The 522,947-nt window shown below is 32.7% G+C and overlaps 1 protein-coding gene across 2 annotated transcripts; it reads left to right on the forward strand.

Moving 5' to 3' along the window:
- Positions 1-29,635: 29,635 nt before the first annotated feature.
- LOC126885167 (uncharacterized) lies at positions 29,636-487,387 on the forward strand. 2 transcript variants are annotated; one of them, XM_050651588.1, is made up of 5 exons: positions 29,636-29,729; positions 107,658-107,727; positions 406,880-407,016; positions 427,579-427,683; positions 487,112-487,387. In XM_050651588.1, the coding sequence occupies exons 3-5, from the start codon at positions 406,903-406,905 to the stop codon at positions 487,286-487,288; spliced, it is 396 nt and encodes a 131-aa protein (XP_050507545.1). In that variant the 5' UTR covers positions 29,636-29,729; positions 107,658-107,727; positions 406,880-406,902; the 3' UTR covers positions 487,289-487,387. The 2 variants fall into 2 exon arrangements, with proteins under 2 accessions (XP_050507545.1, XP_050507546.1); XM_050651589.1 differs by lacking the exon at positions 29,636-29,729 and adding an exon at positions 105,887-106,051.
- Positions 487,388-522,947: the final 35,560 nt, after the last annotated feature.

Genomic DNA, 522,947 nt, shown 5'->3' on the forward strand with positions numbered 1-522,947 from the left:
CGACACTACAGCCCGAAAGAGTTCAGTTGAGCTGCATCCAAACCATTCTCTGAGATTTCTCAGCCAGCTACCATAGCCTTCCTTCTAATTTCTTTCTGGATAATTCTTTCTCCTTTTGACATATCATCATTAATATAGATTCTGTATAATATTAGAAATAATGCCAGAGACAGTTATTATAGTTATTTATTAATTGTTGAACAACCATGATGCCACACCACACAAGAATGAGTAGACAAGCGAGTGACATAAGGTAGTGACTAATCATCCGCCGGACGGTATACAGTATCGGATATGTTCCGAATACCAACATTATAATACATCTCCCCTTTTAAATTACAAAGGTCTTTAACATTAGGAGTAAAATAAAACTGGTTTTAATTCACAAATTAAACCTACTAGGTTTCTTAACCTGTCTACCAGACCTAGTTATGACCACAGCTGAAGGCTGAGGCGCTTGATATAGTGCTACTTCCTTGTTTACATTATCTTTTAAAGGTTGAGCAAACGGTGTGGGAGACAGGATGTTTTGCTCTGGGGATCTATTTATTATAGGTAACGTCTTGGGTGGATTGTTATCAGAAGAAATATCATCTCTTTCAAATTCTTCATTCAAAATGGGGTTCTCCACCCTGAATGTATTGGGTGATGGTCGAAAATCCACACGATTTCTTCTAACAACATTCCCCTCTTTATTTTCTACCAAGAATGACCTAGGTGAATCATGCTTTGCTACAACCCTGCCTGGTTCCCAACATTTCTTTACATGGTTATAAACCGTAATATTATTATCAATATCTAACTCTTTTAAGTCTCTCACATGTTGATTATAATAATCTAAATTCTTTCTTTGCTTAGCGATCAATTTCTCTTTAATATTTTCACATAAACTTGGACGTAGCAACACATTGGAAACCGGCAATTTTGTTTTGCAAACACGGCTCATAAGGAGCTGCGATGGAGAGTAGTCCATATACTTAAGTGGTGTGTTTCTATACTGAAGTAACGCAATATGTATGTCAGTGCCATCATTAAGGCACTTTTTTATCATATTCTTTGCAATGGATACCGCTTTTTCCGCTAATCCATTGGCACGTGGATAATTTGGACTTCTTGTCACAATGATAAAATTCCATTCCTGACCAAAGCTTCGAAAACAAGAGCTATTAAATGGGATGTTATCAGCGACAAGAGTATCAGGAACTCCAAATTTGGAAAACAATGATTTTAGTTTTGATATTATGGTTGGACCAGACTTATCCTTAATATGAATGATCTCTAACCAGTTTGAATATGCGTCCATTACTACTAGATACGATTTATCTGAATAAGAAAAAATATCAACTCCTAGCCTTTGCCACGGACGTTCTGGAATATCAAAAGGATGTAAACTTTCTTTACAATTTTTTCTACTAATGTTTTCACATGTTTTGCATTTTTTTATAAACAATTCTACATCATTACTTAAATTTGGCCAGTAAAAAATTTTCCTTGCACGAGCTTTACATTTTTCGATTCCCAAGTGCCCCTCGTGAATTAATTTAAGCATCTCTAAATGTAAAGAACTAGGTACTATTAATTTATAATCCAAAAACAATAAGCCTGACGACATGTTAATTTGTTCTTTAAGTTTAAAATAATGACGCAGGTTTTCAGGGATATCAGTTTTAATCAAGGGCCACCCATTTTTAACATAATATAAAAGCTTGTTTAATTGTGAATCATTTTCTGTCTCAATTTTAAACTTATCCTTTTTTTGATCAGACATTGGTAATTCTGTTACTAAAGAATGAATAGCAAAATCAAATTCCTGATCTGATTTTAGCCCGCTGCAATTTAAAAAGGCCCTAGATAAAGTATCTGCAATGTATAAATATTTACCAGCTTTAAATGTCACATTCAAATCATAGTTAAGTAACCTGATTAGCATTCTTTGCAAGCGTGGTGTAACAGAATGTAGATTTTTACGAAAAACTGACTCTAAGGGCTTATGATCACTAGAAACTTTAATATTTTTCATGCCATAGAGCCAAAAATGAAATTTTTGTATGGCAAACACGATAGCCAGAGTTTCCTTTTCTATCTGCGCATAATTTTGCTCAGTTTTATTTAGACTTCTGGACACGAAGGACACTGGGTGTCCATTTTGTAACAGGCAAGCGCCCAACCCATCCCTACTAGCATCAGTCTCTATCTCAACAGGTAGATTGGGATTAAAAAAAAATAACACCGGAGCGCTTGTTAGTAGGTGTTTAAGTCTATTTAAAGAATGCTCGTGTTCTGTTGACCAATGCCACGGGACCTTTAAACTTGTTAATTCTCTCAACGGCGCAGTGATTTTGGACATGTTGGGTACAAACTTACTCAAATATTTAGCCATACCTAGTATTCTGAGAAGATCAGCCTTTGATTGTGGCACAGGCATATCTAGAATTGCTTTTACATTATTATCATTAGGCTCAATTCCCTTACCTGAAAAAATTTGACCCATATACCTAACACTCTGCTGCTTAAATTGCACTTTTGAAATGTTAAATTTAACATTAAACTTATTAGCTCTTTCAAGTACTATCTTAAGGTTTTGGTCATGCTCAGCCTCAGATGAACCTGCAATAATGAGGTCATCAAAATATACTCCCACTCCATCCAAATCACCAAATAGTTCATAGTTGTACTTCTGAAAAACTTCCGGGGCGCTACATATTCCAAAAGGCAACCTATCAAATTTAAACCTACCAAAAGGTGTTCCGAAAGTGCAATATTCTGAACTTTGTTCATCCAATTGCACATGAAAATACCCATCTTTCATATCAACAACTGTAAAAATATTTTTACCACCTAGCTTATGTGCAATTTCATCGACTGTGGGGATCAAAAAATGCTCACGCTCTATAGCTTTATTCAAATAAGTCGGGTCCAAGCATAACCTCAAATCTCTATTTACATTATTCTTTTCAACTATGACAAGAGGGTTTAACCATTTAGTGGGCTTATCAACTTTCGAAATGACACCTTGATCTTCTAATTCTATTAATTTTGATCTAACTCTAGCATATAAAACTCTAGGAACCCTCCTTACACGTTGAACCACTGGTACAACATTTTCTTTTAAAGTTATATGATGTTGATCTGGAAACTTGCCCAACTTTCCATCAAAAACAGTTGGATAAGCCTTAATAACATCATTAAACGTTTTAAAATTAGCACCCTTATTTTCATAAACCTGTTGTTCGAAACTCTCACAAAATATTCATAAAATTCAAAGAAGTACGTTCCTTATTTATGTTATCGTTCATATGCGGCATCTCCCATCTCTGGTAACGTAAAAGTGACAATTACAGAACAAAAATATATCTCCCGTAAAAGAAGGTCAAAAATTATCTCGTTGAAGAAAAAATTAGAACAGTAGCTCCAGAAGAGACAAGTATGTGTCTCACTCCTCGTATAATATAGTGATAGTGGATACATAGTTATATCAGAAGACTCAAATACTCTCTCTCTCGTTAAGTATCACTACGAAAAACGACGTTAAAATTTTAGTCAACTTGGTTCCTCGTACAATTGGAGTGAAAGATTGCTGCATATCGAGGCAGAGGCAAGAGATATCCAGCTGGTGAGGTAAGGACATATTTATGAGCTCATAAAATAAAGGCCTAACGGACTATTTTCGTGCGCGGAACCATTTAAGAAACAATATCGTAGTTTTCTTTCATTCGTTCATTTTCATTAGTTTTAGTTTTTAATATATATGTATTACCGTTTTTTACTGTTCATAATTATTTATATTTAGGTACACATTATTTTATTTGCGTATATATCTTCTTCTTCTTCTTCATCTTTTTTATATAGAGGGAGAATTAGTTATATATGTATATATTTTTCACTTTACTTTAATATTAATTGTTTAATTTAGAATAAATGTGTTAAATTCTCGTCTCGTCAAATTCATTTCTCTAAATTTATCACTTTAAGAAGCAGTCTCGCTGGTACTTTTAGTGGTATCAGCTAATTACCTTTCTCAGCGAACCAGCACCTATAGAACCTGAGATTGGAACAATTTCATTAAAGTGGGGTCTATTTACCAGCCTCATAACATGGTCCTTCGAGCCGGATCTGAGTAGATATTGGTGATTTGCTTATTTTGCTATTAATTTAACTCATTAAAGATCATATTAATTTTTCTCTCTCATTTTATTAAGTTTCTTTGTTTCTCTTATTATAAATTAACACATTTATTCTAAAGAAGGTACTTCTCTGAACTTTAAGAATGGATATTAAAACGGCTAAGGAAAATTGCAAATCCGCGAAAGCGTCTATGACCAGAATTCAGAAATGGGTTAATAGTAAATTAAACTCGGAAACTAATTTATTCATTGTAGAAAATAAAATGTCACTGTTAAAAGATGCCTTTGATAAATTTTCGGTAAATCAAGATATAATAGATTTAGCTACACCTGACACACAAGAACCTGTGGACAGGTCCCTTCAGGAGGATTTGTTTTCTGAGTTATCAGCTCGTCTAGCTGAGAAGATGAATCCTCAGAAGCACAGAGCCGTAATAGATTCAACTCAAGTACTAGTCAATAATAAGACAAGTACGGCACCTAGTGTAAAGTTACCCAATATTTCTATTCAATATTTCTCTGGTGACCCTAGTCAATGGTCAAATTTTTTCGATTTATTTTCTGCCCTTATTATAAATAATAATGAAATTACCGATGTACAACGTTTTATTTATTTAAAGTCATATCTTAAAGGTGAAGCTCTCAAAATGATTAATAATATAACAGTTTCGAATGATAACTTTCATATAGCTTTAAAAACTTTGAAAGATAGATATTCAAATAAATATAATATTATAAAAGCATTATTAAACGAATTACTCGATATTAAGTCTCTTAATAGTAATGCAAGCCATATTCAAGTACGCGAATTTTATATTCAGATAAAAAATACGTTGCAAGCTATAAATAATTTAACTCTCTCTGACTCTGAATTATTGCAATTGATTTTGATTAATTTTATTGATAGACATTTAGACTTTGGTACACGTAGGTTTATAGAATTTGAAAGAAAAGGCGAAAAAATAGACTCTCTTGATGAATACCTTAACTTTATAGATGAAAGATGTTCTCACCTAGAGAATCTAAACGTTAAAGAAAGGAATAAATCTCATTATAGAAAGGAGGAAACACAGGCCTCGTTTCATACAACGGTGGTAAATCGTAAAGCTAGTCCATCTTCGGGATATGTCAATAAATGCTCATTTTGCAATAATACGGGTCACAAAATTTACGCTTGTCACGCATATCAAGCACTCTCAATTCAAGATAGGTTGTCTTTTGTGAAACGATCGAAGCTTTGTATAAATTGTCTAGGACATTCTCATCTAATTGCTAATTGTACTTCGTCTCAGTTATGTGCTTTATGTCATAAAAAACATCATTCGTCCCTGCACCATTCGTCCAACAGTGAAGGCAACAGGAATATGGGAAGTAGAAGAGGCTTCGCTGATGCATCCAGAGGACAATCTCCTACAATTTCAGCTGACAGTCAGGTACAACGGAGTGCTACTATTTTAAATGACAATAGAGAAAATGATATTTCTCGAGCAGCGCTAGCTGTTAGCAGACCTCTAGTACAAAAGGGCTCTATTCTATTGGCCACATGTAAAGTAAAAATAGCAGATGCATTTGGCAATTATATCTCGTGTAAAATGCTGACCGATACGGCTAGTCAGCTATCCTTGATAAAGAGTAGCTTAGTAGAAAGACTAGGTTTTCAAACGTACGCAAACACAACTAGTGTTCTAGGAGTAGGGTCTCGGGTAGCTAAATCAACAGAAATGGTTGATCTCGTAGTTTATTCAAGTAATACAAAGAATAGTTTAAATATTAATTGTGCAGTATTAGAAAATATCACTTGTGAGTTACCTCAGGTAGAGATTGATATATCCAAGCTCAATATTCCTCTCGAGTATAGATTAGCTGATGATGAGTTTCACGTTAGGTCAGAAATTTCTATTCTCCTCGGCGCAGATTTCTGTTATAAACTTTTCTCGGATGGCATATTTCACCTAGGTAAAGGACTCCCGACTCTTCAAAATACCTTGTTCGGTTGGATTGTTGGTGGTTCTGTTGATAGAAAATATCATCGCCACAAGGATTCTACTAATCCTTCTCGAAATTTGGGTCTAGTGAGTTATGCATCTTGTGAAGAACAGGACCGACATGTATCGTTGCTGGTGTCGGAGGAAAATGATGAAAGCCTTAACACTCTCGTGGAAAGATTTTGGAAGGTTGAAGAGATACCGATAATCCATACACCCGGGTCTGAAGCTGAAATGGCTGAGCGTATATTTAAAGAAACAACCAAGATATTGCCGGATGGCAGGTATCAAATCTCTATACCCTTTAGTTCTCAAAATGCGACGTCTAAACTAGGCGACTCTTATAGAATTGCGCAGAAAAGGTTTTTAAATGTTGAAAAAAGGCTGATTGCTAATCCCGAAGTATTTGCCCAATACCATTCTATTATAAATGATCATTTGAAGGTAGGAATTTCACAGATAGTCAAAGATCCTCATCCCGTGGTAGGTAAAGATCAACACTTCATTCCTCATTTTAATGTTTCGAAACAGAAAGCGGACGGTAGTATAGGTATTCGTGTGGTTTACGATGGTTCTTGTCCTACTTCTAACGGCATTGCTTTAAATGAAGTAATGTTAAATGGTGGCAATTTGCAGCCGTCATTGTTTTCAATTATATGTCGTTTCAGGATGTTTAAGTACGTTCTTACTGCCGATTTAAGTAACATGTATATGAACATTGCCATTGATCCCACACAACATGCATTATTGCGCATAATATGGCGCAATGATACCTCGGACCCATTGCAGATAATTGAGTATAAAAGGTTGTTATATGGGTTAAAATGCAGTTCATACATTAGTCAAAGAGTTTTAAAAGATATAGCGGACAATGCCCATGAAATGCCCTTGGCCACCAATGCGATTCAAAATCAGACATACATAGACGATATTTTAGCCGGTACCCAAACGTTAAATGACATGCAAGTGTTGTATGAACAATTGTCTACTGTTCTGAATGCAGCTTGTTTTTCTCTTCATAAGTTTAACTCAAATTCATCACAGTTCTTGATGTCTAACAATCTGGTAGCTCGCGATAATGTAGAAATTCACACTAACGAATCTCAAAATAGTAAAGTGTTAGGACTGCATTGGAATCCGCAAGATGATAGTTTTTATTTTTCTAGTCCTCGTCATCTAATTGAAGGTAAGCTTACTAAACGTCGCATATTGTCAATAGTAAGTCAGTGTTTTGATCCAATAGGCATCATTAACCCATTTGTTTTAAAGGGAAAGCTGTTAATGCAAAAATTGTGGAAACTGAAAATTGGATGGGATGACGTCATCACGGACGATTCCATCATTAAGGAGTGGTTAAGGTTGGTCAATGGCTTTGAATCATTGAATATGTGTAAAATTGCGAGATGGTATTTTCATAACAAGTTAATACGAGAACAGGAGCTTCATATTTTCTCAGACGCCAGCAAGGATGCTTACAGTACATGTGCTTATATAAGGTCCCTTTATCTAGATGGATCAGTCTCGTCAAGTTTGGTCGCAGCAAAATCTCGGGTAGCTCCTTTAAAGGAAATTACAATTCCTCGATTGGAATTAGCAGGACTAGTGTTAGCTGCTAGGTTATTTGCAACTCTAAAACAGGTTTTTGAGAATGGTTTATCCTTTAGCTCATATCACATATATTCAGACAGCATGATAGTATTAAGTTGGTTAGCCAGTGATTCGTCTAAATGGAAACAGTATGTTGCGAATAGGGTAGCATTAATTAAGGAATTGACTCCAGAGGTACATTTTCATCATGTACCAGGCTCAGGCAATCCTGCGGATATAAATTCTCGAGGTTCCTTTCCTCAGGAACTCTCAAATAATTCTCTGTGGTTTTATGGTCCTTCTTTCTTACAAGAAAGAATTATTGACTATTCAAATTTAAAGTTAATCCTACTAGACTCGTTACCGGAAGAAAAAACGGAACATTCTCGTTCACATCACGTCGCAATAGACGATGTGCTAGACTGGGTTGAATTTTTCTCGCGATTTTCTGAATATGAAAGACTAGTTAAGGCCGTTAGCTATGTATTTCGGTTCGTTCATAATGCTCGTTTCAAGGGAAGTAATAGTCGCTTGCAGTCAGGCAAGGTAGTAACCGCGGATGAACGACTAAATGCAGAAAATTTTATCGTTAAAAGTCTCCAAAGAAAATATTTCAAAGCTGAATACAAGGTTCTTTTAGACAATAGCACAAGAAGCTCGTCACGTATTTGGTCTCTATCTCCCTTCATCGATAATTCACGTGGACTTATATTGGTAGGTGGTCGGTTAAGCTCGTCTGAGCTGTCCTTTAACCATAAACATCCAGTTTTGTTGCCAAAGGACGACCACACAGTCTCGCTTTTAATAAAGTCTGTGCATATATCACTCGGACACGCTGGAGTTCAAGCTACTCTAGCTAATATTCGGCAACGGTTTTGGGTAATAAACGGTTTAAATGAGGTCAAGAAGGTTATTCACCGATGTATTCTTTGTCATAGATTTCGAGCAAAATTTGCTACTCAAATGATGGCCGGTATGCACAAGGACCGAGTTCAAATTTGTAGACCATTTTCTAAAGTTAGTGTCGACTATGCCGGTTACTTTTTGTTAAAAACCTCTAAGTTACGAAAGGCCGCTACTGAAAAGTGCTATATCGCCGTATTTGTTTGTATGGTGACAAAGGCTACACATCTCGAGGTTGTTACCAGCTTGTCAACCGATGCCTATCTAATGGCATTGAAAAGGTTTATAGCACGTAGGGGCAATCCTGCCCTTATATGGAGTGATAATGGTACAAATTTTTCTGGTGCAAGTAACAGATTCGTTGAATTGCACCACTTTTTTGCAAATAATGCAAACTCTAATTGCATCTTGGATTTCTGTGCAACAAATAGAATAGAATTTAAATTTATAGTACCTAAGGCACCACATTGGGCAGGTCTTCAAGAAGCCGCCGTAAAAAGCACGAAACGGCATTTATACCGAATAATGAAAAATCTCACAGTTACATATGAAGTTTTCTCTACAATCGTGACCCAAATAGAAGGAATTTTAAATTCGCGTCCTCTCTCCCCACTTTCTGAGGACCCAAATGATTATGGCTGCCTTACCCCTGGGCATTTTCTTATCGGAACTGCATTAACTGCTCATCCGGAAAAAGATCTCTCGCAACATAATTCGAATAGGTTGAATATATATCAGAAAATTTGTCAAGCTCGACAACTCTTTTGGAAAAGGTGGAAGTTAGAGTATCTTCATCAACTGCAACATCGACCTAAATGGTGTAAACCTGTTAAAAATATACAGATTAATGATCTAGTTATCTTACGCGACGACGATTCGCCTCCTCTTTGTTGGCCACTTGGACGTGTGATTGAGACATATCCCGGTAAGGATGGATTAGTCCGATCTATTAAAGTTAAAACTTCATCCGGGGAGTATGTTAGGCCCATTACACGTGTTTCACTTCTCCCGATTGATGATTCCAAACTCATGGAAGTTGGAATGTCATAGCCCAGGACATGATAGTCCAGTCATATTTGTAGTAGAGGTATTATGATTCAATTTTAGTTTTTAGCATTGTTACACAGTAGTATAAGATTTAGTTTACGGTTACATTCTGATCCATCTGGGATCTGGTCCTTCGAGATTTTTTTTTAGTTTATTAATTTATTTAGACATTTTGACAAGACATCGCCTTGTCAAGGCCGGCCAATATGTTCGAAACTCTCACAAAATATTCATAAAATTCAAAGAAGTACGTTCCTTATTTATGTTATCGTTCATATGCGGCATCTCCCATCTCTGGTAACGTAAAAGTGACAATTACAGAACAAAAATATATCTCCCGTAAAAGAAGGTCAAAAATTATCTCGTTGAAGAAAAAATTAGAACAGTAGCTCCAGAAGAGACAAGTATGTGTCTCACTCCTCGTATAATATAGTGATAGTGGATACATAGTTATATCAGAAGACTCAAATACTCTCTCTCTCGTTAAGTATCACTACGAAAAACGACGTTAAAATTTTAGTCAACTTGGTTCCTCGTACAATTGGAGTGAAAGATTGCTGCATATCGAGGCAGAGGCAAGAGATATCCAGCTGGTGAGGTAAGGACATATTTATGAGCTCATAAAATAAAGGCCTAACGGACTATTTTCGTGCGCGGAACCATTTAAGAAACAATATCGTAGTTTTCTTTCATTCGTTCATTTTCATTAGTTTTAGTTTTTAATATATATGTATTACCGTTTTTTACTGTTCATAATTATTTATATTTAGGTACACATTATTTTATTTGCGTATATATCTTCTTCTTCTTCTTCATCTTTTTTATATAGAGGGAGAATTAGTTATATATGTATATATTTTTCACTTTACTTTAATATTAATTGTTTAATTTAGAATAAATGTGTTAAATTCTCGTCTCGTCAAATTCATTTCTCTAAATTTATCACTTTAAGAAGCAGTCTCGCTGGTACTTTTAGTGGTATCAGCTAATTACCTTTCTCAGCGAACCAGCACCTATAGAACCTGAGATTGGAACAATTTCATTAAAGTGGGGTCTATTTACCAGCCTCATAACACCTGTGTACTATTAATTCTTTTAATTAAATTCAAGGTTACACAAGCTTCCAGGCCTAACAGAGGTATCTGATCGTTGGCTTTTACAACTTCAAATGTCAAAACATGACCTACATTATTTTTATTATAACAGTTTAATGCAACTTTACCAAGAGATCTAGTTTTAAAATCAATACTACCATATGAAACTAGAGTCACTTTTGACTTAAGCAAACAAGCATCTGGGCACACCCGATTCAGTACATTTAATGGCATTACGCTTACCTCAGCACCAGTGTCTAGTTTGAAATTGATTTTCCGCTCATTTACCTGGAGCTCCTCTGTCCACATGCGGTTGCTGCCCTCATGAACCGCCCCAACATGCCTGCCTAATGAGCTTACATAAAACTCTTCACCTTCGCTGTCAGTCTGTTCATGTTCTTCGACATGATGTACCCTTCGTTTGGACCCACTTGCCTCATCCGATCCAAGTTTTCCCTTACTTTTGCAAACATTAGCAAAATTATGTCTCCCTTGGCACTTGGCACACGTTTTGTTATACGCCGGACACTTTCTTGGAGGGTGAGAGTACCCGCAAAACCTGCATGATTCTCTGTTACCTGAGCTGTTACTGCTACCACTACCACTATCTGCTTGCTTAGATGGTTTGCGGTCAATTTTCTTAACCACATTCAACTGTACTACCTCCTGCATCTCTTTTGATAAATTTTTGCTGGTTTCTGAAGCACGACAAATGTTTATTGCTTTTTGTAGAGTTAGAGACGTTTCTCTAAGCAATCGTTCTTGGGTGCCCTTTTCAAAAATGCCCATGACTATCCTGTCTCTTAACATGTTATCTTGATCCAGGTACTCTGTGGTTTTTTCTCTTTCTCTTTGTTGACCCTCTTTCTGCACAACACTATTGAACAAGAATCTTTCAAATATTACATTTTTCTTGGGTGCACAATATGCATCAAACTTGTCCTTTAATTTTTCAAGAGTCAAATCACCTTCAATGGTAAATGTATTGTACAACTCCAATCCATCATCTCCTACAAGACTTAAATAACAAGCAACTTTCTTTTTCTCAGTTTTCTCGGCTAATCCAGAGGCCTCCAAATAAATTTCAAATTTCTGCCAGAATTTTTTCCAGTTGGCCGAAACATTGCCATCCCAGCTTAGAGGCTCAGGTGGTCTAAAAACAAGATTTTCCATTTTCTTCTTAATTGGTCACTTTACCTTTAATCACATGAACACCTGACACCATGTATAATATTAGAAATAATGCCAGAGACAGTTATTATAGTTCTTTATTAATTGTTGAACAACCATGATGCCACACCACACAAGAATGAGTAGACAAGCGAGTGACATAAGGCAGTGACTAATCATCCGCCGGACGGTATACAGTATCGGATATGTTCCGAATACCAACATTATAATACAGATTCTTTCGTCCTTTTTGGTTTTAATTTACCTTTATTTTTCATTACTTCTATTTTGTTTTTCCCGCTGTTAAGTTCCACTATGACAGTATTTTCTCCTATTTTCCTTGCTCCATTTACATCTACTGAAACTTGTAGCTCTTTTTCTATAAAATTCTCCATAGCCCCTCGTAAAACTTTCTGATCATTTGTATCAATTTTCTTTTTCTAATTGACCTATTTGTTTAATAGCTTTTTCGTTTGTTTCTCGCAGCTTTTTTATTTTATCTTTGTAGCCGCTTTGTTGATCTTTCAGTTCTTTAATTTTATTCTTTAGTTGTGTGATTTCTTCTCCAGATCTATATTGTTCTTTTTTTATGTCTTTTATATCCATTGCTAATTCCCTCATCATTTTCATCATTTGTTCCATTCCGCTTATGTTTTCTTCATCTGTTTGTTAAGATGTTATAGCTGCTTTTTTGATTTTTTGCTGGGATGTTCCTCCTCTTCCCTTCTCCTTTTCATTTCATCAGCTAACTCGCTATCTGAACTCATTGTTCTTAATGCCTAGTTATTTTTTGTGCTAGAGTTATTAGTCAATGCGTCACGGGTGAAGTTTCGTGGAGAACTCTACTCACAGTTCAAATTTCCACCCGCACCCGCGCTGGCCGTTACTAATTTTCCAGCACTTTTATTCCTAGGTAAAAATAAAAATCCGTCCCTGGTTATCTGTTTATAATAAAATTAATTATATTATAATAAAGTTTTCTACTTACAGCTGATTCTGTTTATTAACATGCTTTATTTTCCTGTAGAAATACACCATTCACAATAATATTGCTTTGTTTCTACCTACTGTAAAACCTGCTTTGTTTATATTCGATATGACACAAGTTTTTATCACTTTACACAATAATTTAATTCCTTATCGTTGGAATTACTTTTATTTCTTAGTAAACATCTATTCTTATGTAAAATCGTTCAATAAACACGATGGTTTAATTATTTTTCCGCTAGCTCCAGTAGTTTTTGAGAAAATTGCGAAAAATCTCCTATTTTACAATTTTTCCGGATTTCCTTGCATTTTCTCGCAAAAAAGCACATCTATTTTTATATAAACATCCAATAAACACCATGGTTTGATTATTTTTCCGCTAGCCACTGTAGTTTTCGAGAAAATTGCGGAAAATCTCTATTTTACGATTTTTCCGGATTTCCCGGCATTTTCTCGCAAAAAATCACATCTATTTTTATGTAAAATCGTCCAATAAACACGATGGTTTACTATTTTTCCACTAGCTACTGTAGTTGTCGAGAAAATTGCGAAAAATCTCTATTTTACGATTTTCCGCATTGCCCGGCATTTTCTCGCAAAAAGTCATATCTATTTTTATGTAAAATCGTCCAATAAACACGATGGTTTGATTATTTTTCCGCTAGCCACTGTAGTTTTCGAGAAAATTGCGAAAAATCTCTATTTTACGATTTTTCCGGATTTCCCGGCATTTTTTCGCAAAAAAGCACATGTATTTTTATGTAAAATCGTCCAGTAAACACGAGGGTTTAATTATTTTTCCGCTAGCTACTGTAGTTGTCGAGAAAATTGCGAAAAATCTCTCTTTTACGATTTTTTCTGATTTTCCGGCATTTTCTCGCAAAAAAGCACATCTATTTTTATGTAAAATCGTCCAATAAACACGATGGTTTGATTATTTTTCCGATAGCCACTGTAGTTTTCGAGAAAATTGAGGAAAATCTCTATTTTACGGTTTTTCCGGATTTCCCGGCATTTTCTCGCAAAAAAGCACATGTATTTTTATGTAAAATCGTCCAATAAACACGATGGTTTAATTATTTTTCCGCTAGCTACTGTAGTTGTCGAGAAAATTGCGAAAAATCTCTCTTTTACGATTTTTCCGGGTTTCCCGGCATTTTTTCGCAAAAAAGCACATGTATTTTTATGTAAAATCGTCCAGTAAACACGATGGTTTAATTATTTTTCCGCTAGCTACTGTAGTTGTCGAGAAAATTGCAAAAAATCTCTCTGTTACGATTTTTCCGGATTTCCCGGCATTTTCTCGCAAAAAAGCACATCTATTTTTATGTAAAATCGTCCAATAAACACGATGGTTTGATTATTTTTCCGATAGCTACTGTAGTTTTCGAGAAAATTGCGAAAGATATCTATTTTACGATTTTTCCGGGTTTTCCGGCATTTTCTAGCAAAAAAACATATCTATTTTTATGTAAAGTCGTCAAATAAACACGATGGTTTGATTATTTTTCCGCTAGCTATTGTAGTTTTCAAGAAAACTGCAGAAAAGCTCTATTTTACGATTTTTCCGGATTTCCCGGCATTTTCTCGCAAAACTAATTTCAGATTCGGATTCCTGAGGGTCGAAAACATATTTGCAAAAGGTTTTCGTCTTCTTTGCCAATTTTGAGCAGTTGAGAATATTTCAGTGGACTAAATAAATTTGTAGATGAAGATTTTTTCAAGAAAAATAACCTAACAGCATATACTTATATTCCAAATTATTTAACGAAAAAAGTTCTCGTTCTTGGAGTAAATACTACTTTAATTGAAAATACACTGCTCAACACTATTAAATCTAATATACCTATCAAAAAAGTTCATAGAATGCTAGATGTTAAAAGTTAGATGCCCTGTTGAAATATAAATATGTTAGTCCGGTTATGTAATCTTTCAATTGTCTTCGATATTGAGTTCGATGATTCAACAACCCAATGCAAGTCACTGTATAACATGCCTCAATGAAGGAAAAATTGTGAAAATAATAAACATCAATAAAAGTCAGTTTTTAATTATTGATTCCTTTGTGTATAGGTACTCACCGGAGGGACCGCAGACGTTCGGATACAACTAGCGTCTCTTTGAAAAGAAAATGACGTCGACTTTGCAAAGTAAGAAGATACTTACTTAACACACACACCACACATTACACTAAGTACCTAATTGGAAAAATCCACTGTACCATGCCAACGGCTACTAGTTGTCAAGGCATTGGCTAAATAAAAAAAATTATTAAAAAAATAAAATATAAATTTCCTTTTTAATTCAGCTGCGGAGAACAAGCCTACGTTCTCTCCGATGAGACTCCAATTAGAGTCTAAAATCGCGATTCAGAGGACTGGACTGCGCTCCGTATTCTAATTGAAAAGTAAGATTATTTTGCCTTCGCATTGCAACTAAATTAAAAATGAAATTTTTATTTTATTTTTATATTAGTCTTTACTCCTTTGAGCAACTAGGTCCATTTTCTGTTGGAATTTACCAGCTGAACAGATGGGGTCGTGAATTGTAAGTTTTTGAATACCCTCTTGTCTTCTTCGCTTCAGCATCCACATGGCTTGCAAATTTTAGAAGCCTTGGAGGTGTTACCAAGGAAATGGACCAATAAGTTTTCAATTTAAAAATCTTTTAGTAATATTTTTAATATTTTTAAATATTATTAATAATGCTATTAGGATTGAAAACTTCATCTTTAAAAAAATTATTGATTACCATAAAGCGCTCGGTAAATTCGGCGATCATACAGTAAAACACGACAAGGACAAGCTGATGGGAATTTTAACAAGTATTGGAATAGAATAAACATCTGTGATCTAAGACTTATTACCAATCTTTACTGGAATTAAACATCGTCTGTCCGAACAGAAGCAGGAGAATCTGACGATATCAAAATCAAACGTGGGGTTCGACGGGGATGTATACTATCACCACCGCTTGTCAACATCTACTCTGAGGAAATCATTCAAGAATCGGTAGATGATGATAAAGCCGGAATTTAAATTAACAAAGAATGTATCAACAACATAAGATACGCAGACGATACGGTGGTATTTGCTTACAGTTCTGATGCCCTCCAGGATTTGATGAATAGGATCACAGAACTAAGTTGAAGATACGGACGTTTACTAAACATTAAGAAAATAAAATTTATGATACTATCTAAGAAGAAGCAACAATTTGGATGAATCATTGTGAATGGTCAACAAATGGATATAATTAAAAGTACCCCAACTTAGTACGAACGTTAATGAAAATTGGGACCATTCCCTAGAAATCAAATGTAGGATAGAGAAAGCAAGATCTACATTTCAAAAAGTGACTAAGCTATTCAAATGTCATAATTTATCAATAAATACCCATAAAAATCAGGTTAATAAGATGTTACAGCTTCCTTATACTATCCTACTGAGTTGAGTCGTGAACTCTCGCAGACGCCACCTGCAAGGAAATTGAGGCCTTTGAAAATGTGACTTTATCGTCAAATCCTGTAGATATATTAAATAGACTACGTTACTAATTAGGACGTTTTATTAACGATACAGTAAGAAAAAGAGTTGTTAATCATAATAAAAACAGCCAGAATCGAATATGTCCCAAGTAGCACCGAACGGGTTTATTAAGTATTTTAAGGATGCTTTAAAACTGTGGAATAAAACTAAAATTAAAACCATTTGGTTTTTAAGTAAACCTTAAGGTTGCAATAAGACCGCTTTCAGGATAAAAGGGCCCACTCTAAAAGAGGTCAATAAAACCAAAAATAAAAACCTTCTTAAAACTTTGTTTTCTTAAGCAACTGGTTTTAAAGCTGCAGTGAAAGTGCTTTTAAAACCATGTTAAAAGACACTATAAGTGCAAGCAGTTTTATAGCAAACTTAAAAAGGTTTCTTAAATGGAGACTTTTAAAGACACTTATACCATATTAAATGATTCTTTAAACCCATATACTCCATATAGACCAACAAATTTTTACATGTGTTATGATAGGTAGATAATAGTAGAAAATAATAAAAATACTTGGTTATTTCGGACTGTCAAGGTAGAAAAACACTTACGCACGCAACTTTATTGATAATGTTAACAAAAACAGGTCTAAATAACTCACGCGCCCTAAAATTTCTGACTTTTGGTGATTAAAAAATAAAAATAATAAAAAAATTTAAATCCGAAATATATTAATTTAAAAGAAAAATTATTTTATCTACAATTTTAATGTTTAGTGTTAAAATAAATCGAATTTATGTCTTTAAGTCGCTTAATTTTAATTTTTATGTAAGCTTTATATTGTAATCTATCATGGCTTTCAGCATCTCCAGAAAGCAGTATGGCCGAAATCCAAATAAAACTATTTGGCTATCGACAGAGAATTGTTAAGATCAAATGGTTTTATTTTTTACCTTTCCAAGAGCATATTTTATCCTACATAAAAGCAAGGTTGTTTTGGAATTAAAACCGTTTAGTTTTAATGCTGCTGTCAATAAGGCCATTCGGTTTTAATGTGAATCTAACCTAAAATCGAGGTATTTTTCTTTTAAATGTATTTTTCTTTTAAAATGACCAGTTCGTTTATATTTTAAGTACCTGAGGCTTATTTCTTCCAGACTAACTGTACTTCCACTTTTTACAAGACACTACACCATTGTTTCGCTCTAAAACAAATGGCCGACCATTGTGGACATGAAAAAAGAGGGGATGAGTTTAGTTTTATTGTTTTTAACAAGAAGCATAGTTTAGTCTTTACGATAACCATATTGATTCAGTTAACAGCGTTTGGTTTTATTATACCCTACTAATTGCTTTTAAGAAAGTAACTTTAAAGAAAACTAAAAAAATAGTTTTAAAGCATATTATATTTTACTGACATAATAGTCTTGAGATGAAGTAGTTCTAATAATAGGTTTTATTAGTCATATTAGGAGAATCTTTAAAACTGCAATAAAACTAAAAGGTAACAAACTAGAATCTAATAAAACCAAACAGTCCGGAAGTTCTTCATAAAACTGTTTAGTTTTAAAATGACCTGAGAATAAACCATTTTAAAACTTCAATAAGACAAATTATCTATTAAGATTAATTAGTCTTATTTGATATTCTTATTAAATACTTTAAAACTAATTTTAAAACCATTATCTTCTTATTTACCACAATAAAACCTTTATAAACCTTAAATAAAACTAAAATGTTTTTATTGTGCTACTTGGGGTGTGACACAGAATTCCCTCCATTAAAAAACTCTTCCCCTAAACATTAGAAATTCGCCTTAGCACTTCAGAGTTTAGTTTATCAGCCAAGTTTGAACCAAAAATTGGTTCAAATAAAATATTCAGGATTATCTATTTATTTATTTATTTATTTATTTATTTATTTATTTATTTATTTATTTATTTATTTATTTATTTATTTATTTATTTATTTATTTATTTATTTATTTATTTATTTATTTATTTATTTATTTATTTATTTATTTATTTAACGTAACGTGCATGTGACACCTATGGTCATTAGCACGAGTTACAGTTTACATGGTAATACACAGAGAGGGGCTAAATTATGGAATAAATTCATTTTCTCTAAAATGGACGACTTTGGAGAAAAATTGTATTTTTAAATTACAATTGTTTGACGTCATTCATCTGAACGTGATGAGGTAATAATTTTTTTTTAATGGGAGTCGGGGTCGTATGGCACCTCATTTGAAAGGGCGTTCAATTCTCTATTCAGTAATACAAACAATAATATGATTATTTATACAGGGCGGCCAAAAAATAATTTTTGAACTAATTTATTTGACGCAAAAAGAAGAATGTATGTAATTTATTTATATCAAAATACATTGTACTGCTTTCAGTAAATAGAACAAAAATGTTTATTTAAGAAATAAACATTTTTTTCGCATGAATTAAATGACAAACAACCTCCAACCTACACCTCTTGGCAGTTTGAACATTTAATTTAAGCGAAAAACAATGTTTATTTGCCAAATAAACATTTTTTTATATTTTCTGACAGCGATAGAATGTATTTTGAGTTAAATAAATTGCACACATTCTTCTTTTTCTCAATTAATTTAAATCAAAAATTATTTTTTTGGCCACCCTGTATAAATAATAACGATATTAATGTTTATATTACATTACTGAATAGAGAACTGAGCACCCTTTCAAATGAGGTGCCACACGACCCCTATTCCTATTTAAAAAAATCATCGATTACGTCATCACGCTCAGATAGATGACGTCACTAGTAGAAATATATACCAAAAAATTATAATTTAAAAATAAAAATCTATTTGTTTCGGGATTTTTCTCAAAAGTCGTCCATTTTAGAGAAAATGAATTTATTCCATAATTTAGCCCCTCTCTGTATATTATAAATTACAAAAAATAGTATAGTTAACATTTAACATAAGTAACAAAAACAGTTAACAATTATATTTTGTTTAACAGTTGATTCTTCTCGAGGAACTTGATAACCTTGTTGATCTGGTTTGTGCTGTTGAGGACCTCTTTGAAGTTAGGACTGATACCAAGCTGTTGGCTTACTTTGGCATAAGAAGGACAGTCAATAAGTATGTCTGATTCGGAGAGTAGTATTATTGCAGTGTTGACGTTTTGGTAGTGGTGATGATGTCATCAAATAGCCATGTGTTAGACGGGTATATCCTATACGCAGTCTCCGTATGATTGCCATATTTTTCCGAGATAAACTAGGACAGGTAAATAGGTTCACTGTGGGTTTAATTTCATGCAGCGCTGGAGTAATTTTATTCCAGTGAATTTGCCAGGTGGATAGATTGAGCTTCTTCAGTCTGACTTTTAGATCATTGCAGATTTGTATATTAAGCATGATACCCATCGATGATGCAGCTTTTTTGGCAAAACTATCGGCTTTTTCGTTACCACTAATCCCAACATGGGATGGTACCCATAATAGAGTGACTTTTGTATTGTAATTTATAAGAAGCTGGTTGGTTGGTGACTATAGTATTAATGGAGTATATAGAGGAAAGTGAATCAGTACATAAGGCAATGTGTGTGTTTGGATATTTTTTAGCATGTTTAAAAGCACACAAGATACCTAGTAGTTCGCCAGTGTGAATACCACTCCAAGGAGAAATTTTACAGAGCTGTAAAATAGGCTGTTGAAAAGTGGTTAGAGAATATCCAAATCCACTTTCAGATTTCGACGCGTCAGTGTAAAGAACTATGTTATATTTATTTTTGTTTATGAGTTCTAGGAATATATTTCTTTCTTAATGTATTAACACTGACATCTTTCTTGTTAAATTTGGTGAGGGAAATATCATGATGAGGGAGTAGGTTGGTCCAATAGGGATTATTGGAGAATGATTTCTACTGGAGAACTCTGGTTTCTGAAAAATTTATATCTTTTAATAACGGCTGTAGAAGATGAGGAAAAGGATGTATAATTAAGTTACAAGGAGCATTGTTATGAGGTTGATGTGCTGATGTAATTAAAGGATACACTGGTTTCGAGGGATTAGAAGAAATAGCAGTAGCGTATTTGAAAAGAAGGTATTCTTGTCTAAGCCACAGAGGAGGTTCATTAGCTTCACAGTAAATACTTTCTGCGGGACTAGAACGGAATGCTCCAAGGCATAGGCGGATAGCCGTGTTGTGTAGTGTATGTAGTGAATTTAGGTGCAGACATGTAGATGAAACATGCATAGTCAAGCTTGGAACGAATTCTTCTTCTTAAGGTGCCTATCCGTTCCGGATGTTGGCGATCAGCATGGCTATCCTAACTTTGCTTGGTGCTATTCTGAATAGTCCGGTTGTCGATGTATTAAACCACTTTCTCAGGTTTTGAAGCCAAGATATTCTTCTTCTCCCAGGCCCTCTCTTTCCAAATACCTTGCCTTGAAGAATGAGTTGCAACAAGCGATATCTCTGTTCATGCCTCACAACGTGGCCAATATATTATAGTTTGCGCTTTTTGATTGTGTTAATAATCTCGCATTCCTTGCCTATTCTACGTAGAACCTCAACACTAGTCACACGATCCACCCACGAAATTCTCAAAATGCGCCTGTAACACCACATCTCGAATGTCTCGAGTTTTCTCAAATATGCCTCGGAAAGTGTCCATGCCTCTACTCCGTATAATAACGTAGAAAATACATAGCATCTGATGATAGAGATTTTGGTAGCAAGAGGTAAATCGTGGCTTCTGAAAAGAGACTTCATCATTATGAACGCTGATCTCGCTTTTCCTATGCGTTATTTTATTTCACTTAAGTGGTCCCACTGGCTGTTTATGTTGGTAACAAGGTATGTGTAGCTGTCGACCCTGTCAATTAGTTGTTGGTTAACCAAAAGTTGTGTATTTAATATTTCGCGCTTACTGACTACCATGTGCTTTGTTTTTTTCGTATTGAGATCAAGTCTGTATTCTCTACTTATATCTGATATGCGCGACATTATTCTTTGCAAACCATCTAGACTGTCTGCAAAAACTACAGCGTCGTCGGTATATCTAATGTTGTTCAGACGCATTCAGACTGGAAAGAATCAGTGATCTGTAAACTTTCAGTAACGTAGTTTCTTCCGCGCCCCAATGGTAATATGAGAGTGTTTTTAATTATATTTAGCCTTTTAAGGCATGCTCCTTTAATTTCCTGAATGTGTTGTTTCCAGGTTAATCTCGAATCAAATATCAGCCCTAATATTTTGCAATTATCAACAACCGGTAATTTAAAGTTATTGACGGTGATTTCAGCGTTAAAAAAATTGATTCTACTAAATTTAATAACTTTGGACTTAGAATGGGACAGAGTAAGTACTAGGGAAGCAACTTTGATTTGAAGATCATTTACTGCCAATTGCAGAATTTTACTAGTAGTAGCGTTGGATTTACCTTGGCAGTACATTGTACATTATTAGGTTATAGGCATATAATAAGCATTTAATAGGTGGAGGAGTATTGTGACATAACTGGCTAATCCCAAGAATGAATAGAGATGTGCTTAAAACTGAACCTTGAGGAACTCTGTCCTATTGGATGTGTGGAGAAGGAAGGAAGTTATTGACAGAAACCATAAATGTTCTAGATGTTAGGAAGTTTTTTATAAATTCGTATATATTTCAAGTGAGGTTATAGTGAAACAGTTTGTCAACAATTGCGTTTCTTGAGATGGTGTCAAATGCGCCTTTTATGTCGAAGATTGTTGCTGTAAGATCTTGTTTGCTATTAATTGCGTTAGATATATGGGTTTGAAATACTACAAAGTTATCTCTTGTGGAGCGCTGTCTATGGTAGCCAGATTGCTCCTGTGGAATAATCTTGTATTTTTCAAAATACCATATAAGACGTTTGTTGATAATTTTTTTCCATTAATCTGCACATAGTGCATGTGACATGTGAGGGAGATGAGTCTGTAAGGTTGTGGAAAACTAGTTGGCTGATTTGGCTTGAGTATAGGTATAACAATGGATTTGCTCCATTGAAATGGAAATTTATGTGAGCTCCAGATTAGACCTATTATATCAGGAATCTACTATATTCAGACGATATCAGGTTATTTCTGTGTGGATTTATTTCATGATGAGACATATTAGTATAAGCAGACCATATCATCATCATCATCATTTGGCTCTACAACTCTATGTGAGTCTTGGCCGCGTTTACTATTTCCCTCCATTGTTGTCGGTCCTGAGCAGCTATTTCCCATTGCTGTACTCCCATTTTGCGTAGATCGCTGGCTACTGCGTCCTTCCATCTTTTTCTTGGGCGACCAACTGACCTTTTTCCATCGGGCCTTTCCCAGAATGTGGCGTTTAGAAGTCTTTCGTCACTTGATCTTAGTACGTGACCCGCCCATCGTATTCTGTTTGATTTAATGTAGCGTACTATGTTTTCATCTCCGTATATTGTCTGGAGTTCATCATTGTGTCTTCTTCTCCATTCTCCTGTTGTCTCTTCTCTGCAAGGCCCATAGATAGTCCGCAGTATCTTTCTTTCAAGTACTAGTAATTTTGTTGTTTTCCGCTGATTCAGAGTCCAGGTTTCGCTTCCATACGTTATTGTGGGACGAATTATTGTCTTATATACTCTTATTTTTGCTGGTCTTGAGAGTATTTTTGATTTAAGTAGGGTCTTTAACGAGTAATTTGCCCTGTTTTCTGCAATAACCCTGGCTGCCACGTCCTTTTCATAGTTATTTTCAGATGTTATGATCGCTACCAAGTACTTAAATTCTTTGACGACTTCAAAATTGTATTCATTAATTGTTACGTTTTGTCTAACCCTTGGTCTTGGGTTCTTCGTAACCACCATGTACTTGGTCTTGTCCTCGTTGACCTTAAGACCAACTTCCTTGGCTCCGTTCTCGAATAGGGTGAAAACTTCTTTTGCATCTCTGGTGGATTGTGCAATTGTGTCCACGTCATCCGCAAAGGCTAATAGTATTTTTGATCCTTGGGCGGCAAATCCGTTTGTCAGTTGTGGCTGAGCTTTCCTTACTGCATGTTCCAGTGCGAAGGTAAACAGCAGGGGGGCGAGAGGATCTCCTTGTCTAAGTCCGGTGTCAATGAGGAATTCCTCGAACGTGTTGCTGCCAACTCTGATTCGTGCGGAAGCGTTCTCCGTGCTCACCTTTGCTAATCGTACCAGTTTTCCAGGTACTCCCATTTCTACAATAGTCTCCCACAATGCTTCTCTGCTAACAGAATCGTAAGCTTGTTTGAAGTCCACGAAGATTTGGTGTACATCGCGGTTGAATTCCCAGTTTTTTTCCAACACCTGGCGTAGGACGAAGATCTGGTCCATAGTCGACCTTCTGGTCTGCTTATAGTGACCTATAAGCAGACCATATGAGACATATTAATACTAAGGTCTATAGCAGAAAATGATCCAGAGGAAACGTTAAAGTGAGTATTAGATCCCGTGTTAAGAAGACATGAGTTTGTACAGTTAGCATTGTTAGTTAGGTTAGCAAGATAGCATTGTTGAGTAGATTTCGCTGGAAGTAAAAATTGATGCACTTCCACTAGCTCTGATGCAGTTCGTCCTAATGAAGTGGTATCCTTTAAAGAATTTAGGGCGAGGAATATTATTTGTAGTAAAATTAGTCTCTTGTAGACAAATAAAATCTGGATTGTAAATTGATGTAAAATATTGCATGTGTTCAAAGCGCGGATAATATCCGTCGCAATTCCATTTTAAAATAGTGAAAAGATTAGTTATTTCTAGAAAAGGTCGGTGTCATTGGTATTGAAGTCACATGAAATATTGGACGTAAGGCTGGCAACTTCGTCAGCGTCTACGGGATTTAATGTGACTTTTAGCTTTTTAGATAATTTTGTAATGCTATTTTTAAGCGATCTATCAGATACAGTTTGATATATTTGCGTAAGGTCTTCTAAGAGAGACTTAATGTGGGTGCTTATGGGCTTCTTTAAGAGGATTACTGCCATCAAAGAAATTTTCCAGGAAGGCAATAAGTTGTAATGCTGTCAACGAAAATTTTTGTAGATTAGTACTAATTAATAATTAATTATTTTTTAATAATTGATTGAGCAGAGAGAGTAATTTTACCAAGTTCTTTGTCATCAGTTTCTAATTTCTTTTTAGGAGCTGATTTAGGAGTTGAGAAGGCTGTGGTAGATTGAGCTTTTATAAGGTTTAAGTCTGGGGGGTTAGCAGTAACCGATAAAGTGGGCGATTCGCGACTTGTGTCCGTAGAATGAGTTCTTTTGATTCATTTGGAATTTTTAAGTCAGTATTAGTTGGATTGGTTTCTTCTTTTGAGGAGGAGGAAGGAGGAGATATAGTAGAGGGAAGTTCAAATGGTATTTGGCTAGAAGTTGTATTTTGAGAAGGATTGCTAGAAACAGTGTGTCCAGATTGTTTACATAAAAAACATTCAAGTTTACCCGAAGTGATAAAAATTATATAATTTTTATTTTCATGCGATATTACAATTGAGGTATTTAACTCAAAGTTTTCTTTATCCGGTATAATATAGATAGAGCGTCGAAAACTGAAAATGTGAGCGTATTCGTCCTCCGGTGAACCGCATCGGATAAAAGAGATAGGAAAAACAAGTTGTAACCGAAGTTCGTTTTTAATTGCTTGCTCTATGAGTGAATTCTGGATCGAAGGGCACACGTAGCCTTTTTGCAGGTGTAAGAAGTCTGCGAATAGATATTATTTGATTTCTAACAGTAATGGTCGGATAATATTCCCGAAGATTATCAACTACGGATAAGGAAGAAAGACAGATGCATATACGCTGGTTAGAAATTCGTGAAGCAAAAGTTATTTCATTAGGAGTAACAATTTCGCCAATTGCCTTGATGTAATCAAATAGCACTACGTCTGGAAGAGCGTTCATAACGATGGACAAAGTTCTACTGGGGCATGATGTTGCTGTTGTAGATTTTTTGGTGTGATTTTGGTTACTCCAGCGAAGCTAGGTTGAACTGTTTGTGATGATGATGATGATGATGCCATAATTTGATTTTAATATTCTGGATACTAAAATATTAATATGTATGGCCAGTAAGAACTGGCCTAAGTTTTGGGTTGTCGATATTGGTGGTAAATTGAAATCGACTTACCAGTGTTTTTAGTTGATAAACTCAACACATTAACAAACTAGTTTTTATAAAATACTATTAGTAGAAGCTTCTTTGATGTTTACTCACTGGCTTCTAAAATAGAAAGGATGATTATTTAATTTCTTCTTAAACTGTAGAATTTAATCTTAAAATTTACGAAACTAAATTAGAAAATAATATTACAGCTAATATTGGTAACATTTTTAAATAACTGCAAAAATTATTAAAATTACTTAGTAAACCTTGGACCCACAATTAAAAAAAAAGTTATTATCTTCCTCACAAGATTTGTTATATTCAGTTATTCATATCGAGTTGGACAACTTTCCTGTCACGGAAAATTTTCGGGGGGGGGGGCTTCGTAAATATAGAGGTTTCTAAACTTTGGTGCGTCCAACAACTGGTGTATGTACTCTTAATTGTTGGAAAATATTACCAGTAAATTTTAAGTATCTTTATCAAACAATCCTGTAAAAAATCATTATTTATGACTCCATAGTGCGCCCTTTATATGGGGGAGGGGGCGCACGAATCATAAAGAGTCATACAATTTATACCCTCACACCTGATTTTTGCAGGATTGTTTGATAAAAATACTTACAATTTACTGGTGATATTGTCCGCCAAAGTTTTAACGATACTCCATTTGTCGGGCGCACCAAAAGTTTAAAATCGTCTATATTTACCAAATGCACCCTCCCGAAGATTGTCTGAAACAGAATAGTCCGAGTTGACATGAATAACTTAATAAAAAAAGTCTCATGGGGAGGTGATAATTTTTATTAAGTGTGGGCCCAAGGACCACAATGGAATATCCGCTAACTACGCACACATGTTCTTTACATCATTACTTTTTGAAGCACGAATTGACATAGATCTTTGATTCTTTGATTCAATAATTTCTATATATTTAATAAAAGTAAAAGTAAGGGATATGGAAGAGTTACAAAATTTTTACGAATTACGTTTGAGCTATGAACCCATTTTATTTGTAAATAATTTCAATCCTAATCTAGAAGTTTGGGATATAAACATTAAAATTGGTCAAAAACGTATACGGTTCTTAGTGTGTATCGTCCAGAAAAACCTTTTTCTCAAATTAACGATGACTATACTATTACGGAAGATTTTAATGCGTATCATGGATAATGGGACACAAAACATGTTCCTGCGGAGGCCCTGCACAAGCAGAAATTTTATGTTTCTTTAAATGTAAAGAAAATGAACTAAAAAGTATGGTATATAGGGTCTAGAAGTAAATAAAGAGAAAACCGAATACTTGGTATTGGAGGAGAACAAAAGGGTCTTATATTAGGCGAAAACACCACGATAAAGCACTGCTGTGATTACAAGTATCTAGGTATTAGCATTTCGCACGATGGAACATTAGAAAAAGCCATTAGAAAGAGAAATACGTCATGTAGAAAAGCCATCACAAAGTTGACTCTATACAGCTGTGAGGTATGACCCCTGAAAAAAGAACACTTGCAACGCTGAGAGCAACGGAAATGTATTTTTGGAGAAGAGCAGCAGGAAGATCTAGAAGAGAAATGATTACCAACGAGTGAATTAGAGAAATAATGGGAAAGCAACTTATCTGGTTTGGACACATACAAAGAATGGATGAATAACAAATATCAAAGAAAAAATATCTAGAAGAGAAAGGATTACCAACGAGTACATTAGAGAAATCATAGTAAAACAACTTATCTGGTTCGGACACATACAATGAATGGATGAATAACGAATATCAAAGAAAACACTAAAATGACAACCAAAAATAAAGAAAATACGCAATAAACGGAGGAAAAGTTAAGCGAAGGAATAAACAAAGAGCTGAGAGGAAGAGACATTGAAGAGGACCTACGGAACAACCGGACAAAGTGGCGATTGAAAGTCAGAAAACGGCGGAGAAGGTTATAAATCGACATGAAGTAGTAGTAGTTTAAATAATTAAGTGTATTTTTAGCGAGAATGTACAAAAGTTTGAATTACATTTAGTACATTATTTGACGGTTTTTGCTCTAAATTTTAAAGAACCGTTTGGATTGACATAAAATTTGGCATACGTATAGCCAACATGTCAATGAAAAAAGAATGCTATTGTGCCTATGTGTGCTTTTACCCTGGGGGTGAGTTTCACCCCTTCTCGGGGGTGAAAAACATACGTTCAAAATAAGTCTCAAATTCGATAAACTGACTAACTCTAAGCAACTTTTATTCTATAAAGTTTTTTCACTAAGTCAATAGTTTTCGAGTTATTGGCGAGTGAATATGATCATTTTTCAACAAAACAAACACGCTTTTAGACAATTTTTCGCAAATAATTCAAAAAGTAAGTATTTTATAGAGAAAACTGTTCTTAGTAAAAATATAGCTTGTAAAAAAGTGAAAAAAATGGTGTATACGTGAAGTCCCTAGACTTAGTAGAAGCAGAGTTATAGCTAAAGAAAAATAGGTTCATATTCGCCAAACTTTAAATAAATATATTTCAACGTGAAATAACCAACAAATGAGGCACTTTTTGGAAAAAACTTATTTCAACTTTTTTAAAGAGTTTAGAAAGCTTTATTTCGATTTTTATAAAAAAATATTCTAGTATCAAATATAAGCAAGTTACGCTCAAAATACAGTTGGTCCCTTTTGATTTGGCATAAAAAAATCGGGAAAATCACCCCTAATTAACAACTTAAACAGAATTAATCGTTACCGCTTTACAGGTTGCTTTATTTATCTTGTTTTTATACGATCTGTAAGATTCATCGATACAACGTGCTTATTTTTGAAAAAAAAAATGGTTTTAAAATAAAATTTTTAATTTTGAAAAAAATGTTTTTTTCAAAATAACTTAAAAAATATTCGTAATATCAAAAATCTTAAATCGTAATAAAATGTACATTTTGCTTTTCTGAATATTTCTTATTTTTTGTTTTCCTCTTAGACAAAAATTGGTTATGCTAGGGCTGTTCAAAGTTTGCATACACTCGGGATTAGTGACTCGTTTAAGCCATTTTAACTACAGCCTTTTTAAAATTAAGCACTTTGAGGTGCTGAGACTTACAGATCATATAAAGAATAAATAAGCAAAGTAACTTGTGAAGCGGTAACGATTAATTTTATTTGATATGCTAATTAGGGGGTGCTTTTCACGATTCTTTTTACCAGAAAATAAAACATACCAACAATCTTTTGATCATAACTCACTTACTTTTAATGTTATAAGTTTTTTTAAAAAACAAAAATAAACCTTTTTTTAAATACTTTAAAAAATTTGTAATGAGTGTTCCCCGAAAAGTGTTCCGTTTTTTGGTTATTTCTCGATGAAATATTCGATTTGGAATTTGATCAATAAGAACCTACTTTTCATTAACTACAAGTTTGCTTCTACTGGGTCTACAGACTTAATATATGCACCATTTTTTTTTCACTTTTTTATAAACTATGTTTTTAGTAAGAATATTTTTTCGACAAAATACTTAGTTTTTGAGTTATTTGCGAAAAACTGTCTAAAAACGTGGTTATTTTGTTGAAAAATGAACAATCTCACTAGCAAATAACTCGAAAAGTATTGATTTGTTGAAAAAACTCTATAGAATAAAAGTTGCTTAGAATTAGTCAGTTTATCGAATTCCGAACTTATTTTGGACATATATTTTTTCACCCCCGAGAACGGGTGAAATTCACCCCCAGGGCAAAAGTACAGATCGCCACAATATCACTTTTTTTCTTTGACTTATTAGCTATGTGTATGCCAAATTCATGTCAATCTAAGCGGTTCTTTAAAATTTAGAGGTTTTGCAATATTTTACCGTTAAAGAACGTACTAATTGATTAAAACTTTCAAAACACAATATATTTAAAGTCAATACCGGAATGATAAATAACTTAAAAATTGTCAAATTTTTTGCAGTGTAATATCAAAAGCGATTGTATCTTATTACTTAATCTCTACCAAAATTTTTTTCTCGCACCTTTCTATCAGATACAACAAGTGATACCACTCAATGGGTCAACCTCAAACTAATTTTTGCCATCACCCACATAATTTTCTTTGATAAATGCCATCTTTTTCCTATTGGTCTGTGTGTACGCCGCGTCACATTTATCTACGTTTCGATTGGTCGCCTCCCTCTACATATACAGACTAACGCGTGCAGATTCTCCTCACAGTACATCCTGAGTGCTTTCCTGCAGGAGTAGGCTGAAAACGATAAGGTAAGAATTTTGCTGTTAGGGCTTACGCGTATTTATGAAGCTTTCCCAAAGATTTATGAATTAACAAATCACTCAATTCCTTTTTTATATCATCAGGCATTGAGAGAGTTACTGTTTTAATCATTTAGTTAAAAACTAGAAATTTTACATAATATTGTGGTCAATGTGAAGTTTATAAAAAATTAAAACGTACTTTTCTAATTGTTTGAGAACAAAATTTTTACAGTTATGAAACAATGTACGTGATACTCATAAATATTTATTGAAATAATTTCATTAAGAGCGTAGGCGCAAAATTTCGGGCCAATGATTTTTAAGTGGGAAAACTAATTTTTCGAATTCTGGGAAAACTGATAAGCATTTTTGAAAAATTTAAACGCAGAATGAAAGATTACATTATTACCAAGGGTCTAAAGTCTCTGGAAACTTCTATAATGTTTATTTGAATAAATTACAGGGGTGAAAAGAAGAGAAAATTGTGTGTGTTTAAGGGAGGAAAAAGAAGAGTAAATTGAGTGTGTGTATTTTGTTTATTGTAAGGGACTTTCGGCACTCGGTAATAAGGCTATCTTTCATTTTGCGTTTCAATTAAAAAATATATTTATTAGTTTTATGAGAATTCGAAAAAAAATAATGCATTTAAAACGCATTGGTCCGAAATTTTACGCCTACGCTCTTAGGGTTTAATAAACTTAATAATTATGTGTAAAATTTTTTAAGTGTAAATATAATTATTTTAAGATATACAAACTTATAGTAAAGCTATTCATTTCAATTCAAATTAGGTCGCAGGAAAACATAAATATACAAAATACATTTAGACAATTTCTTGTTAAGTTCAAAACATTTTTTTGAATAAGTACCGAAGATTAAATTAAGTTTTAAAACTTAGTTTAACTAAGTTTAAAAATTTCTTGATTTTAAAGTGATTTTTTTATTTCGTGTAATATGTTCAGATTAATTGTTGTTTTGCTCCTGGATTTGATATTGTTATACTACCTTTTTATTTAATCGTTTATAAACCCATAAATAAGAAGAATTATTAGTTTAAATTTAAAGATAATTCTTTGTTCTATCTCTGTTTAATATTTTAGTTGGGAGGAGTAAGCCAATTTTGTGGCTTAATCCCAATTAAAATAATAAATTAACATGACAAAGTATAATTTGGTAGAATTAAAATGGTATTTCTTTTGATTTAAGCGGTTCATTTAATTTGTAAAGATATGTGTGCAAATTCTTTTGAGAATAAATTAAAAAGATTATGATATTGTTTAGCCACACAGGTAGGTATAAAGTGCCAGAAAAAAATCTTTACAACGTGAATAAGGCGCACAAATCATAAGAATTACTGTGTTACCAAAAAATGATTTTATTATACAGTTAATTTCTTGGTCGGTTATTTTGGCAGCATTTTGCGAACTGGTATTTTATCATATGAATTTACTATTTTAATTGGGAATAGCCACAAAGTTGGCTTATTTTGTACACTACAATAGATAGGGACAGGTAGACCGCATACTAGGGTAGCACCCTTTTATCAAAATTACCCGATACTTAGTCTAAATTTCGTTTGAATTTATTTCGAATTCTTTTTTTTTCTGTAATTTATTCGTCTTGGTGACACATTTTCTTTAAAAATCTTCTTTCAAATTAATTTTTCGTCCAGAAATTATTCTTCTTTTTAAAGTTTATTTTTATTTTCTATATTTTGAGTCCCATTTTGAAATTTAATATTAGTATATTTCGATCGATATACAAAAATGTTTTTCTATGGATGCTATACAATGTGCAACTTCTCTCACTACTTACATACATTCAAAACGAACAATTTCACAGGCAGTGAGAAAAGTCGGCCATTGCAGTGAGAAATATTTTTTCTCACGGGTTAACCGCCGGTTTATATACATAGGATCGCCATTTCCATGGTAACATGCACAATAAAACACAATTATTCTTGTCAAATAAAATGTGTTCAAACTTGTCAAAACTTATCAAAAATTACCTTTTAAGACTATTCAACTGTGAATTATAATTTTAAATAAATAAAGTATATAAATATTGAGAATATTAAATACCTATGTGTATAGATGTATTTTATTTCAATTTAGGCATATAATATACCTAAAAGCACCTAAATTATTTAATTTTGAAATTTGAACTCTTGACAAAAACGCATCCATAGAAAAAGTACAGTGTACAACACGAGAGAAAATGACATATTTCTCTCTCGCTTGATTTGCGCAACAAACTTCTGCGCTCGTGAGAAATATGTCTTTTTTCTCTCTTGTTGTACAATATACTATTCGTTTTTGCAGTTGGAAAAGTCACCTTGCATTTATTTTATTGTTAGGTATTATTAGATACAGTTATAATATTAAAACTTCATTTCGTTATAAACTAAACTTACGTGCATAGAAATCGGCCCACTTAAAAATTTGGTCATTTTTGATGTCTCATATTTCCTAACCTGTTAGCCGATTTAAGTGATTTTTCGAACATGTTATAGCGTGATTATTTAACAATACCACTGTAATAATATTGTTGCTAAACAGGCAAATTTTCATTATATACCGGGTGTACCAATCAAACTGTGTGTTTTTTTTTTTCAAAGTTTGCATCACCCTTTGGAATATTCTAGAATTTATAAAATACCGGAATTAAAACCCAACTATAGCCTTAGGTTTTCTTAACATTCTGTTTTTTGATTCAGTCGTTTATGTTGGATAATAAAAAGTTAGATGCTTTAACAACTAGACATGTTCTTCATCAATACACGGTGTTTTTAAATAAGTGCGACAAACTTTAAGGGGAAATTCTGCATGAAAAATAATGACAGTTGGCTTTATAAACGTATGTCCGCAAATGTTTCGTTTCCGAGATACGGGATGTTGAATTTTTTCTTACAAACTAAGGATTTATTTTATTGCTTTAAAACCCGTAAAGATATGCCAATCAAATTTGGTGGGTTTTAAGACGTAGTTATTGCACATTTTTTGACATACAATTAAGAATTTAATATTCAGCAATAGCGCGCATACGTGTAATATGACCGATCATATTACCCGTATGCACGCTAATGGTCAATATAAAATTCTTAATTCTATGTCAAAAAATCCGTAATAACTGTGTCTTCAAACCTACTAAATTTCATTTGCAGACCTCAACTGGTTTTAAAGCAATAAACAAATCGTCAGTTTGTAAGAAAAAATTCAACATCCCCTATCTCGTAAACGAAACATTTGCGGACACACTTTTATAAAGTCAACTGTCACTATTTTTGCATGCAGAATTACCCCTTAAAGTTTGTCGCACTTATTAAAAACACCGTGTATTGATGAAGAACATGTCTAATTGTTAAAGTACCAAACTTTTTTATTGCTAAACATAAACGAATGAATCAAAATACAGAATGTTACGAAAGCCTGAGGCTATAGTTGGGTTTTAATTTTAGTATTTTATAAATGCTAGAATATTCCACAGGGTGATGCGAACTTTGAGAAAAAAAACACAGTTTGAATGGTACACCCGGTATACAATGAAAATTTACCTGTTTAGCAACAATATTATTACAGTGGTGTTGTTAAAGAATCGGGCTATAATATGTCTAAAATATCACTTAAATCAGCCAACAGGTTTAGGAAATATGAGACATCAAATATATAACCAAATTTTTAAATGGGCCGATTTCTATGCACGTAAGTTTATGTATTTGTCGCATTTTTAATATTTCAATTTCTTTTAAAATACGTGTTCTGTTCTGTCTATTTATTTATTTTACATTAATACTGAGATATTAAGAGACTGAGAAAAAAGTGACAATAACGCGACAATTTTTAGAAAACTTGTTACCTGACAATAGACCCGAAAGCCCAGAAGGCTCGTGTGACTATTGCCGAATGGAAACTAGTTTGAGAATAAAATTGGAGCATTATTTTCTTACTTACTCTTACTGTCGTATGATATTCGACAGACTATTTTTTTATTACTTACATATAAAATTCAATCCTTTGTGTAAAAACATTCAGTTGCATTTATTCCATGTAATGTGGCACATATTTTTCAACTTGTCAAAGTCAACAGCACAGTTTAGCAAATATTCAGACAAATATTTCAATAAAATATTAGTTAAAATTATTGATAAATACAATTTTATTCATAAGATAATCTAACTGAAGTACACTGGAGCGTTTAAATTTGCCGATTTTTATTGGCCTAGTGATAATTTAACATTAGATGCAGAACTAAAAGTTTATTATGGGTTATTTTCTTAAATGTGACAGTTTTCAAAACTAGGAAACTCGTTGTAACTAAACAGAAACAATCTACCTAAGAATTCGAAGTATGAAAATTTAGGCAGAAAATTCACGGTATAATAATAATCTGAGTGGACAGATAGTGTAGGAAACAGAGGTTGAACCTTGCAAAATGGACACAAGTCCGGATTTATTTTTTTTTTCTGTTATATCAAGGGTGCTTATTATAAGACTAACTTTTTCTGAAAAAATTTGGCCCGGAACCCCCCTTTTCACCACTTTAAAAGGGGTAATTTGTGGTTTTTGCGGAACGTAGCCCTTCCTGCACCTTTTACAAAAAATTTTTTTATAGAAATATGAAGCGGACTATATTTTCTACGATTTATTTCCCGACAGCATATGTCTATCATCCACCGTTTAGCGGGAGTGGCGCCCCAAAGTTGACAAGTTTTTAAAAAAGATGTTTTTAAAAAATATGTATTTTTCCCTAACTGTAACGGAAATTAAGAAAAAATTCTACGGCAATTATTCACAAATAAGTGACTGATTTTTTGATATAGGCTTCACTTAAGGGTAATTGCCCTATTTTTAATTACAGGGTGTTACATTTTAAAAAACCCCTTTTTATACCATCTGAACCGTTTATGCTAGAGTAAAAAGACTTTCAGCGATTACCCATGTACTGGTGCTATTTACAAATTTGTATAATGCACCCCCATTTTTCCCCGGAACCACCCCAAAAAAGAAGAATTAATAAATAAAGTAATTTTCTTGGAATCCTTCACATATAATGCCCTTTACTAATATGCTTCATATATCATTTTGTGCACGTTATTATTACCCATGCATGGACATCAAAAGCGATTTCCTAGTGCAACCCCTGTAGCCAAAAAAGAATAAATAAAATGGGGGGTTAAAATTTTTTTTCTGTTTTTTGCTTTTTGATCCATATGGGCATATCCTTCATCAACAGTGCTTTTCAAAAATATATATGGTTATTGCAACATCCCTGCAGAATCTACCCCTATCCCTTGGCGAGGATGTTTTTACGATTTTCTCAGTACCTATGCATTCTTTTTAAATATAACTTATAAAAGGTTAAATACCACTATTTACTCTAAAAATTGGGTCCTATTCATTTTTTTCGTATAAGCAACCGTTACGGCACAGTGGCGCCGTAAACCTCATATATGCTTTGGCGGGCTCCAGTTTTTGTTTTTTTTTTCATCTGTTCTTTTTATTGATAAAGTGCTTATGTAAAATAAAACAACACAGTGCAACCTACAAATTATGACCTATGCATATTTTACAATCTTTGTGCTCCAAAGCCACAGTGGTGGCCCAAAATCAATTTTTGCATATTTTCGCCACCTACACGCATTTTATTGCATTAATCCTACCTTATATTTACCCTTAAGTGGTCGCTAAGCAGTGGCGGATCCAGGGAAGGGTGATGGGGGTGATCACCTCCCCCCCCTCTCAAACCAAGTGATTTATTATATTCAAAGATTATAAAAATATTTATTTATTTTTATAGAAATATTGATATTATATTATTATTTTTATAAGGCTGGTGTACTTTTTATGCTTTACCGACAGTGGAGGATCCAGCATCGTTAAGAGGGGGGTGCCAATTGGCTAAATTTCTATAAAAATAAAAGAATATTTTTATAATCTTTGAATATAATATCACTTGGTTTGAGAGGGGGGGAGGTCATCACCCTCATCAACCCCCCTGGATCCGCCACTGCTTAGCGACCACTTAAGGGTAAATATTGCGCTATTAAAGTAGCACTAATGCAATAAAATGCGTGTAGGTGGCGAAAATATGCAAAAATTGATTTTGGGCCACCACTGTGGCTTTGGGCTGCAAAGATTGTAAAATGTGCATAAGTCATAATTTGTAGGTTACACTGTGTTGTTTTATTTTACATAAGAACTTTATCAATAAAATGAACAGATGACGAAAAAAAACAAAAACTGGAGCCCGCCAACGTATATATGAAGTTTACGGCGCCACTGTGCCGTAACGGTTGCTTATACGAAAAAAATGAATAAGACCTAATTTTTAGAGTAAATAGTGATCTTTAACCTTGTATAAGTTTTGTTTAAAAAGAATGCATAAGTAATGAGAAAATCGTAAAAACATGCTCGCCAAGGGATAGGGGTAGTTTCTGCAGTATATTTTCAAGGATAGGGGTGGTTTCCGAAGGGATGTTGTAATAACCATATATATTTTTGAAAAGCACTATTGATGAAGCATATGTACATATGGATCAAAAGTCAAGAAACAAAAAAAAATTCAACCCCCCATTTTATTTATTTTTTTTTTTTTGGCTACAGGGGTTGCATTAGGAAATCGCTTTTGGTGTCCATGCATGGGTAATAATATCGTGCATAAAATGATATATGGATCATATTAATAAAGGGCATTGTGTGTGAACGATTCCAAGAAAATTACTTTATTTATTAATTCTTCTTTTTTTGGGTGGTTCCGGGGAAAAGATGGGGGTGCATTATACAAATTTTTAATTAGCACCAGTAGATGGTAATCGCTGAAAGTCTTTTTACTCTAGCATAAACGGTTCAGATGGTATAAAAAGGGGTTTTTAAAATGTAACACCCTGTAATTAAAAAAAGGGCAATTACACTTTAGTGAAACCTATACTAAAAAATCAATCAATTATTTGTGAATAATCGCCGTATGATTTCTTCTTAATTTCCGTTACAGTTAGCGAAAAATATATATTTTTTAAAAACATCTTTTTTAAAAACTTATCAACTTTGGGGCTCCACCCCCACTAAACGGTTGATAATAGACATATGCTGTCGGGAAATAAATCGTAGAAAATATAGTCCTCCTCACATTTCTATAAAAGATATTTTTTGTAAAAGGTACAGGAAGGGCTACGTTCCGCAAAAACCACAAATTACCCCCTTTAAAGGGGTGAAAAGGGGGGTTCCGGGGCGAAATTTTTTCAGAAAAAGTTAGTCTTATAATAAGCACCCCTTGATATAAAGAAAAAAAATTAAACCGGACTTGTGTCCATTTTGAAAAGTTCAACCTTTGTTTCCTACACTAAGAATTAAACACGTGATGAAATCTTACTACACGATTGGAAATTAAAATCAATAAAATATAATCATTATAATATCTTGTAGTGCCTTTAAAAAAATTAAAGGTACTTATATTAAAAGCGAGAAACTTTCTTTAAACTGCAAAATATTTGTACATAATAGTTATTCATGATAAAAGTGTTAAAAGTACACGTTTAAGGCACGCATTTGAAAGTTTTCAGAATGAGCGGTGAGTTTTGCAATTCACATGAGTGCCTTAAAAATGTACTATTTAACACGCATATCATCCAATATTTTTTCTACAAACGTAATTACAGGACAATATCTACAAAAACTTTTACTTGAACTTGACCGACATTCCATTTTTATATTTTTTTGACATTACATCAAAATTTCCTATCCGCTGTGAGCCATAGAGGTATATATTAACATAGAGGGAACCTACCTTCCGCGCTTCCTGACGACAAGATCTCATGGACTGGTTTGCTGCATCTCTTTCTAACGCATTGTATCGAAAATCTATGATGACATTCAGTGTGAATATAGGCACGGAAGAGAAGGACAACTGTAGCAGCTTTACTATGCGTAAGAGCGAAACAGCACTAATCCAAATAAAAAAGATGGTGTCGTCACTTCGCTCTGAATGATACTCTCTCTATGCTAATATATAACTCTATGCTGTGAGCTCGTACGTAGAGGGGATATTTACAAATTCTCGAGCGCCAGTAGTGGCAAGTCTGTAAACGTTTACCGGAAATTTGACATAAATGTCAAAGTGATTAATGTAAAATTAAAATAAAAAACATTAATTATAAAAAATATTAGTTGGTCAAAGCTGTGGTATATATTTTTACCTTAAATATACTTACGTTTTAAATACTGAATTTAAGTTTTTTTAATGTTCCGTAATATGTAATTATAATTTAATCTAAAAATCTTAGCGCCATCTACACGATAATTGTGAAAGTATCCGAAGTAAGAAATTCATATTTTATCAATAGAACGTCAAAATGATTAGCAAAATCTTAAAAAAATCGATTACAATTTAATTAATTTTTGCGTTGTAAATGTTAAGCGATAACAATTAAATAATAAATTTAAAAATTACCGGTGAAAGATAATTCCAGTAATCCGCTAGGAGCGCCACCAGCGAAGCTCAGAGCGTATACGGTCAATACGAACTGCAGTACCATAAAAATTTTAAAACACTAGTGCCTTAAAGTAGCATTTTTAACGCTCGTATGGAGTGATAAAAATTGCATTTTTAACACGGTTGTAGAAAAATAATTTTTAAAATAATTAATGTAATTAGTGTAAGAGCTTCTGTATAAGAATTTTCAAATTGCAATTAGACAAGGCGGAAACGGCGGGTTCGTTGGGAAAAATATTATAATGAGATATTTTTGCATAATCACATTCGTGAGACATCCCAGAATAAGGTTCAAGAAGTCGCCCACGTGAAAAGTGGACCAATTTTTTTAACAATTTTTTTTAATCAAATTGCAAAAATCGATATTTTTGGCCCGAACTATTTTTTTTTTGGTTTTTTGGACCATTCTGGACAAAAAAGCTCTCTTATAATTTTTCTCTAAAGTTGATCTTTTTCGAGTCATAAGCAATTTAAAATTTGAAAAACGCGAAAATGGCCATTTTTAAGACTTAATAACTCGGTTAAAAATTCTTATTATAAAAGTCAGAAAGTGACTAAATCAAAGTTTAAAGTCGCAGCTACATGATCCTAAAGAAATCTGTGTCATTAATTTAGTACTAAGCTGTTATTTTTAATTAATAACAATGAGCGGTTAGATCGTATTGACGCCGCTGTAAATGTGAGTGCGAGTAAGATGCACAATTGGACTGCTGGAATGGCTTCTCTCTCGCACTCAGAATTTACAGCGGCCGCACACGTGCATGGCGCTTATTATTATTACTTAAAAATAACAGCTTAGTAATAAAATAATGACAAAGATTTCTTCAGGATCTTGTAGGGGAGGCTTTGAATTTTGATTTAGTCATATATTGACTTTCATAATAATAACTTTTAACCGAGTTATTAAGCCTTGAAAATCGCCATTTTTCGTTTTTTTCAATTTTAAATTACTTATAAGTCGAAAACGATCAACTTTAGAGAAAAATTATAAGAGACCTTTTTTGTGCAGAATGGTCCAAAAAATTACAGAAAAAATTGTTCGGGCCAAAAATATTGACTCTTGCAATTTGATTAAAAAAAATTGTTAAAAAAAATTGGCCCACTTTTCACGTGGGCGACTTCTTGAACCTTATTCTGGGATATCTCACGAATGTGATTATGCAAAAAAATCTCATGGGAATATTTTTCCCTTCGAACCCGCCGTTTTCGCCTTGTCTAAATGCCATATTCGAATTCAGCATAATTAAAAACAAAATACAAACATATCCGATCAAAGCAAAATGGTGAATTTAACGATATTTTTAAAATTATTTATACAAAACAATTGTTATTGTTTAAACAATTAATAAACAACTAGCGGCGAAATCTGCGAGTAGAACTTTTTACTTTAACATGTATATAAACTAACAAAAAAAGTTTTAGAATAATATTAGCTTGTTTGAATTTTTCCGAAACAATGCATGTTCTTGTTCTAATTGCACTCCCCTAAACAAACTATTCAGTCACGCTGTACTGATTTCGATCCTTACTTTGCTACAGATTTTTCTAATTATTGCCTACAGATTTTTCTAATTATTGCCTACCGCTGCATTTCATTCCGGAGTTACAAAAGACTAACTGAAGTTTAGCAGGTATTATGGTCGAAATATTTTTATTGCGTAACTAATCATCTGCATCCACTCCTTTCATTTTTGTTTATTGCATTCTTTCTCCATTTTGCGATTTACAGAGTCTTAAAATCTTCCTATGTCTGAGTTCCCCTCTTATTCTTTCGGTTATATTTTCTTTTCCTTCTATCTACAAATTTTTTGATAACTGTTTATTTTGCATTCTTTATATACGTCTCAACAGTCTTTAAGATTTTAGTATGCCTATTATGATATGTTTCTGATCTAGTCTTTTCATATCGTTATTTTTTGTCCTTCTAATTCAGTCACAGTACATGCTATATTTTGTGCCCAAATATTATCCTAAATTTATTATGCAGTTCTAACTTGTATCTTATTAAATATAAGTATATAATTATCATTGCATTATTTCCAGGAGTTACTCTTTCTGGAATTTCTTTACTACTGACGGGTTTTCGTATTATTATAGTTGAAAATTTTTAAATATCCATTTGTTTCTCTATATTATATTCCATCTGTTACATCTTTCTATCTGTGTATATGTATTTCGCCTACAACACGTTGATGTGTAATCCTTTTTTCCTGCTGTCTTCTTGTGCATTACTACTATTTCTTTATGATCATCAAACATAAGGCGTTGGTTCCTGTTATAAGAAAGAAGTCTTATTCTGTTTGTCTTTGCTTCTGCTTTAATAATTTTACGCATTTAAAAAAAATTCTGGTTAATTTTACCAATAAACTATTTCGTCATCATCAGAGACCTGACAAAGGCTTTCGATCGCATCCAACTCGAATACGTTCCTACACCTACTGTATAGAAGAAATATACCAACCAATATTATACAAACAATCTAATTTCGTTGAAATCATAATAATAGAAATATAACTTCTTACGTGCGTACAAAGTACACACACATTCTTTTTCAAATTTATCTCCAGTTCGTATTGATGACAGCATGAGTGCCGCCAGCAATATTTCCAAGAAGGTTCATCTGCATGTGCACAATTACACCTTTTGTCGGTTTGTGTTTGTATTGTATGGTTGTAGGGTTGCTACGGAAGACGAGCGTAAAATCAAACTTTACGCTCTAGAGCTGGAGCGATAAAGTGACGGTACTCAGTAAACGTCAACTTTTCGTTGCCATTGACAAGCGAAAAAGTCTTCTTTATCAAGTGATTGTAGAAAAATAGCTATTGTGCTCTACTCAATTTTTCCTACCATTTTTTTGCCTTTCTCTGACATTTTGGTTTCGGTTCGCATCTTACCTTCAATGTACATACAGCATAAGCAACTTTTTGTTGGCTTACAGTCTCGCTTACTATTACCTTTTAGTCTTTGAATTTACATAATTTGTATTCTTGTTTTGACCCCTCCGTGGCTCAGTGGTAAGAGCGCCTGCCGTTGGATCGAAAAAATCCGAAAGGTTGTGGGTTCGAATCTCACCAGGGTCAGAAATTTTTCATTTATTATAAATTAATGAATGAATATAGTTTCTGTCCTTGTGGGATCGGTACTCACCGGAGGGACCGCAGACGTTCGGATACAATTAGCGTCTCTTTGCAAAGACAATGACATCGACTTTGCAAAGTAACAAGACACTTACTCAACATACACACTACACATGACACTAATACTCATGTTGTGACTGGCCGAATGACATAAAGTCCATGCCAATATAAACAAAAAAAAAAGTATTCCTGTTTTGTCATATAAATTTTAATATGTGAAAATTTTTAATACGAGATGTATTATGCAATACTTACATTTTAGTCAAATTTTCCTATGTTCTAGAAACATAATAAACGTTTAGTTAATAATAGATAAAACAGATAACCTGTATACTGTATATATTTTTTAATACATAAAAACCATTGAACATTTTACATTATTTTCCCTATACCTAAATGCCATAACTTCGGAGCTATGGCTAAAATATTGTATCCGCCTAAGTTCAAATAATAAATTGTAGCAAGTAACTTACATACGTGTTTATTGAAAGTCACAATGGAAAGTTTATCCAAAAAAGGACGAATTGAGCTTTTTATGCGGTGGCGCCCAAAATGCCGACGGCCAAAACACCGACACGCCAGAATCTCGACACGCCAGAATCCCGACAGGCCAAAATCCCGACCTGCAACAATCCTGGCATAAGTAAAAATTCCGACCACTACATTTTGAATATTTATTGTTTCCTTTTCAAATGCAATACCAAATTATATTATAGAGTATTGAAATTGAAAAATTATTTAAATAAGTACTTCATTTTATAATATAAAAGCTATACTTACTGAAATGGAAGGTTGTAAGTGACATGATAATATCTATTATATGAAAGTAAACTTTAATTCAGGATTTGATTATACATATATTATTGGACTATATTATATTGGCAAAAAAAAATTAATTAATTCATATACCCATGTTAGAAATTTCATTTAGAAAATTAGTTCATATTAAATGGTAAATACTTTTGTTTAGTAACACAAAATAAAAACAGATGTCCATAAACAAAAAACAAGAAATAAATGTAATTATATGTTAAAAAGAAACTTATCAAAGCTGTCGGGATTCTGACCTGTCGGGATTTTGGCCTGTCGGGATTCTGGCGTGTCGGGATTTTGGCCGTCGGGATTGTGGCTGTCTGGATTTTGGCTGTCGGGATTTTGGGGTAGACCCCTTTTTATGATATTAGGATATGCTGATACGCGTAGAAGTCAATGAAATGAGAAACACGAAATATCCTTAATAGTTTATCTGAAATCTGAAATCCTATTACAAGATAGAAGGTGAGTTAGTTCGTAAATAGTTTAACGAAATCCGATTTATGCTTTAACTAGGTAAATATCCAAGGAACTTGATATCTCAAACAAATCCTTATTTATTTTACGTGATAATAAATTACTTGCATACAAAGTAAGGTTGGTTCAAGAGTTATCAGATGATCATTTTTATTGGCACGGCGAGTTTGCAAACACAATTAGGGAAATATTTTAAACCTATATCAGCGATACTCAACCTTTTTCATCCCTGGGCCACATAGAAGTTATTGCCACAGCTTGGTGGCCGCAATCAAGGTGAAGTAGTATACAGGGTGTTTCATTGGAAAACAGAAATGGAGGAAATGATAAATAGAGGTAAATGAGGTGATTCTACGCATACTAAATTTATGGCCCCACCGACTTTTATAACTGAGTTGTATTAATTTTGTCCATTTTTTCTGTACCCATAACTTTAGAGCAACTTTGTATATTTTTTTGATATATCGTACACATACGTCACATTTGGAACCCAAACCATCCAACTACTAATCACAAGAAAAATCCAGGTCCGGATAAAATAAAATTATAAATTTATTTTGACCTTGAAACCACATCCTGTATATTGAAATTTTCAAAACCCGTTTGCACATTTGAAAAGAGCACAAAAAACTAATTTTATTGGTTCGTTTCCATTTCTTATGCCGACAATTTAATGACTTTAATTTTGAAATTATATTATTAATTTTTTTTGTAGTAAATAAGTATTGATTATTTTTAAAATTAGTATTCCTTCATTAACTTTAATAATTTATTATTATAAGTTAATAATATGTACCTGCTTTTTAATCAGAGTTCTTAAAAATTTCAATATAATTTCAAAATTAAAATCATTAATTTGTCTGCCTCACGCACAAACACGCCTCAAACACATCGGCACACTATCGAATAATTTGAAAAACACGTGAAATTTGACAAATAATTTTATCGTTTACAGGGCCCTTTAGTTAGCCTTCGGGTCGCATAAAAAACACTAGAGGGCCGCAGGTTGTGTATCACTGACCTAGATTATGAAATTTTTTTTAATATTTATGTATTTTGCGACAAGGCTACTTGTTTTTCGTGGAAACTATTAATTAATATATTTCTCTACGGCCATGCTAAAGCAGCCACTTTCCCGCACGCATTCCTTTCCGAAAGTTGCACTTTCCCGCACTAGTGCGGGACATTGGAATACCTTGTAATATGGCTTTATAATATTTAAAGTATATAACAATACATGCAATAAACTAATATTTAGATATTATTTACTAATTTATTTCAAATCTATCTTATTTTTTTTTTTCAGGTTTTAATGAAATTAACGCGATTATTTCATTCATAGGAGATTCTGACCAATAGAAAGCTACAGAAATAAAAATTAAAGTGATAATTTTTGATAATATCCCGTCGTCAAGTTTATTACGTCAGGTGCCCTTCGTTGCTACGAAAAAATACATTCAGTAACATTAATGATAATTACTGTTTTAAAAGTTATAAAAGTAATGCCTTTCAACCGTCAAATATTTATAACAACCGTGTTTTTAACTGTAGTAATTTGTACTTACATCAGTAAATTACAATAAAATATTGGTTTTGAACAGTTCTATTCATGAAATAATCGCAGCAAATTACACTCGATCTCTAAAATTATTATCGAATTGTTTCCCTCGTGCCACTTTGACATAATTTCACTCCCCTTCGGGTCGTGAAATTAAAACTGTCAAAGTGTCATTTGGGAAAAATTCGACAATTCTGAGCTCTTGTGCAATTACTACTGATAATTCGTTGAAATAGAAATATTTTGACATACCTAATATTCCAAAGTCAAATCGGTAGACAATAACAATGGTTTTAAATCGTTGTCATGGAAACCAATTTTGTTTTATTGAAAATTTGGTTTTGACAACCTGGTCAGCCAACGTATTCATCAAAGATACATTTGCAAAATGTCACGAATTGCTCGTTTACATTTAATATTACCAAACAATAAGTACCTAAAAACATTCTTGTTTTTCCAAACGATAAAATTTGCATACATTTTTGTATTACGTGTTCTTGTATGTTATATTTATTCAAGTATATTCAAATGGGAAATAAGCCACAATTTTACCTAAAAATGATTTTATTAACGTTTCGACGCCCAAGTCGAGTGTCGTTGTCAAAATACAAAAAAATTATTCGTAAATAAAAATTTATATAACTCTATTTTTTGTAGCCTTTTTAACATACGGCCGTGGAAAAAATATTGTTTCTAACTTATGCGGAAAGTGTCTTTCCGCACTAGTTAGAAAAATAACTATTCCTAGAAGATATACTAACAGGCATGGTTTTATCGAGAGGCCCATAAGATCCCCCAGTACGAATTCTTTAGATTTTTTCCTATCAGGTCACTTAAAAACTTGGTTTGTAAAACAAAATCTTTAAATAATTATAAATTAAAAGATAACATTACAGTATTAGTCCATTCTTTCACGGTTTTTGCTCTAAATTTTAAAGAACCGCTTGGTTTGACATGAAATTTGGCATACGTATAGCTTACATGTCAAAGAAAAAAAAGTGATATTGTGCCCATGCGTGCTTTTGCCCTGGGGGTGACTTTCACCCCCTCTTGGGGGTGAAAAAATATATAATTTTAAATAACTTTTGTTCTATAGAGCTTTTTCACCAAGTCAACACTTTTCGTGCGAGTGAATATGTTCATTTTTCAACAATATAACCACATTTTTGGACGGTTTTTGGCAAATAACTCAAAAAGTAAGTATTTTGTCGAAAAAAACGTTCTTAGCAAAAATATAGCACATAAAAAAGTAAAAAAATGGTGTACGCGTTAGGTCTCTGGATCTCGTAGAACCAGAGTTATAGCCAATGAAAAATAGATTCATATTCACCAAATTTCAAATAGAATATTTCGACGTGAAATATCCAAAAAATTAAGCACTTTTTGGGGAAAACCTATTTTAAATTTTTTAAAGTGTTTAAAAAAAGCTTTATTTTTGTTTTTACAAAAAGTCTCTAGCATTAAATTTAAGCAAGTTACGCTCAAAATAAAGTTGGTCCCTTTTGTTTTTGCAAAAAAAAATCGGGAAGACCACCCCCTAATTAGCAACTTAAATGAAATTAATCGTTACCGCTCCACAAATTATTTTACTTATGTTGTGTTTATACGATCTGTAAGTTTGATCGAGTCAAAGTGCTTATTTTTGAAACAATTTGGTTTCAAATTAAAATTTTTAAAAATTTAAATTTTGAAAAAATGATTTTTTTCAAAATAACTTAAGAATTGTTAGAGATACCAAAAATCTCGAAAAACAAAAAAAGTCAGATTTGCTTTTCTGAATATCATGTATTTTTTTGTTTTTCTGTTAGACAAAAATTGATTAAGATTTGGTGTTTCTAAATTTGCATACATTCGTGATCAGTGACTCGTTCAACCCGTTTTAACTACAGCCCTTTCAATAATAAGGACTTTGAACCGATGAAACTTACAGATCATATAAACAATATACACACGAGTCAAGAAACTTGTAAAGTCGTAACGATTAAGTTCAGTTAAGATGCTAATTAGGGGGTGATTTTCTCGATTCTCGATTTTTTTACCAAAACCAAAAGGGACTAACTTTATTTTGAGCGTAACTTGTTTAATTTTGATGTTAGAAATTTTTTTTATAAAACAAAAATGAAGCTTTTTTTAAACACTTTAAATAAGTTGTAATGAATTTTCCCCGAAATGTGCTTAATTTTTGGTTATTTCACGTTAAATTATTCCATTTGGAATTTGACGAATATGAACCTATTTTTCATTAGCTATAACTCTGCTTTTACTAATGTCTGTCCCACCTTGACTTTACAGTACACGAACATACGGCAATACAATCCTTATGGGAGTTTTTAGCGCGGCGATGCCGATTTTCTTCAAAAGAATTTTCGATCGGACATTACCAAGGTCCTAAAAATGTAGGTCTCTAAATATGTTAAATTAAAACTAACCCGTTACAGTCAAGTAAAACAATATTTTTCATTGTTTTTTTGTGAGTGATAGCCATTTTCGAAAAGTAATCAGCAATTTTATAATCGATATGCCTAATAACTTTTTTTGGTTAAGTTAGAATATTCAACATTAAAAGTGGATGTTGTTCTATAATTTATGTATTGGCAGTATAGACAGTTCTGCAATAATGTCAAAAAAATATAAAATACATTTTATATTGTCCTACCAGGTCCTACAGTTGAGAATAAATAAAGTATAATAATTGTTGATGGTCAGTTCACCTAAATTAAATTATAACAAAGAATATTAAATAAGCTTAAAATTATTACTGATAACATTGTATTGAGTAACTCATTGCTTATTTAAAAAATTTGGATCCTAATTGCAGTTTATTGTCATTCAAGGGCCGGTTGTTCGAACGCTAATCAACAATGATCATTATCAAATATTTAATTACTGTCACCAAAACTGTCAATGTCAACTTTGTTTGGGTTGCTGAAAACATAATTAATTACAATTAGGAGATTTATTATTAATTATGGTAATAATTATTGTTATATTAATTGATTATAGACTCCACAGACTTTTTAACAACCCAAACAAAGTTGACATTGACAGTAATTAATTATTTGATAATGATCATTGTTGATTAGCGTTCGAACAACCGGCCCTTAATGACTGATTTCCAAGATGAAATTAATGTCATTTTAATGTGTTTACACCACAGTGGCAGTGAAAGTGAGGAAGACGGGATTATAGAAAGAAGCTAAAATATATAGTTTAAATATATTTTAATTATTTCTGTAGATACCTACGTATTTATTAAGGTTTAACATATTTATGCGCTTAAATACATTAATATATAAATGTTTTATACAAAATTATTTTTATTTTGTTCACATAAAGGTATTTTTCGAAGAAAAAAAAAATGTTTTAGAACCCCTGACAGCCACAAAATGTCAATAATATTAATTAAGTTATTAATAGTTATCCTATAGAAAAAAGTATGTTTGCTTAAAAGCTGTTTCTGATAAAATTTGGCATCACTGTTGGTCATAAGAACCTGTACTGTAAAGTCAAGGTGGGACGCACAATAGGTGTAGAGACGTGATATATACACCATTTTTTTAAATTTTTTACAGGCTATATTTTTGCTAAAAAGGTTTTTTCGACACAATACTTACTATTTGAGTTATTTACGAAAAACCGTCTAAAAGCGTGGTTATTTTGTTCAAAAAATGAACATATTCACTGTCAAATAACTCGAAAAGTATTGACTTAGTGAAAAAACTCTATAGAATAAAAGTTACTTAAAATTATTTTCATCCCCAAGAGGGGGTGAAAACCACCCCCAGGGCAAAAGCACATATCGGCACAATATCACTTTTTTTCTTTGACTTGTTAGCTATGTGTATGCCAAATTTCATGTCAATCCAAGCGGTTCTTTAAAATTTAGAGGTTTTGCAATATTTTACCGTTAAAGAACGGACTATATAGGTATTAATAACAATATTTAGGACTCAGGAACGTTGCAAAATGTGTTGCAAGTTTAAAAGATCTGATGGCCTTTTGTATTAAAGTAAACTTATAATTTATAAGCTATAAATATTACTTCTAGCATCTGTTGTAAAGGCCTTCATTTTATATTTTATAAAGTTTTTATAAAAACTTTTACTTTTTTATATTGTAAAAGGTTTTCTCTTTTTTATTTTGTCTTTTTTTAGTCTATGAAAAATTGAATTGAAACAAATAAACTAGCAAATTATATCTTTCAATTTAATTGTTTAATTATTTAGTCTAAGGCGCCTCAATACACTGATATGACAACTTGGATATTGAAACGCACTCATTTAAAGTATAAATTTTGAAAATTCGTCACTTCGAAAAGAAACTCATAAATCGTCTAAAAAATTTTAATACGACGTTCGCTGAATATGTCCATCCTTATTGGTTACTTAGAAAATTGCAAAATAAATCATAAATTTCGAGTTTTTATAAATACTCATAACTTAGGTAAAAATTAACTTAGAACCTTCTTATTACACGAAATGCTGAGACTTTTGGTGCTTAAATTATATTTTAAATTTCAAAGCAATTGGACAAATAGTTTAAAAGTTATTTAATTTTTTTCCCAAATTCATTTAATTTCAACACTATAAGTCAGAAAATTATGAGGTTACAGTAAGACTTCTGACAATTTATGGAAGAAGAACATTTATACTATTGACTTAATTAAAAAAAATGACAAAAATAAATTTTAAACAGTGTAAAATTATTTTGAAAAACACGTCGATTTTTTGCTTACTTATAAACAATTAGAATTACGTTTTAACCGTTGCCCGTAGAAGAATTATTTATTCATATTTGGAAAGACTGAATTTTTATACACATTTAGAAAGAAAAATAATTGTCCTAGGACAATTAGGGACGAAGTTAGCCCCTCCTTTTCTTAATTCACATGGTTTCGCAAAAAAATTTTGCAGTATTTAGAATTATTTTTTGTCATTTTTTTTAAATTTAATTAATAGTATAAATCTTTTTCTTTCATAAACTATCCAAAGTAATAGTGTAACTTCATCATGTTCTTATAGCGTTGCAAAAAAAATAATTTGGGATAAACAAATTAAATACCTTTTAAACTATTTGACCAATTGATTTGAAATTTAGGCTATGATTTAAGCACCAGAAGTCTCAGCATTCCGTATAATAAGAAGGTTCTAAGTTAATTTTTACATAAGTTATTAATATTTATAAAAACTCAAAATTTATGATTTATTTTGCAATTTTCGAAGCAACCAATAAGGATAGACATATACAGCGAACGCCATATTGAAGTTTTTTATACGATTTATGAGTTTTTCACTCTCAAATTTGTTTAAAATGCTTAACTTCTTGGTTATAGACGAAAATGCTTAATGCTTAACTTTTTGTTTATAGACGAAAAAAGGGAAAATTTACCGTTTTTTGATCTTTATTTGTTTATAACTATGTATATCATCAAAATCGGCTGCACGAAACATATAGGTTATTATTACAGATGTCCATACTACTCAAAAAATTTGGTTACGGCCTGGAGGGGGTTGTGTCACCAACAGTATATTTTTTTCCTTATTTTTCTGAACTAAATATTCCTTTATCTGATAGAAAGTACGGTATGCGGCAAAATAAACAGTACTGAAATGCGTATGCCTCAAATTTATATGTGTCATACGCTGAAACTGACTAACTAGTTTCCGAACGCTGTTATAACGTATGTGAATATCGTGTTAATTTTAGTAGCTTCATGATAGTCCTAGTTTTGCAGAACAAATTTTATTGTTGAGTACTATTTTCGGTCATAATGAAAAGGTCGCGAAAACGCTCCAAGCTTAAAATCAATAATGGTTTTAGCAGGAAGGGGCAACCTGTTATACGGCCAGGGAGTCTCTTAGAATACTGCGTGATTATTTTGGGAGATCGCCATTCACCAGGCGTAACGCTACCTGATGCGTACATATGGGTAATGCTGAAGGAGATAGACCGATCCACCGTCTGACATTCCGGAATTGCGGACTAGAATTAAAGATTTTTCGTGCCAGAGGTCATCTTTAACATCTGGTTTATCAAGAACGTCATCGTGAATAATATAAGTAAATCATAAAGAAAAAACATAAAATCTTTTATAAAAGGTACATATTTAAAATCCCTAAAAAGGGCTACATCACAGAAATAGTTTTCGATTGGTTGACCAATCATCATCAGTGCTTACGTGAAATTACATGCTAACCACCAAGATATAGTAATACAAAAATATGTAAAATATGTAAAACCCTTTACAAGTAATCCGTCAAGGAAACATTGATTAATATGCGAATACGTTAAAATGCGAACTTATGCATGGACGTTTAAAATATTCAATTAATCCGCCCCAGTTAACATCTGAGCTATGGTTTGACTTGTTCACATGATGACAGTATGGCAGCAAGTGACGCAAGACACAAAAGTGAGCGATACCGTCACTTTATCGCTCTAGCCTAGCGCGTAAAGTTTGATTTTAGGCTCGTTGTCCGTAGCAACCGTACCACCATACAATACAAACATATTGAACATTCAAACTGAAAGGTATAAAAGTTAATGTTATGACATTATAATAACAGATATAAAATAGTTACAATAAAGTTAATAATTTAAAAATAGTTTCATTTTATTAAGTGATTGTAGAAAAAATGTTGTATGTACTACAAGCAAAAAGTGACATTATTGCTTTCGAGTAATTACCGCTCTCCGCTACGCGTCGAGCGGTAACTCTTACTCTCAAGCAATAATGTATCACTTTTCGCTCTTAATACATAAATAACTCTTTTACTTACGTCATTTTTACGTCATTGTTTTTTTTACTAATTGATGTAAATAAAAGCTAAGATAGTTTTTAGCTTTTCTTAGATAGTTTTTTAATAGATTAGCTCCGATAATGACGTTTATGTCGAAAGCGCTCAGCTAAAGAAATAAATTATTTACACACTTTGACTAGTCCTGTCGCCAGGGGGGGTACAACGGCCTCCTTTATTCAGATGGACTTACCCATGTTTTTTTATGTATTTTTACCCGTAGAGCACGAATTTTTTGGGTAACAGGTGCTCCGGATGTCGATAAGATTGTTATAAACAAAGAACTTGAGGAATTATATAACAGCGATTTCTCGCAAAACAAATTTTTTTTTTGCATTTTTTGGGTAATTCTAAGCAAAAAATGTTCCTACAAGTTTTTTCGTAGGATGCATAGTTTTCGAGATAACCGCGGTTGAACTTTCAAAAAATCGAAAAATTGCAATTTTTGAACCCGAATAACTTTTGATTAAAAAATAAAATAGCAATTCTGCTTACCGCATTTGAAATTTTAAGTCAAATTATATAGGTTTTGATTATTTGCATTGCTAAAAATTTATTTTTTTATTGTTAAACAAAGCTATAAGCACATAGTGTTTCCCGTACCTAATACCTGCGTTTTAATGCATGCTACGTAGTTATTGCCTCGCATGCACTTGTAGCTACTCTACCTACTCGTTCGATTTTAAATGAGAAATCATTGAAAACATCACTCACGCACTAGGTGTTTATAGCTTTGTTTAACAATAAAAAAAATAAATTTTTAGCAATGCAAATAATCAAAACCGATATAATTTGACTTGAACTTTAAAATGCGGTAAGCAGAATTGCTATTTTATTTTTTAATCAAAAGTTATTTGGGTTCAAAAATTGCAATTTTTCGATTTTTTGAAAGTTCAACCGCGTTTATCTCGAAAACTATGCATCCTACGAAAAAACTTGTCAGAATATTTTTTGCTTAGAATGACCAAAAAAATACCAAAAAAATGTTCTGTTTTCCAAGAAATCGCTGTCATGTAGTTCCTCAAGTTCTTTGTCTATAACAATCTTATCAACAACCGGATCAACTGTTACCCGAAAAATTCGTATTCTACGGGTCAAAATACATAAAAAAAACTTATGTAACTCCATCTGAATAAAGGAGGCCGTTGTACCCCCCATGGCGACAGGACTAGACATATTATATTTTCATTTCCTTCATATATTTTATAGTTTTGTACGACTTTGAAATTCTTTAATACGATCAATTTATTACACTGCGGAATTATTTTACCGGCTGTACTAAAAAACAGACACAAACACAGCGCCGCCACCAAATTACATACAAATGACCAGCACGCACAAGCAAAATCTGAATAATTTTATTATCATTGTGCTTTTCGGCAATAAACGTTCAAAAAACTGCGAAGAACAAAATTACCTGTTTTACGATTGTAGTTGCGTAGTAAAGAAAATATTCACGTTATTAAAATATGAAATTTAGAAAAGATAGGTAAACATAATTGCAATGTTATTAACGCTGTTATAAACTAATTATTATTTACACACTAATAATAGAATAAAAAGTCCAAATTAAATTAAGTAAAAATATTAAACAAATTTAAAACTTTACATACAGTTTTATTTGACATAATTTCACCACAATTAAAACTGTCAAATTCTCACTCGGGATACAAATCGGTAATTTTAGAGCTCTTGTGTAATTACAAGTAATTATTTCATTAGAGAGATATTGCAGAGTCACTTTTGTACTTGCGGTATTACAGCACGAGCTATTTTGACAGTAGAGTATACGCATATTAGTACGTTCTTTAAAGGTAAAATATTGCAAAACCTATAAATTTTAAAGAACCGCTTGGATTGACATGAAATTTGGCATACACATAGCTAACAAGTCAAAGAAAAAAGTGATATTGTGCCAATGTGTGCTCTAGGGGTGAGTTTCACCCCCTTTTGGGGGTGAAAAATATATGTACCAAATAAGTCCGGAAATGGATAAAACGACTAATTCTAAGCAACTTTTGTTCTATAAATTTTTTTAACCAAGTTAATCAGTGGTGTCATGGCAAAATTAGCAGTGCGGGAACGCAGTGCCGGAACGCACTGCTAATTTTTGTTTACAAAACCTAAATTCTCTATTATTTTTTTTTCTTTTCTTAACCAGTGCGGGAACGGCGTTCCCACGCGTTCCCACACCATGACACCACTGAAGTTAATACTTTTCGAGTTATTTGAGAGTGAATATGTTAATTTTTCTACAAAATAACCACGTTTCCAGACGGTCTTTCGCAAATAACTCAAAAAGTAAGTATTTGGTCGAAAAAAAGTTCTTATCAAAAATATAGCACGTAAAAAATTGAAAAACCTGGTGTATATATTAGGTCAATAGACCTAGTAGAAGCAGAGTTATAGCTAATGAAAAATAGGTTCATATTCGTCAAATTCCAAATCGAATATTTTAACGTGCCATAACAAAAGAACGATGCACTTATTTGGGGAAAACTCATTTTAACTATTTTAAAGTGTTTAAAAAAATGCTTATTTTTGTTTTTAAAAAAAATTTTTAGCATCAAAGTAAACAAGTTATGCTCAAAATAAAGTTGCTCCCTTTTTTTGGCAAGAAATCGGGAAAATCACCCCCTAATTAGCATTTCAAATGAACTTAATTGTTACCATGTCACAAGTTTTTTACTCACGTATCTATTGATCATATGATCTGTAAATTTCATCCGTTCAAAGTGCTTATTTTTGAAAGAGCTGTAGTTAAAAGGGCTTGAACGAGTCACTTATCACGAGTGTATGCAAATTTAGAAACACCTAATCCTAACCAATTTTTGTCTCAGAGAAAAACAAAAAATACAAAATATTCAGAAAAGTAAAGCCGACTTTTTTTATTGCTTAAGATTTTTATCTCTAACAATTTTTAAGTTACAGTAAAACCTGCCATATGCGGATCAATGTGGCGACAGACCGATCCGGATATGAAAAAATCCGGATATCAAGACCACTACTTCTTTTACAGTTTCTGAAAGGGTTTCTCCTTCACACATTCCAGTAATCAACGCCGTCAATAACTTTCGCCGATAGACACGTTTTATGGATTCTATAATACATTATTTCGTCATCTTTTAGTTCTACTTTTAGTGCGTTGTCCAACAGCAGGACTACCTTTTTCGTTAGATTTCGGTAGATCCGGACGGCGCAGAACCGTCCGGATATGGGGAGGTCCGGATATGACAGGTCCGGATATGGCAGGTTGTACTGTATTTAAAAAAAGCATTTTTTTCAAAATTACAATTTTTAAAAATTTTACTGTAAAACCAAATTTTTTCAAAAATAAACACTTTGAATGGATGAAACTTACAGATCATATAAACACAACATAAGTAAAGTAATTTGTGAAGCGGTAACGATTAGTTTTATTTAAGTTGCTAATTGGGGGGTGATCTTCCTGATTTTTTTTTGACAAAACAAAAGGGACCAACTTTATTTTGAGCTAACTTGCTTACATTTGATGCTTAAAATTTTTTTTATAAAAACAGAAATAAAGCTTTTTTTAAACACTTTAAAAAAGTTGAAATGTTTTTCCCGAAGAATGCTTGATTATTTTGATATTTCACATTGAATTATTCTATTTGGAATTTTTCGAATATGAACCTATTTTTCATTAGCTATAACTCTGTTTTTGCTAGGTATAGAGACCTAATATATACACCCATTTTTTTCACTTTTTATAGGCTATAGTTTTGCTGAGAATATTTTTTCGACAAAACGCTTACGTTTTGAGTTACTTGCGAAAAACCGTCTAAAAACGTGGTTATTTCGTTCAAGAATGAACATATTCACTTGCAAATAACTCAAAAAGTATTGATTTCGTGAAAATACTCTATAGAACAAAAGTTGCTTAAAATTAGTCAGTTTATCCATTTCAGGACTTATCTTGGACTTATATTTTTTCACCCCCGAGATGGGGTGAAAGCCACCCCCAGGGAAAAAGCACACATCGGAACCGTATCACTTTTTTTTTGACATGTTAGCTATGCGTTCGCCAAATTTAATGTCAATCCAAGCGCTTCTTTAAAATTTACAGCAAAAACCGTGAATGAATGTACTATATGGGATATGTGGATTAGGCTGCGTTATTGGAAATAGGGCCTGTCGTTATTAGTGGAGCCGTTTATAGACATAATAAAGGGTAAACCAGGCAAGGTATGGAAGACCAGGCAAGGCCGCTCTGTACATCGAGTTGTAATTCCAATATTAAGGATTGAATGGTCTAGCCATCTTTCAAGAAGAAAATACCTTGTTAACCGTTAATATGTCTATGGAGCAATATCTGTATTTAGTAATATTTATAAAACGTCTGAGAAATGTCAAGCCTGTCAAAATAGTGGGGTGTAAATAGCGCAACGTAGGCTGTGTTAAATTTGCAATATCTTTCTATTCATAGCGATATTAATACCACAATTTCAGCGATTATTTTTTAATGATTTTAACTTCCACTCGTGTAGCAAGATTTTTCATCACGTGTTTAATTCGGTACAATCAGATTATTATTACATCGGCAATTTTCTGCTATACATTATTACAGTGGGAATAATTTTAAGTAGATTCTGTTTAATTACAACCAGTTTCCTAGTTGTGACAACTGTCACATTAAAGAAAATATCCATAATAAACTTTTAGTTTTACGCTAGAGTTTACTTCGGTAAGATTATTTCATGAATAAAACTGTAGTTATAAATAATTGTAACTAATATTTTACCAATATCTTCGTCTAAATATTTGCTAAACTGTGCTGTTCACTTTGACAAGTTGAAAAATATGTGTCACAATAATAATTATTATATGTCCCAATTATTAGGAACAATGTCACTGAATGTTTTTATACAAAAACTTGAATTTTATATGTAATTATTGATAAATAATCTGTCGAATATCACACGATAGTAAGAATTAATAAGAAAGTAATGCTCCAATTTTCTTTCTTAAATATTTTTCCAATCGGCAATAGGCACTCAAGCCCTCCGGGTTCTCGTGCCTTTTGCCAGGAAACTAGTTTTCGATAAATTGTCGCATTATTTTGTCAGTTTATTCTTACTCTCTTGTGATATTGATGTTGATAATAATTAAAAAAATATATTTTTGAAGTGAAAACTTCTTTAGGGACGTTGTGCACTTTTTGGATGGGGAAGAAGCATTGAATTCGCGACCGTCATCGCGAACGTCATTGCGACCATCATTGCGACCGTCATCGTTTCGGCGAAATAAATTTTATACGTATATGTATACATGGGTGAGGCAGATAACTGGCCTATTAGAAATATCTCGAGAACTAAAGGCAACAGAATGATGAAAATTGGAATACAGGGGTTTTGAAGGACGATCTATTAAATGAAAATATTTTTATCTCTTTGCAACTTCCGGTTATACCGTCGGTTATAACTTCGTTTTTTTAAATGGGACACCCTGTATATTTTTACATTTTTGGATTCTCTTCGATGTCTTCTTTCTTAAAATATGAGGATTTGTAATGTTATACAGAGTATTTTAAAAGATAATTACGTTTTTTTATTAATTTCGTCGCAACATTCACACCCTGTAGCATTGTAGTAGTTTGACAACTGAAACTCTACTTACGTTCAAATGATTTTTAATATAGTCTACTATTGTTAAGAATCATTAGTATAGCTAAATTTTTAATTTTAGTATACAGAGTTGATCGAAACTCGGAATGAGTATTTTCTGAGTTTTCTTAAATGGAACACCCTGTATTTAAGTATTGTAATGAAATGATATTTTATGGTACTTTTTTATTTCTTAAGCATTCCCTATACCTAACTGCTTTAATTTGTGCTTAATTCTTAATCGCACCAACAATTTTAACTACGTAGATATTTTGATAGCTAAACCATTATTGGTAATTTTAAGGATTAGTCTGGATTAATATGTATTTATTTCTGAAAAATTATTTGTGATTGAATATTTTCATGGCCAACCTAATAAAATTTTACGTATTTTTGTTGCAATTAATGTTTAGCTTGAACCACCAATAACTCACAAATTAAAGCAGTTTTGTATAGGGAATACTTATAAAATAAAAAAGTACTATGAAATATCATTTTATTACAATACTAAAATACAGGATGTTCTATTTAAGAAAACTCAGAAAATATTCATTCCGAGTTTCGACCAACCCTGTATACTAAAATTTCAAAATTAGCTATACTAATGATTCTTAACAATAATAGACCATATTAAAAATCACTTGAACCTAAGCAGAGTTTTTAATGTCAAACTATTACGATTCTACAGGGTGTGAATGTTGCTACGAAATTATTAAAAAAACGTAAATATCTTTTAAAATACCACGTATAATATTACAAAATCTCATATTTTAATAAAAAAGATATTTAGGAGAATCCAAAAATGTAAAAATATACAGGGTGTCCCATTTAAAAAAACCAAGTTATAAGCAACTTCCGGTATAACCGGAAGTGTCAAAGAGATGAAAATATTTTCATTTAATAGATCATCCCTCAAAACCCCTTTATTCCAATTTTCATGATTCTGTTGCCTTTAGTTCTCGAGATATTTCTAATAGGCCAGTTATCTGCCTCACCCTATATAGCATGTGTATGTATATAAATTGTGTAGAAGTATTTAAATTTAAACTAAATGTAAAATAAATTTTTTGATGGGGAAAAAGGATTGATTTGGCGACCGACATCGCGACCGGCATCTCTTCGGCGAAATAAATTTTTTACTTATGTATATACATTATGTGTATGTATATGAATTGTGTAAAAGTATTTAAATCTAAAATAAATGTAAAACCCATTTTATGGATGGGAAAAAGGATTGATTTCGCGACCGTTATCGCTTTGGCGAAAAGAATTTTGTACGTATATATATTATATTATGTGTAGGTATATATATATATAAATTGTGTAGAAGAAGTTAATTTTAAAATAAATATCAAACCTATTATTGGATGGGGAAAAGGATTAATTTCGCGACCGTCATCGCCACCGTCATCGCTTCGGCGAAATAAATTTTGTACGTATACTTCATCTAATTTACTAACCGTTGCACGTCATCCGCGTCATAGCCTGTGATGTCGCATGATACCAACACGAAATATTTAGACCGTAGGTGTGTTCTTTTTTAGAATCACGTTGCCGAATACACTGGAGTTACAGCCACTAGACATATTTTATTATATACGCGTGGAAATAATATTTGAATATTTCTATTAATGTTAACCTAAAGAAATACGCAATAATATGTTTCATTTAATTTGTGTAAATGGATTATAAAGCGTTTTTATGAAGCATATTTACTCGAATCACACTGTAACTGTAATCGAATGAAGGTGACATTTTAGAATAAATTGGTAACATTTATTTGACAGTTGCGGTGATGACACTTCATATTTGCTTATATTCTTTACTATAAGTATCTGTTTTATTATATTTACTGCTTTTATTATTTACTTTACTATAAAATCATCCTCTACTATAAAAATATAAATTTCACCTAATTTTATCACGACTTGGAATAATCGAGGTATCTGACAACTTTTTTAATTGTTATTGTAGACATATACAAAGAAACCTACCGGCTTCATGCCAAGAGTTCGGAGCCGTTTTTTAATTATTAACAATGTAGTGCAAAAACGCTTGCACTGCAAATCTTAAAAGATAATAACTTAATTCTTGTTCTCTATTTCTTAAGTTTTTACTTTTTTTTTCTCTGATTCTGGCCTTGGTTTAGAACTAGAACCTTTAGCCACGTAATTGGATAACTTATCACTAAATCAGGTGTAATGTGTAGTGTGTGTGTTGAGTAAGTGTCTTGTTACTTTGCAAAGTCGACGTCATTGTTTTTGCAAAGAGACGCTAATTGTATCCGAACGTCTGCGGTCCCTCTGGTGAGTAAGCTTTTACTTATTTACATTGAATATTAATTTGTTTTGTTATATAATCCACGTTTACAATAATTATGTGATCTATTTGATTTCAAATGGATTCAGGATTTTTTTATACTTTGGCAACTATGTCAACTTAGATCTCTGGCGTAGATAATGACGTGCAACGGTAAGTAAATTAGACGGACTGTATATGCATTATGTGTATGTATATGTTACAGTTCAAGTTGATTATCCAGTTGGAGTTGACTCCAACTAGTTGGAGTCGACTCTAACGGCTGGTTTCAGTAAAAGTTGATTATAAATATAAAATGAAGATTTATATTCAACATTTACTAGTAAAAGTAGACTCCAACTAGGAAAAGTATACTCTTCCCAATGCCATTTAGTAAAAGTTGATTCTGATTCACACAAACAGCCGATTCTAGAAATTAAATTAATGTTACTGAGTATGTTCAAATTAGTCTAGGCTGTATCGTCGTCCCCGTTAGTGAAATTACTCCGATTCGAATTTTTTGCACAAACTTACTCAAAAAGAGGTCCTTATAACAAATCTACTGGGTGCCAGGCAGTACCTTGATCGATAAATTGTTTAAACAATTTTTTTTAGACAAATTCACAAAAATAATTTTTTCACTTCGAACAATTTTTTTAGATCATTTGAGTTATTCTGAGCAAAAAAAGGTATTTTGTGATTTTTCTCTAAAATTGATTGTTGTCGAGTTATACGCGATTTAAAATTTGAAAAATTCAAAAATAGCCATTTTCAAGGCTTAATAACTCGGTTAAAATCCATTATTATGAAAGTCAGAAAGTGACCAAATCAAAGTTTATAGCCCCCTGTACAAGATCCAGCAGAAATTTTTGTCACTATTTTATTACTAAGTTTTATCTTTAATTATTAACAATGAGCGCTAAGTGCGTATTAGGCGGCCGTCAATGGTGAGTGCTAAAGAGATGCACCATTTGGGCCGTCCAATGGTGAATCTCACTCGCACTCACATTGACGGCCGCCTCAATATGCGCTTAGCGCTCATTGTTGATAATTAGAAATAATATCTTTAAGTTATAGCCCCCTGTACAAGATCCAGCAGAAATTTTTGTCACTATTTTATTACTAAGCTTTATCTTTAATTATTAACAATGAGCGCTAAGTGCGTATTAGGCGGCCGTCAATGGTGAGTGCTAAAGAGATGCACCATTTGGGCCGTCCAATGGTGAATCTCACTCGCACTCACATTGACGGCCGCCTCAATATGCGCTTAGCGCTCGTTGTTGATAATTAGAAATAATATCTTATTAATGAAATAATGACAAAAATTTCTTCAGGACCTTATAGAGGTAGTTTTAATCTTTGATTTTTTTTTAGTTTCTGACTTTCATAATATACAGTGAGCACGTAAAGGTTGGAATAAATTCATTTTCTCGAGAATGGACGATTTTAGAAAGAAATCCCGAAACAGGTCAATTTTTATTTTTAAATTACGACTTTTTGGCATATATACCATAGTAGTGACGTCACCCATCTGGGCGTGATGACGTCATCGATGATTTTTTTAAATGGGAATAGGGGTCTTGTGATAGCTCATTTGAAAGGTAATTCAATTCTCTATTCAATAATATAACTAATAACATAATTTTTTTTATACAGGGTGCCCAAATTTTTTTATTTTTTTGATTAAATTTACTGACATAAAAAGAAGAATGCAAGTATGTAATTTATTTAATTCAAAATACATTTTACTGCTCTCATAAAACAGAATAAAATGTTTATTTGAAAAATAGTCATTGCTTTTCGCTTAAATTAAATGTTCAAACTGTCAAGAAGAAGGTGGGTGGCTGCTTTAATAATGAATTTAAGCAAAAAACAATATTTTTATTTGTCAAATACACATTATTTCCGGTTTTCTGATAGGAGTAAAATGTATTATGAGTTAAATAAATTACACACATTCTTCTTTTTGTCAAAAAATTTAATTCAAAAAAAAATATTTTTTGGACACCCTGTATAAATAATAATGTTAATGTTTATATTACTGAATAGAAAATTGAATTACCTTTCAAATAAGCTATCACATGACCCCTACTCTCATTTAAAAAAACGTAGATGACGTCATCATTCTAGAAATGAAATGTTACTGGAAATAATTATGTTCAAATTCTGATATTTATATTCTAGACTGTATCGTCGCCTCCGATAGGTAAATTATTCCAGTTCGATTTTTTTGCACAAACTTACCCAAAAAGAGGTCCTTATAACGAATCCACAGGGTGTCAGATGGTACTGTGGTCGAAAAATTGTTTAAACAACTTTTTTAAACAAACTCACAAAAAAATTCATTTAGGACAATTTTCTTTACATCATTTGGGTCATTCGGAGCAAGGTCAAAAGAGCTCTTTTGTGATTTTTCTGTAAAATTTATTGTTCATACTTGTTTATTGTTATATTTATTTCAAAATACGAAAATTACCATTTTCAAGGCTTAATAACTCAGTTCAAAATTATATTAGTCACCGAAAGTGACGAGAAAGTCACCGAAAGTCACGAGAAAGTCCGAAAGTCACCAAATAAAATTTTAACGACCCCCCTACAAGATACTGAAGAAATTTTTGTTATTATTTTATTACTAAGCGGTTATTTTTAATTATTAACAATGAGCGCTAGGAGCGTATTGACGCAGCTATCAATGTGAGTGCGAGTGAGATGCACCATTGCACCATTTTGACATTTAAAAATTCAAACTTCTGTCAAACCACAAAAACACTTTTTTTGTAATTTATTGCTCACATGTCATCACCATGACAAGGCGAAAGTTCTTCTTGTGGTGCTTTCTCCTTTAGTGGAGGTTAGCGACTACACTGGCAAATCTGTCTCTGTCCAATGCGGCTCTAAACAAAGATGTTGAATCAAGGCCGGTCCAGTCTCTGATATTTCTAAGCCATGAAATCTGGCGCCTACCGGGACCCCGTTTTCCTTCAATCTTACCCTGGATGATCAGTTGCGTGAGGCGGTACTTTTCGTTTCTCATTATGTGTCCCAGGTAGCTAACTTTTCTGACTTTAATGATTTTTAGCAGTTCCCTACCTGTACCTATTCTCCTCAGAACATATTCGTTGGTGGTGTGGGTTGTCCAAGGTATTTTCAAGTCACTTCTATAAAGCCAGAGTTCAAAGGCGCCCAACTTGTTCATCAGTATTGTGTTGTGTCCAGGCCTCCGTTACATACAAAAGTATTGACCACACATAGTAATGCAGAAAACGACATCTAAGGCTGATATTAATGCTACTGTTACAAAATAAGCTTTTCATTTTGATAAACCCCTGTCGGGCTACCTGTATTTTCGCTCTTGACTTCTTGTTTATAATCAAGTTGATTTTTGAACCAGCAACCAAGATATTTGTACTGGTTTACGTATTCAAGCTGTTGGTGTTTCACATATTTAATTGAAGAGGTAAATTTTTGTTCCTTGATATTTTTATAACTTTGGTTTTCGCAGTATTGATCTTCATCCCCATTTTTTCACATTTCTCAGTATCCCTATCCAACAGTATCTGCAGACTATGGTCCGAATCAGTCATTAATACTGTGTCATCTGCATAGCGGATGTTATTTACTCTCTGACCGTTTATCCTGATTCCTTCTGAAGAGTGCGATAAAGAGTTCGCAAATATTACCTAAGAGTAGACGTTAAAAGTATGGGTGATAGCACACAACCCTGTCTAACACCTCGTTGTATTTCAATTGGCCTTGACGTATTACCATTGGTCTTTACGATTGCTGCCTGATTCCAATAAATAGCCTCTATAATTTTAGAATCTCTTTTGTCGACTCCGATGTTGTTCAATCTTTTTATCAAGGTCTTGTGCGTCACCCTATCGAACGCTTTTTCACAATCTATGAAACAGATAAAAAGGTCTGCTTGCTTATCTTTGTGCCAGAGTTTGAAGACAGAATATTGCTTCTCGTGTCCCCATACCTTTCCTGAAGCCAAATTGTTCTTGACCGGTGACCTCATCCCATTTTTTATAATACAGTAGAATCTCGGTTATCCGCCATAAACAGGTCGACGGAAGGGCGAATAAGCAAAAATGGCGGATAATAGGGAGCGTTAAATGAAACACAAGTTGAGCCCTTGATGATTTCCAGTCTCCGATAGGAGTGGCACAAGAAGAAGAGAATCAGTTTAATTTTGACTGACATTGGACATTGTAGATAGAATGATTTAGGATGAACGAAAAAAACTAGCGATTTTCATCTGCCTTGCTGATGTATCTCGTTTTGTTGCTGCCAATACTCGCCATCTTGTAGCATCATAATATCGACAGCTCTTTCTTCTTGTTGCTCGGAATGCTCGGCTTATTTTATCTCATCTTAAAAAATTTTTACTCATTCTTTAATATTTTCAAAGTTATATAAATTTGAAAAAAAAATTATTACTTAAATGAAGCGGCGGATAAAACGGAACGGCGGATAAATGAAGGGCGGATAACCGAGACTCTACTGTATATTCTGTTCTGTATGATACGCAAGAAAAGCTTTAGAATGTTATTTAATAGACTTATAAGGCGGAAGTCCTGGCATAATTTGGCATTCTTCTTTTTTAGGTAGTGGTATGAAGACTGATTCAAGCCATATTTTAGGGATAGTCCCTGTAATGTAAACATTATTAAATAGTCCAAGAAGAAGGTCTAAGTTTTCTCGTTGATTAACTTCAACAGCTCAGCTGGTTTTTCATCTTTTCCTACAGATTTGTTGTTTTTTAGTTGACGTAGAGCATATTCCAGTTCGGACTTCAGTATTGGAAGACCTTCGTCGTTAGTCTTCCCACATGTTTATTTGTTCTTCAGGGCTTGAAATCAGTTTGCCTTCTGCGTTGATTAGAGTATTTAGTCCTTGTGAATATGTCGTGCTTGTGAATTCCTGAGTTTCTTATACAGATGGAAGTCATCATGTTTTTTTATATAAGTTTTCGATTTCTTCACATTGTTGTGTTATCCATTTTTCTTTTGCAATTTTTATTTTTTGTTTAATGGTTCTATTTATTGCTTTGTACCTTGCTTTGTGCTGTTTGCATTTTCTTCTTTCATCCATTAAATTCAATATTTGCTCTGTCATCCATCTTTGCTTCCGTGGTCGCTGTTTTGTGAGCATTTCAGTTGCCGTTGCAAGGGCGAGTCTGATTTCCTCCCGAAGGCGAAAGTTAAGGATGTTTAATTATATGAAAGTGTGCTAAAAAACAGTGCGAAAAATTAAATGCCATTTAAAATACATTGTTACTTCAGACAAACTTTAATCCCTTCATGTACTGCTATCTATATTTACAATTTTCACACAATAAAACCTTTACTTACATAATATGAGATAAAGTAGATAAAAATTATTTTTGTGAATTTAACAAAAATTGGTTAAACAATTTTTCGACCGCGGTACCGCGTGACACCCTGTGTATTTGTTATAAGGATGTATTTCTTTGAGTAAGTTTGTGCAAAAATTCGAATCAGAATAATTAACCTAACAGGGACGACGTTACAGACTCTAGTAATAAATAAGTAGTTAAAACGGTCAAGACAAAGAAACGCACACTCATCAAAAATGCACTTGAGATTCTCGTATAATCAACATTTACTGAATCGATCCAGAAAGAGTCAACTCCAACTAGTACAAGTTGATTTAAATTTTTAAAATCAACTTTTACTGCTCGTTTCAGTTGGAGTTGACTCCAACTAGTTGGAGTCGACTCTAACTGAGAATCAACTTGAACTGTAACATATATATAAATTGTGTAGAAGTAGTTAAATTTAAAATAAGTTAAACCTATTTTTGAAAGGGGAAAGAGGATTGATTTCGCGACCGACATCGTGACCGTCATTGCTTCAGCGAAATAAAATATGTACGCATATATATTATGTGTATTTATACAGGGTGTCCCGAAAAGATTGGTCATAAATTATACCAGAGATTCTGGGGTCAAAAATAAGTTGATGGAACCTCACTTACCTATATACAATAGTGCACACAAAAAAAGTTACAGCCCTTTGAAGTTACAAACTGAAAATCGATTTTTTTTCATATATCGAAAACTCCTAGAGATTTTTTATTGAAAATGGACATGTGGCATTCTTATAGTAGCAACATCTTAAAAAAAAATTAAAGTGAAATTTGTGCACCCCATAAAAATTTTATGGGGCTTTTGTTCCCTTAAACCCCCCCCAAACTTTTGTGTGCGTTCCAATTAAATTATTATTGTTGCACTGTTAGATAAACACAATATTTTTAAAACTTTTCTGCCTCTTAATACTTTTTCGATAAACTAGTGTTTATCGAGATATTTTGAATATTTGTCGAATCCACCACATATTTTTATATGGTTAAGTACGATTGTAGAGAGCTGTTAATAATCTGAAAATTTATTTAAAATGTACATTTTTGGGTATATTTTGAAAAAGAAGCCACATCTCGATAAAAGGTTACTTATCAAAAATAGACTAAGAGGCAAAAAAGTTTTAAAAACACTGTGTTTAACTAATGGTACCACAATAATAGTTTAATTGGAACGTACACAAACATTTGGGGGGTTTAAAGGAACAAAACCCCCATAAAATTTGTATGTAAATATATTAAAAAAGAAGCCGTATCTCGATAAAAACTCGCTTATAGAAAAAATACTAAGAGGCAAAAAAGTTTTAAAAACGTTGTGTTTAACTAATGGTACCACAATAATGAATTATTTGGAACGTACACAAAAGTTTGGGGGGGCTTAAGGGAACAAAACCCCCATAAAATTTTTATGGGGTGGACAAATTTCACTATAATTTTTTTTTAAGATGTTCATGCCATAAGAATGCCCCATGTCCATTTTCAATATAAAATCTCTAATAGTTTTCGATATATTGAAAAAAAAATCGATTTTCATTTTGTAACTTCAAAGGGCTGTAACTTTTTTTATGAGTACATTTGTACTAAGGTAAGTTAGGTTCAATCGAACTATTTTTGACCCCAGAATGTGTGGTATAATTTATGACCAATCTTTTCGGGACACCCTGTATATAAATAATATAGAAGGCACTCAAGTCGTATACAGGGTGTTTCATTAATAATTGTCCATATAGTAACTGGAGAAACCTTAGCACAAAATACGAAGATTTAACCTAAAACACTTAAATAAAATGTGGTTCCTTACTGAGTTACAGGGTGTTTTATCTAAAAATTTAAAAACTATTTTTGCTCAGAATTTTAAAACTATTCGACGTATCCTTTTCATACTTGGCAGAAAGTGCGACTACTAGACACCCTACTAAATTATAATAAACAAACGTTTCTAGCTACTACCAGAGGCGTACGACAGGGGATGGTGAATGGTTGACCCTTCTCAAATTGTACGCCACTGGAGGAATTACTATTTTAGTGCCATTTCTAGATTCTCCAATATTTTCTACGTAAATAATATACTCTTCATTGGTAACGATAAAGTCATTAGTTTTCGAGATGTTTGAAGTTAAATATGAAACGGCACAGTTATTTTGATTAATTTATGATATGATTCATATGATTAAAATTTAAAAACTGTTTGTACCCAGTACTTTAAAACTATTTGGCGTATTCTTATCATACTTGGTAGAAAGTGTAGGTACTGTACACCCTACTAAATTAAGATAAATAAACGTTTCTAGCTACTACCAGAGGCGTACAACAGGGGATAGTAGCGGGTTGACCCTTTCCAAATTCTACGCCACTGACGAAATTGCCATTTTAGTGTAATTTTTTGATTTTGCAATACTTTTTATGTAAATAATATACTCCTCATTCGTAACGATAAAATGATTAGTTTTCGAGATATTTGAAATTAAAAATAAAGCGACACAATACATTAATCAAAATAACCGTGTCGTTTCATTTTTAACTTCGAAGATCTCGAAAACTAACGACTTTATCGTTACAAATGAAGAGTATGTTATTTTCATAAAAAGTTTTGGAGAATCTAAAAATTGGACTAAAATAGCAATTTCGCCAGTGGCGTAGAATTTGGAAAGGGTCAACCATTCACTTTCCCCCGTCGTACGCCTCTGGTAATAGCCAGAAAAGTTTGTTTAACATAATTTATTAGTTTGTATAGTACCTACACTTCCTGCCAAGTATGAAAAGGATACATTGAATATTTTTAAAATGCTGAGCAAAAATAGGTTTTTAATTTTTAGATAAAACACCCTGTAACTCAGTAAGGAACCACATTTTATTTAAGTGTTTTAGGTTAGATCTTCGAAAGATCCACTTAAAGAAAAATCCGAAAATATGCTCAGAACAACTGAAATGGACTTCTGGAGAAGATCTGCTGGTATATCAAGAATAAAAAAATCAGAAATACAAGAATATTGGAGATAATGGATGTAAAGCATACAATAATGGACGATATAAAAACAAAGCAACTAAGATGGTTTGGCCACGTACAACGTATGGAAGAAGACAGATTACCCAAGCAAGTGCTACGATGGGCACCAAAAGGACGGCGGAAAAGAGGAAGACCTAGGAAAAGCTGGATAGAAGGAATCCATAGGGAAATCAGAGAAAGAGGCTTGAACAAAGACATGTGCTACGATCGAGAGCAATGGCGATTGGGAATCGGAAGACGTCGTAGAACGTTATGAACCGATTATATGTATATATAGGTTAGATCTTCGTATTTTTTGCTAAGGTTTCTCCAGTTACTATATGGACAACTATTAATGAAACACCCGATATAATATAGATCTTTTTCTTCTTCTTTATCTAACGAACCTCTTCAAGTCTTCATCTCCATTGTTTTTTATTGTACGCTACTTGTAGTCACTTTTTCCCGGCAGTCCGTTTCAGATCATCTGTCCATCACATAGGAAATCTACCTCTGGGTGTTTTGTGTTGGTATGGTCTCCGGGTTAGAATTGTTTTGTGTCATTTGTTTGGATCGCTTCTAGCTACATGTCCAGCGTATTCCCATTTCAATTTTAATGATTTTTGTACAACATCGGTGACTTTGATTTTCTGTCTTATCCATGTGTTTGTTTTCCTGCCCTTAAGTGATATGCCTAGCATTGCTCTTTCCATCGCGTGCTGAGTGACTCTGAGTATATTCATATTATTTTTTGTGATTGTCCATGTTTGTGTCCCATATGTTAATATCGGGATAATGCATGCATCAAAAACTTTAAAGATGTAGTTGAATTTGTCGATTTCTAAGTCGAAGTATATAGTTCAGTTTGCCGAATGCTGCCCATGCTAACTTTCTTCTTTTTTTTTACTTCTTTTGTTTGAATTTTCATATTTAGTATTATGTTTTGCCCTAAGTATATATATTTTTCAACTTTCTCTATAACATTGTCGTTTATTATTGTCACGGTTGCTTTGGAATGCATGACTTTTGTTTTGTTTAAATTTATTTTCAGTTATATTTTAGGAGATTCGGTATGTAGTTCTAAAAGCATGGTTTGCAGTTCTTGTGGGTTAGTAGCTATCAGGATTATGTCATCCGCCAATCGTAGATTACTGAGGTAGCGGTCATTGCCTCTACCTCAATGGCCGCTACCAAAATATAGGTATAGCACCTATTTTTAGATGAGGAAAAAGGATTGATTTCGCGACCACCATCTTTTAGTCGAAATAAATTTTGTATATTTGTATATTGTATTTTGTTACATTAGCGTACCTAACGTGGAGCCAACCTTTTATGGTTCTAAGACAGTAGTTCTTTTAGTTCATTTTTTACTTTTATGTGAATTTTCTGTATTATTACTTTTTGATATCTTTGTATACATGTTATTTCTGATTTATTTTTGTCTTTAATTTTTATTTATACTAAACAGGTAGACTTATACTGCTTATTTGTTTTTTGATTAGTTCATTTTCGATACCTCATTTTTAGTTTTAGTTATATAGCTCACATTGTAGTTTGAATTTTGTATGTTTATTGGAAACTTATTTATGTATGTATATATAAATAGTATAGGATGCACGCAACGCGTACTTAATATAGGTATAGCACTTCTTTTTGGATTGGGAAAAAGCATCTAATTCGCGACCGTCATCGCTTCGCCGAAATAAAATCTGAACGTATATATACATTATATGTACGTATATATAAATAGGATAAAATACACGCTATGGTATCCAACGTCGCTATAGAAGCTTTCCTTGCTGTCGGAAATCCCCTGAGTGCCAGTTGTTTTTTTTTTGATAATTTCCCTTCGTCAGGTAGCGCGACGAAGCATATTCTTCGTTGCTAAGCAAAAATAAACATTCAGTGACTTTAATGACAATAAATGCTTTACAACTTGTCAAAGGGAACACTATGAGTAGGTTTAGCAAATATTCAGATGTGAAGGTATCAATGAGAATTTTACCATAATTATTAATTTAATTCGGGCTACAAATCGGCAGTTTTAGAGCTCTTGTATAATTACAAGTGAAAATAAACTTCTATTTCATGATCATCAATGTTAAATGCATCATTATAATGTGATAATTATCAAGCAAAATATTTTCAAATTGCACAGTTTAACATTTTTTTTTATTTTTAAACTAATTAGAGACCCTTCCACGGTAAAGGAAAAGTCAAACAATAATGAATGCACGTAATTTTCTACTTGTTGTTATATTCCAAATTTGAAAAATATATAGGGAATAATCAGATTTTTTGACATGCCATTACTAATAGGGCTTTTCATCGATTGTCATTTGTTTCGAGCTTCTGTCATGTGTCACATAATATTAATATATCTACGTCATACGACTTTGGTTTGTATCAATGGTATTACCAATAACGTAGGACGTAGATATATTAATATTATATGACACATGACAGAAGCTCGAAACAAATGACTGTGAATGAAAAGCCCTATACAGCGAGCATTTCATTGGCTAGAATTAGTGATGAGTTTATATGGCGTCAATATTAGGTTTATTCTAGCAAACAGTCAAACTAGTCAGAAACCGTCAGCAAGCAGTTGGTCAGTGAGAGAACATAATAGAGTTACCAGTGCTATCCCCTTTACTCGCGCTGGTCGACTATTCGCTGATGGTTTCAAACCGTTTAAAACTGATGCTAGAACAAACCTATTATATTTAGCGAGATTATAAATGGTAACTGACGTCTGTTATAATATTGGAACGTAAATATAGTGTAAAATTATTGTTTTCAAATTATATTTTATTTATTTAGTTTATATTTTTACGACAGATTATTTTTTAACCAACTTCACTTTTCCTTCCCTATTCTTGACTGGTAAATTAGGTTCGTAATAGTTTTGTTGTATGGTAGGTTTAGTTAAGCGTTAATTTTAAGAACTGTTGCTGGCTAAAAGCCTACAGCTCCCAAGGGCATAAACGAAAAAAAAAACAAACCAAAGTCTTACATAACCTTCTTTAGGACATGACTTTGACATTTATATTACAGATAGTTATCTTTGTTTCACACTGTTGAAGAAAAAGAGAAACAGTGTTGCCGGTTGTTGCTGTGATAAATACATATATGTTGTTTATTTGGCAACAACGCTTTCCTGATAAACTTGAAGGTAGCGAAGAAACTAATAAGTAAAAATTTGTTAAATTTGGTCAGTATTCCACTATTCTAGATCTTTGATTATAAAAAGAGGTTGGTTTATTTTGTTATCTATATCTCGGATATTTTTAAACACTTTTCAGTTAATTTACAAATATAATCAAACAATAAATTGTACTGTTCCTAAAAGTCTGCGGGATTGTTTTAGTTACAGCTGTATTTTATAAATGAGATTTCGGATGTCAAGAGAAAATCGGTTTTATCATTGTTTCCTTTCAATTATGTTAAAAATTTGACATCGTTTAACATTTAAATTGAAAATAATACGTTTTTTAGGAATTCTGTGAATAAATGCTTTCTTTTTCCCGGCCAAAACAAATGAATTTAAAACATACTTTCTTTGTGATGATAAAAAGCTACTTCTCAAATATTCAGTCTATCGTAATAAATAAAAAAAAAACAGCATTTTTAAAACTGTGATACCAACTAGTGTTTGGCTTAATTCAATTTGTATTTTATATACCAAAGAAAATCTACTAAAATGTATACCTAACAAAAACGATAAATATTTTGTTATTTCGAATAATAACAATTTTTGAAAATTTTTATCGCTTTTCAGAGTTTCAAAAATTTTCAGAATACTACGACGCAGTATGTCAAATTAGCACAGCGTTAGTTAAGGTGCTAAGAATTTGAGTGCACAACTTGCAGTGATACACCTGGGTGACTTTGAGCATATTCAACCTATTATATTATAACATTAAAAAGTGGATTAATAAATAATTATAATAAAATCATCTTACTATTGACAAAAATAATCCAGGTCAACATTAACAAGACAAATAAAGTAAGTGTGACCTTGAAACAACTCCCTGTAAATCAGGATCCCTGTGCATATTTTTTGAAAAGAGTACAAAAAAATAAAACAAAGGTTGATTTCCATTTTTTTACGCACATCATATAATTTCTGAAATTTTGAAATTAGATTGTTATTTAGAGAACTCTAATATTAAAAAACAGGTCAAGAGCACAGGCGCAAATTACGTGTAGCAAAATTCTCACTGTTATGGATATGTACACAAAAGATTATTTGGGTCTAGGACGTTTAATCACCGCCAGTTCATCGCCTCCACTTCATCGCCAGCCGATTCATCGCCGACCGATTAATCGCCAGTTAATTAATCGCTAACTGATTTATTTCCAAATTTCCGACAAATTTTCTACAGTTACATTTATTATTTATTTTTAATATTAATTAGGAATTTTAGGAAATGACCTAACCTAACCTAACCAGACACAACACAAATTTGAATATATATTTCTACAAGCCCATTTAACACTTCTTCTTCTTTATGTACCATATCCTTTTAGAACGTTGGTTACCATCATAGCTATCCTAATTTTATTCACTGCCACCCTAAATAGCATGCTTTTATCAACACCATACCAATCTCGCAAGTTCTTCAACCATGAGGTTCTTCTTCGTCCTGGACCGTTTAACACTACAAATTTAATACTATTTAGTATCAAATTTAGGGGAAGTAGAAATAGAAAAGTAAATTAATATAATAATATTTCTTATCGTTTTAATTGTCATAAGTTTTGAACTGAATTTAACGTCGTGTCGTGTCATCTCCCATAATACAAAATCAACTGACTAACTGGCGATGAAACGGACGGCGATGAAACGGACGGCGATGAAATGGACTGGCGATGAACTGGCGGCGATGAACCGGCGGCGATGAACCGGCGGCGATGAAACGCCCCATTGCGGATTATTTGACAGTGACATGTCACTATTAACTTAGAGATGACTTTCGTATGTTCTTAGATAACCGTTACTTGTATAATTATTGCATAAATTAATAATTCAGTTAATTGGTATGATATTTTTTTCACTAACTATGTATTCAGGGATTAAAATAATTTATAGTTATACTATGCAGTAAAAACTAAAACTTAATCGAGAAAAGAGAAAAAGTGATAAAGTGATTTATATATTGTTACTATGAAACCCTTAGATAAAATCTGAACCTATTTAACAACAAAAAACCTACTTGGATCACAGAATATATCCTAGTGTATTCTCTGCTTGGAATCTTCCATAAATAATAAACAATAGATAACTTTTTATTAATTTCACGTCTTACATCAATTATTTATCAAATACAATATCTATATTATGGTAGGGGCGCAAAGTATGCTAAATGTGCAGTCACTCGAGCGCTTTGGGGACCTATTGGATTGTGAAGAGTAGACCCTAAAATAAAAAAAGTTAAGTAAAATTTTCCATTTTAGTGGAGATTTTCCATTTTTTTATTTAATTTTCCATTTTCAACAATCGTTTTTTTAGATTATAGCGCGATCTATCCTTAATTCAAAAAAATATCTCGAATAAAAGTTACTTATTTTTTCGTAAGGAATCCATATCTGCAATAAAAAATGGGAGCTACCATTTATGATTTTAAAGTAACCCCCACCCCACCTCCGTGGGGGTCTTATTTGGTGCCATTCGATAGATTTTTCAAAAATATTGAATCAGTGTATTTTTCAGTTTTTCAGTCTGATGTACATTTCGCGAAATATCGCGGTATTCGTATTTTACGATATTAAATTTACCCCCCACCCCTCAACGTGGGAAGTCGTGCTTAGTATCATTCCATAGATTTTTGAAAAATATTGAGTGCATATTTTTTAGTTTTTCGATATGTCATTCATTCCGAGAAATATTCGCTTTTTTTGTGAAACTTTGGGACTCACCCATTTCCTTACGCCCCGCTCAAATCGTCAGATTTTTTAAATATACACTGTTTTGCATGTACTTAACTTAACTTATCTTAATCTGACGATTTCGAGTTTTTCTAAGGATAGATTTTTTTTCGGTCCCCCCTTAACGAGCCCCCCTGCATTAAAAGCCAATATATGGTAGAGGTACATTTTCAGGGTACAGGGTTTCCCCCCATGTAATAATCTGACGCGCTCGAGTAACTGCAAAAATCCCGGCTTGGGCTCCCCTACCATATTCCCGAAGCCGTGTCAAATATCTAAAATTGTCACTGTGTGACTGACAATATGATGACAATATTCTATTCGACTGAGTGCGTTGTATGACATAGATAGATTTGGAAAATATTACCACGGACATTGTATTCATTTTTTTCAAATCCTGAAAAAACCAATAAATGTTTTTGAAAAAGGACCCCGCAACACTCCTTATGGAAAAGTGGTCCCGGTCAAACATAACGAAAGTTTGGTCAATGATACATTTCGATGGGTAGATTAGAAAAGTCCATGGGACCTGGGTCTGAATAAGTACTATTCTCGAGCTACAGCCATCTGAAGTTATTGGCTTCGAGTGCTAGGTTTGCAAGTGTACTAATTCACGGTGAAGTGAACGAAAATATTTATAATGGAAGAAGAAAGGCTCATTTTCTTCATGCATACTTGCATGTTGTGTATGAATTCGTGGTCAAAAATAGATGCATCGTATTTTAGTCTTCAGAAAACCTCCGAAAAGTCCTCAGAAAACTAAAGAAGTGCGATATGAAATGTGCTACTAGAGCGATATAAGAATTATCATATTTCCATAAATGCTTTCATAAACGCTAAAAGGCGGAATGGGGTAATTTCACCCGTAACATGCTCCAAAATTAAAAAAAAATGTTCTTCATTTAACGAGAATGAACGAGATGGAGCCGTCAAAACACATTCTTAACCAAAGGCCGGATGGTGTGAGAAAGACTTAGGCCCAGAGTACGATTTAAGGACCAGAGTAAAAGGACAGCAACAATTCTGGCCATTTGGTGGAGGCCCCCTATTTTATTTCTTATGGGAAAATGAATAAAATCGCTAAGGTCCATTCTGGTCATTTTTGAGCGTTTTGTGGTGGAGCGCAACTGCTCGTCGGATCGTGACGTATTCGTTACCCCCTCCCCTTTCCAACGATCCCCTCTTACGTTACGATACGACGAGCAGTTGCGCCTCCAAAACAAAACGCTCGAAAAATGGCTAGAATGGACCTTAGCGATTTTGTTCGTTTTCCCATAAGAAATAACATGGGGCGCCTCCACCAAAGGCCAGACCGATTGCTGCCCTTTACTGACCAGGTGGAACACAAGTTATGGGTTTTAAGAGTACCAAATTGAAACATGAAGGCGAAGGATAGGAAGGAATGGAAGCTGATTCTTGAACAGGCCAAGGTCCACCAGGGGTTCTGGAGCCAGTGATAATGAACTTTTTAATACAAAATATTGTACAATGGAAGGTTCTACGGCTGAAGGTGCTCAACAATTATTGCAGATGTTATTAGTTCCCAATATTGTAAAAGTTAGAGTTGAGACTGATAATGTGATTAGAAGACATGGTCAATGGAGAAGACTTCATAATCATGATTTTGCCAATTTTCCTGTTTTCGACTTAGAATACCTAAAATACCTAAAATACCTTAGGATTGAGATATATCAAATTAAACTGGCACCGTCTTACATATAAGATAAAATAATTGGAGACAATGACGAAGAATTTCAAATTGATGAGAATATGGATGAACCGGGATTCATAAGAGTTCGAATATTTTCTAGGTTTCAGCAAGCTACAAAACAATAAATACTCATTTCCCACAAGGTTGATGAAGATGAGCCTGCAGAAGAACCGATTAGTGTGTACTACTGTACCTGTAAATCTGGTGCGAGAACTGTGGGTATTTGTGCTCATATAACCAGTGTGTTATGGTTTTTAGGCTTTGCAACACATCATCCCAATACTAAGTATCCTGAAAGGTCGTTAGTTAACACGACATATGATGTGATAACCGAAATCAGCAAAATCTTAACGTACAGATAGTCGAAGATTACTTAAACCCGATTTTTCCATAGACAATTGTAATTAATATTTAGAGTTTAATGACTGCCACGTACTTTGTTTCTTTTGTTTTCGTATTGAGATCAAGTCCATGTTCTCTACTTGTCTCATATCCGATATGCGGGACAAGTTTCACGTCTGCTAATGTATTTTTTATGTTTCGACAACTTTTTCTTTAGTTCTGGACCGTGTTACTTCTGGAGAAGTGTTATGGGAAGAATTCCCCCTTTCCCTCTAGATCCGCCACTGTTCAGTAGTATTCTAAAGATAAGGCGGAACTGTTGCTTTGCTGGTATTGCATAACTGTGAAGTATTCACGAAAACATGATAATTCTTATATCGCTCTAGTAGCTCATTTTATATCGTACTTCTTTAGTTTTATAAGGACTTTTCGGAGGTTTCCTGAAGACTAAAATACGGTGCATCCATTTTTGACCACGAATTCATATAGATGACGCAAGTATGCATAATGAAAATGAGTCTCCCTTCTTCCAATAATATATATTTTCGTTCACTTGACCGTGAATTAGTGCACTTAACGTAAATCAAGCACTCAAATAACTTCAGAAGGCTATAGCTCGAGAATAGTAGTTATTCAGACCCAGGTCCCATGGACTTTTTTAATCTACACATCGAGAAGTATCACTGACCAAACTTTCGTTAAATTTGACCAGGACCACTTCTCCACAAGGAGTGTTGCAGGGTCCTTTAAACTCAGAATGAAAGACAGAGGGTCGAAAATTCCTTAGAATAAATAAAAAGTTTATTTAGAAAGAGGTATTTGAAATTAAAAATCACACTAAATTTTCTCGTAGTTTTTCACCCCTGTAACTTATTAAAATAAATATTGAAGTTCTCAGGGACTTTCGGCCCTCAGTAATAACGTAGTCTTTGATTCTGCGTTTAAATTTTTCTAAAATATTTATTAGTTTTCTCAGGATTTGAAAAAAAATGAATCCCATTTGAATAGCATTGGAGCAGAAACTATGTACCGATCCCCTTGATAATAAAAATGATGGAATTTGTTGAATCAAAGCTCGGTTTGAAAAATATTATTTGACTACATTGGTTTTCCGCTTTGTAGTTGTAGATAGACCTGGATCCCGCGTACCAGAAAAAAGTTGATTAACAGCAAGCTGAAGATTTGTTAATAGCTTAACTGTGTCTAGTCGGACAAACTTTAACGTATTGGAACACTGGAACAGGGGAAGTTTTAATTGTGGAACAGGCTTACAATTTGGAACGTCAGATTACGAAAACGTTCCATGTATTTTGTTGAACAGAACTTCCAATTGATTTGTTACCATTTCAATAAATTCTCATGCAAAAATCATACTGGTGTTTATCACCAACTGGGCATTTTAATGAGTGGAACACGAAGAACTTGTCAAATGACAGGAATCATGTTGGTTAGTAATAGCAGTCTGATTTTTGCATGACAGTTTAAAGAAAGGGTAAAAAGTCAATTGGATGTTCTGTCCGACAAAATAGATGGGACGTTTTCGTAATCTGTTTTCTTAAAAGTTTGTCCGACTAGACACCGTTAAGCTATTAACAAATTTTCAGCTTGCTATTAATCAATTTTTTTGGTACGAGGGATCCAAATCTAAGACTAATTCAGTGGGTATATTATAAATTCTGGTTCATAATTTTTTATTAGTTGTTTAAACTCATAAAATTTTATAGTTTGCTTTTTATGTCAGATAATTTAGATTGTCCATGAAGTTCTTTACATTTTTGTTTGTATTGATTTATACAGAGTATCCCAAAAGTAGCGGGACGGTTGAATATTACGCGAAATGAACATCCTGTCGAAAAAATGAAAAATACGTGTTCAATGTTATTCGAAAATCTATTGAATGATACCAAACACGGTCAACGGTGATTCCTTGCGTAAAACAGGCAACTTTTATTGGAGACATTTATTCGAATTGTGGATAGGTGGCGCAATAATCGGAAAAAACGATTTATCCTAATACACTAAGTAAATTATAGAAACGGTCCAATATCTCGAGAAACACACATCCAAAGGAAAAACCACACAACACGTTTTTAATATATTTTTCAAAACCTTATCGAATAACACTAAACACAACCCCTCACTCCATCCCATGGAGGTCAGGTGGGGGTAACTTTAAAATCTTAAATAAAACCCCCAATTTTTTATTGCAGATTTAAATGCCTCATAAAAAAAGTAATTAACATTTATACGGGACATATTTTTTAGATTTGTTGATGAATGGCGCTGTAACTGGAAAAATACGATTTATTGACGCCATCTATCAACAAATCTAAAAAATGTTTCTTATAAATGATACTTATTTTTTATGAGATATTCAAATTTGCAATAAAAATGGGGTTCCTATTTGAGATTTTAAAGTTACCCCTACATAAGATGGAGTGGGGGAGTCGTATATATTATATCAATAGGATTTTGAAAAATATTAAATAAGTGTTTTTTGGTTGTTCATTTGGATGTGTATTTCTCAAAATATTAGACCGTTTCTATAATTTATTTATGATATCAGAATAAATAGTTTTTTCCGATTAGAGCGTCATTTATCCACAATTCGAAAAAATGTCTCGAATAAAACTTACTTATTTTTACGTAGGCAATAAGAATCTGCAATAAAAATGTGGGTTCCTATTTAAGATTTTAAAGTTACTCCCACCTCACCTCCAGGGTGTAGAGTGGGGTTATCGTGTGTAAGGTCATTCGATAGATTTTTGAAAAATATTTAAAACGTATTTTTCAGTTATCTGGTCCTATATACATTTCACGAGATATTCGACTGTCCCGTTACATTTATTGGAACATGGAGCTTATTATGGCAGGACCATCTTAAAAAACATTACAGTGAAATTTGTACACCCCATAAAAATTTGATCGGGTTTTGTTCCCAAACCTCCTGTTTGCCTCTGATTATTTTTTCGGGAAGCCAATTTTTATTGAGATGCGGCACCTTTTTTAAGATGTTTACATAAAAATTGATTGGGGGTTTGTTCTTTTAAACACCCAAATGTTTGTATACGTTCCAATTAAACTTTTATTGCGGTACCATTAGTTAAACACAGTGTTATTAAAATTTTTTGCCTCTTAGTATTTTTTCGATAAGGCACCTTTTATCGAGATGTGGCTTATTTTTTAATATGGTTCAAAATATACCTAAAAATGTAAATTATAAATAAATTTTCATATTATTACCAGGTCTCTTTTCATATTATTATCTATAATCGTACTTAACCATATTAAAATATGTGGTGTATTTGAAAAGTGTTCAAAATATCTCGATAAAAACTGGTTTTGCAGAAAAAGTAATAAGAGGCAAAAAAGTCAAAACAGTTTTTAGAACTCTACGTTTATCTAGTTTGTATTATTTGTATTATAACACATTTTCTATTGGCGGCATAATATTAATAACTAAATATACGACTTTAAAAATATAAATATTTCCAAAATATCTTTAGGAGTGTACATATTTAAATTATTTTTTTTATAATATAAAACTTTTTCCTTTAATTATATTAACAATTTTAACAAACAATATTTTATTACTTCTAAATTAGAAAAATATGCAAGTTAAAATATCAATTTTAAACGGTAAAATAAACAATGAATCTGTCCTTTGGTTTTTAGAGCGTTTTCATGTGGGCAGAATAAAAAGTAATTAGCCAAAAAGAAAACATTTTACTCAACATAAAACATCAAGTTCTGTAAAGTTATTTTAATTGTAATTGCTACTCGGGTCAGCTGGTTAAGCGCAGAAAAAATTGTTTTCATTCATGTATATACAGTGAGTACGTAAAGGCTAGAATACATTTATCTTTTCATAAATGGACAATTTTAGAAATAAATGCCGGACGAGGTCTTTTTTTATTTTAAATTATGTTTTTTTGGCATATATCACACTAGTGACGTCATCCATATGGAATTCTTCTTCATGTACCACGTTCTTTCAGAACGTGGGTTAGCATCATAGGTATCTTAATTGTATTCACTGCCACCCTAAATAGCATGCTTGTATCAACCAATACCAATCTCGCAAGTTCTTCAACTATGAGGTTCTTCTTCGTCCTGGACTGCGTTTTCCTGCTATTTTTGCATACATAATATTTTGCAGCAACCTATATTTGTCACCTCTTATTACACGTCCCAAATACTCCAGCTTTCTCTGCTTGATGATTTTTATAATCTCAGTAGTCTTGCTGATAGTATTGTGGAATTTCGAAGCTTCTCCAACCAAGAAACTTTTAGAATTCTTCTATAGCACACATTTCGAATTCCTCAAATCGATTTATATAGATTTTCTTCACAGTCCAGGACTCGACACCATAAATGTATGATATGATAATGATATCATAAAATAAGACCGAGAACACGTAGCAGCCAAGTAGCTGGATCCTCAATGCCAATTTTAGGTATGTGTTACATAACACGATAACACCTTGGACATCCTTCTAAAAAAGGATCTGGCCTGCTCTATCCTAGATCTAATTTCGCCGTGACTTTCTGCGTTACAATTTAATTGCTGTAGAAGGCAAAGAATTTTATCAACTTGCTTACATTTGGTATTACGTACAGTGCAACAAGCGAGTGGTGGCGGCTAAACTTCTCGTATTCTGCATTTGTCGCTGTGTATTTTCGCTCAAGGTCACGCGCCAGCACTGGTTTGTCGGCTTGTACATATTTATATAGACGTTGTATACAGTGTGTTAGGTTAGGTGGGTGGATCGTGTGACTAATGTTGAGGTTCTACGTAGAATAGGCAAGAAATGCGAGATTATTAACAAAATCAAAGAGCGCACTAAGCGCAACCTAGAATATCTTGGCCATGTTATGAGAAATGAACAGAGATATGGCTTGTTGCAACTCATTCTTCAAGGCAAGGTATTTGGAAAGAGAGGACCAGGGAGAAGAAGAATATCTTGGCTTCAAAACCTAAGAAAGTGGTTTAATACATCGACAACCGGACTATTACTAGAGAACGGCAGTTCTCGCCAGTGGCGCACACCAACACCCCCCTACACGCGACACTATATACACGAAATTTTCGATTTTCTAAATCTGACTGATTTGAAAGATGGGCCAAGTCCCATCTTAAAGTTCAGGAAAAGGCTCACCCATTCATATGTGAACCATCCATTTTGGTCCAAGGGTGTGGATTTTACGGCCTTTTCTATTTAGGGTCTGTTTTTCGTTCTCGTCCCCAAAACTCCCAAAAACTTCAAAAATTTAAGTCCGACCTTTGCGGCTTCTGATAGTATTGATCATTACCTTTCCAACGCATGTCTAATTTTAAAAATCGGTTATACCGTTCAAAAGTTACCGAGCTCAGAAGTATGACTCAATTTTTATTTAAAAAAGGGAAAATGTTTGTGGATATGTATGTAATATATGTCTGTATGTATGCATATATGTGTGTTTGAAAGTTAAACCGATTAAAATTTTTTTTTCTGTGTTTGAAGAGGGGGTCAGGGTCGATTTAGAACCGGTGTAGTTTGTGACTTTTGACCACCCATAAGCCAGCTAGAGGACTTGGTAGGTACAAAAGGGCATATTTTTTGGGGGTATATATCTTCGAATCAAGAAGAGACAGGAGAACTGCAAATACACCAAATCAATAGTGTTGAGTTAAGCACTCAAATGGTGTCTAAGTCGTCAGGATCAGACATACACACGGCTCAGTATAGCTGAAAAACTGAAAAACTATACTTTGAAAATTTTGGTTTTTCGACAATTACTCAAAATTTCAACCTACGAATTGCGCCAATAACTGAGCGTTTGTAGAAGGATACTAGACAAATCTAACGGTGTTTACGTCATTTCCGGGAAAATTGGAATTTTTAAGTTGTAGGCTTCATAAGTATGATCAAATCTATTTCCTACGGGAAAAACGGTTTCTCAAGCTCAATAATTCCTGTAATAACTTCAGTTACCATACTTACCTTAGATCCATCAGATACTACTGGTAAATACGTTTCAAACTCATGTTTACTGATCAAAATCGGTTAAGCCTTTTAGAAGTTATTAAGCTACAAAAGAATAATCCAATTAACGATTATTCCCGAAATGGTTTATGTAGTTATAGTGATTACGACGCTAAATTTGATCTGGTAACGGGCAATCCGACTTCATTTACCGGTCATCTCAATATTTTTTTTTCAATCTATTTCGAATAGAAAAGAATCTAGTGTACATTCGATGGACACTAGATCATTTGGGAGATAATGCAACAAAAGTGACCATTTATAAAGCTTAACGAGTAATAGAGGAACATTGCATTCAACTTCGTACATTTAATTTATAAATAACTTTGAAAAACTCCTGATACAAGATTAAAAAACCGCTAAACGCCTTAAAAATGAGTGGCGCATACAATATTCCAGCTACAAAAGATCTGATATGAATATTACGTGGCGCGAAAATGTATTTTCATTTTGATGTAAAACTAAAACTAAAAATTCTAGTTTTATTTTAAAAGATTTTTCCATAATATTTGCTAAATTTGAAGTAAACGCGCCACAAAAGAGTTTTAAAATTCAAACTGTATCAAAGGTACTCTTTTGGGGCACGTTTACTTCAAATTTAGCAAATATTATGGAAAAATATTTTAAAATAAAACTAGAACTTTGTTTTACATCAAAATGAAAATACATTTTTGCGCCACGTAATATTCATATCAGATCTTTTGTAGCTGGAATATTGTATGCGCCACTCATTTTTAAGGCGTTTAGCGGTTTTTTAATCTTGTTCAGAATAGCATTAAGCAAAGTTAGGATAGCCATGCTGATCGCCAACATCCGAAACGGATAGGCACCTTAAGAAGAAGAAGAATACACTGTGTTCCAACGAAAATTTGACCCCCTCCCCAGAAACTCAGAAACCAAGAGTTTCTTCACAATAAAAAAACACACGTCAATTTGTACTGGACGGGGGACGAATTTTCATGCAAAATTTATGCCCTCAAATGTAACCCCCCATCAACGCCCCACTTTTTTAATGCAAGTGTAGTCGAGTGGCACATAATTTGAAAGGTATATTTTTTCTCTATACTGCCCTCTATTTTTTTTTAATTTGCGGAATAACTATAAAGATTATTTTGGATTTATCTAATTTATAGTAAATTTGTTAATTCCAAAATTATCTTCAAATTTCTTACGTAAATTAAAAAAAAATAGAGTGTCATGCAGAGAAAAAAACACCTTTGTAGGGGGTTACATTTGAGGGCATGAATTTTACATGAAAATTCGTCCCCCTCCCATTATAAATTGACGTGTTTTTTTAAGTGTTTTTTTCAGTGTTTTTTTTAAGAAGCTCTTGGTTTCTGAGTTGGGGGTCAAATTTTCGTTGGAACAGACTGTATGGACGTACATGTTAAACAGGGTATAACAAAAATACAGGTCATAAATTAAATCACATATTTTAGGACCAAAAATACTTCGAATGAAGCTAACTTACCTTAGTACAAATATGCACTTAAAAAAAGTTACAGTCCTTGAAGTTACAAAATAAAAATCGATTTTTTCGAATATATCTAAAACTATTGGAGATTTTTTATTGAAAATGGACATGTGGCACTCTTATGGCAGGAACATCTTAAAGAAAAATTATAGTGAAATTTGTGCACCCCATAAAAAGTTTATGGGGGTTTTGTTTCCTTAAACCCCCCAAACTTTTGTGTACGTCCCAACTAAATTATTTTTGTGGTACCATTAGTTAAATTCAATATTCTTAAAACTTTTTTGCCTCTTAGTATTTTTTCGATAAGACAGTTTTTATCGAGTTTAGGCCTATTTTTTAATATGTTTACATAAAAATTTTATGGAGGTTTTTAAAAACACAGTGTTTTTAAAATTTTTTGCCTCTTTGTATTTTTTCGAGAAGGCACCTTTTATCGATATGTGGCTTCTTTTTTAATATGGTTTAACATATACCTGACAAAGTAAATCATAAATAAATTTTCATATTATTACCAAGCCTAATAATCGTACTTAACCATATACAAATATGTGGTGGATTTGACAAATATTCAAAATTTCTCGATAAAAACTGACTTTTCGAAAAAGTACTGAAAGGCAAAAAAGTCTTAAAAGTATTGTGTTTAACTAATGGTAATACAATAATAATTTAATTGGAAAGTACACAAAAGTTTGGGGGGGTTTAAAGGAACAAACCCCCATAAAATTTTTATGGGATGTCCAAATTTCACTATAATTTTTTCTTAAGATGCTACTGCCATAAGGATGCCACATGTCCATATTCAATAAAAAATCTCTAATAGTGTTCGATATATTAAAAAAAATCGATTTTCATTTTGTAACTTCAAAGGGCTGTAACTTTTTTTATGTGCACATTTGTACTAATTTAAGATAGGTTCAATCAAACTATTTTTGGTCCCAGAACATGTTATTAAATTTATGACCTGTATTTTTGTTATACCCTGTATATTCTGTTATTTACTTATTACGACGATTTTGGTTCTCCGTATGTTCAGATCCAGATCTGCCTCCATACAACTCTCATCGACACTATCAAGTAGTGTTTGCAGATCTTCTTGACTAGAAGTTGGGAGTACTGTATCGTCAGTATATCGCAAATTATTGATGACTTCACCGTTCACAATTATTTCTTCTTGGTTTTCCGAAAGTACATTTCTGAAAATTCTTTGGGAGTAAACGTTGAAAAGCAGGGTTGACAACAAGCATCCCTGCCGTACTGCTATTTCAATAATAAGAGCCAGTGATTCCACATCATCTACTAAAACTAATGTCGTTTGATTCCAATATAAATTTGCAATTATTCGAACATCTCTGCCGTCCAAGCCAAGGTTTTCTAGAACTTCGATTAATATAGAGTGCTTAACACGATAAAATGCCATTTGTAAGTCAATAAAGCAACTGTATATGTCTACAGATATGTCTCGACATTTTGAGCAAGTACATTTATCCCAAACAATATCGTTCCAACCAAACCCGTTACGGAAACCAAACTGTGTGTCACTGTGACACTACCATGTATTACCTTTAGAAAAATTTTCAATAAATGGTTTAACAAACTGATGGTTCTATTATCAGCGCAGGTTTTTACTATTCTCTTCTTAGGTAGAGCTCTGAACAATGAATTTAACAACCAAACATTAGTTAGTTGTCCGCTGGTATAAATGGTATTGAGAAACAAAGTTATAGCCTTTATATTTTGATGATTGTGTAGTTTTTATTACCTCAGAGCGTGATATTAGGGATCCGTAGCAGTTAGTAATATCCGGAGGTGGACTACTCCTATAGTCTTCGAATAGGCTCGTAACGTAATTTTCCCATTCTTTAAGTTTGTCCTCTACTTCAAATATTACTTTACTATGTTCATCAGATAGCAATGTAGATTGTCTCTTATTGAAGATACCAGCAGCTCCTTTCACTTTTTTATTCATGTTGGACGTGTCGTATAATATGTTCTCAAGTTCTTCAATGTCATGATACTGTTTAACTAGATGTTGAGTTTTTGCTTCTCGTATTTTACGTCGAATTCTTGTTGTATGCTGTTTTAAAGCGGTTCGTTGTTTTTCGCTAGTCGCCGTCGTTTCATCAAATTCAGTATGTTTTCTGTCGTCCAAGCCTGTTTTTTAGCATTGAGCTGCTTTGTAAATTCCTCACACAGATTTCTTCTATCTGGAGGTGATGACGTAATCAACGATTTTTTTAACCCGGCACCTGCCACGTGGGGTGTTACCAGCACTCCATAACACATTTTTATCAAATATTTGGTATTTAAAGTTTGGTAGTGGAGCTATGCGTCATAGTAGCTTTCTATAATATTATATAGCATAGACGTGTTAGTGTTTGTAGTGGCTATTTAGTGTCACTCTGAACTTATAGCTCTAAAATCGAATTATGGTATCATCATCTGGCACTTTAAGTTTTAAATTTTTTTTGTAATTTTGATAAACAAGTCAAATTTACATTTTTTATTGAAATAACTGATTTAAATTATTAATATAGACTCTATACTCACTTAATCTTATTTTTTTAAGATATTTTACTTAACTTCATTTATTATGGCTTGGTACTTGCTAATTTGCTTATAACACCTTTTTCATTTTATTTTTTAACTTCTATAACATATTAGTGGCTAATAAGTTAATAAAACATGTTTTTTTATATTCTTGTGTTACTCAACACATTATTTTGTTTTTTAAACAAGTAGATCACAGAAAATTTTTAAAGGGTGCTGTGAGCACCCCACGTGGCAGTTGGCACCTTGCAAAGCCACGTGGGAGGTGCCGGGTTAAGTGAAAATCGGGGTCGTGTGCTAGCTCATTTGAAAGGCTACCAAATTCTCTATTTAGTTATGTAAACATTCACGTAATTATTTATAAAGTTTGTCCAAAAGTTTTTTATTAAATTGAGATAAAAAGAAGAATGTAATGTATGTAATTTATTGAATTCAAAATACATATTACTGCTGTCGAAAAATAGTAAAAAGTTGATTTGACAAATGAATCTTGTTTTTTAAGTAAACTCACTGTTAAACCTGCTAACCACCTGCCTCTTAGCAGTTTGAACATTTATTTTAAGCGAAAATCAATGTTTATCCTTCAATTAAATTATTTTTTTCCTGTTTTCTAACAGCAGTAAAATCTATTTTAAATTAAATAAATTACATACATTCTTCTATTTTTGTGTCAATTAATTTAATTAAAAAAATCTTTTGGACACCCCGTATCAATAATTATGTTATTGTTTATATTACTACATGGAGAATTAAATAATCCTTCAAATGAGCTAGCACATGTCTCCTATATTTAAAAAAATCGTCGATTAGGGCATCATGCCCAGATGGATGACGTCACTAGTGTGATGCATATGTCAGAAAATCGTAATTTAAAAATAAAAGTAGACCTGCTTTGGGATTCGTTCATGAAGAAATGAATTTATTCCAACGTTTACGTGCTTAGTGTATATAATAGAGATCGTTTGGCTTTTATATGCACGTAATTTTCTCCACAACCATTAATAAATGTAATTGATTTTTGAAATCATTTTAGTAATTAAAAGTATAAAGAAATCTCCAACCTTGAGGTAGAACCTAATCTATATCCTAGAGCCCCTGTCGCAATAATTGGAAAATGCGGTATTAAGCAGGTGGTCTCCAATACACGCTGTACGCAGCCTATGGCGTCTATTGGATACCACAGGCTAAGTCGGTGGTCACTACAATTCACCCTGTAATTTGAATTTGTTTTAGAATTACCCTTTTTTTAAATATTTTTGGTTGTAAGATAGTTCTTTGTCCTTCAAAGATTATTAAAAGTAACGAAAATAAACAAATTTCCTACGGCGTGACGTTGTACTCAACCTACAGGGTCTATTGGAGACCACAGCCTTACCGATTAGCAAAAAGAAAAGAAACCTGAGTTCTAGTACGAAAATGATTTTGTTACATTTTTCTTCGTTTATTCGCGACACCATGCGAACGCGCACTCATTTATTCATAATAGGTACGTAAAGGTAAGTACCCATACAAGGGTGATCCGCGCTCTGTGTAGCTGCTCAAATGGATACGACAAAATGATTTCATTTTCCTGATAAACTTATAACTTTTTGATAGTAAATTTTTAGTTTGGTAGTTTAATATATTTGATAAGAATGTTAATAATAAAATTTTATAGGCATTGGGCCCAAACTTAAAAAAATGGTTACCTCGCTTATGATACTTCGTTTAGTCAGTTTTTCATGTCGAGTAGTACAACTTTTCTAATACGGAAAATTTTCGAGAGTGGCCGTTTAGTAAATATAGGTTTAAAGTTTACTCTTAGAGTACCCTTAAAATTTGTCGGACAATTTTACCAGTAAATTGTAAGTATTATTTTCAAACAATCCTGCAAAAAAATCACCATTTATGACTCATAGTGCCACCCCATATGGAAGGGCGCACGCAATATACAAAGTCATGAAATTTATACCTTCACAGCGGATTTTTGCAGAATTATTTGATAAAAATAATTACAATTAACTAGTAATATTGTCCGAGAAATTTTTCAGGGTACGTATTTTTTAATTTTTTTAAGAGTTGTCGGACGCGTAATAGTTTGGAAACCTGTGTATTTACGAAACGCACCCCTCCCGAAAATTTTCCGTATCAGAAAAATTGTCCGACCAGACATGAATGACTGAATAAAAGATAAAACTTCATGAGGGAGGTAATCAAATTTTTTTAAGTCTGGGTCCAAAACCTGTAACATTTTATTAATAACATTTGTATCAAATATAGGGTGAATGGTGAGGAACGCACCAAACTTTAAGACTGTATAATGGTAGGGGAGCCCAAGCGGGGATTTTTGCAGTTACTCGAGCGCGTCAGATTATCATATGGGGAGAAACGTGGTACCCTGCAGATGTACCTCTGGCATATATTGGCTCTTAACACAGGGGAGTTCGTTTAGGGGGGCCCGAAAAAAAAATCTATCCTTAAAAATACTCGAAATTGTCAGATTAAGATAAGGTAAGTTAAGTACATGCAAAACAGTGTATATTTCATAAATCTGACGATTTGAGCGGGGCGTAAGGAAATTGGTGAGTCACAAAGTTTTACAAGAAAAAGCGAATATTTCGCGAAATGAACGTCAGATCGAAAAACTAAAAACTACATGTTCAATATTTTTCAAAAATCTATCGAAAGATACAAAACATGACCCTTCACAGAGAGGGGTGGGGGGTAAATTTAAAGTTTAAAATACAAATCCCGCGATATTTCGCAAAATAAACATCAGATCGAAAAACTGCAAAATACACTTATTTAATATTTCTGAAAAATATATCGAATGGTACCAAACGCGACCCCCCACGAAGGTGGGGTGGGGGGTTACTTTAAAATCTTAAATAGGAGCCCCCATTTTTTATTGCAGATTTGGATTCTTTGCATAAAAATAAGCAACTTTTATTCGAAACATTTTTTCGAATTATGGATAGATGGCGCTATAATCAGAAAAAACCATTAATGGAAATGGAAAATTAAATTAAAAAATGGCAAGCGCCCGCTAAAATGGAAAATTTTACTTAAGTTTTTTTGGTCTTCGGACCTAATAATCACAACCCAATAGGTCGCCAAAGCGCTCGAGTGACTGCACATTTAGCATACTTTGCTCCCCTACCATAATATACATAATAATAATTAAAAATAACTTATATATTACTATTCGATTTTCATTTATTGCCGAGATACGGGGTGATAAAATTTCTCTTACAAACTGACGATTTATTCATTGCTCTAAAACCGGTTGAGGTGTGCAAATGAAATTTGGTGGGCTTTAAGACTTTATATTTACCATTTCCGCGCGTACGGGTGGCATCTAAACATTCCGTATATGTATTTGGCACCTAGGCGTTTTCTATTGGTTCCTTGCGGCACGCGCCCATATTTCAACCAATAGGCGGTGAGGTGCCATTCACGTATACGGAATATTATTCGGTGCGAAATTCATATACGAAATGTTAAATATTTGTAGACGGAAAAAGAAAACTTTTTGTTAGAGTTGGTTAAAAGGTGATTCATTTTATGTACTTGTTAATTTATTATTAAATAAAAATAAAACAATTATAGCATATGGAATGTTATTTGATGCGAAATTCATATACGGAATGTTAAATGTTTGTAGAAAAAAAAGACGAATATTTTCGTCTAGTAGCACACAGCCCTAAACTTCAACAGAATCGAATAGCTGAAACATATCTAAACATACTAAACAACACGTGCAAGTCATTAAAAATTCTGCGAAAGCGAAACCTTAGTCAAATAAAGAAATAATGTCTCTCAAATGTATACCATTCGCATTAATTCGCACCAAATAACATTTCATAAAGGTAATAATTGTTTTGTTTTCTTTAATAATACATTTTAACAAAATATTTTAAAATCAGTCTTCTCTAACTGACTTAATAAAAAGTCGTCTTTTTTAGTCTACGAATATTTAACATTACGCATATGAATTTCGCACCAAATAACATTCCAAATACTATAATTATTTTATTTTTATTTAATAATACTTTAACAAGTACCTACATAAAATCAATCTCCTTTTAACCAACTTTAACAAAAAGTTATCTTTTTTCCCTCTACGAATATTTAACATTCCGTATACGAATTTCACACCGAATAATATTCCGTATACGTGAATTGCACCTCGCCGCCTATTGTTAGAAATATGGCCGCATGCTGCAAAGAACCAATAGAAAAGTCCTAGGTACCAAATACATATACGGAATGTTTAGATGCGTAAGGGTGATGGTCTGAACTTTTTTAAACAAAAAAAAATAGTACGCCACTGAGATATTTCATATTAAAAATTATTTTTAAATTCTCCTTTCAATTTCTGACAAACAATCTATCTACCCGTTTGTTCATACGACGTTTCGTTTTCACGCAAATATAGTTATTTTCCTACCTAGTGCGGAAAGTGATACTTTCACGCACGACACTGCCGTTGACCCGAACGACGCGATAGCGGAGTTCGGACAAGCAGTCGAGTGCGGGGAAGACACTTTCCGCATGAGCTAGGAACAATATTTTTTCTAGGGCCGTACGTTTAAAAAAAAGGCACAACAAATAGAGTTATATCAATTTTTATTTAGGAGTAAAAATACACAATTTAATTCTTTGACAAGGTTGTGAAAACCAAACCTTCAATATCATAATTGTTTACCATGAGGACGATATTATTTTAAATGACGACGATTCAAAACCATTGATATTTTCTACTGATTTGACTTTTAAATATTATGTCAAAATAATTTTATTTCAAAGAATTATCAGGAGTAATTGCACAAGAGCTCTGAAATTATTGAATTTTTCCCGAGTGAAAGTTTGACAGTTTTAATTCGAGTGAAATTATGTCAAAGTGTCACGAGAGCAAAAATTCTATATTAATTTCAGAGGTCGAGTGCAATTTGTTGCGATTATTTCATGAATAAAACTGTTCAAAACCAAAATTTTATTGTAATTTATTTATGTAAGTACCATTAAACACACAGTTTTTATAAATATTTGACGATTGAAAGTCATCACTTTTATAATTTTTAAAACATTCATTGTCATTAAGGTCACTGAATGTATTTTTTCGTAGCAACGAAGGGCATCTGACGTAATATACTTAACGACGGGAGATTATAAAAAATTATCGATTTAATTCAGATTTCTGTAGCTTTCTATTGGTCAGAATCTCCTATGAATGAAATAATCGCGTTAATTTCATTAAAACCTGAAAAGAATAAGATAGATTTGAAATAAATTAGTAAATAATATCTAAATATTAGTTTATTGCATGTATAATAATATATTATAATGCCATTTTACAAGTTATTTTACTTTCCCGCAAGCCGTACGGGAAAATTTACTTTCTCGCACGCCGTGCGGAAAAGTGCAACTTTCGGAAACGAAATGCGTGCGTGAAAGTGACTGTTTTGGAACTGCCGTAGAAAAATAAAATATCTTAACGCTTACAAAGTAATTAATGTAGAAACTTCGTAGAATAGTTTGTAAGCGTTAAGATGTTTTATTTTTTGCAAGAAAACGAAGCGTCGCATGAAAAAAAAGGAGGATAGATCTTTTGTCACAAATTAAACAAGAAATTCAAAAGACATTTTTAATTTGAAATATCTCAGTGGCGTATTGTACCATTTTTATCTTTAAAAAATTTCAGCCTATTACCCGTACGCGCGCCAATGGTAAATATAAAATCCTTAATTGTATGTCAAAAAATACGCAAGAACTACGTTATAAAATACAACAAATTTCATTTGCACACTTAAGTGGTCTACAACTGGTTTTAGAGCAATAAATAAATCGTTATTGTGGAAGAAAAATTCACACCCCGTATCTCGGAAATAAATGAAAATCGAATAACATATGAGTTATTTTTAATTATTATTACGTATATTATACAGTCTTAAAGTTTGGTGCGTTCCTTCCCACTCACCCTGTATATAAACTACAAAACTAACAATCTGCTATCAGAGGTAAAAGAAGTTTCTCACGATAGTGAAATCTTCTTGTGCGTATTACACGTATTATGAATAAATGAGGTCGCGTTCGCGCGTCGGATAAAATTTGCTATAAGTTTTTGATCATTCAATTTGGAAATATGAAACTACCCAGAACACTTCTTTAAATATTTATTGTAGAATTGTTATAAAAAAGTAGATTCAAAAATTTGTAACACCAATTTAGAAAAAAACATCCGACAAGCAGCATACTTTTTTTTAATATCAGAATTTTCTTTATACTTTCATTTTTTATTTTATAGTTCGAAAATATCTCATTTCTTGTTTTTTTTATGAAAATGTATTATGTAATGCAATGTAATATATTTGGAATATTGTAGCAAACAGTAATTTATTATCTATCGTGGCTGAATGGATCAAGTAATCCAAAGCCAATAAGGAAGAAAAAAAAAATTTATGAAAATGTCCATATTAGAAAATGTCTATTAAAAGAATTTGGTAATTAAAATTTAAGTTTGACATTTTAAGTAAGAAATTTAATTAAGACAGACAAAAGTTTCAGTTATTTGAAAATTTGAATGAAATAATCAGTTGAAATTGGTTAACTCTCATGTTAAAACGTATAATATAGTTTATGATAAAAGTGTTTAGAATACTGAGATCAGTTACCTACCTATATTTTACGACATATAGGATATACAGCGTGTCTACTTAAGTTGGAAACATAATATGTAAGACTTTTTTGTTATTAATTTTACGAAAAAAAGTTATTCTTTATAAAAAGTTCTGCATGCTCTAAAACCTAAGATTCAAGCATCAGATATCAAATTTTTTCAATATTATACGAGGTATGTCAAAAAATATGAACTGCGTTCAAGAGTAAAGTACCTTTATTTCGCTCAATATCGAAAATTCTTATTATGAGAAGTTGTTTGGAAATAAAAACTAAGATCAAATATGCAACTACATGCTTCTAATTAGAAAAAAAAAATATTTTCCAAATTTATTGATACTTAACTTCGTTTCTATTTATTACACATACGATAACTCTTTTATTATTACTTTTACGAAAGAAAGGTATTTATAAAAAGCTCTGTATGTCCCAAGACCGAAGATGCAACTACCACATATCACATTTTATTAATTTTATACGAGGTATGTCAAAAAATATGAATTTCACTAAACACTAAAGTACCTTTATTTTTCACAATATTGAAAATGTCTGCCAGTCTATCAAATCGATGTAAGACGAAGCGTTTAAATCTATCTTAGGCACTTCAAAGACTCGAAGCTGAAGGGATGCAGATGGTTTCCTTGCCTTTATAATGCGTCTAGCGGCAAGTTCTCTCACATGTTTTTGTTCGTCAGATAACATAGATAAGAGCAAGTTCTCTGGGTGCGCAAAGTAAGCATTTCGCTTTATTACAGGATCAACGACACTCTTCAATTCTTGCGGAAGATATCGAGAATAAAATACCAACTTCCAAAAGTGCCTTGCTCCATCTTTACATGTCGGATTTAATTTGATTTCGAACCAAATAGGAGCATATACTTTAACTACAAAAGTAGCGAGTTGTTTGAGTTCGTTTGTAGGTATCTCAGTGGAAACATATAAGCGCAAAATCCTGTTGGCCTTTGTTAGCCACCTGGCATGCGACATTTTTCCCGGAGAGCGATTAGACAAATCAGAAGGGCACTTACGACTTATGACGGCAGATGTGATATGATAAAGGTAACATACCTTCTATATTTTCAAACACGACAACAGAGCGCTTCTTGCAATCATCTAATAACTTTCCGATAGCACCTGAATAAGTATTAGGTCCTGTTGTGGTGCCATCAAGTTTTGCAAATAAATGTCTTAAGGGCAGTTCATTTAAGTGTAAAAGGTATATGATCCATTGAAGTGGTCGGTGTAAACACTTTTCCAAGAGCCGTATGGCTCTGCCGTATTTGCCCGTATTAGTTACCGTCCCATCACAACCTATGGCAAGAGTATCCTCTAGAGACATATTCAGTTGACCTGTTACTGTTTGAAAGATAGCAGACTCCAATCCTTTTGCAGTTCCATGGCTTGGAACGGCATATCCGACAAAAACTGATCCTGGTTCTTTAATTATTGAAATATGTTCTTCCACAGATGTTGAGCGGTATTTTTCCCCCTTTCATAACAATTTTCAGGGTCTTATCTTTTCGTCCATCAAAAAATAAGGCAGGAATAGTATCTAGTTGGCTTTGAGATAAGGTTTCTTTTTGTAATTTTTGTCTCGCTCGTCGCAATTTCGACTTATCGATTACTTCGTTGTTGATTTTCACATCTTGCAAAACAGCAGAAGCGACAGCAGCAGCTGCTCTATCGGATATCCCGTATTGGTCACAGATAGTTGATAAATTCTTGAGAGATGTTATTTCACAATTTTTTGATGCTGGTTTTGATGAACTTGGGGGCAAAGTTTGTTCTTCATCGCTACTTCCAGACGTTATTGAGGTATTAGGATTTTCGTGAGAAGGGCCTGGTTCACAAACGCTAGAATCGTAATAGGATTTAAGCTTAATTTTTCTATCACTCAGTTTTCTTTTCCTCTTACTTGTCAATAAATCAACAGTTCCCATAATCATTTTTCTCTCTGTTCTCTGATCTATTAAAAAAAGCTCGTTCTTCCTTAGGAATCTTTTGGTCTTTGGAACATTTGTATAACTCTAAATCTTTACACTTACATGAACTCAAATCAAACAGTTTTTCCGAATTTCTATGAAAATCTTGAATTTTTTGTTCTGATAAACGCTTCAAAGATTTTATTAAATTTTTACACTTCGCGTGGTAACTTTTTATCAATTGCATCACACGATTATGAGACACAGTAGGAATAGACGCTTTTCTCCATAAATATTCAACTTTAGATGACACTATTTCAGATACTTCATTAATGGATGGCTCTTTTTTGAATTGTTCTCAAGTTTAAGCTGATGTCTTACTAAATTGTAATATTTTATAACTTGTTTTTAAGTGGGTAGTTGATTTTCGTTAATTTCTTCCGGAGCACTAAATATGGGACAATTTGTGGATTTTCGGGTATTATTTGAAATCTCCATGATGCACAAAGTCACAAAGCTAACAAAAACTACTTAAAATCGCGAAAACATTAGATAAACGCGCGCAACCTTTCGCCCGGAACTCATTAGGTGCACTGAGGCAAAGACGCGTGATCGACAGTTTACGCATTCTTTCCCCACTCCTTCCTCCGCAGTATGCGCACGATTATTCTCATATTTTGGATTGATTATTATTTGTATTACGTGTATCTCTGAATATAAGAATGTAATATCATTTTATGCCATGTAATTTATACAATAAACTCTGATAAAATAAATGTAATTTTAACAATTTTTCCGAATTTTCAAACGTCATGCGCGGGTAATTAATGTTAATATAAATAAAAAATAAATATGCACGTTTTTAAGTCTCTACCCAGGTCATGCTTTTCGCACTATTACAAATCGAAATTCGCAAAACAATATTTTCGACCCACCCTAGTTCTTAACCCTTGACCGAAATTCATATTTTTTGACATACCTCGTATAATATTGAGAAAATTTTATATCTGATGATTGAATTTTAGGTTTTAGACTATGCAGAGCATTTTATAAAGAATAACTTTTTTTCGTAAAATTAATAATAAAAAAGTTTCCCATGTGTTTCCAACTTAAGTAGACACGCTGTATATTAATACAATAATACCAAAACAACCTGTACATTAGAATCATCGTCAGCCAGTTAATTGCAGTATAAAACGTTGTTAAATGTTCCTACGTTTTATTTAATTTACGTTCTTACTAATTACCAGGCTCCCGACGATTCCTTCTTTTTGCTCATGTTGCGCAACTTTATTGTACAAAACAATTGGTCTAATTGTCCATAAATACCGGTTATAATTCAACTTTATGACCTGGACCTGTTATTTCTCTGAAATACTGTGCTACAAAAAATATTCCAGAAAAGCTATTTTTTTTTACTTACAAGAAAATTTTTGAAGTATTTTTATTATTAGAAGTTGTTACTCAAACAATAATTCTGTAAAAACTTATTATAATAATACTGTATATTTACTTAAGGGCGTAGCCCCAAAAATTTCGCGGCAATGTGTTTTAAATGTATTATTTTTTTTTCGAATCCTGAGAAAAGTAATAAGCATTTTTGCAAAATTTAAACGCAGATTGAAAGACTGGATTATTACCGAGGACCTAAAGTCTCTGAAAATTTCTATAATATTTATTGAAGTTAAAGGGGTGAAAAAATTTAGTGTGGTTTTTAATTTCAAATATGTCATTCAAAAGAAACTTTTTGGTTATTCTAAGGGTACGAACAGAACAAGTGGGTCGCGGTGGAGGTGGAGGTCGCGATATATGTTACTAGTTAAGTCGCGGTCGATGTCGACAGCACATAGCAAGGAGGTTACCTGCGCTGCTCAGTTTAGCTAGGACCACTATCAAGTGAAGTCGTATGATGAAATTTTGATTACAAAAGTGGAAACTGATAGTTAATATACTCAATAGTGCATCCGGGTTTTTTCCCATAATACGGAAGTGAGCTGCACAATTGCTATCAGATCCTCTTTCATATTTAGCACTTAAAATTCAAAAATTAACTGAATGCGCAAAGGAGATTATAGGTAGAAACTCTAGTACCGTAGCGCACGAAATGGCAAAGGGCAGGGGAATGACAACTTAGGCTTGAACGCATCAATCACAGGGAAGCATCGCAGTAGACATCCATGTAAAAACAAACTCATTTAATTTTCAAAAGCATCGATGTAAACCTCCTGGATGGCATCGCGCTAAACTTCCACCGCGACTTACCTGCTCTGTTTTCTTCCATTCACTACAATGTATTTGTTTTACATGCATGTCGACATCGACCGCGACCGCCACCTCCACCTCCATCGCGATCCACTTCTTCTGTTTTTACCCTAAGGGACTTTAGGCCCTCGATGCGTCTTCTTCCACGACTCTTTCTACCCTGTATTCTTTTTTGTGTTATTAATTGCAACAAGTTATTATGCTCGCCTCTCATGACATATCCCAGATATTTCCCAGTTTTCTGACTTTAATTGTATTTAAAGCCTCTCTTTCTTATCCCAATCTTCTCAACAACTAGACATTCGTGACTCTATCTATTCAACTTATTCTTAAGATCTTTCTTTATGACAAGTTTGACGAAGAGACTAACACCTAAACTTGATTTCTATCACCTCAAAGAATAGGAAGGATTTAGGGCAAGATGTGGCACCGATGACCATTTGCATACCATAATAGTTATTTATGTATGTATTTATGAGTCAGTAAAGTGACTCTTTATCGAACGAGTCTGATATTACGAGAAGAGCGAGCGAGGCGAGTAAGAGACGAGTTCGATAAGGAGTCTTTACTGACGTGGAGCATACAAAATTTTATCGTCAACATATTTTTTAAATTTAATGTCGTCCGAACCACTGGGGTTATAAACGACAACAATGGAAAATACATATTAAAAATAAAAATAGATTATAATATTAAGTAAAAAGTATACCTGAAAAATTTGTGAAGCATTTAAATGTCTTTTATTGCTAAGAAGCTCAGATATAATAATATGTCCCTGGGAAGGTTGAGTTTACTTCTCGTTTGCTGGTATATTTGACAATCGGTTAAGATAAGTTTTATTGATATAAAATAATATTTGGCAACATAATTTAATATTGGTTTTAACACTTAGTTGCAATTTACAATTTAAGAACTTTTTAAATTTTAGACGTCATAATAATTTCATGGCAGTGATGACAGATAACTTGCAAGATGGCAGCTTTCGATTTTTAATCGATAGTTATCAATATTGAATAATTACTAAATCGGTAAAGTTTTAGTTTATTTTATACGAATATAATTACAAAATACTACAGAATTTCACTTTTTGACATAAATTTAATTGATAATATCGCTAATTGCGTACAATATTTTTATTAATAAAAGTAAATAAATTTTAAGTCCACTCAAATACTCGCCATTCGATTACTGTCATCGACCACTTACATTCAATCTCGGTTAATTTGATTAATCGCGGCAGATAAAGTAAAATTCTTCTTTCAGTACAATAAAGTGTTACCTTACTGCCGCAAATGAGGGCAAATGAGTACAATAATGAATAACTTAGTGACGGTTGGCGATAAAGATATTAATTGAAAAATGTATCGAGTACCACATACCACTGGGTCTTGCATTTGTAACTTACTAGAAGGATTTTGATTCTGAAGAATTTTAAACAGTACTGGAAGCCCTGAAGCAGAGCTGAGTAGACTACAGGTACACGTCACTAATCAAAAACATCTATGACAACGCTAGATCAATATACGCCACACACTAATATACACGAAGACAGAAAAATTCAGCTTAAGTCGAGGAGTAAGAGAACACTCAATGGTAAGATAAGGGCATCAACATAGATGAAGAGAGATTAAATCATCTGAGTTTTGCGGTTGATGTTGTATTAATCGCAGATAACTTACAGTATACAGTTTCCAGAATACATTTGCATACAACTCTGTCTGAGAGAGCAAGATTGAAAATAAACATTGAGATAACTAAACTTATTACAAATCTCGTAATAGTGGAAATATAACTATTGACAATAATGCCATTAGGGGAGTGCATATAGATTTTCACTTCGGAAAAAATCAAACAAGATAGAACTTTTTGTAATTTCATTAAGAAATTTTTAATAAACAACATATCAAAAAGTTCTACACGAGAAGTGGGTGCTTCATTTTTTATTAAACAAATGAACTACGAAGTTTGATGTTTTTTTAAATAACTCCGAAAATATAAATTAAAGAACAAAACTGACTTGACCAATGAAAAATTCAGAAAATTTTACAAAAAAAACCTTATATAAAGTATTTTCTAAAATTAAATCTGCATCTTCTATAATTTTGTATTTATAACGCTAAAATCACCCTTCTCACAAATATTGACGCACTGTAAACTAACGTACGGCGAAGTGCACGGTTGAGTTATTTTAATGTAATTCTTTAACTAATGGATCAAATGAAATTTTACAAGTTGAACCCAAAAGAAGAATAATTAAGCTATCTTATGGTTATAATAAAAAGAAATAAAATTTATGGGTATAAGTACGGTGGGGGCGGAACGTGAGCCTTACATGAATTTTGTTTAAAAATTTTTTAAAAATGTGTAACTAATACAATTTTTCCGAAAAACCCTCAATTTTGCACAACTTACCTTTCAAGCATCGTACTAAATGACATTTCATTAAAAAAAAATCTCAAAAATTTAATTCAAATGATATGACGTCTTAAAAAATTGTAATTTTTGAAATCTTCGTAGTTTAATATGATTACCACCAATTTTAAACGGTATTACTCAAGTTTCAACAGATCTATTACAGTTTTATACGTGCTTTTTTAAAGCTTAGGATGTAATCTTGCACTAAATTATTTTACTTTAGAAATGAAATAGACTATTTTTTTTTGAGAAAATTAAGAAAGATAACAAAAATGTAATACAAAAACCGAAAATTACCAGCTAAAAAAATGTTTATATAAAGTGATCAAAACTTTTTTCTGTAAAACTTACCTAAAACACATTTAATAATAAACTTCAACAATAATAAATGTTCAGCAAAAATTTTTTTTTAGCTCTTATACAGTATGTCTGCGTAACTTGGAACCTATTGATAACTTTTTTATTACCTGTTTTACGAAAAAAAGTTATTCCTTATAAAATACTCTGCATCGTATATAATCTAAGATGCAATCATCAAATATCAAATTTAACCTTTAACTACACGCGCTGGCGTATTTTGTACGCCAGATATAAGAATTCTACTGCAAATATATTTAAAAATTTAATTTTTGACCTTGTTTGTCTCTCTAACCTATTACTGGAATGTGCTTTACAATTTGGTTTTAGTTTCGTTATAATCGGCGTTCTGGGAAGATCGTAATTTACAGTTTATTATTTGTTGTTTCCGGTGGTGAACAATATACGCCACGATTATATTAATATAAGTAGTAATATAAGTACATATTTCAATTGTTTTTTAGTCACTATGGCACAAAATATATTTTCCTTTATAAACAATACTTCTTTCCTGTAAAAAATCACATTTAAAAAATTTTATTATTAGTAATTTTATTTATCATAGAATCCAGTTATTCCGTGATTCCAGTTATAAATCCCAATTGGCTTACTGAGAAGGAACTCCAAGTATTCACTGATGCCGAATAAGGTTTATAACAAACAACTAAGTGTATTTTTTCAAAAAAAAAATAAACAAATCCGCTGTTTTTAAGTGTACTTCCTTGTGGCGTATAAAGTACGCCACGCGTGTAGTTATGTTATAACTTGATGCGCGGGTAGTTAAAGGTTAATGAATTTTATACGAGGTATGTCAAAAAATATGAATTTCCCTTAAGAGGAAAGTATCGTTAAAATTCACACTATCGAAAATTTGTTATTAAGAAATGTTGTTTGGAATTAAAAAAATTGTTTTAGTGTTCAATTACATCCTTCTAATTAAAATATTGTGAATAAAAAAGGCACTTAACTCTTAAGAAAAATTTATATTTTTTACATACCTCGTATAAAATTTAAAAAGTTTAATATCTGATGGTTGTATCTTAGATTTTAGACCAGGGAGACTATTTTATGAAGAATAACTTTTTTTCGTAAAAGTGATAATAAAATAGTTATAATTTTAATAAAATGATGAGTAGGTACCTACCCGTAATTTGAAAAAAAAATGGAAAAAATTTTTCGATTAAAATAATGTAATTGTATTGTAACAAAAGAGAAATCTTGGCCGACCGCCGTATAACAGTAAACACCTCGAGAATGACGTCATCGAATGATCTAGGCCTCGGCGGAAAGGAGAAGGAACTTCTCGAACGTACGACCCGTAGGCGGAACACGCTGATAGCTAGAGATGGGCGTCGATTGTTCCAGAATAACAACTGGGTATAAATACGGGCATATTTGTAAATAGTTTTTAGTCTTAAGCTAAAGTTTGTAAAGTAAACTTGTATAAATAAATAATAAAGTCGTAAATAAATACCCGAACGCTCGTTTTTGTTACAGTTGGTGTCGGTGTTCGGTAAAGTTAGTGCGATATAAATAAGTGAATTACAGAGAGACTTTAAAAGACTTTTGAACTTTATTCGTCGGGAATAACCGGAGTGCGTTAATTGTTCGGTATTCGGAAAGACTTTAAAAGACTTTTGGACTTTATTCGTCGGGAATAGTTAAAGTGCGTTGATTGTTCGGTATTCAGAAAGACTTTTAAAAGACATTTTGGAAAGTACGTGTGTGCCGACCAAAGATGTTGCTACAAGAACTTACAGTAAAACAGCTCCGTGAACAGCTAGAGGAACGGGATCTAGACAGCAGTGGGCTCAAGATAGTCCTACAAGCACGACTCGAGGATGTCCTCACGAAGAACGGAGAAGACCCAAAGACGTTCCACTTCCAGTCAGCAGAACAAGCAATCTTATCGAAATTAAAAACTGTTTCTGAAACGATCGATGATACTTCTAAGATAAATAATGAGAAATTCGAAACCATTTCTCAAAAGATCGACGAGACTTCTCAAGTAATTAAAGAAGTTTGTAGACAGAGCAACGAGAAATTTGAAAGTGTTTCTCAAGTAATTAAAGACGTTTGTAGACAGAACGACGAGAAATTTGAAGAGGTTTCTAGAACATTCGATAAGATACAGAAAAGCGTAGACGACAGTAAAGAAATGTTAGAAGAGAAGATCAAACAACTAGAGACTATGGTAACCAATACGAAAGTCCTACCTTCAGTTAATGCAGTAGTTTTGGCCGTAGAAGAGAAGATCAAAGAATTAGAGAGCATGATAACCGATACAAAAGTGCAACCGTCAGTTCATGCAGTATGTTTAGATCCTGTAGTGAAAGATGAACTACCGAGAGATGAAATGTCGCATAATATGAGATTCAAATTACCACCATTTGATGGAAAGTCCTCTTGGTCCATATACCTTAGACAATTCGAAGCTATTGCGACCGCCAATCATTGGACCGAACAAGAAAAGGCTGTTTCATTGACTGCTGCTTTACGAGGTGATGCTGCAGATATCTTAAGGTCAATTCCGAAGGGTCAATAAAAATGTTACCAGACCTTGTTCACTCGTCTAGAAAAACGCTATGGAGATGCTCATCTACAACAAGTATACAAAGCACAACTGCGAAGTAAAAGTCAACGAGCAAGTGAGAATCTGCAAGAATTTGAAGCAGATGTTGCTCGTGTGGTGCGGTTGGCTTATCCGGAGGCGCCAGACAGTATTTTAGAAGAAATTGCCGTAGATATCTTCATCAATGGGTTGAAAGAGAGTGAACTACAGAAAGCCTTACGACTAGCAAGACCGAAAGTTTTAGGTGAAGCACTTGCTATTGCCTTGGAACACGAAGCAGCTAGCCAAGCTTCACGAAACAATCGAGTAATAGCCGTGGAAAAAGGCGATAAGAGAAAAGATGAACGTTTGGTGGAAATGGTACGGAGGGTGATTCGTGACACGATGCCGAAGAGACGCGTGAAGAGGGCTGGAAGAGTTCGTTCAAATACAGATGCTTCCTCGATACGGCCATGCGGTGAAAGTTGTAATCACCGGCTTAAAGTAGAGGAACAGCGTTGCCCTGTGAGACGAACTACCGTATTTAATGAACAATGGCAGCCCCAACAGTTACAACACGCCCAAGAAGATGATCCATGTATAAAAAGAGTATTGGATTGGATGCGGCAAGGTGAGAGACCTAGTTGGCAGAACATTAGTGCATGTAGTCCAGAAGTCAAGGCCTACTGGAGCCAATGGAATTGCCTGGTACTAAAAGATGATCTTCTGTACAGAACCTTTGAGAAAGATGATGGTACAGAATCTAAGCTTCAGTTGATTGTACCTAAAAGTAAAGTGTCAGAAGTATTGCGTCAGTTGCATGACGGTACATCAGGTGGACACTTTGGTATTACGAAGACTCTGCAAAAGGTTCGAGAACGGTTCTATTGGGTGAACTGTAAAGATGATGTAAGAAGATGGTGCCAGAAATGTGAACTGTGTGCATCCGGTAATGGTCCAGTTGGTAAAAAGAGAGCACCCATGAGACAGTATAATGTTGGCAGTCCTATGGAAAGAGTAGCAATCGACATTGCAGGTCCATTTCCAGAAACTGATGCTGGAAATAAATACATCCTGGTAGCCATGGATTATTTTACGAAATGGACCGAGGCCTATGCATTACCAAATCAAGAAGCTGCTACCGTTGCAGAGGTACTTGTTAAAGAATTCTTCAGCCGATTTGTGTTCCCTTGGAGATCCACTCCGACCAAGGGCGAAACTTTGAGTCAGCTCTTTTCCAAAACGTTTGTAAATTGATTGGTGTCAATAAGACCAGAACAACACCCCTGCATCCTCAATCAGATGGGATGGTCGAAAGGATGAACCGAACGATGGGTAAACACTTGTCCAAAGTTGTATCTGAAAATCAGCGAGATTGGGACCAACACATTCATTTATTCCTGATGGCCTACCGCTCGGCCGTAAATGAAACTACAGGTCAAACACCAACCTGCCTGATGTTGGGTCGTGAAGTTCGTTTGCCCTGCGACCTAGAGTTTGGCTGCAGACCTTCCGAGGAACATGTTGCAGGCGAAGAATACGTCGACCGCCTGAAGTTACGAATGAACAACATTCATGAATTTGCCCGACAACACATCCAGATAGCCAGTGACAGAATGAAAGATCAATATGATTCTCGATGCAAGAATGAAAGCTTCGAAGTAGGTGATCTTGTCTGGCTTTATAATCCACAACGTCGTCGCGGCTTGTATCCTAAACTGCAAAGACAATGGGAAGGTCCGTATGAAGTTAAGAAGAAAATAAATGACGTAATATACAGAATTAAGAAGTTGCCAAACGGTAAACCAAAAGTTATTCACATAAATCGTCTTGCACCATATGCTGGCTCAAATGAAACAGAAGAAGCCCGAGTACTCCAACAGGAGATGAAAGACGCCGCACAGCCAAGTTTTAATCAATTTATGTCAAATTACGCAGCGAGAAAGAGTGCTAGATTCGGCGTGACCGCAGAAGTTCAGCAAGATCTGTTTGGTGTTCCAGAAAACGTCTCTCTAGCCCACTATGTTGCCCAAGACCTCGAGATGACTAAAGGAATCTCGTTCGTATTCAATAGAAAGTTCGGCCGCCTGGACGAGTTAAGACATCAGCACCCTAAAATTGGAAGAGTACTGCGATTGGAAGATGGTCCTCGATCTTTGCTGTATATGGTGACCAGGAAGTCTTACACGGACACGCCAAGCTACGAGAACATATGGCGTGCTCTAACTAATTTGAAGAAAACCGTGTGTAATTATGACATCAAAGATTTGGCTATACCAAAAATAGGCCATGCAGTAGAAAATCTGGATTGGAAGATTGTGAGAAGCATGCTTGAAGTGATCTTCAGAGAAACTGGCGTACGAATTACTGTGTGTTGCATGAACCCGAAGATGTCATACCCTTCAAAGACAGTAGACTGCTATTTCTTCTTGAAGGGTATATGCAGAGCTGGAGAGTCGTGTAGATTCCGCCATCTTGGGCCTTCATCTAGAGTTGCTGATCGGGACGCTCAGATCTTAAGAGGGGAGCAGTGTAACAAAAGAGAAATCTTGGCCGACCGCCGTATAACAGTAAACACCTCGAGAATGACGTCATCGAATGATCTAGGCCTCGGCGGAAAGGAGGAGGAACTTCTCGAACGTACGACCCGTAGGCGGAACACGCTGATAGCTAGAGATGGGCGTCGATTGTTCCAGAATAACAACTGGGTATAAATACGGGCATATTTGTAAATAGTTTTTAGTCTTAAGCTAAAGTTTGTAAAGTAAACTTGTATAAATAAATAATAAAGTCGTAAATAAATACCCGAACGCTCGTTTTTGTTACAGTATATTTAAACATAGTTTTTAATTTTAACCACCTTTTTTAATAGCATTTTTTGATATTCTGAAATATAAAGGTACTTTACTCTTTAACGAAATTCATATTTTTGACCTAACTCGTATAAAATTAATAAAATTTGATATCTGATGGTTGAGTTTTAGATTTTTGACTATCAAGAGCATTTTATGAAGAATAGCTTCTTTTCGTAAAATTGATAATAATTTAAAATAGCATACATATATTAAAGTCAGAATTTGGTATTAGTTTTGAGAGTAAACTAAATGTAAGCCCAAATACTTACGATGTCGGGATAGTATCACGAGGTTTTTTCCTGGTTTTCCCTCGTGATTTACTATGGAATCTCTAGCGCGAGAATTTTACTGCCATCGTTGCATTTGTTGTCTTTTTAAAGACAGATCACATGCTATGATTTTTTGTGGCGGATATTCTTGAGTTGGGGTTGATTTCATGTAATCGAATGAACTATCTTTTAGTAAAGTCTTCTACTTTAAAATGTATAATACATGCCTGAATTGCCGATATAAATGAGTCAAATTAAATAAATTATTAGAAGAATTTTTTACTAAGCAACAACATTTTTGTTTATTTAGTATTATTTTGTATTTTGACAACGACACCCGACTTGGGCGTCGAAACGTTAATAAATTCATTTTTTTGGTAAAATTGTGGCTTATGTCCCATTTAAAATAGTTCATTATAAAGCTTTTTTTAAACACTTTAAAAAATCTCTAATGAGTTTTCTCCAAAAATGGCTTCATTTTTTGGATATTTTAAGTTTAAATATCCTATCTGAAATTTGGCAAATATGAACCAACTTTTCACTAGCTATAACTCTGCTACTACCAAATCTAAAGACCTCGCGAATACACCATTTTTTCAATTTTTTACATGCTATATTTTTACAAAGAATATTTTTTTCGATAAAATACTTACGTTTTGAGTTATTTGCGAAAAACCTTCTAAAAACGTTGTTATTTTGTTGAAAAATGAATATATTCACTCGCAAATAACTCAAAAAGTATTGATTTAATGAAAAAACTTTATAGAACAAAAGTTGCTTAAAATTAGTTATTTTATCCATTTTGGGACTTATTTTGGACGTATATTTTTTCACCCCCGAGAAGAGCTGAAACTTACCTTCAGGGTAAAAGCACACATCAGCACAATATCACTTTTTTTCTTTGACGCGTATGCCAAATTTTATGTCAGTCCAAGTGGTTCTTTAAAATTTACAACAAAAACCGTGAAAGAATGTACATACTATTAGCGAACCGATTATACCTAAGTAGCTTCTCACTGTACAAGAAATAATATGGTCATTATGAAAAGTAATATTCTAATGTTTTTGCAATGCTCTGACGTCAGAAATCTTGACTCACGTAAGAGTGTTTTTGTAGAGAAAGTAGTATGTATATACATAAATTAATTTTGGGACGCCTACAAGCATATTATTATTATTTGTTCGCCGATAACAAAACGTATTTAATTAATGTTTGTTTTATTTTCTTTTATTTCTGCTCTTTTATTGCCATTGATAATATAAATATATTATTTAAAAATCCACGAGGAAAATAAAATTCCTGTAGCTGGTTGTATACCATAAATCACAAAAAATACAAAGTCCTTTGTAAAAAGTATATTTAAAAGACCCCGATAAAGGTTACATCACAAAGCAAAACGTTTTCGGATTAATAGGCAATCCATCATCAGTGTTAAGCCCTAAAATAGTAAGTATAACCTAATTAATGTTATTTAATGTTATAAAAGTTGACTAAGGTTAAGAATTGACAGAGGCCTTACTTACAATATCATGCATGCGTGAGCCACCAAAAAGTTATGGGTAAGAACCCTTTAAAATTTACAAGATCTTAAATGATACTACATATTTTTAATAAAACAGAATGTTTAAACATGTTGCAAATATCCCTGGATATAACCCAGGGCAACACAGGACTATAACCCGCGTGGATGTGATATGCAAGGAATGAACCTGACATATTGAAAATTTAACTGAACTGAAAGGTGAAAGAACTTTAGAAGTATGCCAGTAATAGATTGTCAATGCGACGTTATGAACTATTTTGTCACTTCAGCCAATGAGTTTAAAGTTTATGTTGATGTTGAAAATAAAACATTATCAAATATCCATATATTGGTGTTAGAAATATTCGAACATAAATGTAAAATTGTGAAATGTATGATAATATTTGAACATGACAACTGATAAATAAGTAGTAGGAGTTATACAGTCAGCAACACATTAGGATCTTACATAAGTGGTGATAGAATTATTAAAAATGCCTTTTACAAAATGCGTCTAGAATATCAGAATTTGTTTAATATGTTTTCGGCTCTTTGAAAAGGAATAGATTCCGAAACATCCGTATCAGAGGATGACAAGAGACTCGAATTGATTTAAAACGAAACGATTTTTTTTATTTTTAAAAATTGCTATTTATTTATGTGAAAATTAGGTTATAAACATTTGACGGTTCAACGGTATTTGAAAATTCCATTCTTGTATTAGTCGATGTATTTAAATTTGTCTAACTTCCGCCCTACTTGACGATAGGTAATTACCAAAATTATTATCAATATTAATATCACAAGAGAGTGAGAAAACTGAAAATAATGCGACGATTTTTCGACAACTAAAGTCCGCAGATAGTGTGCTACTTTTTTTATAAACAAAATGGCGCCCGAAAATCGTGTTTTTTTCAATTTTTGCTCTATGACTCCAAAGATTTTAACTTTACATATCAAAAACACTCAAATAAAAATTAACCGTAATTACATTCTGCATAGAGACGTGCTTTTCCAGATATATTTTTCCAGACGAAAATTTTCCCCGCAACAAAATCTTTAATTTTCAACTAAAATTTTGGATAAGTAATTGTTTATCAATAATTAAATAACTTGGTAATATAAACTATATTTTCGTTTAGATTATAATTCCAGAAGCCGATGGAAATTGAATGATCAGTTTAGCAACAATTGAATTGTTAATTAAAAATTTGCGGTCGCTCTAATAACCACAATCATTAAGATACATAAGAATAACTACTATTTTTGCATAAAAAGACACTGTACCTATCTAGTGCACTTTACAAAATTGAAATTGGTCTATCTAAGCGGCTTCAGGAATATTTTAAAATTATAAACAATTTTTTGGCTTATAAACAAATAGAATATCTCGGGAAATATTAAATTAAATCGTGAAAACGACATCATTTTAGAGCTCTTGTGTAATTATAAGTGATAATCTGTAAATTTAGAAGATAATAATTTATTGTTTTATTGGCCCAATAATAATTATACTTTATTTTTGTACAGATCTTGTTTTATCATCACTTGCCAAAGTTCTTCAGGTATTGCATTCGCAAAAAACTTTATTTCGACCAAGGTGAGTACTCTATGTTTATTGTTTATACTTTATTCTTAAAGCTTCTTTACCTACTGTAACAGATATCTGTTCATTATAGGATATTATGTACCAACAGAAACACTTATAATTCAAGAAATGTACAGGTTTACGTAGTACAAAAGTATTGCTACAATGTATTGATCACTGATTCAGGTATACTACATTAAAACAATATAAGAAATATAAGAAAAATAACGGCGGAAATTTATTTCCGCTCTAGAACAAGAACAAAGTTTAAATGAACTAAAAATTGAACAGTGTGGTCCTTCTCAGAGGCATTTTTCAGTATGTCACAAGTGACCGCAAAAAAGGTAAGTCTGTGATAATACACATTTATAACATTTATTATAATCTGACATTTAAGTTAAATGTGACAGTTGTCAGAATCGTAATCAGCCAAATATGAAAAGGGTATTGCAGTTTAACCCTTTAATTTGCAATTTGGTATAAAAACAAATCAATTGTGTTTATTGCATTTATAAAATGGTATTTTCTTTGATTTGTATTGTCTTATAAATTGTACAGATTATAATCGTATATATAATTCGTAAATCATTTTTTGTTCGATTATAGCGCCATCTATCAACAATTAGAATAAATGTTATAGCAAACTGTGATCATGGACGTACCTTTTTTCTGTCACTTCCAACTTAATGCGTTAGAAAGAAATCGAAAAACTGTGATGCACTGAAAGATGCCTCTGAGAACGAGTATCCATAAGTGGCAAACAACCTCAAAATGGTCATAGAAGATATATGATAGTGTTGATAGGTTATTGCATTTAGTAAACAATCATTATGAACCACAAATTAATATCTGTGATTATATACGTGGAATATCACATAATTTGTCCTATTACATATACCTCTCTTATATACCAACAGATTTTGCATTATTGTGAATAAATATTTGGACATATAATTTTCTTTTTTATTCGAGCAATTTGTATTTCGATGAATTTTTATATCGAGCAATTCATTTTCGAGCAGTTGATTTTGAGTTATCTCTAGCAACTGCGTTCGACCAATTGATCTAGAATTAAAATTATGCCACATTATCTAATTATGACACATTATCTAAGGTGCAACGAAGTTCACCGGGTCAGCTAGTATGAAATATACAGTGTGGAAGGCACTTATGGAATAAAATTATTTCTGTCCTTGTTTCAAAAAATTATAAAAAACGCTGAGACCCGTCGATTTTTAAATAAAAATGTGCACTTTTTAAACATAAATTTAAATATACACGGTGATCCTTGCAAGTCTAGCAGAGCCCATATGCTTTATTTTAATGGAACACCCCATATATTCTTATACTTTTAAAAGCTGCTTAACAACCTGATTTCAATGAACTATATGATGTAAGGTGTATTATGAACAATACTGGGTGAAATTTTGAAATTAACAAGTATGGAAACCACTTATGGAATAAAATTGTTTGTGTCCTTATTTTAAAAAATTATAAAAAATACTGGCATACGTCAACTTTTAAATTCAAATGGTCGCTTTACAAACATAAATTTAAATATACACGGTGATTCACGCAAGTACAGTATAGTCCATGATCTTTAGTTTTAATGGATCACCCTGTATATTTTTATATTTTTAGAATATGCTAAACAACCTCATCTCAAAAAAATGTATTATGTAGGGTATATTATGAATAATACAAGGTGAAATTTTGAAATTATTTATAAATTTTGTCAGGACATTAAATACAAAACCCAATAGATTTAATACTTAGTTTAGAAAACGTATGCCTTTATTTAGCTAATTTAAAAAAAATAATACTGTTATTTTAAGCATGATAAATTATTAATTTCAAAATTTTATGTAGGTATTTAATATCTTGACGAAAATTATACATAATTTTAAAATTTTACCTTGTATTATTCATAATAGACCCTACATAATCCACTTTTTTGAAATGAGGTTGTTTAGGAGATTCTAAAAATATAAAAATATACAGTGTGATCTATTAAAACTAAAGATCATGGACTTGCGTGAATCACCCTGTATATTTAAATTTATGTTTGTAAAGCGCCCATTTGAATTTAAAAGTTGACGTATGCCAGTAATTTTTATAATTGTTTAAAATAAGGACACAAACAATTTTATTCCATAAGTGGTTTCCATACTTGTTAATTTCAAAATTTCACCCTGTATTGTTCTTAATACACCCTACATGATATAGTTCATTGAAATCAGTTTGTCAAGCAGCTTTTAAAAGTATAAAAATATAATAATATTTGGTGTTCCATTAAAAATAAAGCATATGGGCTCTGCTAGACTTGCAAGGATCAGCCTGTATATTTAAATTTATGTTTTGAAAGTGCAAATTTTTATTTAAAAATCGACGGGTCTCAGCATTTTTTATAATTTTTTAAAACAAAGACAGAAATAATTTTATTCCATAAGTGCCTTCCACCCTGTATATAAATTATAATTTGTATCTAGGAGTTGCGCGCGAACCTTTTCGCTGTGAGTCGCAAAGCGCGCTATTAATAATATCTTATCTTGGCTAAAAATAAAGCTATAAAAATTTTCCTAAGCTCAAAATCTTCCTTTTGAGTTTTTCTATCATTAATGTTAACTGAACTGTAAATAGGAAGTGGTTGAATGCTAGAATATATGAAATTTACAAAAATGATATCGAGCACTGAGTTTTATTAAATCTTACCCAAGTATACTTTCGCTTCTAGAGCATCTTCAGAGGCATTTTGTCAAAAAAAAAAGAATGTATCCTCGAATGTCGTTAACATTTGTCTGAGTTATGGTGGCAAATTAACTTACGTATAACATATATACTAACGTACACTATGTAGACGAAGGACAAACAGATACAATTGATTGCCGGTACTTGGGTACTTCAACATATTGAATATGGAGGATAAGGAATATGGATGGATTGAAAAAACTCTTTTTCATTCTATCTCCATCTTCAAATTGTAAAAGTACACAAGTACCCGCAATTTTATCTGTTTGTCCTGTGTCTAGCGTATGTTAAGTACAGTGGAACCTCGATAACTCGGAATAATCGGGACCGCGGCCGATCCGGGTTATCGAAAATCCGGGTTAGCCGGAGAAAATGGTAAAAATTAATAAAATACGGTATACTTACAGATAAACTTCGTTATAATTTAAATAACATGAAATATATATGCGCAGTACACATCTAACTTACATATAGTTGTATAGAGTATTGTTCATTTCTTGGTAATAAAAAAATCAGTCAGTTTCGATTGCCTCAATTTCGTCTGCCGCTTTCGTGCTGTGCGATCCCGCAGTCTCTTTAACATCAGCAGTTCAGCCGGCGATGTTTCCGCTTGCCGCTCGAAATAAACCATTAGTGCGTCTAATTGGGTCATTGCGTCTCCATGACTCATCACTGGCTGTTCAATGTCACCGTCTGCGTTCTCAGCTTCTGATTCACTAGTGTCAGGTAAACACAACGCGATCACTGCCTCGTCAGTAAGTGGCGCATAACCTCCGTTATTATCTGCCTCTAACCACATATTAATGTCACTTTCATCGACTTCAGAGCAACCGTCAATATTTTGGAACATATTCAAAAGTTCTTGGGGCTGGACTTCGTCTGGCTACTCATTTTCCAGGTAACAGTTATCCACTGGTTGAATTAAATTTTCTGGCAAGTCGCATACACCCTTCCACAATTTTTTCCAAGATTTTATCAAGCTGATTGTAGTCACTTGTTCCCAAGATTCTGCAATCATATAAATTACAGTTTTGACATTGAACGTTTTGAGAACTTCAACTACACCGTGTTGTCCTTCATCTTCTATGATTGTGCTTAACGTCTGTCTTCTGTAAACCTTCTTTATCAGCATTAACAAGTTCTCGCTATTCTTTGTACTATAAACATTTCTCACACAATAGGCAACCGCAAAGCTATTTACAAATAAAAACTCCCATATATATTACAAGACTTTATTCACAAATCAGACTTTGCTCTAAACTTTACATAAAATTTTATTATAAAGGGATTTCGTATCACATCGACCAAACTGAAAATTGTTCAATATATAATTTACACAAATTAGAGACTCTTTCCCACATTTTGTTGGAATGTCCATTATACTCGTGTTTTAGATCACCCCTTATTCGATCATTTGTAGAGAATACCGAGAGCTTTTTTCTGTTTTTAAATACAACCCATTCTCCCACTGAGATTAAGGAACTGTGTACATTTTTTATTAATGCACTCAGATTGCGTTCATTTATATTAAATGAATAATTGTAACTAAATCTCCATTAAGCGTCGACTATTTATGTGTAATAATTTGTACTCAATCTCTTGTTATATGATTTTTCATTAGAAACAATAAACATATCTATCTATCTATCTATCTATCTATCTATCTATCTATCTATCTATCTATCTATCTATCTATCTATCTATCTCTGTAAACCTTCTTAATTTTCTCTAGAACCCCCTGGTCCATGGGCTGTAATAGCGCCGTTACATTAAGCGGCAAAAACTTGACGGTAATGTCCCCACTGACCAGCACATCTGCTGAAGGATGTGAAGGCGCATTATCAATTATTAGGACAGCTTTATTTGGCAACCCACAGTATTTTAAATATTTTGTTTCACCTGGCACAAAACAATCAAAAAACCAGTTTTTAAAAGTGGTGCTGTCCATCCATGCATTCTTTTGAGACTGGTAAACAACTGGTAAAGAATCCCGATTTACATTTTTCAGTGCTCGCGGATTTTTTTATTTTCCTATTAAGACTAGAGGAAATTTATGCTTCCCCGAAGCATTGCTGCAGGGTGTTACACACAATACAGTTCTCAATCGCAACGATTTTATGTTATTTAATAACAGTGGAGAACTAAGACCATTGTTTCAAAAAGAATTTTTTAATAGTCTTTTCAAACAATGCTAAGACAGTTTAAAATTAATAAAGGGTACAATACTACAGGTGCCTGTTGATTCCGATAACCCAAACAATGAACGTTGTGTGCCATGAGTCATTTTTACTATCGTAAAATATGTAGTTCAAATTACACTAATACCCATTATCTCTCAAATATTATATTACATACATACATTTTTATTGTTGAAATGTTTGTCTGATAAAAATTGGTCCGGGTTAGCCGGACTTCCGGGTTATCGGGGCCGACTTATCGGGATTCTACTGTATATGTTATAATGTTAAGTTAAATTGCCACCATAATTCAGAAAAAATTTAATGACATTCGAGGATACCTTCCTTTTTTGATGAAATAACCCTGAAAATGGCCTAGGAGCGAAAATATACTTTTATTTCCGTAAATTGCTATAAATGTTTATATCCTATAAATGTTTATTGCTGAAATTTTCCTAAAATCGTTATAAACAAATTAATGTACAAATTTTTTAAAAAATAATAACTTACTATAATATAATAATATAATATATATATATATATATATATATATATATATATATATATATATATATATATAATTATATAATAATTTACTTAACTTTGTTTGAAAGTCTATGAATTTATAAAGCTCATCTGAATGCGCAGAAGCCAAGTAGTGCAGTCACTGAAGGTTTTCACCTCCGATTTCGTTAAACCTTTATCGATTTTTATAAAAATTGGTGAGTATTTAGAAGATACCTCAAAAAACACAGGTGGCATGGTGCCAACTTGCGCTTTTTCCTGGCGGTGGATGCCACCCCTTCTCGGGGTGGAAATTATTTTCTTAAATATATCGACCGAAATCGATATAGGGATCAGTTCTAAGTAAAATTTGGTAGGTATATAAAGTTATTCAAATAAATCAATATTTTTTGATCTCCTATAGATCAGACATATTAATTTTTCGCGAAAAAATGCATGTTTCAAGCTGTTTTTCATAAATCACTCAACTCAAAAATAGTTAGTTTTTTCAAAAAAGTTGACTAGCAAAAATTAAGCTAATACAAAAACTAATGCATTTATTATTTGAAAAGCATTTTAACATTAATTCCAAGTGAGTTATAGGTCACTGAATGTATATTGTTTTTCGGCGAGTACTCAAACATAAGTATTAAAGCTTAAATAACAGGAAACGATGTATTTTATGAAATATAAACATGTTTTAAAGTACTTAGAAATACCTATCAAAAAATCTATAGAAAAAGTCGATTTCATCAAAATGAAGCAAGTTATGATGAAAATAATAGGACCCTTTCGAATTTTTAGAAAAAAGTGAAAAATAAAACATTCGACATTTCCACAAAAATTAAAATTTATAGTAATCCCTATAAAAATCTCTTAACTTTAATAAAAATAATGACCTCAAAAATGTTCACCGGTTTAGACTCCACATTTTTGAAAAAAAAAAAATATAATTTAAAAATCAGAAGTTTTAGAATTTTCGTAAATTTCATTTTCTTTTGATAATAACTCCAAAAAATAGCATTTTGTAGCATAGCATAAATTTTGTCGCATAGATTTTGTATGTATACAGAGTGCGGGATAAGTCCAATTACACGTTTTTCGTAAGAAAATATTTCCTAATATACAGGGACACCCATTAAAAGGGTGAAACACTTGAGTGTATTGACCGGGTGAAACCTTTTTTTTTTATTGGACACCTTGTATATTTTTACATTTTTGGAGACTTCTCGATGTTTTTCTTCTTAAAATATAAGGTTTTTCAATGTTATACAAAGTAGTATAACATATAATTACGTTTTTTTAATTAATTTCACAGCAATATTCACACCCTGTATAATTATAGCGATTTTACATAAAAAATATATTTTTGTTCAAAATGATTTTTAATATTGTCTACTATTGTTAAAAATAATTAATATTGCTAAATGTTAAATTTTAGTATACAGGATTGGTCGAATTTGAATGAATATTTCTTGAGTTTCCTTAAATGGAGCTCCCTGTATTTTAGCATTGTACTGAAATGCCATTTATTGTACTTTATGATTTCCAAAGCATTCCACATACCTAACTGTTTTTATTTGTGAGTTATTGGTTATTCTTTCCCAACATTAATTGCAACAACAATTACCTACGTGAAATTTTATTGGGTTAGTTGCGAAAATATTTAATTAAAAATATTTTTTATGATTTTTGATTTAAGCGGAGGTTGCTAAAAGGGTAGAAAATTTAATTAAAGTCATAAAATATGCACAGTAATGTTAAAAAAAACATTTATTTTATTTGAAAAAGATTAGTTACGTCAAACTATTTAAATCTGCATTTTTACTAATTAAAAAGGGTGGATTTCACCCCTAAAATGCAAAAAGCGCAAGTTCGTACCATATCACGTTTGTTACCTGAAATATTCTCTAACTATTCACCAATTTTCATGAGAATCAATGAAGGTTCAACGAAATCGGAAGTGAAAACCTACGGTGACTGCACTTTCAGAAATATACAAAATTATTTTAAAGCAGGGGCGTATTTCACTTCTTCAAAGCAAAAATCGCAAGTTGGCTCATATTATTTCTGTTTCTTGAGGTATTCTCTAACTACTCACTAATTTTCATGAGAATCAATGGAGGTTCAGCGAAATCGGAGGTGAAAATCTTCAATGACTGCACTTTCAGAACTACCTATAAAAACTAATTTTAAAACAAGGTTTTATTTCACCTCTAAAATGCAAAAAGCTCAAATTAACACTAGGTCACCTTTATTTCTTAAGGTATCCTCTAACCACTCACCACTTTTCATAAAAATCGATGGAGATTCAACGAAATCTACCATGTGCTGCTTCCAGTGTTTAGAAAGTTAAGGTTGAAATTGATTATGATGTTTTCGATCATTTTACCTCCACCGAAAGTATTACTGGAGCCCATGGAGCACATAGTGCTATGTGCATTAAAATCTACAACTAAGATAAAAGGCTCCGGAAGTTGGTTAATTAGGCTTGTAATTTCCAGAGCAGTTAAGGTGTGATGTGGAGGAATATATACGTTACAAATTACAATTTTATTTGGACACCAGGCAGTTACGGCGACGTCTTCTAGAGTTGTTGTTAAGTGGAATTTTTGGTGGAATATGTCTGTAGAAATAAATCTAGAGCAACCACCAATAGCTCGTGCATGTGGTGTTCGTATAAAGTGGTAGGAAGCAAAATTTTTAAGGTATGGATTATGGTTACTAGTAAAATTGGTGTCTTGCAAACAAATGATATCGGGTGAAGTATCAGAAACAAGCAGTTGGAGATATTCTAGATGAGGGTAAATCCCATCACAATTTGATTGAATTAAATTTAATGGGATGTATTAAAAGAGGAGATTTGTGAGTGCTGCGAGCTTTGAGATCGATCGGAAAGGCACTCATCGTCAGATTGTTCGCATGATGAGCTTAAGTCTGCTAAACTTGCGTTTTCAGAGGTTTCTAGTTCTAGTTGTTTTTTGATCTTCTTACTTAAACGGGTAAATTGGTTTTTTACGGTTCTATCTGAAAGGATTGGGTATATAGCATGTCCGTTTAAAAGTAGACTTTTTACATCATCCGTGAGCTTTTTCGCTTCCGAATAAGGATCAGGATGTCCGAAAGTATTTTCAAGGAAGAAAACGAAATTGTCTATGGGTATCCTAAAGGTTTGTGGATTTTGTTTGTATGCTTCTTGGATTGTTCTCTAGGTGGTTTCGGTTAATACTGATTCTGTTTGAATATCAGCTTTGTGCTTTTTTTTGCTTTGAAAACTTTTTCGGGGGAAACTGATACAGGGGGAGGCATCTCTAATGATGGTTGAGCTTCTTTCTCAGAAATTTCAGAGCTTGATAGTTCACTATGAGTTTCTATTTCAGAGTGGCCTCGTTTTTGAAAAACTTGTGTTATGGTGATTTGGTCTGATTATGTAGTGTCGGTGTTGGAGTCTTTATTTTCGGTTTGTGGATCTTTGGCATTATGTGTAAAGGGACATGAAATTTTTAAAGATGAATTAGGGCTTGCTGGAATATATTTGGTTGGAATTGTATTGTCAGTTGGAGGATTTGGACAGTTGGAGGCTATATGTCCTGTTTGTTTACAGATAAAACAATGTAATTTATCTGTAGAAAGAAAGCCGTGTTCATACTCTTCGAAGGAAATAATTACTGATGTTTGTAATTCAAAATTTTCGGAGGTTAGGTAAACATAAACTTGGCGTAGGAAATTTAATACATGTGAATGTTCGTCCCCAGGAATGCCTGCTCTTAAATAGGATAAAGGAGATGCGATGCGAAGTCCAAGATTTTTAATGCTATTTTCAACTAAGTCATGTGGTATAAACGGTGGAACGTTAGATATAATTATTCTATTAGCAGGGGAAATAAGTCTTCGGATATTTAAAGAAACATTTCCTATTCTGGTTCTAAGTTTAGAACTAGAAAGATAGATACAAATGCGATTGTTTGATATCCTAGATGCAAAGGAGACTTGCTTAGGGCCTATAATATTACCTATAACTTTATAGGTCTGGATCCCGCATATGAAAAAAAAGTTAATTAATAGCAAGCTGAAAATTTGTTAGTAGATTAAGGGTGTCTAGTCGGATAAACTTTGATATATGGGAACACTGGAACAGGGGAAGTTTTAATTGTGGAACGGGTTAAAAATTTGGAACGGTCAGACCACGAAAACGGCACATGTATTTTGTCCGACAGAATAGACTAAAACTCTACGAACAGAGATTAAACTCTCATGCAAAAATCAGACTGCTATTTGTCACCTGTCATAATTCCTGTCATTTGACATATTCTACATGTTCCACTCATTAAAACGCCCATTTGGTGATAAATAGCGGTCTGATTTTTGCATGAGAGTGTAATCTCTGTTCGGAGAGTTTAAGTCTGTTCTGTCGGAAAAAATACATTTGCCGTTTTCGTGGTCTGACCGTTCCAAATTTTTAACTTGTTCCACAATTAAAACTTCCCCTGTTCCAGTGTTCTCATATATCAAAGTTTGACAGACTAGATACCCTTAAGCTATTAACAAATTTTCAGCTTGCTCTTAATCAACTTTTTTTTCATACACGGGATCCAGACCTATTAACGTAATCATGCAATTTCAGGTTGTCTTCGGCATGCATCACAATGGCATCATGTTTGCTAAGTGTTGGCCGCGGAATAGTTTTCTTCTGATACATAGGATTGGTTTGATGTTTGAGACTGCGGCATATTGATTGTTGGTGTATTTGCTACTCTACTGCTCATGTAGTCAAACGAAATTGCGGTTTTAGCTTGAAATTTTAATTTAGCTTATATATGTGTTACGGTAAAAGTTCAGTTTTTTATCAATTTTAAAATAAAAATAGATTGCCGGTTGTACGGCAATCTTGTTTAAATTTTTCTTTTGTGTTTTTAACAGTAAAAACAAAAAACAAACCTCAACTAATAGTGAGTGAATTATACATACATCAATTTGTAGTTGAAGGTTCACTAATCACACTGTTTTTGTACAACTTTTTAAAACCACGACAAAAATACAGAATGATGTGACTCGTAGAACACCTCGTTGTGGAATCAAATATGTCCTTATACTCAGCATTTAAATGTATCTGGTAAAGTTTCTACTTAAAATTCCGTTTACTGAAAACGATCCTTTCACATTCTAATCACTTGTCTGAATCTTAATCTTACCGATTCTATCAAACATAGAGATTACAGTTTTGTCGTGGATAAGCCGACGTAGAATTATTAAAATATCATATAGGACGGGGACGCTTTGCTCACTGGATTAGTGCTATATTTCATTTTCTAACTTTAATGGAAAGCTACAGGTTGATAAGCTTCGCTAAAAGTTTTATTAAGTATCTTTTGAGTTTTTTCGCAGTAATAAGTTTTCTTTTGTGATAATTATTTAAAATAGCAGTAAGGTTGAACGATGAAATTGTTTTTAAACAAGGTTAGGCCCTAAGTCTGTTTTAATTCCGTAGTTTTATTTTGTGCGAAAGTTTAAGCAATCAATATTCAATTACAAGTTTTTGTGCCTTAGACTACTGGTAGTAAGTTTTATCTAAGATTATGCAATAATATTTTGTATAATTTAGATTTAGGTATAAAAATATAAGAAGTTTAACAAAAAATATTTAAAATAACATTAATAGCTTTGTAAAATTACATAAAACATGATATTTTTTCCGAATATTTCGTTTATAATATTTCGGTATCGATAAATCATGACATTTAAACAACTTTGACATTTTTTGAAATGCAGATCTTGCTTTCTCTATCCTACATTTGATTTCTATAGAATGGTCCCAATTTTCATTGTCGTTCGTACCAAGGTAGGTATATGTTTTTACTCTTTCTATTTGTTGACCATTCACACTGATTCGTCCAAATTGCTGTTTGTTCTAAGAGATAATCATACATTTTGTTTTCTTAGTGTTTAGTGAAAGTCCGTATCTGTGACTGACTTCCGCGATTCTGTTTATTAACTCCTGCAGGGCTTCAGAACTGTCAGCGAATACCACAGTGTCGTCTGCGTATCTTATATTATTGATACATTCTCCGTTAATTCGAATTCCGGCCTCAACATCATCCACTGCTTCTTAAAAGATTTCCTCAGAGTAGATGTTAAACAGCACTGGGGATAGTATACATCCCTGGCGGACCCCACGTTTGATTTTAATACCGTCGGATTCTCCTGCCTCTGTCCGGATAGGGGATGTTTGATTCCAGTACAGATTGCTGATAATCCTTAAATCACAGGTGTTAATTCCAATATTGGTTAATATCTCCATCAGCTTGTCGTGCTTTACTGTATCAAACACTTTATGGTAATCAATGAAACATGCATAAATATCGCAATTTACTTCTCTACATCGTTAAAATAGCACTTGTATACTAAATAGAGCCTCTCTTGTACCCACTGCATTTCGAAAACCAAACTGTGTTCGGCTGATTTTTTCTTCGCACAGTCTATATATTCTTCGATGTATAATTTTTAGAAATAGTTTTAAAATACGGCTCATTAAGCTGATGGTTCGGAAATCACTGCAGCATACGGACTTTGTTTTCTTTGGTAAAGCAACAAACGTCGACTTGAAGCATGTTTTTGGTATTACTCCGCTTAAATATATGTCGTTAAATATTTTGGTTAGGCGTTGAGTATCGTTGTTGTTAATTAGTTTTATGAGTTCAGCATATGCATTGTCAGGTCCAGGAGCTTTGCCATCTTTTAGTTGTGATATTGTTCTTTCCACTTCATCTGATGTGATTGGTAAGTGGTCATCACATATGTAGGATATAGGTTGTTCGGATCTAGTATCATCAAAGAGTTCCTGTATGTATTTTGTCCATATGCAGATTTCTTGATTTCTGTCTGTGATGATATTCCTCTGTTGGTCTCGCAATTTGCTAGTTGTATTGGATTTCTGAAGACCAGCTGCTTGTTTCACCTTTTTATGCATGTTAAACGTATCATGTTTTTGCTCTAACGACTCTATCTCTTCACACTGTGATTTTAACCAATTTTCTTTGGCCTTTCTTATTTTAGTTCTTATTTGTCTCTGAATCGTGTTGTACATTATTTTGTTGTTTTTTTTTATTTTCTTCTTTCTTCCATAAGTTGTAGTATATTGTCGTTCATCCAACTCTTTCTTGACTCTTTATTTTCTATAAGATGTTCTTCTCTGGTGCTGTTAAAGGTTTTACATAAATTTTGGAGTGATTCTTCGGCATTATATGTTTGCTCCATATTAATTAGCTTCTCTGAAACAATCTGTGCGACTGTCTCTTTTGTTTTCTTATCTTTTAGTATTCTCATGTCGCACTTTTTGTTGATGTTCTTTTTTGCAACCTTCTTGAATCTAAACCTAAATTTACCAACAACAGTAACATGATCTGATGATACGTCAGATGATACGTCTGGGTTGTTTTCACTAATTTCATTAAAAGTGTATTAGGTTATTAAATTCTATCATGGCTTTATATAATGTGTTTCTGTCTACACTGTTATAGGCACATCTAAAATCCACAAGCAAATGGCGAGTATCAATTCCGTACTCATATGTTTTTCCAAAGCTTGTCTTAGAAGGAATATTTGATGGATAGTAGACTTTTCTTTGCGAAACCCACAGTGATATTTACCTATTATGCTTTCACAATATGCCGACAGTCGATCGTAAAGAATGTAGGTCAGTATTTTGTAGGTCACGTTTAGAAGGATAATACATCTCTAGTTATCACAAACTGTTTGGTCTCCTTTTTTGTGAATAGGTACAATTATATCTACGTTCCAATCTTCTAGCAGTTTCACCTTCTTCCAAATCAGTTCTACTAGCCTACTTATACTACTAAGCAACTCTCAGCTAAACTTACAACTAAGGATCAAGTTCCTAAAATGTTATATGTATCCTGTATTACTATATGGATTTGAAACCTGGATCATGAATATTAACATGATGAACAAATAAGAAGCCTTTGAGATGTGGTGGTATCGTAGAATGCTCAGAATATCTTGGGTTCAACGCATTTCAAACAGAGAAGCCTTAAACAGAGTAGATTGAGGCGAAGGTGATTTAACCAAGATGATAAAAAAGAGAAAACTCAAATATCTGGGGCATATAATGAGAGGTAGCAGATACAGGATGTTGCAGTTAATACTCAATGGAAAGATCGACGGAAAAAGACGAATTGGTCGTGAAGAAATATTCATGGCTCCGAAACTTTCGTCAATGGACTGGCTTATCAGCAGATCAATTGTTACATGCCGCACAAGATCGAGAACGATATCGGCAAATTTTTATGGAAGCTATCCACGCCTAAAAATTTGGGCACGGTACTTAAAAAAGAAAAACTTATACTAGAGGTCAGATTTTTTGGGCCATGTTTTAAAAGTTCAGAATGTATGCCATCTGATCCAGGAGATTTGATGACCTTTTTGCTTTGGTGACCTTTTCTTCTGTTGGGATATTATATTTCTCTCTTTCATCGGCCATGCCTTCGAGCTGTGTTTCTGCTTCTTGCAACCTCATCTCAATTTTTACTTTTAGTCTACCCTCAAAATTTCCTGCCCACCTTTCTAGTATCTCGTCCTGATCACTAATTATTTTTTCTGTCTGTTTCTATTTGTTGATAGTCTTGGTTTGAATTCCTTTCTGGTCTGGTTAATCTTCCTGTAGAATTTTCGCGTTCGCATTTGTGTGTTATACTTCTCTAGTTTTTTCAGTTGGTTTTCCCTATGCTCATTCTTCTTTCTATTCAGTATTCGTTTGTCGTCTCGTCTTAACTGCCTACACTTTTATTCTATTTGTCTCGTTCTTCGTGCTTGGAGCTTTGCATATGCTTGATTTTTTCTTTGTGTTGCTTGTGCACATTCCTCATTGTATCAGATCGACCCAAATTTTTCACGCTTTTCGCTTCCAATCACCTCAGTTGCTACCTCTTCCAATATTGTTCTACACCGCCCCCAATAATTATCAAGATCTTCAACTATATAACCTGTACAGTCCTGTAGCTTACGTTCCAGACTTTCCTCGAATCTTTTGGCTATCGTAGGGCTTTTTAACTAACTGTTCAGTTAAAATTTTTACAAATTTGTTGTGTGAAGAATGTTCCATGATCGGTATTTACTTTTATAACGTTTGTACTGACGCTGAGTTAATTTTACTCTAAAGTTACGTCTCTCAATAAATACAAATGCAACGACTTGCCTTTCTTGACACTACTCAGAGAATTAAAATTTATGAAGGTACTGTAAGCGACAACGCCTGACAAAATTTGTGGAGAAAATAATATAATGCGCCAGTACTTAGGGTTAAATGAAAATGATCTAATAATATGCAAAAATTTTATTTGTCATCCCTTTCGATATTATGATTGGCATTAATATTTATATCCAATTATATAATATAGAGAAATACCAAGTCAATTATAGATTATGTTATCACCAAACAAGAAACACACATACAAGTTGAAGACGTAAGAGTATTAAGAGGACCGGAGTGTGGAACTGACCACTATATGGTAAGATCAAAATGTTTTCTACAGTATCGACCGCGACTACTACATCAAAATCACTCGAGACGGATCTACGTAAATACAATATTGATGCACTGCAAAACGACTCAACATCATTTTTATATAAGCTGCGGCTTAGCCAAAAATTGTCGAACCTGACTTACTCCTCAGCCCAGAATACCTATAACGAGATATTAAATAAAATCAATGAAGCAGCTTATGAAGCGCTCGGCACAGTGGAAAGGAACAAACAGAATACTCCATTGTGGTGGACAGATGACATTGCTAATGCAGTACATAACAAGAAACAAGCGTATCAAAAATGGCTGCAAACAAATGACCCAGATGATAGACGAACGTATGCAAGATCAAACAGAGAAGTAAAAAATCTAGTAACGAAAGCAATAAATAATTCCTGGGAAAGTAAATGCGAAGAGCTCAACAAATATATAGGGTCAACAAGATCAAGAGAAGCATGGAAAACGATAAAAAATCTGAGAACAAACAGAAAAGAGACTAGTAGAATAGATTTAATAGAAGAAAGATCTTGGATCGAACATTACTCGCAACTTTTGACTGAAACAAGACCGCAATTCACGAACATCAGTACAACAACATATGAAGTAGAATACGATGAAGACGATGAAATAACAGTACAGGAAGTCGAGAATGCAATACGAACTCTAAAAAATCGAAAGTCATGCGGACCACAAGGAATACCGAACGAATTACTAAAACACAGCCCACAAGTATTACGAGAATTACTTCCGTATGTTTTCACCTTATTCTATAAAGGTCATGATTTACCATATGAGTGGACAAAAGCACATATTAACAATATATACAAAAAAGGAGATAGAAAAAATTGTTCAAACTACAGGGGGCTTAGTGTCATAAACTCACTCTCAAGACTCTATGGAAAAATAATAAAAAATAAAATTGAAAAAGAGATGACAAATGTAGAAGAACAAAATGGCTTTCGTGCAGGCAGATCCTGTATGGACAGCATATTTTCTATAAAGCAAGTTATTGAGAAAAGATTAGCCCACAACCTTTCCACCCATGTGGTTTTTATTGATCTGACAAAAGCATACGATAGTGTACCACTTTCAATGCTCTGGATATCAATGGAAAAACAAGGAATAAGCAAAAAAAATATACAATCAGTACAACAGCTTTACAAAAATATGACGGTAAACATTAAAACTGGAAACAAATTAACGAGAGAAATTCCTATTAGTAAGGGCCTAAAGCAAGGCTGCTGCATAGCACCTACACTCTTTAAAATATATTTAAATGAGGCACTCTCACTGTGGAGAAGAAAGTGCTGCAATATGGGCATCCCAATCGATGACGATAGATTGTACACAATACACTTCGCTGACGACCAAGCCATTCTAGCTGAAGACGAGAGTGATATAGACTATATGCTCAGAAAACTGGAAGAGGAGTACACTAAGTGGGGCCTTACAATTAATATACAAAAAACCGAGTACTTAGTTGTAGGAGAAACACCAGAACGTCTACAAATTGAAATGGGAACTATAAATCCAACAGAAGTCTTCAAATACTTAGAAGTCCAAATATCTTCAAAAGCAGGGAGTAACGACGAAATTTATTCCACGATTGGCCAAGCAAGATCAGCCACCAGACAGCTACACGGACTATTGTGGAGTAATAAAATAACAAAATAAAATAAAAGAAGAATGTATAAAACAATAATAGAAAGTATTGGGTTGTACGGCGCTGAACTCTGGGAAATCAACCAAAGAAACAAGTCAAAAATCAAGGCGATGGAAATGAACTATTGGAGACGATGTTGCCGACTCACTAGACTTGATAGGGTGAGAAACGAAGATATTAGGAAACAAATGGAAATCGATCTAGATATAATAGACACAATCGAAGCCAAAAGACTTAACTGGTATGGACACCTTCAGAGAATGCCTGAAAATAGATGGCCGAAAAAAATAGAAAAATGGACTCTCCACCCACAAGAAGAAAACGAGGTAGACCAAGACGATCCTGGAGAGAAGATGTTGAAGATGCAATGACCGCCAGAGACTTAAAAACTGAAGATTGCTTCGACAGAAATCGCTGGAAATTAGGATGCGAGAAGCGGCGACAGCTGTAGAAGACTCGCTTATTATATATATATATATATATATATATATATATATATATATATATATATATATTATATAATATAAGTGTTGATATCAAGTACTTAAAGCTTTTAACAGAACAGTTATTGAAGTATTGACAAGTAGTACACCAACAAGTTATTTGTGTCATTACTTCTTGAAATTGCTTTATATATACACATCAAACTTTAATTAAAGGCATTCATCTTTGATTAACATGCAGCTTTACTAATCCCTTTGTAAAATACAGCATATAGAATGTGTTTCCTAATCGATTAATTTTCCACATCTAGTAATCGTCTAATAACACAACTTTGGCGCAACCTATACGGAACAAAGATGCTAATTCATATATGTATAATAATTATTTATAGGTATATACAAGATGTTCACTTGAACGGAATATTTTTTATTCGTTTTTTTTTCGGTTTTCTACTTTCGTTGCTTATAACTTTAAAACGTATTTTGGAACAAAGTCGTAGCGAAATAAAATAAAAATAACTGAATTTTTCTATGAGATAAATCTAGCTAAAATTGTCTTAATTTATTACGCTTGCTGCAAAATAGCAATTATTCCAAAAAGGGAGAAACAACTCAGTTGCCAACGACCCTTCAAACTGTGAGGTAGCTGAACCTCTGACCGTAGGACTAAATCGTGCCCGGGGCCTAATCATGTAATGTTTACAACATCCATGTAACTTATAAAAATTCTAGTCAATGTTTCCATAACTGTATAATTTTAAAGGGCTTTTACCCAAATATTTTCAATTTTGGCGGCTTAGCATGTGAGCATTCTGTTCAGCACTGATGATGATCTGTAATCATATCGAAAACGTTCTGCATATGGGATGTAGCCCTTTTTAGAGAATTTTAATAAATTATATTCCTTTTATAAAGGATTTTACTTAATTTTTTTGTGATATATGGTATACAGCCAGCTACAGGAAAACCTTTTCCTTGTGGATTTAAAAAAAAATTAATTTGTTTATTAATGTTCTGGGCATATTTGAGATGGAGCATAAGTCAATTATTATTACTGAAGTTATCACCTAAATTTTTCTGTAAAAATCCGAATACCACCTCTCACATCCAAAAATAAACGATTTTTCACAGATCGGCCCTGGTCTAGAAACTGTAATTTAGATAGCAGGGAATAGCTATTTGTATAACAAGGGCGGAAAGTGCTACTCTTCCTCCCGAGAATGAAGTTTACTGCCCGACGCGTAGCGGAGGGCAGTAATCATTCAAGGGAGGAAAAGGCACTTTACTCCCATGTTATACATATGGTTTTCCACGTTCCTCAAATTAATAACAAGTCATTTTTCATTTTTACTTAATTTATTTATGTAACTAACCAACAAAATTTATTAAAACTAAAACTAACAAGTAGGTACAATATAACTGTCAACTGTCAAATATAAGTCAAATTAATAATGTAAACATTGTTAAATCAAAATAACAATTTACTGTTTTTTACCATTCTGCAAAATACAGGGTGTTTTATAAATAAACGTTATAATGTATAGATACTTACGTAATAGAAAATAGATATTGTACAGGGCGTCAATAAGTTATATTTTATGAATGAAGTACCATGACGTCACTTTTACTTTTCCTCCCTAGGGAGGAAAAGCACAACTTTGCTCCCTACAATCACGTCCGGAAAAGTATACTTTCGGTAGAGGTAGGTGGAAAACGATATTTCGATATCTCAGAAGCCAATCGGTGTAAGTCAATAAGTGTTTAAAATGAGATACTAAGATGTTTCTGAAAGTAGTTGCAGAAATATAAATACTTATTAAAAACAAATAAGCCGTCTTTATTTATCCTAATATAGGTAACATATATTCATAAATACAAACAAGGAAATAATAATATTATTATATATAATAATAAGTGTTATATTATATCATAAGTCATTCTTAGGGAGAATGTGACTTACACTGTTTGACTTCTGAGGCATCCATTTATCAGTCCATATGCTAGCATGTACTGGACATTATAAGCAGAGTCAGAGTGATAGCCACTTAAATCCTAATCCAGCTAGTAGCAGCAGCAGAAACAATGGATATAAATATAAAGCAAAATATAAAATATTAACCCTTTTTATGCCGACTAACACAAACACCAGAGTTGGAAATGTTGACAATATTGTCAATAACCAAAAGTTCGAAGCGTCAAAGAGTTCAAACATCTATTGGTTAACCTCAATAATAACACATTAGGGAAAATAAAAAGAAACATCATCACTCGGGAACAATTTGAAACTCAATTTCTGTTGAGTTACATTTTTTGTGGCGGTTAAATTTAGCGGTTTTTTTATAGAATTGGGCATGCTGGTTTCAAAACTGTTTTTAGTTTTTTTTTTCTATCATGTCACGTTCGTTTTCTATGTGGGTGGGGGGAATGACGCGCTGATAACTGCAACGGGTCTAGACTTGCCTATTTCAGTTACGTTTGTTATACTGTGGTGATGGTGAAACGATATGTCGGTTAGCAGTATTTAGTATTTCGTTACTGAAGTGTATACAACTACTTGGTGTGTTTGAGCTGAAACGTTTCCTTATGGCTACCCTCCTCCTACACGTCGTATGTGCGAACACAGCCCCGATTCGTTTGGTTATATATGTGGCAGTTTTACCATTCCCAGTCAAAGGACAAACATCAATACATTTATCAGAGAAGCATATTTTGCCTATTTTAAAGTGAAACTTGGTGATCAAGATAAAGTACATGGGCAATCAATCAGGGGGCACCTCAGTTTAAAAAGTTGACGTAATAGACAAAATCTGAGGTTTTTCTCAGCTTCAGACTCCAAAAATTAGTGTAAAATAAGTGTCAGATCTAACTCAATAAAAATGTGTTCCCAGTGTGATAGATGCAAATTGACGTTATCATGGTATAGATACCTATTATAGCGTCGGTCTCAAAAAACAGTATAACACTGATAGTCTCCATTCTAACATAATGATCAGAGGCATGGACCCTAATCAAAACAGATGAATTCGCTCTATCGATTGTTGAAAAGAAGGTAATACACAAAATATTTGGAGCTATCTGTACAAACAGAATATGAAGGCGTGGATCCAACTTTGAACTGCAGAATGTCTACAAGCATAAGTATGGTGGAGAAAATATTACCGCTGCAGATAAAGTATCTGCAGTAGGAAGAATCTTTAACCCGGGCCCTGTAATCGAACGAGATAAAAAAGAGTTTAACAACGCAGCAGATGAGAGTAATAAGACAGGGTAACCCAAAGTTAAGGTTGATAGACCGCAGTTTGGTGAGGGAGTCGGTGTTGAAAACTGGAAAATCCAAGTAAGGGATATAATAGAATGACATACAAAGCTGGAGAAGGTTAGTTCTCCTGGGTTAGTTTAGTTAAAGTTCGTGGCAAACTCATCTTTCAGTGCGTCAACGATAAAATGTCGAAATATACTAACCTAGAATGGCAATAGATCACATGCTATAAGTCAGTTAAAAAAATATCCGTAAGGGGCGCTTACGTCGAGTTTTGGTATTAAATCATAACCTCATATTATTCAGATATACATTTCAATACATTTTTGCGGATTTTCAGTCATAGTTTCGTATTGTTTAAAATTTGTGAAATTAGTGAGCTATTTAATCTCTAGTTTGAAAATTTTTGAATAATGGATATTTCAACATTGAAGAAAAAGTTATCATCACTTAAAATACACTATTTTGCCTTTTTTGTATTTAATTTATGGTTGTGGCAAGAAAAAATCTTGGGTACTTCTCTATTAAGGCCCAGTCTTTTCACCTCCGGATAATTAGTTATCGGGAAGTTTATCTGACAGATTTACATGTAATCTGCCAGATAAACTTCGCTTGTCTGTCCTTGACCGTCACTCTAAAATTTTCTTTGTCCATCTGTTGCGTCTCTGTCTTGCGACGTGTCCTGACCACTTCAACTTCGTAATGCGTTTTGATGTCTTCCACTCCAGTTCTTCGCCGTATCTCATCATTACGTATTTTGCCTCTCAAAGTTAGCACAAGCATGGATCTTTCCATTTTTCGTTGGGCTACTTGTCATTTTCTTATTAATGCTTTAGTCAATGTCAGTGTTTCAGCTCCATAAGTGAGCATCGGAAATACGCACTGGTTAAATGCTTTTCTTTTTAGCTTTATTGGGATATTTTCCTTGAGCACGTCTCTTAGTTTGCCATACGCTGCCCATCCTAAAGCTACTCTTCTAGATAATTCGAATGTTTGGTTGTCTTTACTTATTCTTATTTCGTAGCCCAGATAGATGTATTTGTCAACAGTTTCGATATGCGAGTTTTCTAGTTACAATGGCCCGCTAAGTACTAAATTGGTCATCGTTTTGGTTTTCCCCCGAAGTTTATTTCCAACACTACTTTTTGGGAAACTCGTTGTAGTTTCTCAGAATTTAGTGGGTTTGAATGCATGCTGCATTACGTCATTGAATAGTTTTTGTGACATGTCTCCTTGTCTAACTCCCCTTTTTAGTATTATTTTTTGAGTTTGGGTGTGGAGGTTTATTGCTGTTGTGGCATTTGCATATATGTATATGTTCAATCATGTTGGTATATCGGTAGTCGATTCTATAATCTCTCAAAGTTCTTAAGATGGCTACCATCCTGATAGTGTCAAAGGCTTTTTTAGAGTAAACAAATACTAGTACCAGCGGCCACTTGTACTCTATAGTTTTTTCGATCAAGGCCTTTAGACAAGTTAGATGGTCAGTTGTACCATACCCAGGGCGGAAACCTACCCGTTCTCTTGCTCGGCATGTTTCTAGTTTGTTCTCAATTCTGGCAGTGATTATTTGAGCAAATAACTTTATATAGTTTTATATAGTTTTCGACGTCTGTTTGATCTCCTTTCTTATGTATGATGAGCGTTATAGAATTATTCCCTTCAGCTAGTATGGCTTGGTTTTCTAAGCGTATATTGAAGAGCTGTTTGACTGCACCTGATCAAAGGACTAAAAATCGTTAATATAGCCAGAATAGACGCCTTCTTTCAACAGCAAATGGCTAAAAAGGGCAAAGAAAAAGGTAGATATTGGCAGGGAAACTATTTATTAAGTACTCCCAAATTGCTGAGGACAACAGAATGTACTTCATTCATTCATTCATACACAGCAAGTGCCGCGCAGAGCAACAAAAAATCAGCAGATTACAACTTACGAGATGGTTGTTAGAAAAAACAGATCTGAGTTTGAGATTTGCCAATCATCTTGCAGCTGCCCTGCTAGCACTGGGTATTCTGGGTATTTTTCTATAACAGGTAAACTTTCAAACTGTTTTTTTAAATCTGTTTTTGTGTGCTTGTTGATACTTTTTTCAGACCTGATAGCGATCAACCATCGTTTTTGTAAAGTTTTATTCAAGGGGAATTTATAAAACTTAACATTGTCAGTTTTATTGGAAATTGAATTGCATTGTGGCGCACAATAATTAAGGCATACGTAAAGTTTTAGTAAAAGTGTCCAAACAATTAAAATGTCCTAAATAACTTATTAAAACTTAAATCATTCACAAAATAGCAAAACAACTACGAAACGAGTACCAAACAATATAAATAAATGGCAGAATAAAATATGGTTAAGTTTTAATACCCAACCCTGACGCCAGCGCCACTTACATGCATGTGATACAAGAATCTACAGGTCGAGCAAGTCTCGTAAATTTCACGATTGCGAGCCACGCTTCACGCAACCGTGTTTGCGTACTTGTGTTTCGAGTTGCGTGGTCGTGCGGAGTTATATTTACCAAATTTCATAGAAGAGTGGGTGGGGCCAAATTTAAATTTATAATCGTTTCTACTGATTCATAATAATAATATGTAGGTATACTATTCTCAATATGGTTACTGGGTGTAAAAGATAAATCTTATTCTATCTGTTCTTCATGAGTTTTAGATAATTTTAGTTGTATTTCTTTGTAATTTTGTGTTGTACAAAGATTAATTTAACATTTTCTCTGGAAGTATTAATTTAGAAAGATAATATGCTTCATTGGTATTGTGTTTTGAAGTGTGAAATGCAAAGTAATTGTGATAAAGTCAAGATAAAGTTCACTTTTAAACTGAACTAAATAAGGTATCTGAGAGACAACAATGGTTAAATGCAATACAATGTACAGGTTTTACTAGCGAAATGAAAATTTTCCTGTCCTGTCTGCTGTAATCATTTTATATCTGGTAAGTTACAATTACAACAGTAACGATTTTTGAAGATGTTAACATTTTAATCTTATAGGAAAATAGGAAAACCAGCCGACTTAATCGATAATAACAATCTCCAGATTGGGTTCCTTCAATAAATATGGGCTATAAACACAATGAAATAAGTTCCCCAAAATCTAAAATGGAGTGGTATCAAAGGAGAATTAAAGGAAAAAATATTCATATTGAAATTATTTATAAAGCACTGGACTGTCTTAAATTCTACAATAATACTAGGTGGGTAAATGATTTTAGACATTTTTCATTAAGAGTAGATTAAGATTAAGTAGATTTTCATTCAGTAGATTTAAGACTTGTTTACACGGGTAGAGTAATGATGCAAGTACTTGATAGAGTAGAGTAACTCTACCTGTAAAAATGCTCAGCACAGTAGAATAGCTGGTAGAGTGTATAGTTGGAGTTAAAGTAGAGTGACTAGCAACCTATGGCAAAGTAACTACTCTATGACCACCACTACTGCCAAAATGTCTACTCAGCTGCACACTCTACCCATGGAACACGCTCAATTACGGCAGAATAGAGTAGGTAGGAGAGTACATGGGGGCGCTGTCATTCTGGCTGGAATTGTGTTTTGTGTAAATAGTGAAAATGAAGTTCACCGAAGATGAAACTTTAAAACTTGTAGAGCTATAATACGGCGAATACCAGTGTTTATGGAATTTAGGTAGTGTATACTACAGAAATAAAAGTTTGCAGCAAGCTGCGCAGGATGAAATCGTCGAAAGAATGGCAAAGGGGGCTTTGGAGTAAACGAGCTTAAGCAAAAAATTAAGAATTTAAGGTGCACTTATAATCAAGAGTGTTTAAAAATACAAAAATCGGTTTCACTATACTAGCATCAGTACTATACTTGTACTCTCCTCATGTGAATGGTATCAAGCCGTTTTTGGTAGAGTACTACCTCTACTCTCCTCAAAACTCTACCCATGTAAACAAGTCTTTAGAAACAGTGGAAAATGAGGTAGCTAGTAGAGTAGTAGTAGAGTAAAATATACTGGTTTAGCAAATTACAATGTTTTAAGTTAATACAGTAGCGATCAACAGGTAGCCAAAACGTGTTCCTGTAATTTTGAATATTTTTCGAAGTATTTGGCACACGTATTCGTAAAATAATAAAGAATGGCGGTACAGAGCCCAATTTGAAAAATATATTAATATGTGGAAATTACTCTGTAATTATACAATATTTAAAAAACAAGCCTGTACCGCCATTAAGACGAACAAAAAAATACACTTTCTTCAAATAAACTTTTTTATCCGATGCCTAGATTTTGTGTAATTTTGGAACTACTAATGAAATAAAAAATTTTAGTAGTTCCAAAATAACACAAAATCGGATAAAAAAGTTGTATTTGAAGAAAGTGTATTTTTTGTTCTTCTTAATGGCGGTACAAGCTCGTTTTTTTTATATTGTATTTAATTACAGAGTAATTTCCACATATTAATATATTTTTCAAATTGGGCTCTGTACCGCCATTCTTTATTATATTAAGAATATGTGTGCCAAATATCTCGAAAAAATATTCAAAATTACAGCCGCAATCTTGGAACACATTTTCGCTACCTGTTGATCGATACTGTTTCCTCTTAAGATAGTTTTAATAGTTATTTATGATATAAGTATTAAAAGTACAATTTTAAGACGCGCATGTGAAAGTTAACTTGAAAAAATAATTTTATTAATGTTTTGACTTCCACATCAGATGTCATTGTCAAAATACAAAATATTCATTATTATTAGGTTTATTCTAGCAAACAGTCAAACTAGTCAAAAACCGTCAGCAAACAGTTGGTCAGTAAAAGAACATAATACAGTCACCAGTGCGATCCCCTCTACTCGCGCTGGTCCACTATTCGCTGATGGTTTCAAACTGTTTGAAACTGATGCTAGAACAAACCTATTATTATTATGCATATCATTATCTGTAAATAATATTTCTTCTGATTGTTAATTGTAAAGGATAGAAAAATTACCATTTATTTTATTTTTTTTTTTTAGAATCAGCTGAGAGAAGTGGTCTACAAAAAACCAGGAAGGAAACGGAATATGTGGCTACGAAAGGCAAAAGAAAGGTTTACAAAGCAAATGTGACACATTTTTTTGAAATATTTAGGAATATCAGTAAATTGCATTAAAAAATGTATGAAAAGATTTTGTTTAATAAAAATGTTTATATTTATCAAGGATGTATTATTTGGTATGGCCACATATCGTCAGTGATGTAATAATACATCCTATCTGTTTTTTTTTTCATGAGTTTTGTAAGAGAAACTAAAAACTTGTCTTAGGGTCACCTCCTGTTTTCATATGATATTTTTTGACTTGTTTTGTAGTAAATTAAACTATCTATGAACTACAAAACAAGTCAAAACTTACATATGAACACAGGAGGTGACCTTAAAACATGTTTTTCCATCTCTCATACAAAACTCATGAAAAAACAGATAGGAGGTATTGTCACATCAGCAAGGATGTACAGTGATGAGTGCCCTAATAACCGGCAAAATATGGGCAACATATTAAGTTGTGAGATAAAAAGAAATGAAACTAGTCGAGCTGGGAAATTTAGCGAAATTAACCTTTAAATTTACGTTATATTGATCCCACCTTTACACATATCGGAGGAGTATGTCAACTAAAATTGTCACTGTGACAGTGGTAGTTTCCAAACTCGTCTGATACGTCTGAAGGTGGTACACAATCAATACAATCTAAATGTATACAATGTCTTTTTATCTCACTACTTAATACATCTTTTGTGCTATTTTGCCGGTTATTAGAGCGCTCATCACTGTATTTCTGGTATATCCAGGGAATGTCTACAAAATATATTTTGAATGTCCAGAGAACATTCGTGGACATTCATGGAATGTTCCAATAAGACATTCAGGTAATGTTTAAAATGCTGACACAGGATTTTCCTGGGACTATATGGAATATTTTGGTGTTATTACCGCCGCACTCCACTTGCGATTTGTAATCAGGAAGATTGAACACATTGTTTCAAATACAAGTCAATCCATTTGTGACTAAATAATCATGGATTGACTTCTATTTGAAAGAATGTGTTCAATCTTCACAACTACAAATCGCAAGTGGAGTCCGGCGCTTAGGGCTACTTCCTCTTTGGTATTATGTATTATACTACATAAATCAGGAACTTTCCTTCTAAATATATGTATGCATCTTGGCCATCAAACATATTCTTCGAAACATTTTTTTAAGGGGTTACATAGGTCTTGTGGGTAAAAAAAGTGACTTTTTAAAAAACGATATCTCGAAAACTAAAATTTATTTTTATTTATAATTGAAACATGTAAAAGTATAGTACTTAAGGTAGTCTCAAAAAAAGTTTCAGCCAAAAATATTCATTTTTGTAGAGTTTAAGTTTTTTTTGTGTTGGCAGCATAACTAAGTCCAGTCTCATCTGAAATCAAAAAGTTTCTTGTAGTTTATACCTCTGGCTAGAATATGAACGAAGGAATTAAAAAAATGAAATTTGAAGATTTTACATAAGTTTAAACACATTTTTGACCCCAATTTTTCTCATTTTTAAAGTAGTTTTTTTTTTATAAAACAAAAATGACCTCAACTAATAAAAAATCCTTTGTTCATTCACTAGCCAGAGGTATAAACTACAAGAAACTTTGATTTCAGATGAGACTGGACTTGTTATGCTGCTCACCACAAAAAAGGGCTGTTGTCGAAAAATTGCAGTCAACTCTACAAAAATGAATATTTTTGGCTGAAATTTTTTTGAGAGTACTATACTTTTACATGTTTCAATTATAAATAAAAATAATTTTTAGTTTCCAAGATATAATTTTTTTAAAAAGTCACATTTTTTACCTGCAAGACAACAACTTGTTGATTTCAAATTGTAACAGTTGTTTTGCAAAGTATGCTGCCCTCTTGTATTTTCTGTGTTATCTTCATCATACAATTACTTCATCTAAAAATTTTCTGCGAAAAAAAATAAACCAAAAGTTTAACCACCTTCACACCGCAGAATCAAGTTACACAAATTTTCAAACACCTCACCTGACACAGCGTCTCAAGTACGATTGCGCGAATTGGTAAATATAACTCCGCACGACCACGCAACTCGAAACACAAGTACGCAAACACGGTTGCGTGAAACGTGGCTCGCAATCGTGAAATTTACGAGACTTGCTCGACCTGTAGATTCTTGTGCATGTGATCTATTGTAATTTTTATCCCCCGACATTGTGAAACTATGCAACTACCCGTTCACGAATATTGGGACCGTGCAAGTTTGGCAAAGCGACACCTAGTTTCTACGCTCAGCAACATTTTTCACACTGTTAATTATTGTTGTTCTGAAGCTATTTTAGTAGTATTTTGTATTTTGACAACGAAACCCGATTTGGGCTTCGAAACGTTAATAAAATCATTTTTTTTGGTAAAATTGTGGCTTATTTCCCATTAAAAATAGTTGACTTTTAATTATATTGGCCAATTATATTAGTCCTGATTACTAGATAATTATTGTCAAGGCCATAGTCCAAAAAAATAATAAGAAGAAAAAATTAGATTCAGGGTATGTTTTTAAAACGTAAGCAATTGTATGTAGTAAATAGAATTAGTTATTAAAATGCAGTACTGCGAGCTAAATACAATTAGTTAAATTTACCTTTATATAATAATTGCATATCATATCAATATTGTGGAGCAATATACAGTAAGAGTCACCGTACAAGACACATGGGTCTGTATCTCATTTGTTATGCTTATGGGCTAATCCGGTCCGTTCTCAGATGCGACCTTCATCCCTGTCATGTTACTGTCAAAATAATTGTTTTTTGATACAAAAAATACATTAGTTAATAGTATTATTACTCTGTTTTAAAATAATTTTATTCAAACACCAAGATAGTACAATACTTTAAAGTGTTTACAACTTTAACAAAATGACAACTATAAACTTCAAAATTAAATCAGCTATATTTAATACAGCTGATCTATTATTTGTCAACTTTCTATGTTAATACAGTCTGAAAAATGAAAGAATACCCATGAACGAACATATAAAACACGCTGTATTTTCCTGTCACCGTGTCACAAAGAAAATTGCCCAGCGCAAGTACATGTATAGTGCAGTCACTGAAGGTTTTCACCTCCGATTTCGTTGAAAATCCATCGATTTTCATGAAAATTGGTGAGTAATTAGAGGATACCTCATGGAATAAAGGTGACATGATGCCAACTTGTGCTTTTACCCTGGGGGTGGATGCCACCCCTTCTCGGGGGTGAAAATTATTTTATTAAAAATAATACCATAAGTTGATAGAGGGACAAATTATAAGCAAAATTTGATATATAAAGTTATTAAAATAAAGCAACACTTTTTGAGTTATTAAAGACCAAAGATTTTATTTTTTCGTAAAAAATACATGTTTTAAATCGGTTTTTCACGTATAAATCAAAAACTATAAGCTTTTACAAAAAAGTTGTTATTACTGAAATTGAAGATAATAAAAAATTTAATACACTCCTTACATAAAAAACTAAGCTAATGTTACTTCAAAGTGAGTTATTGGCAATTGAATGTGTATTTTTTTCGACGAGTACTTAAATCTAAGTATTCAAGCTTAAATAACGGGAAAACGATGCAATGTATAAAATATTCCTGCTAAACATTTGCCAAAGTACTTCGGAATACCTATCAAATGAGCTTCACAACAAGGTAATAGCGTCAAAATTAAGCAAGTTATAATGATAATTAAAGAACCGTTTCGAATTTTTTAGGAAAAAGTGAAAAATAAAACATTTTCCAAAAAAATTAAAATATTTATAGTAATCCTCACAAGACCTTCTTAACATTAGCATAAGTAATGTTTGCGATAATTTTGACCGGTTTAGAATGCATGTTTTTAAAATAAAGATATAATTTAAAAAAATCATAATTTTTAAAATTATTGTAATTCTCATATTCTTTTGATAAGAACTCCAAAAATACTCAATATACGTAAAAAATTATATATAACCAAATTTTAGTTTTTTCTGTGCCAAATATTTTACCTGTTCTACTATTTCTATAGGGTAAAAAATAACCGAGATAGAAACGTTTAAATCTTAAATTTTGCAGTGGTAACCGTGCAACCGGGGTCATTTAACCTTTTATTTTTAAAAAAGTAAGTGATTTAAAAGATTAGGTTCAACGTGGTTAAATAGCACTTGGAATTAACTTTCAAACAGCTTTTAGATGAATCTGATGTCTTAAATACGAACGGAGTTATTAAAAAATAATTACATTTTTTGGAAAAAATTTTAAAAGATAAATTTTGAAAAAATTTTGGAGCATAAATTTTAACGCTATCAACATATTTGGGGGCTCATTTAATAGATATTTTTAAGTACTTTGTGTTTTACTTTAATGATGGTGGATATACAAATAAGTACATACTTTTAATAACTTTATTTTATTTTATAAGATCTACACAAGGCTCTAACAAGCGGCCATCATTCTGTCTGTCAGCTGTCAGCTTAAGCCCGCTACACACTAAAGCTCATGGTCTTAAGCTGCATACAGACTAACACAAATAAACATATAACTTTATTTATTTAGCGTATGGCTTAAGTATATCACAGAATATATTTAGATTTATGCATTATACAATGCATCACAAACAGGTGTCCAATTTTTTTATATATTCGATTGACCCTTCGGTTGCCATTACAAAGTCTATAGGGTCGCCTGTGTATGCTCTGCGTGGGCAGTCCTGAACAATGTGACTGATCGTCTGTCTTGCAGCGCCGCAGTCACAAGAAGGCGATGGGAGTTTACCCCATCTGTGGAGGGAGTCGGCGCATCTTCCACAGTTTGTTCGAATTCGATTAAGGGCTGCCCAAATCTTACGGGGACGTTCAAATTCGCCAGGTTTCCCTATGATGTCCGGTAGACTATGGTAATGCGGATCTGTCCTACTTTCCCAATCTTCTCTCCATCGGGTATTTAAGTCAAAGTTGGATTGCTGCAGCGCTTGAGCAGATTGTAGAGGGGGTAACCTGGATCGGAGACGGTTTCCAAGAATATCGGAGATGTCGTTGTGGACTAGAAGCTGGCTACTGTCCATTATTTTGTTATATTCTTTAACCAATGCATGTTCGCGGCGTAGGTTGGGTGGTGCTATATTACTAAGGGTAGGTAGCCACATTGTAGGGGTGGGCTTAATTGTGCCTGTTATCATACGCATAGTACGGTTTAGTTGGGTGTCGACCAGGTGGGTATGCCTGCTATTTAGCCACACTGGAGCACAGTATTCTGCCACCGGATATATCAGGCCAAGAGCAGAGGATCTTAATGTTGATGCTGTGGACCCCCATGTAGTGCCGCAGAGTTTCTGTATTATATTGTTGCGTGTTTTCAATTTTGCTGCTGTTTTCGTCAGGTGTTCTCTGAATGTGAGCGTTCTGTCTAGAGTAACCCCAAGGTATTTCGGGTATTTATTGTGTTTTAACAGCTTGTTATTAAAATACACTCGCAATTCTCTGTTTGCCAACTTGTTGTTAAGATGAAAAGCTGATACTTCAGTTTTTGTAGTACTTGGCTGTAGTCTCCATTTCTTAAGGTATTCGCTGAGGATGGATAAGTCATTCGTGAGAGTGATTTCTGTAGTTTCTAAAGATTGGTGGTTTGTTGCAAGGGTCCAGTCGTCAGCATATCCAAACTTCCGAGATTCGGTTTCAGGCATGTCAGCAATATAGAGGCTGAAAAAAGGGGCAAGGACAGAACCCTGTGGAAGACCATTGTTAAGTTTCATCTGTCTACTCGTCTCCTTTCCCATTATAACCTGGAAGGCTCTGTTGGTCAGCATGTTGTCAATGAGGTTAATTGTCTTTCTGCAGGGGATAATGCGGGCCAGTTTATATATTAATCCCTGTCTCCAAACAGTATCATATGCTGCTGTTAGATCTATAAATACTGTTGCTGTCTTTTGTTTCTTTTGAAAACTAGCTTCTATAAAAGTTGTTAATGACAGCACTTGGTCCGTACAGCTTCGATGAGGGCGGAAGCCAGCTTGTTCAATGGGGACATTTTCTAGTATCCTGTGACTAATTCTGTTGAGGAGAAGCTTTTCTAATAGTTTATATACCATGCTGAGTAGAGCTATGGGGCGGTAGTTTTCTGGCTTATCGTTTGATTTGCCCGGTTTCGGAATTGCAATTATCTTTGTTCGCTTAAGTGAGAAAGGAATGTTACCTGACTGAAGTATATCATTAAAGAACATTGCAAGCCACTGTTTCGTGTATGCACCACTGTGTATCAAGAACTCTGGATGGATACCATCAAAGCCAGGTGCTTTACCTGATTTCATTTTTTTCAGCGCATGTGTGATTTCAGAAATAAGTATTCTTGCTGAATATCCGGAGTTCGTTCTGTTCATTTGTTTTAATGCCCTTAAGTCTCTTTTCACGTTGGTAGTATGTGTTCGATCTCGTGGAGCTCTGGATAGAGATACTATATGGGGGGCAACCTTGTTAGGAGACATTTTAGACTCTCTGGATTCCAGCTGGTTAGCTCCTCCAATTTTCCGCAACAAGGACCATGCCTGCCGGCTTGATTTTTTGAAGTCAAGGTTTTCGACAGTCTTTATCCATTTTTGGCGTCTAGCTGTATCGATGTTGTGTAAAAGCTCATCGGCTATTTCTCGGTCACCACTTTCGAGAAACTTCGTGTATAAGTCTTCACATGTTTCAGTCCATCCAGGCACATATTCTTTGCGATACCCCCTAGGGATGGTTTTCTTGGCAGTGCTTATTACTGCGCCCACAAACCTCTCATAATGTTTGCTGGTTGGAGGGACCCAGCTCAAGGTCCGGTCTAGTTGTTCAGAGAACTTCTTCCAGTTTGCTTTTCTAAGATTCCACCTGGGTCGAGGATATGATCTAATTATTGGAATTGATATTCCGATGGTGATAAGCACCGGACGATGTTGAGTATGTGGGAAGTCTGCAAGGACACTTCTCGCAGTTGTTAGTGGTCTGTCATTGGTATCTTTTGAGACAAAACATAGGTCTGGGTTATATTCTTTTCTCCATGCAGCTGATTTAAATGTTCCTCTGTCTTTGGCATCAAAAACTAGATATGTGTTTTGCTCTTCGGACCATTCTACTAGTGCCTCCCATTTTCATCATTCGTGGTGTACTTCCACATTTCGTGGTGGCTGTTGAAGTCGCCGATGTATATAGTAGGATGTGGATGAGTCTTTAGCACTTTTGGGTTCCATGTAGTGGCTGGAGGTTTGTATATGTTAACTACGGTAATATCTCCAATCTTGGTGGCTACTTCGTGTATATTATTTTCATTGGAAGCAGAAAGTAGGAAACCATTTTCTATATTGCAGCGAATGTAGGTTGCGACGCCGTAATGTTTATCATAGGTGGCTCCCAGTAAATCGTAGCCAGGTATCTTTCCCCTTAAATCAAGCTGGACTTTGTCTTCAGTATGGGTCTCTTGTATGGCAACCAGGTCAATGTCGTTATCGTGTAGGATTTTTTGCAACACTTGGCATTTTGCCTGGCTTATGCCCTCGATGTTAAGGTGACAGACTCGGATACACGGTCCGAGATCTCTAGTCAGTTGGTTCTGAGAAGAACCTTTATTTGTTCCCATCGTATATTTACGTATAGATAAGATTTCTGTTTGTGATCTGTGATGTTGGCTGGATATTGTTTTTGTTTTTCGTTCGTCTGCCGCCAAATTTTTGCTAGTTCGTTTAGCGTTACCCAGGGTGCACCACATGGAGGCGAACTAGCATTACACCCCATACATAAAATAAACATAAAATTTAATTCTAAATTACACAACACGCTTTTTTTTATTTTTTTTTTTAACAAAAACATTAATATAAGAAATAGTCCTTAAGATAATTTGGTTTTTTACATTCACGTGGTTTCTTTTTTATAAGAGGGGAATTTTTATCACTATCAGAAGGGTATTCACTTATTTCACTATTTCTCTCAGTTTCTGAGTCACTTTCAAATATGAACTCTACGTTATTTTCAGTTACTTGATGTCTGTTACCTGAGATGGAACTAGGACTATCATCATATAGTAAATTTGAAAAATAAAACTCAGAAACTGTAACTGGCAGGTTGGTTTTATTTAATAACTTTCGATTTCTTCTGAATTGTTGGCCTTTTGTATCAACTAGCAAATATGACCTTTCATTATACCTATCCACTACTTTACCTTTTTGCCATGAATTATTCTTCCGAAATAGTACATTATCGCCTTTCTGAAGAATAGGTAAGTTTTTAGCTGTTTTATCATAGTAATCTTTCATTTTTTGTGAATTTGCTTTTAATTTTTGTGAAACTACTTGTGGATCAACAATATTAGATTTTAAATTTTCAGCAGAAATCGGCAGTTTTGTTTTGACAATACGGTTCAACAATAATTGAGAGGGAGCAAAACCTATACCTGTAAGAGGAGTATTTCTGTATTCCATCAAACAGTTTTGCAGCTCATTTAAGTTACTAATTTTTTTTAGCATATTTTTACATATGTGAACATATTTTTCTGCAAAACCGTTTGATTGGTGGTGATCAGGACTTGAGAACTCTAATTCAAAATTCCATTCCCGAGCAAATTGTTTCATACAAAAACTATTAAATGGAACATTATCTGCAAAAAATATATCTGGGATACCAAATTTTGAAAAAGTTTCCTTGCAACACCGTATAACTGTATTTGCAGTTTTATCATTCACAGGAAATAACTCTATCCAGTGAGAGTACAGATCAACAATTAAAAGGTAACTTTTTGACTTACATTCTAAAAAATCTGAGAACAAAAATTGCCATGGCCTTTCAGGTTGCTTGTGATTAATCAAAGTTTCTTTTTGGTTTAAAGGTTTGTTTAACTGACATGGTTCACAGTTTTCAATATAAAATTCAATGTCTTTTGACATTTTTGGCCAGTACATTATTTCCCTAGATCTTAGTTTTGATTTTTGTATACCAAAATGTGCAGCATGTACTAGATGAAGCATTTCTTTTCTCAGTTGAGTAGGAATAATAATTTTTTTATCAAAGAAAAGCAAATTATCTGACAAATGAATGTGTTCTTTAAGGTTATAGTAATATTTTAGATCAGGTTCAAGCCTATGAGGATTTTTGGGCCAGTTTGATAAACAGAACTCTTTCACTTGAGTCAAAACTGGATCGTTTTCTATGGCCTTTTGAAAACTATTCTTTTTTTCTTTTGTCATTGGTACTGACAGAGAAAGAGCATGAACAGTATATTCTAATTCTTTCTCAATTGGAGTTTCGGTTTTAATAAAAGATCTGCTTAAAGTATCTGCAACATACATTTTTGACCCTGGCAAATATTCAACTTTAATGTTATATTTTAACAATTTTAACAACATTCTTTGCAAACGAGCAGACACATCATCAAGATTCTTTTTAAAAATCGGAATTAATGGCTTATGGTGTGTCTGAACAAGTATTTCACGCCCATATATCCAAAAATGAAATTTCTCACAAGCAAATACTATGCCCAAAAGCTCTTTCTCAATTTGAGCGTATCGAATTTCAGCACTATTCATTGAACGAGAAGCAAAACTTACAGGATGCATATCTTGCAATAACACACTACCAATACCTTTACTAGATGAATCTGTTTGAATTAATATAGGTTTATTGTCATCAAAATGTTTTAAGATTGGTTTATTAGTTATAAGTGCCTTAAGTGTATCCAACTCATTTTGGTGAGAGTCATTCCACTGAAATTTTACATCATTTCGTGTCAAATTTCTCATTCCCGCAGTTAATTGAGATAAATTTGGCAAAAATTTTGAAAAAAATTTGAACAGTCCCAGTATTCTAAGCAAATCTTTTTTGTTTAATGGCCTTTCAATAGCCATGACCGCTTCAATATTTTTTTGAGAAGGTTTTATGCCATTTCTTGATATGTTTGTTCCCAAAAAATTTACCTCACTTAATTTGTATTGCAATTTTTCTAAATTAAATTTAATATTGTATTTTAAGGCCCTTTCTAAAATTCTTTTAAAGGCTTCATCATGCTCCTTTTCATCAATACCACAACAAATCAAGTCATCAAAATATATGTAAACATTAGGAATATCCCCAAAAACCTCCACATTCTTTTTTTGAAAAATTTCAGGAATACTGCTAAGTCCAAACGGAACCCTATTAAACTTGTACCTGCCAAATGGTGTATTGAAGGTGCATAAATCGGAACTTTTTTCACTTAGTTGTAGCTGCCAAAATCCATCTTTCATATCAATTACTGAGAAGACTGTTTTACCATCTAGCTGGCTAAGAAGCTGATCACATTTTGGAATACTATAGATTTCCCTACAAATGTAAAGATTTAAAGGTTTAGGATCCAAGCACAGTCGTAGTTTACCATTAGGTTTTTCTACTATTATCAAAGAATTAACCCAATCAGTAGGATATTCTACTTTTGATATAATATTTTTTTGTTCCAGATCATCTAGTGCAACTTTTAATTGATTATGTAATGCTAATGGTACCCTCCTTTGGGCCTGAATAACTGGCTTTGCATCAGGTTTTAATTTAATGTCAACCATGCCTGGAATACAACCTAACCCCTAAAAAACTTCTGGAAATGTTTTATGTAATTCATTAATATTTTTTGGCAAAGTAACATTTGGATTAAACAACTTATTTTGCACTGTATTTATACGTGAAATCATGTTAAATTCAATACAATCTGATAATCCTAGAAGCGGTTCTGTATTTAGATCTACAATAAGAAACTGAACATTTTTAACTTGATTTTTATAATAACATTTTAAAGTAGCACAACCTAAAGGCTTGGATTTAAAATTTCCATATGAGACAATGGTTATTGATGATGGGGTTATATCTTTTTGATCTAGCCCCACCAATTTAAAATATTTTAATAGCAAAATGCTTGACTCAGCCCCCGAGTCAAGCTTAAATACAATATCCTTATCAATAATTCTAAGGCTTTCATACCAACCCAAATAAAAACATGATCCTCAAAGAAAGGTGATCTTCAGTACTTACAGTTTCCACTTTACTCGTTTGTGCAGCTGCTGCTGTTTCATTTACAACCTCAACTTTTTTGGCTTGATTTTGTGACATGTTTTTATCTTTCCAAAAACACATCTTTGCAAAATGTCCTCTTCTTTGGCACATTGAACAAGATTTATTAAAGGCTGGACATTGTCGGAGAGGATGTTCCATATCACACCTTCGGCATTTGATTTTTCTTACGACATTAACATCTGTAGAATCATCATCTGCTAATAATTTTTTATGTTGTTTTGTCACCTCTATCGACTTACAATAATCCTGTATTTGTTGTAATGTCATATTAGGCTCTCGTAACAACTTTTGTTGAACTTGTTTATCATGTACACCTAGAACCACTCGATCTTTTATCATGCGTTCACTATAAGATGTTTTGCATTAATCACTCTGGCAAACAAAATTACAATTATCAGCTTGATTTTTAAGCTCTGTAACAAATGCATCCACAGTTTGGTCTTCCTTTTGTGTAATATTATTAAATTTGAATGTTTCCATTGTCACATTTCTTTTTGGGAGAAAATACTCGTCAAAACTATTGAGTACATCCTCCAGATTGTCTTTCTTGTCTTTGGGAAAAGTATTATATACATCTAAACATGTTTCCCCCAAAATGTTTAACAGTAATGCAATTTTAATTTTTTCTAGTGCTGAATCCTTTCCGGCTGCTAGGAGATATATTTCAAATCTTTGTTTCCATCGTGGCCATTTGGTTGGATCGCTTACATCAAATGCTTCTGGTGCCCTGCACTCCATTTTATCAAATTTCCTGGAGGTTTTCCAAAAACTAGAGTGGATAAACGCCCCTTGGTATTTCTCGTATTTACACACTTTCTGCTACGAATCTCCACTTACAAGTAGGTTAAAACACACCTGATACCATGTTTTACTTTAATGATGGTGGATATACAAATAAGTACATACTTTTAATAACTTTATTTTATTTTATAAGATCTACACAAGGCTCTAACAAGCGGCCATCATTCTGTCTGTCAGCTGTCAGCTTAAGCCCGCTACACACTAAAGCTCATGGTCTTAAGCTGCATACAGACTAACACAAATAAACATAAAACTTAATTCTAAATTACACAACACTTTGACAAATGTTTAATAAGTTTATGTTATAAAATGCATCAATTTCCCGTTATTTCAGCTTGAATACTTAGAGTTTTTTACTCGCCGAAAAAAATATACATTCAATTACATATAACTCACTTTTAGTTAACATTAAATGGTTTTTGTAGTAAGGGGTTTATTTCATTTTTTATTAGCTTACATTTTGATAATAATAACTTTTTTGTAAAAACTTTTTGAGTTATTGATGAAAAATTGGTTCAAAACATGCATTTTTCTCAAGAAAAATTAAAATCTTTGATCTTTAATAAATCAAAAATTTTGATTTATTTTAATAACTTTATATAACAAATTTTGCTTGAAATTTGTCCCTCTATCGAATTATGGGGTTATTTGTAATAAAATAATTTTCACCCTCGAGAAGGGGTGGCATCCACCCCCAGGATAAAAGCGCAAGTTGGCACCATGTCACCTTTGTTCCTTGAGATATCCTCTAACCATTCACCAATTTTCATGCAAATCGATGGAGGTTCAACGAAATCGGAGGTAATAGCTCCTATCCACCTTCAGTGACTCCACTAGTAACAATAATTATTACATGTACTTGCGCTGGCCAATTTTTTGTATGACAAGGTGACAGGAAAATACAGCGTGTTTTATATGTTCATTCATGGGTATTATTTCATTTTTCTTTCTGTATGTATTTAGTTTCTATACATTTTCTGGCGTTCTAAACGTCACTTGACATAAAAATAAACGTTGCAACAAGTGAAGGGTCCAGGACTGTAATAGCTCAATGTTCCTATGTGTCTAGTACAGTGGCTCTTACTGTATAATTTTTTCTCTTCAATGACGGTACTTATGCAATATACGTCAATTTGACAATTTCAATTGACAATATGAATTATTTAAGAAAGTTGCAAGATTTCTCCGCTATTCGCGCAGCACGATCGTTTCTCGTATCCCCTCCAAGTACTTGCACACTGCCGACAAACTATGACTCACTGAAAGAAAGGTTTGGTATGAATTTTATAGACAAGTAATTTTGTTAAACTACACTTTTTTGCGTTTCATTTATTAATATAGGGTCAATACTTAAATTTTGCAGCATGCCTTATTTGTAGAAAATTTAATTATACTTCTATTTAATTTAATTATATACAAAATAATGTCAAAATGATTTATTTCGAATGTCACTTATAAATATTTAAATTGTAAAAATTATAGTAAAAATGGATAAAACACCTTCAAAAAGTCATGATAATTATCATAGAAAACGAAGTACGCCCGAAGAATCCCATCAGAAATTTTTCGGAATCCTTTCTTGAATTTTATGAGAGTTTCGAAGGTCCCATAAACAAAATTTAACAGTAAATGAATTAGTGAGAAGAGGAGCCCAAATTTGAAGACAGATGAGCGAAAATATTTGATTCCTTTTTGTAAACTTTAAGCTAAATTAATGTAGTTTAATATAATCAAAATTTAACCCTCACGCACAAGTTGTAGTTCTTGTGACAAACAACTTCAGTAAGAAACTGGGTTTATTTATAATGTTATTATTTGCTACAAATAAACTCTATTATTATTATTATTATATTATATTATTATATTCTTTTTTTTTGTTAATTAGTTGTTTTAATCAAGATTTTTCTTAAAACGAAAGCCTCTGCACCCGAAATGTTTAAAAGCGTCTCAACAACTTAACATAAACATAAAAAATCCGAATTTGATATTAATCCGAGGGTACATCACTCTCAGAATTTTAACTCAAGAACGCGGTTAAAAATATCGAGGCAAGTAATTCAACTGTCAAATGTTTATAGAACTTTTTTAGAAACTTATTACTGTCTAATTCTTTTGTTTTATTTGTGATAAAAGTTGAAGAAATGGCCAATTCGAATTAAAAAACAGAACGTCAAGTGGCTGCATAATAAGTTTAATAAAACAATTTTTTATTCACTTAACGATCGTCCTTTCCTCGTGCCCGTAGGCGACACTTAATGAATAAATAATTGTTATCCTTATTTTCTACTACGGTTTACACTTTTTACACTTTTACACTTTGCGGTTCTCGATTAAAATAATTTTATGTAATATTCTCGATCTATACTCGACCTACGTACACTGTAGTATTTTAATTTTATTGTTGCTTTTACATATTATTATATTATATTATATGTTACATATTATTATATTTAATTGTAAATATTGCTCCAAATAAACTAAACTTTATTTTTTCAAGAAAATCATGAAGGCCTGCAAAAGATTAAAAAAACGGTGGAGGTTTATAAATTGAATTACTTACAAAAAAAAGTATGTGTGTGTACTTTGTACGCACGTGAGAAGTTATACTTCTATTATAGATTCCAACGAAATTAATATGTACTTTAAACAGTTTATTTATATTTTATTTAAATCTTCTTCTTCTTCACGTGCCATATCAGAATTATCCGACGTTGGCGATCACCATTGCGAAGGCTGCTCGATCTTCTGCAATATGGAATAATTGTCCTGCATTTGATATCTGAGTCCATTCACGAATGTTTTTTAACCAAGAAACTTGTTTTCTTCCTACACCTCTACGGCCCTCTATTTTGCCTTTAAGGATCAGTTGTAATATTTTATATCGACTTCCCCTCACTATATGTCCCAGATAAGACATTTTTTGATGTTTAACAGTCTTTACCAGTTCTCTATATTTGTTGACCTTCCCTAGTAATTCTTCATTAGCTTTTCTTGCTGTCCAGGGTATCTTCAGCATCCGTCTATGAATTCACATTTCCAATGCTTCAATTCTGTTCATGGTCGATACTTTTAGTGTCCCCACTTCTCCACTATACTAAAGTACGGACCAAACATAGCACTTCACTATTCTTTGTCTTAGTTCTAAACTGAGATGATTATTGCAAAGAAATGACTTCATTTTCATAAAAGTAAGTTTTAGTCATTGCTATTCTACTTTTTATTTATATGTCTGGATCTAGTTGGTCTGTTATCACAGTTCCCAAATATGTCATTTTGTGAACTTTCTCAACTTGGACTCCGTTTAATTGAAGCTTTGCATCGGGATGTGGGTCACGAATAAACACTACAAATTTGGTTTTGTTTGAGTTTATTTTAATGCCCTTTTGAGTTTTTATTTCGAGTAATATTATTCTATCCGAGACTGGTACTAAATTGGTCACATATTTACTCAGTTCTGATGTTACTAATATACCTACACCATTTTTGTGATGCGGGTCTTCTGTGTTGTTACCGGAATAATATAATACACTTCCGTCCTTTTTACAAGTTCCTGACTCTGGCCATCTCATTTCGCTGATTCCCAGTAGGTCTATTTTCATTCTTTTCATTTCTTGAATTGCGTTGTCAAGTTTCCCAGCCGCAAATAGACTTCTAACATTCCATGTGCACATTCTAAAATTAGATTTCTTTATTTTTAAGATTTCTTCACGAGGTTTTCGCATGTTTACGACCTGAGAGGCCTCGTGGTATAAATATGTTTCTCCTCTCCTGCCGAATCTTGGCCTCCGCTTTCCATGATTAGTAACGGTTTACAATTGAAGTGTCAATTCTATGGTGATTTTCCTGGGGTTGCTCTATGAGCCGTTAATGCAGTGGTTCCCCTTTGCCTTCTGCATTCTTATGTCGTTGACCATTATTTGTTGATTCATCCGCCTTTATTTAAATATTAAACTAATTTTAATACTTACTGCTTTCCAAAAATTTTTATTAAAACAATAGCAAAAATTAAAAAAATAAAAGAATAAAACACATACAAACACATTGAAAATGCCACAACCAAATGATTTCTGAAAAATAATTGTTGGCAAAAATTTTAAATAAATACGCATTTTTCAGAAAAAAAAATTATATAACAAATATACCTTACAACCATAAAATGTATAACAAAAAAAATTAAAAAAATAAAAAAATAAAAACTTGCATTGGGATTCGAACCCGCGTATATTTTGGTGCTTAGGATTTGAAGTCGAAGCCTCTACCCATTTTGTCACCTATACGTACCTGTCATGTGCGAAGATAGGCAAACTGAACGTTTTACTGTTTGACAGTTCTGAATTTAATCGAATTAGTTTAATTTTTGTGGAATTAAAACATAAAAAATACAACAAAACATAGAGTAAATAAACAATATATTAGATGAAGATTGGTAGAAATTATGTTGGTACAATTTATGTAAATCAAAGCATTACCTACTAGATAGGTACATTCATTTTCCAAATAGGTAAGTAGCTATGTAATTTTTTATTAAAATATACTGAAACATTTACAATAATTACGTACCTGTTGTTTTAAAAACTATTTAAAAGTCACTATAATTATAAACTTGCTTTTTTCTCTGTCCTCACAGCAATAAAAACTAATATACACAACATTTGTTTACCCATAACCGACATATTGAACAATTGTTGACAGATCATTGTAATTACACAATCAGAGCCCGTACAAATTTTTTTTGACCTGCGCTCAGGACCAAGATTTTTGATGAATTCGCGCACATATAAATTTACTCCCAACGCGCCTAAAGAAGTATAGCTTCAAAAAACGGGTATTGGTAACTAAAACAGTAAACTAACTAGCTATAATATATAATATACTATTATTAATCGTTGGATAAATTCAAGATTTTTTTTTTATTTAAATTTATGTGTCTCGGCAGCAATGGCCATTGACACAAACAATATTGGTTATACAATAATTAATTACAATAAGGACTTAAAACTAATTATTATAACAGTTAATTTGTAAATCTTAAATAACATTAGGTAAAAATTATGAAGAAAAAAAAATTGAATCTACAATCATTGGATACTATAGAGACGTACAACTAATTATAAAATTGCTTCGGTCTTCTTGGGATACTTCGGACTTTGTTTCGTCATAGTAGCAGTTGCATATGAACTAGTAAGATTACTGGAAAAATTGGGTCCAGACATGGTGATGCTAACAGTGGGGGAACATTATTTAAATTGTTACTCATGTAGTCAAAAGTAACTTGAATTTGTTTATGTTACGCTTTATATGTCTGGAAATAAGTGATAACCTTGGATGCATCACTGCAATACTGGTTGCCTAACCGTTGGCGTCCGTTGGGACGGGATAGCAACAGTGAAAAACTATTGACAGTTTGACACTGAATGGGTTTAAGTTGGAAGATTATTAAGTAAAACATCTCTTACTGACTGACGTTACAGCTTGTTCTTGATGATTAACACATAACACAATTGTTATTAGTCACTATTTGAGCGAAAACTAATTTTAATAGCTAGTATTTACAGTAATAATTACAAATTTCGGCACCAATTTACAGATCGATACATACACGTTATGACGTTAGTTTGACCTTAAATTCAAGATTTAATTTATTTGCTAAGAGGAAATGTTAACTGACCTAAGGTAGCTATTCGACGGCAAAACAAATATTGAGCCAGGAACAAGCCTTAGTCTATCCATACGAAAGTTACTGGTTTTGATAAAGAGTACAGAATTTCTTGAAAAGTTCTAATCAAAGAACAGAGTTTTGTACAAAAGTGATACGATCATTTGGTACAGGCAAGTTCTTGTCTGCTTTAAGAAGAAAAATAAATCACTGTTACTTTTTATAAATCTTATACTGTAAAATATATTCTTAAAATAATTTAATACTTTTAATCTAATACTGTAGAAGTAAAAAAGACTTCTTTTTTTAGCTGGTATGTAGAAATTTCATTCAAACATTTTCTTATCTGCCAAGACCGCAAACGTTCGCTAATCTGTGATTTAAAGTTTTTGTCCAACTTGGACCTTTTAAGAAAATTTTTTAATAAAATTTATATATACCACCTACAAAAGTCTTTTTTACTTCTATAGTATACAGCCAATTAGAGGGATTTCCCTTTTTATGTTGATTTTTAATCTACTTTTTATCAATACCGTAATATTTAATTTTTAATAGAGGGAATATTCATTTAAGAAATATTATTTTTATTCTTATGAGGAACGGAGCCAAATACAAAATTTTGACGCATTTCAAAATTTTCAATGTGTTGTAAATGTATTAATTTTTTTCGAATCCTGAGAAAACTAATAAGTATTTTTTTTAAATTTTAATGTAAGACGAAAGACTACTTTATTACTCCGAAAGTCCCTTAGAATATACAAAATAGTAATTTACATAATACGTATAACAAGTTCCGAAAGTGATATTTTACGAGACGAGTAGGAAGTTTCCAATCCTGCTAGTCTCGTAAAATCACTTTTGGATCGTGTTACGTACAATATTTTTTCTGCAGCAGTTTTGTATGTTAAAAAGAATATATGGATAAACTTTACTTATGAACTTTTATTAAACACTTTAAAGTTACTCTCGTGAATTCAACATTAGAAAAATCTACTTGTGAATATTAATAACACAATTATAACAAATATTATTTACATTGATATTGTTAGGAATATTAACAGAAGTGGCAGTATTGAAATAATTGTTAGACGTATCAGTACTTTTACTATTTTTTGAGATATTAATTTAAAGCAATAACTTTTGGATAGCGGCTTATATCTATATTATTTTTAATGTTAAGTGTGGACTTAAGCATCGAGTAATTTCTCCAAAGCTTGATGGCTTCTAGATGTTAAATTTTTCCATTAGATATGCGAGAATGACTTTTTCATTTATAGTATGTATATTTTTATCATTGCTCCATTTTTGAAATAAATCGTAGACCAATTCATACCTCTTTCTTGACTTTACCGGCAATAATTCATAAATAGCGGCTTTAGCAGTTTCCCTAATCTGATCTGGAATCATTTCGGCTTCACTTTCACTGCTGATTTCCATTTCTTGGAATATGAAAAACGAAAAACTGAGCGAAAATTGCGAAAACACACACAAATCTTAAATGACAAGCGTTATCATAATAAAATACAAAGTTGATGTTATTGTCAAAGCCGTTACTTAGCTACCCAAAATCGTCACGAAAGTAAAAAAAAGCGTCCCGAAAGTAGCTACTTTCGGTACGACTTGTGTAAAATGGTACGTTTGATTTAATAAATCATACCGAAAGTTTTATTTTCGGGACGGCTGCAGAAAAAGTTTCTTTTGAATGAAATATTTGCAATTAAAAATCACATTAAATTTTCTCTTTTATTTTCACCCCTCTAACTTATTAAAATAAACATTATAGAAGTTTTCAGGAACTTTTGGCCCTCGGTAATAATGTTATTTTTAATTCTGCGTTTCAATTTTTCAAAAATATTTATGTTTTCTCATGATTTGAAAACCATGAATACATTTAAAACACATTGAAAGTTTAGATATCCGTAAAAATTTTGCATTCTGCTCCGTTTCCCTTAAAAATTTAATTTATTCAGTCGTTTCTTTAAAATGGAATCTACATGATTAACCCTACAAAAATAAATTTTATCATGGTTTTTGAAAACATCCTCAAACCTCCAATGATCTGGAAATGAAAATACAGAGAAAATGGAGAATGCGAAATATCCAGACAGTACTATTATTATTCTTTCGACAACTAATATTATCCCAAAATAGCTCCTAAAAATATGAAACAGGTCTGATTGGAAATCTTTATAAGCCCGTACAAGAAGCTATTATATTCTCGTCGTCCAGATGAGGTCACATATCAGGTCAACTAGAGCTAGATAATAGAGAAAAATAAAATTTATTCAAAATCTAATCAACATTGAAGACTTTTAAATTATCAATTAGTAAATGTCTCCCTTGTCAGAGTTTAGAGAGGCCTTTAAATTAGTATTATCAAAATAATTTTTTTTGTTATAATCATTAATTTGAAGAAAATTATTAGATCCAACATTTCAATAACGATCCAACAAATCCGCCTTCTCTATCAATTAAGGTAATTATTACTATATCATCATCATTAGAAGCTCGACAACCCTTTTTGGGTACTGATTTGTTCTAGGATTTTCCGCCATTCTGTTCTGTTCCTGGCTTTGTTCTTCCAATTGGTAATCTCAAGTGTTTTCAGATCTTCGATCAAGGATTTCTCAATTATTACTATATAACGAAAGTTCTTCAATACCCTTCTAATCATAGCTGGAGTACTGCTCTGAACTCATTTTTTAACGACTCTTTCGAAATTGTAACATCTCTAAATTGCTTTCAAAGACATCTTCTCCTGTCGGTAATCCTACAAGAAAAAATTGAGTGGCGTTAAATCTGGAGACCCAATGGCCAAAAAATTTTAGAAACACGGTTTATAACTCTTCTATTAAAACGATTTTCAAGGTATTGCCTTACATCTAACCTACTGTTAAATAATTAATACCTAAATGTATCGCTAAAATGTTACAAGGCAAAAATTAACTAATTGAAAGGTTATTAACTCTTCAATGTTCCTTAGATTTTGAATGAATTTTGTTTTCTGAAATAGTTATGAAATAGATATGAAATTAATATGCGAAAATATGCATTTTTGTCGGAACGAGACGGTTATCATATATTTGTAATAAATAAAAATTATATTCGGTACGTTGATAAAATTTGGTAAAAAAATTGCAATTTTTTCAGATAGAACAATTTAATTGCATATTAAAACATCGTTTTTAATTCTCCGAACATTTCATAATAACAATTTTTGATATTGTAAAATATACAAGTACTTTACTCTTGAGCGAAATTCACGTTTTTTACATTATCTCGTATAAGAGTAATAATATTTTTAGTGTCTGATACTTGAATCTAGATAAAGTAGAACTTTTTATGAAGAAAAAATTTTTCCTAAAATTAATATAACTTTATTTTTTCTTAACATTTTTATTAGAGAGAATATTTATTTTAGAAATATTATTTTTATTCATAATGGTATTATTCAGTCGTCTCTCTAAAATGGAATTTGCATAATTCACCCTACATAAACATCGTTATCATGATTTTCCCAACTTCATTTAGTGACATAACTACTTTTGATATTTCAACATTTAATTTCCCTTATTTGCATTTTAAGTTTTTATACACTATTAAAGTTTAAATAAGCGTATTAACCAATCCAGATAATAATATGAAAATAATAATGCCAAATAAGGAACAAAAACTGCGGTAAAATATTTATTATTTCTTTATTAACCTTCATTCGTTTAATCTCAATAAGATGTTTTGATTTCTGATCAAGTTTATTTATTTTAGACACATATTTGTACCTTTACTAGGGTGGGTCACTTTTGTATGGAAAAAAATAAAATTGTCCAATAAGTTTTGTAATAGTAAAAAAAACGTGACCCACATCCATTCATGAAAAACAATGAAAAAAGAATTTTTTTAGTTTAACCCCTTCTACCCGCGCATTGAGTTTGAAAAACTGAAATTTTTGTTTTTGTGTGAATTGTTTGAAAATCGATTTATCGTGGCTCATAGGAATAACAACAACGTAAACTAATAAAATAAAGTGCTTTTGGACCAAATTTTATTATAAAGAAAGAAAAATAAACAAATAATATGACAAAATAAAAATAAAATATCTTCAAATCACGTTAAAATCTTTCTTACTTTCGAACTTAGGCATAAGCTTTCATGAAATAATTTTATTCTTAATTAAAGCTTCTCTTGCTGTTTTGTGGCAAAGCTGCATATATGCCTCTGTTACTGTTTTTACAGCCCGCTCCACAGCTTGAATATGACATGGTAGCCTCAGAAAAAGGACTTCATCATCACCACCTGACTCAACTAGGGAATGAAGAGTCTCATCCAGAACATTGATCAATATAGGTGGTTGCGAGTAAGATTGCTGCCAGTCTATCAAATCGATGTAAGACGAAGCGTTTAAATCTATCTTAGGCACTTCAAAGACTCGAAGCTGAAGGGATTCAGATGGTTTCCTTGCCTTTATAATGCGTCTAGCGGCAAGTTCTCTCACATGTTTTTGTTCGTCAGATAACATAGATAAGAGCAAGTTCTCTGGGTGCGCAAAATAAGCATTTCGCTTTATTACAGGATCAACGACACTCTTCAATTGTTGCGGAAGATATCGAGAATAAAATACCAACTTCCAAAAGTGCCTTGTTCCATCTTTACATGTCGGATTTAATTTGATTTCGAACCAAATAGGAGCATATACTTTAACTACAAAAGTAGCGAGTTGTTTGAGTTCGTTTGTAGGTATCTCAGTGGAAACATATAAGCGCAAAATCCTGTTGGCCTTTGTTAGCCACCTGGCATGCGACATTTTTCCCGGAGAGCGATTAGACAAATCAGAAGGGCACTTACCACTTATGACGGCAGATGTGATATGATAAAGGTAACGTTGATCAGAACTGAGGTCTTTTATATTTGAAATGTTTGGTAACATACCTTCTATATTTTCAAACACGACAACATAGCGCTTCTCGCAATCATCTAATAACTTTCCGATAGCACCTGAATAAGTATTAGGTCCTGTTGTGGTGCCATCAAGTTTTGCAAATAAATGTCTTAAGGGCAGTTCATTTAAGTGTAAAAGGCATATGATCCATTGAAGTGGTCGGTGTAAACGCTTTTCTAAGAGCCGTATGACTCCGCCGTATTTGCCCGTATTAGTTACCGTCCCATCACAACCTATGGCAAGAGTATCCTCTAGAGACATATTCAGTTGACCTGTTACTGTTTGAAAGATAGCAGACTCCAATCCTTTTGCAGTTCCATGGCTTGGAACGGCATATCCGACAAAAACTGATCCTGGTTCTTTAATTATTGAAATATGTTCTTCCACAGATGTTGAGCGGTATTTTTCCCCCTTTCATAACAATTTTCAGGGTCTTATCTTTTCGTCCATCAAAAAATAAGGCAGGAATAGTATCTAGTTGGCTTTGAGATAAGGTTTCTTTTCGTAATTTTTGTCTCGCTCGTCGCAATTTCGACTTACCGATTACTTCGTTGTTGATTTTCACATCTTGCAAAACAGCAGAAGCGACAGCAGCAGCTGCTCTATCGGATATCCCGTATCGGTCACAGATAGTTGATAAATTCTTGAGAGATATTATTTCACGTTTTTTTGATGCTGGTTTTGATGAACTTGAGGGCAAAGTTTGTTCTTCATCGCTACTTTCAGACGTTATTGTAGTATTAGGATTTTCGTGAGAACTTGGGGGCAAAGTTTGTTCTTCATCGCTACTTCCAGACGTTATTGAGGTATTAGGATTTTCGTGAGAAGGGCCTGGTTCACAAACGCTAGAATCGTAATAGGATTTAAGCTTAATTTTTCTATCACTCAGTTTTCTTTTCCTCTTACTTGTCAATAAATCAACAGTTCCCATAATCATTTTTCTCTCTGTTCTCTGATCTATTAAAAAAGCTCGTTCTTCCTTAGGAATCTTTTGGTCTTTGGAACATTTGCATAACTCTAAATCTTTACACTTACATGAACTCAAATCAAACAGTTTTTCCGAATTTCTATGAAAATCTTGAATTTTTTCTTCTGATAAACGCTTCAAAGATTTTATTAAATTTTTACACTTCGCGTGGTAACTTTTTATCAATTGCATCACACGATTATGAGACACAGTAGGAATAGACGCTTTTCTCCATAAATATTCAACTTTAGACGACACTATTTCAGATACTTCATTAATGGATGGCTCTTTTTTTGAATTGTTCTCAAGTGTAAGCTGATGTCTTACTAAATTGTAATATTTTATAACTTGTTTGTAAGTGGGTAGTTGATTTTCGTTAATTTCTTCCGGAGCACCAAATATGGGACAACTTGTGGATTTTCGGGTATTATTTGAAATCTCCATGATGCACAAAGTCACAAAGCCAACAAAAACTACTTAAAATCGCGAAAACATTAGATAAATGCGCGCTACCTTTCGCCCGGAACTCATTAGGTGCACTGAGGCAAAGTCGCGTGATCGACAGTTTACGCCCTCTTTCCCCACTCCTTCCTCCGCAGTATGCGCACGATTATTCTCATATTTTGGATTGATTATTATTTGTATTACGTGTATCTCTGAATATAAGAATGTAATATCATTTTATGCCATGTAATTTATACAATAAACTCTGATAAAATAAATGTAATTTTAACAATTTTTCCGAATTTTCAAACGTCATGCGCGGGTAATTAATGTTAATATAAATAAAAAATAAATATGCACGTTTTTAAGTCTCTACCCAGGTCATGTTTTCCGCACTATTACAAATCGAAATTCGCAAAACAATATTTTCGACCCACCCTAACCTTTACTCTGTTGGATCTATTTCCTGTTTTTATCATATCAAGTTAAGAAATGGAAAAGTGGGTGGCTTTAGATTAGAAAGGACCTTTTTGTTTATTATGGAATATTTCATTTTATCTATATTATTACCTTATAAAATACTTACATGGATTTAAATCTTCGTCCAATGCTATTTAAATGCATTTACTTTAAATATTTTTTAAAAACTTAAACGCAGAATGAAAGATTGTCTTATTACGGAGGGCTGAAAGTCCCATAGAATAAACAAAAAGTTTATTTTGAATGAAATATTTAAAATTAAAAATCACATTTGTTCCTCTTTCTTCACAGTGTAACTTATTAAAATAAACATTATAGAAGGTTTCGGGGACTTTCGGCCCTCGGTAATAATATAATCTTTCATTATGCGTTTAAATTTTTCAAAAACATTTATTACTTTTCTCAGGATTAAAAAAAAATTAATTCATTTATATGGCATAGGAACAAGATTTTGCGCCTACCCCCTTAAACAAAAAATTCCAAATATTATGTCAGGGGAACCCGAGTGGGGATTTTGCGCCTTACTCGAGCTCGTCAGAAAATTATATGGTGAGAAACCCTGTAAATGTACCCCTACCATATTTGGACTCTTAATACAGGGGCGTGCGTTGGGGGCATTCCCTAAAAAATGTATCCTTATCCTTAAAAATTAGAAAACGTCTGATTAAGACAAGGTAAATTAAGTACATGAAGAACAGCGTATATCTCAAACATCTGACGATTTGATCGGTTCGTAAGGAAATGGGCGAGTCACAAAGTTTAAAAAAAATAATATTTCGCAAAATGAACATCAGATCGAACAACTGAAAAATACGAATTCAATATTTTTCAAAAATCTGTCGAATGACGATCCGGGGGGGGGGTGTTACTTTCAAATCTTAAATAGGAACCCCCTTTTTTATTGCAGATTTTTATTCTGGGTTTATAGCCCAATAAATGACCGTTTTGGAGTGTAATTTTCAGGCGTAACTCCGAATTGCACGAAAATTTGGATTTAGGTTTCACTTACCCTACACTTCAAAGTTGAATTTGTGCAGTTGGTTGCTTTTACTTAGGGGGTGACAGTGTGACAGTCACCCCTTCTCGGGGTGAAAAAAGCGTGCTTGAAATAAGCCCGGAAATTGATAAATTGACAGATTATAAGCAACTTTCTTTCTATAGAGTTTTTTATAAGTCAATACTTTTCGAGATATTTGCGATTGAAAATCTTGATTTTTCGACCAAAAAAAAATACGTTTTTTGACGGTTTTTCGCAAATAACCCAAGCAGTAAATATTTTATCGAAAAAGATATTCTTTGAAAAAGTGCAGCCTATAAAAAACCCAAAAAATGGTGTATCAGTAAAGTCTATCAATCAAATAAAATAAAGTCTATAAATTGAGTAAAAGCCAAGTTGTAGCTAATCAAAAATACGTTCTTATTCGTCTAATTCCAAATCGAATAATTCAACGTAAAATCACCAACCAACTAAGCACTTCTCGAAAAAATCTTATTAACATTTTTAAAGTATTTAAAAAAATCTTTTTTCTGTTTTTTGCAAAAGTTTCTAGCGTTAAAAATAAACAAGTTACACTGAAAAATATGTTGGACCCTTTTTTGGTAAAAAAAAATCGTGAAAATCTCCCTCTCTTTAGCACCCTACATGAAATTAATCGTTACCGCTTTACCATTTACTTTAACTGTATGTGTATTGTTTATATGATCTGTAAGTTTGATTGGGTTGAAGTGCTTATTTTAGAAAAAAATTGGTTTATATTAAAAAAAAATTTCTAAAAATTTTGGAAAAATTTCCATTTTTCAAAATAACTTAAAAAGTATTAGTGATACGAAAAACAAAACTTAAGGAGTAAACAAATGTAGGTTTTGCTATTATAAATAAGCTAGTTTCATTTTGTTTGTCCGTAAGATAACAATTGGTTAAGATATGGCCGTTTAAAATTTGCATACACTGTTGACTAGTGACTCATTCAAACTTTTTCAACTATAACCCTTTCAAAAATAAGCACTTTGAACCGGTGAAACTGACATATTATATAAAAAGTAGATAAGTAAGCAAACTGTTTGTAAAGCGGTAACGATTAATTTCATTTGGAGACCTAAATACGGGGAGATTTTTATGATTTTTTTACCAAAAAAGGGGTCCAACTTTATTTTGAGCGTAACTCGCTTATTTTTAATGCTAGAAACTTTTATAAGCAATTAAAATAATTTTTAAAAGATAATTCTTTAAAAAAGTTGAAATGGGGTTTTCACGAAATATTCTTAAGTTTTGGTTGATTTTACGTTGAAATATTCGATTTGGAATTAGACGAATAAGAACGTATTTTTCATAAGCTACAACTTTGCTTTTACTTGATTTATAGACTTAGGGATACACCATTTGTTTCGTTTTTTTTTTTTATAAGCTATACTTTTGCTAAGAATATTTTTTCGATAAAATATTTAGTTTTTGAGTTATTTGCGAAAAACCATCTGAAAACGTAGTTTTTTTGTCGAACCATAAATATTTTCAATTGCAAATAACTCGAAAAGTATTGACTTGCATAAAAAACTCTATAGAATGAAAGTTGTTTATAATCAGTCAATTTATCCATTTCCGGGCTTATCTTGCACGTATGTTTTTTCACCCTCGAGAAGGGGCGAATGTCACCCCCCAAGTAAAAGCAACCAACAGCACAAGTTCAACTTTGAAGTGGAGGGTAAGTAGAACCTAAATAAAATTTTCATGCAATTCGGAGTTGCCCCTGAAAATTACACGGTATCGCCGTATTTCCCATTAATTTACTGGGCTATTATAACGTGTCATCCAAAATTATTGTCACCATAGTTGGCTTTGAACGACAGAGATAGCTATACAGTACATGTTTATTCTTAATTCAGATATACCTTCCAGTTTACGTCAACTTTGCAGTGTACGTCAACTTAACAAGAAAATTTGGGTTATGTAGTTTGTTTAATTTTATTCATTATTGTTACTTATAATTTTGTTAATTCTTTTTATTTCTGATTAAAGTTCTGTGTTAGGTTTTGACTGATTTTTTATGTTTTATAATGTTAATCAAAATTAATTGATAAACCAATGATATAAATTCAGATTAAAACAAGACATACGTAATTTTTTGCACGGCTAGCTTTGATTCCAATAATTGTGGATCGCTCGTTAGTTAGTGAGTAGTCTTGTTAGTATTTTACTAAATCAGTTCTGGTATTGGACTAGATTATTATTTAGGCTAGATTTATTACCTAATCTAAATAGTTCTGATGATGTCAGGAAAAAAGTTTACTATAGAAAAATGGGTGGGTATAAATATTTGCATTTTAAATTATATAAAATGCATCCAAAAATTGCATAAACATGTCAAAATAAGCCTTGTTCAAAACCAACTTTTTTCAATTTATCGAAAACTATTAGAGATTGTTTATTGAAAATGGACCGTGGCAATCTTATGGCAGGAACATCTTAAAAAAAATTAATATTGAAATTTGTGCACCCCATAAAAAATTTATTGGCGTTTCGTAACACTAAACCTCCCATATGTTCTTGTTCGTTCTAATTAAATTATTAATGTGGTACCACTTGTTAAAAACAATGTTTTTAAAACTTGTTTGCCCCTTAGTACTTTTTCGACAAACCAGTTTTTATCGAGATGTGGCTTCATTATTATTACTACGTCTCTATAATCTTCATATCGATTTACATATAGGTGGTGGATTTTAAAATTTATCTTGATAAAAACTGGTTTATCGAAAAAGTACAAGATGCAAAACAGATTTAAAAATATTGTGTTTATCGAATGGTACCACAATAATAATTTAATTGGAACGTAGACAAAAGTTGGGGGGGTTTAAGAGGACAAACCCCATAAAAAGTTTGTGGGGCGCACAAATTTCACTGTACATAATCTTTTTTAAGACGTTCCTGCTATAAGATTGCTACATGTCCATTTTCAATAAAAAATCTCTGATAGTCTTCTGTATATTGGAAAAAATCGATATTAATTTTGTAATGCCAGAGGACTGTAACTTTTGTTATGTGCATATTTGTACTAAGGTAAATTTGGTTCAATCGAACTATTTTAGGTCCCAAAACATGTGATTTAATGTATAACTTGCCTTTTTCTTACACCTTGTATTCTTTTTGTTTGGCGCACAGCCTATCTGCTATATTTTATTCATTTTAAAGGAGACAACAATAAATTTCAATTTTAAAGGAACACGGCTGATACTCTTTCGATTAAACTCAGATGTGGTAGACACATACTTCGTATTTATTCATTGGCTGTTAACCTGCAGAAAATTACTTGGATTTTCGCTTGGTGTGATTCGGTTTCGTTCTTTTAATTTGTAGCATAAATTGTTTTGTTTTTTGGGAACTGTTACTATACATTTTTTATTTCAGACGATATATTAAGCTTTAAGTATTTATCTGTGTATACAATTTAAAAAAATTATACATAATTAATTTCAATTGTTTTGAGTATAAAATTTGAATGACAGCAGTTGACAAGAAACAAGCAAATTCCTTTTTTCTCTACTTTGTTTCTCCTGCAACAACTTTATCTCTTATATTTTCTCTTACTAGTAGACTAGTAGACTAGACTAGGTAGATTTAGTAATAAAATATATTAGATAGAGATAGTATAACAATTAATGTAACTAGCTTTTAACATAATTTAAAAAATCTCAGAATAATCAAAAATATTTAAAAACTAAATAATTATCCACCAGAAACGTGTAATGTGTAACTAGAAAAAATAGCTTTGTCACAAAAAATATAGTTATTCACCAGTAATGGTTTTATGAATCGAATTTAAATATACTCTCCAAATATAACACCCATATTGGATCTAATTACCAACAACCTACAATGAATATTAAAAAAACCTAGTATCAATAAAAAGAGTCAATTAGTTGTGATTAATAAGGTAAATTGTAAAGAATGTAATAAATTTAGTCATTGAAAGAAGTATTACTCAAAATTTGCCTGATAACAAATAAACCAAATGCCCTTACGATAACTCAGGAATAACATAATTAACGCAGAAGTACAGAAAAAGAAAACTTTATGGTGTAAAGATAAAGTGATGGCAAAATTTGAAGAGAAATACAAAACTCATCAAACACAAGATACATACAACCACTATACACGAAAGCGAAATTACTCAAATTCTTTAGTCTGATAAACTAAAAGGGAGCACTGGAAAAAAACAAATGGAACACGACTTCTATGGACCACAAAGCAAAACATGGAGAATGATTAGAGGACAAAAAAAGGAGATGAAGCAGACTTTTTTCGATCCCAATTTCAATAACACTAGAAGTGTCGAGAAACGAAGAAACATTAAGAGGGAAGTAAAAGAAATGACAGAATACCGAACGGAGTATTCTTCTGAAGTACGGGGGACCAAATCTGAAAAAACAACCAATCAAACTAACCTAAAAATAATTGGTCTGCGACCACAATGGGCTTTAAATAAAAACCATATTTTGTAGTTCAATTTGATGTATAAAACACCGTATATATGATGTATAACCGCCGTTTACCTGGATCTCGTAATTGTTTTACTGCGAACCGAATTTAAAGGGGCGTTTAAACACAGCGGATAAGTCACAGCAACTAGTTGTGATGACAAGTTGCGGTGATTTGTTGATGATTGAAACGCTGTTTAGACGCTGCGATAAGTTGACCACAAGTTGAAGAGGGGACCATTGTGTACATTAGACCCTTTTAGACCCTTCAATGAATTATAACTAGTTTTCATCCTAAACAAAGAGATTCTGTTACTTTCAAAATATAAAGGTTGGGTATGTTATACAGGGTATTTACAACGTTATAACCAATTTTATATGAAAATCGTAACAAGTTCAACTCACTGTATAAATAAAAATAAGCACAACGGCAATGGTTTATTGATGCCGTATTTTTTTATTTATTGTCAAAATTTAAAAAAATGATTGATATTGCTAATTTACTTTATATCTAATAAAGAGTGAGTTAAAACTCAAGTACATTATTTTTTCAGTAAAATTTAAATGGGATACCCTGTATTTTATATCACTATTAAAAAGTACCATTACCGTACTTTAATTTGTATACAACAAAGAAAAAGTAATAAAAACGCGTGATCAAGGGACCAGGCACGTGCTTCTTGAAAAATAACAGTCGAAGAGTCCGATTAGGTACTTACTTCGCAGAAGTTGTATCGGATTATTACCAATAACTGTTTGCCACGAATTCTGACTGTTTGACTGAAGTTTTACTGCTTGTAGGCAAAGACCTAAATATTTCATGACTTCACATGGTATTCACGTGATTACTCCGTCTTTTGGGTATTAGACAAGGATAGTTTTCGAGATATTTTCATTTTTCAATGGACCAGTAGCGTGACTACCCAGATCACCAGAATTTAAGGTACTGCTACACTTTAGAAGACCAAAAATAAGCATTTTTTGAAGATTTTTTTTTCAGAACCTTTATTAAAAGTGGACATAAAACCTTTTACATATTAATACCTAACTCTTAGAGAATACAAAAAATATATCTTTTTTCATTTATGCACGTACACCGTACACTAATATTATAGAGGGCGCCAAATTCGAGGCCTCGAAAAAAAGTAGTTCCGATGGCGGACAGTTAATCTCAGGATTGGGATCTCTGAAACAAAAAACTCGTACGGCGTTTGAAAAAGGAAGGTTTCTTACGTGACAATTTACCACCGATAGGGTAAGAAACAGAACAATAGAATGGAATGACCACATAAGCCGAATGACAACAGAGTAGTCAGGACAGCGAGAGACGGTTTCACAATAGGCAGACGATCAGTGGTAAGATCACGAAAACTATGGAACGACAACTTACTAGAGGCACATTGAAAAAACAGACAGTCATGTCTATACAAAAAGAAGAAGAAAAAGAATAATTTATGAAAATTTTGATAATAAATAAAAAAAATGGCATCAATAATTCATTGCTTTTGTGCTTATTTTTATTTATACAATGAGTTAACTTGTTACAATTTTCATATAAAATTGGTTATAACTTTGTAAAATACCCTGTATAACATAACAATCCTTTATACATTTGTAATGGCGAAGTTAAGAAGATTTTGAATATAAAATAAAATACAGGGTGTTCCAATAAAAAAAATTAAGTTTGGTCTGCCACTATGTTATCGAACACCCTATGTAACATTCTAATTAATTTTATAAATATGAATCTCAAAGTTGGCTACAATTTTTGTTATTAACTTTTATTGCTATCTATTACCATAACGGATCTACGTAGCTTTACCCCACTAATCAATCACCCTGTACATTTAATTGGATATGTAAATAAATTCTAATTCGGTAAGATTCCCTAAATTGATGCAACCCAACTCCAATGATAAATCGCTGTACCGTTTAGACACGACGATTCAATCCAAGTTGATTCAATCCGATACCAACTTCAACCCAACTCCAACTTTGATAAGTCGTGCGATGCACCGTTTACACACAATGATAAGTTGCAACAACTCGATTGACCTTGATAAGTTGTTTGATTTATCGCTGTGTTTAAACGACACTTTGTAACCGATATTTTTAAAACTACCTGAATTCAAAAACAACCTATATTCAAGGTCAGTAGACTAATTACGAGCAATAAAGGGCATTTATTTTACCTATGAATCATAAAACCACCCCAACTAAGCAGGTACTAATATCCGTAAAATCTTATCACAGTGTTGAAATATTAGTTTTGGTTGTACTGTGCTAGCTGTTAGAATTGTGTAAAGTTATTCGAATTGTGTTTTTAAAGCGTATGTTGTAGTGATTTAGTGTTAGACTATGGCAAGCTCATCTAAGAGATCTTGTTTAAACAACCCGGACAATTTTTGTTACATTTGCGGTAGTTATGTTTTGCGAGATCAACGTGAAGAAATCACTAAGTTTGTGCGTCAGGCGTACTTTGCTTACTTCGGGATAAAACTCGGAGATCAAGACAAAACGTGGGCTCCTCATATTGTTTGTCACACGTGCGTGTCTCGTTTAAGGAAGTGGACTCATAAAAAATTAAAATCTTTTTCTTTTGGTATACCTATGGTTTGGCGAGAACAGCGAAATCATGTAGATGGCTGTTATTTTAGTCCAGTCGGGTTAGACGAATAACAGGCCTAACCTTGCATTAGGAGCTGCCTCAAATTTTATTTTTATGTTCTTTAGAGGGGGTCAATAGTAGTGTAAATTTAAAAGCTCGACTGAATTCCGCCGTTGCGTTAGCCGCCATCTTGATTTTAAATGAGAAACGCTTTTGCTCAATATCTCAGCCATTTTCAACTTTTTAACAAAAAGTATACCAACCAAAATTATTGAAAATGTTATTTTCTTTAATTTCTATTATTACAATTTTTTCGTGCGGTCGATAATTTCCGAGTTATGGCGGAAAATAGTGACAGTTGGAGCATAATTATTAAATTATCTCGTTTATTATTAGTTTTACGACAAAAATGTACCTATACAAAAATAGAGAGAATTAAATTCTACACAATTTTGATTTCTTTAATTTTTTTGCTTCAATCAATATTTAAGGTAGTACTTACGCGGTAATTGCGCGAGCGTAAGACCTGATTGATTTTATAGCATTTTTGTTCAATATATGCGTCATTTTTAACTAAAATTGTTCCAAATATGATTTCCTACAATTTCTTGTTAACAATTTTTTTCATGGGGTTGATATTTCCGAGATAAGTGGGAAAATATTAAAAAGTGGTGGGGGAGCATAGTTATTGAATTGAATCTTGTTTCCGAGCTTCCCCAAGTTTTATAATTATATCCTTTAGGGGAGATAAATAGTAGCGTAAATTTAAAATCGCGACTGAATTCCGCTGTTACATTAGCCGCCATATTGATTTTTAAGGAGAACCGTTATTGCTTAATATCTCCGCCATTTTCAACTTTTCGACAAAAACGGTAAAAATAAAATTGTTGGACATGCAATTTCCTCCAATTTCTATTGCACAATTTTTTATTTTCAGATCAATATTTTACAAGTTAAGGAGGAAAATATTGGAAGCGGAGGGGAAGCATAATTATTGAATTGTCTCATTTATTATTAAGTTCTCGGCATAATTGTACATAAACAAAAATAAAGAGAATATTTTATACAATTTTTGAAACTTCCAATGAAACACCAACCAAACTAAGTACATAAATAATAATTTATATATTTTCATCTCTTTGCAACTTCCGGTTATACCGGAAGTTCCTTATAACTTGGTTTTTTTAAATGGGACACCCTGTATATTTTTACATTTTTGGATTCTCCTTAATATCTTCTTTCTTAAAATATGAGATTTTGTAATATTATACAGGGTATTTTAAAAGATATTTACGTTTTTTAATTAATTTCGTAGCAACATTCACACCCTGTAGAATTGTAATAGTTTGACATTAAAAACTCTGCTTACGTTCAAGTGATTTTTCATATAGTATATTATTGTTAAGAATCATTAGTATAGCTAATTTTGAAATATTAGTATACAGGGTTGGTCGAAACTCGGAATGAATATTTTCTGAGTTTTCTTAAATAGAACACCCTGTATTTTAGTATTGTAATGAAATGATATTTCATAGTACTTTTTTATTTTATAAGTATTCCCTATACCTAACTGCTTTAATTTGTGAGTTTTTGGTGATTCAAGCTAAACATTAATTGCAACAAAAAATACGTAAAATTTTATTAAGTTGGTCGTGAAAATATTCAATCACAAACAATTCTTCAGAAATACGTACATATTAATCCAGACCGATCCTTAAAATTACCAATAATGGTTTAACTATCAAAATAGCTACGTAGTTAAGATTGTTGGTGCGACTAACAATTAAGCACAAATTAAAGCAGTTAGGTATAGGGAATGCTTAAGAAATAAAAAAGTACCATAAAATATCATTTCATTACAATACTAAAATACAGGGTGTTCCATTTAAGAAAACTCAGAAAATACTCATTCCGAGTTTCGACCAACCCTGTAAACTAAAATTAAAAATTTAGCTATACTAATGATTCTTGACAATAGTAGACTATATTAAAAATCATTTGAACATAAGTAGAGTTTTAGTTGTCAAACTACTACAATTCTACAGGGTGTGAATATTGCTACGAAATTAATAAACAAACGTAATTATCCTTTAAAATACCCTGTATAACATTACAAATCCTCATATTTTAAGAAAGAAGACATCGAAGACAATCCAAAAATGTAAAAATATACAGGATGTCCTATTTAAAAAACGAAGTTATAAGCAACTTATGGTATAACCGGAAGTTTCAAAGAGATGAAATTATTTTCATTTAATAGATCATCCTTCAAAACCCCCGTATTCCAATTTTCATGATTCTGTTGCTTTTAGTTCTCGAGATATTTCTAATAGACCAGTTATCTGCCTCACCCTGTATATGCATTAAGTTCACTTCATTTTATTAACTAGCGGGTTTTATTGATTGAATTTGTCTGTCGACATTTTAAGTTTCATGTCAGCTAATATATTTTTATATTCCAATAATTTTTTTAAATTTTGGACCCTGTTGGGAATTTCCCTATTCCCCCTTCGTAGACCCGCCACTGGTTTTCTCGAAAAATTGTAGTAAATCGTAATTGCAACTATTTCAGTCCTTGCACTTTTTGTCGAAAAGTTGAAAATGGCGGAGATATTGAACAAAAACAATTGATATAACATCAATCAGGTCTTACCCTCGCACCTTTACCGCATACGTACTACCTTAAATATTGATTTTATCAAAAAAATTAAAGAGATCAAAATTGTACAAAATTTAATTCTCTTCATTTTCGTGTAGATACGTGTTTGTTGTAAAACTAATAATAAACGAGATTATTCAATAATTCATTAATTATGCTCTAACTGTCACTATTTCCCCCCCATAACTCGGAAAATATCAATCACACGAAAAAAATTATAATAAACGAAATTATAGAAAATCGTATTTTCAACAATTTTAGTGTCTACACTTTTTATCGAAAAGTCGAAAATGGCGGATATATTGAGCTAAAACGGTTCTCGTTTAAAATCAAGATGGCGGCTAACGCAACGGTGAAATTCAGTCGAGATTTTAAATTTACACTACTATTGACCCCTTCTAAAGAGTAGAAAAATAAAATTTGGGGCAGCTCCTAATGCAAGGTCAAATGCTATCCCGACTGGGCTATTTTTGTTTATGTCAAACTTCCGGTTTTAATAAGAAAAAACAAAAGATCGATTCAGTATCCTGATATTCCTTCCGCTCGAAGACCAGTGCCGCATGGAGAAGAAATTCCAATTCCTATTCACAGAAGTCCTCAGAGTTTTTCCAGTTCTTCTTCTGAATCCCAAGGAAACGAAAATATTTCAGATTCGGAAATCAACATTATTTCTGAAATAGATTCTGATCAACCAAAACTATTTAGTCAGGTTGAGCTAAATGATTTAGTTAGAGACTTAGGGCTTTCTAAAGAAAGATCTGAGTTACTGGGATCAAGATTGAGAGAGAAGAATCTTCTGGATCCTAACACTACTTTTTATTGGTACCGAAACAGAGAAAAGGAATTTTCACCAAACTTTACCAAACAAGGTCCTCTGGTTTATTGCAATAACATTCAAGGACTATTTAAACAGTTAGGTTTAGAAGTTTATGATTCAAATGACTGGCGTTTATTTATTGATTCGTCCAAAAGAAGCTTGAAAGAAGTTTTACTGCATAATGGCAACAAATTTAGTTCTGTTCCTGTCGCACATTCGGTACATATGAAAGAGACCTACGAAAACATAGATACACTTTTAAAAAAGGTTAAATATAATGAACATCAATGGCTTATTTGTGGTGACTTAAAAATTAGTGGAATTATTCTAGGACAGCAGTCAGGGTACACGAAATACCCATGTTTTCTTTGTGAGTGGGATAGTAGAGCGCGTGAAAAGCACTGGACAATGATGGAATGGCCACGGAGAGATCAACTTACTCCAGAGGGGAAAAATATAACTAGAGAAAGTTTAGTTCCCGCAAATAAAATTTTACTTCCCCCGCTTCACATCAAATTAGGCATTGTGAAGCAATTTGTAAAGGCCTTAAACAAAGACGGACCCTGTTTCCGGTATCTCTGCACAAAATTCTCTTCCCTTTCGGATGCTAAATTGAAGGAGGGAATCTTTGTTGGTCCACAAATAAGAGAGCTGATGAAAGATGAAGCATTTCTTCAAGTTTTTAGGAAATGTGAAATCCGACGACTATAAAATTATTGTGTCCAACATGCTCAAAAATTGAAAACGGTTAGGTTGCAACATGAGCTTAAAACTGCATTTTCTACATAGTTATCTAGACTATTTCCCAGAAAACTTGGGAGATGTTAGCGAAGAACAAGGTGAACGCTTCCATCAAGACATTAGTGAAATGGAGAATAGATACCAAGAACGGTGGGATGTCAGTATGATGGCAGATTACTGTTGGTCCTTAAAACGAGAGTCTACAATGGAAAAAACTCATAAAAGGAAGTCAGGAAGACAAGCATTTTTATTAAAGAAAAAATCCAAGCCCTAACTAGGTAAGAGAAACATTTTTAGTACTTAATCTATGAGATTTAAAGGAGCTTTTCTGTTTTAGAAAAATATTTCTTTGAATAAAGCAGTTTCACCACCACCACAGAAATAAACATAAATATGTAATAATAGTAATTATAAATTAGTTCACTACATTAATAAGTGTAATAACACAATTGTTTGCAGTAAGCATTAGTTAGAAATATATGCTTTACAGAGAAAAATTAGATGTTTTAATTTAATATTCTGAAAAAACTAGACGTGATAGAACAAAACGGAAATGATTTTTTAGTTCAGAGCTACTTTTTCTTATATAATCACCACAAATTATCACAAGCCCCGCAAAAAAGTTTTCTTTCGCAGGCCAGTGAGTCCAAAACATCCTAACATTTCTCTTAAAAAAGGAAAACAAATCAGATCAGGAAAACTAGAGAGGAATTAAACTATTAAATACAACAACTAAATATGCCAAAATTAATAACCAAAAATATAGCAAAATCTAAATTCTCGGAAATAATTCTCAAAATATAAAAACATTAATAAAGTTAATAAATTTTGATTTTAATGTTGTTCTGAAGCTATTTCCTTGTGGCATTTTTATGATTAATTATTTATATGGGAAATAAGCCACAATTAAAATGAAAAAAATAATTTTATTAACGTTTCGACGCCCAAATCGGGTGCCGTTGTCAAAATACAAAATATTACTAAAATAAACTAAAGTGTTGTTGCTAAGCAAAAAAATTCTTCTAATAATTTATTTAATCTCACTCATTTATATTGGCAATTCAGACATATATTATACATTTTAAAGTAGAAGACTTTAAAATGATATTGCCAATATTTATGAGTTGCGTTCCTGGGACGACTTACTGAAAGATAGTTCATTCGATTACATGAAATTAACCCCAACTCAAGAATATCCGTCATAAAAAATTATAGCATGCGATATGTCTTTAAAAAGACAACCAAATGCAACGACAGTAAAATTCTCGCGTTAGAGACTTCATAGTAAGTCACAAGGGAAAACCAGGAAAAAACTTTGTGATACTATCCCGACATCGTAAGTATTTGGTCTTACATTAATTTACTCTCAAAAAATAATACCAAATTCTGACTTGTAACATGTTTAAATTATAAATAATATTAATAATACTAGATATATCAGTAATACTAAAATATAAAATATGTACTAGCTCGATATTATTGACTTACTAATCTTGGTATTTTCTTTCTATTGACTTCCTCTTTCAGTATGGGTAACCACATCCTACTGCATTCTACCGAAGAATTTGCGACACAATTGGTTTCATTTAGCATAATTAGAGCCGCTTCTTTGATTTTTCTCTTTTTACTATCTGATTCTTTCAGGACTATACTTGAATCTCTCCACTGAACTCTATGTTCATTATCCCATGCGAACAATTTTATTTAGGTGAGACATCAAGACCATTAGACGTTAGAATAAGTGAACATCAATCTTATATTAAAAATAGAGAATTTGAGAGATCTCAAATATGTCAACACGCATGGGATAATGAACATAGAGTTCAGTGGAGAGATTCAAGTATAGTCCTGAAAGAATCAGATAGTAAAAAGAGAAAAATCAAAGAAGCGGCTCTATGCTAAATGAAACCAATTGTGTCGCAAATTCTTCGGTAGAATGCAGTAGGATGTGGTTACCCATACTGAAAGAGGAAGTCAATAGAAAGAAAATACCAAGATTAGTAAGTCAATAATATCGAGCTAGTACATATTTTATATTTTAGTATTACTGATATATCTAGTATTATTAATATTATTTATAATTTAAACATGTTACAAGTCAGAATTTGGTATTATTTTTTGAGAGTAAATTAATGTAAGACCAAATACTTACGATGTCGGGATAGTATCACAAGGTTTTTTCTGGTTTTCCCTTGTGACTTACTATGAAGTCTCTAACGCGAGAATTTTACTGTCGTTGCATTTGGTTGTCTTTTTAAAGACATATCGCATGCTATAATTTTTTATGACGGATATTCTTGAGTTGGGGTTAATTTCATGTAATCGAATGAACTATCTTTCAGTAAGTCGTCCCAGGAACGCAACTCATAAATATTGGCAATATCATTTTAAAGTCTTCTACTTTAAAATGTATAATATATGTCTGAATTGCCAATATAAATGAGTGAGATTAAATAAATTATTAGAAGAATTTTTTTGCTTAGCAACAACACTTTAGTTTATTTTAGTAATATTTTGTATTTTGACAACGGCACCCGATTTGGGCGTCGAAACGTTAATAAAATTATTTTTTTCATTTTAATTGTGGCTTATTTCCCATATAAATAATTAATCATAATTTTGATTTTGTTACATCCGGTAAGTAAATGTTCCGGTACATCATTCATATCCGTCAACTGGAAGATAGAACCATATTGCAGATCAATAAATTTGGTTGTACAGTTTCTCAATTTCGAACCAAGAACTTTAGTTTCTTGTTGCAGAACAAAGACAAAAAAGACACCTGCAATCTGCAATTAATTTCTTTATGCCTTTAAAATAAAAATAAAGAGTATTAAAAACAATGAAAAATAGGATATTGTTAAAAGACAGGACTTTAATTTGGAACAAGGTAAATTACGAAGAAAACCCCTAAATTTAGCTTAACTTACCTTATTACCTTAATAGGCCTTATTTTTTAAGACGATGCGACGTACCGACGACGAGGATACAGAGGTAAACATAAAAAGAGGAACAGGAAAAGGAACGTTCAACTGGGTCACAGTTTGTCACGTATTTAGAACCATTGCAGCTTAAAGGAAAGTCAATTTCCGAAGAAAAACTTAAAGATATACAAAGTTATTTTCATTTAATTCAGGACACCACGATTTTTATACAAATTTTATAGCAGATTACTATAATGGAGGACATACAGTACGTCCCAAAAGTCACGCATAAATTCATTCTTAGCCAAATAAACAACATAATTAGAAATTCCTGAAACATGTTTATTTTTAAATTACGATTTTTTGGCATACCTATAAAACATACAAGTGACGTCATCCATCTGGGCATGATGACGAAACCGATGATTTTCTTAAATGAGAATAGAGATCATGTAATAGCTCATTTGAAAGTTTATTCAATTCTCTATTCAGTAATATAAACATTAACATAATTATTTATACAAGGTGTTCAAAAAACTTACATTAAATTAATTGAGACAAATGTAAGTATGTAATTAATTTAATGCAAAATTTATTTAACTGTTGTCAGAAAAAAATTATTTGACAAATAACTATTGCTAGGGGAGCCCAAGCGGGGATTTTTGCAGTTACTCGAGCGCGTCAGATTAGCATATGGGGGAAACCTGGTACCCTGCAGATGTACCTCTACCATATATTGGCTCTTAACACAGGGGAGTTCGTTAAGGGGGACCCGAAAAAAAAATCTATCCTTAAAAAACTCGAAATTGTCAGATTAAGATAAGGTAAGTTAAGTACATGCAAAAGAGTGTATATTTCAAAAATCTGACGATTTGAGCCGGGCGTAAGGAAATGTGTGAGTCCCAAAGTTTCACAAGAAAAAAGCGAATATTGCGCGAAATGAATGACAGATCGAAAAACTAAAAAATATGTGCCCAATATTTTTTAAAAATCTATCGAATGATACCAAACACGACTTCCCACGGAGAGGGGTGGGGGTAAATTTAATATTTTAAATACGAATCCCGCGATATTTCTCGAAATGAACATCAGATCGAAAAACTGTAAAATACACTTATTCAATATTTTTGAAAAATCTATCGAATGGTACTAAACACGACCCCCCATGGATGTGGGGTGGGGGGTTACTTTAAAATCTTAAATAGGAGCCCTCATTTTTTATTGCAGATTTGGATTCCTTACGTAAAAATAAGTAACTTTTATTCGAAACATTTTTTCGAATTATGGATAGATGGCGTTATAATCGGAAAAAACGGTTGTTGGAAATGGAAAATTAAATTGAAAAATGGCAAGCGCCCACTAAAATGGAAAACTTTACTTAACTTTTTTTGGTTTTAGGACCTACTCTTCACAACCCAATAGGTCCCCAAAGCGCTCGAGTGACTGCACATTTAGCATACTTTGCTCCCCTACCATATTGTTTCTCGCGTAAATTCAATGTTAAAGCTGCCACCCACCTGTTTCTTGGCAGTTTGAACATTTCATTTAAGCGGAAATCAATGTTTATTTTTCAAGTAAATTTTTTCTGTTTTCTGACAGCAGTAAAATGTATTTAGAATTAACTAAATTACATACATTCTTCTTTTTGTGTCAATTAATTTCGTTTAAAAAACATTTTTGGACACCCTGCATAAATAGCCTAGATATACATATTACATAATATTTATATTGCTGAATAGATAATTACATACCCCTTCAAATGAACTATCACATGACCCCTATTCTCATTTAAAAAATCATCGATTTGGTCATCACGCCCAGATCGATGACATGACTAGTGTGATATAATATATGCCAAAAAATTGTAATTTAAAAATAAAAATCAACCTGTTTCGGAAGTTTCTTATAATGTTGTTTATTTAGCCAATAATAAATTTATGCGTTACTTTATGGCTCACTGTAGATGGATTAAACAGAGATTTAAATTTAGAACCAGACGTGGATTGTTAATGTTACATTTAATGGTAGGGGAGCAAAGTATGCTAAATGTGCAGTCACTCGAGCGCTTTGGGGACCTATTGGGTTGTGAAGAGTAGGTCCTAAAACCAAAAAAAGTTAAGTAAAGTTTTCCATTTTAGTAGGAATTTGTCAATTTTTAATTTAATTTTCCATTTCCAACTTAAGGAATTACCAACATTTTCCATTTCCAAGTTACTTATTTTTAAGTAAGGAATCCAAATCTGCAATAAAAAATAGGGGCTCCCATTTAAGATTTTAAAGTAACCCCCCACCTCACCTCCACTGGGAGTTGTGTTTGGTGCCATTCGATAGATATTTCAAAAATATTGAATAAGTGTATTTTTCAGTTTTTCGAGCTGATGTTCATTTCGCGAAATATCGCGGGATTCGTATTTAAAATTTTAAATTTACCCCCACCCTTCTCCGTAGGAAGTCGTTTTTGGTATTATTCGATAGATTTTTGAAAAATATTAAGCAAGTATTTTTTAGTTTTTCGATCTGTCATTCGTTTGTCGAAATATTCGCTTTTTTCTTGTGAAACTTTGGAACTCACCCATTTCCTTACGCCCCGCTCAAATCGTCAGATTTTTGAAATACACACTGTTTTGCATGTACTTAACTTACTTGATCTTAATCTGACGATTTCGAGTTTTTCTAAGGATAGATTTTTTTTTCGGCCTCCCCTTAACGAACTCCCCTTTATTAAGAGTAAGAGCCAATATATGGTAGAGGTACATTTTCAGGGTACAACGTTTCTCCCCATGTAATAATCTGACCCGCTTGAGTAACTGCAAAAATCCCCGCTTGGGCTCCCCTACCATAACAACAGAGAACCAAGTGTTTTTTTTTACTATAAGAGTTAATTTTTCAGTTGTTTATTTTATTATTGCATTAAAACACATAAGTTATGATAAAAGTGTTTAGTTTTGTGTCGTTTATTATTATTATTATTTCCAAATAATTTATTCAAACAAATAAAACGTTTTTCTTGAATATCTTTAAACTAACTTAATGTCAATTGGTTCCTTGTTGCATAACGGGGTCCATATGTACTTCTATGTTACAAATGAGGTATGCTATTTAATCTTGATCAATATAATTCCAAATCTCGAGAGCTACTGTTTCTACCTCTTGTAAGGTTCTAGGAAGTGGAAAACGCTGGCGTAGTCTTCTGCCAATTATGTCCTATAAATGTTCAATCCGGTTAAGATCTGGACTATGCGATGGTCAATTCAAAGTCCAAAGATTTACCTGTTGTAAATATTCGGTTACAGTTTGGGAACATGAGGTCTGGCATTATCGTGCATTAGGAAAAAATTGTTACCAATATAAGGAGACGATAGCATGGTAGCTAAATATTTTGCTATGTAAGATCACTGCTTAAACACACTCATCGCGGGTCAAATTCCTTGTAGCGCGTTCCATTTCCACCAAACAACAACAAAAAATACGGACTTAATTAAACTTTTAAATAATAAATCTACAAATTTTCACAACAAAACAGACATTTTTTTACTGTTATTAATTTGACATTTATGAGATTGGTAATTTCTCATAGCATACTTTAGACTTGTTTATAAACTAAGCAGATAATGAGGATTTATTCATGAAAAACATCGCTAGTTGTTAACGTACCTAACTTTTTTATTTTTCAACATAACAAATGAATCAAAAACGAAAATGTTAATAAAGCCTAAGGCTACAATCGAGTTTCATTTTCAATATGTTGTACATATACCGGGTGGTGAATTGGAAAACGGGCCATAGGAAACTCAATGTAAAATTCTAAATTGTTGAATTCCTGCTTCAATAATTATTTTACATCAAAAGTCATGAGAAACTATTTGTAGAGGATTAAAATCTGTAATAAAAACAAAAGTTAAAATTGTTCTACGATTTAAACAGAGTCCAAAATTTTGAAAAATAGAATACATTTGCCATACCTAAGTAAGTGCGTAAAAGTAAGGCCACACGTTACTATTTCTGACAGTACGCAAACTATTGACTGAATAAAACATCTTTATTATTACTACTTTCTCCTCAACTGAGGACATCTTCTCGACTATTGTTTTTTAAACAATAAAAACGATAAAATAAAAATACTGACAGTTCAAAATATTGTTAATATAATAATTTCATTGTGACCGAAGGCAACCTTATACACATTTTTGCACTGTGTGTGGCCTAAATTTGGCAAATACTTTGATAAAATTTATTAGATTTTACAAAATTTTTGAATGTGTCTAATTCGTTGAACAATTTTAATAATTGTTTTCAATAAAGATTTTAATCCTCTACAAATAGTTTCTCATGTCTTTTGATGTAGAATAATTAGGGAAGCAGGAATTCAACAGTTTAAAATTTTACATTGAGTTTCCTATGGCCCGTTTTCCAATTCACCACCCTGTATGCTAAAGTACTCCACAGAGGGTCCCGAACTTTAAGAAAAAAAAAACAAAGTGTGATTGTTATACCCAGTATATAATGACATTTACTTATCTGTCAACATTATTAGTCTAAGAGCTGAGAGCGGATTTTGTGCGTGATAAGTAATATGAAAAAACTATACGGGGATATGTTGAATTAGTTGTGTACATGACTTTCACCAACGGCCGGAAACCAGAGTTGGGGCCGAGGGTAGTTATAAGGGGTCAAAGTCGCGGAATTTATTATTTTTTTTATGACGCTCATGATCGAGATAGTGCACCAAAATTTGGGATTAAGTAGGTCATGACGTACCTAAGTAAAATCTCTAGTGGCTCAACGCTGCGTGGCCGACAAAGGGGTGGGGGTAGGGGTGAATATAAAAAATATAAGGGGATTTTTGCGACGTTCGTGATTGAGATAGTGCACAAAATTTGGGTATAAGTAGACCATGACATAAATAATTAAAATCCCCAGTGCCGGAAACCAGAATGGGGAAGGAAGGTAGTTAGTTATAAGGGGTCAAAATTCCGTTTTTTATTATTTTTTTTGTGACGCTCATGATCGAGATAGTACGCCAAAATTTGGGAATATGTAGGTCATGACGTAACTAAGTAAAATCTCCAGGAGTGGAACGCTGCGTGGCTGACAAAGGGGTGGGGCAGGGGTGAATATAAAAAAATGTAAGGGGTTTTTTGCGACCTTCGTGATTGAGATAGTGCACCAAAATTTGGGAGTAAGTAGGTTATGATGTAACTAAGTAAAATCTTCAGGGGCGGAACGCTGCTTGGGGTACAAAGGGGTGGTAGGCAGGGGTGAGTATAAAAATATATGGGGGTTTTTTTTGCCGTTCGTGATCGAGGTAGTGCACCAAAATTTGGGAATAAGTATATCATGACATTACTAAGTAAAATCTCCAGGGGCGGAACGCTTCGTGAGGGACAAATGTTGTGCCGGGTCACAAACAAAAATAATACACACTGCGACTTTGACCCTTTAAAACTACCCTTATCCCCAACTCTGGTTTCCGGCTCTGAAGATTTTACTTAGCTAAGTCATAATCTACTTACTCCCAAATTTTGGTGCATTATCTCAATCTAGCACGTCGCAAAAAACCCCTTATATTTTTTATATTCACACCTACCCCCACCCCTTTGCCGGCCACGCAGCGTTCCACCCCTGGAGATTGTACTTAGTTACCTCATGACCTACTTATTCCGTTATGAGCGTAAAACCGCGACTTTTACCCCTTATAACTACCCTCGTTCGCCACTCTGGTTTACGCCTCTGGGGATATTACTTAGTTATGTCATGGTCTACTTATTCCCAAATTTTGGTGCACTATCTCGATCATGAGAGTCACAAAAAAAAATAATAAAAACGGCGATTTTGACCCCTTATAACTACCCTCATGCCCAACTCTGATTTCCAGCTCTGAGGATTTTACTTAGTTATGTCATGGTCTACTTATTCCCAAATTTTGGTGTACTCTCTCAATCACGAACGTCGCAAAAAAAACCCTTATATTTTTTGTATTCACCCCTGCCCCACCCCTTTGTCGGCCACGCAGCGTGCTACCCTTGGAGATTTTACTTAGTTACGTCATGACCTACTTATTCCCAAATTTTGGTGCACTCTCTCGATCATGAGCGTCACAAAAAAAAATAATAAAAACGGCGATTTTGACCCTTTATAACTACCCTCATCCCCAACTCTGGTTTCCGGCTCTGGGGATTTTACTTAGTAATGTCATGATCTACTTATTCCCAAAGTTTGTTCCACTATCTCAATCACGAACGTCGCAAAAAACCCTTTATAATTTTTATATTCACCCCTACCCCCACCCCTTTGTCGGCGACGCAGCGTTCCGCCCCTAGAGATTTTACTTAGTTACGTCATGACTTACTTATTCCCAAATTTTGGTGCACTATCTCGATCATGAGTGTCATAAAAAAAATAATAAAATCCGCGACTTTGACCCCTTATAACTACCCTCGGCCTCAACTCTGGTTTCCGGCCGTTGGTGAAAGTCATGTAAACAACTAATTCAACATATCCCCGTATAGTTTTTCCATATTACTTATCACGCACAAAATCCGCTTCTATCTCTCCGACTATATTATTAAAACGTATATTTTCTCAAACAATAGGGCTATAACATACTAAAAAATCACTTAAATTGGACAATAAGTTTAGTAAATTCGAGACATCTAACTTGTACAATTCAGCGAGTGAGTCGATTATTTGGCTTTAAAGTGAAGCATCAAAAATAGCAGGAAAGAAATGAGAGGCAAAATATAAATTAACGCAGTCATCAGAGCAATAAGAACATACACGCCAGAAATACTACCCAATACAGAGATAATAAAAAAGATTTATGTACCAGCAGCAATGATGTAAAAGCAAATGAAAACTCTTAAAAAAATGATGCTAATACTCTATGAGAGAGAGCTAGAATGAAGGACTGGGAAAGAACGGAAAAAGTAGAATGAAACGATCATGTAAGCCGAATACCAACAAACAGTGTAGTATAGTAAAGAGTGCTAGAAAGGGTTCCCCAATAGGAAAACGAACATTAGGAAGACCACAAAAACGTTGGAAGTATAACTAATTGAAGTCACATTCAAAAGCATGCAGAAGAATGTCTACATAAAAAAGAAGAAGTCATCAAACAGTTTTAATATAGAAAGAGATCATTTTAAGAAGCTTAATTGCTGGGATAAGAAAGTTAAAAATTTAAAACCAAATTGGATAGTTATTATCAAGGACCGGAAAAAAATGCACCAAAAAAATGTAAAAAAAATGCGCGTTTTAATGCAATTGATTTGTGAAAAATATGCAAGAGCCTTTATGAAAAATGCAATATTAAAATGTTTAATATTTGTCACTTTCGGCATTTTGGCGAAAAAATTATTCGTTACTCAATTTAAACTATATGTCAAAAATAATACGCAACAACACACTGGGAATCAAAACACGAAATGAACTTCAGCTTTTATAAACAAATATTAAAATCTAAATTTCTGTACCTGCTAATCCCCCTACAAAGAGCAAACAGGTTTTTACAACATATGTCAACTAATTGTTGTCCTATTGACCAAGTTATATTAGGGATTAGTCGGCTTAGTCCCAAAAATAGATATAGAATAAGAATATTACCTGATATAAACATTTTTCTTAAGAAATGGATTATATACAGTTATTGAATTTACAGTTACAGTTAGTTATTGAAGTGAAAGTGACCTTTGAGATTTAAAATATCGAATTAATGCAACTTTTCTGAATTTATCAAGAAAAAATGCAAAATGTTTAAAATGTTTGAAAAAATGCAACATTTTCTAATTTATCAAAAAAATGCAAAATTATGCAAAAATGCAGATTGCATTTAATCCGGTCCTTGGTTATTATAGGTCAAAGACGTTTATGCTCATATTTGATTAATATTAAATTATTATTTTTTAATTCTCAGCAAATTAAAAAAAAACAAATTTGGATTTTGATCTAAATTTATTCACTCTGTCGCACTAACTAATATCTTTCAACATTTCTGTTCTTACATCAAAATCAATGATATTTATAGCAACCGCTCTATGTGGCAGATGGTTGCCGGTCGAATATAGAAAGACCGTAATATCCAAATATATGAGCAGGCATACTATATACAGTAGAAAATCTGTGTGATCTTTTTGCAATTTAGACTTTTACTTTATCCATAAACTAGTAACATAAAAACCAAGTTTTTAATTGCTAATAGTCCAGGAACCGAAGGTTTTCAACTCGCAATTTTTACAGAATGGATCGATTTTCATGAAAATTTAAGAATAAGTACTGGATAGACCAAGGATCAAAATCTATATGATACCGAAAGGCGCTTTTACCATGGGGGTGGTTGCCACCCCATCTCGGAAGTAGAAATTTGTTATTTTGATCTCAAAAATTGGTAAAAAAAGAGTAATTCTAAGCAAAAAATGTTTTTTTCTACGAGCGTGCAAAAATGTCTACTTTCGCGCACGCATTTTAGTTAGAAAGTTTCACTTTTCCGCACGCGTGTTACTTTTCCGCACGCGTTTTACTTTTCCGCACGCGTTTAACTTTTCCGCACGCGTGTTAATTTAGATATGTTAATATGGCCTTAAAGTAATTATAATACATGCAATCAACTAATATTTAGATATTATTTACTAATTTATTTCACATATATCATATTGTGTTCATGTTTTAATGAAATTAACGCGATTATTTCATTCATAGGAGATTCTGACCAATAGGAAGCTACAGGAATGCAAATTTCGTTGCTACGAAAAAATACATTCAGTGACATTAATGACAATTAATGTTTTAAAAATTATAAAAGTGATGACTTTCAATCGTCAAATATTTATAAAAACTGTGTGTTTAATGGTACTTACATAAATAAATTACAATAAAATTTTGGTTTTGAACAGTTTTATTCATGAAATAATCGCGACAAATTGCACTCGACCTCTGAAATTAATATAGAATTTTTGTTCTCGTGACACTTTGACAGAATTTCACTCGCATTCGGCTCGTGAAATTAAAACTGTCAAAGTGTCACTCGGGAAAAATTCAATAATTTCAGAGCTCTTGTGCAATTACTACTGAGAATTCGATGAAATAAAATAATTTTGACATAATTTTCGAAAGTCAAATCAGTAGACAATAACAGTGGTTTTGAATCGTCGTCATGGAAACCAGGATCGTCGTCATGCTAACGAATTATGCTGAAACTTTAGTTTTGACAACCTTGTGACAAAGAATTAGTTTGTGTATGTATTTTCATATTAATTATATTAATTGAATAAAATTTGGTCATTTTTTAAAGACTCGTAGAAAAAATATTGTTCCTAAAGCTTGCAGAAAGTCTCTTTTCCGCACTCGACTGCTTGCCGAACTCCCGCTTCGCGTCGTTCGGCAAACTGCACTCGCGTGCGGAAAAGTATGACTTTCTGCACTTGTTAGGAAAATCACTATTTACATCCTTTTGATAAAATAAATAGTTTTCATTTTATTCGTTATTGAAAGTGTTAGTTTTATATCGAAAAAATCAATGTTTTAATCAGTTGTCTGCTAATAACTCAATGGTAGGGGAGCAAAGTATGCTATTCACTCGAGCGTTAAGGGGACCTATTGGGTTGTGAAGAGTAGGTCATAAAACCAAAAAAAGTTAAGTAAAATTTTCCATTTTAGTGAGGACTTTCAATCGTTTTTTTAGATTATAGCGCAATCTATCCATAATTAGAAATAATGTCTCGAATAAAAGTTACTTATTGTTACGTAAAAAATCCAAATCTGAAATAAATCATAGGGGCTCCTATTTAAGATTTTAAAGTAACCCACCACCCCCCTCGGTGTAGGGACGTTTTGGTGTTATTCGATAGATACTTCAAAAATATTGAACAAGTGTATTTTTTAGTTTTTCGATCTGATGTTCATTTCGCGAAATATCGCGGGATTCGTATATGAAATTTTAAATTTACCCCCCACCCCTCTCCGTGGGAAGTTGTGTTTGGTATAGTTTGTTCGCTAAATTCAGACACAACTGGCTAGTGATTTTAGTTGGTAATTGATTTGTTTTTTTTTGGCAATTTTGAAAAAATTGGAAAAATTACTAACTATTTAGTAGTTATTAACTATTTTGGTAATTATTTTTTTGCCAATTTTACCAAATTGGCAAAATTACTTACTAAAGTCATTAGCCGATTGTGTCTGAGTTTAGCGAACCGACTATATCATTCGATAGATTTTTGAAAAATATTGAGCACGTATTTTTTAGTTTTTAGATCTGTTATTCATTTCTCGAAATATTCGCTTTTTTCTTGTGAAATTTTGGGACTCACCCATTTCCTTACGCCCCGCTCAAATCGTCAGATTTTTGAAATATACATTGTTTTGCATGTACTTAACTTACCTTATTTTAATCTGGCGATTTCGAGTTTTTCTAAGGATAGATTTTTTTTGGCTCCCCCTTAACGAAGTCCCCTGCATTAAGAGCCAATATATGGTAGAGGTACATTTTCAGGGTACAAGTTTTCTCCTCATATGATAATCTGACGCGCTCGAGTAACTGCGACTTTTTAAAAATTTTATTTTTATATTTTTAAAATTTTATTTTAAATCCAAATGTATTCAAAATAAACACATTGAATCGATGAAACTTACAGATCATTATATAAACAACATAAGTAAAGCAACTTGTAAAGCGGAACAGAAGATATTAACTTTACTTTGAGCGTAACTTGCTTCTTGTTAATGATAGAAACTATTTTTATAAAAACCAAAATAAAGCTTTTTAAAACACTTTATAAAAAGTTGTAATGAGTTTTCCCCAAAAAGTGCTTAATTTTTGGATATTTCAGGTTAAAATATTCCACGTTAAAATATTCCACTTGAAATTTGGCGAATATGAACCTATTTTTCATTACCTATAACCCTGCTTCTACTAGGTATAGACACCTCATGCATACACATTTTTTTTTTACTTTTTACAGGCCGCATTTTTGCTAACAATGTTTTTTTTTTGCAAAAATACATACTTTTTGAATTATTTCGTCTGAAAACGTGTTTTTTTTTGTTGGAAAGTGAACATATTCACTCGCAAATAACGCGAAAATATTGACTTAGCGAAAAAACGCTGCAGAAAAAAGTTGCTTACAATTAGTCAGTGTATCCATTTCCGGTCTTATTTTGAACGTATAATTGTTCACCAGTGAGAAGGGGTGAAACTCATCTCCTTACCAAAAGCACATATCGGCACAATATCACTTTTTTTCTTTGACATGTTAGTTATGCGTCTGCCAAATTTGATGTCAATACAAGCGGTTCTTTAAAATTCACAGCAAAAACCGTGAAAAAACGTACTATTAAACGGACGATATTTCTTTATTATACAGAGTGAGTTTTATGTATGGAAACCCTCAATTATCTCGGAAACGGCTTGGACGATTTATCTAGACTTTGGTGGTTAAGGATATTCTAATGCGGCCAATAATATAGTCGTAATTACGTCGTTGTCAGATCTTCCGTTTTTCTGGAAATCTAATGAACTTCTTATTTCAAATTGAACACCTTGTATATTTTTTGGGTTTTGAAGTCCTCAAGATATACTGATTATTTTTCATGTAATATTTCCTATACCTAAATGCCGAAATTTCGGAGTTATTGCTACATTTATTTTTAAAAAGTTTATAAACAAATTATAAAAATCATTTTTTTTAGGTTCTTTGGATAATTCAGAATAAAAAAGGTCTTACGTCATTTTTCCCTAAAGTTAATCGTTTCCGAGTTATAAACAATTGAAAACTGAAAAAATCGAAAAATGTTGATTTTCAAGGCGCAAGAACACAAGTAAAAAATATTATTTTTGAAAGTACAAAGTATCTGAGTTCAAGTATAAACCTTATTTTATCAGATTCTGATAAGTAATTTGCAATTATTTCATTTTAAAGCATTATTTTTTAGTTGTTAATGCAGCCCCATCTCCCGTCCTCTCATAAGCACTTCATTCATTAACAAATTAAAAAACAATGTTTTAGAATAAAACATGCCAAAAATTCTTTTAGGTGGCTGATAGAAGAAGGAATGGACTTGAAGAAATGTAGATATTGCGTAATTTCAAAAATTATATTTTTTTACTTGTGTTGTGTTTTTGTACCTTGAATACGAGTATATAGACCTGGATCCCGCGTACCAAATAAAGTTGATTAATAGCAAGTTGAAAATTTGTTGATAGCTTAACAGTGTCTAGTCTGACAAACTTTGATGTATGGGAATACTGGAAAAGGATAAGTTTTAGTTGTAGAACAGGTTAAAAATTTGGAACGCCAGACAATGAAAACGTTCCATGTATTTTGTCAGACAGAACTTCCAATTGATTTGTTACCATTTCATTAATCTCTCATGCAAATATCAGACTATTGTTTACCACCAACTGGGCATTTTAATGAGCGAAACACGAAGAACATGCCAAATGACAGGAATCATGTTAGTTAGTAATAGCAGTCTGATTTTTGCATGAGACTTTAATGAAAGGATAACAAATCAATTGTAGGTTCTGTCCGATAAAATACATGGAACGTTTTCGTAATCTGCCGTTCCCAATTTTTAAACTGTTCCATAATTAAAACTTCCTCTGTTCCAGTGTTCCCGTACATCAAAGTTTGTCCGACTAAACACCGTTAGGCTATTAACAAATTTTCAGCTTGCTATTAATGAATTTTTTTTGGTACGCTTTATCCAGGTCTAATAGCCATTTTTCGCTTTTTTTCAATTTTAAATTGTTTATAACTCGAGAAGCTTTCGAGAAAAATTACAAAAGACCTTTTTAGTTCTCATTGATCCAAAAAATCTAAAATAATGTCTGCCCTGGTCGAAAAAAAATAATTTTTATAATTTGTTTAAAGTTTAAAAAAAATGTAGCAATATCTCCGAAAATACGGTATTTAGGTATAGGGAATATTATATAAAAAATAATCCGCATTTCTTAAGAACTTTAAAACGCAAAAAATATAGAGGAAGTCCTATTTGAAAGAAGAAAGTTCATTAGATTTCCATAAAAACGGAAGATCTGACCACAATGTAATTACGTCTATAATATTGGCCGCATCGGAAGACCCTAGGGTCGATTCTCACTATACCTTCCGTTTACTTTCCATATCCGTGGCATTCCGTTTCCATAAAATTTTATTAAATACAAATCATATAGTATATGCCCACTTTCCTTTACGTTTACCTACCATTCCTGAAGCTTTGCGTCAATATCGGCCACGTATTTTTCGGCGACGCGACGTCTCGAATACCCTATGGATAGTGTGAATATTGCTGTTACCTTGCGGTTCAGTCACGTATTTTTTTCTACGACAAGGTGTGACTTGTCGGGTAGAGTATGGATTGGGGGAATACATAGCGGTTATGGATAGGGAAAATACATGTTGAGAAAAATTTGGACAATAAAAAATTTAAAGAACTTGTCTGGCATGACTTTTTAATTTTGAAAATAAAAAATACAGTGATAATACATTTAAAGACGGCAATATTTTGGCCGGCTGTTGCCAAGGAATTAACATATTTTTTTCATCCAATATCTTCTTATTCCTCTTTATAAGCAATTCCGCTGATTCATCGGCGGATTGATAACCTCTACGGAATATTGTCACTCCATGTTTTCCTTGGTCGGCCGATACTTCTATCGATTGGTGATTTATTTCTTGCTATTTTGACCACACGTGTCTCTCTATTCTGCTATGTGGTTGTTCCATTCTTTTTTCTTCTATTTAGTGTCCATTCGTTTATACATCCTGAAATATATAGTCCTGAACATTTCAGGGACTACTTTCTTCGCTTTCCGGTGACACAATTATAATATGTCTGCCTGTTTCAACTGCGTCGCTTCACTAGAAACAAAGTTAGAGAACTATAGGTCCTTCCAAGTTGTGCATTACTTTTTTTGCTTTCTGGTGACACAATTATAATATATCTGCTTGTTCCAATTCTGTTGCTTCACCAGAAGCGAAGTTAGAAAACTATAAGCTCTGTAAAGTTGTGCGTTACCTTTTTTGCTTTCAGGTGACAATTATAATATATCTGCTTGTTCAAACTCCGTTGCTTCACCACAGGTGAAGTTAGAAAACTATAGGCTCTTCCAAGTTGTGCGTTATCTTTTTCTCTTTCCGGTTACCCAATTATAATATATCTGCTTGTTCCAACTCCGTTGCTTCACCACAAGCGAAGTTAGAAAACTATAGGCTCCTTCAAGTTGTGCGTTACCTTTTTCTCTTTACGGTGACACAATTATAATATATCTGCTTGTTCAAACTCCGTTGCTTCACCACAAGCGAAGTTAGAAAACTATAGGCTCCTCCAAGTTGTGCGTTACCTTTTTCGCTTTCTGGTGACCCAATTATAATATAATATCTGCTTGTTACAACTGCGTTGCTTCACCAGAAACGAAGGTAGAAATCTATAGATTCTTCCAAGTTGTGCGTTACCTTTTGCGCTTTCTGGTGACCCAATTATAATATATCTGCTTGTTCCAACTCCGTTGCTTCACCACAAGTGAAGTTAGAAAACTATAGGCTCTTCCAAGTTGTGCGTTACCTTTTTCTCTTTCCGGTGACACAATTATAATATATCTGCTTGTTCAAACTCCGTTGCTTTACCACAAGCGAAGTTAGAAAACTATTTATAGGCTCCTCCAAGTTGTGCGTTACCTTTTTCGCTTTCTGGTGACCCAATTATAATAATATCTGCTTGTTACAACTGCGTTGCTTCACCAGAAACGAAGGTAGAAATCTATAGGTTCTTCCAAGTTGTGCGTTACCTTTTTCGCTTTCCGGTGACACAATAATTATAATATTATTATCTGCTCGTTCCAACTGCATTGTTTCACCAGAACAAAGTTAAATTTTTAATTTATGAATGTTTTTTATATTGATAACGATTTCCGAAGTGAAAGTAGAAACGTCAAGTAAACTTGACTTCAAACTCGAATTGTGGCTTATGCCCAAATAAAATAGTAAATCTTATTTTGTATTTCTCACGCCGCGGCGCGCCGGTAAGAAGACAAAAAATGTGAAATAACCTTTTTTACATTGGTCCGCATGTATATTTTACATTTCTATTATTAAATTTTCTTCAGACCACATATTTCATCAAGCCGGAAAAAACACGTGTATTCGAGTCAAAAATTTAGGGTAAGATGTTACCAAACCGGTACAAAAAGTGTGGAATATTAAATGGGGAAAGTAAACGCGACGTCTGGTGAGAATGGTGGTTAAATTAATGGGAGGTGTATGGAACGGGTATGGGAAGTAAACGAAACGTATACTGAGAATAGAATTTTAATGGGAAGTGTATGGAATGGGTATGGAAAGTAAACGGGAGGTATAGTGAGAATCGACCCTTACCACCAAAACCTATAAAAATTGTCCAAGCCGTTTCCGAATTAATTGAGGGTTTCCATACATAAAACTCACTCATGTACAAATTTTAAAAGCTAACTTGTCAATTTATTTGAAGAATTAATATTTATTTGATCGATAATGAAGGAATAATTTGTTTTGAGTTTATTCATAGAATAAGTCTTATTTAACGTTGGTGAAAGGGAGATGTGTCAGTTTTATTGGTTGAATAATTTTATTCATCGAATAGACTACTATTTGTGGTTGGTGAAACCGGGCATTAGAATTCTACTTTACTCATAAACTGGTAACATAAAAGTAACTCTTAAATTGCTAAGGCTATTGCGCGTTTTCCTTTCCTTTTTTGATATACAAAATAAATGATATTTACCTTACTTTATGTAGGTACCTAATTTTAAATATTTACATAATTAAAACTAATGTGTGAAAAGCATTTTGCACGCTGCAAAAATTACTTAATTTCTAGATAATTACATAGGGTTGGATTAACACTGAATGCAAGATTGCTTTGCTCTCCCGGATATATTGCACACAATTTACATCTGAAAATGTGAAAATGTAGACAAAAAGGGAAGCTATGAAAGTTTACGTGTGACCTCATTAAAAATTTTGTCTCGCCAGATTATTTCTAAATTAAACATTTATACAATCATTGTAATAGCTATGAATATGAGTAAACACTAAAACATAGATGAAACACAGATAGGCATATTACTTAGATTTTTTACACAGTATGGAAATCACTCATGGAGTACCTACATTATTTATGAGGCCAACAAGGTCTAACATTATGGTCAGTATGAAAAATACGGGTGACATTTTGAAATAGTTAAAAATAATAATATTAGATAGGCTTAAATTATTCTAAGCTATTTTAATTACTTAGTCCAACACAAATTTATGTAGAGTAAATAATGATCTATCTTTGAACAGCTTTTAATACTTTCTAATCAAGAAAGAACAACATTGTTTTCGAAACAACGACGTTGTTTCTTTTGTGCTAAACTTATATTTATATGAAATGGATTGGAGATTAAAGCCGGCCGCTCATGGTACTGCGGTGTCGTTCCACAAAATCGTCGATGATATCAATTCTGCAGTACTGCAGAAGACAGACCAGTCTCTCTGTCACTGCAGCAGAGAGGCCAGTCAAACTGTAACGATTTTGTTAGATGCACGGTCATACACGATCAACATTTTTGTCGATTAGTCGAATTCGACAAATTTTTGAACGATGCTCCATGTCGTAAGTGGCCGGCTTATTATATTTATTAAGCGCAACAGGCCTTGTAGGCCTAGGGCTAAAATGTTTACATTTTTGATTACATAAATAATATAATAAATAACTTAATATAACTTACATAACTTATAAAACTTATAAATTTTATTTAATTACACTTCAGTCTTTTTATACACTCCTTCACCACCTCCCTCCATTTCCTTCTGTCCAATGCTAGTTCTTTCCATCTCTCAATGTTACTTTTCTTCAAGTCTTCATACACACTGTCCTTCCATCTTTTCCTTGGCCTGTCTTTCCTCCTATTTTGTATTGGTCTTCGTGAGAGTACCATTTTTGGCATTCGTTTACTTCCCATTCTCTCGATGTGCCCCAAGTATCGTATTCTCTGTGCTTTGATCGTCGTCGTGATCGTTGACTCTTGATATAGTTCTTCCAATTCTTTATTGGTTCTTCTCCACTGACCTTCTATTTTCACACCTCCATATATTGCTCTTTGCATTTTTCTCTCCCATCTTTCTAAAAGGTCTGTTTCTGACTTTTTGAGCACCCATGTTTCGCATGCGTATGTTACTGTAGGTCTGATAACAGTCTTATAAATTCTTATTTTTGTTTTTCTTGATACGTATTTGGATTTCAATAATGTACGTAATGCTCCATATTTTTTATTTCCTTTAGCTATTCTTGCCTTTATCTCCCCTTCTTCATGAACATTTTCATCTATTTTGGCTACCAGGTAAATAATTTCTTTGGCTCTTTTGAACGAGTATGTTTTTTCTCCGTCTATTTGTACTATGATGTTATTCTCTTTTTCTTTTGGATCTCTCCCATTATCATATACTTTGTCTTTTCTTCATTTATTTTAAGTCCGAATTTTTTGGCTTCTGTTATTATGTTTTTCATTAACTATTGTAGTTCTTTTTTGCTTGTTGCTAATGGCGTCAGAGTGGCCGGCATAAGGAATGAAAATTATTGGTTTGAACAGGCTGGCCGGGGCAATACCTCATTGTTCTTGGAATTGTAAGATATTATGTAAATGAAACATTTTCCAATAGACTGTTTGAACAAATAGGTACTATAGAGAAGCGAAATTACTACATATTTTTTTTATTAAACACAAGCTGTGTTTATACTATTGCAATCTGGTCATCAGTTGACCAATTATTAGTTCTTCTTTAACTTAAATTACTAAAGCATACATAATCTAAGATTTTAACCCTATGCTGTCCTCTTACTCTTTTTAAAAAGTATGCACTTTATAATCCAAGTAAAGAAGCTTAAAATAAGACAAAACCTCGCAATTTTTACAGAATGAATCGATTTGCTTGAAAATTTGGAAATAAGTAGTGGATAGTTCAAGGATCAAAATCTATATGATGCCGAACATGGGGGTGGCTGCCACCCCATTTCGGGGGTGGAAATTTTTTATTATATTTTGACCACAAAAGTTGGCAAAAACATTCATTCTGAGCAAAAAACGTTCTATACATTTTTTTGATAAAATTAATAGTTTTGATTTATTCGCTATCGAAAGTGTTAGTTTTATATCGAAAAAGTCAATGTTTTTAATAAGTTTTCTGCTAATAACTCCAAAATTTTCGTTTTATCAAAAGAACTTTACTAAACAAAAATGTACCTTTTTAAAAAGTAAACAAAAGTGTCGTTTTAATTTTCTATAAGACCAATAGCAATCGAGCTATACTTTGTTATATGTTAGCTCTTTTTCGTCAAATGCTAAATATTGTAGTTTCAAAGTAAAAAGACAGGAAAACTACGCATTTTCCAAGGATAACTTGTTCAAACTAATTTAAAGTAGGTATTTAAAAATATCTATCTCCAGAAATAAAAAAAGTCTCTAGCTCAAAAATTAAGTGACTTATAATGAAAAGAATGTCAATCCCTATTTTTTTTAGCGAAAAAGTTATCGGAAGCAACCCCCTTATCACTACCCAAATTAAAATTAGTCATTTACATTATTTGGTCTGCATTATTTATGTATTATTAATAGGTTCTAGAAGTTAGAGCGGCTTAGAGTGAGTAGTTTTAGAAAAATGGAGTTAAAAGCGAATAACGAATTTTTGTAGTTTGGAACAAAATGGCCTTTTCTTCAGAATAGAAAGATTGGCATCAGAGATACAAAAAAATATTCTAATATGAAATTGTAGCCCACTTAATTCCCTAGAATCCGGTTTGCAAAAATTTTTTCTTCGCCAAAAATTGAGTGAGCTATTGACAATTAAAACTTGTGATAACATGCAAAACCCACCTTTATCATCCCTTTCAAAGTCACCTCTTTTCGCGACTGAGGATTTTAAAAAGATTTAATATTAACAGGTTTATAGATCTTGTAAAAACCTACAACATTTTTTTTACTAAACTTTTTAAGACAGAAAATAAAAAAGTTACGGTTAGAAAATCAATATATTTTTTTTAAAGAAAATGATAAATCCAATTGAAAGCATAATAAAGTTAGCGGTGTTTATAGTCATTAGCCTTATTTATTCTTCTTTATTTAGGTAATATTAATAGATTCTAGAAGTTTGATTGGCTTAGAATGATTAGTTTTAAAAAAACTGGAGTTAAAAGCTAATATCAATTTTTTGTAGTTTGGTAAAAATGCCATTTTCTTCAGAATAGAAAGATTAGCATCAGAGATACGAAAAAATGTTTAAATATGAAATTGTAGGTTATTTTATTCCCAAGAATCTGGTCTGAAAACATTTTTTTCTACGGTAAAAATTGAGTGATTCGTTAATGAGAATATCGAAAAACATTGATATTTTCGATATAAAACATAAAACTAACACTTTCGATTGCGAATAAATCGAAAACTACTAATTTTATCAAAAAAATGTTTAAAACATTTTTTGCTGAGAATGAATGTTTATGTCAACTTTTGCGGTCAGAATATAATAAAAAATTTCCACCCCCGAGATGGGGTGGCAACCACCCCCATGGTAAAAGCGCCCTTCGGCACCATATAGATTTTGATCCTTGGACTATCCACTACTTATTCTCAAATTTTCAAGCAAATCGACCCACTCTGTAAAAATTGCGAGGTGAAAAGCTTCGGTCCCTGGACTATTAAAACTAACACACAATACAACACTATGCTCTGATTTTACACTAACACTTTACTCAAATTCAAATGGTTTTCTTCGTTTGAATCTTCTTTCTTACCCAGTATTATTGAGGAGCTGGATAGCCTTGATGTTTGCAAGACTACGCAGCCGTTGTTCGTGACTACCTGCCATCTTCTTGATAACTTTGTTTGTTTTCTGTTTGGAATGATTCAAAAAACCTAAAAAAAATTGTTCGATGCAAAAAGAATAATTTTAGGAAAAACCCCTAATCTTTCCGCTCGCCTGGCAAGGTCTTATGCTCTTCAGAATCGCCTGTCATTGTACACATTTCTTCTAAATGACTTACTCAAACACATACTTAAATTTAAACCTTACAGGAGAAAGTTTATTTTACCCCCTAAATTTGCACTTTTCGATTCACCTGGTAGATACACGTGCACCACTGAGGCCTGCCAGGTCATGGTTTTTAGCCTTGGTGTGCTATGAGTTATCACTAGAAAAATTTCTAGCCTTACAGGACGACCGTTAGTCGGAGGGTTCACTAGCTCTTAGACTATAATGCTCGATATTATTGCAAGAACTGTTTTCAGTAGTAATTGCACAAGAGCTCTAAAATTCTATATTATTTGAGAGATCGAGTGCAATTTTTTGCGATTATTTCATGAATAAAACTGTTAAAAAACCAAAATTTTATTGTAATTTATTTATGTAAGTACAAATTAGTACAATTAAACACAGAGTTTTTATAAATATTTTACGGTTGAAAGTCATCACTTTTATAATTTTTAAAACATTAATTGTCATTAATGTCACTGAATGTATTTTTTCATAGCAACGAAGGGCATCTGACGTAATATACTTGACGACGGGAAATTATCAAAAATTATCAGTCTAATTTAGATTTCTGTAGCTTTCTATTGGTCAGAATCTCCTATGAATGAAATAATCATGATTGTTTCATTCATAGGAGATTCTGACCAATTAGTCCAGGGCCCATCTGTTTTGAGATGGACGTTGAGAGGTGACTCAAATTTTTTTGCAGAAATTGCTTGAAAATAACTCAAATAATAATATTTGAGTAATCCTCCCTCTCAAAAAGGTCCGGAACATTGTTTAAATAATTAAAATGTCAAAAAATTAAGGAAAAATTAGATTTTTTTCTTCGTTTTTTTATTATAACTTTAAAAGTATTCATTTCCCAGAAAAGATGTACCAACATAAAAGTTGCGTAATTAAATTTCCTACAATATAAAATTAGGTAAAAGTTGAAAAAATAGTCACCCTTGTTGCAAAATAGCAATATTTGCGAAAAAAACCATACAAAAACAAGTATTCGCATTTTACGTTTTTCAACCATTCATGCTACACTTATGACCTTCATATTTTACCCAGAAAAACTTTATGATACAGTAAAACAATACTGTAAATTTCATTAAGATCGGTTTAATAGATTTTGCAAAATAAATTTTGCAATCCAGCTTTCCCAAAAACAATTCATTTTTTAAAAATGTTACAGGACTGAAATAAAGCAGATAGCAAGTTGAAAATTTTTTTGCGTATAGAAGTGTACTGTACCTTTCATTTGCAATTTGCAAAATTAAAATCGATTAACTACCACGGCGTCAGGAATTTTTTTCAATAAACATTAATTATTGGTGCTACGCGCAGGACAGCGGTGTTCGATTCACATGAAGTTGATTTCCACCAAAATTTCTTCCAATCTTCATCTAATATATTATTTTCTTACTCTATATTTTGTTGTATTTTAATATTTTAATTCCACAAAAATCAAACTAATTTTATTATTGTTTGTGAAATATTGTTTAAAAAATTGTATATGTTTAAAAATAATAAACATTTATTCTCAAGTTAAAATATATGAACAAAGAAAGTTTTTGCTAAAAAAAGTGTTATTTCAAAGGATAGAGTATGTGTTTTTATTTTGCAATAAACAAATTTATTTATTTATATCGAAATGTAATAAAAATTAAAATGTATCAATAATTATCAAAGGTCATTGGAATGCCCAATCAGAGCAAACTATCCGGTGTCCTGCGCGCAACACCAATAATTAATGTTTATTTAAAAAAATTCCTGACGCCGTGGTGGTTAATCGATTTTAGTTTTGCAAATTCCAAATGAAAGGTACAGTACACTTTTATAAGCAAAAAAAATTTCAACTTGCTATCTGCTTTATTTTCAGTCCTGTACCAGTTTGAAAAAATGAATTTTTTTTGCGAAAGCTGTATTGCAAAATTTATTTTGCAAAATCTATTGAACCGATCTTAATGAAATTTACAGTATTGTTTAGCTGTATCATATAGTTTTTCTTGGTGAAATTTGAAGGTCCTAAGTTTTGCATAAATGGTTGAAAAACGTAAAATGCGAATACTTCTTTTTGTATAGTTTTTTCCCAATTATTGCTATTTTGCAACAAGGGTGACCATTTTTTAAATTTTCAACCAACTCTATATTGTAGAAAATTTAATTACACAACTTTTATGTTAATACAACTTTTCTCGGAAATGAATACTCTTAAAGTTATAATCAAAAAACGAAGAAAAAAATCGAATTTTTCCTTCATTTTTTGACATTTTGATTATTTAAACAATGTTCCGGACCTTTTTGAGAGGGAGGATAACTCAAATATTATTAATTGAGTTATTTTCAAGCAATTTATGCAAAAAAATTTGAGTCACCTGTCAACGTCCAAATGTACTAATATTTTTACAGATGCGCCCTGGTCTAAATAGAAAGCTACAGAAATCTAAATTAAATCGATAATTTTTGATAATTTCCCGTCGTCAAGTATATTACGTCAGATACCCTTCGTTGCTACGAAAAAATACATTCAGTGACATTAATGACAATTAATGTTTTAAAAATTATAAAAGTGATGACTTTCAACCGTCAAATTAATATTTATAACAACTGTTTGTTTAATTTTACTAATTTGCACTTACATAAATAAATTACAATAAAATTTTGGTTTTGAACAGTTTAATTCATGAAATAATCGCAACAAATTGCACTCGATCTCTAAAATTAATATATAATTTTAGAGCTCTTGTGCAATTACTACTGACAATTTAATTTACTATAATTTTTATACCATTTTAAATTAAACTAAACCAAATTTTTAATAAACAAACTAAACTTATATAATACCCCCCTCTGTGGCTTATTGGTTAGAGAGCCTACCTTTGGGTTCAGGTAGGGTGAGTTCGAATCTCAATTGGATAGGAAATTTTTCATTTATTAAAAATTAATAAATAAAAATAGTTTCTATTTTTGTGGGATCGATACTCACCGGAAGAACCGCAGACGTTGGAATACTATTACCGTTTCTTTGTAAATACAATTACGTCGGCTTTTCAAAGTAACGAGACATTTGCTGATTGCATTTCTGATTGCAAAATTAACTGTACCATGTCAATGGCCATTACTTGTTGATGTATTAAGCTAAATATAAAAAAATAATAAACTTTTATACTAAACTTTATTAAATATGAAATATATTTTAATAATTGTAATAAATTTGCATTTTATAATTTTGATAATTGTGAAAGTTAGTTAAAATATATTTATTACATAAGAATAGGCTTTAAACGTTTTAAAATGCACCAACTTCAAAATTCCATCAAACAAAATTATTTTTATTATTTTTAATTTGTTTTCGGACTACACGGAACGAATATTTTAATCCCAAAATATTGAAAGTTGCAAAGGTAAAGCTATGAAATATTTAATTATACAAACATTCCAGACATATTATATTTTCATTGAGTTACCTTTGAAACAAATTTAAATTTGGTCCTAAAAATACAATACGTGCCCACGGATCAGATTTGAAAATTCTGATTTAACATTCCAAAAATACGACAAACAGTTTATATTGTGGGTGATACTCTATAGAGCCGGGTTATAATTCTATATGCAAAATACTACAGTAGGATTTTGCACCATAATTTTTTTATTTCTTTAGTTATACGTTTATCGTTTTTTGCGCCCTACAGAGTACGGAAGTATGAATATGTATATCTTTTGAATAGGGTTTTTGATGTATGTAACTTGCGAAAGATATCTTTGTGGTTCCAACGTAACTATGGCTGTGTAGGGTACAATATAATAAAATGTTACAACTAATTAATGGAAACAAATGATATTCTGAAGCTATTTCCTTGCGGCATTTTGTAAATAACTATTCAAAGTGGGAAATAAGCCACAATTTAACTAAAAAATGATTTTACGTCCGATTTGTGGCTTATTTCCCATTTTGAATAGTTATGGGAACAAATGAGTATCTAATAGAACTCTTTGACACTAATAACATTTCGAAACTTATGCATCAAAAATAAAGCGCTTTTAAACAAAAGGTAACAATATTTAAAGCATCATTTGTTTAAGAAAAGTTATAAGGAAAGTAAACTGAGGTGCAAAATCAACCGGACACTCAAATGTTTTTGGTGCTTAGATCAAAACTTGTTTAATTTGTTTGAAATGTATTTTATGTCTTATTAACGATAACCTTTTTTTTCTTGTTTGAATCTGTTTACTTGTTTTGTGCGAACAACAACACTTCTACATAAACATTTTTTTATGAACGTGAAATAGTTGATTAAATGAAACAGCATTAATTTTGGTATTGTACGTGGTTACAAGTTCTGCTGTATAGGTTTTTGTGTTGTTTGATGAAGTAGCACAAGCTGCTGCTGTACAGAATGATGGGCGTTACGGACGGAGCATTCGTTACATCACAAATACTTTAGGAATTTCTCGAAGTGCAGTATTTAATGCAAAACAAAGATTTTGGGACACAGGACAGGGCATCAAGAGGCCAGGTTAAGGTAGACGAAGAACCACAAGTCTATCGCAAGAACACAAAATCGCTTTATTAGGTTGCAAGCGTTACGACTTCGGACATTATCACCACCAGTACTTGTTAAATGATTATAACGTGTGATCCAAAATTATTGTCACTATAGGTGGCTTTGAACGACAGAGATAGCTATACAGTGCATGTCTATTCTTAATTCAGATATACTTTCCAGTTTACGTCAACTTTGCAGTGTACGTCAAGTAAACAAGAAAAGTTAGGTTATGTAGTTTGTTTGATTTTATTTATTATTGTTACTTATAATTTTGTTAATTCTTTTTATTTCTGATTAAGGTTCTGTGTTAGGCTTTGACTGATTTTTTTTATGTTTTATAATCTTAATCAAAATTAATTGATAAACCAATGATATAAATTCAGATTAAAACATGACATACGTAATTTTTTGCAAGGCTAGCTTTGATCCCAATAATTGTGGATCGCTCGTTATGATGCCCACAGAAACACAAGTTCCATTTATACCGTTCGAAGACGCTTAAATTAATAAGGATTAAGGTCCAGAATATTTGTCACAGGACCTCTATTAAACAGCAGATCATCGGAGGTAAACGTTTACACCTACTGATGCTCACGAGCATCTTAACTGAAGTGTTGAAGACTGAAGTGCTGTGCTTTTCACGGATGAATCTAAATTTAACAGATACTCATCAGATGAGCGGCCTAGGATTTGGAGAAGAGCTGGTGAGCATTTTAAGCAATGTTGTTTTACTCCGAAAGTTCAATTTGGTGGAGGTAATATAATGCCGCGGGTAGGCATTTCCCTAGAGGCTTATACAAAACTTGTTACAATTCAAGGGTGCAATTTAAACGCTCAACGTTATATTGAGCAATTTTTTGAAGATCATCTATTGCCATTTTCACCATTTGTTGCAGACTACTTTCGTCTGATGCAAGATAATGCTCGTCCGCATATCGCAAGAATAACACGTAATTACTTGGACGAAGTTGGGATTCGTTTATTATCATAGCTCCCAAGGATTCCAGACTTAAATCCAATGGGATTATTATGGGACAACGTATTAGATGTAACCATGGTTAGTTTAAAACCATGAATGATTTGGAGTAAGCATTTTGTGACGAATGGGAAAAAATCCCTCAAGCAGACTTTGCTGTCTTTATCCGAAGTATGTCTGATAAAATCAGAGTTGTAATTAGGGCTCGAGGAGGTAATAGACCCTAATACCCTAGGCCCATTCATCATAAAAAATGTTTAAATTAAAAAAATGATTTTTTGATTCCTTGTAGATTCAAATTTTCTGAATTTTTTTTATCCTTTTTTCTGTGTAACATTCTGGAGTTGTAATAAATTTAACGTTTAAATTTTGTTAATCATTAAATACTCAGTTTTGAATATCTTAAACTTTTTTAAATGCCAGTTTTTAAGAAAAACCTTAATGTACGATTAATTTTGCACCCCAGTGTATAGAAACAGGACAAATCTGCTAATAGAGGGCATTGAAGTTTATTAAATCAAGCCTTGCCATTAAATCTGAAACGTTTATAAAGTTTAAGAATGAGAAATAAGGTTGTAGATATAGATCATTATGTACTACTTTTTTGTTACTACTATACTTCCAGTTTTACCGGAAGTACCATCAATTTATTTAATTTAAATGGCCACCCTGTATATTTTTATTTCTAATTCATACATACCATACCTAGTTTGGTAGAAAAATTCGTTAAAACGGGAGATAAATAATTTTTTTCGACCGTTTAATAATAATATGCTCATTATTCACTATTTTTTAATAGATAATAGCACCCATTACTTTACTTGTGAGTAATAGTTCATTACTCACGGGTCATTACTCATGGGCTGAAGTTAGGTTCAAGTGGTGCATGCCACTTTGTTAATCGTATTTAAACTGCAAATAAAATGACTTGCTTATTTAATACAATAATATTATTGTAATTTATATCAATACTTAACTTCCAAAAACACTTTGACATTAATAAACGTCAAATACGGTTGCATCTAAAATAGCTCCAGAAAAAATTAATTTTTTAGTAGTTTAACTTAAATTAATTTTATAGTGGTTTTAATTATCATTGATAAGAAGTTTCAGTCCTATGGGTTAAACAGCCTAGGCTTCTTTTCACGGTGTTTAACTTTTGTGTGAACAGTTTAAAATTTGGCCATGGTTAAACGTACCTAAATATTGACATTCAGCTCGCAGTTTTTGTGACAATTAAAACATTTAAATTTCATCGTGGGTAAAAACATTTACATATTGTAGAATAGTGATACAAAAGTGAAAATATTCTCCCCAGATGGGGGAGAATATAAAAAAGACGCCAGTGTGCGAACTAAATACTGCTGAAGTTATTAGTGATAGTAATCAAGACATGGATACAGGAACTATCACCACAAATTCTTCTGCTACAAGGGAGGTAAAACTTTTTAATATTAATTGTAATAGTTACGACTTTCAAAATTGTTGTGTTTATGTTGAGAAGACCAATGATCAGAATATTTCCCGTTTGCATCCAATGGTTGTTGCAGATATTTTACATCAAAAATTAAAGATTAATAATATTAAGCAAATTAAAAGTATAGGAAGAAACCGTGTTAAAGTAATCCTCAAATCTATTTTGGATGCAAACAATTTAGTCAATAATAGTCACTTAAAGGACGATAATTTAAAAGCGTACATTCCAAATCACCTCTTGGAAATCAAAGGACTGATACGCGATGTTGATACCAAATATAATATTGACTATTTGAAAAAATATATGAGCTCTAGTTCACCAATTATTGATATTAAAAGAATGCACAGGAAAGTAGAAAAGGATGGAAATACAGAATACGTCCCTAGACGTAATGTTATAATTACTTTTGAAGGCAATTGTTTGCCAAACTATGTTGTGATAAATTATGTATTTTTCCAAGTGGAAAAATTGTTGGGTAAAGTAACGCAATGTTATAAATGCCTCAAATATGGACATATTTCTAGACAGTGTAAAGGTACACAGGAATACTGTATACAATGTGGACAAATTAAAAATGACATACATACATGTGATGAAACAAAAAAGTATTGCATACACTGTAAAACTGATAAGCATATATCGATCTCTAAAAACTGTCCTTTTTTCGAACATCAAAAAAAAATAAAAAATATCATGATTGAACATAAAATCTCATATTTGGAGGCAAAAAATTTGAGTGACTCATCATTTTCTGGTCTTATTTCTAATAACAGATTTGAAATATTGTCAAATTCAGACAAAGAATTTCCAAAATTAACTAACTCCTCTGAAGTTAGTACATCTCCTTATTTCAAGCCATTGAGGCCTCACCTACAGAAACCCAAAAGTTTTAGCCAACCAAGCTGTAGTACATCAAGCACTGAGTATAGTGCAAATAAAAAAAGAAAAGTATCATCTCCAACTTCCGAAGATCCTACACCATATCTCATCCCTTTCAGATTTGGACCGTCTCAACCTTTACCTCCCTTAAATAAGGAAAGTTTTCCTAATACAGACAATGATAAAAATAAGTTAGTAGATTCCTTAGTACTTCTTTTCTCAAGTTTTATTCAAAATATTAATTGTTTAGAAGAGGCAAAATCACTTGACATGAATTTGTTAGCCAAAGGTATTAATAATGTTCTAGATAATATTTTAAAAAATAACTCATCTAATGACGAACAAATCTAAACTCAAAATAATACAATGGAATGCTCGATCAGCTGTTGCTAACAAAAACAGCCTTATTAACTTTTTAATAACCGAAGATATTGACATAGCTTTAATAAGTGAAACTTGGTTTAAACGGGATGTTGTATATATTTATAGAGGTTATAATGTGATACGCGAAGATCGCGATGACGGCTATTCTGGAGTTGCTATTTTAATTAAAACTGGTATTCCTTTTGAGCGCATAACAATTAAAAAAAATTATATTCAAGACTTGCTTGCTTGTGGTATTAAAATCAACTATAAACAAAGTTATTTAAGTTTACTCTCTGTATATAGGTGCCCAAAAACTAAAACCAAAACCGAAGATTGGGATAAGTTATTTTCTCAACTAAAACACCCTTGTATCATTGGAGGAGATATGAATGCACATAATTCTTTGTGGGGCTCATATAAAAATGATAATATAGGCCATCAAATTGTGGAGACAATTCAGAATTTAGATTATGTAGTAATGAATAATGGACAACCAACTTGCCAAACGAGTCCAGGAAACTCAGATTCCATGATTGATGTCACGTTTTGCTCACCATCCCTTTTTGATAAAACTTCGTGGTCTGTAGATCTTGATACCTTGGGATCAAATCATTTCGTTATAAAGGTTGTGATCGATGTCTTGGGAACTAATGCTAATACCATTTATCCCAGTAGTAAGTGGAACATTAAAAAAGCAAATTGGTCATTATACTCTCAGCTTGTTGATACCTTATTAAACGAAAAACCTCACACATCCTTAAATACCCAAGAAAAATATAATTTCCTTATTGACTGTATTAATGAAGCTTCTAAACAATCTATTTCTGAATATAAACCATTTAAATGCAAACGGACTCCCCCTCCGTGGTGGGATTCGGAATGTGATCAATCCGTTGCAGAAAGAAAGAAGGCATTAATAAACTATAAAAACAATTCTTCTCCTGAAAATTTTTGTAAATGCAAAGAAGTAAATGCTCGTGTCAAAAAATTCCTGAAATTAAAGGCCAAACAAAGTTGGGTTGCATGGTGTTCAAAATTAAATAAACAAACTCCATCTAGTCTTATTTGGAATCAAGCAAGGAAAATGAATAGGAAAAAAGTTAATTTTTCATTACCTCTAAGTAATTCATGGGTAGACGATTTTTTCGATAAAATAGCTCCACCTTACGTAAATAACCAGTTAGATGTTATTAATTCTAAAACGCTTCCATCTGATCAGAATCATTTTCTCCTTACACCTTTTTCGAGAACTGAATTAGAATTTGCCCTTGATAATCGCGTTAGTACCTCACCAGGATACGATGCAATCAAATATCCTATGATACAACATTTACCAGATAACGCAAAACAATTACTTTTAAATATATTTGACCAGATAATTATTGAAGGCAACAGCATAATAGATTTTAAGCGTATTATAGTCGTTCCTATTCCCAAACCGGGGAAAGACCCTAAATTAGCTGAAGCTTACCGACCGATATCATTATTATCATGTATATTGAAGACTCTCGAACGGATGGTTAAGATTAGGTTGGATTGGTGGCTAAGGGATCAAAATCCTTTACCCGCTAACCAACATGGTTTTAAAAAAGGTTATGGAACTTTAGATTCCTTAACAACTCTTGTTGTAGACATTCAGAACAGTTTTTCCAGGAACAGTTATGTGCCCGCTTTATTTTTAGACATCGAAGGTGCTTATGACTCTGTCTCTCTTTCAATTCTCCAAGAAAAAATGATTACATTTTTTAATATTCCATCACAGTTTGCTTCTAACATTGTAAACCTGTATAAAAATAGAATAATTTATTTAAAAAATAATCATACTCTTATAGGCCCTAGACTTAATAATAAAGGATTACCTCAGGGCTCCGTTTTGAGCCCTATTTTATTTAACATTTACACAGCAGATCTACACAACATCACTATTAACAATATTGCATTTAATGTTGTACAATATGCTGACGATTTCTGTTTGTACACAGAACACAAGAAATATCAGCAATCCATTGAAAACTTGAATAGTGTCTATGGTCTCCATAAAAAATGGTTCATTGAAAATGGCTTTGAATTATCATGCAGTAAATCACAAGTTTGTTTATTTACCAGACATAACTTTCCTAATATTAGCACAATCACCTTAGGTGGGCATAAATTTTCTTTTAAAAATAAAATTAAATATCTTGGAATGATACTCGACCAAAAATTGACCTGGAAGTTACATATTGACGACATGTTGAACAGGTGTAATAAGGGAATAAACTTTCTTAAATCAATTAATAGAACTTGGTGGGGATCGGATGTTGAAGTAAGTTTATTATTTTATAAAGCTTACATACGATCTATTTTCGATTACGGCAGTGTTTTGTATGGATCAGCAAGTAATGCACTACTAAACAAAATCAACGTTTTACAGAATTCAGCCTTACGAATATGTCTAGGAGCTATGAGATCCACTCCAGTACAAGCTTTATATTTGGAAGCCTTGGAACCTCCTTTAAATCTAAGACGAAGTTTTTTGTCCAAAAAATATTTAATGAAAGTATACTTAATTAACCCTCTTCTATACCAAAAAATAGTGACTTTAAGTTGCCATGATCTAACCAATAAATATTGGCAAAAAAAGAAATCTCCCTTACTGTGTGAAGCTTATAATCAAAATATAGTACTCTTAAAAAATATAGATAAAACGAACGACTTATTCAAAAACTACGCGTACTCTTCTTTCTTTTCTCCTACAGATATTATTGTACCAAATTATAGTGAAAACATATATTTAAATAAAAATATTCTTTTATCCATAACGAATAGTTACAATGAGTCAATAGCTCTATATACAGATGCGTCTAAATCTGCAGATGGAACTGGATGCGCCTTTTTTATACCATCGGGACATATAGAAAAGAAATTCAAACTGAAACCGGAGACTTCGATTTATACAGCAGAGGCTATTACAATATATGAAGCTTTACTATATGTAGCTGAATTTGATTTCGCCCATATTATAATTTTGTCTGACTCCTTAGCAGTATTGAAATCTCTTGGTAAATATGGACCCCCAAACATCCAAGACTGCCCATACATTTATAAAATTAAACGTATTAAACAAAATCTTTTAACCAAAGGAATCAATGTACATTTTATCTGGATTAAAGCACACGCAGGATTTGAACATAATGAGTATGTCGACTTATTAGCCAAAGAAAGCGTTTCATCCGATACCAGTATTCTACATAAAATAACACTGACTGATAGTATAATCTCTTTCAAGTCAACACTGCATCGGGAGTGGAGCTACCAGTGGAAGGAATACTCTTTTGTGAATCAAAATAGATACTCGTTAATTCAGCCCGATATTCCCAAATTTCCTTGGTACAAGTCTTGTAGAGCTTCTAGAAAGTACATAACTTCTATTATTAGAGTACGATTCGGGCACGCATGTTATCCAAAGCATTTATTTAAAATACAGGTTTTGGATAATGATAAATGTGAGCATTGTGAAGAGGAAAGTGATTTAGATCATATATTTTTTGGTTGTTCTAAAAATACAATTTACTCATCTAAATTAATAAATGATTTATTAAAATGTAAAGTAGCAACTCCTTGGAATATACTATATTTATTATCACTTGGTTCTGTAGATGTATACAACTCTTTAATTAACTTTTTAAAAGACAGCAAATTATCATTATAATTCCCTTAAACATTTTTAATTAATACCTTTGGTAGTTAGTAGTTTTAGCTGTTAAGCTTAGTGTTACTTAATACCTTTTAGTTGTTATCTTTGTTTTAAACCTGTTTTGTATAACTTGATAACTTGTATTCCTTATGTGTCTGGCAGTATGACGGTAAGTCTAAGCCAAAATAAAAAAAAAAAAAAAAAAAAAACTTCCAAAAATTTTTAAAGGAATTTTATCAACGGGTCAGTATATTTTTTACGTCTATATATTATCTTGTTTATTAAAAATTTTGACGTTTAGCATTTTTAGTGAAACTGACATTAGCGCATTTTGTTTGTGTTAATTGGAATTTATAACTAATATTGTGTTTATTTTATAAAGGTATATTGTGTTACATAATAATATGTTATATCATATGAGGCCTCTAGAACACAAGGGGTGTAAGTGACAATTTTTAAGAAATTGGGTTAAATATAAAAATGAAAACCCAAACACATAGAAAACATGGTGGCTTCAAACTTTCTACATAAACTAACAAAAACATGATCAAAAATGGCATGTCATTGAAAAAATGCTAAGTAGTAGCTAGCTAGATTTTTAAAATTTGTCTAGAAATTTGAACAAAGTTTTCTCAAAACTTAGCACTTACATCCCTTGTGTCCTAGGGGCCTCATATTATATATAGTTTTATTATTACATTGTATTTAGTTAAATATAAATGTACATTAAACTTTATGAATTACGGCCACCGATAATAGCCATTTACGATTTATTGGATACCTACATTGACAGTAGGTACAAAGTGCTATAATTTTTCGGAAACGAATAGAACTTGAATTGACTATTTCTTGTTGTGGTTTTACAATACATAAGACAGAATTTGGTAATAGTAGGCAACCATTTATTCAGCCACGTACTATTGGTAAACAGAATTTATGTATTTTTGTAAAGTATTCTAATTTAATCTCGAGTAGTTGCTGATTATATTTTTTTCTAATTAAACTAAAAAAGGTAGTAGAAAAAGTATAGTATTCTACTCTCATCATTACATGCTCGTTGAATAATATACTATTACAGTTAAAGAATGGGTAATTTACTAAGACCGATGAGAATAATAATTTTTAAAAAGCACTTCAACTGTTCAAAATGCTGGTCGTTCACCTCCTGATAATAGGCAAACCGATAATTAAATTCGTGAATAACTCTTTTTAAGACTTCAATAAATATTATTTATTTGTTTCAAATCCTACAAATATATTAAGCGCCCAATGTAAACACGTGATTTTAGATAAGAAAAAAAAATAACTGTTTAAGATCCGGAGAATGAGCAGGCCACTCTAGCAATCTTCGAAGTCCAATCAATCGATATGGAAAATTCGCATTTACAAAATTTCTAAACCTTTTATAATAATGGATAAGCTCTCCATCTTTTTGAAACCAAAACTTTTGTGAAAAGTGACCATTCTGTTGAAGTGGCAGAATAATTTAGTCATTTAGTAAATCTTAAGTCACCAGTAACTAAATCGTCACCACTCAAGTTTTTATATCTATAAAAATTCGTCTGTAAGCCAATTTTGGACAATTATTTCCATTCAAACATTATTTTTTTGTGTTTGCGGTTCTACACGATCATTATTAGTATTTTAGTATGATGTTATTACTGTTACAAGAAATATAGAATGTTTATGTCTTTATAATTTCTTCGTTCAACAATAATTAACACAGAAACTGCAGCAGAAGATATTATGAATAGGCTCTACTTATCAATAGGCTCAATTCTTGTTTTACTTGGGTTTCTAGCCTCAATTGACATTGTCTGAACATATTTTCCTCGGTCGTCCCAATGATCTTATTCCTTTTGGCGATTTGTCTCTTGCTATTCGTACTATTCTATTTTCTGTCATTCTTTCTATGCGCTGATTCCATTCTATTTTTCTTCTTTTGGTCCACGTGTTTATTTCTTCCATACCACATCTCGCTTGTATTTCCTCACTTTTTACTCTGTCTCTTAGAGTTTTGTTTGTTATTTTTCGTAAGACTTTCATTTCTGCTATTTCCAGCAGTCTTTGTGTTTTTGCCGTATCTGCTCTTATTTCCGCTGTGTACGTCATTATCGGTCTTATTGTTGATTTATATATCCTATATATTGTTGATAAGTTGATCTTCTAGTCAAAATCAAGTCTACAGAGGAGCTGGAGAACGTTATGCTGCCTGCACTCGGTCACACCGGGTTGCTTTTGGTGGTAGCCCCGTAGTATTTTGTTAAAGGAATTTTTGTTTGCAATCAGTGTTTACACACGGATATCCTCAGGGCCCCCGTTACCATATGTGCAAAGTGTGCAATGCACACGGGCGCCATCCTTTAGGGGCGCCAAAACCCAGGATAAAAAATTGCAAAAAAAAAAACAAACAAAAAAAAACAAAAATGAATTTTAAAATAAAAGTTGATAAATTAAATAGGATTAGGTATAAATAGGAGAAAAACAGAATACTTCGGCCATATAATTAGAGGGCCTAAATACCATCTACTTCGTCTTATAATACAAGCAAAAGTGGAAGGAATGAATTCGCCGAAATGAACTTTCATGGTTGCGAAATATTAGACAATGGTGTGGAACCATAGTAGAAAAATTATTTCGCGCAGCAGCCGATAGAGAAATGGTTCTGGAACTCGAATGTTCACGAACCAAAAACCCTGTTTTTATACGGTTTTTCGCAAGTAACTCAAAAAGTAAGTTGATATAATTATGATGTCTGTAAACCCAGTAGAAGTAGAGTTGTAGCTAATGAAAAGAAAGTTTTTATTCGTCAAATTTCAAATTGAATATTTTAACGTGAAATAATCAAAAAATGAAGCACTTTCCGGGAAAAACTCATTACAACTTCTTTAAAGTGTTTAAAAAAAGCTTTATTTTTGTTTTTTCAAAAAGTTTTTAGCAGCAAAAGTAAGTTACGCTCAAAATAAAGTTGGTCCCTTTTTTTTGGAAAAATAAATCAAAAAATCACCCCCTAATTAGCATCCCAAATTAAATGAATCGTTACCACTTTACCATTTAGTTTATATATGTATTGTTTACCCTCGACACCGTAAAGTACAAGAGGACGGCTTAAGTAAAAAAGATGTATTGTTTACCTATATAATCTGTAAGTTTCATCGGTTCAAAGTGCTCATTTTTGAAAAGATTTGGTTTTAAAATATTTTTTTTATCTTGAAAAAAATTCCTTTTTTTTTCAAAATACATAGCTTAAAAATTATTAGTGATACCAAAAATCTCAAGCAGTATAAAAATATAGGTTTTTCTTTTCGGAATATTTTGGATTTTTTGTTTTCCTTTGAGACAAGAATTAGTTAAGATTATGGTTGTTCAAAATTTGTATACACTCGTGATTATTGACTCGTTTAAGCCCTTTTAACTACAGTCTTTTCAAAAATAAGCACTTTGAACCGATAAAACTTCAGATCGTAGAAATATAAACAATACAAAAGTAAAATAACTTGTGGTGAAGCGGTAACGATTTATTTCATTTGGGATGTCAACTGGGGGGTGATTTTCACGATTTTTTTACTTAAACAAAGGGACCATCATTATTGTGAGCGTAACTTACTTATTTTTGATGTTAAAACCTTAAAAAATAAAAAAATAAAGCTTCTTTTAAACACTTTCACTTTTTCATATAAGCTATATTTTTGCTAAGAATACTTTTTTTGATAAAATACTTAATTTTAGAGTTATTTTCGAGAAACCGTCTAAAAACATGTTTTACTTTATTGAAGAATGAACATATTTGCTCGCAAATAACTCAAAAAGTATTGACTTACTGAAAAAACTCTATAGAACTAATGTTGCCTGTAATTAGTCATTTTATCCAATTCCTTTTTTGAACGTATGTTTTTTTTGCCCCTGAGAAGGGGTGAAACTCACATCCAGGGCAGAAGCACACATCGGCACAATATCACTTTTTTCGGAAGTTTTGCAATATTTTACCGTGAGTGATTGGACTATAAATATGAGTTAAAAGTTTAGTTTTTTGCTTTATTCCAAGATCTTCAAAAAATAAATAGAATAACGATCCAAAAAGCCTTAAGGGGCACCAAAATCCTTTTTTACACACAGGCGCCAGTAACCCTTACTGGGGCCCTGGATATCCCCTTGATTGAACACATGTTAACAGTACACACATGCATAACGAAGATCATGTGATGCGATTATGCTGGGTTTATTGGCAATGGTGTTTTGATAATTAATGCAAGATAATGGGAGACAATAGCAAGGATGGTAATACAGTAAGATGGTAAGATATTGCTACTCAAAAATGGACTGGCCTTCTGAAATTCCAGATAATATTAAGCATATATGGAGCCTTCTCAAGAGGTATATAAGACATCGTAGACCTGCTACAACGTGTACAGTGTACAGGGCTTTGAATGGCTCTCATTAAGAAAGGGGCCACTTTTCCCCAAAGAGACATCCAAAACGTGATCAGTTATATGCCAAATCAAAAAAAGATTATCATCCAGAACTGTGGTAGTAACGTACATTATTGAAACGAGTGATAATTACCTTTTCTTGACAGAATGATTCAAATATAATTATTGTTATAAATGTTACTATAGTGGTACATCGAAGTTTTCAATATATTTATTATTTTCTCAAAATTTTCCTTGTTTCCATTTGTTTTTTCTGGCGATATCGTAGAGTTCCGTGCTACAAGAGTAATAAATCAAAACAGAATTGAGTTAATTTGACCTAAAAAACCATTAAAATAAAAAAAATCTAAAATTTTATGGGTGGCTCGTTTTTTCCGACTCGCTGTGTATATTAAAAGTAATAATGGAGAAAATATTGCTAAAATTGCCACCTCGTTGAATGTAAGACATAAAAATGATTTTCCTTTTTCCGCTGAAAAATAAAATGGAGAAATCCTTTTTTTTTCGTTCAAAATATCAATACAATACAACAATCCTTTAATCTTATAATCGTTTGGGAAATTTCGTCATTTTCTAAATTTGTTTGATTAAAACCAGGTTAAAATGTTAATATACATTTTTTATTGCATCCAATTCTTTATCCTTTGAAATAATAATTATAAAATTCTAATGAAGACTAAAATATATTTTGCTGTTTTATAATAAATACTAATGTGTCCACATTTAACATGTTACATATTGAAATATCGTATCAAAATCAGCAAGAATTAAAGGTTAAAACCAATTTGTTTTGTAGATCGTAAATTTTATTTTTATTTCCGCTGATATTTTCTAATGAAGACAAAATCGAATGGAACATGTTGTAGTAAGGTTCTTTACACTTAATCATTGAACAGCAAATCATAATATGAAATAGTATATTGTGCAACAAGTGCAGAAAGGTACTAATTTCTCAGGAGTTTGAAACGTTGCGGTACGAGCGCAAGCGAGTTTAAATTCATTATTATTAAATTCATTATATCTAAACAAATTACACAGAAATCAGTTAAAATATTAATGCACTGCCTTAATTTGTTTGAATTTAAGCTATTTTAAATAATTATTACAAAAAATGTCACACTTGACGGTGTATTTATGCAGTCACGGAGTTTCACCTACTCCATTCGACGTATCTTGTTGAGGTTGCTAAATCCTTAATGGTTAATTGATAATTATAAAATGTTTATTTAGAATAAAATTGTAAAATAAAACAGTTATAGCGTCCATAATATAATTTCTATTCTATAGTTAAATATAATAATTGCCTTATAGGTTATATATTTGTCTAAACTTTAAACATGGATGTAAACAGAATATATGACGTTACTCAGAATAAGGTAGTCAACTGTGCAGAAAAGAACTTTTCGGCACAGTAACGTCACTTTTCTGCACACTAATGTCAAATATCTCGTAAGTACTGTGAGAAAATATCAAGTTTGCTAACTAAAACTGTGCAGAAAAGTGCATTTTGAATAGTGGTTGTAGAAAATAGTCATTTTCAGTTAACACGTGCAGAAAGTCATACTTTTCCGCACGCTACTGCAGTTTGCCGAACTACGCGAAGCAGGAGTTCGGCAAGCAGTCGAATGCGGAAAAAAGACTTTCTGCAAGAGTTAGGAAAAAATTTTTTTAAGAGTCTTTAAAAAATGACCATATCTTAATCAACTGATTTAATTAATATTAAAATACATACACAAATTAATTCTTTGACAAGGTTGTCAAAACCAAACTTTCAGCATAATTGGTTAGCATGACGACGATCTTGGTTTCCATGCCGACAATTCAAAACCACTGTTATTGTCTACTGATTTGACTATCGAATATTATATCAAAATAATTTTATTTCATCGAATTGTCGCGTTAATTTCATTAAAACATGACCACAGTAAGATACATTTGAAATAAATTAGTAAATAATATCTGAATATTAGTTTATTGCAGGTATTATAATTATTTTAAGGCCATATTAAAATATCTAAATTCAGTGCGGAAAAATAATGCGGAAAAGTAGCGGGGAAAAGTAATGCGGAAAAGTAAAACTTTATAAACTAAAACGCGTGCGCGAAAGTAGACATTTTTGCACGCTCCTAGAAAAAGTATAAAACAATATTACTTAGTTTATATTTTATAACAAATGTTTAATGTTTGATTGAACTTGAACTCAGATTGTGATGTCATTTAAACATGTAAAAATACCGCCGATAATAACAAAAGGGAATTAAGCATTGTTATGATGTCCAGCGTATATAGCGAAACAATATGCCAGGAAACACTCCTAGAGCAAAACATTGGTATGAACATTAACGGAGAATTAAATAACAATATACGATACGCTGATAACACGCTAATAGTAACAGATAACCTAGCAAATTTACAGTATTTGATGGAAAACATAAACACTCATACCAATAAATATGGTCTAAAACTGAACATAAAAAAAAAGACTAAATTCATGATTGTAACAAAGAAGCTATACACCATGTGAATTTAACCATAAGTAATCAGCCAGTTGAAAGAGTTACGTCCTACCGGAGCACACTAGTTCGCTCCCAAGGTCAAAAAACCCTCGTAATTACATACTAGTTCGCTCCGAAAACCATAACCTAGTTCGCTCCCATGGTTAAGCGGATTAAGTATTTTTCTTTTAAGTTCTAGGAAAATTAATATCGGAAAAATTGGTACTGTGACCTATGTATTTTATATAGAAACAATATTTATAAAATATTGGTTGTTACATATTTATATAAATACATAATATGAGACAGTGCAATTAGATTATTTAGATTTAGCTCAATAAATGACCGTTTTGAAGTGTAATTTTACTCGTTAATACTGATTTGCTTGAAAATCTGGATTCAGGTTCTACTTACCCTCCACTTCAAAGTTGGACTTGTGCCGTTGGTTGCTTTTACTTGAGGGGTGAAAGTCTCATGGGTCAGAAAACATGCATTTGAAATAAGTTCAGAACTGGACAAATTGACTTATTCTAAGGAATTTTTATTCTAAGTAATAGTTTATAGAGAGTTTTTTTAACTGAGTTAATAATTTTCGAGTTAATTGTGAGTAAAAATTTTTATTTTTCGACAAAAAACACGTTTTCGGGCGTTTTTTCTCAAATAACTGAAAAAATAAGTATTTTGTTGAAAAAAGAATATGCTTAGCAAAAATACAGCTTGTTTAGTTTCGCTGTGTATCAACTTCAATGGTTTTTCACACAAATCGTCCATTGCCTTCCGCTTAACACCATTACTGAATTTTTGCCGGTTTAACGCTGTTTTTGATAAACTTTCATGGGTGTGGTTATCACTATATTCAACTATATATAAAGTTTTATCAACAAATAATATATAAAGTTTCACCAAATGCTTTGCAACTTCTTTCTACACACTGCCAACGTTATTAGCAAGCATTTTATGGAAGTTATACTTGCAATTGTCAATAAATAACATATACTTGCCCTTTTCGCTTAACATTTCACTTATTTCAGATTTCTCTATCATGAACTAAAGACATTTAAACCGTAGGTAATTAAAGTAATAATGTTGAGATTTGCACCACCCTTGTATCTTATCATAAAATTTCAAGTGACTACGAATTACCAATCTTTTCAAAGGAATATATCCCTTGCAATTTCTTATAGGAAAAAACCCAATCAAATATTTAGCAAGGGAATATGAGCTCCAACATCATACTAATTTAGTGATACATATATTATGGTTATAATAATTTTAATATAATTTTAAGTACGAAGTATTTTTATATTTAGGTAAATACAAAGTTTCAGAAATATTTATTAAACATTGTATTAATAAAATGTATCAAAGTACCTGCTTGACGAAGGAAACATTGTTTATATACGCTGACCCTGGCTATTAATTATTATTCATTATGTACCCAGTGAAGGCATTTTTAAACTATCTTTTCTAAGAAATATATGGCCGGAGCGAATTTACCTATGCCCCTTTTCTATAGGGTATTAAAATCTGGCCGCCGGAGCGAACTAGTATACGCCCCGTCCTACAAATATTTAGGGGTTTGGTTCACTGATACTAATGACCAGACAAGAGAAATAAAGAGGCAAATAGAGATATCGAGACAATCGTTTGTCAAAATGAAAAAGTTCCTATGCAGCCGGGACATAAATATAAACTTAAGAACGAGAATGTTAAGGGGCTATGTTTTCTCCGTTCTGATGTACGGCATGGAAGCTTGGACACTGAAAAAGATATACATCAAAAACATTGAGGCATTCGAGATGTGGTGCTACGGGAGAATGTGGAAAATACCATGGACAGAAAGAGTAACAAATCAAGATGATTTGCTGAAGGTGGGGAAGGAATGCGAAGTCATAAAAACCATACAAACGAAAAAACTGGAATATCTAGGCTACATAATGAGAGGAGAAAAGTACTCTCTGCTAAGACTCATAATCCAAGGAAAAATCTCGGGAAAGAGAAATGTGGGATGTAGGAGGATTTCCTGGTTGCGAAATTTAAGGGAGTGGTATGGGTGCAGTTCAATACAGTTGTTCAGAGCTGCAGCCAACAGAGTTAAGATTGCTGTGATGGTAGCCAACTTTCGATAGGAGACGGTACTGCAAGAAGAAGAATAAAGGCAGCCAGTGATCCCAACTTATTGTCACCATAGTGGGCTCTCAAGGACAGAGAGTTTATACAGTGCATGTCTATGATTAATTCAGATATAATTCACTTTACGTCAACTTTGATTGAAGTTTTAATATAGAAAATTATTATTAAAAATGGTTTTCACGGATGAAAAAAAGCGATCTATACTCGAATGAAATCTATTTTAGAAATACGGACCAAAAACTTAACGGAGAATGGGTTCACTTCAACCGAGATGCTTTTGAAGATTTTGTTAAAGAATTTCCCAATGTTGCGATGCATTATGACGCCTTTTGCAGAACTATTCGCCACGTTGTAGATGTTGATGGAGAAACGGGAAGCGTAACTCACAAGCCATAGGCAGGCAGGCCTAGAGTGCAAACTGAAGAAAACATCTAACTGGCAGTTCAGTTATTGTAATTATTTTATTTACCTATTTATTTAATTATGTCATATGAAAATAATTGTGGATCGCTCGATATAATAGACAATATAAAGTTACAGGAAGCTTTTAATTATCGTCTTAAGAGGATCGGTGCGTTTTTTCGGCTGCAATGATATTCAAATGGGGATTCATTTTTTTCGAATCCTGAGAAAACTAATAAGTATTTTTTAAAAATTTAAACGCAGAATGGAAGATTGCGTTATTAGCGAGGGCCAAAAGTCTCTGAGAACTTCTATAATGTTTATTTTAATAAGTTACAGGGGTGAAAATCTAAGAGAATTTAGTGTTATATTTAATTTTAAATATCTCATTCAAAATAAACTTTTTATTTATTCTAAGAGACTTTCGGCCCTCGGTAATAATTTAGTCTTTCATTCGGCGTTTAGATTTTTCAAAAATATTTATTGGTTTTTTCAGGATTCGAAAAAAATGAACACAATGTCCGTGTTAATTTTCCAAATCTATTTTTTTATACAACGCACTCAGTCGAATAGAATATTGTCAGTCAGATACTGACAATCAGTGACAATTTTAAATAATTATTTGACATGAATCGGGAATATTTTAAGTTGTTGATTAAATAATATTGATATTGTGTATTTGATAAATAGTTGATTTAAAAGGTGAACTTTATAAAAAGTTATTTATTGTGTATTATTTATGGAAGATAGAAGCAGAGAATACATCAAGATATATTCTGTGATCCAAGTATTTTGTTGTTAAAGATGTTCAAACTTGTAAGCGTTCCACAGTAACAATATATTAGTAAAAAATAACTTTAACACTTTTCCTCTTTTCTCGATTGAGTATTAGTTTTTGTTGTAGGTACATATAAATTATTACAATCAGTGAATACATAGCTAGTGAACAAATTATCAAATTTATTAACTGAATTAATAATTTGCAATTATACAAAAAATAACAGTTATCCAAGAACATTCAAAAGCCATCTCTTTAACCCTTTCGCTGCGTAAAGCGCACATGCGCGCCCTCCTATTTCGTTGTAAAATGCGTATGGCGCACATGAGCGGCCTATGTATATGGTGATTTCCATATACATTTAAAATTGACTCAGTTTCAGGAGATCAAGGAAACTTTGTCCGCATTTTATTAAAGGTCACTTCTATTCATAGGTGGCGTCGCGGCTCGGTGAATCATGTGGTTAGGTTTGCAGAGCTATTCATAGGTGGCGTCGCAGATCAGTTACTCACATAGTTAGGTTTTCAAAGGTGTTGTCGTTTCAAACGGTTTAGTGTGATTATAAGTTTAATTATTTGTATAATAATGGCTGATTTAAATAAAGCTGGACCTTCAGGCGTAAAAAGACGTAAGACCGTGAAAGTGAGAAATGAAAAAAATCTGAGTGTTGAGGAATTGATGCAGTTTTTATATAATTCAGACTCAGATGAAGATTATGAAGACTCTGATGTAGATAACTGTAAGTAAATAAATGTAATAATAAACTTGTGGTCTGAAATTAATATTTTTAGTTGAAATTGAAAATGTTTCGGAAGACTCTTCTGGAAGTGATACTGAGGATGATGTACTACAGAACGAGTTAAATAATACCGTTGCAGATAATCCTGACGTACAGATTACAGACAATGAATGGACCGAAACAACTAGCGGTATGAAACAAATTCCATTTACAAAAAGAAGTGGATTGTTAGTCGATAGTCCTGGTGATAGTGCGTACGATTGGTTTAGGCTGTTGTTTGACGATGAACTTTTAAATATGATTGTCTTACAAACTAACAGTTATGTAGTTGAAGTTCTTTCTACCAGCAAAGGATGTGACCGTTCAAGGATTTCCCTATGGAAGGAATTAACAATATCGGAATTGCTAATATTTATTGGATTAACCTTCCATACAGGAACAATCCAATTGCCTAGCATACAAGACTACTGGAAGAAAAATAGATTATTTTCGACTTGTTTTTCTTCATACATGAGTAGAGACCGCTATTTGCTTATAATGCGATGCCTTCATTTTGCCGAAAATGTAAAAGAAAATGAACCAGTTCCAGTAGATCGACTATATAGGGTAAGACCCTTGCTAGATCATTTTAATAACAAAATGAAGACGGTATACTATCCAGGAAAGTATTTATCTCTAGACGAATCTATGATCTTGTGGAAAGGAAAACTGGTATTCAAGCAATATCTCCCTAAGAAACGACATAAGTATGGACTAAAGCTTTATATGCTGACAGAAGCCGATTCAACAATTTTGGATATCCATATATATGCTGGTGCAGGTGATGCAACTGCTGGTAAGTCTCATATAGAAAGAGTGGTGCTACACCTAATGCGTAATTTTTTCGACCATGGACATTCGCTTCATATGGACAACTATTACAATAGTTATAACTTGGCCAAATTACTACTGGATAAAAATAGTTTTTGTACAGGCACTCTGAGAAAAGATAGGAAAGGCTGTCCAAAAAACGTCGTAGACGCAAAGTTAAAAAAAGGCCAGACCAAAAGTATGTACCTCAGCAACGTAATGGTTGGAAAATGGCGAGACAAAAGAGATATCATTTACATTTCAACTGAATATAAAAATGAGATGGTAACCGTAAGAAATAGACGAGGGGATGAGAAAATTAAACCACTGCCAATCATTCAATATAATAAATATATGGGCGGAGTAGATCTTCAAGACCAAATGTCTTCTTATTATCCGCCGACACGCAAAACTTTACGTTGGTACAAAAAAATTGGCATACATCTGTTTCAGCTATATTTGCAAAATGCTCATAGATTGTATAATAAGTACCACGGAAATAACAAAATGTCATATTATAAGTTTCGATTGTCAATACTTGAAAAGTTATTACCAGAAAAATGTCAAGGAACAGCAGTTGTAACGGCAGAAGTAGCAGTTACTTCGGGTGTAAACCACACACCTTCAAAAATTGAGTTACATAATGAACGTGGTAAAACTCTTAGAAAAAAATGTCGGACATGCAATAAAAATAAGATACGTAAGGATACTATTTATCATTGTCAAGAATGTCCCGATAAACCTGGACTCTGCTTAGGCAAATGTTTCAGAGAATATCATGTATCAATATAGAAAGACATTAGGAAAAAATTAATATTTTGTATACTTTTATTTTAAATTATATGTTATTTGTATATTTTACATCCTGTTTGAATGAATAAAATTTTAGTTTAGATCAAAAAAGTCGATTTAATTTACTAAATACAAAAATTTGTATCAAGCGCACAAGTGCGTCCTCCGCATTTTTAAAAGAAATTCCTTGAAAACTGCGTACAGCGCACATGTGCGTCTTGCAAAAATTCAGAAGAAAAATTATAATAATCCGTTTTAACATATGTACAAAAAACAATTGTTGAAAAAATATCGCATTTAGTGTTAAAAAACTACTGCCGCACTGGTCAGCGATATGTATTTATTTGACGCAGCGAAAGGGTTAAGCTAGTTATGACATTGTTAAGTAGAATGGCATTCTAGTAATATTTACCTACATATTTATACCAGTGTGAATTTTACTACACGTAATTTGCCATGTAAAGACAGAAAAGGTAGGGATAGCCGTAAAATATTTGCGAATTATGTACCCATGGCCTTAATAAAGTAACCAATATTTTTTTTTCAATTTGGCGAAAAATTTAATTATTAATGACGTATAGTAAAGTATTTTTAATCGTCAACAATAGATAGAAGAGTCCATTTATTATTAGGTACTCCCTTTAAAGGAGAGGCAGTATATTCTTTTTCTCATGATCATCTTTCAGTGCGTCACAGTTTTTCGATTTCTCTCTAACGCATTAAATTGTATGTGACAGAAAAAAAGGCACGTCTGAGAATACTTCGGTAATTATTATAGTTCGGTGATTATTCTAGTTGTCGATAGATGGCGCCATAATCAAAAAAGAATTATTTATTAAATAAAATAATAATATTATCAATATAATCTGTACAATTTATAAGACTATACAAATGAAAGAAAATACCATTTTATAAATGCAATAGACACAATTGATTTGGTTTTATTCCAAATTGAAAATAAAATTTGACAACTGTCAGATTTAACTAAAATGTCACGTTAGAATAAATGTCATAAATGTGTATTATCACGGACTTACCTTTTTTTCTATAATTTGTGACGCACTGAAAAATGTTCATGAAAAGGAGAATACTCGTACAAACCTTTTTAAAGTGGTTAATAAATTATTGATTTCAAAATATAATCAAATTGTATTTTAAAAACATCTTATTTATTTTATATAATAATTAAATTGACTATCAACTATCATTTATATTCTATTAATAACTAATTTAAAATTTAGTTTGACATTGACGGAGTGTCAAACTCAAATGTAAATAACCTATGCTTTGCCTAACAAATTCAGATTAAAACAAGAAATACGTACTTTATTGTAACTTTTCTGTATTTTATATAACGATTGTGAAAGTTCCCAACCTCCTATGTCAATTTTTGGATATTTTGTTTTGCTATCCTAAATTAAAGAGAAATACCATGTACTTTTACTGTTTACAAGCTCCTATGTCGTTATTTCATGTATAAGCCAATTAATGAAATAAAGACATAGGAGCTGTAAATAGTAAAAATACATATTTCTCTTTAATTTAGAGTAACAAAAAAAAAATAACCAAAAATTGACATAGGAGTTTGGGACCATTAACCATCGAATAAACAAGGTGAGTTACAGGTTCTGCTTTTGTAGATTTGACAGCAGCCTATGACACAGGAAATGGGCAAGTCACAAAATTTAACAAAAAAACGCGAACGTCAGATCGAAAAGCTAAAAAATACGTGTTCAACATTTTTCAAAAATCTATCGAGTGATACCAAACACGTCCCCCACTGAGAGTGGTGGGGGGTAATACTATAAAATTTTAAATTTGAACCCGGAGATATTTCGCAAAATGAACATCAGATCGAAAAACTGAAATATACACGTATTCAATATTTTTGAAAAAACTATCGAATGACACCAAACACGACCCCCACAGAGTTGGGGTGGGGGGTTTCTTTAAAATGTTAAATCGGAGCCCTCATTTTTTATTCCAGATTTTTATTCCTTACGTAAAAATAAGTTACTTTTATTCGAGACATTTTTTCGAATTATAGATAGATGGCGATATAATCGGAAACAACGATTGTTGGAAATGGAAAATTAAATAAAAAAATAGAAAGTCCTTCACTTTATGGAAAACTTAACTTTTTTTGGTTTTAGGACTTACTCTTCATAACCCAATAGGTTTCCATAACGCTCGAGTAACTGTAAATTTAGCATACTTTCCTCCCCTACTATAAAAACAATGACCGTACTATCTGCAGAATTCCCTAGGGAGCAATCCCTCTAAAACACCCAAGTCTGCGCCTTCCACCTTCGGGCAAAGCAAGCCAAGCGAAAACTCTAAATTGCGTGGAATGGTAATATACTAGAAAGACCAACCTATCTTGGAGTAACTCTGGACCGATCCCTCACCTACAGATAACATGTCATAAAAACGAGAGAGAAAGTCACAACTAAAAACAGCATACTCAGAAAGCTAACGAGAAGTAAGTGGGGTACCCCTGTTGAGCTGCCCCCCCCCCCCACTTGCAAAAATTAAAAAACAAATAGCGCTGATTTATGAGCTATTTATGAGCAAGAATTTAATATTTTAGTGGGGGGCTGACTCAGCCCCCCAAATACTTAAAAATAGGGATATTGAATAGATTTTTGCGCCAGAATTACGAGCTATTTATGAGCTCTTGAAATGATATAGTTTCGATTTTTGAGCTCATCCCCTTCACCCCCAAAATTGATTTTACTTAAGAGAAACATGCTGAAAAAATATTAAAATATATCATCTCGCGGATATAATTCCTATAGCTTATATTTTCTAAGAATAAACTCTTAAATCATGCGCCTTTCGATTATTGAGCTACAACCCCTTCGAAATAAAACCACCCCATCTTCCAGGCTTAAGAGAAAGTTGTACTTAAAATGCATAAAATTAATTATTTGGCGACTAAATATAGTTTAATAATTTATGAGTTCGCAAAACACGCGCCATTAGGTCATTAAATTGCAATTTCTCTTGTATAGTGCAGTCACTGAAGGTAAAAATCAACTATTACCTTCAATTTCGGTGAACCTTCATAGATTTTCACGAAAATTGGTGAGTGGTTAGAGGATACCCCATGAAACAAAGGTGACATGGTACCACCTCACTCCTTCACCCCAAGGGTGGATACCACCCCTTCTAGGAGTTGAAAATTATTTTAATAAAAATAACTACACAAATCGATAGAACGACAAATTATAAGCAGAATTTCTTATATAAAGTTATTAAACTAAATCAGTACCTACCTTTTGAGTTATTAAAGATCAAAGATTTTAATTTTTCGATTTTTCGTGAAAAAATGAATGCTTTAAAGAGGTTTTTCGTAAATCACTTAAAAATTGTAAGTTTTGTAAAAGGTTCACCGAAATTGAAGGTAATAGTTGATTTTTTCCTTTAGTGACTGCACTAAACAAAAGAAATTGCAATTTAATGACCTAATGGCGCGTATTTTGGGAGCTCATAAATTAATAAACGATATTTAGTAGTCAAATAATTAATTTAATGCATTTTAAGTACAATTCTCTCTTAAGGCTGGATGATGGGGTGGTTTTCTTGCGAAGGGGTTGTAGCTCAGTATTCGAAATGCACATGATTTAAGAGTTTATTCTTAGAATATATAAGCTATAGAAATTATATCAGCGATACGATATATTTTAATTTTTTTCAGCATGTTTCTCTTAAGTAAAATCAATTAAAGGTTTGTTTGGGGGTGAAAGGGATGAGCTCAAAAATCAAAACTATATGATTTCAAGAGCTCATAAATAGCTCGTAATTATGCCTCAAAAATCGATTCAATATTCCTATTTTTAAGTAGGGGGGGCTGAGTCAGCCCCCCGCCCAATAAATTATTAAATTCCTGCTCAGTGTAACAAGCTCAAAATTTTTAATTTGCGGAATATGAGAGCTCATAAATCGCTTATAAATCAGGGCTATTTTTTTTATTTTTTGCAAGTGGGGTGGGGGGGGGAGGGAAGCTCAACACAGGTAAATGGGGTGCATGTCCCGGCGTATTAAGAAAAACGGCACAGGTACTGTGTTTCTCAACTGCTGAATATGTTTGCTCAGTTTGGGGCAGATCTGCCATGCCAAACTAGTTAATACTGCGCTAAATGAGACATGCAAGATAGTAACGGGTTGCATGAAACCAACGCAACTCTTAAATCTATATAAAGCAGCGGGTTTTGCAGAACCCTCAACACGCAGAGGTATTGCAGAGATTGCAGAGCACATAGAGAAAATTAAACAGATTGAAGACGAGCTACATGCCCTATACAAATATCGAACACCACGAAAGCGACTAAAATCCAGGAAAACGTCCTTGGGATAGTGGAGGATGAACCGCCTGAGTATTCTGCTCTTCCTCAGGTCCAATGGACCGACCAGTCTCTGGACTTTAAAACGTGGAAAATTATGAATAGGATAAGAACGGGGGTCTCTCCAGTTAAATCAAACATGGCAAAATGGGGGAAAATATAACAAGATAATGTGAACTGTGACTGTGGAGGAACACAGAATATGGAACATCTTCTTACATGCAGAAACTGTCCTCATCGGTGTACCCTCGAAGATTTGTGGCTCGCCAACAAAGATGAAACAAACGTAGCCGGGTACTGGGCCGAAACTTTAGGAATGACAGTCTGCACACCATAAAGTAAGTAAGTAAGTAAGGTGAGTAACGAAGTCGTAGCAATAAGGTAACGAACAAACTAATATGGGCCATTTCACGAACATACGCCTGTTTTAGATTACTTCGACAACGAATATTTTACTGTGCAAAATAAGAAGAACGAAAGTAAATTGCAAATTACATTGTTGTTTATTGGAATAATTATTAGCGCCATTTACTTTCCTACTTCTTATGTTGTACAGTAAAATATTCGTTGTCGAAGTAATCTAAAACAGGCGTATGTTCGTGGAATGGCCCATACAGTATATCGAAAACATTTAACGGATTACCTAAAGCCCAAAAGGCAACCCAAGCACCCACCAGTAAGTTTCGTCAGTAGAAATATCAGAAAATCAGAAAATGTTCCTACAATGTGAATAACTAAGTCTTATGTCCATAATTGCTCTTATTTTATAAATTTGATTTTAAATTTTGGTTTTTATCCAAGATTTAATTATTTGTATGTTGAAAAATGACTTGCTTTGACAAAATTACACAGAACTCAAAAACGTATTTAACAAGATATGAATTTCGTGCGCCAAAATCTGTGTATCGCTATTAGATTATTTCAGAGAGAATCAGATAGTAGATAGCGATGTTCTAATTAGTTTAATTACGTTATTATTTTATTCAATATAATTTGAAATTTCTTTTTCTGTCTTTGATGTAATAACTGATTAGTCGGAATATTATTGTTTATATTTAAGGTAAATACCGCTACATGTTTTACTTTAGACAAATTATTTATTTATAAGACGAATTAATACTTTTTACAAACAGTTATTTATTGATATCCAATTTTTATTCTTCTCTTATAATAATATAATAATAATATGTTTATTAGTTTTCATGTACATGTATCTGTATAAGAATTTTACAATAATTACGTTAATTACACATAAAACAATAAACATCTGGCACTATCCGTTAAAACCAAAAATGGTCGAGCACGGGAATAGTGTGTACATCGTGTAATACATAAAAAAGATAGTAGAATACTGTTACATAAAATATAAATAATTAACTAAGTCTGATTACATCTACATTAAAATTATACTTAAATTTGTACAACGTATTTATATTATTGTCTTTTTTTTATTTATTCTTTTATTCTGATGATGAAAACTATACCCACTTTGATGTTATGACATTTATGTAATGAACACATTCATCAAACCATCCAAAATTATAATATTTGTTTAATCAATTAAATTTTGCACATAGCCGCGATCCAAATTAACAACATATTTTTTAAATATTGATTTAACCATCATTGGTGAGTTGAGAGTAGTAATATATATTTTATATATCTCAGGTAAGGAATTAAATATTTTTGGAGCTTGATAAAGGATGTATCTTTGTCCTAATTTTTTTTTGCTACTTTCAGTTTTAACATTTTTATTTGTTTTATTACGAGTTTCATATGGGTGGCATAGTTTATGAAGTATATGTTTTTTGTTATATATGTATAGTAATATTGAATACATAGGGTAAAGGCATCAGTTGTTGGCCATGTGCTAGTTATTGGCCTACTAATATGTTTTAATTATAATTAGGAAAATGTTGGTATTTTGTTAATTCTAGCCACTTTTTTAAGTTTGGCAACATGTCTCTTAGAGTATGACATGTCTAGTTTCAAGGTAACCATTACATTTTAGTCAGTATTCGATGTTGAACGAGACACTGTTCTGTGCCGCTAGTTTACAACCGAAATTTTGTTATATACCTAGAGAAACTTGTGTTGGTCGGTAAGTACTATATACTGCAATTCACTTTCTACTTTATGTTTTATGTTTTTGTGAGAATATAGTGTATGTCCTGCTCCAAAATGCATAACGAATATAACGTTATTTATTCAAATAACGTAAATTTTAAGGTGGCCAACTACTAATGCATGAAATTATCAATGTATCAGTTATTGGCCTAGATGGCCAATAACTGAAACATCAGATTTTGTAAGAATCTAGTGATTGACATATGTTAATAACTAGTGTTTTATGTGTGGCCAATAACTAATTATTATACATTGTTTTAGAAAATATGCCAAAACGATCTAAAACTGAAAACAATTATAAAAAAAAGTATTCCGTAGACGATGTTAAAAAAGCGTTAGAGTTAATTAAAAATGGTATGAGTGAGCGAGAAGCCTCAAGAATTTTTAATATTCCCAGAGCCACCATAAGTTACCGGAAAAGTGAAAAATTTCATAACAAGATAACGCATGGACCAGATCCATTTCTTTCGAAGTATGAAGAGGAACAACTGAAACGCTGGATTTTTCATTGTCAAAATAGAGGATTTCCTGTTCGTGTTGACGACATTAAGGACTCCGTTAAATCATTTTTAGAGAGTTACCCTAGAGTTAATCCATTTGAAAATAGACCAGGTAGAACATGGCTATCAGAATTTCTAAAGCGCAATCCCAACATTTCGCTAAGGACTTCAGAGGGAGTGACATCAGCAAGTTCAAACATTAACCAAAGAGATATTACCAAATGGTTTGACAACATAAAATCTTATCTAGATAAAAAAGGAATTTCAGACGTTCTTCAAGACCCAACAAGAATATTTAATGGTGACGAGACATGTTTTTATTTATGTCCCAAAAATAAAAAGGTTTTGGCTATGAAGGGTTCCAGAAACATCTATTAAATTGAACATAACCCAAAGGTTAACTTAAGTTATGTTCACATTTTCTGCAATAGGCAATATTTTACCTCCTATGATAATTTATCCCCATAAAAGATTGCCAAATGATATATTAAGTGCTGTGCCGAATTCGTGGGGTATTGGTTTAACAGAAAATGGTTGGATGGACAACAAAAACTTTTATGAATATATTGGAAATATATTTAACCCTTATTTAGATCGAAATAATATTACACGTCCGGTGATACTTTTTGTTGATGGGCATAAAACCCATTTAACTGTACAGTGAAGTCAACTTTGTACAGATTTGAAAATTATTTTAGTAGCTTTATATCCTAATGCCACGAGATTAATGCAACCAGCGGATGTGGCTGCATTTAAGCCTCTAAAAACTTTTTGGAACAAAGCTGTGCTTCAGTTTAGGAGAGACAACCCCAAAAAGTGTTAACGAAAGTACAGTTGGCCTTTGTTTTAAAATCTGGTATAGATAGGTTAAATCCAGATGTTATCAGAAGTGGGTTTAGGGCATGCGGTATATTTCCTTGGAATTCTTCTGCTCTTGACTATTCAAAATGTCTTGGGAAAGAATTTGAAACTGAAGATAATCTGGATGAGCACAATGATTTACCAACACTTATTGATCCAAATACAACAATTTCTTATAAACAATTTTGTGAAATAGTTGGCAATGACAAAATTAAACAGCTATGTCGAAATAATTGTAAAACTCAATCTGATGATTACCAAATATTTTTTTTTTTTTTATTTACAAAATTGCATCAACCACTAAGGGTCATTAGCATGGTACAATAATTACATAAATGGCTAAAATGTTACATTAAATTTTGTGAACGAGTCTTGCATTTCTTAAAAAGCTTATAGTTCTGTCGTTATTTAACCCGTTTAGGCACTCTTTAGATGTAGTCGGTAATCCAACTTGATGTCGCTCTAGGGTGTATAAAGGGCAGTCCACTAGCACATGGTTCACGGTGGTTACACTATCACAACTGTAGCAAATGGGAACTTGTTCGCCACTTAGAAGGTAATCGTGTGTCAACTTCGTGTGACCTATACGCAACCTAGAGATGCATACTTGGTCTCGTCGCTTTTGTGGGAGATTGTATACAGCTACCTCTTCTTTAATGTTCTTCATAGATGTCTCTGAATTGCTCCAGTGAAGTTGCCAATTCTCACTTATTTTGTTTTTAAAATGTTGCTTCAGGTCGCTATGAACGCATTTAGTGACTAATGTTGATTGTGGATTTTCTGTTGCCTCCCTTGCTAACTGATCAGCTTTTTCATTTCCAGTTATACCACAGTGTGACGGAACCCAAAGAAATTTAACAAATCGATCGTTTTCTTGACATCTCATTAGTTCTGACTTTATAAGCAATAAGATGGGATGTTTTGCGTATAACTGTTTCATAGAGCTGAGGGCACTTAAAGAGTTAGTTATTATCAAAGAATTTTTTATGTTTTTATTGTTTACAAATGTTATTGCTTGCAAAATAGCAAGAAGTTCTGCTGAAAATACGGTTGATCTAAGGGACAGTGAGAAGGAGAAGTCTTGGTGTAAAGTTGTAAAAGAAGCCCCTACCCCATTGTCAGATTTAGACGCATCTGTAAAAATGTGGAAGTTCTTAGCAGAGTTTAATTTCTCTGCTGCTTTCTTTTTAATTATACTATGTGGTGTGTCATATTTGTCGTGGATAGTAAGACTTGTATCACAAATAGGCAGCTGTATTCTCCAAGGAGGTTGATGTTTAAGGTTAGTTACATTGTATGTCTCAGGAAAATGTATGTTTAAGCTATTTTGTAATCTCTGTATCCGGATATAAAACGGCGGACTTAATCTTTGTGAGGTGTTAAATGTCGATGTGAATCTGTCGGCAAACGTGTTTTTAAATGTCGGTATATGTGGATTAGCCGACAATTTAGCTGCATATACAAGGCTGAGGAAGTTTCTTCTTAGTTGGAGGGAAGGTTCACCTGATTCACAGTATAAGCTTTCAATCGGGCTAGTATGATGAGCTCCCAGCGCTATTCTTATCGCTGTATTATGTACAGGATCTAGTAATTTAAGTATTGGTGCTTTGGCTGAATTGTAAGCAACTGCGCCATAATCTAGTTTAGAACGAATAAGCGTTCTGTAGACAGTTATGAGTGTTTGGAAATCGGCTCCCCATTGTTTGTGAGATATGCTTTTTAATAAACTTAGGCCATTTTGAGTTGTTTGTCGAAGATGAAAGATATGATCTTTCCAGGTTAACCTATGATCTAATTTCATTCCTAAAAAGGTAGTTGATTCAACATAAGCAATAGGTAACGAGTTTAAGGTGAGATTAGGTGGTAATATGATGTTTTTTGGGTTCTTGCTAAAGAAAATTGCTTTTGTTTTGTTTGGACAAAACTGTAGACCACATCTCTCTGACCAATTTTCTAGTTGATCGATAGAGGCTTGTATATATCTGGTAAGTGTTAAAACATTTTTCCCTCTAGAAAATATGACAAGATCATCAGCATATAAGCGTGCTTTTACTAATGAACTAAAGGATTTAGAGATATCATTAATCGCAATAAGGAACAGTATTACGCTTAGTGTAGAACCTTGTGGGATACCGTTAGTTTGCGTTGTTGGCTCTGAAAAAACATTATCTACACGAACTCTAAACTGACGAAATTTTAGAAAATTTTTTATAAATTTGAGGATGTTACCTTTGATTGACCATCTGGATAAGTTTTTTAATATGTCAGATCTCCAAATTGTATCATACGCATGAGTTATGTCAAAGAAAACTGCTAAACACTCTTGATTGCATCCAAATGCTTCATGAATCTCGGATTCTATATCAACTAGATTATCTAAAGTAGACCTTGATTTCCTAAAACCACTTTGAATAGGGGTAAGAAGTTGTTTATCTTCTAGATACCACAGTAGTCTGTTGCTTACCATTTTCTCCAGAATTTTACATATAGAACATGTCAGCGAGATCGGTCGATAGGACTCAGGGTCTGATTTACTTTTCCCATGCTTAATGACTGGAATAATAATTGAGTGGTACCAACTATCTGGAAATACATTTTTTGTCCAGATAAAATTGTAAATTTTTAGTAAGTATTTTTTACCTTCTTCTGGTAATGATTTTAAAAATGTAACTGGAATGTTATCAGGTCCAGGACTGGTATCTTTTATACAGTTTAATGAATATAGTAACTCATCCATTGAGAGTATGGCATTAAGAGGAGAATCTGTATGATCCTCTAAATCTATGTAAGTGTTCTCTAAATTTTGTTTGTGTATTATGGACTTAGTAGAGATACTGTCATTACTGGAGTGTCTTAGATATGTATCAGCTAGTAGAGCAGTTATTTGTTCTTTCGTCGAGCAAGTAAGATTGTTATATTCTAAATAATGGATTGTATTGAAGGATTTTTTACCATTCATTTTATTAATCATTTTCCAAACTTCGGAAATAGGAGTAGATGAATTTAAGGACGAGACATATGTTTTCCACGCTTCTCGCCTACTTTTCTTCAATATATATCTACAGTAGGCTCTCTTTTGCTTATATTCGAGTTGGTTTTGAAGTGTAGGAAATTTTTTAAATTTGTAAAAAGAACTTTTTGACTCTCTGATTGCTACTTTACATTCTTGATTCCACCAAGGAACTGGAGGGTGTTTTTTTGGAAATTTTATAAAACCTACGGATAATTCTGCAGCTGTTGTTATAAGCTGAATAAAACTGGAAACTATATGATTAATACTTGCATGGTCATCGCTGGGAGGAGTTAGCTCAGATACGGATCGAGATATTAAAGAAGAATATAAAGACCAGTCGGCATGCTTTAGATTCCATTTATTAGACGGGATAGAAGAGGGAGTTACATTATTATTTGTTATTAATATTGGGAAGTGATCACTTCCATGTAGATAAGGTGTTACTTGCCAAGACAGTCCAGGTTGTAAAACAGGGTCACATAGAGTTAAATCAATCGCTGAACCGCCACCTGTAGAGACATTAAATCTTGTAATACTACCGTCATTAAGTAAGTTGACATTAAGGTTAGTTATAATTTGTTCAATTTTACGCCCTAGACTATCTGATTTACTTGAGCCCCATAGGACATGATGTGCATTGAAGTCGCCTAAAATAATTCGTGGTTGAGGAATTTGATTAAAAAGGTCTGATAATTCGCGAGCTGAAGGATCAGTACCGGGAGGAATGTATATATTGCAGATGTTTATTTTTTGAGGTCCTTTCAGAGATATTGCTATAGCCTCTAATTGTGTATTTAAATCTATTATTTCAGTATTATATTGGTTATGTACATAAATAGCTGTCCCTCCACTAGCCTGGTTTGCATTAAGTCTATTTTTAATATATGGTGTATAGTTTTTTAGTTTATAAAATTTCTGCTGTTTAAAGTGTGTCTCTTGTAGACAAATGATGGACGGTGTGAATTTTGACATTAGTAATTTGAATTCTTCTAGACGGGTGTAAAACCCGTTCAGATTCCATTGAATTATGGAGTTGAATGTTTTTAATTAGTGGGTGTGTCGCTAAAATCTGTAGAAGAATAGTCATCCTGTAGTTTGCTAAGCTTATTCCTCAGTCTTGTACATCGAGATTTCAAGTATCTATGTGATAGCACTGGATAAAGCTTTTTTAAGAGATCTATTAACCCTTCGATATCTTCCGTGTATATTTTAGCAATACTAAGTGGATCTGGAGATCCGTGAGCGTTTTCAAATAAATCTATTAACTCTTCTTGACTTAAACAGCTACTGTTCGACTTATCTTGGAAAAAATTCACTGTACAGGTCGTAAGATCTTCAGCTACGTTATGATGGGTTTGGAGATCTGTTTTTGTTCTTTTGTGTTTTGTAATGGGTTCTTTAAAAGGACTTCCACCCTCTGTTTCAGGAGAAGTTAGATCAGAAGCATTTCTTTTAGGTGTTTGCCCTTCTGTTTGAGTTGCTGCTATAGTTTCATTTGTTTTAACCGGTTCCGTCACCATTGTTTGGGAGTTATCGAAAGATGTAGAGTTTTTTGGTGCGGGTGAAGTGATTGTTGGAGTGGAGGTTTGTGGTGTGAGTGCAGTGAGTGTTTCAGTAGAGTTTTGTGGTGCGAGTGAAGTGATTGTTTCAGTAGAGTTTTGTTGTGTGGTTGAAGTGGTTGTTTCAGTAGGTTGTGAATTACTGATATGTTTAGTAAGTACGGGAGAATTTGCTGTTGGTTGAGTTTTATTTTGTAGTGAACTAATAGATTGATCACATTGTGATTGGGAAATGTTTATTGTATTGTCATCGGTGGATTGGTTATTAGAATTTGGGCATCGAGATGCTAAATGATTAGTTTGTTTACAAATAAAGCACGTTTGTTTTTCTAGTGAGAAATATATTCGGTGGTTCGATTGATCGTGGTTAATTAATATTGAATCGGGAAGATTTTCAAGATTTTTAGGGGCTATATAAGTAAAACGTCGAAAACTAATGATATGCCTAAAACTAGGATTTGATGTTCCGATCCGTAGAAAATCTACTGGTGTTATTTGATAGATTCCTATCTTCTTGAGTTCATTTTCTATGACGTTATGTGGTATGGAAGGAGGTACATTAGAAATTATTAGTTTTTCATTTGGAGTAATTAGCTTTCTAGCTTGAATGCGATGTTGATTTACTATTATTATCCCATTGTCTGTTTTCAAAAATGTTTCAACAATATTTTCTGAAGTGAAGTAGATGCATATACGATCATTAACAATTCGGGATATTGCAAGTATATTTTTGGGGTCAACTGAGTTGGCTACAGCATTCAGGTAATCCTCGATTTTTGAATTTGGAACTGAATTTACCGCTTGTTTTTTGGAAGGGAATAATATACTGGTAGGTTCATTTAAAACTGTTGAATATAACTTTGGTGAAGTAGTATCATTTTTGGGAATTTCTTGTTGAGGAAAAACATTTGATGATGAAGCTTCGTTCATATTGATCTACGGAACCTGAGTACGGTCCTTACACCAACACGCAATCATTGGTAATAAGTCGATTTAATTAAATAAATTAAATAACTTACAGTAAATGTCCAAGTATCGGTAATTTTTGTCGATAATTTACACTTTTCACTTTTAGTACTCAACGTTTATAAACAAACCGCAAAAACTAGTTGTGATTAAACTAATTAGGTGTTGCTTCGTTGAACGCTCGAAGACGAATGATTACCAAATATTGAAACAAATCTTTTCAGCATTTACAGAAAAATCCTCGGTAGAAATATCTACAAAGGACGAAAAAAGAAAAAAATTTAGACGAAGAAGTAAAATTTTGACACACAAGTGAAGTAATTTTCGATATAAATGATATACCTGTAATAATAGATGATACTGAAATTGTAAACATTACTGAAATGGAGAACGAAACCTTGATAGTACCCGAGAATGAAATTTTCAACATGCAAGGAATAGAAGAATATACAAATCAAGCTGAATCAAGTGTGACGAAAACGGTTAAAGAATATCAAAAACCAAAAAACCCGAGAAATCCCTAAAAATTTCTGAAAATATATCTGTAAATGCTACAAATAAATCTATTGCGACTTACTTAATATGGCCAGATACTCCAGCTCGAAAAGGAAAAAAGCAAACTCAAAAGCTTCCATTTGTTCTAACTTCATCAGATAGAAGAAAAATAGAAAAAGAAAAAATGGAAAAAAAAATGAGAAGAGGAGCGTAAAAAGGAACAGAGGAAACTTGAAAGAAAGGAAAAACAAAGTATTAAAGAAAATCAAAAGAAAATAAAAAGCTCGAATAATAAAAAACCCAAAAAATTAGCTAAAACTTTTAATAAGTCTGAAGAGAAAAGTAGACAATCCATAGAAATGACCTCAACAAAATTAAAAAGGGTGTAAAAGTTCACTTTCCAAAAATATCCAGAAAAGACAAAAAAAGCATTGAAAGTGTTTTCTCCTCTAAACCAGGAAAGTAGAAGTAACAATACTGCGGTTTTTGAGCCACCACTACCTGAATTTGTCAAAGTTCCTACACCAGAATTTCATTCTCATACAAAATCATCAAGCTCTGTAAATAACCAAGATAATATTGACATTTTCAAGCCAGAAGCGAATTTGAGATTATCTCCGAAAATATTTCTCGTCCACACTAAATCTCCAAGCCCTGAGAAAAAAATTGTACCCAAACGGAAATTATTTGATGATAATACAAATCAGTCCTCAACAAAAATTACAATTTTGTCTGATAATTTATTATCGAATATTCCTTCACGTTTCGAAAATCGAAACTTGGTCTCAAACGTTCTTCCGCGTTTTAAAAATACAAACTTGGTATCAAACATTCCATCACATTTTAAAAAGTCTCTAAAGGTGTGTGTTATCTATGTGTACTAAATATTACAGAGTGTAAGGAAGGCATTAGATGCCAAATGTGTCTTAGGACATATCATGTAACTTGCATAACAAGATTCTATGGCGACACAGATCAAGTATATGTTTGCGAATCTTGTCAGAATAAAAAATAAAAGTTTACTTTGACATATCGTTTTTTTTTGTGTCCACACTCATCACAAAATCCTTGCTTACCCAAACACCTACCTATCTACTTATTTTAACTTAAGAAATATTTGGTAACATATCACTTTAAAAAATGATGGCCAATCACTAACACATATGGTGTCAATAACTAGATCAGGGTGGCCAATAACTGGTTCATTTGCACGTTTACAAAGAACACATATAAAATATTTTCAGTCATGAAAGATTAACATAATAAAATTTTGCAATATGTAGAAATAATAATAAAATTCCATGATGTTAAAAATGGTTATAATAGGCCACAGTTACAAAATATTTCATAGATATATCGACGTGCTCTCCTTAAGAGGCCAGTAACTGGTGCTTTTACCCTATATAGTTTTCTTGTATCCATTACTTTTGCTTCAACAAATAGAAGATGACTTGAGTATGTGCGTTTTTTATGTAATATTATTTTTAGTATTCTCTTTTGTAATATGTCAACTTTTTTTAAGTATGTTTTTCATACACCACCCCAGCCAAGTATTCCGTATCTAATTCTGGACTCAACAAGTGAGTGATATAGTATTTTTAAGTATTTTACATCGATTATTGATTTTATATATTTAAATTTAGGAACTATAGCTCTCAAACATTTTGTTAGTTCGTTCATATGCTTATCCCACCTTAGATGTGAGTCGATAATTATACCCAGATATTTTATATTATTGGATATTTTAATCGTTATGCTACGTTCCCTGTTATTGATACTTATATGATTAAAAGATGGTAGTGATACTTTATTACTACAAAATGGAATAACAAACGTTTTTTCGAACTTAATTGTCAACCCTTTATAACTGAACCAATGAATTATTTTAAACATATCTACTTCAATTTTATTTTTTAAATCTTTCCAAGTGTCTGCACTATACAAAATAGCAGTATCATCAGCAAAACTGATTATTTTTCCTTCGGTGTTTATGTTGTATAAGTCATTTACATGAACGTTAAATAGTAATGGACCTAAAACTGTACCTTGAGGTAAGTACACCACATTTTAGGATGAGTTGATCACTGTAAGTGTTATTTACCTTCACTATTTGTTGTCTTTTATTTAAGTAACTTTGAATTAACTTATGTGTAATTCCGCGCACTCCGCATGCTTCCAATTCTTCCAACAGTTGTGGATGGCTTACCGTATCAAACGCTTTCGCTAAATCCAGAAATACACAAGCAGTAGGTTTATTTTTGTCAACTCTATCATATATGTCATTAACAAGTTCTGTAATTGCATCACTTGTAGAAATACCTTCTCGAAAACCAAATTGTGAAGTTGATATAATGTTATGCTTATTGAAAAAAGCTGTTAGTCGAGTTTTAAGTGACTTCTCAAATATTTTTGTTAAGGTTGTTATTAGTGAAATTGGTCTATAGTTTGAAGGATTACGTTTATCACCTTTTTTAAGAATAGGAGTTATAACAGTTTGTTTAAACTTATCCGGGCACATTCCAGTTTCAAATATTAGATTTATTAATTCAACTAATGGCTTTTTAATTTTTCTATTTATATTTATTACTGTTTCAGCGGTTATTTTGTCAATTCCCGGAGATTTCTTTTTCTTTAGGTTTTTTTTCTATTTCACTTTCTGAGACTGGTGTCAAATATATGGAATGGTTTGAAGATTTATATATAGGCGTATATGATTGAGGTGGTATTATTTTTCTAGCATATGTTTCTCCAATTTCTGTGAAATAACGAACAAAAGAATTTGAGATTGTAGTATTTTCTTTGGTGATAATTCCATTTTCTGTGAGTATTTCGGGAATATTTCCTTCTTCTTTTGTACTTTTTAAATTTTTTATAATGTTCCATAAATTCTTAGATACATTTTTATTTTTAAAGATCTGATTTCGGAAGTAATCTCTTTTGGTGCTTTTTATTAATTTATTGAGATATGTTCTGTAATTAAGATAATTGTTTTTTTTAATTATATTTTCTGGATCTTTGATGTATTTGTGATATAGCAAATTTTTTGTATTTATGGATTTCACCAGTCCGGCAGTTATCCAAGATTGGCGCTTTAATTCATGTTTTCTGCATTTTTTTAACATAACTGTTCCTTTCAATTAGTTCACTAAGAATTTTGCACAGTAAGTTACATTTAGTGTTAACGTCTTTCAAATCATTATATTCTTTCCAGTGATACTTTTCTAGATCATTATTCAGTTTTTTATAGTTTATTACTTGATATTGTTTAATGATTTTATTATAATTATGTTTTAGATCAAGAGGTATGCACATAACAGTCGCTTTATGATCGGTTATACAAGTTTCTTCAACGGCTGCTTTAGATTCGTGACTACTCTGTTTTATTACTTTTAAAAAAATATGGTTCAAGCAAGTTTTGGAATTACCTTGTATTCTAGTATATTTATTAATCATGGATTGAAAATTGTAGTCATACATTAAGTTCAGATATGTAAAGACGTTCTCATCAGAGTTGTCTTTAATATTAATATTAATATCTCCAAGCAATATATGGTACTCGATCTGTTCAGATTTTGCTTGATCTAGGTATTGTTCCAAATACTGAAGAAATTCTTTCACATTGGTAGAAGGAGAACGATAAATACAAGTGACTAAGCATCGTTTATGATTTTTGAGCGTCATAAATATTTGTATCACCTGACAATATCCGATCAATACCTTGTTATAAGAATATACAATGTTCTTTTTTATAAACACCGCTACTCCATCATTTTTATTCAAATTATAATCTGTATGCAAAAAAGTATAATTCTCATCATCGTAATATTTAACATCACAAAGTTTAAATGTCTCTGTTAGTACAATAAGATTAAAATCCTCACTTAATTGGTGCAAAATTGAACTGAATTCATCTATATTTTTTGTTAGACTTCTGATGTTTTGGTGAATAATTTTTAAGTTGGATTCATTAGTTTCTGGTTTAACAAAATCATTTAAGTGCAATATATTTTTTATTTCGTGTGTATTTTAGGGTTCGAAATCTACATCCCGGATAAATTGATCCATGTTATACGTTCTACAAACTTTTATGTATATGACAATAATTATTATGAAATTACACTTAGGTATATAAATTTACAAAAAAAAGCACACACAAAGATAATGAATCAAAGAACAGAATTATACGAACAATCGGATTAATATTAATAGCTATGACAGTAATAGTTTATTTTTGTGATGTAGAATTGTGCTGTGTTTTATATGAATTTTATATGACAACAGTCACAACCAAATCACACTTAGTTATATATTAATATACAAAAAAAAACACAAACGACAACAAATCAAACAGAAAAATTATACGAACAATTAGATTATATAATAGCTGTGACAGTAATAATTTATTTTTTTGATCTAGAGTTGTTCCGCGTCTTATACGTTGGTTGTTTTTTATCTGTATCAACTGATTTTGAGGTTGGGGTTGCCTTTCCACTCTTTGCTTTTAATAATGATGATGTAGTATTCAGCGATGTTTGGTCTGATTGAACGTTTGGATTCCTTCTAGTGTTTTGATTCCTTGTTGTTTGGTCACTCCGACTTTCCTGGTTGGTGTTTTCTGTTATATTGGCTTTATCATCAAGGGAGATCTTTTCTTTTTCTACTTCAAGTGGATAGGTTTGTTTATTACAACGAGGGGTTCCGGGATCACTACTTGTAGGTTTTATATCTATTTCAGTAGTTTCCTCTTCTTGAATTAGTTCAGCGGCTGTATAAGATGTTTTGTTTATAATCAGTTTATTGTTTTTTATATAACATACGTTTGCTTTGTTTTGCCTAGCTAGTGAAATGTGTTTCCGAAGAATTTTGTTTTCTTCCTGTTGTTCCTTTGTGAGATCATGCGATATATTTATGTTCGATCCCTTAAGATGTCTCAAATGTTTCAAAACTTTTAATTTTGTGCGAAAAGATATGAATTCTATTTTAATTGGACTATTTAAATGTTTACCCAATGTGTAAATGTTGTTGATTTCGACTTCGTCTATGGTTAATTTTAAGAGTCTGTTTAATAGATCTATAATATGTTGTATATTTAGTTCTGCCTTCTCTCTAACTAGTCCATAAATTATTATGTTGTTCAATCTATTATTATTTTCAATTTTTTCTATCTTTTGTTTCAACTCTAGATTTTCTTTTTCTAAATTTTTTATTTTATATTCAGTCTCTGCGACATTTAGTGACAATCTTTTTTCCAGAGCTTTAATTAAATTCTTTAATTCACTATTATCTTTTCTTAGTTCTTCCAGTAAATAATTATTTGAGATCTCGATATTTTCCATTCTCTAGTGTATGGTCACCTTTACAGGTATAATGCACTATTATTATGGTTGTTTTTTTGGACAGCAATTTAATATCGTTAAATGGTAATTATGGTAATTACGGATGAATGAATGGATATTTTCAATAAATTTAATTTAGTTAGTGAGGTTAGAGTTTTTGTATTTCTTGTGAATCTTATAAGACAAATAAATTTACAGTATTTTCCATACGGTTTGTTAATATAATTTGTGTAACTCACTTACGGGTAGTTTTCAGATTAGATATTCTCTTTTTTCCATCAGTTATACCACATTTTATGCAGAGCTATAATATATACGACAACACACCATGAAGCGGCCACACACCAGTAACTTATCTTATTATCTTATTACCATATTTTTCTATGGATGCTATACAATGTGCAACTTCGCTCACTACTTACATACATTCAAAACGAACATTTTCTCAGGCTGTGAGAAAAGTCGGCCATTGCAGTGAGAAATATTTTTTCTCACGGGTTCCATACGAAGAATCGCGGTTTCCACGGTAACATGCACAATATAAACACAAATATTTTTGTCAAATAAAATGTGTCAAATCAAAACTTACCAGGAATTACCTTTCAAAACTATTCAAATATAACTGGTAACTATAATTTTAAATAAATAAAAGTATATAAATAATAAGAATATTAAATACCTACATATGTGTATAATATGTATTTTATTTCAATTTTGGCATATAATCTACATAAAAGCACCTAAATTATTTAATTTTGAAGTTTGAACTCCTGACAAAAACGCATCCATGGAAAAAGTACAGTGTACAACACGTGAGAAAACGACATATTTATCCCTCGCTTGATTTGCGGCACTCGCCTCGTACCTTGGCTCGTGCCAACAAACTTCTGCGCTCGTGAGAAATATGTCTTTTTTCTCTCTTGTTGTACAATATACTATTTCATTCCAAAACAATAATTTTTAAGGTTTCCTTTAACATTTCACCATTCCAACTTTTTTGTTAGACAAAGAAATTGATTTTGATTACAGATATATTATTGGCTATTTAGATTTGTTTTTTTTTTTGCTGTTTACGCTCTATTAACCTTCTGCAATCAATCTCGTTTTATGTGATCGACATTTTTACGGTCAAAATGTGCATCGAGAGCACTTTCCCAATCGACGAAGTTAGGATTAGTTGTATTTTGAAAAGAAAATAAACCTGATAATATACTTATTTTTTGTTTTGTTTTGTATTGTTTTGTTTTTTTCATTTTAGGAAGTCAATATGCAATAAGCAGCAAAATTGACGCACCACCTTAATTAAGAATGGGACATTTTTGATATCTCGTATTTTCTAAACCTGTTGTCCGATTTGAGTGACTTTTTTAGTATAGCCTTGGTCTTTGAGAATATTGATGTAATAATACCGTTGCTAGACAGGTAAATCTCGTTGTATACCGGGTGCAACAATCATACTGTGTTTTTTCCTCAAAGTTCGAAACATCCTGTGTAATATTATAGCATAATATATAAAATATTGAAATTAAAACTCGATTGTAGCATTAGGCTTTCTGTACATTCTGTTTTTTATTAATTCGCTTATGTTGAATAATAAAAAGTTAGGTACGTTAACAGCTAGCCATGTTTTTCATCAATAAATCCTCATTTTCTGCTTAATTGAATAAACAAGCCTAAAGTAGGCCATGAGAAATTAACAATTTGATAGATTGATATCAACAGTTAAAAAGCATCTACATAGTTTGTTGTAAAAATGAGTAGATTTATTATTTAAAGTTTCATTTAAGCCCATAATAATTATAACAATTATTGTGTTCCTTGGTTGGTGAGAATGGAAGGTACTACAAAGAATTTGACCCGTGATGAGTGGGTTCAAGCAAAAGATATATGTACTTTTATAATGCAAAACGCTTTAATTAGCATAACGTAAGAACCAGAGGTTAAAACATTATTAAAGTAACAAAAATAAATCAATACAATACGCGTCATTAGCGCCTGTTACCGCCTCTACTTCTAATGACGGCTTTACATCGACGAGACACATCAAAATGAGGTTTACTATTTGCTCTTGATCAACACTATTCCAAATCTCGAGAGCTACTACTGTTTCTACTGCTTGTTGTAGGATTCTAGGAAGAGGCAAACGCTGTCGCAGTCTTCTGCCAATTATGTTCCACAAATTTTCGATCGGGTTAAGCGCTGGTTTCCTCGAAAGCGGCACCGACAAACTGCGACCGTAGCACTGCGATGAATTACGTCAGATTACGGTGAAAAATTCAAGGTTCTTCACTGCGGCAATGGAATGTGCAAACTCAGCAAACGGTGGATTCCAACGCATCCTTGAAACCATCGCTATTATTTTGCATGGTACAGTTTTTTCTGACGTCATTCATCGCAGTGTACGGTCGCAGCTTGTCGCTTTCGAGGAAACCAGCGCTTTAAGATCTGGACTATGCGGTCGCCAATTCAAAGTCCGAAGATTTACCTGTTGTAAATATCCAACATATTTATTTATTTATTTATTAAGCGCAACAGGCCTTGTAGGCCTAGGGCTAAAATGTTTACATTTCTGATTACATAAATAATATAATAAATAACTTAGTATAACTTACATAACTTATAAAACTTGTAAATTTTATTTAAATACACTTCAGTCTTTTTATACACTCCTTCACCACCTCTCTCCATCTCCTTCTGTCCAATGCTAGTTCTTTCCATCTCTCAATGTTACTTTTCTTCAAGTCTTCATATACACTGTCCTTCCATCTTTTCCTTGGCCTGCCTTTCCTCCTCTTTTGTATTGGTCTTCGTGAGAGTACCATTTTTGGCATTCGTTTACTTTCCATTCTCTCTATGTGCCCCAAGTATCGTATTCTCTGTGCTTTGATCGTCGTCGTAAACGTTGGCTCTTGATATAGTTCTTCCAATTCTTTATTGGTTCTTCTTCTCCACTGAACTTCTATTTTCACACCTCCATATATTGCTCTTTGCATTTTTGTCTCCCATCTTTCTGATAGGTCTGTTTCTGACTTTTTGAGCACCCATGTTTCACTTGTGTATGTTACTGTAGGTCTGATAACAGTCTTATAAATTCTTATTTTTGTTTTTCTTGATACGTATTTGGATTTCAATAATGTGCGTAATGCTCCATATTTTTTATTTCCTTTAGCTATTCTTGCCTTTATCTCCCCTTCTTCATGACCATCTTCATCTATTTTGGCTCCCAGATAAATAATTTCTTTGGCTCTTTTGAACGAGTATGTTTTTTCTCCATCTATTTGTACTATGATGTTATTCTCTTTTTCTTTTTGGATCTCTCCCATTATCATATACTTTGTCTTTTCTTCATTTATTTTAAGTCCGAATTTTTTGGCTTCCGTTATTATGTTTTTCATTAACTTTTTTAGTTCTTTTTTGCTTGTTGCTAATAGCGTCAGATCATCTGCAAATGCTATGCATTGGTGGCCGTTTTTAAATATCGTTTCTTGCATGTTTATTCTGCTTTTCCTGATTATTCCTTCCAATGTTAGATTGAATGCCATTGTTGATAGTGGGTCTCCTTGTCGTAATCCTTCCTTGGTTTCAAACTTTTTGGATGTATACCCTTTCCAAGCTATTTCGTTTGTTGTGTTTTACATCGTCATCTTTATCATCCTAACTATTTTACTTGGTATCCCCAGTTCTTTCATCAGTTCGTACATCTGTTGTCTATTTACTGTGTCGTAAGCCTGCTTAAAGTCTATGAACAAAGCATCTAGTACTGTTTTATGTTCGTAACAGGTAGTCTGTATTTCTTTTAAGGCAAATATTTGGTCAGCCGTTGATCTGTTGTTTCTAAAACCTGCCTGGTATTCCCCCAGTATTTTTTCCCAATAATGACTTAGCCTTTTTCTTATACTATGTGCCAAGATTTTGTAAACTATTTCTAATAGTGCGATGCCTTTGTAGTTTTCGCATAGCATTCTATCACCTTTTTTATGTATAGGGCATATTCTTGCTACGGTCCACTCTTCTGGCATTTTTTCTACTTCCCATATTCTTTTTATCAGGTCATATATCTCTTTCTGTAGTCTTTTCCCTCCTGATTTTATCATTTCGGCCGATATTTCTGTTATTCCTGGGCTTTTGTTATTTTTCAAGCTCTTTATTTCGTTCTTTATTTCTTGTTCAGTGGCTATTTCTATTGCTATCTGATCATCTTCAATTTCATGGCTTGTTTCCTTTTGTACTTCGCTCTTATTTAGCAGTTCTGTGAAATAGTTTTGCCAGTTTTCCATTATTTTTTCAGGCTCATTTAGCAACATCCCTTTATCATCCCTCATATATGGGTTGTTTTTTGATATCCTCTTTCCATTTTTTTGCTTCCTGGTAGAATGATCTTATTTCTTTGTTTTTGAAATTGTTCTTCTATTTCTTTCAGTTTGTTCTCATTGTATTTTCTCTTTTTGCTTCTACATTTTCTTTTCATGATTTTTCTCAATTCTCTGTATTCTTCTCTAGTGGTTTCTTCGTCATTTGTGAGATTTTTGAGTTTTACTTTTCTTATTGTTTCTGCTACTTCTAGACATTCTTCATCATACCAATCTTTTGTTTTGTGTTTTCTTTTGGTTTTCGCTAGGATTGCTTTACTTGTGTTCAAGATTGCTTCTTTGATATTTTGCCATTGTTTGTCTGGACTTGACGTTTCTTGTTCCCTGATTAGTCTGTCGGTTATTCCCTGTTCATACTTCTTCTGTGTGTTGTTATCTTTTAGTAGTCCTATGTTGAATTGTTTTCCAATTTTTTCCGTTGTTTTATTGTTTCGCTTTATGTTATGCTCGATTTTGTATTCTGTTCTCACCAAGTAGTGGTCAGAGTTACAGCTCCTCTCATGCTCTTTACATTTATTACATTGTTTGCATGCTTCTTCTCTATTAAAATATGGTCTATCTGATTTACTGTCTTCTTATCAGGGGAAATCCACGTTCCTTTATATATATCTTTTCGCCGTAATTGTGTGCTTCTTATTACCATTTGCCTTTCTGTTGCAAAGCCTATTATTCTTTGGCCATTATCGTTCGACACCTCATGCTTACTATATTTCCCTATTATGTGTTCGTATATATTCTCTCTTCCGACTTTGGCGTTGCAGTCTCCTATTATTATTTTGATGTCAAACCCTGGTAATTTATCATATTCTCTTTCCAATTGCTCGTAGAATTCATCTTTTTCTTCTTCTGTGGCATCTTCAATCGGTGCGTGTACATTTATTATATTTATGTTTCGTTTGTCCCCTTTTAATCTTATTGTGCATATTCTATCTGATATTGGTTGGAATGCCATTACTCTTTCCTTCCATTTTCGCTGTATTATAAAACCTGTTCCTAACCTTCTGGTTTCTCCCCCGCTTTTAAAAAATACCACGTCTTCTATTTCTACTATTTCTGTCTCCAATTGTTTTGTCTCTTGTAAAGCTATTATTTCTACATTATATCTCTTAATTTCTCTAATTAATTCTTTGAGTTTTCCTGTTTCGTATGTGCCTCTTACATTCCATGTACCCAAGTTGACTTTAGTTTTCTTTTTGTTATCTTTACTTATTTCCTTGTCCATTGCCTGCGTCATTTCCGTCTTATTTATCTCTGTTGCAAACTGTATCTTGTCATTTTTCGGCTTTTCTTTTTTATTGCTGTCTTGATTTGTTTTATTTCCATAGTTCGTAATCCTCTTCTTTGCATTTTTCGTCGTAATTTGTTTCCTTTAATTGCTATTGCTTAGTTTTTTGCTTTGGTCTCTACCACCAACGTTTGGTTCATTCCATCCCAGCGCCCTATTTCATGATCGGCATACATTTTCTTATACCCTACTTTCACTTTTCTCCCTTCCTTTCTTAGTTCTTGCGCTTTTTGTCTGACACGTTTCTGTACAATTCTGTCGTTCTTTGATAGGTTATTGTGGATATAAACTGGAAATATCCAACATAAGTGAGTCAAAAACAAAATGTTAAGAAAGCCGTGGTTACAAATGAGTTTTAATTTCAATATTTTATATGTGCTAGAAGAATATTCCACAGGGTATTCCGAACTTTGAGGAAAAAACACAGTATGATTGTTACACCCGGTATACAACGGCATTTACCTGTCTGGCAACAATAATATTACATCGATATTCTTAAACAACAAGGCTATAATAAACTAAGAAAATCACTTAAATCGAACAACATGTTTAGGACATACGGGACATTAAATATGTCCCGTACGTTTTCTCTATGTAGAGGAAAAGGTAAATAACATAAAACTTATCTTAAGAAACTACATAAATAACAAACAGGATTAGTCCAAAATTTTTAGTAAAAACTTCATACCGTAATAATTAAAAGTAATAGATAAACTTATTCTGAAGCTGTTTTCTTGTGGCATGTCTAATTTAAGCATTATATTTATATGGAATTGATCCACAATTATTGGTGTAATTAAAATCACATTTGTAATTATCTAACGTTTCACGTTTCGATTTCCACTCCGCAAACCGTTCTCAAAATGATCATTCTAAAAATCCTGGGAACATCTTCCCAGAATTTTCAGAATGATCTTTTGATGACGTTTTCCGGAGTGGAAATCGAAACATCAACCATTAGTTAATTAAAACTGTCTACACACGCTCTGACAAAATCAGGGCTGACAAAGTTAGGTCTCCTGACACGACAAAATTCCATCGACTATTTTTGTCGGGGTTGATTCTACACACGTCCTGATAAAAGTATCTGACGAAACGTTTAGTCCGTTCTTTAACGGTAAAATATTGCAAAACCTCTAAATTTTAAAGAACCGCTTGGATTGACATGAAATTTGGCATACTTACACATAGCTAAAAAGTCAAAGAAAAAAAGTGATATTGTGCCGATATGTGCTTTTGCCCTGGGGGTAGTTTTCACCCCCTCTTGGGGGTGAAAACTTATTCGTCCAAAGAAAGTCAGGAAATGGATAATCTGGCTAATTTTAAGTACCTTTTGTTCTATAGAGTTTTCTTACTAAGTCAATACTTTTCGAGTTATTTGGCAGTGAATATGTTCATTTTTTCAACAAAATAACCACGCTTTTAGAAGGATTTTAAAAGAATGGTGTATACATCACGTCTCTACACCTAGTAGAAGCAGAGTTATAGCTAATGAAAAATAGGTTCATATTCGTCAAATTCCAAATGGAATACTTTAACGTGAAATAACCAAAAATGAAGCACATTTCGGGGAAAACTCATTACAACTTATTTAAAATGTTTAAAAAAGCTTCATTTTTGTTTTATAAAAAAAATTTATAGCATCAATATTAAACAAGTTACGCTCAAAATAAAGTTAGTCCCTTTTGGTTTTGGTAAAAAACCAAAAAAAAACAATATATTGTTTATATGATCTGTAAGTTTCATTGGTTCAAAGTCCTTACTATTGAAAGGGCTGTAGTTAAAAGGGGTTGAACGAGTCACTGATCACGAATGTATGCAAATTTAGAAACACCAAATCTTAATCAATTTTTGTCTAACAGAAAAACAAAAAATACATGATATTCAGAAAAGCAAATCTGACTTTTTTTGTTTTTCGAGATTTTTGGTATCTATAACCATTTTTAAGGTATTTTGAAAAAAAAAAACATATTTTTCAAAATATAAATTTTTAAAAATTTTACTTTGAAACCAAATTTTTTCAGAAATAAGCAATTTGAATCGATGAAACTTACAGATCATATAAACACAACATAAGTAAAATAATTTGTGGAGCGGTAACGATTAATTTCATTTAAGTTGCTAACTGGACCAACTTTATTTTGAGCGTAACTTGCTTAAATTTAATGTTAGAAACTTTTTGTAAAGACAGAAATAAAGCTTTTTTAAACACTTTAAAAAAGTTATAATGGGTTTTCCCCAAAAAGTGCTTAATTTTTTCGATATTTCACGTCGAAACATTCTATTTGAAATTTGGTGAATATGAATCTATTTTTCATTGGCTATAACTCTAGTTCTACGAGATCCAGAGACCTAACGCGTACACCATTTTTTTTACTTTTTATAGGCTATATTTTTGCTAAGAACATTTTTTTCGACAAAATACTTACTTTTTGAGTTATTTGCGAAAAACCGTCTAAAAATGTGGTTATTTTGTTGAAAAATGAACATATTCACTCGCAAATAACTCGAAAAGTGTGGACTTGGCGAAAAAGCTCTATAGAACAAAAGTTACTTAAAATTAGTTAGTTTACCCATGTCCGGACTTATTTTGGACATATAATTTTTCACCCCCAAGAGGGGGTGAAAGTCACCCCCAGGGCAAAAGCACACATCGGCACAATATCACTTTTTTTCTTTGACATGTAAGCTATACGCATGCCAAATTTCATGTTAATCCAAGCGGTTCTTTAAGATTTAGAGCAAAAACCGTGAAAGAATGGACTAGTTAAATTATTATTTTACTTACATTTTGTCTAAACATAATGTGTATCATAAGTCGTATTTTTTTAATTTTTAACGTCATAATTCGGTGAACAAAATATGCAAGGTTTTAAAATATACAGCTCCAAAGTAAATTCTCATAGATAACACGTCATTTATCTATAAATAGATCACTAACGAATACGGCCTTAGGAAATAGCCCTTAGGAAGCATTTTCGGACTAGATGAATTGACTTAAATTGTTTTAAAATTATCTGAGGAATCGCCTGTCTTCGTTTGTCGGTAGAGTTACTGGACACCCTGTATATAGCGTTCATATATTTCGAAAAGGCTTTTGACAGTGTCAAACATTGGGCAGTGTCATTTGATTAACAGCCGAATTCACCACAGGTATAAAGACTTAATAACCAATATAAATAAGGAAAGCCAAAACAACAATTAAAGTATAATGAAGGAACACAATCAATACAAATAAATTAGGCGTGAGACAGGGTGACACAGTATCACCGATACTTTTCAATCAGGCTATGAAAGATATTTTTAAAAGATTAGACTGGGAAGAAAAAGGTATAAAAATTTGTGGACAACGCTTGAACCATCTAAGGTACGCTGATGACATCGTATTGATGACCGATAAAAAATAAGAATTGTTTGAAATGATAAAAGAACTCGACAGAACTCGACAGAAGCTGGAAAGATAGGCCTGAATAGAAATTACAGCAAGACCAAAATCATAACAAATACAGATGAAGACATCACAATGAGGATCGGACGCAATGAAATAGAACAATTTCACGAATATATATATCGGGGTCAAATATAAAACCTAACAAGGAAAACCAAACAGCAGAGATCAAAAGACGAGTTAGACAGGCATGGGCGGCATTTGGCAAACTAAGCTACATCCTTAAAAACAAAAGATATTCACAACAACTTAAGAACAAAGTATACACTTAATGCGTACTCCCTGTTCTCACATATGGTTCCCAAACGTAGACGTTGAAAAAAGGAAACATGGTCAATATCATAAAGACGCAAAGAGCAATGGAAAGGTAAATGTTGCACATAAGACTAATCGATAAAAGAGAAACGAGTAGATAAGAGGGAAAACCAAAGTTGGGGATGTTAAACAAGAAGTGGCAAAATTGAAATGGAGATTTGCCGGACACAATATAAGACAAAAAGGAGACCGATAAAACAAAAATTCTTATAAATTGGAGACCGTGGGAATATAAACGAAGCAAAGGACGGCCACAAATGAGATGGGCAGATGATGTCAAGAAGCACGTGAGCTCTAGGTGGATAACTGTAGCGACAGACAGAGAAGAATGGAAAAGGATTGGGGAGGCCTATGTCCAAAGATGGACCGAAGACGGCTAATTAGATAGATAGTTAGACGCTTAGCTCCAGTACTACTCTTAGAGTGACAAGTCTTAATCGGATATCGTGTTGCTTTGTGGTCCCTCGTGACGTCCATAACCCTTCGCTTGGTGTCCTCGGCCTTGCTGCATGAGGAAGTGTTGGTTCTCTTAGAAATTTATCTTATTCATATACCGACTTCAAGCGGGCCGACAATTTGAACCCTCTTAAATTCACTTAGCTGTGACACCCTGCAAATTCTACACACTCTAGGCATTTTGAGCAACCAAAAAGCTTTCTCAATCAGCTACACGAAATTTAAAATTTAACTGAGACCGAAAATGCATTAAAACTGAATACTCTTTATCATCAAATAATTCACATAGCGACAACAAAAACAAAAACAGACAAAACAGAAAATATTGGTGTACCTGCCTTACTTACTTCAAAGTAACAAAGTCGCAATATCCTATACCAAATTTTATTATAGGACACTGACACTATAAGTTCTTCCACTGTAACTTTGCACATAATCATCATTCGTATTATAGGAAATAAACTAACATAATATTATGTGAGCCAAACGGACCTCCGTTATAAGAACTAGAAAATGGCTAATTTATAACAAAGGTTTTTATACTACTTACCTTTTATGTCATATTATCGTATATTTTGTTCAATAACATTTACAGTAAATAAATATTTAAACCGTGCTAATCATAACAGTACTGTCGCCAGGGGGGTACAACGGCCTTCTATAGTTAGATGGACTTACTGAAGTTTTTTATGTATTTTGACCCGTAGAACACGATTTTTTTGGGTAACAGTTGGTCCGGATGTCGATAAAATTTGTTACAAACAAAAAACTTGTTTGTCGATTGTTATCAACAAAAAACTTGCAAAATTACAAAAAAGCGATTTCGCGCAAAACAAAACGTTTTTTTATATACATTCGGTCAACCAAAAATTATCCTTACAAGTTTTTTCGTAGGATGCATAGTTTTCGAGATAAACGCAGTTAAACTTTTAAAAAAATGGAAAAATTACAATTTTTGAACCCGAATAACATTTGACTAAAAAATAAAATAGCAGCTTCTACTTATAGTCGAAGCAATAAAGCACTGAACCTCCAAAAAAAAGAACAAGACGGATCTTAATAATTCTCTTTGCATTCGATTCGTGAATGCGCCAGGAAACTTTGTGACCCCGAGCCATGATATAATATTGACAAACTGCATACAAATAATGCATTCTTAAAGTGCATCTCAAACAGACAATAAAAAAAATCAGAACTAGTCAATTATCGGGGGAAATGAGTTTAATTTTGTTCCTCGGGGGGTTTTTGAGGTCACTGAAAACGAATATACGTTGAAAGTGATCTCCGGAGTACCTGGTGCCCAGGGTACCTACTGTTTACCTCGTCTTGTGGAGTTTTCGGGAAATTCATTAAAAATTTAGTCAAAAATCATTACTTGGGGGTTTTTGGGGTCGCTAACGACGGATATGACATCGGAAGTGATTTCCGGAGTACCTGGTGCACAGGGTACCTACGGTTTACCTCGTGTTGTGAAGTTTTCGGTAAATAATTTATTAAAAAATTAGTCAAAAATAATTACTCCGGAGTTTTTGAGGTCGCTAACAACGAATATGACATCGGAAGTGTTCTACGGAATACCTAGTGCCCAGGTTACCTACTTCTTCTCGAGTTTTTGTCAAATGCATTAAAAATTAGCCAAAAATCATTACTCGGATGTTTTTGGATCGCTGACGACGAATATGACATCGGAAGTGATCTACGGAGTATCTGGTACCCAAGGTACCTACTGTTTACCTCGTTTTCTGAAGTTTTCGGCAAATTCATTAAACAATTAGTCAAAATTCAATACTAGGGGGTTTTTGGGTCTCTGACGAAGAATATGACATCGGAAATGATCTCCGGAGTACATACCTGGTGCTCAGGGTGACTAATTTTTTAATAAATTTGCCTAAAACTCCAGAAGACGAGGTAAACAGTAGGTACCCTGGGCACCAGGTACTCTGGAGATCATTTCCGATGTCATATTCTTCGTCAGAGACCCAAAAAACCCCTAGTATTGAATTTTGACTAATTTTTTAAGGAATTTGCCGAAAACTCCAGAAAACGAGGTAAACAGTGGGTACCCTGGGTACCAGGTACTCCGTAGCTCACTTCCGATGTCATATACGTCGTAAGCGACCCCAAAAGCCCCGAGTAATTATTTTTGACTAATTTTTTAATAAATTCTTTGCCGAAAACTCCACAACACGAGGTAAACAGTAGGTACCATGGTACTCCTGAGATCACTTTCGACGCCATATTCGTTTTCAGCGACCTCAAAAACCCCCAAGTAACAAAATTGAACTCATTTCCGCCGATAATTGACGAGTTCTGAATTTTTTTATTGTCTGTTTGAGATGCACTTGAGGAATGCATTTTGGTATGCAGTTTTTTAATATCATATCATGGATCTGGGTCACAAAGTTTCCTGGCGCATTCACGAATCGAATGTAAACAGAATTATTAAGATCCGTCTTGTCGTTTGTTTTTCGGAGGTAAGGACGATTTTAGTGCTTTATTGCTTCGCCTATTACAGCATTTGAAAGTTCAGGTCAAATTATACCGGTTTTAATTGAAGACACAAGTGCGTGAAAGGTCTATGTGACAATTTTTTCAAAATATGTTTTTTATGTTAAAAGTACGTTTTTAGAACCTAAAAATCTTTCAAACAAGTCAAACATGTTTTAACATTATTATTTTCTAAGTTACTAGAGCGTAAAGTTCTATGTACACAGTAAATTTTAAAATATAATTGCATAAAGGATCTATGTACACAATATGTTACTTATATCCCTTATCCACTGAGATTTCTATGGATTTGTTGTACAAGGATCCTTTATGCCTGAATACACTGATTTTCTCCTTACGTAATATATCACTTAGATCCTAAAATTAGGGTTATGTAGTTATTATTTACATCTAGACGTTATGCAGTGTTCATGTTTCTCTTGATAATTTTATTGAAAAAATGTCATGTTCCCCAAGAAGTGATTGATGTAATCAAACAGCACATTTTATCTTTTCCTGCTGACATGTCTCACTATCCCAGAAACAAAAATGCCAACAAAATGTATTTATCTCCCTTACTAAATATGTCAAAAATGCATGAACTATATGAACGATATATCAAAGAAAATGAACTGGATAAAAGGTTTGCAGTAACAAAGAGTTTCTACTGTAACATTTTCGTTACAGAATTTAATCTGTCAATTGGACAGCCCAAGAGTGACACTTGTTCTACCTGTGATGCAGGTTTGGGAAATGAGCATAAAGAAATTTTCCATTTTGCTTTTGACCAACAGAAAGCAGACAGGCAATATGCGCGTGACAATAAAAACACATGTTATATGACCATTGACCTGCAACAGACTATGCCACTACCAAGACTTACAACTTCAAAAGCTTTTTATCTAAGGCAGATGTGGTTCTACAATCTTGGAATTCACAGCATAACAGACGAAGGTGATAAGGCCTACTTTTTTAATTGGACTGAAAATGTAGCCACAAAGGGTAGCTTAGAAGTAGGTAGTTCTCTGCACACATTTGTCCAACTTTTATCCAGTAGAAACAAGAAAATAGATCATCTTATCATGTGGTCTGATTCTTGTGCTAGTCAGAACAAAAACTTTAATCTGATATGTCTATACCAATACCTTATTTTAAAAAAATATGTTAAGGTTATAGACCCTAAGTTTCCGGAAGTGGGACATTCCTTCCTAGATTCTGATAGAGATTTTGGAGTAATAGAGAAAAAGTTAAGGAAAATTGAGAACTTGTTCAGTCCAGATCAGTATAGAGACGTTATTCGGGAATCGAGTAAGAAAGGATTGATTATTATCAATATGGAAAACCAGTTTAAAAATATTAAAGAAATTGCAATCCATTTAAATTTATTTAACAGAAAACAAGATACTAACAAAGAAAAAATAAATATGAGGGATGAGGTAAAATGGATTCATGTTGAAAAATATGGTGAATATATGTACAAAAAAAAACACTAGATCCATTCACACCTTTCCTAAAAGTAGATATCCGTAAGAATGCAAGAGTAGTTACAGAACCAGAATTTAATTTACCAGTAATGGCTAACAAAACAAAGATTTTGACCGAATAAAAAATTAACAATTTAAAACAACAGTTATTTTTTATTGATGAGCCTTATAGACATTTATACACCAATATTTGTGAAAAGCAGCAAGATGCAGATATAGGCACAACACAAAGTACTAGGCGAAGAACATGTTAAGGTTCTTTTAGTGAAAGTGTAGTTTTTTTTTAATTTGATTTACTATCTTTGTACAAATTAAACCAACAATTAGTTATTGTATATGTTATTAATAAACAAGAACAGTATATTGTGTTATTTTTGTTATTACATATATCCTTTATGCATTTAAACAATTTGGTACTTCTGCTACTTACTCAGTGGATCAAGGATCTAAGTACGTTTAAATCTAATAACTTTTTCTAATAATAAATGTTTTTTTTAATTATTGTTACTAAATACATTAGCTTTAGGACTACTTATCCTATAAATTTAGTCAATTTAGCTCTTACAGTAAAAAAGTTCTAGTATAAAAACTTTAACTTAATTTTTCTCAATAACTTGAAAATGTCACATAGACGCTTCATGCACTTGTGTCTTCAATTATTTGCATTGCTAAAAATTAATTATTTTATTGTTAAACAAAGCTATAAGAAAATAGTCTTTGAGCGTTTTGACACGTGCCCAATGCATGCGTTTGTTAAGGTATGCTACGTATAGATTGTCTGTTTGCAGTTTCTTGCATTTTGTACTTACTCGTTCGATTTTAAATGAGAGATGGATTGAAAACATTACTCAAGCACTATGTGTTTACATTATACCTTTGTTTAACAATAAAAAAATTAATTTTTAGTAATGTACATAATTAACATCGGTTTAATTTTTGACTTGAACTTTCAAATTCTGTAAGCAAAATTGCTATTTTATTTTTGAATCAAAAGTTATTCGAGTCCAAAAACTTAAATTTTTCGTTTTTTTGAAAGGTCAACTGCATTTATCTCGAAGACTATGCATCCTATGAAAAAACCTGCAGGGCTATTTTTTGCTTTTAATGACCCAAAAAATACAAAAAATGTTTTGTGTTGCGAGAAATCTCTTTTCTGTAATTCTGCAAGTTCTTTGTTTATAACAATCTTATCGACATTCGGATCAACTGTTACCTAAAAAATTCGTGTTCTACGGGTCATAATACATAAAAAACTTGGGTAAGTCCAACTGAATAAAGGAGGCCGTTGTACCCCCCTGGCGACAGCACTATAAATTAAAGTGCTTCTATTAAAAATAAGCAAATAAATGGTGCAAAGATGGTGTAAATATAAGTATCGTCAAATCATGTCAAGGTACGTATCCATATGTGGGTGGTCCGTGCTAGTTATAGCAGCTCCACAGGTTTGCGGTTTATATGTAAGGGAGCGCATGCCGTATCTATTTGAGCAGCTACACCGAGCAGGGAGCACCCACGTATGGATACGTACCTTCATGTTCATATTGTTGGTAAAGTTAGTTTTAGATTTAAGGAAGTTACAAAGAAGAATATGTAGTAACAAAAAATGCGATATGAGAAGACTAAAATGTAAGGAAATAAAAAAGGCAGCCTCGCGGATTCTTTCATAGAAGCTACGTAACATAGAGCAAACATATAAATAAAACAAAAACCCTGTTGAAGTGTTTCTAGCACTTTTTAAATAACTAAATGTCAATTTAGATGTTAAACTAAGACGCAACATCAGCGGGCGGAGAACGCGTTCCAAGATTTCAGCTTCAATTTTGAATATTTTGTTGAGATATTTGGCACATATATTCGTAATTATAGTAAAGAATGGCGGTACAGAGCCCAATTTGAGAAATATGTTCGTATGCGGAAAGTTTCCCGCATAAACTTTATGGCAAATGGCTCTCTGTCAAATGCTCTGAAACTTTGGGTTCTGGTAGTCCTTGATGTGTAAAACAAAAGACTCAATAGGCGCGTAGCTCCAAAAAATCATGGTTTTAAGATATAAGCCTCTGAAGTTAAAGGTACAGCTGGTTCCTAAAAAAACTCATACGACTCATAGTAAGATTTGATCATTTTGAGCAGTGTATTTGATGGGTCTAACATTATATTATTTTTATTACGACTGATTATAAAAGACAAATAATAAAATAAACAAACAAACAACAAACAACTGATTATAGACCTGGATCCCGCATACCAAAAAAAGTTGATTAATTGCAAGCTTAAAATTTGTTAATAGCTTAACGGTGTCTAGTCGGACAAACTTTGATGTATGGGAACACTGTAACAGGGGAAGTTTTAATTGTGGAACAGGTTAAAAATTTGGAACGTCAGACTACGAAAACGTTCCATGTTTTTGGTCGAACAGAACTTCCAGTTGATTTGCTACCATTTCATTAAACTCTCATGCAAAAATCAAACTGGTGTTTATCACCAACTGGGCATTTTAATGAGTGAAACAAGAAGAACATGACAAATGACAGGAATCATATTGGTTAGTAATAGCAGTCTGATTTTTGCATGAGAGTTTAATGAAAGGGTAATAAATCAATTGGATGTTCTGTCCGACAAAATACATGGGAAATTTTCGTAATCTGACGTCCCAAATTTTTAAACTGTTCCACAATTAAAACTTCCCTGTTCCAGTGTTCCCGTACATCAATGTTTGTCCGACTAGACACCGTTAAGCTATTAACAAATTTTCAGCTTGCTATTAATCAACTTTTTTTGGTACGCGGGATCGAGGCCTATTACATTTAATTCATAAATTGTAATAAAGTGATGGTTTAAAGCAAATTAAGTCTTCATTGCTTCTGTTGTGGTGTAAGAGCTTGTTTTTTTGCTGCAGTTCGGCACTTAAGACGCGATGCTTTCATTCTGCGCCAAGCTGTTGTATTTCTTCCCGGAAACTGTGACATAATTCTTGAAGTTTTCGCATCTTCCCTAATCTCTCCAAAAGCGTACGATCTTCATGAGCGGTACATATTTTTGGTCTTCCAGAACCTTGCTTTCTTTTGTGAGTTTCTTGTTCTCTTCATCTTTTATTAATATTAAAAACTGTTGTTCTGCTTACGTTAAAATGGTTCGCTACGGCAGATAGTGACCAACCATCTTATAATTTCGTTACAATTATTGCTTTTAGTTCTTTGTTAGCATGTGGAGCCATTTTTTTGAGGTTGAACAGAATAAGTTATCTGACAAATTTTAAGATTTGGCAGTGAAAGTGACAGTATGTAAATAATAAGTATTTATCCATTAAAATACACTACTCAATTTTCAGTAGTAATTGCACAAGAGCTCTAAAATTATTGAATTTTTTCCAAGTGACACTTTGAGAGTTTTGATTTCACGAGCCGAAGGCGAGTGAAATTATGTCAAAGTGTCACGAGGGCAAAAATTCTATATTAATTTTAGAGATAGAGTGCAATTTGTTGCGATTATTTCATGAATAAAACTGTTCAAAACCAAAATTTTATTGTAATTTATTTATGTAAGTACAAATTAGTACAATTAAACACACAGATGTTATAAATATTTTACGGTTGAAAATCATCACTTTTATTATTTTTAAAACATTAATTGTTATTAATGTCACTGAATGTATTTTTTCATAGAAACGAAGGGCATCTGACGTAATATACTTGACGACGGGAAATTATCAAAAAATATCAATTTAATTTAGATTTCTGTAGCTTTCTATTGGTCAGAATCTCCTATGAATGAAATAATCTACAAAATATGCTTTAAGAGGAAACAGCAGCGATCAACTGGTAGCGAAAACGCGTTCCAAGATTGCGTCTGTAATTTTGAATATTTTTTCGAGATACTTGGCACACGTATTCGTAATATAATAAAGAATGGCGGTACAGAGTCCAATTTGAAAAACATATTAATATGTGGAAATTACTCTGTAATTAAATACAATATTAAAAAACGAGCCTGTACCGCCATTAAAAAGAACAAAAAAATACACTTTGTTCAAATAATTCTTTGTATCCGATGCCTAGATTTTGTGTCATTTTGGAACTACTAAATTTTTTTATTTCATTAGTAGTTCCAAAATGACACAAAATCTAGGCATCGGATAAAAATAATTATTTTAAGAAAGTGTATTTTTTTGTTCTTCTTAATGGCGGTACAGGCTCGTTTTTTAGTATTGTATTTAATTACAGAGTAATTTCCATATATTAATATATTTTTCAAATTGGACTCTGTACCGCCATTCTTTATTATATTACGAATACAGCCGCTATCTTGGAACGCGTTTTGGCTACGTGTTGATAACTACTGTATCACCTTAAGAGTCGTATCAGTTTTTTTAGGAACCAGCTGTACAAAGAGGACGTTTGAGTTGAAATAAATTCATTTTCTCGAGAATGGGCGACTCTGGAGATTAATTACGAAACAGGTCGATTTTTATTTTATTTTTAAATTATAATTTTTTGGCATATATATCAAACTGGTGACCTCATCCATTTGGGCGTGATGACGCAATCGATGATTTTTTTAAATAAGAATAGGGGTCGTGTGATAGCTCGTTTGAACGGTTATACAATTCTCTATTTACTAATAAAAACATTAACATAATTATTTATACATGGTGCCAAAAATGTATTTAATTTTTTTAATTCGAAATACATTTTACTGCTGTCAGAAAACAGAAAAAAATGTTAATTTGAAAAATAAACATTGCTTTTCGCTTAAATTAAATGTTGAAACTGCTAACAGGAAGGTGGGTGGCAGCTTTAAAATTGAATTTAAGCGAAAAACAGTATTTATTTATCAAATTAACATTTTTTTCTGTTTTCAGATAACAGTAAAACGTATTTCGAATTAAATAAATTATATACGTTATTCTTTTTGTCTTAATTAAAAAAAAAACTTTACACCCTGTGTAAATAATTATATTAATGATGAAGTTAGAAGTTAGTTTTCAATCCTAATAGCAAAATTAATAATATTGAAAATATTAAAAATATTACTAAAAGATTTTTAAATTGAAAACTAATTGGTATATTTCCTTGGTGACACCTCCAAGGCTTCTACAATTTACAAGCCAAATGGATGCTGCAGTGAAGACAAAGGGAAGGAATTCTACACTATGCAATTCACATCCTCCGTCTGCAGCTCGGTAAAGTTCCAACCGAAAATGCACCTGGTTACTCTACGGAGTAATATGACTATAAAATAAAAATGTATACCATTTTTATTCAGTTGCAATGCGAAGGCAAAGCAATCTTACTTTTCAATTAGAATACGGAGCGCAGTCCAGTCCTCTGAATCGCGATTTTCGGCTCTTATTGGAGCCTCATCGGAAAGAACGTAGGCACTGTTCTCCATACCCTAATTGACTAGCGTCGAGAGTTTCTTCCACCCATTGCAACCGAAGTGAAGGTATTAGGTGACTAGCGTTATCTGGCAATTGAAAGATGAAGTTAGTTTTCAATCCTAATAGCAAAATTAATAATATTGAAAATATTAAAAATATTGCTAAAAGATTTTTAAATTGGAAACCTATTGGTACATTTCCCTGGTGACACCTCCAAGGCTTCTACAATTTGCAAGCCAAATGGATGCTGCAGTGAAGACAAAGGGAAGGAATTCTACACTATGCAATTCACATCCCCCGTCTGCAGCTCGGTAAAGTTCCAACGGAAAATGCACCTGGTTACTCTACGGAGTAATACGACTATAAAATAAAAATGTATACCATTTTTATTCAGTTGCAATGCGAAGGCAAAACAATCTTACTTTCAATTAGAATACGGAGCGCAGTCCAGTCCTCTGAATCGCGATTTTCGGCTCTTATTGGAGCCTCATCGGAAAGAACGTAGGCACTGTTCTCCATACTCTAATTGTCTAGCGTCGAGAGTTTCTCCCACCCATTGCAACCGAAGTGAAGGTATTAGGTGACTAGCGTCATCTGGCAATTGAAAGATGAAGTTGGTTTTCAATCCTAATATATCCCTTTTTTTATTAATTTTGCTATTAGGATTGAAAACTAACTTCACCTTTCAATTGTCAGATGACGCTAGTCACCTAATACCTTCACTTCGGTTGCAATGGGTGGGAGAAACTCTCGACGCTAGTAAATTAGGGTATGGAGAACAGTGCCTACGTTCTTTCCGGTGAAGGTCCAATAAGAGCCGAAAATCGCGATTCAGAGGACTGGACTGCGCTCCGTATTCTAAGTGAGGAATAAGATTGTTTTGCCTTCGCATTGCAACTGAATAAAAATGGTATACATTTTTATTTTATAGCCGTATTACTCCGTAGAGTAACCAGGTGCATTTTCCGTTGGAACTTTACCGAGCTGCAGACGGGGGATGTGAATTGCATAGTGTAGAATTCCTTCCCTTTGTTTCCACTGCAGCATCCATTTGGCTTGCAAATTGTAGAAGCCTTGGAGGTGTCACCAGGGAAATGTACCAATAAGTTTTCAATTTAAAAATCTTTTAGTAATATTTTTAATATTGTCAATATTATTAATTTTGCTATTAGGATTGAAAACTAACTTCATCTTTCAATTGCCAGATGACGCTAGTCACCTAATACCTTCACTTCGGTTGCAATGGGTGGGAGAAACTCTCGACGCTAGTCAATTAGGGTATGGAGAACAGTGCCTACGTTCTTTCCGATGAGACTGCGCTCCGTATTCTAATTAAAAAATAAGATTGTTTTGCCTTCGCATTGCAACTGAATAAAAATGGTATACATTTTTATTTTAAATTATGTTAATGTTTATATTATTGAATAAAGAATTGAATATCCTTTCAAATGAGTTATCACACGACTCCTATTCTTATTTAAAAAATCATCCATTGCGTCATTACGCCCAGATGGATGACGTCACTAGTATGATATATAAGCCAAAAATTATAATTTAAAAATAAAACCGACCTGATTCGTAATTTATCTCCAGAGTCTCCCATTCTCGAGAAAATTAATTTATTCCAACTCAAACCTCCTCACTGTACCTGTAACTTCAGAGGCTTATATCTTAAAACCATGATTTTTTGGAGCTACGCGCCCATTGAGTCTTTTGTTCTACACATCAAGGAATACCAGAACCCAAAGTTTCAGAGCATTTGACAGAGAGCCATTTGCCATAAGGTTTATGCGGGGTCCTTACTCTATAATTAAATAAAACATAAAAAACGAGTCTGTACCGCCATTAAGAGGTACAAAAAATACACTTTCTTCAAAGAAACTTTTTATCCCATGCCTAGATTTTTTATCACATTGGAATTACTAAAAATCGATTTCTTTCTATAAAAAGAAATCGAACTGGACTAACTCAGCAACGTTTAGTGCGCTTATGAGTACAATAATTATTGGTATTGTGCCTTTATTTTTGATAGTATTGTATCACTGTCACTGTCGTACTGATGTCGCACTCTTGCCGTATTGTTGAAAGTTCACAGAACTTTCGAAAAAAAAAATATTGATGACGCGCTGAAGTAGCCTCTTAATGAAACCTAAACATCGAACACTGCCAAAACAAAATTTACAATTGTCAATTGTCAGCAAATAAATCAATCACTACCGTTCTATGGGGCTGTCTATGTTCAACGCATGGTGTTGTGTATGCACAGGCGGCTTAAATTAAGCGTTTTAGTTTGTGTGAGTAGGAAAGAGATGTAATATAAAAATAATTTGTGAATAATCTCACATATATGCAAAGATAGACTGGAAGAACTTTATTATAGTTTTCTACACTATCGAAAGTGTCCAGCAATAATGGGGAGGATTATTAATAATTATGATCCTTCGAAACTGCTTTATTACTTTACGTAATTCTGTTATAATTGTTAAATATAAATTTTAAATTTTTTATATATCTAGTAACTTTTTTACAGTATATTATACCGTAAATACGAAATATTTATTTTCCAAAATTCCTTAAAATAAACTTCTTGGCTTTACTAACACAATTATAAAAAACTTCACAAATTTATGGGCCCTATACATTATAGCTTCAAGCATATACATTGTATTTGTTTTTATCAAATTCTCTTGAAACAACAATATAGAAGTTGTAAATACGACAAGGATAAGTGTTGTTAGTTCAAGAAAAAATTCAGTTAAAAAGTATAAACTGCTGGGAGCTTTCTCAAAAAGTATGTTTACACAAGTTACACCCCGTGGAACATTCCAAAAGAAGGGAGAAGAAGCCAATATATTTATGCAAAACACTTACATTCTGAAACAGAAACGTGGCGATAATATTTTCAAAATAAACAGTAAAACGACTAGGAAAACATTAAAGATTTAATTTTTATTGTTTAGAAACATAATATCTCTTCTAAATTCTTAATAAAAAATGTCGTTTCTACAATTGTAATGTACTTGTGTTTATTTAAGGGGATGGGTACGTATTTTCGGCTGCAATAAATGGTAATTCATTTTTGTCGAATCCTGAGAAAACTAATAAGTATTTTTGAAAAATTTAAACGCAGAATGAAAGACTGCGTTATTAGTGAGATCGTCCCTGAGAGCTTCTATAATATTTATTTTAATAAGTTACAGGGGTGAAAAACTAAGAGAAAATTTAGTGTGATTTTTAACTTCAAATATCTCAAATAATTCAAAATAACCTTTTTATTTATTCTAAGGGACTTTCGGCCCTCGGTAGTAATTTAGTCTTTCATTCTGAGTTTAAATTCTTCAAAAATATTTATTTGTTTTTTAAGGATTCGAAAAAAATTAACACAATGTCCGTGGTAATATTTTCCAAATCTATCTTTGTCTTATAACGCACTCAGTCGAATAGAATATTGTCAGCATATTGTCAGTCAGACAGTGACAATCAGTGACAATTTTAAATAGGTCTGAATCCCGCGTATGAAAAAAAAAGTTGATTAATAGCACGCTGAAAATTTGTTAATAGCTTAAGGGTGTCTAGTCGGATAAACTTTGATATATGGGAACACTGGAACAGGGGCAGTTTTAATTGTGGAACAGGTTAAAAATTTGGAACGGTCAGACCACGAAAACGGCACATTTATTTTGTCCGACAGAATAGACTCTCCGAAAAGAGATTAAACTCTCATGCAAAAATCAGACTGCTATTTATCACCTGTCATAATTCCTGTCATTTGACATATTCTACATGTTCCACTCACTAAAACGCCCATTTGGTGATAAATAGCAGTCTGATTTTTGCATGAGAGTTTAATCTCCGTTCGGAGAGTTTAAGTCTGTTCTGTCGGACCAAATACATGTGCCGTTTTCGTGGTCTGACCGTTCCAAATTTTTAACCTGTTCCATAATTAAAACTTCCCGTGTTCCAGTGTTCCCATATATCAAAGTTTGTCCGACTAGATACCCTTAAGCTAATAACCAATTTTCAGCTTGCTAATAATCAACTTTTTTTTCATACGCGGGATCCAGACCTAAAATATTTGACATGGCACCGGGAATAATTTAAGTTGTTGATTAAATAATATTGATACCTAATATATAGTGTATTTGATAAAAATAACTGATTTAAGACGTTAACTTAATAAAAAGTTATTTATTGTGTATTATTTGTGGAAGATCCAAGCAGATAATACATCAGGATAATAATATTATCCAGAGTATATTATATTCTGTGATATAAGTATTTTGTTGTTAAATATGTTCAAAATTGTAAGCGTTCCATAGTAACAATATATTAATAAAAAATCATTTTAACACTTTTCCTCTTTTCTCGATTGAGTATTAGTTTTTGTTGTACATATAAATTATTACAATCACTGAATACAGAGTTAGTGAAAAAATTATCACATTTATTAACTAAATAAATAATTTCCAATTATAAAAATAACAGTTATCCAAGAACATTCAAAAGGTATCTCTTTAAGTTAATGATGACATTTTCAAGTAGAATGACATTCTAGTAATGTTTACATATCCATACCAGTTGAATTTTACTACACGTAATTTGCCGTGTAAAGACAGAAAAAGTAGGGATAGCAGTAAAATATTTGCGAATTATGTACCGATGGCCTTAAAATATAACATTATGATCTTTTTTAATGAAACAAAAAATATACAGAATATTTTTGTCAAAGTAGCAGATGTTATAATTTATAATAAAAAAAATGTGGATGTTTGCTTCTTCATGATGGGTTTCCAAGCATCGGATCAAGGTACAACAAAAAGTTTTAAATTCGCATGTAGAACATAATATAGGTACCAAAAAATAATATTAAAAACGCATAAATTTTTTAAATGTACCTATTAATAAACTGCTCGTCAAAAGTTAGGAATATAGAAAATTAAGCGGATTTTCATAGTTGATTTTTTTGCGAACAGACGAATTCCGCTATTTTTTTTTTATTTTAGATTTTTTTTAGTATTTACACAATTGTGAAAAGGTTTACTCAAACTTATTTTTTGTACTTATACCGGGTGGAAGAAAAGAAATGTTTTTCTTATGTTAAGTTTGAGACACCCTGTAGGGGAACGAGGTACAAATGTGAGTATACATCAGAATCATATTGTAGTCTTATGTTTTGTGAACATGTTTTTGTTTGAATGTCCCTGATATCTTTAGAAACAAAAAAAATAGACGGTTTTGTAATTTAACATGTGTTTTAACCGAAACAAAAGTTTGAGACACCTTGTAGGGAGAAAAAGGCATAAAGATGAGTATACCTCAATATTATGTTGTATTCTTGTATTTTGTGAATATTCTATTTTTTTAAAATCTCTGATATCTTTAATAACAAAGAAACTAGACGGTATTACTCTTTAATATGTGTTTCTATGTTTCACATGTGTGATGTGATGCATGTCGTCAATTAAAACACATATTAAAGAGTAATACCGTCTAGTTTCTTTGTTATTAAAGATATTAGAGAAATTAAAAAAATTAAATATTCACAAAATATGAGACTACAACATAATATCGGGGTATACTCACCTTTGTGCCTTTTTCTCCCTACAAGGTGTCTCAAACTTTTGTTTCGGTTAAAACACATGTTAAATTACAAAACCGTCTATTTTTAGTTTCTAAAGATATCAGGGACATTGAAAAAACAAAATGTTCACAAAATATAAGACTACAATACGATTTCGATGTATACTCACATTTGTACCTCGTCCTCCCTACAGCGCGTCTCAAACTTAACATAAGAAAAACATTTCTTTTTTTCCACCCGGTATAAATACAAAAAAAAAGTTTGAGTAAACCTTTGCATAACTGTGTAAATACTAAAGAAAAATCTAAAATAAAATAAAATTGGGGAAACCGTTAATCTGTTCACGAAAAATCTACTATGAAAATTCAGCAGAATTTTCTATATCCCTAACTTTTGACGAGCAGTTTATTTACAGCATTGAAAAAGTTCTACATAATAGTTATTTATGATATAAGTGTTAAAAGTACACGTTTAAGGCACGCATGTGAAAGTTTGCAGAATGAGCGATAGCGAGTTTTGAGTCACATGAGTGCCTTAAAAATGTACTTTTTAACACGCATATCATACAATATTTTTTCTATAAACGTAATTACAGGACAATATCTACAAACACTTTTACTTGAACTTGACTGACATTCCATTTTTATATTTTTTGACATAACATCAAAATTGCATATACGGTCAATACGAACTTCAGTGCCTTAAAATTTTTTTAAAGCACTAGTGCCTTAAAGTAGCATTTTTAACGCTCGTATGGAGTGCTAAAAATTGCATTTTTAACAATGTTGTAGAAAAAATATATTATATGTGACTATAAAATAAAATGTGAATTTGTAATCACGCTCTTGAAATCTTTCTAATAATTCCGTATTGGAATTTGAAGTTGAGATCTATTATTAAACGCTTTTATTTAGTTCAATAGTTTGCATCAAATTTTTAGACGTTAATTTGACTACCTTGTCTTCAATGCAAATAAATGAATATTTGCAGACATATGTATTCTCGGGAACAATACACGAATAGTCAATAAATTTTTTTTTATGTTTATTAATTGTTTAAATAAAAAAAAACGATTTTAAGGGAAAATGCTTAAATTCTCTTGTTTTTTACAATGTAGAAAATTGAAACTTTTACCTTTTGTAGCTAATGATATGAACTATACATATTAAATAATTTCACTTTTTACGTTAATTGTTTACGTTATGCTTCATAGATAAACAATGAAGTTTAAAATTTTGAACGCTCATATGTGTTTATATAAAAATCGGCGCTTATGGTAGGGGACCCCAAGCGGGTATTTTTGCAGTTACTTGGGCGCGTTAGATTATCATATGGGGAGAAACCTGGTACCCTGCAGATGTACATCTGCCATATATTGGCTCTTAACACAGGGAAGTTCTTATAGGGGGCCCGAAAAAAAATCTATCCTTAAAAATACTCGAAATTGTCATAAGATCAGGTAAGTTAAATACATGCAAAAGAGTGTATATTTAAAAAATCTGACGATTTGAGCGGGGCGTAAGGAAATGCGTGAATCAAAAAGTTTCACAAAAAAAAGCGAATATTTCGCGAAATGAACGTCAGATCAAAAAACTAAAAAATATGTCTTCAATATTTTTCAAAAATCGATTGAATGGTACCAAACATGACCCCCACGGAGAGGGTTGGGAGGTAGATATAAAATTTTAAATTCAAACCCGCGATATTTTGCAAAATAAACATCAGATCGAAAAACAGCAAAATACAATTTCATTATGTTTTTGAAATATCTACCGAATGGTATCAAACATGACCTACGGAGGTAGGGTTGGAGGTTACTTTAAAATCTTAAATAGAAGCCCCAAATTTTTATTGCAGATTTGGATTCTTTACGTAAAAATAGGCAACTTTTTTCGAGACATGTTTTCGATGCTATGGATAGATGGCGCTATAATCGGAAAAAACGATTGTTGGAAATGGAAAATTAAATTAAAAAGTGGGAAGTTCCCACTAAAATGGAAAATTTTTATTAACTTTTTTTAGTTTTAGGACCTAATAATCACAACCCAATAGGTCCCCATATCCCTCAAGTGACTGCAAATTTAGCATACTTCGTATCTCATTTCACAGAATATTTTACAGGAGAGACTTTAAACTTAATTTCTGCATACTATAACTTAAAACAAAAAAACTATGTTTACATATTGTTTCTGAATATGTTTAGATCATTACACATACATTTTTCATATATATTTTGGGTTATAGTATGCAGAAATTCAGTTTAAAGTCACTCATGTAAAATTTTCTGTACAATGAGATACGAGGTTTCATCGTTCAAACAAACTTCGAATTAAAAAAAATTGATATATTTAATCTCAAATTAAGTGAACTGTCGTGTAGAGAAAAAAATTACCTTTTCAATAATGTGCCACTTGGTCACACTTGCTATATAAAAAAAGTGGGGGTTGATGCGGGGCAGTAGGGGGTTACATTTCAGGGCATGAATTTTGCATGAAAATTCGCCCCATTCCCAATATTTATTGACGTGTTTTTTTTTATTTTGAAGAAGCTCTTGGTTTCTGAGTTTCTGGGAAAGGGGGGAGGGTCAAATTGGAACAGACTGTATAGATTTAAAAAATAGATGAACTAGCTGCTGGTATGACACAATGTGCTCATACCAGCAGCTAGTGCATCACTTATATAGATTTACTTTCGTTTACTTTGACGCTCAGAAGCCAATAAAAACAATGTCGGAGCTGTTATGAAATCTTAAAATGGTGATATAAGCTGCATATATAGCTATGAAGAAAGCCTGTACTAGGAGGACTAGAATCTTCTTCGTGATGAACTACAAAGAAATGTTGACTTTAGTTGTAGTTGTTACATTATAATTTTATGTAAAAGTTTAGTAGGTGCATCAAATTTTATAGAATGCTTGGGCCATGTTTAAAAATACATCGGAACGGCACTGCTTTTCTTCAAGATATTGACTTTTTTCATTTTTTGGTGATTATATTTCAAGAAACAATGTGCCTCATTTTAAATACCTTCGGGAACTTATTCAACCTTTAAGAAAAAAGGGGCATTGCAACATTACCGACTACAAAACCCGAAAATAGCACTAGAGATGTTACAAAGTAAATATTGCAAGAAATACAAGAATACTAAAATTCGTTATAACATTTTTTATTATTTATACATCATGATTAATAAATTTAGTATTAAAGGTTATGAAGAGAAAAATTATAAAACTAAAAGATTTTAAGTGAATTAAAGGAAATTTATGTTTTATTTCATGGGATGGCGTAGCTCAGGCGGTAGTATGCTTGGTTCGCGTGCTGGTAGGCCGGAGTTAAAATCCCACCGCCGGCAAGGACAACTAGACATTTTTAAAATGTCTATAGGGCCCACGTCGACTCAGCCTGAATAAAAAGAGTACCAACCTTGGGTAAAACCAGGGGTAATAATAGGTGGTTGAAGCGTAGCACTGGACCTGTTACCTTCCTTGTATGCCGTAGGCCCTAGATAAAGCAGACTACCCTGATATACTCCGAAAACCACGTGAGCTACGTGAGGTATAAAACGGAAGACTATTATCACAGTATAAAGAGGGACAGCAGAACCACTCTCCGAAAAATTGGAAGTAAAATCTGTAGTCGCGCATGGCGACCGCGCAATGTTCTTAGTCGCTTTTGCCCCACTGTCGCATTGCTAGTCGCATAGAAACGTACAAATTTTACCAGGGAAAACCCGCATCCACCACTGGTGAATTACCAATTGCGTACTGCCGGTATTACTTCTTGAGATCAAAGCGCCGACAGGGGAGTGGTTTTGCTGTGGAACCTCTATATACTGTGCTATTACCATTATTATGTTTTATTTCGATTCGGAGACAATTTGGTTTTGTGTTGATTCAGAGGCGGGGAGCATTTGTACTGATGAAGATGATACCAGAAACAGCGGCTGTCTCTAGATTATGCCTTGCCACTGAATCGAAATAAAACATAAATTATTGCCTTTAATTCACTTCTATCTTTACTTAGATTGTGAGTACTGGGAATCATTTCTTGTACCTTTTCCTAGATGGAGGAAAACGTAATGTAATTGCATATTGTGGAATCCTTTCCGTTTATTTTTCGTCGTCTCTATGCCTTGTAAATGGTAGAAGGCAGAGATTCAGGATGCTAACAAATAATGGTTCCGATAAGGAAGGTTTTAGGTTTAAATTATTACTTTATTATTATTTTTAACAATGTATTCTGTATTTGAGACCTTCCTACTTTCTATTTTCTAAAAGGTTTTAGTTCCAGTTCACAGAAAAGTAGATAACATACATTGACACGTAAACTATATATATTTTTAAGTTTTACGTTGTAATTTAGCATTGAATTCTTCAGTATAATTTTAAGTATGTTGTCCTACTATACTATTTGCCGTAGTAGAAAATTTTACCAATATTTTTATAACAGTACAACAACTTGATATAAAATATAACCATGTTTATAAAAGTGAAAAATAATTTACAATCAATTTATAACTTAATTCTTTTTCGTCATTTAATGCTCATCTACTCCGCTGTGCAGTATCCTCTTATAATGTATTTTCTGAAAAGAAAACGTGCCGAGGTGTATTACTCATCGAGTTTTCCATTCACACATCCTCGTACTCGTTTTTCAAGAATGCTTAATCACAATATGATACAATTACAGCATCAGCGAAAACAATAATGATTTCATCTCATATTTAGGGAATTTAATATTTCCGGGTAGGGCTTTCCATATCATAAAACAATATGAGAGTCACATTTTTCCATTTTTTAGTAAACACACGCAGATTTCTTGAGTAGATATTTCGATATATCTTAGCTCTTTGCAACTATAAGTGAATTATATTTCAAGAGGTTACTTAAATTTATATTATATCATAGTCAGGGCCGGATTTAAGGGGGGCAGGCACAAAGCCCTAAACATAAGAGGTTCATGTAAACAGATATTGGCAGGAGATACAGGAACTCGACATCGACAATGTATGTCAAGTATAAAATGAACGAGCGTAGGAGTGATAATATAATAATATAATACATTGTTCATGGTTATGTTTTTCACCTTCCACCGGGTGAGTGTATTGCTTCATTTGTAAATTCTTATCTAGTGTTCGTACACATTTTAGCCACAGAGGAATGATTGGAAACATGAAGATAGTAGGCTTATTGATCACGAAATGTCTAAAGCACACGAAAGAATTGGGCGTATTGATACTGAAATAGCAAAACAGGCCGAAGCAGTAAAGAATTATTGGAAAATCCTCAAAGAAAAATTTTAGGGTTATAAAGTTTATTTGTGAACGAGATTTAGCATTTCGCAGCGAAAATGAGTTGTCGAGTTCATCACTTACAAAATGAAAATTATTTGGGGATACTTCAGTTATTCGATGAATATGATCAATTTTTGAAGAACCATATTAATAAATATTCAAATCAAAATGGGTCAAAACGTATTAAATGAAATAGTTTGAAGGATTAAGAAGTCAAAATATTATTCAGTTCATACCAATCGATTAACTGTGATATTTCGTTACATAGAAGGTTTCACTCCTGTTGAAAGGTTTACCATATTTTTACCAAATCTCGGTCATACAGCAGAAGATATATTTCATTCTCTAATGACATTTTTGCAAGAACATGATATCGATTTGAAAAACTGCAGGAGACCGTCCTACGTTAATGCGTCAGTTATCAGTGGAATACAATGGTGTTCAGGCTGAAATTATAGAACAAAAAGGTACGTATCCATACGTGGGGCTCCGTGCTCGGTGTAGCTGTTCAAATGGATACGGCATGCGCTCCCCTACATATAACCCGCAAACCGGTTGAATCAAAGAGGATGAGCGCCGTGGGGCGAGCACCAACCTATCCACTATGTGGAGCTGCTACACCGAGCATGGAGCACCCACGTATGGATACGTACCTTAATATCTTGGAGTTGTGGATTCCTTGTGTCGCCCACTCTCTAAATTTAGTTTCAAAAGCTGCAACTGCAACTTAGAAGAACTAACTATATGTATTTTTCACTTTTTCTACATAATATAAAACTAGTTAACAAAATGTTTAAAAGCTGCGTCTTTAAGCGACAGCAACGCAGACCGTGGCAAAAATATTATTGTTCCTAAAAGAGCAAATACTACCAGATGATCATGAAGGTGATGCTGCAAAAGAAGTAGTTAAAGGTTATAATCAGATTAAAGGAGCATTATCCAAAATTTCGGAAGACTATGAGCAACAATTTAAAACTCGTAGCATTGTAAATGGCTTGTACCTATAATCGAATGTGTTTACTGGAAACAGAGAGGGTATTAGGGAGGACAAACAGCCTCGTATTCTTCAAGATCCAAATATTGACCTTAATTCAGGAGTGGCAGCACTTAGATCACTTAAATAAATTATACAGTCAAGACGTGACAATTTCGGAAGATATGAGAACATCAGAGAAGTTTAGAACTCAAAATTTTATCGCTATAATAGATCACGTGATTACCTCTAAGTCAGAGGCTGTCTACTCATTCCAAGTTTGAATTTTTACATCATTTTGGAAAATTGGAAAATTTAACCGTCAATGAAATTGAAGCTCACTCACTAAAGCTTGCCAACATTTATAGCAATCATTTAGATGAAAACTTATGTTTTCCATCTGGTACAGTTTGTAAGATTCTTCAATTCATTTAAAGAGGAAATCAGCTCATCAAATATAAGCAAAGAACTATAAATGTACCTATAGCCCAGGGCGCATCTGTTTTGAGATGGACGTTGAGAGGTGACTCAAATTTTTTTGCAGAAATTGCTTGAAAATAACTCAAATAATAATATTTGAGCTATCCTCCCACTCAAAATGGTCCGGAACATTGTTTAAATAATCAAAATGCCAAAATATGAAGGAAAAATTCGATTTTTTTATTGGTTTTTTGATTATAACTTTAAAACTGTTCATTTTTGAGAAAAGTTGTACTAACATAAAAGTTGCGTAATTAAATTTTCTATAATATAGGATTGGTTAAAAATTTAAAAAATAGTCACCCTTGTTGAAAAGTAGCAATAATTGCGAAAAAAACCATACAAAAACAAGTATTCGCATTTTACGTTTTTCAACCATTTATGCTACACTTAGGACCTTCTTATTTTACCCAAAAAAACTTTATGATATAGCAAAACAACACTGTAAATTTCATTAAAATCGGTTTAACAGATTTTGCAAAATAAATTTTGCAATCCAGCTTCGCAAAAAAAATCATTTTTTTTAATGTTGCAGGACTGAAAATAAAGCAGATAGCAAGTTGAATTTTTTTTGCTTATATAAGTGTACTGTACCTTTTATTTGCAATTTGCAAAATGAAAATCGATGAATTACAACGGCGTCAGGAAATTTTTTAAATAAACATTAATTTTTGGTGCTACGCGCAGGACAGCGGTGTTCGATTCACAGAAGTTGATTTCCACCAAAATTTCTTCCAATCTTTATTTAATATATTATTTTCTTACTCTAAATTTTGTTGTATTTTAATATTTTAATTCCACAAAAATAAAACTAATTTTATTATTGTTTGTGAAATATTGTTTAAACAATTGAATATGTTTAAAAATAATAAACTTATATTCTCTAAGTTAAAATATATGAACAAAGAAAGTTTTTGCTAAAAAAGTGTTATTTCAAAGGATAGAGTATGTGTTTTTATTTTGCAATAAACAAATTTATTTATTTATATCGAAATGTAATAAAAACTAAAATGTATCAATCATTATCAAAGGTCATTGGAATGCCCAATCAGAGCACACTATCCACTGTCCTGCGCGTATCACCAATAATTAATGTTTATTTAAAAAATTCCTGACGCCGTGGTAGTTATTCGATTTTAATTTTGGAAATTGCAAATAAAAGGTACAGTACACTTCTATACGCTGTGAGCTCGTACGTAGAGGGGATATTTATAAATTCGCGAACGCCAGTAGTGGCAAGTCTGTAAACGTTTACCGGAAATTTGAAATAAATGTCAAAGTGATTAATTTAAAATTAAAATTAAAAACATTAATTATAAACAATATTAGTTGGTCAAAGCTGTGGTATATATTTTTACCTTAAATATACTTACGTTTTAAATACTGAATTTACGTTTTTTTAATGTTCAGTAATATGTAATTATAAATTAATCAGCGCCATCTACACGATAATTGTGAAAGTATCCGAAGTAAGAAATTAATATTTCATCAATAGAACGTCAAAATGATTAGCAAAATCTTAAAAAAATCGAGTACAATTTAATTATTTTTTTGCGTTGTAAATATTAAACGATAACAATTAAATAATAAATTTAAAAATTACCGGTGAAAGTTGAATTAGTAATCCGCCAGGAGCGACACCAGCGAAGCTCAGAGCGTATACGCAAAAAAATTTCAACTTGCTATCTGCTTTATTTTGAGTCCTGTAACATTTTGAAAAAATGAATTTTTTTTGCGAAAGCTGGATTGCAAAATTTATTTTGCAAAAGCTATTAAACCGATCTTAATAAAATTTACAGTATTGTTTTACTGTATCATAAAGTTTTTCTGGGTGAAATATGAAGGTTCTAGGTGGAGCATAAATGATTGAAAAACGTAAAATACGATTACTTGTTTTTGTATGTTTTTTTCGCAATTATTGCTATTTTGCAACAAGAGTGACTATTTTTTAAATTTTTAACCAATTCTACATTGTAGGAAATTTAATTACGCAACTTTTATATCAGTACAACTTTTCTCGGAAATGAATACTTTTTACAAAATCAAATGATTTTGACTGACTTTGAATGAATTTACAAAATGAATACAAAAAACAAATAAAAAAATCGAATCTTTCCTTCATTTCTTGATATTTTGATTATTTATACAATGTTTCGGAACTTTTTGAGAGGGAGGATAACTCAAATATTATTATTTGATTTATTTTCAAGCAATTTCTGTACCTCTCTGTTACCTCTCAACGTCCAAATGTACTAATATTTTTACAGATGCGCCCTGGTCTACTACTGCTAAAAGAAAAGAATATGAATAATGCTTTTCCAAATGTTGAGGTGACATTTTGTTTATATTTAGTTCTGATGCTAACTAACTGCAGTGGATAGAGATTATCCTCAAAAGTTTGAATCATCTCTCTAAAATGAGCATTGGCCACGATGTCTTTATACAACTACATATATCTCACATAATCAAGAAATTTTCAATTAAAATATCTCGAAAAGTTCCCGGACTTTAACCATACATATAACTATTATTTTTAATATTTTACTCTAGCAAGTTACAGCTCTTGTATTTTTATTATTTAAATAGTACATTGTTTACCGGGTAGGAAAAGCTTAACATTCCTGGACGACTGTGAAGATTGCTAAGTCGAGGCGCAAGCCGAGACTTAGCAACACAGAGTCCAGGAATGTGGCTTTTCCTACGAGGTAAACATACTATTTTTCCGCAAATCGTTTAAAATTCGACAGATATTGATTGATTTAAAAAAAACGCGATAATTTTATTCCCAAATAAATTGTGCTTTGAAATTCCTAATAAAATTACTTGGGTTACTATGGAAACGTATTGAGGTTGAATTGTCAAACTTGACGCTTATAAATTTAATTGCTGGTGTTCTCGAAAGTAAAATGATAAGTGATGATGAAATTTCCATTCCTGGGACTCCTCCAGAGCTGGTTGAGGCAGTGAATACTGCTTCATTAGAATTATTGCCAAAGAAATCAAGAGAAAAGTACGAAAATGCATACAGACGTTTTATGGATTATTAATAATTTTCTATCATTTATGTAGAACACTAACAACTGTACGGAAATATCATTTCCTTACAGTAAGGAAGTCCTGACTTTTTCTTCAAGAAATTTTGACAGGAATGTCAAAATTTCCTGGCGATTTGCGGAAAAATATATTTATAAAAGTAGATCAACTATTTTTTAATGGTAGGAGGTAGGGCCCCCACACCAATTCTGCCCAGGGACCCCCACTGCCTTAAATCCGGCTCTGATCATAGTATTAGTTAAAAAATTATCCTGTTTGGATACTTCGAATATATTAAGAAATACAATATTTTTGATTCTTCAAAAAATTTTCAAAGAATAAAAATATCGAAAATGATTTATTAGTAACTAAAACAAAAGAAAATAAAAATAGAAGCCTTAAAATTAAAGAAAAAAATTCTTTAATGCCCGGTTTACTTTACTCCAATCCAGTAATCCAGCGAGTTGTCCAGTACAGTTCAGGTCTGGATTAAATTGTGCATATTATTATAGTCAGTCAAAAGCTGCAAGATCGGTAACACTGTAGTGTCAATTGTCAATAGTTTAATGCAATAATCAAGGACTGGATTGGCCGTTCACATTATTTCAGTGGCGCTGGCATGGGCAAGATGGAATGAAAAATAGATCATCATTCCAGTCAACTGGACTGGATTGATCAGTGGAATGGTACAATCCAGTAAAGGTTCACATTATTCCAGTGGAATTTTACCGCTCTACTAATAATGTAAACCGGATATAAAAGAGAAGTTATTGCTCAGCATATAGCACTGACAGTCTCCCGTGACGTTTTATAAAAATGAGGTTTTCCTTATGTCACAAAAAATTATTCTCTGTAAAATTTTTTATTATTTATTCTTAATAATACACGATAAAATATATGTTATTGAGAAACTTGTTCAAACAAGACTATATGCCGATGACCTGATTATTTATATCAAAGGCAAGAACGTCAATGAGATGGCGTGAATATTTACAAGAACGTTTTTGTTTTAATAAAACAAAATGTATATAGTCCAGAAAGCCACTGCGCATCCGCTAGGAAAAATATTCTAATTCGGATTTTTTGCACAATCTTACTCAAAAAGGACTCCTTTTAACAAATTTGCATGTTGCCAGGACCAAAAGGTGGTCAAAGATTTTTTAAACGTTTTTTTTTTTTTGTTTTTTTCCTAAAATTATTTTTTTGCATGGAAGAAAGTTTTTTTTAGGTTTTTGGATCATTCCAAACAGAAAAGGTCTTTAGTGACTTTTCTCTAAAAATGATAGTTTTTGACATATAAGCGATTAAAAATTGAAAAATTGCGAAATCGGCCATTTTTAACCCTCAAAAACTATGTGAAAAACTGAAAATTTAAATGTTGTCAAAGTAGGTAGATACTTTTTAAACATCTATTGATAAAATCCCGAAGAGTTTTTTGCAATACAGTATTCAAAACTCCTTTGTTTTTTAATTTCTAATCACGCTTGCGCGACACCGTTGCATGTGTATACAGTATCGTGCAAATGAAAGGAATAAATTCGTTATTTCGTAAACCGGCGACTTTAAGGAAAAAACCCGAAACAGATCGATTTTTATTTTTAAGTTATGATATTGTGGCATATATGGTATACTAGTGACGTCATCCGTCTGAGCGTGATGACGTAATCGATGATTTTTTTAAATAAGAATAGGGGTCGTGTGGTAGCTCATCTGAAAGGTTCTTCAATTCTCCAGTAGTGTAAACATTTATATAATTATTTATATAGGGTATCCAAAAAATTTTTATTAAATTAAATTATTTGACAAAAAAGGAAGTAGAAGGACACCCTGTATAAATAATTATATAAACGTTTATATTACTGAATAGAAAATTGAAGACCCTTTCAAATGAGCTAGCACACGACCCCTATTCTTATTTAAAAAAATTATCGATTACGTCATCACGCCCAGATGGATGACGTCATTAGTATACCATATATGCCACAATATCATAACTTAAAAATAAAAATCGACCTGTTTCGGGATTTTTCCCTAAAGTTGCCGGTTTACGAAATAACGAATTTATTCCTTTCATTTGCACCATACTGTCGATGGAAAATAGTGTCGCGCACGCTTGATTAGCAATTAAAAAACAAAGGAGTTTTGAATATTGTATTGCAAAAACTCTTCGGGAGTTCATCAATCGATGTTTAAAGAGTATCTACCTACTTTGGCAATATTTAAATTTTCAGTTTTTCACATAGTTTTTGAGGGTTAAAAATGGAAGATTTCGCAATTTTTCAATTTTTAATCGCTTATATGTCAAAAACTATCATTTTTAGAGAAAAGTCACTAAATACCTTTTCTGTTTGGAATGATCCAAAAAACCAAAAAAAAATTTTTTCCATGCAAAAAAAAATAATTTTGGGAAAAAAACAAAAAAAACGTTTAAAAAATTTTTGACCACCTTTTGGTCCTGGCAACATACAAATTTGTTAAAAGGAGTCCTTTTTGAGTAAGATTGTGCAAAAAATCCGAATTAGAATATTTTTCCTAGCGGATGCGCAGTGGCTTTCTGGACTAATAATATTTAGTAAAAAACTTATCGAGCATAAACCAAACTTCAGACTTGAGAACCAAAATATTTATATGCCATATCAGAATTATCCGACGTTAGCGATCACCATTGCGAAGGCTTCTCGATCTTCAGCAATATGAAATAATTATCCTGCATTTGATATCTGAGTTCATTCACGAATGTTTTTTAAACCAAATAACTTATTTTCTACCTACACCTCTACAGCCCTCTATTTTGCGTTTAAGGATCAGTTGTAATATATAATTATATCGATTTCCCCTCACTTTATTTCCCAAATAAGACATTCTCTGGTGTTTAACAGTCTTTAGCAGTTGTATCTTTGTTGACCCTCCATAGTACTTATTCATTAGTTTTTCTTGCTGTCCAAGATATCTTCAGCATCCGTCTATGAATCAGCATTTCCAATGCTTCAATTCTGCTCATGATCGATACTTTTGTCATCCAAACTTCTGCACTATATAAAAGTACAGAACAAGCATAGCACTTAACCATTCTTTGTCTTAGTTCTAAACTGAGATAATTATTTCAAAGGAATGACTTCATTTTCATAAAAGTAGTTTTAGTCATTCCTACTCTACGTTTTATTTCTATGTCTCTAGCTCGTTCGTTATCACAGTTCCTAAAATGTTTTGTTTTGCGAAAAATCGCTCCCATGTACTTCCTTAAGTTCTTTGCTTATAACAATCTTATCGATATCCGGAGCAACTATCACCTAAAAAATTCGTGTTCTACGGATCAAAATACATAAAAAAAATTGGGTAAGTCCATCCGAATAATGGAGGCCGTTGTACCCCCTGGCGACAGGACTAAATACTTTTATAGACATCTTAAATTCAAATAACACTGTCGATAACCTACTTGTTTTTAAAAGACTTTAATTTACTAAGCAAAGTGTAATTATCTAACTAGATCTAACTGACCTACTTCGAGCTGCTGTGAATACAATAAGATGGGTCAATGTGGTCCCCAACATCACAGGATCGGCACCTTTAGAAAAAAGGAGAAGACAATATAATTAGCTGTTACCGCTCCGCTAATTACCTTTTTAGGCTACATCTGGTTTTTGTAAATAAAAAAATATTATATTGTGGTCAAGTGCGGAAAATTGCAAAATATGAGATTGACAATTTGTCAGTCATTTTTACTGAACGTGGTATAAAATATATTATGACTAAATTTGTTTGGTATACAACACAAATTGCCGAATACAAGCGATGCGGTTGGTTAATAAATTTAAAACTTGTCTGCATTTTGTTGTCCCTATTGTATTTTGAAATTGCCATTCTACATGATAAATTCAAAATATACCTAGATTTTTCCTAACATTTGCGGACCATTTTTAAAGGAGAAGCCGTCATATGCAGGGTGTTAAGTAACGAACGGGCCATAGCTTAACTTTAGATTCCTGAGTTTAAAATAGGTCAAATTAAGCTAACTTGCTTTAGTACTAAAGTTGATAATAACCTAAATACAGGGTGGCAATGATAAAGTAACAACACGAAATTTTGTAAGCGTGGCTTTTTTTAGACGAGAAATCTAAATTCGCCACCAAAAATGATGTAATACCTAAAGGGCGCCACATACGTCTTTCAGCGCTCATTTAATACGTTCTATTTCTTTTATCATCCACTCTGCATACTTTTAATCAAAAGTTTTATTTTGTTGATATCTGTACTTAAAGAAAATATACTACATTTATGTCGCTAAACTCAACCGTTTTCGAAATAAACGCATTTTAAATCTGCAATGCAACATAAGTTTTTGCATAATCATATCATTGTAGTTACACCCAACAAAAATAAATTTAAAACCCTGATTTAAAATACAAAAAAAATAATTTTTTTCAAAATAACTTAAAAATTATTCGTGATACCAAAAATCTCAGAGATTACAAAAAAAATATAGGTTTTGCTTTTCTGAATAATTTGCCTTTTTTATTTTTCTGTGGGACAATAATTGGTTAAGATATGGCTGTTCAAAATTTGCATACACTCGCCATTGGTAACTCATATTAACTTTTAACTACAACCCTTTCAAAAATAAGCACTTTGAATCGATGAAACAGGTCATATAAAGAATACATACAAGAGTAAAGCAACATGTGAAGCCGTAACGATTAATTTCATTTGGGATGCTAATTAGGGGGTCATTTTTACTATTTTTTCAAAAAAAAAAGGGACCAACTTAATTTTGAGAGTAGCCTGCTTATTTCTTATGTTAGAAACTTTTTTAGAAAACGAAAATTAAGCATTTGTTTACACTTTCAAAAAGTTGTAATGAGTTTTCTTCAAAAATTGCTTAATTTTGGATATTTCACGTTGCAATATTTGATTTGGAATTTGTTGAATATGAACCTATTTGTCATTAGGTACAACTCTGCCTCTACTGGGTCTAGAGATCTCATTAATAAACCATTTTTTTTTTCACTTTTTATAGGATATCACATTTTCAATAAAATACTTACTTTTTTAATTATTGCCGAAGATCCGTCTGAAAACGAGTTTTTTTGTTGAAAAATGAACATTCATTTTTCATATTGGAAATTTATTCGGAAATAACTGGAAAAGTATTGACTTAGTGGGAAAACGCTACGGAACGAAAGTTGCTTAGAATTAGTCAGTTTATGCAATTTCGGACTTATTTTAAACGAGTATGTTTTCACCCCTTCTAAGGGGTGAAAAACGGGTACTCAGAGTACCCAGAGCAAAAGCACATATCGGCACAATACCTCTTTTCTTCTTTTACGTGTTAGCTGTGTGTATGCCAAATTTCATGTCCATTTATACGATTCTTTAAAATTTGCAGCCAAAAACCGTGAGTAAATGGACCCTAAAAAATAATATACCTACCTTTACTGTTTTTCCGTTATTCAGTTAGCTTACGTAATAGTTTGTATGATATGCTGTTATTTCTACTTGGGGTCTTAGCTTATTTACATTAATGTCAAAGTACATTAAATTCACATATCATTATTAAATATGCACATAATGCATACATGCAAATGACTTAATTTAATAACCTTGGAACACAGTGAATACTACTTGCTAACAATCCCCCGCAAAATTCTCGTATGTGTTGCCAAAGGCTATCGTAAAATACTCATCTCTATCCTGCTGGCATCATAACCAAATGTATTGCATTTTACTATTCTAATTGGAAAATAAGCCACAATTTACGTTGAAAAATGATTTTTACACGATTGATCATTTTTGACTGTTTACCGTGACTGATTTTACGTCAGTAGGTGACATTTACTAGCAACTCGACGGTAAGTAATCCAACTCGACGGTAAGTAATTCACTTACCGTCGAGTTAAAAAATCTCTTAATTTTAATTTATTTTTTGAAAGAATAAAGAAAACTAACGAATTATTTATTAATATTGAAACTTATGGTACAATTTGTTAAATTATTTAATGAAATCCCACTTGTTTGGGCTGTGGTTTCACTTCTAACAGAAACTCCTGCAGAATCGCATACATTAGTAGTATTACTAGTATTGCACAACATTTTTTCTCTTCAAATACGCGATCAAAGTTGAAAACTTGGAAATATCAATGTCATCATAAAGAAAAACGGTGGATTTAATCATTGAATATTCTGCCCAGAGGCTTCCAGGAGCTTTCAACTGCATATGTCTTTGAATGAAATATGCCAATAGAGTCTTTTTTTCGATTCTTAAATTCTTGCCTTCGCACCATTTTTTAAAACTTTGGTAGGTATTTTGATAACGGATTTTGGATTTTTCGGGAATAATTGCGGAACACCCTTCTTCCCAAGCCCGTTCAAATTCTTCAAATTCACTTTCGCTTGTATAGGTCTGGATCCCGCGTATGAAAAAAAAGTTAATTAATAGCAAGCTGAAAATTTGTTAATAGCTTAAGGGTGTCTAGTCGGATAAACTTTGATATATGGGAACACTGGAACAGGGGAAGTTTTAATTGTGGAACAGGTTAAAAATTTGGAACGGTCACACCACGAAAACGGCACATTTATTTTGTCCGACAGAACAGACTTAAACTCTCCGAACAGAGATTAAACTCTCATGCAAAAATCAGACTGCTATTTATCACCTGTCATAATTCCTGTCATTTGACATATTCTACATGTTCCACTCATTAAAACACCCATTTGGTGATAAATAGCACTCTGATTTTTGCATGAGAGTTTAATCTCTGTTCGAAGAGTTTAAGTCTGTTTTGTCGGACAAAATACATGTGCCGTTTTCGTGCTCTGACCGTTCCAAATGTTTAACCTGTTCCACAATTAAAACTTCCCCTGTTCCAGTGTTCCCATATATCAAAGTTTGTCCGACTAGACACCCTTAAGCTATTAACAAATTTTCAGCTTGCTATTAATCAACTTTTTTTTCATACGCGGGATCCAGACCTAATATTTTAATTTATAATAATCAAAATTTTACTTAAAATTATTGACAACTAAATAAAAACTCAATTCTCCATTGTTGTTATGCACCCTAGTTACTACCTAACAACCAAAGTATCTATCTTGATCAAATGAATGAAACTAGTCAATATGACGAAAATGTTTAATTTTATAATTTATAATGGTATCAATCGTGCAAAAAACGTTATAAGCATGTCGAACGTTAAGGGTAACCGATCTCAGACAATAATTGGAGTCGTCCCTCCGCTCCTCCTCCAAACAATTGTCTTCGATCGGTATAAAACCCTTACCGTTCTCCATACTTAATATACTATTATTGACGTTTCGACCTCCACTTCGGATGTGATATCGAAATACAAAATATAAAAAAATTAAACTAGTCTAGGCTGTATCGTCGCCCCCGTTAGGTAAATTATTCCGATTCAATTTTTTTTACAAACTTACGCAAAAAGAGGTCCTTATAATAGGCGAGCGGCACACCCTAATTTGAGGCTTCGAAATCGAAAAAGAATAGTAGGTGAACGGCAAATTTTGACCACTCTTTATGTCCTCGAGATCGCTGAAGCTTATTTTTATCTATCAGTGGTGGAACATGTTCAAAAATCTAATTCTATGCAAAAATGCGAAAAATCAATTTTGATGATTTTTCATATTTTTTACCTCGCTGTATCTTTGGTCGCTGTAAATATTTCCTTTTGAAAATTTTAATATGTCATCCTTTAATAATTTAGATAACAATGAGATTTGTCCGAGATGTTTAAACAAATTAAAAGAGAAGTTGTTAATTCTTAAATATTTTGTCGTTGGATTTCGTTAGTTTCATGTTTACTTAAAAAAGTTGTGTGACAAACTTTTTAGTTTATAACTTTAATCAACACACCATTAAAACATAAGTCATGAAGAAGTTTTTTGGAAAATTTCAACTCAAAATATGCAATAGGAAAAAGTAAGGTGACTTTATAGACGAGTGGCACTGCCCAAAAAAAAAACGCTTATTTTTCGAGATACTGACCACGGTGTGGTGAATGGCTAACTTTGGTCTTACTTTATGTTTTTGATGGTGCTGAAAACGAAAATAAGGTTTATTTTGAATTTTAGATGAAGAAAAATTGTCAAAATCGCAATTTTACCCTAAGTAAAAAAAATGAAATCACGTTTTTCTTAAAATTAAAAGTTGCACCATTTTTTTCTATAAAACATTTTGTTCTTTGTACTCTATGTATTTAAACTTGTGTGCATAAACTTGATTAAAATGCTAAATTTAAAATTTTGTTACTCAATTTTTGCGATTAAACTTTGCAATTTAGGAATCTTCACCTTTTACTTAAAAAAAGTCATAACTTTTATTGTAATAAGCCAGAAAGATTGAAGCAGGTCACATTGCCTTCAGAAAGGTGAGAAATATATACTATAAAAATATCAGAAAAATGTATTAAAATGCAACAGAGTTGTAGCGAGTTAAACGTAAAAAAACGTGATTTAATTTTTTTTATTTTTAGGAAAAAACGGCGATTATGATAATGTTTCTCCACTTTCGGTTTCTCCACGGACCTAAATTTCGGTTTCAGCACCTTCAAAAACATAAAACATGGCCTAAATAGCCATTCACCACACCGTGGTAAATATCTCGAGAAATAAGCATTTTTTGGGGTGTGCCGCTCGTCTATAAAGTCACACAAGTTTTTTTCTCTTGCATAATTATAATTAACTTAAAGTTTTTCAAAAAAATTCTTTATGAATTATATTTTATTCCTGTGTTCGTTAAAATTATAAACTAAAAAGTAATTACAACTCCTCTTTTAATTTGTTTAAACATTTTAGACAAACCTTGTCATAATTCCTGTCGACATTTTCTACGTGTTCCACTCATTATAATGCCCATTTGAAGATAAATAACAGCCTGATTTTAGCATGAGAGTTTAATGAACGGGTAACAAATCAATTTTAAGTTCTGTCGAACAAAATGCATGTGACGTTTTCGTGGTCTGACCGTTCCGAATTTTAACCTGTTCCACAATTAAAAATTCTCCTGTTCCAGTGTTCCCATATATCAAAGTTTGTCCGACTAGACACCCTTAAGCTATTAACAAATTTTCAGATTGCTATTAATCAACTTTTTTTCATACGCGGGATCCAGACCTATATAGAACACTTATATCATAAATAACTATTAAAGTACAATTTAGTTAGTAAGAAATGTGATTGTTAATGTATATGAATGTCTAATCAATCTACCCCAGGATTAGCAAATGAGGTGAGTATTGTTTATTAACTTTATCCCAATGATTAATTTATATTAGTTTATAACTGATGTAGCTGCGCCATGTTCACAACTATGACTAAATAGTCGTTAAATTGGATGTACTGAAGCGCGAACTTCGTTACAGTAACTATTCTATCGGTAAGATATTTTGATGTATCCTTATAGTACAGGATCCGAATCTAGATCGACCTTCACCCATCTGCTTTCCGGATGAAACATTTTTTTTACTAAATTTCATTCATATTACTTGCATTGGTATACCTATCAAAATCTTGTCATAACTATCTTTGGAGTGGAGGTGTAGGTTTTGAAATCAACATTATTTCAAGCACATTATTATGAATTTTTTTTTTGAAGGATGATAAAATTATTTTATTTTTTATTTAATAAGCCTATTTAGTACAATTTATATATTATTAAAATAAATTCAAGGAAAAATATTGAACAATAAGCCAGCAGTGGTGGCAAATTTTGAAAGACACCTCAAAAAACAAAGGATTTTACGGTGGAAATCAGAACTCATCATTGTCATGTGAAACAAAAAATTCAAAAAGATTTTATTAGCGTATGAGTTTCTCGAGGTAAAGCTGTCGAGTTTTAAAGTTTTAACGATTTTTGACATTTTGGTATCACCCAGAAATCAAAACAACGAAATTTTTATATATAATATATTTATTATTAAGAATATAAGAATATATTATATTGAAGAAAAAAATAAGCTTAAGCAAAAAATATCTCGACATGTCTACATGTCGAGGATCGGTCCAAAATATATACAAAATTCCAGGAGGATCGGTCAAGTAGTTTTTAAGTTACAAAATTTTACCGACTTTGAAAAAAGCAGTTTCCAGAAAAATGAATTTAAAGTATTGGCTACTTTTATTTACATTTTTATTTTGTCTATCAAATCGTAAAATGGTGCGCACCAGAATATGTTTTTGAATCGAGGAGAAAGTACCCCGCACAAACCTTATGGAAATTAGGTCCCAGTTGATCTAGTTCTTACTTTGAGAAAATACTTTTTGAAGCATTGTGATGGAAAGTTCTCATGGGCACAACTGGGTATAAAGGATTTTCAAATGTTTCTTTTCAAAATAAATTAAAAATTATTAGAGATACCAAAAATCTCAAATAATAAGGAAAGTAAGCATTGCTTTTCTGAATATTTACTATTTTTTTGTTTTTCTGTAAGACAAAAATTGGTATTTCCAAATTTGCATACACTCGTCATTAGTGACTCGTTCCAGCCCTTTTAACTAGAGTCCTTTAAAAATAAGGACTTCGAACCGATGAAACTTACAGATGATATAAACAATACATACACGAGTAAAGCAATATGTGAAGTGATAACGATTAAGTTCATTTGAGATGCTAATTAGGGGTGATTTTCCCGACTTTTTTTTTAAAGAGACCAACTTTATTTTGAGCGTAACTTGTTTAATTTGATGATAGAAATTTTTCTTGTAAGGCAAAAATAAAGCCTTTTTTAAACACTTTAAAAAAATTGTAAATGGTTTTTCCCAAAAATGCTTTATTTGTGGTTATTTCACGTTAAAATATTCGATTTGGAAGTTGACGAATATGAACCTATTTTTCATTATCTATAACTCTGCTTCTGCTAGGTCTAGAGCCCCTTATATATGTACCATTCTTTTCACTTTTTTAAAGGCTCTATTTTTTGCTAAGAATGTTTTTTTCGACAAAGTACTTATAGTATAGTATAGTTGATACAAAAGATGGCATAACCCAGACATCCAAAGTGAAAGTTATCCTTCAACACCAAATTGTTCTATATGGTCCACACAATGTCCAGAAAAAAGTCACACCATTTTGAGCGTCGGGTTTGGGGGGGAGAAGGGGGAGAAATCGGTAAATTCGTAGTTTTTTAAGTTTTTCGCCAATATTTCTAAAACTATGCGGTTTAGCATGAACAACCTTCCATACAAAATTTTTCTACATTCAATTTGAAATAAAAAAGGCCCTATGCATAATCTTTCTAAAATGAATGGTTCCAAAGTTATGGAGGTAGTATAGTATAACTGGTCCAAAAAAAGGCCTAACCCAAACATCCAAAGTAAAAGTTTTCCTCCAACACCAAAATGTTCTATATGGTCCACATATTGTTCAGTAAAAAGTTACACCATTTTGAGCGTCCGGTTTGGGAGGGAGATGGGAGAGAAGCCGGTAAATTAGTAGTTTTTTTAAGTTTTTCGTCAATATTCCTAAAACTATGCTTTAGCGTAAACAATATTCTATACAAAAATGTTCTACATAAAATTTAAAACAAAAAATATTCTATACATAACTGTTATAAAATCAACGGTTCCAGAGTTACGGAGGGTGAAAATTCGAGGTTTTCGATACTTTTTATATTTTTTGGGCAATATTTATGATAAACTATACCAAAAACCCAGACATCCAAAGTGAAAGTTATCCTCCAACACCAAATTGTTCTATATGGTGCACATAATGTTCAGAAAAAAGTCACACCATTTTGAGGCGTCGGGTTTGGGGGGGGGGGAAATGGGGGAGAAATCGGTAAATATAAAAAGTATCGAAAACCTCCACTTTTCACCCTCCGTAACTCTGGAACCGTTGATTTTATAACAATTATGTATAGAACCTTTTTTGTTTTAAATTTTATGTAGAACATTTTCTATAGAACATTCCTACGCTAAAGCATAGTTTTAGAAATATTGACGAAAAACGTAAAAAAACTACTAATTTACCGACTTTTCCCCCATCTCCCCCCTAAACCGGACGCTCAAAATAGTGTAACTTTTTACTGAACAATATGTGGACCATATAGAACAATTTGGTGTTGAAGGAAAATTTTTACTTTGGATATCTGGGTTAGGCCTTTTTTTGGACCAATTATACTATACTACCTCCGTAACTTTTTAACCGTTCATTTTAGAAGGGTTATGCATAGGGCCTTTTTTATTTCAAATTTAATGTAGAACAATTTTGTGTAGAAGGCTGTTCATGCTAAACCGCTTAGTTTTAGAAATATTAACGAAAAACCTAAAAAACTACGAATTTGCAGATTTCTCCCCCCTCTCCCCCCCAAACCCGACGCTCAAAATGGTGTGACTTTTTTCTGAACATTATGTGGACCATATAGAACAATTTGGTGTTGGTGGATAACTTTCACTTTGGATGTCTGGGTTTGGATCTAACTATACCATACTATTAGTTTTCGAGTTATTTGCGACAAACTGTCCAAAAACGTGGTTATTTTGTTGAACATATTCAAACAAAACGAACCGATTCACTCGCAAATAACTCGAAAAGTATTGACTTGGTGAAAAAAATTCTATATGATTAGTCACTTTATCCATCCATTTCCGCAGTTATTTTGGACGTATACTTTTTCACCCCCGTGAAGGGGTGAAACTCACCCCAGGGTCAAAAGCACACATCGGCACAATATCATTTTTTTCTTTAACTTGTTCTATGTGTACTATATGTAAAATTTCAAGTCAGTCCAAGCAGTTCTTTAAAATTTAGAGGTTTTGCAACATTTTACCGTTAGCGAACATACTAAAACGCAACCTTACTCTTGAACTTCATTCTGAGGTATCTCACTAATGTGACGATGTAAAAATATTTCATGGGAATATTTTTTCGAACAAACCCGAGCTGTTCGCTTTATCTATAAATTTAATCGTTCAGTTTATAACAACACAATTATATTCTTGATTAAAAGTTGTATTATCTCTTTAGAAAATAGTATTTATTTTCAAAAATATTGTGCTGAATATAACGTATCTCCCATTTATATCCAATCTACAAAAATTATTCAACAAATATAAATTAAAATAAAGTATAAAGTAATAAAATAAAGCAAATTACTATTCATAAAGATCAAATGAAATGTCTTTATCGTATTTAGTATTTAGCCTTTCGACTTAATTCTTTTATGATTTCATTTGGAAATTATACGTTTCTCAGGTGGCCATACAGTGGAAACTCGATAACTCGGATTAATCGGAACTCGGATTAAGTTATCGAAAATCCGGGTTAGCCGAAGAATATGGTAAAAATTAATAAAATACGGTATACTTACAGATAAACTCCGTTATAATTGAAATAACATGAAATATATATGCACAGTACACATCTAAATTACGTACAGTTGTATAGAATATTGTTCATTTCTTCACTGGTAAACCACGTTCGCGTTCCGCACAGAACCACACATACAAAGCGTCGTCGAGAGTCTCATTTTTCGCTTTATTAGCTTTGCACCGGCACCGACTGTCCAAACTGTCTTTTGTTATAATTTTGAAACAAAATTCTTCGATTTTAGTTCTATTTTTCTTCCAATCCGATACTGTAGATATACCGACACCATTATGATGCTGCAATTGTTTTTAAAGATTCGCCTTTTTCAATCCTACCTAATGCTTCTAGTCTCTTTTCCATTGTCACTACAACATTTTTACGTTTTGTTGCCATTACGTAGATAAAAAACACGCAATCACAAACTTATCTGAAGCACGATTACATAACGGAAGCGAACAATACGACTGTGTACAACACACAATGTAGTCACAATCGCACGTCATTTAAGAACAGACTAAGACCTTTGTTTAAAAAAGAATTTTTTAAATATGTAGTCTTTTAGTATTTTTTAAACAATGCTAATACAGTTTGAAATAAATAGGTGTACAAAAAAGAAATAACAGGTGTCTGTTGTTTCCGATAATCGGTTCTGCCGCCGTGTGCCATGAGTCATTTTTACTATCGTTTAGTTCAAATTACACAAATTTTTATTGTTGAAGTGTTTGTCTGATAAAAATCGGTCCGGGTTAGCCGGACTTCCGGGTTATCGGGGGCCGACTTATCAGGGTTCCACTGTACTTCAAATATGTATTGCTCAAGTCACAGAGACTTTGAAACTTTTGTTTGGTTTGAGAAATCAATATATCCAAACAGCAATAATATGTCTGTGGCGTTATGGCAAAAGTTGATATGTCCAAATTGCTATTTGTTGGCAAATGATAAAAACAACTTGTTCTGTTAATATTAAATCGTTGCACTCGAATATGTGAACCAAATGGTATTAGACAAAAATATATGGACAGCATTATATAAAGTTTATACTTTCAAAAAAAATTATTACATAGGAGGGGGAAATCATATAAACTTTTGCCATCTTTTTTTATTTGAAAAAATAAAATTTCCTGTTAATATAAAATCGTTGCACTCGAATATGTGAACCAAATGGTATTAGCCAAAAATATATGGACAGCATTATGTAAATTTTTTACTTTCACATACAATTTATTACATAAGGACGGTGAAAATCGGAGTTGGAAAACATATCAACTTTTGCCAACTTTTTTTTTATTTTGCTAGGACATATCAAAATTTTTTTCATAGACATTCATTTTTTACGTAGACACATATCTTCTTATGCCACCTTGTTAAACATCCTTTTTAGAGTACATATCAATTAAAAACCAAAAACACGATTTCTTGGACATATCAACTTCTGCCATAACACCACAGATGTATTGACGCTGAAGTATGATTCTTAGTCTAAAATCCTCTCATTTGCTGACAACTCAGCAAAAAATAGCGTATTTTAAAGTGACCATGGCAACATCAGTAACCTTAGAACCGTAAAGTCTGGAGTCAACTTTTTGATTATTAAACTGATAGAAGTTACCTATAACGTTACCAATTAATTCCGACGCCCAAATGGCTGACGTCCACATAGCTCGACGCCCAGGTGTTCTAGATCCCATATTATGGTATACGCTGTGAGCTCGTACGTAGAGGGGATATTTACAAATTCGCGAGCGCCAGTAGTGGCAAGTCTGTAAACGTTTACCGGAAATTTGACATAAATGTCAAAGTGATTAATTTAAAATTAAAATTAAAAACATTAATTATAAAAAATATTAGTTGGTCAAAGTTGTGGTATATATTTTTACCTTAAATATACTTACGTTTTAAATACTGAATTTAAGTTTTTTTAATGTTCAGTAATATGTAATATTATCTTAATATATTAATCTTAGCGGCATCTACACGATAATTGTAAAAGTATCCGAAGTAAGAAATTCATATTTTATCAATAGAACGTCAAAATGATTAGCAAAATCTTAAAAAAATCGATTACAATTTAATTACTTTTTTGCGTTGTAAATATTAAGCGATAACAATTAAATAATAAATTTAAAAATTACCGGTGAAAGTTGAATTAGTAGTCCGCTAGGAGCGACACCAGCGAAGCTCAGAGCGTATAGTGTGTTGCTGTATCGTTCAGGGCTAAAGTAATGTCATCATATAATTTTTTTACTGATATAATGTTGCATTCATGTTTTCTGTGTAAGAAGAAGCCAACGAATCAGTTGTTCCAGTTTCGCTACCGACCTAATGGAATAAGTAGCCCGATTTCCGTTTTTTCAGGTTTTCTCCTCGTTGTTTTACCTCGCCATCAAATCCCATTTAATTTTCGACATTTCTTATTCCATCTCTATGATTCGTATGAATAAATGAATGAAATAAATAATGTTCGATTTATCAAATAGCGGAGGGCGCGAACTAATTCAAGGGCGGTTTAAAATATAATAAACAATCAATTAGGTTATTGGCTTAATCGGTGTTTGATGAAAACATAAAAAGGGGAATGAATTAAATTTTTGTATCCGTTTTCCATTTTATTTGCGGACGAAGGATCTTTCTGGCTAAATCTCAAACAACGTAGTTTATGGTCTAAAGAGAATAAACATTTAAGTATCAGACGAGACAATTTCACCAGAAATTCTCTGTAGTTTGGGATCATTGGATCACATATATTAATCAATCCGTTTTACGTTACATAAATAACTAAAATTACTGCAGAATAATTTTAGTTATTTTTTTTTCAGGATATTTTACGTTACATAAATAATTAAATTACTACAGAATAATTTTATTCATGTCGCTCAAATTTAAAGAATATTTGGTTTGAACAGGGTGGCTGGCAAAAATAAATATAAGTAAATTAATATGAAAACTAAATGAATTAAGTCTTTAAAGTCATTAATAAATTAGGTAAAATCTTTATAAATTGGTGTAGAAGCGGGAAATTTAAATAAAATTGTATGAAAATAGATACAATGTACAAATTAAAAATAACAGCATTGCGAAATAGAGTATAGAGAACTGAGTTCTTTGGAAAAAAGACTGATTTAGTTCAACGTCTGAAGAACGCCCTGCAAGAAAAGTGTTTTGATCCAGATAGTTATGTATTTGAGGACAAGCAGGCTACTTTTATTTCGTCAATTTCTAAAGTTCTATTCGATGTGGCCAAAGTTTCTGGTATTCGTTGGTCCGGAATAAGAATGGCGTAACTGCAAAAAGACAGATTTCTCAGGAGAGCAATAAAACGATTTTTAAATATTTAAAATGGGGATTAAATGAGAGGTATTGATGGCTTTTATTTTTATTTATATTGGTTCGAATTTCACTATCTTTAATCCGTCAATTTTCAACCATTTTTATAGTCACTTCATTCTTCATCTAAAAATATTTAAATATTTAAAATAGTGATTAACCTTCCGATGACCAACCTTTTTTTGTTACACGGATGACCAACGGTTTTTTTGTTACACGGATGACCAACGGGGGTAAAAAATGACCCCAGGTCAAAAATGACCTGGAATGAATGTTTTCAGCATTTAAATCTTCATCCAACCATACATCCTCGTTTTCTGATACTATTTCATCTTCTGTATAATCATAAAAATCGCTAGCAGTAACAATTTCCTGTAACTCAGTAAGATATTTGCGGGCCATATCTTATCATCATTCTCTTTGCCTTATCCCTATGCGGGGTCGGCTTCCCTAATTGGATTTCTCCACACAATTCTATCTTGGGTCATATCAATGTTAATCACCTTTACCAACATGTCCTGCCTTATCGTCTCCCCCCAGGTCTCCTTTGCTCTTCCTCTCCTACTCCTTCCAGGAATCTGCACTTCAGCTATTCTTTTTATTGGGTGATTAACGTCTCGCCGTTGAACATGACCAAACCATCTTAACCTATGCTCTTTCATTTTGGCATCAATTGGTGCCACACCTAGACTTCCCCTAATATACTCATTTATAATTTAATCCTTCGTTGTCACTCCACTCATCCATCTAAGCAGTCTTATTTCCGCCACATGCATTCGTTGTTCCTCTTTCTTTTTCACTGCTCAACATTTAGTTCCGTACATCATAGCCGGTCTTGTGGCTGTTTTATAGAATTTTTCCTTCAGCTTCATTGGAATTTTTCTGTCACACAACACACTACTCGCTTCTTTCCACTTCATCCATCCAGCCCTAATTCTACTATATGCATATCCATCTATTTCTTCATTACTCTGTAATACCGATCCTAGGTACTTAAAACTATTGCTTTTCACAATCATTTCACCATCCAAAGATACTATTTTATTTGTGGTAGCTCCATCTTTAAATGAACATTCCAAATACTCTGTTTTTTCCTGCTAAGTTTTAAACCTTTTTCCTCCAGAGCTTGTCTCCACTGTTCCAGTTTTTGTTCTAAGTCTCTTTCACTATTTCCTACTAACACGACATCATCAGCATACATTAAGCACCATGGAATGTTACCCTGTAGTTTCGCTGTTATCTGGTCCAAAATTAATAAGAATAAATACGGACTAAGCACAGAGCCTTGGTGCAATCCTATTTGCACATGAAATTTATCAGTCTCTCCCACACCTGTCCTAACACTAGTCGTTACTCCCTCATACATATCCCTCACAATCTTTACATATTCACCTGGGACTTCTTTCTTATTGAGTGCCCACCACAGAACCTCTCGAGGAACTCTATCATATGCTTTCTCAAGATCAATGAATACCATATGAGCGTTTGTTTCTTTACTCCTGTATTTTTCCATCAACTGCCTTATAATGAAAATTGCATCTGTTGTTGATCTACCCTGCATAAAGCCAAATTGATTCTCGGATATTGCGGTCTCTTCAGGTATCCGTCTATCAATTACTCTTTCCCATATTTTCATGGTGTGGCTAAGCAATTTTATAGCCCTGTAGTTTGTACATTGTTATATATCTCCCTTGTTTTTGTAAACAGGTATCAGTATACTGCTTCTCCATTCGTCTGGCATTTGTCCAACTTCCATAATTCTATTAAATAGACCTGCTAGCCACCTTGTTCCTGTCTCTCCTAATGCTCTCCATACTAGGGATGAGAAAAACCTACTGGTTTAAACCTAAAACCCGTTTTTTTACTTCGCAATAACCGGTTTTACTGGTTGTTTTTTTGTCCCGGTTATAATCGGTTTTTCTTTTTAAAATAAAAACCGGTTATAAGGTTTTTACGGTGATTAGAATTAGGTTAGGTATTATTTTGAATCCCAATCATAATTATTATTCTCAAGTAATTATTCCAAACAAAACAATAATTCAAATTTTATTTTATTTTATAAAATACAGAAGCAAACTGAAAGTGCAATCTCACATCAACCAGAAACAATTATTAAGTTTTATTATAATATTTCCTTGAAAAGGTATTTCTAATCATAATATTTACATAAGAAGTGATCTGCGCAAACATCATCTATTTTTCACACTTAACTCTTGACATTGAAAGTGGGTGAATGACTTTTTCTGATTACCAAAAATAATGCTCTGACTATGAATATCGAATTACTGATTAGGAATATGAATATCCAAGAATTTCGCTACATCTTCAAAACGATACACTTATACAGGAAGTATTAAATGAGTTAAAATGTACCTATTCTACAAATATACAAACGTGTTAAAAGTAATACATGTTCTTTCGATATTACTAATTTTGATCATATTGATATCGAGTCGAATGGAGTATCGCAAACTAAAGTGTATTGTAAATGTAACTTTGTAACCTATTGGATTAAAAAAAACCGAAAACCGGTTTTTCCAAAAACCGGTTTTTTTGGCCGGTTATAACCGCCAGGTTAAACCGTAAGCAAAAAAACCGGTATAACCGAAAACCGGTGTTTTGTCAAAAACCGCCATCCCTACTCCATACTTCCCCAGGAATATCATCTGGTTCTACCGCTTTTCCTTTCTTTATTTTTTGAAGCGCTTGAGCCACTTCCTCGTTGGCTATTTTGGTGACCATTTCTGCTACTGTCTCCGTTGACTCTGTCAAATTCTTCATTTAATAAGCTGTCAAAGTACTTTCTCCATCTCTTTTTGGCATCCCTTTCGTGAACTAGTATTTTATTATTTTCATCTCGGATACATCTAATCTGATTAAAATCTTTGGCTTTCTTTGCTCTCTGTTTGGCTATTTTATATATCTTCGTTTCGTCTTCCCTGGTATCAAGTTGATCGTATAGGTTTGAATAAGCTTCTGCTTTGGCTTTTGCTACTGCTACTTTCGCTTCCTTTTGAATAGTTTTTATATAATTTTCGCTTTTCTTTTATTTCTCCATGTACTTCGTTTGACCACCATCAAGTCTCTTTATCCTCAAACTTTTTCCTGACGTTTTCCCAAGTATTTCAATAGCAGTCTCTCTAATACTACTGGCCATTTTTCTTCAAATTTTATTAGGGCTTCCTTTCATGTTCCAACAAATTTTTTCTACTATTTTTCTCCTGAATAGACCTTCTTTCTCATCTTTCAGCAGCCACCACTTGATTTTTTGTGGTCCTCTCCGATATTTTCGTTCGCTTTTTACTTCGATGTCCAGAACAAGCAGCTTATGTTGTTGGCTTACTGTCTCACTAACTATTACCTTGCAGTCCTTGCATTCACGTATGTCCTCTTTCCTTATCATGAAGTAGTCTATTTGGGATTGATGTTGTCCACTTTTGTAGGTAATAAGTTGATCTTTTCTCTTTTTAAAGAATGTGTTAACAATCGCCATATCCAATGCTGTTGCTAATTCAAGCATGTCATCTCCAGCTTCATTTCTAGTTCCAAAGCCTAATCCCCCATGTATTGTTTCATATCCTGTCTTGGTTTGGCCCACATGTGCATTGAAATCACCTCCTATTATAACTTTCTGCTCTGCTGGAATATCACTCAGTACGTCTCCTAATTGATCATAGAAAGCTCTTCTTTCATTCTCACCCAGACATGTTTGGGGAGCATACACACACAACATTCAATACCTCTTTATCAATTACAAATTTCACTGACATCATTCTATCACTCGTTCTTACAATTTCTACTACGTTATCTTTCATTTCACTATCAGCAATTATACCAACTCCATTTCTAGTGTTACTACTCCCTACATACCACAATTTGTATCCTTCACCTTATCTTATCTTAGGGCCATATCTTAGGGCCATCTTAGGGCCATATCTTATATGTACACAAAATACTAAGAAACTATAATAATACACGCCAGGAAATAATAATAATTGGAAATTGGAAATAATAATAATGACTAACTGTAGCAGACAGGAACTGGACTGTCATGATTCGTACATAACAGGCACCACAGTCTAAAAACAGATTTTGATAACGGGCAGTGTAAAACTACTTGGAATTCCACATAATAGACGGTATTTTACTAAACATCAACTTCCGAATATATTTTTATTCGTAAAATATAGGGAATTTTTTTTATTTCGAAATATGAGGATATCTTGAATGATATTAAAGTCAAATAAAAAAAATGAGTTAAAAATTGAAAAAACTTTATTAAAGAAAAACATACGCTGGGGTCCAAATTTACCCCCCCTTGGTCATCCGAAGGTTAACTAAAAAGTACCTAACCGTCCTGGGCATCGGTATGGCGTTTATTCATATAATAATGTCTTTTAGTTTCATCCCTATTGGTTCGAATTTCATTATCTTAACTTAATCCCCCCATTTTCAACCCTATCTACAGTTAGTTGCGTCATTCTTAATCTTAAAATTTTTCTGTAAGTACAAAAAAATATTTGCAAATATTTAGTATGCCGTTTATTCTTTCAGCTTTGGCCTTTATTTTCATCCTTATTGGTCCTTATTTCATTATCTTAATTTAGTCCTCCCATTTTCAGCCCTATTTACAGTTGCGTCATTATTCATCTGAAACAAGGTTAAAAATGGTGCGGCGCTATAACGGCGCAACTACCCTGTAGTGGTTTAGCACATAGTTACAGTTCCGTCGCTTTTGTATCGTCTGTAGACAGTATTTCAGAAATTAATTACGCAATAAACAGGAACTAACAAAATTTGCAGTTATGTCATTCGTATTTCGGACCAGCGACATCTTTAGAAAACAAAGTTTTTGGTGATATCTCCAAAATTTCAACTGACATTGTGTCCCTGAAAAGCAAAATTTCTGGTTATACATATCTTCAAAGTTTTGACTGCCGTTGTGTCTGGAAAACAAAGTTTCTAGTTATACATATCACCAAAGCATCGACGGACATTTTTTGTCTGTGGAAAGCAAATGTTGTTCTGAAGCTATTTCCTTGTGGTATTTTTGAAATCAACTATTCTAAATGGGAAATAAGCCACAATTAACTAAAAAAATGATTTTATTAACGTTTCGACGTCCACATCGGATGTATTTTGACAACGACATCCGATGTGGGCGTTAAGAGGTTAATAAAATCATATTTTTAGTTAATTGTGGCTTATTTCCCATTTAGAATAGTTGACTGCAAAACAAAGTTCCTAGCGAGATTTCTTCTCTGGAAAGCAAAGTTTCTGTTAACATCCCTAAAGACACCTTGGATTTCGTGAATAAAATATCGTCCTTAAAAAACCAAGTTGCATTCCAGCATAAACAAAAGAAGACGGTTATCAGGAGAAGGTAGTGGAGGTTCTGTTCTGGTTAAAGTCCCAACTTTCGATGGAAAATTTTTATGGATCAAATACATGAAACAGTTTCAATCAGCTGCAACGGCGAATGGATGGTCCGGAAAAAAAAGCTCTAAACCTGACTATTGCTCTTCGAGAATGTATGTCTTGGATGTGCTTCAGGCCACAACTTATAGGTGACAGATGGTTTCGAACAGATTATAGAAGAGACTAAACATGATCACGTTTAAAAATCAAAGGCAAAAGAGAGATGAGGCTCCTTAAGATTAGGAGGTACATATTGTCAGGTTAGTACCATATACTTATCCAATACCTCTCGGAGATAAGATGTAAAAGTTGGGTGTTTAAATATTTTATTGATGGCCTTTGTCATCATGAGATGCAGCAGCTTGTCACAATACGCTGATTGATGGTCTTCCGTCGCCCTCTAATACGGTTCAGCCACGCAGGGTACAGCAAAGTTGGGACCGTAAAAGAGGAAGAAAATGACGACAAACTTGAATAGCTTGTTGGTTCAATATGATGAAAGACATTGCATCCAAGAAGGAAACAAAAGGTGCTGTAATTGAAGCGAAACTGGCTACGCACCAAATTCAAGTAAGAACACAAATCAAGAAACCCGCCAGCAAGAAATACTAGAACCGGTAGGACTTCAGGGCAGCCTCGAACTGGAAATTCTCCAAAGATCATCTAGTACTAATGGCTTCTTTAAAATGTCGTGAAGATACTGTATATGTACATAAAGAAATAAATGCTAAAATGTATAAATTGTACGTGGGAACCGGAGCGACCAGGAATATTATACAACCGACAGTTTCCGAGCTTTTACCAACCAGGTTGCAACTGCGTTCTACCACATGTGAAAATGCCAATATTTATGAAGAAATCCAAACACACATAGGAACTGGGACAAAAAAGTTCGTGTATAATGTCATAGTATCTTACATAATAGAGGATGTCATATTAGGAATGGACGTAATGAATTTTAGCAACGTAATCAAAGTTAGCAACGAGGAGGTATTTCGCCATCCACATGATAACAGCGCTGTGTAAGCAGTTATTAAAAAGATACAGTTGTGCCTGTGCCTGTGAGACGTAAAGCGATCATAGGGAAATTGTGGAAGAAGGAACACTTGTTATGATGAAGTCTTGGAAACACATTGAGCAAACAAATTTGACCGAGCAAACATAGTTGGAAAATAATTAATTGATTGTGTTAAAAAACTCATGTAAGACTAATAACTATACATAACTCCTGTAATATCAGTGACTACCCAATGACCATCAAAAAAGAGACAAAAGTATGAATAAACCTATGTAATTGTGACATATATAATCCGTCAGACGACAACATCCAATAATTCCAACGAGAAGTTCGACCAAATTATTTCGGTTGCTGGCCAGTCTCTAAATTAGGTGGATAAAAGGAAATTAAAAACATTTCTGCGGCAGTATCGAGTCATCTTCGTACCGACATAAGGAAAGACGGAAATATCTACCACTCTCAAACATAAAACTGATATTGGTAACGCTATCCAATTCGTCAAAGAATAGACGATTAACACAAGCGAAGATAGAGGAAACTGATAGGATTGTTCAGGAAATTTAGAAAGACGAGGTGATAGAAACTTCTGCCAATATACTAGATACCTGTTGCATAATAAGTATTATGCAACAAATGTAGTGAAACTGATTAATTTTTTTTTATTTAGCTAATGCCTCGACAACTAATGGCCATTGGCATGGTAAATTTTACGGTACGGTAAATTTTTGCAGTTAGGTACCTAGTGTCGTGTGTAGTGTGTGTTGAGTAAGTGTCTTGTTACTTTGCAAAGTCGATGTCATTGTCTTTGCAAAGAGACGCTAATTGTATCCGAACTTCTGCGGTCCCTCCGGTGAGTACCGATCCCACAAGGACAGAAACTATTTTCATTTATTAATTCATAATTAACGAAAAATTCCTGACCCTGGTGAGATTCGAACTCACGACCATTCGGACATTTCGATCCAAAGGTAGGCGCTCTTACCACCGAGAACTGTTTAAATTGTATGATGGATAAAATTGGAATAAATGCACACATTTTTGTCGAAATAATTCCTCTCAAAAGTGGATTATTCCTAACTCCCTGTACATTATAAATGAAACTGCGTGATACACGAATCTTCGTTTAGTCGGTAAAATATCTGCCTTCGAACATAAAACCTCACAAAATCGAACCTACTACTAAAATAAAGAGATTATGCCGCAATTCCGGATATTTTATTAGCTTTATCTCGATATTTATTGTGAGTATATGGTATTTTAGAGCAGACATGTCAGGATGGAGATGTAAATGTTAATACATTTAGTAGATTTTTATTAGAAAAATGCAATGCTTTTAACGTAACAGGTGGTTTTTATTAAAAAATAAAATAAATTAATAACCAATAGCTTGTAACAAATTAATATTTTATATCCTTCCTATAAATTTGACAACCTAGTTTACTTATTTTAAGTTATTGCTCATCAAAAAGTTATTAAATTTTGCAAACGTTTAAATACTTTAACATTATCATCATGGCATTTACACTGCCAACGGAGTGATTGCCGCTCTCTTTGGGCTCTTTAGATTAATTTGTCGCGGGAAATCTAATCAGTCTGTAACAAAAATGAGGTTCTGTTGTGGCAGAATAGATCTAGCTTTAAAGTGTAATTACTTATTTATGGAAGTTTCCTCAAAATAGGCTAGCTGGAAATTGAAGAGACTAAACAGTAGGGCTCAGGGAAGGATCAGGCCGTATTTGCACGCCCTAGTAAGACGGTACCTACTGAAATCCTTGAATGATAAAGAAAATAACTTAATATAAGGAGTAATGACAAGAAAAGAACTGTTGACCAAGAAGATATTCAGAAGTAGTGTTGAGCGCCAGGAAAGAATAGAATATATTGCTCTCCACGTGACCTATATTGCTGTACCTAACTAATACTACTAAAAAGGTAGGATAATAAAACATATAAGTATGTACAACCAACAAATTTAATGAAAAAAAATACCTATAACCCCTATATACAATTTTATACAAACTAGCTAACCACCTGACGTACTAGGCTAGTACGCTCCTGTCTATTACACAGATATTACAGTAGAGAAAAGCAAATATATTGAATTTATTATACCAAGACAGTTAATGGATCTAAATATGTGTGTACAAAAACTTATTATTAAGGAGGATTACAATATTGGTTGACAATCCCACATCTGATCGGAATGATACACCGGACAATACTGATATATATTGTGATAATAACCGAGATAGTGTGCACAGTATCTTACCAGATAGGTTATGATCTCCGGACTATTTTAAATAAAATAGAATACAAATACAATAATGAAAATGACATATAAAAGTTGTGGAAAAGAAAAATATTGATTATGATTACGTTAATTGATTTTAGAAAAATGAATTTATATGATTATTAAGATTATATATGTTATTAAAAATGTTAAAGTTGAAATATGTTATGTAAAAGAATTGAAAATGTAAATTTTAATAATAAAACCTGTCGTTTCTACAAAAAGTAGGCCTGTGGCTTCTCCAAACTCCGGTTAAGTTGATGCGGGAGAGCCAAGTAAGGTATATTCCAGGTTTCCTCTACCTTAGGGGGAGTACTTCTCACCAACCAGAAGGTACGACGATGTGGTGCGACAAGGAGGTACTTCCTAGCACCGGGAAAACTGTCTATCTCCAAAAAAACAAAAAATAAAATCCATCCAATGCCAAAAGAACTCAAAATGATCCTCTATTTATTCCATATTCCAAAAAAAAAGGATTGACTTAATCTTGATCTCCACCAGTGGCTAAAAAAAACAAACCTTGATCAGCTGATTGCCTTGACCACAAAAGAAACAGGGCCTCTGCAAAAAGGTGTATCACCTTATCAGAACTTGACAGAGAAAAAATCTAGAAAACAGTAGAAAAAAAGTAAAAATTGAGTTTGACGTCCATGCTTGAAGTCATTGACCTTGATTATCCTTGACTGGAAAGAGTCTTTTTAAACGAATATAAGGAAGTATTTGAACAAGTAAATATGAATCTGGTAATTAAGATTACTTTATGGAGTTATATAAAGGAGAGAAGGAGAATGGTCATTAATTCCAAACTGATTTTGAACTGGAAGTATATAGTTAGAAAGAATTCTTTTCTCTGTAGAAAAAAAAATAAGTGCGATGGTATTGAAGTATTGCAAATCTGATGATTGAAGAATAACAATTCATTTAAAGATAATATATGTAAGATATTTGAAATGAATAACAGGGTTATTTTTTATTTAAGGAAAAAACATCATTTTTTTAATACATACCCATTACTCTTCAAAAAGGTGTTGGAAAACAAAAAAAAACCTCTTCTTTTCAAAACCACTTAACAACCAAGAACAAAACAACTTCTTCCCACGTAAACGTATATTCTATTCAAACATTTCAACTAAAATTTTATATTCTCTGTAATGGCCACTGGCGTGATGGCTGATGGGTCTGCTTTCAACAACAGCCGAGATTGAAGTGACGAATAGCCCCTTCTTCAATGACAATCACGTCAGCCGGAAGCCGTATCGACACACAAACCAACTTCTAGGTTCTGAATTCCCCAAAAGTTACCAATTTTGTCGTCGATCAACTGCAACTTTCAATACAATTGTCTGTAAAGTTGGTTGCATACCTAGTTACTATTGGAATAAATATTTTAGTAACGATGGTAATAACTAATCGTTACAAGTCCGCATTAACATTTTGATTTTACAATTGGTTGTGTGACTTGGCGTCTTCTACAACATTTCTCCCGTCACCGTCGTCCCTGTTTTTGCTTATAGCCCAGTCGGGATACCATTTGACCTTGCATTAGGAGCTGCCCCAAATTTTATTTTTTTAATCTTTAGGGGAGGTCAATAGGAGTTTTTTTTATTTATTTATTGTTCATACATATGACCTGGCCTCTAGTGACTAATTCAGGTCGTTTTTTTTTCCTGATGGGATTACAGATATTTTTTTTATATTTTTAAATTTTTTACTAAACTACTAAATCTATTTTTACAATTCATAATTTGCCATAATCAAATATTTTTGGTACTATCAACTCCCTTCTAAGTTATAAAGACAGTCCCTCTATTTTCAGAAGAGAGTTGGTAGTTTTTTTTATATATATATCGGGTGTTCTACAGCATTCGCCGTTTCCCGCATCCTATTCGCCATGCTTTTCGGTCACGAATATCTTCCTCTTGAGTTGTCTACTGTTCATTGCTTTCTCTACATCTTGTAACCATGTTCTCTTCGGTCTGCCTCTTTTCTTCTCTCGGGTGGGGCATACTGGATCATTTTCTTGGGCCATCTTGTTGGTCCCATTCTCTGGACGTGCCCGTACCATATCAATCTTTTTTGTTCTATTCTGTCTATAATATCATTTTCTACTTCCATTCTTTCTTTTATTTCTTCGTTTGGGATATGCTGCAGTTTAGATATTCTGCAGCTTCTTCTAAGCGCGTCCATTTCTAAAGCTTGTAGTCGTTTATTTTGTCGGTCTTTTACTTCCCACACTTCCGAGTTGTACAGGACAATTCCTTCCACGATAGTTTGGTAGATTTTTTTCTTTGTCTGATTTTGCAATCCTGTACTCCACCAAATGCCATTCAGCTGTTTTATAGCTTTTTTTCCTTGACTTATTCGATATTCTATATCTTGATCGCATGTGGAGTTTGTGTCAAAAATAGAACCTAGATATTTAAATTCATCACATCCTTTTATGTATTCCCCTTCTAATTCTAAGTCTTCAGTATCACCTCCGACTACGAGGTATTCAGTTTTCTCCATGCTCATTTCCAAGCCCCATTTTCGGTACTCCTCTTTCAATTTTCTAATCATGTAACTGGCGTCATCTTTATCAGCAGCAATCACAACTTGGTCGTCAGCAAATAGCAACGTATACAAATAAGAATCTCCTACTGGTATTCCCATTGTTTGGCATTTCCTAGTCCAATATTTTAACACAGGTGTAAGGTAAATTTTAAATAAAGTGGGCGACAGACAGCATCCCTGCAAAAGGCCTTTCGAAGTTTCAAAGGTATTTGAAAGTTTCGTTCCAATTTTAATTGCTGTTGTTGCATTAGCATAGAGATCTTTTATTGTTTGGATGTATTTTCTATTTAAAGTGGTTTGTTGTAATACCTCAAACATTTTTTCTCTCGGAACGGTATCGTATACTTTTTTTAAGTCTACAAATACCATGTGAGTTTCTAGATTTCTAGCAGAACGTTTTTCTAGTAATTGCTTTATGCAGAAAATGTTATCTGTGCATGATCTACCTGCCCTAAATCCACTTTGTTCTTCGGAATCTTGCCACTCCTTTTCTATCAGTTTCTTTATTATTCGTCCGTACAGTCTTCCAACTGAGCTGGTCACACTAATGCCTCTGTAATTATTACAATTTTTTCTACCACCCTTTTTGTATATAGGGGTAGTTATGGAGTTATTCCACTCAGAGGGCACGCCACTATTGCCTGAAAGGCATCCGTTGAATATTTCAACTAAAATTTCTTTTGCCTGTGTCGTGCTGTGCTTAATGAGTTCAATTGGAATACCTCCGGGACCAGGAGCTTTATTGTTTTTCATTTCTCTTAACGTTAGTTCTAGTTCTTGAATAGTTATATCTTCTAGTTGTTCCAGGTTGTTTGGGGCGATGATGGTTTGCCTTACATATTCCTGTCTATTCTCTTGCAATAGGTTTCTAAAATATGTTTCCCACTCGTTTATACTTATAAGAGATATCTGGCATCTTTCTTGTACGTTTTGTCTTGTATTTGATATTGTTCTCCAAGCTTCTCTGCTTTTTGTTCCTCCCATAAGAGTGTCTATTTATTCACATTTCTTCAGCCACATATTTTCTTTGGTTTTAATCACTTCTTTTTTTGTTTCCATTCTTATTCTTGCGTAGGTTTTTCGGTCTTCTGAGCAATTGGTATTGAGCCATTTTTGATATGCTTATTTTTTTTTCCCTCGTCTTTTCTTTTAAAGAATCTGTAAACCAAGGGTGATGAGTGTTATTGAGGATTTTTCCCCTAACGCTTCGAATGCAGCTTCATGTAAGCACTTTTTTAGCCGATCATATTTTTCATCTGCTGTTCTTGTATTAAACTGTGTATTGGTTATCTTTTGGCTCAGCCTTAATTTAAAAAGAAAGGAGATTGAATTATCTTTCAGTGCGTCGATGTTGTATTTGTACTTTTTTTTTAATTTAATGAATTATTTATTGAATTATTATTTTTATTTATTTATTTTATATTGAACTATTATTATTATTATAATTGTGAATATCTATTTTTGAATTTATATTTTATTTTATTTATTTTAACTTTTTCTTACTCAACTTCATCAGGGTTGGATTATTTGTTGTCTTCTTCTATTATTATAAATTTCTTGTTGTTTTTTAGATATTATTTCTGTTAGATTGTTTAATATTCCAAAATATTCTTCATTTTGTAATATATCTCTTATTTCAATTCTTTCTAATCTTCTTCTCATTTCTCTATGTTCTTCATTTTCTATAGTATTTTCAAAATGTAACACTATATGTTCTGGTGTACCTAGTTCTCCACATTCACAATATGCATCATCTTTTAAGTTAAATCTTTCCAAATATGTTGGGTACGGTCCATGTCCTGTTAAAAAGTGTACTAAACCTTGTTTTGGATTAAAATAATTTGAAATGTTTTCTAATATTGGTATAAAATTGTATAAACGTCTAGATTTTGTTGAATTTTCCCATTCATTTTGTCTTTTTCTATTTATTATTTCTTTTAATTCTCTTTTATTTCTTATATCTAATCCTATTACTTGTACTATTTTTTCTTTTTTTAGGAGTATAAATTTTAAGGTCAATAGGAGTATAAATTTAAAATCTCGACTGAATTTGACCGTTGCGTTAGCCGCCATCTTGATTTTAAACGAGAACGGTTTTGCTCAATATCTCCGCCATTTTCAACTTTTCGACAAAAAATATAATAAACTGAAATTGTTGAAAATGCGTTTTTGTATAATTTCGTTTATTATATTTTTTTTCGTGCGGTCCATATTTTCCGAGTTATGGGGAAAAACATAAACAGTTAAAGCATAATTATTGATTTATTGAATTATCTCGATTCTTATAACTTTTACAACAAATTTTAACCTAAACAAAAATGAAGAGAATTAAATTTTGAGCAAGTTTGATCTCTTTCATTTTTTTGATAACATCAATATTTAAGGTAGTACGTATGCGGTAAAAGCGCGAGCGTAAGACCCGATTGATTTTAAAGCAATTGTTTTTGTTCAATATCTTCCCCATTTTCGACAAAAAGTGTAAGGACTGAAATTGTCGCAATTACGATTTACTACAATTTTTCGAGAGAACCAGTAACGGGTCTAAGAGGGGGGAGAATGGGAAAATTTCCCCAACGGGGTCCAAATATATATTAAAATATGTTAGCTGACATGAAACTGAATTATCGACAGACAAATTCAACCAATAAAACCCGCTAGTTAATAAAATTAAGTGAACTTAATGCATATAAGTTATTATTTATGTCTTTTATGTACTTAGTATGGTTGGTGTTTCATTGGAAGTTTCAAAAATTGTATAAAATATAATTCTCTTTATTTTTGTTTATGTACAATTATGTCGTAAAGTTAATAATAAATGAGACAATTAAATAATTATTCTTCCCCTCCGCTTCCAGTATTTGCCTCCTTAACTCGGAGAATATTGATCGCATAAAAAAATTGTGGAAAAAAATTGTAGGAAATTGCATTTCCAACAATTTTAGTTCCTACCCTTTTTGTCGAAAAGTTGAAAATGGCGGAGATATTAAGTAACAACGGTTCTCATTTAAAATCAATATGGCAGCTAATGCAACCGCGGAATTCAGTCGAGATTTTAAATTTACACTACTATTGATCTCCCCTAAAGGACAGAATTACAAAATTTGGGGCAGCTCGGAAAAAAGATTCAATTCAGTAATTATGCTCCCCCCACCACTTTTTGTAGTTGGAAAAAATTGTAGGAAATCATAGTTGGATCAATTTAAGTCGAAAATGGCGTAGATATTGAACAAAAATAATTGCTACAAAATCAATCAGGTCTTACGCTCGCGCCATTATCGCATACATACTACCTTAAATTTTAACTTTAGCAAAAAAATGAACGAAACTAAAATTGTGTAGAAATCAATTCTCTCTATTTTTGTATAGGAACATTTTTGTCGTCAAACTAACAATAACAATAAACGAGATAATTCAATAATTATGCTCTATTTATATATAGCTGTTACTATTTTCCGCTATAACTCGGAAAATAACGATGGCACGAAAAAATTGTAAAAATAGAAATGATAGAAAATTACATTTTCAACAATTTTGGGTTGTTATACTTTTTGTCCAAAAATTGAAAATGGCGGAGATATTGAGCAAAAATCGTTCTCGTTTAAAAACAAGATGGAGCTAACGCAATGGCGGAATTCAGTCGAGATTTTAAATTTACACTACTATTGACCCCCCTTAAGATTAAAAAAATAAAATTTGGGACAGCTCCTAATGCAAGGTTAGGCCTGTTATTCGTCTAACCCGACTGGACTATTATGGTTCGCTAACTCCCATCTTCTGAACATCAGTAATTATCTGGTTCTACCATCTCGTTTTCGGTCTTCCTCGTGGTCTCGTGGACTGCCTTCCATTTGGTTATTTTCTTAATAACTGTTTCTGGATTTCCATTTTCTATAATTATGTCCTATCCATCTGAGTCTCTGTGCCTTGATAAATCTGATGATGTCTTCTCCCCTCAAAAGTTCTCTTACTTAATAACTTAGTAGTTCATTAATTTTCTAAATTAATCATTACAAGTTTAGTGTGCTATTCTCCGAACAATTTTTTTTACACAGGATCCTCAATCTTTCTTCATCCTTGTGTGTCAAGCATAGTACTTCAGAACCATAATATGTGATTTTACTGGTCTAATTGCTGCTCTGTAAATTCGGTTCGGTTTGGTATTCTAAGTAAGCATCTTATATTTAAGGAAGTTGTATTTCCAGTAGGTTCTGTTTCCTGCCAGGATTCTTTCGTTGATTAGTATGCTTCTATCATTAATTTCATTAATAAGACCCCAAAATATTTCAAGTATTCTACGTTTTCAAACTTATATTCACTAATATTTAACCATGTCACATTAACTCTATTTTTCTTGAGCATATTAGATATTTTGTTTTATTAGGTACCACAAAATCGAACGTACTACTAAAATAAAGAGATAGTATTTTACAGCAGACATGTCAGGATGGAGATGTAAATGTTTATACATTTAGTAGTTTTATGTTAGAAAATAAAATAAATTAATATCCACTAGCTTGTAACAAATTAATATTTTATATCCTTCCTATACATTTGACAACCTAGTTTACTTATTTTAAGTTATTGCTTAATTGCTTATTAAATTTTTCAAACGTTTAAATAATTTACCATTTCTTTTAGCTAGTGAATGTGGTCGGTGTAGATTATACAAAAAATATACAATGAAAATTAAGGTAATATGTGTTTGTGTATAGGCCTGGACCCCGCATACCAAATTACAGTTGATTAATAGCACGCTGAAAATTTATTAATAGCTAACCGGTGTCTAGCCTGACAAACTTTGATGATGGGGAACACTTGAACAGGGAAAGTTTTAATAATTGTGGAACAGGTTAAAGGTTTCGAACCTCAGACTACAAAAACGTCCCATGTATTTTGTCGGACAGAACTTCCAATTGATTTGTTATCCTCTCATTAAACTCTCATGCAAAAATCAGACTGCTGTTTTACCACCAACATAATTTCTGTCATTTGAAATTTTCTATTTGTTCGACTAATTAAAACGCCCAATATATTTGTCGGACAAAAATGTTTTCATATATTATATAAAGTTTGCTATTGAATAAATTTAAAAACAACCTGCTAGTTTTCACAATCATAAACTTGTTAGGATGACACGTTCCACAATTAAAATCACGTTCCACAAATAAAACTTCCCCTGTTCCAGTGTTCCCATACATCCAAGTTTGTCCGACTAGACAACGTTAAGCTATTGACAAATTTCCAGCTTGCTTTCAGGCCTAGTATATAATTTACACCCACTTTGGTTATTAAAAACAACATTATAGATTTATGTTATTTTATTTACTTATTTATTTATTCTTATTTATTTTATTTATTTTACTGACAAAATTTTATACCCACTAAGTTATCGTCATCATTAAAGCTCGGATTTATATGCAACAAAAATTGAAGAAAAAGGCGCCTATATAGGCAAAGATTTTTATTGGCAGGAATATTAACATTTAGGCAAAATATAGGCAATAAAGGAATATAACTTATTATTTATAACTATATAAGGAATATAACTTATAAATTTTATCATTAATAGAAACAACAAAATGTTTTTCCATATTTTCGGTCTTAAAACTATGTCTTCGATCACTTAAAATTAATTTGTACATTGAAAACGAACGTTCGACATCGACAGATGTAATTGGAACATATTTCAGAGCGGATAATAAATCTGGCATAATTTGTAATTCCTCGGAAAATATCCCATTCAAAACTTTAGCAACATTAGATAAAAACGAAAAACCTTCATTCTTGTCGAAAACATATTTCATTTTTTTTTAAATTAATTGACCGTTACTTCCAGGTGCCGATTTAATTTTCGTCTTTAAATTATCTATTAATTTTACTGACTCACATAAATTTATCTCTTGTTTTTCTAATAAGGTAATTGTGGTAACTATTAATTTATAATTGTCATTGATATAAGCGAGTTCCTGTTTCAATTTGGGATTTTTTAATATCTTTTTTGCTTCTCGAATGGCTTCGGAAATATCATCATCAAATTCTGACATAACTAATTCTATTTCATTGCAGTGTTCAAAGTAAAAAAAACTGCTTCGAGCCGGGTTCCCCACCTTGTAATTACTGGTTTAGGTGGCAAAGGGACACCGGGAAGTCTTTCTATATATATTTGCACCCTCAACGGAGCCTTTACAAAAACTTTTTTCATAAAATTTATAAAATTATTTACCAACGGAAACAGATTTCTTATTTCTTCGGCAATTCTATTTACCACGTGGGCTACACAAGTGCAATGAATTAAATTAGGATAAAAAATCTTTAAATTAACAGCAGCTTTTAACATATATGCCGCAGCATCTGAAAGCATTAAAACTATTTTATTCACTGGTATAGGGTTGGGTAAAAAGAGGTTTGTTAAACTATCTTGTATAAATCGACTTATTGTTAAATTGTTTGTTTTTTCCAATTCTTTAACGGCAGCAACTAAATAGGGTTTTCTCGCAAAGTTTTCGTTCAAAATTCCAATCATTAAATTAGCTATATACCTGCCGCATACATCTGTCGTTTTATCCACGATAATATACAAAAAATTGCCCTCTAACTTCCGCTTAATTTTTGAAATACATTCCACATAACATTTTTCCACAGTATGTTTTCTCAATGTACTCTCGTCCGGTAAGGATTTATTAAGATATTTTTCGAAAAAGCATTTAAAACTAAGGTTATTAACTTTATATAGAGGAACGTTGGATGCAATCATCATCTGGCATAAATCAAATTTAAATGTGTCTTCCTCCTTTTTTTTGAACTGCTTAAACTATCCCGCAGAGATATTTGTGCTAACTTAAAGGAATTTAACTTTTCCAAATTACGTTTATGAAGTGGGGTTCCACAATGCTGGTCAATAAAGTACTTTTTTCTACTTGAAAACCGCTTTAGAATTTAGTTATGTTGTGGGACGAGAAAAAAAGATAAAAAATAAAACTTACCGATTTGCCGCATGGTTTACAAAATGCTCCATCTCCTTCTAGAGAAAGTTCCGAATAAGGTGCGATCCATAGCTTTAATTTAGATGTCATCTTTTCACACAAATGTCTAAAACGTTTTAAAACGTGTTCTTTGCTTTTCGGTATACGCAACAAAACTAAACTAGGATATAGCAATTTGTGACAAAACTCTGATACAGTAACCGACTGTACAACTGATAATAAACTAATAAAGCTTAGGGATTTCCAAATAGTTAACCCTCAAGTCTCGATCAGGTACATTTTCCTAGAAATCTGTTATATAAACCAACCATTGATATTTTATTATTGACCCAAAATTTTATTATAGAATGGTTTAGTAATAGAATAATATCATGGGTAGTACCATGAAATTTTAAAAAAGGCACAAATAGGCGAATTTACGAAAAAAGCAAAAAGTGCAAAAAACAATTATAATAGGCAAAATAGGCAAAAAAATGCATTTTGCCTATAATCCGAGCTTTAGTCATCATGTACGCTTTAGATAATATTCAAAGAGAGAAAATTCGTGCGAGAGCACTAAATGACTACCTATTTCGTTGAACCTTTATAGATTTGCATCAACATTGGTGAGTAATTAGAGGATACCTCAAGAAACAAAAGTGACATGGTCCAACTTGCTCTTTTAAGCTGGAGGACGATGTCCTCTTGTGGGTGAAAATTATTTTATTAAAAACAACTCCACAAATGGATAGACTGACAAATTTTAAGCAAAATCTGTTACATCAAGTTATTAAGATAAATCAATACCTACTTTTTGAGTTATTAAAGATTAAATATTTTGATTTTTCGTGACGAAAATGGATGTTTTAAAGCGGGTTTTCATAAATAACTCAAAAGCTATAAGTATTTACAACAAAGTCATCGATACCAAATTGAAGCTCATAAAAAATCAAACAGACTACTTACTCGAAAAACCTTTAACAGTAAATAAAAGTGAGTTATAGGTAATTGAACGTAAATATTTTCTCCTATACATTTTATAACATTATACCCACTAAACAATTGACGAAGTACTCAAAAATACCTATTAAATGAGCTCCAGAAGTAGTTAATAGCATTAAAACTTATGCTCCAAAAATATTTCAAATATTATTCTCCAAAAGTTCTTACAAAAAATAGTATCGTTTTTTTTTATTTTCGGATAGCTCCGTTAGTTTTTATGAATTTAGGATTATTTAAACATCATTTGAAAGGTAATTTCCAGGGCTCTAAAATCGCATTAAACTTAATCATAAAATCCCATATTTTTTAAAAGATAAAAGGTCCCCGGTTAAGCAGTTCTCGCAGAAAAATTTAGGCTTTAAACTTAAATAAAAAAAAAACAGTAAAATCTTTGCTAATAAAAAATCTCAAATTTCGTCCTATATCATTTGTTACGAATATCTAGCATTTTTGAAGTTGTCCAAAAAAATGAAATGTACGAACAATTTAAAAAATTCTTATTTTTTTAAATTACCTTTTTTGAAAAATATTCATTGATTGTAAACAGGTCAAAGTGTTTGAGGTCATTACCTACAAAACACAAAAGGGCTTTTTATAATAGACAAACAGATTCTACGTACACACTTTACTTTCTAAATCATAATAATCTTCATATTTAAAATAGAGGCATTAAGCTATATTTATTATAATCTATGGAAATTATTAAATTAAAAATATACAAATGACCAACTTGAGAAAAACAACTCTCTTCTTCTCAAGTTATTCAGTTAAAAACTATAAAATGAAGACACAGTACCGGGTGTCCACTTATATTTTCCCCCATTTTAACGGCCTATAACTTCTAAACGGCTCAAGATATAAATATGCTGTTTTCGCTGAAATGTTTTATTTTAGTAAAACTTTTGTCTGAATGGAGTGAATTTTTTATATCGCTTTCAAATACGAAAAAAATGGCGGATTTTTGAAAAAAACATTGTTGACTTTTTTGTAATAGAACACCCTGTATATTTTTTTGTAAATTGAAAGAAATGTCATTCACCTATCCAGCGATATAAAGTTTTTCAAAATCGGTTGTCAAATCACTGAGAAATTAATTTTTCAAATGAGGATATCTGGATATCAAATACCTAAATAACATAACTAAGCAAATTGATATTATGTTATGTGATTTCCACATTGAATCTCTCATTTTAAAAATTAATTGCTCACTCATTTGACAACCGATTTTAAAAATTTTCATATCACTGGATAGGTAAATGACCGTTTTTTTATGTTGCAAAAAGGTATACTGGGTGTTTTAATAAAAAAAGTCAACAAAGTTTTTTTTTTCAAAAATCCGGCATTTTTTACTTAAGGAGGGGGTATGGTTTGAAATCAACATATCAAGCACATTTTTGTGAATTTTTTTCGAAGCTATGGTAGAATTATTTTATTTTTAAATTAAATAAGCATATTAAGCACAATTCAAGGAATATGTTAGAAAAAAAATTCAATCCAAAATATTGAAAAATAATCCATTGGTGACAAATTTTGACAGACAGCTCACAAAAAAATAGATTTTGCGGTGGACATCAGAACTCGACACTCGATCATACGAAACAAAAAATTCAAAAAGATTTTATTAGCTTATGAGTTTCACGAGGTCACAACGTCGAGTTTTTTTTATTTTTAATGATTTTTGAATTTTTGGTATCACTCAGAAATCAAAAAAATTAAATTTTTGGTAAAAATTTTGTGAAAATCAAAAGATTTATTATTGTTGAACAAAAAATAAGCAAAAAAAAGAAAAATATCTCGACGTTGTTACCTCATGAAATGTCTAAAGAAAATGTGTGCAAAACGTCAGGTAGATTGGCCTAGTAGTTTTTCAGTTACAATGTCCACCGCATTTGAAAAAGCAGTTTTGAGAAAAATGCGTTTAAAGTTTTGACAACTGCATTTTCATCTTCTTATTTGTCTGCTAAATCGTAAAGTGATGCACATTGGAATATGTTTTTTGAAGCGAGGAATAATCTACAAAAGAGAAGGCGAAAAGTTGTTTAACGTTTCTCACTACGCTCAAGCGTGCTGGCGCGAAGTCGCGGCAAAGCGAGTCGAAGGTAGGGAGATTCAACACCCTGTATCTCTGGTAATTTTACTCCGATTATTTTGAAATTTTCAGAGTGTATTCTTGAAAGTATGCACTTTTATTTGAAATAATAAAAAAATTAAATATTTCAAACCATACCCCCCCCCTTAAAAGCATATATAAAATGGTCATTTATCAAAAACTTGAAAAAGCGGTCATTTACCTATCCAGCGATATAATTTTTTTTTTAAATCGGTTGTCAAATGAGTGAGCAATAAATTTTTAAAATGTGAAATGCAATGTGGAAATCACATAACAATATCAATTTGCTCAGTTATGTTATTTATATCAATTTGCTCAGTTATGTTATTTAGGTATGTGATATCCACGTTGCACCTCTCATTTTAAAAATGAATTACTCAGTGATTTGATTACCGATTTTGAAAACCTTTATATCGGTGGATAGGTGAATGACCTTCCTTTCAATTAAAAAAAAATGTACTGGGTGCTTCATTAAAAAAAAGTCAACAACGTTTTTTTCAAAAATCAGCCATTTTTTGTATTTGAAAGCTTGATATAAAAAATTCAATCCATTCAGACAAAACTTTTACTAAAATAAAACATTTCAGCGAAAACCGCATATTTCTATCATGAGCCGTTTAGATCACTTGAGAAAGGCACTCTGCCAAAACCGCTGTAGTGACAATAATGTGTAATAAAATTTGTAAAACTTTTGAACACAAAAGTTTCAGTGGTTTATTGTTACATAAAATCAACTTCCATCAAGTATCGGTAGAATCCATCACTTATACCGGTATAACTTCTCGACTAATGACTAAGAAAACGGCGTCATCCGCTTTGCTGAAATAAAAAAAACAACTGGTTAAAATTTAGTTATACACACACCGGCAAAATTAGCCGAACACCTTAAAAATGGGACATGTTTGATGTGTCTAATTTCCAAAACAAGTGGTCCGATTCGAGTGACTATTTTAGTATGTTATAGCCTTATTATTTAAGAATATCTTTGTAATAATATTGTTGCCAGACAGGTAAATATCATTTCACACCAGGTGTACCAATCATTCTGTGTTTTTTTCTTAAAGTTTGGAACACCCTGTGAAATATTCTAGCATATATAAAATATTAAAAATAAATAAAACTCGATTGTAGTGTCAGGATTTCTTAATATTTTTCTTTTTCATTCATTTAATTATGTGGGATATTAAAAAAGATATATGCGTTAACAACTGTCCATGTTTTTCATCAATAAATCTTCATAGTAAGGGAGGAAAGTATGCTAAATTTGCAGTTACTCGAGCGTTATGGGGACCTATTGGATTATGAAGAGTATGTGCTAAAACCAGAAAAAGTTTAAGTTAAGTTTTCCATATAGTGGGGACTTTTCATTTTTTAATTTAATTTTCCATTTGAAACAATCGTTTTTTTTTCGATTATAGAGCTATCTATCCATAATTCGAAAAAAGGTGTCGAATAAAAATGTCGAATATTTTAAATTAAATTCCCCACCTCCACCTCCGTGGGGGGTCGTGTTTGGTGGCATTCGATAGATTTTTCAAAAATATTGTATACGTGTATTTTGCAGTTTTTCGATCTGATGTTCATTTTTCGTCGATGTTGTATATAAAATTTGTAAAATAACATAACATGCAAAAATAAATACTGAATATTACATACTTGATTCAAATGCATGTGCGCTCAGCCTTTGACATTAAAACCCCCCTCGAAGCTAGTTCTGCTGAAATCCACGGGATGTCGTCATTGACATCGCTTACATCGCTTAGTAATTTATTTATTTAATTTAGGCTTGTTTATTAAACTAAGCAGGTAATGATGGTAGGGGAGCCCAAGAGGGGATTTTTGCAGTTACTCGAGCGCGTCAGATTATCTCATGGGGAGAAACCGTGTACCCTATAAATGTACCTATACCATATATTGGTTTTTAACACCGGGGAATTCAGTAAGGGGGGACCGAAAAGAAATCTATTCTTAGAAAAACTCGAAATCGTCAAATTAAAATAAGGTAAGTTAAGTAAGTCAAAAATCTGACGATTTGAGCGGGGCGTAAGAAAATGGGTGAGTTACCCAGTTTCATAAAAAAGCAAATATTTTGCGAAATAAACGTCAGATCAAAAAACTAAAAAATACGTGTTCAATATTTTTCAAAAATCTATCGAATAATACTAAACACGTCACCCCACTGAGAGGGGTTGGGGTAAATTAAAAATTTTAAATACGATATCTCACGAAATGAACATCAGATCGCGAAACTGCAAAATACACGTAGGTATTCAATATTTTTCAAAAATCTATGGAATGGCACCAAACACGACCCCTCACGGAGGTGGGGTGGGGGTTACTTTAAAATCTTAAATTGGAGTCCCCAATTAGGGATAGATGGCGCTATAATCGAAAAAACGATTGGTGGAAATGGAAAATTAAATTAAAAAATGGAGAGTCCACACTTTATACAAAACTTAACTTAACTTTCTTTTAGTTTTAGCACCCACTCTTTACAATCCAATAGGTCCCCATAACGCTCGATTAACTGCAAATTTAGCATACTGTCCTCCCCTACTATGAGGATTTATTGATGAAAAACATGGCTAGTTGTTAAAGCCAATAACTTTTTTATTTTCCCACATATGCAAATGAATCAAAAAAGAAAATGTTAAGAAAGCCTAAAGCTATAATCGAGTTTTAACTTTAATATTTTATATATGCTAGAATATTCCACAGGGTGTTCCGAACTTTAAGAAAAAAACGCAGTATCATTTTTACACCTGGTATAAAATGACATTTACCTGTCTAGCAACAATGTAATTACACCGATATTCTTAAATAATAAGGCTATAACATACTAAAAGAATCACTCAAATCGGACAACAGGTTTAGGAAATTCGAGACATCAAACATGTCCCATTTTTAAGGTGTTCTGCTAATTATGCCGGTGTGTGTATATTTTCATAAAATATCCCTTCTAAGAAGATTTGTTGGTTTGTTACGTTTAAAAATCTACCCAGCAAACCTGTGCCGCAAGCCCGCTTCATTTAGTACAGATTGATAAATAATGTTAATAAAAACTACTTGCCTTAAGTATTTCATATTTAAACATGATCAATTTTAAGATTTCCGATCCAGACTGCATTCTTCCTTTTTCCTCTTTTCAATATAAGAAAGATAAATATCCTTGCTTGCAATAAATTTGTTAAAATAAACCTCCAATAATTTCAAATTTCAATTTCAATTGTTGGTTTTAACCAGGAAATTATTATTCACTTTTTATCACCTTTTAATGTAAAATAGTTTATGCTTTCATTATATTATTTACTAATCATTTGAGGTTAGAATCTGCTTCTTTTACTTTTGAAGTCGTTTCAAATTCTGTCACGACTAGTGTCAAACCGAGGCAGTTTTGTTCTATGGTTCACGGGACTACCTATGTTTTTGAATTTCTGTGTTCGGAAGGAAGTTGGCGTTTCTCATAGCTGACTGGCGAGCGTCCTTTTTGAATTTGATGGGGACGCGTCTTTGGATCGTGTAATTTAGGTAAAATTTGTATGCTAATTATTTTGAGGCATCTGGCTTTCCTGGATAAATTTACCTATTACACATAGTGGGGCTAGATAATAGATGTAGTGTGTATTGGATATTTTAGTATTTAGCCCAAGCCGAAAAGGGATTATTTGTTCAAAGACGTGGTCACTTCGCACGCTAGGCAGCGCTGTGTATGAGGTCTATATAGGGAGTATTATTTGGATTAGAGAAGCTCCATAGGAGAGCATAGCGTGGTTGACCGTAGTAAAAAACCCCGATAGGCTTAAGTGGGGTTTTTATTTTTTTTTTGAAGTTTTGAAGTTCGTTTTACTTGGAGTTTTCGTTTTTGGATTTTTGTATATGGTTTCTGGTTTTACTTTTTGTGGATGTTTTTGGTTACATTTGGATGCTAAGAGTCGTCATTGGATACAAGTATATGTGGTGAAGAAGATTTTTACTAACGAATTGTAGTTTGTTACCAGACTATGGAGGATATCAGGTTTTTATAACAATGTTAAACATTTAAATTCATTTGTCTTATTTATATTATATTATTTAATGATAGTAAATATTTTAGGTTCTTTTTTTTGTTAACAAATTAACGGGTTAAACTTAAAAATGATAAATTCTTCTTCTTCTTCTTCTGTATGCTTTATAAAGAGGCTCATGTCTGATTTACTTCGGTTCTTAGCCTCAATTACAAACGTTGTCTGACCATATTTTTCTGAGTCGTCCTAATAATTTTCTTCCATTTGGCGATTTGTCTCTTGCTATTCGTACTATTATAATATTTTCTGTCATTCTTTTTATGTGTTGATTCCATTATATTTTTCTTCTTTTGGTTCACATGTTTTTTTCCTTTATACCACCTCTCGCTCATATTTCCTTATTTCTTACTCTATCTTTTAGAGTTTAGTTTGTTATTTTTCGTAAGATTTTCATTTCTGCTGTTTCCAGCAGTCTTTTGTTTCGCCGTGTCTGCTCTTGTTTCCGCTGTGTACGTCATTATCGGTCTTTTTGTTGATTTATATACCCTGATTTTCGTTTCCGTTGTGAGGTTTTTGTTTCTCCAGATTGTGTTGCTGAGACATCCTGCTACTCTGTTCGCCATGTTTACTTGTTTGTGTACTTCTTCCACTTTTCCGTAGCTTGATAATTTTATTCTCAAGTATTGTGTTTCCATCACTTGTTCTATTATTTTGCTATTTACGACTAGTAAAATAATGAAAAATGTGCATTCTGAATTAAAACACATCTCTCTGTAAACATTGTAACTAGTTTCCGTTTACAGAAATATTCATCAGAAAATGCTACGACCATTGATATTTCTTAAAATAACTATTATTGATTAGATCTAATCTAAAACTTTATATAGTTCTTAGTTGCATTCAGGCACGTTCAGCAAACGGTTAGGTCTTTGTTTGTCCCACTGATTGGTATGAAAATTTTATGAGAATGGATGGTTTACACAAAGAAGATGCGATAATTCCTTTTATTGACTTAACATTAAAAACAGGAACTGATAAAATAAGCTCTTTTTATTAGTCCATGTTGTGATGCCGCTCACGTCTGAAAAAATTTCTGATTGAGTTTCTTTGCGGATTCCTATTCAAAAATGTCCCCTTTAAACAATGTTTTAAACAAATTCAAGAATTTGCCCTGGAAAATATTATTTTCTGATTTTTGAGTCATTCTAAACAAAAAGGGCTCGTATCATTTTTATGAGAAGTTTTCTAGGTAAAAACAATTTGAAACCTGAAAAATGCGAAAAACTCACATAAATTATTATTTTTGAGGTTGCCAAGGGCTCAAATTGAAGTTTAAACAGTATAAATATTAAACTTTATGGGTAATCTGGGTTAATTTTAATTAAATTGTTTTTTAGGCCGAAATTCGAAATTTAGGCCCTAGATGGTGTTTCTCTGATATACGATTGAGGTATTTAATTGGAACATTGGCAATCATTAATTTAATAAATAAATAAATTTTTAAAAAAGCCAATGTTAATAATAATACAGTGATGAACGAGCTAATAACTGGCAAAATAACGCAGAAGATGGAAAACAACCTGTATTGATTATTTCCTGTTTTTATTTTTCGATCCTGGTCTATTACTAGTTCATCACAGTGTGTGAGATACAGATGTGGGTATTTTCATGATTGGGACAAATGATACTTTGAATAATAAAACGAATGTCCTGCTGAGCTGTTAAAATGGGATTTGGCGTTCGATTGTGGTGTTAGTCCGCTATTATCCATTATTATCCCATGTCTGAATATGTATATTCCATGTACATGTGCTATGCATTTCAAACCATTCTTCTGCAAACAAAATAAATAACACAAAACTAAGGGCCCGTTCTAATGACAGGTGCTTAACGCGAGTTTTGATAGCGTGCAATTACAACTACATACATTTTACTTGAGACCGTTCACATGCTAATCCCATCTGGGTAGGAAATTGTTCTTTAATCAAATTAATAAATGAAAATAACTTCTATGCTCTTAGGATCAACGCACCAGAGAGACCGCAGATTTTCGGCCATAATTAGAGTATGCTTCTAAAAGACAATGAAGTCGGCTTTACTAAGTAACAAGAGATTTACTTAACACACCCACTACACATTATATTATTTGACTACGAAATTGACTGTACCATGCCAATGGCCTTAGTTGTCGAGGCATTTAAGCTAAATAAAAAAAGTTAGCCGTATAAAAAGTCATACATAACTTTAAGTATAACTAAGATATTATTGTATTATGTATATATAATAAACTGAACTGAATTGAATATATACGGAACCTAAATCAAAACAATACATACTTTAAAATATTTTTTCTACAACCGTGTTAAAAATGCAATTTTTAGCACTCCATACCTGCGTTAAAAATACTACTTTAAGGCACTAGTGCTTTAATAGTATATTAAGTATGGAGAACGGTAAGGGTTTTATACCGATCGAAGACAATTGTTTGTAGGAGGAGCGGAGCGACGACTCCAATTATTGTCTGAGATCGGTTAGCCTTAACGTTCGACATGCTTATAACGTTTTTTGCACGATTGATACCATTATAAACATTTTCGTCATATTGATGACTAGTTTCATTCATTTTATCAAGATAGATACTTTGGTTGTTAGGTAGTAACTAGGGTGCATAACAACAATGGAGAATTGAGTTTTTATTTAGTTGTCAATAATTTTAAGTACAATTTTGATTATTATAAATTAAAATATGAGCGAAAGTGAATTTGAAGAAATTGAACGGGCTTGGGAAGAAGGGTGTTCCGCAATTATTCCCGAAAAATCCAAAATCGCCCAAACAGGTGGGATTTCAATAAATAATTTAACAAATTGTACCATAAGTTTCAATATTAATAAATAATTCGTTAGTTTTCTTTATTCTTTCAAAAAATAAATTAAAATTAAGAAATTTTTTAACTAAACGGTAAGTGAATTACTTACCGTCGAGTTGGAGTACTTACCGTCGAGTTGGATTACTTACCGTCGAGTTGCTAGTAAATGTCACCTACTGACGTAAAATCTGTCACGGTAAACAGTCAAAAATGATCAATCGTGCAAAAAATATTTTTAAGGCACTGCAGTTCGTATTGACCGTATAGACAATTTTGATGTAATGTCAAAAAAATATAAAAATGGAATGTCAGTCACGTTCAAGTAAAATTTTTTGTAGATATTGTCCTGTAATTACGTTTGTAGAAAAAATATTGTATAATATGCGTGTTAAAAAGTACATTTTTAAAGCACTCATGTGAATTGCAGAATTCGCTATCGCTCATTCTACAAACTTTCACATGCGTGCCTTAAACGTGTACTTTTAACACTTATATCATACATAACTATAATGTTTCTTATTGAAATAAAAGTTGTAGTCTTTCATACTGCAACATATTACTTAACTTTAATTTTTATATGGTTATGTATTATGTATTATGTACGCATATATTATATTCCTATCAGCGATACCACTAAATTGTTCAAATAAAATAGGTAAGTAATAATAAACTGCCGTAAATCATACAGCAGGTAATATCATTAATCGGTTATAAATCTATACACCGCTGAATAAAGACATCCACTAAATAAATAAAAATGGAGAGTTTATCAGAAGTGATATAAAAACACATAATCTATATTGCAGAGTAGAGCAGGCGTCAAATTACACACAAATGGTATTGCCAGAATCAGTGCTGGTCTGTTTATTTACATAGTCATCCCATTTTCAGACTTTGGTATATTTTAACATATCTAGAGTCATGGAGTGTTTTTATGTAACAGTAGAAAAGAATATCTTTAATAAGGCTGAAGTAGCTCAGGCGGTAGGACGTCTGACTTCCATGCAGGTAGACTGGGGTTCGAATTCCAGCGCGCCGTCGAGAACAGCCACACATTTTTGTTTTCACCCTATTTTGAAAAAATGTGAAAACTTTGAATTATCCACGTCCGTCTGTCCGTCCGTCTTTCTGTCCGTTTGTGAACACAACTCCTCCGTCATCCTCGGTTATACCACGTAGAATGACAAATGAGGTGTCAAATGAAAGCTTATAACCCAAGAATGGTACTAAAAGTGAGAAATTTGACCTAGGCTGTCTGTGTGTCTATCCGTCCGACCGCGAATATAACTCCTCCATCATTATACCCCGTAGAATGACAAACGAGGTGTCAAATGAAAGCTTATAATCCAAGGATGGTACTAAAAGTAAAAAATTTTACCTAGATTGTCGGTCTTTCTGTCCGTCCGACCGCAAATCTAACTTTTCCGTCATTATACCAGGTAGAATGACGAATGAGGTGTCAAATGAAAGCTTATATTAGAAGGATGGTACTAAAGGTGATACTTAAGACTTAGGCTGTCTGTCAGTCTGTCCGTTCGACCGCGAATATAACTCTTCCGTCATTATACTAGGTAGAATGACAAACTTGGTGTCGAGTAAAAGCTTATAATCCAAGAATTTTTGGCTGAAAGACTTCGGTCGATGGCCTTTTGGTACATTGTATCAATAAAGTATGTCTCTCTCTCTCTGTACTAAAGGTGAGAAATTTGACCTAAGAGTTCTGGTCTTAGAAAAGCAACCAGAAGTACTCTTTTAAAGTCACCGGAATAGTGAAAGTGATATATTATTCGACGCGCCTTCGCAAGACGAGGATAAATATATACTTCCGATTTCATGACTGTCTGTCTGTTCGTCAGCGAATACAGCTCCTCCGTTATTAATATAGATAGAATGACAAATGAGGTGTCGAAAGTAAGCTTATAACCCAAGGATGGTATTAAACATTAGAAATTTCACATCAGATTTCCGGTTTTAGAGTTGCAACCGTAAGTACTGTTTTAAAGTCACCGAAATAGTATAAGCGATATATCATTTGAAGTATCTTAGCAAGATGAGAAAGAATTTAAAATTTTGGTTTTAATATCATATCCGGTTAAAGAGTTCTAACCAGAAGTGCCATTATAGCCGCAGAAAAAGTACATGTAACACATCAATCGAACCGTATCGAAAATTTGAGTTTGAGTCTTTAGTTCTGGTTTTGAAATCGATTCTTTTTAAACAAAGATGACCCAAAGTTTGGTAAAATTGACTCAAAATTTGTAAAATTGTATATAAATCGACGTGAAGTTACACGAAGAGTTCAAATATCGACGTCCAGTTCGACTTTCGATTACCTTGGGTAAAAACCTAGAAAATACGGAGTCCAATTACTTGTTAAGAATGTATATAGGCCCCAGATGGACACAGCCTGAATAAAATAAGTACCTTGGTTAAAATCAGAGGTAATACTAGACAGTTAAAGCGTAGCAGTGGCCCTGTTACCTTCCTTATATATCGTAGGCCCTATATATAGCAGATTACCCTGCTATAATCCCTACCGCGTTAGCAGTATTTATTTATTTAATATGCTCTAACAGGCCTTGTAGGCCTAGGGCTTTACAACTTAACAATTACAATTTTACATATATAATACAAAAATGTCTTATATATTATATTATATAATTTGATTTAATATCTATGAAAAATTTCTGCACTATGTATCTCCTTCTTCTTCTTAAAGTTCCCTCTCCTATCGGAGGTCGGATATCATAATGGCTATGGTCACTTTGTTGGCTGCTGCTCTGAATAGTTGTAATGAACTACAGTTAAACCATTCTCTAAGGTTCCTCAGCCAGGAGGTGCGTCTTCTTCCTATGCTTCTTCTTCCTTGGACCCTTTCTTGCATAATAATTCTCAGCAACTCATATTTTTCTCCTCTGGTAATGTGACCCAAATATTCCAGTTTTCTAGTTTATATATATATATATATATATATATATTGTTATATTTCTATTTGATATGAAAATTAAATTTTGATAATTATAAACAGAATTCAATTTAATATAAAATATTTTCAATTTTCTCAACCACGGGCATATAAATTTAGAACAACCTGTATACAACAAATTGTTATATTTAATTTTAAGAAGTGATTAAACGAAACTCGGGACAATGCGCTTAGAATAAACAAAGTGAATGGCGCGTACCATTATCTATGCTAAATAAAACTCAAGTGAAATCGATAATAGGTCATTATCGTTGTTCGCGGAAGGTTCGATCATTAGCCTATGCTAAATAAGACTCAGTTGAAGTAGATAATAGGTCATTAAATTTTGTAAATAGTAGAAAGTAATTTTAGAATGGGAATTAACTATTTTTTTTTGAAATCCATTAAGCATATTTAGAAAGATTAAAATTGGTTTTGAGGAATACTGCGAATGAGAGTTGGTGGTGGAAGGTTGATTTGTGAATCTGGAAGGGATATTTAAAAAGTAGGGGAATGAATGACAAATAGAGATCAGAATGTTTTGAGCTGTCGAGAAGTGAAGTCGAGTAGTAGACGGTAGTGTACGGAGAGTGAGAAAGCCGGTGTAGTTCCGTGAGTGTGGAGATCTATCGTGGAACGAGAGGTAGGCCAGGTTGAGAGTAAAGAACCTCCTTGAGCCAAGAGTGTCCCGGTAGCTGATTGCAGTTTCGAAAAAGGTAGAACACAGCATCACGACAGAAGCAGGAGCGAGAGCTATACGAGCTAATCTTCAAAGGAGAACATTACTGAAAGCCAGGACGAGGTTTTGATCGCAGCCAAGGATAGCAGGAAACGGGTCTTGTGTGAAGACATTCTCAGTTCACCAGAAAAAGGTCAGTCTCATTTGTTTGGACATGAATGTATGGGTTTTTCGTATTAAATACCACATTATAAATTGAAGAACATAATCAATAATATCAGAAAAGCTTCATCAAACTTAAATAGAATTGTTGCTAATAAATTCCAATAGTTAAATGTTAATAAAAACTGTCAATTGGAAACCAAAAGGAAATAAGATTCCCATTTGTAAATGTTATGTTTAAGAATAATAAGATCTAGCACATATTAAGCAGTGATTGCCATTTAAATAAAATAAACAATATTTTGATTATAATTGTAACCCATATGTGTGTATTATTTAACTCTTTTCTTTCCTATCCCGATTAGGAACCATTGAGAAATACTGAGAAGCCACGTAAGTAAGTAATTAATTTTATAATTCGCCCTGAGATTGAAAACATATTGATATGTGATCTGGTTAATTAATTAAATTATTATTAATGCATTGATTAAATTAAATGACAAATAAGAATATTATCTCATATCAATAATCAAGATCACATCAACTGTCGTCCAACGTGGAAAGCATTGAAAAGTATTTCTAGTGGCAAATTTGAAGGATAGAAAGGGTAAAGCCGGTATTTGAAAATTTATATGCCTGTGGTAAAAAGTGAGATACTTACATTTGATAACATAAAATTTTAGATCTCTTTAGGTACAAATTTTACATAACTGATTTAATATTTTGTTTTTACGATATTTACATTTGATATATTTATTGAAAATTTATAATATTTCGGTGAAAAAAAAGTCGTCTTGGTAATATACTAGTAAAATTTCATATTTGGCGGGGACAGTACTTCTTGAAAACAAATGTCTGTGACAAGAAGCCAAAGCAAAGACAACAAAAAACAAAAAGAACATTCAAATCAAGAGAATAATTCAGACCAAGAAGATATTTTAGACACGACAATCATGGCATCAGAACAGCAAGACTTATCAGGAATAGATAAATTATTACAAATGATGCAACTCCAGTCACAAAGAATGGAACAGAAAATGGATGAAACACAACAAAAACTGGATGACAATCAAAGAGAAACAAAACAAGCAATGGAGGAAGCAAAAAGGACGATGGATGAAAATCAACGTGAAACGAAACAAGCCATGGAAGAAACATCAAAGAAAATGGATAAAGTGGATCAAAAAATGGATGAAACACAGCAAAAAATGGATGACAATCAAAAGGAAACAAAACAAGCAATAGAAGAGAACAATAAGAAAATAGAGGAACGCATAGAAAAGTATGAAAAGGAAATAAAAGGATGTTTGACAACAATGAAAAACGAGATAGAACAGCAAGAAATGAAAATTAAAGATCACATGCAAGAACAAGAAATAAAATTTAAGGAGTTAACGAATTGCCAGAAAAAAGAAATGGAAAGTTTGGAAAACAAGTTGGAAAATGCTATTCAAGTAGACAGAGAAGAAGTGGAAAAAAGAATCACAGAAATAGAAAAACAAGTCACCGAAAACAGGACGCAACAGAATGTCGGAGAAAGAAGAGAAATGGTTATACATAGCACAGATGACGTGAAGATAAGGTTTGGCGGGGATGTAAGAAGATTACACCCAGTGCCGTTCATAAATAGCCTGAAAAAGAAAATACAGCACATCGGAAATTTCGAAACAGCAAAAGAAACTATCAGAAACCATCTCAAATATGAAGCAAGCCTATGGTTCGATAGTAAAGAAGAAGAATTCGGCAATTGGCAACAATTTGAACAAAAATTTTTGAATTATTTCTGGGGAAAGGTCCAACAATTGGAAATTAACAAGGAATTGCAAAATGGCAAATACAATGATAGGATGGGTGTATCAGAAAGGACATATGCTTTACAAATTTACAATAATGCAAAACATTTACAATATAATTACTCGTCGGAACAATTAGTCGAACTGATTGCAAGACATTTCGAAGAAACGCAGGAAGACCATATCACATTGCAAAACTACAAAGACATAGATAGTCTATGCCAATTCTTACAAATAAGAGAATCACGGCTAAGAGAAAGAAAATCAAGAAGGTCGCGAGAAGATTACAGGCCCCGAGAAACACAAGATTACAGAGATAGAAATCAAAATAGGAAGGACTATACAAGACGAGATTTTAATCCAAGAAGGGAAAACGAAAATAGAGACAACGGAAGAGGAAATTATGAACAAAGAAATAGGCAATGGAATGAGGACAGAAATCGAGAATACCAGAATAGAAACACCACACGGTCAAATCAAGAAAACAGAAATAATGGTAGACAAAATGAACAGGGATATCGAGAAAACCGAAACAGATCCGACAGACCAAGAGAAAATAGAAGAGAAGTAAATAATACCCAGACAGATGAATATGACGGAGAGAGACATTATGACGAAAATATAAACAACGATGAGCAACCGGCGTCTTTTCACGACGGCGCTCACTAAAAACCAAAAATCAAACAGGAATCTTTTGTCACCCCAAGGAGTTTATTAAATTGGCAGGAAACAACGAAAAGAAAAATGGAGTTAATTTAAAATTTGTGGATGGATTTATCAACGAGAAACCAATTAAAATTATGATAGACACTGGATCTGAAATAACATTGGTCAACAGAAAACTAATAGAAGAAGTTAACTTAACAAATTTAATTTACAAAATACCTAGGGTAAATAAAGTGGGCGCAAACAAACGGACATTGGCAACTATAAATGAAGGCATACGAGTAATGGTACGACTGGGTAAGAATATGTATGCACTACAATGTGTAATAATGCCAAACATGTCACATGACATGATAGTAGGAGTTGACGAATTGGCAGAAAAACATGTAGTGATAGATTTTAAAAATAATACGATGAAACTAACAGAAGAAAAAGAAAAAGAACAGGACAAGGAACATGAGAAACAAAATACGGACGAATCAGGTAAAGAACAAACAGTGGAAATGAATTTGGCAGCGAAGCAAGGACAAAGAAAAAAAAGGAGAAAAGGTCAGAAAAAGATAAAAGAAAATGAAACCTGTGGCTCCTCAAAAGAAGAGTTGAGCCCAGAAGAAGAAAATTTGAGAGTATCAGAAACAAAGGAAACCTGGGATTCCTCAAAAGAAGAGACGAGCTCAGGAGAAGAAGAAATAAAGCTAAAAAATGAAAGTGAAAAGAATATGATTGAAACAGTGGTATTTGAAGAGGAGGTATATGCAAACGAGGATGCAGAATGCACGGTAAACATGTGTGAAGAATCTGAGAAAAAAGACAGAAAATTGATATGTGGAGAAGGGAAAGAAAAAGAATTGCGGTTGATGTTAAGAAACTACGAAAATTTGATCAATGAGGAAAACAGAGTGGCTAAAAAGTACGAACATTCATTTGAGGTGAAAAACTTGGGAAATTTTCGATCAAAGACTTACCCGATTCCATACAAGTATCGACAAGAGGTGAAAGAAGAAATAAATAAAATGTTGGAAGATCAAATCGTCGAAAGATGTGATTTACCGTATGTTATCCCGATTGTGATAGTAAAGAAAAGCAATGGAGAATTGAGATTATGTTTAGATGCCAGGAATATCAACCAGCACACTGTATCACAATATGAATCACCTCTAAACATCGAGGCCATTTTTGGAAGAATCACCGGGTCACACATATTTTCGAAAATTGACTTAAAACACAGTTTTTGGTTGATACAGTTAGCTGAAAAGTGTAGAAACTACACCGCTTTTTCTATTGATGGTATTGTCTACCGGTTTAAGGTAGTGCCATTTGGATTGCAGAGTGCATGTGCTGCACTCGTCCGAGCTCTACATACCATTTTGAATCGCCATGAAGATTTCATAGTTCATTATATCGATGATTTATTAATTTTTTCACAAGATACTCAGAGTCATCTGGAACACATAGAAATAATTCTGGAAGAATTAGACACAGCGGGATTGAAATTAAACATTGAAAAAGTCAGTTTTTTCAAAAAGAAGTCATTTATTTGGGTTTTCAATTGGACACCAAAACAGTAAGATTAGCCGAAGACAGAGTCAAGCTCATAGATGAATACCCAAGACCAACGAATTTGAAAACATTGAGAGGTTTTCTTGGCACGATTAATTATTTTAAAAAGCTGATTCCCGATTTGAGCCAAAAGGAAATCCCTCTGATAAAATTGCTTAAAAAAGGAATAAAATGGAATTGGAAAGAAGAACAGGAGGAAGCTTTCGAAACATTAAAACGAGAATTCGCAAAAGGAACGAAAATATACCACCCCATTTACAATTTACCTTTTATACTCCGAACTGATGCGTCCATACAAAAATTTGCAGGAGTTCTGTCTCAAATACAAAACGACCAAGAAGTGCCGATATGTTTTATATCTCGAGTGACTAAAACACATGAGAGAAAATATAGTGTTACAGAATTGGAGTTTGCCAGTGTACTATATTGCGTAAACAAATTGAGGTTTTACTTATTGGGAGCAAAATTCACAATCGAAACAGACCATGCAGCTTTAGTACATATCATGAAGAATAGATAGTAAATAATATAATACATAGAGGCATTCTATTATTACAGGAGTATGATTTTGAGTTCCGATATATAAAAGGAAAAGACAACATAATAGCCGACGCTCTAACACGGGATGAGGACACCGGGAAAAAGGAAACAATTACTCTACAGGTGGGACTAAATAGATTAATACCAGAAGAAGGGATATATTCGTTAAATGAGATAAGGACAAACCAGGAAGACCTAGAGGAAAGAGAGAAAAGAAGAGCGGAAGTAGAAAATAACATATATTTTAAGAGAATAGACGGAAAGGAACTATATTTAGTGACACAGACATTGGCCGAAAAGATAATAAAGAAATTAAATGAGGACAATGGGCATATCGGTAGCAGAAAAGTTTGGCTCGTTTTTAGGGAAAATTACATCAGCCGACAGGATTACCGCATTGCAAAGGAAATTACCCAGAAGTGCGATGTATGTCAAAAATATAAGAGTCGGAATTTCAAAAACGAAAATGTTGCCAAAAATATTGAAGCCCAAAACAAACTAGACATTGTAGCAATAGATATGTTAAGCGATCTAATTTTGACCACTAAAAGGAACAAGCATATTCTGGTAATGGTGGATGTGTTTTCAAAATACGTAAAATTATATAGTTGCCGCACCACAAAGGGGGAAGAAATATTAAGAAAAATCGACAATTTTATAGCCATAGTAGGAACACCAAAAAAGATTCTACTGGACAATGCAACGTATTTCCGAAATGATCGTTTCAAGGGACAACTTCGAGAACGAGGAATAGAGACAAATTTTGTCAGCATCAGGCATCCACAGAGTAATCCTTCGGAACGATTCATACAGGAAGTGACGAAATTTCTTCGCATTGAAACAGATGGTCAACATCGCCACTGGGACAGGAAAATGGCGTAAATAGAAAGGTATCTAAATACAATTCCGAGCACAGTAACAAAAGAGACCCCAGAATACATCATGAAGGGTGTACTGCCGATAAGGCCATGGGAAGACCAAGAGCCAAAAGAATATCAACAGGTGATTGAAACCGTACAGAGAAGATTACGGCGAAGCAACGAAAAATATATCCAAAGACAGGAACAAAATAGAAAAAGAAGACCAGTGACTTTCCAAAAGGGTGAAAAAGTACTCGTGAGGGCATTACGAGTATCAAATCTTCCTGGGGGCATTTGCGCAAAGTTGATGCCTGTTTTCGAAGGCCCGTACATCGTGAATAATGAAAATGGGATAAATAGTTATGAGTTGAGGCACAGGAACTCGGAAAAGATCCGAGGAATTTATAATATTCACGATGTATACAAATATCACGAATAAAAGACAGATACATGAAGTAGATAGTAAGTTAGGATCTAAGACGTAGATTAAAGTAAGGAAATATACAGGGAGTTGGTTTTGCCTCGAGAAAATTTATTTAAAAATGCAGATAAATTTTATCGAATACAAGGCGGGGATTTGTTATATTTCTATTTGATATGAAAATTAAATTTTGATAATTATAAACAGAATTCAATTTAATATAAAATATTTTCAATTTTCTCAACCACTGGCATATAAATTTAGAACAACCTGTATACAACAAATTGTTATATTTAATTTTAAGAAGTGATTAAACGAAACTCGGGACAATGCGCTTAGAATAAACAAAGTGAATGGCGCGTACCATTATCGTTGTTCGCGGAAGGTTCGATCATTAGCCTATGCTAAATAAAACTCAAGTGAAATCGATAATAGGTCATTATCGTTGTTCGCGGAAGGTTCGATCATTAGCCTATGCTAAATAAGTCTCAGTTGAAGTAGATAATAGGTCATTAAATTTTGTAAATAGTAGAAAGTAATTTTAGAATGGGAATTAACTATTTTTTTTTGAAATCCATTAAGCATATTTAGAAAGATTAAAAATTGGTTTTGAGGAATACTGCGAATGAGAGTTGGTGGTGGAAGGTTGATTTGTGAATCTGGAAGGGATATTTAGAAAGTAGGGGAATGAATGACAAATAGAGATCAGAATGTTTTGAGCTGTCGAGAAATGAAGTCGAGTAGTAGACGGTAGTGTACGGAGAGTGAGAAACCCGGTGTAGTTCCGTGAGTGTGGAGATCTATCGTGGAACGAGAGGTAGGCCAGGTTGAGAGTAAAGAACCTCCTTGAGCCAAGAGTGTCCCGGTAGCTGATTGCAGTTTCGAAAAAGGTAGAACACAGCATCACGACAGAAGCAGGAGCGAGAGCTATACGAGCTAATCTTCAAAGGAGAACATTACTGAAAGCCAGGACGAGGTTTTGATCGCATCCAAGGATAGCAGGAAACGGGTCTTGTGTGAAGACATTCTCAGTTCACCAGAAAAAGGTCAGTCCCATTTGTTTGGACATGAATGTATGGGTTTTTCGTATTAAATACCACATTATAAATTGAAGAACATAATCAATAATATCAGAAAAGCTTCATCAAACTTAAATAGAATTGTTGCTAATAAATCCCAATAGTTAAATGTTAATAAAAACTTTCAATTGGAAACCAAAAGGAAGTAAGATTCCCATTTGTAAATGTTATGTTTAAGAATAATAAGATCTAGCACATATTAAGCAGTGATCGCCATTTAAATAAAATAAACAATATTTTGATTATAATTGTAACCCATATGTGTGTATTATTTTACTCTTTTCTTTCCTATCCCGATTAGGAACCATTGAGAAATACTGAGAAGCCACGTAAGTAAGTAATTAATTTTATAATTCGCCCTGAGATTGAAAACATATTGATATGTGATCTGGTTAATTAATTAAATTATTATTAATGCATTGATTAAATTAAATGACAAATAAGAATATTATCTCATATCAATAATCAAGATCACATCAATATATATATATATATATATATATATATATATATATATATATATATATATATATATATATATATATATATAATATCGGTTTACAACGTTCTTCGACGTCTTCCGATTTCCAATCTCCATCTCGTTCTGTCATTCCATAGATCGTCCTCGAGTTCTCTGTCCCTGATTTCTCTATCAACTCCTTCTCTCCAACTTCTTCTAGGTCTTCCTGGTCTGCGCCTTCCTCTTGGTTGCCATTCGAGGATTTGTCTTGGTATTCTATTCTCCGGCATTCTCCTTACGTGTCCGTACCAGCTGAGTTGTTTCGTCCTGATGTCGTCAACAATAGTATGTGTAACCCCCATGATTTTTCGGACTCTCTCGTTTGTTATTCTGTCGCGTCTAGATATTCCCGCTGAACGGCGCCAGAAGTCCATTTCTGTTGCTCTAAGCATTTTCTCTGTTCTGTCTTTTAGGGGCCAAACTTCGCATCCATATGTTGTGATGCTTTTTATTATAGTGTTATATATTCTTTTTTTATTCTCCTTAGAAATATTTTTATCCCACAGTACGCTGTTTAGTAAGGATATGTCTTTCCTCCCCTTTATATTTCGTTCCTTAATAGCTGCATCTAATTTTCCGTCTTGAGTGATCTTTACTCCCAGGTATTTGTAGTCTTCACATAATTTTATTTCTTGATTTTCCTCTACTCGGAGGCTATGTTGGTCTCCTCCGATACTCATGTATTCAGTTTTTTCCATATTCACTTCTAGGCCCCACTCTGTAAACTCTTCTAATAGTTTTCGCATCATGTAACTAAGATCTTCAGAGTCCTGTGCGATGATCACCTGGTCATCCGCAAAGCACAGCGTGTACAAAGTTGAGTCCGTTAGTGGTATGCCCATATTCGTATATTTTTTTCTTCCATTTGTTGAGTACTGCTTCGAGGTATATTTTAAATAGTGTTGGTGAGATACAGCATCCTTGCCTTAGTCCTTTAGTTACTGTGAATCCAGGTGTTATGAGATTTCCCGTTTTAATTCTTGTTGTTTGTTGGTAGTACAACGTTTTTACGGCTTCAACCAATTCTATATTTACATTTGTTTTCTCCAGTGCCTCCCATAATTTAACCAGCGGGACACTATCATACGTTTTTCTAAGGTCTACAAACATCAGATGGACTTCTTGGCCACGAGCAACTTTCTTCATTCTAGTTTTTATACTTTTCATAATTTCTAACTCCTTATTTAAACGTCGTAGAACTTCAACATTGGTAATCCTTTGAACCCACTGAATTTTCAATATTCTTCTGTAACACCACATTTCGAACGCTTCTATTCTTCTTATGTGTTGTCTCGTCAATGTCCAAGCTTCCATTCCGTATAGCAATATAGAAAATATGTAGCATCTTAGAGCCCTCAATCTGAGAGGCAACTGAAGGTCTTTGTTTGTAAGCAGTGTCTTCATTTTTATAAATGCTTGCCTTGCAGTTTCAATTCGGACTTTAATTTCTTTGCTTTCGCTTTGCTTTCGCTATGTATCTCCACTTTATCCTATTTTTCGCTTTCTCTTTCCAGTCTGTAATTTATATCGATCCTATACCTTCTTGAAACTTTTCGTGCCATTGTGAAAGACTTGATATAACATGTTGTTTTCAATGGTCGGTGAAAGAAATCTTGACATGTAGATTGACTTGGCCCCAGTCTAAGAGGCATCAGCCATGTTTACACCTTTAGAGCTGTAAATCTTATGAGGTGTTATTGTTGATTTTAGATGATATGCGTCTGCTTTATTATTAGTTCATGAATATTATATATTTCTACTGATAACTTCTTTCATTATCAGTTACTAAATATTGACATATGTTGTTAATAAGTTTGATACATAGCTTACTTCATGTGGTAAATAATTAAGTAGGATTAAATTTTCCCGTTTGCATAATATTATAGCGATCCAAAGAAAGCAGAACGTTTATGCGACCCTGTATATCATAATAAAATTTATAGTTGCCAGTCACAACCGTTTTGCGTCTTAACTATATTTTTATCAAACGAAAGTTTTTGTCATAGTGTACAATTCGAATATATTAATTATTTTACTTACTTACTTGCTTAAGCCGTCCTCTTATACCTTACGGTGTCGAAGTAAGTGGAGAAATCAGACGTCTCCATGTCTTCCGGAATTCGAATAGGTATAATATAATTTCAAATTGATTCAAATGCCAAGTGTCCGAACATCTCGATCGAAGATGTGGAATTAATGTTGAAGTCGTGGAGTTAAAAATTATTTATTGACAGCTAAACTGATATACATTGAGCACGTGAAGGTTGGAATAAATTCATTTTTTCGTGAATTGGCAATTTTAGAAGTAAATCCCGAAACAGTTTGACTTTTATTTTTAAATTTTGATGGGCGCGATGATGCAATCGTTGATTTTTTAACAAGAGTAGGGGTCGCGTGATAGCTTATTTGAAAGGTTATTCAATTCTCTATTCAGTAATATAAATAAGTTTTTTCAGTTTATTTTTTAAATAAACAATTTATTCTGTTCTTTGACAGTAGAAAAATGCATTTTGAATTTAATAAATTACACGCATTCTTTGTTTTGTATAAATTAATTTAATTTAAAAAAATTTTGCCCACCTTGTATAAATAATTAAGTATGTCAATGTTTATATTACTAAATAGACAATTGAATAACCTTTCAAATGAACTATAACGGGACTTCTATTCTCATTTCAAAAAATCATCGATTACGTCATCAGTCATCACGATTATATGGATGACGTACCTCGAATCATATACGCCAAAAAATAATATCTAATTTAAAATTAAAAATTGACCTGTTTCGGGATTTATTCTCAAAATCACCCATTCGTGAAAAAATGGATTTATTCCAAATTTTACGTGCTCACTGTATAAACTGGATGTAACTTACGTACGGGATTTGTTGGTTAGGTAAACTGCACTCACAGGAGTCATAACCTCTAATTTATAATGCTCGCAAATAATCTACAGCTCATCAAAAATGTCATTGCCTTTGCATAGTAACTAAACTATTGTACTCTAATAACTACATGAATGTAATTTGAACTAAGGAAGTTATTTCAAAAGAATTTAGCAACTAATTTAATTCTGCAGGATGTTAAAAATTCTGCAGGATTTAATTAAACTATATTATCGGCATTTATTACAATTATTATACAGAGTGAAACCATAAGAAAATAGGATGTTAAGATTAATGTGAGACTACAAATTAAGGGATAAATATGTGATTGAACAAATAAACATCTTAAGATTCCGTAAAAAACATTTATGCCAGGTTGCACCAACAAATCTTAAGCTCCAGCTTAGCCCAACTCAGCTTATAGATAGGGCCGCCTTAAGTCTCGCTTACGCTGCACCATAATTTTCGATTTTTATATAAGCACGTCTTAAATGAGAAGAAATTTTAGATGAAGTCCACGTGGCAATCCATTGCGACAAGCTGAAAATTGATCTAAGACTTAATGGTGCAACGCGTATGTTTAGTACGCTGAGCTTAAGGCACGTGTTAAGCTTAAAATCTGTTGGTGCAACCAGGCTTTAGCAAGTCTTCTAATTTTGTGTTTGCTAATTGCGGTAGTACTGGCCAGTTTGTTGGTATGGACAATATAAAGCGATGTTTGAGATCTTTTTTTTAGTAACTTTGGCAAAAGTGTGTTTGGTAATAATATCCAGTCAATGAAATAGTAAAAAGTAATCAAGTATTTACCCTCAAATTGTTATCTTCAAATATCTAGTTATAGTAAGCCGGTAAAATGTGTATTTGCAGTCTATGCAGTTTTTTTGTTTTCGGTGAAAGTAGGACAAATGTATGTTTGTGAAGCGAATACTTCTTATTTTTTTTTGTTTTTGCATTCTGCAACAGCAGCAGTGTTTATTAACTACGCTAAATGTTTTCTAAGAATCTACTAACTTGTTTTTCTGTTTGTTGCATGTATTTGCTAATAGTTTCGAGATTTTATTATTTTGTGAAATAAAAATTAAAATTTTTATTTTGTACACAATCACATTTAATTCGGCCTTTTTACCAAGAGAAGGGTAGACAATAGTTATTTATGTATTAAGGGCGAAAAGTGATACATTATTGCTTGAGAGTAAGAATTACCGGTAACTACTAAAATTTTTTATTTCATTAGTAGTTCCAAAATGACACAAAATTTAGGCATCGAATAAAAAAGTTTATTTGAAGAAAGTGTATCTTTTTGTTCTTCTTAATGGCGGTACAGGCTCGTTTTTTAATATTTTATTTAATTACAGAGTAATTTCCACATATTAATATATTTTTCAAATTAGGCTCTGTACCGCCATTCTTTATTATATTACGAATACGTGTGCCAAATTTCTCGAAAAAATATTCAAAATTACAGCCGCAATCTTGGAACGCGTTTTCGCTATCTGTTGATCGCTACTATTTCCTCTTAAAAGCATAGGCGGAAAATGTCGCCTGTCAAAATTTTCAATGTATTTTAAATGCATTCATTTTTTTTTCGAATTATGAGAAAACTAATAAGTATTTTTGAAAAATTTGAACGCAGAATGAAAGACTACGTTATTACCGAAGGCGAAAAGTCCCTGAAGAATTCTATAATGTTTATTTTAATGAGTTACAGGTGTGAAAAAAAGAGAAATTTTAATGCGACGTTTAATTTCAAATATCTCATTAAAAAGAAACGTTTTGGTTATTCTAAGGTACTTTCTGCCCTAGGTTATAATGCAATCTTCCATTCTGCTTTTAAATTTTTCAAAAATACTTATTAGTTTTCTCAGGATTCGAAAAAAATTAATACATTTAAGTTACATTGAACATTTTGACAGGCGACATTTTGCGCCTATACCCTTAACTAATTGCAATTACTAGAAAGTACGAGAAAGTTACGGTAGCCGGAATAACGACTCATGAGGGTAATAAGGACAATGAAAAAGAAGATAAAATTGCAGAACAAGGCGCTTCCGTGTTGCGAAGGCAGTAACAAGAACGGTTACAAGAAAGTGGGTAGCTCACAATTCTCTGAAATGGTGGAGGGACCACCAGGAAAAAGATAAGATGTATAGGGCATTCGCCAAAATTTACGGCAGGACAATAATGTTTCATTTTTTAATCGCTATACCGCGGAAAACTTGCCTTTGGGGTAAGTAAAATGCAAAGTAAAATATAGTTATACAGGGTGTCCCGAAAAGATTGGTCATAAATTATACCACAGATTCTGGGGTCAAAAATAGGTTGATTAAACCTCACTTACCTATATACAATAGTGCACACAAAAAAAGTTAAGCCCCTTGAAGTTACAAAATGAAAATCGATTTTTTTTCATATATCGAAAATTCTTGGAGATTTTTTATGGAAAATGGACATGTGGCATTATTATGGCAGCAGCTTCTTAAATAAAAATTAAAGTGAAATTTGTGCACCCCATAAAAAATTTATGGTGGTTTGGTTCCCTTAAACCCCCCCAAACTTTTGTGTACGTTCCAATTAAGTTATTATTGTGGCACCATTAGTGAAACACAATGCTTTTAAAACTTTTTTGCCTCCTATTACTTTTTCCATAAGCCACTGTTTATCGAGATATTTTGAATATTTGTCGAATCCACCACATATTTGTATATGGTAAGTACGATTATTGAGACCTGTTAATAATCTGAAAATTTATTTATAATTTACATTTTTAGGTATATTTTGAAAAAGAAGCCACATCTCGATAAAAGGTGACATCAAAAAAACGCTAAGCGGCAAAAAGTTTTAAAAACATTGTGTTTAACTAATGGTACCAAAATAATAGTTTAATTGGAACGTACACAAACATTTGGGGGGTTTAAAGGAACAAAACTCCCATAAAATTTTGATGTAAATATATTAAAAAATAAGCCGGATCTCGATAAAAACTGATTTATCGAAAAAATACTAAGAGGCAAAAAAGTTTTAAAAACGTTGTGATTAACTAATCGTACCACATTAATGAATTAATTGGAACGTACACAAAAGTTTGGGGGGGTTTAAGGGATCAAAACCCCCATAAAATTTTTATGGGGTGGACAAATTTCACTATAATTTTGTTTTAAGATGTTCCTGCCATAAGAATGATACATGTCCATTTCCATAAAAAAATCTCTAACAGTTTTCGATATATTGAAAAAAATCGAGTTTAATTTTGTAACTTCAAAGGGCTGTAACTTTTTTTATGAGCACATTTGTACTAAGGTAAGTTAGGTTCAATCGAACTATTTGTGACCCCAGAATGTGTGGTATAATTTATGACCAATCTTTTCGGGCACCCTGTATATTGAACCCCCAGCTAGCGCATCACACTTAAAATTTAGTTTTTTTCGTAAATCAAGACATTTTTCAATTATTTTTACAATGTTTGCCAATAATATTTGAACGTGCTATAGTGAAAACTGTTTAGTTAATAGTTTAAAAAATGGAAAATAAATTTGAAACAGACAATATCTTTTAATTTGCGGTAGCTCAAAATACTCAAAAAATGTTAAAATTCACATATTAGCACCTTAAAAGAAGGTATGCTCTAGTATGTTGTGTTGGGTGTTATTAGCACAATCCATTTTTTGTTCTTTTATTTTACACTCCATTTAATTGGAATATAATTATTATAGTGTGAAAAAAGTTATAAAGAATATAACTAAAACAACTTATAATTTTAATAACATGTTTAATTTATACAAAAATGAAACCAAATTATAGTCAAACAATGTCAACAAATTAAATGAAATTTTGACTTTAGAAAGAGTCTTTTACTCACTATTTCTGAGTGGGTACGTTGAAGCTGCGCTTGCTGTCAAACTTTGGCATCGAAGCTCTGGATGCTACGGCGGATCTTATGAAACCATCTCATTACTTAGCACCGACGAACTTTTTAGATGCTTCAGTCACTAACTTGACGCAGTGTTCCACGGCTTGAGTATGACATGGAAATTTTCCAAAGTTCCATTCCTCGGGTGTTTCACCAGCAGTCATTTTAGCCCAAACTTCATCATCAGAGACTCTCCGTAACAGTGATGGTGGTGTAATTTCAGTGGTGTTCCAATCAAATAATTCAGTAGAGTCAGTTGCATGAAAGGTGATTTTTGGAGGTCGAAAAACCCTAATTGTTTCTGTTTCTGTAGCTAATTCTTGCTTTGACTATTCTTCGGAATCCTAATTCTCTTATGTGTTTCCTTTCATCCACTATCATCCTAAGTAGCAAATTTTCTGGGTGGGAAAAAATGCATTTATTTCGATTACAGGATCAACTACTTTAATCAAATTCTCTGGTAGAAATCTGGTTGATTTGATAGTCTCAAAAACGTGTTCAGGGTCCATCTGTTATGTATTTGCTGTACTTTATTTTGAACCATACAGGCATGTATGATTTAAAAATGAAGGATACTAACAATTTATTTTCAACTGAAGACGTTTCCACACTTACATACAGTCTCAAAACTCTGTTAGCTGTAGTCAACCATCGAGAGTGGGAAAGTGGACCCGGTTCTCGAACAGATAAGTCCACAGGGCAGTTGCCTGACTTTATCGCACAACTTATGTCTAGAAGATGCTATTCATCTTTACTCAAAAGATTGCGGTTAACTAGTCCTCTTAGTGGTTAGTAACGAGATGGTTTCATAAGATCTGCCGTAGCATCAGAGCTTCAATGCCAAAGTTTGACAGCAAGCGCAGCTTCAACGTACCCACTCAGAAATAATGAGTAAAAGACTCTTCCTAAAGTCAAACTTTCATTTAATTTTTTTGTCATTGTTTTGCTACAAATTGGTTTCTTTTTTGTTGCAATTAAACATGTTATCAAAATTATAAGTTGTTTTATTTATATCCTTTATAACTTTAAACACGCTATAATAATTATATTCCAATTAAATGGGGTGTAAAGTAAAAGAACAAAAAATAGATTGTGCTATTAACACAACATACTAGACCACACCTTCTTTTAAGGTGCTAATATGTGAATTTTAACAATTTTTGAGTATTTTGCGCTACCGCAAATTAAAGATATTGTCTGTTTCAAATTTATTTCCCATTTTTTAACCTTCCGATGACCAACCTTTTTTTGTTACACGGATGACCAAGGGGGGAAAAATGACCCCAGGTCAAAAATGTCAAAAATGACAATTAACAAAAAACTAAGTTTTTTTTAATTTTTTTTTAATTTTTTTTATGGATGGACTTTATGTCATTCAGCCAGTCACAACATGAGTATTAGTGTCGTGTGTAGTGTGTATGTTGAGTAAGTGTCTTGTTACTTTGCAAAGACGACGTCATTAGCGTAAAACTACTTGGAATTACACATAATAGACGCTATTTTACTAAACATCAACTTCAGAATATATCTTTTATTCGTAAAATATAGCGAATTTTTTTTATTTCAAAATATGAGGATATCTAGAAAGATATTAAAGTCAAATAAAAAAATAGTGAGTTAAAAATTGAAAATCCTTTTGAATTTATTAAAGAAAAACATACGCTGGGGTCACAATTTCCCCCGCTTGGTCATCCGAAGGTTAAACTATTAACTAAACAGTTTTCACTATATCACGTTTTTAAGACGTTCAAAATGTCTTGATCTCTGAAAAAAACTAAATTTTAATTTTAAAAATTTTAAAAAAACCCCCAGCGCTAGCTGGGGGTTCAATATACACCTTTATTTTACTTTGCATTTTACTTATATACCGCAAAGGCAAGTTTTCCACGGTATAGCGATTAAAAAATAAAACATTATTGTTTTTCGACCCACCCTAATAAGCAGACAGGAAAACAGTCATAGTAGCTCTGCTAACAGGGCCCTGTAGATGAAATGTCAGTTGAATATGATGAGATTAGCAGATGATGACCTATGCAGTTTCTATCACCTAGAAGAAATAACAACAGAGCGCAGTTGATTTCAATGTGACAGCCTGGCAAATGTGCGAATTTCACTTTAGGCGAAGCAAAGTTACCGGCAAAGGGATACATGGAAAGTTCAGCCTCGAAGCTATGAGATTCTTTAAAACGGGTTAGGTTAGAGAATGTAATCTATGGGTTAGAGGACCACAATAGATCTGAAAAGGTCGCAGTGAAATAGGCCAAATGCCGTCTTATTGAATCTGTCTAATTACAATACCTATTTAACAAAGATTGCAGGATCTGTGAGGTAATAGCGATTCTAGGTACGTTTATGGGTATGTTAACTAGCTAAGAGGGAATGAAAATGAAACGCATCGGCCCGTGAGTAATGAACTATTACTCACGGGTAAAGTAATGAGTGATATTATCTATTTAAAAATAGTTTATAATAATTTTTAAGACTAATGAGCATGTTATTAAACGGTCGTCTTCTTCTTCTTCTTCTTGTAGTGCCTATCCGTTTCGGATGTTGGCGACCATCATGGCAATCTGTACTTTGCACACTGTTGCTCTAAAAAGATTTGTGGTTGTTGTGTTGAACCACGTACGTAGATTTTCAGCCAGGAAATCCTTCGCCTTCCTCGCTTTCCTTCCACTGTTCCTTGCAAGATTAGTTGCAGCAGTCCATATCTTTCACTGTTCCTCATGATGTGACCGAGGTATTCAAATTTGGCTGTTTTTATTGTGGTTAACAGCTCTTTTTCTTTTTGCATTCTCAGCAAAACACCCTGATTAGTAATGTGGTCGGTATAAGATATCTTCAGGATTCGACGATAAAGCTACATTTCAAACGCCTCAATTTTCTTGCAGGTGGCGTCTGAGAGAGTCACCAACAATATAGGAAAGATATAACATCGTAGTAACCTGATTTTTATGGGTATCGACAAGTCATGACATTTGAATAACTTTGCCATTTTTTGAAATGCAGATCTTGCTTTCTCTATCCTACATTTGATTTCTATGGAATGGTCCCAATTTTCATTGACGTTCGTACCAAGGTAGATGTATGTTTTTACTATTTCTATTTGTTGACCGTTCACACTGATGCGTCCAAATTGCTGTTCCTTCTTAGAGATCATCATACATTTTGTTTTCTTAGTGTTTAGCGAAAGACCGTATATCTGACTGACTTCTGCGATTCTGTTTATTAATTCTTGGAGGGCTTCAGCACTGTCAGCGAATATCAATGTGTCGTCTGCGTATCTTATGTTATTGATACATTCTCCGTAAACGGTCGTAGAAAAAAATATTCTAAACATTTATCTGATTATACCGCAATATTTTTTATACAGCCATTTATTTACCACCTCTGATCCTTATTTATTTTTTTTCCTTGGCCTTACTAAAACCACTATCAAAATGAGTTTTCTCCCTCCTAACATTCATTTACCTAAAATTGTTTACCTCGCGGGTGCCTAAGCAAGATTGACTAGAGTTGGCCCTTAAAACAATTTTACGGAAAAGCCCTAAATACTTCACATTCAATTTTCGGCGGAAAAGCACTCTACTTCCTTATGTTTGTTTTGTTGTTAAGTTGTTGGGGTTTAGAGCACATGTTACCTATCAGTTGCACATTACAGTTTAAGCTAAATGATTTTATAGTTCAAAGGAGCTTAAGTATACTTATCATTTATTTTTATCAATGATATTTGAGAATTATCATTGTATTTGATTGAAATAAATAGATTATTAAAGTATAATGTAGACATCAGTTTTTGATAAGAGAATTTATTAGATAGAGAGTGTAGGCTCCTGCGTTAGTTGTTTCATTTCTCCATCTCACAAATATTCCATTCAGATATTTTATACGCAACTGTTGCAAAAATTATCAGTTATAATTACACTCTAAAATTACTAACTTGTATCTCCAGTGACACTTTGACAGTTTTAATTTTCTGACGTGTAGGGTAGGGAAATTATCTCAAATCGTAACGAAGCCAGTACAAATCGGTAATTTTAAAAGGTCGAGTTGAATTAGGTAAGATTATTTCATGAATAAAACTGTTTATATAATATATATATTATATCGGTTTTATAGTGTTCTACGCCTTTCCGTTCCTAATCGCCACTCCTTTCTATTGTGGCAGTCTTTCTCTCTTAAATTTCTTTCCGACATCGCCTTGGAGATGTCCTTTATACATGTAGTTGCTGGTCTTCCTCGTTTTCCTTTTTCTGTGGGGGTCCATTCTAACACTTTTTTGGGGATTCTCCTTCCGTCTATTCTTCTTACGTGTCCGTACCATACTAGCTGTTGTTGTTTGATGTCATCTATGACTGTTCTTTCTACTTCCATTTGTTGTCTAATATCGTCGTTTCTTATGTGTTTATCTTTGTACTTGTTTGTTAATTGCGAGACTTCAGCTCCATAGGTTAACACTGGTTTTAATATTGTGTTGTAAATTCGTTTTTATTTTCTATTTTAATATTTTTTGCCACAGTACCGAATTAAGGGCTCATTATATCACCTGTTTTCCCTTTACTATCCTGTCTTTAATATTTTCTTCGTTTCATCCTGTACCAGTTAGTTTTATTGCCATATATATTTAATCATTGCAGCTTGTAATTGTCTCTTGTTTCAGGTTCAGGTTCTCCGTTTCTTCTCTTCCTACGCATAGATATTGTGTTTTTTTTTTGGTATTAACCTTCACACTCCATTTTACATATTCCTCTATTAGTATCCTTGCCATATATTCAAGATCTTCCTTGTCCTGTGCAATTACAATTTAGTCGTCAAACTGTTTTGGAATAAAACTGTTTAAAAAACAAAAAACTTTAATCGCCCTATTAATATTTTCCTCTGAATATTTGATACACCTGCTCACGATGTTCACATTGACAAGTTGAAAAACAATAATCGTAATTGATGTCACTGAATGTTTATTTAATTTTAAATTTGCATAACAAACGCTACTTGACGGCGGGTGATTTTCAAAAATTATTATCAGTAGTAATTGCACAAGAGCTCTAAAATATCGAATTTTTCCCGAGTGACACCTTGACAGTTTTAATTTCACGACCCGAAGGGGAGTGAAATTCTGTCAAAGTGGCACAAGCGAAATAATTCGATAATAATTTTAGAGATCCAGTGCAATTTGCTGCGATTATTTCATGAATAAAACTGTTCAAAACCAAATTATTATTTAATATTAAAAATTTATTTATGTAAGTCCAAATTACTACAGTTAAACACACAGTTGTTATAAATATTTGACGGTTGAAAGTCATCACTTTTATAACTTTTAAAACAGTAATTGTGATTAATGTCACTGAATTTATTTTTTCGTACCAACGAAGGGCATCTGATGTAATATACTTGACGACGGGATATTATCAAAAATTATCGGGTATAATATTACAAGAGAGTGAGAATAAATTGAAATTAATGCGACAGTTTTTCGAAAATTTGTTTTCTGGCAATAGACACGAGAGCCCGCAGGGCTCGAGTGGCTATTACCCAATGACAACAAATTTGAGTAAAAATAAAGCATTATTTTCTTATTTATTCTTACTGTCGTGTGATATTCATAAGATTATTTTTTTGTACATATATTATGGACATTTTCTTAAATATGACAGTGTGAAAACTAGGAATCTGGTTGCCATTAAACACAAACAACCTATATTTAAAAAAATTCTATCGGTAATTTTCTACAGTAGATAATTCTCAGTAAAATTTTAATCTGATTGGACAGACTTAAACACGTGATCAAATATCTTACTATACAATTGGAAGTTAAAATCATCAAAAAATAATCATTTTAATTTTTATTTCTGTAGCTTTCTATTGGTCAGAATCTCCTATAAATGAAACAATCGTATATAATATTATCATACTACTCTTATGAAAGTTTGTTGCCTGGCAATTTTCGCGAATTAAATTTTGAACAACCCGCCCGGTTCAAGATCCGGAAGACCACCTAAAAGATGGAGGGAATACTTGGCAATCTACCACGCTGGAAATTAACCAGAGGCAGCTTCAGAATTAAACAGATAGAAATATCTACAAGAAGTAAAAAAAGAAGAAGAAATAATTTTTACAGTTAAATCTCGAGACGTCAGTCGAGTGATTTTGTCAAAATTTCATAAGCGAAAATTGCCAAGCGGCAAAAAACTTGAACAAAACCAGAAGATAATTTTGCCGGTAAATAATTTTCTCTCGAATTAAGTATATTCGACAAGACTATTTCACGAGAAAATTCATGCACCATATCAACGAAACATAATATTTATTTATTTATTAACAATATTAAATGTACAATTATTATAAGCTATTGGGACCGTGCAAGTTCGGCAAAGCGACACCTGGGTTCTACGCTCTGCAAATTATTCGTACTTTTAATTATATTGGCCAATTATATTAGTCCTGGTTACTGGATAATTGTCAAGGCCATAGTCCAAAAAAATAATAAGAAGAAAAAATAACATTCAGGTTATGTTATTAAAACATAAACAGTTGTATGTAATAGTAAATAAAATTAGTTATTAAAATGCAGTACTGCAAGCAAAATACAATTAATTTTTACCTTTATAATATATAATATACCCCATTCCACGAATATACGTCTGTTTTGGATTATTGCGACAACGAATATTTTACTGTGCAAAATATGAAGAACGAAAGTAAATTGCAAATTATATTGTTGTTTATTGGAGTAATTATTAGAGCAAAATACTTTCGTACTTCTTGTGTTGCACACTAAAATATTCGTTGTCCCGATAATCCAAAACAGACGTATATTCGTGAAATACACCATAATTGCATATCATATCAATATTGTGGAGCAATATATAATTTTTCTTCTTTAACGACAGTAGGTATGAAATGTACGTCAATTTGACAATTTCAATTGACAATATGAATTATTTAAGAAAGTTGCAATATTTCTCCGCTATTCGCGCACGATCGTTTCTCGTATCCCTTCCAAGTACTTGCACACCGCGAATAGTAGTTTACCCATTCTTTTCTACCAAAGCATGATTTTGTGTATTATTGACCTGTAGCATTTGGGAACTTGAAGGTCCAAATTCAGTTGTTGTTCTGAGATTTACAATCAACTTCTGGTGGTCACTGGAATCCAGCTGCAGATATGGATATGGTTTTAGAGAGCTTGCATTTGAGTTACCCGTTAATTTAATTAACTCCTGTTCAGCAACACCTTGCTTGAACAAGGCTAACGGAGCTGAAGATCGATGAGAATGGTTTGTTATTTTATGTTTTTTGTGTCTACTCCAATTTTTTCAGCTGACATTTTTGTCCACTAAGGTACGGTGTTGCTTCCAAGTGGACATTTTTTGAACCAAGATCCATCCTTAAAATTGGGGTGAACTGTAAAAAAGAGTCTGTCTGATAAAATTGTTGGTCCCCTTTTTTCCATTAATTTTAAAAATAATCTAACTGGGCATAAATTTGCGTTTGATGAATTTCTTACCAGCCATTTGCTGCTTGCCAAACTTTTTGAGCCGCCTTGATTTGATTTGCATAAATGCTGTTGTATTCAATTCGGCACGTAAATTCTCCCATAACATCAAATTCCTTCTGGAAAAAGTGAATCTTGCAGTTTACGGCCTCATTGCCTCTCCAAGCAAGTTCAAATGAGAAAAAGTGAAAAAACTATTTTTGTGCTCCATCAGGGGTTTCCTTGTCGTAGCTTTGGATGATTTTTAATAGTTATTTGGTGGATGATGCTTTTGAGCTGAGTTTTCTTGTTTCTTGGACATTTTGAAGCTGCCTCCGCTTGATATCTCTGGCCAATCTTGCACATTTGAAAGCTATATCTGTGAAAGGGTCGATTTTTATACCGTACACTGTAAAATATTTTTCGTGTACCATTTTTGCTGTAGTATTCCACATTGACTTTACAGACGACTCTTTATAGTCTTCGCCATTGCCTTAAAGGCATAATCCTCGTGAATTTTTGTTAGTTCCGTTATGCTAGTACATCTTTCAGGCGTAAAATTTCTCGCTGAAGGTTTCAAACCGTTTGAAACTGATACTAGAACAAACTTATTATATATGTTCGAAATTGATTACGGCTCAATAACGTTTGTCAAACTGACAACAATAGAATTACCAGACACCTTCATGACAGATCTGTCATAATTTTGTCGCTGAGAAATCACGGGGGCAGAAAAGAGTTTTGTCAGTAGGAGACGTGACGTTGCAATGTCGTTTGTTAAAAATAATCTAGTGAAATAGTCAGTAGTAATAACCCAAAGACATTGATAATTGTGCGAAAAAATTTAATAACAGATTTCAAAAGCTTTTTGCTGGGAAACTGACCGTCGCCATATGCGGAGGTCTGTTTCCAATAAGCAAGAAGCTTGAGAAAATTGTTATTACATTTTTGAAGATTTATCAATGTTCGAGAGTTATTCGGAAGAAAATTGTTTGCTCCAATCGTGACATGTTGAATTTATAATAATTTATCTGAAACGTCAAAATTGACATTCATGCGTATCTGAAACAACAAAGTGAAAACTGCCTGGAGGGACGCCGGTGTTCAACATTCCTCCATGGAGAGTTTGGAGTAGTTTCAATGTCTCTTTCCAGCGTTTTGCACTTGCAGTAAGTTCAATGTGTCGCTAAGCCTTCGATAGCTAAGAGGAGAACTTTTAATGAACCGTAAGATGCTGTAATTCCCGCCTGTTGAATTGTAAATAAAACACTTTTATTTTGCTATGACTGTAATGAAGTTGAAAAACGGCAAGAAATAGAATTTTACATGTGAACAATTGAGTTACAACTATCCGTGAAAGACGCCACCACACATAATTTTACACTTTATGTACCGGCTTTTTGCTAATTGCCGCGTGAAGAATACACTTCGAACAAGCGTAATGAAAAAGTGCGTTCTTAAGAAGTGTCGATAGTTGACTGCTGTTCGCCCTTGCATCCCGTTAACAAAACTTTCCGTTAGGGGTGCTTTGGGTAAAAAGAAGGCGGAGAGTAACATTCTTGGAAGATTTCTTCAGGCACTGCGTAATGGAATTATTATTTATGGTTGTTACAGAGGCGGCGCGGAAATTTGTTGTTGGTGAAATAGAGTTTATTTTGGGTGGAGAATACAGTTCTCCAACTTTCCCCCCGGCGTTAGAGCCTTGTGGTCTAACCTACTCTTCTTTACCTTGATTAGGGAGAACCGAAATTTTAGAGATTGCCCTTGTGAATTGACCATCGATGGTCTTCAACTTGACCACTCTGACTTTGCCATCTTGCCCGGGCATTGTATCAACTACCCGTGCTAAAGGCCATTTTAGAGGAGGTACATTATCCTCTCTCAGAAGAACTAAGTCATTGACTTTTACGTTTTCCCTTGGTCGGGACCATTTTGGAGAATTTTGTAACCGGTTCAAGTAATCAACAGACCACTTTTTCCAGAAACTTTGTTGTATTTTTGCAATTTGCTGAAACATGGATAGTTTATTTTCCGGAATTTTTTGTAAGTTTTGCTCAGGATGCGCTGACAGGCTGGAGCCAATTATAAAATGCCCAGGACTGAGAAAGGTGTAATTTGAAGGGTCGCTGGACATGGAACAGATAGGCCTTGAATTCATCACAGCTTCAATTTGAACCATGACAGTGTAAAATTGTTCGAAAGTGAAAGAAGAACAGCCTATTAGCCTACGCATATGATATTTTGCGCTTTTTACTGAAGCTTCCCAGAGCCCAGCCCAATGAGGAGATCTAGGGGGGATAAACTTCCATGAGGTTTGATTTTCAGAAAAGTATTCCATAATGGTTTGAGAATTAGACTTATTTTGAAAAAATTTGTATAAGTCATAGAGTTGGTTTCTTGCACCAGAAAAACATATGGCATTGTCACTGTAAATGACGGTTGGGTTACCACGTCGGGAAATGAACCTCTTAAGTGTTGATAGAAAGGAAGAAGTTGTTAGATCAGAAACAACCTCAATGTGCACAGCTTTGGTCACCATGCACACGAAAATGGCTATGTATGCTTTGATTTTTGGCGCTTTTCGGAGTGAAGAAGATTTTAACAGAAAGGGTCCACCATAATCTACACCCACTTTTTGAAAGGGTCTTGTTGTAATGGACAACCTATCTTCAGGTAAATTACCCATAAGCTGTTGTGCAGGAGTGCATGAAAATCGGAAACATGTGGAGCAGTTGCGAATGATTCGTTTTGCTTCCTTTAGACCATTGAGAGGCCAGAATTTCAAACGAAGATTTGAGAGAACCGTTTGCGCACCAGCATGTCCCAATCTGAGATGTTCATTTTTGATGTTAAGATTTACGATAGGATCATTGGATGGAAGCAGTATCGGATGTTTTTGCAAATAGTCTATGTCGGGACAGTTCGTAAGTCTGCCTCCAACTCTGAGAAAATTAGAAGAATCTAAAAATAGTTTTAGTGACATGAAGTTTTTATTCGAAATAAATTTGTTATTTTTAAGCGCCGAAATTTCTTTTGAAAATGCATCACCCTGTATTTGCTTGATGATGAAATCCATTGCATAATTTAACTCCGCAACAGAAAGAGGTTCAGAAATTTTTTGTTTTTTACAATTAGAAATAAAACGAAATACGTACGCTACTGTACGTTTTAAGCGTGAAATATTTGAGAAACGTGAGAAAATTTTTATCCAGAAATTTTCCACATTAAAATTTACCACGAGGCTTATTTTTCTTTCCTCGGGCAGGTTTTCGAGAACTCTGTCATTTACTAGATTGGAATCATTGAAATTTTTATCTCGCAAGCATTTGGGACCTTGCCACCAGAAGTCGCTATTGAGAATTTCAGAACCAGACATTCCTCGAGAAAGAAGGTCTGCGGCATTTTGCGCAGACTTTATGTGAAGCCATGTAAAGTTTTGAGTCAACTCTTGGACAAGAGCTACCCGGTGAGCCACGAAAACCGACCACCGACTTGGATGACTTTTACACCACGACAGAGCTACTTGGGAGTCTGACCAGAGGCTGACTGAATGAAATTTTATAGATTGATTTTCAAAGATAGAAATTATTTTTGCAACAAGTTTTGAAAGAAGAACCATTGCGCACAGCTCAAGCCTAGGAAGTGTTACCGTCTTTAACGGAGTTATCCTTGATTTGGAAGAAACTAATGCACAAGAGATGGTCTCATCTGAATAGAAATTTCTTAGGTATACGCATGCGCCATAAGCTGCCATGCTGCTGTTTGCAAATCCATGAAGCTCAACCTTCAGAATTATTTTTTCAGAAAAATAGAAACGAGGAATTTTTAACTTTTTTAATTGTGACAAGTCCTGTAGAAAGTTGTTCCAATCGTTTAGAATAGTTTTGTCCGAAATTTCTGTGTCCCAGTGAATTTTTTGCAGATAGAGTTTCTGCATAAGCATTTTGCCTTTAACAATAAACGGATTGATGAGTCCCAGAGGGTCGAAACATTGCGCTAACGCAGATAGGATTTTTCTTTTTGTTATTGGTGGGCAGAAATTATTTTCGGGGACGGAAATTGTTATTTGGTCTTCCGCACGGGTCCCATTTTAGGCCTAGGACCTTACTGGAAGTTGAATCTAAATTTAGGTCATATTCCTGAGTAGTATTTTTTGAATGTTCTGGGTTGATTTGTTGTAGGAATATGGATGAATTTGAATGGAATTTATGTAAAGTAAACCCATGGCGGTTTAGAACAGAATTTAATTGCTGAAGTATTTCGAGCAATTCTTGAATATTATTTGACCCACATAAACCATCATCTACGTAGAATTGGTTTTCGAGAAAATGCGAGGCCAATGGGAATTGAACTTTATTTTTATTTGAAATTTCTTGCAAGACTCTCGTCGCAAGAAACGGGGCGCTATTCGTCCCGTATGTGATAGTATTTAATTGAATACATTTTATAGAATCGTGGGTATCATCCCTCCACAGAATATTTTGTAGAAAGCGTTGATCTTTGTTGATCCACGTCTGTCGAAACATTTTTTGAATGTCACAGGAAAATATGAATTTGTATTGCCTGAAACGAACCAGAATGTCGAATAAATCGGGTTGAACCTGATACCCTTTTAATGAAATGTCGTTCAGACTTTTTCCTGTAGAGCATTTACAACTAGCGTCCATGACGACACGCAAAGTTGTACTTTTATTTTGTTCGTTGATGACACATAAATGTGGAATAAAATATTTTTTGTCCGAATTTTCATTTACGAACGAAAGAGGTACATATTCAGCATGCCCTAAAGAAATAAATGTGTCAATGAAATTTTTGTACTCGAAAAATAATTTTTTATCTTTTTGGAATTTATTTTCGAGCGACAGAAAACGCCGTTTGGCTATAGAAAATGAATCACCCAGTAATTGGTGTTTTTGTGCACTTTTTAATGGAATATCTACTTCAAAGCGTCCATTTTCAAGGATCTTTGTTGTAGTTTGAAATATTTGTTCGGCCAGCTCGTCAGCTTCCGACAGAATAGGTTTTTGAGAAAGTTCTTCCATGTTCCAGAATTTCGTGAGCAGCTCGTCCGTGCTACACGTAGAAATTAGAGCAACATCTCCAGAAGCATTGTTTGCTACTGTAGGTGCCGTCAAGTGAGGAGCAATCACGCCGGCTATTAGGTACCCCAGATGAGAAGCCTGCAAAATTGGAAGCCTAGGGCCCAGAGGAATTATGTCAGGCAGAATTAAGTCGTAGTACAAATCAGCCCCAACCAAGATGTCTACCTGACTAGGTTTGTGATAGGAATCGTCGGCGAGAAAAACGTCCCTTGGAATTGGTAATTTTTTTGTAAGAATGCGGAACTGTGGAAGATTGCAAGTAATATTTTCTAAGATGGCACATGAAATTTTGAAAGACTTTTTATTATAGTTAGAATGCATGTTGACCATCTTTTTTGAAACCGAATTACTTTGGCCTATGCCAGAAATGTTTAGAGATATGTCATATGGCTTGTAGCCCAGCCTATCAGCGAGACACTGGGTACAAAAGCTACTTTGACTTCCCGTATCGAGTAACAATCGGGCCGTTAAAGGTTTCCCGTTTTTGTCGAAAATGGTTACTTTGGCCGTAGCTAGAATTATGTTTAAATTTTTTACGGACAAAGCAGAAAAGGAATTTGTAAACGGTTCTTGCCCTTGAAACGAAGGACCTTGAAAGTTTGAATTTGGCGAATGTTCGCGTTCGTAATTGTTTGAATTTGTAGAAGTGGACGGACTTTCATTTTTATGGGTCGTAGAAAAAGTATTATGTTTACCCGAATTATTATTTGGTGCCAGAATATGCAAAATTGTATTATGGCGCCTTTTACAAACGGTACATGCATGTTTTGATGAACAATCTTTAGAATTATGCCTACCTAGGCAGTTTACGCAGAGACCTTTTGAATTCACGAATTTTATTTTGTCATCATGCCGAATTTTTTTGAAAAAGTGACATTTGTAAATTTTATGACCTTGCTTTTTGCAGAAAATGCAATAAAAGTCAGAAACTAAATTATTTGACGTATTATTTTTATCTGAATCCTCTGATGTGTTATTACTGGATGCATGATGTGAAACTTTTACGTTTTTGGCTTGCCTAGGATTTGTATTTTCCAGGCTTTCCAGAACAATGCACCTTTTTTCAAGAAAGTTAAGAAAAACATCCAATTTTGGTACATCTGAATGATTTCGCTCAGTTTCAAAAAGTCTCCTTGTTGAAAAATCTAATTTGCTTTCTTGCAGGAAAACTAAAATTATATCAATGAGCTCTGCACTTGAAAATTGCAAATTTTTTAGCAATTGCATATTTTTTGTTACGGTAGTTAGAAAATTTCTGAGGGCTTGCGGTGAGCTGTTTCTCAGTGTAGGAATGTCTATAATTTCTGTTAAGTAAGAATTTATGATTGTGACCTTATTCTGATAGCGGTTCTTTAGAATATCTAAAGCAATCGAAAAATTTTCATTTGTGGCTTTCAAAGAATCCACCAACTTAAAAGAATCACCCTGTAGGTAACTTTTCAAATAAAGAAACCTTTGGATGTCAGAAAGGGACTGATTTTGTATTATCAGTGTGTCAAAGAGCTCAAAAAAACTTTCGAAGTCCCCTATTTGCCCGGAATATTTGCATATGCTTATTTCCGGGAGCTTTACGGCCACTTGCTTAGCGGCAGCGACGCTCCCTGTATTGGTAATATCCAATGCTCTAATCGAACTTTGTATTTTTGACAGAACCGCAAAATAATTTTCTTCAAATATGGCACGATCACATTTTTGAGAATCGTCCAGGAATTCAATTGCATCCTGTACGTTATTGTAGTCAGAGAGCAGGTCTTGTAAGCGACCTTCTCTTGTTTTGAATGAGAAAACATCTTTTTCCGAGTCATGGTTTGCTTCTAGCCACGTTTGAATTCTATTAACAGAATCTAGAATGGAATGCTTTTTGTTTACTAATTTATTTAAACCTTTTTTGCTCATTGTAATAACTTTAATTTGTTTATTTTTGAATGAAATTATTATTTATTTTTGAATTTTAATAAGCATGCAATATTAAACCAAAAATTCAACCCTGAATAGTTCTTTAAACAGTGTTTAACTTTATTCGAGTACTATTTTGCAACAGATATTTGAAAATTAATTTTTGAATTTACATATATAGAAAAGTTTATTTTGTACGTCACCCCTGGGCTCTTGGTACTTGAATGTGGGCTGCTTTTCCTGGAATCAGCTAGTCCTTGAACACCACTTCTTGAAGTAAACTATTATCACTGTTTTTGTTCACAGAATGTTTATTTGTCCGTAGAATAAATAGCGCAATCACTTTGTCTCTTGGGATTATTGTCTATTCGACGAGAATATCCGAAAAACGCGACACTTATAATGTCTTTTAGAAAGAGTTGGCATTAGCCAGAAATGTTTTTTAAACAAAATAATAGAATTAGATAGAAACTTGAATTGAGTGTTTTTAGGCCAGAAAAGTTCGGTCGATGGATCAAATGTGGCTCTAAGGGCCAAATTCGGCTCTTAGAAACAAAATTCGGTCTCGAAGGAACAAAATGGAGGGACGCCGGTGTTCAACATTCCTCCATGGAGAGTTTGGAGTAGTTCCAATGTCTCTTTCCAGCGTTTTGCACTTGCAGTAAGTTCAATATGTCGCTAAGCCTTCGATAGCTAAGAGGAGAACTTTTAATGAACCGTAAGAATAGAATAGAATAGAAATATGCTTTGTTGTCATGAAAAATTGTACAATTTTATCGACAAAGCTTATAAAAAGTCAAGACGACAAAACAATAACAATCCAATTTACTAAAATTGGACATTACTCCAACTTTCCAATTTACTAAGATGCTGTAATTCCGGCCTGTTGAATTGTTTATGTAAATAAAACACTTTTATTTTGCTATGACTGTAATGAAGTTAAAAAAGGACAAGAAATAGAATTTTACATGTGAACAATTGAGTTACAACTATCCGTGAAACACGCCACCACACATAATTTTACACTTTATGTACCGGCTTTTTGCTAATTGCCGCGTGAAGAATACACTTCGAACAAGCGTAATGAAAAAGTGCGTTCTTAAAAAGTGTCGATAGTTGACTGCTGTTCGCCCTTGCATCCCGTTAACAAAACTTTCCGTTGGGGGTGCTTTGGGTAAAAAGAAGGCGGAGAGTAACATTCTTGGAAGATTTCTTCAGGCACTGCGTAATGGAATTATTATTTATGGTTGTTACAGAGGCGGCGCGGAAATTTGTTGTTGGTGAAATAGAGTTTATTTTGGATGGAGAATACATTCTCCAACACAGCCCATGGGACCTGTTAGCAGTGTAATGTTGCTGTAATTGGCTATTTTTATTTGCATGACCTCAAATATATAAATTTTATTTGATTTCTAAGTGAGCAACAAATTTTTAATAGTAGTTACACAAGAACTCTAAAATTACCGATTTGTATCCCGAGTGATAATTTGACAGTTTTATGTAATTTCACGACCGGAAGGGGAGTAAAATTATTTCAAATTGTCATCGGTAATTTTTAGGGGCTCGAGTGTAATTTGGTAAGATTATTTCATGAATAAAAATTATTTTTAAATCATTTTAACTTATATTTTATTGATATATTGGCTTAAATATTTGCTAAACCTGAATGTTCATTTTTGCGTAGCAACGAAGCGCATCTGACGTAATATTTAACGGCGGGAAATTATCGAATAAAGTTATCAGTAGTAATTGCACAAGAGCTCTAAAATTATTGAATTTTTCCCGAGTGCCACTTTGGCAGTTTTAATTTCACGAGCCGAAGGCGAGTGAAATTATGTCAAAGTGTCACGAGGGCAAAAATTCTATATTAATTTTAGAGTTCGAGTGCAATTTGTTGCGATTATTTCATGAATAAAACTGTTCAAAACCAAAATTTTATTGTAATTTATATATGTAAGTACCAATTAGTGAAATTAAACACACAGTTGTTATAAATATATATTTGACGGTTGAAAGTCATCACTTTTATAATTTTTAAAACATTTGTCATTAATGTCACTGAATGTATTTTTTCGTAGCAATGAAGGGCATCTGACGTAATATGCTTAACGACGGGAGATTATCAAAAATTATCACCTTAATTTGCATGTCTGTAGCTTTCTATTGGTCAGAATCTCCTATGAATGAAATAATCAGTAGTAATTGCACAAGAGCTCTAAAATTATTGAATTTTTCCCGAGTGTCACTTTGGCAGTTTTACTGCCAAGTCACTGCCGAGTGTCACTTTGGCTCAAAGTGTCACGAGGGCAAAAATTCTATATTAATTTTAGAGTTCGAGTGCAATTTGTTGCGATTATTTCATGAATAAACCTGTTCAAAACCAAAATTTTATTGTAATTTATATATGTAAGTACCAATTAGTGAAATTAAACACACAGTTGTTATAAATATGTATTTGACGGTTCAGAGTCATCACTTTTATAATTTTTAAAACATTTGTCATTAATGTCACTGAATGTATTTTTTCGTAGCAACGAAGTGCATCTGACGTAATATGCTTAACGACGGGAGATTATCAAAAATTATCACCTTAATTTGCATGTCTGTAGCTTTCTATTGGTCAGAATCTCCTATGAATGAAATAATCACGTTAACATTGTACATGTTAGGTGAAAATCACCCTAATTATGAATTTTGGTGACTTATTACTACTAAAATTATAATAACGTTGGGATACAGAGCTAAAATTCTGCACAAAGATGGTTTAGACAAATAAATTGTAAAAAATGGAAAACGTAGCTTGCCATGTGTTCAGCGAAATATAAAACGTATGAAACGGAAATTATGTTGTCACGATTGATCAAACATGCATCGGGTTCAATTATTTTGCAGTAATTAATCGAAACACGTTTTACCATCATTTTAATTTGTACAATGTAACATGACATTTCACTAATTCTTACTGTGTATAACGACTAAAAACAATTCTCGTTTCATAAGGTACACAAAAAAAGAAACGTTTCTAGAAAAAAATTAAAAACAAATTACCGGCATATATACAAACATATTAGACCAGGGCATTTAGGAAAAAATAAGTCAATTTTAAAATACAGCCTCTATCGACTTTCAACGTTTTGTATTTAGTCTGGGCTGATTATCGGAGAAAAGGCCATTTTTGGGAAAAGTTATTTACCAACAATTTTATTGCTGGAATCGAATTATAAGATCCTATATATTAATAATATAGATATGCAAAGTCCTCAGATAGTGTGCTACTTTTTTTATAAACAAAATGGCGCACGAAAATCGTGTTTTTTTAAATTATTGCTCTATAACTCCGAAGATTTTAACTTTACAACAAAAACACTCAAATAAAAATTCACCGTGATTAAATTCTGCATAGATACGCGTTTTTCTCGATCTGCTCCGACGAAAATTTTCCTCGGAAAATGCGGGTTTTCCCAACAAAATCTTTAATTTTCAAATAAAGGTTTAGATAAGTAATTATCTACCAATAATTAAATAATTTGGTGACTTAAAAGCCTTTTTGGTTTAGATTTTAGTTACAGAAGCTGATGAAAATTAAACGAATATTTTAGAAACAATTCAATTGTTAATTAATAATTTACGGTCGCAATAATAACCAAAATAATTATGAAACACTGATCAAGCTTTGAAATCTTATACAGATGAGATGCCTTTTTTAATATTTTGTAGACAAAATATGAATTTTTTATTTTTTTGGATAATCTTTAAATGTTTTAATAAAAATAGTTATAAACAAATTAACGTTTCTCAGAAAGTTTTTATTATATTATAATTTTAAAAAATAGCTAAAATGCGCATTTTAAATATCTTTAAAGTGAATGCTTTAAAACTTTTTGCAACTATTTATAAAAAAGTTATGAAACAGCAAACTAAACATACGATTACTACTGTGTTTATAATTTTTTTAAATTTTTTTAAAGCGTAGAAGTGAGTTCAAAGTACAGGCTAATTATTTACAAAAAAATTTCGATTATCAGTTTAATGGTTATATTTTAATTAAAGATTATAAATATATTTTTTGTAACTTACACGCGCGAAAGTAGAGTAACACAGTACTGTAGCTAAAATTTTCACTCGGAGCGACGATAGGCCGCGTGATGTACACTTTTAATAAATAATGCATGTTGCGTGTCAGTCGCTTCGAGTGAACATTTTAGCTCCGACTCTGTATCAGGCCTACGTTTGCGCTAAAAATTACAAAAAAAAGTATTTTTAATCTTTGATTAAAATATAACCATTGCACTGATTTTTGACAATCTTTGTGAGTAATTAGGTTGTACCATAGACTCACTTTTAAGCTTTGAAACGATTAAAACAAATTATAAACAACGGAGATTTCGTATATTTATTTTGCTGCTTCATAACTTTTTTGCAAATGGTTGGAAAAAATTTTTAAAGCATTCATTTTCAAGACCAATGAAATACGCATTTTAAGTATTTTTTTAAATTAGAATATAATAAACAATTTCTGAGAAATGTTAATTTGTTTATAACAATTTTTTTTAAACATTTAAAGATTATGCAAAAAAATGAAAAATTTATATTTTGTCGACAAAATAATAATAGTCCTGTCGCCAGGGGGGTACAACGGCCTCCTTAATTCAGATGGACTTACCCAAGTTTTTTTTATATATTTTGACCCGCAGAATACGAATTTTTTGGGTAACAGTTGATCCGGATGTCGATAAGATTGTTATAGACAAAGAACTTGAGGAATTACATAACAGCGATTTCTCGCAAAACAAAATATCTTTTTGTATTTTTTGGGTCATTTTAAGCAAAAAATATTCCTACAAGTTTTTTCGTAGAATGCATAGTTTTCGAGATAACCGCGGTTGAACTTTCAAAAAATCGAAAAATTGTAATTTTTGAACCCTAATAACTTTTGATTAAAAAATAAAGTAGCAATTCTGCTTACCGCATTTGAAAGTTTAAGTCAAATTATATCGGTTTTGATTATTTGTATTGCTAAAAATTTATTATTTTATTGTTAAACAAAGCTATAAACACCTAGTATGTGAGTGATGTTTTCTATGATTTCTCATTTAAAATCGAACGAGTAGGTAGAGAAGCTACAAGTGCAAGCGAGGCAATTTCTACGTAGCATGCGTTAAAACGTATGTATTAGGCACGGGAAACACTATGTGTTTATAGATTAGTTTAACAATAAAAAAATTAATTTTTAGCAATGCAAATAATCAAAATCGATATAATTTGACTTCAACTTTCAAATGCGGTAAGCAGAATTGCTACTTTATTTTTTAATCAAAAGTTATTCGGGTTTATAAATGCAATTTTTCGATTTTTTGAAAGTTCAACCGCGGTTATCTCGAAAACCATGCATTCTACGAAAAAACTTGTAGGAATATTTTTTGCTTAAAATGACCCAAAAAATACAAAAAGATGTTTTGTTTTGCGAGAAATCGCTGTTATGTAATTCCTCAAGTTCTTTGTCTATAACAATCTTATCGACATCCGGATCAACTGTTACCCAAAAAATTCGTATTCTACGGGTCAAAATATATAAAAAAAAACTTGGGTAAGTCCATCTGAATTAGGGAGGCCGTTGTACCCCCCCCTGGCGACAGGACTATAAATAGGCATCACACCTTTATAATCTTTCTAAGTTTGATCAATGTCTCATGATTATATTGGTTGTTATTGCGACTGTAAATTGTTAATTAACAGTTGCATTGTTGCTAAAATATTCGTTTCATTTTCACCGGCTTCTGAATTTATAATCTATAACAAGAAAGCTTTTAATTACTGGCCCAAAAAATTTATTTGAAAATTCAAGATTTTGTTGGGAAATCCCACATTTTCCGAGGAAAATATTCGTCGGAGCAAATCGGGAAAAACATGCCTCTATGCAGAATTAAATTGGGGTGAATTTTTATTTCAGTATTTTTGGTGTAAAGTTAAAATCTTCGGAGTTATAGAGCAATAATTGAAAAAAAATACGATTTGTCGGCGCCATTTTGTTTATAAAAAAGTAGCACACTATATACGGACTTTGCATACCTATATTAATAATATATAGGATCTTATAATTCGTTTCCAGCAATAAAATTGCTGGTAAATAACCTTTCTTTGTACTTTACTAGTTAGACCAGCGTATTATAACTATTTTTTTTTCAAAATTTAAAGATTATGCAAAAAAAAAGAAAAATTTATATTTTGTCGATAAAATATTAAATAAGCATCTCATCTTTATAATCTTTATAAGTTTGATAAATGTATCATGATTATTTTGGTTATTATTGCGATCGTAATTTGTTAATTAACAATTGAATTGTTGCTAAAATATTCGTTTAATTTTCACCGGCTTCAGGAATTACAATCTATACCAAGAAAGCTTTGATGTCACTAAAGTATTTAATTATTGATTAATAATTACTTACCTAAAACTTTATTTGAAAATTAAAGTTTTTGTTAGGAAAACCCGCATTTTCGAGGAAAATTTTCGTCGGAGCAAATCGTGGAAAACATATCTCTATGCAGAATTTAATTGCGGTGAATTTCTATTAAGGTGTTTTGGTTGTAAAGTTAAAATCTTCGGAGTTATAGAGCAATAATTGAAAAAAATACGATTTGTCGGCGCCATTTTGTTTATAAAAAAGTAGCACACTATCTGCGGACTTTGCATACCAATATTATTAATATATAGGATCTTATAATTCGATTCCATCAAGAAAATTGCTGGTAAATAACTTTTCCATGAATTTTGCTAATTAGCCCAGAGTAATTGTCTTCGAGATGACGCGACGTAAGGAAAAAAGTCTATGATGGAAAAATGGGCGAAAATGCATAATTTCATTTATAATAAATAAAATGCATCCAAAAGTGCATGAGCATATCAAAATTAGTATATTACGGGCCATATTTTGTTACTCGGGGGGTTTTTGGGGTCTCTGAACATGAATAAGTTATCAGAACCGACCCGCGGAGCAGCTGGTGTATAGGGTTAATGTTGAACACGTCATCTGGTGTTTCGAGGATTTTCTATAATAAATTGATGCAAATAGACTATTCGGGGGTTTTTGGGGTCGCTAAGTAAGAACACGCCATCAGAGTCGACCCCATAAAGTCCCTGGTGCTCAGGGTCACTGCTAAGGCACGTTATCTTCTGGAATGTCGAGGAGTTTGGCACTAAATTGATGCAAACAGATTACTCGGGGGTTTCTGAAGTTGATGAGCACGAATATGACATCAAAATCGACCCTCGAATTGCTCCTAGTGTGACTGTTATGCCCGAGTACTCTGCGTCAATTTGTTGTCGGAAATGTATGCACTTTTGGATGCATTTTATGCACTGTAAATGCAGTTCTGCATTTTTACCCATTTTTATATTATAGACGTTTTTTATCTCAAATAGAATGCCAAAGGTTGCAAGTCGATAGGTGCCGCATTTAAAAATCGATTTATTTTAGTGTTTTTAGTTCTTAATTGTCTGGTATATTGTTGTATAATTTTTTTTTTGGGAAAAATATAGAAAATAAATTTATATCAGAGACCACGAAATTATAGATTTTCATCGCCCTGTATATGACCAAAAATTGTAATAGGATAATTTAGTTAGTAATCAGTGTTTTCGCAGAAAGTGAAATCGTTAAGAAGGTGGTTTTCTTAATGGGTTTTTGAACGGACTTAAAACAATGGTGCGGTCTTATTAGACAATACAGTTTTATTTCGCTTTGCAATGGACAATGAGACATTTTATAAAAAAATCGAAGAAGATTAAGCGGTAAACAAATTTATTGAGTTTAGAATGTAAGGCTTTTTGTTTAGCATTTTGAAACAACGAAAGTGACGACTCCCAGAATTTAACAAATTGGAAAGTTGTATACAAATTAAATTGGTTCTTAAAAAATGATAATATGGGAGTAGTGGGTAGAAAGGATGTTTTGTGATTGGTGAAAAATGATGGATGGAAGGGATGAGAGTGTTGAGTCTGATTTTGACGAGAGAAAAAATAGGCACTGTGTAATGAATATCAGGAGACAGCAGTCCAGTTTTTGAAAAATGAGAAGTCAGTGTAAAGTGGTGAAGTAGGCCTTTGCGAGCAGAATTAAGTTGAAACGAAATCGTTGACCGAGTTGAGAAGTGAATTTTCCTGGGACCGAGGAAGATTCCTGTTTCTGTCTAGAACGAGTAGCCGATTGGTATCTATTTGCACAAGATATCGATCAGAGAGAAAACTGAGTCGAGAATTCGAGCGAGTCCTGTTTGTTTGTTTGTTAAGCAGTTTGGACGAGAGGGACCTTTCGCAACATCCTAAGAGTACGTGTGGGAGAATCAAGGACGACGCAATCCGGGAAGAGAAGTAGAAAAGAAAAAAAAAAGGTTAGTCAAATCATTTGTGAAACGGAGAGGGTTTGTTTATATCCACACCATATTTGCTTATTTTTTGTATTGAACAGTTCTATAACATAATTAGTCATTACAAATTTTAAAGAAGAAATAAGTAATCAATTCAAAAGGAGAAAAGTAAATGTTATTAAATTTTGTAAGAATAAATAAGGAATTATTGAAATAAATTTTTTTTGTTAAAATAGAGGAGATATCAGAATAATTAAAGCTTAATTTATTAGAGGAGAAATAGTTGCAACAAATCTAAATTTTTAGCATATTTTTTAAATCTTATGTTTATGGTATATTGGATAAATAAATAATATTTTTAACATTTATATGACATTGAGTGTGTTTAATTTCCCTGTTTTGTCCTTAATGGAGTAAGCAACTAGAGATACCAGAAGCCACAAACCAAAGGTAAAGCATCAAAAATAAAATGGCCCTGAGTTTGGCCCTAATTGGCCCTAAATTTGGTTTTGTTTTACATAAGCAGTAATTAACATAATTGAGTAATTAATTAAATTAAGAGTTTGCTGATAAATCTCATAGAAGAGAGAAATACATAACAATATATACATAAATGTGGCAAATGAGTTGTAAATTTTAATTAATTTTTTTAATGTTTTTAAAAACTAATAGATATTAAATATTTTATAAGAATTTTTTACATCTTTATAAAGACTGACGAATCCGATCTTAGCTATGTGATATGGATATTAAAAGAAAAATATGAAATGGCGTGTCTAAAGATAAATATGCCAAAATTTAAATAATATCTAATAGAGGGCAATGACAAAAAACCAAATTAATATAGGAAAAATGAAAAAATCAAGGGTGTAAAAACGTGTTGTTATGGTAAGACCCCATTTTAACACTCCCCGTTTCAGCGTTTCTCGATTCCACCGACCCTTTTCAGCAGTCCCCGGTTCAGCGGTACCCATTTCAGCAGTCCCCGTTTCGGCGGTTCTCGATTCCACCGACCCGTTTCAGCGGCGTTTGGTTCTGCAGCATGCTGTTTGAGAGGCATCGTTCAGGAAAATGAGTAAAAACAGGACCCTCTTGGGGACAGTAGTTTTAACAATAAAAAATGAATTTTATAAAATAAACAATAAATTGTCCAAAAATCACCCTATATATAGCTTTGCAATTGCATAAAAAGTAGGGTAATGTAGTAAATAATTTGCAAAAATTTTTTTAGATTAATTCATGCAATAGTTTTGTAAAATTGTAAAAGTTTATCCTAGAGGCTAAATATTTATAACATTATTCCACATAAACCAATTTACTTAGGATGATTCTGCGGGTACCTATCGAAAGAGGGAGAGCGGGTTTATCAAATCAATTTGTTAGAAGTAAAAAAAATATTTTTTCTACTAGCATGCGGAAAATCACATTTTCCGCACCAAAAAAAAAAACAGTTAGTAAAATCCATTTTTTTACAACCACTACTCAAAAAGAACTTTTTCTACGCCCCATTTTTAAAGTTCCTAATATTACACCGGTTTGTTGCACTTAAAACGGCTGTTTATAGTTAGAGTGACAAAATGTAAAAGGCATTAAACAAAATGCCACAGCGTTAACTTTATTTCACGGTATACATATGCGAACACAATTATTGATTAGTCCAGTTAGTCCACACCATACCGAAAATAAATTGTCAAGTCACCTTTGACTTTGACAGCATATGAACTACACATGTTTTTACGTGTGTAAGTGACTTACAAAATAATAATAATTGTAAAATTCAATAACTTTTATAATAAATGTTATCAATTTACTTTTCAGGGATTTTCCATTATTTTAAAGGGTCCTTAGTTTTTATTATTTCACTGCATATACAATCCATAAATTGTATTATAAAATGTAGATTCTTATATAAAATCTTTTCAATTGTCACCTATTAATATTTGTAAACAATTGAAATATGATTTATTAAACAACAAATGTTAACTTGATTTCTACTGGTCATATAAAACTATTCTTTTCTTTTTTAATGTGTATTTTTTATTATGTATTTATCTTAATAATATACTTTATTTAATAAAATTTTCAGAATTCTTTCGAAATAATTGTAAAATTCAATAATTAAAAAAAATGTAATCAATTGATTTTTCCATGATTTTCCATCATTTTAAAGGGTCACAACTTTTTATTATTTCACTGCATAGGCAGTTCATAAACTGGATCATAAAATGTAGATTCTCATATACAATCTGTTCAATTTTCAGCTCTTAGTTTGTATGAACAACGGAAATATGATTTATTAAAAAATAAATGCTAACTTGGTTTCTGTTTGTCATATAAAATTATTTTTTCTTTTTTTATATGCATTTTTTCATCAGCTTTTCATTGAGCCTACATGCAAGCATGGAACATAAAAAATATCTAAGTTATTCTAATTGTTTATAAGCTAAAAAGTCAGGTCTTTTTCAAACAGTTTTTTTAATAACAATTTCAATAAAATGTTAAAAAAATTTTAATACGTCTTAAAATTAAAGTCTCAAATAATTGACTGCGATCTGCTAAATATCTCACAGAGTCACTGTAGGGCAAGAACAGTTGTATAAACAATTGCTCTCTGGGATAAACAAATTGAATAACTTATAAACTATTTGGTCGATCTGGTTGAAATTTAGCACACTTAAATAACCAATTAATTGACATAATTTAAAGTCATTATATTTTACGTCATTGTGCAAAAAAATAAAGTTATTAATATTTATAATTTACTGCAAAAATGAGGGTTTTTTGCAATTATCTCGGTCAATTGTTTATATATTACAATATGCTTACCACCAAATTAAAGAACTTTTTAAGATCTACATTTATTTGAAACATTTTTCTCTAAAATATACAAGAAACGTTTTATAGTCAAAAAACTGCTTTTTTCATTATTTACAATTGTTTAAAAAAAAAGCAAAATCAGCTGTACGTCTTCACGGAATTATCATCAGTTATCCCTCATCTACCGTTTAAAACTTTGAAAACCCTGTAGAACATTTTTACGTGAAATCGATGATATTTCCCTATTAACTGGGGTATATATCAGATACTTAGATATTACCTGTATATTTTCAAACAAGAATAGGTTAAAATAATATCCTACAATAAAACTAATTACTTATCATTGTAATATTATTATTTTCTTATTGAGACCGCTCTATTGGGGACCGCGTTTATGGGGACCGCTGAATCGAGCACCGCTGAATCGGGGTACCGCTTAAACGGGGACCGCTGTATTGAGACCGCTCAATCGGGGACCGCGCTTATGGGGACCGCTGAATAGGGGTGAAACCGTTGTTATTTGGGGATAATTTTCAATAAAAAAGCAAATACATATATCAGAATGAGAATAAATAATTGTAGAGCAATGACACGAGCAGTAAACTCTTTTCTCTGGTAAAAATCAATTATAAAAGAACCAAAAAAATATTATTTATTGAACTTTTCTTAAAAAGCGTTATACTGTAGAGTTTGGAGATTTGAAATGTTACCAAAACTAATAAAAAAAATTAGGGTGACAGATATGGAATATAAAACGAACAAATACGAGATAAAATGAAGTTAGATCAAATAGGCGAGTAAATTGAGAAAGGAAAGAGAGTTTCTTGGTTCTTCCTCCGACTGAAAACAATTACCTTTAATGCCCTTTTCAGTGACTTAGAAATATAAAAATCGTATGACAATAAATTGGGACTATAGAGTGAATGTTCAAATACCTTCCGTTTCTTTCTTTGTAGATCTTCTTTCACTACCGTGCTAATATGAGGCTAAGCATTGTCATGAAGAACAATAACACCAACTGAGAGCTTCCCCGGAAGTTTTTGTTTTACATTTTGATGGAGCTTGTTCCACGTTTTATTATACAGGTTTGCGTTGATATACACTTTAGGTTTTGTAACCGCTATGAAGAAAGGTCCCTTATAATCGAAACAGAAATGGTAACATGACCTTGCCTGTAGAATGTTGAACTTTAAACTTGTTTGGTGGCAAAGAGTTTCCGTGTATTCACTTCCTCGATGACAGCTTACTGGATGGTTCAAAATAATGCTATCAAAACTCGTTGCTAGGAATTATTGACATGAGGTGTTATAAAGATAAACCCACTCGGAAAATTGTTTTGCTCCCCTGACAAAAGGACAGAAATCGATTGTACGTCAACTTTTGCTGTGACTAACTAAATTTTCGGCACATTATTTGTAAGCTGGCATGCAAAACATGCGTTTCCATATACTGCTTTTATTCGTGTATGAATTTGCAATGGTTGGAAAGCTTCAACAAACGCAATTTTTAAGGCACAGTTCCGAACGAACCTAACTTACCTTAGTACAAATATGCACATAAAAAAAGTTACAGCCCTTTTTAAAGTTACAAAATGAAAATCCATTTTTTCGAATATATCGAAAACTATTGGAGATTTTTTATTGAAAATGGACATGTGGCATTCTTATGGCAGAAACCTCTTAAAGAAAATTATAGTAAAATTTGTGCACCCCATAAAAATTTTATGGGGATTTTGTTCCCTTAAACCCCCCCAAACTTTTGTGTACGTTCCAATTAAAATATTACTGCGGTACCATTAGTCAAACACAGTGTTTTTAAAACTTTTTTGCCTCTTTGTATTTTTTCGAAAAGGCACCTTTTATCGAGATGTGGCTTCTTTTTTAATATGGTTCAAAATATGCCTAAAAATTTAAATCATAAATAAATTTTCATATTATTACCAAGTATCCATAATCGTACTTAACCATATACAAATATGTGGTGGATATGAAAAATATTCGAAATATCTCGATAAAAACTGACTTTTCGAAAAAGTACTAAGAAAAAAAAAAGTCTTGAAAACATTGTGTTTAACTAATGGTACTACAATAATAATTTAATTGGAGCGTACACAAAAGTTTGGGGGGGGGGTTCAAGGAACCAAACCCCCATAAAATTTTTATGGGGTGTCCAAATTTCACTATAATTTTTTGTTAAGATGCTACTACCATAATAATGCCACATGTCTATTTTCAATAAAAAATCTCTAATAGTTTTCGAAATATTGGAAAAAATCAATTTTCATTTTGTAACTTCAAAGGGATGTAACTTTTTTTATGTGCACATTTGTACTAAGGTAAGTTAGGTTCAATCGAATTATTTTTGGTCCCAGGATATGTGATTAAATTTATGACCTGTATTTTTGTATACCCTGTATAGAAGGGTTCTGAAGGTTTAAAAAAAAACTAAATACATGGCGCCATCTTCAAAGAGCTCTAGCTCCTTTAGGAAGCATTTTTAGACTAGGTGAATTGGGTTAAATTGTCTTAAAATTATCTTAGGAGTCTCCAGTCAGTCTTCGCTTGTCAGGAGAGTTTCTGGGTACCCTGTATAAATACAATTTGATAAATAAACTTCATAAAAATAAAATTAATTTATAAATATTTTTAATATTTTAATATTCAGTTAATATTTTTCAACGCAAAATCATATGTACACTCCATTTAAAATTCCTATTTTTGTGTATTTGTGCTAAAAGTCGTATAAAGTGTTTTTTTGTGCTAGTAGCACGTCCTTGAAAGACCGAAGAGACAACACGTCGGGCTTTCGATTAAGGACTATTACCTTAAAATAATCTAATTACGAAGAGAGGCGCTTTGTGTAAATGCCCTAACACCCTTTATTTGGAATGGATCCAAAATTATTAAAGCTCTGTGAAGGTAACTGCGTTACTTCGTGAATACTTAATATCTAATAAAGTCCGTGACTTTTACTACAGGTTTAATTACTTTGATTGACTCAATTGCTAATTCCACTTAAATAGAAGCTGAAGGATGATACTAAAACTTGTTGCTTTTGTATTGTGATTTATTGTAGTGTTGTTACGATAACTAATATTGTAATGGGTTTCAGCAATAGATTTTTACTGGACTGTCCATAATTTAATTTTCCATTAAAATGGTATGAACTATTATAGCAACTGAAAAAGTGTGTAACAATATAAAACATAATTTTCAGAAATTCAGAGGCCCATTACAATAATGCAAATTAACTTATTAGTCCTGGATCCCGCGTACCAAAAAAAGTTTAAAAAATCCACAAGGAAAAAGTTTTCCTGTAGTTGGCTGTATACCATGTAATACAAAAACAGTAAACTTCTTTATAAAAGGTATATTTAAAATCCCTAAAAAGGGCTACATCACAATCACGTAACTAGTTTTCAACTTGTTTACCAATCATCATCAGTGCTTACCTAAAATGAATATAACCTGGTAAAATAAATGCAAAGATATTGAAATTTTGACTACGGTTAAGAAAAGTTGTAGGTTATACTCACATGAGATGTACATGCTAACCACCAAGATCTAAATTTACAAACATATGTGGGTAAAAGAAGTAAAAGAAGTCCGTCAAACATCGGTTTAAAATGCTACATTAACCCTTAAACGCCCAAGGGTGGGTAAAAAATGTCCATCTAATGCGTATTCCCTTGTAACATATTTATTACGTGTTTAATTTTTTTTTAATTATTTATTGTTAAGAAGACAGCCCATTATCGAATGTTAATTTGGTTCTACCAATATTTTTGAAAATAAAAGCAGCATCTTGAGTTAAATATGGATGGGCATAAAAAGTACACCCTTGGCAAAACTTGTTACTAAAGGTTTCTACATAATTTCTCGTTGGTAGGAAGATAATCCATATAATTATCGATGTATAATTACATAATCTACATAATTATCCGCCAATGAGGAGGTTGAAAGAAAGAATATGGAGAAAATCGACAAATCTGAATTACTAGCTTTTATTGGTATGTTAATTTTGATGTACATTGTAATTTTGTTGTAAGGTTTGTAAATTGTCTGTATTAATATTTTAGAAGATGCTGTGTTTATTAAGCATAGGATTCTTAAGTTTAATCCATTTTCAACAACTCTCAATAAATATATAAGCTATTTTCGAGGTGGACATTTTTTCCCCACCCTTGGGCGTACATGGAACCTAAAAAAGGTTGGGCGTTTAAGGGTTAAGCGATGTTTAAAGTATTTTACTAATATGCCCTAGGTAACATCTGAGCTCTGGATTTGACTTGTTCACATGGTGAAAATAGGAGAGCAAGTGACAATGAAATGGATAGAGATCTCCGAACGATGACAAGACAGAAATGACAGTTCCACAGGAAGTTGAAAAATTAACCTGTCATATTTAAAGACTATGGTGTACAGTTTGTTACAATTAGAAATTATGTAACAACACACTCCATTGTGTAAATTATCATTTAAAATTCAGTATGCTAGTAGTTGTGGTTAAAAATGTATTCACGTATACTGTAAGTGGAGGTGGTTAGGCAAACCACATTAAACAAATGTTTGTATTCGAGAACTAAAGTCAGTAATCAAATCTTGTTATCAAGAGATCTAAGATTTAAAAAGCAATTTTGTGTTGATTTAAAGTTATCGAATTTATTTAACTTATTGGTAGCTGTTGGAATTTGTGTAAGTAAGTGTGTATTGTGATTTCTTACACACTTACTTACACAAATTCCAACAGCTACCAATAAGTTAAATAAATTCGATAACTTTAAATCAACACAAAATTGCTTTTTTAAATCTTAGATCTCTTGATAAAAAGATTTGATTACTGACTTTAGTTCTCGAATACAAACATTTGTATAATGTGGTTTGCCTAACCACCTCCACTTACAGTATACGTGAATACATTTTTAAATACAACTACTACCTAGTATACTGAATTTTAAATGATAATTTTCACAATGGAGTGTGTTTTTACATCATTTCTAATTGTAACAAGCTGTACACCATAGTCTTTAAATATGACAGGTTAATTTGTCAACTTCCTGTGGAACTCTCATTTCTGTCTTCTTATCGTTCGGAGGTGTCTATCCATTTCATTGTGACTTGCTGTCATACTTTCACCATGTGAACAAGTCAAATCCACAGCTCAGATGTTACCTAGGGCATATTAGTAAAATACTTTAAACATCCATGCTTAATGTAGCATTTTAAACCGATGTTTCCTTGACGGACTACTTTTACAGGGCTTTGACTCACATATTTTTGTAAATTTAGAATTTGGTGGTTAGCATGTACATCTCACGTGAGTATAACCTACAACTTTTCTTAACCGTAGTCAAAATTTCAATATCTTTGCATTATTTTACCAGGTTATATTCATTTTAGGTAAGCACTGATGATGACTGGTAAACCAGTTGAAAGCTAGTTATGTGATTGTGATGTAGCCCTTTTTAGGGATTTTAGATATACCTTTTATAAAGGATTTTACTGTTTTTTTTTTAAGTTTATTACCAGCAAGTTGAATATTTATTCATATCTTAACGGTGTTGAGTCGAACAAACTTTGATGTATGAATACACTTGAACAGGGGAAGTTTTAATTGTGGAAAACTGGCAGGTTGTTTTTAAGTTCATTCAATAGCGAAATTTATACAATATATAAAACTATGTTTGTCCGACAAAATGTTGGACATTTATACAATATATAAAATAATGTTTGTCCGGTAAAAATGTTGGACATTTTCACCAGTCCGACACGCAGATCATGTCAAATGACAGAAATTATGTTGGTGATAAATAGCAGTCTGATTTTTATACGAGAGCTTAACCTTTCCGGAACCGTGCTATAAAAACTTACGCTGCAGGCCGTGCGGGGCAACTATGTTACCCCACTAAAATACTTTAATAATTCATTTAAATTTTACATTATTGTTTGGAAAGTTATATAATAAGGCACTAGTAACTGAAATAATTTTTTTATTATTAAAAAGATTTACATTTTTTTTTATTTTTACCTGTAATTACAATTTGATTTTATTCCTGATTTTTACAGTCAGTGCATAAAAATGTTTTACTTTCTTCTCGATGTATGGTACAAATTGGTTTTCTGCATGTACTACATGATATTTGAGTCTTTCTGTCATATGCCCTGGCAAAAAAGCTGCATGTTCGACTTGTATATTGTTGAATGGCTCTGGCAGGGGTTTCTGGCACTGTGTGCCCCGAGGAGTTAATTTCAATTTTAGTATAAAATTTAAATTATATTTGATAATTTTTATAAAAAAAAAAGATTTAGTAATATATTTTCTAAGATTACCTGGAGGGATAAAAAAATAAAAATATTTTGAAAAGTTATAAAGACAAAACCGCATCTGGGTAACCAAGTTGCCCCGCACGGCCACGGAAAGTTTAATGACAGGGTAAAAGATCAACTGGAAGTTCTGTCCGAAAAAATTGATGGAACGTTTTCGTAGTCCAACGTTCGAAACCTGTGTAAGATATAGACAAAAATGCTGACTACGAAACGTCGGACTACAAAAATGTTCCATTAAATTTGTGGAACAGAACTTTCAATTGATTTTTTACCCTTTCATTAAGCTCTCATGCAAAAATCCGACTGCTATTTATCACCAACATAATTCCTGTCATTTGACATGTTCCAAGCTACAATTGCCATTTGGATCGCCAACATTCGAAAGGAGATGGCGGAATAAGAAGAAGAAGAGTTAGAAAATTTGTTGGTTTCAGGCAGTTGAAAAAATATGTCTTAGGTTTTATGTACATAATTGAATGTAGTGTTAATTGCAATTTAAGTTGAATGTAGTTTAATGTAAGATGTAAGCTGAAGTAGTTTTAAGTGGGTGTTAATTTCTCCGCAATAACAGCCATGTTATTGTAGCTTATTCCCTATGGTGCACCATGTATTTCGGAAAGTGCCGTCCAAAAAGTGGTCAGGCCAAAAAACTAAAACAAGGAAGGAGCCTTGTGTTAGCGACCGCATCAATTTTAGACATTTCCTTGTCATGTGGTTATTGAAAAACAATTTTTGTTCTATAACCAAAGAAAAGAGCAAATGAAAAGAGCTACGTTTTTTTTCTCTGAAAAATAGCTTTGGCAGAGCCAATTAGCCAGATTGTTTTTTTATTGATTGCAGATTCATGGTGAATATGAATGAGTCAGGAAAAATTAAATCGTCAAGAGATTTGTTTGAGAAAGTAACAAAATTAAAATTTGTTTAATTTATTAATGTTTTGTGTTTGAAGAACGATTTCCGAAGAGGAAAGCGAAAGACTAAAATATACTTTTTTTTAAATAAAATTGCAACCAATAAACATAATAATGTATTAAGATAAAACAAGGATATAGCTTCAGAAGAATACATATTTTATAGTTTTTTCTTAAAAATAGACTTAAAAGTGGCTTCCAATGGTGCAATTACTGGTGAAATGTTCCTATTTAAAATTATTTTATAAAATGGTGCAAGTTGGCCAGTTTTCATAATTGCGTTACTAAATTAGTGTTGCCCAAAATCGGTCTTGGTCTTGTTCTTGCGTTTTCGCAAGACCAAGACCAAGACCGCCTAATTTTAGCAAGACCAAGACCAAGACTTAGCATGCAAGACTTAAGCAAGAACAAGACTAAGCCTGCGCGACTCTTGCGTCTTGCGGTTAGAACTGAAGGTCGTTTTAGGGAGTATATAGGAGAATAAAATATTTTGCACATCTTTAACAGCAGACGATTTCTTTGCTCTGAACTTAATTGTCCAGGTTTTTGGTACGAGTGTACCAATCAAACAGTGTTTTTAAATACATATTTTCTTAACATTCTGTTTTTTAGTTCATTCGTTTATGCTGGATAATAAAAAACTTGGGTACTTTTTTAACTAGCCATGTTTTTCATCAATGCAGGATGTTTTAAATAAGTATGGTAACCTTAAGGCTAATTCAGCACGAAAAATAATGACAGTTTGGATTTATAAACATAGGTATGTCCTATTAGAGGTAAAATTCAATAGCTACACTTTATACTTGATGAGTTTTTCCATGAACACAATTACTGGATATTGAGAAGTTAATGAATTTATCTCCATAAAGTATCATGACTTTGGGATTCAAAATGAAATAGGTAATGAATACAATGTTAATAAATAATTATTAAGCACATAAATAAGTTTATACAAAACAGTTGCCTCTATAGAAAATCACATGTGATAGAAACAGAAGTAATGTTACTGTTAAAATATCAACATCCATTTTATACATGAAAAGGTACCTATACAAAATTTTGCTGAATTACAACTACTAACAATCTATCAAAAATAACAGTCTATTCTTTAAAAAATGAACAATAAGTTTCGTTGTTTGAAAATAAATGCCATTATTTTCGGCGACAGCCACAAAAGTCGTCTGCTTAACCATAAAATAGATAATGTTACCCATTATGTAAGCATAGGCTATCTGTTACAAAGAATTTTAAACCCATATTTTTTTAATCAATCGCCGAATAGATAATGAACACAAAAATAATAAAAAGTTATGTTTAATAATGTGTTGTTTGAAAGATCACTAAATAATATGTATTACCGATTCGGCACTCCAGATTGTAAGGAAAAATTCACTAAGGGCAATAATAAGTTTTAATGAGTTTTACCTTGAAACCGAAATTCACAATCATGCACTTGAAGTATACCATAAATTATCTCAGCAATTAGAATAGAGCCCCAGTTAATTTCTTCAGAGCTGGACAGTACCGTATTGAGTTCAAATTGATGAAAATGTCAAAATCTAAAAAAGTGCACTTTGTGAGTTTCACCTCTAATAGGAGGGTATGTCCGCAAATGCTTCGTTTCCGAAATAGGGGTATTACAATTTTTCTTACAAACTGAGGATTTATTTATTGCTCTAAAACCGGTTGAGATATGCAAATGAAATTTGGTGAGTTATATGAGATAGTTATGGCGCATTTTTGACATACAATTAAGAATTTAATATTCACCATTGGCATGCATACGTAACATGATTCGTTTGTTTAGAATTACCCCTTAAAGTTTGCCATACTTATTTAAAAACACCCTGTATTAATGAAAAACATGGCTGGTTGATAAAATACCTAACTTTTTTGTTATACAACATAAGCGAATGAATCAAAAACAGAATGTTAAGAAAACATTAGACTATAGTTGGGTTTTAATTTCAGTATTTTATATGCTAGAATATTCCACAAAATGATGCGAACTTTGAGAAAAAACACAGTTTGATTGGTATACCCGGTATCCGGTATACAATGACACTTTACCTGTCTAGCAACAATATTTTTCCAGCGATATTGTTAAAGAATACGGCTATATAGCCTTATATATAAGGCTAACAAGTGAGATATTGAAGAGTAAGTTTCACTTTGCTTGTGAAGCAGCTGACGTGCCATAAAATCTGAAACCTATACTGGTCTGTCCAACCCAACGTAGTGGATAAAAATTAGAACTGGCATTAACATACTGTGCAGATCTGTCACCGAATTGAATGCTTTTGAAATCACAGATAGTGAATAGCAAATACACTAAAAAATGCATGTTTCTAATATTTAGTTAGTTAGAATACGGGCACGGATCACTTACACCGTGGGTTCAAACCCCACCCGGTGTCAGATATTTATTAATTTGGTTGGTTTTTCTGTTGCTATCATATTCAATCTTAAAATGTACCTACTCTGTTACTTTGTTCTAAGATATGCAATATGCTAATGGGCAACTGCGAGACTTGCAAGACTCTTGCTGAAAGACCAAGACCAAGACCGTGAGCGCAATACCAAGACCAAGACCAAGACCAGGTGTACTGGCGCAAGACCAAGACCAAGACTATCTAAGTCTCGTCTTGGTCTTGCATTTGGGCAACACTATACTAAATGTTAGGTACTTCATATTAAAAAAACTATGAACAAGCAACTTGGTTTGTTTATCCTAAAATATGTTAATAGAGACTTTCGCCAAAGGCGAAATTACATGGTTCACTTTGCCTTTTAATTTGGATGAAGCAACCCAATTGATTCATGTAAACATAAAAGTAAATAATTCCATGTCATTGAATGTTGTCGTTCAATGAAATTCAGGGAATTATACATGCTCACTATTTTCACTTTTAGCTTTCAATCTTCAACGCGGTTAAACGAGAAATGAATGTGTGAACACAAGAATTGAAAGACTAAGACTAAGAAAAGCAGCCTATGCAGTCTCTGATGAACCTCTAACAAGAGGTGAAATCGTCGATAAGAGTGCTGGCTGCACTCTCTGGTCTGAGTAAAAATTAAGACAGTTTTGGTTTCGCACCGCAACTGAATGAATAAAAATGGTATACATTTTTATTTATATTAGTATTACTCCTACAGAGTAACTAGGTCCATTTTCCGTTGGAGCTTTACCACGCTGCAGACGGGGGTTGTGAATTGCATAGTGTAGAATTCCTTCCCTTTAGTCTTCACTGCAGCATCCATTTGGCTTGCATATTGTAGAAGCCTTGGAGGTTGTCACCAGGAAATGGGCCAATAAAGTTTTTCAATTAAAAATCTTTTAAAAATATTTAATTTACAAATATTTTTATTAGGTTGAAAAACATAGTCTTTTATTTAGCAGATGCCGCTAGGCACCTACTACCATCTCGTCAGTTGCGGTGGGAGATGGATATGTCGAAGATTTTTACCTGGGCCAGAGAAAAGCAGCCTATGCAGTCTCTGATGAACCTCTAACAAGAGGTGAAATCGTCGATAAGAGTGCTGGCTGCACTCTCTGGTCTGAGTAAAAATTAAGACAGTTTTGGTTTCGCACCGCAACTGAATGAATAAAAATGGTATACATTTTTACAAGAATTGAAATTTCTTGGAATATTTTAAAAAGGATTTGGGTCTATGGAATTATGAATCAGAGGGTTGAGATTCTCGTGGAAATATTAATTTAAGGTTTGACCATTAGTGGTATAACCGAAGAAAACAATAAATTGAAAATAAGAGTATCTGTACTCGTTATAAGATAATGGCAAGCTCTAATGAGCAACTCCAAGTACTACTAAGCAAAACAAACACTTTCTGTGGAAAATATGAACTCAAAATGAATATAAAAAATAATAAATACCGATAAAAACTAAGAAAACAACAAACACATAAACAAACATACATTTATATACCGATAGAAAGGGTTGATAAATATAAAAACGGTTTAATATAAAAAATTAAAAACGGTTTTATTGCACCAACAGTTTAATAAAACTACAAATTCCTATCTCATAAAGTGTTGTGTTACGTCTATGGCTCAAGTATTTATCGTTATAGACCAGGGCGCATCTGGAAAAATATTAGTACATTTGGACGTTGAGAGGTGATTTTGCAGAAATTGCCTGAAAATAACTCAAATAATAATATTTGAGTTATTCTCAATCTCAAAAAGGGCCAGAACATTGCTTAAATAATCAAAATGTAAAAAAATTAAGGAAAAATTCGATTTTTTTCTTCGTATTTTGATTATAACTTTAAAATTATTCATTTCCGAGAAAAGTTGTACTGACATAAAAGTTGCGCAATTAAATTTCCTATAATAAAAAATTTATTAAAAATTTAAAAAATAGTCGCCCTTGTTGCAAAATAGCAATAATTGCGAAAAAAACCATACCAAAACAAGTATTCGCATGTTACGTTTTTCAACCATTTATGCTACACTAAGGACCTTCATCTTTCACCCAGAAAAACTTTATGATACAGTAAAACAATATTGCAAATTTAATTAAGATCGATTGAACAGATTTTGCAAAATAAATTTTGCAATCCAGCTTTCGCAAAAAAAAATTATTTTTTCAAAATGTTACAGGACTGAAAATAAAGCAGATAGCAAGTTGAATTTTTTTTGCTTATAGAAGGGTACTGTACCTTTCATTTTCAGTTTGCAAAACTAAAATTGATTAACTACCACGGCGTCAGGAATTTTTTTAAATAAACATTAATTATTGGTGCTACGCCCAGGACAGCGGATAGTTTGCTCTGATTGGGCATTCCAATGACCTATGATAATGATTGACACATTTTAATTTTTATTACATTTCGATATAAATAAATAAATTTGTTTATTGCAAAATAAAAACACATACTCTATCCTTTGAAATAACACTTTTTTAGCAAAAACTTTCTTTGTTCATATATTTTAACTTAGAGAATAAAATTTATTATTTTTAAACATATGCAATTGTTTAAAAGTTTAAACAATATTTCACAAACAATAGTAAAATTAGTTTGATTTTTGTGGAATTAAAATACAACAAAATATAGAGTAAGAAAATAATAATATATTAGATAAAGATTGGAAGAAATTTTGGTGGAAATCAACTTGTGTGAATCGAACACCGCTGTCCTGCGCGCAGCACCAAAAATTAATGTATATTTAAAAAATTTCCTGACACCTTGGTAATTAATCGATTTTAATTTTGCAAATTGCAAATGAAAGGTACAGTACACTTCTATAAGCAAAAAATGCAACTTGCTATCTGCTTTATTTTCGGTCCTGCAACATTTAAAATAAATGATTTTTTTTTTGTGAAAGCTGGATTGCAAAATTTATTTTGCAAAACCTCTTAAACCGATCTTAATTAAATTTACAGTATTGCTTTACTATATCATAAAGTTTTTCTGGGTAGAAGGTCCTAAGTGTAGCATAAATGGTTGAAAAACGTAAAATGCGAATACTTGTTTTTGTATGGTTTTTTCTCGCAATTATTGCTATTTCGCAACAAGGGTGACTATTTTTTAAATTTGTAACAAATTCTATATTGTAGCAAATTTAATTACGCAACTTTTATGTCAGTACAACTTTTCTCAGAAATGAATAGTTTTAAAGTTATAATCAAAAAAACAATAAAAAATCGAATTTTTAAACAATGTTCCGGACCATTTTGAGTGGGAGGATAACTCAAATATTATTATTTGAGTTATTTTAAAACAACTTTTGCAAAAAAAATTGAATCACCTCTCAACGTCCATCTCAAAACAGATGCGCCCTGGACTATTAGATGATAAGACTGTCATTATATGGTTAACCAAAATCAACGATGCCCCGAACATATACAGTGTCACATATCGACTTCTGCAAGGTATTTCTCCATCTAAAAGCTGTATAAAGCGTCGTTGGTTGAGTTAAGAAAGTATTTGTGATTATTTTATTCAGAACAATCTGCGAATTTGCTCAAAGAAAGTAACACATTTATTTTTCTTTTTGCAGTATTTTTCGATGAAAATTTTGTTTTATTAAGGTTGTTTCTTATATTTAAAATTAAATCATTAATAATTATAACTCTGGGGTGTGATGCCTGAGGAAATCGGAGAGAAGAGGATATGGGACTACTGATGAGGAGGAAAGAAACCTCCGAAACCGGAATAGACTCTTCCTGCATTCTCCGATTTCACCAGAGTATTATGCAGCTGCTGCATTTTCGTGTTGCAAAGAAATTGAAAATGTTTATAAATTTTAATTCATTTACTCTTTTGTTGAGTACTAAGGATTTTTTCTTTTTTGAACTTTTACCAAGCTGAGCAGATGGGTTGTGAATTATTTAAAATTCTCTCATCTTAATTTCCTCGGCATCCTGTATGATTTATAATATTTGAAAATCTCGGCAGGTTGTAACCAAAGAAAGTATTCCACTTGTTGTCAATCTGGTGGTATGGGAACGATATTTATTATCATTTTCTGTGCTACTTCGATTGATAACTTACTTTATAACTCTGTTAACCAGTAAATAATAGTAATATTATATTCTATACCGCGAGAGCCACTTTTAATAAATAATATTTCGTAAATTTTTCGTTATTTTGTTTGTGTGGTGTCACAACTCAAAATAAAAAGTTTTTTTAATATTTTTAGAAGAATTATTACACTATTTTGTAGAGCTTCAACAATCTTTGTTACTCACTAAAAAAGTTATTGTTCTAATTTTAATAGTGTTTGAATTAAACCTGGAAAAGTTCTAGCACAAATTTCAACCGTCGTTTTCTCTATACTTTGCTTTTTTGACTTATGACACTCTTTGCGCGGAGGTGCGACATATTATTGCAACTCCTAAGCGCGCAACTTTATGCAACGACCTCTTTCCAAGAATATATGGGGAACAGTTCACTTTCCAGATACCGCGTAAATAGTATTGCTCTCATTTCGGCTCCTTTCAACCAAAGTGATTTAATCCGGTTGAACCGTGTAATTTCGCCCTTAGTCGCTGCCTATCAGTAGTTAAGTACCTAAAAGTATAAATTTTAAGGATATTTAATAAGATGTAGTTTTGTTCCGGAAAAAATATGGCATACGTTGAATTGGTTAATCGTATTTTCCATTACTTAGGAGACGTCTTAGACAATTTATTGTTGCACTGGAATTTGCATGAACCACTTACTGCGATAAATACATTAGAACTAAAAGCTTTTCTATTGATTTTGTAAGTTGACCATTACTCGGTAAGTTTATAATATAAGGTTAATTTAAAACTACGGTTTAGCTAATTTCAAAATTGTTTACACATTTTTTAGTTTAGTTGAAAATTTCAACCGCTTCAACAATCAACCCAAAATAATATTAATAAGATCATTAAGTATCACTTGTCATTATTACACAAGGGCTCTAAAATTACCAGTTTCTATCCCCAGTGACACTTTGACAGTTTTAATTTTCCGGCCTGAAGGGGAGAAAAATTATGTCAAATTGCCACGGGCAGTAAAAATTGGTAATTTTCAGAGGTAGAGTGTAATTCGGTAAGATTATTTCATAAATAAAATTGTATTTTTAAATCATTTTAAATCATTTTTTATATCAGGATATATGGTGTTACATTTACAAAAATATATGATGGCGTCATCACCCTATTGTGTATCACTCTGTAAAATGTAGGCCATTACAATTAAAAATCGACGTGTTTTAGATTTTTTTAAAGGCTTTTATTTTAGGAAATATCCAATTTATTTCATACCTTACGGACACACTGTATATTGAAAATATATTGAAGAGAAGTATGCATAGTTCACAAATGTGGTCTAGAGGTAACAAAGTACTGAACTACAAGAAGGTACATACCACACAATTTTTATTAAAATGGTAATAGACCGGGCAGTATCGTCGCCCCCGCTAGAGAAATTATTCCGATTCGATTTTTTTGCACAAACTTACTCAAAAAGAGGTCCTTATAACATATCCACAGGGTGCCGGGCGGTGCCGTGGTCGAAAAATTGTTTAAACAATTTTTTTTAAACAAATTCACAAAAATAATTTTTTCATTCCAAACAATAATTTTTCAAAAATGAATAACCATTTTCAATTTCGTTGCAAAACGAAAATACAGCCGAACCATATTCTAGTCCAATCAGAGAGTGCAGCAAGCACCTCTACCGGTTTCGAAACTTATTAGTCTCTCATCAGGAGGCACATATGCTGCTCTCTCTGATCCAACCAAAACAAACCCCAGCGTGCAGTCCCGGATTGCAACGAACGAAATGGCATAGATGCCCTAGCGGCAACTGCTAGCAAAAAGACTAAGTTTTCACTCTAATGGCATATAAAACAACATAATGCTATTCTACATCCCACCAGAATGAAAACAATGGAAACCTTCTCTGGTTATTTATAGTCTAATAATTTTTCAGATAATTTGGGTCATTCTGAGCAAAAAATGTCTTGTCATTTTTCTCTAAAATTGATTGTTGTCGAGTTATATGCGATTAAAAATATGAAAAATGCGAAAATGGCCATTTTCAAGTCTTAAAAACTCGATTAAAAGTTATTATTATGAAATTCAAAAAGTGAACAAATCAAGTTTCAAACCCCTTCTTCAAGGTCCTGAAGAGATTTTTGCCATTATTTTATTACAAAGCTGCTATTTTTAATTATTAACAATTAGCTCTATAGTCCAACTGTATCGTCCCCCCGTTAGCGAAACTATTTCGATTATATTTTTTTGCACAAACTTACTCAAAAAGAGGTCCTTATAACACATCCAAAGGGTGTCGGGTGGTGCCGTGGTCGAAAAATTGTTTAAACAATTTTTTTTTAAACAAATTCACAAAAATAATTTTTTATTGCGAACAATTTTTTTTAAGATAATTTGGATTATTCTGAGCAAAAAAGGTCTCTTGTGATTTTTCTCTAAAAGTGATTGTTGTCGAGTTACCGCATTTTTCAAATTTTAAATCGCGTATAACTCTACAAGAATCAATTTTAGAGAAAAATCACAAGAGACCTTTTTTGCCCATAATGTCCCAAATTATCTTAAAAAAATTTGTTCGAATTGAAAAAATTATTTTTGTGAATTTGTTTAAAAAAATTGTTTAAACAATTTTTCGACCACGGCACCGCCCGGCACCCTGTGGATATGTTATAAGAACCTCTTTTTGAGTAAGTTTGTGCAAAAAAATCGAATCGGAATAATTTCACTAACGGGGGCGACGATAAATCCTGGACTATAGCGCTAATTGTTAATAATTAAAAATAACAGCTTTGTAATAAATAATGACAAAAATCTCTTCAGGGCCTTAAAGAAGGGGTTTAAAACTTGATTTGGTTACTTTTTGAATTTTATAATAATAATTTTTAATCGAGTTATTAAGCCATGAAAATGGCCATTTTCGCATTTTTCAAATTATTAATCGCATATAACTCGACAACAATCAATTTTAGAGAAAAGTGAGAGGAATCCTTTTTTGCTCAGAATGACCCAAATTATCTAAAAAAAACTTATTCGAAATGAAAAAATTACTTTCGTGAATTTGTTTAAAAAAAATTGTTTAAACAATTTTTTGACCACGGCACCGCTCGGCACCCTGTGGATATGTTATAAGGACCTCTTTTTGAGTAAGTTTGTGCAAAAAAATCGAATCGGAATAATTTCGCTAGCGGGGGCGACGATACTGCCCGGTCTATAAATATTAAAAATATTGGACGCATTTCGGCTCAACACCAGCCATCATCAGCAAAAACACAGGAGAAACCAAAGAACACATCCAACAGGAAGGAGGAAGAATTGATTAGGTTCGATTAACAAATTGCAAGTACACAAACATTTTTTAAAATTACTTTTTTTGAAACGATTTACATTAAGTTGTTAGTAAATGGTGATTTTTTGGCGTCGAAAGAGGATGGAGGAACCAACTGGCGAACAAACCATATTTGTTTGTATTTCTTCTTCTTAAAGTTCCGCTCCTATCGGAGATTGGAAATCATTCTGGCAATTATAATTTTGTTGGTTACGCGCCGGAATAGTTCAATTGAGCTGCATCCAAACCATTCACGGAGATTGCGTAGCCACGAGATTTTACGTCTTCCTACGCTTCTTCTGCCTTTGATTTTGCCCTGCATTATATTCCTTAATAGTTCGTATTTTTCACCTCTCATGATGTGCCCCAAGTATTCCAACTTCCTGATTTTTATGGAATTTAAAACTTCGCATTGTTTTCCTAGTTGTTCTAGAACTTGTGCGTTTGTTTTACGATCTGTCCATGATATTTTCAGAATACGTCTATAACACCACATTTCGAATGCTTCCAGGTTTTTAATGTTGGATTGTTTTAGTGTCCATCCTCAACCCTATACAAAAGGGTGGAGAAAATATAACAACGAAGCATTCTTATCCGCAGCGTTATATTGATATTGCGATTACAGAAAAGTTTCCTCATTCTGTTAAAAATGGATCGTGCAATTTCAATGCGGCATCTTATTTCTTTTGTCTGATCAGTATCTTCTGTGATCCTTGCTCCAAGGTATTTGTACGAAGATATTTGCTCAATTTCTGTATTATCCAGTACTAGTCTAACTCTGATATTTTGTGCTTTTGTAAATACTATGAACTTGGTTTTCTTCAAATTTATTTTTAGTCCATAATCGTTGCAATGTGTATTTAGTTGTTGAGCAAGGTGTTGCAATTCTTCCAGTGTTCCCGCTAGAAGTACGGTATCATCAGCATATCCTATATTATTAAGTGGCTCACCGTTTATTATTAGGCCCTCATTGACTTCGGCCAACGCTAATTCTGAGATGGCTTCACTATATAAATTAAATAACAATGGTGATAAAATACACCCTTGGCGCACTCTACGGCGAATCTGGATATCCTCAGTCAGTTCATTTTCAACTTTCACTTTTGCTGTTTGATTCCAATAGAGGTTACATATAATTCTAATGTCTCTACTGTCTATGTTTTTATTTAACAAAATTTCTTTGAGACGATTATCCTGCACTTTGTCAAATGCCTTCTCAAAATCAATGAAACAGGCATATACTTCCTGATTCATATCTAGGCATCTCTGCGAAAGAACACTTACTGCAAACAGTGTGTCCCGTGTTCCCAGACCTTTCCTAAATCCCATTTGTGTATCACTTATGCCTTCGTCTAATTTCTTTTGTATTCTATTGTGAATCACTTTTAAAAACAATTTCAAGACATGACTCATTAAGGCTATGGTGCGATGTTCATTGCACTCCTTTGCATTGGCTTTTTTGGGTAGCAGTATAAATGTCGATTGGAGCCATTCTTTAGGTATTATACCTGTTATATATATGGTGTTAAATAAATCCAAAAGAAGGTCAATAGATTCAGTATCCACAATTTTGAGTAATTCGATAGGAACTTCATCAGGCCCGGGAGATTTACCACTTTTAGTGCACTTGTTTCATTGCATATTCCATTCGACTTCTTCTCGTATAATGTCAGGTCCAGTATCATCTTTAAATTCTTTTGGTGCTTCTGATCTCTCTTTGTCTTCAAAAAGCTGTGCTATATATTGTGTCCATCTCTGCATTTTATGGTTTATATCTGTCATAAGTGCACCACTTTCATCTCTTAGTTGCCTAGTTTGAAGTGTTTGTGTTTTTGTACGTGCTATTTTTTAATCGAACCTAGTCGATTCTTTCTCCTTCCGGTTTGGGTAAGTTTCTTGACTGAGGTGGTCGTTATCCCAACATGTCTGTTTTTCCTGTCTAATTTGAATCACGGACAAAAATATTGCATATTTTAAAATTAACGTATGAAATAAAATTTTTTGTGCTGACCCCAGTGTCATAGAAATAGGATTTCTTTTCCGAATGCGATGTTCTAATGTATCACATAAATGGTGTAATCGGATTTTAATTAAATAGAAGCTATATGGTGGCCAATATAATTTTTAAATTGAATCTCATCAAGGTAAGTATTCACTATTCTACCGACACGAAGACCTGCGTCATGGTGCATTAACACGAATTTTTTATCCAATACAGTAATACGTTCTTTAAAGGTAAAATATTGCAAAACCTCTAAATTTTAAAAAACCGCTTGAATTGACCTGAAGTTTGGCATACACATAGCTAACATGTTAAAGAAAAAAAGTGATATTGTGCCGATGTGTGCTTTTGCCCTAGTCGTGAGTTTACCCCCTTTTGGTGGTGAAAAATACAAGTTCGAAATAAGTCCGGAAATGGATAAAATGACTAATTCTAAGCAACTTTGGCTCCATAAAGTTTTTTCGCCAAAATAATACTTTTTGAGTTATTTGCGAGTGAATATGTTAATTTTTCTACAAAATAACCAAGTTTTCAGACGGTTTTTTGCAAATAACTCAAAAAGTAAATATTTGGTCGAGAAAAAACTTCTTATCAAAAATATAGCACGTAAAAAAATAAAAAACATGGTGTATGTATTAGGTCACTATACCTAGTAGAAGCAGAGTTATAGCTAATGAAAAATAGGTTCATATTCGTCAAATTCCAAATCGAATATTTTAACGTGCCATAACCAAAAAACGAAGCACTTTTTTGGGGAAAATTCATTTTAACTTTTTTAAAGTGTTTAAAAAATGCTTATTTTTGTTTTTAAAAAAAAATTTTTAGTATCAAAAGTAAACAAGTTATGCTCAAAATAAAGTTGGTCCCTTTTTTTTGGTAAGAAATCGGGAAAATCACCCCCTAATTAGCATTTCAAATGAACTTAATTGTTACCACTTCACAAGTTTTTTACTCGCGTACGTATTGGTCATATGATCTGTAAGTTTCATCGGTTCAAAGTCCTTATTTTTGAAAGAGCTGTAGTTAAAAGGGCTTGAACGAGTCACTTATCACGAGTGTATGCAAATTTAGAAACACCGAATCTTAACCAATTTTTGTCTTACAGAAAAACAAAAAAATACAAAATATTCAGAAAAGTAAAGCTGACTTTTTTATTTTTTAAGATTTTTGTTATTATTAACAACTTTTAAGTTATTTTGAAACCAACATTTTTTTCAAAATTAAATTTCTTAAAAATTTTACTTTAAAACCAAATTTTTTCAAAAATTAGCACTTGTGAAGTGTAATTTGTGAAGTGGTAACGATTAATTTCATTTAAGTTGCTAATTGGGGGGTGATCTTCCTGATTTTTTTGCCAAAACAAAAGGAACCAAAAATACCAGGTCTTTGTAAAAGGTATATTTTAAAATACCCTAAATAAGGGTCACAATACAAAACGATTTCGGATTAAGAAATCCATCATCAGTGTTTAAAAGCCAAAAATTGCATGCCTGAGCCACTAAAATGTATTGGGTAAAAACCCTTTAAATGTAAACGATTTAGTTGTTTTACATATTTATATAAAATTCATGTGATGTCAAAGATATGCCTGGATGTTACCCAGGGCAACACAGGACTCTTCCCACGTGGTTGGAATTTTTTTGGAGAAAACCTCACATATTGGATTTCAATGGACAACTTAAAATACACCTTTTACAAAAACCTGGTATTTTTGTGATTTATGGTATACAGGCAACTACAGGGAGTTTATTTTCCTCGTGGATTTTGTAAAAGGGACCAACTTTATTTTTGCTTACATTTGATGCTAGAATTTTTTTTTATAAAAACAGAAATAAAGCTTTTTTAAACACTTTAAAAAAGTTGAAATGTGTTTCCCCAAGAATTCTTCATTATTTGGATATTTCACATTGAATTATTCTATTTGGAATTTTTCGAATATGAACCTATTTTTCATTAGCTATAACTCTTCTTTTGCCAGGTATAGAGACCTAATATATACACCGTTTTTTTTTCACTTTTTGATAGGCTATAGTTTTTCTAAGAATATTTTTTTCGACAAAATGCTTACGTTTTGAGTTATTTGCGAATAACCGTCTAAAAACGTGGTTATTTTGTTGAAAAATTAACATATTCACTTGCAAATAACTTGAAAAGTATTGATTTGGTGAAAAAACTCTATAGGACAAAAGTTGCTTAAAATTAGTTAGTTTATCCATTTCGGGACTTATCTTGAACATATATTTTTTCACCCCCGAGATGGGGTGAAACTCACCCCCAGGGCAAAGCACACATCGGCACCATATCACTTTTTTTCTTTGACATGTTAGCTATGCGTATGCCAAATTTCATGTCAATCCAAGAGGTTTTTTTTTAATTTACAGCAAAAACCGTGAAAGAATGTACCTACTATAGCTGGCAAATGGCAAAACATGATCTTCTAAAATGTTTTTAATGTACATATTAGCTGTCATTTACCCAATCACATCCACAAGTTCGTTATCTCCTTTCCAAAAAATACCACTCCATAGCACTATGCCGCCACCACCAAAATTAAGGAGCTCTGCTCGTTAAACGAGCCGAACTTCGAGCCACGCCGAGCTCAGCTGGAGCTTGTGAGCATCCCTAATATATCAGTTTCCTGACCCGAAAGGAAGGGAACTTATAACAAATTGCCAATTTCAATCAATCAATTGAAGGGGCAATATAAGGGGCTCGAGTGTGATTCGGTAAGATTAATTGAGGAATGAAACTGTATTTTTAAAACATATTTAATTGATATCTTCGCCTGAATATTTGCTAAACCTTTTCATGCTGTTCTCTTTCTTCTTCTTGTAGTTCCTGCTCCCATCGGAGGTTGGCAATCATCACAGATATCCGAAACTTATTAGAGATATACTTACCTCAATGTACTTTGAGTGTGAATCAAAATTACCTTGCTATTTATCATCAGCATTTTTATCTATATGAATTTTGATGGACATGAATTTTGTCGGACAGAACTTCCAACTGATTCTTTTACACTTTCATTAAACACTCATGTAAAAATCAGACTGCTAGTTATGACCACCAAATCCTGTTAGGTATTTGACATATTCTACGTGTCGGACTTGTTTAAAATACCCAACATTTTTGTCGAACTAACATTTCTTCATTTATAATTTTGGCTATTGAATAAACTTAAAAACAACCTGCTACTTTTTATAATCATAAACTTGTCAGGATCCAGATCATTCAGGAAACGTTTATCAAGTTTCACAATAAATTAAAGCTTCCCCTGTTTAGTGTTCCCATACATCAAAGTTTGTCCGACATAACACTGTTAAAATATGAACAAATTTTCAGCTTTTTAGTAAAAACTTTTTTTGGTGAGCGGGAATTGCAACTGTCAGTGAATAGTCATTATTTAATTTTTACTAATTTTTAATTAAAAACTTTTATAATTCTACTTTTTATTAAAATTTTACTACTTATTTTTATTAAAAATTAATTAAAATAATATAACACTAAAATGTAATACTTATAATAATTTAGCTTAACTTTATTAAACCTGGATAAGATGGGTTTTGCTAGTGGTAGGGGAGGAAGGTATGCTAAATTTGCAGTTACTCGAGCAGTATGGAAACCTATTGAGTTGTGAAGAGTAGGTCCTAATACAAAAAAAGGTAAGACTTTCCATTTTTTAATTTAATTTTACATTTCCAACAATGGTGTTTTCTGATTATAGCGCCATCTATCCATAATTCGAAAAAATGTCTCAAAGAAAAGTTACGTATTTTTACGTATGGAATCCAAATATGCAATAAAAAATGGGGGCTCCTATTTAAGATTTTAAAGTAGCCCCTCACCGCACTGCCGTGGGGTGGGGGTATCGTGTTTGGTGTCATTCAATAGATTTTTCAAAAATATTAACTACGTGTATTTTTCAGTTTTCCGACTTGGTGTTCATTTCGCGAAATATCGCGGGATTTGTATTTATAATTATAAATTTATTCCCCACCCCTCTCAGTGAGAGTTACGATTGATATCATTTGATTTTTGAAAAATACTGAACACGTATTTTTTAGTTTTTTGATCTGACGTTCAGTTCACGAAATATTCGTTTTTTTTTGTGAAACTTTGTGACTCGCCCATTTCCTTATGCCCGCTCAAATCGTCAGATTTTTAAAATATACACCGTCTTGCATGTACTTAACTTACTTTACCTTAACCTGACGATTTCGAGTTTTTCTAAGGATAGATTTTTTCGGAGCCCTCTTAACGAACTCCCCTGTATTAAGAGCCAATATATGGTAGAGGTACATTTACAGGGTACAAGGTTTCTCCCCATGTGATAATCTGACGTGCTCGAGTAACTGCAAAAATCCCCGCTTGGGCTCCCCTACCATAGGATATGTCTGAATTCTTTCTCTCCATTAAATTTGTAATAGCCATCATATAATTTTTGTAGAATATATTATTATTTTATTTACATACGTCTATAATTTTTAATAAATATTTATTTCAAGATCTAACTTAATTTAAAACTTCATCTACTTTGTATGTATTTAAATTCAAACTCCCTTTTAATAAGGTGTAAACCTAAAGCGAGATCACATTAAAAGATATGAATATAAAGTATTTTTAATCTTGAGGCTCATATCACATCGTATAATTTGGCATAAATTTTGTTTAGACTTCACCTTTAAAACAAGTTGGTAGAAAAATATAGCTTACTTATATATTCGACTCGTAACATGAAAAATGGAAAGGGTTTCTCAAGTTAAAAGCTGCTGCAAAATATCAAGTTTCATGTGGGATAAGCGGTATTTTAAAAATAAATTATATTATGCTGAATATTTTTCAGAGTATTAAGTTGAAAAATATAGAAGTAAAAGTTACTTTATAGCTGGTTTTACTCTTTTGCTTTTATTCTGAATAACAGTCAAGTTTGGATTCGTATATTATATTTGAGATAATAAATTTCTAACAAAAACAAACTCAGAAGAAACTTACTGTTTTAGGAAATCTACTTTACTTTGATAAAGTTAAACTGAGGAATATACGTTTTATTCATTCATATTCATTTATTTTTGAGTATAACCTGTTTAAATCTTATTATCATTAAAAATATTCATAAGGAAATACTAATATAAATGGAATTGAAATTTAAAGATTCTTCTTCTAGTTCCATGACTGTTATCGATCGTTAGATACGATCGATATAGCTCTGAATAACGATTTAGTTGATTTCTCATAGCATTACCTTCTTCTTCTTAAAGTGACTATCCGTTCCGGATGTTGGCCATCATCTAACACTTTCGTAAATTTTGAAGCCAAGAAATGTGTCTTCATCCTGGTCCCTCTTACCATTTACTTTCCCTTAAAGGATCAGTTGGAGAAGGCCGTAACGTTCTTGCTTTCTCATTACGTGTCCTAGATATTCCAATGTCTTAGTTTTGATGGTCATGAGAATTTCACACACTTTCCCCCTTCTACGCAGGACTTCCACATTAGTAATTCGGTCCGCACGGGATATACGTAAGAAGCGCCCACACCACATTTTGAAAGCTTCGAGCCAATTCATAGATGCCACAGTTAGTGTCTACGATTCCATTCCTTAGAACCGTGAATATGTAGCATTTTAACAGACGGTATTTTGTTCTAATGATATATCTCCCGACTGTTGAAAATGGGACTCATTCTAACGTATGCTGCATTTTTGCTTTTATTATTTGCCGTTTTATTTCTTTTGAGTAAGCCCATTGACTATTTAAATTGGTGCCCAGATATGATGATGTATCTTTCGATATTATGTTTGTTGATTTTAAGTTGAGCGTTTAGTATTCTTTCTTTTTACTAATTGTCATAAATTTGGTCTTCTTTATGTTAAGAGCTAGTCCTTATCTCTTGCTGACTCCTGTTATACGATTTGTTAATAATTAATATCTGTAAATCATTCAGATTATCGGCAAGAACTATGGTGTTATCCACATATCTAATGTTATTCAGCTATTCACCGTTTATTAATATTCCTTTCGCACAATCGTCTAAAGCTTTCTTAAATACCCCTTCAGAATAGATATTGAGTAGTAGTGGAGATAAAATACAGCCCCGTCGTACTCCTTGTTCTATTGCAATTTTATCAGTTAACTGATCTTCTACTTTGATTTTGGCCGTTTGATTGTAATAAATGTTTCAGATTATTTCATAGAGATTCTGACCAATAGAAAGCTACAAAAATAAAAATTACAGCGATTATTTTTTGATGATTTTAACTTCCAATCGTATAGTAAGATATTTGATCACGTGTTTAATTCTATCCAATCAGATTAAAATTATACTGAGAATTATCTACTGTAGAAAATTACCGATAGAATGTTTTTAAGTAGATTTTTTCTGTTTAATGGCAACCAGTTTCCTAGTTTTGACAACTGCCACATTTAGGAAAATATCCATAATATACGTATTAAAAAATAATCTTACGAATATCACACGACAGTAAGAATAAATAAGAAAATAATGCTTCATTTTTACTCAAATTTGTTGTCATTGGGCAATAGCCACTCGAGCCCTGCGGGCTCTCTTGTCTATTGCCAGACAACAAATTTTCGAAAAACTGTCGCATTATTTTTAATTTATTCTCACTCTGTTGTGATATTATACCCGATAATTTTTGACAATTTCCCGTCGTCAAGTATTACGTCAAATGCCCTTTGTTGCTACGAAAAAATGAACCTTCAGTAACATTAATGACAATTCATGCTTTACAACTTGTCAAAGAGAACACCAGGAACAAGTTTAGCAAATATTAAGGCGAACATATCAATAAAATATTAGTTAAAATAATTTTAAAAAACAGTTTTTTCATGAAATAATCTTATCAAATTACACTCGAACTTTTAAAAATTATCGATTTGTTTTGCACTCGTGATACTTTGACATAATTTTACTCTCCTTCGGGTCGTGAAATTAAAACTGTCGAAGTGTCACTCTGGATACAAATCGATAATTTTAGAGCTCTCGTGTAATTACTACTGGTAATTTTCAGATCTTTGTTGTCAATTCCAATTTGTTGCATTATGGGCCGGTTGTTCGAACGCTAATCAACAATGATCATTATCAAATAATTAATTACTGTCAATGTCAACTTTGTTTGGGTTGTTAAAAAGTCTGTGGAGTCTATAATCAATTAATATAACAATAATTATTAACATAATTAATAATAAATCTCATAATTGTAATTAATTATGTTTTCAGCAACCCAAACAAAGTTGACATTGACAGTTTTGGTGACAGTAATTAAATATTTGATAATGATCATTGTTGATTAGCGTTCGAACAACCGGCCCTACAGTTACTAACTTGTCATGTTTTACTCAGCATTACGTTAGATTTTTCAACCATGATGTTCTTCCTCTACCAGGACCACGATTACCTTGGATCTTTCGCTGTACGATTAGATGTCTATCTATCTATCTATTAGCCTTGCGACATCCAATATTGGACATCGGCCTCCCCTTCGCTCCTCCATCTTTCTCTATCCTGAGCCATGTGCATCCATTTTGAGCCTGCTTGGTGTTTTCGGTCATCTCCCCATCTCATCTGTGGTCTTCCTCTCTTTCGTTTATATGTTCATGGTCTCCACTCTGTAATAATTTTATTCCATCTTTCGTCTATTTGTCTAATCGTATGACTGGCGAATTTCCATTTTAGTTTAGCTGTTTTACGAGGAGCATCTTTAACTTTTGTGATATTTCTTACCCAGGAATTCCTTTTTCTATCTAACAGTCTTACGTTGATCATTTGTCTTTTTATTGCTCTTTGTGTTTTCGCAATTCTGTCCATATTCGCTTTTGTGAACGTCCATGTTTGACATCCATATGTAAGGACTGGAAGAATACATTGGTCGTAGATTTTCGTTTTTAGATATTGAGGGAATTTTTTATTCTTAAATATGAGGCTGAGCTTACCAAACGAGGCATACGCTAACTTCGTTCGTCTCTTTATTTCTGCTGTTTGGTTGTCTCTATTCAATTTTATTATTTGTCCCAAGTATATGTATTCATTCACTTCCTCTATTTGGTTTTGTTTAACTACGATTCTTAACTCATCCTCTTGATTTGTTATCACTTTTGTTTTGCTGTAATTCATATTTAATCCAACTTTACTGGCTTCGTGGTCTGGTTGTTGTATCATTATTTGTAGTTGTTCCTTGTCTGTAGCGATAATGACGATATCGTCAGTTAATGATGATTCCATATTCTTCCCATTGTAATCTCTTGAAAATGTCTTCTAGAGCTTGGTTGAAGAGCTTCGGCGAAATCGTATCTCCCTGTCTAACGCCCCTTTTGATAGGTATGGGGTGTGTATTCTGTTCAAGTTGGATCGTAGTTGTGGCCTTACTGTATATATTAGAGATTAGTTCTGTATACCTGTAATCTACTCTGCTATTGTGTAGTGATTGTTTCACTGCCCAGCGTTCTATGGAGTCGAATGCCTTTTCAAAATGTATAGATGCCATAAATATGGGTATTTCGTATTCATTTATTTTCTGAATAAGTAATTTCATTGTCAGTAGGTACACACATATATATGTAGTTAGTCTATTGGTTAATATTTTAGTTAACAATTAAACATAACATTAAGCAAGGTAATCGGTCTATAATTTTTCAGATCTTTTTGTCTCTTTTTTTAAACAATAATAGGAATACTTAGTATTTTGTTCAATAATATATATAAGACTTCCCTTGTAATTTTTCCGCCATTTTTAATTATCTCCACTGTAATGCCTTCTCTCCCTGGTGATTATTATTTTTCATTTCTCTCAGGGCTTTCTTTATTTCTGATTTGCTAATATCTGGTTGTAGGTCAGAGTTAGCATTTTTTATTTTAGTTTTCAATTTTTGAAGAGTTTTTTGTGTCGGTGGTTGCTTTTCTTGATATAAGTCTAAGTAATACTGTTGTGTTGTTTCTAATATTTCATGTATATCGTTGGTCTCTTCTCCCTGAGTATTGTTGATGGCATTTATTTCTGTTTTTCCCATTTTTGGTCGTAAGCACTTCATATTCTTGTTTTGTTGAATAACTTTTTTAACTTGTTCTTCTTGTTTCTTTCTTTTCTCTTCTTTTATCTTTTTCTTGATGCTTTTGTTTATCTTCGAATACTCTGCTGTTGATCTCTTGTTTTGTTGAACTAGTGTTCTCCGTTTTTCCATTAATGTTTTTATTTCATGTGAGATCCATTCTTGTATTTTCTTTCTCATGGGTGCCACTTCTTTCCCGGCTTTCAGTAATGTTTGTGTTAGAATGTTATTTATTTCGTCGACTCCTTTATTTACGAGTTGATTTTTATCGGGCAGTCTATTTCATTTTTTACTTGACCATTAGGACTGATCCATGTCCATTTTCGTTGCGGTTTCTTATTGAAGAACGAGTTCATAGCATATAGTTTCTCCCCTTCCAGGTAGTCCATTAAGGTATCTCCTCTATTATTTCTCGACCCATATCCAAAATTTCCTATCCTTGTTTCTTCTTCACCCTGCTTTATTCCTAATTTTGCATTAAAATCTCCGATAATTAGTGTTATTCTCGTTTTACGTTCTTCCATGGCCATTGTCACGTCTTCGTAAAATGATTCAATATCTTCTTCTGGATAGTTTGAGGTAGGTGCATGTATCTGTACTATCTTTAGTGACCATTTTCATTATCATGTATGTTACGCGGTCTGAAATTCCTCTAAATGTGCTTACATATTTGTCAATCCTTTTGTTCACCATGAAGCCAACACCGTTGTTGTTGTTGTTGTCTTCGTTACCTTTGTAATAGAGTATGTTTTTTGATTTCAGCTGTATTCTCTCTTCACCTTTTCTTCTTACTTCTGCAAGGCCCAGTATATCCCATTTTATTTTCGATAGTCAGTTATTCTTGTAGCTCAAAAATTGTTTTCATCTCCATTTAGAGATCTTGCATTGTATGTACAGACGTTTAGTTTTAGGGTTTTGTTTCGTTGAGTTTTCATAAGCGAGTTCTTGTCTCCCCCAGACTCCGTGAGACTGACCTTTTTCGAGGTGTGGGATTTGGCACTAGATGCTCTACCCACCTGGGGACCATATCCGTGTGTTTTAGTGCTCGCCATTATGGTTTGAAAGGGGGTTATTGGCAGTTAAATCACCACACTTGCCATGCGGGTTGGTGAGTTTATTATCAGCCGCCCACTCTGGGTCAGACGCTACATTTAATTTTATACTAACCCTAAAATTAGGGGTCGCCACTTCCGCCATACACTCCGTATCAAAGATCTTCTTTTTCGCCCTGCCTATCGTTCTGGTCTTTATGTGTAACCCTAGACAAGGGACCCTAAGCAGGTTCTAGTTCCCCAGGCCAGGGAACCCCTGGAATCTACGGAGGGCAGGGATTGATTCACTTTCCCTGATAGGACTGTCTAAAAGAGTTCCTACCCGTACCCGTCCTTAAAGCCCGTCCATCTCGAGTGACTAAAACACATGAGAGAAAATATAGTGTAACAGAATTGGAGTTTGCCAGTGTACTATTTTGCGTAAACAAATTGAGGTTTTACTTATTGGGAGCGAAATTCACAATCGAAACGGATCATGCAGCTTTGGTACATATCATGAAGAATCGATTGGTGAATCATCGAATACATAGAGGCATTCTATTATTACAGGAGTATGATTTTGAACTCCGATATATCAAAGGAAAAGACAACATAATTGCCGACGCTCTAACACGGGACGAAGACACCGGAAAAAGGAAGCAATTACGGATTAGATGTAAAAGATCAAATTTTGTTTAGACTTAACCTTTAATACAAGCTGGTAGAAAAATATAGCTTACTTAAATATTTTTTAAGGGGGAAAAAAGAGAGGTAATGTATACCATTAAAAGGAGAAAGTTAGAATAACTCAGACACATAATGAGAAAAAACACTAAACACAGATTACTGAAGGTAATCCTTCAAGGTAAAGTATTCGGAAAGCGAGTAATTGGGAGAAGAAGAATATCATGGTTAAATAACCTGAGAAAATGGTTTCCACAGCACCAACTTATCTATTCAAAGCATCAGTTAATAAAATAATTATAGCCAGAATGATCGCCAATATTCCAAACCAAAGGCACTAAAAGAAGAAGACTTAAATAAATTCGACTCATAACATGAAAAATGGAAAGGGTTTCTCAAGTTAAAAGCTGCTGCAAAATATCAAGTTTCATGTGAGACAAGCGGTATTTTAAAAATGAATTATAGTGCTGGGCGCATCTGTTTTGAGATGGACGTTGAGAGGTGACTCAAATTTTTTTGCAGAAATTTCTTGAAAATAACTCAAATAATAATATTTGAGTTATCCTCCCACTCAAAATGGTCCGGAACATTGTTTAAATAATCAAAATGTCAAAATATGAAGGAAAAATTCGATTTTTTTATTGGTTTTTTGATTATAACTTTAAAAGTATTTATTTCCGAGAAAAGTTGTACTAACATAACAGTTGCGTAATTAAATTTCCTACAATATAGAATTGGTTAAAAATTTAAACAATAGTCACCCTTGCTGGAAAATGGCAATAATTGCGAAAGAAACCATACAAAAACAAGTATTCGTATTTTACGTTTTTCAACCATTTATGCTAAACTTACGACCTTCATGTTTTACCCAGCAAAACTTTATGATATAGTAAAACAACACTTTAAATTTTATTAAGATCGGTTTAATAGATTTTGAACAATAAATTTTGCAATCCAGCTTTCGCAAAAAAAATTTATTTTTGTAAAATGTTGCAGGATTGAAAATAAGGCAGATAACAAGTTGCAATTTTTTTTACTTATAGAAGTGTACTGTACCTTTCATTTGCAATTTGCAAAATTAAAATCGGTTAATTACCACGGCGTCAGGAAATTTTTTAAATAAACATTAATTTTTGGTGCTACGCGCAGGATAGCGGTGTTCGACTCACACAAGTTGGTTTCCACCAAAATTTCTTCCAATCTTTATCTAATATATTATTTTCTTACTCTATATTTTGTTGTATTTTAATATTTTAATTCCACAAAAATCAAACTAATTTTATTATGTTTTGTGAAATATATATGTTTAAAAATAATAAACTTTTATTCTCTAAGGTAAAATATATGAACAAAGAAAGTTTTTGCTATAAAAGTGTTATTTCAAAGGAGAGAGTATGTGTTTTTATTTTGCAATAAACAAATATACTTATATATATCGAAATGTAATAAAAATTAAAATTTATCAATAATTATCAAAGGTCATCGGAATTCCCAATCAGAGCAAACTATCCGCTGTCCTGCGCGTAGCACCAATAATTAATGTTTATTTAAAAAAAAGGTACAGTACATTTCTATAAGCAAAAAAAAATTCAACTTGCTATCTGCTTTATTTTCAGTCCTGTAACATTTTGAAAAAATGAATTTTTTTTGCGAAAGCTGGATTGCAAAATTTATTTTGCAAAATCTATTAAACCGATCTTAATGAAATTTACAGTATTGTTTTAATGTATCATAAAGTTTTTGTGAGTGAAGTACGAAGGTCCTAGGTGGAGAATAAATGGTTGAAAAACGTAAAATGCGAATACTTGTTTTTGTATGGTTTTTTTCGCAATTATTGCCATTTTGCAACAAGGGTGACTATTTTTTAAATTTTTAACCAATTTTATATTATAGGAAATTTAATTACGCAACTTTTATGTCAGTAAAAATTTTTTTGGAAGTGAATATTTTTAAAGTTATAATCAAAAAACGAAGAAAAATATCGAATTTTTCCTTAATTTTTTGACATTTTGATTATTTAAACAATGTTCCGGACCTTTTTGAGAGGGAGGATAACTCAAATATTATTATTTGAGTTATTTTCAAGCAATTTCTGCAAAAAAATTTGAGTCACCTCTCAACGTCCAAATGTACTAATATTTTTACAGATCCGCCCTGGTCTATTATATTATGTTGAATATTTTTCAGAGTTTTGAGTTGAAAAATATAGAAGTATAAGTTACTTTACAGCTGGTTTTACTCCTTTGCTTTTATTCTGAATAACAGTTAAGTTTGGATTAATATATTTATTATATTTGAGATAATATACTTCTAACAAAAACAAACTCAAAAGAAACTTACTGGTTTAAGAAATCTACTTTACTGTGATAATCATAGGCGTAACCAGGATGATCCTAAGGGGGGGGTTACAACTACCTGAAAGGGGGGGGTTACAACTACTGGAAGGTCTCTGAGGGCTATGGTGTTAAGCGTATAGAGCTCAAAGTACATCCCAATGGGGGGGATTACAACCCCCAAAACCCCCCCCCTGGTTACGCCTATGGTGATAATTAAACTAAGGAATATAAGTTTTATTCATCCATATTCATTTATTTTTGAGTATAACCTGTTTAAATCTTATTATCATTAAATATTCATAAGAAAATGCTAAAATGAAATTGAAATTTAAAGAAGATCTTCTTCTTCTTCTTCTTTTAGTTTCATGACCGTTATCGATCGTTGGATATCATGTTGGCTACCATATTCGCTATCGTGACTTTACAGACAGCAACTCTGAATAATGATGTTGTCGATATTCCATAGCATTGCCTTAGATTGTTTAACCATGGTGTTCTTTTTCTATCGGGACCACGATTACTTTGGATCTTTCCCTGAATAATCAGATTAAAAGATCATATTTTCAGGGTGTCTCATAATGTGACCGAAGTATTCCAGCTTTCGTTTCTTTATTATATCGACCAGTTGTGTTGTTTAGTTCAGCCGTCTAAGGACCTTTTCGTTTCTAACTCTGTCGACCCCGCTTATTGTTAGTAGTCGTCTGTACGCCCACACCTCAAAGGCTGGCAAGCGTTTAAGCATAGCCTCAGTTATATTCCACGCTTCTACTCCATACAGTAGGACAGGAAAGATGTAACAATATGTCACTTGAATTACAAGGTCAATACCAAGATCGTGAATGCAAGGTACGTTTCTCATTTTTCCAAAGGCAACTCGGGGTTCTATTCAGTTCTTAATTTCTGCGTTTCGAACTCAGCTCTCTTTGACCTCTTATTACTGCCGAGATATACGAATTTCTCTACACTGTCCAGTGTGGCATCTCTGACTTTTATACCGTCATCCTGTATATAAATTAGTTTGCTAACTATCATATTCAAGAAGATCTAACCGACTTAATTACAGTCAACATTGTGAAGAAACGGGCTATTTTTTTCTCCTCCTCCTTCTTCGGAGTCGGGCTCTTTCGCCAAAAGATGAAAATGAACCCTAGTAGTTTTTAGACAATACGCTTTCAAGCAAAATTATCGAGAATTTTGATGCACTTGCGTAATTAGCCCGATTATTTTTTGACGATTTTAACTTCCAATCGTATAGTAAGATATTTGATCACGTGTTTAATTCTGTCTAATCAGATTAAAATTATACTGAGAATTATCTACTGTATCAATGTCAAAGAAACGTCAAAAGTGAAAACCAAGATTTTAAATTTCTCCGAAGAAAATATTGGTTTTTAGCGTTTTTTTTTTTTCATTAAAGTTCTACTGTAGTTCACCTACGATTCAGACGTGTTTATCGGCAAGAGTAAAACCAAATTAAACAATATCCGATTAAAATTGTGTCTTAAAATAGTTGTTCAAATTTGGTGGTATATAAGGAAGTTTGGATAGAGTGTTCAAAACCAATTAAATGGACCTGCAAGTCGGGGGGAAACCCCCTGACCCTGTACCCCCAGATATACCTCAAAAAAAGATAAGTTTAATTAAAGATGTAAGTATGGATATTTATCCAGTCGAACAGGTGACAACCTTTAATAAAAATAACATTTGCAATGAAAATAATCCGGTAAGTACTGATAATAATTTATTAATTAATCAAAATTCGTCAACAAATGATAAAATCGACAATATTATGTCAAAAGAAAGAGAGGAATTTGTGTATGTAAGTACTGATTTAGGGCCATACCATATTTATGTTGAAAATAATACAGCTGAATTCAAAGGCAAATTAAATGCTCTCAAAATTGGAGATATAATTCTCTCTAACTTCCCGCAAATAGATAACAAAATTATTAGTATTGATTCTATAGGTCGGAATAGGATTAGAATCAAGTTAAAAGATTATAAATCAGCGAATTTTCTAATAACTCATAAAAACGATAACATTTTTGTTAAAAATATATTTGTATTGTACATTCCAAAATTTATTCTTCATAGACAGGGCGTCATTAGAGATATTGAACAAGACTTTTCGGATGAGTATATAAAAGGTAAAATAAAACCATTTGATCAACATTGCAATTTTGAAGTTTCTAACGTCAAAAGAATAAACCGTAAAGTAGAAAAAATTACAGATGAAGGTAAGTCAATAGAATATGTAGCTACTAAGTCTTGCATTGTTACTTTTAAATCCCAAATTTTGCCAAAATATATTTCTATTAATAAGGTTATTAAGGAAGTAGAACCCTACAAACAAAAGGTACTATTATGTTATAACTGCCTCCGTTTCGGCCACCTAGGTAGTCAGTGTAGAAGTAGACCGAGGTGTAGTAAATGTCAGGAATCCCACACCACAAAAGATTGTACTAGTACTGACTACCTACCACGTTGCTTTAGCTGTCAAGGAAATCACCTTACAACTAATTTATCTTCTTGTCCAGAATTTAAAAGGCAAAAAATTGTGAAGGAAACCATGAGCTCTTCCAATGTTAATTTCTTTGATGCAAATAAACAGGTCCCAAAAAATACATACGCCAACATAGTCGCTCTTAATACCTCTGCCATGGAAAATAGTGTAATTTCCTCGACAAATTATCCCCAACGGATTCAATCTGGACTTACCCCATCTAGCATAATACAGTCTCATTCTTCTCAACCCCAATTCTCGCAGACCCAGAATTTACAACCCAAATCGTATAAAAATAATTTTACTAATTACATGTTTTCTTCTCCTACATCTTCAAGCCCAAACAAAAGGCACAGGCCAATTAGCCCTAATCCCATTAAAATTTCAAGACAAGAAATTTTTTCTCAACCAAACTCATCTTTTGTCTCGGGAGGAATTTTTAATAGTCAACATTATTTAAAAAACTCAGTTGGAGTAAAATCACAATCAGAGGAATTAAATTCAACAATAAGTTTAGTTTTAGAAGTAGTTCTCAATATTATAAATAATATAAAACAAACAAACAATTTTAATGTATCAGAGTCAGAAATAGTTCAATTAATTAGTAATCATGTAAACCAACCCTTGTCTTCAAATTCGCAGACATCACAAATATGAATATGCTGCAATGGAATTGTCGTTCAGCAGTAGCTAATAAAGTAAATTTAGAATATCTGCTATATCAAAATCAAATTTCCATAGCATTACTCTCAGAAACCTGGTTTAAATCAAAATACTATTATAATTTTAAAGGTTATAATTGCTTTAGATCAGATCGTGCAGACGGGTATGGTGGAACTGCCATTTTATTAAAATCAAACATAAGATGTGAAGAAATAAATCTTAAAAATAGACATCCTTTCACTCATAAATGTATTTCAGTTCAAATTTTTCGAAACAAAAATCCTATTACTATTGTCTCAGTATACATTGAACCAAAAACCCAGATATCTGAAAGACAATGGTTGGAATTCTTTACAGATATTCCTAAGCCTTTTATTATTGGTGGCGATTTTAATGCCCACAGTATCGCATGGGGCTGTAAAATTGAAGACAATTATGGTAAAAAACTTTTAGAAAGTATTGATCATTGTAATTTGATATGTCTGAATGATGGGTCGCCCACATTAGCAACTAGTAACAGTCCATCTGCTATTGACTTAACATTTTGTACTCAAGATCTTTCAAATTTTTTAACGTGGAGTGTCTTACAAGATCCTCATGGATCCAATCATCTTCCGATTATCATAAACATGGAAACAGATAATACAACTTCATCTCCAACTGAAAACTTTCATAAGATCTGGAATCTTAACAAGGCCGATTGGGACTTATACACCTCTGTACTAGAAGCTGAAAATTCTCCCGGTAATTATCAACAGTTAATAGCAAACATCAATAAAGCAGCCAATTTAGCAATACCGAAGTTTTCATCTAACGTCATACATAAGAGACAAATTTCAAACCAATGGTGGTGCGAAAGTTGTAAAACTGCTGCTGATAACCGTAAAATTGCATACGGAAAATATAAACAAAACCCTACAAGGAATAATTTATTTGAATTTAAGAGACTTGATGCTGTTGCAAAAAAACTCTTCAAGCAAAAGAAAAAACAGAATTGGATAGAGTACTGCGAAAGCCTTAACTCCAAAACAAAAATCAGTGAAGTATGGAAGAAAGTAAACGCCTTTAAAAACCGCAAACAGTCCAACAAGTTTCCAATAAATCCAAATTCAAGCTGGCTAGATGAATTTCATAATAAAATATCTCCTCAGTGGGTACCTTCCCAATATTTTCCAGAATACAGCGAAACAGTTTCAAGGGATAAGTTTGGCTTAGAACAACCATTTAAATTGTGCGAGTTAGATCGAGTACTTAGTCAACAAAATAGCAGTGCTCCAGGTAAAGACAATATTTCATATTCCATGATATACCATATACCACTTCAATATAAAATATCATTATTACATATTTTTAATGAAATTTGGAATGACACGTCACAAATTCCAGAGAGTTGGAAGGAATATATTCTAATACCTATTAAAAAACCTGGAAAACCAGAAAATTCTTATAGTTCATATAGACCAATATCCCTAGCTTCTTGCTTCCTAAAGACGTTAGAAAGATTAATAAAAAATAGAATTGAACACTGGTTAGAGCAAGAAGATATTTTCCCAAAATCTCAATATGGATTTCGAAAATCAAAATCAACTCAAGATGCGATAACTTCCTTAGTCTCATCTATACTAATAAACTTTACTGATAATGCGTATACTATGGCTGCTTTTCTAGATGTCTCTTCTGCATTCGACACCGTTAATTTGGACATTATGTATAAAAAACTAGTACACATTGGTTTTCCCATCAACTTAGCTAGATTTTTGAGGACACTGTACACTAATAGATGGACGGTTTTAAAAATCAACAATTCCATCTCCACTCCACGTCTTACAAATATAGGACTACCACAGGGTAGCATATTAAGTCCAATGTTATATATCTGTGGTTCCAAGGAAAAGGGGCATGAGTCACATTTTTTCTTGAAATCGTCAAAACGGTTTAACGAAAATTATTTTAAATGTTCTATTTGGTAAAAGGCCACATGTCTGAAAAATGTAATGCATTTATTCATTAGGGCCATTCAAAAATTAGGCATGAGTCAATATTTTATCTACACCAATAAAGAACAGGGACTCGACTTAAATTACGCCTATTAAATGGCACGCAGCGCAGGGTTTTACTTTTGGAATAAGGCATCTTGTCGACTTAGTTCTGGAATGCTCTACGGAACGGCTCAGAACTCACAGGCGCTTCTTACGGTTAACGTTGTTTAAAGGGTTTTTATGTGTTTATTTTATACCTTTGTGTAAATAATACAGCTATTTAAGTGAAAATTTAATAAATAATATCGTTGAAAATGTCTCAGTCTAATAGAAGCAGACAGATATTACGTTTTGTTGTTGGAAAATGCATCACAATAAGCAGGTTAATACAACATAACTTTTGCCATATTTGGCCCTAGGCAATAACGTAGTCTTTCGTTCTGCGTTTAAATGTTTCAAAAATACTTATTAGTTTTCTCAGGATGCAAAAAAATGAATATATTTAAAACACATTGAAAATTTTGACAGGCGACTTTTTGCGCCTTTATTCCCCTTAAATGAAATAATAAAAGTTGTATTATGCTTTGTATAGGAAATTAAGGACTCTAATGTGGACCAGCGTACCTAATTATTAGCTATACTGTTAAAGTGTTTGGTTTACTTCTTTTCAGGCACTTCTTCAAGCAGTAACTTTCTTGTAGGAGAACAAATACCAACTGGTAATAAATCTAAAAGTATTGAAGATGGTAACTGGGTGCACATACATATTTTAACTATTTTAAATGTTCCTTCTTTGCCACACATATCTACATTACACTTTTTATAGATGCTTAAGTGTGTGTTCTTATTTCCTCTATTGTTATTATTTTTTCTAAAACCCTGTAACCATCTTCTTGATATCGTCCTATTAGAGGTAATTATCACGAAGCGCACTTTTTTGAGATTTTGACATTTTCATCAATTTTATCTTTCAAACACTACATTATAATAGTGTATTATTTGTGTGGATTTAATTATCTGTTCGGCGATTGACTAAAGAAATGAGTTTAAATTTCTTTGTAATGGATAGCTGTAACATACCTAATCTATTTTGTGGTTAAGCAGGCTGATTAAGCAGACGACTGGTATGGGCCATTCCACGAACATATGCCTGTTTTGGATTACTTCGACAACGAATATTTTACAGTGCAACATAAGAAGTACGAAAGTAAATGGCGCTAATAATTATTCCAATAAACAACAATGTAATTTGCAATTTACTGTCGTTCTTCTTATTTTGCACAGTAAAATATTCGTTGTCGAAGTAATCCAAAACAGGCGTATGTTCGTGGAATAGGGTATATTGTATTGCTTAACCTGAGTATTATATTTTTGTTCCTTATCTTTTCGGCGATTGATTACAGAAATGAGTTTAAAATAAATTTCTTTGTATGTAACAGATAGCTTACGTAAAGGGTTTTCATAGTCTACTTTGCGACTTTTGTGGTTGTCAGTATTTTAGTGCCAAAAGTATTTTATTACATATTAATTTATTTTGGAAGAAGGACACATTGTTCATTTTTTAAATAGTAGACTATTATTTTTGATAGTTCCTTAGAAGTTAGCAAAATTTTATATACCTTTGTATAATATTTAAGTATAAAAATGAATCCCAAATTCACTTCTCAAAATCCAATAATTGTGTTCATGGAAAAACCACAACCACATGTGACTTTTTGAACTTTTCCAAACTTTTAAAAGGTCCACTTCAACTAAGACATTTTGATATAAATGGAAGCAAATTTGTGTGGCACGATATTAGATTGATTTCATATGGCACTGATGAAGGCATTGTTAAGTACAAAACATCCCTAAAACAAGAAGAACCATTTAAGTGCATTTCATTTTGCCAAAGGGAAAAATCGAAGGGTCCATTGCAACCCGAAACGTGCAACACCGGACCCTTGAGCTCTTCAGCATAAGCAGAGAGAAAAAGAAAAATTTAGAAAAGTATTTTGAATTTAATAGATTCAGAATGCCATGCATTTTATGAAAATTAACCAGACGGCAACAATGTCAGTGATGCAGATTATGTTTGTGATTCGGACGATATGTTTTAATAATATCCTAAACAAAATTTCCAAATAAATAATTAAAAAAACCTCTCTTTTATTTACCCACTGACAATACAAAGGGGCTTAAGTATGGATAACAATAATGTGTTACCTGTTTTATAATTTGGAAAAGAGACATATGTCACAAAACTAATAAAACATAATAATAATTCAAAAAGTACAATATTACACAAATATCACAAAAGAAGATTAATTAATAAATCATCCTTACTCTGGTTAGAAAGGCTTTATATATATATTGTTATTTTGAAATATTTAGTTCGCGCATAGCTTCTATTTAAACTTTTGCTAATATTGGCAAATCCTAAAAATGACTAACTAGGTGACTTATGCCCCTTTTCCTTTGAACCACTGATATTTTATATAATATTGATTTAGAAAATTGTATTAATAGCACAACAAAGATTATTCAATATGCTGATGATGTAGTAGTTTACACATCCCACAAATCATTGGATATATGTAAAAATAATTTTAATGTCTCAATTAAGGCTGTTCTTAATCACTATCAAAATATTGGTTTAGCAATATCAGAATCTAAAACAGAAATTTGCATTTTCTCCAGAAATCGTCAAATTCCACAAGGTCATTTGGCAGTAGGTCAAATTCAATATCCTATTAAAAATTGTATAAAATATCTCGGTACTTATTTGGATAGAAAACTTCTATGGAAGGATCACATGCATCATATCATAAAAAAGTCTAAAAATGCAATGAATATTCTACGAGCCTTTTGTAGAACTAATTGGGGTGCCGATCCAAATATAGCACTTTTATTTTACCGTACTATGATTCGTCCTATTCTCGATTACAGTTGTCATCTGTATGGAACTGCTGCAAACACACATTTGAATAAATTAGAAATACAAAAAAATAAATGTCTTCGACTTTGTCTTGGATATTTGAAGTCTACACCCGTTAATATAATGGAAGTTGAGGCGATAGAACCTCCCCTGGAATTTCGACGACAGTTTTTAAGTGATAAATTTATTACTAGAACTATAGGAAAAAATACAAACTATCTGCAGGATATACATAAGTTATCAATTTTAGATCTAACTCATAAATATTGGACAAAGAAAAAATGTCCCCTTCTTGTAGATAGTTACTTGAAAATATCTCAATACCGAAGTACTTTCTATACTTATGAAAATCAAGTTTCATCTATGTATTCCCATGTATTAGAAGAAATTTTCTCAAAACAAATTAATACTTTTTTTATGGATATTAATTTAATCCAGCAGTTTTTCAATCATTTATACTTTATAAATGGCCACATTATCAGTTTTACTATACAGATGGATCCAAAGTACAAAACAAAGTAGGATGTGCAATAATCAATATTCAAAGTGGATTTAAAAAATTATTCAAATTGCCTTGTGAATCATCGATATACACCGCTGAAATGATAGCGATACTTTTTGCTTTAAGACACATATTTAGTAACGAACCCTACAGCTGCATAATATTTACAGACAGTAAGAGTGTCGTTGATAGACTAACTAACGTACATAAGTACCAACAACTCAATCATATAGAACTGGAAATTATGACTCTTTATAATAAAATTGCAAATTTAGGAAAAAACATCATTATATCATGGATAAAGGGACACGCAGGCATTAGGGGTAACGAAATAGTAGACAGGCTAGCCAAATCCGCCCTAGAAATAGGCGAAGAACTTCCCATGAACTTACTACCCATTTCGGATATTGATATTATTAGTAGACGACACCAAAAAGAAAATTGGCAAAGGTATTATCGAAACACGAGAACTGGTAGTAATTACAAACAAATGCGACCTGAAATTCCCATTAAAAGATGGTTTCATTCTGTATCAAATCGCCATTTCATAAGAGTTATAAATAGATTGAGATGTAATCATGCTCTTACCCCCCTTCTTATGTACAGTCTGGGTCTCACAGAGTCACCTAACTGTGAGTGTGGAAAAGAAGGTAATCTACTACATATTCTCCTCGAATGTTCACATCAATCAGTAAATATAAACAAATTTTATGATAATCTTAATATATTAAAAATTCCACTTCCCGTCTACCTGAACAATTTGATTTTTTCTGAAGAGATTAATATATTAAAAACAATTTACGAACATATCAAAAATTGTAAATATAGATTGTAGCAATAAAATTTACCCTGTATTTAAGAAATTTTGTTAAAACAAAGCAGGCATGTTTGTTAAAACAAAACAAACATGTTTGTTTTGTTGTTATTTTGTTTTAAATCCTGTAGATTTAAGTAATTATTGTATATTATAATTGAAAAAAGAAAAGAACAAAAAAAAGAGAAAAGGAAAAGAAAAAAAAACAAAAAAAAAAAAATAAAATAAAAAATAAAAAAAAAAACAAAAAAAATAAAAAATGCAAAAAAAAACTAAGAAGATGTAAACCTCCGCGAGGATGAATCGGGTTTACGTCTTAGCGTAGTAAAAAAAAAACAATTTATAAAAAATAACAATAAAAAAATTAATAAAAAAAAACAAATTAACAATATAAAAAAAATGCAAAAAAAAATACAAAAAAAAATAAAAATTTACAAAAAAAAAGTGAACAACCTAAACAGAGTATTATTTAGATAATAATTGTAGATAATAATGTTAGTTTGTTATGTATTTAGAGTTAGAAATACAGAAAAAATTCCTCTGATTGAAAAATCAAATTTGTTTGTTTTTAAAATAACAAAATGTCTGGCTAATTGGCTCGGCCAAGGCCATCAAATTCACTCAAAAAAAAAATATCTACTGTAGAAAATTACCGATAGAATTTTTTTAAGTAGATTGTTTCTAAAAGACTAAGTTTTCACTCTAATGGCATATAAAATAACATAATGCTATTCTACATCCCACCAGAATGAAAACAATGGGAACCTTCTCTGGTTACACCTCCGAGGCTTCTACAATTTGCAAGCCATACGGATGCTGAGACTAAGGAAGATGAGGAAATTCTACAATTTACAATTCACGTCCCATCTGCTCAGCGCGGTAAAGTTCCAACGAGAATGATTCCCTTCCTACTCCACACAGAGTAAATGTAAATCAAAAATGAATAACCATTTTCAATTTCGTTGCAAAACGAAAACACAGCCGAACCATATTCTAGTCCAATCAGAGAGTGCTGCAAGCACCCCTACCGGTTTCGAAACTTATTAGTCTCTTATCAGGAGGCACATATGCTGCTCTCCCTGATCCAACCAAAACAAACCCCAGCGTGCAGTCCCGGATTGCAACGAACGAAATGGCATAGATGCCCTAGCGGCAACTGCTAGCAAAAAGACTAAGTTTTCACTCTAATGGCATATAAAACAACATAATGCTATTCTACATCCCACCAGAATGAAAGCAATGGGAACCTTCTCTGGTTACACCTCCGAGGCTTCTACAATTTGCAAGCCATACGGATGCTGAGACTAAGGAAGATGAGGGAAGATGGGACGTGAATTGTAAATTGTTGAATTCCCTCATCTTCCTTAGTCTCAGCATCCGCATGGCTTGCAAATTGTAGAAGCCTCGGAGGTGTAACCAGAGAAGGTTCCCATTGTTTTCATTCTGGTGGGATGTAGAATAGCATTATGTTGTTTTATATGCCATTAGAGTGAAAACTTAGTCCTTTTGCTAGCAGTTGCCGCTAGGGCATCTATTCCATTTCGTTCGTTGCAATCCGGGACTGCACGCTGGGGTTTGTTTTGGTTGGATCAGGGAGAGCAGCATATGTGCCTCCTGATGAGAGACTAATAAGTTTCGAAACCGGTAGGGGTGCTTGCAGCACTCCATGATTGGACTAGAATATGGTTCGGCTGTGTTTTCGTTTTGCAACGAAATGGAAAATGGTTATTCATTTTAGATTGTTTCTGTTTAATGGCAACCAGTTTCCTAGTTTTGACAACTGTCACATTTAACAAAATATCCATAATATACGTACTAAAAAATAATCTTAAGAATATCACACGACAGTAAGAATAAATAAGAAAATAATGCTTTATTTTTATTCAAATTTGTTGTCATTATATAGCCACTCGAGCCCTGCGGGCTCTCGTGTCTATTGCCAGACAACAAATTTTTGAAAAACTGTCGCATTATTTTCAATTTATTCTCACTCTATTGTGATATTATACCCGATAATGTTTGATAATTTCCCGTCAAATATTTTATGTCAGATGCATTATGTTCGACATTTTTGAAGACATAACTGCTCTCAACCAATTCAAAACTGGCAGCGATCATCGTCTTTTAAGAGCAAGGATTGTTTTTAAACAGACCAAAGCCCATAGAAACAGGCCACATAAATATAAGCAGATAGATCAAACTAAAATCCGACAGAAGGGAGATGAGTACAGAGAAGTCTTAAGAGAAGAATTTGTAGGATACTATTAACAAGAAAATACCGACATGAACACAATTAATAGAGAAATGCAACGAAAGCTCTTGAAAGCAGACCTGACTGTGGCAAAGAAAACGAAAAGTAAAGAAGACAAAATAAGCGTTGGAACAAAACGGTTGATGGAAAAGAGACGCCTATTTCTAAGCGAAGGAAAGCGAAACACCGACGGTTTCAAAGAATTGAATAAACAAATAAAGAAAAGAGTAAAGGAAGACTTAAGGATCTACAATGAAAACAAGATAGAAAAAATTATAGAAAAGAATCGAGGCCTAAAATGCTTAAGACCAAACATAGGAAAGCCTCTAATAATCTCATTAAAAGATAAAGATGGAAAAGAAACAAGAGAATAGAAAAAAATCCTAAAAGTTACACAAACATTTTACCGTGATCAAACAAAGACCCAGATAACACAGCAAAGGAAAATCTTAAGAAAAAATAATAAATGTGAACTCAGAAGTACTCCCTAATATAGAATCCTTCGAAATAAAACAAGCTATGGCACAACTAAAGAACAATAAGGCTCCGGGCCCAGATGGAATTCTTGCCGAAATGTTAAAGGACGGAAGTGAAATTATTCTCGAAGAATTGAAAAATCTTTTCAACGAATGCCTTCACAAAGGAGAAGTCCCAGATGATTGGAAATAAAGCTTGACAATAATTCTCTTCAAAAAAGGAGACAGGGGAGATCTGAAGAACTATAGGTCAATTTTCCTGTTGTCCCAAATGTACAAACTGTTTATGAGAGTAATAACTAATAGGCTATCGTCGAAGCTTGATAGCTATCAACCGGTAGAGCAGGCAGGATTCCGAAAGGGTTACAGTACATCGGATCATCTTCTTACAGTCAGAACGCTAATAGAGCAAGCCAATGAATATCACTTGAACTTATACATTGGCTTCGTTGATTATGAAAAGGATTTCGACTCCATATAACTTTGGGCAATAGAGAGAGGTATGAACAACTGCAGGTTAGATTCTCGATACAGAATGCTCATACATAATATTTGTAAGAAAGCTACAATGAAAATACAAATAGATGAGAAAACCAAAGCTATACCAATCAACAGAGGAGTTCACTGGGACTTGAAGACGTGTTCAAAGACATTAACTGGGTAGATAAAGGAATAAATGTTAATGGAAGAAAACTGAGTCATTTAAGATATGCTGACGACACCGTAATATTCGCTACAAGTTTCGAAGAATTACAGACCATAATGACGCAACTATTTCAAGCTTCGGAAAAAGTAGGTCTTAAGATGAACTTGGAAAAAATAAAAGTAATGACGAATACACCGAACATTGCAAAAATAACGTTGAATGACATAGATTTAGAAACAGTAAACGATTACATCTATCTGGGACAGATAATGAAAGTTAACAAAGAAAATCAAACTGCCGAAATTACTAGAAGAATAAGGTTAGCGTGGGCAGGATTTGGAAAACTGAGTTGGATCTTGAAAAACACTAAAATAGAACAATATTTGAGACCCAGAGTTTATGATCAGTGTATCCTCCCTATACTTACGTATGGTTCACAGACGTGGACACTCACCAAGGTCAATATGGATAAAATAGTAAAGGCACAGAGAGCGATGGAAACATCAACGCTCGGGGTGAGGCTCATAGACAAAAAAACAAATATATGGATTAGAAGCAAAACCAAAGTAAAAGACGCAGGAGAACATGCTGCCAAATTAAAATGAAGCTTCGCAGGACAGAATGCCCGACTGAAGGATAAAAGATGGAATCACGAATTACAGCAATGGAGACCTTGGTTAGGAAGAAGAAGTAGAGGAAGGCCACAAATGAGATGTGCCGATGACATAAAGTAGTTTGGAGGACACAACTGGAAACAGGTGGCGCAAAATAGACAACACTGGATTGAATTGGGGGAGGTCTATGTCCAAAGTTGGACTACTGAAGGCTGAAGAAGAAGAAGAAGAAGCATTTCGTTGCTACACAAAAATACATTTAGTGACATTAATGACAATTAATATTTTTCAACTTGTCACAGAAAACAACAATAAACAGGTTTAGCCAATATTCAGGCGAAGGTATCCATAAAATATTAGTTAAAATTATTTAAAAAGAGTTTTGTTCATGAAATAATATTGTTGAATTTCTCTTGAGCTCAAATTATCGATTTGTTTTGTCCTCATGACACTTTAACAGTTAAAACTCTCTAAATGTCACTCGGGATACAAATCGATAATTTTAGAGCTCTTGTGTAATTATAATCTAAAATTACATTTTTAACTACTGTTTGACATCTCGAAATTTACTATAAATACCAGTGTAACATTTTCCTTAACCTCCCTTAGTCGCACGGTCTACGATCGTAGACCACTCTCATTTAAGTGGTCGCCAATTCCAGAAAACTACACATACGCCCTCATCCCGCTTAGTAGCTGTCACTAATACTTCCAACTTACTCTTCAGTTTGCTAAACGCCGCCGATCTGTTTGCATTATATTTTTTATCATTATTCAAAAAGCACTGGTCTACAACTGTAGACCGCTCGAATAAACGCGTTCCAGTTTTTAGTTGTATATATAAGGCTAATATGTAGCCTGCTGTGTATATAAAACTAATGAAAAAGTTTCAAGAAGCGACTTTATTGAAGACTTAGCATGGGAACTAATCAAATCCCAAATTGAATATGGATCAACTATACCTTCCCTGCTAAGAGAACTTAGACGACGAGCTCGCGTACTGCTCGGAATTCAAGAAGTGGTACCCCTCCCCCTAATACTCCAACAAATTACGTGGGATGATGTTGTATTTGTTCACGAATTTTCAATAAGTCAACAAGAAGGTCATGCCAAAAATGTGACAAATTTGGCTGCAAGGATCATCTCAGGGATATTTGCACTGAATGTTTGACGGACTAAAAATGTGCCATTTTACCGTTTAATAGTTTTGTTCATTCTTTACTTTTTTGTTCTGTTCTTTATTATTGATCACTATTGGTCATTTTATAAGTTCAAAGATAAAAAAGATTTGTGTTTTTTACTAAATTAAGCTTATTTTTGTGACCATTTTCATTTACTTAAGACCGAAAAAATCATGACCTCGTCTTTAACTTTACCACTGTCAAAATTACGAAAGCCAAGAAACAAAAGATATCTAATATCGAAGTACAGACATAGATAAACATGTTATTACCCATTAGTTTGTTCATTTTGTCAAAGTCCGGTATTATACGACAAAAAACTATTGGTATACAATCGTAGACCGCGCGACTAAGCAACCGCGACTAAGGTCAGCAATAACCGCGAGACTAACGTAGGGTTAAAAATTCATTATTACTTTTTGAAGATGTTGATCTTTATTTGTAGATATTTAATCATTCGAAAAGTATACTCGTACATGAACAGTTCCTTGGAATAATATTTTTAATATGTGTATTGAATGATATTATTACATCACTTTTGAACAGTTCATATTTCATATTACAAATTTGTGTTATTTAAATTTATAATATTTTTCTATTTATAATTCTTGTTTTTCATTTCAGAAGTAATCAGTAAATTAAACAGAATGCAAGATATGTGCCAATTCCTTGTTAGATCCTTATTCATTATTTTGGCTGCATCTTTAATAGCATCTCACGCTAGACATCTTGGAGACGAGAATCTGGATGATAATAATCAAGTAAGTTACTCACGAATTAGTAATTAATACCAGTAATTAACAAGTACTCAAAAGTGCTGAGTCGTTTTGTAAGTCTTTATTTGCGAAGGATAATATTATGACATTGGCTTAGTGTTTATACAGGGTGCTTCATTGGGAAACGGGAATACTTAAATGGTGAATAGAGGTCACTAAGGTGGTTCTAGATATACTGTTTATTGCCCATATCCATTTTTATAATCGAGTTATAGGGTAAATATAACTAGATAACTACTAATCCGTACCTGGATTTTTCTTGTGATTAATCACAATTTATGTATTCACTGCAATTTTGAAACTATATTGAAAGTTTTAAGAACTCTGAGAGCTCTAACAACAATTTCAATATAATTTTAAAAAAATTTAAATTCATTGAATTATCAGCGCAAAAATTGCAGAGAACCACCATTAAACTTAGTTTTTTGTACACTTGTCAATTTTTTTTTCAAATTTCATTATACAGCTTCATTGGTACTTTTTCATTGTATTTCCATTTCATCTATCCAACCCTAACTCTATTGCAAGCATCTCCATCCACCTTCCTATTACTCTGTAATACCAATACTAGGTATTCAAAACTCCCATTTTTCACAATCATGTCACCATCCACAGATAAAATTATATTTGTAGTAACTTCATCTTTAAATGAACATTCCAAATACTCTGTCTTTGTCCTGCTAACTTTTAAACTCTTTTCCTCAATAGCTTGTCTCTACTATTCCAGTTTTTGTTCTAAGCCGCCTTCACTATTTCCCACCAACACCACATCATCAGCATCCATTAAGCACGAGGGAATGTGACCTTGTAGTTTCGGTGTTATCTGATATAAAATAAATAATAAATTAAATTAAAAAATAAATCAATTTCTCAAAATCATTGAATACCATATGAGCGTTTGTTGCTTTATTCCTGTATTTTTCCATCAACTGCCTTATAATGAAAATTGCATCTGTGGTTGATCTACACTGCATAAAGCCAAATTGATTATCGGATATTTCGGTTTCTTCACGTATCCGTATTTTCATGGTGTGACTAAGTAGTTTTATGGCACTGTAGTTTGTGCATTGATAAATATGTATTTCTCCCTTATTTTTGTAATACTGCTTCTCCATTCGTCTGGCATTTGTCCAACTTCCATAATTGTATTGAATAAACCTGTCAGCCAACTTGCTCCTTTCTCTCCTAATGCTCTCCACACTTCCTCGGGAATATTATTTGAAGAGTACAGGGGAAAAACAAGGAATGTCACATTTTATACATATTGAGATAAACACCAATAAAGGTTTAATTCTTATGATATCTAAAAACTACTGAGAAGATTCTTAGCAGAATTCTAGCAATTATTAGTCTATAATCTTAATATAATATTAATCTATATTAACTTATTAATTTAATAATGCACCAAAAAACTGCTAACGTTCCTTATTTTTGTCCAGTGGCGTGCGGACAATCCTGGTCCTTCGCCTGGATACAAATTCTTAAAAAATTTATATAGACTGATCTTTCTGGTTATTGTTCTGAATCGATAGTCTAGTCGATAGTACTCAGTTTTTGCTACCACATGACGAGAAAAGCAAAAATTCATGAAAAGTGACATTCCTTGTTTTTCCCCTGTACTCCTTATTTGGTCCAACTGCTTTTCCTTTCTTTATTTCTTTATTTTTTAAAGTCTTTGAATCACTTCCTTATTTGTTTTTTTGTTGACTATTGCTGTTACTGTCTCCGTTAAACTTATATATACCTACATAAAATAATATAGTAAAATTCTAAACGTATATAAACATTTATATACATATTATACGTCTATTATGCCTGGTAACACCAACAGATATTAAGCTTGAGAAGTACAGTTCGCGTCAAAAAAAACTGGTACACCTCTTATTAGTCGAGGAAATGAAGCTGAAAAAATGGCAAAACCTCGCAATTTTTTCGTCCAGCTTCGAATTGTACAAAAATTTGAGTTTAGGCTCCCCTCTTACACCCTCTAGTTCATTTTCTATATTGAGCCGTTGTACGCTTTTGCTTTTTAAAGGGTGAAAAGCACCCCTTATTGTAAAAAATATAAAATAACATTTTAAACTTTAATATTGTCAACATTTGGTTCTTATTAGTTACATAATGATTTTTTTATGCTTTAAGATATACTATCATAATATTTCAACCCTTAAAACCACCCTTGTTGGAGCTATATATAAAAAATTTACTTATCCTAAAAGAATAATTTCGGCTTGCATCGATTTACATAAAAATTTGGGATTAGGATCATCTCACCCTGTACTTCATATTCTATATCATGCTTAAGGGCGTTGATTATTTTTAGGGCTGTAAACTACCCCTTATTGTCAAAAATTATATAAAAACATTGTAAACTTTAATATGGGTAAAATTTGGTTTTGATTCGTTAAATAATGATTGTTTTATACTTTAGGATATAATATTATAATATTTCAACCCTTAAAACCCACCCTTAATAATATTACAGTTTTTATAAATAGATATTTTAATAGATTAGGTATTATATTTTAATAGATATTTAAATTATTTCTATACAGAAAAAAAAGTAGAATTAAAGAATTACAAAAACATTAATTTACACAAAAATACTAATTTACAAATATGTACAAATACAATTACAAATAGTTTTTTAATCATCTTCCAGTATACGAACCGGTTCTGTGGTATTATACATACATTGAAAATTATCCATAAGCGGATTATCCAAATTTTTCGAATAAAAATTCGTTTTATAAACATAGCTCCTTCATTTTTGGCGATAGAAAGTTTTTTCGAAAATGACTTTGTAGGATTTGTAAAGAGTTATAAGACTGTGTAAATTAAATTTCGTAAGATCCCTTAGTTTTTAATTAGGGTGGGTTTAAATGGCTCGAATAAGGGTGTGTTTGCTAGTAAATAGAGGTTGTAAACAGCTATATCTAGCTAACTGTTCACTGCAATGAAAATCTATGCACAAAGTAATTTTAGTTATTAAAAAAGCTACAATTTAGTAATCCATTATTTTTTTCGTATCTCCGGTATTTTCGGAGATATTTTGAAGTAAAAGGTGAACAATGAAAAATTCCAAAAAATTATTTTTCCTTTAAACTCCAATTTTTCTAAAATTAGGCCTTTTAAATAGGTCAAACTTTTTGGGTGTATTGATAATATAAATATAAAAGGAATTACGAAAAGGTTAAGACCAATTTTTAATTAGGAGGGTAGGTAGGAGGATGTTTTCACAGATTTTTTCATAGAGAAAAGCAGGTACCGATCTTTTTTTGATCATAAGTCGCTTAATTTTCAGGCTCGAAACTTTTTATTATTATTTTTTGAAAGGGCTAACTGTATACTTGAGAAAATATTATTTTAGTTTTCCTCGAGAAATGCAAAGTTTTTCCGTTATTTTAATTTGAATATTTCAAATTATGCATTTGACGAAAAAAACTAACTTTTAACATGCCGTATCTCGGTTCGTATTAGTCTTAAGAATATTACAGAAAAAGAATTTGGTTTGTGTTATTAGAAGATACAATTTTGATATCTACAGTTTTTTTATTAAATGCATATTTTTCGAGGTATTCTCAAAAAACCCTCTAAAAAAGTCGATTTTTTCATCGAAAAACTGTTACTTTCAAGCGCGAATAACTCGAAAAATATTAGTTGTGCGAAGAAAATGTAATAAACATTTTTTTCTTAGAATTACTTTTTACATCGATTTACGTGGTTAAAATGTAATAAAAAATTCCAGCCCTCGAGATGGGGTGGCAACCCCCCCCCCCCCCCCCCAAGGTTTTAGCGTACAGCGGCATGATATAGAAAATGATCCTTGGACTATTCCCTACGTTCTGTGAAAATTTCAAGTAAATCCATACTGAACGAAAAAATTGCGAGCCAAAATGCTTCATTTCCTCGACTATATAACCGAAAATCGTGTTTATCAAGTTTAGACCAGGGCGCATCTGTAAAAATATTAGTACATTTGGACGTTGAGAGGTGACTCAAATTTTTTTGCGGAAATTGCTTGAAAATAAATCAAATAATAATATTTGAGTTATCCTCCCTCTCAAAGAGGTCCGGAACATTGTTTAAATAATCAAAATGTCAAAAAATTAAGGAAAAATTCGATTTTTTTCTTGGTTTTTTGATTATAACTTTAAAAGTATTCATTTCCGAGAAAAGTTGTACTGACATAAAAGTTGCGTAATTAAATTTCCTATAATATAGAGTTAGTTAAAAATTTAAGAAATAGTCACCATTTTTGCAAAATAGCAATAATTGTGAAAAAAACATACAAAAACAAGTATTCGCATTTTACGTTTTTCAACCATTTATGCTAGACTTACGACCTTCATATTTCACCCTGAAAAATTTTATGATACAGTAAAACAATACTGTAAATTTTATTAAGATCGGTTTAATAGCTTTTGCAAAATAAATTTTTCAATCCAGCTTTCGTAAAAAAATGCATTTTTTCAAAATGTTACAGGACTGAAAATAAAGCAGATAGCAAGTTGAAAATTTTTTTGCATATAGAAGTGCACTGTACCTTTCATTTGCAATTTCACAAAATTAAAATCGCTTAACACCACGGCGTCAGGAATTTTTTTAAATTAACATTAATTATTTGTGCTACGCGCAGGACAGCGGATAGGTTGCTATGATTGGGCATTCCAATGACCTTTGATAATGATTGATACATTTTAATTTTTATGACATTTCGATATAAATAAATAAATTTGTTTATTGCAAGATAAAAACACATACTCTATCCTTTGAAATAACACTTTTATTAGCAAAAACTTTCTGTGTTCATATATTTTAACTTAAATAATAAAAGTTTATTATTTTTAAACATATGCAATTGTTTAAACAATATTTCACAAACAATAATAAAATTAGTTTGATTTTTGTGGAATTAAAAAATTAAAATACCACAAAATATAGAGTAAGAAAATAATATATTAGATAAAGATTGGAAGAAATTTTGGTGGAAATCAACCTGTGTGAATCGAACACCGCTGTCCTGCGCGTAGCACCAAAAATTATTGTTTATTTCAAAAATTTTCTGACACCGTGGTAATTAATCGATTTTAATTTTGAAAATTGCAAATGAAAGGTACAGTACACTTCTATAAGCAAAAAAAATTCAACTTGCTATCTGCTTTATTTTCAGCCCTGTAACATTTTGAAAAAATGAATTTTTTTTGCGAAAGCTGTATTGCAAAATTTATTTTGCAAAATCTATTAAACCGATCTTAATGAAATTTACAGTATTGTTTTACTGTATCATAAAGTTTTTCTGGGTGAAATATGAAGGTCCTAAGTGTAGCATAAATGGTTGAAAAACGTAAAATGCGAATACTTGTTTTTGTAATGTTTTTTCGCAATTATTGCTATTTTGAAACTAGGGTGACTATTTTTTAAAGTTTTAACCAATTCTATGTTGTAGTAAATTGAATTACGCAACTTTTATGTCAGTACAACTTTTCTCGGTAATGAATACTTTTAAAGTTATAATCAAAAAACGAAGGAAAAAGTCGAATTTTTCCTCCAATTCTTGACATTTTGATTATTTAAACAATGTTCCGGACCTTTTTGAGAGGGAGGATAACTCAAATATTATTATTTGATAATTTTCAAGCAATTTCTGCAAAAAAATTTGAGTCACCTCTCAACGTCCATCTCAAAACAGATCCGTCCTGGACTAAGTTGTGTAAGTTGATCTTGTCACAAGTGTCATTCCCATTTCTAGGGCAACGTTGCCAGTTCAACGAAAATATTATATCAAACTAGGTAAAAACGGTGCTGTGCGACAGACCGCATTTTTTAATATAGGTACTAAAAACTAAAACAATTGTAATTTTCCGTCATCTCAATTAAGTATCCATACATTGATTCGTGTTTTATTATAATTTATGAAAATATTCCAATTCAAAAATAATGATAGATAATAAATCTTGACATGACTTTAAATTATTATTTTTAATATCAAATCGAGAGGTGTGATTGGTTTCTCGTAAATTGTAGGACAAAACTGCATTAAGTTTTGTAGAATAAATAAAACACATTGGAAAGATTAAAAATTTAATTTGAAATTAATACAAAATGAATAATTTTTACAGTGAACAAGTGTGTAATTTAAATATATTATGTATTACAATTCGATTTCGAAATATACATTTTAAACGTTATTTTTTTGTATTTAGATTTAGTGCAATTCTGGTATCTATGATGGCAACAACGAAGTGATTCACGACCAATAATTGTCAGTCTGAACACAGGTTTACATTGGGAAAAAAAAGTGTACCAGTTTTATATGACGCGAAGTGTACCTTAAGCTTAAATATAAATATAAATCCTTATGCTGGTGCCACAGTAGCGTCTAATGCCGTTAATTATCGTATTATTTGACATATCTCTAATGCAAATAATGCGATAATTAACGGTATTAGATGTTAGTTTGGCCCCAGTATTAAAGTATAAGCTGAGCTTAGTTGAGCTGGAGCTATGTTGGTGCAACCAGGCATTAATCTAAGATACGATATAAATCGATCTGCACCGGTTTATTTAATGGATAAAAAGTATTGGATATGTCATTTATTAGGTGAACACCTAAAACAGAAAACTTCTGACCGTTACTTGATGGAAGTTCATTTTATCTAACAATAAAACACTGAATACGTTTGTTCTCTATACTTCCACAAAATTTATTATAACTATGTGACTACAGCTGTTTCGGCAGAGTGCCTTTCTCAAGTGATTTAGTTTACTATGGGTTTGCCTTTTTAAAGTTTTTAACTGAAAAGTTTGAGGAGTGGGGAGCTGTTTGTCTCGAGTTGATCATTCAGAATTATATCTGTATCTTTAATTTATTAATTTCCATAGATTCTAATAAAGACAGCTTAAGGCCTTTATTTAGAATATGCAGAATTTGAAACTCTTCATTAAAAGAATGATTATGACCTAGAAGGTGAATTGCATGTGTAGAAGTGTCTGTTTTTCTATTGTTGAAATCCCTTTTGTGTTCTGCTATCCGTTTGTCAAAGGTTCTGCCAGTTTGACCGATGTAAGTTTTCGGACAGTCACCACAAGGTAGTTTGTAGGCACCACTCTGTAGTTGTGTTCTCTTTCGGCTCTTATTTTTCTTATTATATTTGCTTAAGTTATTTGCTATATATATAATGCTGAAAGCTAGTGTTATTCCTTTCTTTTTTATGTATCTGGCTATTTTTGTTGTTATCTTGCCAGTATATGTGATAGAGCAAAAGATACTGGGTTCTTTCTGTGGTGGTGGATAGATTAATTTCAGGGCTTACTTATGGAGTTTTTAGTTTAAAATTTTATTAATTGGTTGTTCGTTATAGCCATTGTTTACTGCTATTTGTTTAATGATGTTCAGTTCTATTTAAAAGTTATTTTTTGACATGTGAATATCTGTAAGTCTATGTAACATGCTATGGTAAACCTGCCCATACTGGCACAACTATACACAATTCATCATCCCATCCTACACAACACAAATTAGCAGCTTACCATAGCATGATACATAGACTTACAGAAATTCCCATGTCAAAAAATATCTTTGAAATAGAACTGAACATCATTAAACAAATAGCAGTAAACAATGGCTATAACGAACAAACAATTAATAAAATTTTAAACCAAAAACTCCATAAGAAAACCCTGAAATTAGTCTATCCACCACCACAGAAAGAACCCAGTACCACATATACTGGCAAGATAACAACAAAAATAGCGAGATACATAAAAAAGAAAGGAATAACACCAGCTTTCAGCATAATATATATAGCAAATATATTAAGAAAAATAAGAGCCGAAAGAGAAAACAACTACAGAGTGGTGTCTACAAACTAACTTGTGGTGACTGTCCGAAAACTTACATCGGTCAAACTGGCAGAACCTTTGACAAACGTATGGCAGAGCACAAAAGGGCTTTTAACAATAGAAAAACAGACACTTCTACATACGCACTTCACCTTCTAGATCATAATCATTATTTTAATGAAGAGTTTAAAATTCTACATATTCAAAATAAAGGCCTTAAGCTATCTTTATTGGAATCTATGGAAATTAATAAATTAAAAAATACAGATATAATTTTGAATGACCAACTCGAGACAAACAGCTCCCCACTCCTCAACCTCTTCAGTTAAAGACTTTAAAAAAGAAAACCCATAGTAAACTAAATCACTTGAGAAAGGCACTCTGCCGAAACAGCTGTAGTCACATAGTTATAATAAATTTTGTGGAAGTATAGAAAACAAACGTTTTCAGTGTTTTATTGTTAGTTTCTGGCTGTAATTAATTAATAATTAAAAAGTAACTTTTTGTAAAAATTAAAAAAAATTGGCCCGGGCAGATATTGTTTTAGATTTTTTTGGATCATTTTAAACAAAAAAGACCTTTCGAAATTTTGTTGATTGTTTTCGAGTTGTAATCAATTTAAAACCGAAATATGAACAATAGATGAAGAATAGGCTAGATGAGGCTCAAAAACATAAGTAAAAAATATCGTTTTTGAAATTACGAATTACCTTAATTCTTCAATCCTTATTCTATCAGCTCGTGATAAGTTTTTTGGATATACCGGGTGTCCACTTACATTTTCCCCCATTTTAACTGCCTATAACTTCTAAACGGTTCAAGATAGAAATATGCGGTTTTCGCTGAAATGTTTTATTTTGGTAAAAGTTTTGTCTGTATGGATTGAATTTTTTATATCGCTTTCAAATACGAAATAAAAAATGGCGGATTTTTGAAAAAAACTTTGTTGGCTTTTTTTTAATGGAACATCCAGTATATTTTTTGTAAATTGAAAGAAAGGTCATTCACCTATCCAGCGATATAAAGTTTTTCAAAATCGATTGTCAAATCACTGAGTAATTAATTTTTAAAATGAGGGGTGCAACGTGGATATCACATACCTAAATAACATAACTGAGCAAAATGATATTATGTTATGTGATTTCCACTTTGCATCTCTCATTTTAAAAATTAATTGCTCAGTCATTTGGCAACCGATTTTAAAATTTTTTATATCGCTGGATAGGTAAATGACCGTTTTTTCAAGACACAAAAAATATACTGGGTGTTTTAATAAAAAAGTCAACAACGTTTATTTTTTTCAAAAATCCGCCATTTTTATTTAAAAGCGATATAAAAAATGGTCATTTACCTAAAAACTTGAAAAACGGTCATTTATCTATCCAGCGATATAAAATTTTTTAAAATCGGTTGTCAAATGATTGAGCAATTAATTTTTAAAATGAGAGATGCAATGTGGAAATCACATAACTTGCTTATTTATGTTATTTAGGTATATGATATCCACGTTGCACCTCTCATTTTAAAAATTAATTACTCAGTGATTTGACAACCGATTTTGAAAAACTTTATATCGCTAGATAGGTGAATAACATTTCTTTCAATTTACAAAAGAATATACTGGGTGTTCCATTAAAAAAAAGTCAACAAAGTTCTTTTCAAAAATCCGCCATTTTTTATTTCGTATTTGAAAGCGATATAAAAAATTCCATCCATTCAGACAAAACTTTTACTAAAATAAAACATTTCAGTGGAAACCGCATATTTCTATCTTGAGCCGTTTAGAAGTTATAGGCAGTTAAAATGGGGGGAAATATAAGTGGACACCCGGTATTTCAGCTTAAAACATTCATTTTTATTTGTTAATGCAGCCAGATCGCCGTCTTCCCATAAAGAAGCTTCCTCATTAATAAATTAAGAAAAGATATATTTTACAATAAAATATGGTAAAAATTCTTATCGGGACTTGATAAAAGAAGGTCTTAGCTTGCATATAGGTACTTGATGATTACAAAGATAATATTTTTTACCCGTATTTTTGATCCTTGAAAATCGCCATCTTTCGTTCTTTGTTCAGTTTTAAATTGTTTATAACTCCATCAGCTTAAGAGGAAAACTACAAAAGAATGATCCAATAAATCTGAAATAATATCTGACCGGGTCGAAAAACTTTTGCTTAAATTTATAAAAAAAAAGTAATTTTTAATTATTAATTATTTATAGTCAGAACAAAATTCGATCGGTTACCCCAAAATTTTTATTGTTAACATACCAAATTACATATCCAATCATTTTTATCCATTAAACAGAGCGGTGCAGATCGGTCGTATATCGGATCCTCAACTATATGAGCAAAATAGAAAATATATCTCCAATTCCTTTCAAATATCACGTGACAAGAAACGTGATGATAAACGCGAGCTTGTGGTTTATTCAGGAGAATCAAAGTACACCATTTTTATAAACCTTAAACAAAAATTGTTTTTCAACGATGAGCTGTCGAAAAAGACCTTACTGTATGACACCTATTTAGGTATTGGATACGAAGGGCGTAAAAAATGTTAAAATAACTTTCAACCCAATACTAACGTTATGATATTGAACTATACTTTCACCTTTGTGAACTTTTTAAGGCAAACAAGTTATAAAAAAGACATTGTTGTGAAATCTATTATCTCAGTGTCATGAATAATGAATTAATTATCCAGATATATACCTAATAGGAATTATTTTTTATGATGTACAAAGATGATCCCACACAATTTGCTTTTTTTAATAAAATTTTAGCAGGAGTCTTATCTTTATTGCTATATGTTCATTACTACGATCAATAAGAAAGTTATTTCTATCCTCGTTTAATATTTTGTGATTCTTAATAATTATCAAAAGACCTTCTCCTTCTTCTTGCAGTACCGTCTCCTATCGGAAGTTGGCTACCATCACAGCAATCTTAACTTTCTTGGCTGAAGCTCTGAACAATTGTATTGACCTGCACCCGTACCACTCCCTTAAATTTCGCAGCCAGGGAATCCTCCCGAAATTTCTCTTTCCCGAGATGTTTCCTTGGATTATGAGCCTTAGCAGGGAGTACTCTTCCCCTTTCAATATGTGGCGTAGATATTCCAGTTTTCTCGTTTTTATGGTTTTTATGACTTCGCATTCCTTCCCCATTTTAAGCTATTAAAAAAAGACCTAGAAATGGTTTATAACCTTAAAGAGATATTTTTCTTATAAGGGACGCTAAATAAATTAAAGTCCGATGGTAGGTAAGTCCTAACTCAGCTCTAAATAAATTAAAAGCCAATAATATCTGGGAGAGAAAAAAATTACGGTTGAAATATCCGAATAATATTTGATATCGATTAAGAAAAGTTTCCTTAAAAATGGTACAATTTTGTCAAAGTCATCCCACTGTTCAAGAGAGGAGATACACCAGACATCGAGAATTACCGAATAGCTTTACTATCACATCTCATTCACGCACGCCGTGCAACTTTCGGAAACGAAATGCGTGCGTGAAAGTGGCTCTTTTTGAGCACGGCCGTAGAAAATAGTTATTTATGTACCAAGTCAGTAAAGTGACTCTTTATCGAACGAGTCTGATATTATGAGCCGAGCGAGCCTAGCGAGCGAGTATTTTATTATGTTGTATGTTCAATTTACAATTTATATTAATTTTGCAATATATCGGTTTTATTTTTTTTTACTTTATTAACTTATTAACGTCACTTCAGAAAATTCTATTTGTAATTGAAGACCTAAGTGGAAGAAGGAGGTATGGTACAAAGCATACCTTTTAAGATATGGGCAGTTAAAGTTTTTTCCGTCACGATGGCTCAGTTGGAAGAGGCACAGTCGATCGACCAGTTTAGTGGATTTGCGATGGACGGTTCGAGCCTCAGCCAGGTCATTTGAAATTAATAAAAGGCCAACGTCGGTACTATAAAATTCAATAGAATCTACGACTCGGTCTGGAATAAACTGGTGTCTGATCGGCCTATGGAGGAGCGGTACGGCAAGGAATAAGGGATTACGGCTTGGTGATACTACTCCGTAGATCCCTACCTAGAGGCGTTGACGCCTAATAACGGTGTACATAAATAAGTAAAGTTTTCATTCCTCTACTTTTATCATGAAATACTTCTTCAGTTGTAGCACCATCTTTTGCCAGGACCTTATGGTATCGTGAACAGGCCGGGATATCTGTAATCTTCTCGCAAAACTCTCTCCATGAATTCCTTGTAGCTTCTTTTATAGTAGTAATTACATTGTTGTCAAATCTTCCGTTTTTCTGGAAATCTAATGAACTTTCTTGTTTCAAATGGAACACCTTATATATTTATGCGTTTTGAAGTCCTTAAGAAATGCTGATTATTTTTTGTGTCATATTCCCTATATCTAAATGCCATAATTTCGGAGTTATTGCTACATTTATTTATAAAAAAATTCAAACAAATTATAAAATTAATTTTTTCGGTCCGGGTAGACATTATTTAGGTTCTTTTGATAATTGAAAACAAAAAAGGACTTTTGTAATTTTTCTCTAAAGTTAATCGCTTTCGATTTATAAACAATTTAAACCTGAAAAAAGCGAAAAATGTTTCATATCTTCTTCTTCCATTCAAGAATCGTATTTTACATGTTACATACCACCTTCATCCACTAGAATATCTCTTACTAAGCTTTTTAGATCTACAGCATAAGTTTCATATGATAGTTAAGTTACATACCACCTTCATTCGCTAGTAAACTCAAAATTTTGGAAAATGTGACACACCCCCTTCTTCCACTTAGGTCTTCAATTGTTATTGTTATATTATTTTTTCTAACTCTATGTTAAACTTTGTACATAAATTTATATAGTTTTCTAAATAAAGCATATTTCTATTCTATTCTATTTAAATCTGCATTATTTTGATAGCCGAAATATAGAGCTCTCTTCATCTTAAATGTGACACACTGTGTTTAAACAAAGTTTAATTGTTTAGATATAAATCTTAATTTATTGTTACTAAAAATTAAAATTTCTGGTGCAACTATATTTCTATTAATTAATTAATTAATTTAAAAAAGTTATTATTATTATTATTAAATTATATTTAGGGGCCCGAAAATTGTGTAGTGCCTCTGGCCTGATTTGAAGTAACTGTATGCCATTCCTTCAGCTGATTTGGAGATATTAGCAATATATAGGCGGTTGTAATTTTCAAAGTTATTAATCATCTTGTAAAATAATTGGGTTTTAGGGAGAGCATTTAATTCCTAACTGGTCTCTGTAACTTATGACGTAGATTTTAAAGTAATTTGATGTTATATGGTTGTCCTTTTCACAAACATAAGTGAATGTTGGTCTGAAGACATAAATATCCTCTTTTAGTTTGTATTGCGTTAAGATAGCATAAGTATGAGTAACAAAGTATTAAATTGAGGAGTTATGACAATGCCAAGTAAATAATAATATAAAGGAGACATAAATTTGAGACTCATACCAAAGATTTCATTTACAAAAACTCTATAAAGGCAACTAAGTCGGTAATACTATAGAAGTCCTATTTGGTTTAAATTTAAATGAATTGGCGTAAGAAAGATTGAATTATAGGAACTTTGCCAAATCAGTTTGATAAATTTTTAACTTTATTTCTAACTAAATATGCACCTAATTCAAGAGTAGATATTTTCCGACTTGAATGAAAATGTCTTCTTCTTCTTTTACTTCTTGGAGATCTTTCGATCTGTTTAATTCTGAAGCTGCCTCTGGTTAATTTTCTGGGAGGTAGATTGCCAACTTCATATTTTAGGTGATCTTCCGGAGGTCTTGAACCGGGCAGGTTGTTTTCTACGGTAATTTTTAGGGAATATATTCTCATCCATTCGTCTTACATGGTTGTACCACATCCTCTTGCGCTGCCTTCCCCATCTTACAATATCTTAAATTTTGTATTGTTCAACACAATTTTGCCGAAGGAGTTGTACCAGATCAATTCTCCAGTAGAACTCGCCTCTCTATTGTGACAAACGTCGGTTTATATCGTTACCGGTGATCCATTTCCACCGTATGTCTAATAGAAATGCATGATATAATGAAACTGAAGATATGACACCACGCAGCTCCTGTCAAATGTCAAGTGACGTCAATACGTGACGATGCCAACATTTTTGTCATTTGTTGTTGTTTGTTTGTGCTATTTTCATAACAGGTTAAATATTTGGAAAAACTGGTTGTCAGAAACGAGTTCAATTGCCTCTACAATACCTCCTTATAGAAAATAATTCTAAAAATGACAATCATTATTTAGCTATTTCCTAATTAGAACAAAATGAGATCGATACTGAAATAATCTCACTGAATGGTGAAGATGACCATAAAAGAATCGGTAGATATGGAAATAAGAAGATATACCCTAAGAAATTGTGATCAAGCTAAAAAGCCTTCACACAAATTTCCACTGCAGAACAAGTTACAGATGTGATGACCAAGTCTCTAACGAAAATAATATTCCACATCTTCTCAAAGACGGGACTGATGTAGATGCGAAAAACCTTTTTAATAACGAAAAGTATTGAAATTGAGTAGGTATTAATAAGGTTTTTCTCATTGTATTCAGTGAATGTCATAATTACGTTAGTGTGATAATAATTTCAATGAAAACATCACTATTTAAGTGCACATTTGCCTATTTTATCTTCAATAAATCCATAATTTACAAAAGTTTATATCCATTACTTTATCACTACCTTTCGTAAAAAGAAATTTAACATAAATAATCCGTAATTTTGTTACCAGAATGCTTCCACTCTTCATGTTATCCATAGGCTATTTCAAATTGGCGCCGCTAATTAGTCACGTATTGACGTCATGCTCAGAACCGAACGAATTTAAAATACTTTGATGTCATATCTCCTAAATTTATTGTATCATGATAAAAATGGTAGGCAGTGAGAGCGCGTGTGTACGCAGCGCTGGCAAGCTAGCGGCGCAAGTTTTGCGCCGTTAAACGTTACTCCTCCTTCTCTTTGGAAAAAAATGTAGCATAACATTTTGTAGTGTGGAACCTACAACGGCGGGATCCCATCCACCCTTCGTCGTAACTTGATCTTTATTTTTCTGCCGATATTGCAGGTTACCTTCGTCTCTCGGGACGATTTCCGCCAAGGTGGAATCGTTTCCAGGCTGTGGCTTCCTCGGAGTCGTCATGGCTGCGGCTTCAGGTTCTGTTAGTGTGTTCGACGCGTGGCGCCTTATTAATAGGGATTTTGACGTACCGAACAGCTGCTGGAGATAATTGAGTATCCGTTCGGCTTTCTTTCCTGGTATGACAGGCAACCCAGGTGTTCTCAAAGCGATTATCTCTTGGGGAATGTACAGCATTCTTTCATTGCTTCTTGCTGATTAAACCGAGCTCAGCTTTCAAAATTCTCTACTTAAGTACATTTGTCTTAGGTGAAGATAGAATCCAGAGATAGGAGGATAATCAATAATCGCCTTTTAAAGGAACGACATGGCGAATAATCAATACTTAATCGCCGAGGCAGGGCAGTTTGGCTTTCAGGGGATAGGCGCAAAATCTTGGTAAAAATGCTATTCGAATGAATTTAACAATTTAGCGATTTCGAATTCTGGGAAAACTAGTAAGTACTGGGTATTTTAAACGCTGAATAATAGACTGCATTATTACCGAGGGTTGAAAGTCCCTGAAAACTTCTATACTTAATGTTTATTTTAATAAGTTACTGGGGTGAAAAAAGGGAAAATTAAGTGTGATTTTAATTTCAAATATCTCATTCAAAAGAAACTGTTTGGTTATTCTAAGGAACTTTTGGCCCTCGGTAATAATGTATTCTCTTATTATGCGTTTAAATTTAAAAAAATGCGTATTAGTTTTCTCAGGATTCCAAGAAAAATGAATGTATTTAAAACACATTGGCACGACATTTTTCGTCTACGCTTTAAGAGCTCGATTGGGGACCGCTACTAAATCAACTGTATAACAGAGGCGATTGGGCTCCAGTCAATACACTTTGGCCGATGGAGTTGTACCAGATCAACTCTCCGGCAGAACGCGCCTTTCTATTGTGGCGAACGTTGTTTTATATCGTTGCCGGTGATCCATCTCCACCGTACGTTGAATGGAAGTGGTAGGTAGAGGGAGCGCGTGTGTCGCAGCCCTGGCAGCGTATTTACATTTCCACGTTCATTGCAAGACAGGGTAGTTTTTAAATAGGCACGGGAACGGCGGAGCATATTGGCTTTGAAAGAGGTGTGCATTTCAAGACGTTAAATTTTGAAATGCGCACTGGTTTGTAAAATAACTCAGCCGTAAATTTATCACGAATACGTGTTCAATTGTCACGGTTTTTTATTCTATTTGAACAGTTTATCACAAATAGCTCCCATCTGCAGAATAACAAATGATCATTCTGTCACGGTTCCAGGCCGGTCCTGTCAATTCCGGAAGCTTCTGGCGGCGAACTGTCTGAGACTCTTTCTGTAGGCGAAAGAAATTTGTTTACAATCGGCGTATATTTAGAAAGCCATCGATAAGCCTTTTTTTATTGCTATGTAAATAATATTTACCTTCGATGTTTTTGGAAATCAGTAGACTAATTGTACATAACTATATAAAGAGACAATTTTGGAATTAGAGTTTAGTTGTGAATTTGAAACCATCGGTGTGCTTTGATATGTAACGGGCGCGGTATTTTTGAATTTGTAATTAGATAATTTAGTAAATTTGGTGTAACAAATAAATTAGATATAGTAGTTTGTAAAATAAAAGTTATAAATTCAGTGTTTTTCATTTGTTTAGAAGTAAGTTATTAAAAATAAATAAAGTCAACTAAAACTAAACATTAGTGCCTAAATTATCATAGAAAAGACAGTTTTGTAACAATTCTTTGGATCTGTGGAAACAAAATAAGGTTGTTACCAAAATTTCCTTCTTTTTTTCTTTATAAATTTTCAAAAAAACTCAAAGTAGTACCAAAATATCCTGTCTTAAAGTAAACTATTACGATACGTATACTTACATTTTTTCATAATGCACAATAATATTTTAGTGTTCTATTTTTTAGGTATTTTTATTTTTTTATTTTTTAGTTACTAAAGTATAGGAAATTTTAGTTTTCTATATTTTAGTTTCAGCTGAAAAATTATTGTTCAGCAAACATATTTTAGTTTCAGGTAAACAATTGTATTATAATACTTAAATTATGATATGATTTTGCTACTGCAGCTATCACGCTGATATAAATCTGTTTTGTATTGTCACAGCAACGTAGTAAACATAAAAAATTAACATTTACTCTATGCGAATGATTGAAATTAATGTCTATAACAACATTTAAACCTCTTTTAATAATGGTGAGGATTTTAAAGTACGGATTATTGCTTTCAAAAATTTAATACTTATATTTGCCTTACAATTGAAGTTTCTAGGTACTCCTTTTATTTTGTTTTCTTGATTTGTTCTTTTCTGCTATCTGACAAACATATATATCTTGAGAAACTTAAATCGTATTGTTGTAGGATAGCGCCTCTTCATTATCCAATTTGTTTTGGTTTCTGCAGAAAATTTGGTATTAGAATATGCACAAATATCATCGTAGTTACCGGTATAAGACAATGAATACTTAACTTTTCACAAATAATTACTGTTTTCTTCAAATGAGTTTTGTTCAAATAACATAATTTCAAAATCTTGCGAGATATTATTAAAAACACTTTTAAGCTGCTGCATCACGTTTGAATCTTTAGTTCTGTGCACTGTAACATTCCAACGCCACATGTTTCGATACAAATCCGTGCATATTTCGGGGGTTGGCTCTTTCAAATCAACACCTATTTTCAACTAAATATGTGTTACCGTTTCGGTGTCTATTTCAAAACCGCACTGTCGTTAAATGGACACGCAAACGGAAATACGCGCAGTGCGTAGACAGCATTGGCAACGGGGCGCAAGCGTAACCACGCGAACGTTACAAACTGTATGTGCGAAATAATTTTGTAACTCGTGTTGAGCTGCCCCTTCCACTTGCAAAACTTAAAAAACAAATAGCTCTGATTTATGAGCTATTTATGAGCTCTCATATTCCGCAAATTAAAAATTTTGAGCTCGTTCCACTGAGCAGGAATTTAATATTTTAGTGGGGGGGTCTGACTCAGCCCACCCCACTACTTAAAAATAGGAATATTGAATCGATTTTTGCGACAGAATTACGAGCTATTTATGAGCTCTTGAAATGATATAGTTTCGATTTTTGAGCTCATCCCCTTCACCCCCAAACAACCCTTTAATTGATTTAATTTAAGAGAAAAATGCTGAGAAAACTTAAAATATATCGTATTGCGGATATTATTCCTATAGCTTATATAGTCTAAGAATAAACTATTAAATCACGTGCATTTCGATTATTGAGCTACAACCCCTTCGCAAGAAAACTACACCATATTCCCGGCTTAAGAGAGAGTTGTACTTAAAATGCATTAAATTAATTATTTGGCGACTACATATCATTTAATAATTTATGAGCTCCCAAATTACGTGCATTTAAATCAGTAAATTGCAATTTATTTTGTATAGTGCAGTCACTGAAAGTAAAAATCAACGATTACCTTCAATTTCGGTGAACCTTCATCGATTTTCACGAAAATTGGTCAGTGGATATAGGATACCTCAAGAAACAAAGGGGACATGGTGCTACTTTGCGCCTTTACCCTGAGGTTGGATACCGCCCCTTCTCGGGGGTGAAAATTATTTTATAAAAAATAACTGCACAAATCATTAAAAGGACAAATTATAAACAACATTTGTTATATAAAGTTATTAAAATAAGTCAATACTTTTTAAGTTATTAAAGATCAAAGATTTTAATTATTCGTGAAAAAATGCATGTTTTGAAGCGGTTTTTGTAAATCACTGAAAAACTGTAAGTTTTTACAAAATAGTTAATAGTAGTTTAATTCGTATAGCTTATATTCTAAAAATAAACTCTTAAATCACGCGCATTTCGACTATTGAGCTACAACCCCTTCGCAAGAAAACCATCCCATATTCCCGGCTTAAGAGAGAGTTGTACTTAAAGTAAAGTAAAGTATTGTTGGAGTTATTATTTTAAATATGATTTAAAATTTTTGGATATGAACTCCAACAATACTCGATACACGTAAAAAATGATAGATAACGAAATTTTAATTTTTTTATTAGCAAAGATTTTACTTTTCTTTTGATTTCTGTATGAATCAAAATAACAAAGATAGAATGTTTAAGCCTAAATGTTACTACTAGAACAATGTAACAGGAGCCCTTTACTATTATCCTAAAAAAATAAAGTATTTGAAAGATTAAATGTAATACAGTTTTATAGCTCTTGAAATTACCTTTCAAATAGTTGGATGTGCGTGATATCATAAAAACTAACAGTTATTAAAAAAAAATTCATTTTTTTGGAAAACTTAGTATAAATTTTGATGCTATCAACTTTTTCTGGAGCTCATTTGATAGGTATTGCTAAGAACTTTGACAAGTATTTAGTAAGTGTTACATAAAATGCATCTCTTTCCCGTTATTTAAGCTTGAATCCTTAGATTTGAATAGTCGCAGAAAAAAAATATAGATTTAATTACCTATAACTTATTTTAAATTAACATTATTTTTAAGTAAGCAATTTATTATATTTTTTATTAGCTCCAATTTTAGTGATGAAAACTTTTTTGTAAAAACTTACAGTTTTTGAGTTATTAATGAAAAATCGCTTTAAAGCCATTTTCTTTCACAAAAATTAAAATATTTGATCTTTAATAACTCAAAAAGTATTGATTTATTTTAATAACATTTTTGTAACAAATTTTGCTTAGAATTTGTCCGTCTCTCGATTTGTGGGGTTATTTTTATTAAAGTAATTTTAAACCCCGAGAAGGGGTGACATATACCCCAGGCTAAAACCGCAAGTTGTTATTGTTAATTTTGTTTCTTGAGGTATCCTCTAACCACTGACCAATTTTCGTGAAAATCGATGAAGTTCACCGAAATTGAAGGTAATCGTTAATTTTTACCTTCAGTGACTGCACTATACAAAATAAATTGTAATTTACTGATCTAAATGCGCGTAATTTGGGAGCTCATAAATTATTAAATGATATGTAGTCGCCAAATAATTAATTTAATGTATTTTAAGTAAAACTCTCTCTTAAGCCGGGAAGATGAGGTAGTTTTCTTGCGAAGGGGTTGTAGCTCAATAATCGAAATGCACGTGATTTAATAGTTTATTCTTAGAATATATAAGCTATAGGAATTCTATCCGCAATACGCTATATTTTAAGTTTTCTCAGCATTTTTGATGAGCTCAAGAATCGAAACTATATCATTTCAAGAGCTCATAAATAGCTCGTGATTCTGCCGCCAAAATCGATTCAATATTCCTATTTTTAAGTGGGGGGGGCTATTTTTAGTAGGGGGACTGACTCAGCACCCCCACTAAAATGTTAAATTCCTGCTCAGTGGAACGAGCTCAAAATTTTTAATTTGCGGAATATGAGAGCTCATAAATAGCTCATAAATCAGGGCTATTTGTATTTTAATTTTTGCAAGTGGGGGGGGGGCAGCTCAACACGGGTAATTTTGTACGAATTCTTATATTGCAAATATTTAATTTCAATATAATAATGGTTAACCTACAAATATTTTACCTTTTTTTTTGTTTCAGTTTGGAGGCGATCTCGAAACCAACCAACTGGTTACAGGACTCAAACCTTTGCAACTGGAACTTCTCGCACAAAAATTAGCAATGGCGGAATTAAACAACAATCAAGTAGGTTTTCAGAGAGAATTAAGAGCTAACTCAAACCTCAAACCTGCTCATACTCCCTGCCTGTTAACTTTAGGTGCTAGTACCTGTTTTGGAAAATAAATTTGTTTTGTTTATGTCTGTGCCTGTTCAAAAAAATAAGAAGAAATTTAGATACCACTTGGCTTCTTAGCTAGACTTTATTTTTGATGATATTAAGACAAACTAAAAAGAAAAATTTTATTAAATTTATGTTCAATAAAATAGATTACACCTGTAATTAACTTAAAATGAAATTTGTGTGCAATACCAAATAAAAAAAAATATGTATTCCATCTAATCATCGTGCATAGTTGATTGGTCAAAAAATAGGTCATGAAATTATATTTGTTCTAAACTTATGTTTTCTTCTAATTTGTCTTCATTTCAATTTATACTTTATTCGTACTTAACCTGTCCCTATATTTTTTAAGTAAAACTTATTTTATTATACAGTTTAATCCAAATATAGGAAGTTCCATATAATTTTATTATTTAGAAAACTTATTGAGAGGTTAACTCATCTGTAACTGTAAAAACTGGAAATGTAAAAATTATGGGACAACATAAGGATGGATGAAAAACTGGATGTTATATACTTCTTTTTTACAGCGTTCGTATTCCTTATTACCATTTACTTCTTAAGTACTTTTTTAAACAAATTTAGGACGTTTTTTAATTTCGTTATTATTATATATACCTATTGTTTTTTGTTTTTAGTTGTTTTTTAGTGTTTTCATTTATTCTCCTTGTTTACTTTAATTGGTTGTTTAGATATTCAGATTAAACAAAGCTGTCGGTGTCTTTTACTATATTTAAAGAAGCAAACATATGTCAAGTTACAAAAAAAGAATTTAAGATTAACTGATAATACGTACATAGTGAGCGAGAGTAACCATGAAGTACGAGTGATTGAATAAAGAAAATTATCGACAGAAATAATTAAAAAATAATTCGAGTATAAAATGTTAAATTTATGCTTGAAAAACAAAGAAACTTACTAGTGCAGTCACTGAAGGTTTTCACCTCCGATTTCGTTGAATTTCCATCGATTTTCATGAAAATTGGTGAGTAGTTAGAGGATACATCAAGGAATAAAGGTGACATGGTGCCAACTTGTGCTTTTACCGTGGGGGTGGATGTCACCTCTTCTCGTAGGTGAAAATTATTGTATTAAAAAGAATACCATAAATCGATAGAGGGAAAAATTCCAAGGAAAATTTGTTATATAAAGTTATTAAAATAAATCAATACTTTTTGAGTTATTAAAGATCAAAGATATTATTTGTTCGTAAAAAATGCATCTTTTAAAGCTGTTAAATGCAAAAACGCTATTATTACCAAAATTGAAGATCTTAAAAAATTGAATACATTTTTCACTTAAAGAACTACAATAAGATTAATTCAAAGTCAGTTATGGTTGATTGAATGTGTATTTTTTTTTTTTTCGGCGAGTACTCAAAATATTTAAGTTACAATAACCTTTAATTTTAAAAAACTTAGCAATTTATAGAATATACCTGCTAAGAACTCCCCAAAGTACTTCGAAATGCCTATCAAATCAGCTTCAAGAGAAGTTAATAGCATCAAAATTAAGCAAGTTATGATGAAAATAAGAGAACACTTGCGATTTTTTTAGGAAAAAGTGAAAAATAAAACATACGCCATTCCCACAAAAATTAAAATTTATAGTTATTCTTACATTAATTTCTTTATATGAGCAGAAGTAATTTTTTAACAATTCTGACCGGTTTAGAATGCATATTTAAAAAAGATTTAATTTTAAAAAATTTGAATTTTTAAAACTATCGTAATTTTCATTTTCTTTTGACTATAACTCCAAAGATACTCAATATACGTAAAAAATTATACAGGGTGGTTCATCTTATTCGCCTCGGTGTCTGTAGGGAAAACCACTTAATATTTTTTAAAAAATTCTTCACAGAAATATACAGGGCCATTAATACTACAATCTAAAAATAATGTGAATTATACAGGGTGCGCCAAAAAAGAATAGTATATCAAAGTTATATTTTTTCTTATGGAATGCCCTATATCTGATGACATTATTGAATTGACCTTAAAAAATAAACTATACTTTCATAAGGTTTCCCTATACCTAAATACAGGGTGTTTTGATTTATTTCGATTTTTATAAAAATGTAAGGTTTTAGAAAAAAATAAATATCTACGAATCTAAGAATCAGTAACAAATTCTTTCTTGGATCTTAATAATAGACTATTTAGCATACTTCATTAGATGCTTATTGCAACAAACTTTCTTACAGGGTGGTCAAAATATGAGATTGTTCTATTAACAAATTCAAGCTGTAATAACTTACTTATTTTAAATAGAACACCCTATATCTTACTAGTCTATCGCGTAGAAAATTTAATTACCTTTCAATTTGTATTAGGGTTTACTATACTTATCTTTTTACAGGGTGGTCCAAATATTAGATTGTTCTATTAACAAATTCAAGCTGTAATAACTTACTTATTTTAAATGGAACATCCTCTATGTTACCAGTCTATCGCGAAGAAAATTTATTTAGCTTTCAATTCCTATTAGGATTTCCTATACCTATCTCCCTTAATTTTTTAAATATTTAAAGATTTCCTAATTTGTAAGCTTCAAAAATTAGAATTAAGTACCTATGTCGTGGTTATGTACAACATACCACCAACACCGGCAATATACTTAGACAAGATACTGTCATTAATAAAATTTTCATTGTTATCATGTAATCACACAGAGTATTGTATTATTTTAGTTGATTTTGGCCTACATGTGACATTGAATATGTTTATATTAAACTGCATACCCCATATTAGATGCCGTATTCTGGAAGATATTTAAATTATATTTCATTCCGTATAAGTATTTTCCATATCTTAAGCCGACGGTTATTAAGTAAATTTAAGAACACCACTTTTTGTTTGAATCTTTGAATCGCAGTTACAAACACTAATTAAATGCAATGGCTACTATGACGAAAACGAGCCTAATGTACAAAATTTGTAAAAATGGGTATTTACAGAATAACATGGGAATTTATATTTACAGAATAAGATGTGTATTGAGAATGTTTACATGGAATTGAAAAAATTTTAAATATCTTTCATTATAAAGAATAGAATATCGAGTATGTCATTTAAAATAAGAACACTATGTGTGATTAAATGATAAAAATGTGAATTTTATTAACGAAAGTATCTTGACTAAGATATTTAAGTATATTGTCGGTGTTGGTGATGTGTTGTACATAAGCACGACATAGGTAATTAATTCTAATTTTTAAAGCTTACAAATTAGGAAATCTTTAAATATTTGTAAAATGAAGGGAGAAAGGAAAACCTAATAAGAATTGAAAGCTAAGTAAATTTTCTACGCGATAGACCAATAAGATACAGGGTGTTCTATTTAGAATAAGTATGTTATTACAGCTTGAATTTGTTAATAGAATAATCTAATATTTTGACCACCCCGTAAAAAGATAGTTATAGGAAACCCTAATATAAATTGGAAGCTAAGTAAATGTTCTACTCGATACACTAGTAAGATACAGGGTGTTCCATTTAAAATAAGTAAATTATTACAGCTTGAATTTGTTAATAGAACAATCTCATATTTTGACCACCTGTAAGAAATTTTGTTGCAGTAAGCATCTGTTTAAGTATGCTAAATAGTCTATAATTAAAATCCAAGAAAGAATTTGTTACTGATTCTTAGATTCGTAGTCATTTATTATTTTCTAAAACCTTACATTTTCATAAAAATCGAAATAAATCAAAACACCGTGTATTTAGGTATAGGGAACCCTTATGAAAGTATAGCTTATTTTTTAAGGTCAATTCAGTAATGTCATCAGATATAGGGCATTCCATAAGAAAAAATATAACTTTGATATACCACTCTTTTTGGAGCATCCTGTATAATTCACATTATTTTTAGATTGTAGTATTAAAAGCCCTGTATATTTCTGCGAAGAAATTTTTTATAAATATCAAGTGGTTTTCCGTACAGAGACCGAGGCGAATAAGATGAACCACCCTGTATATAACCAAATTTTATTTTATTCTTTAGCAAATATTTTACTTTTACTATTTCCATTGGGTAAAAAATAACCGAGATAAAAACGTTTAAAGCTTAAATTTTACTGCGAGTGCCATGTAACCGGGGCCATTAACCATTTATATTTAAAAAAGTAAAGAGTCTAAAAGATTAAGTGCAACTTGGTTTAATAGCCCTTGAAATTAACTTTCAAATGGTTTGTAGTTGAACCTGATATCTTAAAAATAAGAGAGTTATAAAAAAACATAACATTTGTTGGAAAAATTGTTTTGAAGATAAATTTTGAAAAATCTTTGCTGCATAAATTTTGATGCTATCAACTTGTTCGGCGGCTTATTTGATAGATATTTCTAAGCACTTTGACAAATGTTTAATAAGTTTCTGTTATAAAATGCATCATTTTCCCGTTATTTAAGTTTGAATACTTAGATTTGGGTACCCGCCGAAAAAAATATAAATTCAATTACCTATAACAGTTATCTACACTTTTAGTTAACAATAACAGGTTTTTCAAGTTTATTAAATTTTTTTAATAGCTTAAATTTTGGTAATTATAAATTTTTGGTAAAACATTATAGTTTTTCGGTTTTAATCGGTTTAAAACATGCATTTTTCTGAAGAAAAATTAAAATTTTTGATATTTAATAACTCAAAAAGTATTGAATTATTTTAATAACTTTATACATATGCTTAATAAATTTTGCTTTTAAATTGTCCCTCTATTAAGTAAAAAAGAGAAAGTAAGAAAGATGAGTAAAATTGGTACATATATTATTTTGTTGACATTTTAACTGTTTTTTTAATTTTTAATAAGATATTATGCAGATGGCTGAAAGACTTCGGTCGATGGTCTTTGGGTATATTGTATCAATAAAGTATGTCTCTCTCTCTCTCTCTCTCTATTATGAAGAATATTTTAAATTATCTCATTTAAATACATTTTTTGTTTTCTAATTTGGTTTTTTTATCTAGTTAGCTTATTCTAAGTGGTATCAAAAATTCTTCCATGTCGTTTGCTTTGAATTAAAATGTATGCTCATATTTTTTTGTATTTGTCTAACAAAGTATTCGTCAAAGTAGGTACACTAAATGAAATGCGCTAATGTATACCCTTCTTGTTATGTTGATTCCGCGACAAGGCTATTTGTTTTGTATGTCTTAGATGTAAATATACAGTGCGCTGGAATAAGTATTACACCCCCTTATTAACTCAGTTATTTTTAGTATATAAGCAAAACGCTCGGATAGGTCGATTTTTAAAATAATCATAGTATATTATAGCATCACTGTTTCAAACTTTACGCGTTCCCTCGTCAAGTGACAGGAATAATTTTGATTTTTTTAAATGGAAAAGTAGATCATGTGACACCTCATTTAAAAGCCTTTAAAATACTGATTATAAAAAAATATGTAACACTTTGATACTTTTTTAAAGCGTTGACGCAAATCTTCGGTCAAATTATTTTTAAATGCATTTTTTTTCGAATCCTGAGAAAACTAATAAGTATTCTTGAAAAATTTAAACGCAGACTGAAATATTACAGTATTCTCGAGGGTAAAAGGTCGCTGAGAACTTCTATAATGTTTATTTAATAAGTCACAGGGGTAAAAAAAGAGAAAATTTAGTCTAAGTTTTAATTTCAAATATATCATTCAAAAGAAACATTTTGTTTATTCTAAGGGACTTTTAGCTCTCGGTAATAATGTAGTCTTTCATTCTGCGTATAAATTTTTCAAAAAAACTTATTAGTTTTCTCAGGATTCGGAAAAAATTAAAGCGATTAAGAAGAATTAGATCGAAATTTTGCGCGTATGCTCTCAAAAAGTATCAAAATGTTATGCATTTTTGTAATCAGTATTTCAAAAGCTTTTAAATGAGGTGTCACATGATGTACTTTCCCATTTAAAAAATTCAAAGTTATGCCTGTCACCTGAAGAGGGATCGCGTAAAGTTCGAAACAGTGATGCTATAATATACTATGATTATTTTAAAAATCGACCTGTCGTCCGAGCGTTTTGCTTATGTACTAAAAATAAATAAGTTAATAAGGGGGGTAACACTTATTCCAGCGCACTGTATATCTAAAAAGAAATTTTTACTTAATTTTATTCTTATGGTAAATATTATTTTTAGGTTTTTAGTTAATAGTAAAACAATGACTGTGAGCAACTTTATTATAATTAATACACTTGAGTCCAGGGTTCTTTACCGGTGCGTCATTAATACCTGGCGAGATAAAACACATACTCCTTATCTATCATCATCCTCTTCCACGCATGAAACTAAAGACCAACCAGCTACCGCCTGTTATTAAGTAAAAACACATGTTATTTTTATGAAAGCTCTAGACTCAGTATATTGAAAAGAGATAGATAACAAAAAGACGCTTAGGCATGTTTTCAAATTTTAAGTACAAATTGTAAAGTTTCTGGTTTGTTTATGGCTGTCAGTCTATTGAATTGTTTGCAGCTTTTTGTCGAGTTTTTGCCTTTTGATGTTTTATGTATTACGCAAACAGCTTTTTACACAACCAATTTTATATTGGAGTTTGAAATTTTATGGTAAGTGTATTCTATTGTGTTGAGGGAGTTTTGCTAAGTGACAGGAATAGAAATATAAGGTCGTGTTAATTTTCCGCCAAAGTAAATGAAATGACAAAAAGAAAATATATGTTATTACATTTTTTGATAAACTGTTTATTTATTTATTATTCACTAATAATATTCTGCACCAAAATTTTAAAGCAAGACTTACATTTGGCATTTTATTTTTTGATAACATCAAATTTTAACCCGTGATCGGAGCAGAGCTACTTACTGTTACTTGTTGTTGCGTTTATTAAATTTCCAACTTATTTCGTATGTTTTAAATGATGACGCACGGGTAAAGAACCCTCAGATGTAATGTTGCTCTTGTCAATGTTTTGCAAATGTTTATTTTAATTGGATGTTATATTTAAATTTAAAATAAAATTTATGTTTCATTTGATTTTTTTTAAGTTTTTTATAGTTAATTAGGCATGCTGATTTGAAATACTGTAGTTATTTTTTCTTTATTTTATTACATTAAATTGTTTTCTATATTTTATGATAACTTAAAAATTATCCGCGATATCTAGCGGTTTTCAAGGTTTTCAACCAGTGCGCCGCGGCACACTGGTGTGTCCTGAAGTCCCTCTAGGTGTGCCGCGAAATTCACATAAAAATACCTTATGATTATACTGATTATAGAGATCATTTACCCAAGTGTGCCGTGGCTGAACGAGTTTTTATGTTAGTGTGCCTCAAGCTAAAATAGGTTGGGAACCGCTGACTAACATATTAATATGCAATTGCTGCTCATTTGATAATTGCCAACCTCCGTCGCGGAGATGGCACGTAAAGAAGAAGAAGAGCACGTTTGTATGCGAAGTCTGAATATTTGTTTTTATAAAAGGTTAGCACTATTTAGTGATTCTTTACGGCAATGTACAGAAATTAATAGGTATTGTTTTCAGACGTCTTTTTAGAATGTTACGTATCATCCGTTCTGCCTACTTGACACCCACCAATTCTCTGTATTTATTTTGATTAAATTGTTGATATTTTTATAACGTATTACAATTTACTTAAAAAACAAATATGTTTGTAACATCCTCATATTTTTGTAAAATTCGGACTTAAAAAATTGTTTCTAAAATTTGGCGAATTAATTGTGTCTCCGCCAAATATTTAAAAGACCTGATATTTATAACTTCAAAATTTTTCTCAAAAATTAATTGAAATATTTAGTTCTTTAATTTTCGTTAAAGATATTTTTTTAAACTATTTATTTAATTACTGTATTTATTTATACATTTCATAAGAAATTGGTGAAAGTGTGGTGACTAACAGTCATCAAACATAATTATATTTCTATATAAAATACGTCATGTATACAAAACTCGGTAATTATGGTAACAAAAAAAAAATGTTTAATAACAGCAAGCTGAAAAATTGTTAATAGCTTAACGGTGTATAGTCGGATAAACTTTGATGTACGGGAACACTGGAACAAGGGAAGTTTTAATTGTGGAACAGGTTACAGGCTTCGAAGGTCAGATTACGAAAACGTTCCGTGTATTTTGTCGGACAGAACTTCCAATTGATTTGTTCTCCTTAAAATGCCCAACAAATCTGTCGGACAAACATTTTTTCACATGGAATACACATAAAAACAACCTGCTGGTTTTCACAATCATAAACTTATCAGGATGACACGTTCCACTATTGAAATAACATTCCACAATTAAAAGTTCCCCTGTTCCAGTGTTCACATACATCAAAATGTGTCCCACTAGACACCGTTAAGCAATTAACAAATTTTCAGATCCAGACCTATAAATAAACTAATATAGCAATGAGTGATATGGAAACTTACTTACTTAATCAGTAGACCCATTTATACCCTTCGGTGTGGGGCCATTTATAATACTATTCATTAAACTACAATTTACAATCTTCTGAGTTGTCAAGAGTTACGTCTAGCTCTTAATGAACTCTCTCCATTCCATCCTATTGGCTGCCATCTGTGGTGCTTCCTGCAAAGTCTTACCCTTACTCTGTAGTATCTGCGAGATGTCACTATTCCATCCTTTAATGAGTCCTCCTGTTCTGTTCTTTCCTATTGGTTTTGCTTCCCACACTCTTTTCACTTGTCTGTTATTTTCCATCCGGGCTAGATGTCCGAACCATGCCAATTTTTTCTCCTTGATTGAGTCGAGTATCAGTTTGATTTTGAGTTTTACTCTTTTTTCTTCATTTCTTATTCTATCTATTCTTTTTACTCCGATCGTTCTTCTGAGGTAGTTCATCGTCTTTTGTTTAATATCCAATTTTTTGCTCCATATATCACCTTAGGTCTGTATATTGTTTTGTATATTGTCATCTTGGTCTTTGTTAATATTTCTTTATTATTAAGGAATTCTCTATTTAGTGCTTGGAATAGTTTTCCTCTGTCTTCCATTCTGTTGTGAAAATCGTCCTCGATGTCTTCTTTCTTGTTGATTACTGTTACTAAGTATTTGTATCAATTTGTCTGGATTATTTTTTGTTGATCTATCATTACTTCTATTTGATCTTTCGTCCCTTGTTTCCTTGATATTTTCGTTATCTTCTTTGTCTGAGTTTTCTCTTTGTTTTCATTTAAGTTGTATTTGCTTGCTTTTAGGTTTCACTTTTCTAAGTTGTATTTCAGTTTTGCTGCTGTTTCCGCAATTAATACTATTATATGTCGTCTACAAATATACACATCTCAGCGTTTATCATTTGCATTATATTGCAACCGATGCAGTATTTTTTGAAAGATTTCTTTCACTATCTCATCTTTCTCTAGCTCTTTTGTGTATCTCATTTTTGTTGATTCTTCTCTTAGTTTATAAATTTTTAATATTTATTTGTGTTTTCTGCTTATGTTCTCTTAAAAATAGGGATGATATGGAAAACAAGTATTTAAATCGCATAGTTTCTCGTAGTTAGAATAGTGAAAAATATATGGAGAGCGTCAAACTATGTATGCATTGAATCTAACCTACAATTTTACTGAATTCTTTAATTAATGAATAGTAGGATATGAGTGAAAATATTAGTGTATGAGTAAGTTTGAGAAAACCAGATTACTATTATACCAAAAGAAAACGCTCTGGACAAATTATTAAAACTGATATATCAACTGAATATCCAAGATTAGGTAGACCAACACGAAATCGAAAGATTTATATTGAATAAGACATTAAGTACTAAATGAGCTGAATAAGAGGAGTCTACAAATGTATTAGAAGACTCTGAACTACTGGATTACTGAGAAAAATAGGTGCTAAGAAAGAAATGTTTATGACAGCAAGCGAAAGTTCGCTGCAAAAGAAGAGTAGTAGAGAAGAGTAATAAATACCTCGAAAGACGGGAAAGCAGTTGGACCTGATCAAATTCCTATTGAGTTACTCAGATTGTTAGATGAAGAGGAAATTACGATACTCCAAAGATTTTTCAACCAAATCTATAAAAAACGAAAATTCCCTGTCCAATGGCTTGTATCTACCTTCATCCCTTTGCCAAAAACGAACAACGCAACAAAGTGTCAAGACCACCGACTGATAAGTCTGATGAGTCTTTCTTTAAAAATATTCATCAAAGTTCTTCACTACAGAATCTCCACAAAATGCGATAAGGTTATTGGTTGCTCACAATTTGGATTTCGAAAAGGCCTGGATACCAGGGAAGCACTAGTTGCAACCCAAGTGCTAGCTCAGAGCTGCTACGATCAAAGGAAATATATAATGATGTGCTTTCTAGATTATGAAAAAGCCTTCGATCAAGTACAACATCATAAACTCGTACATATACTAAAACAACTCGACATAGTTCAAAAACACATTCGTTGCGTAGAAGCTCTTTACTGGAATCAAACAGCCGTAGTCAAGGTGGATAATGAAACAACGGAAGCTCAAAAAAATGCTCAGAGGTGTAAGACAGGGATGCATTCTCTCCCCACTCCTGTTCAATTTATATTCAGAAAGTATCTTCCAGGAAGCTCTTGAGGAATGCTAAAGCGGCATCAAAGTAAATGGTGCCTGGGTCAATAATATACGATATGCGGATGACTCGGTCTTAAAAGCAGACAATATTGAAGACCTCCAAAACTTTCTTAATTAAATTGGAGAGCATAGCGAGAACATGGGACTTAGCATCAACATAAAAAAGACGAAGTTCCTTATAATCAGCCGTCAATTAGGTCAACATCAAAATGCAAAACTAGCATATAACAACGAAGATGTAGAGCGCGTAAGAAAGTTTAAGTACCTGGGAACCTGGCTATGTGAAGACTGGATCTCGGATATGGAAATTAAATGTCGGATAGAAAGGGCCAAAAGTGCATTCATGAAATTCAGAAACATCTTTACGAACTCTGACTTTGACCTAAACCTAAGACTAAGATTCACAAAATGCTATATATGGACGGTGCTCCTATATGGCATGGAAGGATGGATTTTAAAAATAGTTACAATGAATAAGCTAGAGGCATTTGAGATGTGGATCTATCGACGAATCCTTCAAGTTCCCTGGACCGCAAGAATAACAACTGAAGAAATCCTGAGGAGAATTGGTACAGAACGACAATTGCTATGCGCAATTCAGCAGAGAAAAACGACATACCTGGGGCACCTAATTAGAAATGAAAGATAACAGTTTCTGCAATCCTTAATTAAAGGAAAGATCGAAGAAAGAAGCAGAGGAGACAGGAAGACAATGTCATCGCTCCGTAATGTCAAACAATCGACAGGACTAAAAAACATAGGAGAGCTAATACATACTGCAAGGGATAGAGAAAATGGTCAAACGTGATCGCGAACATCCATTAGTGGATTGCATAAAAAGAAGAAGAAGAGAAGAGTAATATAGTTCAAGTAGTAAATTTACGAAAGAAGTCATAAAATACTCTTGAAGCTGCCGTCACTTCTACACCATTTTTGCAGCCAATTGACTTTTTAAAAATGTTCAATTAACTAGTAGGTATAAAATTCCTAGGAACTTCGGCATACTTGATATTTAGATGCTCTGTGAGAACACCGATTAACTTTTTATATAGTTTGAAGAGTATACTAAGGCCCTTGTCTCAAGGTAACATCAACTCCTTTATTAGCAATAGTAAGTTCTTCTAAAGCTACCTTGCTGTGCTGAGGGTTCACCTGTAAAACTCTTATGTAGTCCTTGAGACCAAATTGGGGCAGATACAGAGTTCGCGAGCGTTGTCTCCTCCCAAATCGTTTCTTCTAAATCTGCTTTTATGGATTCAGAAGAGTCAAACATTTATGAGTCCTCTCCTGGGATAGCTCCATTAAGTCCATTATCTCTTATCAATTTTATTTCCACGAGTTATGGCTTGATTACACGTAACGAGTACAGTGGCGAGACAGCAAACTGTTACTAGGCCGAGACAGTGGTGAGGGTGAGAGATGGTTTATACGTATTTGGCAATTTTTGAATTTAGAGGCGAGTAAGTTCAGTTTCGATTCACAAAAACAAGGAGTAGTGTACTTATGGATCACAAAGCTAACATTAAAAATATATTAAACGGCTTATAACACTGCCTATACAAGATTTGACGGATATATTATAAGAAGAAGATAAGCGTCTTTGGACTATGGACTATAGACAATGGATTTTAAGAAGACCAAATCTCATTGATTTTTTATTTCTTGTCTAGGTATATGTCGAATTAATTTTTTTTTATTTGACTCCTTAAGTTTTAAAACCAACAATCTTTATTTCTTCTACAATCGATACATTCGATACATATGCTGCATCACGTTTTTGTTTATTTTTATACTCCAAAGATGTGAAATTTCATAAGCACTGGTGTGACTTCTACAACTGAACTAAACTTTATTGTCCTATCTGAGTTCCATCTGTTAGCTATTTGAGCTATTAAGAATCAAAAATCACATTGATTTACACAAGTCGTCTCCTCTGATGAAGTGGTAATATGCACAGTTACACAGCGAGTGTTGTTTACACATACCGAGTGGACTGGCGAGTATACGATTGAAGGGTGGGAGGTGGAAGACCCGGCCTAGTAAATAGAACAAGATCCGAGTGACTGTCTCGCCATATGACTGGGTCGAGTGCTCGGCCAAGTACTCGTTAGTATATTTATACCAAACGAGTACTCGGCCGAGAACACTGTCTCGCTACAATACTCGTTACGTGTAATCAGGGTTTAAGGAAGAAATGTTATCAGCGAGACAGTGCGCCCATACTATACCAAGTCTGTTATGATACGTCCAACATAGTCGACAGTCGGTGCGGAGTCGATGTGCGTATAATCCAAAAGAAGAAAATCCATCGTATTTAGATCGGCCTGTCCAAAATGCACCGGCGCGCTGGTTGTCTGACCTAACCATTTACCAGAATGAACTTTCCATTCTGGCTTCAAGTGCCTGACTCCGATTGATAAGTATCCAAGGTTCATAATGGGCATATTATACCAGTTAGAATCTGAATCTGAATACCAGCGTTCATCTTGGACGTACCCTAATCCCCTAAAGTACACTAGCTTTCTGTGACCTCACTTAGACATCACTTGCCCCTGTGTTATGGATTTCCTGAGCACGATGCACCTTAAAACTCTTTGGTTACCAATGTGATGATTCTGCGTTGTGGTACCATATGAAGAGTACAGGAAGAAAAAAAAGAAATGTCAATTTTTCATGAATTTTGGCTTTTCTCGCCATGTGGTAGCAAAAACTGAGTACTATCGACTAGAATATCAATTCAGAACAATAACCAGAAAGATCAGTCTAAGTAAATTTTCTAAGAATTCGGATCCAGGCGAAGGAACAGGATTGTCCGCACGCCACTGAACAAAAATAAGGGATGTTAGCAGTTTCTTATCGCATTGTTAAATTAATAAGTTAATATAAATTAATATTATATTAAGATTATAGAATAAGAATTGCTAGAATTCTGCTAAAAATCTCCTAAGTTCTTTTTAGATATCATAAGAATTAAACCTTTATTAGTGTTTATCTCAATATGTATAAGATGTGAGATTCCTTGTTTTCCCCCTGTACTCTTCATATGTATTACCGATGATCAACTTCCTTGGTTTATTTCTGGGCCATGTGTATCACCTGTGATACCATGCAGAATATAGTTTAAATGACCATTAATATCGTTGGTATATAAAATCGGGCAAACAGAATATGCCGATGGGATATAAGTGAACATAATAGCATGTCGAACAAGTGGGCATCAGGGGTGATTCATCTTAGTCAAGTTGCAAAAGTAATAAGAAAATAGCAAGATCTGACGACTATAATTTAAAAAATCACTCACTGTTTGCTGAATATTTTATTATAAAAAGTTACAGAAAAAAAGATATATTTTAACAGATAAAAAATAATATCATAGTAGACCAGTAAGGATCTGTTTTTAGGTGGATGTGAGAGGTAGCATTCAGATTATTGCGAATAAAGTTAGGTGATAACTTCGTTAATAATAATTGATTTATGCTCCTTCTCGAATATGCCCGGAACATTAATAAAAAAAATAAAATATTTAAAAATTTCAAAACATTTCGTTTTTTTTTTCTACTTTTTTTGCTTATAACTTAAAAACAATTCATTTTAGAACAAAGTCCTATGAGAATAAAACAAAGATAATTAAATTTTCTATCAGATACGATTGGTTAAAAATGTCTTAATTTATCATTCTTGCTTCAAAATAGCAATAAATATAATAAATATAAGATAAGGGGGCAAAACAAGCCTGTCCTTATTCAATGATTTTCCATCACTTAGGTTACACTTGGAACCTTCCTAATTCGCTTAGAAAATTTTTGTAATGTGTTAAAACCGTACACCAAATTTCATTAAAATTGACTTACTAGATTTTGCATAATAATTTTGTAATCTAAACTTTTTTAAAAAAATTAAAATTTTTTAAAATCTTGCACAACAAAAACTAGAACATACAAAGATTTGTCAATTTTTTTACATATAAAGAAGTACTCCACCTATTTATTGCACTTTACAGAATTGAAATCGGATTATATAAGCAGCCTCAGCAATGTTTTAAAGTTATAAACAATTTTTTGGCTAATAAACAAATTAGTGCTGTGGCCAGGAGGGGGTGCTACGGGCTCCTTTATTTAGATGGACTTACCCAAGTTTTTTTTATGTATTTGACCCATAGAATACAAATTTTTTGGGTAACAGTTGATCCGGATGTCGATAAGATTGTTATAAAAAGAACTTGAGGAATTACAAATAATCGATTTTTCGTAAAATAAAACACTTTTTTATATTTCTTGGGTAATTCTAAGCAAAAAATGATCTTACAAGTTTTTTCGTAGGAATTTTTTAACGCGAATAACGTTTGATTAAAAAATAAAATAGCAATTCTGCTGGCAGCATTTGAAAGTTTAAGTCAAATTATACCGGTTTTAATTATTTGCATTGCTAAAAATTAATTTTTTTATTATTAAACAAAGCTATTTTTTTATGAGCCAAAAAATTGTTTATAAATTTAAAACATTGCTGGGGCTCCTTAAATAATCTGATTTTAATTCTGTAAAGTGTATTAGATAGGTAGAGTACCTCTTTATATATAAAAAAATTAGCCAACTTCTAAATGGTCTACTTTTTGTTCAGAAAGATTTTAAAAAATTTGAACTTTTTTAAAAACATTTAGATTGCAAATTTATTATGCAAAATTTATTAGGTCGATTTTAATGAAATTTGGTACACGATTTAAGTATGTTACAAAGAATTTCCTAAGCGAATTACTAAGGTTTTAAGTGCCACCAAAGTGGTTAAAAAATATTGAATAACAACAGACTTATTTTGCCCCCTTATTTTGTATTTATTGCTATATTGCAGAAAAGGTAATACCTTAAGACATTTTTTACTAGCCGTATGTTATACAAAATTCAATTATCATTATTTTATTTCTTTAAGACTTTGTTCTAAAACGAATCGTTTTAAAGTTATAAGCAAAGAAAGCAGAAAAAATCGATGTTTTTCGAAATTTTTAAATATTTTAATTTTTTTATTAATGTTCCGGGCATATTTGAGAAGGAGCATAAGTCAATTATTTTTACTGAAGGTGTCACCTAACTTTATCTGCAAAAATCCGAATGCCACCTCTCACATCCAAAAATAGACGTTTTTTCGCAAATTCTTACTGGTCTATAGTGTCTTTTTTGAAAATACTCCAAACATAGCGCCGGAGCATTTGGCAACTATTTAGTCCATATTGTGAGCCCGCCCCGGTATGAAAAATTTTCTGATTCGGTTTCTTTGCGGATTGCTGTTCAAAAATGTATCCTTTAAACAAATCAGAAGGGCACCAGGCAAAAAATACGAAAACTATACCCTCTGGTTCATTCATGTATTATGTGAATCACCGATGAGCACAAGGAAATCCCGCCTAAAAGTTATTCCGGTATGATATCTAAGCCGTCCAGAACGACACCTATGAATAGGATATAAAGTTATAACCGCAGTGTGATTGGTACCAGACAGAAGTCTATTCAAATTTATGCCGGTATAACAGCGACTGAACCTGATATATCACCGGTGGTTTCTTATGGGAGCCAAAGTGTTAAAATTGTAGAGAGCATTGGTCGCAGCATAAATGTGTTCAGATAATGAGTCAGTTATATGTAGTAAGGCTATCTTAGACAAGGAGAAGACGGCGGGTTTGTTGGGAAAAATATTCCCATGAGATTTTTTTGCATAATCACATTCGTAAGACACCCCAGAATAAGGTTCAAGAAGTCGCCCACGTGAAAAGTGGTCCAAATTTTTTTTAACAATTTTTTTAATCAAATTGCAAAAAATCAATATTTTTGGTCCGTACAAATTTTTTTAGGGTTTTTGGACCATTCTGGACAAAAAAGGTCTCTTTTAATTTTTCTTTAAAGTTGATTTTTTTCGAGTAATAAGCAATTTAAAATTTGAAAAACGCGAAAATTGCCATTTTTAAGACTTAATAACTCTGTTAAAAATTATTACTATGAAAGTCAGAAAGTGACTAAATCAAAGTTTGATTTAGTCATGATCCTGAAGAAATTTGTGTCATTAATGTATTACTTAGCTGTTATTTTTAATTAATGACAATAAGGGTTTAGATCATATTGACGCGGCTGTAAATGTGAGTACGAGTAAGATGCACAAGTTGACTACCGGAATGGCATCTCTCTCGCACTCAGCATTTACGGCCGCCTAACACGTGCGCTCATTACTGTTACTTAAAAATAACAGCTTAGTAATAAAATAATGACAAAAATTTCTTCAGAATCTTGTAGGGGAGACTTAAAACTTTGATTTAGTCACTTTCTGACTTTCATAATAATAACTTTTAAGCCTTGAAAATGGCAATTTTCGCGTTTTTCAAATTTTAAATTGGTTATTACTCGGAAAATATCAACTTTAAAGAAAATTAGTATAAGAGACCTTTTTTGTCCAGAATGGTCCAAAAACCCTAAAAAAATTTGTCCGGGCCAAAAATATTGATTTTGCAATTTGATTAAAACATGAAAAAAAAAAATTGGACCACTTTTTGCGTGGGCGACTTCTTGAACCTTATTCTGTGGTGTATCACTAATGTGATTATGCAAAAAAATCTCATGAGAGTATTTTTCGCAACGAACCCGCCCTTTTCGCCTTGTCTATCTGGTGATGTGCTGATTATAGACCAGGTAAAAACACGTGTATTTTTGGATGTGAGAGGTGGCATTCTGATTTTTACAGATAAAGTTAGGTGCCATCTTCAGTAATAATAATTTTACTTATGCTCCTTATGCAAATATGCCCGGAACATTAATAAAAAAAATTTAAATATTTAAAAATTTCGAAAAACATCGATTTTCTTCTGTTTTCTTTGCTTATAACTTTAAAACGGTTCGTTTTGAAACAAAGTCGTACAAAAATAAAATAAAGATAATTAAATTTTGTATGATATACGACTGGTCAAAAATGTCTTAAGATATTACCTTTTCTGCAATATAGCAATAAATACAAAATAAGGGGGCAAAATATGCCTGTTGTTATTCAATGTTTCTTAACCACTTTGGTGGCACTTAGAACCTTAGTAATTCGCTTAGAAAATTCTTACAACTTACTTAAATGGTCTACTAAATTTCATTAAAGTCAACCTAATAGATTTTGCATAATAAATTTGCAATATAAATGTTTTTAAAATAGTTCAAATTTTTAAAATCTTTCGGAAAAAAAGTAGACCATTTAGAAGTTGGCTAATTTTTTTTACATATAAAGAGGTACTCTACCTATCTAATACATTTTGCAGAATTAAAATCAGATTATTTAAGTGGCCTCAGCAATGTTTTAAAATTATTATAAACAATTTTTTTGCTTACAAAGAAATAGCTTTGTTTATTCTCGTTCAAACATCGCAATTTTTCAATTTTTTGAATGTTCCACCGCGTTTATTTCGAAAACTATGCATCCTACGAAAAAACTGGTAAGAAAAGTTTTTGCTTAGAATTAGGTTCCCAGGAAATACAAAAAAAATGTTTTATTTTGCGAAAAATCGATGTTATGTAATTCCTCAAGTTCTTTGTTTATAAGAATCTTATCGATATCCGGATCAACTTTTACCCAAAAAATTCGTGTTCTACGGGTCAAAATACATAAAAAACTTGGGAAAGTCCATCTAAATAAAGGAGCCGGCAGCACCCCCTCCTCGACACAGCACTAATTTGTTTATAAGCCAAAAAATTGTTTATTACTTTAAAACATTGCTGAGGCTGCTTAAATAATCCGATTTCAATTTTGTAAAGTGCATTAGATAGGTGGAGTGCTTCTTTATATGTAAAAAAATTTACAAATTTTTGTATGTTCTAGTTTTTGTTGTGCAAGATTTTAAAAAATTTAAATTTTTTAAAAAAGTTTAGATTGCAAAACTATTATGCAAAATCTAGTAAGTCAATTTTAATGAAATTTGGTGGATTTAGCACATTACAAAAATTTTCTAAGCGAATTAGGAAGGTTCCAAGTGTAACCTTAGTGATGGAAAAACATTGAATAAGAGCAGGCTTGTTTTGCCCCCTTATTTTATATTTATTGCTATTTTGCAGCAAGGGTTTTAAATTAAGACATTTTTAACCAATTGTAATCAGCGGGCTGAAAAGTTCGTAGGCTGACGCATAGACGGCTCTACTGGTATTAAATCCATATGAGTTTTAGTCAGCCCTAACCTCCAAAAGATGTGTTTATAAATTTGACAGCTGTCGAACTATTAGTTTATGAGATATTGCATTTTAAGTGAAGCCACTTATATTAGTTTAAAAAATATGGATAAAAATGAATTTCGTACCTTAATATTTTATTACTTTTTGACGAAAATAAATACTGCTGAAGCCAAATTTTGACTTGATAAATAATATTCGGACTCTGCACAAGGAAAATCAACCGTTGAGGAATGGTTTGCTAAGTTTAAACAAGGCGAAATTAGCACCGAGGACGATGCATGCAGTGGACGCCCCAAAGAGGCTGTTACCGAAGAAAACATCAAAAAAGTCCACAAAATAATTTTGGATGACCATAACGTGAAGTTGTTCGAGAAAGCTGAGACTGTAAAGACATGCAAGAAACGTGCTGGATATAATATGCATGAATATTTGGGTATGCGAAAGCTCTGTGCAAAGTGGGTGCCGTGAGAGCTCACAATCGACTAAAAACAACAATGAATTGGTGTTTCTGAGAAGTATTTGGAGCTATTTAATCGTAATAAAACCGAATTTTTGCGTCGATATATTACAATGGATGGCACATGGCTCCATCATTTCACACCGGAGTCTAATCGACAGTCTGCCGGGTCGACTGCACGTGACGAACCGACTCCAAAGCGTGGAAAGACGCAACAGTCGGCTGGCAAGGTTATGGCATCAGTATTTTGGGATGCGCATGGTATAATATTCATCGAGTATCTGGAAAAGGAAAAAACATTAACAGCGACTATTAAGTTGCGCTATTGGGGAGTTTGAACGAGGACATCGTGTAAAAATGCCCCCATTTGAAGAAAAATAAAGTGCTCTTTCATCAAGATAACGCACCGTGTAACAAATTAATGAAAATAATGGCAAAATTTCATAAATTGGGATTCGAATTCCCTCCGCAGCCACCGTAAATACTACCTGTTAGCTGACCTCAATAGAATGCTTGCTGGAAAAGAATTTAGCACCCATGAAGAGTTAATCGCCGAAACTGAGGCTTATTTTGAGGCTAAAGACAAATTGTATTATAAAAATGGTATTGAAAAGCTGTATGGCCGATATAATTGTTGTAGAGCCCTCGAAGGAAACTATTTTAAGTAATAAAATCAAATTTCATCAAAAAAAAATTCTTTCTATGTTAGCCTACGAACTTTTCAGCCCGCCTGTTATCTGAGAGAAAATTTAATTATCTTTGTTTTATTTCTATACGACTTTGTTCCAAAATGAATCGTTTTAAAGTTATAAGCAAAGAAAGTAGAAAAAAACGAAATTTTTTGAAATTTTTAAATATTTTATTTTTTTATTAATGTTCCTGGCATATTTGAGAAGGAGCATAAATCAATTATTATTACCGAAGTTATCACCTAACTTTTATCCGCAAAAATCTGAATGCCACCTCTCACATCCACCTAAAAACATATCCTTCCTGGTCTATTCGGAAATGTATAGTTACACATTTGTATATGTATATTTTGCGTATGTGAATGCGTTTTCCTATTTTTAATGTCCCTTGTTTAATTATCCATAATTATGCACTCGTTAATAACATTGCTGTAGTTCATACGTTATATTCTCGGATTCTCAGTATAGGTATCTTATATAATATTAGCTATACCTTATTTACACCTGTCCTTGATTATGTACTCGTAGAAAGCTCCCCATTGGCCATAGGGTCATGCCGTATCGGGAATGAAAACTATCAAAGACAAGCTCAAAGTCTCAGATCTGCACGAGTCTTGTGATATCGCAATCTCAAAATATAGTTAACAAACTTTTATCGATAAGTCAGATCTGCAGAATTATCATATTTTTTTGAATACAGTTTTCAATTTCAAATTCCAAAGCGAATATTTTACACAATAGCCAATATAAATCTTAGGTATTTATTTCGTTGTTTCAATGTCCTTGTTTTAATCAGGTTTAAAAGGCGTTCACCTTTCGAAAAACTTAAAATGTTACAGGCGTAATGTTACTTGGAAGGACAGAAAAACAAAAAGTTAGTCCAATTATCAATCAACTCCGTTAAAGTTTTACTCTAATTGTTTAACAATATATTTTATATTGGACGAAATAAAAACTTTTATAAAAATAGAAAACCAAATCAAGCATATTTAAAATTTTCTTTAGAATGCCTTTTTAATTGACAATAAATTGCTGCAGCTTAAAGTTGATTTTAAATATTTGAAGGTTAAAATATCTTAAAAGTAGGTATTTGTAGGTTAAAAATATTGGTAATATCAGTTTTGTTTTTATATCACAAGCGTTTTTTAATCTTTTAATAATTTTTAATAGTTATTTATGATATAAATGTTAAAAGTACACGTTTAAAGCACGCATGTGAAAGTTTAAAGCATGCAAATACTCTGGGCTAATTAGCAAAATTCATGGAAAAGTTATTTACCAGCAATTTTATTGCTGGAATCGAATTATAAGATCCTATATATTAATAATATAGGTATGCAAAGTCCGCAGATAGTGTGCTACTTTTTTTATAAACAAAATGGCGTCGACAAATCGTATTTTTTTCAATAATTGTTCTATAACTTCGAAGATTTTAACTTTACAACAAAAACACCCAAATAAAAATTTACCGCAATTAAATTCTGCATAGAGATATGTTTTTCACGATTTGCTCCGACGAAAATTTTTCTCGGAAAATGCGGGTTTTCCTAACAAAAACTCTAATAATCATGATAAAAAAATAATCATGATACATTGATCAAACTTTTAAAGATTATAAAGTTGAGATGCTTATTTAATATTTTATCGACAAAATATAAATTTTTCTTTTTTTTTGCATAATCTTTAAATTTTGAAAAAAAAATAGTTATAATACGCTGGTCTAATTAGTAAAGTACAAAGAAAGGTTATTTACCAGCAAGTTTATTGCTGGAATCAAATTATAAGATCCTATTTATTATTAATACAGGTATGCGAAGTCCGCAGATAGTGTGCTACTTTTTTTATAAACAAAATGGCGCCGACAAATTGTACTTTTTTCAATTATTGCTCTATAACTCCGAAGATTTTAACTTTACACCAAAAACACTCAAATAAAAATTCACCCCAATTTAATTCTACATAGAGGCATGTTTTTCCCGATTTGCTCCGACGAAAGTTTTCCTCGGAAAATGTGGGTTTTCCCAACAAAATCTCGAATTTCCAAATAATTTTTTTGGGCCAGTAATTATTTATGAATAATTATATAGCTTAGTGAAATAAAAGCTTTCTTGGTATAGATTATAAATTCAGAAGCCGGTGAAGATGAAACGAATATTTTAGCAACAATTCAATTGTTAATTAACAATTTACAGTCGCAAGAACAACCAAAATAATCATGAGACATTGATCAAACTTAGAAAGATTATAAAGGTGTCATGCCTATTTAATATTTTGTCGACAAAATATAATTTCTTCATTTATTTGCATAATCTTTAAATGTTTAAAAAAAATTGTTATAAACAAATTAACATTTCTCAGAAATTGTTTATTATATTCTAATTTTAAAAAATACTTAAAATGCGTATTTCATAGGTCTTGAAAATGAATGCTTTAAAAAAAATTTCCAACCATTTGCAAAAAAGTTATGAAACAGCAAAGTAAATATACGTTTTCTCCGTTGTTTATAATTTGTTTTAATTGTTTCAAAGCTTAAAAGTGAGTCTATGGTACAATCTAATTACTCACAAAGAATGTCAAAAATTAGTGCAATGGTTATATTTTAATCAAAGATTAAACATACTTTTTTTTGTAATTTTTAGCGCAAAAGTAGGCCTGATACAGAGTCGGAGCTAAAATGTTCACTCGAAGCGACTGACACGCAGCATATACATTATTTATTAAAAGTGTACGTCGCGCGGCTGATCGTCCCTCCGAGTGAATATTTTAGCTACAGTACTGTATTACGCAAGGAACAACACGCTATTTAATATCGACAACAAGCAGATTGAAAATCTGGAGAACTTCACGTACCTTGGAAGTGTCATAACAGAAAGCGGAGGTACAGAAGACGATATTCGTATGAGGATACGAAAAGCTCAACAAGCTTTCAGCATTCTTAACCCTGTTTGGAGGTCTGGAGAATATACTACAAGGACAAAGATCCGAATATTCCAGTCAAATGTTATGTCTGTTCTACTCTATGGATGTGAAACCTGGAAAGTGACAAAATACCTTACAGACAAATTGCAGGTCTTTGTTAACAAATGTCTACGAAGAATTGTTCGTATTTTCTGGCCAAACACCATCAGAAACGAAGATCTGCTACACCTGACCCAACAAAAGAGGGTAGAAAATGAAATAAAATACAGAAAGTGGGGGTGGATAGGTCACACACTCCGAAAAGATAGTTCCAGTATTGCAAAAAATGCCCTAGAGTGGAATCCCCAAGGAAAGAGAAAAAGAGGTCGCCCAGCACAAACTTGGAGAAGATCCATCATGGACGAGATAAGAAGTCAAGCAAAGTCTTGGAATGAGGTGAAGGCCCTAGCGCAAAATAGAACCCGATGGCGCGTTTTCACTGAAGCTCTATGCTCCACTTAGGAGTTCAAGAACATTATATATATATATATATATATATATATATATATATATATATATATATATATATATATATATATATACTGTATTACTCTACTTTCGCGCGTGTAAATTACAAAAAAATATATTTATAATCTTTAATTAAAATATAACCATTAAACTGATAATCGTTATTTTTTGTAAATAATTAGCTTGTACTTTAAACTCACTTCTACGCTTTGAAAGAATTAAAAAAAATTATAAACACCATAGTAATGGTATGTTTACTTTGCTGTTTCATAACTTTTTTGCAAATGGTTGCAAAAAAGTTTTAAAGCATTCATTTTCAAGATATTTGAAATGCGCATTTTAGTTATTTTTTAAAATTTTAATAAAAACTTTTTGAGAAACGTTAATTTGTTTATAACTATTTTTTTTAAACATTTAAAGATTATGCAAAAAAATAAAAAAATTATATTTTGTCGACAAAATATTAAATAGGCATCTCATATTTATAAGATTTCAAAGTTTGATCAGTGTATCATAATTATTTTGGTTATTATTGCGACCGTAAATTATTAATTAACAATTGAATTGTTGCTAAAATATTCGTTTAATTTTCACCAGCTTCTGGAACTATAATCTAAACCAAGAAGGGTTTTATGTCACCAAATTATTTAATTATTGGTAGATAATTACTTATCTAAAACTTTATTTGAAAATTAAAGATTTTGTTGGGAAAACCCGCATTTTCCGAGGAAAATTTTCGTCGGAGCAGATCAGGAAAAACACATCTCTATGCAGAATTTAATCGCGGTGAATTTTTATTTGAGTGTTTTTGTTGTAAAGTTAAAATCTTCGGAGTTATAGAGCAATAATTGAAAAAAACACGATTTTCGGGCGCCATTTTGTTTTTAAAAAAAGTAGCACACTATCTGAGGACTTTGCATACCTATATTATTAATATATAGGATCTTATAATTCGATTCCAGCAATAAAATTGCTGGTAAATAACTTTTCCCAAAAATGGCCTATTCTCCGATAATCAGCCCAGACTAAAAATGAGCGAAGCGAGTTCTGCAATTCACATGAGTGCCTTAAAAATGTACTTTTTAACACGCATATCATACAAAATTTTTTCTACAAACGTAATTACAGGACAATATCTACAAAAACTTTTACTTGAACTTGACTGACATTCCATTTTTATATTTTTTTGACATTACATCAAAATTGCCTATACGGTCAATACGAACTGCAGCGCCTTAAAAATTTTAAAGCACTAGTGCCTTAAGAGCAAACAGTAGTGATCAACAGGTAGCAACAAACGCGTTCCAAGATTGCGGCTCTAATTTTGAATATTTTGTCCAGATATTTGGCAAACATATTCGTAATATAATTAATAAAGAATGGCGGTACAGAGCCCAATTTCAAAAATATGTTAGTATGTGGAAATTACTCTATAACTAAATAAAATATTGAAAAAAGGAGCCTGTACCACCATTAAGAAAGACAAAAAATACACTTTCTTTACATAAACTTTTTTTTAACTTTTTTCTTGAACTAATCAAAATCGATTTTTTTATAACAAGAAATCGAACGTCACTGATGGCAACATTTCGCGCCTATGTGTATAAAAATTATTGTTTTTGATAGTATGAACGTCATTGTCAGTGTCGAATTACCGACGCACTCTTGCCTCACTTTTGAAAGTTCGAAGAACTTTCGCAATCTTGGACCGCGTCTGTTGCTACCTGTTGATCGCTACTGTGTGCTCTTAAAGTAGCATTTTTAACGCTCGTATATAGCGCTAAAAATAGCATTTTTAACACGGTTCTAGAAAAAATATTTTACCACTCTGTGGCTCAGTCGAAAGAGAGCCTACCTACATTTGGATTCAGGGGCCGAGAGTTAGAATCTCATCAAGGCTAGAAAATTTTTCTTTCATTAAAATAAAAGTATATATTTATACTGAAATGGACAAAGTTTTTATTAATTTTTAAAGTGATTATATAAATTTTGAATGTATTTTTCTTTGTTAAAAGAATTATTTATTTCTTTTCTTGCATGCGACCTTTGAATTATAAGATTTGTAATAAATACAGAGTAAAATACCGTGATATAGGAAAAGTCAAACAATAAGGAATGCACGTAGTTTTCCCCTTATTGCCATATATTCTAAATTTGAAAAGATATATAGAGAATAATTAAATTTTATTACTAGTGGAGTCACTGAAGGTGGATATGAGCTATTACCTCCGATTTCGTTAAACCTCCATCGATTTGCATTAAAATTGGTGAGTGGTTAGAGGATATCTCAAGGAACAAAGGTGACATGGTGCCAACTTGCGCTTTTACCCCGGGGGTGGATGCCACCCCTTCTCGGGGGTGAAAATTATTTTATTAAAGATAACCCCATAATTCGATAGAGGGACAAATTTCAAGCAAAATTTGTTATATAAACTTATTAAAATAAATTAAAACTTTTTGAGTTATTAAAGATCAAAGATTTTAATTTTTCTTGAGAAAAATGCATGTTTTTAACCTTTTAGTGTCAACGAAAAGTGAATTATAAGTTATTGAATGTATATTTTTTTCATGTTAATATTACATTTTGTTCATTTTAACATGTTAATAGCGTTAAAACGCACGCTCCAAATTTTTTTCAAAATTTATCTTTTAAAAATTTTCCTAAAAAATGTTATTGTTTTTTTTAATAACTCCGTTTGTGTTTACGATATCAGGTTTATATAAAAACTGTTTGAAAGCTAATTCCAAGTTCTATTTAATCACGTTGAACCTAATCTTTTAAACCCCTTACTTTTTTAAAAATAAAAGGTTAAATGACCCCGGTTGCATGGTTCCCAAAGCAAAATTTAAATTTTAAACGTTTCTATCTCGGTTATTTTTTACCCTGTGGAAATAGTAAGACAGGTAAAATATTTGGCATAGAAAAAACTAAAATTTGGTTTAATATAATTTTTTACGAATATTACGTATTTTTGGAGTTATCATCAAAAGAATATGAGAATTACAATAATTTTAAAAATTTATGATTTTTTTAAATTATATATCTTTTTCAAAAATACGCATTCTAAACCGGTCAAAATTATCGAAAATATTACTTATGCTAATACAAAGAAGGAAAAAGCTAACGAATATCATATCCCGCTATACATGGCATTTATTGACTTCGAAAAAGCATTTGATAGTGTGGAACACTGGGCAGTAAAGAATTCCCTACAAAACAGCAGAATAGACTACAGATATACCGACTTAATTACAAATATATATGATAAGGCAACAACAACTATTAAGCTAATGAAACAAACGGAGCCTATTAAAATAAACCGAGGAGTAAGACAAGGAGATACCATCTCGCCCAAGCTATTCAATCAAGCGCTAGAAGATGTGTTCAAACAACTGCACTGGGATGGTTTGGGTATAAACATAAACGGGCAATATCTGAATCACTTACGATATGCTGATGATATTGTATTAATAGCAGAAAGAAGTGAAGAATTACAAAGAATGATGGAAGAACTAGATAGAGAATCGACAAAGATAGGTCTGAAGATGAATTACAGTAAAACAAAAACCATGACCAATCAACAAGAAGAACTAGTAATTACAGTGGCACAAACAAGAATAGAACAAGTAAAAGAATATATATGTCTAGGACAAATCACTAGATTAAATAAAGAAAATCAGACCGAAGAAATAAAGAGAAGAATAAGGTTGGCCTGGGCATCATTCGGAAAACTGTCTTATATTCTAAAGAACAGAAAATACCCGCAATACCTAAAAACAAAAGTCTTCAATCAATGTATACTCCCTGTTTTAATATATGGCTCTCAGACATGGACGTTTACAAAAGAGAATATGGAAAAAATAGCAAAGACAGAAAGAGCCATGGAAAGACAAATGCTGAACATTAAATTATCAGACAGGAAAAGAAACGAATGGATCCGTAACAAAACAAAAGTGAAAGACGTCTCTACCCAAGTAGCAAAGCTTAAATGGAAGTTCGCCGGACACACCCTAACGGTAAATATTCGAAACGGTCCTTTTATTTTCATCATAGCTTGCTTAATTTTGACGCTATTACCTAGTTCTGAAGCTCATTGGATAGGTATTCCGAAGTACTTTGGCAAAGATTTAGAAAGAATATTTTATGCATTGAATCGTTTTCCCGTTATTTAAGCTTGAATACTTAGATTTGAGTACTCGTCGAAAAAAATACACATTCAATTGCCAATAACTCACTTTGAACTAACATTAGTTTAGTTCTTTATGTGAGGAATGTATTTAGTTTTTTATTATCTTCAATTTAAGTAATATCAACGTTTTTGTAAAAGCTTATAGTTTTTGATGTATACCTGAAAACCCGATTTAAAACATGCATTTTTTTAAGAAAAAATAAAATTTTTGGTCTTCAATAACTGAAAAAGTGTTGATTTATTTTAATAACTTTATATAACAAATTTTGTTTATAATTTTGTCCCTCTATCGACTTATGGTATTATTTTTAATAAACTAATTTTCACCCACGAGAAGGGGTGGCATCCACCCCCAGGGTAAAAGCGCAAGTTGGCATCATGTCACCTTTATTCCTTGAGGTATACGCTAATTACTCACCAATTTTCATGAAAATCGATGGAGGTTCAACGAAATCAGAGGTGAAAACCTTGAGTGACTGCACTATACATGTCATTCAAGAAAAAAAGAAATAAACAAACAATAATCTTACATAACCTTTTATAGGACAACATGACTTTGTCACTTATATTATAAATAGTTATCTTTGTTTCACACGCTTAAAGACAAATAAAAACAGTGTAGCCGGTAGTTGCCATGGTAAATACATATATGTTTTTTATTTGGCAACAGCGCTTTCCTGCCAATCTTGACGGTAGCGAAAAACTAATATATGAGGAAAAATTTGTTAAATTTGTTTGCCGTCAAGTTTGTACCGGTGGGTTATGATGTCATTAAATCTCTGACGTGCATGCCTAATTGTTTGACTGGTAGTTTATAATAATTTAATAAACACGTTATTTACAATTATTATGAGGTCAGTGAATTATTGGATATCTATGTTATCTGCATAGGTAGTGGGTAGGAACTCCTTTGGAGTCCCTTGGATTCTATTGGATAGTCCTTTTAGGGAAAGTGAATCGATCCCTGGGAATCCCCGGGAAGCTAGCACCTGCTAATGATCCCTTGTCCAGGGTCACGGATGAAGTCCAAAACGGCATCCAAGGCGACGAAGAATACTTTCGGTACGGCGAAGATGGCGGAGCTGGCAACCCTTGATTTTAGGGATAGTATAAGATCACAAACCAGTAGCGTCTGTCTCAGAGTGAGTGGCTACAAACAGCGTCTGGCTCAGAATGGGCGGCTGAATAAGAACTCACCAACCCGCATGGCAAGCGTGGTGTTTTAACTATCATGGCGAATAATAAAACAAACAGAAATGGTCCCCAGGTGGGTAAGAAAATTTCTGAATCCCACAAGTCAAAGGTCTGCCTCACGGAGTCTGGGGGAGGCAATAATTCGCTCTTGATAGATAAAAACAAAAACCCATTAAGACGAACACAACAGAAACCAAGAAAATCTATCAATCTGTCAATACACCGAGAGAAAAAAATTCTTGACATAAAGAAACTTTATTAATATTTAAGAAAGATCGACTTGGCATATTGCCTAAGAAATATATCTTTGTATGTAAGATATAATTTTCTAAAATATTTCAAATAAATTCTACTATAGCCAAAGAAATATATCTTAAACATGATTAAACTATCACTTTCTGGCAAACTTCAAACCCATTTATCAGAAAGAAATTATACTTGATGTTAATTAATTTTATTAGTCATAAAAATATATTTTCTACACATTAGAAAACTATTCTTTCTGAGCAATAATATTTTTTAGTAAGGAATATTATTATTTTACTATGAATAATTAATTTATTTAATGTTAAGAAATATATTTCGCAGAGATAAACGTATATTTAGAGTTAAGTTAACATTTCCTGAAAATAAAGTGATACACATTACATACATACATACATTACATACATTACATACGGCGAAATAAATCATTATGTTAAGGTAAAATCATTATTTATTAATAAAACAAGATATAAAACGTTATTATTACATACAAATATTTTGTCCACTCTTAAACCACTGGCTTCTACACAACAATAAAAGGATGGAGAGGCAAATCCAACTTCCTCAAATTTTCCTTCTTTTGTTAATAGCACTTTGTAAATCAGCAATTCACTAAAACAAAATCGTTATGTAGAAAGAGTAAACTTACTTTAATAAAAAATTTTTTATAAAGACATAGATATTTATTTTGACAAATTTAGGAAATACAAAAAAAACAAATACGCGGCCCCACATAAGAACTATTAATACTAATAATAATCAATCATATTTAGTTCAAACATGGCATTATTTAACCTACACATCTTTGTTTATTTTTTTTTTGTTAATGAAATATTAATTATTTATCTGTATAATATTAAGTCACACAATAAACATTGTTTAGATAAAACAAGAGGGAAAATACAACCAATGTAAAACATTGAAGCAGACATATTAATATGTAATTTTCTTAATTTTTATAATCTAAAAGAGATAGCATACCTAATCATTATGAAATTTTATTACGGGAAAGTATTATAAGTTTACATCTAAGTCGTTTAATACATATTAACTAATTCACGGTTTTCGGCAATAACATTTCTTAACCATAAACATATATTTCTTTTAGACTAACTGATTTCTTTATCTCAAATAAATTAACAGAAAAAATCCTCAGCGTTGCACCCGCCATGTTTGATATAGCGTTGTATTGTATATTTTTATAGAAGACGATACATTCAAGAAACCTATTATAGTTGCTAATAAGTATACACATTTTTAAAAAGGCACTTACATGTATGAAGTTCTATATACCATTTCTGGAAGCCCCCGCAGTTGGTTAATAACTCCTTTCTTAATATTGTTCTGAAGCTATATATTATATCATTCTGTCCCAGCTTTAAATTGTGGCATATTTCCCAGTTAGAATAATAAGCTCCTTTATTTCAGAGTCGTCCATCATTATATCTAAAAAGCATATAAAGATACTCTTAGGTATGTTTCTTTTTAACCATTCGGATACGCAACAATATTATTATTACATCTTAAATTACTCAATTATTTACTTTTATTTAATACCTATATATGTACGTACCTTCAAAATATCCGTTAATTTTTAAAGTACACCAATAAATCCAACATCCATCTATATGAACATGAACATATCACGCCATCTTGACAAACACTGACGACCACCCCCTTATCTATGCTGACGACTAAATCATAAATAGTTAATCTGCGCAATTCTTTTGTGGAAAAAAATCTCTTTGCAAATAACATTTCGGCATTAATGACAAAGTTTCTGTTTTATAACCACAGTTACTACAGAGGCTATTTCTGAAGAATTATTTCTTGTGGTTTAAAATATTTATTTGATTGCAAGAAAATTTCTTCTTCACAAATATAAATATGGATTAACTTAAATTGTATTTCTTATACTGCAAAATATTTGTAGTTTTCAATTTAAGAAATAAAAACTTTAGGATAAGAAAATTAAATGTAACCATTAATGCATTTCTTAGTATTGAAGAAATTATCTGTAAGAAATTATTGAGTTGTGTTTAAAAAACTCGTTTCTTTATATGTGAACCGGTATGTTGAAGTTAATAGGATATGTTAACTTTTAAGAAATATTGCTCAAAGAAATCGGTGTTTTAGGAGAAAAGAAATTGTTCTCTCGGTGTAGGGACATACAATATTAAATCAATGTCCACGGATGAAAAAGTACATGAACTGGAGTAAGAACTAAAAAATTCAAAATGGGATATCATAGGCCTATCAGAAACTCGACGGACAGAAGAAAACCGAATACAGCTAAACTCAGGGAATCTACTGTATTATAAAGGAAATGAAAAGAATAGTAATTTTGGAGTAGGATTCATAATAAATAAAACCATTAGTAAGCATGTTCAAATTATCAAAGGTATATCAGATCGTGTCGCCTATGTCATACTCAATATAAGAAGAACATCAATTCAAATTATCCAGGTATATGCCCCCACGACAGCTTATGATGACGAAGACATGGAACTATTTTATGAAGATATTTCAAAGGCTATGGAAGAACATAAAAATCGTCTCACAACTAGTAATTGGAGATTTCAATGCTAAACTGGGTAAGAAACTAAACAAAGAAGAAACTAAAATACGAGATTTCGCATACGGCCAGAGAAATGATAGAGGTGCTACTTTGATGAACTACCTAGAAGGAAAGCGTCTATACGCAATGGACTCCTTCTACAAAAAAAGCCCCAAAGAAAATGGACATGGATCAGCCCTAATGGGTCCACAAAAAATGAGATCGACTACATACTGTCCACGGAACGATATATCTATAAAGATGTAACAAATTATGTTGTTCTTAACAAATTCACAACAGGTAGCAATCACAGGATGGTCAGAGCAAAAATTAGTATCGACGGTAACTATGAGATGAAAAGAAAAATAATAAGAAACTCGGATCTAATAGATAGAGACAAACTAGGGCAATATAAAGAGAAATACAAAGACCTGTTAGAAAAACAACTCACCAAAAAATTAGACAGTGATGATAAAGATATAGACGAAATAAATAACATACTTACAGCAACGATGGTTACATCAGGAAAAGAAATAGCAAAAAAGGATGTTAAAAATGACAACTATGTATCAGAAGAAACAAAGAAGTTTATGGATAAAAGAAGAAAGCTGATCGAAGAAGGCAAAAGGAAATCTATAGAATATGTGGAAATCAATAAAACAATAAGCAAAATGATAAAAGAAACTAAGAGAAAAGAACAAGAAATAAAAATAGAAGAAGTAATACAGAACAACAAGAATATGAAATTCTTAAGACCGAAACTAGACAGATTTGAAATAAACAAAATAAAAGACGTAAACGGAGTAGAAACAAACATTATAGACGACATCATAAATATAATCCAACATTTCTACTCAGAGTTATATAAAACAAAAAAGGAACCATCAGAAGAAATAAAAACCCAACTTAAGTCGAAAATAAAAAAATGTCAATTCAGAATTACAGCCAGAAATAAGCAAATCAGAAATAAAGAAGACATTGAAAGAAATGAAAAAAAAATCGCCTGGAAAAGACGGAATAACTACAGAGATGCTGAAATATGGTGGAAAAGTGGTAATTAATACTGTCTATTCCCATTTTGCTACGTGTTCTCCGTATTATTCTATGGGTTGGAGACTTGGATATTAAAGAAGGATGTTTCGAACAGATTAGAAGCCTTCGAGTTATGGGCCTACAGAAGAATATTAAGAATAAGTTGGGTGGATAGAGTCACCAATATCGAGGTGTTGAGAAGAATGGGAAAAGATAAAGAGGTTTTAAATACAATTAAAGTCAGAAAACTACAATATCTGGGACATGTTATGAGGGGCGAGCGTTATAACTTGTTACAATTAATAATACAAGGAAGAATACAGGGTAGAAGGAGTCGCGGAAGAAGACGCATCTCTTGGTTAAACAATTTGAGAGCTTGGTTTAATTGCACTTCTGCTGATCTTTTTAGAGCAGCGGTATCGAAAGTGCGAATTGCCGTGATGGTTGCCAACCTTCTTAGAGGAGATGGCACATGAAGAAGAAGATTCCCTTTTTAACAAAATATTTAAAGAAAAAAGAATCCCAGACAACTGGAAGGAATCCGTAACCATTATCTTACACAAGAAAGGGGACAAAGCAGATATAAAAAACTACCGTCCTATAACATTCCTCAATGTAATGTATAAACTCCTAACAAAAATTTTACCCAATAGATTGACGACAAAATTCGACGGATACCAGTCGAAAGAACAAGCTGGTTTTAGAAAGGGATTTAGCACAAATGATCATTTATTAAGTATGAAAATCCTTATAGAACGAGCAAATGAATACAATATCCCTCTATATGTAGCGTTCATAGATTTCGTAAAGGCTTTCGACAGTGTCGAACATTGGGCAGTGAAAAGTTCTTTGATTAACAGCAGAATTGACCACAGATATACAGACCTAATAGCCAATATATATAAAGATGCCACAACAACACTTAAAGTATACGAAGGAACACCACCAATTCAAATAAATAGAGGCGTAAGACAGGGTGACACAATATCACTGAAACTTTTCAATCAAGTTCTGGAAGATATCTTTAAAAGATTAGAATGGGAAGAAAAAGGTATACAAATTTGTGGACAACGCTTGAACCACCTAAGGTACGCCGATGACATCGTATTGATAACTGATAAAAAAGAAGAATTGTTTGAAATGATAAAAGAACTGTACGTAGAAGCCTGAAAGATAGGCCTTAATATGAATTACAGCAAGAAAAAAATCATAACAAATACAGATGAGGACATCACAATGAGGATCGGACAATTTAACCCAATTCACCTAGTCCGAAAATGCTTCCTAAGGGAGCTAGAGCTCTTTGAAAATGGCGCCATGTAATTAGTTTTTCTTAAATACCTCCAGAACGCTTCTATTTAGAAAAACGAAAATTTGTATACATATTTACTTTCCTGAAATGAATCGATTCCATCCATTGCGAATTCCTAGTACCGGTCATAGGCGTCCGTTTTGGGTAGGGCAACGGTTATTTTATCGCATAACTTTTTTGTCTTTAACTTTTAAGCATTTTTGATACTAGATTATTAAATTGTGAGGTATTCTAGTAGTAAAAGGTACTCTTACTTTAAGTCGGTAGGATACACCGTTTTCTAGAAAAATCGATTTGAAAGTTTTTAGTTTTGGGAATTTAAAAAAAAAAGTTAAAAAAAATTTAAAAAAAAATGATGTATTTTACCAACTTAAAGCAAGAGTAACTTTTAGTACTCGAGTATCTCATAATTGAATAATCTAGTGTCAAAAATACTTAAAAATTAAAGACAATAAGGTTATGCTATAAAATAACTGTTGACCTACCCAAAACGGACGCCTATGACCGGTACTAGAAATTCGCCATTAATGAAATCGATTAATCTCTGGAATATAAATAAATGTACCAGTTTTCATCCTTCTAAATAGTTTTTTTTTAATCTTTTTTTTTTAATTCAAGGAACGAATAATTTCAAATCGATTTTTCTAGAAAACGGTGTATTCTATCGACTTAAACTAAGAGTACCTTTTAGTACTAGTACTATACTACTACTACTCACAATTTAATAATTCAGAGTCAAAAATGCTTAAAAATTAAAGACAAAAAATTTAGGCGATAAAATAACCGTTGCCCTACCCAAAACGGACGCCTATGACCTGTACTAGAAATTCGCAATGGATGGAATCGATTCATTTCTGGAAAGCAAATATGTATACCAATTTTAGTTTTTCTAAATAGAAGCGTTCTGGGGGTATTTAAGAAAAACTAATTACAAGACACCATCTTCAAAGAGCTCTAGCTCCCTTAGGAAGCATTTTCGGACTAGGTGACTTGGGTTAAATTGTCTTAAAATTATCTGAGGAATCTCCTGTCTTCATTTGTCGGTAGAGTTTCTGGACACCCTGTATATATCTGGGTCAAATTATAAAACTTAACAAGGAAAACCAAACAGCAGAGATCAAAAGACGAGTTAGACTGGCATGGGCGGCATTTGGAAAACTAAGCTACATCCTTAAAAACAAAAGATATCCACAACATTTTAAGACCAAGGTATACAATCAATGCGTACTCCCTGTTCTCACTTACGGTTCCCAAACGTGGACGTTTCCAAAAGCAAACCTGGACAAGATCATAAAAACGCAAAGAGCAATGGAAAGGCAAATGTTGCACATAAGACTATTGGATAAAAAGAGAAACGAGTGGATAAGAGAGAAAACCAAAGTTAGGGATGTTAGACAAGAAGTTGCAAAGTTGAAATGGAGATTTGCCGGACACACTAAGACAAAAGGAAGACCGATGGAACAAAGTTCTCATAAATTGAAGACCGTGGGAATATAAACGAAGCAGAGGAAGGCCACAAATGAGATGGCAGATAATGTCAAGAAGCACGTGGGCTCTAGGTGAATCACTGTAGCGACAGACAAAGAAGAATGGAAAAGGATTGGGGAGGCCTATGTTCAAAGATGGACCGAAGAAGGCTAATTAGATAGATAGTTGTTATCTGCGACAATTTTCCTTGTTAAACTAACATTTTTATAATTACAATCATTAAAATCATGAAACTTATAATCATAAAATGTTAATATTAAAACCTCCCGTATACATTAAGACATCTCTTACAATAATTAATTATCTTGAGATTTATACCATCAGAAACGGGTTAATCAATTATGAGAATAAGATGATTTTACTATTTTGAAATAAATTTTACCCTGGCATGTCATGCTAATTTAAATTATGTTGATGAGAAGTGGTAATTGAGAGAGACCTAATCGTAAATAATAAAACCGGAAGAATAACAGAAAATTTGAGAGACGGACAGTTTTATTCATTTAGGAGTAAACGTTAACAATATAATCGGGGCCTAAGGAAATGGTCGGGTCACAAAATATTTCGAGAAATAAACGAGAGATCTAAAAACTAAAAAATACGTCTACTATATTTTTTTTAAATCTATCGAATGACACTAAACACGACTCCCCACGGAGAGATGTGGGGGGTAAATTTAAAATTTTTAAATAGGAACCACGCGATATTTCGCGAAATAAACATCAGATCGAAAAACTTCAAAATACACGTAATATTCAATATTTTTAAAAAATCTATAGAATAACTCTAAACTCGACCCCCTACGGAGATGAAGAGGAAAGTTAGTTTAAAATATTAAATAGGAGCCCTTGGATTCCTTACGTAAAAATAAGTAACTTTTAATTGAAACATGTTTTCGAATTATGGATAGATAGCATTATAATCGGGAAAAATGATTGTTGGAAATGGAAAATTAACTTAAAAAGTCCCCACTTAAATGGAAAACTTTACTTATTCCTTTTTTGGTTTTAGGACCTAATCTTCACAACCCAACAGGTCCCCATAACGCTCGAGTAACTGCACATTTAGCATACTTTCCTCCCCTACTATAGAGACATTAATGATAAGATATAAAAAAAAAACAGTATAATTTATGGAGCCTTGCTGAAAGTGCTAAACTATAAAATTATAACAAATAAAACAAAATAAATATTGTACAAAAATTGTAAGGCTAGTAGCCCTTCACAGATGCGAATTATAGATAGCAAACCTAACTGAAGAACATAAACTACAAGTGTGGAAAAGGAAACTACACTAACCGGCACAGAAAACTGCCACCCTAAAAAATGGGTCATTTTTGATGTCTTAAATTTACTAGACCTGTTTAGTGGTCCGATGTAAGTGATTTTGTTAATACCTAACAGCCTTATTCCTTAACAATATCACTGTAGTAGGTAATGTTGTTACTAGAGAGGTAAATTATCATTGTGCACCGGGTGTACCAATCATACTGTGTTTTATTCTCAAAGTTAACCACACCCTGTTAAATATTCTGGCATTCTATAAAATACTGAAATTAATACTTAACTGTAGTCTTAGGTTTCCTTTACATCCTGTTTTTTCATATATTTGCTTATGTTGGATAATAATTAAGTTGGGTACTTTAACAACTAGCCATGTTCTTCATCAATACAGGTTGTTTCTAAATAAGTGCGACAAACTTTAAGCGATAATTCTGCAGAAAAAATAATGACAGTTTGCTTTATAAACATATATGTCGCAAATGCTTCGATTCCGAGATACTGGATGTTGAATTTTTTCTTACAAACTGACGATTATGTATTGCTCTATAACCGGTTGAGATATATAAATGAAATTTGGTAGGTTTTAAAAGACAGTTATTGCAAAGGATTTTAAATTATCCATTGGCGCTCGAAAAAATTCAACATCACGTATCTCGGAAACGAAGTTTATTTGCGGACATATGTCACCAACATTGAGGTCCTACAGCGCATGACAAAAGAAAAAGAAGTGCTTAATTTAGTAAAACAACGTAAGCTTGAGTACCTTGGCCACGTGATGCGGAACGAAGAAAAATATCGAGTTCTTCAACTCGTCATGCAGGTATTTGGCAGGAGAGGACCGGGACGCCGTCGTATCTCGTGGTTGAAAAACCTCCGACAATGGTTTGGGATAACCTCCGCGGAGCTGTTTCGCAGAGCAGTCAACAAAACAGTGATAGCCTTGATGATCGCCAACATCCGGACCGGATAAGGCACTGAAGAAGAAGATATTGTTAAAAAATAGGGCTACAATATGTTAAAAAAGAGAAAACTGGAATATCTAGAAGTAAAAATCTCGGGAAAGAGAAATGTGGGACGTAGAAGGATTTCCTGGTTGCGAAATTTAAGGGAGTGGTACGGGTGCAGTTTAATACAACTGTTCAGAGCTGCAGCCGACAAAGTTAAAATTGCTATGATGGTAGCCAACCTCCGATAGGAGACGTTACTGCAAGAAGAATATGTTAAAAAATCAGTTAGATCTGACAACAGGTTTAGGAAATTCGAGACATCAAACGTGACCTATTCTGAGGGATGGCCGTTTTTTGTGCCGGTCAGTGTATTACGAGGAATTAACGAAGGAAAAATAATAGAAGCAATACGGATGAGAAGGTCTAAGAGGGAAATTATGTAATTTACAGGTACCTACAAGAGTTCATTTATGATATTGTAACAAAAATGCAAAGCATTTATTTAAGACAGTGACTCCCAGAGGACCGGTCAACAAAGAACATCCTTATCAGTGGGTGTGCTTATTATGCTGTTGAGCTTGCTTCGCAGGTAGCAGTTAATTTATTGTTATACTTAAGAATTTATTTAAAGAAATAAATATTTAAATCACTACACGATATTAACGATATTACACGAACTAACCACGTAGGTGAAATGAGTCTACTCAATTCCTCAGTGCACGACTTTCTCTAATTTCCAGAATAAGTGCTGGATTATTAGTGGAGTCACTGAAGGTGGATATGAGCTATTACCTCCGATTTCGTTGAACCTCCATCGATTTGCATGAAAATTTGTGAGTGGTTAGAGGATATCTCAAGGAACAAAGGTGACATGGTGCCAACTTGTGCTTTTACCCTGGGGGTGGTAGCCACCTCTTCTCGGGGGTGAAATTTATTTTATTAAAAATAACCAACTAATTCGATAGAGGGACAAATTTCAAGCACAATTTGTTATATAAAGTTATTAAAATATATCAAAAGTTTTTAGGTTATTAAAGATCAAAGATTTAATTTTTCTTCAGAAAAATGCATGTTTTTAACCAATTTTTCATCAATAACTCAAAAAGTGTAAGTTTTTACAAAAAAGTTATTGTTATCAAAATTGAAGCTAATAAGAAACTAAATAAACCTCTCACTAGAAAAACCTTTTAGTGTTAATTAAAAGTGAGTTATGGGTAATTGAATGTATATTTTTTCAGCGAGTAAAAAACTCCAAGTATTCAAGCTGAAATAACGGGACATTGATGCATTTTATAACATCGTTGATTGGGAAGAATAGTATGATATTTCAAAAACATTAAGTTTACAGAAAAGACAATTAAAGATTGAGATCGGTTACGAGATCGGATTACTTAAGCAATACAATATTAAATATCGTTTTCATCAGAATAATTAAAACTTACAGTATTAACTGACAATATGAGTTTTACATCCAATCCATATACCACCCCCAACTCATATTTTTCATCCCCATTTTGAGTTATAATGCTTTTCTTTATAAAAATTTTGTACTATTTCACAATTATAAGGTTATTAGGGACAATAAAACGGAACAGTTTAAATGTTTTATGAAAGTTTAAACAACAATGAATGAAAAAAATCGCAGTTATAGTACAATACCAATATAAAAAAACAAAAAATTTGGGCTCCCATTAAAAAAAATGAAAGTTTCTACAAGTTAGCGTAAAAATCCCTATAGTATTGTGTGGTATTGTGGTATAACCGCTACATTTTTTTTTCTTTTCAAAAAGAGAGAGCAGGCTTTTTTCACTTATTCCCACTTTCTTCTTGTAAGCTTGTTTTAGAGTAACGTCACGTGCTGATGGAAGTCGTCGTTTGCTTTGAAGAACGTTTATGGTTTTAAATTCCTGTTTTTTGTACGACATTTTATATAGCAGGTGACTAGGATTTTCTTTGGTAACTTTTAAAACGCATATTCCTGAGAGAGGGACTGGTCCACCTTCTTCTGTCTTAAAAGAATCCTTCATGCCCATATCACTTGATAGTTGTTTTAGATCAAAAAAATTCTCATGACCCATTTCATGTACGTTGAATGGAGTTCCATGCTTCTTTACTTGTCTAACCAATGTTACATATTTATCTGGTACGTAAACGTTCTATAATACTATAATATGTTCTATAAATTGAACGTTCTAATAACAGAATGAACGTGGTCTCCCTCGTTCTGAGTATGACCACTAATTAAAAATTTATGGGTGATGGACCTAATATTTTCCAGAATAGAAACTGCATAGATGCAATGTTAAATTATACACACTTAGTTTTGATACATAATAAAAAGAAGACGTGTCCCCTTGTGGACATGGCAATGCTGCCTGCATATCATAAACAGCGTCAATTTTATCCGGAGAATTTTTATCCATGTACTTCTCTTTTCTTGCCAGTTTTTTGTCTTCAATATGGTTATTGTACTGTTCCTGAAGTTCTTGTTTTTTACCTCGGAGGCATTAGTAAAACCCTGGCACAAATCACACTTATCTTTTTTTGGAATAAAAAAAGATAAATTAAACTCTCCTTTGAATATATTGGAGTACATCAAGTAGTATACGTTAATTTCCCGAGTTCTTTAAAACGCTACTCATAATTTCTGTGCAGGTCGGCAATAGTTTTTCCTCCTTCAATGTATTCTTTCTTTGATTGAGATCGGCAGTAGTGGCTCTCAATTCGAGGACTAGATCGAATATGACTACGCACTTCTTGTTTCAACTCTTCAGGAACACTGCTATGTTTTTCATGTCTACCTCGATTATCTGCCTGTATTATTCCATTTACTTCATTATTTTGTTTGCGTAAAATGGTCTCAATTACTTGAGAGTTAATGCAAAGAGTTGCCATAAAGAAGGATTTGCAAACACAAATTTTTTCTCCTGCGTATGTGAAAAAAAAATGGGTTATTTAGTATCTAGTAAGAAAAGATATTTTAAGGAATAGAATGATAAAACGAAATAATTTCTTGGATTTGAGTTAAATTATGTTGAAGACAATGTTAACTAAAAATATCACGCTATACTTAGCGCAAAATTATATTCAAAACTATGTTAACTCAAAATGAAATAAAGATAAAATTCCCACAGGTGTACTTATTTTATTCAAGAGTATCATATTATTTGTAATCATCATACTGACCAAAATTATAATAAAAATAAATGCTTACCTGTTAAAGAAGAGTATGATATTTTGAAATATAATTCTCTTGCTCCAAAAATATTCACTAATAAGATGCAAGCAGTGTTAATATTTTGACTTATAATAGTATTGATTAAATAAAAATGACCTAAGCTTAGCACGAACTGTAGACAACTGAGTTACCCGAGTCTTCGCCACACCGGTTGCGTGGAAGTGGGAGATGCCATACTTGGTCACAGAGCTCTCTAGTGCTTATCGTTTAAACTGCACTTACAATACTTTTCTCCATAATAGATCCATTCATTATGAGTAGTTTGTTGATATAAACTAAAAATCAACCATTTTTGACTTATCATACTATTCTTCCCAATCAACGACATGAACTTATTAAACATTTGCCAAAGCACTTAAAAATATCTATCAAATGAGCCCCCGAACGTGTTCATAGCGTTAAAATTTATGCTCCAAATTTTTTTCAAAATTTATCTTTTAAAAATTTTTCCAAAAAATGTTATTGTTTTCCGTTCGTATTTACGATATTAGGTACATCTAAAAATTGTTTGGAAGTTAATTCCAAGTGCTATTTAAGCACGTTAAACCTAATCTTTTAAATCCCTTACTTTTTGAAAAATAAAAGGTTAAATGGCCCCGGTTGCATGGTTCCCACAGCAAAATTTAAGATTAAAACGTTTCTATCTCGATTATTTTTTACCCTATAAAAATAGTAAATTACGTAAAATATTTGACATAGATAAAACTAAAATTTGGTTATATATAATTTTTTACGTACATTGAGTATTTTTGGAGTATTATCAAAAGAATATGAGAATTACAATAATTTTAAATATTATGATTTTTTAAATTATATTTTTTTTCAAAAATATGCATTTTAAACCGCTGAAAATCATCGAAAACATTACTTATGGTAATATAAAGAAGTTCTTGTAAGGATTACTATAAATTTCAATTTTTATGGAAATAGCGTATGTTTAATTCTTCACTTTTTCCTAAAAAATTCGAAACGGTTCTTTTATTTTCATTATAACTTACTTAATATTGACGCTATCACCTTGTTCTGAATCTCATTTGATAGGTATTCCAAAGTACTTTGACAAATGTTTGGTGGGAATATGATATACATTGCATCGTTTTCCCGTTATTTAAGCTTGAATACTTAGATTTGAGTACTCGTCGAAAAAAATACACATTCAACTGCCAATAACTCACTTTGAACTAACATTATTTTAGTTCTTTGTATGAGGAGTGTATTCAATTTTTTATTATCTTTAATTTCAGTAATAATAACTTTTTTGTAAAAGCTTATAGTTTTTGATTTATACGTGAAAAACCGATTTAAAACATGCATTTTTTACGAAAAAATAAAATCTTTGGTCTTTAATAACTCAAAAAGTGTTGATTTATTTGAATAACTTTATATAACAAATTTTGCTTATAATTTGACCCTCTATGGACTTATGGTATTATTTTTAATAAAATAATTTTCACCCACGAGAAGGGGTGGCATCCACCCCCAGGGTAACAGCGCAAGTTGGCATCATGTCACCTTTGTTCCTTTAGGTATCCTCTAATTACTCACCAATTTTCATGAAAATCGATGGAAGTTCAACGAAATCGGAGGTGAAAACCTTCAGTGACTGCACTATATTCCATGAAAGTAACCTGAAGCATGTAGGGAGGCGAACCATCACTATCACGAAAGCGGAGGCTAACAACTCTCTTCGTAGAAGTCGTAGTATTCTCCTTTTCATGACCATTTTTCAGTGCGTCACAAATTATAGAAAAAAAGGTAAGTCCGTGATAATACACATTTATGACATTTATTCTAACATGACATTTTAGTTAAATCTGACAGTTGTCACATTTTATTTTCAATTTGGAATAAAGACAAATCAATTGTGTCTATTTCATTTACAAAATGGTATTTTCTTTGATTTGTATAGTCTTATAAATTGTACAGATTATATTGATAATATTATTATGTTATTTAATAAATAATTCTTTTTTGATTACGGCGCCATCTATCGACAACTAGAATAACTAGAAGAAATGTTATAAATGTCTGTAATCACCGACGTGCCTTTTTTCTGTCACATACAATTTATTGCGTTAGAGAGAAATCGAGAAACTGATACGCACTGAAAAATTTTCATGAAAAGGACTATACCTTCTCTCACCTCCCATATGTACTTATTTGAGCATACCAATGGACATGGATATATCAACGATTTGTGCATAGAAGATTTGTGCGTACAAATATATCACGCTTTTATATGCAAGTGGGTAGAACAAATAAACAAGGTTATTGTGACAATTTCTAGAAATGTACAGAAAAGTACATAATTATATTATAATAGAGCTTTTAATTCACAGTCATTTGTTTTGAGCTTCTGTCATGTGTCACGTAATATGAATATATCTACGTCATACGTTATTGGTATATTATATAACAATTATACAAACCAGAGACGTATGACGTATATATATTAATATTATGTGACACATGACAGAAGCTCGAAACAAATGACAATCGACGAAAAGCCCCATTATTAAAATAAATTTATTAAATTGATTTTTTTATGAACTCTACTAAACTTATTCTACCCAAAGAAGTTAAATATTAGATTAGCTTAAATAAAGAAATATTGTAGACTACTGGACATTCACCCCGCCAAAACGAATGTGTTCAAAGTAAGAGAAAAAAGGAAAACATAAACAAAACTAAATTAAACTTATGTAATTAACAAGGAGAGTCAGGGCCGGCGTAGCTTAGGCGGTAGTATGCTTGGCTGGCGTGCTGGTAGGCCGGGGTTCAAATCCCACCGCTGCGGCCGGTAAGAGCAACTAGACATTTTTAAAATGTCTATAAGCCCCAGGTCGACTCAACCTGAATAAAATGAGTACCTTGAGTAAAACCTGGGGATAATAATAGGCGGTTGAAGCATAGCACTGACCCTGTTACCTTCCTTGTATACCGTAGGCCCTATGATATAGCAGACTACCCCACTATAATCCCAAAGCCGCGTCATCGGTATAAAACTGGACAGGATTATTATTCTAACAAGGACAGTTACATTGCCTAATTTCCTGGGAGTGGACAAACCTTGACTTTCGGTCTTTTCATCGTGTCGCGAGAAGTTTTGACTTTGACAACGAGAATTACATCATTCTGTTCAGAACGACGTTAACAATTCGACCAATTTCTCATTGCAAAGGAGATTGCTGATCATTTTTAAGAAGTGCCGGATCGCCTTTAAAAAACGAAGAAGAATGTTTAGTTCACTTGTGTCTTTGTTGAAGGGTGTTAATAGATTTAATAGTTACAGTACTCCAAAGACCAACGTTTTCCAAACGTCCTCCAAAGAACGTCGAGACGTAAGTGGCTGCAGATCATTAGGATCTGTGCTAATGGGACACAAGGGACGAGAATTAGGATATTACTTGACTTGTGTTAGAACCGTGTAGAAAAACGGCTCTGAACTAAGATCAGATGTGACATCCAAATGAATAGCCTAGTAGCGATACATAATCCTTAAAGGAATTTCGCTCCTCTATGTTTGTTCATCAAAAGCGAAAAAGGACTAGCGAAATATATTATACAAACTGATAAAAATTATTCTAACTGAGGCTGAGGCACGCGGAACGACGGAAAATCAGCCATATTATGGGGCTTACATGACTTGGGTTTAGAACGAAAACACGTAATACATATTGACAAGAATTTATAAATTGCTGATTTATGGGATAATATCCAATACTGTTGAACCAACAAGTATTGCAAAGTTTTTAATCCTGTATGAAAATATGAACTGTGAACTGAGTCAACTATGACTTCCGTCATACTTGAAAGCTGTCTGTATGCTGTGTGGAAAAAGTATGGGATGTTTAGTGTCATAACTAAAAGATCTTTTAAACCGTCTCCCAACTCTAAGTAAACTATCTGGATATATCTTAAGAAAGATATCGGAAAAGACATCCAACAAAATTTTCAGATCAAATAAATAATTGGTAAGTGAAGATTTTATTTCCCAGTAAAGACTCCGTTTTTGTTAAATTCTTATTGAGACCTGGAATTTCTTATAAACCTCAAAATTTAATCTAAAATTCTTTGAACTTTAGACAAACAAGACCGTCGATGGAGTAAGTTCAATAGAAAATTGTCATTAGTGACTATAATTGCAAGAAAAACATATTTTTTCTCTTTCTGGATCTACATTGATAAATCAGAGTAAGATTCAATTGTAGGATAATAAAACTAAGTGATTCTAGGTATGGAAAGAAATAAAGTACCTATAGGCACCTCGTAGTCGTACCAAGTAGACCACCATGTAGAAATTGAAGCGAATTTAAATCACGACTTGCACCCTGTTAGCTATAAAATTCTTTCATCGACGTGTATAAAGAAGACAACCATAAAAAAGTTATCATGGAATCTGACCGTGCGTACACATCGTCAAATATTATCCAGCTCTCATAACTTCTACAAAAAAATTAATCAAGGTAGACAGAAAAAGAAAGAGAAAACGACCAATTGAGTCTTTAATGGAGCAACCTTGCACTTAGCGTTAACCAAAAAGGTTTTGATATTACCAGTGGTCACTTCAATTTATTCGAAAGTAAACAATGCGTCCTAATCTACTTAAGATGCGTCACGAAAATCATGTAACTCAATGTGAGATATATCTTTCGAGCCCAACTAACGAGCAATTTCAATATCAGCGAGATTTGGTAATTCAGTTTTAAATTAAAATGAAACAATATGGAGAAAAAGAATATCGGAAAAGAAGTAAAAGGAAGAATTTATGAAACAGTCATCAGACCAATAATGACATATGCGGCAGAAACACGACTTGATACAGAAAGGACAAAAAGAATGCTAGAAACATCAGAGATGAAAACACTTCAGAACACTTCCAAAAATCGATGGTAAGACACTATGGGATAGATCTAGAAGTGCAGATATATGACGCCGACGGAGATACAAAGTGGACAACATTAATAACTTAAGTAAAAAATAGACGAGTAGAATGGAACGACCACGTAAGCTGGATGACAACAAATAGAGTAGTAAGGGCGGCGAGAGACACTTCCCCAATAGGAAGATAATCAGTGGAAAGACCACGAAAACGACAGAATGACAACTTACTGGAGGCACATTTAAAAACAGAGTCATGTTTACAGAAAAAGAAAGAGAAGAAGAAGTTTTAAATTTTGGCTAATTTGAATGAAGGTCCGTACCTATCAAAACTTCAATGAGAGTCCTGAAAATCAGAAGCAGAAATATGGGTAATGAAATCCGAATAACTACTAGCCCATTTTTCAAGTTCAAAACCTCCCTTTTCGTAATTGTGATTAAGTCAGATTGAATAGTCAAAGTTGAATTTATACCATTAGCTCCCAGTAATTCATTCTCCATATAAAATTCAGTTCTTAATGCTTTAGCAGCAGGAGGAATTTTTTTTTTTTTAGAAACCGCGAGTTTATGCTAGGTACGTAGTGCCAAATGTGGTGAAGAATATAAACACCATATGTCACAGTGCACAAATGGTATTCCTGATAGTCTAAGAGCTAGTGAACCCTCCGACTAACGGTCGTCCTGTAAGGCTAGAAATTTGTCTAGTGATAATTCATAGCACACCAAGGCTAAAAACTATGACCTGGCAGGCATCAGCCGTGCACGTATATCTACCAGGTGAATCGAAAAGTGCATAGTTTAGGGGTAAAATAAACTTTCTCCTGTAAGGTTTAAATTTAAGTATGTGTTTGAGTAAGTCATTTAGAAGAAATGTGTACAGTGACAGGCGATTCTGAAGAGCATAAGACCTTGCCAGGCGAGGGGAAAGATTAGGGTTTTTCCTAAAATTATTTTTTTTGCATCAAACAATTTTTTTTAGGTTTTTTGAAGCATTCCAAACAGAAAAGGTCTTTAGTGATTTTTCTCTTAAGTTAATAGTTTTTGTTATATAAGCGATTGAAAATTTTGCAAATTGCGAAATCGGCCATTTTTAACCCTAAATCGAACATTTATCTAAAAATTTCAAAGTTGCCAAGGTAGGTAGATATTCTCTAAACATTGATGAAATCCCAAAGAGTTTTTTGCAATACAATATCGGAAACCCCTTTGTTTTTTAATTGCTAATCAAGCGGGCGCGACACTGTAGTATAATAAGTGAGGACGTTTGAGTTGGCATAAATTCATTATCTCGAGAATGGGCAAATTTCAAGAGAAATCCTCAGACAGGTCGATTTTTATTTTTAAATTAGGACTTTTTGGCATATATATAATACTAGTGACGTCATCCATCTGAGCGTGATGACGTAATCGATGATTTTTTTAAATGAGAGTAGGGGTTGTGTGATAGGGGCGGGCATGTTTTCGACGCTAAAGTACCTGAGGGTCTTAAAAGTACCCGTGTTTTGGACGCTGCCAGAAAGTAAAGTTAGAACCGAAGGGTTGGGTCTTCCTCCTTTGGGTCTTTTAAATTTAGCGTCCAAATCATGCACATCCAACGGGTTGTATAAATTCCACTGATGTAGAGTAAGAGGTAGAATAGGATTTATTCGGTGAGACATTCTGTATAGTAACATCTGATGACATATTGATAATTTATTTATGGTACTACCGAAACTAATTACTTTCGTTTCCCGCAAAAAACAAACTGGTAATTTGTTTGTAATCCATAAACCTGTGTCTATTTACAATAACTCATGTACTAGACAGGAGTATAAAGGGTGCTGTTTTCATCTTATGCAAGCTTGGTATCGTAATATCGGCAATTGTGGCTTAATTAGGGAATATAAATTGGCAGACAGTGAAATATCTAAATGGCTGAAATATATTTTTGGGCTGCCATTTTTACCTCCCTCAGAAGTCGAAGAATCTTTCATATATGATTTTATGGCTATTCAACCAAAGGATGCAAAAATTGAAAAGTTTTCCGACTACTTATTGGACAACTACATTGGCGACCACGCAACATTTCCGCCGGAGATGTGGGCTACGATGAGTGAGAGTTTAGAATTAACAACTAATGCTTGTGAATCGTTCCACTCGCGTTTTAATGATAATGTTTACCATGCTCATCCAAATATTTTCCATTTTATTGATGTTTTAAAAAATTTTCAAACTGAAACTTACATTAAAATTAATAGTGTCCATGAAAGTAATAGACTTAAAGATCCAAAGAGTAGAAAAAAAATTATGTTCGTTAGAGATAGGATACATGAGTATCAAACTAACTGTATCGATCGATACCATTTCGTAAAATGTATTTCGTATTTATTTCAAAGTGACAAATAAACCTTATCAAGCTTAATCTCTAGAATTTTATTACCTGACTTTCCATTTACATTTCAATGAGACCCAGCGTCCAAATCATGTATGCAGAAACAGGTAATTTTATTTTTCAGCCTCGAATTTTAAATTTAGCGTCCAAATCATGCACGCCCTGTGATAGCTCATTTGAAAGGTTATTTAATTCTCTATTCAGTAATATAAACATTAACATAATTATTTATAAAGGGTGTACAGAAAAAAATGTTCGTCTATTTGAATAAAAATCGACCTGTCTGAGGATTTCTGTTAAAATTTGCCCATTCTCGAGATAATGAATTTATGCCAACTTAAACGTCCTCACTTATACTACAGTGTCGCTCCCGCTTGATTAGCAATTAAAAAACAAAGGGGTTTCCGATATTGTATTGCAAAAAAACTCTTTGGGATTTCATCAATAAATGTTTAAAGAATATCTACCTACCTTGGCAACTTTGAAATTTTTAGGTAAATGTCCGATTTAGGGTTAAAAATGGCCGATTTCGCAATTTTCAAAATTTTCAATCGCTTATATAACAAAAACTATTAACTTAAGAGAAAACTCACTAAAGACTTTTTCTGTTTGTAATGATTCAAAAAACCTAAAAAAAAATTGTTCGATGCAAAAAAAATAATTTTAGGAAAAACCCCTAATCTTTCCCCTCGCCTGGCAAGGTCTTATGCTCTTCAGAATCGCCTGTCATTGTACACATTTCTTCTAAATGTCTTACTCAAACAAATACTTAAATTTAAACCTTACAGGAGAAAGTTTATTTTACCCCTAAACTATGCACTTTTCGATTCATCTGGTAGATACACGTGCACGGCTGATGCCTGCCCGGTCGCGTATTTCCGTTTGTGTGTTCATTTCAAGACATTGCGGTTTTGAAACGGACACCGAAACGGTGATACATATCTAGTTCCAAAAATGTGCACGGGTTTGTACCGAAACATGTGGCGTTGGAATTCTACAAACCAGTGCATAAAACTAATAGGTCTATTATTCGTTGCACGTGCTGTTTATCAACTTAGCTTTGAGGGTCGTGTTGTGTATTTAAGTTTAAGTAAATTATTTAAGGTGCATTCGTAACTCGTTGGATCCATGGTATTTTCAAAATCCTTCTACTGCACCATATCTCAAATGCTTCCAACTTCTTTATGTGGTCTACTTTCAGTGTCCATCTTTCCATTCCATACAAAAAAGTCAAGAACAGGTAGCATGTTAAGGCTCTTATTCTCAGCTCCAGAGAAAGGTCTCGATTAACAAACATTTTTTTCATTTTTATAAATGCTTTTCTTGCAATTTCGTGTCCTGATTTTTCTACCTTGGTCGTTGTTTTCTGTTACCCAGGTTCCCAGATATTTGTAGTTATTCACTTTTTCTACTTGTTTTCCATCGATATCTAGCCTTCCTATTGTATGTTGCTTAGAATTAATCATGAACTTGGTTTTCTTAACGTTCATTCGTAGTCCATATTTTATACTGACTTGATGTAATCTATTTAGGTACTACTCGTTGCAGTGCTTCTAAACTGTCTGCAAAAATAGCGGTGTAGTCTGCGAATCTTATGTTTTTCAAGAATTTTCCGTTTATTGATATACCCTGTTCTTCCTCTGATATTGCTTCCTTAAAAATAGCTTTAAAAATAGCTAAAAATATGTTTGCTGAACAATAATTGTTTAGCTGTAACTAAAATATGTTTTTAATATACATAACACTTTTAGTACCTATATTGTTGTGCATTACTACAAAATGTATAGGTATCGTAATAGTTTATTTTGACAGGATATTTTGGCACTACTTTGAGTTTTTTGAAAAATTATAAAGAAAAGAAGAAGGTAACTTTGGTAACAAAATTGTTTTATTTTCACAGATCCAATGAATGATAATTTGTTATTCTGCAGATAGGAGCTATTTGTGATAAACAGTTCAAATAAAATAAAATAATGTTACAACTTAACACGTATTTGTGATAATTTTAGGCGCGAAGTTCTTTTACAAACCAGTGCGCATTTCAAAATTAAACGTCTTGAAATGCACACGTGTTTGAAAGCAGATATGCTCCGCCGTTTACGTGCAGATTTCAAAACTACCCGGTCTTGAAATGAACACGGAAACGTAAATACGCTGCCCGGTCATGGTTTTTAGCCTTGGTGTGCTATGAATTATCACTAGACAAATTTCTAGTCTTACAGGACGACCGTTAGTCGGAAGGTTCACTAGCTCTTAGACTATGAGGAGGTCCGGAGAGGTAAACTCGCCATAGAATATCTTGATGACCCAATAGTCAGGAATCACATTAAATTTCCTGTAAATTTGCTTAATGTTGCAACCAAAGACAGGTATAGAATCGAAATCTAAATAAAAGCTGAGCAATGTCCTTCTTGAGCTTTGGACCTACAAGTAAAGTGTCCTTTAGACATACACCATGTATATCACGGAAACTTGGACCAAAGACTACCCAGCCAATGCAGTTTCTAATGTTATTAGATTCATCATCATCATCATCATCATCATTGTCATCATTATCCAGTTTCTTCTCTTGTCCACTGCAAGACATAAGCCTCCTCAGCGCGTTTTCAGGAAGTTCAATCTTGTGCCAATTGCATCCTACTATCTATTCTTTTTATCTGTTCTGCTACTATCTGTTCTTTTTGTCGTCTGTCCAGTGTGTTGATGGTCTAACTCTGTTTCTCTTGTCCATGCGAGGTGTCCATTCTAACAGACTTGTTTTCATCCGACATCCTGCAGTATCGCTATATCTCCGACGAAACTCCATTTTAATCTGGTAATTATTTCTATGATATCTTCCATACCCGTTCCTTTCCTTATTTTTAAATTTCTCACTCGATCCGCAAGTCTTATTCCTAGAATGGATCTTTCCATTTCCCTCTGTGCTATTCTAAGCTTTGACACCCTAAGCTTTGGTTAATGTTAGTGTTTCAGCTCCGTACGTAATAACTGGAAGAACACATTGATTGTATACTTTCCTTTTAAGGCTTAAAGGAATTTCACTGCTGCATATGATTTTCAAGCTGCCATATGCTACCCAGCCTAGACCAATCCTTCTCTAACTCTCTTGGGTCTGATTGTTTCTAGAAATTTTGATGTCGTGTCCGAGATATCGATACTGACTTATTTCTTCTATGATATTGTCTTCGAGTGTTATTGATCCTCCTAACGCCAAGTTAGTCGTCATTTTGGTTTTGTCTTTATTTATTTGCAAACCAACCTCTTCGGTTGCTTTATTAGTTTATTTAATAATAAATACTGTTTGCGACCTTTCAACGTTTATTATAATTTTTAGGGAATAAATTATATATTTTAATATAAACGTACCTATATATTTACGTTACGTTACGGGGATGGGTACAAACTTTCGGCTTCAATGCTATTTAAATGGGATTCATTTTTTTCGAATGCTGAGAAAACTAATAAATATTTTTGAAAAATTTAAGCGCAGAATGAAAGATTACATTATTACGGAGGGCCGAAATTCCCTGAAAACTTCTATAATGTTTATATTATTAAGTTACAGGGGTGAAAAACTAAGAGAAAATTTAGTGTGATTTTAATTTCAAATATCTCATCAAACGAAACTTTTTCTTCACTCTAAGGGACTTTCGGCCCTCGGTAATAAAGTAATATTTCATTCTGCGTTTAAATTTTCAAAAATACTTAATACTTTTTTCAGGTTTCGAAAAAAATTATTACCTACGTTTAAAATACATTGAAAAATTTTGACAGGCGTCAAATTTTTACATTTTGTTATTTTCCCCTTAAGAACGTTTAAATAGAAATGTTTATGGAAATTTACTATTAAAATAAACAGTTCGTTTTGTTCTGTAAATTAAGAATAAAATATAGCTCATGACACCGATGTTAAACATAAAACACCATTTTAATGTCTTATATTACGTGTAATAAATTGTTCAAGTTATTAATGTTATAAAACCGGCTGTGGTTAAATCAAGGCATGTATATGTATATGTCCGTTCATCTTAAAAAACAGACAGTAATGCAGGTCATAATTAAATAACTACATTACTAATAAAATAACATTAAGAAGATAGTATAATTTTTTTTCATATTTAGATTAAAATTAAAATAAAATGAATAAACTTTGTGTGCCTCTATATTTTAATATTCACTGACACAGCACAACTATTAGTCTCTAAAATCCGACCCATCTGCTTACCGAATGAATATTTTTTTATCAAATTTCATAATGTTGTACTGAAGCTATTATCTTGTGGCATTTTTATATCAATTACTTTTAATGGGAAATAAGCCACAATTTTACCAAAACAAAATGATTTTATTAACGTTTCGAAGCCCAAATCGGGTTTCGTTGTCAAAATTAGTATTTTGTATTTTGACAACGAAACCCGATTTGGGCTTCAAAACGTTAATAAAATCATTTTTTTTTGGTAAAATTGTGGCTTATTTCCCATTAAAAGTAATTGATATCAAATTTCATAATACATATAGACAAAATACTTCTTGCATATTATATATACTACCTATCAAAATATGTTCAGAGCTATCCTTAATAACCTAGTAAATTATCGTTTTGGAGTGAAATTTTCCAAGTTACTACGGATTTGCGTGAAAATGATTTAAGTTCCCCTTACCCTCTATTTCACTACTGGGCATAAGCTCAGGGTTGCTTTTACTTTTACCTTTTTTTACTTTTACTTCCTTTTCAGGGGTGAAAACCATATGTTCCAGAAATGCCTGGAAATAGATAAATCTACTTATTATAGGCAACCTTTGTTCTAGAGTTTTTTCACTAAGTCAATACTTTTCAAGTTATTTGCGAGTGTCAATGTTCATTTTTTAACAAAAAAAAAACACTCTTTCAAGGTTTTTTGTAAAAAACTCAAAATGTAAGTATTTTGTCGAAAAAAACTTCTAAAAAAACCAAAAAAGTGATGTACTTATGAAGTCGGAAGACCTAGTAGAAGTAGAGTTGTAGCTCATAAAATGTAGGTTCTAGACCACATTATGTATATGTCAACAATGCTCCAGTACCCATACGCGTTCTGATATCTCCTAAAATATGATATTGGTTTTCTATTCATAACTCGGTTAATTTTTAACCTATGATATAATAGTTATTTATGAAACAGTTCGTGAAGTATGCTTTTTGCGAACGCACGCGATGTTTACAGCACGAGCGACAGCGGAGCGAGTGCTATACATCGCGTAATTTCGCAAAAAGTACTTCACGCACAGTTCCATACAATATTTTATCTACGATAAACAAATAAAGAAACTGTAACTCTTCGTCACTGGAATTCATTTCTATTCTACAATTTTTAGAAATTTGACATTTAGAAATTCTAACTTCTTTCAAACCACAAAATTGTCAAAACTTTGCCTTACTTTTGTTGTAATTTATTGCTCACATGTCATCACCATGACAACGCGAAAGTTAAGAATATTTGATTATATGAAAGTGTGCCAAAAAATAGTGCGAAAAAGTAAATCCCATTTAAAATACATTGTCACTTCACGCACACTTTAAATCCTTCACGCACTGCTATCTATAATGACAGTTTTCACAAACTAAAAACTTATACACAATATGACATAGAGTAGATAAACCCTTATTTTTTAAATGGTTGTAGTTGCTGGTAGTAGTAGTCGTAGCCATATCTTAAGCACTTTTTATCTTCTAGAAAATCAAAAACATTCAAAATATCCATAGAAGCAAAACCAACATCTTACTCTTCGAGGGATTTTTCGAGTCAATAATATTTATTATGATACGCAGAAGAAAAAAAGGCATTTTTTTCACAATTAAAAATCAAATTTTTTACTATTAAACATTTTTTTGTCAAAAATAAGCACTTTGAACTGGTCAAACTTACAAATCATATAAACAATACATATCGACCCATGCAACGAGGACTATAGTAACTCAAAAAACGTTTGACTTACTATTATGGTATTATTCTTATTTTTAAGCTTTATTTGGTAGAAAAGTATGGTAAATCAGGTATAAATTTTAAGGCAACCAGTAAAGCATTTGCATGTATATAGTAAGTTTACTGACCCACACTCCTGCAGGCGAAAACCATAGTAAGTTGAGTTACTGTAGTCTTCGTCGCAAGAAACAGTGGAAGGTATTGCCCGTTTTAGTCAAACTGTTTGATTTTCTGTAGTTTTCTCTAGTAAGACTCATAAGTTTAGTTATTCCGATTAACTATAGAAATGTGTTGTATTATAATTTTTTAAATAGTACTGCTTTGCTTCAATAAATCTGTTAGTAGTAGGTAAGTCTAGTCTAGAATAAGTATTTTTTCGTTAACTGTTTCGACGAAAACTATAGTAAGTCTACAGAATTTAGCAAAAAACTTATTTTTTGTTGTTTGATCTGTGAAATCCCTTAAAACCCGTTATATATATAATATAACAGAAATTTAAATTTGTAAGACATATTTCTTCCAAAGATTTACTGTTACTAAGTGTAGAGTAAGTATGTTTTTTTCCTTAATTGCTTCGACGAAAACTATAGTAAGTCTACAGAATTTAGCAAAAATAATGTGTTTTTTGTTATGTTTGAACTGTCCTTTAAAGCCCTTTACCTATAATATACCAGAAATTTCAGGTTGTAAATCGTATTTCTTTCAAAGATAATCGTCATTTCTTAGAGCGATCTGTTTGCGAAAAATTTTTAAACGCGATTATCTCAGTTCAACCAAAATTGAGTTACAATAGTCTTCGTTGCATGGGTCGATATAAAGTAAATAATTGTAAAGCGTTAACGATTAATTTAACTACACTTTATTTTTAACGTAACTCGCTTAGGTTTGGTGCAATTAGAAACTTATTTAAAAAATAAAAATAAAAATAAAAATAAAACTTAAATACACACTGAAAAGAGTTTTGATGAGTTTTCTCCGAAATGCTTCAATTTTTGGTTACCACACGTTGAAATATTCAAATTGCAATTTGACGAATAAAAACCAATTTTTCAGGGCTACAACTTTACTTTTACTAGATCCATTGAGTTCATAAATACACCATTTATTTATTTACTTTTCTTATGGGCTCCATTTTTCCTAAGACTTATTTCGATAGACTGCTTACTTTTTGAGTAATTTGCGAAAAACTTGGTGAAAGACATATATGGAACAAAAATTGCTTAGAATTAGTTAAGGTGGCTTTCACCCCCAAGTAAAAGCTACCGTGGGCTCATGCCCATTAATAGAGTCGAGGGTAAAGGTCGGCGCCCACTTATACGGAACAGCCCGCTACGGAACGAACCGCAACGATCGGCATTTTAATATTTGCGTGTATTCAAGTGGCTCAGCGTGAAGTGCTACGATTCCGTAAAGGAGGCGCTGAGCCATTTGAATACACGAAAATATTAAAATGCCGATCGTCGCGGTCCGTTCCTTAGCGGGCTGTTCCGTATAAGTAGGCGCCGGCCTTAAGAGGAAGCAAAATCCAAATGTTTAAGAAACTCCGTCGCGACTAGAAAAATTACAGTCCAAAACGGTCCTGAGCTATTAGGATAGCTATGAACATATTGAGATAGACCAGTGGTTCCCAACCTTTTATGTCTGGCGACCCACCTTTTGATGTTTTTTCATATTCGCGACCCATCCCTCGCCCATGATGATACGCTATTCTGTACTCTGTACGTCACTCAGCTACTGTAAGAGCCACGCCGCGACCCACCTGAAATCTGCCCGCGACCCACTAGTGGGTCGCGACCCACCGGTTGGGAAACGCTGATATAGACAATACATACAAGACGTATTTGTCTATGTATGAAATTTGATAAAAAAATGTGAATATTCGAATAATAGATGGGTGAAGGTTGATGTCGAGCTAGATTCGGGTTCCGTACTATATGGTAGTGAAGCCCATTCGGGGATTTTTGCAGTTACTCGAACGGGGCAGATTATCAAATGGGGAGAAACTTTGTACCCTGTAAATGTACTTTTACCATATATTTAGGGCAGTCAATGAGGGTATTTGGCTCCGAATTCCATCCTACTACATAGATTTACTTGATATTTTCACAGTAAGTAGGGAATAGCTTAAAAACAAAGTCTACCCTATGCCAATGTGCGCTTTTATCTTGGGGGTGGTTCCCACCCCTTCTCGGGGGTGAAAAATGTTTTGGTTAAAATAGCCACGGAAGAGGCTAGAGAACCTAATTTTAAGCAAAAACTGTTCTATAATTATTTTTTAAAAACTCAATACTTTTTGAGTTATTCGTGGTTGAAAATTGGCTATTTTCATTGAAAAATGACACCTTTTTGGACGGATTTTTGCGAATACATTAAAAACTATGCATCGAACAAAAAAACTATATAACATATTTCTATAGGTTATAAAAAAACAAAGAGACTCGTTCCTTCATAAATCTTCTACTTAAAATACAAAGAGGGATATGGTAGGTAAGAAGAGTTTGTTTTTTTGCTGCATGCTCAAATTTCAACTTGAAGTAACATCGATTTTATGTGTATAATGATACTAAAAAGGTTTGTAGTGCTTGAAAAGACCTTTGATATGAGCAATACTAAATGTCGATTACATTCAAACTAAGCGAGATATATGCAAAAAAGTTGATGACTAATGTATTTTAAGAAGAAATGAGAAGTATATTTAACCCCTCATCCAGCAGAATTTAAATACATTGTTTTCCTTCTGCAACACTTTTTATGATAGTGTTATTTCTATGTTCCAAAAGTTGGACTGGATTAAAATGAATGGTTTTTAAAAAAAAAATAAGATCAAATTACAGAGCGCATTTTTAAATTTTCTTTAAAATCTTCCTTTTCCTCCATTTAACTCGAAAAATATAAGAGATACGAAAAAAGATACCACACAAAAATGTAGGGCATTTTCAGATAATTTTTTTTTTATTTTTCATTACTGTATCTCTTATCATTTTCATGGAGAAAAAGGAAGATTTTTAAGAAAATTTAAAAATGCTCTCTAAAATTTGATCTTTTATTTCAAAAACTATTCATTTAAAATCCGTCCAACAAATTGAACATAAAAATAACACTATAATAAAAGGTATTGTGGAAGGAGAACGATGCATTTACATTTTAGTGGATGGGGGTTAAAATTACTTCTCATTTTTTCTTAAAATACATTAGTTATCAATTTTGTTTGCAGCATATCTCCCTTAGTTTTAATGTAATGTACCTTTAATATAGCTCATTTTAAAGGTCTTTGTATGCACTACAAAATATATTAGTAGCATTATGCACCTAAAATCGACCGTTTCTCTGTTATTCCAATTTGAATGCACCAATTTAAGAATGTACCAAAAAACAAACTATTTTCACCTACCATATCTCTTTTTGTATTATAACTAAAAGATTTATGAAGGCAAGTGTCTCTTTGTTTTTTATAGCCTACAAAAATGTTTAATATAGTTTTTTTAGTTAGATATGGACTGAAAATGAATATAAAAAAGACCAAATACATGATAATAACTAAGAAAACAAACATACAAACAAGCATACATTTGGGAAATGTACCGATAGAAAGGGTTGATAAATACAAATACCTAGGAACCTGGATTTCAGAGAAAAATGATCAAACAACAGAAATAAGGACCAGGATAGAAATAGCAAGAAATGCGTTTGTAAAAATGAAAACAGTTCTCTGCAACAAAGACCTTAGCTTAGAACTGAGAGCAAGAGCTTTGAGATGCTACGTGTTCTCGATACTACAATATGGACTTGAAAGCTGGACATTAAAGCAAGAACACATAAATAAGCTACAGTCATTTGAAATGTGGTGTTACAGAAGAATGCTTAGAATAGCATGGACACAGAGGAAAACGAACACGGAAGTACTGCGAGAAATGGGTAAAGAATGCGAAATAATAAACACAATAAAAATAAGAAAGTTACAATATCTGGGACACGTAATGAGGGGACCGCGATATGAAATGCTAAGACTGATAATACAGGGAAAGATAAGAGGCGGAAGGAGTATAGGAAGAAGGAGAGTGTCATGGTTAAAGAATTTAAGGGACTGGTTTAGATGCAGTTCTATAGAACTCTTTAGAGCAGCGGTGGATAGAGTAAAGATAGTGATGATGATATCGAACCTCCGATTAGGAGACGGCACTTGAAGAAGAAGTTAGATGCATAGTTTTTAAGGTATTCACAAAAAACCAGTTCGAAAAGGTAGGTATTAGTGTTTCAATGAAAATGGTCAATTTTCAACCACGAATATCTCAAAAAGTATTGAGTTTTCAAAAAAAAAATTATAGAACAGTTTTTGCTTAGAATTAGGTTGTCTATGGAATTCCGTGGTAATTTTAACCAAAAAATTTTCCACCCCTAAGAAGGGGTGGGAACCACACCCAAGATAAAAGCACACATCGGCATAGAGTAGACTTTGAATTAGGAGATAAGTAGAGGCTAGGCCCAAAATTTCTTTAAAATCCATGCAGTAGGATAGAATTCGGAGGTAATATCCTATTCTTGCTCCCATTGACTGGCGTAATTGGCTCTTAATACAAGGAAGTTCGTTAAGGGAGGTCCGAAAAAAAATCTATCCTTAGAAAAACTCTAAATCATCAGATTAAGATAAGGTAAGTTAAGTACAAGCAAACGAGTGTACTTATATTTAAAAAATCTGACATGAAATGGGCGAGCCACAAAGTTTCACAAAAAAAGTGAATGATCCGCAAAATGAACGTCAGATCGCAAAACTAAAAAATACATGTCCAATATTTTTAAAAAATCTATTGAATGATACCAACCACGACATCTCACGGAAGTGGGGTTAAAATCTTAAATAGGAGCCCCCAAAATATTGCAGATTTGGATTTTTTACGTAAAAATGAGCAAGTTTTATTCGAGACATTTTTTCGAATTATGGATAGGTGGCGCAATAATCGGAAAAAACGATTTTTCGAAATGGAAAATTGAATTAATAAATGAAAAGTCCTCACTATATAGAAAACTTAAATAAAAACTATATAAAAACTTAAATATTACTTACATTTTTTGGTTTTAGAACCCACTCTTCACAACCCAATCGGTCCTCATAACGCTCGAGTAACTGCAAATTTAGCATGCTTTCCTGCCCTACTAATATATCTACTCAAGTTAGTCTAAAATCCTTAGTCCTATCGCAGTAGTTGATAAAATCTAAAAGTCAACCTATGACTAAATCAACTATTCACAATTATTCAATCTACAATTATTATTTTAAATTGACTTTCTTTACTTCTAATATAAATTATATATTGTTTCAGCTAAGATATCCAGAATATGCACAAGAATCTGATCCTCAAGCAATTCGTTTGGCTGATATTCTATTTCCCGGTGATGGTTTCCAAAGAAATCTCAGAAGCAACAGTAAAAACCGATACCAAGGAAAACGTGGAAGCAAATGTTTCTTTAATGCTGTAAGCTGCTTCGGCAAGAAATAAATTTAAAATGTTCAATAAGAAATATGTTTTATGATTATGTTAATTAAATCAGATCAAAATGTATTCAAAAGAATAATAATAAAGTATTTTAAATTTTTATTATTAGTACTGATTTGTCTACATTTCTGACATACCTTATAAATTAATTTTTTATGGAAGACGACGAAGAAAGGCACTTAATCTACAATGAAATAAACCAAATGAAACTCTACTATCAAAAAATGGACTAAATACATTAAAATTCATTTCTCAAAAGTTGCGAACAAAAAATTTTAAAAATAAATAGTGGACAAAATCCTGCAATACTCTACGCATTTATGAACACTAAACGTATTTTTAGATAAAATTGTGAATATTTCCCTTTAAAAATATTAAATACTCTATTTATTTTAAAAGTAAAAAAGCTAATAAATTATTAAAAAATGTGTCTTTTACTAGCTTTAGAAACTGCTTGGAAAAGTCATTATATACTTTCTGCTAAATAAACAAGCACATATTTGCTATACATAGTTGAGACAATATGTACGTTACCAGTTGAAGAGTTCTAAGCGTCTAAAGCCGGACTCAAACGACTCGTGTACGTGGCGAACTTGCGAATACTTGCCATGCCGTGTGAGTGGGTTACTAGTACAATCATTTGTCACTCGTTGCCACTCGTTGGTTTTCCATTTGTTGTCGGTAAAATGACCCGAATCAAAGGGATCACAATTATTCGTAGACTTGCCAAGTACATACTTGTCTATGTTTGCAGAGGCGTTTAAACGAAATGCACAAATAATTGGCATTTACTGTGACTACTCGTTTAGACTAGGGCATTTAGGACTAAAAACACAGAAATAAATCGATTTTTTAATACAGCACCTAGATACTTCCAATTTTTTGTATTGTGTTCAGGATGATGTTAGAAAAAAAAATGGGTAAAAATGCATAATTACATTTTAAAATGTATCCAAAATTGCATAAATATGTCAAAATTTACATACCAGGCCAACTTCTGTTACTCGGGGGCTTTTAGGGGTTGCTGAATACGAATACGCCTTCAGAACCACCTCCGGGTTATCTGGTGCACAAGGTCACTGCTAAGACATGTTATCTTTTGGAGTTTTGAGGGTTTTTGGGCACCATGGGCACCGGTGGTCGGTTTTGATAGTGTGTTCTTGTTCAGCGTCTCCAAAAACCCTCGAGTGATCTGTTTTATTAAATTTGAACATCATCCTGAACACAGTCCAAAAAGTTGTAAGTTTGTGGGTACTTTATTTAAAAATGCCCTGGTCTAATTTAGTAGTCACACCACTGATTCATTTTTCAAGGATATTAAAGGGGTAGGCGCAAAATCTTGGTCCAATGCTATTTAAATTCATTAATTTTTTTCTAATCCTGAGAAAACTAATAATTATTTTTGAAAAATTTAAACGCAAAATGAAAGATTGCTTTATTACCGAGGGCCGAAAGTCCCTTAGAATAAACAAAAAGTGGCTTTTGAATAAAATATTTGAAAATCAATGGGTAAATCTCAGTAGCTGGCTGTATAACATAGTTAAAAAACTTATACAGAAGTAAGAAGCTTCGATTTGTATAGGTACTGGTATAAAATAGTTTATTAAAAAACTTCTTAAAATGTCATCTAAATGGATTGCAAAACGTTTTCGATCTAAATTAGATTATCTTCAGTGCATTCTGCTGAGCAGATGAAACTAGCACACTGTTAAAATTGGTAACCTCAAAATATATGGTTTACATAGTATTATTTTATAAAATATAGCGACTCCAAGTCTATGTTAATGAATTAAATTATACTATGAAGGCTCAAAGGGCAACATGGTTCCCTGCTCGAAAAAATGCTAGGTTCTTGCTAGTTCAATGGGCACCGACCAACGTTGGTTTCTTTTTTTATCCCTGTAACTTATTAAAATAAACATTATATAGAAGTTTTCAGGGACTTTCGGCCCTCAGTAATAATGTAATCTTTCATTCTACGTTTAAGTTTTTAAAAATACCCATTAGTTTTCTCAGGGTTCGAAAAAAATGAATGCATTCAAATAGCATTCTTCTTCGCTAAGTACCGTGCCCAAATTTTTAGGCGTGGGTAGCTTCCATAACAATTTGCCGATATCGTTCTCGATCTTGTGCGGCATCTAACAATTGATCTGCTGATAAGCCAGTCGATTGACGAAGGTTTCGGAGCCATGAATATTTCTTCCGACCAATTCCTCTTTTTCCGTCGATCTTTCCATTGAGTATTAACTGCAGCATCCTGTATCTGCTTCCTCTCATTATATGCCCCAGATATTCAAGTTTTCTCTTTTTTATCATCTTGGTTAAATCACCTTCGCCTTGACTTACTCTGTTTAAAACTTCTCTGTTTGAATTGCGTTGAACCCAAGATATTCTGAGCATTCGACGATACGACCACATCTCAAAGGCTTCTAATTTGTTCATCATGTTAACCTTCATGATCCAGGTTTCACATCCATATAGTAATACAGGATACATATAACATTTTAGGAACTTGATTCTTAGTTGTAAGTTCAGCTGAGAGTTGCTCAGAGTAGATCTAAGTTTCATAAATGCTCCTTTTGCAATTTCTATACGAGTTTTAATTTCTTCATCCGGATTTAGTGTCTCGTTTATCCAACATCCTAGGTATTTAAAATGGTTAACTTTTGTTATTGGTTCATCACTGACAATTAGTTGCGTAGGCCCGACGTCTTGTTTACTAACCACAAGTAACTTTGTCTTTGTTGCATTTATGTTAAGTCCGTTATTGGAGCATTCTCTAGTGACTCAATCTAAAAGGAATTGAAGATCTTCGATATTTTTAGCCATGATCGCGGTGTCGTCTGCATATCTGATGTTGTTAATAGTTTCTCCCCCGATTCGAACTCCACATTGTCCTTCCAAGGCTTCATTAAAAATTATTTCTGAGTATACGTTAAACAAAGTTGGGGATAACACACAACCCTGTCTGACACCTCTTTAAATGCAAATTTTGTCTGTTTCTTTGCCGTCTACCAGAATAGAAGCTTCTTGATTCCAATATAGATGTTGTAAAAGTCTCAGATCTTTATCAACTATTCCAGTCATTTCTAGATATTCAAACAACCTATCATGTTGAACTCTATCAAACGCCTCCTCAAAATCTATAAAGCAGACGTAAATTGGTTTCTGTACTTCCCATGATCGTTATTAAATAGCATTGGACCAAGATTTTCCGCCTACCCCCTTAAGCTAAATGTTTACGCTCGCGTACTTGTAAATTGTACACGTCGTATAGGCGCCCTGTATGCCATTTCAATCGCAAAGTTCATATACTTGCTAAGTACTATACTACGCAAATCGTTTGAGTCCGCCTTTAGTATTTTTAATCCAATTTAAACGGGAAGAGCTCGAGTCCAATTGCAAATGAAAGTTAGTTTTATTTGGAGGAGCTTTGGGGAGAAGGAGAGGAGAATAAAACTTGTTTGTGTATGCACGCAAGCAAAACCTTCTCTAAACGAATAAATTACCTGGATACCTAATGAATATAGACACTAAGTGATGAATTTAGATACGTATACGACGACCTGTCAAAATACCTTTAAAAATGATACTCGTTGATCAAGAGTAAAGATTTATTTACTATTTTTGTTATGAATAAGCTACAATTTTACTTTAAAATTAAATTTATTTGGCGCTTCGATTTCCATCTCGGAAATTGTTCTCAAAATGGAAAACATTAAAAAGTTAAACAAGTTTTGTTTAATTGACAATCCAGACAAAGATTATAACATTTTGAAGCAGTTGGCTTTAAAAAAATATTGTCAATATTGTTGAGTAGCGTTCCTGGGAAGACTTTATTGAAAAAGAGTTCATCCGATTACATGAAATCAACTTTAACTTAAGAATACCCGTCACAAACATCACACCATACCAAGAGTACTGCGGAGGCTAACGGCGCAGAATCCATACTTGTCAGTTACTAGATGGTGCACCTTCCGCCATGAGGTAAAAACCGATCCCAACGGACACGTGTTTGTCTTCGGAATCTGAGATGAGGGCATGGCTGTCCTTAAGAACAGAGCAATGAGGATGAGATACGCGTTCACCTCATTGACTTTAAAAACAAGCAGTAGCAAAATGGAGGGCACCTCCTAGGAACCAGGGACCTCAGATACTCGGCAGCCTGAAACGGCCACTGAGACTGAGACACCAATGGTCCCACAGCAGCGTGACGACCATCAGATGGTGGTAAATGAACCGTCCAGAGGAAGCGCCGAAACGACTGAGGGCGTCGTCACCTCAAGCGAGGAGGCAATGGATGCCTATCAGATCCGTACAACACCTAAGCATGGGCAAGGACGTCGGAAAAAAAATAAAAATTATTAAATGCAATCAACACAAAAAGGTGTGTAACGACGACACTCTGCCGCCTCTGGATGTAACGGAGGATGCAATAGCAATAATTCAAGAACCTTGGATAATTAACACCTTCTTCTTCTTAAGGTGCCGAGACCGCTTGTCGATCGTTGGCTCTCATGTTGTGCAGCATATTAACAATCATTGTCTTATTTACAGCCGCACGAAATAGTTCAGTGCTAGTTTTCCCAAACCATTGGCGTAGGTTTTTAAGCCAAGAAGTTGTACGGCGGCCCACACTTCTTTTTTCCATTAAAAAATAACTTATTTTAGCAGTCTAAATGGTCAAATTTTCAGCGTACCAAGCAACCAACTACAGATAACAGCCATTATATGTTCACAGGAAAATCAAAGCCTCCCCCTGGTGCAGTTTGGCACCTCCGACGTAACTGCGGTTAAAGTAAAATGCCCATGGGAAAGGGCAAAAGTAGAGAGTTGTTACTAACATCGGTCCACCTACCGTCAGATGCAGCCACCCTACCACCAACAAAGGAGATGGAAAATCTGGTAGACCATTGTCTCAGCCAGAAGGTAGAACTAATTATTGGCTGCGATTCGAACTCTCGCCTTTTAGGCTGGAGCAGCAGAGATATCCACGCTCGAGGTAAGTCTCTTTATGATTATATTATTAGAAAAGATTTGTACTTAAATAGAGGCACATGACCAACCTTTATAAATGTTCGTAGCCAAACAGTCTAAGATATAAGGTAAAGTTTCATGGCTGGTCACTTTGAGTATGGAGCAGCAGGCCTACGCCTCTCCGAAGATGACTTCAATAAGAGTCGAAAACCGTCGGTTCAGAGTGCTGGACTGCGCTTTGTATTCTAAGTGAAAAATAAGATTGTTTTGCCTTCGCATTGCAACTGAATAAAATTTTTTATCAGTATTACTCCTATAGAGTAACTAGGTCCATTTTCCGTTGGAACTTTACCAAGCTGCAGACGGGGGTTGTGAATTGCATAGTGTATAATTCCTTCTCTTTTGTCTTCACTGCAGCATCCATCTGGCTTGCTTATTGTAGAAGCCTTGGAGGTGTCACCAGGGAAATGGACCAATAAGTTTTCAATTTAAGAATCTGTTAGTAATATTTTTAATATTTTTCAATATTATTAATGTTTCTATTAGGATTGAAAACTTTACTTTTCAATTGCCAGATGACGCTAATCACTAATCCGTACACGTCAGTTGCAATGTGGGGATAAGCTTTCATGGTTGGTCACTTCGAGTATGGAGCAGCAGGCCTACGCCTCTCCGAAGATGACTCCAATAAGAGTAGAAAATCGTCGGTTCAGAGTGCTGGACTGCGCTCCGTATTCTAAGTGAAAAATAAGATTGTTTTGCCTTCGCATTGCAACTGAATAAGAATGGTATACATTTTTATTTTTTTAGTCTTAGATATCTCTCTAAAAACAGCAAAAATATCTAGTAAAATTCAGAACAGGAAGGTTCTGAATTCAGAGGACATATCTACGTCTGAATACCGCTGGATGAACTATATTATTAGTCTTATCAAATCTCGCCCCTAGGAGGACGGACGCTATTGGTGGTGCACTGAACTGGAACACCATAGAAAGACAGCAAGAACAGCTATTAATAGAGAAAACGCACCAAACTCAAAGAGGATTGGGATATTTATCAATCAAACTTTAGAAAGTTTAAGAAAATTTGTAAACAAAAACAAAAAACTTCTTAGAGGGCCTACTGTGATGAAATCTAAAATTTTCCGCAGGCTACAACAAGCGATCTTAAAAGATCTACATCGGCATATCGGCATATTAACGAAGTTTCCCACTTCCCCGGTTCTAGTGCCTCAAAAGCACCGAACTGGATGGAAGAAATAGCCAGAAATAATCCACATCGAATGACTGGCATCCTGCCATAACATTGATTAGTGAGGAAAAGGTAAGATATGCCAAATCGTGCTTCACCCCTTTCAAGTCACCAGGGCCTGACGGTATATATCCAGCCCTACTACTGTGATCGACATCCTTTTGCAACACCTTGTTCAACCAAATCAATATGCATATACTTCGGGATGATCTACCAATTTTTCACTGCATCAAGTAGTGGGAAGAATCAAAAGATCGCTGAATAATAAAGAATCCATCCTAGGTATATTTATAGATGAATTTTTGATGACCCTTGGATCCAACATTTTATCAAGATATTTCCAACGATGGTAGATGAGTTCACGGAAGAGGAAGTAAGAATCGCTGATCAGGAAATGAAGACAGGGAAAGCTCCCGGCACTGACGGGCTGCCACCAGCGTCAATAAAGATAATAGCAACGGAGAAATCAGGTTTGATCAGAAGAATATACAACGACCTAACGCAGAAGCAAGAGTTTCCCAGAGATTTAAAGGAAGCGAACTGAGCTCTACTCCTTATACATGGAAACCCCCCGATTCAGCAGCTTTTTATCGGCCAATATGCCTTTTGGACTGACTTGGTAAGTTCTACGAAGGGCTTATCAAGAAGAGGCTGGAAAGCGTGTTGGAAGATCAGATAGTGTTATCAAATCAACAATATGAATTTCGAAAAGGTAAATCGACCGTTCCACGCCGCGACCTGGATAAGGGACGCGGCTAAAGCAAGCAAAAAAAGATGGGTGGTCCTTGTTCTGTTGGACATAAAAAATTCTTTTAATTCGGCAAACTGGGGTTTCACAGTAGACCGAATAGTCGAATTTGGGGCTTCAGAGTATGTGTCCAACATAATAAAGGACTACCTATCTAAAAGAACCGTATGCATATCGAAGAAAAAGAAGAAAGAGATGACCGTGGGAGTACCCCAAGGGTCAGTCCTGGGACCCTTGCTTTGGAATATATTATACAACGGGGTACTAGAAGTAAACAAACAGAGAGTAGTGAGAGCGATTGCATACGTGGACGATTTAGCCTTACTAGTCGAAGACGACATGAATAGGGGAATAATACAAAAAGTAAACGAAGCAATACAGAAGACCGCGGCTTTAATAGAGAGAAATTATCTAAAGTTAGCAGTGGAGAAGACAGAAGCCATTATCTTGCGGGGACCAAGAAAGAGAGATGACATAATATTCTAATACAAAGGTTACGTAATAAGACCCCAAAAGACGGTTAAGTACCTATGAATTATTTTCGACGACAAGCTTAAATTCGGACAGCACGTACAAGAAGCACGTCGGAAGGCAGAAGAAAGGAGCTCTACACTAAACAAGTTTATGCCAAATATAGGAGGTCCTGGATCCCAGAAGAGAATGGTAATGGCACAATTCGAATGTAAAAGTATAAAGACGTGCTTCTTAGGACATAGAGGAAACCTCTGATCAGGGTGTGCAGCGCGTACAGAACCGTATCAACAATTGCCTTACAGGTGATGGCTGGGTCTGTGCCGGTGCACATCCTGGCCAGAGAAAGAGTCCGAATCTACGAGGGGCAACGGGGCAATAGGTTCAGGTCCACAAGAAAGGAAAAGAAGTCTATAGATATGGCAGAGAGAATGAGCAGCCGAAGTCGACAAGGCGGCCTGGACGAGATCCCTGATTCCAGATGTGGTGAGGTGGTACGAGTCCGGCATCGCCACGTCAACTATGTCATGTCGTTTCTGGCGAGGTGACCTGGAGGCACTACTCCTGCTACATACCGGCCATGGAGGCGACTCAATTAAACCTACGTTTGTCTTCAACGAACTCTACAAAATCGAAACACGACAACATAGGGAATCAAACGTGACAAATACGTATCGCATATACACCGATTGCTCCAAAATGGAAGAAGGCTCAGGATGCGGGATATACTCCAGATCATTGAACCTCTGTATAAAATGGCGTATGGGCAAAAATGTCAGCATAATTTAGACTGAACTGGCTGGTATCTCCATAGCCGCAAAAGAAATAACCCGGAAAACTATAGCCCGTTACCATAATAATCTACACATACACCAGACAAGCGCTAGTAACCCTGAATAGACCACGTGTTAAATCAGTACTAGTAATGGAGTATCATGAGTCACTAGACCAACCCTCGGATGGTAAAAACATCATCCTGAAGTTGGTTAAAGGACACAATAGAAAAACAGGCAACAGCATTGCTGACCAGCTAGCTAAGAAGGTAGCAGGCTTGAGACTCTTAGGACCTGGTGATCTTTTTAGCTGGTCAACTAAAATAATCGCGAAGATTTCCAAATGTTACTCCCGCACGCAGGCCGTGAAAAGATGTGAAGAAGGGACAGGATGTATACTTGCCAAGGTAACACTAAGGAACCTTTGGAAGTTAACATCATAAAGGTACTTGAGGATGACCAGGAAAAACCAACGCATGACAGATGGTTTTTAATTGGCCATTGTCAACTAAGCAAAGACCACACACCGGGGACAGTAGACACACCTCTGTCCTATGTCCTATGTGAATGCCCTGAGTTATCGTCAATACGAGAGTATGCGTTCGGCGAAACTTGGCCTACACCCTACGACATAGGGGAGATGTACCGTGGTGATTTGTCCACCTTCCTAGAAATGACAAGATGGACAATGAGCTAAGGACGACAACCCCCTTTGAGGATGCTCAATGAGTCAATTGTGGGCTAAGCACTGTTTAACGTGACTCGCCCTCCCTACTCTACAGATACAGATGCCTGGGACAACAAACAGAAACCACAGTGGAAATATGCATCAAGAATAATTAAGGAAATAGACACGAAAAAGAAAAAAATCAAAAAAGCAGCCCTAATCCTACTAAAAGAAGAAAACTTTTTAGCAAATCCATAGCAGAATGAAGCAGATTTTGGTCGGCAATACTTAAAGAATAGGTGGATTACAAGAAAATACCAAAAATAGAGGCCAAGTAAATGTAAAACACGTGTCACTATCATACACTGTATATAATAATAGACTACACACAATAGGTACCTAATAACACAATTTACAATTTTTATAGTTATAAGTCCAGAGAAATAAGATTTTTCTCGTGACACATCCCCCTACAGGCCGAGACCAAATTTTTTGAATAGTATGGACATCCATATTATTAACCTATATGTTTCCTGCAGCCGATTTTGATGATATACATATGAATATATAATATATAAACAAATGAAGATCAAAAAACGGTAAATTTTCGCATTTTTCGTCTATTACCAAAAAGTTAAGCACTTTAAACAAATTTGAGAGTAAGAAACTCATAAATCGTATAAAAAACTTCAATATGGCGTTCGCTGAATATGTTCATCCTTATTGGTTGCTTAGAAAATTGCAAAATAAATCATAAATTTTGAGTTTTTATAAATATTAATAACTTATGTAAAAATTAACTTAGAACCTTTTTATTACACGCTGAGACTTCTTGTACTTAAATTATATTTTAAATTTCAAAGCAATTGGTCAAATAGTTTAAAAGTTATTTAATTTGTTTTTACCAAATTCATTATTTTGCAACACTCTAGTCAGAAAATTATGAGGTTACAATAATACTTCGGACAGTTTATGAAAGAAGAACATTTATAATATTACCTTAATTAAAAATAAATGACAAAAAATAATTTTAAACAGTGTAAAATTATTTTGCAGAAATATGTCGATTTTTTGCTTACTTATAAATAAATTGAATAACTTTTTAGCCGTTACCCGTAGAAAAAAAATTGTTTTATATTTAAAAAGACTGAATTTTTATACACATTTAGAAAGAAAAACAACTGTCCTAGGACAATTAGGGACAAAGTTAGCCCCCCATTTTTTATTTCACATGATTTTGCAAAATAATTTTGCAATATTTACAATTGTCTTTTGTCATTTTTTGAATTAAACTAATACTGTAAATTTTCTTCTTTCATAAACTATCTAAAGTATTACTGTAACTTCATCATTTTCTGACTTGCAGTGTTGCAAAAAAAATTAATTTGGGATAAACAAATTAAATAACTTTTAAACTATTTGACCGATTGCTTTGAAATTTAAAATATAATTTAAGTAAAAGAAGCCTCAGCATTCCGTGTAATAATAAGGTTCTAAGTTAATTTTTACATAAGTTATGAATATTTATAAAAACTCAAAATTTATGATTTATTTTGCAATTTTCTAAGGAACCAATAAGGATAGACATATTCAGCGAAAGCCGTATTGAAATTTTTTATACATTTTATAAGTTTCTTACTCTCAAATTTGTTTAAAATTCCTAATTTTTTAGTAATTCACGAAAAAAGCGAAAATTTACCGTTTTTTGATTTTTATTTGTTTATAACTATGTATATCATCAAAATCGGCTGCAGGAAACATATAGGTTATTACAATAGATGTCCATACTACTCAAAAAATTTGGTTTCGGCCTGAAGGGGGTTGTGTCACCAACAGGATATTTTTTCCTTATTTCTCTGAACTATCGCCCAAAACTCATTATTACGAACACAGAATCACATAACATATAGAATTACTACACAGAATACATAAAATCAGAATTTGATGTATCATAGGTATACAAACATCCACTCTGATATTATTCCAGCCAAAACTGACTGTTACCTACAACCATCAAAGAAAGTAAATTTTAACCTCGTTTTTGTTTTGATCTGTGATGTGACATACGATGCGTCAACAAACAATCTTCGGTTACATACAGATTTTAACAAAAACTTTCTTTAATCTTTCTTTGAGAACGATTTGAGTGGATGCCGAAACGTCAGTATTTTTTAGGTAATAATATATTTTTAATTACAACCAAACTGTGGCTAATAATAGTTTATAAAACTTAACTAAATAATGTGGTTTTTACCGAATAATAGTAATAAAACTAAAAACTACCGAATAAAAGTACTTTACGCAACAAGTTCCGAAAGTGATATTTTACGGGATTAGTAGGAAGTTTTACTCGCCTTCGGCTCGTCCTGGAATCCTGCGAATACCGTAAAACCACGTTTGGATCGTGTAACGTAAAATATTTTCTAAACTTTCGGTATGATTTATTAAATCGAAAAGTTTTACTTAATTTACACATACCGAAAGTTATCTACCGATTTCGGGAGGATTTTTTCACTTTTTTAACAGTTTTTGTTACTGTTAGAACGATTTTAGTATTTGCGTAAGCGTTCTTATGGTAGGGGAGCCCAAGCAGGGATTTTAACAGTTACTCGACCGCGTCAGAAAATCACATGGGGAGAAAACTTATACCCTGTAAATGTAACCCTACCATATATTGGCTCTTAATGCAGGGGAGTTCGTTAAGGGGGTCCGAAAAAAATATATTCTTAAAAAAATCGAAATCATCAGATTAAGATATGGTAAGTTAAGTACATGCAGAACATTCTATATTTCAAAAATCTGACGATTTGAGCGGGGCGTAAGGAAATGGGTTAGTCATAATATTTCATAAAACAAAGCGAATATTTCGCGAAATGAACGTGAGATCGAAAAACCAAAAAATGCATGTTCAATATTTTTCAAAAACCTATCGAATGATATCAAACACAACCCTCATGGAGAGGGGTGGGAGTAAATTTAAAATTTTAAATAGGAACCCCGCCATATTTCGCGAAATGAACATCAGATTGAAAAACTAAAAAATACACGTATTCAATATTTTTTGAAAAATCCATCGAATGATACCACACGACCACACGGTGGTGGGGTGGGGTGTTACTTTAAAATCTTAAATAGAAGCTTCCATTTTTTTGTTCTAGATTTGGATTCCTTACGTAAAAGGTAGTAACTTTTATTCGAGACATTTTTTCGAATTATGGATAGATGGCGCTATATTCGGGAAAAACGATTGTTGGAAATGGAAAATTAAATTAAAAAATGGAAAGTCCCCACCAAAATGGAAAACTTAACTTTCTTTGGTTTTAGGGCCTAATCTTCACAACCCAATAGGTCCACATAACGGTATAGTAACTGAAAATTTAGAATCCTTGTCTCCCTTACTATTAGCAATAATATCAACGTATATTTTTTTTATTATGACAGAGCTTGTCATATAGAATTTGAAAGTAAATATTCTAAATCAGTAGTTAGTCCTGTCGCCAGGGGGGTACAACGGCCTCCTTAATTCAGATGGACTTACCCAAGTTTTTTTTATGTATTTTGACCCGTAGAACACGAATTTTTTGGGTAACAGTTGATCCGGATGTCGATAAGATTGTTATAAACAAAGAACTTGAGGAATTACATAACAGCGATTTTTCGCAAAAAAAAACATTTTTTTTTTGTATTTTTTGGGTGATTCTCGGCAAAAAATGGTCTTACAAGTTTTTTCGTAGAATGCATAGTTTTCGAGATAAACGCGGTTGAACTTTCAAAAAATCGAAAAAGTGAAATTTTTGAACCCGAATAACTTTTGATTAAAAAATAAAATAGCAATTCTGCTTACTGCATTTGAAAGTTCAAGTCAAATTCTATCGGTTTTGATTATTTGCATTGCTAAAAATTAAGTTTTTATTTGTTAAACAAAGCCATAAACACATAGTGTTTCCCGTTCCCAATGCATGCGTTTTAATGTACGTAATCTACGTAGAAAATGTCTGTATGCGCGCCTACTCGTTCGAATTCAAATGGGAAATGCATTGAAAACATCGTTCAATCACTATGTGTTTATAGCTTTGTTTAACAATAAAAAAATTAATTTTTAACAATGAAAGTAATCAAAACCAATAGAATTTGACTAGAACTTTCAAATGCGGTAAGCATAATTGCTATTTTATTTTTCAGTAAAAAGTTATTCGGGTTCAAAAATTGCAATTTTTCGATTTTTTTAAAGTTCAACCGCGTTTATGTCGAAAACTATGCATCCTACGAAAAAACTTGTAAAAACATTTATTGCTTAGAATGACCCAAAAAATACAAAAAATGTTTTGTTTTCAAAAAGTCGGTGTTATGTGATTCCTCAAGTTCTTTGTTTATCACAATCTTATCGACATCCGGATCGACTGTTACCCAAAAAATTCGTGTTCTACGGGTCAAAATACATAAAAAACTTGGGTAAGTCCATCTGAATTAAGGAGGCCGTTCTACCCCCACTGGCGACAGGACTAAGTGAAAGTGACAACGATTCGATTCCACTTGAGACTAGTGAAGCTGCTATAATGGCTACTTATAAATTATTGTCGCTAAAGTCAAGAGGGAGGTGTGAGTTATTGGTCTACAATTTATTTTAAAAATGAAGCAACGATAAAAAGGGGCATAATATAAATGAAGGAGTCATTCTTGCATATTTAATGGCACACTCAAAGATTTTAAAGCTCTCGAGCCTCTAGAGCAATTAGTAAATGCTTGAATCCACAGTAAACATTAAAATTTATATATGTACATTAAGTAGATATTGAAGCCAATACAGAATTGAAACTTCAATTTCAAACCTTTACTAATCATGGAAAGGAGAGGTCAAGATTCGGAAGGAGATGAGAAACATGTAATACGAGGCCTCTCAGGCCGTAAACATGCGAAAACCTCGTGAAGAAATCCTAGGAATAAGGAAATCTAATTTTAGAATATGCACATGGAACGTTAGAAGTCTATTTGCGGCTGGGAGACTTGACAACGCAATTCAAGAAATGAAAATAATAAAAATAGATTTAATTAGGGACTTAGCTAATTGAGATGGCCAGAGTAACGAAATTGTTAAAAGAACGGTAGTGTAATATATTATTCCGGTAACAGCACAGAAGACTCGCATCAAGGTATGATTCCGACAATGACTGCAGACGGCAGACGGCAACTGCAGACGGCAGTTACAGTTGTCACCATGACAGACGTCATTACTCTGCATTATTAATTTGTATAATTATTAGCAACAAACGTTCTGCCGGACAGCAGTTGCAGTGAGATGTCGGAATCAGTCTCATACAAATTAATAGTGCAAAGTAGTGACGACTGTCACAACGACAACTGAACTGACGTCTGCAGTTGCCGTCTGCCGTCTGCTGTCTGCAGTCGTTGTCGGAATCGTACCTTCACAAAAATGGTATAGGCATATTAGTAACATCGGAACAGGAAATATGTGACCAATTTCCTACCAGTCTCGAATAGAATAATATTACTCCAAATAAATACTCAACCATTCAAAACCAACATCCTTTAAATCTACTCCCTAACTGCAGATAGGAAACATGACGATGAAATCGAAAAGCTCTATGATCAAAGCCTTAATAAACACGAAATGGGCAAAAATTGGAGAAGCTCAACGAGGTCAGACTGTAAGTCCTTATGGTCTTGGACAACCTAATGATCGAGAACAAAGATTGTATGAATTCTGTAAATAAAGCGACATGCTCATTGCAATCACCTGCTATAAACCACCCGACCGACGACTGTATACTTGGAAAGCCCCATTTAATGACGGCAGTAATCTGAGTCTTCAAGAAATCAAATCGACTATATACTTGTAAGTAAGCGCATCCAGAATGCCGTCAAAAAAGTCACTACATTTCCAAGGACAGATATTGGATCTGATCATCAACCACTTGTAGCAGATATTAAGCTAAGGTTAAAACGAATCCAGTGACAAAAACCAAAAACCAGATTACTTAACTTTGACGATATAAGCATAAAACATAACATTAAAAAAGAATTCAACAATACAATAAACGACACCGGAGAACAACTAGACGATCCAGAAGAACTATGGAATAAATTTAAAAACGAAGTTAACGAAATCTCCACAAACAATCATTATCTAAGCAGCTTGATCAAGAAAAATAAATGGATGAAAGACGAAATCTTGAAGATTTAAAGATTTAAAGAGAAGAATTCAAATGGAGATCAAATTGCCCAAAGAAAAATGGATGAGAAAAAGATGCGACGAAATGAAGGATGTGATATTTAGGCATGACTTATTTAATGTGCACAAAAAAGTAAAATACATAAGCAACCTATTTAAAAAACGAGGTCCCTCTGTACTCGTTGACAATAACAACAAAATTATTGTAAATAAGGATAAAATAAGAAAAAAAAAGGGCATCTGTATTATATTAGAGTTGTTTGGATATGACAGAAATAATATTACCAAGTTGTACTGACGCATGACAGTCCAGAAATTATGACATCATAGGTAGAACACGCTGTAAAATATGCTAGAATTATAAAAGCTTGTGGTCCAAATTATACACTAACTGAGTTGCTGAAGCTAATAGATGAAAACAACATAAAAACAGTAGGTAGTAAAACTTTTTAATACAATGCTTATATAACACCGGAGTAGGGATGGGGAAAACCTACCGGTTTTAACCTAAAACCGGTTTTTTACTTCGCAATAACCGGTTTTACCGGTTGTTTTTTGGCCCGGTTATAACCGGTTTTAACTTTTTAAAGTAAAAACCGGTTATTAGGTTTTTACGGTGATTAGGATTAGGTTAGGTATTATTTTGGATCCTAATCATAATTATTATTCTTAAGTAATTATTCCAAACAAAACCATATTTCAAATTTTATTTTATAAATACAGAACTAAACTGAAAGTGCAAACTCACATCAGCCAGAAACAATTAAGTTTTATTATAATATTTCGTTGAAAAGGTATTTGTAATCATAATATTTACATAAGAAGTGATCTGGTTGAAGTAGACGCAAACATCATCTATTTTTCACACTTGACTCTTGACATTGAAAGTGGGTGAATGACTTTTTCTGATTACCAAAAATAATGTTTTGACTATGAATATCGAATTACCGATTACGAATACGAATCTCCAAGGATTTCCCTATGTTTTCAAAACGGTACACCCATACAGGAAGTATCAAATGAGTTAAAATGTACCTATTATATAAATATACAAACGTGTTAAAAGAAATACATGATAAATTTTTTTGATGGTAGTAAAAATAAAAGATAAATTGCATTATCCAATTTATTTTTAAGTACATAAAATATTTATGTTGATATTAAATTGTACATTATTGCAAGATGGTATTTTGTCGCCCCCAAACAGGAGCGCCCGCCTGCAGTGCATCCCTTGTAGGCCCGTTATCGCCGGCCCTTTATATTAACCTTACGCTATAATATATTTAATAATTATCAATAAATTAATATATAATACTAAAATAATAAATAAATATTGTTGTGATCTGCTTCTTATTTATTTTATATTAATTATTATTTATTTGATTAATTATTTAATTGTCGCAAATCATACATCAAAATTGAATAAAAAATCTCAGGGTGTTTTTTATACTATTAAAAAAAATCCAAATTATCTCACGTTATACTTATCTTCTCTCGTGGGTTCAGTATCTCTGAGTTGATCCTAATCGGGATAAAATAGGGAAAAGAAATAAAGCAAAATATTAAAATAAAAATACAGAATTGTCTTTTATTTATCAAATTAATACTCTGAAATCTATCGAATCTAAAAACCTGTGGACACAGATGTCCGAATGAAATTTATACCACTTAAATTTATTATCGTTACAAAAAAACAATTTATCGGTTTGTTCCCGATGACTTTGGTAAAACAAACTAAACCAAACAAATTTATGTCTTCGCAAGATTACCTATATTTACTATTTATATTTTGAAATATTGGAATTTTAATTCATATGCTTTTTACTCAAAAATTTATTTCCCGAACACGAAAATCTCTTTCACATAAATTGACTGACCTTTTGCTTCCCTCACTCGGATGTCTTCTCGTGACCCCAAACAGCTCTCCCTCGTTGATTATGTTAAAGGCTACTCATCAAAGCCTCTCTCCGTTGTCCAGCTTCAAAACTATCAGCATACCAGCACTAATTCTCCAACAAACCCTGTCTCTTTGACACGTTCTCGATTCAAACAAAACTCCAAAAATTCTCTGCTCTCCTTCTCACAATAATACAGAATCAAAGAGGTATTTCGTCTCGATTTGATCTGTCTCTCGTTCCACTTTTCAACACTATTCTCCACTATCAACCAACCACTGATATATGCTAACTATCTACTCCACTTAACACGTCGAAAACCGCTTCTTCTCGCTGCCAACAACATAATAACAATTTTTCAACCTCTCTCAATCGTCCAATCCCTCTTTTCCCCTTCCACATTCCAAGAATCAGAACATTGACTTTTCCATTTGACAAACAACAGTCACCCTCAAATTTGTTCCGACAATCCTAATTACTTTCGGAGAAACTCTCCCACATATACTCGTATTGAAATGAAGATATTAAAATTCCAACTTTCTTTTCAATTATCAATTTCGAGAAATTGATAATTACAGTAAACATTTTTTTTCCATTTTAAATCTAAATACATAGTTCTTTTCACTTTAATTATTCACAAAAGTCTTTAATGGTTCCTCGGAAAGCTCGTTAAAAGAGAAATCTATTTACATCCTAAACTAAATTCTAATAAATTTTAAAACAGCTCAATATACAGGGTGTATCAAATTTATGTGCCCGCGTTATTAAAAAAATTTAATTTAATTTTTATTTTGCTTTTGATTGATAAAATGCAAACACAATAATATATTAAATAATAGAATAAAATGGTTTTATTAAAAATTGTGTTTTATTTATATTAATATTGATGTTCTTTCGATAGTACTAATTTTGATCATATTGATATCGAGTATCGAGTCGAGTGGAGTATCGCAAACTAAAGTTCATTGTAAATGTAACATTGTAACCCATTGGATTAAAAAAAAACCGAAAACCGGTTTTTGGAAAAACCGGTTTTTCGGCCGGTTATAACCGCCAGGTTAAACCGTAAGCAAAAAAGCCGGTATAACCAAAAACCGGTGTTTTGTCAAAAACCGCCATCCCTACACCGGAGTGATTCCCACAGATTGGCTCAAATACATCTTTGTCTCAATACCTAAAAAACACAATGCAAGTAAATGTTCAGCATATCGATTAATTAGCCTAATAAGCCACACTCTTAAGATTTTCCTAAGAATACTTCACAACACAATTAGACGCAAATGCGAAGAAGATCTCGAAGATACCCAATTTGGTTTTAAAAATGCTATGGAACGCAGAGAGGCACTTTTTGAACTAATCATCCTATTACAAAAATGCCGTGATCAAAGAAAATATGTATTTGCATGCTTCGTGGACTTCCTGGGGTAATTGCGGGGTGGATCGAGTAGCTCTGCGGTTACTACAGCCGGTCCCAAGCCCGGATAAAATGTGGAGGGTGATTGGCAAGGTTAGCAACCTACCAATCGTAAAAACTAATACTGCTCAAAGAAACAATGTGAAGCCTCGGAACGGGATTGATAATATGAAGACGACCACGGCAAGAAATAAGGACACGAGAAAAACCTCCAAAACCCAGATGAGAATAACCACTTGGAACATAAGATCGCTCAACACGATCAAGATCAAGAAATAACCCAACAGCTAAAAGAGAAAAAAATAGATATATGCGCTTTACAGGAGACCAAAAAGAAAGGAAAAGGCCAGTCAAAATTAAGCGAATATATACTAATCTACAGTGGAGTAACAAAAGAAAACAGGGCCAAAGAGGGTGTAGCCTTACTAATACACCAAAGATACCAAAATAACATCAAAGAGTGTCAATATGTATCAGAAAGGATTGTCACAGCAAAAATTAGAATGGAGAAAAACTCAAAAGTAACATAATTAACGCAGCAACAGAATCACTTGGAGAGAGGAAAGTAACGAATACCAATATATCAAAAAAGTAAACCCCATGGTTTCGAGAGGAAGTGAAGATAAAATGTGAAGAAAAGAAGAAAGCCTTTTTACAATACAAAACACAACAAACACAACAGGCATACAACCACTATCAAAGAATTAGAAACGAAACAAACACTCTAGTCAGACAAATAAAAAGAGAACACTGGGAGAGTTTCTCAAAACAGATGGAACACGACTTCTACGGAACACAAAAGGAAATATGGAGAATGATCAGAGGACAAAGAAAAGAGATGAACGAACTAATAAAAACGAAACACATTCAGAAGAAACTTGGGCAGACTATTTTCGATCTCTGTTTGCTAAAGATAGCGATAACGAACCACCAACGCCTGAAGTGACAACAAACGAAGAAACAAATATTGAAGAAGCAGAGGTAACGGAAGCATTGAGGAAATAAAAAAATAGAAAATCATCAGGAAAGGACAGAATATCGAATGAACTCCTAAAGTATGGAAGACAAGACCTGACCAAACAATTGTAATAATAATAGTCTCTCGTTTTATACCGCTCACGTGGCTTTGGGAGTATAGCAGGGTAGTCTGCTATATCTAGGGCCTACGGTATTCAAGGAAGTTAACAAGGCCAGTGCTACGCTTCAACCGCCTATTATTACCCCTGGTTTTACCCAAGGTACTCATTTTATTCAGGCTGAGTCGACCTGGGGCCTATAAACATTTTTAAAAATGTCTAGTTGTTCTTGCCGGCGGTAGGATTTGAACTCCGGACCACCGGCACGCTAGCCTAGCACACTACCACTCGGCTACGCCGGCCCCACCAAACAATTATAATTGTTATAATTGTTTAATATTGTATAATTGTTTAATAATTATTAAAACTAATCCAAAAAATAATAGAACAAAAGAGAATAGCACAAGAATGGAGATCAAGCATCCTAATACCTCTCTTCAAAAAGGGAGAAAAATCGGACCCGGAGAATTACAGAGGAATTAATTTATTAAACACAACACTAAAATTAACGACCAAAGTGATAACAAACAAACTGAATAAAATTATGACATTAGCAGAAGAACAACAAGGTTTTAGGTCGGGAAGATCATGCACCGACGCTATATTTATAATGAGGCAGATTCAAGAAAAATCGTTAGAATACAACAAACCGGCATACTTATGTTTCGTGGACCTTAAGAAGGCATTCGACAGGGTCAAAAAAGGACGTTATCCATTTATTGTACGCAAGAGAGGTACCTCTAGGAATAATTAAAACGATCGAAAATATCTACCAGAACAACGCAATAAAAGTAAAAGTAGATGATGAACTAACTGACCCAATTGAAGCTGGCAATGGAATAAGACAGGGAGATTCCCTGAGTCCTCTGTTGTTCAACCTGATCATGGATGAAATAATAAAAAAAGTAAGAACAAAAAAAGGATACCACATGGAAGAAAAACAACTTAAAATAATCTGCTATGCAGACGACGCAATACTAATCTCTCAAAGTGAAGATGATTTACAACGTATGCTGCACGAATTTAATATAACCGCTAGAAAATTTAACATGTTAATTTCCCCAAAGGTTATAACAGCAGATCTAATAAGGTGTAAATTAGAGCTGGAGGGTCAAATAATAGAACAAGTCATGGAGTTTAAATATCTAGGCATCACACTATGCAGCTACGGAAAGCTCGAAACAGAAGTGGAAGATCAGGTGAATAAAGCAAACAGAGCAGCAGGTTGCCTCAATGAAACAATATGGAGAAATAAAAACATCGGAAAAGAAGTGAAAGCCAGAATTTACAAAACAGTCATCAGACCAATAATGACATACGCGGCAGAAACACGACCTGATACAGAAAGGACAAAAAGAATGCTAGAAACAGCAGAGATGAAAACATTGCGAAAAATCGATGGTAAGACGATGTGGGATAGAGCTAGAAGTGCAGATATACGAAGGAGATGCAAGGTTGACAACATTAATAACTGGGTGAAAAGCAGAAGAGTAGAATGGAACGACCACATAAGCCGAATGACAACAAATAGAGTAGTAAGGACGGCGAGAGACGGTTCCCCAATAGGAAGACGATCAGTGGGAAGACCACGAAAAAGATGGAATGACAACTTACTGGAGGCACATTGAAAAACAGACAGAGTAATGTCTATATAAAAAGAAGAAGAAGATGTAAAATTAATGCAGATGCTGAAAATATAGGAATGTATGACAAAGATATTCGTGTCATTAAAAATTGGTACTGGAATCAAACGGCTATCGTAAAAATTGGAGATAACTACACCGACGAAATCCCCGTACAACGAGGAGTTAGACAAGGTTGATTTTGTCGCCAACATTGTTCAATATTTACTAGGACCAGTTATTTAAAAAGCCACTTTAAAAGAGTAAGGTTGGCTACGTGCTACGTTTTCTCGACTTTGTTTTATGGAATGGAAGCTTGGACCTTGAATGCTGCATCAATGAAAAAACTAGAATCATTCGAGCTGTGGGTGTACAGAAGAATTCTGAAAATATCGTGGACAGAACACGTCACAAACAAAGAGGTTCTGAGAAAGATTAATAAAGAAATGGAAATCCTAAATACCATCAAAACAAGAAAATTGGAATATCTCGGACATATTACACGTGGAGAGAGATACAGCTTGCTCCAATTGGTTATGCAGGGAAAGATTCAAGGAAAGAGAAGCATAGGGAGAAGCAGAATATCGTGGCTGCGCAACCTGAAAGGGTGGTACGGATGTACATCAAATTAACTTTTTAGAGCAGCCGTCTCTAAATACGAATAGCTATGATGATTGCCGACCTCCACCGCGGAGATGGCACTTAAAGACGAAGATATGAAAAAAAAATCATAACGGGGAACTACTTAATGTGATTAGATACGTGGACGACACAGTAATTCTGTCAGATAATATTGAAGGTCTCCAATTTCTGCTTGATGGTATTCACGAGGTATGAGAGGAAATGGGCATAAAAATAAACTCAAACTAAACCAATTTTTTGGTTTTTAGTCGTAACTCACATCCAGATGCAGATTTTCAATTAAATGGAATCCAAGTTGAGAGAGTTTAAAAAATGACATATTTGGGAACTTTGAGAAGTGATAACGGACGAACTATATCCAGAAATAGAAAAAAAAACGCAGAATAGCAATGGATAAAACTACCTTTATGAAAATGAAGTCATTTCTTTGCACTAATTATCTCAGTTTAAAACTAAGACAAAGAATGATTGAGTGCTATGTTTGGTCGGTACTGTTGTATGGTGCAGAAGTGTGGACGCTAAAAATATCAATGATGAAGAGAATTGAAGCATTGAAAATGTGGATTTATAGACGGATGCTAAAGATACCTAAGACAGCAAGAAAAACTAACTAAGAAAGACTAAAGGTAGACTTCCGCACCAAGCGACCGAGACAGGAGACCGCGACAGGCGACAGATAGGTCGCGAATAGACGATAGTTGGTCGCTGGTCTCGGTCGCGGGCTGCAGAACTACCCTGATATAATTATTGCATTGAGAGCAGTCGTGGGGAGACCTCGCCTATCTGTCGCCTGTCGCGGTCTCCTGTCTCGGTCGCTTGGTGCGGAAGTCTACCTTAAGGAGTGTCAATAAAGATAGAGAACTGCTAAAGACTGTTAAACACCGGAGAATGTCTTATCTTTGACATGGGGAAATCGATATAATATATTACAACTGATCCTTAAAGGCAAACTAGAGAGCCGTAGAGGTGTAGGAAGAAAACCCAACCAAGTTTCTTGGTTGAAAAACATTCGTAGATGGACTCAGGTATCAAATGCAGGACAATTAATCCATATTGCAGAAGATCGCGAAGCGTTCGCAATGGTGATCGCCAACTTCGGATAATTCTGATATGGCACGTGAAGAAAGTGATTGCTTTCCTTAATAGGCTATTGATTATGTTTAAAATAAGAGAGCTAAAAGGAACTACAACGTTAATGAGATTTTATTATCTCATATGGTCAATGGACCTCTAAATTTGAAAAACCCGCGGTGTGCTACCATTTAAATGGGTGCGTTTTTGAGAAGGGTGAATTAGTCCCTAGGCACAGGGTGAATTAGGGTGAGTTCTATGCACTTTTAGTAGAAACACTTCTACAGGAAAATTGTTCCTGGTTAAATTTACTATCGAAATATCACATTTTAAAGTCAAAGATTTTTTTTTACAAAATATACTCAAAAGAATAACAAGAAAAAAACACAAAAGAAAGCAATTTTGTTTTTTGCCACATAACTTTTTTCCATATTTATATAGGTATAGGCATTGCTTTAGCGAAAAATAACTACCTGCTTCCTCGTTAAAATAACGTGTGGTAGAGGTCTCTAGGATTTACAGTTTCCGAAATAGGATTTTTCAAAGTTCGCCGCTTACAGCATTTTACAACTTTTTTCTACGCATATCTAGGTATATGCAATGGTACGCTTAGTAGAAAGAGAAGACAATTACTTTTAAAATGGTCTATTGTATAAGGTTGTTCGACTATTTTAAGCAAGTTATGCTTTTTCAAGATTTTATACTTTTATGATTTTTGATATTTTTTATGATAATTTTTAGAATTTTTCGTTGACTTTTTTTCTTGTACATTCAGGTATAAGCATTTATTTTCTCTACTTTAAAATGGTGTATTACAAAAAATTCTAGGACTATTTTTAAACAAGATATCCGTAGGATATCCACGGCTATCCGTAATTTGAGAAAAATTTTAAAATTTTTCATTTTTATTAAATAGAAGAAGATAATGGCATATTATAACATAATTTTTAATTCCAAATAACTTTTCTTAATAACACTTTTCGATATTTTGAAATATAGAGCTGGGTCATTCCATTTCAAATCACTCAATTTTGGAGCAAAAAAAATTTTGGACCTCCGATTTGTCTGAAAATTGGTATATAGCTTCTGCGGGACGTAAAAATAAGATATTTAAGGTCAAAAAATCTTCTTCTCCTTTTTTCTCAAAATGTTATTTTATGCGATTTTACAGTGATTTGGTGTTTATTTATACAAATTTGCATTTTCTATCGTAAAGTATCAATGGAGAACATAATATTTTAATAGAAGGGACTCAAAAATGTCATTATATGGCATTATAATAAGTTACTTTGATTCAAAACAAGCTTTTGATCAAATTTTATACTGTAGAAAACGTTAAAATACCGTTTCTTACATTTTTCTCCATTCCCAAAATACATCATAATCGATTTGGCTGAAAATTTGCCCACAGATAGACAAAACATAGGACTTTAAGTGGTGAGAAGGATTTGAATTATATTACAATACCAAAAAAGTTACATGCAATATTATAGTCAAAAATATAGGCGTCTACTGTAAGTACAATTAACTCGAAAATATCGACCTCATGACAAAAATTGTTAAAAAGAAATTGTAATAATTCTAAATACTATTTATTTGGAACAATTTCAGTTCCTACCATTTTTGTCGAAAAGTTAAAAATGGCGTAGATATTGAGCAAAACAGGTCCTCCTTTAAAATCAAGATGGCGGCTAACGTAACGGAGGAATTCACTCGTGATTTTAAATTTAGGCTACTATTGACTCCCCTAAAGATCAGAAAAATAAAATTTTGGGCAGCTCGGCATTCAAGGTCAAATGCTATCCCGACTGAACACATATATACTTTTGAGTCTGATATTACTGCATGTAACTTTTTTGGTATTGTAATATAATTCAAATCCTTCTAACCACTTAAAGTCATATCTTTTGGCTATCTGCGGGCAAATTTTCAGCCAAATTGATGATGATGTATTTTGGGAATGGAGGAAAATGTAAAAAACGTTATTTTAACGTTTTTTACACTATAAAATTTGATCAAAAACTTGTTTTGATTCAAAATAACTTGTTATAATACCATATAATGACATTTTTGAGTACTTTCTATTAAAATATTATGTTTTTCATTGATACTTTACGACAGAAAATGCAAATTTGTTTAAATAAACACCAAATCACTGTAAAATCGCATAAAATAACATTTTGAGAAAAAAGAGGAAGAAGATTTTTTGACCTTAAATATCTTATTGTTACGTCCCGCAGAAGCTGTATACCAATTTTCAGAAAAATCGGATATCCAAAATTTTTTGCCTGAGTGATTTGACATGGAATGTACCAGCTACTTTACTCTTGAGCGAAATTCATATTTCTTACCATACCTCGTACACTATTGACAAAATTTTATATCTGATGATTGCATCTTAGGTTTTAGACTAAGCAGAGCATTTTATAAAGAATAACTTTTTTTCATAAAGTTAATAATAAAAAAGTTTTATATGGTTCCAGCTTAGTGGGACTTATTGCATGTGTATGTAATATTTTGAAAAAGCATATCTTGTTTAAAAATAGTCCTAGAATTTTTTACAATACACAGTTTTAACGTAAATAAAATAAGTTTTCTTTTTTATTGCAAAATGTATATACCTAAATATACAATAAAAAAAGTTATAATGAGAAATTTAAAAATAATCGTAAAATATATCAAAAATCATTAAAAGTATACAACTTTGAAAATTCATATCTAGCTTAAAAATAGTCACACAGCCTCTTGCGATAGACCATTTTAAATATAATTGACTTTTATTTCTATTAAATGTAACACTGCATATACCTAAAGCTGCGTAGAAAAAAGTTACAGAACAATGTTTGCGAATTAACAAGGAAAATGTCCCAAAATCGCTATGAGTGCCGAACTTTGAAAAATCATAATTTGGAAATTATAAATAATAGGGACTTATACCAAACGTTACTTTAAAGAAAAAAGATAGAAGGTTGTTTTCTATAAAGCAACGCCTATACCTATATCCCCATTGAAAAAAGTTTTTTTGGACAAAAAACAAAATTGCTATCTTTCGTGTTTTTTTCTTGCTTTTCTTTTGAAAATATTTTGGTAAAAAATAGTTATTTTCCTAACAAGTGCAGAAAGTCATACTTTTCCGCACGCGACTGCAGTTTGCCGAACGACGCGAAGCAGGAGTTCGGCAAGCAGTCGAGTGCGGAAAAGAGAGTTTCTGCAAGCGTTAGGAACATTTTTTTTCTACGAGTCTTTAAAAAATGACCAAAACTGAATCAATTAATTTTAATTAATATGACAATACATACACAAATTAATTCTTTGGCAAGGTTGTCAAAACCAAAGTTTCAGCATAATTGGTTAGCATGACGACGATCTTGGTTTACATGACGATGATGCAAAACCACTGTTATTGTCTACTGATTTGACTTTCGAATATTATGTCAAAATTATTTTATTTCATCGAATTCTCGCGTTAATTTCATTAAAACATTAACACAATAAGATATATTTGAAATAAATTAGTAAATTGTATCTAAATATTAGTTTATTGCATGTATTACAATTACTTTAAGGCCATATTAACATATCTAAATTAACACGCGTGCGGAAAAGTAAAACGCGTGCGGAAAAGTAACACGCGTGCGGAAAAGTAAAATATCTAAACTAAAGTGCGTGCGCGAAAGTAGACATTTTTGCACGTTCGTAGAAAAAAATATTTTTAACTTTAAAATGTGATATTTCTATAGCAAATATAACCTGAAACAATTTTCCTGTAGACATGTTTGCACCAAATGTGCATAGAACTCACCCTAATTCGCCCTGTGCCTAGGGACTAATTCACCCTTTTCTCAAAAACGCACCCCTTTAAATGGTAGCACTCCGCGGTTTTTTCATATTGAGAGGTCCATTAACCATATGAAACAATAAAACCCCGTTAAAGTTGTAGTTCCTTTCTAAAATACATAATCAATAGCCTATTAAGGAGAACGGAGCAAAATGCAAAATTTTGACGCATGTCAAAATCGGTTTGTATTGAGTAAAGTTTGTAATTGTATGTACTTATAAAAAAAGTATTGAATAAAGAAGAGATATGTAACTTCTTATCAGAAGCTAAAGATAATATCTACGTAGTAACAGAGGTAATATAATTAAATCTAACTTTTCTTCTTGTTTTTGATTAATTTTTATGCATATTTAGGTTGTATATCATTGGTTTGGCAGGCGCTTGTCGTCGTGAAGAGTTGTGCAACATAAATTTGAATAATGTAGAAGATAAAAAATACCTATGTTAGTAATTAAAATTCCCAATTTTAGAACTAATATAGAAAGAACTTTTGGCGTCATTGGAGAAAATAATATTTCTTTATACAGGAAATATTTTTGCCAATAAATCCAATAACACATCGTAGATTATATTATTTTTATGTATATTAGAAAATCACAAAATGTACTAATACACAACCTATTAGCATTTACGCATTTGGTAATATCACCTGCAAAATAGCTTAATTTCTTATATTACCGTACCCTAAAGAATACACTGGGCACTGTCGGTAAAAGATCTCAGCTAATTTATTAGCAGATGGTGGTAGTATGATCAACTGAAAGAGACACGGAAGCTAGAAATCAAGCAGTATAGCAGAGAGATATGTTGAAAATTATTTAAAAAACCAAATATACATAGCACCACAGATTGCAAAAGGTCGTAATGAAATTAATATTTTAAAAACTAGTACATAAATATACTGATGTCTCATAATACCAATTTCAATACTGCCATATCCCTAATAATAATAAAATAAATAATTGTTATATTTGAATAACTCAATAGAAAAAGAAGAGGGTTTTGTGATATTTAATAAAAAGCGGTTCGAGAATGAGAAAAAAAAAATAGCTACTAAAAACAATTGAAAGAAGCATGGACGACTGAGATTGTCATATTGTTCCACAAACTAAAAACAGAATGTATTAATACCATCATGTTCCCAATAGAATGAAAAGGAATGTCAAATACTGAATAATCGGCTTATTGTACAGTTTACAATCAGGATTTGATAAAAATTGGTTTCCCTTACAATCTAAGACAGGTAACATCAATCAATATTTAGGTATTTTTTTAACCAAAAAATTTCAAGTGCAATAATTCCTTTCCTTTGGCTATATACTTTTCTGCGATCTCTTGTTTGTCTTTATTAAGCTTGCAGAACTATTTAATCAAAACTAGTTTATATAACAAACGTATAATTTTGTCTGATCCTAATAGATTAACGGTACTTAAGATTAATATATTTTCCAATAAATCACTTAGTGTTTGATCAAGTAACAACTTCAAGTGGTTTTATCCGCTTATGTCTTCTATTAATATTCCACGCGTTAAGAACTTTGGCCGCTTCAGCGTTGGTGGAGTTTTGGAGTATCTCCAGATGAGAGTTAGTAAATTTAGCGACTATGACTGTGACCTTATCGCGAATATTATACCGCGGAGAAAAAATAATTAATATTTCGATAATATTATAGTTATAATGTCCGACTGGTATATTATTTGACAAAAATAATGACAATGACATGATTTCGAAGCCAGTTAAGTATGATATATAATGCCCTAGGGTGTTAACTTGAAAAATAGCACCCTAGGGCATTAAATTTAAATAACTAGTTAAATAGGTACTGTCAAGTCTCAAGTTGACAAATAACAACCTAAGTAAAACTATGGTTACCACAATTACGTTACGACTATTGCTGGCAAATGTACTTATTTTAAAACTAATTAATCCAAAATTAATTCAAATTTTTTGCATATAAAGAATAATTTAGTCGGACATTAAACGTTGAAGGCACCACGGGCATTATAGATAATAACGCTTTCGGTCAACGTATATCCCTCGGGCCAAAGGCCCTCGGTATATACACTATTTTTTAAAAACTAGATTTATGTAACTACAGACTTTGTTGAAAAGTTGTTCAATTCGATTGCTAAAATGTCATATGTCAACTGTCACTTGATATGAGAAAAAGTGAAAGCACCTTAAGAGGAAACAGTAGCGATCAACAGGTAGCCAAAACGCGTTCCAAGATTGCGGCTGTAATTTTGAATATTTTTTCGAGATATTTGGCACACGTATTCGTAATATAATAAAGAATGGCGGTACAGAGCCCAATTTGAAAAATATATTAATATGTGAAAATTACTCTGTAATTAAATACAATATTAAAAAAACGAGCCTGTACCGCCATTAAGAAGAACAAAAAAATACACTTTCTTCAAATAAACTTTTTTATCCGATGCCTAGATTTTGTGTCATTTTGGAACTACTAAAATTTTTTATTTCGTTAGTAGTTCCAAATTGACACAAAATCTAGGCATCGGATAAAAAAGTTTATTTGAACAAAGTGTATTTTTTTGTTCTTCTTAATGGCGGTACAGGCTCGTTTTTTTAATATTGTATTTAATTACAGAGTAATTTCCACATATTAATATATTTTTCAAATTGGGCTCTGTACCGCCATTCTTTATTATATTACGAATATGTGTGCCAAATATCTCGAAAAAATATTCAAAATTACAGCCGCAATCTTGGAAAGCATTTTGGCTACCTGTTGATCGCTACTGTATCACCTTAACGAGCACACCATAGGCCGTTGCAACATGCTGTCAAAATTAAATCAATATGGCTGCTGGGAGTAAAAGATAAATGTTGTTCCATCTGTTCTTAATGTGTTTTAGATAATTTTAGTTGTATTTCTTTGTAATTTTGTGTTGTACAAAGATTAATTTAACAGTTTATCTGGAAGTATTAATTTAGAAAGATAATATGCTTCATTGGTGTTGTGTTTTGAAGTGTGAAATGCAAAGTAATCGTGATAAAGTCAAGATAAAGTTCACTTTTAAACTGAACTAAATAAGGTATCATCTCAGAGACAACAATGGTTAAATACAATACAATGTAAAGGTTTTACTAGCGAAATGAAAATTCTCCTGTCTGCTGTAATCATTTTATATCTGGTAAGTTACAATTACAACAGTAACTATTTTTGAAGATGTTAACATTTTAATCTTATAGGAAAACCAGCTGACTTAATCGATAATAACAATCCAGATTGGGTTCCTTCAATAAATATGGGCTATAAACACAATGAAATAAGTTCCCCAAAATCTAAAATGGAGTGGTATCAAAGGAGGTTCCCCAAAATCTAAAATGGAGTGGTATCAAAGGAGAATTAAAAGAAAAAATATTCATATTGAAATTGATGGATTCGACCGTTACTTGATGGAAGTTCATTTTATCTCACAATAAAACACTGAAAAACGTTTGTTTTTCTATACTTCCACAAAATTTGTTACAACTGTGTTATTACTACAGCTGTTTCGGCAAAGTGCCTTTCTCAAGTGATATATTTTACAATGTGTTCTTCAGTTAAAGACTTAAAAAGGAAAACACATTGTAAAATATATCACTTGAGAAAGGCACTTTGCCGAAACAGCTGTAGTAATAACATAGTTGTAATAAATTTTGTGGAAGTATAGAAAAAAACAAACGTTTTTCAGTGTTTTATTGTGAGACATATTGAAATTATTTATAAGGCACTGGACTGTCTTAAATTCTACAAATACTAGGTGGGTAAATGATTTTAGACATTTTTCATTAATGATTGTAGGTTACTTCAGTAGATTTAAGACTTGTTTACACGGGTAGAGTAATGATGCAAGTACTTGATAGAGTAGAGTAACTCTACCTGTAAAAATGCTCAGCACAGTAGTATAGCAAGTAGAGTGTATAGTAGGAGTTAAAGTAGAGTGACTAACAACATATGGCAAAGTAACTACTCTACGACCACCACCACTGCCAAAATGTCTACTCAGCTGCGCACTCTATCCATGGAACACACTTAATTATGGCAGAGTATAGTAGGTAGTACATGGGGGCGCTGTCATTCTGGCTGGAATTGTGTTTTGTGTAAATAGTGAAAATGAAGTTCACCGAAGATGAAACTTTAAAACTTGTAGAGCTATAATACGGCGAATACCAGTGTTTATGGAATTTAGGTAGTTTATACTACAGAAATAAAAGTATGCAGCAAGCTGCGGAGGACGAAATCGTCGAAAGAATGGCAAAGGGGGCTTTGGAGTAAACGAGCTCAAGCAAAAAATTAAGAATTTAAGGTGCACTTATAATCAAGAGTGTTTAAAAATACAAAAATCGGTTTCACTATACTAGCATCAGTACTATACTTGTACTCTCCTCATGTGAATGGTATCAAGCCATTTTTGGTAGAGTACTTTTGCTACTCTACTCTCCTCAAAACTCTACCCTTTTAAACGAGCTCAAGCAAAAAATTAAGAATTTAAGGTGCACTTATAATCAAGAGTGTTTAAAAATACAAAAATCGGTTTCACTATACTAGCATCAGTACTATACTTGTATTCTCCTCATGTGAATGGTATCAAGCCATTTTTGGTAGAGTACTTTTGCTACTCTACTCTCCTCAAAACTCTACCCATGTAAACAAGTCATTAGAAACAGTGGAAAATGAGGTAGCTAGTTTAGTGTAGCTAGTAGAGTAGTAGTAGAGTAAAATATACTGGTTTAGCAAATTACAATGTTTTAAGATAGTTTTAATAGTTATTTATGATATAAGTATTAAAAGTACAAAAGACACGCATGTGAAAGTTAACTTGAAAAAATAATTTTATTAATGTTTTGACTTCCACATCAGATGTCATTGTCAAAATACAAAATATTCATTATTATTAGGTTTGTTCTAGCAAACAGTCAAACTAGTCAAAAACCGTCAGCAAACAGTTGGTCAGTGAGAGAACATAATACAGTCACCAGTGCTATCCCTTCTACTCGCGCTGGTCCACTGTTCGCTGATGGTTTCAAACTGTTTGAAACTGATGCTAGAACAAACCTATTATTATTATGCATATCATTATCTGTAAATAATATTTCTTCTGATTGTTAATTGTAAAGGATAGAAAAATTACCATTTTAATTTTTTTTTAGAATCAGCTGAGAGAAGTGGTGGACAATCATGTATTTGAAACAATGTGTTTAATCTTCGGGACTACAAATCGCAAGTGGAGTCCAGCGGTGAGGGTTACTTCCTCTTCGGCATTATTATGTATTACACTACAGAAATCAGGAATTTCCCTCTTAAATATAATGTATGGACATCAAACAAATTTTTCCAACCACTTTTTTAATGTTGGCAGCACTTTCTATGCTGCAGCAAACTTGTCAAATTGTTGATTTTAAATTGTAACAGTTAAGTTTTTCAAGGTATGCTGCCCTCTTGTATCTTCTGCGTTATCTTCATCATATACAGTAGAACCCCGCAAATCCGAACTAATTGGGGAGACAGCCTGTTCGGATTCCGAAAAGTTCGGATTATCCGAAAGTTAGCCTTAACTAGTAGTTCAAAGCTTTCATTGCGATTTTGAGTAGCCAAACATTTTCGCAAGAGTGTGGACAATATTTTTGGACTCAAGTTGACTATGAGAGAACCAAAGTAAGTTTGTGTTTAACCTTTATAAACCTATATATTAAAGTATAATATTTATTTTTAAGAAATTTTAAATGTCAAAAGTCCTATTAATCCTACATTGTCCAATTTTCTAGCTTTACTCTGTATAATAAACATGTATTTAAGTTTTTGTCTTGAATTTTTAAATTTTTTTTACTTTCCGTTGGTTCGGATTTGCCGAAAGTTCAGATTAGCGGGGTTCTACTGTAATTACTTCATCTAAAAACTTTCTGCGGTATATTCGTTTGGTTGCTAAAATTATTTCCGGATCCATAAGTTGAATAAGCAATGTATTTTTTGGCAAAAACATACAACTAAAGTTGCCATGTTTTGATCATAGAATATTTTCAGAGGGAGGAGAATTGTCTAAAATCAAAAAACATTTCACCTCTTCCGGCAGTATTCCCAGTGTCTTCTCTTGAAATGTTTTCACTGCAGGTACGAATTCTTTAAAATGCAATTTTTGAAGATATCTGAGCTGAACCATGCCTTATTAGAGCTAATAAAATTTAAGCTTACATTACCAACCACTATGATGAAATTATTTATTTTAATAGCTCCACAATTATATACAAATCCTGCCTCAAAATATTTGTAAGAATTAAAACTCTTAAATGCCTTCATTTGTTGACCTGTGTAGAAACTATTACTAAGCCCTAAATAAGTAACTATGTCCATGTTAGTTACCCTTGGAAAACCTTTTCTACTGTAGGTTAACTCATACCCTTTGAGGGAAATAGATCTATATACCAACAGCTTTTGAAAATATTCACTCAGGTTTATTTATTCACTGCTTAAAACTAAATAAAGTCGTTAAAGAACTTCAACAGCTAAAAGCTACACAATGTCAACAGCAAAATGTTCGGGAAATACAACTAAAAAACAATATTTTACAACTATTAAACTATTATATAAAATCTGTTATATAAACCACTATTTCATAACAACAATAACTGTTTTATAAAAAAACTATTAAACGTAAAAACTCAAAAAACTCAATGCAGTACAAATATAAATAATTTCAATGTTTGCCTCCCAGGTTTCATATTAGTGTCATAAACGTCAAAATCTTGAAACGGCCTATTGACTGTGTCGGCTGTCACATGCCGCCATTCTGCATGCTGACACCGTAGACTTCAGATGGTAAGGTTTCTTGACCTTACCATGATCAAATATTCATTTTATGTAATGTAATTTTTCGTGTGAAAGTCCTTTGTGCTTGTAATAGATGTTTTTAACTTTTCCGACATCAAAAACAACAGCAAAGTTGAGCATTTTTCAACAGTCAGACAAGGTTTTTTTCCATCAATTAAATAAAATAACTGCATATGATAATAGCAGTATTTTTATATCGTACATGGGATCCATCTCTGTTCATAGTGCTATTTTGAACCTTTTGACATAAGCTAAACTTTTGAATTCTATAATCAATTATTCATTAGAGACCTTTTTATTGTAGCATAGCTCTGAAGATGGCTTTATAAGCCGAAAGCGCTCAGCTAGGAATTATTTAATTTACACACTTCAAAAGTACACTTCTCCCTATTTACCTGTATTCATAAGTGTGTACAAAACTATTTCAGTCTTTACATTTATATACACTATTGACCTCAAGTCCTTATAATATCCTTATAATACCTTATAATAACCTTGGTACCTTAATAACTATAAGGTACCAAGGGTATTATAAGGATAATAACGCTTGAGGTCAATGGTTTGTACCCGAGGGCCTTTGGCCCGAGGGATATACGTTGACCGAAAGCGTTAGAATCCATAATACCCGTGGTGCCATCAACGTTTAATGCCCGACTAAATATTCTTTATATGCAAAAAATTTAGTGTGCTATGGGAAAAACAAAGAAACATTTTTCGGATGTAAACGTATATAATAAATTAAAACAACAATAAGACAAAGAACACTAAAAAATATAACAAAGAAATTAAAGCAACTACTTAGTTATTCTTAGTGACTGCCTAAATGTTCAAATTGTTGCCCATCATTTCCGATGCAAGCATTTACTCTTTCGAGAAGAGTAGATTGAATAGCAACAGATTTAACTGTTTTAGACTTTTCGCCATTCAAATTCGCCATAGAAACGCCGTTCAAATCATTGCGAAAGCAGAAATTGAGATTGCTGTACTCTTGAACATCGAAAATGATGGGCAACAATTTGAACATTTAGGTCGTCACTAAGTAAGTAGTTGCTTTTATTTCTTTGTTGTATTTTATAGTGTTGTTTGTCTTATTGTTGTTTTAATTAATTATATACGTTTACATCTGAAAAATGTTTCTTTATTTTTTCCATAGCACACTACTTTTCCTTAACATCGTTTACCGGTGACATTAACAGTTGTTTAAAATTTACACGTTTCTTAAGATATCTCGAGATAGAAAAAAGGTATCGACATGCGGTTTTCGGTATTATATTGCTAATTTGGTCTAATTTTGTAAAACAGGATTAAAAATGCATACTTGTATTTAATACTTTCCAAAGAAAACTAGATTTCTGAAAATTATTAAATAACGCCTCCTAGCTTGCATATTACTTATTATGCTATTTCGAAAATAAGACACTTACATTGACGAAAAGAGCTGTTTTCAACAAGACTAAGTACGCAAAATTCGATTTAGCAGAACCGGATTTACAGCCATTTTTTCATAAGAAGGTTCCCACTCACCCCCACGCTTTATTTGCAAATGTAGACTTAAACTTGTGAAATCAAATATGCGCAGAATTTTATAAAGAATACGATGATTGGATCTCCAGTGCCCTTTCATAAGGTAAATTGTGTAAAATTTTAATTTTTTTAATTTTTGATATTCAATTACGCCCTCTAGCGGTGGACCTACAATTATGAAAATAATTTCCAGGCTTTTCCCGAGGCAACTTTTGTTATAAATATTTTTTTCTAAAAGCTGTACTATAAACGGTTCCTGAGATATGGCCGAGAGCCATTCTTATTGGGACACCCTGTACGGTACAGTCACCATTTTAATGACCGTTTTGGTCTCTGCTTTATTAAGGTTTATTAAATTGTTAAATTGAGATAGCGAGACAATCATTTGTCAAAATGAAAAAGTTCCTATGCAGCCGGCACATAAATATAAACTTAAGAACGAGAATGTTAAGGTGCTATGTTTTCTCCGTTCTGCTGTACGGCATGGAAGCTTGGACACTGAAAAAGATAAACATCAAAAACATTGAGGCATTCGAGATGTGGTGTTAAAGGAGAATGTGGAAAATACCATGGACAGAAAGAGTAACAAATCAGGATGTTTTGCTGAAGATGGGGAAGGAATGCGAAGTCATAAAAACCATCCAAATGAAAAAACTGGAGTATCTAG

Source organism: Diabrotica virgifera, chromosome 5 (genome assembly GCF_917563875.1).
Source record: "Diabrotica virgifera virgifera chromosome 5, PGI_DIABVI_V3a".
NCBI lineage: Eukaryota > Metazoa > Arthropoda > Insecta > Coleoptera > Chrysomelidae > Diabrotica > Diabrotica virgifera.

Coding starts and splice junctions, on each gene's coding strand:
- LOC126885167 (XM_050651588.1), top strand. CDS start 406,903: ATGCAAGATATGTGCCAATTCCTTGTTAGATCCTTATTCATTATTTTG. Junction 407,017..427,578: donor ATCTGGATGATAATAATCAA/GTAAGTTACTCA, acceptor TTTTTGTTTCAG/TTTGGAGGCGATCTCGAAAC. Junction 427,684..487,111: donor CGGAATTAAACAACAATCAA/GTAGGTTTTCAG, acceptor ATATTGTTTCAG/CTAAGATATCCAGAATATGC.